This window comes from Colletotrichum phormii (assembly GCF_030913505.1).
Source record: "Colletotrichum phormii strain CBS 102054 chromosome Unknown BDP81scaffold_19, whole genome shotgun sequence".
NCBI classification, from domain to species: domain Eukaryota; kingdom Fungi; phylum Ascomycota; class Sordariomycetes; order Glomerellales; family Glomerellaceae; genus Colletotrichum; species Colletotrichum phormii.
Genome location: NW_026851461.1, coordinates 1 through 447411, shown reverse-complemented (window position 1 = coordinate 447411; position 447411 = coordinate 1). Strand labels below are relative to the sequence as shown.

General features: G+C 53.2%; 142 protein-coding genes and 2 non-coding genes across 144 annotated transcripts; 72 read left to right on the top strand and 72 right to left on the bottom strand.

The window, feature by feature from the left end:
* Positions 1-5004: 5004 nt before the first annotated feature.
* Positions 5005-5806, top strand: BDP81DRAFT_76084 (uncharacterized protein). The gene has a single exon (XM_060596250.1). It carries the CDS (start codon positions 5125-5127, stop codon positions 5668-5670), a length of 546 nt encoding a protein of 181 aa, XP_060441685.1. The 5' UTR covers positions 5005-5124; the 3' UTR covers positions 5671-5806.
* A 3561-nt stretch (positions 5807-9367) lies between these two features.
* Positions 9368-10857, bottom strand: BDP81DRAFT_76063 (uncharacterized protein). Its single transcript, XM_060596249.1, has one exon. The coding sequence runs from the start codon at positions 10595-10597 to the stop codon at positions 9644-9646; it is 954 nt and encodes a 317-aa protein (XP_060441684.1). The 5' UTR covers positions 10598-10857; the 3' UTR covers positions 9368-9643.
* Positions 10858-10878: 21 nt separating this feature from the next.
* On the bottom strand, positions 10879-11580 carry BDP81DRAFT_452648 (uncharacterized protein; the record flags this gene model as incomplete). The annotated part of the gene is made up of 4 exons (XM_060592767.1): positions 10879-10905; positions 11046-11086; positions 11166-11389; positions 11444-11580. 4 exons carry the CDS (start codon positions 11578-11580, stop codon positions 10879-10881), a joined length of 429 nt encoding a protein of 142 aa, XP_060441683.1.
* Positions 11581-12288: 708 nt separating this feature from the next.
* On the top strand, positions 12289-12868 carry BDP81DRAFT_435225 (uncharacterized protein). The gene is made up of 2 exons (XM_060591034.1): positions 12289-12510; positions 12570-12868. Exons 1-2 carry the CDS (start codon positions 12396-12398, stop codon positions 12785-12787), a joined length of 333 nt encoding a protein of 110 aa, XP_060441682.1. The 5' UTR covers positions 12289-12395; the 3' UTR covers positions 12788-12868.
* A 146-nt stretch (positions 12869-13014) lies between these two features.
* On the bottom strand, positions 13015-13086 carry BDP81DRAFT_t262. Its single transcript has one exon. It is a non-coding gene; the product is annotated as a tRNA-Met (tRNA).
* A 52-nt stretch (positions 13087-13138) lies between these two features.
* Positions 13139-15690, bottom strand: BDP81DRAFT_435223 (DEAD/DEAH box helicase). The gene is made up of 4 exons (XM_060591033.1): positions 15589-15690; positions 15351-15524; positions 15193-15295; positions 13139-15142 (listed from the first exon to the last, which is right to left on the bottom strand). Exons 2-4 carry the CDS (start codon positions 15413-15415, stop codon positions 13418-13420), a joined length of 1893 nt encoding a protein of 630 aa, XP_060441681.1. The 5' UTR covers positions 15416-15524; positions 15589-15690; the 3' UTR covers positions 13139-13417.
* Positions 15691-17025: 1335 nt separating this feature from the next.
* BDP81DRAFT_463728 (cytidylyltransferase) lies at positions 17026-18261 on the top strand (the record flags this gene model as incomplete). The annotated part of the gene is made up of 1 exon (XM_060594058.1): positions 17026-18261. The coding sequence occupies one exon, from the start codon at positions 17026-17028 to the stop codon at positions 18259-18261; it is 1236 nt and encodes a 411-aa protein (XP_060441680.1).
* Positions 18262-22481: 4220 nt separating this feature from the next.
* BDP81DRAFT_435213 (uncharacterized protein) lies at positions 22482-23375 on the top strand. Its single transcript, XM_060591032.1, has one exon. The coding sequence runs from the start codon at positions 22575-22577 to the stop codon at positions 23082-23084; it is 510 nt and encodes a 169-aa protein (XP_060441679.1). The 5' UTR covers positions 22482-22574; the 3' UTR covers positions 23085-23375.
* Positions 23376-25817: 2442 nt separating this feature from the next.
* On the top strand, positions 25818-26436 carry BDP81DRAFT_75986 (uncharacterized protein). The gene has a single exon (XM_060596247.1). The coding sequence runs from the start codon at positions 25911-25913 to the stop codon at positions 26280-26282; it is 372 nt and encodes a 123-aa protein (XP_060441678.1). The 5' UTR covers positions 25818-25910; the 3' UTR covers positions 26283-26436.
* BDP81DRAFT_76001 (uncharacterized protein) lies at positions 26381-27728 on the top strand. Its single transcript, XM_060596248.1, has 3 exons — positions 26381-26813; positions 26908-27060; positions 27362-27728. The coding sequence occupies exons 1-3, from the start codon at positions 26479-26481 to the stop codon at positions 27441-27443; spliced, it is 570 nt and encodes a 189-aa protein (XP_060441677.1). The 5' UTR covers positions 26381-26478; the 3' UTR covers positions 27444-27728.
* Positions 27729-28983: 1255 nt separating this feature from the next.
* BDP81DRAFT_463726 (uncharacterized protein) lies at positions 28984-30563 on the bottom strand (the record flags this gene model as incomplete). Its single annotated transcript, XM_060594057.1, has 2 exons — positions 28984-29732; positions 30551-30563. The coding sequence occupies 2 exons, from the start codon at positions 30561-30563 to the stop codon at positions 28984-28986; spliced, it is 762 nt and encodes a 253-aa protein (XP_060441676.1).
* Positions 30354-31372, top strand: BDP81DRAFT_435210 (uncharacterized protein). The gene has a single exon (XM_060591031.1). The coding sequence runs from the start codon at positions 30607-30609 to the stop codon at positions 31231-31233; it is 627 nt and encodes a 208-aa protein (XP_060441675.1). The 5' UTR covers positions 30354-30606; the 3' UTR covers positions 31234-31372.
* A 1650-nt stretch (positions 31373-33022) lies between these two features.
* On the bottom strand, positions 33023-34240 carry BDP81DRAFT_463724 (SPFH domain/Band 7 family protein; the record flags this gene model as incomplete). The annotated part of the gene is made up of 3 exons (XM_060594056.1): positions 33023-33316; positions 33368-33951; positions 34012-34240. The coding sequence occupies 3 exons, from the start codon at positions 34238-34240 to the stop codon at positions 33023-33025; spliced, it is 1107 nt and encodes a 368-aa protein (XP_060441674.1).
* A 3240-nt stretch (positions 34241-37480) lies between these two features.
* BDP81DRAFT_327493 (UDP-glucose,sterol transferase) lies at positions 37481-40310 on the bottom strand (the record flags this gene model as incomplete). The annotated part of the gene is made up of 6 exons (XM_060585144.1): positions 37481-38016; positions 38065-38402; positions 38480-38830; positions 38900-39263; positions 39320-39480; positions 39535-40310. 6 exons carry the CDS (start codon positions 40308-40310, stop codon positions 37481-37483), a joined length of 2526 nt encoding a protein of 841 aa, XP_060441673.1.
* A 578-nt stretch (positions 40311-40888) lies between these two features.
* Positions 40889-41395, bottom strand: BDP81DRAFT_397462 (uncharacterized protein; the record flags this gene model as incomplete). Its single annotated transcript, XM_060588326.1, has 1 exon — positions 40889-41395. The coding sequence occupies one exon, from the start codon at positions 41393-41395 to the stop codon at positions 40889-40891; it is 507 nt and encodes a 168-aa protein (XP_060441672.1).
* A 1055-nt stretch (positions 41396-42450) lies between these two features.
* BDP81DRAFT_380869 (uncharacterized protein) lies at positions 42451-44303 on the top strand (the record flags this gene model as incomplete). Its single annotated transcript, XM_060586858.1, has 2 exons — positions 42451-42920; positions 42974-44303. The coding sequence occupies 2 exons, from the start codon at positions 42451-42453 to the stop codon at positions 44301-44303; spliced, it is 1800 nt and encodes a 599-aa protein (XP_060441671.1).
* A 112-nt stretch (positions 44304-44415) lies between these two features.
* BDP81DRAFT_452638 (uncharacterized protein) lies at positions 44416-45626 on the bottom strand (the record flags this gene model as incomplete). Its single annotated transcript, XM_060592766.1, has 2 exons — positions 44416-45565; positions 45619-45626. The coding sequence occupies 2 exons, from the start codon at positions 45624-45626 to the stop codon at positions 44416-44418; spliced, it is 1158 nt and encodes a 385-aa protein (XP_060441670.1).
* A 690-nt stretch (positions 45627-46316) lies between these two features.
* On the top strand, positions 46317-48976 carry BDP81DRAFT_435196 (ATPase). Its single transcript, XM_060591030.1, has 3 exons — positions 46317-46581; positions 46632-48501; positions 48558-48976. Exons 1-3 carry the CDS (start codon positions 46457-46459, stop codon positions 48903-48905), a joined length of 2343 nt encoding a protein of 780 aa, XP_060441669.1. The 5' UTR covers positions 46317-46456; the 3' UTR covers positions 48906-48976.
* Positions 48977-49203: 227 nt separating this feature from the next.
* BDP81DRAFT_435195 (ubiquitin-related domain-containing protein) lies at positions 49204-50345 on the top strand (the record flags this gene model as incomplete). The annotated part of the gene is made up of 1 exon (XM_060591029.1): positions 49204-50345. A coding segment is annotated over exon 1 (635 nt), but the record flags the coding sequence as incomplete, so codon positions are not given.
* A 557-nt stretch (positions 50346-50902) lies between these two features.
* On the top strand, positions 50903-51564 carry BDP81DRAFT_435194 (6-O-methylguanine DNA methyltransferase). Its single transcript, XM_060591028.1, has one exon. It carries the CDS (start codon positions 50927-50929, stop codon positions 51377-51379), a length of 453 nt encoding a protein of 150 aa, XP_060441667.1. The 5' UTR covers positions 50903-50926; the 3' UTR covers positions 51380-51564.
* Positions 51565-55993: 4429 nt separating this feature from the next.
* BDP81DRAFT_327205 (FAD binding domain-containing protein) lies at positions 55994-57851 on the top strand (the record flags this gene model as incomplete). Its single annotated transcript, XM_060585123.1, has 3 exons — positions 55994-56265; positions 56320-56520; positions 56597-57851. 3 exons carry the CDS (start codon positions 55994-55996, stop codon positions 57849-57851), a joined length of 1728 nt encoding a protein of 575 aa, XP_060441666.1.
* Positions 57852-60205: 2354 nt separating this feature from the next.
* Positions 60206-62108, bottom strand: BDP81DRAFT_435188 (uncharacterized protein). The gene is made up of 4 exons (XM_060591027.1): positions 61587-62108; positions 61498-61525; positions 60891-61428; positions 60206-60834 (listed from the first exon to the last, which is right to left on the bottom strand). The coding sequence occupies exons 1-4, from the start codon at positions 61763-61765 to the stop codon at positions 60374-60376; spliced, it is 1206 nt and encodes a 401-aa protein (XP_060441665.1). The 5' UTR covers positions 61766-62108; the 3' UTR covers positions 60206-60373.
* Positions 62109-63177: 1069 nt separating this feature from the next.
* On the bottom strand, positions 63178-63581 carry BDP81DRAFT_397454 (uncharacterized protein; the record flags this gene model as incomplete). The annotated part of the gene is made up of 4 exons (XM_060588325.1): positions 63178-63204; positions 63270-63351; positions 63416-63435; positions 63486-63581. 4 exons carry the CDS (start codon positions 63579-63581, stop codon positions 63178-63180), a joined length of 225 nt encoding a protein of 74 aa, XP_060441664.1.
* Positions 63582-63814: 233 nt separating this feature from the next.
* Positions 63815-64628, top strand: BDP81DRAFT_75842 (prefoldin subunit). Its single transcript, XM_060596246.1, has 4 exons — positions 63815-63946; positions 64000-64135; positions 64196-64259; positions 64322-64628. The coding sequence occupies exons 1-4, from the start codon at positions 63929-63931 to the stop codon at positions 64512-64514; spliced, it is 411 nt and encodes a 136-aa protein (XP_060441663.1). The 5' UTR covers positions 63815-63928; the 3' UTR covers positions 64515-64628.
* A 320-nt stretch (positions 64629-64948) lies between these two features.
* On the top strand, positions 64949-67687 carry BDP81DRAFT_380849 (major facilitator superfamily transporter). Its single transcript, XM_060586857.1, has 4 exons — positions 64949-65457; positions 65511-65707; positions 65756-66169; positions 66232-67687. The coding sequence occupies exons 1-4, from the start codon at positions 65400-65402 to the stop codon at positions 67267-67269; spliced, it is 1707 nt and encodes a 568-aa protein (XP_060441662.1). The 5' UTR covers positions 64949-65399; the 3' UTR covers positions 67270-67687.
* On the bottom strand, positions 67320-67722 carry BDP81DRAFT_75811 (uncharacterized protein). The gene has a single exon (XM_060596245.1). The coding sequence runs from the start codon at positions 67676-67678 to the stop codon at positions 67370-67372; it is 309 nt and encodes a 102-aa protein (XP_060441661.1). The 5' UTR covers positions 67679-67722; the 3' UTR covers positions 67320-67369.
* Positions 67723-71275: 3553 nt separating this feature from the next.
* BDP81DRAFT_281116 (uncharacterized protein) lies at positions 71276-71968 on the bottom strand (the record flags this gene model as incomplete). Its single annotated transcript, XM_060583003.1, has 1 exon — positions 71276-71968. A coding segment is annotated over one exon (693 nt), but the record flags the coding sequence as incomplete, so codon positions are not given.
* A 1049-nt stretch (positions 71969-73017) lies between these two features.
* On the top strand, positions 73018-73322 carry BDP81DRAFT_435177 (uncharacterized protein). The gene has a single exon (XM_060591026.1). It carries the CDS (start codon positions 73069-73071, stop codon positions 73249-73251), a length of 183 nt encoding a protein of 60 aa, XP_060441659.1. The 5' UTR covers positions 73018-73068; the 3' UTR covers positions 73252-73322.
* Positions 73323-78462: 5140 nt separating this feature from the next.
* BDP81DRAFT_435173 (uncharacterized protein) lies at positions 78463-78947 on the bottom strand. The gene has a single exon (XM_060591025.1). The coding sequence runs from the start codon at positions 78821-78823 to the stop codon at positions 78602-78604; it is 222 nt and encodes a 73-aa protein (XP_060441658.1). The 5' UTR covers positions 78824-78947; the 3' UTR covers positions 78463-78601.
* Positions 78948-80499: 1552 nt separating this feature from the next.
* Positions 80500-83467, top strand: BDP81DRAFT_496194 (uncharacterized protein; the record flags this gene model as incomplete). Its single annotated transcript, XM_060595429.1, has 2 exons — positions 80500-82213; positions 82265-83467. 2 exons carry the CDS (start codon positions 80500-80502, stop codon positions 83080-83082), a joined length of 2532 nt encoding a protein of 843 aa, XP_060441657.1. The 3' UTR covers positions 83083-83467.
* Positions 83468-83480: 13 nt separating this feature from the next.
* Positions 83481-84142, top strand: BDP81DRAFT_474151 (uncharacterized protein). The gene is made up of 2 exons (XM_060594680.1): positions 83481-83812; positions 83920-84142. The coding sequence occupies exons 1-2, from the start codon at positions 83488-83490 to the stop codon at positions 83943-83945; spliced, it is 351 nt and encodes a 116-aa protein (XP_060441656.1). The 5' UTR covers positions 83481-83487; the 3' UTR covers positions 83946-84142.
* Positions 84143-84607: 465 nt separating this feature from the next.
* Positions 84608-86764, bottom strand: BDP81DRAFT_452627 (CENP-Q, a CENPA-CAD centromere complex subunit-domain-containing protein; the record flags this gene model as incomplete). The annotated part of the gene is made up of 2 exons (XM_060592765.1): positions 84608-86701; positions 86762-86764. The coding sequence occupies 2 exons, from the start codon at positions 86762-86764 to the stop codon at positions 84608-84610; spliced, it is 2097 nt and encodes a 698-aa protein (XP_060441655.1).
* Positions 86765-87565: 801 nt separating this feature from the next.
* Positions 87566-88450, top strand: BDP81DRAFT_327115 (uncharacterized protein; the record flags this gene model as incomplete). The annotated part of the gene is made up of 2 exons (XM_060585117.1): positions 87566-87869; positions 87936-88450. 2 exons carry the CDS (start codon positions 87566-87568, stop codon positions 88448-88450), a joined length of 819 nt encoding a protein of 272 aa, XP_060441654.1.
* Positions 88451-88607: 157 nt separating this feature from the next.
* BDP81DRAFT_496181 (Cnl2/NKP2 family protein) lies at positions 88608-89411 on the bottom strand (the record flags this gene model as incomplete). The annotated part of the gene is made up of 2 exons (XM_060595428.1): positions 88921-89411; positions 88608-88865 (listed from the first exon to the last, which is right to left on the bottom strand). The coding sequence occupies exons 1-2, from the start codon at positions 89215-89217 to the stop codon at positions 88608-88610; spliced, it is 555 nt and encodes a 184-aa protein (XP_060441653.1). The 5' UTR covers positions 89218-89411.
* A 634-nt stretch (positions 89412-90045) lies between these two features.
* BDP81DRAFT_380836 (chromo domain-like protein) lies at positions 90046-90832 on the top strand (the record flags this gene model as incomplete). Its single annotated transcript, XM_060586856.1, has 1 exon — positions 90046-90832. The coding sequence occupies one exon, from the start codon at positions 90046-90048 to the stop codon at positions 90616-90618; it is 573 nt and encodes a 190-aa protein (XP_060441652.1). The 3' UTR covers positions 90619-90832.
* Positions 90833-93066: 2234 nt separating this feature from the next.
* On the top strand, positions 93067-93668 carry BDP81DRAFT_327568 (histone acetylase complex subunit; the record flags this gene model as incomplete). Its single annotated transcript, XM_060585150.1, has 3 exons — positions 93067-93278; positions 93331-93446; positions 93496-93668. 3 exons carry the CDS (start codon positions 93067-93069, stop codon positions 93666-93668), a joined length of 501 nt encoding a protein of 166 aa, XP_060441651.1.
* A 610-nt stretch (positions 93669-94278) lies between these two features.
* On the bottom strand, positions 94279-94636 carry BDP81DRAFT_397443 (ribosomal protein L30; the record flags this gene model as incomplete). The annotated part of the gene is made up of 2 exons (XM_060588324.1): positions 94279-94303; positions 94380-94636. The coding sequence occupies 2 exons, from the start codon at positions 94634-94636 to the stop codon at positions 94279-94281; spliced, it is 282 nt and encodes a 93-aa protein (XP_060441650.1).
* Positions 94637-97791: 3155 nt separating this feature from the next.
* BDP81DRAFT_452622 (ATP-citrate synthase subunit 1) lies at positions 97792-99842 on the bottom strand (the record flags this gene model as incomplete). The annotated part of the gene is made up of 2 exons (XM_060592764.1): positions 97792-99321; positions 99375-99842. The coding sequence occupies 2 exons, from the start codon at positions 99840-99842 to the stop codon at positions 97792-97794; spliced, it is 1998 nt and encodes a 665-aa protein (XP_060441649.1).
* Positions 99843-106054: 6212 nt separating this feature from the next.
* BDP81DRAFT_75464 (uncharacterized protein) lies at positions 106055-108390 on the top strand. Its single transcript, XM_060596244.1, has 2 exons — positions 106055-106639; positions 107124-108390. The coding sequence occupies exons 1-2, from the start codon at positions 106199-106201 to the stop codon at positions 108150-108152; spliced, it is 1470 nt and encodes a 489-aa protein (XP_060441648.1). The 5' UTR covers positions 106055-106198; the 3' UTR covers positions 108153-108390.
* Positions 108391-110519: 2129 nt separating this feature from the next.
* Positions 110520-112806, bottom strand: BDP81DRAFT_380826 (glycolipid anchored surface protein). The gene is made up of 2 exons (XM_060586855.1): positions 112456-112806; positions 110520-112141 (listed from the first exon to the last, which is right to left on the bottom strand). The coding sequence occupies exons 1-2, from the start codon at positions 112459-112461 to the stop codon at positions 110702-110704; spliced, it is 1446 nt and encodes a 481-aa protein (XP_060441647.1). The 5' UTR covers positions 112462-112806; the 3' UTR covers positions 110520-110701.
* Positions 112807-118372: 5566 nt separating this feature from the next.
* BDP81DRAFT_452619 (guanylate kinase) lies at positions 118373-119185 on the top strand (the record flags this gene model as incomplete). Its single annotated transcript, XM_060592763.1, has 3 exons — positions 118373-118382; positions 118535-118854; positions 118928-119185. The coding sequence occupies 3 exons, from the start codon at positions 118373-118375 to the stop codon at positions 119183-119185; spliced, it is 588 nt and encodes a 195-aa protein (XP_060441646.1).
* Positions 119186-119967: 782 nt separating this feature from the next.
* BDP81DRAFT_397438 (septin) lies at positions 119968-121144 on the bottom strand (the record flags this gene model as incomplete). Its single annotated transcript, XM_060588323.1, has 3 exons — positions 119968-120297; positions 120351-120913; positions 121030-121144. The coding sequence occupies 3 exons, from the start codon at positions 121142-121144 to the stop codon at positions 119968-119970; spliced, it is 1008 nt and encodes a 335-aa protein (XP_060441645.1).
* Positions 121145-122012: 868 nt separating this feature from the next.
* On the top strand, positions 122013-122482 carry BDP81DRAFT_397437 (ribosomal L32p family protein; the record flags this gene model as incomplete). Its single annotated transcript, XM_060588322.1, has 2 exons — positions 122013-122373; positions 122433-122482. The coding sequence occupies 2 exons, from the start codon at positions 122013-122015 to the stop codon at positions 122480-122482; spliced, it is 411 nt and encodes a 136-aa protein (XP_060441644.1).
* A 1440-nt stretch (positions 122483-123922) lies between these two features.
* On the top strand, positions 123923-125181 carry BDP81DRAFT_496179 (ankyrin repeat-containing domain protein; the record flags this gene model as incomplete). The annotated part of the gene is made up of 1 exon (XM_060595427.1): positions 123923-125181. One exon carries the CDS (start codon positions 123923-123925, stop codon positions 124964-124966), a length of 1044 nt encoding a protein of 347 aa, XP_060441643.1. The 3' UTR covers positions 124967-125181.
* Positions 125182-125383: 202 nt separating this feature from the next.
* Positions 125384-126761, top strand: BDP81DRAFT_380813 (WD repeat domain-containing protein). Its single transcript, XM_060586854.1, has 4 exons — positions 125384-125454; positions 125506-125542; positions 125626-126171; positions 126229-126761. Exons 1-4 carry the CDS (start codon positions 125452-125454, stop codon positions 126597-126599), a joined length of 957 nt encoding a protein of 318 aa, XP_060441642.1. The 5' UTR covers positions 125384-125451; the 3' UTR covers positions 126600-126761.
* Positions 126762-126858: 97 nt separating this feature from the next.
* On the top strand, positions 126859-127831 carry BDP81DRAFT_380811 (DNA polymerase delta). The gene is made up of 2 exons (XM_060586853.1): positions 126859-127492; positions 127549-127831. The coding sequence occupies exons 1-2, from the start codon at positions 127064-127066 to the stop codon at positions 127717-127719; spliced, it is 600 nt and encodes a 199-aa protein (XP_060441641.1). The 5' UTR covers positions 126859-127063; the 3' UTR covers positions 127720-127831.
* BDP81DRAFT_75328 (uncharacterized protein) lies at positions 127821-128558 on the bottom strand. The gene has a single exon (XM_060596243.1). It carries the CDS (start codon positions 128317-128319, stop codon positions 127921-127923), a length of 399 nt encoding a protein of 132 aa, XP_060441640.1. The 5' UTR covers positions 128320-128558; the 3' UTR covers positions 127821-127920.
* BDP81DRAFT_463701 (uncharacterized protein) lies at positions 128386-129540 on the bottom strand (the record flags this gene model as incomplete). The annotated part of the gene is made up of 2 exons (XM_060594055.1): positions 128386-128558; positions 128613-129540. The coding sequence occupies 2 exons, from the start codon at positions 129538-129540 to the stop codon at positions 128386-128388; spliced, it is 1101 nt and encodes a 366-aa protein (XP_060441639.1).
* Positions 129541-130341: 801 nt separating this feature from the next.
* On the top strand, positions 130342-133184 carry BDP81DRAFT_75313 (ThiF family protein). Its single transcript, XM_060596242.1, has 5 exons — positions 130342-130872; positions 131045-131215; positions 131277-132287; positions 132349-132695; positions 132751-133184. Exons 1-5 carry the CDS (start codon positions 130585-130587, stop codon positions 133046-133048), a joined length of 2115 nt encoding a protein of 704 aa, XP_060441638.1. The 5' UTR covers positions 130342-130584; the 3' UTR covers positions 133049-133184.
* Positions 133119-134567, bottom strand: BDP81DRAFT_327427 (short chain dehydrogenase; the record flags this gene model as incomplete). Its single annotated transcript, XM_060585139.1, has 5 exons — positions 133119-133267; positions 133377-133469; positions 133604-133719; positions 133919-134100; positions 134259-134567. The coding sequence occupies 5 exons, from the start codon at positions 134565-134567 to the stop codon at positions 133119-133121; spliced, it is 849 nt and encodes a 282-aa protein (XP_060441637.1).
* A 2350-nt stretch (positions 134568-136917) lies between these two features.
* Positions 136918-138933, top strand: BDP81DRAFT_327172 (PAP2 superfamily protein; the record flags this gene model as incomplete). The annotated part of the gene is made up of 4 exons (XM_060585120.1): positions 136918-137101; positions 137244-137460; positions 137522-138786; positions 138851-138933. The coding sequence occupies 4 exons, from the start codon at positions 136918-136920 to the stop codon at positions 138931-138933; spliced, it is 1749 nt and encodes a 582-aa protein (XP_060441636.1).
* Positions 138934-142057: 3124 nt separating this feature from the next.
* Positions 142058-147294, top strand: BDP81DRAFT_452611 (uncharacterized protein; the record flags this gene model as incomplete). Its single annotated transcript, XM_060592762.1, has 5 exons — positions 142058-142414; positions 142488-144610; positions 144660-145625; positions 145680-146304; positions 146368-147294. The coding sequence occupies 5 exons, from the start codon at positions 142058-142060 to the stop codon at positions 147292-147294; spliced, it is 4998 nt and encodes a 1665-aa protein (XP_060441635.1).
* A 930-nt stretch (positions 147295-148224) lies between these two features.
* BDP81DRAFT_327500 (peptidase family M1) lies at positions 148225-151075 on the bottom strand (the record flags this gene model as incomplete). Its single annotated transcript, XM_060585145.1, has 3 exons — positions 148225-148843; positions 148894-150834; positions 150972-151075. 3 exons carry the CDS (start codon positions 151073-151075, stop codon positions 148225-148227), a joined length of 2664 nt encoding a protein of 887 aa, XP_060441634.1.
* Positions 151076-153188: 2113 nt separating this feature from the next.
* On the bottom strand, positions 153189-156233 carry BDP81DRAFT_327345 (IQ calmodulin-binding domain-containing family protein; the record flags this gene model as incomplete). Its single annotated transcript, XM_060585131.1, has 1 exon — positions 153189-156233. One exon carries the CDS (start codon positions 156231-156233, stop codon positions 153189-153191), a length of 3045 nt encoding a protein of 1014 aa, XP_060441633.1.
* Positions 156234-169516: 13283 nt separating this feature from the next.
* BDP81DRAFT_75115 (protein-tyrosine phosphatase) lies at positions 169517-173033 on the top strand. The gene is made up of 2 exons (XM_060596241.1): positions 169517-171791; positions 171848-173033. Exons 1-2 carry the CDS (start codon positions 169947-169949, stop codon positions 172883-172885), a joined length of 2883 nt encoding a protein of 960 aa, XP_060441632.1. The 5' UTR covers positions 169517-169946; the 3' UTR covers positions 172886-173033.
* A 1063-nt stretch (positions 173034-174096) lies between these two features.
* On the bottom strand, positions 174097-175377 carry BDP81DRAFT_397425 (26S proteasome subunit P45 family protein; the record flags this gene model as incomplete). The annotated part of the gene is made up of 2 exons (XM_060588321.1): positions 174097-175031; positions 175143-175377. The coding sequence occupies 2 exons, from the start codon at positions 175375-175377 to the stop codon at positions 174097-174099; spliced, it is 1170 nt and encodes a 389-aa protein (XP_060441631.1).
* A 2916-nt stretch (positions 175378-178293) lies between these two features.
* Positions 178294-181940, top strand: BDP81DRAFT_397424 (calcium permease; the record flags this gene model as incomplete). The annotated part of the gene is made up of 3 exons (XM_060588320.1): positions 178294-178501; positions 178625-181464; positions 181515-181940. 3 exons carry the CDS (start codon positions 178294-178296, stop codon positions 181938-181940), a joined length of 3474 nt encoding a protein of 1157 aa, XP_060441630.1.
* A 543-nt stretch (positions 181941-182483) lies between these two features.
* Positions 182484-185072, top strand: BDP81DRAFT_355317 (oxidoreductase molybdopterin binding domain-containing protein). The gene is made up of 4 exons (XM_060586285.1): positions 182484-183119; positions 183204-183392; positions 183472-184457; positions 184617-185072. Exons 1-4 carry the CDS (start codon positions 182958-182960, stop codon positions 184828-184830), a joined length of 1551 nt encoding a protein of 516 aa, XP_060441629.1. The 5' UTR covers positions 182484-182957; the 3' UTR covers positions 184831-185072.
* Positions 185073-185889: 817 nt separating this feature from the next.
* On the bottom strand, positions 185890-188565 carry BDP81DRAFT_463688 (fungal-specific transcription factor domain-containing protein; the record flags this gene model as incomplete). The annotated part of the gene is made up of 5 exons (XM_060594054.1): positions 185890-187057; positions 187116-187286; positions 187338-187969; positions 188038-188108; positions 188283-188565. The coding sequence occupies 5 exons, from the start codon at positions 188563-188565 to the stop codon at positions 185890-185892; spliced, it is 2325 nt and encodes a 774-aa protein (XP_060441628.1).
* A 306-nt stretch (positions 188566-188871) lies between these two features.
* BDP81DRAFT_435095 (uncharacterized protein) lies at positions 188872-189469 on the top strand. The gene has a single exon (XM_060591024.1). It carries the CDS (start codon positions 188993-188995, stop codon positions 189269-189271), a length of 279 nt encoding a protein of 92 aa, XP_060441627.1. The 5' UTR covers positions 188872-188992; the 3' UTR covers positions 189272-189469.
* A 556-nt stretch (positions 189470-190025) lies between these two features.
* On the bottom strand, positions 190026-192960 carry BDP81DRAFT_327189 (FAD dependent oxidoreductase-domain-containing protein; the record flags this gene model as incomplete). Its single annotated transcript, XM_060585122.1, has 3 exons — positions 190026-190877; positions 190939-191539; positions 192251-192960. The coding sequence occupies 3 exons, from the start codon at positions 192958-192960 to the stop codon at positions 190026-190028; spliced, it is 2163 nt and encodes a 720-aa protein (XP_060441626.1).
* An 846-nt stretch (positions 192961-193806) lies between these two features.
* Positions 193807-195827, bottom strand: BDP81DRAFT_355307 (4-aminobutyrate aminotransferase). The gene is made up of 7 exons (XM_060586284.1): positions 195592-195827; positions 195496-195531; positions 194706-195400; positions 194495-194648; positions 194359-194440; positions 194081-194306; positions 193807-194019 (listed from the first exon to the last, which is right to left on the bottom strand). Exons 1-7 carry the CDS (start codon positions 195729-195731, stop codon positions 193973-193975), a joined length of 1380 nt encoding a protein of 459 aa, XP_060441625.1. The 5' UTR covers positions 195732-195827; the 3' UTR covers positions 193807-193972.
* A 459-nt stretch (positions 195828-196286) lies between these two features.
* BDP81DRAFT_355304 (succinate-semialdehyde dehydrogenase) lies at positions 196287-198209 on the top strand. The gene is made up of 4 exons (XM_060586283.1): positions 196287-196441; positions 196528-196615; positions 196677-197918; positions 197979-198209. Exons 1-4 carry the CDS (start codon positions 196421-196423, stop codon positions 198101-198103), a joined length of 1476 nt encoding a protein of 491 aa, XP_060441624.1. The 5' UTR covers positions 196287-196420; the 3' UTR covers positions 198104-198209.
* Positions 198210-198253: 44 nt separating this feature from the next.
* On the top strand, positions 198254-200014 carry BDP81DRAFT_409065 (uncharacterized protein; the record flags this gene model as incomplete). The annotated part of the gene is made up of 3 exons (XM_060589066.1): positions 198254-198284; positions 198349-198743; positions 198799-200014. The coding sequence occupies 3 exons, from the start codon at positions 198254-198256 to the stop codon at positions 199894-199896; spliced, it is 1524 nt and encodes a 507-aa protein (XP_060441623.1). The 3' UTR covers positions 199897-200014.
* Positions 200015-200886: 872 nt separating this feature from the next.
* Positions 200887-201234, bottom strand: BDP81DRAFT_474122 (uncharacterized protein; the record flags this gene model as incomplete). Its single annotated transcript, XM_060594679.1, has 1 exon — positions 200887-201234. One exon carries the CDS (start codon positions 201232-201234, stop codon positions 200887-200889), a length of 348 nt encoding a protein of 115 aa, XP_060441622.1.
* A 1481-nt stretch (positions 201235-202715) lies between these two features.
* On the bottom strand, positions 202716-204078 carry BDP81DRAFT_397415 (pectin lyase; the record flags this gene model as incomplete). The annotated part of the gene is made up of 4 exons (XM_060588319.1): positions 202716-203064; positions 203151-203467; positions 203534-203663; positions 203735-204078. The coding sequence occupies 4 exons, from the start codon at positions 204076-204078 to the stop codon at positions 202716-202718; spliced, it is 1140 nt and encodes a 379-aa protein (XP_060441621.1).
* Positions 204079-206386: 2308 nt separating this feature from the next.
* BDP81DRAFT_355298 (allantoate permease) lies at positions 206387-208363 on the bottom strand. The gene is made up of 5 exons (XM_060586282.1): positions 208157-208363; positions 208007-208060; positions 207899-207950; positions 207566-207826; positions 206387-207403 (listed from the first exon to the last, which is right to left on the bottom strand). The coding sequence occupies exons 1-5, from the start codon at positions 208337-208339 to the stop codon at positions 206439-206441; spliced, it is 1515 nt and encodes a 504-aa protein (XP_060441620.1). The 5' UTR covers positions 208340-208363; the 3' UTR covers positions 206387-206438.
* A 5567-nt stretch (positions 208364-213930) lies between these two features.
* Positions 213931-214400, bottom strand: BDP81DRAFT_435075 (uncharacterized protein). The gene has a single exon (XM_060591023.1). It carries the CDS (start codon positions 214211-214213, stop codon positions 214007-214009), a length of 207 nt encoding a protein of 68 aa, XP_060441619.1. The 5' UTR covers positions 214214-214400; the 3' UTR covers positions 213931-214006.
* BDP81DRAFT_327544 (phosphoglycerate mutase) lies at positions 214369-215419 on the bottom strand (the record flags this gene model as incomplete). Its single annotated transcript, XM_060585148.1, has 2 exons — positions 214369-214992; positions 215066-215419. The coding sequence occupies 2 exons, from the start codon at positions 215417-215419 to the stop codon at positions 214369-214371; spliced, it is 978 nt and encodes a 325-aa protein (XP_060441618.1).
* Positions 215420-215845: 426 nt separating this feature from the next.
* On the top strand, positions 215846-216698 carry BDP81DRAFT_452594 (heterokaryon incompatibility protein-domain-containing protein; the record flags this gene model as incomplete). Its single annotated transcript, XM_060592761.1, has 2 exons — positions 215846-216175; positions 216207-216698. The coding sequence occupies 2 exons, from the start codon at positions 215846-215848 to the stop codon at positions 216696-216698; spliced, it is 822 nt and encodes a 273-aa protein (XP_060441617.1).
* A 1306-nt stretch (positions 216699-218004) lies between these two features.
* On the bottom strand, positions 218005-220901 carry BDP81DRAFT_452593 (uncharacterized protein; the record flags this gene model as incomplete). The annotated part of the gene is made up of 3 exons (XM_060592760.1): positions 218005-218210; positions 218260-220620; positions 220670-220901. The coding sequence occupies 3 exons, from the start codon at positions 220899-220901 to the stop codon at positions 218005-218007; spliced, it is 2799 nt and encodes a 932-aa protein (XP_060441616.1).
* A 2632-nt stretch (positions 220902-223533) lies between these two features.
* On the top strand, positions 223534-224949 carry BDP81DRAFT_463679 (uncharacterized protein; the record flags this gene model as incomplete). The annotated part of the gene is made up of 2 exons (XM_060594053.1): positions 223534-223567; positions 223709-224949. The coding sequence occupies 2 exons, from the start codon at positions 223534-223536 to the stop codon at positions 224947-224949; spliced, it is 1275 nt and encodes a 424-aa protein (XP_060441615.1).
* Positions 224950-225289: 340 nt separating this feature from the next.
* On the bottom strand, positions 225290-227014 carry BDP81DRAFT_380747 (carbon-nitrogen hydrolase; the record flags this gene model as incomplete). The annotated part of the gene is made up of 2 exons (XM_060586852.1): positions 226123-227014; positions 225290-226039 (listed from the first exon to the last, which is right to left on the bottom strand). The coding sequence occupies exons 1-2, from the start codon at positions 226624-226626 to the stop codon at positions 225290-225292; spliced, it is 1254 nt and encodes a 417-aa protein (XP_060441614.1). The 5' UTR covers positions 226627-227014.
* Positions 227015-227358: 344 nt separating this feature from the next.
* BDP81DRAFT_435065 (uncharacterized protein) lies at positions 227359-228458 on the bottom strand. Its single transcript, XM_060591022.1, has one exon. It carries the CDS (start codon positions 228327-228329, stop codon positions 227571-227573), a length of 759 nt encoding a protein of 252 aa, XP_060441613.1. The 5' UTR covers positions 228330-228458; the 3' UTR covers positions 227359-227570.
* A 1365-nt stretch (positions 228459-229823) lies between these two features.
* On the bottom strand, positions 229824-230551 carry BDP81DRAFT_435064 (uncharacterized protein). Its single transcript, XM_060591021.1, has one exon. It carries the CDS (start codon positions 230529-230531, stop codon positions 229872-229874), a length of 660 nt encoding a protein of 219 aa, XP_060441612.1. The 5' UTR covers positions 230532-230551; the 3' UTR covers positions 229824-229871.
* Positions 230552-232282: 1731 nt separating this feature from the next.
* On the top strand, positions 232283-233175 carry BDP81DRAFT_496119 (uncharacterized protein; the record flags this gene model as incomplete). The annotated part of the gene is made up of 2 exons (XM_060595426.1): positions 232283-232631; positions 232683-233175. Coding segments are annotated over 2 exons (693 nt in total), but the record flags the coding sequence as incomplete, so codon positions are not given.
* A 554-nt stretch (positions 233176-233729) lies between these two features.
* BDP81DRAFT_435061 (FAD dependent oxidoreductase-domain-containing protein) lies at positions 233730-235849 on the bottom strand. Its single transcript, XM_060591020.1, has one exon. It carries the CDS (start codon positions 235696-235698, stop codon positions 233830-233832), a length of 1869 nt encoding a protein of 622 aa, XP_060441610.1. The 5' UTR covers positions 235699-235849; the 3' UTR covers positions 233730-233829.
* Positions 235850-236566: 717 nt separating this feature from the next.
* Positions 236567-240841, bottom strand: BDP81DRAFT_327179 (uncharacterized protein; the record flags this gene model as incomplete). The annotated part of the gene is made up of 1 exon (XM_060585121.1): positions 236567-240841. One exon carries the CDS (start codon positions 240839-240841, stop codon positions 236567-236569), a length of 4275 nt encoding a protein of 1424 aa, XP_060441609.1.
* An 8805-nt stretch (positions 240842-249646) lies between these two features.
* Positions 249647-250494, top strand: BDP81DRAFT_496113 (uncharacterized protein; the record flags this gene model as incomplete). The annotated part of the gene is made up of 2 exons (XM_060595425.1): positions 249647-249940; positions 250012-250494. 2 exons carry the CDS (start codon positions 249647-249649, stop codon positions 250492-250494), a joined length of 777 nt encoding a protein of 258 aa, XP_060441608.1.
* A 629-nt stretch (positions 250495-251123) lies between these two features.
* Positions 251124-254069, bottom strand: BDP81DRAFT_463672 (uncharacterized protein; the record flags this gene model as incomplete). Its single annotated transcript, XM_060594052.1, has 4 exons — positions 251124-251434; positions 251471-252631; positions 252711-252780; positions 252861-254069. 4 exons carry the CDS (start codon positions 254067-254069, stop codon positions 251124-251126), a joined length of 2751 nt encoding a protein of 916 aa, XP_060441607.1.
* A 741-nt stretch (positions 254070-254810) lies between these two features.
* BDP81DRAFT_74915 (WD repeat domain-containing protein) lies at positions 254811-260645 on the top strand. The gene has a single exon (XM_060596239.1). It carries the CDS (start codon positions 255053-255055, stop codon positions 260594-260596), a length of 5544 nt encoding a protein of 1847 aa, XP_060441606.1. The 5' UTR covers positions 254811-255052; the 3' UTR covers positions 260597-260645.
* A 2987-nt stretch (positions 260646-263632) lies between these two features.
* Positions 263633-266863, top strand: BDP81DRAFT_327403 (TBC domain-containing protein; the record flags this gene model as incomplete). The annotated part of the gene is made up of 1 exon (XM_060585136.1): positions 263633-266863. The coding sequence occupies one exon, from the start codon at positions 263633-263635 to the stop codon at positions 266861-266863; it is 3231 nt and encodes a 1076-aa protein (XP_060441605.1).
* On the bottom strand, positions 266750-268354 carry BDP81DRAFT_435050 (enoyl-CoA hydratase/isomerase). The gene has a single exon (XM_060591019.1). It carries the CDS (start codon positions 267959-267961, stop codon positions 267131-267133), a length of 831 nt encoding a protein of 276 aa, XP_060441604.1. The 5' UTR covers positions 267962-268354; the 3' UTR covers positions 266750-267130.
* A 536-nt stretch (positions 268355-268890) lies between these two features.
* BDP81DRAFT_397400 (family 1 glycosyltransferase) lies at positions 268891-270401 on the top strand (the record flags this gene model as incomplete). Its single annotated transcript, XM_060588318.1, has 2 exons — positions 268891-269068; positions 269152-270401. 2 exons carry the CDS (start codon positions 268891-268893, stop codon positions 270399-270401), a joined length of 1428 nt encoding a protein of 475 aa, XP_060441603.1.
* A 342-nt stretch (positions 270402-270743) lies between these two features.
* BDP81DRAFT_474107 (uncharacterized protein) lies at positions 270744-272798 on the top strand (the record flags this gene model as incomplete). The annotated part of the gene is made up of 4 exons (XM_060594678.1): positions 270744-271889; positions 272334-272377; positions 272439-272507; positions 272717-272798. Exons 1-4 carry the CDS (start codon positions 270843-270845, stop codon positions 272796-272798), a joined length of 1242 nt encoding a protein of 413 aa, XP_060441602.1. The 5' UTR covers positions 270744-270842.
* Positions 272799-273647: 849 nt separating this feature from the next.
* On the bottom strand, positions 273648-274922 carry BDP81DRAFT_397398 (uncharacterized protein; the record flags this gene model as incomplete). The annotated part of the gene is made up of 1 exon (XM_060588317.1): positions 273648-274922. The coding sequence occupies one exon, from the start codon at positions 274920-274922 to the stop codon at positions 273648-273650; it is 1275 nt and encodes a 424-aa protein (XP_060441601.1).
* Positions 274923-275337: 415 nt separating this feature from the next.
* On the bottom strand, positions 275338-277634 carry BDP81DRAFT_409047 (salicylate hydroxylase). Its single transcript, XM_060589064.1, has 6 exons — positions 276974-277634; positions 276630-276910; positions 276400-276543; positions 276238-276347; positions 275940-276161; positions 275338-275857 (listed from the first exon to the last, which is right to left on the bottom strand). The coding sequence occupies exons 1-6, from the start codon at positions 277475-277477 to the stop codon at positions 275715-275717; spliced, it is 1404 nt and encodes a 467-aa protein (XP_060441600.1). The 5' UTR covers positions 277478-277634; the 3' UTR covers positions 275338-275714.
* Positions 277635-278905: 1271 nt separating this feature from the next.
* Positions 278906-280788, top strand: BDP81DRAFT_380716 (major facilitator superfamily domain-containing protein; the record flags this gene model as incomplete). The annotated part of the gene is made up of 4 exons (XM_060586851.1): positions 278906-279082; positions 279146-280319; positions 280385-280645; positions 280700-280788. The coding sequence occupies 4 exons, from the start codon at positions 278906-278908 to the stop codon at positions 280786-280788; spliced, it is 1701 nt and encodes a 566-aa protein (XP_060441599.1).
* Positions 280789-283811: 3023 nt separating this feature from the next.
* BDP81DRAFT_397395 (uncharacterized protein) lies at positions 283812-285199 on the top strand (the record flags this gene model as incomplete). Its single annotated transcript, XM_060588316.1, has 6 exons — positions 283812-283958; positions 284027-284063; positions 284123-284190; positions 284253-284623; positions 284682-284749; positions 284823-285199. The coding sequence occupies 6 exons, from the start codon at positions 283812-283814 to the stop codon at positions 285197-285199; spliced, it is 1068 nt and encodes a 355-aa protein (XP_060441598.1).
* Positions 285200-285319: 120 nt separating this feature from the next.
* BDP81DRAFT_355248 (short-chain dehydrogenase/reductase SDR) lies at positions 285320-286645 on the bottom strand. The gene is made up of 2 exons (XM_060586281.1): positions 285406-286645; positions 285320-285338 (listed from the first exon to the last, which is right to left on the bottom strand). The coding sequence occupies exon 1, from the start codon at positions 286403-286405 to the stop codon at positions 285641-285643; it is 765 nt and encodes a 254-aa protein (XP_060441597.1). The 5' UTR covers positions 286406-286645; the 3' UTR covers positions 285320-285338; positions 285406-285640.
* Positions 286646-291356: 4711 nt separating this feature from the next.
* Positions 291357-293703, top strand: BDP81DRAFT_496062 (cytochrome P450). Its single transcript, XM_060595424.1, has 5 exons — positions 291357-291776; positions 291849-292429; positions 292647-292861; positions 292918-293214; positions 293268-293703. Exons 1-5 carry the CDS (start codon positions 291597-291599, stop codon positions 293603-293605), a joined length of 1611 nt encoding a protein of 536 aa, XP_060441596.1. The 5' UTR covers positions 291357-291596; the 3' UTR covers positions 293606-293703.
* A 444-nt stretch (positions 293704-294147) lies between these two features.
* BDP81DRAFT_409042 (short-chain dehydrogenase/reductase) lies at positions 294148-295641 on the top strand. Its single transcript, XM_060589063.1, has 5 exons — positions 294148-294352; positions 294409-294509; positions 294641-295056; positions 295112-295164; positions 295268-295641. Exons 1-5 carry the CDS (start codon positions 294274-294276, stop codon positions 295471-295473), a joined length of 855 nt encoding a protein of 284 aa, XP_060441595.1. The 5' UTR covers positions 294148-294273; the 3' UTR covers positions 295474-295641.
* A 640-nt stretch (positions 295642-296281) lies between these two features.
* Positions 296282-298629, top strand: BDP81DRAFT_355238 (cytochrome P450 52A11). The gene is made up of 5 exons (XM_060586280.1): positions 296282-296674; positions 296732-296949; positions 297050-297236; positions 297295-298310; positions 298366-298629. Exons 1-5 carry the CDS (start codon positions 296485-296487, stop codon positions 298438-298440), a joined length of 1686 nt encoding a protein of 561 aa, XP_060441594.1. The 5' UTR covers positions 296282-296484; the 3' UTR covers positions 298441-298629.
* Positions 298630-299042: 413 nt separating this feature from the next.
* Positions 299043-302756, top strand: BDP81DRAFT_435022 (vacuolar membrane protein). Its single transcript, XM_060591018.1, has 6 exons — positions 299043-299155; positions 299223-299474; positions 299530-299649; positions 299708-300595; positions 300653-300988; positions 301039-302756. The coding sequence occupies exons 1-6, from the start codon at positions 299144-299146 to the stop codon at positions 302377-302379; spliced, it is 2949 nt and encodes a 982-aa protein (XP_060441593.1). The 5' UTR covers positions 299043-299143; the 3' UTR covers positions 302380-302756.
* Positions 302757-302903: 147 nt separating this feature from the next.
* Positions 302904-303405, bottom strand: BDP81DRAFT_435020 (uncharacterized protein). Its single transcript, XM_060591017.1, has one exon. It carries the CDS (start codon positions 303157-303159, stop codon positions 302932-302934), a length of 228 nt encoding a protein of 75 aa, XP_060441592.1. The 5' UTR covers positions 303160-303405; the 3' UTR covers positions 302904-302931.
* A 678-nt stretch (positions 303406-304083) lies between these two features.
* On the bottom strand, positions 304084-308064 carry BDP81DRAFT_327420 (uncharacterized protein; the record flags this gene model as incomplete). Its single annotated transcript, XM_060585138.1, has 2 exons — positions 304084-307630; positions 307808-308064. 2 exons carry the CDS (start codon positions 308062-308064, stop codon positions 304084-304086), a joined length of 3804 nt encoding a protein of 1267 aa, XP_060441591.1.
* A 2095-nt stretch (positions 308065-310159) lies between these two features.
* Positions 310160-310525, bottom strand: BDP81DRAFT_435018 (uncharacterized protein). The gene has a single exon (XM_060591016.1). The coding sequence runs from the start codon at positions 310491-310493 to the stop codon at positions 310281-310283; it is 213 nt and encodes a 70-aa protein (XP_060441590.1). The 5' UTR covers positions 310494-310525; the 3' UTR covers positions 310160-310280.
* On the top strand, positions 310494-311422 carry BDP81DRAFT_435017 (uncharacterized protein). The gene has a single exon (XM_060591015.1). It carries the CDS (start codon positions 310603-310605, stop codon positions 311095-311097), a length of 495 nt encoding a protein of 164 aa, XP_060441589.1. The 5' UTR covers positions 310494-310602; the 3' UTR covers positions 311098-311422.
* Positions 311129-311560, bottom strand: BDP81DRAFT_74725 (uncharacterized protein). Its single transcript, XM_060596238.1, has one exon. It carries the CDS (start codon positions 311520-311522, stop codon positions 311160-311162), a length of 363 nt encoding a protein of 120 aa, XP_060441588.1. The 5' UTR covers positions 311523-311560; the 3' UTR covers positions 311129-311159.
* Positions 311561-312224: 664 nt separating this feature from the next.
* On the top strand, positions 312225-313045 carry BDP81DRAFT_435016 (uncharacterized protein). The gene has a single exon (XM_060591014.1). It carries the CDS (start codon positions 312387-312389, stop codon positions 312861-312863), a length of 477 nt encoding a protein of 158 aa, XP_060441587.1. The 5' UTR covers positions 312225-312386; the 3' UTR covers positions 312864-313045.
* Positions 313046-315972: 2927 nt separating this feature from the next.
* BDP81DRAFT_74677 (uncharacterized protein) lies at positions 315973-317077 on the top strand. Its single transcript, XM_060596236.1, has one exon. The coding sequence runs from the start codon at positions 316211-316213 to the stop codon at positions 316850-316852; it is 642 nt and encodes a 213-aa protein (XP_060441586.1). The 5' UTR covers positions 315973-316210; the 3' UTR covers positions 316853-317077.
* A 2521-nt stretch (positions 317078-319598) lies between these two features.
* On the top strand, positions 319599-320534 carry BDP81DRAFT_74681 (uncharacterized protein). Its single transcript, XM_060596237.1, has one exon. It carries the CDS (start codon positions 319852-319854, stop codon positions 320353-320355), a length of 504 nt encoding a protein of 167 aa, XP_060441585.1. The 5' UTR covers positions 319599-319851; the 3' UTR covers positions 320356-320534.
* An 860-nt stretch (positions 320535-321394) lies between these two features.
* On the top strand, positions 321395-322307 carry BDP81DRAFT_435010 (uncharacterized protein; the record flags this gene model as incomplete). Its single annotated transcript, XM_060591013.1, has 1 exon — positions 321395-322307. A coding segment is annotated over exon 1 (464 nt), but the record flags the coding sequence as incomplete, so codon positions are not given.
* Positions 322308-322435: 128 nt separating this feature from the next.
* On the bottom strand, positions 322436-322618 carry BDP81DRAFT_327607 (uncharacterized protein; the record flags this gene model as incomplete). Its single annotated transcript, XM_060585152.1, has 1 exon — positions 322436-322618. A coding segment is annotated over one exon (183 nt), but the record flags the coding sequence as incomplete, so codon positions are not given.
* A 385-nt stretch (positions 322619-323003) lies between these two features.
* On the bottom strand, positions 323004-324696 carry BDP81DRAFT_474097 (uncharacterized protein; the record flags this gene model as incomplete). The annotated part of the gene is made up of 3 exons (XM_060594677.1): positions 323558-324696; positions 323347-323442; positions 323004-323243 (listed from the first exon to the last, which is right to left on the bottom strand). The coding sequence occupies exons 1-3, from the start codon at positions 324491-324493 to the stop codon at positions 323004-323006; spliced, it is 1272 nt and encodes a 423-aa protein (XP_060441582.1). The 5' UTR covers positions 324494-324696.
* A 173-nt stretch (positions 324697-324869) lies between these two features.
* Positions 324870-326311, top strand: BDP81DRAFT_380689 (chorismate synthase; the record flags this gene model as incomplete). The annotated part of the gene is made up of 2 exons (XM_060586850.1): positions 324870-325036; positions 325120-326311. The coding sequence occupies exons 1-2, from the start codon at positions 325002-325004 to the stop codon at positions 326309-326311; spliced, it is 1227 nt and encodes a 408-aa protein (XP_060441581.1). The 5' UTR covers positions 324870-325001.
* Positions 326312-326471: 160 nt separating this feature from the next.
* Positions 326472-327978, bottom strand: BDP81DRAFT_327383 (xaa-Pro aminopeptidase family enzyme; the record flags this gene model as incomplete). The annotated part of the gene is made up of 3 exons (XM_060585135.1): positions 326472-326719; positions 326786-327728; positions 327790-327978. The coding sequence occupies 3 exons, from the start codon at positions 327976-327978 to the stop codon at positions 326472-326474; spliced, it is 1380 nt and encodes a 459-aa protein (XP_060441580.1).
* A 632-nt stretch (positions 327979-328610) lies between these two features.
* BDP81DRAFT_435005 (family 71 glycosyl hydrolase) lies at positions 328611-331119 on the bottom strand. Its single transcript, XM_060591012.1, has 4 exons — positions 330590-331119; positions 329863-330506; positions 328886-329800; positions 328611-328825 (listed from the first exon to the last, which is right to left on the bottom strand). Exons 1-3 carry the CDS (start codon positions 330668-330670, stop codon positions 329056-329058), a joined length of 1470 nt encoding a protein of 489 aa, XP_060441579.1. The 5' UTR covers positions 330671-331119; the 3' UTR covers positions 328611-328825; positions 328886-329055.
* Positions 331120-333281: 2162 nt separating this feature from the next.
* BDP81DRAFT_483469 (uncharacterized protein) lies at positions 333282-335861 on the bottom strand (the record flags this gene model as incomplete). The annotated part of the gene is made up of 5 exons (XM_060595061.1): positions 333282-335025; positions 335082-335351; positions 335409-335554; positions 335604-335741; positions 335801-335861. 5 exons carry the CDS (start codon positions 335859-335861, stop codon positions 333604-333606), a joined length of 2037 nt encoding a protein of 678 aa, XP_060441578.1. The 3' UTR covers positions 333282-333603.
* Positions 335862-337071: 1210 nt separating this feature from the next.
* BDP81DRAFT_327089 (uncharacterized protein) lies at positions 337072-337529 on the bottom strand (the record flags this gene model as incomplete). Its single annotated transcript, XM_060585116.1, has 2 exons — positions 337072-337191; positions 337278-337529. The coding sequence occupies 2 exons, from the start codon at positions 337527-337529 to the stop codon at positions 337072-337074; spliced, it is 372 nt and encodes a 123-aa protein (XP_060441577.1).
* Positions 337530-338986: 1457 nt separating this feature from the next.
* On the top strand, positions 338987-339669 carry BDP81DRAFT_397380 (uncharacterized protein; the record flags this gene model as incomplete). Its single annotated transcript, XM_060588315.1, has 3 exons — positions 338987-339264; positions 339362-339449; positions 339595-339669. 3 exons carry the CDS (start codon positions 338987-338989, stop codon positions 339667-339669), a joined length of 441 nt encoding a protein of 146 aa, XP_060441576.1.
* Positions 339670-342229: 2560 nt separating this feature from the next.
* Positions 342230-343105, top strand: BDP81DRAFT_355217 (ankyrin repeat-containing domain protein). Its single transcript, XM_060586279.1, has one exon. It carries the CDS (start codon positions 342281-342283, stop codon positions 342983-342985), a length of 705 nt encoding a protein of 234 aa, XP_060441575.1. The 5' UTR covers positions 342230-342280; the 3' UTR covers positions 342986-343105.
* A 2300-nt stretch (positions 343106-345405) lies between these two features.
* BDP81DRAFT_380677 (uncharacterized protein) lies at positions 345406-346837 on the bottom strand. The gene is made up of 3 exons (XM_060586849.1): positions 346231-346837; positions 345938-346164; positions 345406-345878 (listed from the first exon to the last, which is right to left on the bottom strand). The coding sequence occupies exons 1-3, from the start codon at positions 346413-346415 to the stop codon at positions 345871-345873; spliced, it is 420 nt and encodes a 139-aa protein (XP_060441574.1). The 5' UTR covers positions 346416-346837; the 3' UTR covers positions 345406-345870.
* A 5584-nt stretch (positions 346838-352421) lies between these two features.
* On the bottom strand, positions 352422-354449 carry BDP81DRAFT_74556 (uncharacterized protein). The gene is made up of 2 exons (XM_060596235.1): positions 353917-354449; positions 352422-353859 (listed from the first exon to the last, which is right to left on the bottom strand). The coding sequence occupies exons 1-2, from the start codon at positions 354233-354235 to the stop codon at positions 352622-352624; spliced, it is 1557 nt and encodes a 518-aa protein (XP_060441573.1). The 5' UTR covers positions 354236-354449; the 3' UTR covers positions 352422-352621.
* A 1080-nt stretch (positions 354450-355529) lies between these two features.
* Positions 355530-356638, bottom strand: BDP81DRAFT_434992 (uncharacterized protein). Its single transcript, XM_060591011.1, has 3 exons — positions 356144-356638; positions 355912-356092; positions 355530-355838 (listed from the first exon to the last, which is right to left on the bottom strand). Exons 1-3 carry the CDS (start codon positions 356350-356352, stop codon positions 355698-355700), a joined length of 531 nt encoding a protein of 176 aa, XP_060441572.1. The 5' UTR covers positions 356353-356638; the 3' UTR covers positions 355530-355697.
* Positions 356639-357833: 1195 nt separating this feature from the next.
* BDP81DRAFT_74537 (uncharacterized protein) lies at positions 357834-358951 on the top strand. Its single transcript, XM_060596234.1, has 2 exons — positions 357834-358528; positions 358590-358951. Exons 1-2 carry the CDS (start codon positions 357934-357936, stop codon positions 358739-358741), a joined length of 747 nt encoding a protein of 248 aa, XP_060441571.1. The 5' UTR covers positions 357834-357933; the 3' UTR covers positions 358742-358951.
* Positions 358952-361290: 2339 nt separating this feature from the next.
* Positions 361291-363731, top strand: BDP81DRAFT_452561 (fungal-specific transcription factor domain-containing protein; the record flags this gene model as incomplete). The annotated part of the gene is made up of 6 exons (XM_060592759.1): positions 361291-361348; positions 361593-361605; positions 361674-361683; positions 361787-362656; positions 362713-362823; positions 362877-363731. 6 exons carry the CDS (start codon positions 361291-361293, stop codon positions 363729-363731), a joined length of 1917 nt encoding a protein of 638 aa, XP_060441570.1.
* Positions 363732-366510: 2779 nt separating this feature from the next.
* Positions 366511-369719, top strand: BDP81DRAFT_327648 (fungal-specific transcription factor domain-containing protein; the record flags this gene model as incomplete). The annotated part of the gene is made up of 2 exons (XM_060585153.1): positions 366511-366611; positions 366743-369719. 2 exons carry the CDS (start codon positions 366511-366513, stop codon positions 369717-369719), a joined length of 3078 nt encoding a protein of 1025 aa, XP_060441569.1.
* Positions 369720-371225: 1506 nt separating this feature from the next.
* Positions 371226-372512, top strand: BDP81DRAFT_463648 (mitochondrial carrier domain-containing protein; the record flags this gene model as incomplete). The annotated part of the gene is made up of 3 exons (XM_060594051.1): positions 371226-371395; positions 371606-372025; positions 372128-372512. The coding sequence occupies 3 exons, from the start codon at positions 371226-371228 to the stop codon at positions 372510-372512; spliced, it is 975 nt and encodes a 324-aa protein (XP_060441568.1).
* Positions 372513-374462: 1950 nt separating this feature from the next.
* On the top strand, positions 374463-378666 carry BDP81DRAFT_74456 (uncharacterized protein). The gene is made up of 2 exons (XM_060596233.1): positions 374463-378183; positions 378241-378666. The coding sequence occupies exons 1-2, from the start codon at positions 374593-374595 to the stop codon at positions 378514-378516; spliced, it is 3867 nt and encodes a 1288-aa protein (XP_060441567.1). The 5' UTR covers positions 374463-374592; the 3' UTR covers positions 378517-378666.
* A 595-nt stretch (positions 378667-379261) lies between these two features.
* BDP81DRAFT_434984 (ankyrin repeat-containing domain protein) lies at positions 379262-380428 on the bottom strand. Its single transcript, XM_060591010.1, has one exon. The coding sequence runs from the start codon at positions 380356-380358 to the stop codon at positions 379612-379614; it is 747 nt and encodes a 248-aa protein (XP_060441566.1). The 5' UTR covers positions 380359-380428; the 3' UTR covers positions 379262-379611.
* Positions 380429-380676: 248 nt separating this feature from the next.
* Positions 380677-381909, bottom strand: BDP81DRAFT_74430 (uncharacterized protein). Its single transcript, XM_060596232.1, has 3 exons — positions 381790-381909; positions 381257-381724; positions 380677-381185 (listed from the first exon to the last, which is right to left on the bottom strand). Exons 1-3 carry the CDS (start codon positions 381800-381802, stop codon positions 380995-380997), a joined length of 672 nt encoding a protein of 223 aa, XP_060441565.1. The 5' UTR covers positions 381803-381909; the 3' UTR covers positions 380677-380994.
* A 933-nt stretch (positions 381910-382842) lies between these two features.
* On the bottom strand, positions 382843-383520 carry BDP81DRAFT_434977 (uncharacterized protein). Its single transcript, XM_060591009.1, is given in 3 exon segments — positions 382843-383422; positions 383439-383440; positions 383496-383520. 1 exon segment carries the CDS (start codon positions 383349-383351, stop codon positions 383142-383144), a length of 210 nt encoding a protein of 69 aa, XP_060441564.1. The 5' UTR covers positions 383352-383422; positions 383439-383440; positions 383496-383520; the 3' UTR covers positions 382843-383141.
* Positions 383521-383693: 173 nt separating this feature from the next.
* On the top strand, positions 383694-385974 carry BDP81DRAFT_463646 (SDA1-domain-containing protein; the record flags this gene model as incomplete). The annotated part of the gene is made up of 2 exons (XM_060594050.1): positions 383694-383740; positions 383790-385974. The coding sequence occupies 2 exons, from the start codon at positions 383694-383696 to the stop codon at positions 385972-385974; spliced, it is 2232 nt and encodes a 743-aa protein (XP_060441563.1).
* A 1081-nt stretch (positions 385975-387055) lies between these two features.
* Positions 387056-387448, bottom strand: BDP81DRAFT_270010 (uncharacterized protein; the record flags this gene model as incomplete). The annotated part of the gene is made up of 1 exon (XM_060582923.1): positions 387056-387448. A coding segment is annotated over one exon (393 nt), but the record flags the coding sequence as incomplete, so codon positions are not given.
* Positions 387449-388614: 1166 nt separating this feature from the next.
* BDP81DRAFT_t267 lies at positions 388615-388704 on the top strand. The gene has a single exon. It is a non-coding gene; the product is annotated as a tRNA-His (tRNA).
* A 1768-nt stretch (positions 388705-390472) lies between these two features.
* On the bottom strand, positions 390473-391262 carry BDP81DRAFT_74404 (uncharacterized protein). The gene has a single exon (XM_060596231.1). The coding sequence runs from the start codon at positions 391145-391147 to the stop codon at positions 390737-390739; it is 411 nt and encodes a 136-aa protein (XP_060441561.1). The 5' UTR covers positions 391148-391262; the 3' UTR covers positions 390473-390736.
* Positions 391263-392378: 1116 nt separating this feature from the next.
* Positions 392379-394435, top strand: BDP81DRAFT_483464 (major facilitator superfamily transporter). Its single transcript, XM_060595060.1, has 3 exons — positions 392379-392781; positions 392853-393135; positions 393186-394435. The coding sequence occupies exons 1-3, from the start codon at positions 392592-392594 to the stop codon at positions 394387-394389; spliced, it is 1677 nt and encodes a 558-aa protein (XP_060441560.1). The 5' UTR covers positions 392379-392591; the 3' UTR covers positions 394390-394435.
* Positions 394436-395632: 1197 nt separating this feature from the next.
* Positions 395633-396496, bottom strand: BDP81DRAFT_397369 (uncharacterized protein; the record flags this gene model as incomplete). Its single annotated transcript, XM_060588314.1, has 2 exons — positions 395633-396168; positions 396370-396496. 2 exons carry the CDS (start codon positions 396494-396496, stop codon positions 395633-395635), a joined length of 663 nt encoding a protein of 220 aa, XP_060441559.1.
* Positions 396497-399679: 3183 nt separating this feature from the next.
* BDP81DRAFT_434968 (uncharacterized protein) lies at positions 399680-399922 on the bottom strand. Its single transcript, XM_060591007.1, has one exon. The coding sequence runs from the start codon at positions 399893-399895 to the stop codon at positions 399689-399691; it is 207 nt and encodes a 68-aa protein (XP_060441558.1). The 5' UTR covers positions 399896-399922; the 3' UTR covers positions 399680-399688.
* Positions 399923-400360: 438 nt separating this feature from the next.
* On the top strand, positions 400361-403731 carry BDP81DRAFT_327469 (AMP-binding enzyme; the record flags this gene model as incomplete). Its single annotated transcript, XM_060585142.1, has 7 exons — positions 400361-400937; positions 401005-401139; positions 401191-401273; positions 401326-401429; positions 401500-401784; positions 401836-401929; positions 401989-403731. The coding sequence occupies 7 exons, from the start codon at positions 400361-400363 to the stop codon at positions 403729-403731; spliced, it is 3021 nt and encodes a 1006-aa protein (XP_060441557.1).
* Positions 403732-410655: 6924 nt separating this feature from the next.
* Positions 410656-411705, top strand: BDP81DRAFT_495966 (uncharacterized protein; the record flags this gene model as incomplete). Its single annotated transcript, XM_060595423.1, has 2 exons — positions 410656-411049; positions 411099-411705. Exons 1-2 carry the CDS (start codon positions 410745-410747, stop codon positions 411703-411705), a joined length of 912 nt encoding a protein of 303 aa, XP_060441556.1. The 5' UTR covers positions 410656-410744.
* A 1220-nt stretch (positions 411706-412925) lies between these two features.
* On the bottom strand, positions 412926-414290 carry BDP81DRAFT_327271 (MFS transporter; the record flags this gene model as incomplete). The annotated part of the gene is made up of 2 exons (XM_060585126.1): positions 412926-413648; positions 413712-414290. 2 exons carry the CDS (start codon positions 414288-414290, stop codon positions 412926-412928), a joined length of 1302 nt encoding a protein of 433 aa, XP_060441555.1.
* A 372-nt stretch (positions 414291-414662) lies between these two features.
* BDP81DRAFT_74347 (14-alpha sterol demethylase Cyp51A) lies at positions 414663-416683 on the bottom strand. The gene is made up of 2 exons (XM_060596230.1): positions 415835-416683; positions 414663-415777 (listed from the first exon to the last, which is right to left on the bottom strand). Exons 1-2 carry the CDS (start codon positions 416279-416281, stop codon positions 414875-414877), a joined length of 1350 nt encoding a protein of 449 aa, XP_060441554.1. The 5' UTR covers positions 416282-416683; the 3' UTR covers positions 414663-414874.
* Positions 416684-418644: 1961 nt separating this feature from the next.
* BDP81DRAFT_397363 (major facilitator superfamily domain-containing protein) lies at positions 418645-422521 on the bottom strand (the record flags this gene model as incomplete). The annotated part of the gene is made up of 8 exons (XM_060588313.1): positions 418645-418797; positions 420564-420690; positions 420746-421075; positions 421134-421609; positions 421666-421788; positions 421851-421970; positions 422026-422233; positions 422313-422521. 8 exons carry the CDS (start codon positions 422519-422521, stop codon positions 418645-418647), a joined length of 1746 nt encoding a protein of 581 aa, XP_060441553.1.
* A 1240-nt stretch (positions 422522-423761) lies between these two features.
* Positions 423762-428107, top strand: BDP81DRAFT_483460 (amidase signature domain-containing protein; the record flags this gene model as incomplete). The annotated part of the gene is made up of 7 exons (XM_060595059.1): positions 423762-424322; positions 424380-424781; positions 424868-425160; positions 425216-425448; positions 426425-426963; positions 427021-427854; positions 428051-428107. The coding sequence occupies 7 exons, from the start codon at positions 423762-423764 to the stop codon at positions 428105-428107; spliced, it is 2919 nt and encodes a 972-aa protein (XP_060441552.1).
* BDP81DRAFT_495944 (major facilitator superfamily transporter) lies at positions 428058-430131 on the bottom strand (the record flags this gene model as incomplete). Its single annotated transcript, XM_060595422.1, has 7 exons — positions 428058-428614; positions 428677-428817; positions 428871-429226; positions 429289-429411; positions 429463-429582; positions 429653-429748; positions 429805-430131. The coding sequence occupies 7 exons, from the start codon at positions 430126-430128 to the stop codon at positions 428101-428103; spliced, it is 1674 nt and encodes a 557-aa protein (XP_060441551.1). The 3' UTR covers positions 428058-428100.
* An 869-nt stretch (positions 430132-431000) lies between these two features.
* BDP81DRAFT_495942 (amidase) lies at positions 431001-433026 on the top strand (the record flags this gene model as incomplete). Its single annotated transcript, XM_060595421.1, has 7 exons — positions 431001-431291; positions 431353-431475; positions 431531-431680; positions 431754-432172; positions 432233-432356; positions 432437-432839; positions 432911-433026. 7 exons carry the CDS (start codon positions 431001-431003, stop codon positions 433024-433026), a joined length of 1626 nt encoding a protein of 541 aa, XP_060441550.1.
* A 1108-nt stretch (positions 433027-434134) lies between these two features.
* On the top strand, positions 434135-436017 carry BDP81DRAFT_327530 (flavin-containing amine oxidoreductase; the record flags this gene model as incomplete). The annotated part of the gene is made up of 2 exons (XM_060585147.1): positions 434135-434887; positions 434950-436017. The coding sequence occupies 2 exons, from the start codon at positions 434135-434137 to the stop codon at positions 436015-436017; spliced, it is 1821 nt and encodes a 606-aa protein (XP_060441549.1).
* Positions 436018-436745: 728 nt separating this feature from the next.
* BDP81DRAFT_495934 (uncharacterized protein) lies at positions 436746-437474 on the top strand. Its single transcript, XM_060595420.1, has one exon. It carries the CDS (start codon positions 436939-436941, stop codon positions 437440-437442), a length of 504 nt encoding a protein of 167 aa, XP_060441548.1. The 5' UTR covers positions 436746-436938; the 3' UTR covers positions 437443-437474.
* A 217-nt stretch (positions 437475-437691) lies between these two features.
* On the bottom strand, positions 437692-438694 carry BDP81DRAFT_380636 (class II aldolase and Adducin domain-containing protein; the record flags this gene model as incomplete). Its single annotated transcript, XM_060586848.1, has 3 exons — positions 437692-437772; positions 437837-438353; positions 438408-438694. 3 exons carry the CDS (start codon positions 438692-438694, stop codon positions 437692-437694), a joined length of 885 nt encoding a protein of 294 aa, XP_060441547.1.
* Positions 438695-439274: 580 nt separating this feature from the next.
* Positions 439275-441667, top strand: BDP81DRAFT_495924 (fungal-specific transcription factor domain-containing protein; the record flags this gene model as incomplete). Its single annotated transcript, XM_060595419.1, has 4 exons — positions 439275-439551; positions 439606-439781; positions 439839-440537; positions 440703-441667. The coding sequence occupies 4 exons, from the start codon at positions 439275-439277 to the stop codon at positions 441639-441641; spliced, it is 2091 nt and encodes a 696-aa protein (XP_060441546.1). The 3' UTR covers positions 441642-441667.
* Positions 441668-441690: 23 nt separating this feature from the next.
* BDP81DRAFT_327566 (major facilitator superfamily transporter) lies at positions 441691-443717 on the bottom strand (the record flags this gene model as incomplete). The annotated part of the gene is made up of 6 exons (XM_060585149.1): positions 441691-441762; positions 441814-441941; positions 442010-442074; positions 442127-442205; positions 442263-443279; positions 443333-443717. 6 exons carry the CDS (start codon positions 443715-443717, stop codon positions 441691-441693), a joined length of 1746 nt encoding a protein of 581 aa, XP_060441545.1.
* A 1123-nt stretch (positions 443718-444840) lies between these two features.
* On the bottom strand, positions 444841-446032 carry BDP81DRAFT_409018 (NAD binding domain of 6-phosphogluconate dehydrogenase-domain-containing protein; the record flags this gene model as incomplete). Its single annotated transcript, XM_060589062.1, has 4 exons — positions 445940-446032; positions 445693-445878; positions 445294-445625; positions 444841-445234 (listed from the first exon to the last, which is right to left on the bottom strand). The coding sequence occupies exons 1-4, from the start codon at positions 445964-445966 to the stop codon at positions 444841-444843; spliced, it is 939 nt and encodes a 312-aa protein (XP_060441544.1). The 5' UTR covers positions 445967-446032.
* Between the last annotated feature and the right edge of the window lie 1379 nt (positions 446033-447411).

Genomic DNA, 447411 nt, shown 5'->3' with positions numbered 1-447411 from the left:
GATTTCCTTCATCGTCGCAAATGTGATAGAGTACCTTACTCTTGCCACTGCTCTCTATCGCGGGTTAGTCTGATCCCGGATCCGAACAACAGACAATCACTGCACGGAACGGAGACGGGACTTGATCGACTTCAAATGAGACCAATCCCATCCAATTACAAGCCGAAAGAGCCTCACAAAGTTACCACAGACTCTCCACAAGTCCAAAACCGCACCATGTGACGAAATATCAATCGCCCTACTTTGGTTTTGCGGCTTTCGCTTGCCTGCACTCTTCGGCCGCGGCCAACGCAGCATGACGAGACAAAAAGAAACGGGACGACAGCTTTCACAGCCGCCCTACGCGCATCATCGCCTTTCCTTCCCTTGTCCCACCACCGTCCATGCAGGGAGCGTTTCCCCCTCGACGTGAACCTCGACCTCCAACCTCCAACCTCGCAGCGTTCGACCCCGAGGCCTGGTGCACCAAGCTTGTCGGAACCCGGATGCCCTCTTTGCCGTCATCGCCATGTCACTGCCTTGCCCAGCTCAGCATGCGGTTCGCCCGTTTATCACTGCGTCCCCGACTCCGTACTTCGTATTGAGTATCGACGCAATGGCCAACGGCCCATGCTTCGGAATTTTCGTCCCCCGGTTGATGTCATTTCCTACAACCAACCTCCTGGATCCCGCCCGATATCAGTCCCAGAAGCGAAAAGAGGCGACTTCACAAGCGAGGCGGCGAGAGACAAGGCCAGGACCCCAAACTCCAGCACCATCTCCAGCCCCAGCCGGCATACCGAGTACTGGGATAAGTGGGATTCGACAATCCATCACTGACTGATCCGAGACTCAGAGTTGCCTGGTTTCCACTCCGTCTCCCGCTTCTGCCCAGTTATTCTCTCCTCTCTCACCGTTCGCCTAACCTCAGCGTCGCGACATAGGCACCAATTATCTCCCTGGCCCCTCCTCGCTCGTCTCCGATGCTTGCCGCGGCCCGTCAAACTGACGTTCTGGGATTACTGTGTATGGGACCGAACGGGACTGAAATTGAAACGACGCATCTGGGCACCAAGGACCTTATCCCTCGAACAACGTGACCCATTGCACGTCCGAGTCCCAATTAATTCTCTACATGGCACGGATGCATCAGAAGTCCAGAATTGCTTCTCTACCCCACGGCAACGTACTTTCACCTCGACAGCTTCGCAAGTTGGCCCATCTCTTTGGCCAAAAGCCCAAGACGCTCATAGCAGTGTCAAAGACACAGTTGACCATTACCGATAGATTCTCCGTGCCGTGTGAGGCCAGCCTTGATATCAGTCCAATACGCTCGTTGTTTCCAGTCTTAACCCTGTAGAGGGGGGTAACGGGACAGACACAGAAACGGAAACCACCCGGCCAGACCGCACGATGAGACTGGCGTGCGAAGTACGGATACGCTGTGGTCGCAAGTCACCCATCGTTGCTCTGCACCTGCATCTGCACCTGTATCTGCACACTGCAGCACCGTCGTGAATCCATTCGGCCCAATCACCATCTCGCCCGGCCCCTGTCGGCGATGGAAAACCCGCTTTGCCAGCTACGATTGGCTGGACACTTCAAGTTCCTGAGACCGAAGCATTAGAAGAAGACTTTCAGAACACACCGATTGTCCTCTTGAGGGTTGTGTGTACAGGAAAAACCGAGCCCTGTTCGAGGAGCGAATGTCGGAAGGATGGTCTTAAATCACACCGTTGAGCTTACCACTCGTTCGACTCTGTCTGTTATGCCCTTGACAGCCGAGGCAAAGATAAGCGAGGAGGACGATGCGACAATGTCAGAATAAGCTGGACGTCGTGACGTCTCAACCATCAAACAACTAGGGCAAAATGGGACTCTAATTACCCCTCCATACCCTGGACTATCCTGAGAGCTCGAGCTCAGAATACAGCACGAACCCTCGTCGGCCATCTAAGATACTCGTGGCACCCATCACGCAGGAAAGGCCGAAAGAAGGGACGGAAATACCCCGCAGACGCACAGTAATGGGGCCGCTTAGCAAACCTTTTCCCTGGTTTTCGGTCAATGGCAAGTGCTGAACAGCTCAGTTGGCAACTTGACGCACTTTTGCAGCAGGAAATCCACACCCCCTAACGGTTACCTCCTATTCCAACTGCATCTGAAGAAACAGTTCGTTCCAACTACCAAGGCCATGACGAAAGACAAGTCCCATCTGGTCTGCTTTGTTTGCCAGAGTTACGGCTCACTGTTGGCAGCACGAGCTAGCATGATGTCTCCCGTCTTCGCTAACACGCCTGACACTGGACAGACAGCTGCAGGGATAGTCGACCTGATCCATGATGCTGTACCACCATCGCGAAGATGGCGTTCTCGAACCCAGGCAGAAGATTCAAAGTCAACAAGCAAACACGCGTTGCGTTCGCAATTCGCAGATACGATGGCATTGTCGACAATCAAAGACGCGGCGTCCCCGCCCGCCGGGGTTCCTTTAATATTACACTGTTAAATGACCAGCGACTAGGATCGGAAATTGTTGCAGGGGCCAGCGGCGACAGCCACCAGAATCCCCGCCAGAGCATTTTGGCTGCAGAACCGGTGTCCCTCTTCTCTTGTTCCACTTAATCGACCTCGCCGATGGAGGCTTGAAGCCGGCCCAGATCACAGGAAACAAGACAGTTGCGAAACGCCATTCATGTTTGAGCATCGAGCCAGGACGATGAGATAGGGAAATAGAGTCAAAAGTATTCGCAAACGCCCGCCGAAAGGCGCCAAAGGGGCGACGGCTGCGCGCCACTCAATGCTTGCAAGTCTGCGTCCGCAATCAATACCTTTTATTCGTACTCCGTACATTGCACTTGATGACCTACCTACACATCGGGAGTCGGGACTACACACCGGGCAGGCTTCATGCTTATCGGTTCCGAGCAAAGGAATTCTTCCATGGCTTATTTTAGCAGTCTCCGCAAGCCGTTTCGTGGCTCGGTCTAGAAGTGCAAATTGGAGGGAGCTAACGGCGCCGCTCGCGGCACCAAAGGCTTGTGCCCTAGCAACAACAACGAGAAAATGAGGAAGAAAAAGACACAGCGGCCGTATTCACCGGCTCGCTTTCGACTTCAGAGACGAAGCCAAGATGGGCCTTGCAGTCTATAATCTCCCATAAATCATCGTTCAGGAAATGCCCCGTTGCAGGCACGTATCGGAACTCAATGGCATGATCGGATGTCGTGTCACAGTCTCGTTCCGGTGCCAAACCCGTTGGGCCTGTCCCTCGTCTCCAACAGTAGTGAGGAGAATAAGCAAACAACACCAGGAAAGATACGAAAGTCAAAGCAACAAGGCGATCCAACGAGAAGGCAACTGGTCAGCTGATCACGCCGCCATGCTGAACATGTTACACCCGGTTTCCGGTGGATCGTAAGACACAGTCTTCAGCTCTGTTTTGCTTCTTCCTCCAGCTTCTGGTCTCGAGGGGAAGGCTCGGACAAGCCGTGCTGGATTGTTAGTGACTCGCGGTAGAGGCTTTGTACTGCTGATCTCAATGCCCAACACCCAACTATGGGAACAAAATAATACGCCAGTGCGACTCCGCGGAATCGAAATCCACGCAATCGCACACGGCTACACCTGTACGATCCTGAGTAGTGAGTATCTGTACTGATACATATTCCACAATGTGCGGGCCCAGAGCGTTGGAACCCGCATCTCTAGTGATCCTATTTAGGTAGTGTGGCTCCCGAGTCACTGGTCCGGAAGTCTTCCAGCTGCGATTTTTACGAGTCAAGCATCGACAGCACCGATGGGGAACAGTAACATCTAGTTCGGCTGATCTTTGGGCTGCGTCTCTTCGGCAGTCATCTTTCCTCGGCCGAATCAGTCCACCACGCGTATTTGGCCCATGTCAGCCTGATCCAGCAGTCTTCAGACATGAAGATACGAGTTTGTTACTGCAGTGTCTGCGGACAAGAATGGAGAGTTGGTCAGTTGGCAAGTTGCCCGTGATCTGCAATGGAGAAAAGCAGATAACCTCACTAATAACCTTAGTGACCCTCCCATCGCTCATACCATCTCTTGGCCGTCACATCTCAAATGTGCCCTGGCCGCCGTGTCCAGCTTGCAGATCCGGAGTTCCGCGGCCTCCAAAGCCTTGCCTGGATGTCGTTGCCAGGCCAGGAAGAATCATGACTAACACCACGCACACTATCCGCATCGTAAGGAAGCAATGCATAGACAGTTCAAAGCTCTCTTGCGTTTGCTCTCTCAACCCGCGCGGCTTGGATAAGGATGAAGGGTTCGGGCACCACCAGGACATGCCTTGGAGGCCTACGAAAAGGCATAATCAATCATAATCAACCACCTTGTTACTTTGTGAACCGGCTGGTCTTCGAGGATGAACCCCCACTCCAGGGTCTCGGCATTGACCAATGACTCTCTTCCGGGGGCCTGACACCATCATGCCGTCCGCCCTCCGGATTTTTTGGCATCACCATCGTACTATGCCGCCGCAAACCCCCCTTCAGTCATACAACTGGCACATATTGGCCCCCTTTCACCCTAGGAAATCGGGCCAAGGACCTGTTCGATTATCTGCACGTTGCAAACGAGTGTCACCCCATCTCGATTCCCCCGGCAAGCAATCGTCCGAGAGCAAATCATCCGGTCCCCTTTTCTACGGCGGGAAACGCAACAAACCCTCTCCGAGGCCACCGAGTGCGCGATGCTTGCCAATGCTTGCTCATCCAAAAATCAGCATTGACCAGCTGTGACCACCGGCACCGGGCGGCCCTGACATGGCTCTTCGGATGTCGACGAGCTCGAGACTCCGCCAACCCAGCTTCTTGGGTTAGCCCCCGGTCTCGCCTCTGAGCAGTGCCTCTTTCTCTTTCAGCACTCCCAGAAACCATTGCAAGTCGGGGCCACAAGTGGTAACCTAAACAGATATCTTGCTCCACCGAGCGCTATCAACAATTGCAGCACGCACCATCACAGGCACAAGGCGTTGGTTCCGCGCGTCGGCGCGCGGCGACGCAGTACGCGGACCAGAAACGACACCCTCGTCGCGTTTGTCATCTGGTCGGTCTTCGACACCCTCTATGAGTCTACAGACGTGCCTCGGCCAGTCTCCGGTTCAGCGAGCGCGGTAGTATGTTCTCCCAGTATTGCTCAGCGACACTGCTTCCGATAGCATATCAAGGACATATTGGACATATAGGACCCCCGGCGAGTATCCCGCTGAGTGGTTGCAGTAGACGCAACACCCGCCCTCTCGTTCGCCAGGGTTCTGGGGGTTCATCAAGTGTCAACGGGCCGCGGGGTAATCGCACGTGTATGCGACGGTGCAACCTCGCCCGTCACACCGTCTTTCGTTATCTCGTCACTTTGTCAAACATCTGTCGCGATTACTTATTGTCAAGATCTTATAGAGCGGGTGTTAATAAACCTCATCGCACCTTTGGGGTTCGAGATCCACCGGCACGGCGACTGTTGCAACCCATGGGCAGAAAAAGTGGTGGGCAGTTCGCCCAGTTCTCTCCTCCCCTCTCGAATCCTCTGGGGCTGGCTGGTCCTGGGGTTGCAGTGGGATGGATCGTGGCACACCAAGAGCTGCCAAGACAAGGAAGTGAAGAGAGGGCCAGCCGACCACGCGAGCTGAGGCATGGGGGATGCGTCAATCTGCCGCCGTGGGATTGATTGAGGGTATATGCCAATGCCCATTCATTGCCCGCGGGTTTTTTTTTACTGCCTTGCTGCCCATGAGTTAATAAGCTGGCTGGTTTATAGACCCCGCCGCCATGAACTCAAAACAAGAATACCGGTCAAACAGAGGGCGACTGGTGATGCGGAGGGCTGCAGTGGATGCGCTTTGAAGCTATATTCGGCAAATCGCCCTATTAAGGCTATGGGCATCAACAATTTGGTCCAGTCTACTTCGTACGCGAGAATACCGCAAGCGATGTAATGTGATGGGGAGGGGGAAGAGGTCGCCTGTCTCAATCCACCCGCTTCCCTCCCGCTTTGACAGCGGCCCTCTTGTTCCCACCGTACCGCCTTGTCTCAACAGCCTGCTCATTGCAGGTATTTACCGGCATCACATATGCAGGCTAGATATTGCAGGCGTGTTCGACGGTGGACTACGGAGTACACTGACCTGGAACCCGCCGGGGCTCCACTGCGCACTATACTTACCTACCTCGTTTTTGTCTGAATTACATGCAGGTCTTTTCGAAAAGAGACAAGATGGATTGGATGGAGACTGGTGGACGAGAGGAGTTTTGAGAGAAAAAATAGAGGGGCGCGCTTCTGCAAACTGCAGTCTGCACGGCACGAATTAAGGTTGAGTCTATTGCGAAGGAGGGTATTAAGCGCGCCTTGCGGGAAACCCCGTTGTCTCTCTCTTGCAGCTTCACCGCCATTGTCTCAGAGTCACGTTGGACAAAATCGATACAGTAGTGTAAGCAAAGGAGGAAACATGAACCTCATCATCCCACTGCGGAGCGTTTCTTCCTCTTTTATCATTCGCTGCGACGTCTGAGCAAGTTTAAACGTCACAGGTTCTCTCGATCCCGATTGGGAAGGCGAGAAGGAGACTTCCCAAGGCGGAGGTAGTTGCAGACTTTGTAGACTACATCTGGTCTGGATTGAGATGTGATCGGCAGAGATGCAGGTAATTCAAAGGTTGGTTTGACCTGGATAGTCGTATAGTTAGAGCGAGTATTGATCACCTTGCTTTAGTTTATGGATGCGTGATGTGCAGAATTGCTGGTTTGGGAGAGGACAGTTGTGGGGTGTGACTGCCGAAGTATTGGCGGGAGCCTCCGATGGAGAGCGGGATGTTGTCCGTGAGGTTGTTGAGGGAGGTCTAGATCTTTGAGGTGCGTTGGTTTCTCACGACGTGGTGGTTGAGTTGTCGGGATCGTCTGGTTTGTTTCCTTTTGTGATGTATTTGCTTCTGCCGTGTAGTCAATCGCCGGGGTTTGTGCTCCGTTTTCTGAACATCTGTTGTTCAAAGTATTGTCATCAACTCCGAGTCTTCGTCTGTTGTCATACATGCCGTCTTTGAGATGCTTAGACCGCTCACGACTAGAACTAGTCTCCTCATAGAGCGATAGTTGTCCTTGACCCAGAGCTCTCAGTCTCAGCACGACATTACTTCCACCTTCAGTAGATAATTGTGCTAATCAACATCGATGGATCGTGTTTTCTGATTCAGAGGCCCAGTCGTCTGCCCTATGTCGCCTCCTCAACCGGTATTCAGTCGGCCTGGCACTTTTGGCACCACTCTCGCGCTATGCGTGGCTGAGTGTATAACAAGAGACATTGCCGGGAAGGACACTACTAAGAGTCGTCAATATACATGCCAGACTAATGCTATATCATGGAGACTCGACGATATCATTAAGTAGCGGAAGCGTAGAGGAATATGCTCGACAACGCGAAGTCGACTAAATGTAATTGGGGAAGCAAAGAAGGCCCAACAGCATGGTTTTCCAACACAGTTTTGCTTTCTGCTACCATGTTCTCTAGTCATATGCTTTTGCAATTTAACTTAGATAGAGATCAATATCAAATGTTATTACTGACGTATCGGGGCTTGAAGGATGCATCGATGCCATCAAAACCATTGCACCAAGCAAGTTCAAGCTAGCAAACATGCTCACGTTTTCCATCTCCCTCCAAAGAATCGAACTAAACAGCCGTATCTCCACAAAAGAAACCTCTGTGTTATCCAAAAGGCCTGTGTTCAGCTCCTCGACTGGGGGAGTTATGTCTCTGGCACATCCAAGACTTGGGTGCCATTTTTGTCCATCTATCCATCTCACCTCTATGCAATTCATCAGACAACATTTGATGATCCCATAATCTTCCCAGCGAGAGCCAAGCTGCTCCAATTCGCTCCACAACTTGTCATCGTCGTCCATCCAGTCACGATAGCCTCTCAACATGTTTGCTGCAACTATATGCCTTTCCGTCTCTGCAAATTTGATTGCTCGCATATATTGCAGTCGGCCCCTCCCACCTGTTCCAGCTCCCACACTCAAGAGGAAGTGGATCATGTCTATCCTCCCATGCTCAGCCGCGCCTTCCAAAGCTGTTCTTCCGTTTTTGAGAGCACGAGGTGCGTCAACATCAGCCCCCATCTCTATCAACATCTTTGCAATTCAAATTCGTCCTGTGATCGCCGCTAGCTGTAGAGCCGTTGCACCGGCCTGGTCTGCGGCCGGTGCGTTGATGTCAGCGCCTGCGCTGAGGAGATCGATTGTAGTGAGATTTCCGCCTTCAACAGCCTGCTGTAACGGGCTTCTTCCTCTACGACAGTTCATATAAGTCATCTTAGAAAAGTGATCGTTTCTTACGGGTTTCAGCTCTCCGTCAACCATGGCAAGGAACAACAGATTCTTGTCCTTCTGGTGTTCTGGTTGAGCGTCAAGCCCGGGCGAGAACAGTCGAATTTCGAGGATCTCCTCGCTATCGACGTTGAGGACAACTTGAATCAAGTGCTCCTTAGGGCGGTATCCGAGCTTTTCAAGCTTCAACTTGAACTGTGATGACTCAAGTATGAAGAAGAGTGGCCTGGTAAGGTAGGGATGTTTGTTATGCCAGAATGGTAGGTTTCTTCCTCCTGCTGTCCATTCATAGAGAGCTTGTTGAATCCTTCCATCCCAAATACCGATGGCTGCAATTGGCGTCCCAATCTGGCCGCAGAGTATTCTGAGTAGTTGCCTTTCACCATTGAGAATAGCTAGGCCGATGGCTGTTCCTTCTAATGATGATGGGCTTTCAAAGTTTTGACGGTTCTGTAAAAGCCTCTGGAGAAATTTCGTGCATTTGTGCTCTGATGCGAAGAGAATAGCAGTACAAGGGCGAATCCGTCGTATGCTTCGGGATTCCTCTCGAACACGTGATTTATAATGGAGTCGGATCCCGAGAGAAACGCCGCTTCGAGCATAGACATGTCGTTGTTTTTCTGCGCGCTTCCATAAGAACCATGGTACAAAATAGTCTCGACAAGACTCCAGCTGTCCAGAAACATTGCTAGGTGAGCCTCGCCACCCATCATAGAAGGACCAGCGCTCAGAACTTCGAAACAGAGCTCCACTACGTGGTCTTGCATCGAAGGTTGAAGACGAAGGGGGACTTGCCCCTAAGGTCGAAGACTCAGGTCTTTGTCTCTGAGAGGCAATGAGAGCAAAGTATGTAGCAGTTTCTCCTTGTTCTAGTCCAGCCAGTTGATGTTGGCCTGAGAAATTTCTGCCAAGGCAACATTGACCAAGCCGATCTCACGAACCGTGTAGGCGCCATGGTATACAGCCCACCCAGGCAGTCTGGCACCATGCTTTGCTAGGTATGTGTACACTGCATTATTCCAGTGATGCCCCAGAATCGCGGCACCTGCTGGGTTGATGGAGTTACCCCCCAATTGGCGAACTGCATGCGAATCTCGCCATGCGAGAAGGTGAAAATAGGATATCCAGGCCTGGGTTATCCAGAAATCGTCATTGGCCTCGAAAACCAGGCTGGTGTTGAGATCAGCTCTTGTCCAATGTAGAAGTTTGACGACATCCTCGCAGCCGCCCAAAGCTGCAAAGATGATAGGGGACGGAACCTTGTTCGACAGTTCTGGTCCGTCTACCAAAGAGCCGTGATCAAGAAGCCACTTGCAGGCTCAGTAATGCCCTGCAGATGCAGCGACGTGCAAGGCAGTGAACCCATTGCTTTCAGCACCAGTAATGTCATACCCAATCTGATGAAGGTATTCGAGCACCAAGACGTGACCCTTCGAGGAAGCTTCCATGACAACGTCCAACTCAAAAAATTCCGATAATGGCGTTGATGGGCATGTTGAATGCGCATGTTCCGTCAAAAGCTTGATGAGTTCCATCGCCCTCGCTTCCTCCCAGGAGGCGGCTGCGTACCCGAGTACGCTAGCTTTTTTGATAGGAGTAATAGTATGGGAGAGTAAAGAGTGACCGGTAACATAAGAACTCCACAAGACGTTGGCTCCAGACTGGATCAGTATGTCAGCCGCAGTCAGACTACCGCGCCAAACAGCGAGCATCAAAGCCGATTCCCCCTGATGATCTTCGTCCAAGGGGAGGCCAGAATCTGCGAGTCGCTTGAAGACTGCAGCCATCTTTCCATCGAGGTCAAAATCAGGGAATCGGCCGTATTTGCCGCCCAGAGCTTTGTGGAACCCTGTGTATGAAAAGGCTGGATCAGCACCTGCATCCAGCAGCTGAAGCGCGAGGTCCGGGTCATTAAGCGACAAAGCAATTCCCAGTGGTGTATCAGGGTCTGGAGCCCAATGCCCCCCGATATGTATGTCTGGACTTTGCCCCAAGGACAGCAGCCAAAGCACAACCTTCTTCATTCTTGCTTTCTCGGCCTCCACTAAACTTTTGCGCCTCAACCTCAAGTCGAATTCGGAATCCGGCAAATCGAAGTACAACAAGTCCATCCCCGATCCTGGCGAGGAGCCTCCAGTCAGTTCAATAATCACAAGCATTGCCATCCGGAAGAACTTCTCAGCAAACGCATTGATTGTTGGACCTGCGGGTTTCCCAGCTGAGAGTTCCAAACTCATGATGCCTGAGTCTTCGAGCATATTGACTGTCCTCATCCAACAGAGGAGGCCGTTCGAGGTTTCGGAAAATCACATGTTATTCGAAATCCGGTAAATAAGGAATTTATAATGTTCGGTAATCGTCAAGTGTGTAGGAGCTTGGAGGAGGACTCGTGCCAAACTGGCATTCTCGCCATCTTGCCCCTCAGGCATCATCGAAGCAAGTTGGGCAGTGAGGACAGCCGCGCTTGGTTCTACACTTGAATTTGGCAGATTAGTTCTCTCGAAGATGTCGAGACATGCGGGGAATCTTCGTAAATTTCTGCCGGACCGAATTGTCATGTATTCCCCGCGAACTCGAAGCGCTGTGAGAAATGTTAATACAGCGAACACTAGGTACCAGTGCCGAGCTTTTCTTACACTCTGGAAACTTGATCTGAAATTCCAGCCAAGGAAGGCTTCTTGGCCAGACAAATTTCATATAGCGCGCTGCTGGCGTACCTACGGTGATATTGAATCCGGGAGGAGTCGGGAGACTGGTAGATCCTAATTGTAGAAGTGTTGAGCGAGGATTCCTTTTTTCTCAGAAAAATAATAAGTAAAAAAAAGTGGTGCATGCCCCTACCTTGCTGATATTTCACCAGAGAAGTTCTCTGATGTCGAACTCTCTCCTTTCTGACCTTGGCTGGCTCGACCACTTTGCCATCGTGGATGACTTCGCTGAGTTTGCCTTGCTTCTCCCGCTTGGAAAGGCGACCATCGACAAATTGCCACAAGATCTCGGCCTTGTTCTTTGGGATTCTTTTGCGAAGACCCCAGAACTTCAGCTTGTACTCAAGCTGCGATTTCCTGAGACGTGTGATATGAGAAGCCGAAGATGGAGAGACCGCTGTGCTGACTTACGTTACACGAAAGCCGTCTTCTTCGAGTTTTCGCATAATGTCGCTGAACGAAGCTGATTCTTTCAGAAACATGCGCTGGATTGTAGCTCGATGCTGGCGCCACTCTTCGTCCGAGTAACGCTTCCTGGAGGATGACATTTTGGTAAAGTTGAGATTTGTCGCTTGTTCTAGCGTCTCCCGGCTGTTGATGTCTACTGCTATCATATACAGGTTTCAGTCTGGATGGAAGCAGAGGAGTTACAGAGGGGGAGGAAAAGTGTGGGAGACGGAGCCTTGTAATATATACCAGGGAGCTTAGAATAACTGCACCACAGGACATCTAGCCATGATTGGCTGAGGCCGATATCTGAAAAGTAGTTCAAGCTGACAGCATCGAATAAGATGTCATTGGCCAGGGCCGAAGTCTGAAAGCCCATCATTGGTGATCAGCCACTGACCAATTCTCGGCGTGCATATGCACCAACATAGCCCAACGTGGATGAGCTCCCTGTCGAATATCAGAAATGATTGGATGTGGCCAGTGTCTGAAAACACGACCGCAGCTTCATGTTACACACGGAATCTATCGTGGCAGGCGAAAGCCTTACGTCTATTCATGGGGAGATCCTTCGGGGCAATCCATTGGCCCAAGCCGGAGTCTTTAAACTCGATACTAGAAGCGGGATACACCCCTGGCCTGTGTAACCGTAAAGTGCTTAATTCGTCCAGGTAGAAAGCCGAAAGTCACAGGTACCTCAAGAACGGCGTCTGTAAACAAGACCACCAAGGCTCATGGTCCTGAGTATAAGATGTCAGCGTGGAGGACGCTTTACGGTGTCTTTCCCCAGATGAACTCTCACTACTCAGACTTCGCATAATCTGTACCCAGCAATTAGTCCAGCATATGACCCCTTTTCCTTGAAGGAACACAGATACTCGCCTTGTCAAATCGCAACTCTTACACGCCACATGCCATGGAAATGACCCTCGAGGCCATCATTGCTATCGTGGCCCTGGTCGTGGGGTTACCACCTACGTGTTTCATCATCTGGAAATCCTGCATTCGCAAGAGACAAAAGCTGAGGCAGGGTAGGAAATAGCCCGTTTCCAATGCCCTGGCCAGACACACGCTAATATAAAGGAGCCAGCTATAATTTCATTACATCGACGTCACACGATCACTCCGAACCGCCCTCCTCATTACGAGCAACCTCCATGGTCAGCACCAGGCTCCATCTGGAGATCTCGGACGATCATTGCCTTCGAAACGGAAATGAACAGGTCTCCTAGTGACGAATCTGCTTCAAGACAAGGCTGGCCGACGGGCAACTATACCTTTCATCATTTGGGAGGCCATCATGTTTAAGCCACGGGAAGCGAAGTGCTAGACGGCTTTGGAGATCTTCTTCGCAAGACCCGAATATGAGGGACTTGGCTTACAATCTCTAGTCATCTTTTTGTTTGTCTTTGAGATGTGCATAGGCGGCGACTGCATAGACGGCGGTGAAGATGGGGGATAATGACAAAAGAGAAACATGTACAAAACCTGGAACATAAGGAGTATTTCCTTGACCTTGAAAACAAAAGATTTGATAGCACAACCTGGTTTCGATCCAGGGACCTCTGGGTTATGAGCCCAGCGCTCTACCCCTGAGCTATTGTGCTTATGCTTATGTTGCTTGATGAGGATTGAGCCCACTGATTCTGTTCAAGAAGGGTCAGTGTGGAGAGTGAGTCATTCTTTTGCAAATTTTCTTTGGCCTCTTCTCCGCTGTGGAAACATGAAAATCAAAGCCGAAAGGGTTGGCGACGAGGACGCGGAGACAGAATGGGGCGGACGGAAGAGAGGGTCTCGTGAGATTGCATCGTGTGAGGCCAAAAAGCGTTCGCGGGGGGGGGGGGGGTATCGCCTCCACATCCTCCACCCAAGCTTGAGCCAGAAATCCCCCGGACGAGAGTATAACGACATCAATAGATAGTATTACAACAGACGCTTTCAATCATCGAACCCCTCAAACTCATCGTCCTTCCCGCCAGCCGCCGCCGTGGCCTGGTTCTTTTTCCTAATCTCCGCAATCATCTCATTCAGCTCCATCGCCTTGATCTTCTCGTCCTCTGTCATGGTAGACATCCGTTCGGACTCTCTCTTACGTCTCCTCTTATCGCGGCGCTCCACCCGCACGTCGTCTCTCTCCGTCTGCTTGCTCCACGCCTCGTTGGTCTTGCGCTTGCGCTTCACCTCGTCCGCGGCAGCTGCCTTCTCGCCGTTGCGCTCCGCCTCCGCCGCTGCTAGTCGTGCCGCCTCTCTCGTCTTGTCCTGGTACGTGAAATTCTCCCAGTCAAAGTCCTCGTTGCCGAGCCACTTGTCTCCCTCCCAGTTCTTCGTCTCGGGCATGCGCGGCAGACGGAGCAAACCCCATGCCTTTCCGAGGTCGGCCCAGTCGAGGTCCTTGACGCGGAAGATGGAGGTTGTCAGGTGAGCGTTGTAGCTGCGCACCCAGCTCACGAAGGCTCGTTGCGCCTTGTCGTGGTAGGCGCGGTCGCTACGGAGGACGTCGCGGAACTTTTCTGACGCCTCGTTGGCTTCCTCTTCGGTGATCGTGATCTCGGGTTTCGTCAGGGGGAAGATGGGCGTCTTGCGGACTTCGAGGAAGGGAATGTAGTCCTCTTCGTGGCCGGGCTGCAGGAAAACCACTGACAGTCCCTTTCTGCCTGCTCTTCCAGCACGTCCGCTCCTGTGGATGAAGACCTTGGGATCTGAAGGAGGATCGACCTGGCAGACAAAGTCTACCTGTGGGATGTCGAGACCTCTTGCCGCGATATCGGTGCACAGCAACACGGATGGTGATACTGAGTTTACAAACTTGTTGAAGCTCTTCTCTCTTGCCTTGGGAGGCAGCTTCCCGTGCAGGGGCACGAGTGTGAAGCCTTCCGGCATGATGGTGGGGAGGACGTGTTGGAAGTAGTCGACAGCAGCGCAAGACGACAAGAAGACGATGCTGCGCTGTGGCCGAGGGTTAAGGTTCTCGAGGATCTTGCTCAGTGCTGGGAGCTTCTGGCTGGCTGGCGTGACGAGGTATGACATTTGCAGACTGATTGGCGTTTTCCGGTCCTCGATGATTCCTCCGTCCCTTAAGCTCTTCACGCGCACGGCAATCTTGACTGGGTTTCTCAGACCAACAGTGATGATCTGTGACACTGCCTCCGAGACAGAAGCGCTGAACAAGCCTGTCCTTCTCTGCTTCGGCAGGTATCCCAGAATCCTCTGGATGTCCTGCTTGAAACCCATATCCAAAAGACGGTCCGCCTCGTCGAGAACCAGCATTTCGAAAGTGGCAGATGTGCAGTGGACATGCGGGGACGCGAGAAGCTCAACAAGTCTACCCGGTGTCGAGACCAAGATGTTGGGCGCATGTCTGACAAAGTAGCTGAGATCTTGCTGTGTGGTAGTCACTCCGCCGACGAGCAACTGAGGGACGATAACCGGCACCGTCGTATCGGGGCGCTTGTCGTCTTCCTTGAGGTGGGGCAGGATCTCGGCGGACGGGGGGTGGAAGCCGACGAGTGACTGGAGGACGGTATGGATCTGAATAGCGAGTTCGCGGGTCGGGGAGACGATGATGGAGAACACATGGCCACGCTTCGTGGGTTCGGAGAGGCGCATGAGCTTCTGGACGATCGGGAGGAGGAAGGCAAGCGTTTTACCACTGCCGGTGACAGCCTGGGACAGTCAGTATTCGTATTTGGTAGGATAGCTGGTGTCGTCTTTACCTCGACTACGACGTCCTTGTTTCCAAGGAACTGCGGCAGACATGCTGCTTGGACGGGCGTCATGCGCTGAAAGCCTTGGCTGGACACGAAGTCGAGGATCCATCTGCGCGAATGTCAGTGGGATGCGTGAGTGGAAGCAGAGTGTTGGGAGATCGTACTCAGCCAGAGGAGGCGTGAGGCCTCTCCAGGCCCTAGGGTCCTTCTTCTTCTCTTCGGGCGCCATGGTTCAATTGGTCGGGGGCAAATATCGAAAGGACGTCAAGCAAAGCGAGGATTTGCGCCGGCATGCGACTTCAATACCGTCCAAGCCGGAGGGGCTTGATTTCCAGAAACTTTTTTTCGTTATCGTTATCGATATGTTGCTATCTTATCTTATCAGAGGGTGGGTGTACTCACGTGGGGCAGTGACAGCATTCGAGGCCTCCTTGGCGCCATTGTCTCTGTCCTACCGCCCACGGACAAAGACAGTGTGATATCATCCCGACTGACCCCCAACCGTCCTCAGCCACTCGCCTTGACATCCCGCCCAAAACTTCCAGCCCGTTTTTGCAAGTGCACCACAATTCAGCGGTCTGGAAATCAAGGAAGAAGCACAGTTGCATGTCTCTTGTCACTTTGTGCACGTACCGAGTACAGGCTGCCTACATAGGGCAGCTCGGCAGCGGAGAGACGGGACGAAGTGCATCCACCGGTCGAACCCACCCGGCGCGCAGAGAAAGGAGGAGCCACGCCTGAGAAGGACATGGAACCGGCGGGACGGCCGGAGATGGCTTCACATGCTTGCAGCAATCAACGGCGTAGCGCAGCCCACTGAGGAGGGAACGAGAGGGGGGGGGGGGAGGGGGGAATCACCGCAGATTGAATCGTACCCTTAGAAAACCCCTGCCAAATGGACTTGGAGTGCAGCGGTGCGCCCGACAGGCCGGCCATTCCTGGGTAGTCGCGTGCACCGGACATTTTGGAGTGGGATTCGGGGCATAGGTCATTCGGGCCTCGGCACACTGTGTTGCGGCTTGGTTCAGACTGTGGTTCATCCTTGATTCTTGCCTGTGCTAATATCTCATGAGAACCCAAGAAACCGCAATGATTGATTGTTTAATTTCCATGTTGAAAATGGATGAACGAGAAACGGGAATTACATTTCTAACATCCCCAAGGGTCCCTAGAGAAAGTACCCCGAGGTCCTCAGGCACCGTAAATAACAACTTTGAGAGAGAGGTTAAGGCTCTCAGGTTCTACCAAAAGATAAGACGGCTTACCAAAGCAACAGTGCGGCCGGGGTCCCGAACACCGCTTGGATACGTCGCTGCAAGTACTCGGTACCTTGGCCCGCGAAAAATCCTCTCTCCCCGTCCCAGGAATCGGCAGATTCGCAGCACAACAAGACACCGACGATCCGGCCCAAACACCTCGTCCTTGAACACATGTCACGCTGCCTGCTGACCGACCGCATGTCTCCGTGGTCTTCTTCCCCCCCGTACCAACCCGGCTCAATATGCGGCGGAGTTGCTCTCTGCTGCATTCTCAAACATCACCCTGGATCCAATAGCCCAAACAGCCTCCATCCTCGAACCCCAGGCCCAGCAGCATAGCCATCAAAGGAATACCGGTAATCGCTGTTCACCGGCCGCACCCTTCACCATCTTCGATACCCACGCCCGCGCCGACTCCGCCTCCGTCTCTCCCGCCTTGGACCCCCACGACTCCCGTTTATCTAGAAGAGACAAGCATCTCCACTCCTCACTCTGGCCGCTGAGACGACTCTTCTTCCCCTTCCAACGCCTCTTCACGGGAGCTGTCGCTTGTCCTGCCCTCCCGCCTTTCCCTTACAACATGTCGTCCGTCCGCGCCATACCCTCCACCCCGCGGGTTATCTCCCCCAGCCCGACACCTTCAGAGATTGATGCAGCGTCACAAGATAACTACTTTGGCCCGGTGACGAGGTCTGCGGCGAAGAAGCGGCGGACAACCCCTCAGCCGCTGGAGGAACGGGCAGAGGAGGATGACTACGAGCCATCGACAATGCGTAGATCGCGCACGAGAAGTCGGTCGCCCATCGAGTCCCGCCGAATCACGCCCATGACCACGGTGAAGTCGCAGAGCAAGAGGGGCACATCGCCCATCATCCCGAGCGAACCGATCACGAACGAAGTCACCACCAACGGCGAAGCGAACGGCGAAGCGAACGGCGAAGCGAACGGCAACGCCAAAGCTACGACCGCCAATGGCCATCTGGCCCCTCCCTCTGCCGCTCCTACGGGATGGAGCTGGCGCGATTTCAGTCGAAGCCCGAGTCCGCTGGGCTTGATACCGATTCACAGGAAGTGGCGGACTTTTGTACACAAGCACGAGGTGCCCAGGAAGATCTTGCACGTCTCGATCGGTTTCTTCACGCTGTGGCTCTACGTCTCGGGTATTCAGACAAGCTCCGTCGCACCGTGGCTCTTTGCTGCGCTGATGCCCATCACGACCGCCGACTACCTCCGTCACAACTACGCCTCCTTCAACCGGTTCTACGTCTCGGTCCTCGGCGCGCTGATGCGCGAAAGCGAATATGCCGGATGGAACGGAGTCATCTGGTATCTGCTTGGCGCGTGGATTTCCATGCGCTTCATGCCCAAGGACGTCGGCGTGATGGCCATCCTCCTGCTCAGCTGGTGTGATACCGCCGCCAGCACCTTTGGACGCATGTACGGCGCTTACACCCCGCGCATCCGCCGCGGCAAGTCGCTCGCAGGCTCCACGGCCGCCTTCCTCGTCGGCGTCGCCTCTTCGTACTTCTTCTGGGGATGGCTCGCACCGAGGACGGGACCTTTCCCCGGTGACGAGAGTTATCCCTTCATGTTCACCGGAGCGCTGCATCTACCCCGCACCATCGCAAGCGCCGTGGGGCTTTCGGACGCTCAGGCTACCATCACCGGACCGCTAGCGCTCGGAGTCATGGGTCTGTGGTCTGGATTCGTGGCGGCCGCCAGTGAAGTGGTGGACATTTTTGGCTGGGACGATAACTTGACGATCCCGGTCCTCAGCGGGGCTGGTATTTGGGGATTTCTCAAAATCTTTGGCTAGACGGCGGGAACTCATGGGTTCGGCGGGGGAATTAGACGGGCGGGAAAGAACTTTGACTAGCTCACCGACGCTGCTAGTCCACCAAACGGCAATCAGGATCAATCAAGAAGAGAGAGAGGGGAGTCGGTGGTTGGGAAAAAAACGGCGCGTCCTCTGCCTCGTATAAACGGCTGGCAATGGCGTTCAACTTTGCATGATTAATCGGCGTTCATATCGTGTCCACTGGGATAAGAGGTGGGGGCGGGGCATGGTATGGCATGGCATGGCATGCGAGGACGGCCGGGACGAGGAAACATACCATCATCACGACAACGACGGGGTATCTTGTTCATCAAGTTTGTACACTTTTTTTTTCTTTTTGTTTGACGCGAATACAGGAAGGGAACGCCAGGTACGGAATCAAGGAAACGTACAGAGAGGACTAAACGTCCAAAGCCACGGGTATATAATGGTTAGCTGCTATTACAAGATAACGAAAAAAACATCAGAACTTTCCCCCTTCTTACAGTAGCTATTTGGCCTTTTCGCCTTTTCGCCTCTACTTGCTTTGCGGCCCCTCATCCTCTCCGTCGACCCCTCACTTTCACCCATCTGACATGCATCTGTATCGCGCGATGATACCGAGTACAAGGACAAGGCCCCGAAGAAGAGATTTCTAGTCAAGTCCTTGGGACCATCTAGGCGGTCAAACATCGTCACTGCCTTAGCGTCGTGGTGGAAAATGGCACAGAAGGATCGACCTCTTGGTGCGACTTGTGAGTTTGACCTTTGCGTCTTGGCCTTCCAATTTGACGTCGCAGAAGCAGTGAGTGGTGTGTGAGTGTGTGTGTGTGTGTGAGAGATTAGCCCTATCTCTGGAAGATGAGTATGAGATGTGAGTTCTGTGATCATCTTCACATCGCGCTGTCGTCACACTGCGGGCAGAACTATCACCAGCAAAGAACACTACATCATCATCACCAAATACTCCACGTCGGAACTGGGGCTGAGTGAAAACTGGGCTGACGGTCTGGCCTGTTTGACGCGGGCAGCTGCCTAGGCTGGGCGATGTCGTGCAGCTTTCGGATCTTTCGTTCACGAGTGCTTGTGTTTTTGCCTTGCCTTGTCATCCTCACCGAGTTGGTCCATCTTTAGGTCTCAGCCATTGGTATATTTTCCGAGGTAGGATGAGTACAGCATATGAGCAGCGTGGTCTTTTTCCAAGTCGAGTTCTACAAGAGTAGGAAAATATACGAGGCGGGATTGACGGGCGACACGACACGAGAGCGAGCTGTAGGCGTGTTGTGTGCGCATATGTGTATCCGTGAGAATTTGCGCGAATACAAGCGGCTTGGAGGAAACACACCACACATCACACATCAATTTTTTGAACCGTCGGCTGAATATAGATTGACCTTACACGACGGTCGATCCGTGCAGGATACAGAAACCACGCGGTACTGCAGTGCCGCTGCGCTGCGCTGTGCCTCCCCGTCCTTCCTCATCCTCGTTCTCATGTCGCCTCACCTTACATACAGAAGGCGTTGTGCGTGGCTGTATTCTGCATTCTCACACTTACGTTGTGTGTATGAGGCTTGAAGGTCTCTCTATGGCGGAGAAGAAATCTTGGCTTGGCCGAGGATGAACGATGTGATTAGAGAATCTATCCATGGCTGACGATGATAAAAGCGTGAGAGTTGGGAGATGCAGAGGGGCATGCGAGTGTATCTGCAGGATGGGCGAGGGCTCGCGGATGGCGTCGATGGGAGGCGAGTGAGTAGTGACATGGGGGATTGGGGGATTGAGGAGATACAACGACAATGTAACGTCAACAATCTCCAAGAACATTGACCAAAAAAAAACTAAAAAAAACTGAAGGGCGATCGAAGAAAGGTTTGGTTGGTTGGTCAGTGGCCCAGCTCGCCTTTTCCTCCGAGTCCTCAAAAGTCTCGTTATCCAGTAAGGTGGTGCCCCATCATCAAGCAGCCCTGTTTGACTGCATCTGCATCTCCGCTCCTCACGTTTCCCGGTTCATGCCATGGCATGTTACCGTGCAGCATTGGGAAGGGCAGGCCAGGCAGAAAAAAAACCAACAAAAAAAAACCAACGATGGTCTCGGATAGGTGAGTAGGCGGGATGTGCAATGTTGCGTGTGGCTGTCCCACCACCCCCCCCCCCCCTCCCCTCGTGTGTCTCTTTTGAGATACCCTATTCCCATGTGGCCGCCCCCCCCCCCCCCCGGAACATGACATATCCATACTTATCCATTACTGTAAGAGGAGCAAGGGCACCGGCGATTGCCGTGTTGGTTCGGAGTCCCGTGTTCAACTTTCGAGTTTACAATGTCACCCCATTTTCTTCGCAACTGCGGGAGTTTGATAAGTCTCAAAAAAGTTCGAAGGAAGAAACGAGAGGTCTAGAAGCGCAAATGGTTTAAGAAAAGTGAAAAAAGAAGGTTTGGTGGGCACGTTTTCCGTGGCACAGACCGTTTTTTTTTTTTTCGTTTCACGCGTCAGATCAGCGGTCGTCACCGCTCAGTCTCATCTCACAAATTCTCAGTGAGATTCTTCTCAGTCTCACACCTCACACCTCACTCCTCACTCCTCAACCCTCACTCCACGCCCGTCAAGACACGCAAGTAAGTACATCGCCGGATGAGGGGGGAAGGGTTCGAGCCTCACAACCGAAGCATTGGCTCTCTTACACTCTCCCACGGCGCAGTTTTCCCCATGCAAACCCCAAGGCCCCGTGTCCATTACCAGACGAGATCTCGACCTATGGGCGATACCTCACATTCCTAACCCTTGCTGGCCTGCTGGAGGGACTGGGGTACACTACCTAGCCTGGATAGCTCATCCATCACCTTAACCTTTGCGACTACCGCCCCAACGTGACTATTGGCGCCATGACTGTCACTCAAAGTCCCTACTGCAACACTAGCCGGCTAGTCGAGTTCGAGAATGGTCGTCGTCGAGGACGTGCCGACTTCTCTCTTGGTATTTTGGCGAGCAAAGTGTCTAAAGGTGTGCCTGTCTGGAGGTGAGTGCCGTTGGAGTGCGTGCAGATAGAGAGACAAGCCATTCATTCATTCATTGCCCCTCCCCCCCCCATTGACATTCCCGCACCAAGAAAATTCCCGGACCTCCCTTCGTCCTCTAGCCTCTAGACCAGGAAAATTGTCTGCTTGCGCGCCAGTATGCTACGATTTTTCTTTCTTTTTTTCCCTTCTGCCATGCGGTAAGTTCAAACGTCAGATGGCTGCTGGGGTGATCCCGGGGCTTCTTTCTCATGCAGTCCCGTATCCCCCTCCATTCACAAACCACCGCTCGGGGGATTCCAGAACGCCGTTCGTCCTCCGGGGGACACCTTGCGTGGGGCATCTCGGGTCCTTGCCGGTGTCGAGGAGGGACGAAGAGGCAGACCGGCGAACCGTGGGTTTGAAGATGGGGGGAAACAGTTGGTCATGCCATGGGTCAAGGCAAACCCCGTTGCGTTGAGCGGGTTCATGGACCAGACTGAATTGATCACTCAGGAGTCAGTGAGCAGTTGGTCGTTTGTCTGTCACGCCCACATCAAGCCCCCCCCCCCCCTCCTGCGGCGCGCCGTATGGCATTACATGTCTTCAACCTGACGATCCCACTCACACGGGAGGCGACTGAGAGCGACTTTCACGTCGGAGGGCTTGAATACCTGAGTGATACTTGGATATCAACGGGTTGAAAACAGGTATCCTGTGTATCATGTAGCCAGGTAAACAGGAATGCCTCGTTGGCTGCCTTGCCATGCTCATAATCATCGTTGCATTTGGGGTTCCACCCCCCGGTACATGGAACCCAGTTTGCCGATTCCTAATAAACCACCCGAAATTATTATTTTTTCAAACAGAAAATCATCAATGTTCGACCCATCTAAGTTTAAAGCGTATCGTAGCACACGGCGCACGGAATTGCAGAACCACACGGGCAGCAAAAACGAGAAGATGCCCACAGAAGCAGACGCATGCTCAGGGAATGGGGTGACGCGAAGCCAATGCGCCGCTAGATCAGATCGGAAAAGGGCGCGCCGTCATTCGATTGCACTCTTCAAAGTTCTTCTGCAACTCATGACATTAGGCAGACAGAAGTGTAGGGCTTTTGTGTGGTCGTTGGGTTGATGATGATGATGGAAGCGTCCCTTTCGATTGGGCTGTTTTGGGGTCTCTTTGGGTACCTTTGCGTGTAAGGTCGACTTTGGGCTGCCTCTCTGCCTCAACTAGTACGAATACTCTCACTCACCCAACTCTTTGGGTGCAAACTGGAACCAACTTTTGTCAACCGTTACCGGGCCGGCTGACGATGACGACGGAAACTCGGGAAGGGGAGGGGAGGGAGGCCACTCACTTACACCGCCGCTCTTGGAACTGCGGATGTAAGATCTGCCCAGGTTGCCCGCGTTCTTACACTTCCCAACGCGCAAGCGCAAGCGCAAGCGAAGCAAAGCAAAGCAAAGCAAAGCACAACATACAATTCTCAAAGAAGACGGGGCTTGTATTCTCAAGAAACGCAATTTCGTTTCCAGAGATCACATGCGATGCACCTCGTAGAGAAAGCTCCGCCTTTGCGCATACATACATGCCTCACATACATGCTGCTGCTGCTCCTGCGTATGATGGGGAGGGGCCCTCTAGTGTAGGCTCTTGGAGATGCACTCACTCCCCCACCCTTGAGGAGAAAGAGAAAGACACATACGGAGTAGAGAGATGGGAAAAGGGAATCGTCGCATCGGTGATTGAGGTTCGGCGGGGGCGAATTTCCAACGAGAGTCGGCGCCGCTTTTCAACATTCATCGCCAATGGGACATTGTGAAAACATGTCGATTAAGCCGACCATTTGCTGGCCCCCTCACCCCCCGTCAAACGTCTCTACTCCGTAGACTCTGCATCTTGAGTGCATCTTGGACGGAGCCAGGGCGTGCCAGGGCGTGCCAGGGTCATAGGGTGGGATTACAGGGGTCATGATGAGCCCTGCCGGAGCCCTGGACGATTTGCCCAGTTCAGGTAGATTCTGGAAGTCGTCCGGCTTTTGCACCAATCGAAACTCTGAAAAATGACAATAATTCGAGTCAATCAGAAGCGGTAAAAGTAGACGGTGTGGGCGAGATTGGGAGGGGAAGACTCGGGAGAGGGAGCAAAAAGACTCTCAAAGGCCCAATGGGGGCGGCGAGAAGTCCCGGCCAATGGTAAAAAAGCCGGAATAAAGTAAGTTGAACTCGAAAAGGGAAAAAGGTACTTGCAGGGGGGAGGGGGGAAGAGAATTAAATAATAAATAAAAATAACAATTAAATGGAAAAAACTGAAAAAATATTGTATCCTGCGCTTCCATGTTGACAACGCATCACCACATAAAATGCCCGAATCTACTGCACTTCTGCCTGACCTGACGCTACAGGGTTAAATCACAGAATACCTTCTATTCTCCAGTCGCATTCGCACATTGTTTAAACGGCAACATCACCGTTTTTAGAGACTATAGTACCTACAGATACGTTTGACTGGGGGGGGACCTTTTTCTGCCCGAGAAACGATCAGCATGGGGGGCATTTCTTTATCCCGCAGTCCACCCCGTCCCCGATTCTATCAAGAAGGTGGCTCCCACAGTCCAACGAGACGACGACACGAGCTGCGTGGGAGTGGACAATCCCACGCTGCTTTTAATGATCAGTCCTCAAGAAGCTGCTTGGCTTGCATGCTCGGTACATGTATCGCATTGTCCATATGTTGTATTGTACCGCCGTGCCTGAACTATGCGTCGTGGTGTCGTTGAAGACGTCGACATCAAGACCATATACCTCGGGTTGGAAGATACCTCGAGGAACGCCAGGTTCGTTCGCAATTGCGAACGAACAGCAAACGGAAGAGGAGAAGTGTCCCCTCTCCCTCACCCCCGGCCGGGCTTTGCCCCCGTTACATTCCCATTCCAATCTTGTCTCCCAATCTTTTGCTGGCCTGTTCTCCATCCCGCCCTGCCCTGCCCTATCCAAACCTCTTAGCTCTCGATATTCACCTATCCTGACCTATCCCCTTTCATCCCATCCCATCCCAACCCATCCTCACCCTCGCCAGCCCGGCACGCTCGTTGGATCAGAGTTTCGATCAACGGCGGGCCCCGTCTCGTTTCCCCCGTAGTCCCGGCTTTCCTTAATCGTCCTGACGTCTGTCCATCTTTCACAACCCCCAAGTTGCCTTCGTCTGCATCTCTGGCGTGTATCCATTTTACCGCCCCCCTCTTCCTCCTGGACACCGCATCTGTCACGAATCAGAACCATACCGTGGCCCCTCTCCGAAAGGTTGAAAGGCCGGTTCGTCTTGCATCTGACTGGGCCGATAAAATACATACGACCCGCATGGCCCTCCGTCATACGCCTTTCTTGCCTCCCATCTACGGCCATGGCGTGTGTTCCTGTCCGCCAGAAGGAGACGTCGTCGTTGGATTCCGGGGGGGGGGGGGGGGGAGGGTGTGACTGCCCTTGACCAACGTCTTGTATGCCTTCCGGACTCTACACTTCTAGACTCTACACGCACCTCTTACACCCACACCTTCTTTCCCACACCTCGGCCCCTTTTGGAGCTAAAGCACCTTCTACCCTTCTTGACACCGCACGGGCGTGGACGGAAGGGAGGGAGGGAGGAGGAGGAAGAGGAGGAGGGGGGGACCCACCCCAAGCAACCACGCAGCCCAAGGTTGAAGGAACACCTCCACGCCATGGACGTGGACTGTAGACGTCCGTCCCTGCCCACAGAGCCCCATGCCCCTGGCTTGCAGGTTGCAGCCATTCCATCCTTGCCTCTAGTCGGTAAAAATGAGTAAGGTAGTGCGGAAATACTTTCGAGGTTGTACCTCCCTTGTCATCAGGTGGGTGGTTCGGCAATGTCTGGAACTGCATGTCTCTTGGTTCGCCGTTTTACACGACATGCATCGTTTTCTTCCCTTTGCCTGAACCCACATACATCTCTTTCTATGTCTTGTCTTATCTTGTCTTTTTTGTCCTCCCGGCCTGCTCTTCGCCAACCTACGCCGGCCAAGTCCGTGCCCCCTTGAGTTTACCGTACAGTTCTCTTCTTTCGATTCTCCGTCAGTATTGACCCTGGCTACCAAAAGTATTTGGCATCTTTCGTCTGGATATTCCAGACTCCAGAGACAGATCCATTACCCGTTCCGGGCTGTCCACACCCCATCCTCTCCATCGTGGTCTATCTCCACCAATCCCACCCATGATAGTCGCCTCCCTCGGCATATACAGACACCTCTTGCTCCTTTCCTCTCAGTCCATTTCTTTGCCTTTGATACTTGCCGTGTTTTTTTTCCCTCTTTTTTACTTTGCTCTTGTGCAGACGTAGTAGCAATCTGCTTTCCCTGCTTCTCCCTGGTTGGCCAATGGCTCCGTCCATCACCCTCCCACCACCGTCGTACGTCTGCCACCCCTTCCAATGCCCACACCCTCAACATCCAAACGCCTCATCGTCGTTGGATATCTCTCTCTTTTTTCTCTTTTGTCTCCTCTCTTTCTCCACGGTCCATATATCCACACGAGCAAGTGTTGCGGGTGAAGACAGGGTTTAGTCTATGCCACTTCCCTGTCACTAACGCACAAGCTAGACCAGGCCCAGGCAGGTCGACCGGCTGCCGCTCATCATGGTCCATGTCAAGGTCCATGTCCATGTCCATGGTGGACGTTGTTGTCTGCGACCCTTTTGGCCGCTCTCTCTCTCTCTCTCTCTCTCTCTCTCTCTCTCTCTCTCTCATCATCCCATCACATCATGCCCTTGGACCATTCCGTCTGTTCCCCCTTCCGCGGAAGGAGACCCGGTTAATGATGAAGCCACGGCTTGTCATCGGACGAATCGAGGCTTGATGTCTTATCCCCCTTCCAAACAGACGAAGAAATGGAGTCCGAGGAGGGTCTCGGAAAAGTATAAAAGGGCACAACTTGAGCGGGTTGATTTTATTCACTTCTTCTTCCTTTCTCATCATCAGATTCTGGACTATCTTGAAGCTTCCATATAGCTTCTCCAAGCCATCTTCTTTGCCCAACAAGCAACTTCCTTGCACACTTTACTCTGTCTCACAGAGTGCCGCCATCCCCAGTCGACACTTGGACTTAGTCATCCCTTGTTTGCTTCAAACAAGTTCCCACATCGTACACAAGTACACGTCACGCCTCTATCGTCAACTACCGGCCTCCACCTCTTCCCGTGCCATCATGTCTTCCCACTACAACTCCCACTACACCCTCCCCTTGCCCGTCCCCTCTCACAAGGGCCAACACTACCCAAGCTACAGCAGCACCTACTCAGTATCGCCTCCAGAGACAGATGAGTCCGTCAGCTCTGGCACCGGCCCATCATACAGCAACAGTGGCTACTCTGGCGGCTACTCGGTGGCCAATTCCAGCTACGCCGGAAGCAACAGCGGTGACTACGAGAGCACCCACCACTCGGCCAGCGGAGTCGACTTCAACGACTACATGCAGGACCGCTTCGCCCAGACCTTTGACCCCATCCCCCTCGACCGCAACATTGCGGTCCAGGCGCAAACGTAAGTTGTTTCCTCTTTCGCATGCGGCGTGGCGCATCCCCCATGCGGCAGCGAAACGGAACAAGAGGCTAACGAGAGGAAACGCAAAAAATAGATCCGGAAAGCTCAACGCAAAGCACCGTGAGCTGCTGGAGCTGCAAAAGAAGGCACAGGCTCGTCTCGCAAAGACGCGCGAGCGCTTCAACGAGGGTTACCGCGACGCTCAGGACGTGCGCGCGGACCTCGAGTGGACGCAGAAGAAAGTCTCGTAAGTGGCACCCTTTTTTTTTTCCCTCCTCCCCCATTGCCTCTTCCCGGGACTCCGAGACGAGAAGAGCCGCGCAATCAATTTGTCTCCGAGAAAAAGGAAAAGAGAGACAATATCTGCAGGACCGCGATCCTAGAAGTTTCCCCGCGAACCAGTGGGGAAATATCTAAACCGGATTGCTGGTCCGATTGCATTGCGACTACAACATTGGCGTCGGAAAAGGAAATCTTTTGGGGGGGGGGGGGTAAAATCTACGAGATCTGAGACATTGCGGCTAACACGCGGACCTCTTTTTGTGCAGATCGCTCAAGAGCAAGACTTCTCGCAAGCACACCAAGGAGTACAACAAGGCCCGCGCTCGCTACCCGTCGCCCGAGTACTAGAGAATTTCTTGGTACTCTGGGTGTTGGCTGCGGATTGAGTTGCGAAAGCTTCTCAGCCGCGCGATACCGACGACGTTGAAGCAAGCAGCGAGCTTCTCCTTTTTTTCAGCCTTGTGTTTTTCTAGCGTCCCATTTTCAACTGCGACCAAAGAAAAAAGTTCTAGCCTGCCGTCACCACCATTTTACTACTACCACACAAAAACGCACGACATACACACATCCCTGCCGACAAAACTGCAGGAACGAAGATACCAGATTCCCGGAGATTTACTTTGCATTTGATTTTTTTGGATGAGCGCACGCCTCCCTCCATCTCCGCTTGTTTACTTACCAATTTTTTTTTCTTGGGTACATATTGGGCTGGCAAGGGAGGGGAAGAGGAGACAGGGGCCCTAGAGGAACCTGACAGCCGGGACGGCTTGACGCGCAGCGGCACGGCGCGGGGCGAGCATGGGGGGGCCCGCCTAGCCGCCCATCTCACGCTGCTTTTGCGACGGGCAGGGCGGCGGACCTGCGAGCTGCGAGCTGGAGCAGGGTCGAGAGAATGAGAGTGGGTTGGATGGGGAAGCATCATTCCCAAGCGCCCGGTAAACCTCCACTCACACACACATGCTCCAGCCAGTTTTCCCCCAGATTTGGCAAATGTGCCTGGCAGACGCAGGGCTGTGGGGTTCCGACCGACCTTCTTTTGACCTTTGCCCTTGAGAGAGAGAGAGAGAGGGGGGGGGGGATGTTTTTGTTGCACGAGATGATTATGAGATATGATTGGACGAATGGGAAATGATTTGGGGCGGCTACGTTGTTAAAAGTACACCTCACCCCCTCCTTCTGAGGGCGACGGGGCCAGGGCCAGTAGCCCGGGGGCTGCAGTAGCCGTTGGAAGGATCGCCAGGCCGTTGTAGAACGGCTCGGTGGAGGCGGGAGAGAGGAGACCAGGTGAGGTGAGGTACAAAATTGTTGGCATCTGTTGGAGGCGCTTGTCCTTTTCGGGGCGGTGGGATATTGCTCTTTCGGGAAGGATAACGACGGGGAGCTCGCGTGGGTCATATTCCTCTAACCCCTTGGTGGTTCTGTAGTGACGACAGGGTGTATTTCCGTCTCGATCCATAGTCATATCATAATCCCCTCTTGTTCGGTCGTGGTGGTCCTTAGCCGGGCTGCTGGTCCACGATATGTCCACCGTAACAGTACCGTCGTGATCCTTGATCCTCCGTAATGCCACCGTAAAGGTTCCCCCCCAGGCCTTGGCCAAGTCTTTGAGGGGGGGGGGGCTCCATATATCCAGTGATATATCATGTGATGGATGGGTCGTGATATCGCTCCCTGCCCTGTTTCCAGCCGGCCAGGGGGGTATCACGTGACATGGGTCGGTGAGGCAGTCGGTGAGTCGTATATCGATATGCCAAGTCGCGAGGTTGAGAAGCCGTCCAAGTGGAGGTGAGGTAAGCATGTCGATATGTGTTGACCACACACTCGATACTATGGTCCACACACCTCTCAGATGCCAACTCATTCAACATTGGTAGTCCATCGACATCAATCAAGCCGTCTGAGCTTGAGCTCCCCTCGCCAACCAAGTCCCCTTGGACAAGACTCCCGCTTTCTTCTCAAGCCTCTCCCACGGATTCTCATTCGATGCTGGGTCATAGTAGCCCTCCCACCAAGGCTTGCCATCATTCCTCTGTTGCTGCTGGTACCCTTGACGACCGCCACGCTGGTGCTGGTGCTGCTCGGGACGTTCCCTCGTCGGCATCGTCGTTGGAGCCGAGCCCATCTCCTTACCCCACGACGCGTCGGGCCGCTGGGGTAATGCCGATGATGTTGGAAGGGAAGAGAATGTTGACTGCGCTTGCGGTGCTGAGGTTCCGTCTTCCGGTGCCGTGCCGTCACCACCGCCGCGGGTGGTCAATTCGTCTATCAGACTTTGCGCGTGGGCGAGCGCCGGGGCGACGGTTGGGTCTGAGTAGAGATTCGCGCCGCCTTCTTCTGCATTCACATCTTCCCCGACGACAGTACCAGCACCGGCGGCGACAGCAGCGGTTCCGTCGTCTTCGTCGTCATCGTCGAGGGCAATCTCATCGGTATTGGCGGCGGGCGCGGCAGCAATATCGGTCGTCGACGGAGCAGCGCGTGGAGCGCGCGGGGCGAGTGCGGTCTGGTTCGCGCCGGTCGCGGAGGAGACGGCGTCGGTGCGGTGGTTGTGTTTGCGCTTCTTGGCGGCGGGCTGGGTCCCGAAGGAGGCGAAGCCCATGAAGGCTGCCATTTCGGGGTCGATTGCGAGGGAGTCGTCTTCGTCCATTGTAGGCGGTGTGGAGTGGGTGGGATTTCGGAGGAGAATCGCGCGTTGCTAGGACGGTGCTGTGTGAGGGTGCGATGACGTTGAAAAAGAGATGTTGGAATGGATGTATGAATAAAAGTAAAGCTGCAGGGAAGAAACAGCTCCGGGCGATGTGGGGAGAAAAGAAAAAAGAAAAACAATCGGGCAAAGAGGAATAGAAAAGGAGCTTTGGGCGCGGGAGGAACCGTGGTAATTCTCAGAGAAAAAGGGAATGAGAAAAATAGGTGGAATTAAGACCCTTGTTCGGCACTGGCCCGCTTAATTACAGCCTCGTGGGACTGGGGCACAGCTCAATCTTCCAGGGTCTTTACGAAGTAGTAGATGGCATGTCGTCGATAAAAGAATGACGGACGAGACGTTCGGGTATCGGCGGCTGTAGACATGGGCAAATGAGAATGAAATGCTCATTTGCGAATCAAAAGCATTGTGACAGGAAAGACACACGAAGAATTGGAGAAGACAGGAGGAAAAACGCTCGAGTCTCAGTCGTCGGGCCGCTGACATCATTTGAAACGCGACAACACCCCTGCCTGGCGCGGATCTCGGAGCTTGGGGCCATTGGTTTGCGCTTGTCTTTCAACTTCATTCCAATATTCTCTCGACGACAACCTCTTTTGCAGAGACCCCGAATCCATCAATCACCTATCCGAACCGTAGTCGCACACGTATACCCGAGTTCTGAAACGCGACGTCCTTATCGGATTCCTCCTAATAGTGCTGCTACCAACGTCGGACACTCCCACGAAGCTCCACACAAGCTCCAAAGCACCTCTTCCATCCATTGCGACATCCACCACATCGTCTTCACAACAACCACAGAGCATCATGACATCCCCACCGACAACAGTAACCCTCCGCTCCCCCTCAAAATACACAACCTCCTCCACCCCGTCACCATCAACCTTTTCCGCCCCGCCCCTCGAATGGCTCCTCCGCACCTGGTCCGTAACCCACTCCACCCTCGCAATGTGGCGCGACGCCCGCAACGTCCGCATCTCCTACGCCTCCATGGCCCCGAAACCAGACGGCACAGCCCGCATAGACGACCTCGTCGAGTACGAGTCCAACAAGACCCCGCACCCCTCCTCGGCCGTCAAATCCGTCAAGGGCGTCGATACCGCGTGCGCCGTCGGGGATACCTCCGTCTGGGACTGGCGGGGTAAAGGGTGGTTGTTCTTTGTGGCAAGTCATTGGGAGGTTCTGGGTTGGGGGGAACGGCGGATTGAAGGGAGCGAAGGGGAGGTGGAGAGGTGGGCTGTGACGTGGTTTGCGCCGACGGTGTTTACCAAGGAGGGTGTTGATATCTATTGTGATCGGAAGGAGGGGTTGAGTGCTGCTGGGTATGAGGAGGTTATGGGTGCGTTGAAGGGGCTGGAGGCCAAGGAGTTGGTTGGGATGGTGGAGAAGGATATGTTGCCTGTTGAGATTGCGTTGCCCTGGAAGGAGGCGTGAGTGTTGTGTACTTGGATCCTACGTTTCCTAGTCAGGCATGTCTTTGATTTGAGATTGTATAGCAGTGATATAATACCTAGGCTTAGCAGCTGTCTATTGATATTGAACCTATCATCACAATTAAGGGTGAGCTCACAGCTGCATGTAAAGGCACTATCGACGACTTGGTCTAAGACCGCTGAAGCAGTCATTGAGCTTTTCGTACAGATTTCTTGGAGGGAGGCCGAATAAACTTCACCTCCAGTGACAGGAAATCCCTCCACCAAGTACTCATTATCTCCCAAGACTATCGTTCAAAGTAGAATATCACCCCAGCAATCATTCATGGTCACAGAAGATAAGGTATAAAAAGGCCGCAATGGCGCATTAGTCCAAGGCTTCTCAAGAATACATCTAGCACCTTGCAGAGGATGCTGCGCAAGGAGATTTCAAAGGTGCTCCTCCTCGGTGCGATGAATTCTACAGAATTCCTTCTATATTTCTTTGTCTCCAAGGCGATGTCATTCGCAGCAGACCGTTCCGCATCTCTCGCCACGACGTCCCTCGCTCACGTTCGCCCACAAATACCCCCCGCCAACTCCCAGGTTCGTCCCAATTCACAAATCACCCGGACCTTCTCACACATCATTCCCATAACCTCCATCCATCAAAATCAAGTAATCCAACAGCTTAACATTCGAGGTCCAATCCTATTCGTCTTTCAAGTTTCCGAAAACGGCTCTGGGCAAAATTGCACAAAAGTCGGGAATCGGGCGGCGATCACTCGATCTGGCAGAAGTTTCCCAGGCCAAGTGTTTCTGTTTGAAATACCAATCGTCCGTAGGCTGAGAAGTGTTAGTAGCTTTTTTTTTTTTTTTTTCAATTCTCTATGATCTTAACTAGAAGCAACAAGTTAGTAGACAGAGGAGCTAGATAGACCCTTTAATACGATAATACGCATCAGTAGTGTAAGCCCCCAAGTTGGATCTCAAAATTATTCCATCTGAATACTCCCTGAGGATTGAGGTTCTTGGGCCTGGTCATCCTTCCATCCTGTCATAAAAGGTCGGGGGAACGTGGCCGAAGGGTATGAGAGGGGGGAGTCAAAGGAACAACCCGAAAGTCCTCGAGCCTCACTCAACCTAACCTTTTGTTCGATTCCCTATCAATGACCCTTCTTTTTCTCTCGGTTTGAGCGGAAGGCAAGGACAATCATCTTTTTTTCATCCTCGAGGTAGCGTTAGTCAGGCATTTGCTTGCGAACCTTATTCTGCAAGTGTGCCTATTGATACGTTACAAGTACTCATTGCGATGGCGCTGGCTTGAAGCTGAGTATGAAGCGTATGCTCCAGGAGCCCATACACCAGGATGAATAAGTAGTTATTTTTAAAAAGGCAAAGTAGAGTAGATCAAGATGGAATTCGTATTCAATTTCAGTGCCATTATCATTACGTCCTCCGAGCCAAACTCAAGCGAATGAAATGGGTATACTGCAAAGCCCGTCCAACGTGATCATGCCGATCTGAGGTATCATCTCCCGGGCAGGCCTCTGTCCATCCTCACCCCAAATCTCTCCCGCGTGTTACAAGTACATGTTTTTGTTTTTTGTTTTGCCTATTTCGTGGTATAGAATTGTCGCAAAGGGGTATTTGAAAAATCAATCGTGTCGGAAGCATCGTGAAGCGCAAGAGGGTATTGACGTCGCAGCAAGAGAATCAATGCGTTATTGGTGACAGCCGCAAAGGGATCGGCTTCAGTGTGACCAAGCTATTCCCCCACACGAGACGTCAAGTCAGCACTCGGTGCGAACTCAAATGTTTTCGATGACACGAGAGTTAATGGCTTGCTGAAAGCCGGAATCCTGACCTCCAAAGTCGTTGAAGTCGCCAGTGCCGTTGTTGGTACCGCTCGACTCGCCCGTCTGGTTGGTGCCGCTGAGCGACTGCTGGATGTTGGGCATGGTCTGACCGGGGCCAGGCAGGAAGATGACCTTGCTGTTGGAAGACTTGGCCATCGCCTGCATAGCTTCGAGGTAGCGGATCTGCATGGCAGGGGCAGACGACAGAATGTCGGCAGCCTGGCGCATGAGCTTGGCGGATTCGACCTAGGTTGTGTTAGTGATGGATTACAAATGTTAGGGGTCTCGGATGCGTACCTCTGCCTTGGCGGCAATAATCTTGCTCTCACCAATACGCTTGCTCTGGGCAGCCATGGACAGCGACTCCTGCAACTCTTGGCTGAAGATAATGTCCTTGATGAGCATGCTCTCGACCTGGACACCCCATCCGGCAGCAACATCCTCAATGATCTCGCCAATGGACTGGGCAATCTCCTCCCTGCGCTCAATGACATCCTGGAGAATGCGGGCACCGACAACATGGCGAAGAGTGGTCTGGGTTCGCTCCATGAGAGCCTGGCGCACGTTGGAGATACCGAAAGCGGCTCGGTGGGGTGCGACAATGTGGTAGTAAATAACAGAGGTGAGGTGCAGGGTGACGTTGTCCTTGGTCATGCAAGTTTGCTGGGGAACCTCTGCCATTTGGATCTTGACGTCGACCTGGATGAGCTTTTCGCTCATGGGATTGACCTTGACAAGACCAGGGTCGACGGCCTTGTAGAATTTGCCAAACTTGGTGACCAGACCGACATTACCCTGGTTCACGTTCTTGTAAGGGTTCGGGCAGACGATGCAGCAGGGGATGGCACCAACAGTACCAATGCAGGCACCAAAGGTGTTGACTATGATATGGTGTTAGTGCTTTGCGACAGGTTTCAAGGAGAGGCGGTTGTAGGACATACTCATGGTTCCGTACCAGCCCTTAGGGTTGGCATCTTCGGCGACAACTCTGGCGTAGCTGCGCTGGAGATCCTCCTTGGTGGGAGGCTGAACAGTCATCTCGTTGTGAGGCTTGAAGCCGCCCTGTCCAAGACTGAGACCGCCACCGTTGGCCGTGGTCTCGCTGCGCTCCTCATAGTCGGGGGCGCGGGCCTTGCCCGTGGAAGTGCTTTCGTGTTGCGGGGCGCTCATCGTTGGCGAATGCGATCGGGACGAGTTGGTTCGGAGAAGGTGTCGTGCAGATGTGTTGGAAGAAGAAGCTTGTCGAGTACGGGTATCTAAATGTTCAGAAGCTTCGTTGGTGGATTCTGAGTACTGAACCATGTGTGCTAACTAAGGTAGGATTTGGTGATGGATGGGGGCACGAGGTTCTTAAGTAGATGACGTCTGGGGTAGGTACGAGATGGAGATGTGTCGAGAGGAGAATGGAGACCGGGGACTGCAAAGACCAAGGGATCATAGACACGGGTCTAAGAGCAAGGGTCGAATCATCTCGTGGGACAGGGTGGGCTGTGTTTGTACCCAGGAGGGAGCTCTGGCACTTCTGGCTTCTTGGGGTCATGTTTCTTGGGGGTTCTTTCTGGTGGTGGTGGCACTGAGCTATCGGCAAGCGCAATGATAGGCGGACGGGAAGGAGAAGAGAGGAGAGGCAGTCGCAAACCGCGAAAAGGAAGCTACAGGAGCCGAAGGGTGGAGCAGGGGTCTCGTGCAGCACCTCCCTCAAGAGTCAATAGTCACCAGTATGGTAGGTAGGTACCTTCTTGCCTTGGACCTCACCTTTGAAAGTGCAAAGTGCAGGAGCAACCTCAAGGTAGGTTGGTGGAGCTATCGAAGGCACCTAGCACCTACCTACCTGCCCCGTGTTCCAGTTGGTTGCCCCGTCTGTGTCTGTGGGCTGTTGAACGGGCAGGGATGCGAGCACTAGGGAAAGAACGCTGGAGCCATGCGGGGCAGAAGTGCCCGATGGTGGAGAGCACTGCCCGCGAAACTCCAACATACGGGTGGCCCATGCGCATCTCGAGCTTCCTTCCATTCCTGGTACAGCAAAATGTTTCGTCAATTCTTTCTGCCTACCCTGCTACTTTACACTAAGGTAATGTAGACATTTGGCTGACTGTTCTCTTCGGCACACACTCCGCATTCTTATTGCCAGATACCTACACCAGTGCAGCCAATATGTCAAAAAGATCTCGTGGTCATAGCCGGCCTCCAAAAAGGCGCGATGCTAGTAGAATCGACACCGATGCGACGGCTTGACTTTCCATATCGCATCCAATCGCGAGGCTGCCGGTCTGCCGTCTTACCTCCAAAGTCCCTACACCCCAACTCGATTGACATGGTTGTTTCTTCTCTTTTGCCCGGATAGCCAGCGCGAATTTCACCCTCGACTGCGCGCGTCGACTAAGTCAATGTGTGATCGCCCGACTGCTTCCAAACTTTACCACGAGGGCAATGTCGCTGCTCCGCCCTCTTCATTCTTCGCTGCCTAGGCAACAAAAAACCTCACGATCCGATCCCAACGGTCCGTCCTTGGTGGCAGAGCGGTGGCGGACCCAATCCGTCCTTCAATCAGCCTTGGCTACACTACCTACCTACAGCCAAGACACGACAAGCGTGCACGGTGATAATTGCTGACTGCTGACTGCTCAGGGATTGCTCAGGGATTGCTCAGGGCGGTCGTGGCACCACCTTTGCCCAACTTCTCCGAGAAAAACTTCACACCATACCATCCAAACGCGCCGTCTAATGTCGACAAGCTCCGGGCTGTCTGTCTGTCTGTCTGCCAGGGGCAATTGAATTACTGCAACTGTCGACCAAAAGTCACACGCGAACGGAGAACGTTTCACACATCATTCATCTCTGTGTCATGATATTCGGGGCCCTGTCACCCCAACTCCCTCAACAGCCAATCAACGCCCTCGCGCGTGCCGACTTCCGCCCAGGGAGGGCATGGCAGAGTGGCATGATATCATGGAAACCCCAGCGCCGAGATTTGGGGAACCCCACCTTACACCATGTACGAATACCTACCGTACTGTCCTCAGGTCAAATATTGCAATTATTCGCCGACTGCTTTCAGTTAACAAATGCCTGGCGCAAGCGAATGACTTTTTCCAAGGTGGTACCTATCTGTCCGTTCCCTGACGGCTCCTGCGGCCGGTATTCAACAACCAACGGACCCTTCATCGCAGAGCCTCTCTCAAAGTCCGAGGAATTTGGAGACCCAAGAATGACTTCATTGACTCCGCTCTTGAGAATGCGCCTCCAACCGCTCGTGCATACGGATACATAGTTGAGTGGTGTCTTCTCCACTCAGTCTACCGTCGCCGCCCAGCTTCTGGGCAAAGCGCCATTTCAACCCCCAGCCTCCGGATCGGCCAATCCACGCCGGCGGCATGTATCCACCTTTTCGAAAGTGGCCCTAGCGTCTCGCCGGCACGCGTGACACGGCACTGCCCCGCCAATATTTGTCGCCCGGCGAACTTGAGCGACAGCTTTCCATCTCTGCCTGTCGGCCACTGCCCATCAATATCTTTGAGATATTTGACATCATGCGCCGGATTAGCCAAAATCCCGGCCGATCCTCCGCCTTTATCCCGACAAACCAACAGCAATCTCCGGTAGCGACCCGCGGGCGACTGCGATCGTTGCCCGAGTCTCACCGAATCCAGCATCCGGCGAGACCATCTCCACCTCGAACCCATAACCTTCGTCACATGCTTACTTCGTACGCAGGGCGGAGACGCAGACTCCACAAGGCTTAAATGGTTGACTGAAGCCCCCCATCTACACCATCCTTGTCGTCTTACTATTATGTCGTCTCGTTTGCTGTGCAAATGTGGGAATAGCTGAGCTTTTTCGAGAGAAATTGTAGATCTTACTACTCCGAATATTCCCTATGAAGCTCAGCCTCCAAGTGCCCCCACCATCGAATCCTTCCAGAAGCCTTCCTTTTCCGCCACCCCTGCGCCGCGGTGCATCCCTCGTCCACGATCTGACAATTCTATCGTCATTCTCATCTTGTGCAAGGTTGACTAGTAACTATGACAATGTGTTGTGCCTAATCATCCGTATCACTATGGCTTTGTAGATCACTGCCACGATCCCGCATAGGCTGTTGTGGCAATGGCTGTGTTAGGGTCACGATACTGACCCTATATGTGGAGGAGCTGTATCAGGCACGGCGACAGGGTACAATAACCCGAAAGAAATAAGCGATCGAATTTTTCTAGAACGACCAAGCTGTGAGGATCAACTGTAGGATGACGATGGTCAAGATTAAGGCCTGGTTCCTGGTTCAATCTTGAGCCACACTGGTCTGCATCCAAGAAGCCTAACGCAACGCCTTGCAAGATACATCCAAATAAGCAAAAAGAAACAGCCAGACAGTTGCTGGCAACCAATCCCACCCCACAAGGTAAACACAACCCATCACTGGCCTCTCATCCCCCTCATACCCCCAAAATCCTCCACAATAGCAGCGTGATCCATCTTCCACCCGGGGCTCATGGAAACCATCCAGTCCCCCTCAAGCAACTTGTCATCCTCAATACTCCTCCTCGTATCCGCATACGACGCAGCCCAAATACTCCTATAAATCCCCTGCGCCGGATAACTCACCAACCCAAACGTCGCGGCAGTGCTCTTCGTCACAAGACTCACCACGCCCTTGCCCAACCCCTTTGCCGCGCCCAGCGCACCCTGCTCTTTTTTGCCAGTGTACGTGTGAATGAAGATATCCGTCAGCCCGCCCTTCATGTCCTGGCAGAACGTCTTGCCCGCCACCGAGACGCCGCTGCGGAACCCCTCGACGGCGTCGTGCTTGCGTACGGTGTCGCCGTAGAGGTTGGGTACCGCGCGGAGACCTTCGGTGACGGCGAGTGGGATGTCGACGAGCATGCCCTTTGTCGCGTTGCCCGCGAGTTTTCCCACGCCGTTGGCCGCTGCCGCTGCCGCTGCCGCTGCCGCTGCCATTGCGCCCGGTTTTGCACCACCGGAAGATGATTCTTGACTACCCCTGGATGGCGGCGACCTGGCCACTGTCATATCCGAGGAAGTCTTCTCCCCCGCTGCTGCTGCTGCTGCCGCCGCCACAGCCCCGTCTGGGACCCCGACGCCGGGGAGAGGCAGCATGGCGAACGCGGGTGCCTGGTTGTGTCTCCGCGAGTTCTCGACTTGCTGGTCTTCGAGATTCTCGCCGGATTCGCTGGTGCGTTTATACTGTTCAAAAGGCTTCACGATTATGTCGACCGTGGCGCCTGCCATTTTGACGATTGTCGAGAGGGAGGCTGCCGATACTGCGGTCAGGGGGTCCCATCTTTGGTTTTCAATGTTTGTCGGTTTCGACCGGTATCTGTAGAAGAAAGAACGTCAGTGAAAATGGGGGGTCTTGGATATAAAGTCCAAGGTACGGCGTGTGTCGCCACGTACGACTTAAGCTGCTTCCGCTGCAACTTCCCATTCTTGACCAATATGGACGCGACAGGTCGACACATCTTGACCTGCTTCTTTCCTCTGCCGTACACCAGCGCCGCGGGCTGGTCGGAAAAAAAGTCGCAGCCCATTTTCGACTGCGGCAGGTTGGCGTGGAAGACGTCGACGGCGGCCTGGACGCCGTTCTCCCTCTGCATTGATTCTGCGAGCTTTCTGGCTGATTGGACGGCGTCCGGGGAGAGGCAGAGCTGGATGGACTGGATTAACTTTTGGGATGTGAGGGAGCGGTAGGGGATGGGGTCTGGTCCTGCGCCGGCTTCTGCTACGACGGCACCCCAAAACGGTTGGCTGTAAGAGACGTGTCAGTCAAAAAGAGGAAATAAAAAATCAACTAGTGATTGGGGGGGTCTTGCGTACTCTCCAAAGAAGGGAACGATAGTTGTAGGCTTTGCGTATCTCAGTCCGCAGGCCGTGGTACCGGCGCCGCCGTGGTGGATGACGGCGGCGACTTGCTGGAACAGCCACTCGTGCGGGCAATCGCCCACGTAGAAGACGTTTTCCGACTCCTCGCCGTTCAAATTGCTCCAGCCTCTCGAAATGATGGCTCTGACTCCCGTTGCCTTGATTGCGCTGAGAACCATGGTCATGAGGCCCTCGATTCCGCCGACCACAATACTACCAAACCCGACATAAATGGGTGGCGGACCGGCCTCGAGGAAGGCTTCTAGATCTGGAGGTGGTGTATACGGTGCAGGATCGCGGAAGAAGAAGCCGCTGATGTCTGTTGTTCCTGGTTAGGCTGACTCTTTATAGGGAAGTTCTCGATGGGAGACTTACCAATATGCGGACCCCAGTCGCTAGGCTTGGGCACGAGAGATGGTGACCAACAGTATGTAAATGGGACTTGCAGACTTTCTAGTATACGATGTCCCTCGGTAGACGGCACTGGTTCCAAGCCGAGCGACTGGACTCTCCACGCGTTGACAAGATCTCCCAGGCTATTTCACCGTCAGCCATCAAAGTCACTCGCACGCAAAGAGAGACATTCTCACCCCTGCCACGTCAAAAACTCAACAGCAGCATACGAAGCATGATTCGTACTCTTCTTATCCGCCTTTGAAAACCCAATATTCGCCAACGGGTGGGGAAACGTCTTGGTGCTGCTCCACGGCATCGTAAACATCAAATGCACCGGGATCCCCAGCGCCTGGGCGCAGTGCACGTGAGCGAAGCTCGGCGGGTTGGCAATAATGGCGTCGGCGACAAAGGGCACGTTAGATAGGGGGTCCGGTTGAATACACGAACGCCAGAAGCCGTCGAGCATCTCGACGTACATGTCGCGTTTCCGCTGGATGATGCCGGCGCGGATCTGGGACATTTTGGGGATCAGGGACGGAGACTCGACCATGTAGGCCATTAGGTCGGCTGGGTCGCCGCCGACAGGGAAGAACTCGATCTTGTTCGGGGAGGCTGGGACGGAGGTGTTGGATTCGAGGACAAGGGAGGAGAATTGGGGGTGCGTTGCGATGCGGACGCGGTGGCCTGCTTTCTGGAGGGCGGGGGCGAGGGCGAGGAAGGGCTGGACGTCGCCTCGGGAGCCGACGACTTGGACTACGATGTTTAGGGGCATTGGCCATTGGCGTTGAGGTGTGTATTGGGGTGTGTACTCGGGCGGTGTCTGGTCTTCAGTTTGCGTTGAGCTGGATGGCTCGTCTTCTGTCCAAGACCGTGTTAGGTCTTCGCTCTCAGGGATACTGCATAGTATTCGGATTGCTTTACCTTCGAAGTAGAGGTCCTCGAGACCAAAGACCGAAGCCTTTGACTCCATCGAGGATCCGAATGTCTCGCTCTTTTCACCTTCCATGTTTGTGTAGTTCACGTGCTGAGAAGCTGCGTGGTGTTGAGAGTGGGTAGTAAAAAGGTACGGGAGACTAAGGTAGGAGACAGGGAGGGGCAGGGGCAGGGCCAAGTCCATATGAAGAAGACTTAAGCATACCTTACATAGTACCTTGCCGCATAGCCTCCTAGATAAGGCCGCGTCAGAAGCCGGCTACTCCCAGCTTAGCCAGTGGATCTGGTTTTTACTTCTTAGCTAGGCATGTCATAAATACGAAATGAGCGGCCCGAAACTCAGCTAGTCTCGCTGTTTCGGGGTGACCGTAGGGCGAAAGGAGGTGTTCCCTGCCATTCAGAAAAGTCTGATGGTCATCTCGGTCATTTCTCTGGTAGTTGTTCCAACGATCTCGTTCTCAGTCTACCAGATCCTTCCAAAAGATGCCAAATACTGTCAAAATCAGTATGTGCTTCAGCTAATCTCAAAGTCCCAACACCTTGCCATTATGTACTGTAGACAAGTCTAAAACCGCAGTCCGTCTAGACGTTCTCTTCCCGGCTATTGGGAAGACCCTACAATTCAAGCTTATCTCCTTCCGTCTCCTGCTTCTTCACCGTCCTCTTCATCTTCCTCGACGCGCAACAGTACGCACACCCGTGAATGGAGCTCAACAGCCACAACAGCATGCTAATCCCCGCGATCCAAGCCCCAGCAGCAAGTCTCGACTTGACATCGCCCGAGACATCACCCTTCCCTTTGCTGCCCACGACGATAGACGAGGACAGACCACATAGCGCGGCCCATAGGACGGCCAGCCCACAATCCCATACGGACCATGCGGCGTGCGTGACTGTTGCGAAGACGTGGTAGGCGCACGTCAGCGCCGAGAGGACGGCCGGGACGAGGGCAAAGATCCAGTTTGTCCTGCCGAGGTTTTGCGTCGGGAGGGTATTCCAGGAGCCGAGGGTGGCGGCGTAGAGGCCTATCGTGACGATGGCGAAGGCGAATTGGAGGATTCGGATGCCGGCGCGGACCCAGAGGCCGAAGGCGCCTGAGAGTTGCCAATAGTCTGTGTTCATGGTTTGGTTTGTGGTATATGGTTCGTACCCAGGATGTAAAGTAGTAGATGACAGAGAGTCTAAGGATGTCGATGTGCTTGTTAGAGGAAGGAGAAAGATGTTAGATTCAGGGAAGAGAAGAATTGGAGACTGATGGATGGTAGGGGTTTTGGGAGAAGAATGGAGGGGAAGGGGAAGAGGAGGAACGAAACTCGGTACTCCTTTCCGGGAGATGAAAAATTCAATGGATCTTTATCCTTGCCACGACTGGTTGAGACGTCTAGAAAGAAGAGACGCAAATTTTCTAGACGCTGCTGCTCAATGTTATCTGGTTAGATACTCCGTAGTGTGATGCTTTGGTGCGTGTAAGTCGTCAGCGGGGGTCTCCCTCGTCCCTGAATCGTGGTTACGGACCAATCAAAACATTTCCGTCTTCAATACGAAAAATTCATTCGTTTTCGATACGATTATTTTGGCGCTACGAAGTCCGCCACTGTTCTATTCTCCAGCCTTAATTCCCAGTTTTACCCAATACCTCCCTTGTCCTAGCATGAACGACTCAGTAACGAGTACACTCCATGACTGACTGGGATTTGAATTCTATTTCCTCGACACTAGTGTACAGGGTCACCGGCAAATGGCCGATCACAGGGAGCCATCCGTGCTTGGCGCAGCGTACGGCCGACCTCACTCAGTCTGGGAGGTGGCTCGGAAGAGACCCTCACGGCCCTTCGCGCCGTTGACATAGCCTCCATGGAGCCTCTCCGTTCAGATGGAACTTGGACTTGGACGACTGGGGTTGTGACGAAATTGTCATTGGGACTCTGTAACAAAGCAATGTTGAACACGGCCATGGTCCCTGCGGTTCACTTATTTTCCTGTATGGATTTCTTCCGTAACAAGGTACTTGCTCGGAATACGGTCGTGATAAAATGTCGTTCAACGATACGAAAAAGGAGGATATGGCGGACTGTTCCATTCTCATATAAAGATGGTTGTTGAGACGGCATCATGGCTCTTTCCTAGATGGCAGATGACAGGCAACTCCACAAGCCCAATCTTCTCTCGTTACCAAAATGGCAGTCAAAATCGCCATCTCGTTCCTGGGCGCCGTCTGCGCTTTGGGCGCTTCCGCCCAGCAGACGTGCAAAACCACCCCCGACGACGCTGCATGGCCGTCCGACGAGGACTGGTCGGCGCTGAATGCAACCATCGACGGTGTTCTTATCAAGACTCAACCCGCCGCATCCTCCTGCTATGCCGGAAACCCTTTTGGCTCCTCGCAGTCATGCGAAGACATCGAGAAGGGATGGGGATACTCCTACTATCACGCCTCGCTTCCCGAGTCCATCGACTCCCCCATTTACGCCAATAACTCGTGTCTCCCTCCTAGTCAGTCCGGGGCAAAGGGCTGTGAAATCGGCGGCTTGCCGCAGTACGTTGTGAATGCCACGACGGAGGAGCAGATTGCCACTGCCATGGGCTGGGCCAGCTCGCGGAACATTCGTATCGTTATCAAGGGAACTGGGCACGACCTTAACGGCCGGTAGGACGACTCTATTGTACTCTCAGAGCTTCCACCCGCTAACCCAACATCAGGTCGTCCGGCGCCTACTCGCTGTCCATCTGGACTCGCAACTTTAAGCAACTCGAGTACCACCCCGAGTGGAGATCCCCAAGCGACAACAGAACCGAGGCGGCACTCACCCTGGGAAGCGGCCACAACTGGGGCTCCGCCTCCCGAGGAGCAGCCAAATTCGACAGAGTCGTCGTCGGGGGCGTTGACGAGACAGTCGGAGTCGGCGGACACATGCAGGGAGGCGGCCACGGTCCCCTCTCGAGCACATACGGCCTCGCAGCAGACCAGATCCTCCAAGTGCGCGTCGTGACGACCGACGGCCAAATCCTCGTCGCCAACGAGGCGCAGAACCAGGACCTCCTCTGGGCTGTCCGCGGCGGAGGCGCCGGTCAGTACGGCCTCGTCTCCGAGTACGTCATCAAGGCGAATCCCCCGCCGGGCAACGTGGTCTCCAGCGGCATCGAAGTGTCCGCCGTCGGCAACGACACTGCGTCTAGAGAGGCGGCTTGGAGAGGTGCCGCGGTCCTGCTCGCCAGCGTTCCGGACCTGATGGATGCGGCCGTCACGGGAACCGGCATGGTCAGCGCTGGAGCTCTGCCGGCCAGCTCGTCCGAGACTGTCCGCAAGGTCACCGCCTCCATCAGCTTCTTCGCATACAACACAACCGCAGAGAAGATGACCTCGCTGCTTGAGCCCGTCAGAGCCCGCATCTTTGCTGAAGTGGGCAACAACTCCGTCACCGTCACCCTGAGCGAGCCGTCGTCGCAGCCTGATTTCATGACCTTCTTCGAGAGCCTGAACACGTCGCCTAGCGCTTCCGGAGCCGGCATGCTCACGAGTCGCCTTCTCGGACGCAAGGAACTCGTGGAGACCCCGGTTTCGGCCGTGTCCTCGTACCTCCAGCGTCTCAACGTGCCTCAAACCCCCACGAGAAGCAGCCTCATGGTCATCGGTCTCCAGGGCGGGCTGGGACCACGCAATGTCCCCGAGGTGATGCGCGGTGCCCTCAACCCAATGTGGCGTTCGACATACATCCACCTGATGAGCTACGGCGCGTCGGCGGATGCCAACGCAGCGCCCCAGGAGGCCCTCGATGGTGTCGCGCAGTGGCTGGAAGAGGTCAAGGAGCCTATCTGGCGCGAGTGGGCACCGGGCGCTGGCTCGTACATGAACGAGGGCAACGCATTTGACTCCATGTTCAAGGAGGACTTTTACGGCACTTCTTACGACCGTTTGGTTAAGATCAAGAGCAAATATGACCCCACGGAGAGTCTGTTCGTCTTGTCGGGTGTTGGAAGCGATGCTTGGGACTACAACCTCAACAGTGGCAAGTTGTGCAAGTCGGCCTGATTTTGCTCGGACTAAGGGTGGTGTTTCGATTACCGCCTGTGACTAAATTAACTTGGCTTCGATATTATAAGTAGCTATTTTCTGCCCTTCTATTGTAGATAGATTATCATTCTTACTGCTGTAATTTATACTTGCTTGGCTCTCGAAGTTCTTCTGGCCGCCGATGATCATCTCGTTGTCGTGAATCAGAGTCTCGTTTGCTTCGTTCGTGCATCGTCCCGCCTCTTCCTTCATGGCGGCTCCTTTCATCTCTTCTGGATCGCCTATCAGTTTCATCCCTTCTTTCGTCTCGGCCACTTCTTTCTTCGTGATGACGGCCCCTGCTCCGGGGTCGCTCATCATCTCGACTGGGCCGATAACGGCGTTCGCTGTTCCTCCTGGAACGGGATCTAGCTTCATCATCGTCCTTCTCACGAGACCTATCTCGAGGGTGACGCTCTTCATCCCTGCGATGATCTCGTCTCCGCCGCCCGTGTCTCTCCTTTCGCTTCTCCTCCTTGCGCAGCTGCTCGAGCTCCCTCTGTCGCTCGGCTTCAATTTTTTGGCGCTCTTTCTTGACCTCTCTCACTCTCGATGCCCCCATCTTCATCATCGCAAGAGGGTCGCTCGCTACTATCCTTTTTTCTTCTCTCTTCTTCCTCCCTGGGTCTTCGTTGCCGAATGCGTCCTTGCCCGCTGGCTCGAGCTCTGCTAGTTCAGCTCTTGACCCAGATGCTGCGTACCAAGGGCCGACCATGCCGTCCTTGCCAGCGGCATTTGATAATCGCATTGTGTACTGGTCCTCGAGTTCTTTCTTCTTCTTAGCAGCCTCCTTCTCCGCCTCTTCATTCTTTAGATGGCGACCCTGTTTTCGTTCTTCGCCAAAGAGGTCAATGTGCCCAGTTGCATCGACGATCGGCGCAGAGCTGGTAGACTTGCGCAAGGTCTCGTTGGCTGTCTGCACGACGTCTGAACGCTCTTTTGCAACACGTAACTCGAATTCAGTGTCGTCCTCGCCAGCGCGCTTGCGCTTCTTCCTCTCCCTGCCGAAAGAACCGGCATCCCGGTCCCGAGATCGTGGCTCTTCCTCAGGGGTTTCCTCTGTTGGCGGCAGTGGTGGCGGTTCCTCGCCCCGTAAGATAGCTAGCCGTCGCTCGGCGTCGACCTCTTGCATGCGCTGCTCCTCGGCCGCCTCCTTGGCCTTTTCAGCGGCCTCATCGCGACGGACACGGGCGATATTGTCCGCATTGTAGACGTTCCAAGACTTTTTGCCCAGCAGATGCCTGTTGGTTCGTTAGTCTCTGGCTAAATCCTGTTCGAATATTGGTAGACGTACAACGGCATTTTGATTGATTTAGGGATTGGGATTAAGCTTCAGAAAGCTATTGATGAGATATGTCATGGAGAACAATGTCACTTTGGGGCCGTCCTGGGGTGCGAGTGAGGATGTCCCGAAAAGGATTAGACTGCCAGTGGTTTGCGAGCCAATCGACGTCATTAGTCAGGCGGCATGCTGGACACCTGAAGTGGGTCCGGTGCAGCGATGGACGACAGCGGCGTGCCCCACATCACTTTGACTTGCACCTTCCCGCCGTCAGTCTGCAGATGCCACAAGTTGCTGAACAACTCCCTTGTCAATGTCAAACCCTGTTCAAAATACTTCATACCTAGAATGCCATGATACAAAGTCTAAGCTTGGATAGTTTGATTGGACACACTCCTACACCTCAGTTGCATAGGCAGCAATACTCCTGTAATGAAATGGGCAAAAAGAGACATCTGGAGCATTCTCAAACTGGCCAGAGTTGAAACAGATTGAACACGGTTACAAACCACTGGATGGATCCACATAAGCATCAGCGCATCTTCTATGCCATTCGCTGCAGCAAGGGTAAGGTAAGGGTCCCCTCTATACGTACCTGCTTCGCCTTGTGTCCATTTGGCCCAAACAAGGTTTAGCGCTCCCCGGGGCCCAGGGGACTTGAAGCGAAGACGAAGCCGCGCAGCCCCTCCAACATGCTGCATTCCACCTACATAACCTCCCCTCGTCATCCTCACCGTCTTCCTCAGCACCTCTCCGGGGAAACACCACAACCCAGCCGTACGAAATCCATAACCGACCTCAAAACTCAGCGATCTATCCTTTTCTTCCACACCGACCGAGCGCCTCAGACATGAGCTTCCCCGAGAAGCCGCTCCCCCGCGGCCAGCCGCAGTCACCGAGACAGCCCGGTGTGCGGCTGAGGATCGAGAAGGTCAGGGACAAGGCCCTGCAGACCCAGCTCATTTATGCCAACGTGTAAGCATCTCCGACACTCATTCCCTCGTCTGCTGCTAACTGTTTCCCAGCGCTGGTGTCAGCTACCGAGACTTCGCCCCGAGCCGCGACGGCCAGGACATCAACGTCCTGATCCGAGCCAGAGACCCCGTCCGAGGAACAGTACGAGAGAACGTTATCAGAGCGCGGCCAACACCCGAACTCCCCGAGGGTACCATCAGTCTGTCTGATCCGCAAAGATCATGGCTGAAGATCGGAATGACGGACACCTTCGAGGGTGAGGTGTACGACGCGAACAGACAAGGGGCTACTCACCTCGAGGCCATGGACCTGGAATTGTCCTGGGCCTCGATGAAGAGAGACCCCAACTACGAGTTTAAGCACGAATATTTGGCCAAGGTCTTTGAGCGTTTCTTCCAGATGCACTTCTTCGCCCCCGGTCAGCGCACTCTGCTCGACATTGAAGGTCTGAAGATCTTCGCTACCGTTAAGACTATCACTTTTGCGGGCGGCAAGGGTCCCGATGCCGTTGTCACATCATCGGATCCCTCCGCTCGCGGATTCTTCAGCACCAATACACTACTGTCCTTCTTCAAGGGCGCCGAGTCGGATATGAAGCTTCAAGTTGGTGAGCACCAGGGTAACGCCAACCCCATTATCTCGCCAGACTTTAAGTTTGAGGATATGGGTATTGGTGGTCTCCAGGACGAATTCGCCACCATTTTCCGCAGAGCCTTCGCTTCCCGTGTCTTCCCTCCCCAGCTGGTAGCGAAGCTGGGTATTCAGCACGTCAAGGGCATCCTGCTCTTCGGTCCCCCAGGAACCGGAAAGACGCTTATCGCTAGACAAATCGGAAAGATGCTCAACGCTCGTGAGCCCAAGATTATCAACGGTCCTGAGGTGCTGAACAAGTTTGTCGGTCAATCCGAAGAGAACATTCGAAAGATGTTTGCGGATGCTGAGAAGGAGTACAAGGAGAAGGGTGACCAGAGTGGTCTTCACATCATCATTTTCGATGAGCTGGATGCCGTCTGCAAGCAAAGAGGCTCCGGTGCCGGAGGCGGTACTGGCGTCGGTGACAGTGTTGTCAACCAGCTTCTCACCAAGCTCGACGGTGTTGACCAGCTCAACAACATCCTCCTCATCGGTATGACCAACCGAAAGGACATGATCGACGAGGCGCTTTTGCGTCCCGGTCGTTTGGAGGTTCAGTTGGAGATTAGCTTGCCCAACGAAGACGGACGCAAGGAAATCTTCATGATCCACACTGCCAAGATGCGGGACAACAACATTATGGATTCCAAGGTCGACCTCGCCTCACTGGCAGCTCGCACCAAGAACTACTCTGGTGCCGAGATCTCCGGTGTCGTCAAGGCTGCAACTTCATTCGCCTTCAACCGTCACACCGAGGTCGGCAACAGCGCCAAGATGAAGAATGATGTATCCGCGATGAAGATCACCATGGATGATTTCGACAACGCACTGACAGAAGTCAAGCCTGCGTATGGTGTTTCTGAAGACGAGCTGGCAAATGCCCTTGGCATGGGAATTCTCCAGTTCAACAACAACATTCCCGCCATCATCCGCACGATGCAGGGCTATATCGACACAGTCAAGGAATCAGACGTCCTCAACAGGATACCGGTCCTTCTGCACGGCCCGCCAGAGTCAGGCAAGACTGCTCTGGCTGCCCACACTGCCTCCCTTTCAGACTTCCCCTTTGTTAAGCTCATTTCGCCTCAGCACTTGACTGCTTTCCGAGATGAGTTTGGAAAGAAGGACCACCTCACCAAGGTCTTCACGGACGCCTACAAGTCAGAGCGCAGCATTGTGATTCTGGATAACTTTGAGCAACTGATTGAGTGGAACCCCATCGGGCCACGCTTTTCCAACACGGTGCTCGACAGACTTATTTCCCTCATCCAGACCCAACCGCCAAAGGTCAGTTGAAATCCCTCTGGTTTACTTTTTGATGAATCCTTACTAACTCCGTCCAGGGCCGTCGTATTCTCATCATGGTCACCACCTCAGAACGCTTCGTGCTCAGCAACTTGGGTGTTCTCAAGCATTTCCGCAGACAGATTCCGGTGCCCGCCATCTCCGATGTACGCGAACTCGCTCAAGTCCTGGACCAGTCAGGAATGTTTGGCGGCAATGACATCCAGACCGTCATCCAATCAGTGCGCAATGACACCCAGTCGGATAAGATTGGTCTTGGCATCAAGACGATTCTTGAGTCGATTGAAGAGTCAAAGATTGAGGCGTCTTCACAAGGCACCGACATGTTGGAGAGTTTGGCAAACAGGGTTGTGACGGCTATTTCCTCCAATGCCCTAGAGGAGTAAAGAAGGGAATAAGAGGTTGTCTCACAAGTTATAGAATAGACTCCAAATGAAAGAAGTCGAGTTTCTCCAAGCATGACATTCTCCCCCGTGATCTATGTTTAAAGCAATATATCAAGGTTATTTATTTGAACAAGATGTTGATGGGTTAGCCATGAAGCTTCGAGGAAGACCTTATGGCTTATGTAATCATAGTTTTCAGTGGGGCTAATATCAAGACCCGCACCGCGCCTGGTGGGGCATCGGTTGCGAGCCTGCCGTGAGGTCACAGTGCACTGCAGCAAGCTGAGCTCCTTCTGCAGTTTCACCTCCCAACATCAACCATCCCCCCCCCCCATCACCTCGAGATGGCCGACAGAGCACGATCAAGATCGCGCTCGCCTCGGCGCGATCGAGACAGAGACAGAGATAGACCGCGAAAACAAGGCGGTTTCAAATGGAAAGACAAGAGCCGCAGAGATGACCGCGACGAGCCAAGAGGCCTTGAGCGAGGCTACCGCAACCGCTCCCGCTCCCCTCGTCGCGACCGCGATCGCGAACCGGACAGAGATCGCCGCAACGACCGCCGCGGCGGTGACGACAACTACAGACCTCGCGACTCTGGCGGCGGCGGCGCCAGCAGAGATCGAGAAAGAGAGAGGGACGGAGGCAGAGACAGGGACAGGCCCAGCGCCTCGAGCTCGAAAGATGCGCCTACGAAGCCCAAGAAGGAGAAGGCCGCGCCCGCGCCGGCTGCGGGTGGTGGCGAGGAGATGATTATCGTGCACGTCAACGACCGTCTCGGCACCAAGGCTGCGATCCCTTGTTTGGCCTCGGACCCGGTCAAGATGTTCAAGATTATGGTGGCGCAACGGGTCGGGCGGGAGCCGCATGAGATCTTGCTGAAGCGCCAGGGCGAACGGCCGTTCAAGGATAATCTCACGCTGGAGGATTATGGCGTTAGCAACGGTGTGCAGCTGGATCTTGAGGTTGACACTGGTGATTAAGAGGTTTTGTGGAGGCTTTGGGTGTGGATTGAGGTTGTGGTTGGACTTTCGTTGCGGAGGACTTGTTGAAGCTTCCGGTGGTATCGCCACAATCACCCAGACTGCACCATTACGATTGCGTTACCTTATTCTGGCGTTATTGGGGGAAACGATCATACTATGGAATCAGGTCTGGAAAGTCTAGATGTTACCGATACCCGTACAAATGCTATGGTATGCAAGACCACCAATAGCCCTGCATCTTGCACTGCCCAAGGTACTCAAAGCCCATGAGATGATTGCTTTGACACTCCATGAACCACCCGCCTGGTCAGTACCTTCCACCTGAATACATACGGAATATACCACCACCAAAGCCTTCATATACCCCTCCAAGTCCATTCCTGTCACCAGCAGGCGCCCGTCTAGGTCGACGGGTCAGGTCAAACTGGCTAGGTGGTGGAATGGTTAATGGTCAACAATTAAAGTCTACGCCAACCAGCCTACTCGACGACAGGCTTAGCGCATACATGTACCCGAGTTCGAATCCCAGCATGAGCACCAAGAGATGTAGCCACACCGGTGGTGAACTCTTTTTGGTCCTTTAGACCTTTTGAAGATTACCTAAACAAGTCCCCTTGGACATTCCAAGTCCCTCCCAGTAAAAGCGCCAGGCGAAGAAGCTTGCTCCTCATTTCAAAATTACCCCCCTTACCTTAGCTAGGTGTTCTTTCACTCAAATACCAGAGGTGACGTTTGTGTTGGATATCGCGGCTCGCTTTACGTGTGAAGTCACATGACCCCGCGAGTTCGCGTCGAATTGCCCCCGCTTGGACCGTCGCGCTTGCGACGCGCCCTTGTCTTGACATTTGGCTCACCCTTCGCCGTTGACTCGGAAAAGAATCCATTTCAAATAACTCATTGCCTCGATTCCCCTCAATCTTTCTTCAGTAACATTCTTCTTCACTCAAAGAAAATATTCTACAACACATACAAACACTAGAGCTCACTACATCTTTATCAATACCCTCTCACTCCGCTCTCACTTACACCATCGCCATGACAACCACATCCACCACCACCACCACCTCCACCAAGAAGACGCCCGCCGCGCGCGATATCATCTCAATATCCATCCCCGAAGGCGAAGGCATGAAGACACAACTAGACCGCATCGCCCGCTCAAATCGCACTGCCTACGAGAAACGAGTATGGACCGCGCTGTGCCAGGTACCAAAGGGCCAGATCACGACGTACGGCATCCTAGCGGCTCATCTCAAGTCATCGCCGAGGGCCGTCGGCAACGCGCTGCGTCGGAACCCGTTCGCGCCGCAGGTGCCGTGTCACCGGGTCGTTGCTACGGGCGGCGCATTGGGTGGGTTCAAGGGCAAGTGGCCGAAGAATGGGGAGGGCATCACGCTTGATGAGAAGAGGATGCTTTTGAGGAAAGAGGGTGTGAAGATTGATTCGAGTGGGCGCGTTCTTGGGTCGCCATTTGTGGCATTTTCTTGAAGTCGAGAATGAAGACAATATGAAGTTCAAGCGTTGACGTTTCCAAGTCGACATTACCATGAAATCTTCACATCCCACGGCCGCCCGTGATGAGTTGCTTCTCGTAGAAAGACCATGGGTCCCCGGATATCTGTCTCTACATCTGGGGTTTGACAAGATGTGTTATCAATCATTGCACAGCAAGCAAGTCCCTCCCAGATCGTTGGAAACTTCCAAGGATTGATTGCGGTAAATGGCCTTGGCGATGAGCGGCACGGCACGCAAGCTGCACGCATCCGTACACATACCCGAATTCATACCCCTTGCATATGAAGGCAAGCGACCGTTCTTCCCAGCAGAAAGACTTCTTGTCGATCTGAATCCAGGCGGGAAGGGTTGAATGGTGCAGTGAGGATGGTACTGCTGCCTAGGAAGAGCGAGGTACTTGGCTGAATTCTTCTCTCCTGTCATGAAAGGACTTGGGGGCATGTGGCTAAGGGTAATTTGGAGGGAGTCGTAGACTAACTCACAAGTCCTCGAGTCTCACTCAACCCCGCAAGTAATACAAGCTAAGTCAAGGTAGGTAGCGTCCCAGAAGCACCCGCCGCCAAGTGTGTCACGATCTCGAGAATCCCCTTACCTTGCCTTGGGTAGCATTGGACTTGCCGAGCACGACAGTGCCAAGCGAATGCTACATGTAGCTCATAGATGCGGTCAACAAGAATGGGGCAAACGATCACCTGGTGAGTGGCATTCAGCCAGCTACTGATGAAAATATACTACGTTACCTACATCATGCAACAACAGAAGTTCAATTGGAAAAATCTTAATATAAGTTAAAATAAAATAAAAAATAAAAAAAAGCAAAAACAACAGGGGCCAGCCGAGGTTCGAACGCAGACCTGACCATCACAGCCCAAGTCACGACTTGACGACATTCTCATTTCGGCCATCAGCCCGGTATTTGTTGTTAGAATGGCAAGGCACTAGACTTCTCATGAGGTCTGCGGAAGAAAATTCATGAGTATTCAGTGATTCAGGGAAGGAGTGCGTATTCCTCAAAGGTGAATAGCACCACGTTTGGCAACAACCAATCCCCAAGCTCCCATCGTTCACTACTCTTTGTACTCCTTATCTTGAAGTATAGATGTAAGCGTGCGTAGAAGCAGCTCTCATAACCGGCATTTGATAACTCACTTGGATGTAAGGTAGCCAACGGGGTTTAACGTATTTTCAACAGAACTCACGCCAAGTCTATGGCCGACTCTCAAACCACTCTGCGCCTCCTTTGCAAAAGTTTAATGCCGCAAGAGAAAATATAGACTGAGTCCAGAATCCGGCATATCGTTTTCCATTCGGACATGGCAATTCACCGACAGCGAAGACGTACCTGAGACGTTTCCCAGGGTTCACCCACCGGCAAACCCATCTGAATTGGGGTCTTGTCGCCGAAGACAAGCTCCCTGCCGGCGGCCGACCCTGTCTGCCTGTTCAACTTGACAATGACAGCCGGCAGCCAGCAGCAGCGTCGTGATAAGCCTCAGCCGTTGTGTATCTCTCCGGAGCTGATGGCGAGCTAGCCTACTCGGTTGTGGACCGCGTGTTTCCCGAGGTAGCATTCAGTGAACAGAATCTCGGAATCTGAACATTTGTCCACGTGAGAGATGATTGCCACCACCAGACCTCTCCGGGATCTGTGGATTATCTGCAGTGCAACATCGTCTAAGGACTTGGCAAACACCGATAGACCCGGGCCACGCCGCCACGGCCACCATGCCACGGACAATAGCTGCAAGATACGGATAGCGGACGACGACAATGGGCAGAGCCTCATATCTTCCTTCCCGAAGGAGACAGAGAAACAGCACCAAAGGAGAATAGGACGTATCCGTAGATAAAAATGGCCCCCACCATCGGGATGTATACACATGCAGACATGGTAAGAAGTTGCGTCAGCCTCCTAGGCCCCCCTTCCCCCCCCCCCTCCCCCTTCCTAGTAAGTCTAGAGAAGGTAGAAACTCCATCAAACCAACGTTGCGCACGAGCTTCGAAAGAAGACTTGATCCCCGAGATGATCCCGGCGAAGACATCCCCATCTGAATCCACCGGTTCGCCTCCCGGCCCCTCATCCCGTTGGCACCAGCACGTGTTGGTATCAAAAAAAAAAAAAACCACAAATTCTGTTCCGTAAGCAAACACAAACACAATCGCAAAAAAAATAAAAATAAAAATAAAAAGAGAAGAGGAGAAGTAAAATTGGGTACGAGCCGCTGCTCTTCTGCAACGCTCAGAGGCGCAGCGGGAAGATGCCAGGTTCGGCACTCTTCCGAAGCTAAGAGATTCGCTGCTTCGCATAGGGTTGCGGTTGGATCCCCCCCAACTCCCCCTCTTTCAGAGTCTCTCCATCGCCTTTGCGGGGCTGTTGGATGTTGGACGTTGGCATCCGACGGCCTAACACAGAGACTTTTTGAATATATCGCCGAAGTTATATGGGCGCATGGTTCGATGTCGCCACAGACTACCAAAATATCCCTTACCTCTGCGTCTTTTCCGTCCTTCGCCTCCGAGGCTAGTGAGTGACATCGCGGGCCCCCTTGGGAACGGTCTGGCTAAGAGATCTAACCTTTGGTCTTTGCGGGAGAACCGTTGAGAAACTCGAATTGGTTGCAAACGCCGCACCTAATTCCTGATGGGAAGCGCAACGGCGGCGCTAGTGGCCGATGCTATTGAGCGGACGCCACGGAGGAACCGCGTTTAGAAGTAAGTCGTAACGCCGCTTCTGCGTGTGTGTGTGTGTGTGTGTGTGTGTGTTACCTCATGTGTTTGCGTGGCGTGGCCACTTACGGGAGAGGCGGCAAACTATTGTTTTCTGCTCCGTCAGATTCGATCTTGTTTAGTCTGTTGGAACTCGGTTGTTGTTGGTTCTCGAAAATGGTGTGTCTGCCCTTTGCCCAAAGAGGGAACATGTCCATCCAACCATTGGAAGAAGAAGAAAAGACACAAGAGATTTCCTGATCGATGAATGCCGTCAGTCTCCCACACTGGCACACAGAAAGCGGTGCTATGTATGCATGTCTTAGCTGACGCTTTATTCTTTCAACTCAAAATAGACGGCTTCTCAACCTAGCGAGTCAAGTCAACACAGACACCACCGAAATTTCACTCGTGTCACTTATTATACGACTCAGCGGGCGTTGATACAGTCAGCGTAGGGCAGAAAAAATAGGTCCCATCAGCCCTTCCCGTTGATCCCAACTTCCCCCAAAGGCCCAAGGACACGCGACGGCCCCCATCGACCAGTTGTTCGCGGTGTGATGTATCCGTACGGTAGCAACGGAGCTAGCATCAGGCCTGTGCTGCAGGAACAGAAGAGAGCACGCGAAAAGGGAATGGAGACCCGGATTGCAGGCGCGAAGGATCCAGATCAGGGGAAATACAGGGGCTTCTTGGGTTCTCCATCGGACCTCGACTGGCCCAGTAGGGGAACATTGATGATCGGGGCCGAGGCAAACTCCACGAGTCCACCTAGCACCAACAGAGGGGGGGGGTCCATACGGATGGATACGTTGACCCGTTGATTAGGTTCTTCGCACTTGTTCGCGTTCAGTTCGCTTTCATACTGAGTTCGTACGGAGCAGAGTTGAGAAGTACAGAGCATCTGGAGTTCGTGCTGTCATCCTGTTTGTTCGTCCCATTCGAGCCGCTCTGACCAGCACCCCGGCAGTTTGCGAGATTCGAATTTCATGCAAAAGTCAATACTCGTCAACTTTCTTCCACAAACCCTTCCAGAAGCCTGCCGCAATCGAACGACAGGTTACGCACGTCTCATTTCCCTCTTCTGACATTTTGATCTAAGCCTCCCCCGTCTTCCTTCGGCTTCGGAGGGATCCCGGACGGATGCCAGTTCTTCTTGTCCTACGCAACAGAACCTCGTGTCGATCCCCGGGTCAAAGCAGAAGAGCGAACGAGAAGCAAGTGTAGAGTGTGGATGGCACTCAACTGCCCTGGTCCATGCCTCGCTTCAGGCCTCATGGAATCAAGGAGAGAGAATGTGTGTGAGAGACTGTGCGAGAGAGAGAGAGAGAGAGGGAAAAAGAGAGAGCAAAGGCTGAAGGGGGGCTCCGCATCTACCCCGTAGCCACCACACTATCCCGGAGCATGCTGCCCAAAGGGGGATAATCCTAGCAGTCGGCCCTAGACGTGTCGTGGGAGGAGAACTCTCGACTCTCGACACACATTCACGCTCCTCCTCCTCCTCACACACAACCCAGTCGAGAAGGGAGATTGACATCCATTATCCGCCCCCATGCCTCAAGCACCATGTTCAAGCACCTTGCCTCAGGCAACACAGCCCGACTAGCAGGGCCAGGAAAGCTCGCCGTCGCGCCGCAAACAGATCCCTGGTCATCGATCAGCTTTCTACACGGTACCCAAGTCTCGAACCGCTTGCTTTCTCCTCAATATAAAGACTCTCCATCATGGCCCTCCCGCTTCATGAACTCGTCAGGAGTCTTCCCTGCAGCCTAGTCACTCTTTAATATCCCCTTCTCGGGTCGGTTCTTCCCCCCTTCCCCCTCCTCAAGGCTCCAAGACTTTCCTCCGTTCCGCTCTTTTTTTGTTCTCAGCCCTGTCAAGATGAAGTCCTCCGCCGTCATCGCAACGGCGACCCTGGCCGCCGCGCCCTTCGCCGCCGCGGGTCTTCTCCCCAAGCGCGCCGAGAATGCTACGTGCCGCTCCCTCCCCGGCGACGCCAGCTGGCCCGCCACGACGGTTTGGGATACCCTCAACACCACCGTCAGCGGCAAGCTCATCGCCACGGTGCCCATTGGTTCCGTGTGCCACGACCCCAACTACGACGAGGCTGCCTGCACAGCGCTGCAAGACTCGTGGACTCTCCCCGAGACTCAGTAAGCTCATCTTTGGTCCCAAGTTGCGAAGAACCTCAACTAACAAACCCCCAGCTTCCCCTCCTCTTCCTCCGTGATGCAGAGCTACTTCGCCAACCAGTCCTGCGACCCCTTCACGGACCGCACACTCCCGTGCCTGCTCGGCAACTACGTCAACTACGCTGTTGAGGTGACATCTGCCCAAGATGTTGTCGAGGCCATCAACTTTGCGCGGGAGAACAACATCCGTTTCCTCGTCCGCAACACAGGCCATGAGTAAGTCTAAACCGTACACCCTTCTACTAGGAGCACCCTCCCGCCCACAAAGCATTCCCGCTGACCCACGACACAGCCATCTTGGCCGCTCAACCGGTGCCGGAGCCCTCGCGGCGTGGACCCACAAGCTCAAGGAGATCACCGTGACCACTTGGTCCGACGACCTCTGGTCCGGCCCCGCAATCAAGATGGGCGCCGGCGTTCTCGGCTACGAACTCACCGAGGCCGGCAAGACCTCCGGCCTCGTCGTCGTCGGCGGCGAATGTCCCACCGTCGGCCCTGCCGGAGGCTACATCCAGGGCGGCGGCCACTCGGCCCTCACCACAAACTTTGGTATGGCCGCCGATCAGGCGCTCGAGTTCGAGGTCGTCACAGCCGACAGCAAGATCGTCACCGCCTCCCGCACGGAGAACGCGGACCTCTTCTGGGCCCTCAGCGGTGGCGGTCCCGGCACGTTCGGTGTCGTTACCGCCGTCACCGTCCGCGCCTACCCTGACGCCACCATCGGCGGCGTTGGCCTCCAGACAGCGGCCTCGTACACCACCCAGGACAAGTGGTGGCAGATGCTCGACGCCTTCCACTCCCTCCTCCCCGGCATGACGGACCAGGGCGCCATGGTCGTCTTCCTCTACAGCAGCAACGTCTTCGCCATCAACCCGCTCACGGCCTACAACAAGACGGCCGAGGAGGCAAAGACCATCCTCCAGCCCTTCCTCGACGTCCTCGCCAACCTCTCCATCCCCTACTCCTCCGCCGCCACAAACTACTCGAGCTACCGCGACCACTACGACAAGTGGATGGGCCCCCTCCCCTACGGCCACGTCGAGGTCGAGTCCTACAACTTTGGCTCCCGCCTCGTCCCCCGCTCCGTCCTCACCGACACCGCCGCCCGCGCAACCTACGTCTCGGCCATCCGCTACGGCGCAGACAACCACGGCGTCCTCTCCGCCGGCGTGGCCCTCAACGCCACGGCGCCCGCGGGCGTCGACAACGCCGTGAACCCGCACTTCCGCAACGCCGCCATCCACGTGCAGTACTCGACGGCCTGGAGCAACGACCCGGCCGACTGGGAGCAGATGAAGGCGGACCAGAAGACCATGACGGAGGAGATTATCCCGCCCATTGAGGCCGCGACGCCCGGGTCTGGAAACTACGTCAACGAGGCCGACTTCAACATGCCCGATTGGAAGGAGAAGTTCTTCGGTGGCAACTATGACAAGTTGCTGACCATCAAGACCAAGTGGGATCCCCAGGGTGTGTTTTACGCGCTCAAGACGGTCGGTAGCGATGCGTGGGATGTTGCTGCTGATGGCCGGATGTGTCGTGCATGATTGTCTTTTTTTTTTGATGAGGAGGTATTTGGAAATCAAGCGTCTAGGAGTTTTGTGAAGGTTTTTGATGAGTACATATACATCTAATACAGATAGAGGCACCGTATACGTGACCTCTCTTTCTGGTTAAATACCGGTTTCCCAGAGTATATTGTGATCTGCATTCAGTGGTGCTTTCCAAAGTCGATACATGAGATATTTCCACTGATCTCGGAATGGGGCTGGCAGAGTCTCGAGCTCACTCTCACCCACTACACAACCGAGCTTCAACGTCAACGTTACTATCCGTAGCAACAAATGTCCAACATCTAACCCCTAGTCAAACCTCCCTCCATCATTGAGGCTGATTCTTCCCACTCGTGATTACGTGAGGTTCGCCTATCCCCTCCCCTGTTCCCCCCCCCCCCCCCCCCGCCTGTCTCTGTCAGACCCGAGATGCATAAGCAACCCCCCCCCCCCAACCAATCCTAATGGGACACTGTTCACCTTCGGTTCGCCTTGTAAGCTGTAAGTAAGACCCTTCATACGCGTCTCGCAAGTAAGCATCGATGGGGACGACAAGGCAACGGCACTCCACCCTCTCCGTTTCTGCCTGGAGCCTGGGTGAGAATGTCGGTATGCTTAACAGTATCGCGGCCTCCACTTCGACTCTCCGAATCCCAGCAGCCTTGTAAGGCGTCGTGGGCCCTGTAATTGCTGACATGACGATCACAGACCAAACTGGGTGTGTAGCATCGGCTGGAGCGGCTCTACATGAGATCACCATGTAAGTGCATGCAAGGCAGGTATTCAGGGGGGGGGGGGGGGGGGGGGGGGAATAAAAGAAGCCCGGGAATCCTTCTGCAGTTCTCATCCAATCTTAAGGATTTGTTATCCACGCACCGCATCTCGTCGAGGCAACACCATACTATCCACCAAACATGAACTGCAACTCATCCTCTTCTTACAAATCAAACTTATCTGCATCTCTCACCCGGCGCCTATGCACCCGCTGCCTCGAGCCGTACGAGTCCCAGCATGTCTGCCACCAATCTCAGAAGCCCCGCGTGCCGGAACGGCTTGATGCGCCGTCAATTTTGAAGTCAGATTGGTAGGCATCATTCCAGTGATAGAACTATGAGTGTCAGTATTGGCTAACATGTAACTAGCTGAGAAATCTGCTGGAGAGGGGTTAGCTCATAGCAGCTTTTTGTGACTGCGTTACTGCTTGAGAATTATTGTGACTTTGGAGTATGTATAGCATCATACCCAGGCAGGCGCCTGGAATCTTTAACACCGTCAAGGTCGAAAATATTTAAGCCATAATCAACAGCACCTTCCTTGCTCTTGTAAATAAAAATGCTACTCTGTTAGCTTCGCTTTGTATTCGGTCTTCATACATCTATATGTCAAGATTGTATCATTTCGCCCAAAGCGCCTACCCGAGGGCGATTTCTCACCATTCATCGTTATTATGAATAGCTTCAGAGAATGCACTGTCGATCGAGTGAAGCAATGAATCATTACTGTGACACCATTGACTTCATCAGCTTCGCACAGACGCCCATTCCCATTAAGATAAGGCATACCTACTTTTATTTCAATAGGCAAGAAAACTTAACATGGTCGGTATCCTCTCTTACAATCGGCTTGCGGTGACTGAGCTTCTCTGCGAAAATGAAGGAGGACTGGGAGAGTATGAGGTAGGTCGAGTTGAGCGAATGGCCCGAGTGTTCTTCATGTTGGGTTGGATTGGCGTCTACACGAGGAGAGCCAGAGTATGAAGCATTACACCATTGGCTGGCCGTGGTATGTCAAGCCTCAAAGGCAAAACGAAAAGGGCCTCATAAATCTTTGAGCAATTGCGCAGTTTGCCTCCTCTTGAACCTTGACTTGAGCCGGGTGAGACTGCCATTTCACAGTGATTCATGTTGACTCTGCTCATCACTCGCATGGTCTCATCATTTTGGGTATTAACGTCTCATTCCGTATGTTTGTTTTTTGTATACCGGCCCCGAAAGTCATGCTGTGTATTGTACAAGCGTAAGCCACGCAACCCAACACCGCCAGCCATGCCAACCGCCCAGAAACCAGAATAGGTGAACCGAATGCCTTGATTGTTCATTAAACAACATCCCTTACCCATCCATTCCTTTACCAGCCCTTGACACCTATCAAAGCCATTGTAGTAAATCACGTTGCGAAGGGCGCCGCCATGCCCCAGTCGTAATGCGCCGTCGCGTAACGCGCGACGCCGCGTAGGAATTGAGCCTACCCAATGACCGCTGAGAGGCCAGAGAACGCCGTCGGACAGAGCGTCTCTATGACTCTTCAGTCCGGCGGGGTCCACGCTGGGAGATGGAGCCGCCGCGCTGGCCGCCGCCACGTCCCCTTCCACGGCCGTCACCACGGTGTCCACGGCCGCCGCGCCACTCACCACGGCCACGGCCGCGGTAGCCTCCCTCACGATCGCCACGGCCGCGGTTGCGACCCTGGACCTGGTGGAAGCCGTCGTTGGGGTCGGCAGCAGCGGGGGTAGGAGTCTAAGTACAGTCAGTTTCTCGTTCCATTATCACAGCTCGCAAGAGACATACCTCGGGCTGGGTCTCCTGATGCTCAGGCTGGTCATCGGCCCAAGACTGAGTGTTGGAAACGGCAGCGGGGGTAGCCTCGACGCCAGTCTCAGTCTCTGTAGGATCGCGGGGAACAGAGACCCATTCCTGAGAAAGCGACATGCTGTTATCGGCAGACTGGTCCCACTTCTCGCCGGCGGCGTTACCGGCGCCACTACCGATGTTGGCGTTAGTGGGGGTCTCGGTGGCCGCTTCCTCGGTCTGGCCGTTGGTGATGGCAACATCGCCAGCCTCGATCTCGTTCACGGTAGCGTTAGCAATGGTCGGGTCGGTAACGGCTTCGGTCGCGGCGGTCTCGGTCTCGGTCTCGGCGGGCGCGGGCTCATCGTAAGGAGACTTGTAGGCTTTGGCAGCTGCCTTGACTTGGCCGACTAAGCACAGAAGGTCAGTGTGGAATTCATCATCGAGGTGCGAGGAAAGAGCTTACAGGTCGTCTCGAGCAGCTCGCCATTGACGCTGTACGTCTGCTCCTCGGCGCCGTCAATCAGCTTGAGCATGGTGGTGACAGCACTATCGTCACCGGTGTAGATGGCGAGCAGGACACCCTCCAGAGCCTTGTTCTCCTCGTTGCTCTGGTCAGCATCCTCGGAGCGGCGGGCGGCAGCAAGGCGAAGGAATTGTGACAGGGTGAGAAGCTTGCTGTTGATGCTCTTGCTAGAATCACCATCCTGCTGAGCCTGCTGAGCCTTCACCTCGGCGACGGCAGCGGCCTTCTCCTTCTCCAGCTTCTCGGCAAAGGACTTCTCCAGCTCTGCCTTCTCAGCAACGGCACGAGTGCGGTACTCCTGGTCGATCTTCTTGTACTGGGCCATCTGCTCCTCGTACTGGGAGATCTGGGCCTGCAGAGCAGGCTTCTTGAGGTACTGAGCCTTCTGGTCGGCATTGATAATGCGAGCAGCGACCAGGTCGTCAAGGGACTTGCCAGCGTTCTCGGCAATTAGGTTGTCGATCTTGGAGGCATTGGTCTGGCAGGTGGGAAGTTAGCTGATGAACCTTGCCACAGAGAGGGGTAAAGGTAAAGGGTAGGCACGAACAAGCTTCTTGTTGGTGTTGCGAATGTTCCTACGGGGCGTAATTAGCACACGAGCAATGGGACAAGGTCCAATCGTTGATTTCCACCTACTTCTGGATCTCGCGTATGTAGGCAGTCTCGCCGGACTCGTCGGAGGCGTCAGCCTTCTCGGGAGCAGGAGAGGCAGTAGGAGCAGGGGACCCGGTGCGCTCGGCGGCCTTGGCCTTCTTCTTCTTGGCTGACTTGGATTCGGCTTGGACCGCGGGGTTCTGAACGGGAGAGGCGGCCATGTTGAAGCTTGGGAGGAGCGCAGTCAACAGGTTCGTGGTCGCGTGAGCTTGAATGGGGGTTTTCCAGGTATGGTGGTGGCCAGCTACGGGCAGAGAGCGCGCAGGTGAGAGGCAAGTAAACAAACTCGTCGAGAGTAGGGTAAGGTGGGATGTACAATCGTAGGAAGGAAGGTCCTAGGATCGAAGAAGGATACTCAGAGGAGAGGCGTTGTGATGGGGGAGAAAGGTTGAGGTGAAGTTATTGTGAAGAGGTGGATGTGCAGGTTTTGGATGGATCAAATTTGGAGGTTCGCGGAAGATGACACTCAAGCTCGTAGACGGCAGGCAGGCAGGCAGCTCGGGGGGCGGACTGCACCTCAGTGGAGGAGACATTGTCGGCCGGGAGAAGCTGAGGCCCCGGGATACCTTTTCGGTGGGGGGTTTTCAGGCGTTCAGGCGGTGATCCAGCCTGGGAGTGGATTCCCAGGAGCTGAGGAGCCGGAAGCATCCCTGCCGCCAGGCTACTTTTCCCCTTGGGTTCCCCTTCCCTTCCCCTAAAAACCCCTGCCTCCACTCCCCCCCCCGCCGGGGTTCTAGAACTGGTCAGAAGAAAAGGTACATTCACTTGTACTGAGGTGGAAGACGAAGACCCCACGGAGCATTGGAGACACCTCAGGTCTTCAAGACTGCATGTTTCGGTTTCAATCATTGGCATGTTCTATCTGGCAATTTTCTCGTCTACCTGAGTGTCCCAGCAACCTGATTACGGATAGGTACTAAGTATAATGCGTTGTTGCAGGTCTTGATTCATCGTACTACACCTCGCGACAACATCTTCTTCTGTGTCTTTAACTCCTGGCCTTCCCTGTTCGGATGACGTACCAGACAGGGCATTTCAGCCTTGTCTGGGACTAGCCGGTGCTCTCTCTCGGGGCTATCTACGGATGTAATCTGTACGCATGCGCCAGTCCCCCGTAGTACTCAGGCCGCGAGCATCACCCGCACCCATTAATGGTAATGAACGAATCCATGGAGACGCACTAGGTCGCCATCGACCAGGGCGTCATGGTCGTCATCCAAACGTTGACGAGGCTCAGGCCGGTGCTGTTCAGACGGAGGGGCCACTGAATACCCACGCCCTGCTGCTCCAACCATTGCGTGCTGACCCGACGAACAAGATGGTGGCCCCCCATGAGGCGAGCCTCTGTTCCGTCGCAAGCCAACGCCCAAACCTCGGGTTTGATTTCATCTTTTGCATAATCCTTCTATACCCGGCATGTTATTTTGTTAATGGTCACCATGTGACAGCATCGGGATCGCATTCTGGCGTATCCGGCCAAGTTGATGGCACTGACGGCCTCGGGTCGCGAAGTAGATGGGCCTGTGTAAGTCTCGAGTAGCTTCTGGGGGTCTGATATCGATGAGTTGAAACGTCATCCTCGGAACTTGGTGAGAGTATCCTGCAAAATCCGATGTTAGCCTTCCATGCAATCAATTCTGCCGTTGGTGTGATTGTGCAACGTACCGAGGTCACCTTCTTGACACTTCGGGCCGTGATGCCTCTTTCGCCAGACTTCTTCGACTCAATGGCGGCCTCTTTGACTAGTCTATCAAGAAAGTCAGCGTCTGGATGTACTGTGATTCAATTTCATAGCTTACGTCTGCATGAACAGAACATAGTCGAGGTAGATCTGAGGGCGGGTCAGCGGGTTGTGCAAAGGCGCGTCAGCAAGCGACTAACCATTACGTCCACATTCTTGCTCAGGTTGCAGTTCGAGTGAGCCTTGATGATTTTTTTGACGGTACCGCGCGGGTACGCCTTCTGACCGGGTGCCATTGCGAGTAGTTGCAGAATGGTGTATGGCGGTGATGACCCAAGTAGTTGAGGCTGGAGTTGCAGGATTGAGGTGTCGCGTGCAAGCTGTCGCGACTCGGTGTGACGTTCCGGTGTGGGGGAGAGCTTTTGTTTTGTTTAGGTGGCACAGGCCAGGCCGCCAGCGGCAGTTCCCGCGGTGAAGAGACCTTGATTGAACCTCCCCCGAAAGTGGGACAGTGCATGACCCCTCCGCACTGTGTGGCGTCACTGTGACCCTCCTTCTGAGCTTTTTGGGAGCTCCAGTGTTGAGGCTGTCATCGACACCATCGTCAAACACCACGCATTACGTTGCACCACACACTACCAAGATGTTGTCAAGGCGCATGGTACGATTTCTGCATTCGACGGCTCGTTTCTCATGCTGACACCATATTTACAGCTTACCAAAGCGGACGAGGAGTCCGTCGGCGACGAGGTCGAGGTTAGGAGGGAGGACCAAGACAAGATCAATAAGTTCAGTCGTCTGCACCAGCGCGAACTCATGATTGAGGAGGAACTCAAGAACAAGAGCGTTAGTCGCACCCCCTTCCAACCGAAAAGCAACACCATCTAATATTTTATATCCTTGCAGAAAGAAAAGGAAGAGCTCGACGATCTCAGCACAGAATTGGAGCTCGCCGACGAAGACGAGACAGTACCGTACGCTGCCACGAACACACCCCTATGACGCACCGAAAGATTATACTGACGATCGGCTACAGATACAAGATTGGTGACGCCTACTTCCACGTAACACAGCCTCAAGCGATAGAAATGCTCGAGCAGGCTTCAACCAAGATCGAGGAGGATGTCGAGGCTTTGGAGTCGAAGCTGGAAACGATCAAGGAGGATATGAACCAACTCAAGGTCGAGCTGTACGCCAGATTCGGAAAGAGTATCAACCTCGAGACATGAAGAAATGCAATCAAGAACAAACTTCAACGTCGTCCCATATCGCAGCGCCGCTTCAGGTCATGGACACTCAGAACACTGCCGTCAACATCGTTGCCAAAATGAGGAGCAACGTTTTTCCGGTGCTGCGGAAGTTGGTGCGACTAGAAGGGATCTGATAAGAGTACCTAGATGCTTTCGGCCGTCTCAAGCTCCCCGCGGTGGGTGTGCAGTCTTTGGACAACGCATACCTAGGTCCATTCTGAGACGCAGCGGCGCATTCCACTAGCGGTGGCGTCTTTCACCGGTGACGGCATCGTTATCCCTATGAGTCGTGACGAACCGCGGCAGTCGATGGCGCTATCGCAAACCCAAATGACCTTTGTGAAGGGGCACAAGGGCAGCACCGGGGATGCGGCGGGAAAGCACATCGCCGCGCCGCGGCCGGATAAGCGGCCCTCGAAAACCAAGTGGGTCTTGCGGTTCGGCTCCGATGAGTCCATGACAAACCAATGGCGAGACACGCCCTTTCTCCTCGTCTAGTTTACTGTTTCCCCCCTCCCCTCATCCCGCCGTGAACGGGGATAAGACTTCGTCTCTTGTCTCTTACACCCGGCCACTCAGGAATGCTTCTCAGTTGCTAAATTATGAAAAGATGGTGGGAACGAGGACTAGACCGGCTCGGTCCACAAGGGTGATCGGCCACATGCAGCATGCAGTCACCGATTTTCGGGCAAATGTGATTTTTGGGCCATTATTCTTTGGGCCATTAATCATCCATTTCCGTATTTGACCAACACCCTCACCCACACCTCCCTCCCACACTTTGCTCTCCCCTCGTGTCTTCTGAGATGGAGCCCCAACACAGAAACATATCAGCGTGTGCCAGTACGCTGCTCACAGTTCGCCATGCCCGCCCACAGTGAACCCGCGGAAGATGTCACAGATAGTCTGCCGTACTTGCAGCGTGGGTATCCCCATGGTTAACATCCTTCGTAACCAATGTCTAATGTTCCACAGGCAACCGGTCCTATTTATCAGAGACGGTGAGGAGGAGAGGTGAAGGTGAAGCCCGTGAAAGATATGAGGCTCGTGCCGAGGAGCAGGGCCTTGACGAAAAGAAGATAGTCGGTCCCAACTCATCAAGCGACGAAGATGATCCGACGATAATATCTTGGGATGATGGTGACCCAGAAAACCCGTACAACTGGTCACATGTATGTTCTGATCTCACATTTGCAGATCCAGTCACTAACCAGCTACAGACCAAAAAGCTCCTGATCCTTTGCCTAACCATGATGCAAGTCATCAACAGCACCATGGGCTCAGCCCTCCCATCCAACGCCATCCCCTTCATCACCGCCGAATGGGGCATTACAAACGAGCAACAACAAGTCTTACCCATCTCCGTCTTCCTCATCGGCTACGTCTTCGGACCTGTAGTCTGGGCACCTCTCAGCGAGCATCTCGGTCGAAGGATGTTGACAATCATAACTTTTGTCATGTTCACCATCTGGACCATGGCTTGTGCTCTCGCCCCCAACTGGCCTGCATTTCTCTTCTTCCGCTTATTTACTGGCGTCTTCGCCAGCTCACCAATCGCTATCGTGGCCGGTATCCTTGCAGATATCTACGGTGACACCGAGACCCGCGGCCGCGCAATGGCAGCTTTCATGGTCGTAAGTTAACACCAATGACTTCCCAAGATTACTACCAAAGAAGCCTTGCTAAATCCTCATAGACAACCACCTTTGGCCCCCTCTTCGCCCCAATCGTCTCCGGCTTCTGTTCCACGACAATAGGCTGGCGCTGGTCCTTCTGGGTCGCCCTCATCTACGCCGGCCTAACCCTCGTCCCAATCCTTCTTCTTCCCGAGACCTACGCACCCGTCCTCCTCCTCCGACGCGCACAAAAGATCCGCAAACTCGACCCCTCGGCCGCCGTCATTGCGCCCTGCGAGATGGAGAGCACCGACTTCAAGCACATCGCCACCGTCGTCCTAACCCGCCCCGTACGCATGATCATCTTCGAGCCCATCGTCAGCTGCACGTGCGCCTACCTGGCCCTGGTCTACACAATCTTCTACATGTCCTTCCAGGCCTTCCCCATCATCTTCCAGAAGCTCTACGGTCTCTCGCCCGGTGCAGCTGGACTAGCCTATCTCCCCATAGGTGCCGGCGCCCTGCTGGTGGTGCCCATCTTCATCGGCTGGGAACAGGGCCATCTCCGCGCCCAACGAAGCGGTCACACGTGGGCGAAGCGCGAAGAGTTCCGCCGTCTCCCTCTCGCCTGTGTCGGGGGGCCGCTCTTCTTCATTTCCCTGTTCTGGCTGGGCTGGTCTTCCAGAGAGGACGTCAGTTTCGTCGCGCCCATGCTAGCGGGAATCCCGTTCGGAATGGGGTTCATGCTCATCTTCATCGCCCTGCTCAACTACCTCACCGACGCCTACGAGATCTTTGCTGCCAGCGCCAACGCGGCTGCCTCGACGAGTCGGTCTCTGCTCGCTGTTGTGCTGCCGCTGGCGACGACGCGTATGTTTAACAAGCTTGGTATCGCTGGTGCTTGTAGCTTGCTTGGTGGCTTTAGTGCCATTATGTGCATTATCCCCTTCATCTTTATCTGGAAGGGCGAGCAGATTCGAGCGGGTTCACGGTTTTGTATTGCGCTCAGGGAGAGGAAGGTTGAGATGCAGAGAAAGGTGGAGGAACAGAAGCAGAGGGAAGAAGCGAGGAGGGTCAGGTTGAGGGATAGCCCTGGGGCCCGGAAAGAGGAGGTTTGAGTGGTATGTGTCACGAATGAATGAATCGACGAGGATGCTCCCGGGGCTGGTCTATCGAAAGTCAGAGATGAAATATCTACCGAGAGAGAGGGAAACACTATCAACGGAGGCATCTATAACGAGAGTGATTGCAAGAGGACTGTCGATGACATCCCCTCAGTGGTAGAGGGGTAGACTCTCTGGGTAAAATGGCTGATAGGGCCATTTCTATCGAGAAGTTGTCTTTATTCAGCAAAGGTCGGGAGATCTTGCGTTGAAGGGGATTGGGGGAGGAACACCATGTCCGATGAGGCATGGACACAACATGGCCTAACCCTTTCCCGGGGTGAGATGGACACTGAACACAGACAGCATTGACGCTGATCAACCAAAAGCAATAATCCATAACACATAATACAAATTGCACCATACCCAGTCACTTCTGCTTCCGGTGCAGGTTCTGTAATAGTTGGGATGTAATGGTATGTGGGACATAAGAGCATGTCAGATGGAGGAATTCACGCAACGATTTAGCTTCTCCGAGGCTCGAACTTGCCTTCACCGTTGCTTTCCAACATTCTTTTGGACACTTTCTCTCACTGAGATGCGGCGTGATGGCTGAACTTCCTGACAGGCTTTCCTTGCATATTTTGAAGTAGTTATAGAGCGTCACGTAGCCGAGTCGGTCTCTCGGCGATGCCGGAAAGTCCTTCGAGCAGACTCGCTGGTAGTTTAAAGTAGAAAGAGCCTTCCCGGGGGCGCGTTGTTTCATGACAGTCTAGATAGAGGCTGCGAGACTCAATCCGCCCAAACGTCCTAGTCAATTGTCTTAGATTTGCACATAAAGCAGTGACGCCTCTCTCTCTCTCTCTCTATCTCTCTCTCTCTATCTCTCTCTCTTCGGCTCCCTCTAGAACCTTGATAGCTTAGAAGCGGACTTCGCACAAGCCCATGCCGTTGACGCCCACTGGCCGCAAGGGGTCTTCCTCTATACCGAGAGCCTGAGTTTCTTGGCTAAATTTCAGGTACTTTGGGTAGTAGTAATCACATTGCTCATTGACACTGTTGATGAGCAGGATCTCTTCCAAGAAACGCTCGGTGAAGGTTCATACTGTATGTGTTGTTCTACATTCAACTCCAAGATATCGCCCTTCAAACTGCCACCGACAAAATTGCCTGGCTCATCATCCCATTGGAAAAAACATTGATCTGTCCGCCAAGAATCTGTAGAGAAGAGAAGAGTAGCCACGCAGGCCGAGCAGACGTACTTGCAGCCCTCGTTAGCGGCCGATCGGTCTCTTGAGGATGTTAAAGTAGCTCGTCTTGCGGCTGGTGGTATAAAAGAGAGTTCTTTGCCCGTTGGCGAATCTCATGGAAAGTATGTCGCCACTCCGCTGAAGACATGTCTGTACAGCCATTTGGTTAGCATGTCCTCGTTTTGGAGGTCTGCATTGGCGTAGAGGGAGAAGCTCGATGCAGCCCTTGAGCAGGGTTAAATACCAGAGAGACTGCCACTTAATCTCAGCCTTGCCTATTGTATTATTCTGCAGCGTATATTAAGTCAATAGTAACGGAAGGTTATGATATGTAGGGCATGTATTGGAAAATAAGTGATAGACCTGCTTGAACCCGGCCTCTAAGATATTGGCTTTACTAGCCAACTTTCAGCTTCTTCCATTACTCGTCGAGTTGAAGACTCACGGCATGCTAGCGTGCAAGAAGGCTATTTCCAATTGGTCCAACTATGCTTTCAACATAATAAAGCCAGCATGTCAGGTCGCTTTATATACCCGTGTTGAACGTCCCTTTACCAACGAAGCGATTAGCTCGGTACCCTAGGCAGGTCATACGAGCTGTCGCATTCTAGCTATAAGTACCTTATATAAAGAAGCATTATGCCATAAATCTCGCTATCTATAGCATCCACTAAAATGGCCGGATGGCCGGGTTAGGTACTCTTTCGTTTCCTTTGAGAATTTGGTATCCCCAAGGTACCAAGGTCAGCTTCCTAATCCTCACTACCTCGTCATCCTGACCTCGTACCCCGCGACCACTGTCGTCCGCATATTCTCAAGCAATACGTAACCGCCATGGCTGAACGTTGGCTAGAACACCTGCGTATAGGACCAGGTTTCGATGTTTGTAGATTTGGATGCGACTCAATAGATGTAGCACCCACTGAGACACTTGTCAACGCGAAATCTGGAATCAGCTGTTGTTCTTGAGGAAATTACTGACGGTGGGAATTCCAACGGGTCTTAAATACTCTGGGCTAGCAATGGGAAAGCTCCCCTAGGCTCCTCGGTCAGAAGTAGTTGATTTGTGGTGGCCTGGCTACCCTATCTCACCTCCTGCCTAGCTCCGATCTGACATCGCTGCCTTTTACGTCAGCCGTCGCAATCTTTCAACCCCCCGCCGTGCGAGAGTCATGTGCCGAGCACGCAACGAGACTTGTGTAAGAACCTCCTGTTTGAAGCCGAGTAGCTTCAAATCGACGCAGAAGACAAGCAGTGCGATTCACACGTCTCCCCCAAAAATGGAAGCGAGTCCTCGGTAGTGTACACTGCTCAAGTCTCATCTTTTTGCGACAAAGTCGTGCTCAAGCTGTATGACTACCTAGTGGACTTCACCGCCACGACACATCATCATCATCGGCCTCTGCCATATGTCCTGCCACAAGACAGAGACTCCGAATCTGGGCCGTGGTTTGGACTGAAGCATCGCTTGGGCATTTTTGCCTTGTGTTGAACATAGCTTGATACGAGGGGGTGAGTTAGGGAGAGAAAAGAAAATTAAGACTCGTTAGCTGACAAAAGTTGTGGTTGTGAGGCTTGCAATACAGCAGGTCTAGAAATGTCACTCACTCATCGAGTCGTTTCGTTCTAAGCCAAGCGTTTCGGGCGAGGATATTTCGAACCATGAACAGAGCAGAATCACATTTCAAAGTGGCCAAATGTCAGAGTCTCACAAACTCAGTCACATCCATCCAGAGGTTCATCTCAAGTTTCACAAGAAGTCGAAAGAAAGTTGAAATAAACTTCCCGTTTCGTTTCAGCAGCATGCAGAGGTGTGGGAAGAAAACCATCTCATCATTTCAGACCAGGGGGTGTTAGAGACCAACTCAAGTCGCACCAAACCTCATCCCCATTTTGACTGTCTCGTCGAGTAAAATAAGTATGTAAAAATAGAAGTGAACAGTTTTCTGGATTTTCTTGAGCAGAAATAGAAAATAATCTTGTTTTGGTCCCCAACGACCCGCTACGCGAATGCAATGATGCCCATTGATCTTTCCCATAAAACACATAGAATGCTTTGACCACCAGACAAAATAAACAACCCTCAATGGACTCGCCATACCAAAGGTTGTCCCCTTTTCTTTCCCGTCTCTAAAGCACAAGAGGACAAAAAAGAACACCACACCAAAAAAGCAGGCAGGACCGAAAAATAAAGTGCGAGTTAATTGTATTTCCCACCCCGACTCGTGTTGTTTTGTACAAAAAACTTCGCTTTATTTTCACCCCAAGAAGTGTATACAAGACAAAAAAGTGTAAGAAGCATAAGAATGTGTTTGTTCATGAATCATAGATTCTTCTCATAACCAAATATAGCTTGACATGGGGGGGGGGGGGGGGGATCAATCTACATCAAACACTTAGAAGAGCTTGTTGGAGCGCTTTGAGTAGCCGGTGGGCTTAGCGGCGCCGGAGGCGGTGCCGTTGGTAGGGTAGGGGGCAACGGTGACGGTGGTGGAAAGGGTAACAACGTCCTCGTCGGCGGGGCAGTCATCCTCCTCATCGTCCTCGCCGTTAGCACCGGTAGTGGCGGGGGCCTCAGCGGAGGTGGTCTGGCTGGCGGAGGGGGTGGCAGCGGGAGCAGAGCCACCGATGGTAACGTAGACGGTGGAGGCGGGGGCGGTGACGGTCACGGCGGAGGGGCAGGCGCACTGGCCGTCGGCGCCGAGGGTACCGCTGGGAGAAGCAGACTCGGTGGTCTGGCCGGGGCGCTTGATGGTGACGGTGCGGGTACCGGTGGAGGTAGCGGTGGTGGTAGTAGTGGGCTCCTCGCCGGCACCGGTGGCAGAGCCAGTGGGCTTGGTGACGAGGATGGTAGACTCAATGGTGGTGGGGATGGCGGTGGTGATGACGGAAGCGGTGGAGCCCTTGCCGACGGTCATGGTAAGGGTCTTGGTAGAGATGATCCCGGTGACGGTGGTCTCGACATCGCCATTCTCAGCGGGGCAGTCATCCTCCTCCTCCTCGTCGCCGCCAGCGGTAGGGGGGCTGGTGACAGTAGGGTCCTGAGCAGAGTTGGTGACACCGGCGGTGGACAGGGGAATGGTGGGAGCGGCAGTAGGGGTGGTGATGGCGGGAGCGGTGCGGGTAGAGCCCTGGAGACCGCCGGTAGAGTGCTGCTGAACCAGAGACTGGGAAAGGCTGGCGGCCTCGGTGACGGGGCAGACAACCTCGGTCAGGACAACAGTGTTGGTGACAATGTAGGTAGAGAGGTCAGAGGCGGAGAGGGTGGCGCTGCGAGCAGGGCAGTTGGTGATGGTAGGGGCGCAAGAGGTGACGGTAGCAACCTCGTTGACCTCGACGGTGAGGGTGGTGTAGCCGGCGGGAGCGGTAGAGTTGTCGCGGCGCCAGTGGAAGTGGCGGGGCTGGTGGGCGGAAGCACTGGCGAGCGAGGCCATGAGGCCGACGGCGGCAATGCAGGACTTCATTTTGATAGATGTGTATGGGTTTGTTTCCAACGACTCTTTAGGTTGTTTGTTCGGATCGGGGGATCGTAAAAGGGGCGAAAGATCAATTTCGCGGGGGATGTTTCTCAAAGTGTTGGCTGCAAGACACAGTTTGCGCAAATGAACGAATGGTATACTCAATAGAGAGCGTGGGTGAGGCTGAATGAATGGAATGTGTCCGAAGACTGACAACGAAAGACTGTGCGGTGGAGGGAGAAGGGAAGAAGAGTAGGTGAATGAGAGGAAGGGCGAGACGGTATTTAGAAGAGGAGAGGGAGGTCAGAGTCCTTTTAGCCCGTGGAGCCCATGGTGGATATACATGGGCATGGAAGCATGGGGGTGGGAGGGGAGCCTAGAGGGACGTGGACTTGTGGATAGGATCGAAATCCTCAAGGCTCGAGGAGGAGGGTGGACTGTGAGGAAGGGAGGGGGGGGGGGGGGGGGGGTGGCCCCCGGGTGGGAGCCACATTAGACCGTGGGCCCTTCATCTTGGAGGGTGATGGATCATGGTGTAGGGTATGAACCATGAGAGAAATGCCATGGACATTTGGGATTGCAGGTCCAGGGCCCGGCCGAGACCAGTTGCGCTTGCAAGGCAGGCCCAGCTTGCCAGCACAACGAGGGACTTTCCCACTTACACAGCACCAGTCAAACTAATCAGAGAGCGAGAGGGAAAGAGGGAGCAAGGAACTTTGTCGCGGTTCAGCGGCGTAGGCGCATCGCACCGCATTAGAGGTGGACCAACTGGGGCCAAACGCTTGCTTGGCCCGCATGGGATAACATGGATGCCAAGGAAGTGTACCTGACATGGTGAAGTACATTCTCCGTACGAGGTATCCGTAGCGTGAGGGTGAGAAGGAGATGGCAGGACGCGCGGGACTAGTCCGGCACCAAGCAGGAGAAGAGTGAGAGAGATAAGATGGCGGGATGGGATGGTACCTCGGGCTGAGGTGAGTGAGTGAGTGAGGAAGGGGAGAGTGAGTGGGCGAGTGAAGGTGAGAGCAACAGATGAGAGAGTGAGTGAGGGTGTGGTGTGTGTGTGTGTGTGTCGTTGGGAAGAGGCACGGAGTGGAGACTCACGGATGAGGTGGGAAAGAGAAAGGATGACGGCGCCGGGGGGTTCTCAAGGACCCTTGCTCGATGATCCAGGGGGTTACGAAGAACCGCTTCCCACCTTAGGAAGCTGGGCTAAGGAAGAGGCGAACCAGCGACCACCGCACCGCTTGCCGCACAGCCCTCGAGTGTTGCATGGGGGCAAGAGATGAAGCCGCCCTTTTTTCACTCTTCCCTCTCGAGGAGTCAAACGTCAAACCCACAGACGGAGTCCTCTTCATTAAAAGACAGGAGTGAGATAACCCCACCTGCGCCGGTGATGACGGCAGGCCGGGTGGCATTCGACGACGACGGCAATATGTGAGGGAATATGAGCGGTAGCAGTAATGGTTGACCTGGGTATTGAGCTATATGAGAGAATGTCAGCGTTGAGCAGTCATTGAGGTTAAGAGATGTGATGCACGAGTGAGGTGTACTCCGTAAGTGAGGTTAGGAGATGTAAGGCTTGAGGCTTGAGGTGACGGGAGACCGTTGATGTTGACTCCTTTTTCCGACCTTGTTTTTTTTCAAGAGGTACCGCTAGACGTTGTGTTTCCCCTTGCCAAAACAGGGAAAGTCCTGGGTGGCGCCTCCTACCACCTGTCAGCCCGTCGGTTGCCGTGCTCTGGCGGCGTGCGTGCCTGTGTGCCTGGCACTGCCCGCCTGTCGTCCTGAGTTTTGCCAGTTGTCAGCGCGGGCAGTCTTGGTCAGCTTACCCCTGTCGGCCCAGCCCCTGCCATCCCGCTCCTCATATGCAGGTACCGCCAAAACATGAGACACAAGCGTGGCCAATCGCCGGGATCCACACCATCCACATCAGCCAGAATCCCAGTCAAGATCGCGGCCACAGGCGCTCGGCCATCCCTGACTTTTCGTCGAGGGTGCGAGGGTCCCTGCGATAAGGTACCTTGTTGATCAATTTAATGAAAGATGTGACTGTGGGTTGTATGGGACCATACCTACGGAGCTGGGTACGGAGTGCGCTGTCTTCTGTATTACCTTACTCTGTGCTCCGTATTCGTGCGTAGTAGCTGAGAAACACGAGGGAACATGCATTAAACTCCCTTTTGTTTGCTGCCCGGAGCCGTACTGAAGCTTCTTCCATTACCATCTCTACGCCTTCTTTGCAGATGCCAGCAGACGGCGGCAGCACAAAAGTGGTCCAGCCTTCTCACGCTTGACCAACGTCTAGATCTCTTGCGGATCCAGTCAGTGGAGAGAGCGTACCCGTAGAGAGATTGATTGCCTCTTGATCATCGATCTCGCGCGCGCGGGCTGCCCTTTCTTCCTTGTTGAGCCTGTTCTTGACTTCTTGCATCATGCCGGCTTCGCAGCCTACAGGTCGACAGCGGATAGCCCCCCATCCTCAGACCTCAACGTCTACACAGTATCCCGGGCTGCTCAATTTGCTTTTCATTGAGAGACCATGAAAACGGTGGAGATAGCCTGTTGGCTGTTGCCGCTATCCCGTCCGCGGTCCCGAACCACAGACTTCGAACTTCGTGGCATTTTTGGTCCAAGGCCATGGTCCAGTGTATGCCGTACGACATTCAGACATACGAGTATCCGTCCGTATGCACGGCCGAGTCGTCGCTCGTATGTACACCGTATGCGTTCAACCCAATCTGTGCGCATATGCAAAGCTTCGGTCGACGGTCACAGGCGCAACAGATCGCTAACCGACTGACCGACAGTTGGCTCAGGCCCGTATCTGTACCTATTTGGTCAATAACACCATAATAAGGCGTGTGTCGTATTCTCGCAGACACGGCGATGCAAGTCTCAAAGATACCTACCTACCTACCTACCTCCCTCAGCCAGCCGACAGTTGCATCAATCTGTTAGGTTCTGTTTCCAAATATTCGTAGCTTACCGTTCTTTCCCCTCACTTGAAACCCCAGCCATTTCTCATTCTCTGTCCACTCACCGTTCAACTTTCATTGTCATCCGGTCTAGCGCCAACAGCCAGCCAACGGCACATTGACAAATGCAGCGGTTAAGTCTGATCCGGCGGCGCCAAACCAGAGTGAGCCACAAAAGGGCTAAAAATGAAAACGCCAACAGACTGCCGCTTAGCCGGGGGGTCCGTCTGCTTGACGTGTGGTCTCCCCTCTGCCCCCGTTGGCCCGTAGCGTCCTGGTCCGCTGCGATGGAGGCGTTTTAGCGACCGACCTCAAACTCACTTAACCTTAGGCCGACCGTTTTGACCCTGCCCATATTGATGTGACGTGAAGAGACGTGAGACGAACTATCCATAGACGCGCTGATAGAAGAGAACAGTCGTGCTGCGGTGCTAAATCCGTGATGAATGGCGACCGCGCCGCGCGCGCGCGTGCTGTGGCTGACCTTACACTGCCGCCGACCGGAAATATCTGTGACGAAGCGGTAGCCAGTCGATCCCTTTTGCGCCCCTATTGATATTCGCATGTGTCTCTGCACTCCTGCACCTGGCGCCGGCCTGCCGCTCACCGCAAATCCTTATCGGGAGCCCTGCCCTACGAAAAGCCATAGGTATCCGTATTGTTTGTTTGTCTGTAGTGAGTGACGTAACAGAAGACTGCACATCTCGAGATGCACCGCTTCCGTTGCAGTGCACGAGCATTTGCTGCCCCTCGTGCGACCTGACCCCTTTCCTGCGGGATTATGGATAAGATGGTAGCCAAAGATGTGTCGGGAATAGTCCGATGAAGCCTGTCGATAGTAGCATCTTTCAGTCGTGTTCAATCTTGTGTCAGGCTCCCGTGGCTAGGGGATCGGGACGGAAACTTGGAAGCGGAGGACAAAATAATGAGTCGGAGCGGCAGTGTGTCGGCTGGCTTCCTCCCCTCAATTCTTTGCCTCACATCATTAGGCGCTTTTAATCGCTTGGTCGACTCGGGTACCTTGCCTTAGACCAGATTTTAGCCAGGAACATGTCGAGGCACCGACCAACAGGGAGTCTGCGCTCAGCCCCTCGGTCCCCCCTTTAGCGGAAGACCTAGATTTGCTGACAGCCTCTCCAGAATCCAGTCTCTGTTGTGCGTCCTTACCGTGGTAATCTGTACTCCGAAGAACCAAATATCAGGGGGGGTCGGGTCAATGTGGCGTCTCTTCGGGGGGGGGGGAGAATGGGATCGACGCGGTGGCCCTGAAATGGTCCATTGTGTGCGACGTTGTCGCGCCATGCGTTTCCAGAGTTGTTGGAAGTTTTGGAACTTGGTAGTTTTGGCCCCCAGACTGACCGCCTGCCTCTGCCGCCGTGCCATTTCCCAGTCCATATCGTCACGTTGTCTCGATGCAACTCTAGACGGGAGCCGAAGGGACACGATCCATCGACTATTTCCCATCTGCCGTTGTGGCCAGCTGTGCCAAGACATGTGGTACGTGTGCGCCGACGTGGAGCAGAGAAAATTTCCGCCTTCTCCATGATCGTCCATCAGAATCGAAGATGGAGTTGGCAACGCCAGGTCCAAGCTTTATGAGTTGTCGTCCTCGTTCGTGGTCCGTGGTTTGTTCATCACCGCTGCGGAATGTTTTCGTCTCAGATGCCACGAGGATCGAATCGTTCTGTTCTGCATCCTCCGGGACTTGTTGGAATGTAGAACAAGACTCGGGTTTTCAGAGCTCAGCTCTTGGCCGCAGCTGGCTTCAGCTGGTACAACATGACGCTCAATGTCTTTTGCTTTTGTGCTTTTCGTGTGACCGAGAAGGCGTGGATGACCCTGCCGTAACCACCTAGGCAGCCAACCCGGCCAGAAACATGAGATCGAAACGACGGGATGATCTGATGGAAATGAGCATCATCAGACGGAGCAGAGTTCAGACTCATCCAGGTACCATTGCCCGTAGCCACAGTGACTGAAAGCCCAGTCCGCTGCTTGAGAACGGTTGCAATCCTCGCCATTTGGCTCATGGCCAAGCATTGAACCCCCGAAGAGAAGGATTTCAGACCCCCGAGGCGATCCCCTCGCCCCTCTCTGACGCTCAAGTGTTGCCGCTCGCGGTTACATTTCGCACCGCACCGCTGGCCTGTCAATCCTCGTCAGAATTCTTCCCCTCGGAATAGGCGGCGGAGACCTTCATCTGGGAAAACCCGCGGGAAAACTGCGCAAAGTTGCACGCAAGACTCCAGAAGTCCAGCCTCCGAGCCGCCAACCCACGGTGTCACGGACCACGGCCCATCGCCCCCTCCTCGGCAGGGATGGAAACAACCAAATCTCCCCCCTCAGGGTTCGCCCCGGAAGTCCCTGTCACAGACTGATTGTGTCGAGATTATGTCGAAATGTACCGTCTCCAGCACAAGTGTCTGCCAGTGCTGACACTTCTGTATGCAGGCTGCGAGGTGGTGTTCTTTTTTCTTCCTTTCAGCTCTGAGGTAATAACCATCAGATGAGCCGGCGGCGAGTCGTTACCCGGCAGTTCCCAACTTTCCGGAGAGCCTGGCCTGGCGGCCCTGGCCGGGTCTGGGTCATGGTCTGGGTCAGAGGTCTGGCGGCTGGCCTGACCTTGACCAACGGCAACCTGCATATTATTGCGCAGCTTTGCGATGGCAGCGATCCTGCTGGGTCGTTGTCTTAATTAATCTTGCAGAAAATTCGCGCTGGAAATTGCACACCTGGAGCTTACATTATCTTCACCTGAAGACCCCGGGCATTGATGATGAGTCTGGTCACTTCTGATGAGGCTTCGAGCCATTCGTACGCAGCCGCGTGCATCCTACCGGTGGGTTCGGCACAGACGGTGGACTCTGAAGCCTGAACCCATCGTCAGATTCAAAAGTGACTGTCCGATTGATCGATTGGTGATGGATTACTCCAGCTTGTCAGATTGCTTGTCAAGTTGTCAACGTCAGCCTACCTATTCGTACGGTCCTGCAATGGAAATAAGGTAACCCGCTGACGACGGCAACACGGCTCCCGCCCGGTCTTACTCCTGGGGCAAGGCGGGAAAGTGGCTCCGACTCGGCGACTTCAGCTCCTTCCTGCCCCTCGCCGTTCGGTGCCTTCCTGAGTTGGAATGAATCCAGCGCCTGTTCCGCTCCTTCCTCCGCCGCCCTTTCCTAAGTTTCTCCTCGGGAAGGTGGTCCCATCGTGAACTTGATGCCTTGATCAGGCAAGACTCAGAATACTGAGGCATCTACGGAGTATGGATAGATCTCTCACAGAGACTCAGACAAATCGGCGTCGGCCTATAGGTATTCCATTGCATTTCGCCCCATTAATTTGTCTTACAACATGGGAAGTTGGAACCAACACGGGATCGCCTTCACCGTCACCTCACATTCTTAACGGGGTGATCACTGATCTTGGACCAAGACACACTAACGCCACCCCGCCTTGCCTCCCGTCGTTGCTTCTTTCAACTTCCGCTTGCTTCACACCATCGCATCGCCCTCCTACGGATGGGTTCGCCTCATGTTGGTCGCAACCGCGCCGCAATTGCCGTTCCTATTCCCTGATACGAAGGCTTGATACTCTGTTGTAATCCTGCTAATGAAAAAGGACCGACCAGGCGAACCAAAGTCGGAACACTCGTCAGAAAACGTCAAACACGGTAGCTCCCTGGCAGGTTAGCACTGCCTCCTAGAGAGTTGGGAGTCGGGACTCTTGGGAGGGAGGGGTTCCTCCTGTCTGACACCCACGTCCTTGTTTTGAGTTTGGTCGCTTGCAGTTGTTTGCACAGCATTGGTCGCTCACCCGAAATTTCAACCCTGTCGCCAAGTATCATGCGGCAGCTCCGTCCCCATAATCGACCGGGTCGGGTCATTCTTTCGACTACAGAATACACATCGTTGCATGCTGAAGTCAGCGGAAGCCATTCTTGAGTCTGCGCAATTTTCACGAATCCAGAACCTCGGGTAGCAATCAAATTGGCATATTGAATGGATACCATCTTCATCACTTCCATGTCTCGCGTGGAAAATTCCCACAAGCCAAGAAAACCTGCTGCGCCACCCGTTCGTACTTGCGTCCTCATAGGGCACAATGACGGATGTCTCATTGAACGGGCCGCTTTCGACCGCCTTCCACTGACCCACGTGTCCGGAGCCTCCATCATCGACCTCACGACATCACTAGTCTCAGCCGTCTTGATTGGATATATCGATATTTCACTACGAAAGCACGAGCTTACCTTCCCGGTCCTGGACACTGGAAAGCTGCTCAGGAATAATCACCACAGAATAGAAGATGTTCACGAGCCACGAAGTGCCCTCTGAGAAACGGGTGTGGCTTTTGCTATACATATCGAGAGCGGACATTTCAACTCGAATTCTTCGATGCCAAGTGGCACAAGATGTTGAAAGTCCGAGGTTTATGGTCTGAGTTCTACCTTCTCGACGGCTTTGTTTGACAATAGTCAAAAGGCCATCTGAATGACCGAAGGAACTACATCAGCTAGCATATGACTTGGTTGGCGAGGACCTGCCAGTCAGAGAAGTGTAAAGCAGAGCCCTCTGGAGAAAGAAACCAGTTCAAATGCGGTTTATACAAGTGCTTGCAGACCTAAAGTCGACTTGATATCTCAGTGGACAACGTTCGCATAGTCGCATCCAAGCGGATGATTCGGAATGCTGTTCCAGAGGAATGCTCCAGAAAGACGCCCCAAGATCACTCTCCAAGACGGCGCTCCAAATCGGTGCTTCAAGCGATGCTCAACGACAGTTTTGGTGTTTTCGAATAGGGGTCAGGAATGGCCAACGCTATCTTACATGTACAACACCCATGGCTCCTGTGGTGGAATCCTTTTGAACAAGACCAAATCGAAGCATTGTGTCGATTCATACACCCAACGCTTGAGCCAAAGTCAAATATGCATAACGACCTCAACAGAAGCTATGTCAGATGGGTCGAAGGAGGGCAGTGGTTATATGGAGATCTTGGAGCAAGTGCTCGCCCTCTGTTTCAAGCACACGCAGTTCACACGTGCGGCGCTGCCTTTGTCACACGCTCTCACGAGCCGCATGTCATTGATGAGGGAGGCGGCTGTTGGTCTTTGATGGCCACTGCTCGACTTGAGTGCCCATGTTGCTTGACGATGTCGCCCCTGGTGACTGCCTTCAGTGAAAGCAACAAACCCTTGAGAAGGAACCCTCAGGGGCACCCGCTGTTTTCACTCAGCAGAAAATGACATCGTCAGGTCAGCCTCCCACAACCTGACAGGGCCTTCTGCTTTCCTTCTCTGCCCTTCATCCTCCACAGAAGCAGCTACTTGCCAAATTCTCACTCTTCTTCAACCTCTCTTTTTGGCTTTGGCCTGCTGCAAGACAACTTCGCTCATCAGACTTTCATTTGCATCATTCTCCTCTTGGGCAGGTCGAGCAGTTTCTTGGATTGGTACCGAGTATTTTTCTCTAGCCATCCAACTATCACCACCTCTTCGCTCGTTTGGAGATCAAATCAACCACAGAGAAAAGCGAGCATCCACCGGGGGAAATCAGCAAGATGGTGCGCGTCTGCTGCATCGCCATCCCCTCCAAGAAAAGGGGGGATGGCGGAGACGCAAAGGCAAAGGAGGCGGATTCTCCCGAGACAGTCGCGAAGGCCACGAAGTCGAAGGACGCGAAATACAAGAAAGCGACCTCGAAGGAGAAAATTCTGGCCCAGGTCCCGAAGCAGCCTCTTGTCGAATTGATCAAGCTACCTCCTCCAGCCAAGTTGCCCGGAAGCAACTACAATACGGAACTCCTGCTCAGCGGAACCAACACAGGAGGCTCTATTGCGTCCTCTCAACGCTCATACATGCGCTCTCCTGAGTTGGATTTCATTCCTGATCCCACCGAGGTCGAATATGTATCGGACCCCGAGGATCAAATCGAAGCACCCAGAAGGAGTGGCCCCTGGAGCAGACTCAGCCGACGCCGCTCTGATAACAGCAACAAACGATCTGACAGTCCCGACAGTGACAAGCGGGTGTCGATTGTCAGCATTCAGAGGCCCTCTTCCAATCCCGCTGCTACCGAAATAGATGGCTCCCCGCAGTACGACCAGGCTGCCTATACTTACTCTGTGAGACAGAACAACATGAGGCGCATCCAAGCCGACCTCGAGAGCGAGCATAGTTCGCGATCTGTCACGCCTGGAAGTAAGAGATTCCGTGGGTTGGAGACAGTGGTGGAGGTTTCCGGTGATCACCAAAGCGAGCGCCAGAGCGGACCGCGACCGCGGAGCGGCATAGAGGTGGAAATTCCCACCGACGTTTCTGCGGTTGATATAACCCGCCTGCCGCAGCCACCGCCTGCTGCCAAGCTTTCGAACGAAGGTGTTAAGGTACATCCTATCGATATCACCACTGGAGACCGCCGACGCAGCAGCTGCCCAAAGCCCGATACCTCCACGAAGGTATCGGCATCAAACGTCGTTCTTCGTGAGCGAGGATCACTCCCGGATATGCCGCCTCCCGCCCCAGTCCTCTCTGCTCGCCAGAGTCGCGCCGACCAGGACGACGAGTCTTTCAGAACTTGGAGGCTCTCCCAGTGCATCCCCCAAGGCGAAAGTCAGACGGCACTCTCTCTTCAACCTCAGGATATCCCCCTCCCCCTGGACGAAGAAAGCACAGCTGCCGTTGACGACAAGGATAGCTCTGAGTCCCAGTCTCAAGATGGTACGTCCAGCAACAGCGCAACCCTCTGCGACGCGGAAAAGCCCGATGACAAGCTCGCGGCCGAGTCCGTTGGTACATCACAGCCTCCCCGCACTTCGGAATCTGTACAGTCCCAGGATGGCAGTGGCTGGGAGACCTGGTTGCTTGCCGACAAGCTCCAGTCTCAGGAGGATTCTATCGCAGCCCCTGATGTGACTAGCAAAGAGAAGTACACAACTGCAGTGAGTCGTCGCAACTCTGTTACCGAGGCTGGCGGCGAGAAAGAACCAAGCCGTCAACTCTCGAGTCCCATCAGCTTTCCTCTTCAACAGGATTCTGATCCCAAGCCGCGCATTGCTTTGCCCTTGAAGGACGACTTGGAGGTTAAGACCAATTTGGTCGGTGGCAAGCCCGCTCCAGTGATCGAGCCGTCGCACTATCCGTCATCATCTGTATACTCTTCAATGCAGAACACACGCAACACTTCGCCATCAGGCTTCAAGGATGTCAGTGGTGACGACGATCGCAACAGCCTTGCTGAGAGTCTTATTGATCTCGATCTCGCCAACTTTGACTGTAGGTTTACCTTTGTCGCGAATGCTAGTATCTCAACTAATCATGCAACAGTATTCAATGACCTCAAGGAGCAGCGTTCCGATGAGAGTTATCGCACTGCCCTAGACAAGGACCCGGACTGGGACACGGCTGTACCTACTATTGTTCTATCAGGCAAGGAAGGATCAGGCGTAGACGGAATTCATACCGAGGATGAGCACCGTCGCAACTACGACATCGCGCAGAGCGTCTCTGCCCTGGAGAACCAGAAACCCGCCACACTCAGTGGTATTCAAGGAATACCCGGTGAACCCGAGACCGATATTTCCAATGACGGCAATGCACCGTCTCGGAAGTCCTCGTTCCTTCAATTCCTTGGCATTCGCAGAAACTCGAGTTCTAAAGGCCGTCGGCAGTCGCATAGTCAGTCTTCCGCGGAGCCTGAACTGTTGAGTTCCTCGTCGGTATCGAACCAGATGCTCAAGCCACGGGAGCACAATGAAAGACTTTCGAGTCACAGTATCTCGTCTTCGACGCAGCATGTCCCGAACGACAACGCGTTCACTGCACCTAAGCTCACCGAAAGCGCCACCGTAGTCTGGCAGCGAGCTTTCAAAGTTGAGCATGATCAGCGCGAGACGAAATCCACTGCAGATTCCAAGAAGTCTGCCAGGGTCAAGGCCAGTATGGGAACGATCTCGATCGATGGCAACGAAGTCTCTGGCGCTCCAGATAGAGATGCAGCCGGATCTCGCCACGGAGAAGCCATGGCTCATGACTTACTCGCGACTCGAAACGCCAGTCAGTCGAGCACTTCTCGGCAGTCTTTTTCTGGTACCATTATCCCCAGGAAGTCGGAGAACAACGATGATGGCGCAGGCACCAAATAGAATTTGGGCTTTCAAAAAATTGCTACACCTCCTTCTTCTTGGGCCAAATGGCCCTCCCATGACAGAGCCAAGAGAAGTAGTACTGCCGGCCTCGATGACGATATGACGCCGAAGGATTTTGTGGCAGTCCCCGGCACGGAAACAGCGCACTATATTGAGATCGCCGGCAAGACTTCGATGCCCAATATCGTTGAGATCAAGAAGAATTCTCAGTCCGTGTCGAAGAAGCTCGGAAAGGCCATGAAGACCAGCTTGGGGAAAATGATGCCGTCCAAGCCGGGTGCCAAGTCACCTGCTCAGCTTGAATACCCCGAGCTCGAAATCCTTCCCACCAAGGAAGGTTACAAAGACCTAGAAGCGCTCCAAAAGAGCATCGAAACATTGAAGGGCAGTGAGCATGCCAAGATGGCCACCAATCCAGCTCTTGCTATTGCTGAAATGGAGGACCAGTCGGCGTCCTCCTTGAGTACTCTTCCTGCGCAGCTCCAGGAAGCCGAGCACGCGAGACACGAATCTGCCAATGAAACCGCCAACGTCGTCCAGAATGATATTGCGCTGAAGAGCAAGGACGCTCACAGCGATGATACTGAAGCACCGACCATCCGTCCCGTTACTCCGGCTAACATGATTACGCTTCCTGCGGGAGATTCTACCGCTGCCACAACTGAGCAGTGGGCCACCCCAGCCAGTCGTCTGTCTTACACCACAGCTCTTGATGATAACGATGCAGGTGAGCATTTTGACCTTGTATTTCACAGCCTTGGAGTCTTTGCGCTTCACAAGTTCCCCATTGCCTTTACGTACGTGTTCATGCTGAAGCTAACCATGTTTTCTCAGGTGATGGTCAGCGGAGTCAGTCTTGATTATCGCAACACGATGATTGCCATTGCTGAAGTGGAGAGATCCGGCCATCGATAGTAGGACGGTGTGATTCTGTGGCGAAGAAGGATGGAGTATGGCACCTCAACACAATTTGGCACACCATGATGACGCTCAGGAAGAGCAAGGAATGTTATGAATAAAGGCGGTGGTTTTGTGGCTTGGAGAAAGTCTCGGCAAGAGCATTCAGATAGGCTATGAGACCGGCTTTTTGTATGGTATAGGATGGGGTCGAGGTTTGAATTTCCCCAAGTGTATAGCTCTTCATAGGCAAACGGATTCGAGGCATTATCTTCAAGATGACCCAAATGTCGCGGTGACACTGCTCTTGGAGGGGTGGTAATGGCTGCATGTCCACATAGGGGCCGAGCTGTTTAACGAGCTGTTGAGACTCCGATGGAAGCCATATGGTCACATCACAAATACCTGTTTGGTAAGGTACTGAAGGTCATAAATCATCAATTGCGTGGTATCCCCTAGACATCCAGCCAACGCCTCCGCATTCAGTCTACGGTATCAGTGTCCCGTAGTGCATACAACTGCCCAATCAAAATACCAGGTCCGTCCAAAAACTCCCAATGGTCTTCCCAAGTTCCCAATAACCTTGACCTGCACGACACGGAGTCATAACACGCGCGCGGGTGCTTCATCCAAAAAAGACATTCTCGAAGCTCTGCTGATCCAAGTGCTTGAACAGCACGTCCTGCAGCGCAGCCCTGCTCTTGATAATCTGCGGTACGACGCCGTCAATCTGCTGCAGGTTGGCCCGCATGCTCTCCATGTGGCTGCCGACCTGTCCCGCCAGCCCGCGCAGTTCGTCGTCCTCGAGGTCCTTGAACAGCGGCGTGCCGCTTCCGGTGCCCTCTTCGGAGACGATGAAGTTCAAGTCTGGCTCGTTGTCACGCTTGACGATGTTTTCGGCAGCGGAGGAGGAGGAGGCAGAAGTAGATGATGTAGTGCCAGGCTTCCTGGCCTCCGGCACGAGGACGTGCGTCTTGCGGAGACTATCCTTGAAGTTGCGTGCCTCGGAGCGGGCGTTCGCCTCGAGCGTTTGGAGGGTCTCGTAGTCCTCCTCCAGCGCCTTCTCCTCGCGCTCTTTTTCGGCCTTGAGGAGGTCTACTGCGTGGAGGAGGGGATCGAGCTGCCTCTCGAGGCTCGCGACGCCCTCGATGACGCGCTCAAAGTTGAGCTCCTCGACGCGTCCGCCGTCCATGTCGAGAAGCTTCCTGCTGCTGTTGCCGCCTCCCCGGCCTCCTCCTCCCGCGGGTGGCGCCGAGGCCGGTGGGAAGGGTAGGCCGCGGGAGAGTTTCTTGACGAGACGGTTCGTGATGAGGTGGAGCGCCGAGGCGGCTTGGTCGCGGCGCTTCTCGCTGCCTGGGATGCGCTGGAGGACGGGGCGCTCGGCGAGGCGGAGGAGGTTGGAGACGATGGAGAGGGAGGGGTTTGTGAGGGGGGACCATTTCTCTTCTATCACGGAGCGAGGGACTTGGCGGACGCGGGCGGCGATGTGGCGGTGTTTAGGGGCCCGTCGGACCGTTTTGGGGGCTTCGGGTTTGGGTTGCTGTTGTTGCTGTTGCTGCTTCTGTTGCTGTTTTTCTTGTTGCATTTCGTCAGATGTGCGACGCCGGCGTTTCTTTGCGGGTGCTGAGGCTTCTGCAGTCGCAGCATCTTCCGCCGCGCGTTTCTTGGATTTGCGCGGTTGAGAGGTTTGGTCCTGTGGAGATGTTGCGTCTGAAGTTCGAGGACGGCCAGGCCGGCGACGTTGGGTATCTGGTGACGCTTCTTCCTCCTCCTCGCCTTTCTTTTGCCGCTTCTTGGTCTTGGTCGGCTTCTCGGCTGTTGTCTCCTCTGCCGGAACAGGCTGCTTTTCCTTCCGCCTCCGGCCTTCTTTCGGCTCTAGCTGTGACGCTTCCTGCGCCTCTGGTTCGGCTTGCGCTGCGGGACGACCACGTCTCTTTTTAACGGCCGCTGGTTCCTCTTCAGCTGGTGGTTCCTCCGCCTCCTCCACTGTGATATCTGCCTTGCGCCCGCGTTTCTTCTTGGGGGCGGCCTCGACCTCAGCCTCCGTTTCCTCTTCGGGTGCAGGCTCCTCGACCTCCGAAGCCTTTTCCTTGGGCTTTCTTCCCCGTTTCTTGGGCGCGATGTCCTCCTCGGCAGCTTGTGATGGTTCTTCGGCTGCTGGTTTCTTGTCTAGAGACGGTCGTCCACGCTTCTTCTTGGGAGCCGGTTCTGGAGAAGCGGTTTCTTCAGGCTGGTCCTCCACTGTCTTTCCTGGCCGCCCAGGTCTCTTCTTGGCTGCGTTACTTGTGCTAGCCTCGTCTTCGTCCTGATTCTCCTCGTTCGTCTCCTTTCTTGGCTTCCGACCTGGTTTGCCCCGTGCGGCGGTCTTCTCTCCTCGGTTTTTCGATGCATGTTTATCTGCCTCTTCCTCGGCATCGTTTATATTGTTCTTGTTGGCCTTCTTCGATTTCGGTTTCGTTTGTGCCGGTTCGGGTCCCTCCTCATTCGGTTCTTGTTCTGCTGCTGCTTCTCGGGCTGGTCTGCCCCTCTTTTTGGGTTTCGGTTCCTCGGCGGGAGATGGCACTTCGGCTTCCTTTGGTTTACTTGGCCGACCGCGTTTCGCTGGTGCCGTTGCCTGCTCTGTTTCTACAGCTTCGGGAGAACCTGGCGACGCGTGAGCCGATCTGGACGCGTTTGAGGGGCGACCTCGTTTTCGCTTCTGGTCTGCGGCTTTGGGGGGCTACAATTGTGTCAGCTAGACTCAGACAATATCAGAAAACCTCGGGATTGAAAGACCTACCATTGTAATATCTTGCGCTCACAATGTGATGTCGCAAGGGTAGAGGCTGTCTCGAAGCGCATGCGAGCTTCGAGTCAGTAAGGTACCCTTCAGCATGTGAGCTCTCGACGCGTCCCCTCCACAAGGCCAGTACGTACCGGATGCTTCAGCTCCATGTGGCTGGTGGGCCCGAGACATCCAATCGTGGCTGGTGCGAGTACCCCGGACCGCCGTTCCACCTGGACGACCCGAAATGACGCGCCAGTCCTATCTCGGTTAGTGCGTGCGGAGGAAGAACCTCTCTCTCGTTCTGTGGTGCGTGCTTCCGGGCTTCTGGTGGCAGCGGGTTTCAGTGCTCTTCTGGATCCCCCAGGCGACCAAAGCTCCTTTGTTCCAGCCGGATCACCAACGAGGACAAGCACTACAAGGTTCAGGAGAAGCCACACACTCCCCGAATCCCAAAAGGGTCCCTCTCTAAACTGCCTGATTTCACACCTGTATCCATACCCGTACGCTCCTCTTCCACTTTTTTTTCCTCACATCTGAACTCTGTGTCCTTTTTTCTCGTGTGTCCAACCTTCGCGCCGGAATCCAGGTTGCCTGTATACTTTATCCTCGCCATCCCGTACTTATCGTCCCTCCTTGGTCCCTTGTTGTAGCTGTCGGCATTTTTCTCCCTCCTGCCCTGCTCGTTGAAATTACGCTTCCCCTCACTCTACCATCTCTTGGCCGATTGATCACGACATCACCTCCTTTCTCTCTCTCTCTCTCTCTCTCCGCGAAGCGACATTTCCACCACACACACACAACACAGCCATCACCAACATGCGCGTGTCCGCCACCACCCTTCTTGCGCTCCCGCTGCTTGCGACAGCGGCCGAGTCGCCCTTTGAGCAGTACAAGGCACAGTTCCAGAACTTCCTGAGCTCCTTTGGCGCCTCCGCGCCCAGCGCTGAGAAGGCGGCTACCCCCGAGGCCGCCGTGCCTGATGCGACAGCCGTCGACAAGAAGATCTCCGTCTTGACCGTCGAGAACTGGAAGGATGTTCTCTACGAGCCCGTCAAGGCCGATGCCACTACCCCTGAGGAGTGGTGGGTTCTGATCACTGGTCGTAACAAGACCTGCTTCGGTACGCTCCGCAACCGCGCGTCATATTTGAGCCATCTGCGAAAGAGATGCTAATTTCTATGTCCAGGCCACTGCGATAAGATCGAGACTGCCTTCAACGAGTCTACCATCAAGTTCGCCAAGCTTCCCGAATCTCCTCACCTGGGCCTCCTTGACTGCGACGCCCAGCCCGTCCTCTGCAACGCGTGGTCCGCCGGCACCGCGTCCATCTGGTCCATCGGCCTGTTGCCCCCTGGAGCCGACGTCGATGTCTACAGGAAGCGCCTGAACGTCACCACCACCACTTCGGACGACATTGTCGACCTGTGGAAGGCGCAGTCCAAGGAGGACTGGATTCTGACGGAGAACATTTTCCACCCCTTCAACAGCTGGATCGCCAAGAACAACCTGTCTGTCCCCGTCGGCTACGTCTTCTGGGCCTTCAACCTTGTTCCCAACTGGCTCTTCATGATCCTCGTCTCCTTTGGCAGCCGTACCCTGATGAACCGCCGTATGGGCAACACCCTTGACAACCGCGCCGCTGCTGCTGCCGGTGGAGCTCCTCCTGCCGCTGCCGCCCCCGCTGGTGGTGTTGCGCGGTAAAGGGTGTGAGTTGACTATGGACAGGCAGTTGAAGAGAGGCTGGAGGGCACATTGGTACAGTTTTGGAAATCCAGACAAATCCGGGCAGTTGTGAGGATGCAACTGAGGTCCCTGGACATTCGGATTATATAGTGCCAAATTAGTAATCTTTAGTTGATCAACTTTTTCCGTCGCATGCATCTTGCACACTCTTGAGACCTTGAATGACGTCCTCTCCGAGCTTGGGGTTGGCGAGGCGTCCGTAGCGGAGATCGCTCATGCTACCGACTGTCTGTTTGACCGACTCCGTGAGTTTTGCTTCCTGAGCCTCTAGCTCCTGGATCTCTGCTTCAAGATCCGCTATCGCTGTGTCCATCTCTGGAACAATGGAGTTGATTGTGTGTTTGGGATCTTGCGCCCCAGCCACGCCAAAGAGCTTGGTAGTAACATTAGAGACACCGTGGGTATATCTACATGGTCACAGAACGTACCGCTCTCTCAATCTCAAGCTCCTGATCAGCATCCTCGGCTTTCGCACGTTTCCGGGCACGCGCAATCTCGCGCTTGATGATCCTCCCGTTCTTCTCCTCGATTTCAATGTTTTCCGTGACCGTGTCAACGAGCGCCCTCCTTTGGTGCTGCAGATCACGGTACAAGGAACGGATTTGCGGGTTTGCGCGATGCGGTTTAGGGAAAAGCTCGGTGAACTCCTCGAGCGTGATGGCTGAGGGTAGCTGCGCCGGGACAGTCAGGTAGTTGTGCAGGATGGCGGCTTCGGTGGGTGCCATGATGGGTTGCGCTTGTCAGATGAGCGGCTGGGAAGGCAATGAGTTTAGCAAGTCGGATGCTGAGAGGTGCCTGAACTGGCCGTTTAGGTCGCAACCGGTTTTGGGGACAAGATATCTGGCAGAAAGTACTCCGTATCCGTAGTCTTTAACAAAAAGCAGGGGATGGGGTAGGCATGGATGGAAAGTCTGATTTGTGAGCCTGTGAGCCTGTGAGGTAAGGTAGGTGGACAATAGGTATGGTAGACATGGCAGGCGGGATGGGTGGCGCTTGGCTTGGGGCAGGCATGGAAGACGCGGTAGTTCTTGCGGGACGCGTTAATGAGCCGCAGCGCGTTTCACTCCGTAGGAAGAATCGACACACCTTGCCATCTTCACCTCACCCATCAGGGTTACACCTCACGAAGACGGCTCTACCCACGACAAAATCAGCAAAGAGGAAGATTGCTGATTTACCAAAAGAATTGCAGTAAGATTGAACTTCATCTGCTTTCATAATCGCTGTCAATCTTGGCTAGAAACTGACCTGTCCTCCAGCTTCATACCGTGTTAGCGACTTGATCAGCACTGTCATCCGGATTGAGCGAGGTGCCACGAGTGATCACGATTCGTACTGTGCTGGAAGCCTCGAACCTGCGCCAACTAGTTCTGGAGGTGACTGTGTATCAACATCTGGCGCACTGTCCGAGAATTTAACCTCACTGCCCCCTTTGGCCCATCAACCCTTCAACGACATCCAGGTTATCGTCAGAACCCTGCTGTCGATATTCTTTGCTGGACCTTTGCGACATACCCAGTAGATACGCCAACCTACAGCCATCTCATCCAATCATGGCGCCCGCACGCCAACCGCCCCAGCCCTTCTCCAAGGATGAGAAGGTTCTCTGTTTCCATGGTGAGATGCTGTATGAGGCCAAGATTCTCGACATCCAGCCTGCCGAGAGTGGCGAAGGATTTCAGTATCGCATTCACTACAAGGGCTGGAAGAACACCTGGGACGACTGGGTTTCTATCGATCGCATCCGCAAGTTCACAGAGGAGAATAAGGAGCTTGCTAGCCAGCTGCACGCCCAGATGAAGGACCTACGCCAGAAGAGCAGCGCCAAACCCCCCAAGAAGGGCAATCTTCGTGTCAACGGGACCGACTCAGCTCGTGGTAGTGAGGAACGAACTGCAGGTGTTGCTGCCACGGGCCGCGGCCCTCGACGGGCAAGAGATTTTGACCTCGAGCAGGTGAGTGCCAAAACCGAGTTTCTTTGTGTTCTGCTTTCTGTTCTATGTCTGTTTCAATTTTGGTTTCTTCCGGCATGTCATTGTGGTGGCCTCAAAGTAGAGGCTCATTGTGAAGTGAGCTTGAAACAAACTCCGAAAGACGCGGAGGAGGAAGGAAACGATAGGGGGTGAATGCCCTCATCCATGTGGGGCCATCAGAAAAGCTGGTCACCGAATACTTCCCGGCCTCGTCACTGCCGGGTGGCCGGTATTCATCTGGTCGAAGGCAAGAGCGTGGTGTTAAATGCCGCCCATTGAAGCACCTGCCGAAAAGAAAACTTCACCTTCCTGCCTCGAAAAGTCTTCACTGGTCAGACTTGCTCTCAACACCATCCCTTTCTCCGATCCCTCACATTTCTACTACATCCCACGCTCCTCCTCACAAATCGCTGGCTCGATTTTCTCTTCTCCTTGGTGTACCGAAAACGCCCTCCTCGCGCATTCATACTTGACGAAACAATTATCCCAACTTGTCTCGAACATTTCAGGATACACGATCACAAACTTCATCAACTATTATCACTACCCACGCTACAAGATGAGCTCCCCGTCTTGGGATCGTTTTATTCGGGTGCACAATTGGGTCCTGTCGCAGCAGGCTGCGCACTATCCTGAACCTCAGCCCAACTACTACTCTCCGCCCCAGCGCGGGTTCATGTCTCGCCTAGACTACGCCGGCCAACTCGCCCATTATCATCACAATAACCCCGTCAGTCGAGCAGAGGATGTCATCGAGCGTGAATATCGACGAGAAGTTGAGGCAGTTCGAGGCGAAGATCGCGAGGTCAAGATCAATTACGCCAGTGACTTGGACTATGAAGATTACGAAAGACCGGCCCCGGCCTCTGAAGACGACTCCCTGCTCAGCCTGCGCAATCAGCAACGCAAGAGACGTCTACCGGAGCCAGACGACGAAGAGGAAGACGCGGCTTTCAAACAGCAACACAAAAGGCGTCGAATGTATTCGGACGAAGACGACAACGGGAATGGTGACTCTAAGGAGATTCTGCCCCTGTACTCCTCTGGAGACGAGTATGACGAGTACGACGAAGAGGAGGTGGGCATGAACCCGAACCGCTTCGATCCTGAGGAGGAGGATGATTTCATACTGAGAGAATGGCGTTACGGAGATGACGAACCCGACGAAGAGGAGGAGGATGGCTTTCCACCAGTCGAAAGACGTCGCGTCTACTCAGACGATGATGAAGATATTGAGGAAATCGCTCCACTACCCAACAGACGTCGGAAGTACATATCTGACGACGATGACTTCGATGACTTCGATGACTATAACGAGGCATCTTTTCGGCAACGCAAGAAGGTTCGCCGGTGTTCCCACGAGTACGAGGGAACCGAAGACGAATTCTATCAAGCCGACGACGAAGATGAGGAAGACGAAGATCAAGCAAGCGAGCGAGCCTCAGAGTCCGATGGCGATGTGGACCCCGCATCTGTCAGCATCATCTACATATCTAGTGATGCGAGCGATGAGAGCGATGAGAGCGCTGGCAGCGCTGGCAGCGACGACGATGGGACCAGCATAACCAGCGACTCCAGCTTAGAGTTCCTTGGGGAGCGGTCCGTGCTGAACAGCATCGAGAACCAGCATAACCTACGAAACTTTCAAGATGGCGAGTCGGAAGATGCCGAGGATGTCGTCGAAGAGGTTTCGCAGAGGCCCTGCGGCATAAAGAAGAGAAAGCGTGAAAGCAGCGTGGAGGTACTCTTCGAGTTCAGTCGTCACGTTCGACACAGGCAGCAGTAGGCCGCGGTTAGCTCAACACACCAGCATCAGAAACATCGTGCTGCTGGTTCCGCCTATCTGGCAGGAACGAACCCAGACTCTCCTTCCCGCAGCAGAAACGATGTCTCCGAACTCTCATCAAAAATCCCCGCCCTTTCTTTCTCGAACCATCTCCGAACACCAGCTTCTCTTTCACACCTTTGCTTCCTCCAATTCTCTCAGACTCATTTTCAATCAAGTGGGCAATTCGACCGTCGCAAAACCACTGTAGCCTTCTCTTCAAGCGCTGCCCGGACTCCTTGCACACTCTTCACATTCATCATGGCTATCGCGTCTCGCAAATTTCGGCCGGCCGAATCATTGCGTCAGCGACCTCATCACGATAATGCAGCGACTTGGAAGGAGCCGCGCTTGCTGAGGGCGGATAATCTGGCCACCTCGCCCGCTCCCCGAGCTAGGCCGTATGTCACAAAAGACGGCAAGCCCAACTATGACAATCGCTACGATATCAGCGTCACAACTCTCAAGCGAGAACAGCCTGTCCGGACGAAGTCGTCGTCTGTCCGCTCTTTAGAATCGAGCGAGGAAGAGCTTCCGACTGTGAGTTTACAAAAACGCAGTGTTTGCCCCAGTGGGAGGCTTCCGCATTTGCGTATTGAGGAGGACTACCATCGGGAGAAACCATCATTAGTCTAATAGCCCATTGGCTTTCACGTTTTTTTTTTCTGTTGCGTCATGCCTGCTGGTCGACACAATTACTAATATCCCACAACCAGGAGGATGGATTCCATGCACGCCCGTCCATCAAGCTTCCTATCCCTGATCATATCAAGGCCATGCTTGTTGACGACTGGGAGAACATCACCAAGAACAACCAGCTGGTCCCGCTTCCTCACCCGCACCCCGTTGACGACATTCTGAGCGACTACCTCAATTACGAGCGTCCCAACAGGGAAGATGGTTCTGCAAACATGGACATTCTTGAAGAAGTCGTCGCCGGACTTCGCGAGTACTTTGAGAAGTCTCTGAGCCGGATCCTCTTGTACCGGTTAGTTTTCTGCCTGGACTTGACATCTCGAACCCTACTGATCTCTTCTTAGCTTTGAGCGCCCTCAGTACCATGAGATTCGCAAGGTGTGGGAGAAGGCTGGCGAGGAAGACAAGCACAAGTCGGTCTGCGATACCTATGGACCTGAACACTTGTGCCGCCTGATGGGTAAGTCCATTCGAGACACTCGGTCTGGCTCGGTACTAATGCAACATAGTGTCTCTTCCCGAGCTCGTTGCTCAGACAAACATGGACCAGCAATCCGTGGCGCGTCTGCGTGAGGAACTTTCCAAGCTCACCGTCTGGCTCGGCAAAAACGCAAAGAACTACTTTGTGAGCGAGTACGAAACCCCCTCTCAGGAGTATATCGACAAGGCTCGGAGTTTCTAGGCGGCCAGACCTCATCTTGCATCCTGAGTCAAACGGTTAGCCGACCTGACGGCAGACAGTTTGACGTTTCATCTTGACTTTTTTTTTTCTCGCGTTATTGGAATCCCAGCACCTGGTCACGCAGACTTGGTGAGAGGTTCAGTTGGGGGTGTGGGAAATGGACATCCAGCATCTTTGTATTGCCTGCTAGTATCAGGCATACTCAACCGGTATGAGAGTTGAGACAGATAATAATCATTGATTTCCATTTGCAAAACCACCCCTTTCCAGAAACCTTGGCGTCCTGAGAGCCGGGGAACCGAATCCGGTCCATTGTGTGCCTCATTTGACTCTTTCTTTGCAATTTCAGCAAATGGGAAGGCCGTTATTCACATGACTGGCGGATTATGCCCTTGAAAACGAAGAACCCGAATCACCGGTATCTGTTGAGTGAACTTTTTTTTGATTCCAAATGACTTGACGCAGACATCCTCGTCTGCCAATGTTGTTGTACAGCCCGCCATGATTTTGTACAGTTTTCTCCGTTGTGATGATACACGATTTGGCCTCTGCTGCGCCCGAGCTGGCGCTAACAAGCCCTCTCATGCCCCGGGGAACTTCCTCTGCGGCCCTAACATATCTCCTCTCTTCGCCCTCTGATCCGCTAGTTTTAAAACTCTCCAGAACCTCGATCCATCCCTCGATACGCCTCCAGCACTTTTTCTTTTTTACCGCGCAACAGCCTTCTCAACATAGAAGCCCGGGTCCGGCCTCCGCAGGTCGCGCATCTCGGGCTGGGTCATGGCGCGGTCGACCTCCTCGACTTTGACGAGCTCCTTGACCTTTATAATCATACCGGCGAACTGGGGGCTGACGGGGTGGAAGACGGTGTGGGAGCGGCGGCGGAGGCCGAGGGCTTCGAGGACGCCGCGGGTGGCTTTGGGGAGGCCGATGGCGGAGCGGTGGAGGGTGATGCGGAAGAAGGCCATTGTGGGCGGCGTGTCGTGTGGGATTAGGCTTGAGTCGTGGAGGAGGTATGCGACGGGCGTGTGTGGGATGGTTTGCGTTGAGAGTCGTGTGCTCGTTGCTCGTTCGATTAGGGATGAGTGATCGCTTGCTTCTGGTGAGGGACTGACGTTAGTTCCTACTGCTACGATGATTTGATAAAGTCTGGAGAGTAGGTGTGCATCATACAATTGAGCAACTGCTAAAGCAGTCTTTCTGTCGTCGCGTCGTGGGATTTCAGGGACCGACCCAATACTCGATAGTTCGTTCCTTGGTGATGCGATCGAGGGATCCAAAAATCATTAAGCTGGCGTTGGAATTTTGATGGTCCGTGCGACAGTCACGGGCGGAACTTGCCGGGACGCGGTTGACTTTGTCTCCACTTGTTGTCTGTCTATCCCCCCAGAGGGAGTTAGAATCGCAGTGAAGTCGTTATGCCCGTCGGGTTGCCCGAGTCCTCCACGTCAACTATCCTTTTCGGGATGAGAAAATGCAGGTGAGCGGCGCAAACTGTGTCCATTCCGTTGGTTTGCGATTCTTCCCTTGGAGGGGGTTAATATTGCTGTGAAGGCTACGAACGGTGGCGCGAATGAAGACATGACGTTGGCCCAGCCCGGCTCTGCGACTCACAGTCTTGAGGGGAATTAACATGGCAGCGAAGTCATTAGGCGGGCCATGACCTAGTGGTTCGCCTGTGTTCATCGCCTTCGAGGGGGTTAAAATTGCAGTGCTTGGAGACAATCGCCAACCTAGCCTGAGTTACTGGTCTACACTATGCTCACGACCATTAGCCCTAGGTTGCGTGACCGAAAAAAACAGAGGCTATTATATCAGCCTAGCCTTACAATTCATAGCCTTGGAGGGAGTTAAAATCGCAGTGAACCTGCTTTAGACACACTCGACCGCGCAAATGATAATGCTCGCCATTATCGGCCAGTTCGCAAGGCCACGGAACATACTCCGTAGATGCATGTGCATCAAGAAGGCGAACTAGCACGGAATTGATTCTGTTGATTTGTGGGTACCTTATTCGAAGACAGAGCTTTGCAGAGCATGTGCAGTTGTTCACTTATACCCTCAAGGTATGCATGTGCGCCATTTACACGAGATGTATTGCCCCCTAACGATGTCGTTGGCATCAATTCAAGTGACAATGGGCTCGTTGTTTCTCGTGAGAATGTATACCCAAGCATGGCTCACTTCAGTTTTGAGACTTCCGTTACGTTGATTCCAATCCGTGGGTTTACGACATTTCCCTTGGAGGGGAATGATATCTATTGCTGTGAAGGAGCGGGCTGTGTCCATAGTTCGCAGAAACAGATCCCAAAGAATTCATCCAAGCTACTCCCCCGAGGAGCTCAACTTAGTCCCCACCCGTGGTCTTTTCCCTTGAGGGAAGTTCAAGTCGCAGTGCAAATCTAGAATCCTCAAAAATGATTCTTGACCACATTGCCAATCGTGTTGACAAGTTTTGGGTCTGCGTTACGAGTTTTCATGTGTTCCTTTAGGGGGGTTTGGAGGCCTTAGAAAGCCTTTGGGGGGAGTTAAAGTTGCAGTGAAAAGTTACGCCTCTCACTTATTATTGGTCTACGTACTTAATTAAGTCCAGAGGCGGAGTTTGTCCCAGCCTCTAGTTAATCCATATTCCCTTGGGGGAAGTTAAACTGCAGTGAAATCATCTCGTAGTGGTTGCAACCTGCCTGCAGGGTAACGGTAGTCGCTTAGATGAATCGTTTTTCCCTTGGGGGGAATTAAAACTGCAGTGCAACGTGGCTAACGATAGCTCAGCCCCTCCTTGCGATTCATAGTATAAACATGAGGTGAGCTATATCGCAAGAACGTACTTAAAATCGAGTCATTTTCCCAATGGGCTCGCTGTTCCTTGTGAGAACAGATGCCTAGTCATTGCTCAACTCATGTTGAGAATCTGGATACCAAGTTCGATTATCTAGATCAAGCATCTTGGAAGTAGTACAATGGCAAGACCACACCAGCAAGTGTTTATTATCATGGTAAAGGGATCGGGCTCATGGTTCCTCGGCATGAGCTAGCATTAAAAAATGTCGAATCGAATACAAAGAAGACCAAATGAATCTTGAAGTAAGCTTCTGCCTGACGAGATTGACGCGATTAGGCGCAGTCGATCTAGCTTCGTCAACGAACTGCTCTATTCGGCAACTAATCCGTAGGTTCAAATGAGCAGGCAGGCAGGCAAGCAGGCAGTTGAAGGGTGCATTGAATGGGTTTCCATAGCCTCCCCGCCACACCAATCCACGTCATGCGTTTGGTCTCAGAGTCTTCTTGGAAAGCCATGTCTCCTGTGTACCCCTCGAGTAAGTAAGCTAATTATCAAAAAGGTAGTACGATAAGGCACCCCAAGTCGACACGACCATGAAGCAAAATCATGACAATCTGATAGATAACACCATTCAACTCCCGAGACCGTATAGAAACTCATCCTTCATAATGGACCAGCCAAAGGCATCCTCCCGAAAGTACATTCAAGCGCCCATGATTTCAAAACGCCCATGAAAAAGGGTCAACTCTGACGACACACAGGCCCAGCTATTGGAGTGTCTTCCAGATGCCACTGCTAACCAAGACACACTAATAGTCTCCCTGAGTGCCATCAAATTGGATCAACAGTTGTTCACGGCAGCTGGCATTCTCACGAGTCCCAAGACATGCACAACAAGTCCAAAATCTACACATTTCCGGGCCGGGTCGCCAATGCGGTCCGGACGACCCAACCAATTCGAGAAGTTCGGTTTAAGCTGATGCCAGGGCTCCATCCGAACGCTGTGTCGGCCCGCCATCCAAACCCTGAAGAGATTGCCGCCGCCGCCGCCGGGGCACAAGCGCGACTTTAGTGTCTCGGAAGTACCCGACGTCGTGGTCGAATAGATATGTAAGTAACAGTCACTGTTCACGTCACGTCATAAGCAATGATAACAGAGGTAATCGGGCAAAACCATTAGTATATCCCGGGGGACTGCGCAGCACTACACGTATATAGCTTGTCGTACAAGACGCCATTTAGCACACCATCATCCCTCGCATGACGTTAAAATCATAGACTCCATTTCTATAGCCACATCCCGTGGCAAACCGTAACCTTCCGCCGCTAACCGTTAAACCCTTACATCTGCACCTCCACTCTGCCTTCGGCGCCTGGTGCCCCGCCGCCAAGCTGAGGAAGGATGTAGGTAATGTCGTCCCACGGGTGACGGTACAGACCAGTGCGAAGTCTCTTCTGGTCGAGGTAGTGGGCAATAAGACCGATGGAACGGCCGAGAACGAACAGACCGTTGAGGACACCCATCTTGAGATAGTCCTCGGCCTCTTCGGATGAGAAGGCACCGCAGTTGCGCATCAGGTCAACGAAGCAGACAGCAATGCAGCCATCGACGTTGAGAATGAGGTTGTCCTTCTTGGAGGTGGTGACGGTCTCGACAGCCAGGGCGTAGTCGAGGAGCTTGTGGGTGGGGAACTTGGCCTTGACGTACTCCTTGACAAGCTCGACACGGAGATCGGGGTTGTTGCGGGACTTGACACGGTGACCAATACCGGGGATAAGCTTGTTCGCCTTGCGCATGTTGTCGACGAACTCACGGGGGCTCAGGCCCTTGTCGAAGGCCTTGGTGAACTCCTCAGCGGCGCCGTCAAGGGCACCACCGAAGCGGGAACCGATGGTCAGGAGACCAGCGACAAGGGAGGAGATAAGGTCCTTGCCGGCACGGGTGGTGATGATGGTGTTCATGGCACCGGACACGGCAGGGCCGTGGTCGGCAGTGAGCATGAGAACCATCTCGAGGAACTTGGAGGCGTAGGGAGGAAGGCGGCGACGGAACCACAGAAGGGACATGACACCACCGATGCCAATCTCTTCCTTGAAAACGTCGGAGATGGGCATGCCAGCGTACAGGAGCTCCTGACCACGGTCGTCGGAAATGGTGGAGATGAAGGCGGCGGGCTTACGGATGAGACCGAGCTCCTGGGCCCAGGAGTAGTCGATGGGGATCTTGGGAACGACGGGCTCAGGCTGGGGCTTGATGGTGCCGTTCTTGACGAGGCTGTCGTAGAGAGCCTTGAGGACCTGGGGCATCTCCTCAAAGGTCTCGGGGACGTAGAAGCCAGCCTCCTTCATCTTCTCGTTCTTGGTCTTGGCCGTCTCCAGGGTGGAGTTGGCGAAAGCACCGGCGTGACCGAACTGAACCTCGGTCTTGAACATGCTGGCGCAGGTTCCAATGGCCCAGGCAACGATGGGCTTGGTAATGACACCATCCTCCACGGCCTTGATGACCTTGTACTCCTCAACACCACCAACCTCACCGAGCAGGACGAGAATCTTGCAGTCGGGGTCGGCCTGGTATCTGAGCAAGTGGTCGATGAAGGTGGTTCCGGGGTATCTGTCACCACCAATGGCCACACCCTCGTAGACACCGTCGGTGTTGTTGGCGATAATGTTGTTGAGCTCGTTGGACATACCACCAGACTTGGAGACGTAACCAACGGAACCCTTGCGGTAAAGCTTGGAGGCAACGATGTTGTCCATCATGCCACCAGTGTTACCGATCTTGAAGCAGCCAGGCTTGATACCACCAACAGTGGCGGGGCCAATGATGGTGATGCCCTTCTGCTGAGCCTTGTGGGCGATCTCACGAGCGCGCTTGGTTATTTGTTAGCGGGGTACGAAACTTCAGGAGAAGAGGCTAGACTTACGCGCTCGGGGACACCCTCAGCAATGATGGCAATAGTCTTGATCTGGGGGAACTCCATCAACTCCATGGTGGAGGTGTAGACACTTCGGGAGGAGGCGAAGTTGACGACAACGTCGACGTCGGGGTGCTTGGCAATGGCCTTGTTGACCTCCTGGTAGACGGGCAGGAGGGTCTCGCTGGTTCCCCAGTACATCTTGGAGACGAACTGACCACCGAAAGTGTAGATGATACCGGCGACGGAGGGGGTCTTGCGCTTGCAGATGAAGTCGAAGTCGAGCATACCCTGAACGGCGCGGGGCTGCAGACCATAGACGAAGCATCTGGTCTTGTCGTTGAACAGAGCGTGTTCGGGGAGAGGGCTCAAGGGACGGCTGGGAGCCGAGAAGCGTGTGATGTTGTCGTTGGCAGACAGGCCGCTGGCTGCCTTGGCGCCATTGGCACCGTTAGCGGGGGTGGTGGCCGAAGGCATTGTGAAGAAAGTCGAGCTTCGTCGGCGAGGATGAGAGTCTCAACAAGGGAAGAAGAAAAAGTCTGGCGAGGGGTACTAAGGTCAGCAAGCTTGAAGCAGACAATGGGCGCCAGAAACAAGTCTATAGATGTCTGCCCGCGAAGAGAGAGAGGAGGAAGTGTCCGAAGTAAGGATTGGAAAGGTAGAAGGTGGAGGAGGAGGAGTAAGAGGAAGTTTGGTGGAAAACAAACGAGTCGGAATTATGGTGGGGAGAAGGTGAGATTTCAGGAGGGACTCGGAGAGACGACAGTTCGCTCAGGAAGCTGAAATCGTTGGATCTGCGAGGCTACATGCTCATCCATCGGCAGCTGGGGACACCACCAGACATTAAGTGGACCTTTGTAGCTGGCGTAGCCCCAGCTCCTTGGTGGGAGAGACTTTTTTTTTTTTTGGTCCTGGTCGTGTCTGATGCGATGTGCAGCGGCGAGCGGGTGTGGAAGTAGGATGAGGTGTGTGTGAACCGTTCGGAGGTGGGAAAGAGGCGTCGGAGGGGCAGGATTGACATGACCGGGGTGGGTAGGATTCGGGGAGCGGTAACTGACCTGGCGGTGATGCTGTTGTCTAACCTGGTAAGGGTGTATTGATGGATCAAGCAGCGGCGCACAACGGCAAAGTCCAGCTTCTTTTTTTGTCGAGTTGACGGAGGGATCCTTTGGTGAGAAAAAGGGATTGGCGTGGGGGTGGAAGAGAAGAAGAAGAAGCTTCTCAAGAGCAAGAGGGTGAGAGGGAGAAGGAGGGAAGGAGGGAAGGAAAGCAAAAGAGAGAGAGTCGAGTGAGCGAGGGTCGGAGGAGAAGAAGGACGGAGGTCGGGTGTCGTAAGTAGTTGAGGAGCACGGAGACGGGCCACCAAGCAGGGTGTGTGAGTTTGGTGAGGTGAGGTGGAATTGGTATTTTTTTCAAGTATTTTTCTCCATGGTACGGAGTATGGTTTCTCTCTGTTCCTTCTTTGCTTCTTGCTAGGTCGGATTCTCTCCAGCGGGAATCGGCAAGGGAGTGGGAGGAACGAACGAACGGTGTGCTGTGCGTGTGTGCGTAGTGCGTAGGCGGTGCGGTGCGTCTGCGTTTGTGTGAGGTGATGGTGAGCAGGGATTATCTTGGCGGGCTTGCGTCCCAAGTATCCGAGGGAGCAACGAGCAACGAGCAACGAGAGAAGGGGCAGGTCCGCGTTCGAGTCAAAGTCAACCTGGGAAAGAGGTACCTGAGTTACTTGGCACTTGCCCAAGCACACACGACCACGTAGAGTACCTACCCTACCTGAGGTAAGGAACGTATCCGTATCTGTACACGTCCTTATCGAGGCAAGACCAGATCAAGGTAGCTCCAGATCAGACAGACAAGGTCCAATCCCAATCTCAATAATGGCTGGTCTCCAACAATGCCAAACAATGCTTTGCAGCGGCAGGAACAGAATGGGCGGGCAGAAGTGGTGAACCAGCTACGGGGTGACTTTTGTGGTGGTTGTGGACTTCTATTGTGGTGAAGGGTAAGGTAGGTACTTTGCGGAGGGGTCTTGACATCGGCAGGTAAGGCAAGGTACGGGCGATCAGTATGGCCGGTACTGCGTCGGGTCAGGTACAGGGCCCGGTGAATTTCTTGGGACGGCTTGACGGCGCAGTGACACAACTCAGCCAAAGTCGGGCCATTGAGAGAAGCCTGAGACTTTTTTCTTCTTGGGTTTGGACTGTGGTGCGTGGAATGGAGGGGTGATGGGGAATGAGTATTGGGAAAATGGAGACTTCCGTCATGCGACGGCCGAAAGAGTTGGGGAAGTTCCCGACCAATTCCACAACATGATTGGCTCGTGGATTGTTGAAGTGTTGAATTGGCCAGCGGGCAGGGAAGGGAAAAGGCGAAAAAAGGGAGATGCGATGGGACCGGGCAAGGCACGCACCAACCAGGCAAACGGGCAAGGGCCCTTGGTCCCCGCTTGTTTCTGGCGGACCCCACAGCGACCTCACCTTACCGAGTACGTACTCATGGACCGGGCAGAAAACAAGACTTGCACAGGGTAGCAAGGCCGTACCTGGGGGATGCTAGGCTGCTAGTGGCCAAGCACCTTGCCAAAATTGGAGCTCACCTCACCTAAATCCAATGCTCTCTGCCCCAAGGAAGCTGCCCTGCCCGCGACTGCCTTGCCGTCTTGCACTCGCTGGGCTGGACCTGAGCTTGAGCCCAGACGGACGCTGCAATTGCGGATAGACCAGACACCGGTACAAGCTCCATCCGCGGACGGGCTGGCGGTCTTGCCTGCGTACCTGCACAAGCCCTGACTCTCACAGTCTTCTTCGGCTTCTTCCCTGCTAAGGTAGTTTGGCGCAACTCGCACCGCTCAGAAACATTGGGCAGAAACAAGTAGAACAGAGAACAGACACGCACCCAAAAGATGCATCATCCGACAGACAAATAGGGAGCTCGACAAGTGAGACGGGCGACGTCCGCCCGCCGGTCACCGCAATGTCAGTGTCAATATCGAATGGCGGTTTTGTCTCTCCTCTCCCAAGTTCCAAGTTCCGGGAGCTCCCCGCCCCGACCAGTCCAAGTTGAGACCAAGTCGGTTCGGCTGGCGCTGGCGCTTGACCGCAACAATCCCTCAGTCGGGAGGCGCCCATAGCTCTCTCTCTCTCTCTCTCTCTCTCTTATCGCACCAGGGGATTTCGGGAATGCAGCAGCCTACACTTTGGTTTGACCGCATTTCGAGTCTCGCCCAATGGCCTCGGACTGGATTGTCAGGGAGGATCGACATTCGCCAACTTGGCCGCCGGGATGTCTTCTGGGATGTAATCAATCTGAACACGACTGGGTCACACACACACATACACGCACACGCCTATCCAGACACCGCTTGATATACAGCCAACAAGAGGGCTTACACCGTCAGGTAGAGAGGCACTGGGCAGTGAGAGGCTCGCCTGTCTGAGTGGGGGCGAGGCGGTCACTAAAACAGCCTCGCCTCCTTGCCCGTATTCCCTCCATCGCTGCATGCGACTGGAGGGTGGTTACCGTCAGCCAAGGGATCGAGGTATTTCGAAGCCTGTGTGGGATTTTGTGTGCGTGAGAAAGTGTGTACTTCGTACTCTGTACGCACTCAGGGAAATGGGGAAGAGACGATGTTGTGTAGCCATCCAGGTATGTACGGGTACAAGGCCACTTGGGATGATGCACTACACAGTACCCTACTCAAACTCGACCAAAGAGGGAAAAGAAGAAGCAGCAGCAAGCTACCCGCTTGAGAGAAAAACCAGATTCGAAAATCAAGGACACTGCAGACGGAACAATGCGGCGATAGTCGTAATTGCGAAGCGCCGCGAAGAAACCACGGCCGAAACAGACCGGCGACGGCGACGGAGATGAGAAAAAAAAAAGCACTCAAAAGACTCGCGACTAGGACAACCAGAGAAAGACAGAGAAAGAAAAAAAGACCCAAACGGGCATCTCAGCACCCATGCTCGCATTCCCCGAAACCCGGCATGCCGCATCCACCTCCGCCGGTTTTCGGTCCTCCCCATCGTCACTCCGCCGACCACCGGGCATTGCGCACTTTCACTTGAAGATACCCGAGTGTGTGTACGGATGCGCGAGTAATAGGGAGTGGTTCACTTCTTCTTCTTCCCACTCACACTCGTACGGGAACACGACCATCGCCAATGGCTTCTTGTCATGGCTTGGGGGCTTGTTCTTGAAAATGACAGGGCCAGGCCATCTTGAGCGAACCTACCTAGCCGTAGGAGCGAGGAACGAGTAGGGGTCGATGTGCCGTCTGACCAGGCAGTCCAACGTCTCACTCGAGGTTGATTTGATGACTGTGCTTGGTCGTCCCAAAGGTGCCAATCCCAGCGCCATGGCTAATTAAGGCGCCAATGCCCGGTTCCTGGACCAGCTTGTGTGCTCCGTACTCTGACTGACACCGAGTTTGGGGGGATCTGACCTGACATCCGGGCCACCGTCCGTTGTCCCACGCACGAGATGAGAAACGTCCGAAAATCAAAGTCATCCCGCGGCGCTCGAGTGCCCCGAATCGGCAGTACTGGAAACGCGACTCTCAGTCTCCCGCTGGCTGCCGGTGGATAAGCAACGGTTTTCCTTTCTCTCGGTTCGTTTTGGCAAGGGCTCTGATCCTGATCTCGATCGGATACGGGGACGGACAGAGACAGAAACAGAAACAGACCCTCCAAGCCTTGGGTAGTGTAATGGAGGTTAACCCCAACCCACGAGAATGGAGAATCATCTGGAAGCATTGGAAGACCAGAGCCGGTGTAAGCGACTGGGCGACGAGGATGATGCGCCGTACCGCTTCGCACCGCACCGGCAACGTCCCCAAGCTCCATCCAGCAGTGGTCTGTCTGTCTGTCTTCCGCCCCGTCCCCTTTCCCGTTCGGCTGTCGTGCACCTGCACCATGTTGATGGGCCATGGACCATGGACCATGTTGAAATCAGTGTCCATACTGATGAGCACAACAATGCAGTGAGGTAAGGTAGGTGTAAAAATGGCGGTCCCTGCGATTTTCGGCGGACATTCTGGCGCTGGGGTTGCATCGATCCATCATCCGGGAAAGAGCGGGAGAAGGTGGTCCAAGACTTGCTGTGTGCTGTGTGTCACTGTGGTCTGTAAAAATGCCGCCCTTGCGCACCCTGGGAGGGAAAATCGATAATTGTTGCTGTTCGTTTTCTGTGCCCATTTCCCGTCCTCTCTCACAGAGACTCTCATTTCAGTCTTCACTCGTCGGAATCTGCAAGATTGTCAGTGAGTGAGCAGAAGTGACTTTCCAAAAGGTACGAGACGAGAGATCCACTTAAACCTCTCAACAACCACTGCCTGTCTCTTTTTTTTCCACCTTTCCCCCTCCCCAGACTTTTTGTTTTGGTCCAACTTGGTCGAATTTCCCTGCCAGCATTTCCCTCTCAACCCCCCCTCCATCCCTTTATTGCATACCTTGTCGCAATCCTCACGCGACAATTCTGAGGTGAGTCCAAAATGAAGCACAGTCAAAAAGGGTAGGGCAGGCTCAGGTACAGGTACTTGCCTGTCCGTTCCCCTTACCCTTTCCCTGCACTTGCACTTTCCCACCCGTTTTTTCTCAAGGTCGTGGTTGCTTTTTGCGGATATGTCGAGTGTCGTGTGTTCTGCCACCGCCATCGAGGGGTAGCGTGCATGGACAGCTGGAGCTTCCCCCCAAGCATCAAGCCATGCCACCTCGAATTCCCACCCCCCTCCAAAAAATACACCCGGTCCCCAAAAATACTTTCCCCTCCCCCCAGTTCTTTCCCCTCTCCCGGAGCTTGCGAGAGATTCTCACAGGTCTTCCAATGCACGCACCATTTTCCCTCACTGCACGCACAACGCGCACCACCCCAAAACTTTTTTGGCGTGGTCCCTTAGCTCCCTCAAGGTGCTAGGTGGGTGAATCCACCGATTTTCGAGCCACCACCACCACCACCACCACCACACTCCTCACACATTGAATACATCCCGTACACAATCCCGGTCGGTACCTGGGCGGCGCTTCGTTGCCCCATGATGTACCTACCTCTCTCTCTCTCTCTCTCTCTTCCGTCTCTTTCTCACCCCTCCCCCTCCCACCACACCACACCCCTCCTCCTCGTCCGCTCTTCCTCTCCTTCCTCTCCCCGAAGTCCCAGCAACAAATAATCCCTGGGAGCTTCGACAGATTCCAAAATTTTGAAAGGCTGACGATCTTCTCCCTCTCTCTCCACGCACAGCTTCTCTCCTTCCACTCCATCCTCCCACTCCCCAATCCATACTTCTCCTTCAACCTCGCCGCTTCTTTCTTCCCTCTCACACCGCTCTGCTTGACTCGACTTCGACTCGACCCTCCGGTTCCTGACATTCACTTGATTTCAGGTCTTCACCAAAACTTCGTCCCCAGACTTCGACTTCGTCGCCTGGTTGCACTTGCTCTCTCTCTCTCTCTCTCTCTCTCTCTCGGTATGTTCTCGCCCCAGTCTTCCCCCTCCAAAGCTCAACATCGTTGTCTCGACTTCCCCCCCATCCCAGCCGAGTCTCCAGCTGGGTCGCGAATGCCCCTCTTCCAGAGCTCGGCGCGAGCATCTTGAGTCTTCCGCCTGCGGTGGTGACACTTGCCGCCCACGAAGGTCCTCCCAGAAGCTCAGCTGAAAGAAAGCCTGTTGCTGACGGGCAGTGGAACTCCAACTCCGACTCCGAGTCCAACAGCCACACAAATACCACTTCGTTTCCCAAAGCAATTGCTGACCAGTCCGCTCCCAATTCAGGCCAAAATAAACCAGAGAAAAGAACTCTCAAGAAAACTCACCTCTTTCTCACCTCACAAACCGCCACAATGTCCGCCAAGTCCATCCTCGAGGCCGACGGCAAGGCCATCCTCAACTACCACCTCACCCGCGCTCCCGTCATCAAGGCCTCTCCTCTTCCCGTCCCCACCAAGCACAACCCTCCCCCCAGGTTGTGCTCTCTGCACTTCCCTGAGGATGCCGACGTAATGGATGTCCTCAACCAGGCTGAGGTCACCTACCCCTGGGTTCTCCAGCCCGGTGTCAAGTTCGTCGCCAAGCCCGATCAATTGATCAAGCGCCGTGGCAAGAGCGGTCTCCTGGCCCTCAACAAGACCTGGCCCGAGGCCAAGGCCTGGATCGCCGAGCGTGCTGGTAAGGAGCAGAAGGTCGAGACCGTCACTGGTGTCCTGCGCCAATTCCTCGTCGAGCCCTTTGTTCCTCACCCCCAAGACACCGAGTACTACATCAACATCATGTCCGTCAGAGATGTAAGTTGTCGCAAATTCCCTGTCCTTTCGAGCTCGTGCGGTTGCTTTTTGGCAGAGGCCGTTGGTTCGTGGCGTGGCGGGCCGTCTTCTCCAATTCGTTGGCGGGGCCGGTGTGGGCAGTCCATCAATGAGTCGTGTGGGTGTGAAAACACCACACAACACACTGCAAAGTGAAACTCATCGACGGTTGAAAGTGAGAATAACTGGAAGAGAACTTTGTTTGGCAACCATGAGAAGGAATTTGCATGCTTTATGGCATTTCCTATCCATGGGTCAAATAAGTGGATTCCGGCCGCTGGACTGCCCTTTCCGGTAATTTTTCTCCCGAACCGGACGAACGGATGCCACGAGACGAGGCCTGTGGCCCGTCCACCCCGTCCACCCATGCCTCTTGCAGAAGTTCCCATATGCACACGGCGGCCCTTATGCCTCATCTGTCAAATCCTCATATCAAGTTATCGAGGCTAATCATGTATTCCGATAGGGCGACTGGATTCTCTTCACCCACGAGGGTGGTGTTGATGTCGGTGATGTTGACGCCAAGGCTGAGAAGCTCTTGATCCCCGTCGACCTTTCACAATACCCTTCCAACGACGAGATCGCCGCGGCTCTGTTGAAGAAGGTCCCCAAGGGTGTTCACAACGTGCTGGTTGACTTCATCACCCGGTTGTACGCCGTCTACGTCGAGTGCCAGTTCACCTACCTCGAGATCAACCCCCTCGTTGTCATCCCCAACGAGGATGCCACCTCCGCCTCTGTGCACTTCCTCGATCTTGCTGCCAAGCTCGACCAGACTGCCGACTTCGAGTGCGGTGTCAAGTGGGCTATTGCCCGCTCCCCCGCCGCTCTCGGCCTGACCAACGTTGCCGCCGCCAACGGCGAGAAGGTCAACATCGATGCCGGCCCGCCGATGGAGTTCCCCGCTCCCTTCGGTCGTGAGCTGACCAAGGAGGAGGCCTACATCGCCGACCTTGACGCCAAGACCGGTGCCTCCCTCAAGCTTACCGTCCTCAACCCCAACGGACGTATCTGGACTCTTGTCGCTGGTGGTGGTGCTTCCGTCGTCTACGCCGATGCCATTGCCTCTTCCGGCTTCGCCGACGAGCTCGCCAACTACGGTGAGTACTCTGGTGCTCCCACCGAGTCTCAGACCTACCACTACGCTCGCACCGTCCTCGACCTCATGCTCCGCGCTCCCCTGACCGAGGAGGGCAAGGTCCTCTTCATCGGTGGTGGTATTGCCAACTTCACCAACGTCGCCAGCACATTCAAGGGTGTCATCCGCGCCCTCCGCGACTACGCCAAGCAGCTCAACGAGCACAAGTGCCAGATCTGGGTCCGTCGTGCCGGCCCCAACTACCAGGAGGGTCTCAAGAACATGAAGGCTGCCACTCAAGAACTTGGCCTGAACGCCAAGATCTTCGGCCCCGAGATGCACGTCTCCGGTATCGTGCCCTTGGCCCTCGTCCCCGGCAGATGGGAGGCCAGCGGTGTTGAGGAGTTCAAGGCTTAAACGGTATAAATGAAATGAAATATGTGTGTTTGGGGGAGTGGACTTGGGAGAGCCATAGTTCAGGTATCATCATGGGTTTAGACGAAAGGAAAGTTTTTGCCTGGTACTTGAGAGAGAATTGGCATCTTGCCCACTTTCTTGTACGCTTGCAAGTTTACGGTGTTTATGACGGCTGGTGCAACAAATGCTCTTGACGGGAAGGTCGAGGGCCGGGTCCTTGTATCGTATGTATGGAGGGCATGGTCGACGATCAGATGGGCAAATAATTAGACGCTCTGTAATGTGATCTTGACTGGAGGTTCAATGCTTGTTTCTTGGTTCAATACTGCTGTGACTGAAGAGTGATGTCCATGTCTGTGGTTGTTGAAGTTCCGTTATGTTATTCTTGCCGGAGGATCTGCTTTTTGTTTGTATGTCCATGTTTGTGTGTTTTCGGTCGTCAATCTCAGTTCAACTTGGCCGACTGTCCGTACTTGTCAAATAAAAGGAGAGAAATAATCTAGCTTGTCCCCGATATATAAGTAGTAGGGTATGTATGTACTACGTTCTTGAGCTATTGATAAAGTTATACGGTCTTCCTCGATGGGAAACGGCATCGTAGTCTTATTCCGTTTTGTGGGGTGATGGTAAGTTCTCCTTTGGAAGCCCCGATTTGTATAGTCTTGCTTATCATCGTATATATATGTCCTTTATATATCTGGGTACCACGCTCCGTCCCCTTGCGTTTTTGTACTCACTTTAGAATACGTCCGAGGTGGAGCATGAATAGGGGAAGACGTGGGAGGCATTGAGAGTATTTAAGAAACTCGGGATTTATCGTTAGGGAAGTAAAGAAAGCGTATTATACTATGGATAATTTCTTTATTTCTTTTGGCTTTCACGCTCTCTCGGCTACCGAGTTTTTTCTTTAAGCCTTTTAAGTAGGCGGTGCTTTAGTATCGTGAAACCCCCTAGCTTTATAAGGAAATACTAAAATATAGAATCTACGGGGTGGGCTCCTCGATTAAGAATTGCATTGGCTCTATGGTAGTGTATCAAGGTAAGAAATGTTCTAGTTTAGGATGAAATGAGTGTTTTGTGCTTAGTGTTTTTCATTGTCCTTCATCAGGGAAGGGGGTGGCAGCGAGCCTTCTAAAGGAATGGGATCGAGGCGGTTTTCTGACCTGATGGTACCTTGGGATTTACGGTAGGATATAAAATCAAGATATGCTCTGGTATGTGCATTGCATATAGAGAGAGCTCTGTTGCTCTTCCTCGGGGAGATTGGCAATGGCAAGTCCCAGTACAATTAGCTTGAAGGGCCTCTAGTTCGAACATCATCTTGGGGGCCAAGGTAGTCCATAAAGATGAGATAACGTCCTAGTTATTAGGGGCTTTTGTCGCTCTTACTCGGGAAGATTAATAAAAACACGATCGGGTATCAAAAGATCGATCGGATTACTTCGGCTTCTTTGCTTAGTATACTAGCCATTATGAACCGCGTTCATTAAACAACCTATGTTATCTATCTTGGAAGTAGTGAGTAGATATTACGGTTCTTTATTACTAGTTACCCGTCCTTTTACTCTAGCCCTTCGTCAACGAAGACGTTTGGGGTAATAAGAAGGCATGACGGAGCAAAGAGAACTGGTGATGTTATCTTTACACCTTTTTTTTATTTTAATTTTATAATACCCCTTTTCATAATAACCCCTCGTAATCTCACTCTTATCTTACATTCACGAATACGTTCGGGGCACTAAACGAACGTAACGAAAGCGAATACAGTCAAGGGGGTTCAGCCTCTCTTCTTTCTCTCTATCCTATACACTCCTCTGCCATGAGTCTTCAGGCCTGTACCGATCGATGCCCTCCGTCTCTCGATCACGGTCACGGTCAGGTCCTGGTCAGAACCAAACGACTCCAGAGCCCTCAGAACAGGCAGCTGTTTCAACGTCAGCCAGGTATTTCCCGTGAGTACCTTATTTACTTAAAAACTTTGATCTTCCCTTACCTCCAATACCTTCTCTCTCAGTCTTTGCGATGCTAATCAGATCTATGTCTAGGAGTGGCATGCTGAGCGAAAGCTGAAATTTAGGGCACATTTGGAGTAAAAGTTCAACACCAACGCTTAGGCACATGTAGCAGCCCAACTTTCGGATCAGTCCCAGCTCTTGAACGCCGGCCAACACGGCAATGACGGCCCAGCTCGAGCGAATGTTCGAAGTAGACAGAGAGGTTGGTCCCTGGGTTAGATAGCATCGAAGAGGCTGCCAGAAAGGTTGAATCTCACATCAAGACGTCGTAAAGCATCTCTCAAAAGGTATCGTAACATGCATAACCGTGTTACCGTCACCAATCTCAAATTACGTGGATGTTAATGCTTAAGCTTGCAAGAAAGCGAAGAGCTCATAACTCACGAGGCGCCAGGACTCAAGTCTTGAACGAGTATCAATTGAGGTCTATACACAAACCGCGGGGAATCTATGATGCCAGAAAGAAACCAAGTCATTACCTCCAAACCGTACTAATAAACCACACACAACATCCAGCGTACGCTTCCAGAGCTTTTACAAGAACAAAAGAGCAAGTAGAGGTGCAGCAAAAGCGGCAACCTCAGGGCGCATTGCGATGCCGGCGTTGGGGGTAGTGCTCGACGAAGGGGTGGAAGTGCCAGTCGGGGTGGAGGTGCCGGTGGCAGCAGGAACAGTGGTACCGCCAGTGTTGGTGCCGGGTGTGTTAGAATCGGAGTCCGCGAGGGGAGAGACGGCGAGGCCAGTGATCTCCGTCTTTCCATCAACGTCGTAGACCTTGTGCTTGACGGTCCAGTCGGAGATGGAGATGATCTTGCCAGAGGGCTTGTTCTTGATACCGTTGTCGATCATGTCCTGGCCACCAGGGGGCACGGCCGGCAGGGTGAAGTTGTTGTTAAATCCCTTCTCCTTGATCAGGGACGAGGCGCACTTGGGAGGGTCGGGGGAGGAGGAAGGAGCCTTGGTGGCCTGCAGGGTCTTGAAGTCGACCTTCTTGTACTGGGTGGCAAGGTTCTGGTAGTCAATGAGCAGCTTGACGGACTTATCGTCGTTGACCTTGACGAGGCCATAGTTGTTGTCCTCCTGGCTGTACTCGTAGACGAGACCTCCGGAGAAGACGGAGTTCATGTCTGTGCCGTAGATTGAGCCAATCTCAGTAAAGGGGCGAGGGGTGACCTGGTTGCAGCCAAACTCGGAGAAGAAGACGGGGACAGAGGTGTCCTTCAGACTGGAGACGAGCTGGTCGTAGGTGGAGGTTTTGAAGCTAGAATCACCGCACCACGAGTAGGAGTTGAGGCCGAAGAGGTCGATGCGGCTGGGGTCCTTGGCGTCTCCGTTCTCAGCACACTGCAGGTAGTTCCAGGAGTCGACGAGGATCTCGCGAACGTCGGCAGCGGAGTAACCGACGGGGATGGCGCGGTCGGAGTGCTTGGCGATGTAGTTCTTCAAGTCACGAGTGACGGCGCGGAGGTACTGGGGAACAAACTCGGCGGTCGCAACGTTATTCATGACCTCGTTACCGGAGAAGAAGGCGAGGGTGTTGGGGTAGCTCTTGAAAGCCTCGACGATGGCGAAGGTGCGGTTGAGGTAAGCAGCGTAGTAGCTGGTCCAGGGCTCGAAGCTCGTGATACTCTCGCCGACGAGGGGAGAGTTGACGTCGAGAATCATGTATATGCCAGCTGCGTTAAAGACGGAAGCGCAAGCATCATGGTTCAGGTTGGGGTCGAGGTTGTAAATACGGATGGCGTTGGCGCCGAGACGCTGGAGCAGGGCAGCATCGCGCAAGCAAATGTCACCATCGCTGAGGGGGTCGCGACCGTGGGAAGGGTCGTAGCCGGCGCTGCCACCAATCTGGTAGTCGACACCAACGATCTGGAACTTTTCGCCGCCCTCGGTAACGAAGGCATTGCCCTTGACAGTGAGGGGCTTGACAGCGGCAGCCAGTGTCGCACTCAATGCGACGAGAGCAGTTTGGACCTACAGATTGGCGCCAAATTAGATTAAAGATACAAGGCGATGTTGGTGCTGCAGCATGTCTTGGAGGAGGGAGAGAGAGCAGGAACATGAGGGGGAGGGGGATCGACAGAATGTGGCGTCGCCAATGTGCAGGATTCCGACGATGGCCCATGGGGATGTCTCTCCACATGAACCAACAGGATCTTGGCTTGTCTTTTGCGCCCTGATCGACGCCGCGAGGGAATGCTGCAACGGTTGGACCGGTCGGCTGGGCCAAACGATCCAATGGAAGGGCCGTGAAAGAAGGATGGAAGAAGAAAGGGACTGAAACTCACAAGCATGGCTGCAGTATCGGCAGGATTATCTCGAGGTAGTGTTGGGTTGGTGGTCGTGGAGTATTAGACGTGTAGTCGTAGAAGTATTTGGTGATGTCGTTATTCTTCGTTTGGTCGTGCCTCTCAGTCTAAAAGGTGGAACGAAATCCAAGAGAGCGTTGAGAAGATGAATGTGGGTATTTGTTTGTGAGCCAAGGCAAGAAAAGAGAATTGAGACACTAAACAGGGTCCAAAAAGGAAACAATTCTTCTGGGAATTTGTGGATGTGTGTTTGAGAGAGTGACGAGAAACGAAAGAGTACGAGGTGAAGTGGTTGGAGGAGGGTGTTTTGAGAGAGAGAGAGAGAGAGAGAGAGAGAGAGATGCCGCCAGCCGGGATGTACGGTGCTTATTTTGCTTATACACAGACGACCAGGCACGACTCTGTCGAGCGAGTGTTGCAGACTGCAAACGGTGAGAGGTCAGTCGGATTCGTAGAAAGAAAAGAGAAACGAGACTCAGGTGCGACAGACTCTGGGCTAAGAGGAGGCAAGTAAGAGTAATAAGAAGGAGGAGCACGGCGAGACTTGACACAGCGAGGGAAGTCGTGACATGTAAATTAAAAATGGAAAGAAGGCACCTTGGCTCCCGCCTGCTGGATACGATGCTCACTGTTTTTGTCTCATCTCGGCCTAGCGTCACACAATCATCTCCAGCACCGCTACACCGGGCATCCCACGCTCTCCAAGACTCCAAGTACCTTTCCTACCTTCTTCTCTTAACAGTGATACCTTGACCTGGGTTTACTTTACGGCAAGAACGGTAAAGAAGAATACTTCAACAGGTACCGCCGCAGGGAAAGAAAAGGAAAGAACAACGTCAACAAGGACATGTCCGTCAGTCCCATCTCGAGTTCCCCGGCACTCCCTCGCCTGCGCCCAACCCAAACTGCGGCGACTTTTTCCCTCTCGGACCTTGCTCACACATCACCGTCTCATCTCTGCTCACCTGTCCAGCCTATTCATTGTCTCCTTTGCCTCTGCGCCCCCTGTTGCGAGTCAAAAACAAATCGAATTGGTTTCCGTCTCGCAGGCGGCCTTAGCCCCCGTCGTCGACTTTTCCAGACCAACGGTCCTATCTTTACAACCATACTTCTCGACAGATCGCCGTCATTAGCTCGCGACTTTGCCTAGAGTCTGCTCTACTATTTGCCTTTCTTTCCGTTGATTGTCCAGCCACCCGTCATACAAACTCCCAACTCGCGCGCGAGCTCACACACACACAGCCTCTCGGCATCTCAATTCCTGAAGCAAGGCCCTTCTCTCACACACCTACAGGGCTGGGGGACGTCAGAGACGGGAGGGGCCCTCTCTTTCTGTTCTCCTCCCCTCCACAGTCAAAAGTCCCAAACGCGAGAGAAGCGAAAGAAAGAGAAGAGTATGGGATGGCCCGGACAACTTGCTGATGCGGGCGTAGGGTGAACAGACGAGGGCAATCCGCAACGAGGACATCAGTGGACGAGAGCGAGGGGCGCTGACTAGTCGCCCACTTTCTTACCTCTGCAGGTGCTAAAGCTTGGCTTCTCGTTACTTTCCTAGTCTAAACTAATCTCCTTGTTGGTCATCGGGCTCGTTTATCTGCAGGGCCGCCGGGGTCCATTCCCATGCTGCAGGGCTCCATCTCTTGGGCCTTCCTCTTCCGAACAGACGACATGCGCCCGAGAGGCACCACTGTCTTTCAATGTCTGCTGGTGTTCGAATACGCTGATGTTGTTTTCAGTCGGAATTCAGTGGCAGGTCCGAGTCTGCTTTCAACGTCATCATTCAGAAAGACAACTCCCGGAAGAGACAGTCCCCTTCGAAACCGTGTGAGACACCATGTTCAAGCTTTCCCAGGACAATGCGCCAGACTAGCCAACAGGAGACTCTGAGACACGGAGAGCGGGCGAAGTGGATTGATTGACAGAACGAACGACGGCCAATTCTGAACTTTCGCATTCTTCTCCCCTTCCACCACTGAACATATCCGATGTTTTCACCTCAGCATGGTGTCATCTCTACGCTACTTTTCCAGGGTCCGCCTGGTACATCCGCCTTTGTTGCGAACCAAAACCGCCTCAACGCTCGGGCAAACCGCTGTCTCTGTAACTCTCTTTCCCAAAGAACGCACTCGGGATTCCAGAGACGGTCGTTTTGAGACGATTTTGCCTTTGGTCAGCACCCAACTTGCTTCTTTGTTCGACGCACTACCAACCACGTGAACCCGACAACCTCCCGATCTGGCTGGCCTGGCGACTGGTCCAACCGCCGAACGGAATTTTGGGTTTAGGTTTCTTGCGGCTGGCTTTCTAGGCTATGTTGGTGGAGATGACGAAGCCTCGCCGATGCGTAAATGGTTTCCCATCGCCTGTCCTTCACAAGCCACCGTGCCTATGCTCTGTGCCGAAAGTTCGTGCTACCATACGAGATCCAGGAACACAAATCGCCTTTTTCGTTTGCCTCCCTTCTACCCCCATCGACTAGTGTCATCAGTAGCGCCCTACCACCTGCAAGGCACGAGACTACGGCGGCTGCGGGCAGTGCATCGCATGTCACGGCATGGCATGGGAAAAGCGGGTGTCCCGCGTGCCGTTGTAGCCGTTGAACACGAAGGAAATCCTCTTGCAAGTGGTACTCCGCCAGAAGTCAACCACCTTGACGCCCCATCACTGCTGTCCCCGTGACTGGCTCTTCACGATGGGGTCGAAAGATTACACTTGCCAGCGGCCCAGCATTTCGTATTTCGGCCGGGTGAATGGGTCCTGTCTAGCAGAAGTGCTTGATTGTGATAGACTCGCATCCCCCTGCTGGCCCCCACATGCAAATTAGTACCTCACTCACCAAACGGCCCCCATCTTATTTGATTCTTGGCGGGGAGGAATATTTCACTCAATGAGCAGGGGGGCAACCGACCGGTAGACACGGCCCCGCCCAGCACCTTGCTTCCGTGCCGTGATCGGCTCCGACGGCCGACCCTCCTGACCCACCTCACCGTTTACGGCATCGCCAACACACTTCTGTCCGCACTATCCGGCATTCACAACCGAGCTTTTGCATTCCATTGCCAGCTCCATGGCCAATGATGGCCTCGACTCCAGATTCCATGGCCAGGCAGGTGGTGCAGTCGTAGTGTAGGGCACTATCCAAAATGCCGTAGTCCGGCAATTGGACCCCTACCTATGGCTAAGCCTGGCTGTCATCTGGATCTATGTTTCTAATTTAAGCACCGCCCTACCACTGGCGTTGCATTCTCAAGTTTCTTAAAGCTTTTCAGAGGATTCGCCGGCACAAGATACGCAGGTCTCAGGGCCCTGGGTTAGTACTGTACGGAGTACCCACAGACTCGATATCCCGGCATCTCTGTACAACTCGGCAGGAGCCCCATCTGTGCAGGCATTCCGAACACTACATCTGATGATCGACAATCGCCATCCAGATCAGACTAACACATTTGGAAAGGGGCTCTCGTGGCACGCGGGGAATGAACGGAATCGTTGCCGTGTTCACAAGGCTGCACCACGTTCTGAATGCCTTTGCTGGCTAGTGCGAACGCTTTCAGGTTGAGCGCAATCTGCTGCCAAGAACCGAGATACTGTGGATTACGCGGCCCCTTGTATCGAAAGGCGGTCGAGCTCAGTTGTGATGGGTGACTGGCCCAACCTCTCATGGCTGGAACTTGGAAGAGACTTGACATGCGTGCCCGACAATTGGCTATCTCAGTAAACGAGATCTCGTCGGCGACGATCTCATTGCCGCTTCCCGAAATGTCTTCTTCTCTCGAAAAGGGGGAGGCTGGAGGAGCACTTCCACGGACCCCATAGTAGTCAGACAGTCCTCGAATAGTGCCCGGAATGAAGGGAGCAGATGAGCTGACGCAAAACGTTTCTACCTGATCGCTCTCAGGAATCATCTTCTTGTTTAGGGAAACAAACTCCTTGCCAAAGTTGTCTGGCGAATTTTGGATGTCATTGGATATGAGTGGCTAGATCCAGAGCAGCGCATGAGTATTAACACCTCTCGTACTGACAGGTTTCTCTTACTTCGAGGGGATGTGTCCAGTATTTGCAAAGACCTTTAGTTCTCTAGCCCCCCCGTCTCTTTCTTCGGCTATCATCTTGCGATCTCTCTAGATGAACAATCTTTCGAGTCCTCACATAGCAGCATTGCGCTTATAGCTATCTATCTACGACTTCCACTTGTGAGTCCATAGCGATCGAGGCGCTGACCACGCCGTCTCAAATGGAAGGCATGTTGGAAGTTTGCGAGGAGGCGACAACATGATGAGACTTCTCTTCAGGTAGGCCATGCGTTGTTCATGAAAACAAGTTCACCACAAATCGTTGATTTGAAGTTCGAAGTAGTGTCCGCTAGCAAAGAACAGCGGCTTCGCACTTAGTTTCTTCAAGATTCCTTACGAAGCAGCGTGTAGCGACGACGCATAGAGACTAGCGAGCCCCTGCATGGGGCAACCATGATGTACTATCTACTCTTGAGGACGGGGAACAAAGTTATAATATTTATCTAGCCTACATGAGGCATTCTCACCTGCCATCATGTTGTGTTATGCTCCTGATAGGTCTACAGTGGCAGATGAAAGAGACGGTATCCTTGGTGACAATACTCTGAGATCATGATTCGATGGTTATCATACGCATGATGAATTGAGGAATGCAAGCTACCCAGAAGAGCCAGTGATTTTCAATTAGCAATTGAAAGAACATGGCTGTGCTTGTGAAGGAAAGTTCGAAGAGGATATGTGCCAGAGATTTGCCACTATGAAGTTGTTCTTGAGGAAGTGGCTGGCGCATCAGTAGCTGACTTCTAAACAGGGATACCATCGGTCGAATACTGTGCATAGTCGAGTTATCATCTCATAGTCTTTGTTCAACATTCAAGCCTAGTCTGTGATTACGAGCCTCCAGCGTGGTAGGTCTCTTTTGTGGGTTGGATCCTCGTCCAACTGATTGGCCGTGCCATTAAAGATGCCAATGGGCAACATCAATGAGCATCTGGTAGTTGACTAGGGGAACGATGCTGGAAACACTTTATCTCACTGACGGCGTACAACCATGAATTGATGACGAGTATCCGATTTATAATCCCCCCCCCCATCTCGAGAGTCCACAAAGGTAAATCATGTACCTAGTTCGGTAGCCAAAAGTAAGATATCTTACAATTCGATCATTAATACTCAACTCAGCACTGGCGATCAGGCAAAATCATGTCTAAGGATGCTCAGCTCTTGCGATTCCCAAAGTACTGCCCACGCTTCTAAAAAAAAGCAAATGTCCACTGTTCAACCAACACCTACAGCTACCGTACTTCATCAGTCCAGAAGACAACGGCCCGATGCAAGGGAGCAAATCAGAGATACAGTGAACCCGGCCCCCAACGGGGCACCAACACACCGCACCGCTGACTCATGGGGCGCCCAACGTTGACTCTTCAGCGGCACATGCCACCCCCAATTCTGCCGGCAGAAGTGAGCAAGCACCTGGGGCTCTGAGCTTCCCCCACCACCATTGGATACCTTACCCTGCCGCGCAGCCTCGAAGCACAGCGAAAAAAGTGTCACCGCATACCCCATTCCCCGAACCCTGATTCTCATTCGAGGCTCGGCTTGTGACTGTCCAGACCGCCCGCCCGTCCCAACCCGCTCTCATCCAGTCTGCCCCTCCTCCCCTCCCCCCCCCTCCTCCGACCGCCGCCGCCGCCGCCGTGCCCGTAGCCCGTAGCCCGACCTCTGAAACTTCGAGGCTAGTTCTTTTGCTCCCTTGGAGCCCTTGACCGATACTCCATCTAATGTTGCCCCGCCTCCGACCCTTTACCCTCGCCTTCTCACGACAACCTCCATTGACAAGATTCATACCCAAGAGTCAACCGTTTCGTTTTGCAAGCACAATGGCGCCAGGTAAGCTCACCACCACCACCCCCCGTCACTTCCACTTCGTAGACCTCCGAATCGCGGCCCAATTCCCCTTCAACCTCCAACCTCTCCCCAGAATCCCAAAATCAAGAAAATACAACTTTACAAAAAGACTAACCCCTCCCAAAAAATGACAGTCCTCCCCTCCGACCGCAGACCAATCGTCATCTCCGGCCCCTCGGGTGTCGGCAAGGGCACCCTCTACAAGCTCCTCTTCGAGCGCCACCCCGACTCCTTCGCCCTCTCCGTCTCCCACACCACCCGCGGCCCGCGCCCCGGCGAGGCAGACGGCGTCGACTACCACTTTGTCACTAAAGAGGCCTTTGACGACCTCGTCAGCAAGGACGGCTTCGTCGAGCACGCCACCTTTGGCAGCAACTCGTACGGCACCTCAAAGGCTACCATCGAGGAGCAGTCCGCCAAGGGCAAGCTCGTCGTTCTCGATATCGAGATGGAGGTAACAAAACACCCCTCCGTCCTAGTGAAACTCGATGAGGCATCGTCATACTAATATTGGGTTCAAATAACAGGGAGTCAAACAAATCAAGACGTCAAACTTCCCCGCCCGCTACGTCTTCATCGCGCCCCCCTCAGAACAAGAGCTCGAGAAGCGCCTCCGCGGCCGCGGCACCGAAAAGGAAGAGAGCGTCCAGAAGCGTCTCGCGCAGGCCAAGCTCGAGCTGGCCTACTCCAAGACCCCCGGCGTCCACGACCTGATCATTGTCAACGACGATCTCGAGAAGGCATACAAGACCCTTGAAGACTTTGTCTACAACCCTTCCCAGTAAAGAGTACCACGAGGGCAGGGGTGCGCGAGAGGGACAGAGGTTGGATTGGGTGATACGGTGACGAGGCGTTGGGAACTGAATACCCTTTACGAGTTCACAAAGTCTGTGGATCTTCTTCATAGCACGGGCGTTCATTGTGAGCATATATACACATATGAGAGCGTATAAAAGCAATCCATAGAGCCACACATACGTGCGGCAGAAACCTTTGGCCATACTTTGGGACAGAGGAATACACATCATCAAGAACATTGGCGGCCGCAAATCATAAGCCATGTCGGTTGTATTCCACGAGGTATCGAAACGAACTCTCTATCAGAGTACGAATGGATTAAAGTGTAAGGAGAAAATGGGGGTACAAGTGAAGCCGAGCTTGAAATGCTGCTTTAAAAAGCAAAAATAAGAAAACAGTAGAAGTGCGTCGTCCAGCTGATGAGGCGGAAAGGGGGAATATTGGACTATTTCGCCAGCACGAGTACTTAAACAACGACCACAAAGGCTAGAGAAGGGGGTATGGCCTATAACCGTGCGCCACGCAAAGCATGTTCGAGCCTCCCATGCGAAATCACTTCCGCCAAGTTGTTCCCATGAATGTAGCAGCGGCTACCTCCCTCTGAATTACTGGTCGATGCAGCATCTGCATGCTGTCGAGGCCGTACCGTGCCTGTTCTTTTGTTGGTCTGCGCATAACACCATGAGATTGAAAGTCATCAGAAACCCAGCTGCCCAGAAATATCATGGCCGTCAGGCTCCTCGAGTAGGTGGGGTGGGATATCCGTAAACTAGTATCCGTTCAGGGTCATTCGTTGAGAGTTCCGGCTGAGCTCGCGGTCGGCAGCAGGACTGATGGGTCTGCTACCGCCACCGTGCGCGCTGCTCTCCTTGAGCGCAAGCAATTGCTTGGCACGGAAAGTCTCGTAGTGGATCTGCGAGGTGGTCTCGATGAGATCCTGGAGATGGGTGCGGAGAAGGAAGTTTCTCAGGTAGACGAATTCGCAGTGGTTCTCGTCCTCAACGTTGATGACACCCCATCGGTTCTGGCGACCGCGAACCTGCTTGCCGTTGACAATGATGGACTTCTCGGAGCCGACGACGGCAAAGGGAACGAGATCCTACGAGGCTTGTTAGCAATTGGAATATGTGTGGGCCAGATGGCATAACTGACCTTGATCTGGGTGTTCAAGCTGCGCTCCTCGTCATCAAACTCGTCGTTGTCGTACGGGTACATCTTGAGGTTGTGGAAAGCGAACTCCTCCTTGATACGCTCCTTGAACTCCTGACGCTCCTCGAGGGTCAGGGTATCGGACTTGGCGATGACGGGAACGACATTGACGACGTCGGACAGCTTCTTCAGGACGACGATGTCGATGGGCTTCAGGGAGTGGCCCGAGGGTTGGATGAAGAAGAGGCAGGCATGGATGCGGGTGTCTTGAATGTAACGCTCTCGCTGAGCGGTGAGCTCCTTTCGCAAGTAAGCGGAGTGTTGGTCCTTGATGTACTTGACGATGGGATCCCAGCAGCGGTCGTTGTTGACCAGGTCGCCGTATCCGGGGGTGTCGACGATGTTGAGGCGCAGACGAACGCCGTTCTCCTCGATCATGTGGGAGACGGCCTGGATCTCGGTGGTGGAGCGGACGGGCTCATCGGGCATCAAACGACCCTTGGAGTCGATGAGGTGGGAGGCGAAGATGGTGTTGATCAGGGTCGACTTGCCCAAACCAGTCTGGCCTATATCATGGAAACACGAGGTACAATCAGTCGACTGCCGACGCGACGTAGGGGGGGACAAGCAGCCAGCTTGCTAGCCAGCGATTATGATCTGGAGTTGCGGGGGAACAACTTACCGACGCAGATGACGTTGAACTGGAAGCCTCTCTTCAGGAGCTTCTTCTCAATCTGGGACGTGATGCTGTCGAAACCAACATGGGTCTGGGGGAAGATGGTTTGAGGCTGCGCCATTGTGACGGCTTTTCCGCAAGGGAGCGAGAGTGAAGGGAGCGCGTGAGTGTGGTGCTGCTAAGGAGTGAAGTTGAGATACGTTTCTGTATTCCAAGAAAGGTATCTGTTACTCGAACTCGAATTGCGGTCTCGTCAAGGAGGGGAGGAGGGACGGAGACGGAGTTGGAGAAGGCGATGGGCAGGGAGAGAGGAAAAAGAGGATCACGAGGTTGGCGGATGTTTCTGAAGGACAGAAGCCGGTGAATGAGCCCAGGTGGGAAGTCAACCACAACGAAATGATTTGACCCAACCAAGGGTAATTTCCTCTCTTGCTGGCACTTGCTTGCTACCCGTCCACCCCCCCAGTAGCCCCCGTCCACGGGTGTCTTCCATGTCTGCCAGGCACTGGCTGTGCAGTGTCGCCGTTGGCTGCAGCTAATAGGATGCTCCTTCCACTCCAGCAAACAATAATTTCCCTGCAGGGAGGTGCAGGGGGGGTGGGACGCTGTCGGAGGGAAAGGGGAAAAGGGGTCTCCATCGCGTTGATTGGCTGATGGAGGTCTGTGCACTTCCAAAGCTGTGATTGGCTGGCAGATCTCAATTGACAGCGCCCGGTCGCAAGCCGTTTTTTTTCCGGCTCGGAATGGAACAAGCTTGAGCCTCGTGATGTGCACGACAGTGGTGTAGAAGCTTCGACGATACCTGCACCTTATCGCGACAGGACAATCCACGAAGCCACCAACCCTCGATACCCGACGGCAGACATCTTTCGATCCGCCTAAACGCCGTGATTACACCAAGAAACCAGACCACCTCCGGCATTCCTTGACCCCCATCCCCGACAACCCCTCCATCAGAGCTCGAATCGATCGATCACCATCCAGAAAAAATGGCAGCCATCGCCATGGGCGCGCAGCCTTTGCGCATGGCCTCCCTCTTCCCCCGCATCTCCGCGCCAGCCTTCGCTCAATCACCAAGAATATTCTCCCTCTACACGCGCCAAGTCACCAACTCTTTCCTACCGGCGCTCTCCTTCGCGCTTCCGGCCTTCAACCTCAACATCCCCGCCTGGCTCGGCGGCATTTGGGAGTCCATCCTGCGTGCGGTACCCAAGAAGAAGACCTCCCACTCGAAGAAGAGACACAGGCAGATGGCAGGCAAGGCGTTGCAGGATGTCAAGTCCCTGTGCAAGTGCCCAGGCTGCGGCCAGATCAAGAGGCAGCACATTGTATGCCCACACTGCCTGAGCAGTACGTCTCCCTTGCAAGAGCCTTTCTGTTGGCATGTTGAACTGACAAGCGTTGCGCAGAGATCAAGGACATGTGGAAAGAGGAGAACCCCTCAGGAAAGTTCGTTTAGATCGCCAAATGGCCGTGTAACATTTCGAGACGTGTATATTCAAGTGTACAATTGGTTAGCATACTGTGGCGTTTGGGACAATCCATCACCTTCTTATGATGTGCCTAGCTGTCATCTGACTGGCTCCGGTTGTTTATGCAACAGTGAAATGGAATCGAGGTGCTTCGAAGCGACGTTCGTCTCCAACGGCATGAATCATGGGCTGATCATATCGAGGGTCTCTGAAGCTCCTCGAACCTCCTCTGGAGGTTGCGAAGTTGTTCATCATACCTGGAATCCGCCTAGATGAAGGTAGCGCACCAAAGGACTCGAGTCCATAGCTAGAAGCGATAGGATGACAGGAGAATGCAGCTCCAAGAGAGATTACGATGTGTCTCGCTTCGGTTCATCTACACATCGCCCGGGGCGACAGCAAAGTGCAGGCTTTCGAAAGTCGGCGAGTCCATCACTGGGATATGGCAAACATATTTTGGTTGATGTGCTATCATCTGCTCGTGTACACATAGAGATGGCGCTCTAACATTACCGGAAGATGTTGGCAAACAACGCGACTGTAGACGTGAAAACCGTCCGTAGACCAGAGGCAAAGTACTAGAAGTTTCTAGGGCGGGTACGGCTTTTGAATACCAAATACCAGAACTCAGTAACAGCACGGTCAGCCTCGACCCGTGCAGTTTTATTGGGCCAGGCCCATGGAGATGCAGCCATGAAGATTGACCTCGGCGATAAACAAAGATCACTTTGGGTTCCTATTTTCTGTTGTAATCATTTGATAATGCTACTTACCCTTCTCAAGTTTATGGTGCTTACAGATAACTCTTGAGCGATCATGTCCATATCTTCCACCACGACTCTGGTCGACTCAGGTACTGCCGTCAGGCCTTTTCTTGTTTCTCTGGCCTCCCCCTCCTGATGGTCTGGCCCCAATAAACACTGGTTTCTGCTAGATGGATAAGATCGATAAAGGCATGTTATACACAAGCAGGGCAATAGGGCAGATAAAACAAAATAAATACACAACCAGGGATTGTAGACTTAGACAAAGACACAGTTTTAGTCTTGTGATACTGGGACATCTCCTTCGTTGTTATCCGGAAACAATGGATGGTATACGAGACAACAAGAACCAATAGCAAAGCGATAATGAAGCCGTGCAATCTGATTAATCACAACCAACTAGGTAAGGCGAGCAAAGATTCGGTCACAGATTGTTGTGAGAAGTCGGCCTAGAGGCAAGACCGCCAACTCTCTGCGCTTCAAGTCACCAGGCTTTATGATATTACGATTGCCTCCTCTCAAGTCAACCACAACTAGCAGACACACACACACACACACGCTCATCTGACATAACCAAACAGGCATCGCATAGATGTGAGTACGTGAGTAGAACCGAAACTTCATCTGGTAAGTACGACTCCGGGACTAAGTCAAGATACCGAAATGACATCACTTCAGCCGCCTCAAGACGACTACAAGACCACCGGTCTGGCAGGCGTTCCTATCCCAACGGAGCTCGTCCTGCAAATCGTCAAAGCCATGGGCCCGCGACCAAAGACTAAGCCGGCTAAGCATATGATATTTCATGATTCTCTTGAGGCCGACTCAGATTCAGATGGCCTGGAAATCGTGGAAGATTACTTCTACGAAGACCCCAAGAAGCCGACGCCAACGGACATTCTTGACGGTATCACCGACCTCAAGAATCTGACTATATCGTGTAGGGCGCTGTACAAAATCCTGAGAGGTGAGCTCTACAAACGAAGTGGGCAAGAGAACGACTGGTATGCTCTTCGATGGGCCAGTTTCAACGGTAACCTCCGAGCACTGGAAGCAACCGTCCAGGCTGGCGCGTCAGTAAACTACGTCTTCGAGAAAGCGGGAACTCCGACAGATATGGTGATCTATGGGCGTGTAGACAGTACCTTTGGCAACTTCCCCAGAATGCCGAGGTCAAAGACGTTCAACTTCGGCACGCCCTTGCTTGCGGCAGCGTATGGCGATGCCACCCGGCGACATCAGGCGACCAAGTGGTTGCTATCCCACGGCGCCGATCCAAACGTCGCGGATGCCAACGACATCACTCCACTACATGTCGTTTGTAGATGGGGTATACGAGCCAGTTTGACCGTCGAGCTCCTCCTCAAGAAAGGCGCAAACGCCAAAGCCAGAGGGCCTCGTGGTTGGACGCCTCTACACATGACGTGCTACTCCCGCAGATGGCATCCCGATCCGGAGGACCCTCGGCGTCTGTCTCAGCAGAAGCAAGACCTGATCATGATACCTGCTGCAAGGGAGCTGATCAAAGCAGGGGCTGACTTGCAGGCAAGGACGACCGAGGGTGGTGCGAAGAAGTCTGGCGAGCCTTGCATCTCTGGTCTGACGCCGTATGAGCTGTCTCTCTACTGTCAGAACAATACAATGGTCGAGTTCTTCCGTGAGCAACAAGCGCTTCATTCGGAAGGCTGGGTTGATCTTAAGGGCTGAACTTGGTAAGTTTATGGCTGGATATTATTTGTTTGAAATAGCACCGTGATGCGCACAAAGAACTCGTGGGCGTTTGTACTTGTACGAAGTGTCATTGAAGTCTAGAAACAAGAGAGACGTAAGTGGCAGCATTGACACTCATAGGTAGGCAAGTTTGCCATTCTGCGAGAAGGGAGGTAGTCATAAAGCTGTGAAAGTAAGCCAGCCAGCCATATTTAAGACGATTTCGAGATACATGACTAGGTATTAGGGGATGAAGGAGTGAAGTTGAATAAAGTAGAGGTGCTGAGGTAAACTGAGCAAGGGTGCTTGCTGGTGCCCCTCCATTGCCCCTCCTGCCGTGCCCCGGGTGCTCTCTGCAGGGGTCTTTTCTCGCAAATGTGTGATGTCAGCCCCCACCTTCCCGACCACATCGCGCTCGTTACCTTCCGACTCACAACCGCGCATCAACCACAGCGGTACGAGCTTCACATGGGCTGGGAATCATGGTACGACCTCAATTGTCTGCTTGTATATGAAGAGGAAGCTAACTATTTTAGTCGAAACAATACTTGACCACACACACTGTGGATAATGGTGAGCTTCCTCCCAGCTGGAGCTTGAGAACCTCCGACTTCTCGTCCCCAAAGCTACACCTTTCTAACATGGAGCAACGTTAGCCCACATAACCGACATCTTCAGTCTGGCCACTACTTCAAGGGCTGTATTGTCTGCGAGCGGCTCGTCAACTCTTCACATCCACGACACCTCCGACCCCGCGATCCCCATCACGCAATCCATCAGCGGCGCACACAAGCTAGGCTGCCACCACATCTGCACCTCCCGCAATGGTCTGGTTGCCGCGAGCGCGGGCTTCGCCGGCGAGGTGAAGATCTGGGTCATCAACAAGGACACGAGCGAGTGGAAGCTGCACTCGGAGATCATGAACAAGGCGGCCAAGGCCGGCGAGGTCTGGGCCATTGCCCTCAGCGAGGATGGAAAATTCCTGGCGGGAACGACCTATGACGGCCGGGTGAATGTGTGGGACATTGGCGAGGAGGGCACGCCCAAGATTAGAGAGTACGAGACGGGAAGCCCTGGCCAGGGAAGTTTTGGCATGTCAGTCGACTTGAGCCGTGATGGGCGGTACACAGCCAGTGGCCACCAGAACGGAGCTGTCTATGTCTTCAACAACGACAACGGAAAGTTGTTGTTCTCACTACCAGGTAACCCCCCTTGAACGGCCTACTCGTAACGATTGTTTGCTAAAGAGATACCCTCAGGCCTGGTAAAATCTGTCCGCTCTGTTGCATTCTCCCCTGGAAACACCAGACTCGCTGCCGCTGGCGACTCATCCATCATTGCTCTCTACGACATCAAGAATGGCGAGCAAGTCAGCAACATGACTGGCCACTCCTCATGGATCACATCTGTTGACTGGAACGACACGGGTGAATACCTGCTCAGCGGAGCGATGGACGGAAAGGTCAAGGTCTGGTCGGTAGAGCGAAGCGCCTGTGTCGCGACGCATAGCGAGACGGACAAGGCTCTGTGGGCTGTCAAGTGGCTTCCGAAGACTGGAAAGAACGAGTCTTTCTGTACAGCGGGCGCCAACAGAAGCATTTCATTCTATAGAGAAGCTACTGGCGCGTAAAGGAAGGGAATATCAAAAGTCAAGCAAAGGTCGGCGTGCATCTAGAATACCCTGAAACATGAGGTTTTCCTGCGGCAGGTCCAAAGACAGACGATAGAAACATGCTGCAATGAACAATCATGATGATGAGGACAGTGTCAACTACGGTGCGCCATCACGAAGAACACAGTACGTGTCACGTGCTTTGGCTCCAACCTCGCGTTGCCCCGCCAAATTAAAGCCCCTGCCACCTTCCTACCTCTTTCGTCATTCATTACACCCCAGCTCTATGGTTCACGGATGACATTGCGACAACAACCATTGGCGACATTATTTGAGGCATTCACCCTCCATCAGTGATATTTCGGACTCATCAGACTGCCGTTATCAATATCTCAAGTTTCCGTGCATCAGTCACCCAAACTTGACGTTCTCATCGCCGCCCACTTAGACCCTTTTCAGCTGTACTTGCGACAATTCACACTATGCCAACCACCAGGAGATCAACAGGAGGAGGCCGGGCCAGACCCGGCCCGGCACGAGGCCAATCGACCATCAGCTTCTCAAACCGAGTATCGAAACCCGTACCCAAGGACACCAAGAAATCGGTCGCTCTTTCCTCTGCCATTGACCGATCGGATATTGCCAAGCCAAGCAACAAGGAGCACAAGGACGATGTCGACGAGATCCAGATCGAGGATCCCGCGACCCCCGAGGTTGAGGAGGTGGAAGTGAAAGAAGAAGTTCCCCAAAAGTCGGAAGCCGAAGTGAGGGCCGAGAAGATCAGCGACGCCCAGATCAATAAGTACTGGAAGTCGATCGAGGCTCAGCGCATTGCGCCTAGGGTGCACCAGGGCGATATGAGTCTGGCTGAGAGGGTGTTGCGATACTTTGACGTCAGCTCTCAGTACGGTGTAAGTCATTCCAATCACAATTGCTTGCTGGATGGAAATACTGATACAACTCATAGCCCTGCATCGGACTCCAGCGCATGAAGCGTTGGCAGCGCGCGGAGAGACTGGGCCTTAACCCGCCAATCGAGGTTCTTGCGGTGCTCCTGAAGGAAGAGAAGAAGGGTCATGCTTCGGAGCGGGCTCACTTGGACGAGCTCATGAATTCGACAGCGGTCGGAGCCTCATGATTGATTTAGAGATTCCCAGCATACCTTACATGCAAAGCATCTAAAAGGTCAAAAAGACAAAAGAGTTAACTTAGCCCCCTCACCCCCTCCCCCCGGTGCTGAACTGGGGGCTACATCTCTTGGTGCTCATGCTGGGATTCGAACTCGTATGCGCTGAGCCTGTCGTCGAGTAGGCTGGTTGGCGGAATTAATTGTTGACCATTAACCATTCCACCACCTAGCCAGTTTGACCTGACCCGCCGACCTAGACGGGCGCCTGCTGGTGACATGAATGGACTTGGAGGGGTATATGAGGGCTCTCGTCGTGGCGGGAAGGGCATCGGATGAAAGTTCGGTTGTGTATTCGTGGACCTTGGGGTGCCGAAGGGGGAAGGCGCGGGTGGCTGACTGGGTGACCGTCGAGGTGTCTCCTTCCCCGCGGGAATGTTGTGTGAATATGTTACGATGGAGCAGATGGAGTTTGGAGTTAATAACGGTGGCTTTAACGGAGCGGTTCTTTGAGCTCACGGCTCGCAGGAGGATAAGACGAGGCATGCGACACGAGGGTTTTGCTGTGTAAATTATCACGCGAGATATTCTATGCTGGACGACAGCGAACATGAATTATACCCCTTATCAGAGGTGTTGAAGGTCTCTCCATCTCGGCCATAACATGATCAAGTTGTTCTAGTACCAAATACTCCGCGTTCGGTGATGTCCTTCCGTCTCTGTGCCAGCGGCCTCCAGCTCCTTCATGGTATCATACAAAAAGAAATCGATCAAAATAGCATTGACGCTCGTCCCGGGGTGGTCCCTCTGGATCTCCCGCTTGATGAGCTCAACGCACCAAATACTGCACGCTGCTTCATAGTTAGTATATGAAAGGATTGTGGAATCGCTGTGGTCAAGCTCACCTCTCAATTGCAACTCCAACCTCGATCCGCTCTCAATAACTCGCTTATCAGTGATAGCCGTCGCCAGCGAAGGGCTATAGTACAGACATCCCATGGTGCTGAGGATCTGCGGGACCCGGTAGTCGGCGAACATGGTGATCTTGTCAATGTCCTTGAAGGCACCGATGCCCTCACCGCCAAAACAGGCCCAGATGTCGGCCACAAGAATCTGCGCTCTCTTGAGGATCCTCACTGGCTTCCGGCGGCCGTCGAACTTATGCTCATCGCGGAAACAGTCAAAATTGCGGGCGAGCAGGTTGACGAGCCTTGCGGCTGACCCGTTGGCGGCCTGGATGAGTTTCGTCACGCTGCAACTGTACCTCTCGTACAAGACGGTGCCGGCTTCACGCAAGCACGCCAGGCGTTCCTCGAGAAGGGGCATCTCCTCCTCCGTCTTGGAGCGGAAGACGTGCCTAAGGACCTCCAAGTTACACTCGTCCTCGCTCTGCCAAAAGTCGGAGCTGGTGATGGGGATGCCCTCCTCGAGGGCGCGCTGCAGCGAGGCGACCATGCTCCAGTAGCCCGTCCAGGTCTTGCCGCGGTACTCGACGGCGTACCTCTCGTCCTCGGGCTTCTCGGACCAGAAGCAAAAGTTGAGCAGGTCCATGGTGAAGATGAAGGCGGCGGTGCTCTCATCCTTGGTCTTTGGGTGCAGCTCATGCTCTGCCCAGGTGGCGGTGGAGTACTTCTTCTGTTCCATCTGGGCGTAGATGGTGGCGGCGGCCCTCTTTGTGGCCCTCATGTCGATGGCGACATCGATGGAGTTGTCGTAGACGAACTCGGCGCCATCGAGGACGCCCGTCTCGGGCTCATCGTCGATGTTGAGCTTCCCCTGGAATCGCTGGCGGAGGAGGGCCAGGAGTTCGAGGTCGGGCTCGTCGTCGGACATGATTCGGCGAGCTTACGCGAGTATCTAGTACCCCGCGGTTTTATCGAGATATTGCTGCAGGCGGTGCCTGCTTGGAAAGAGAGCCGCAGGAATACGACCTTGGACCTAGACTTGGCTGCACCTTTCAGATGCTGCTAGCCGGCAAATGCAGGTCTTTCACAGAGCTTTGGACGACGATGAGGGCAAGAATCGCAGGATCAGAACTTTGGACTAGGCGGTAAAGAGACCCATATTGCACTGACCCGTTTGTTTTTTGTTGGACCAAAAGGCGGGATCGCAAGCGGCGATTATCCCAGAAGCCCCTCCGGGTGACCTGCGATCTCGTCACTTCAAGGATATATGTGAACCCCGTTTCTGAGCTTCCTACCGGTTGCTTTCCACGTGAAAGGGGGCATAAGACGCGGCCCTACTACGAATAGAGAGGACCCCAAGAACCGGTGGAGGCCCAACGAACCTTCGCTGGTCGGCACCTCAAGCGAGGTCGGCCTGGGCGCCTTCCTTGCAAAGGTAAGTACGGAGTACGTAGTTAGGTACTTTCCAAGGTTAACTTCCATTGAGGTAGGTAGGTACCGGGGGCAGGCGTCCAGTGGTTCACGGTGGCTATAGGATGCATTAGGTACTTCGTAGGCCGCTGAGGTTACAGCGTGCTCCAGCGAGCTTTCACTGGTAAGCGAGAGATACCCGCCTTTATCTGCCAATCAGAACTCGAGCGCGGAAGTTCCCCAGGAACCAACAGCCCCAATCCCTGCTGGGATCTCGTCACCGGCTGCCGGTATTGGCTGGAACCTTGTGCTAGGCGATCGTGCCTTCCGCTGACCTCAGGGAAAACCTCAACCTTGGAACCTTCCTCTTCGCAGCGTCGCTCCCGTGCTAAAACCACCCGCCGCCGTCGTTTCATCCCACCTGCACCTGGCGCGGCTTATTTCCACCAGCAACTTCCTTTCCCCAAACCACGCGATTGCATCAACCTTTCCCTCCAATCCATTGACACGTCGACGCATATAGAACCGACACCTCAACAACACTGCGATCGACCAAACGCCGATGGATTCCACCGCGGAAGCAGGAGCTGCACCTGCAGCAACCGCGGCAGAGGCGACAGCGCCCGCCGCGACGGCGCCTGTACCAGCACCAGCACCGGCACCAGCACCACAGCAAAAGCAGCAGCAACCAGCACAAACAGAGGCAACACCCGCCGCTCAACCACCCGCGCAAACGACGCAGCAGCAACAGCAACAGAAGCCGCAGCAGCAGCGGCCTCCCGCCGTGCAGACGCGTGGTCGATTCTACCAGCAATCGCTCGGCGGCTCGTTGAACGCCAATGTGAAGAAGGTATGTCGCAACCCTAGTCAGAACCCGGCGCATCAGACCACGCGACCTAGCTGCCCTCGCGGCTTCCATTCAACGGCGTTCCCCTTCTCTATTCCAAGAGCAGTCAATTTTTCTTGCGATGATGGAGTACGATGCAATTGCAGAGTCAATGGAGCTAACTTGCAACACGCAGGCGCGCGTTCTCATGGTTGGAGCTGGCGGTATCGGATGCGAACTACTGAAGAACATCGTGCTCACGGGTTTCGGCGAAATCCACGTCGTCGATCTCGACACAATCGATTTGAGCAACCTCAACCGACAATTCCTCTTTCGTCACGAGCACATCAAGAAGTCCAAGGCATTGGTATGGTTCCCAGAGCAGTGACGTAGATTTGGAGGTTGTTGCAAATACTGACTTATAAAAGGTGGCTAAGGATGCGGCGCAGCCCTTCAACCCCAAGGTCAAGATCGTCGCGCATCATGCGAACATCAAGGATGCCCAATTCAACGTCAAGTGGTTCCGCGACTTCAACATTGTCTTCAATGCGCTGGATAATCTAGAGGCGAGACGGCACGTCAACAGAATGTGCTTGGCCGCAGACGTTCCCCTCATCGAGAGCGGCACGACGGGATTCAACGGCAACGTCCAGGTCATCAAGAAGGGCGTTACCGCATGTTACGACTGCACGCCAAAGGAGACGCCCAAGTCTTTCCCGGTCTGCACCATTCGAAGCACCCCCAGCCAGCCCATCCACTGCATCGTGTGGGGCAAGAGCTATCTCCTCAATGAAATCTTTGGCACGAGCGAAGACGAGTCCGCGTTCGACAACTCGGCCGACGCCGATAACGCCAAGGAAATTGAAGAGTTGAAGAAGGAGGCCGCGGCCTTGAGAACGATTCGCGAATCGTTGGGCACCGATGCCTTTTCGCAACTGCTCTTCGATAAGGTCTTCAATGCCGATATTGTGCGACTGGCGTCGATGGAGGACATGTGGAAGTCCAGACGGAAACCCGAGGCCTTGGACTACAAGACATTGTCAGAGCAGTCAGCCGCAGCCCTCGCCTCGAAGGAGACTATTCTGCAGGGAGGACAGCAAGTATGGACGTTGGAGGAGAACTTTGCAGTCTTCGTCGACAGCTTGGATCGTCTGAGCAAACGGATGCTGGAGCTGAAAAAGGCGCACAAAGCCGATGCATCTGGACCCGAACCTCTCATCACATTCGACAAGGACGACGAGGACACGCTGGACTTTGTGACCTCGAGCGCAAATATTCGTTCAACCATTTTCGGCATCGAGAGGAAGTCGCGCTTCGATATCAAGCAGATGGCCGGTAACATCATCCCTGCCATTGCGACAACCAATGCCATTGTCGCCGGCCTGTGTGTCCTGCAATCATTCAAGGTGCTGAGAGGCGACTTCACCCAGACCAAGGAGGTAAGGTCGAAAGTTTGTCCGTCTTGGCCGGGAACCGATAGTCTAATGTCTGTCTGTCTAGGTGTTCATCTCTCCTCACAACCCTGCCCGTCTGCTCAACTCGAGCAAGTACCGCGCCCCTAACCCAGATTGCCCTGTATGCAGCGTATATCAGACGAGCGTCACTGTCGACATGTCTCGAGCGACACTCAAGGACCTTGTCGAGGACTTTGTGCGCCTGGAGCTTGGCTACGGTGACAAGGAGTTCGCCCTAAACAATGACGTCGGGCCGCTCTACGACCCGGATGAGACGGAGAACCTCTCCAAGAAGCTCAGTGAGCTTGGAATCAAGGAGGACTCTTTCCTTACAATTATTGATGAAGACGATGACGAGCCCTTCGTCAACGTCGTCATCAGCATCCAGGAATCGTACGTTTATCTGCTCTAACGCTACTATACCAACCGCAGACTAACAACCACACAGCAAAGAGCCCCTGAGTGACAAGCCTGTTCAGGGCTTGGTCGCTGACCAGAAGCCCGAGATCCCTCGCAAGCCTAAGAAGGAGACACCCGCCGAATCCAACGGCACGAGTGAGCAGAATGGCAAGCCCGCTGTTGAGGTATCGGAGGTGGCACCAAACCTCAAGCGGCCTCGACCGGATGATGGAGACGAGCCGATCGAAGCGAAGAAGGCCAAAGTGGTCGCTACCACGAGCGGCAGCGACGACGTGGTCATTGTGGACGATTCTACCGGCGGAGCCATTGTCATTGACGACGACTGATTGTGCATGGGTCCACTTTCTTCCAAGTCAAGGGTGTCCCTTCTACGTGAATGGAGAGCTGCACGCCAGCTCAGACAGCACTGAGCCCGCCATCCAAGTTGAGGATGCAGTTATTGGCGTATGTGTTTTGAGCAAGAAAGACGGCGGCATCGGCAACCTCGTCAGGCCGCCCCAAGCGACCTAGTGGGATCCTCTTCTCGAGAGGTTCCCTCGACATTGCTGTGATAATTTGTATATTAGCTATTGGCCTACCTAACCCAAGATATTGGTGTATGGGGTCTTCTGAAGTCGGGCCTGCAAATGGGGGGACAAATGGAGGGTTTCTTACCGGCAAGCATGTTGGTTTCTATGTAGCCAGGAACGATGGCGTTGGTCCTGATACGCAGTGGCCCCAGCTCGACGGAGAGGGCGTGGGTGAGGCCTTCAGCAGGGCGACACACAGAGGTATTAGACTTGCTTCACTAAATCGGGGAGACAGGCTAGAAAGGATACAGCCACGGCAACCCCGCGATGTATGAGAGACGAAGCAAGAGACAAAAAAAAAGAAGAACATACCAATGATACCGGCCTTTGATGCGGCGTAGACACTTGTGCCAGGGCTGCCCTTTTCGGCCAGCAAGCTAGCAACGTTGATAATGCATGCTGGAGAGTGGACCGCGTGGTTAGCGGGGCTGTTGATGCAGTGCGTGCGTGTATGTATGTGTGTGTGTGTGCAGCACAGCGTTGGCATGAGGCTGGCGCATATATGCGGTGCGGGTGGGTGTTGCGATCGGATCGATCGTGTGTGTGGGTTGTGTGGCAAAAACGGTTGTGTGGGAAAAGGAACAGTTGGGAAAAGTGAATATGCGTGGTGTAGCGTTGTGCCATGACTTACCATCCCTGTCTGCGCGTCTGCGCTTCATGCGTTGTGCCATGTACCTGGACATGAAGATTGTGCCCATGAGGTTTGTGTCGATGAGCTCTCTTGCGGTCTGTGGTGAGGTGTTTTGCAACAGCTGGAATTGCGCAATACCCGCGGCGTTGACAAGGACGTCTATCTGGCCCGTACGTTTCTGGAGGAGGGAACGGGGAAGTCCCTGTTAGTCAATGTGTCTACTTGTTCATGGAGCGATAGCTAGGCACCCTCGTTTCTCTAGATGTAGTATTCTGATGTGTTGTTGATGGCAGATGGTAGATGGAGGTGTGAAAGGGAGGTGGTGGATAGACAAACCCAGATATCATCGAGGACAGCCTCATCATGAGCGTCAGCGGAAACGTCCATGACGGCGTAGGAATGGGCTGGTTTAGCCTCGGACGGCGACGATGAGGCGGAGGCAGAAGAGGTCAGAGGGGCGAGGCGGTCATTTCGGAAGGGCGGGAGCTGAGCGCAGAGGTCACGCAGCTTGTCCTCCTTGCGGCCGAGGAGGGTTACCAGGGCGCCCTCGGCGGCGAAGCGGGAAGCAATTGCGGCGCCGATGCCTCCGTAGGCACCGGTGACGAGGCAGTGCCGGGCTCGGAGGGGAAGAAGGGCGCCGGACATTATGATAGTTCCGGTTCTCCTGCCGACGCGGCTATTTTGGAATGATTTGGTGTTTGCTGGTGAGTATTTTTCCTCGGTGTGTTGGGTATTTGAGTAAGTTACGTGGTGCTAGTCGAGAAGGATCGGGTAGTTTAGCTTGATGGTTGTATAATGTTTGTGGAAAGGGAGCTCCGGAGCTTTCAGAGCTTTGGACTTGTGGACGTAGAATGTCTACCTACCCAAGGTAGAATGCTAGATGCCTGAGTCTGGAATTATGGTGGGGGGGGGTGTCGTTGTACTCTGCATGGCAGTCTCCGTGTAACCTTTCTAGAAGAGAGACACCCCCGCCTAGTCAGCTACGTACCGACTCAAGGTAAGATAGGTACCTCAAGGCACTTACAGCCAAGTCTCGCGGTACAGCAGTGACGATACTTTGGTGACGACAAGCAATGACCAGTGAGGTCAGAGTGTTGTGTTCTCGAAAGGCAGAAAGAAGGGGCCCTCGGACTCGTTCAATGCAAATGCGAAATGGTCTTGGACATCTGAAAATGCCCCTCTCTGGCGAAAGGCGGTAGCGCATACAGGATTAGACCAAGACAGGATGAGACGAGAGCGAAAGCTGTTGGTTCTGGGGAGATGCTTGTTCGAGGTGATGTTAGCTTGGGCGGCCGTTGGTGTGTGTGCGTTACAATGGCATTATTTGGGGTGATCCTGGTGGCTCTTTCTTGTCTGACACCTTGGTTGCTGGATGGCATTGCTTGGGAGGAGGGGAGGGGGAGGAGGAATCTGATCCCGAGGCTTGGTCGTCGTACCTACCTACACAGTAGGTGATGCTTCCCTTACTTTGCTCGCTCCCACCCCATTTCCTCTATCCGTACTTCTTTTCGTCATCTCATGTTCAAGCTCTTTGATGGTGAGACAGATGTCCGTCCGCTATTGAGGTGAGGTGCGGTGCCGCCAGTGGACCCCACTCCTTCTGGTGCATGAAGAGAAGAAGATAAGAGAAAGACCGAGTAGAGGGCCATGATCTCGTGCCCTTGTGTCTGTGGTTTCTTTCGAGGTCTTTGCGAGGTATTTCGAGTTGGATGTCGAAAGATATGTCGGAGGACGGATGTAATGTTGCCCTCTCTTACCCAAGACACTTGTACGATCCATGTAAGTGGTGGTGGTGGCACAAAGCCGGGGAACGGGGAATCTCGACGATTGAAGATGGTGGAGGTGGTCCATAGAACAGGTACATTGACCAAAGTACTCCGTAACCGAAGCCTGTGAACGATGAATGGACCTGGAAGGTTATTGGCGACTTGTATGCCGGGGAGAGCTAAGGCGAGCGCGCCCGCCGTTGTCGATTCTATGCTAGGTACCTAAAGGTAAGGTAGGCAGCCTCGGGTGCGAGACCAAGGTGATACCGTGCTAGAGATGGTGGGTGGTGGGTGGTGGGTGGTCACCTTACTGGTGTCTTTTGTCTGTCACTGATGCTCCTGCTGCTGTCAGGTACCGATCCATCTGAGATGCTTCCATCTTTCCATGAGGTGTTCGTAACGCCTGACACAACGTAGCGCGCTACCTTAGCGCGGGACCCTTCCGTGCCAGATTCATTGTCTTCTTTTCCTTCTTTCTTCAATCTCCCCGTCTTCTCAAGAATAACCCAAGGTACCTTACACCAAGGAGGATTCCACCTGCCTGCCTCAAGAGGACCTCTCTGTTCGTTTCCTATACCTACCTAGTCTCCAACGTGGTCCAGTGCTGAATAAGATAGGTACTTTAGGTTACCTCAAGTGCCTCATCCGGCGTCCCAAGAGTGACCCCTCCAGAGTAAAGGTACATCGTCTATGCAGTACCTCAAGGTCAAGTACCTTGCCCAACACAACACGCCACCCAAGATACTCCAGTGGTTCCAGTTCGAGTTCCAGTTACAGGTTCCCACGCCCGTTGGTAGCGCGAACGCAACATCGCAATCCCACTACCATCCAATTGCTGCACCAGCAAATTTCCCCTGCTCTTTCATCGTTTCCCTCCCACAACCTCGACGCCAAACCTCGCTCGCTTCCTGCGACATAATCACAACTCTCCAGTCGCTGGCGATCCTCTCCCTCACCAAGCGCATCACTCGTTCCTCACCATCCCAGCGAACCCACCGCCGCCAGATGCCCAGTCGCTCGCCAACTCTTCAAGCAATTGCATCCGCATCTGCTTCTTCTCCACCCTAAACGCCTTATACCGAATACTTCCCTAACTCCCCCCTCCGAACCTGCGTCTCTACCCGCGAATACGCACCACCCAGACCCAACGCAACTAGAAGAGAACCGAACCACCCCGCGAGAAAACGAATGGCCGTATGCCTCAAGACCACGACCTCAGACACCGCCTGATGACTAGCCATACCAATGGCGCCGCATCCGCGCCGAATCCTCTGCCGGAGCGCCGCGACGCTACCGGTGCGAATCCAAAGCTTGCCGACCCTGCTGCTGTCGCCGAGGCCCCCGCCCCGCCTCTGATTACAGTCAGAAGCCCCAGTGACGCCCCCGATGCGGGCCTGAGGAGCCTCGATCATTGTACGCTGCTACACTCTCCCAGCTCTGTCTTTTGTGCTGTCAATCTTGTCTTGAGCCTGGCGCATCGCCAAGAGCCCCAAACACCTTGCCCGCACGCAATCCTCCAAGCCTTGGGCCTTGGGCTGACCATGCCTGTCTACAGATAAGAGAGCGCTGCCACCATGGCGATATCGACTGCGGCAGTCGCTGCTGCCACTGATCCGTTGGGAAACACCCTACCTGGCTTATCTGCAGGAAACGATGCGCACCCCATGGCTCGATAGTTACTTTGCCATCACGGCCAACCTCGGTACCCATACGTTCTTCATGATCGGCTTGCCCATGCTCTTCTGGTGCGGGTACGCCTCTTTTGGCAAAGGGTAAGCAGGCATCGCCGTCCAGAGTTACATAGAACCTATCTAACTAGCTGCGGCCTCACAGTGTTATTCACATCCTAGCCGAGGGCGTCTTCTTCACTGGCTTCATCAAGGACTTCTTTTCCCTACCCAGACCGCTGTCCCCGCCACTACATCGAATTACCATGTCCGGATCTGCTGCATTGGAATATGGCTTCCCTTCGACACATAGCGCCAACGCCGTGTCAGTGGCCGTGTACGCAGTATTGCTTCTCCGGAGCCCTGACAATGCCATGCCGGAGACGACCAAGACTGTTCTCGAGGGCCTGTCATATTTCTATGCCATTTCTATTGTTCTCGGTCGACTGTACTGTGGTATGCATGGCTTCACCGACGTCGTCGTGGGCTCGGTCTTGGGTGCTGTCATTTCGCTCGTCGAGTTCCACTACGGTCCGCCGCTGGACGCGTACATGCACAGCAGCTCATGGTGGGCACCCGTTATCGCTGCTCTTGTCGTCATTGTCCTCGTGAGGATACATCCTGAGCCAGCAGACGACTGCCCTTGCTTTGACGACAGTGTAGCCTTTGCCGGAGTTGTGATAGGCCTGGAGATCGGAACATGGTCGTATGGGCGGACTCCAATCGATTCGTTCGGAGGATCTGCCCATACGGTTGAGTCCATTGATCTCAACGCGCTGGGCTGGCACATTGTGCTGGCCCGCGTTGTATTCGGCGTAGTTGTCATCCTTCTATGGCGAGAGGTCATGAAACCTACCATGCTCAGAGTTCTGCCTCACCTTTTCCGTCTCCTAGAAAAGGTCGAGTGGAATCTTCCCAGACGTTTCTTCACACCAGCGTCCATGTACAAGTCTATTGACCCGGGCTCAAGGATGGATACGCTTATTCCCAACGTCAGAGACTTGCCCCGCGTAGTTCAGTCCATTCGTCACCCGACAACACGTGGTCGCTCGGTATCGATCGGACCACAGAGTGCCGCCGATGCGTACGAGACACTTGCATACCGCGAGCGCCGACGTCGAGAGAGCATTGGCAGCAATGGCAGCATCAAGAGCAAGGGCAGTATGCACGAGCTTCGAGAGAAGAGCAGCGATTGGGAAGGGAAGGGAGCAACGTCTGGTGTTCAAGGCCATCACGGCAACTCACTAAACGACTTTGAGCGCATGATGGGTACGGGGAGCGTGCTAGCAAGCCCGAGCGAGGAGAAGGGCGAGGTAGAGCTGAGAGTCGGCCAGCAAAACGAGATGAGTGAGAAGGAAATGTTTCTTCGACTCATCCGTCCACGAGTACGTTACGATGTCGAGGTGGTGACCAAACTGGTTGTTTATACAGGTAAGTTCCGTCCCTTTTCCGCAAGATCCGATCTTGCTCCACATTTGCTGACAGATGCCGATAGGTATTGCTTGGCTGGGCGTGGGCTTGATCCCAATCATGTTCGAGTTGATCGGCCTTGGATCGAACCATCTCCGCACCGCGTGAACCGACTCTTTTCCTTGGGGCGGGATACGAGTCCGCGACCGACCGGGGGGTCACCCTCTATTCACATATATCCTATAAACTTCTTGCATGGCGTGTCGGCACAGCTGTACAGAAGGTCTGCCGACGGGAGGATCGAGGGATTTGGGAAGAGAAAGAGACGAATAGAAACTTTTTTTCACGAAGCACGATCACATTGTACATTCTTCTGGCAGTTGCATTTAGCCAGAGGCGGGATTTTTGAATATTTATTTTCACGACGGTTTTTCAGGCCCGTCTCTTTTCTCCACCCCGTAAGGAAATAGGCTATGAACTTTTTCTACTGGCGTCAAAAGGTGGACGGAAGATATCATCTGATCTCAAGTGGCACTATTGTGTGATATGTTTGCCGAGGTAGAGACATCAGAGCTGAATGAGGGAAGCTTTGTTGGCGCGTTACATCAGCTAAGGATTGTCTGCGGTCCTTGCCCTGATCTACGAGACGTGCACGTTGCCTTGGGCTACCTACTGCGCCGGTGTGACTGACGAGTGCTGAGATAAGGGCACCTCAACTCAGGCAATGGAAGGTGACGGAATAAGGTAAGGTAGGTATGATGCCTTTGGGGGGCGGCAGGCATAGAGTGAGACCCACGACAGCCACACCAGCATAGCTACCTTACCTACTACTTAGTGCATTGTTTCCCCCAGACGTGCTTTGCATATCCCCTCACCTTTCACTGCTGGACCGAACTCAACTCTATCACTCTTGACATTCGATGGAATGGAAGAGTCGTCCCAGCTGGGCCCGCCTTCAGTCTTTGTGATACCTTACTTGGCGTGTTCATGTCTACGTTGATGAGAACCTTGATGGCTCATGATGAACGACTGAATTCTTGAGCCGCGTGCCCTCGTCGCTACCTACGCAATGAGCTTACGAGTAGCTTCGACGATAATCTTGGTCGGTATTTCGAACGGGTACAAAACAGGCTTGTCCAAAGGTAACGGGCAACGGAGCAGATCCAGCGTCAGCATCCACGAGCGTTGCTCAAAGTCTGCAATTTCGAGGCAAGGTGTGACCCCATCACGACAAAACGATACTAACGAGCATCACAGGAAACCTAGTCATCTTGGATATGTCCAGTCGGCGTCTTATCGTGACGGAGCAGATGTTGGATCAGTGACCTCGAATTCGAGGAGGCCGGTCTACGTTCGACGAAGAGTCGAGGCAAACCCCTCCCCCATGGTCGGGGACGTATGTGGGGGGGGGGTTCTGCAACTCAGATCTCTGCGGTTCCAGCTTCCTCGCCCCTCACGCAACGTGGAGAGTGCGGAGTCGACTGATGATGCCGGACTCCAGGCGGGCGCGGTCCGATAAGGAGTTACCACGATCATACTCCTGGGTACGGATACTTGGGACTCGAACCCGATCACCGTCCCCGACAAGACTCGATAGCAATATCGGCATGAGCACACCATCAACAGGTCGGGCTCACTGGGGAACTTTTGGTGACAGTCGAGTTATCGCGGGCAGCGATGCGGAGGGGAGTCAGCCAACCCTCCCGCCTGCTCCTCTCCCTACCTTACCTCAGGTCGCTTCCTCCGCCGAGCAGCCAGGGTGGATTGGATCATCGGACGATCCGCTGCCGGCCGGCGGATGCTCTCGACCGGTAGGGCTGGATGGGTCACACCCACCCCCTAGAGACTTTGAGACGCCAAAGTGCCATGCAAGATTATCAGATCTTGATGCTTGTCTCTATTGGCCGAAGCTTTCGAGGAGAGGAAACGATTCACGATTGCGTTCCTGGCGCGATGTTCCCCTGACGCCAGTCGCAATCTGCCGGCAGCGACGGCATCTCCAAACACCGACGACCAGTCAACGGTAGGGACCCGCAATCTTCTGTGCGAATTTACAGCAATTGCAACGGTAAATGTCAGGGAGAAGAAGAAATTCACACCGAGACACGAAAGGGCGATGACCTGCACCCTTACCCAGACCCAGCTCCACAGGAACAGCATCCGAGTCTATTGCACGCTCTACTGGCTGACAAGTTGACCAACTTGAGCAAAGCCCTCGAAATATCGACGCAAATACTGCACTTATAGCTGACGAACCGCCCATGTTATGGTTGTTCTGAGCTTAGCTGCGCATAACTCGTAATCAAATGCATCGCTTAGAACAATTACGCTGTGGTTGCAAACTCGACCTACGCTCACGTGGCGACGTCATTTCCCTGCACTCCGGTGCCGGATTCTGCATTTGCCTCGCGTGCCTAAGGCACAGGGGAACCTCCCCAGTAGGGACTAGCGCCGATCTAATCAACGTGGACCTTCCACTGGACGAGGAACCTGGAAGTCAAGGGGATGAGACGGAACTTGGAAGGCAAAAGAGGGAAGGGGGTCGCCAGCACTGCCTACCTGCCTGCCCTTCGGATGCTGAGAATTGGAAGGTGCCCGCGCAGTATCCGTACCTGAACCACCCGTTCCCCCCCACAGCAAGCAGCAAGCAGCAAGCGCAAGTAACAGCAACCGCAGCCGCATCTGCCCGATGGTGCCAGCTTCTTCCTCGACTCGACACCTCTAGCTTTTGGCTCTTTGCAACCGAAGCAAAAAAAAAAAGAGAGCAAAGGCCACAACCCTTTCGAGTACACTCGATACCTTGAAGATTTTCATCAGCCAACGAATACCTTATTCCTAAATGTAAAGGCCCTCGTTTTTTTTTAAATAGCCGGATTTTTTTTTTTGCCAGGCGCGGTGCACGACTGCCGACCGTACGTACCTGCCTTCCCTTCCTTACCTAACAGTAACCGTTGGCCTTTTGGGAGGTGCAACTTCCGCCCTTCCTGCGCCAGCCCTGGTTCATCAGCCCAGATTCGCCAAAAATCGGCCCATTTAGCGAGCCCGTCCAGCCAGACGCAGTTTCCTCAGTCCTCCCGCTCCCTCTACGAATACAGTGGCCAATCCCCCGCAGGATCTGATAACCAAAGAACCAAACGAATCTGTTCTCCGCACTCAACCAGACGTCTGCACCTCATATTTTCGGCGACTTGAACAAACCCAAGCCTGCGCACCCTCCCGACACAACCATCTTGACGACGTGCGAGGCAGAAAATTCCCAGCGCATGCACGGTCGCATGTAGTCCCCTTCACGATGTCGACCGACGCTGTCAGCGCTCCAGTCTCGGAGCCTGCACCTGTGCCGGCGCAATCCACGACTGGTGACCACGACGAGGAGCCTACCCTTGGCCAGATTGAATGTGCAAAGCCCGCCTTCCTCCACTCGCCCCCCGACAGCAACAATGCGCCCAAGTCGGAACCCAGCGACTCCGAGCTCAGCGACCTCGACGACGATGCCGTTGATCCATCTGCTGCCCCTACAATTCAAGATGAGGCGCCGCCGCCGCCGCCGCCTGAGGACGACATTGGCGAAGTCCTCCCCGACCACTGGTCCGGGACCGTCCCTGTCTTCAGGCCGACGATGCATCAGTTCAAGGACTTCAAGCTATTCGTATGCCCATGCCACTTGCACTCGTGACCTCTCCCCGTGTCTTTGCAATGGCTGACCGTGACCGTATCTGTAGATGACCAAAGTCGATCATTATGGAATGAAGTCCGGCATTGTCAAGATCATCCCTCCCCCCGAATGGAAAGAAAACCTCCCCCGGCTCGACGACCTGGTGAAGCAGATTCGAGTCAGAGAACCAATCAAGCAAGACATTATGGGATCGAATGGAACCTATCGCCAAGTCAACATCCTTCATCAAAGATCCTATAACCTCCCGCAGTGGCGACAACTTTGCGACCAGAGCGAGCATCAACCCCCAGCGCGGCGAGGCGAGCGCCGAGCCAACGTCGAAAAGCCGAAACCCCGATCCGCCCCCAAACCTCGTATAGAAGCGAAATCAAATCCGGCCGGGTCTAGAAAGCGGGGCCGAGGTCGACCGCGCCGGGGTAAGGCCAAGGGCAAGAACCAGGACGATGAGGACGATGCCCAAGAAGAACAGGAGGAAGAGAAGCGACCTATGACGCCCGTCTCTCCCAAACCGGCTGTGGATGCGGATGTCAAGGTCAAGAAAGAAGAAGTCGTTAATTCTGTGGAAGACCCCGGAATGGATGTCGACGAAGACGAACCACCAACCGTTGGCAGAATGGGTCGGATGGGTGGCGCGAGACAAGCAAAGCCAAAGACCCAGACTGTCTCGGCCCGTCGGAAGTACAGCAAGAGAGAAGGCTCCGCCATGATTGACGAAAAGGCGTTCGAGGACTTTGACTACCAGATGGATGTCTCTGATTATACCCCCGAGCGTTGCGAGGAACTCGAGAGGATATACTGGAAAACACTCACGTACGCCCCGCCGCTGTACGGCGCAGATCTCATGGGAACTCTCTTCGACGAGTCGACAGAAATGTGGAACTTGAACAAGCTTCCTAACTTGCTGGATGTTCTCGGAACAAAGGTTCCCGGTGTGAACACGGCTTACCTCTACTTGGGCATGTGGAAAGCCACTTTCGCATGGCATTTGGAGGACGTTGATCTTTACAGCATCAACTACCTCCACTTTGGCGCTCCGAAACAGTGGTACAGCATTTCACAAGCTGACGCCCGCCGTTTCGAGGCTGCCATGAAGAACATTTGGCCCACGGATGCCAAGGCTTGCGACCAGTTTCTTCGCCACAAGGGATTCTTGATCTCCCCGTCGCACCTCAAGCAGCACTACAATATCACCGTCAACAAGTGCGTTTCGTACCCAGGCGAATTCGTCGTTACCTACCCGTACGGATACCACTCGGGATACAACCTGGGCTACAACTGCGCCGAGGCTGTCAACTTTGCGCTCGACTCTTGGCTTCCCATGGGCAAGATCGCCAAACGTTGCGAGTGCGCACAGGCGCAAGACAGTGTATGGGTAGACGTATACGATATCGAACGGAAACTGAGGGGCGAGCCGACTCCTGAGTACGAGGAAACCGACGAAGAAGACGACGAGGATGATGATGAGGAGGACGAAGACGATGCTACTGGCCTTCCGTCGCCTCCCGATAGCAACGGCATTAAGTCGGCTCGCAAACAAAAGCGCGCTGCTAGAGACAAAGAAGGCAAGGCAAAGACCAAGCGAATCCGTCTCAAGGTCAAGACGCGCGCAGAGCCGACGTGCTGCCTTTGCCCCAGCGATATTCCTGGCGCGGAAGTCTTGCCAACAGACGATGGCCGCAAGGCCCATCGGATGTGCGCTCTATACCTGCCCGAGACTTACATCGATACCGTCGACGGCAAGGAGGTTATTGCGAACGTTGCCAACATCAACAAGGAACGTCTGGATCTCAAGTGTCTTTATTGTCGTTCTAAGAAGGGTGCCTGCTTCCAGTGCTCCCAGAAGAAGTGTGCCCGGGCCTACCACGCCACATGCGCGGCTGCCGCAGGTGTTTTTGTCGAAGAAGCCGAAGTCCCGGTCTTTGGCGAAGATGGAACCGAGTACAAGGAGCAAGCGTTCGAGTTCAGCTGTCGTTTCCATCGTACCAAGCGTGATAGAAAACACACTGGTGACTCCTTGGAGGACGATGTGCGGATTCGCGAGGCTGCGGCAGCACTCACCAAGGGCGACATCTGCCAGTTGCAGTACTTCAAGGGCGACATCTTTGCTGGTGTCATGGTTGAGAATCGCGCCGACGAGCAAATGTTCCTCCTCGACATCATTCCTAATGGGTACGTGTCTTTCGATCACTTGAATAAAAAAAGGTCTAACACTCTTTAGCGATCGTCTCGAGGTTGAGTGGAAGTGGCTTCTGCTGCCCGACCCATCTGACTACCACCTCCCGAAGGCTTCTTCCAAGGCTATCCCGATGCCGTCGTCACAGAAAGCCAAGGATCAACTTAATGCGAAGCGCCCTGCTGACGAGATTCCCCGGAAGGATGCTCCCTTCGTTGAAGGCTACACATGGGCAGAATTCCACCCATGCAACGATTGTTCTAATCCAAACCAGACCAAGGTTGATCTGTCGAAGGACAGCCAAGTCTGGCACTATCTCGGCAAGACATCGACCGAAGCGAAGGCACAGTACTCTGATGATCCCGTCAAGCAGCTGCACAATCCCAAAAGCAACTTCCTCGATACTATTCCCAAGCCTCCTAAGCCTGTTTCCGCAAGCACGTCGCATCGCAGGGTGTCCGCCATTCCACCGCAACCAGCGCCATTGCCAATGTTCGCGCCGGGGGTTGCTGTCCAGAATGGGCCAAAGTCAGAGAAGCCGTACGTCTACAAGCCCAGAAAGCCTGTCGAAACCAATTACGCTGGTACGGGATCTTTCACTACTCAAAAGTTCACACCCAAGGCTTCTGCGCCCCCGACTCCCGGAGGACAGCAGCTCCACTTCGGATCTGACCCTCGATACCCGATCCCCGGAACCCAGTTTGTTCAAGAGAAGTTTGCTCCTGATGTACATCAGCAATACGTGCCTCGTCCCGCGCCAGCAGGGCAAGGTTACTACCCACCCCCGAACACGATGCAACGGCCGAGCCCTTACAGCACTCCAGGGCCGCAACCTGTACTCGGCGCGCGACCAGCGCCACAAACGTGGTCGACGCCGTCGCAGAACCCCAGGCCTCCTTTGCCACACAGCACTTCGCAAGGCTCAACCCAACAGAACCATCGGAGATACTCGGCCGCGCCAACGCCTTCTGTCGCTATGAAATATGCATTCTTCCAGGTTCACCACAACAGGTCAAATTTTTCCAACCCCTGCAAGTTCTTCAGCAATACTTACACACTCAATAGAGACTCAAAAACGTATCGAACTCCTTATGCTCCATGGGGAGGGTTTACCAACGGCTATGAAGGTAACCTACGAGCTCACCTCATGCGGACGTCTCCAGAAGCCTTCTTCAAGAACCGGCAAGGCTCCGTTCAGGGAGGCACACCGACACCCGCTCCAAATGCTGGTCCACAGGGACCTGCTTACGGTGGCCCATACCACAACACACTGACAAATGTGATGCCTCAAGGCTCTATTGGCATGTATGGTGTTAAAACAGCAGCTCCTTATTCTTCACCAGTGCCGCAGAATCCTCAGAATCACGCCAGGACGCCGTCTTGCTCATCGATATCTCTATCCCCCGCACCGAGTGGCTCTCAACCCAGCTCGCATGGACAAAGTCAGGGTTGGCATGCGCAGCAGCCGCAATTGGCGCCGCTGCACCCGGCGATTCGGCGGCAGTACGGAAGTTGGGCGAACCAGCCGCAACAGCAGCATCCTCAGCATCCTCAACCAGCACAACAGCAGCCCTCGCAGCAGCCTGTTCCACAGCAGACTCCGCAACAGTCTCCTGCCAGCCAGTCTCAACCTAGCCAGGCGAAACCCCAATCTGCAGCAAAGCCCGCCGCGCCGAAGGTGCAGTACAAGGTATGTCTGCCTAGTACATGGTATTTTCGCAGATGGGAGAAGTCCAGTCTAACCCAAGAATAGATCCCAGAGAAGCAGACCCCCGTTCCTTTGCCGGCTAAGTATCTCGCGGCTATGAGCAAGATGCCATCGGCCGCTACTCCATCCAAGGCCAGCTCGAAATCAACAGGAGCGTCTGCGCAAAGTACGAACTTATCCCCGGCTTCTGGTCTGGGGAAAGGTGCAACCCAGGCTACATCAATGGCAGCCGTCAATGGCTCTTCACCGCAAACGACTTCTCCTTTGCAAGGGGCGCCAACATCAGCTGGCCCGACGACGGCGACGGCGCCTCCGGTAGCTCAAGCTCCCGTGTCGGTACCGCACACGCCAGTGCCGGCTTCAAACTCTCGCATGCCCTTCACGGCCCAATCAATAACTACGGCGTTCCCCCGGCAGCCTACGCAGCCTCAACCCCAGGTTTACAATACGCCATCGACCCAGCCGTTCCCTCCTGCGAGTCGACCACGGACTGAGCATCTCAACCCGGCAGAGATCTTGGCTCAGATTGCCACCACCCCGCGCATGAATCCGCCGACGCCCACAGCACCTTCCCATCAGTCGATGCCGTCGCCGGTACCGCCGCAGACAACTGCCATGCCAGGCTACCAGAATCATGGTTCGAACTGGGGACCGACGCAGCAGCAGCAGCAGCAGCAACAGCAGCAACAGCCGCCGCCCCAAGTTTGGGCGCCACCGCCAGGACAATGGCAACCTCAACATCATCAGCAGTATCACCAGCATCCTCCACCGCAGCAATACCAACAGCTTTATCAACAGCAGCATCCGCAGCCACGGCCGCAACAACAACATCATATGCAAGCGCAGCCGCCGTACCTACCTCCCCCTCAAGCTCCTGAGGGCGATATGCCTCTACCCGAAGTGCCCGCGGACTCGACGGCCCTCGTCGAGAGGATGATGCAGAATCTCCGCCGCGCTGCTTTCCAAGGCTGATGCGATACCAGCCTGGTCTGCACGGCACGTATACATGTTTGACTAGCGAACGATTCGAAAACCAGGGACCACATCTTTTCAAGTGCGACACAGCCGCAGTTTGACTGAAGACGACCGAATGAGAGGAATGTGGGGGGCGGATGTGTATGGAATGAAAAGATATGCATGATTTTGCACGGGTTTCGGCGTTTGAACGGGTGTTGGTTGGGCTAATCTTACCTCTCATGGAAGTTTCACCTTCGAGGAGTGGTTCATGATGGACGGATGGGCTGCTGTGTTTTTTTTGAAGGTTTTTTCTGAGATTTTCTTTGCAAAGCGTACATTAGGTTTCGAGAAACGAGACGGAGGAAAGCAGACCTACTAGGCCCTGCTTCCTAGCGTTTTGAATGTATAAATAATGAAACGTGCGATATTGCCAACAGCTGTTTACTTCCTTTGTATGTTATGTGTTGTACGAAAAAGGGTGGAAGAAGCTGGCTGACGACGGTTAAGATGAGAAGTACGTTCCCTTGTGGTCCAGTAGTCGAGCCACGTTTGATGGAGATCTTCACTGCATTTTTGACTTCCCCAAAGGCAAGAGACAGACATGCTCTCTTGAATTGAAAATGAGCTAAATATGGAAACGATTGGCTAGCAAAAGGAGGCTTTTGCGCACTAGTTTCACTGCTTTTATAACTCCCCCAGAGGCAACAGACAGCCAAAGGGTTGTCACCTTGACACAAGTTGGAGCCACATCCTTACATCACACATTAGACAAACAGAAGATGAGACTTGATAACGTAAATAATGATTGATTTTTTATCACTTTTCAACAAAAAAAAAACCCCCTAAAAAAAAAAAACTTGCTACTCTGTAGCTAGCTGACTACAACTTGGCCGGAATATTCTCTTTCTGTACTCCGCCAGTTGCCGTCACCACACCCCCATCGATTCACGCATACTTGTTGGCGACGAGCCACTCCTTGAGCTTAGCAGCGTCACGCTCGCGGTACGCGGCGCGACCACGGACCTTGTCCTTGACGGTCTCGAGGGTACGGGCAAAGGCGCTCGTGTCCTTGTCGGCGAAGAACGTCTCAATGTCCTTCACGGACTCAAAGTCGGTGAACTTGCCCAGTGAGACCTGGATGAAGCGATCAACGACAATTGGGTTGCCAAGCTTGGCGAGGCAGGCCTCCCAGTTGTTCTTGACGTAGTCCCACTGGATCTGGCGGGCGACTGAGTTGCCGGCGAGAGCGGAGCCGAGGGAGTGCATGTCGGCGGACGGGATGGAGTCCGAAGCAGGGGCAGGCGGGGACTTGTTGAAGAGGAAGGGGAGCAGGTTGTTCTTGATGATGTTCTCGTCACGGACGAAGCCGAGGTTGGAGAGGCAAATTTCCTTGCCGTCAATGGCAGGGGTGGTGTACCACTCCTTCTTCAACGCCTCGACGGCACGGGCCGTGTCGTTCTTGATGGCCACGCGGAAGACGGGCGTGCGGAGTGCGGGGTGCAGAGGGTTGGACTCGGGTGACTCGACCCAGGCGTTGAAGCGCTTGGTGGCCTCCTCGGTGACACTACGAATGTTAGTACTTATACCGACTCATCAAAGATGGATCAGACTTACCCAGCATGACCATTGACACCGGCAGTCAAGAGGACTCTCTTGCGGAGGAGTCCGTCGAGGTAGCTCTCGCCTTCGGGGAATTCCCAGCCCATCTTCGCCACGACGTCGTTGATGAGCTTTAGTGTGAAGGCCTCCAGACCCTTCTTGATGGTCTCGTCATCGCTGAAGATGGACTTGACAAGGGCAATGGAGTCAAGGACCTGACTCCAGACCAAGTAGTTGTCCTCCTTGGCGAAGCCTTGGACAAAGGACAGAAGAGCCGCGGTGGTGCCATAGCCAGAGAAGGCAAGGTCGGCAGAGGAGCCAATGATGGCGATCTTGTCCTCGGTGGTGAGGCGATTGAGCTGTTGACCGAGCTTCAGAAGACGCTCAGGGGGGTAGTTGACGCGGTAGAAGCCGGAGGAACCAGAGTTGAGCTTGTAGAAATCAGTGTCGATATCACGGATCGTGTCCTCCTTCTTCTCGAGAGACAGAGAAGTGACGCCCTTAGTGCCGACCTTGCCCTCAATTTCAAGGGGAATCCACCAGGTGGTCTCGTCATCCTCGGGCTTGACGTCACCAGTAGAAAGGAAGCGAGACTGCTTGACGGAGATCTGGCCGGGCTCCTCGGCGACGGTCAGAACGGGGTGGCCAATCTTGGAAATCCAGGGGCCCATGAGCTTGTTCACGTCCTTGCCGGAGGCCTCAGTAAGGGCATCCCACAACGCCTTGGTCTTGGCGTTGCCGTATTGGTGGGCCTTGAGGTAGTTGGAGACACCCTTGAGGAAAGTCTCGACGCCGAGGTGGTTGGCCAGCATGCGAATGGCCGAGCAACCCTTGAGGTAGCTGATGTGGTCGAAAATCTGGTTAACGTCCAGGGCGTCCTTTACGGGCACGTGGATGGCGTGACTGGCTCGGATGCCGTCAAGCTTGAAGGCCATCTCCATACCCTCGTTAACGAACTGAGACCAAACCTGCCACTCGGGGTGGAGGTAGTCTGTCGCGTGCCATCCAACCCAGGTGGCGAAACCCTCGTTCAACCACAACTCATCCCACCAGTCCATGGTGACCAGGTTGCCGAACCACTGGTGAGCCAGCTCGTGAGCGACAACGTAGGCAACACGGTTGCGGTATCTAGCCTCGGACGTCTTCTCGTCGAACAGCACGGCGGTAGTACGGTAGGTGACGAGACCCCAGTTCTCCATGGCTCCGTGGGTGAACTCGTGCACGGCCAACAGATCGGCCTTGGGCAGGGGGTACTCAATGCCAAAGATGTCGGAGAAGAAGTCAATGATGCGGGGTGCGTGCCACAAAGCATAACGGCCCTGCTCCTTCAGGCCACGGGTGGTGTAGACACGGACGGGCAGCTGCTTGCCGTTGTAGCGGCGCTCGGTGAACTCCTCAACGTACTCAAAGTCACCAACAGCCCAGGCAAGGAGGTAGGTGGACATCTTGGGGCTGGTCTCAAAAGAAACCAGCTGCCAGCCCTCCTTGGTCTTCTTGGCGTCCTTGACGGGCATGTTGCTGAGGGCAACCTGGTCGTCGGGGATCTCAATCTCAAAGTCAAAGGTGGCCTTGAGGTTAGGCTCGTCGAAGCAGGGGAAGGCCCGACGGGCGTCGCAAGACTCGAACTGTGTGCTGAACATGTAGTGCCACTCGTCGTCACGGGGTACGGACTTGGCGGGCTCAACGACGGGCTTGTACTTGCTGCGGTAGAAGCCAGCCATCTCGTTGTTGATGATGCCCTCAAACTCAATGGTCAGGGCGGCCTTTTGTGCTTGGGGGATCTCCTCGTCAAAGGTGATGGTGGCACGCTGCTGCTTCTCGCCGTAGCTGAATTTGGTGGACTCCCATGATTGCGTCGACTTGGTGTGGCCGACAGCGATCTTTGCGCTGAGAAGCTTGATCTCGAGAGCGTTGAGGACGATTTCCTTGGTGGGCTTGATAACCTCGGCGTCGATGCTGTGGGGCGCAAGCAAGAGGTTAGCATCTCGGCCATGTCTTTGGTGTGCTTGTTGGAGCTCAAGCTGGCGCTGAAGCTGGATTTCAAGCTGAAGCTCGGAGCTCGGGCGGGATGAGGGGTAGGGATATGTTCTTACGTCACGGTTCCCTTGTAAGTCCAGTCCTTGAAGTTGAGGTCGCGGAGGGAAAGGACGTAGTGGGAGGGCCGAATCGACTCGGGGAGAACTTCGCGATCAGCCATGTTGCCGACTCTGCTGGCGTACAGGGCCTTGTCGGATGTGGTGATGGTCGAGCAGTAGTTGCGGTGGGAGGAGGGTGCGGGGAAGAAGGAAGAAGGTCGGCGGTGGCTATTTGTCCGCGAGGCAAGCTTTATGTCAGTTTTTTGTACCTTACAGTAAAGGCAGATGGGCGACAAAGAGGAGTAGTGAGACAGAGGGAACAACAGGAGATTGGAAGAGCGGAAGAAGAGGAAGAAGAGTAAGGTGGTAGTAAGTAGTAGGGAAGGCGGAAGAAAAAAGAAGAGTAGTGTAATGGATTCGATCAGAAGCTGTACCAGCTCCACAAGAGAGTGCCTTCCTACTTGGGATTATGGGCAAAGCGGCAAGCGGCAATGGGACGACTGGCGCGTGTTCGTAGACTGTAAGGTACTGTGGAAGGTAGTGGGTTTCGATCAAGGTGAAGGAGAGAGTTCCGGGGTGGATCAATGGTGATGCTCCGAGGTGAGGGGCAACGAGGGGCACACAAAAGGTCCCTGCATGGGTCAAGCTGGTAGCTCTCTGCGCTCTGGGGCTGTCCACTCGATGAGTAGGTAAGCGTGGAGTTGCCTGCCCACCACAGACAGGCGCCGCTACGCTCGACTTGGTTCACGGGTGCGCGCAGGCACTAATACCTTCCGGTACAGGCAGGCCCAGGAATGTCCCGTTTCTTTCATCGTTGCAGTTACCAATGAGTAAGGTAAAGTGATAGTAAGGCAAGGTCTACTAGACCTTTGCTATCCGAGATGAGGGTCTCCGGGAAAACGGAAGGCCCAACAACAGAGATCATCCAACAACAACAAAAAAAAAAAAACAAAAAAAAAAAGGCAACCATGAAAACCAAAGGGAAACCAGGCAGGTAGTAAGACTCACCTCGCAACGAAGGCATCGCGAGCAATCCGGCCAACATTGGGAGCCGTAGACCAGAGAGCATTAGACGTGGAGGTGGTGGAAGCTGCCTTGAAGACAGACGTATTCGAAAAGTGGCGTCTGAAGCCAATGTTGTACAAAGACGAAGACGATGAAGAAAGAGAAGAAGACGGCGCCGATGAGCCAAAAGATGATGGTGATGATGGTGTTACAAAAAGTGGTAGTGGTACAGACACACAGCCGCGAACCAGAGCGCGCGCCGCAGGACCAAACGTCCGCCCGGCCAGCTGCCCGATCGGGTTCATCCTGCTTGATCGGTTCCGCCTAGGGACAGATGACAGAGACTACGAGTAGATCTGGGATTTGAGGTTGGAGGCAAGGTCGCAAAGACAATCACCTCAGTGCATCGTCGCTACCGTCACTTTTCTTCACGCTGGTGAAATACTTCGTTGACAGGTAAATTTCTGTACGAGGACAGACTTCAAAGACTCAGGAGTTCAACAGCCCCGTCCACTCGGACAGTTCGGCGCGGGAATTAGCCTGTTTAGGTAGAAAACGGGGCTAACTCACTGGTACGAGGCTGTGGTGGCTTGTGCTCAATCATAAGTTCCCTTGAAGAAAAGAAAAAGAAAAAAAAAAAGGAGTTGGAATGCTCAACGCCGAGGACAAGCGAAATGACCTCGGGACGGGAATGCCCCCATATAAGGTAGGTATGTTTCGACGTATGAACGAGTAACATTTGCTAGGTTCAAAGCTATAATAATAAACAAACGCACAACCTCAAGTGAGAACGAATTGGAAAACTATATGGCTGTAACGTGAACCACTGTTGCTCTTCCTTCTGTTATGTTCATAGTGTAAACTTATCCCTGGCCATTGCTTCCCAAATCATGCTCTAATGTTCGTTTGGTATACACATCGTCAGACCTGATCGATGCCTACCTCACCTATAGTGCTCCCTTTGCCTTCAGACAAGTTCCCTCCCGACACTGAGCGCGCTAATTCACAAGATACCCAATGCGTCCAAACCATGCCATGAAAAAACAGTCTCGAAAGCAGCCAATCCCACACCGTAACGCCTGCCCCCATTCGATCCCGAACAAGTACATCATTACGTCGTCAAGAGAAAAAAGTCCTCAAGAATGCCTCCTCCTCCTCCTCCTCCTCCTCCTCCTCCTCTACTCGTATATATCGTACCATGCATACACACGTGCTCTTCGTCTCGCAACATTATGCCGGGCTGCTGGCGCTGGTGCCGGGCGCCCCTCCTTCCGCCGCAACCTTGGCCGCGACTTCGTTCCACCATGATCCGTGGGCCGCTCTGTCGACGGCTCCCACCTTGGAGATCTCGTCCAACATCTCCCGGACCTGCACCGCGAACTCCGCCAGGCCAAGACCCGCCAGTTTCTCATGTGCAGTCGTAGCCGCGTTAAGCTTCTCCTTTGCTGATCCTGCGGTCAACCTGGCATTCATGTGGCCCCTGATTCGGGCCAGTAGAAGCCGCAACACTGGCTCTGTCGGCTCGATGCTCTTCTTCATCGAGTCTTGGCTGGCCTTCAGGACCTTGGTTACCAGAGCTCTCAGATGCGTCTTGGTCGCAGCCGGCATGGACCGGCCAGCTTCGAGAGCCGCCATGACGCCCTGTACCGTCGATTCTACATTATCGTGATCCGCCTCAAGCACCGCTGTGATACGTGTCGCTTCCGTCTTCCACGGCGTGCGGACGTCCCGCTTGAGTAGGTTCTTGCACTGCAGTAAGATGGCTCCGGTAGTGACAATTCGCTGGGAGGCCAGGGATAACCGCACCATCCGCTTATAGTCCAAGCCCAGCATCTCGGGTACTTTATCAACGGCGATCGGCGCCGGCTGCGTGAAGCTATCGACGAGAAGCTGTGCGTAGATTTTGTCGTCCGTTGGCCGATTCTTGGGGTGGTTGATGCCCTCCGGGTCTCTCTTGCGAGCCTCTGCCAGAACCTTGGAGCGTGCAGAACGCCACGCCGCCTCGGCCGCGCTCAAATCATGTGCACCGCTCTCTAGTGCACTAGTAAATCTCTTCTTCTCATAGTCTGGTGCAGACTCAATCAACTGAGGAGCTGCAGTGGAGAACATGTAGTTGACGAAGTCGCAGAGCATCAAATCAACAAATTCTGTCAATGCTTCTACGCGGTCAACCAAGCTCCCGTTTTGGAGCTTGTTCTCGACAAGATCCTTGGCCTCGTCGTCGCGGTATGGTGCGCACAGCTTGGGCATGAGGGATGCCATGGAAGTGAAAAACTTCTCATATGAGAAGCTCCCCATCTGGAACTGGCGCTCGGCCACCTCCACGTCGAGTATCTCACCTATCATTGTGTGCATGTAGGCGCCGGGCTTGACGAGCCGCTGCAGGTTGTCCTTGAGATACCTCATCATGACGATAAAATACGCAAAGCTGGCGTCCAGGTTGTCTTCCTCCATGCTTGCTCTCATTCCCGCAAATAGGGGTGTCTGGACGGCAGTGTGGTGTTCCCGGTATTCGCTCGATGGGATGCGGTATTCTCGGTTGATGGCAAGCTCGTGGACGACAATCCGGTTATCGGGCAACAGGCCGCCGAACCCAGGCTTGATCTCGATGGGTTGGGGTTTGCTATGCCCCTTGGCCGGCGTCGGCGGCGGCGTCAGGGTCTGCGAATCTGGCGACACAAGGCTTTCGGCAGTAGCGGAAGCCTCTCCGGGCACATTCTCGGCGACGCGAGGCTTCATATCGCCAGTGGGCTTCTTTGCGGCTCGCGCCTTGCGTGCCTTGCGAACGGCATCGCCAATCATCTTCTTGCCCTTTTCCTGACCCGCGAGCTTCTTGATCCGCACAATGAGCTGAACTTGGTTGCTCTTTATGCTCTCCCGGTATTGCTCGGCGGCCGCGTCCTCGGTGCTTTCCTGGACTGTCTGCAAAATCATGTCCAGCTCAACAAACTGCAAGAGCATCAACTGGACGAGAGACTCTGAATCCCGAGACTTCCACGCAAGGAACGCGTTGTAGAAAGTGGCATAAATCTCGGGCAGTGCACTACGCAGGGTCGGTGGGGGTGTATAGTTGTTGGCTGCAGTCAAGCGCGACATGATATTCTCGAAAGAAATTAGGAGATCTCGGGCTTTCGTCACGAGGTCCTGCAGCTGTGGATTAGCAAGGTCATTACGGGGCATTGGTTGAGGCTGTGACAATCCAACCTGTTCCCTCTCCCCCGCGCCGTCCTTGTTGCTCAGAACCTGCGTGGGGTGACCCAGAATGAGAAAAGCGCTGAGAAATGTGCGAACGGCGGCCATCTCCTCAACGGACCCCGTCTCACCCTCCTGCAGACCGCATATCCCGAGGATACGGGCAGTCTGTACGAGGACCTTTTCTTGCGCCAACAGCTCAAGAACTTGGTCAAAGGACGTGTCCCGCACGCCGTCAATGGTGATGCCTAACTCGGAGAACTCGGCAACGGCCTTTCTTCTCATGAGGCTCTTCCACCACCATTGCAATTTTTCAGCCGCTTCGGGCTCACTCAACACCCGGGCACCCTTCTCCTCAGAGGTATGCGAAGAGGCCTCAGTGGGCTTCCGCGACATGAGACTCTGACCTCGCGCCCTCTTGGTGGCATTACGGCCCTTCAACTCTTCCCTCCTCCGCTCGGCCTCGGCCAAGCGTTCTTCCATCTGAACGCGGAGCTTCACCAGTTCCTGTTCTCTCTTCCCCTTCATGGTTTCCGCAACGGCCTTGGCCCTCTTGACCTCCTCGGCACAGGAAGCCACGATCTCGGCCAGGTTGCGCTCTCGGGCTTGTTGGGCAGCAATAGCTCGTTCTTCGGATAGGGTGGTGTCGCGGTGGCTGGCCTTGGCCATGGCGGCTCTCAGACGAACCTTTTCGGCGTGGGCAGCTCGGTCGGCGAGGCGTGCTTTTCGGTCTTCGAGAAAGGACGTGCGCCGGAGGTGTTGTGCAATGTGCTTGCTCTGGTCAGAGTCCCCATGGCGGGGGAAGGTCTGGGTCGAGGAACAGCGGGAATGAGCAGAGGATATGGAGTTGCGGCGAGAAGAGGCTGCTGAGTCCTTGCGACGGGACTGGGAGGGCCGGTAGAAGCGGGCGGCGATGTGCGGAGGCGGGGTGAAGATGCGGCCGTCAGCGTCGTCCATCTCCTCGTCGGAGGTCGGGGGCATGGAAAGGTCAACGTCGGCTCCCTCCATGGCTGGTGATGGTGAGCCGACAGACTCCTCTAGATTGCGCGAAGGGTCGATGAGGTCTGCCGAAGGGCGACGCATGTTGGATGGCGTGCCTGGCTTCGATGTTTCGAGCGATTGTGGTTTCGCAGTAATGGATGCAATAGAAGACGATGTTGGGCGAGGGATAAGGCGGCAAAGGTGGTGGTGATGTAGTTGGTTCGAAGGCTCTCGAAAAGGAGCAGGTTTCTGAGTGATACAGGAGTCACCAGGGGTTGTGTGTCGTGTTGTGGTCGTAGTCGCGGTCGTCGAGGGGGAACTGGTCGTGTCGCCCAAACAAGGTGGATCGGGCTGAGGTCTGGATTAAGCCAAGGTTCCTAGGTAGGCAGGCAAGCGAGTGGATTTCGGCTGTCGATTTTGGGGGGAAAACGACAACAACAAAAAAAGTGTTGCGAGGGGAGGGCTGGTCCTTTAATTTTCTAGTCCCGGGAAACGAAGTACAACAGGGTATAAAGACAGAACCGAAAAAAGGTAGAAGAAGGCGTCTGCCGGGTGAGGGACGAAGCGGTGCGGAGGATGTGAAGTTGAAAAGGCAAGAGGTTCGCATTGCAACCTTGGGGGGGAGTCAAGGAAAGCCCGAGGAAATCATGGCTGGCCGCTGGGCTGCGGGAGTGCTGGCGTTGGTGGTGGTGGGCCGGTGGTGGTGGTGGTGCTTGGTGCGTGCCGGGTGGTGTAACAAGTGCGAATAGATGGCTGGGCTTGTGTGTTTGTGTGTGTAGTACCTAGGTACTGGGCTCCGTACTGAAGTGTGGACCGACTTGCTGGGAATGGAATGACGGAAGCTTCCAGTTTCCCCATACCACTGTACAATTCACCGTCTGTCGTCCTCCTCCTGCCCTGCTGACCGAGCATTGGGGGATCTGCAAGTATGACAAACAGTGCACTATCCCCCGATACGCACTAGCGTCTTTCCATCTTTAGCGAAGCTAGCGTGCCTTGGACTCTTTCCAGCTTAGGTCCCACCACCTCCAGCCCCCCCCACGGTGATACTTATCCGAACTCTGGACGGAAGACCCGGATCCGATGATACTCTCTCTTACACGCAGTCCGGATCACGTACTTTCGTATAATTCTTTCCGGGCTGGTCTGTTGTCCTGACCGAGTCCTTTCATGAATCATCTTGTCTGCCCTGCTATCGTTCCCCGTCGAAACAGTACATGTCCCGTATCATGGCAAGCGAGGGATTCTGGTGCAAGATCGCGGGTCCATGCCGGATTAGGAAAGACGTTGGCGTCATAATCCAGCCAAGATGCCCATGATGCGACTCTAGTCACGTGGAAATGTCCGGCCCCGTGGACCACCGACAACCCACCACCGGCCGCCACGGACACTCCAAACGGTTGTGGCGCCGTCCCGGGCCTACTTACGACTCACGTATAATGTTCCCCCCTCGGCCACCCCAACACCTTCCGGTCTTCCGCTGTTGTATTCGTAGCTCGTACCTCCAGATTAGCTTGCGACTCGTGTTCCAGCGGTTGGGCGCTTCTAGTGACCCGGCCAAACCACGATGCGGCGCCTTAGGCCCGGGGCTTGCTGGTGGACTGCGCACTAACACGGCTAGTCGGTGATCGACCTTCGAGAACGATTTTCGTTCATCTACGCCGTTCACTGTACGAGCCACCTCTATCGTCTCACGGCTGGCGTAAATCGTAGAAACTTGATCACGTCGACTTGTGCATGCTTCCTTTTTAACATTGTATGACGAGGTTCGAGGAGTGTAGATTCGGGTACTCATGGGTTGGTCTGAATACTCATGGGTTTTGGGTACCCATGGGTTTTTGGTTCCCCACGGGTAGTTCGGATACCATGGACTCCCGGGCAGAGGTAGGTATCTGGAAATCGAGTCCATGGTCCGCATTCTCATACTACCAGAGTGAGTGCCTTGCGGACAAGGACCACATACTCGGCCAAAGCCTCGGGTTGACTGGCTCGAAAGCTGTATCCAGCCAACATAGGTAAGGTAGGCTACCATCATGCAACCTTGTCGAATCCATGTTCTTCAGAGCACTGGATCTCGAGCCTTCTCCAAAGGTCATATGTCCCGAAGATGCAAAGTCATTACAATAACTCAACCTGTCACGAAACAGCCAGAATACACTTTCTCTCATGTACTTATGACGAACTCGGATCCCGGGTAAATAGCTACCCTAGAATGAGATCATTCGATACGCTGCTGGGATCGACATGATGCGAGTCTACACGGCATCTGCGTGGTCATGGACTGCTGCCATCATTGGTAAAGAACCATTCCTGCAGATATCAACGCCAGACCCCGACGGCATGCCCAGACCGAGTGGTGGCAGCTTGAGACGACGCCCGCGCCGAATCCCTCCAGCACCTAAGCCATGAGATAGAGATACCCACCAATTGAACGTCACTTGTGTCTATCGAGTCTCTTCAAGCGGCCGGTATAAGTCTCTGTTACGTATTCAAGTTTACTAGTGATGTGCATTGGAGCTACCTGCGACCTTGCAGGGAGGTCAGAGAACATCATCTGAATACACTCAACCTCTTCATCCGTAACGAGTCTGCCGTAGTTAATGATTTCCGCCGAGGTCAACGTCGGTCTAAACCATTGAATCATACCTCATCTAGACGAGACGGTGATGAATAATGACTAAACTCAAGGAAATTGGTATCGAGTCGGGGCAATAACGACATCCTGCAGTTAACGGAGACTTACACTAGAGAGCGAAGAGAGAAAAGATGGCTACATGCGTCCATCACAGCCTCGTGAATGTATCCATGATGTAGTTGATTTACCAGGCGCGCTCAGGTTTGCCAGGTGCCGCAAGAATCAAGCAGCCTTACCACGTATAACCTCGAGAGACATGCTTCAGGACTCCAAGAGCCTGTTCTGCGCTTGTACCTGACTGAATGACTACATGTGTGTGTTCCTTCTACTATCGTCCCATGGGGACCAAGCCATCCGCCCTTTCCGACCATCATTCTACTCTAGCCAGACTACGAGCGCCGTTTGTAAGGGCACCGCACTTACATCAACGAGTCCAAAGCATAACTCGCAAGTCTATCAAATGACCCAAAGCACTTACACACAACATGGAGACCTCAAATTCTCTTTGACAATCAGTCTGATATGATTTCTTGCGTAGATTGGGAAACCTCAGCGGGACATCCGTAAAAGCTAAGCGACGGTATGAACACTTTTCAACAAGTAGTCAAAAGTCGAGCTCAGTATGCCAACACGGTTGTAAGACGAGTGCCCAAGCTCAAATCGAACAGAGTAGTATTGGATCATCCTCGAATTAGCATGGTCCTATTATCCTAGCAGAAAGGAGGCTCGAAAGAAACTGCAATAAGCCTGATGACGTCGAGAATAGGACGTCGATACAAGGTATATTACATGTGCGCCCTTTATCCGGCGGTAACAACGACGATGTGACAGCCTGAACGAGAACAACTTTAACTCTGAGTGACGAGCAAGATGATGAACTTCCATCTTCAAAATGCCCACAGTTAACGTCTCCGTCAGGTCTCAAGCTCGTTGTAATGCCTCATCGATATCGATCAACAGCCATCCGAAAACCTCCTGAGCGTGTTTGGCTGGGCTCTCCATGCTATCACAAACACGATTGCTTTGATAGTGTTTCGTTAAATCTAGAATAGCTCTAGTACCATGCTACCGCCCATCCTGAAGCTATCATGGCCAAGGTGGCTGAATGATGTGACCTGAGATTGTTATGTATATACCCAGCCCCCTCTTCTTCTACTCTCGTTCAAAGGACAAAGTACCTCAGCGACGTAGAGAAACTTCCAGACACAAGTGGCAATGAAGTCAGGGCTCTCGACAAATTTAACGAGCAAATGGCAACTCTCGCCGCCTCCGACTCCTCTCGTCTAAGTGGAGGTCGAAGTACGGCGATGAGCGCTCAGGGAAGTATCAAGACAGACAAAGGGGTTAGAAGAACGACCTCAAGAATAGGAATTGGCCATTACCTCGATTGGTTCTCAGTTCAGTGATAGCGCGACCTTACGCACAGAGAATCCTGCCTTCCGGCACGTCTAGAGAGCAGTATCATACCTAGAGACATACATGATTGATTGGTGTTTTCCCAACTCCGATCCTAGAGTCAACCTTGGCATACACTAGATAGTACAGATGTAGTTACCAGTACAGGTAAGAGGGTGTACGAGCTACTACGAGTACGTGACTCCTATGACACGTTGCTGGGCTACGAAAGGGCATCTGAGAATCTGACAACGATGCTGATATGTCCACCCGTGAAGCACCAAGGCATATCACAAAAACCAAACATCGATGAATAGATCCACAGTCTAAAGAGCCTCTCATTAGAAGACATCAGAGGCCAGAGAAGATCATTCAGGATATGTCAAAACCAAGTAAGCCCCTGGGCACCGGTCCAAGGTCAAGCCCGTCTACATTCCGTCCCCTTCGTCATAGCGAGCACTCTGTTCGCGATGACAACATCGACACCAAGTCTCGAAGATATCACTTGTAGATGACACCGAGGGCTTCTTCATTCCGATACCCAGCGCAGTCACGGTGCTAGGAAGCGTATTTACAATGCCCATCAAATCAGGCATTATATCACCATTGATGGTCACCACGACGTCTTACACAAGTCTCTCTGTCAACCCAGCCCCAGCCCCCAGCCCCCTCTGACCCGATATTCTCTTCGAAAATGTATTGATAACTTTTTGGAATAAAACCCCTGCTGTCCATCTCAGCAAAGCAGGTGTTGGAATAGGCCTACATTAGGCAGCAGGAGGTTGCTGCCGCGGTCCGTTCCAGCCACGGTGGTCCGTGTGGCTCAGCCACACGAGGGTGGTATACCCCAGACTTCCTGCCGCCGCTGGCACCTGGTTAGACTTCCACTCAACAACAACAAGAACAAGCAATATCACCACTACAGTCGGTGATCGTTGCTACCCACGATACTCGAGTATTTTCCTTTTCCACCTGTGAATCCAACAGCAGGATATCATTCAACCCCTCCAACAAACCAAAGAAAAAGTCATGCGGCGAAAAGACAGCGAACATTAGCCAAGGTAGCAAGCGGGCAACGCTAGGCATATCACAACACCAAAAAAGTTGGAAAAAGCGAAACAACTTCTTTCAAAATAGGCAAATTTGCCTCTTCCTTGATATTTCAACCTCGGCGTCTCCAAGGTAATATGATATCATTGGTACCATCAAAAGAACTTCCCTCTACCAGTACCCACGCACACTGCGGAGCGAACGAGTTGATAGCTGAGCCAAACATCACATGAAAGACACAAAAAAAGACAAAAAACACATGCCTCATCTAAACACAACAAGGTCCCCTAAAACGAACCATAATAAAAGGCCTCTGACATCATAGGCAGGCGGTCCCCCATAGTCCCTACTACCACGAGGGAAAATGGTATCTATTTTCAGGATACTGGGTGTGTGGGAATTCTTCTGTTTTGTTACCTTCTTCAACGGGTTTCGCCGAACTCTCAGCGTGTCATGAGTAAACCCGACGTTCGCCTTGGAGAGAAGGCCCCCCCTGTTTCCGTTCTGTTCTCGTCCGATGTAGCAGTAACACTCATCCACTTCTTGGTGGGTTTCTACCGCCCGGTGATGACTTGCATCGGTAGCCCATAGGTAAAGGTACTCTGTAGCCAGCTTTCCAATGGAGCGAAGCCTGAAGTGAACTGGGGAACCGTTGGAAAACGAGGCTGAAGGGAGATTAGTGACTTGACTGGTGAGGAATGGTACTGAATGTCCCTCGGTTGCGAACCTGTTAGTTGTTATAACAAGGGCAATACCGCGGTGGTTCTCAGGTGGTTCTACCACGGAAATCCAAGTCGACTTCGAATGAGGCTTCCAAAGATGCGATGGCCCCACAGCCTTCACCTGCAACAGACGGACCCCTAGAACAGGGCATCAGTCGATACCAAATTACCAACTAATATTTCTCTGGCATAGAAATCCCAACAGAGATTAGAGCCCAAGATCGCTTGATCCAAGACAGGACAAGAAAGCAAAATATGAGGGCAAAACATGCAGCGAGACACTTGATTGACTCGGTTCGAGTCTCACGGGAGGACGACAGCACCCGTCTGACGGACTGTCCCCCAGGCTCAGGCTCGGACCGGAGCAAAAGTGACAGACAACGTTGAACGGACACAACCACTGAGGAGGGACAGCGCAGTGATCCCGGAGACAAGGCCCCGGCCCTGTCTGGCGTCTCGACAGGGCCTAAGATTAGCGGGCAGAAAAAGTAAGAGGGCCCCAGGACCTTGCTGCGAGGGTGCTACCGGTGGAGAAGGTGGATACGTAAAAGTGTTCTAGATCGCAATAGACGCCAGAGTTGCAAGTTTCGGTGTGTGATATGGAACGGTTTTCCCTGGAGAGATGTGGGTGGAGAAATCCTGTACCTAATCCCGCGCCAGCGCCCGTGACTCTCTCAGTCTCTCTCGAGGCCCGAGAGGGATATGATAGTCGTCCTGGTGAGACGACCGGTGCGGGGGAGAGGAGAAGGGGTCCAGTCCGCGTTGGCTACGGCGGCCGGTTGGGCTGCCGGGTGACTCGCCCATTTTCCGATTTGATTCAGGGCCCGAACTTGCGGTCGGATTGTGAAGGTTCGTCGCTTCTGTTCAGCAATTGCCAATTAACCAGATCGACAATCTTTGCGTTGCGCGTTGAACCAGCGGATGAGAAGCAGCCGTACGCTAGGCACAGCAGGGATAGCGAAACGTGGCGCGGCGGCATGAGCAGTCATGCAGCCCAAACTTGACGGCGCGAGGTCGGTCTTGTTCGAGACAAAGCCTGTGGACTTGAACGAATGCCCGCCTTTCCGTCCAAGAGATATCAGGTACACGACGCGTCTCCTGCGGACGAAGACTGCCAAGACCCGCTAGTTCAAACACAATTTTTTTATGTCGAGATTCAGCCCTCAAGGCCCGCGGCGGTGCTCAAAGTGATGACGTTTCGATTACGGGTCCCGCACCGAGCAGATGGAAACCTTAGTTGTGGTACAAAAATTGCGCTGAAGAAAAGGGGGGGTTTCGCAGGGCTCAAGGTTGACGGTGCCGGCTGCATGACGAAATAATAAGGCAATTTGGACGGATCACGGATGGGTTTCCGTAGTCGCAGTACGAATGGACCATGGAGGTGAGAGAAATCAGGGTCCATAGTTGTCTGAGAGAAACTGTAGTCTGTGGGAGCCAATTCCCGCTGCAGAACCACTGCCCTGGCCTGGCTTGAAGTACAAGCGTTTGAAGGTTCCAAGCGGACGAACAGCAGTCGTCCATTTGACAACAGGCATCGGTGCTTTATTGTTTCAAGCCAGTAGAAAGGCGAAAAGGCGTGTGAGTGGACACACGCGCTTGTCTCGAGTTAAAAATTGCCGTATGGCTTCTGTCTGCGTCGTTGATTCTGGTCGTCTCCGAGTCGTTAGTGCTACTGTTTCCGTGATTCAGTACCGGTTGGCTACTCGATGAGCCGTTGGGGTCTGCGAACTGAGAACCCTGCAGATGGCACAGAGTTGCTCTAGCCAGGCGCTATGCAGCCTCAGAGATAGCGTAGCCTGTACCCAGCAAATGAGAAGAGCCGTCACTGATGAGCAGGCGTCGAGTGACCGCGCAGCAAAGGACCGAGGCGAGTCGGCAACATTGGCAACATCCCAGATTCCTAGCATCTTACGACTCGAGGAGTCGCGGCTGGATTGCTCCGTTCAAACAAAGACTAGCAGAGGGGTGGGCAGCTTTGCGAGTAAGGTAATTAGGCGGTGCTTCAAGTTCGCACCTGGCGGGTGATCCACCGGGCCAGAAGTGTAGAGGTCATTGATTTATGACCGTGATGGGGCCGAAGGTGAATAGAACGTCTTTGGTAGGCTGACGGAGCAGCTGAAAAGCCTCGCATGTTCAAGGGAATGACTGCCATGCCTAGAGGTAGGGTGGCACACGTTGCCCTCAGAGCTAGTTCACCATCCAATTGCCATCGAGTTGTTGAGAATGAGACAACCGGGCGGTGATGGTGTGATGACTTGGTGAGGGCGCCGTCTGCCGTAATCGCCCGGTGGGAGCCCCAGGACCCTGAGTTTCTGCCCTGATGGAGGATGAACAGGTTAGGGAGCTTGGTGTTCACCTTTTAGCTGCTGGTGCTGGTGTTGGTGCTGTAACAGAAGACTGAAAGGGAGCGAGCTGTGCAAGATGGGACGGAGCCACGTCCGGTGCGGGTGTCCGTGTGACAGGCGTGTCCCCTGTTTCTTCAATGTGCCGTCCTACCTAGTGCCAACTGCCCAGAAGGTTGCAGGAAGCGATGGTACTCGAACGGTCAGCGGGCGGGACGCTTGCGATGCTGGGCGCGCGAGCTAACATGGAGTGGGGATTGATACTCTGCTGAATCCTGATAAAAGCTGGTCAATTGTTCGTGTCGGTGAGGAAAAACAGGGCGGCATGTCAATGCTAAAATGGATGGGACGGAGTGGGAGGAACCATGGATGCGATGGATGCAGAGTGAGACCCAATGGCTTGAGGCTTGAGGGGGGGGGGGTGGTTACGACTGCGCTTTGCGGAAGGAATCCACCGGCCGAAAATGGATGCCCGGGCAGAAGTCCGACAATGGTCGGGGACGGGTGAACAGGGGACGGGTGAACGGGGGACGGGTGAACGGGGGACGGGTGAACGGGTGAACGGGGGACGGGTGAACGGGGGACCGTTGAACGGGGGACGGGCAGACGGGATGGGCAAGATGAGTGACTGGGGAGTTGGAGAGCGGAAGGACACGGGGTGAAGGGGAGGAGGAGGAGGAGGAACGAAAGGATGGGGAAAAGACGGGAGAAATGCGAAAGATGAGGAATGCCAGTATGGAATTGGTGGGCAATTTCCCATGAGCAATTCCATTGGCATCGGGTCCCTCGCCTCTTCTGCATTGTGGCCCAAGGCAAGGTAGGTACTCAGGCATCTGGACGAATACAGTAAAAAAAAAAAAAAGAGACATGAGGACAAGAAAGGGGAGGGCCAAGGATGGAAAACTTGGAGAAAGACGGGCACGGGAAGGGAACATGGGATATCGGGCGAGAAAGCAACAATACCGTAATCGTAAAACCTTACGGATACAAGATGGGGAGGGGGGCCACGGGGGGCGGATGGGAGTGGAGGCAATTTGCCATAAACTTGGAAATGGAAAATGGAAAATGGGAAAACCCTCGAAAAGGTGAGGGCTGAGTCGGAGCTGAAGCACGAGACGGGCGAACGGTGCCACGGTGGAGGAGGTTTCCGTTCCAGCTGTTGCCTTTCTCCAACTTTTGATTTGGCGACGTTGGCCCTGGGGACCTTCCATTGCGAGTATTCCTGGCTTCAAAGTACGAAGTACATACGGATACGTCCCCCCACGAGACCTCACGTGCTGGGCATATCTGCTACCTGAAGGTAGGTACGGCAGCCATGGATATCTCCGACCCGAACTTGTTCTTTCCTTGGGACCCCGTTTATTGTCAACGTGGAAGGTACCTTATGGAGTACACGCATCCATGCCTTCCGTTGCGTGTGCGCGTGTTTACCAATGGAAGGCGCCTTAAGCTACCTTTGGTAAGAGACCTTAAGGTACTCGTAGCACCTGCCGGATTCCTCACATATGGATTGGTGTCTTAGTAAAACCAGAGGCAGCTCCCATCCACCATGCCATCTGAGTCCTGACAGCCTGCCAAACCTGGAAAGTTGGAACGGGATTGGCGGCTCACCTGAAGGGAGATGTTTATCGATATTTCACCGTTAGTGGTGTAAATGGCCGCGTCTCCGTTTCAAGTGTGCCTGATGGTAATTGATCGTTACCTTGGGGGTACTCTTGGTGTTGTGTTGACCGTTGACGCCTAAGGACTTTCCCAGGTTGTATACATAAGAGAAATGCTGTATGGTAAAGGGGCGTTGCTCTATGAACCATGTCGATATGCAAAAGCTTGCGCTGTTGTCTTCGGCGACTTTCCGGCATGATGCCCTGCTTCCATTTACAGTCTTCCATTGTAGTAACCCAGAGCAATTGTTGGCGGCATCGTAGGAAAATTGACCAGGAATCAGCAGGTTGGGGTTTAACCATTTGAACAGTCGGCGGCTCATCACCACCAGGTACACGAGTCGAACAGAGTTGATGGAATAGTTCTAGGCCCTCGGGACGATGAACGGATTTTGAGCGAGTTGGGCAGACAAAGTCGCAAAGCTGATAAACTCTGTTGTGTCACGCAGCTACCGGTAGCTACCTGAACCTCAAAGGCTCATGTTGGTATTATTACGAATGTTTGCCGATGAAAGGGGGGGGCCCCACGCCGAAATGTCAGCTGAAATGGACGACGGGTACCTGACCGTTCGTAATGCTGGCCTACGTCATTCCCGAAGGTAAGTCCGTCAGCAAGGGGGGGGGGGGGGTTCACAGAAAAGCCAATTTGGCGAGGAATCATGCCAAACCTCGCCTCCTGGGCAGAATGGCCTGATAATTCTGTCAGGTTCGAGTTGATGGAAGAAAAACAGACAGCTCTGATGAAAATAGGCAACGAGGCAGATTTCGATGGCTTCGTATAGTAGCTTGTACAAAATGGCCATTCGAAAGGCTGGAACACTGATGGCTGCCAAAACGGTTCAACAGTGGGAGAAAACAGCTGTAGGTATTCGTACCTATGTGCCCGTACTGTGGTTGTACATAGGTACTGCGTAGTGGTAGGAGAGCAGGTACGTACTTGGAGAGAAAGACCAATGCTCCCACACGAATTGAGCGCAGAGGCGCGATTGGCTGTTGGGAGGCGTCGAAAAGGGGTCCAGACTCGTCGAGACTTGGGATGATGATGCTACATTGCTCATCTACATGGGCCCTATGACGTCTGCACCATGCGGTCCCCACTTCCCAAATAAAGAGTGAGATCTCGAGTCTGGGCAACTGTTGGAGGGTGCAAGGTACAGGGAAGGTATCGGTACCTTTGACACTCTGAATGAGATGAATTCTCTCTCTCTCTCTCTCTCTCTCTCTCTCTCTCTCTCTCTCTCTCTCTCCGTATTCTTCACGGTAATTGGTTGTGGTGTATCTCGACTGCGACGCTTTGTTGCGACACCTGCTGTGATGGCTGTGGAAGCACTGTAGAGAGCTTGCATCCAACGTCGAACAAGGAACGAGCATGTCCTGGGAATGATCAATGAATGGCATACCCAGTTTTACAGCGTTGTCTTTTGGACGGTGTGTGCGTGTTCGCAAGGTGGGCATCGTGGTCTCTGCCCTGCTATTTCACGGCCGCGGCTAATGGGGGCTTGCCCTGTCAATATCTCCTCCACTGGGCTCTTGGTCATCGGACAGCTCGCAGAAAATGCGAGGAGCAAGGTTGGCCAGGTTCTTGATAGATGGCCGACTGTTAACCGGCGCTTGCGCTTGTTGTCGTGTATTTCGGACATGGTGTTGGGTGTTGTTCTTTCGTTGCATTTTCTGGTCTCGCGATCTTGCAGCATAAAACCTTCTCTTCAAGCCCCCTGCTTCCTTGTCTCCTCCAGACTTCAGTGGTGGTAGGATCCAGAGCGGTGGTTCAAAGACAAGCCGGGAACAAACGGTACATCTGCAGTACCTACCTTCCCTATGAAGAAAGAACGAATTCTATCCGTGGGAAGGTTGCGCTCGCTGCCTTTTGCGCCATAGCTCATCTCTACGCACAACCGAGAGCTTGTCCAATGAGAGACGACGAAGAGACCCCGTCAAAGGAGCGCCACCATCCTATGACGCGGTGGACGAGACATCAGCCCTGTGGGGATTGACTTGGGGGTCTCATACAGTGTCGAATAATCTCAGACGCACTCCATCTCCATATTGGCCACACACTCACTCATACATCCAAAAACAGCATTGACTCGCACAGTACATGTCCTACACGAACACCAGCATCCTCACGTGATGGACACTGTCTCACACAGGGCTGATGTCAGCGACTCCGCCGGGCTAGCCTCAACGCGCCGATCCCTCCCGTTCTGGACGACACACGACCTCATCAGACATGACACCCTCTTTTTTGTCCATTCTCTCCCCCACTGCGCGCCATGCTCTCGTGCTGCCCTTTCCTCTGGTTTGCCCTCCCACTGCCTCTCCGCGTCTGAGTTCATGGCCAAACAATTTCTAGAGACACGGGTGCTGAAGGCTCTACGGATCCCCGTATCGTGCTTACACCGTCCGTTCGTTTTGGCCCAGGGACAGCCGTCAACATGGTACCTGCCATACCTTACTCCGTGCCGCCGCTAACTTCTCAGAGATGTGGTTCCGCACATGTACTTTGAACGGTTTAAATTGCTGAGAGAGAGGGCTGAGAAGTTAGAAACACACTGCCTTGCCTTGCCTTGCATAGCTCTAGCCATTTTAGTTTTTCAAGCCGTTGCCCAGACAGGCCAGCCATCCATCCCATCGTCTATCACGAAGAAGAAGATGAATCAAATGTGAATGTGGCGCCCCTGGCTGCAATCCAAACTCTCACAAGCAAATCCGAGTTTAACCTACCAGCATCAAAGTCCAAAATAAACCCCAAGAAAAGTAAAAGAGAAGCGCGCCAGAAAAGAGAGAGAGAGAGAGAGAAAGAGAGAACGGCAGCCGCGACACACACACACCACACCTGTTTCTTGCTCCTACACCCAAGTATCCCTTCCCTGCCACAAGCCAGGGGTGCCCCCCCCCCCCCCCCCCCCCCCCTTCTTCTTCTTCTTCTTTCTCGTGCGCGTTCCCATTCCCATTCCCATTCTCTCTCACTCCCAGGACCTGGACCCTTTTTTTCTCTTTCCCGTCTCCCCCCCTTCCACTTCCCAAGTTGCTACTCTACATACTCCGTAGTGTACGAAGTAGTGTGCTCCAGTGCTCGCCTTGTCTTTCAACACACCCCCAGACCTAGCAGGTGGTCCTCCTATTTTCCTTTTCGTGCGCGCCTTTGATTTACGTCTCCCCCACTGGCCCATCTGTCTGTCTAGCTGCTCAGTGCCGTTTCCTTGGACCTTGCTTGGCTTGGTCACCCACTTCGTCTTCCGTGTCGTCCTGCTGCTTGGCTTCCATTGCGCTGCGCTCAACCCGAGGCGTCTTCGTTCTATTATTTCCCAAGCTACGGACACGCATTCAGAGTATCCATACTCTGTACAAGAGTACACATCTCAGTCACACTGTCCCAATCCTTTCACGCTCTCTCTACCTACCGGTTCTCGGGACGCCGAACGCCACCACCCTGTCCGGCCCCCGTCAGCTCAGCCCACTGCATTCTCGACCACACCGTCCTGTCTTCTACGCAGTTGAGACTTGAGAGTAGGTTCAGGGTCAGAGTCAAGAGTTAGAGTCAGAGTAATATCCATCAGCTGTATTCCCTCTCTGCCTACGGAGTACCTTACCTTTTCTCTCTCATCCTTCGCCCAGGGCACCGCTCAGAAAGTCACAACTCAACCAAGCAAAGGGCCAAGCAACCACACCCCCAGGTCCATACCGGGTTCAGATCGCCACTTGTGCCGTCACGTCAGAACCCCCCCCGCAACCTTCTTTTCTCTCTAAAAGACCCCCCACTGCCTGTTCCTCTCCCTTTCAAAGAGCCTCTTCCGCACACCCTCCCTCCCTTCCCATTCCCTCCGATCTATCTGAACCCTATCCGACCTTGCCTTAGCCGTCCCGCCCAAAACGCCGCCATACCGGAATGGCGCTTTAATTGTTGACCAAGGCCTCCAACACTTGGCCAGCCGTCCGGAACAACATCCTCCAGAAACATCAGTGGCACACACTCATCCTCTCTACAACTACCTACACCTCCACTAACCATGCTCGACAAGAGGAGCAACGACGGCGCAACATCCGTCCACTACACCATGAAGACTCCTCACTCAGCTCCCAGGCCTTCGCCGGCGCCGCGATCTTCCCATAGCCACTCGCACTCACAGTCCAAACTCGCCGTTCCGCCCGCAAAGACTCCCAACCCTTCTACTCCCGTGGCATCGCCAAGAATGCCCTACTCCGTCGGCCAGTCTATGCCTCCCGGGAAGCTATCCCCCGCGAGACAGGCAGAGGCCAGAGCCGCGAGTCCAAACTACTTCGGCCTCGTTGTCGAGCAGTCCGTCGACCCAAGAGAGTCTGCCTCTATGCCACGAGACAACTGGAGCTCCCCAACTTCATCCGTTCGGTCCTTTGGCGGCGCGCTGCCCAAGCAGGTTCCCATCGATGCTAATCCCGACTATGAGGCCTTCAAACGGCAAGCCGATCTCAATCGCGGTGTGAGCTTCAGCCTCTCCTCCTCTCACTTCCCGCAAGCGCCCCCGAACCCGACCACGCTTCGTCCTCGACCGCCACGGTGGAATACTCATGCCAGCGATCACGCATCGGACTTCTCGTTACCTCGAATGCCCACGGAGCGAAAGCAGAGCAAGGAAGCTGACCAGCAAAGCTTGAACGACTCGGCATACGCTTCCTTGGATTCCAAGCGAAACTCCGAGGCATCGATACAACCACCGCAGATCTTCAACCTGAACATGCCAAGATTCGAATCGCCAATGCAATCTGAGTCGCCTTTCGAACGTAGAACGACGCTGTCAAAAGTAGAAGACCATCACCCCAGGTTATCCATCTCACAGAATAAACCGGACGCGCCAGCGCCGAGCTCTGCTCGAGCGAACCAGCCACGTGCCGAGACCTTGCCGCCGACCATGGAAAGCGGCCCCTCGTTGATTACACCGTCAAAATTGAAGGACCTGATCGAGGCTGATGGCTCAGAAAGTGATCTGTTGCTTCTGGATCTGAGAGTGTCACAGCAATATGCCCAAGCTCGGATCGAAGGCGCGCTCAACCTCTGCATTCCGACGACGTTATTAAAGCGAGCTACCTTCAACCTGACGAAACTTCAGCAGACCTTTCAAAGTCCGGATATGCAAGGACGCTTTTCGCAGTGGAAGTCGACGAAGCACCTCGTCGTCTATGATGCTTACTCTGCGGAGAAGCGTGACGCCGTTACGTGTATGAACATGGTGAAGAAGTTTACGAATGAGGGGTACTCGGGCAATATGTACATCCTGCGGGGCGGCTTCAACGCCTTTGCTGACGCCTATCCCGACTCTGTGGATGAGGGGTTCGGCCCTCCAGCGAGCGGCTCCGGCCCTGCAGCATCGAGTGACGGCAACCGGCCCGGCATCGCACCCGTTATTGGAGGTGTGATGCTACCAATGACACAGAACAACGCCAACCCATTCTTCTCCAATATCCGCCAGAACATGGACCTCGCCGATGGCGTTGGCCAGCTGGACATTGCTCGACCGTCTGGCCTGGAGTCACCCACGTTACCTAGATGGCTCCGTGATGCTTCCAAGCCGAGCGATCATGGCAAGCAAGTATCAGACAAATTCCTCAACATCGAAATGGCCGAACAGTCGCGGATGAAGGCGGCCTATTCCATGTTCGGCGGTAGTGAGAAGGACAAGAAAGTGCCGCAGCTTTGTGGCATCGAGAAGGGAGGCAAGAATCGGTATAAAGACATCTTGCCCTTTGAGCACGCTCGGGTCAAACTGCAAGGTCGCGCCGAGGGAGCATGCGATTACGTCAATGCCAGTCACGTCAAGGCGTCTCGGAGCAACAAGAGGTACATCGCCACCCAGGGCCCCCTCCCTGCCACGTTCGAGGTAAGCTTATCGACAAGATTCCCGCGGTATGTGTATTGGATACTAATTTCAGGAAGGATTTCTGGTCTGTCGTTTGGGAACAAGATATTCGTGTCGTCGTCATGTTGACCGCGGAATCGGAAGGAGGCCAGCTCAAATGCCACCCCTACTGGCAAGGCAGGGATTTTGGCTCGATCAAGCTCAAGCCGCTGTCGGAGAAGAAAGTGTCTTTGGACATTGACAAGCACCGCACTAACCAAGGGTCAAGCGCTCCTTCTGCTGCAGCAGCAGCGGAAGCCGGACGCCGCCGCGCGCAGACGACGACTACGCTGGAGGCATCAAACGCATCCGCCTCGCCATCCCCTCCACAAGGCGAGACGCCGCATGTCATCATCCGGAAGTTTGCGTTGTCCCACAGCTCACATCCCTTTGCACCCATACGTGAGATCACTCACCTGCACTATCCGTCCTGGCCAGACTTTGGAGCGCCTGCGCAGCCATCACACCTGCTAGCCCTCGTTGACCTGGCCAATGTGATGCAGCGTTCAGCGTTGCCAGTTGACACGTCTTCAGTCAGCAGTTCTCGTGTTTCTCCGGACTCAGGTTCTATTGCTTGGTACGACGAGCCGGAGACGGACCAGAGGGCAAGGCCAATGCTGGTGCATTGCTCAGCAGGATGTGGTCGAACCGGTACATTCTGCACTGTAGACAGCGTCATCGATATGCTGAAGCGGCAACGACTTAGCAAGACGACGACGAAGCCGGTCAGGAAGCGGGACTCGGACGGCGACATCAAGATGAGTGGATCAGAGGAGTCTTCGCCAAAAGAGAAGACGTTTGATTTCAACCCGAGCAGCCGTCGCACTAGCGCCGATGTGCGACGTGGCTCTCCAGACAGACCCCCATTAGACACGGCGTGGTTGGCGGACGATAGCGACACTATGGATCTCATCCAGAAGACAGTCGAGGACTTCCGGAACCAACGACTCAGCATGGTGCAAAGCCTGCGTCAATACGTCTTGTGCTACGAAACGATTGTTGAATACGTATGGCGATGGCATGAGAAGAGCTCAGGTTCTCCCAAGGGAGGAAGAGCACGAAGTGGAAGCCGATAGCTTAGAGGGGACAACTAATTATACGGCGCGCGTAGCACGGGAAAGAAGGATGGAAAACCGGAAACGGGAAGTAAACTCGTATGGAATCGTAATGCGATACCCCTCTTGGATGGTGGAAGGTGCCAGTATCAGCGAGTGATGAAAGAAAGCATTGTGCATTTTTCTTTTACGGCAATAAGGCACTATGGAAAGACACAAACACACACACACACACACACACACACCGGCCCGAGGTCCAGGGCCAGGGTCAGGGCAGGCATGAGGCTGAGGCGTTTGGGCATTTCAGAGCATATAGTTACGATGCATGGCGTTTGGTACTCGACTTATTGTGTCTGATGACGCCAGCATGTTTGGGATCTTGACTGCGGTCAGTCCCCTTGGAATTGTACATTAGAGAAGGCGTTTGAATGAATGAGAGAGAGAGGAAGAGAGTAGAGGGGCCCGCCTCTCGGCTTGCTCCCCCATTGACCTCATACCCTGGAGTTTGATTAATGTAAAGTGAAGTGGACGTATGTTCAATGTGTAGACAATTGCTGTGAGGAAACATGAAACCAGACCAAGGTAAATATCCATCCATCTGACTTTTCTCTGAGCGAATTGTCTCTTGGTCGCTCGTCTCGGGACGGGGGTTTCCACCTCCTTGCCATCTGACATTCTCCTTGTACACCAGCGCCTTATTCCAATCCATCTAAAGGGGCGGCCCCAGGACTAAGGACATGCATCCCTCTCCAAGACGGTGTACTAGATGGGCGGATAAGACGAGGGGTAGAAGGGTGGGAAAACGGCGATGATTGACAGTATTTGGTGGGGCATCTTGGATTTGCGAGTTGTGAGTATGCAGCCGTGCGTTGGTCAAAGGCGAGGTGAGGTCACTGTGGTCGGAACGTGGCATCGCCGGTTACCACCACCTCCATCCACCAAGGGGAAAGAAGAGAAATGTAATGAACGGTGCAAAGTCATGGTGGCTGATTCCATGATTCTATGTAGTCGTACATAATTAGCCGTACAAGCGCCACATGCGCGCGCAATGGGCGCAGACGCTGTTTCCACCGCCGCCTCTCCGGCGTCTCCTTTCCCACTCTCCGCCTTTCTTCTGCCCTGCCCGCCCTGCCTGTCCGACTCCCGCCAGCCGAGTAAACATGTCGTCGTCGATCGTTTGCTGCTTTTCCTCTCCCTCTCCGCCGTTGCATAACTCCCAAACACGCACGCACTTACTTCCAGAGCTTGCCGAGTGACACCTCCTTGTCGTCGTGCTTGTTGAGGATCTTGGCGGTGGCGAGCTCAAAGTCCTCCTGGGTGACGTGAACTCTACGCTCGCGCAGGGCGTACATGCCGGCCTCTGTGCAGACACCCTTGAGCTCGGCACCGGAGCAGCCGTTCATCTTCTCGGCAATCTTTGTGAGGTTGATGCCTCTCGTCAGGTTCATCTTGCGGCTGTGGATGCGGAGAATGTCGGCACGGGCCTCGACGCTTGGCGGGGGGAACTCAATCTTTCGGTCGATACGTCCGGGACGCAGCAGGGCGGGGTCGAGGATATCGAGACGGTTGGTGGCCATGATGACCTTGATGTTCTTGGTGGGTTCGAAACCGTCCAGCTGGTTCAGGAGCTCCAACATGGTGCGCTGGACTTCGGAGTCGCCGCCGGATGAGCCCTCGACACGGGAGGAACCGATAGAGTCGATCTCGTCCATGAAGATGATGGAGGGGGCGTGCTCGCGGGCCATGACGAAGAGCTCGCGGACCATGCGACTACCCTCACCAATGTACTTTTGCACCAACTCGGAACCGGACACCCTGATGAACTTGCAGTCGGTGTGGTGTGCGACGGCACGGGCGAGCAACGTCTTTCCCGTACCGGGGGGACCGTAGAGAAGGACACCCTTTGGTTGTGCGATACCGAGCGACTCAAACAGCTCAGGGTGCTTGAGACCGAGCTCGATGACCTCCTTGATTTCCTTGATCTGCTGATCCAGACCACCAATCATATCGTACGTGCTGTCGGGGACCTTCTCGACCATCATGAGGGAGACGAGGGGATCGACGGATGAGGGGAGCATCTTCTCGAGCTTGTAGCTATCGGAAAGCAGGGTTACCCGCTTGCCGACGGTGAGCTTTGTGATGTCGACATTGTCAGAGATGTCGACGACTGCGAGGGGTTAGTTTGGCCATTCTGGCAAGATTGAGACTAGTGAGGATGAGGTCGGGGTGGGATACAACGACCTGCATCGCACGATGGACTGGTGAGCGAGTGACATACCGTATTTGCCTTCGGGATGCACCTTGACCAGGACCTTCTTCGTGCTCATGACCTTGACGACCTCACCAACGTAGGAACCAGGCTGCTGCAACAGACCAAGCTCTTCCCTCAGTAGCCTCACGCGGGAGTTGTAGTCGTTTCTTTGGGCTTCGAGACGGCGGAGAACTGCTTGACCCTTAAGGATCTCGAGCTTCATCGCCTCGATCTTGTTTTGATAGTAGCTGTCGAGCGCCATCGTGATGGATGCCCCGAGGGTTGAGCAAGGAGACGAGTAGTAGTGGTGATGTTGGTTGTTGTCACTGCCGTCGGTATGGATTTATCGGGGACCAGTGAGGGGGGGGATCAATCGGTCGTCGGGGGCGGGGTCGTGATGGGTTGAATGATTGAGGTTGCCGGGGGTGGTGGTGGTGGTGGTGGGTGGGTTGTGTCGTGATGATGGAAGCTTGTCGTTGTGGAAGCTCACAGATGGATTGGGAGTGACAGGGCTGGACGGCTGGCTGGGCTGGCTGGCTCCGTCGGTCGGTCAGTCAGCCGCAACCCGCAGCAGGCAAACGACCGTCGACGCGTTCGACAGGACCGGGCATCACGTGATGGTCATTATTCCGGAAAAGCTCCGGTCCACTTTTTGCTTTTCAAGCTTGAGCTCGGACGTATTCTGAGAGCAATCAGAGTCTTAAGTAATCAGTTTCTCGGAAGAGGAGATTTCCCATTTTCCGGTTGGAGGACCCACCCATCTTGATGGGTCCCGCTCCGTGGAAAGAGAGATGGTCCGTGTGTAATTGTTCACAGGGTTCCATGTTGCTGCAAGAGAAGGTGCAATGGAACACTAAATGCGCCTGCGAGTACGGTGACGTTTGCTCTCCCAGTTGGGAAAGTGGAGCACAGCACGAGATCAAAGCACATGTCGAGCAACTGGGCGAGTGGAGCGTAAAAGATGTCGAATCATCATGGACAGATAGATGACACAAGGCGCGCGGGATGCATATTCCAAGAGTCCAAGAGTCCAAGAGGCGGTGATAGCCGTGAAGGCCTGGTATGGAAGGCTGAGGTAAGGTCGAGTCGAGGATAAGACGGGAGGAGTGCTGATGAAGGTGTGGGAGGCGACGCCGCGACGGACCCCGATAGAAGGAGGATGGGCACTGGGAGCAGGGACTCGAGAGTCGAGGAATCGAGGTTCGCCAGTCGCGGCTGATGGGAGGTTGCACCCTGCGCCAGCGGCGACTCTGAAGCACGCGGGCGCTAGTCTGGTTCGGGACGGGGTCCATGATCCATTCTCCCGTTCCACCGTCCGCTTCCTCGCCGCCTTCACGCTGAATCCAAGTGTTTATCCCCTTCCCCTTCGAGCCCCAAGTGAGGTGCGCGGCGTGTCTTTGCAAAGCACCAGTGATCTCCACTCGGGAACCTAAGGTAATCCTCCCCCAAATTGCGTGCCGCTGCACGATTCAATGTGCATGTACTCTTTACCTTGGCACCTTGGTCCTATCAACCGCCCGCTGAAAGTAAGGGAAGAAAAGAAGGCCAAGTGTTATGTGTGTGTGTGTGTGTGTGTGTGTGTGTGTGCAAGTCGCAAGTGTAAACACCAACCAAAGGTTATCAAACCGGCCATGCCTGTTGGCAACACTGACAAACGAGGGATCTCCTGTCCATCTTCCCTAGTCTTTCGGCCCCGATGACAAGTACATTGCGGAGGAGAAACAGCCTCGCGGTGGTCCTCGCTCCTCTCGCGAGGCCAATAAAAGCATCTTCCATGCTTTTCTGAGAAGAGAGTCGCCATCTGAGGCCATCCAGAGAGCACACATGACCGCCAGTTGAGAGACTTGGGGTTGCGGCTTGATCAACAGTGGGCAGCGCCTGACTCAGACATTCCATCCCACCTCCAGTTCCTCCACTGCCTTGCCCAGTGCTTCCGGGCTGTTGCAAGTTCCTCACCTTAATGAGGCGTGATGCTCCGTAAATATGTGTGAATCTGGGGGAGGAGAGACCCAAGCATTCCGCTCCTCTCCTCCAAGTACGGCACACACATCAGAGACTCAGAGAGTAAGGCAAGTACTGAGGTACGGAGTAGATCCTAGTGGAACACAATAGGTACCTTAGCTTACCTAGCAGCCACCGTTAGCCGGCAAGTAGCTTCCATGGTACGAACTCCTGCTCCACCACCTCTTCCACCAGCGACCACCACCACAAATTGCAGCATCGGTGATTCGGGTCATCCATCGATACCTTGTGCCTCGTACTTCTTATTCGACATTCTACATACCTTACAGATAGAAGGATCCCGTTGTCTGTGTGTCCGTCTGTACCTTGCCCAAGAAACATTTTCCACCGCACGGGAATGGAACAAGTCCACACCTTTCTTCTCGAACCCGATAGACATTAGGCCTAATCATCCCATCATCATTCTCATTCTCGTCCCCCGGTCGTCCTCTTCTTCCCCATCGTGTATTTGTGTGTTTTGGACCCCTTCTACGGATACTTAGCTTGTTTACACCACACCACCACAGTCACCTACCTACTACGGTCTGCGGTCTGCCTACCTCACCTATTGTTCCTGGCTCGCCTGTTCAATCTTTCTCCGAGTCCTCCCTCTCTCCATTGTTTATAAGCAATAAGCCTTCGGCTACCAGACTGAGACCCGTCAGATATCCAGCTGGGGGGAGCCTCGACGCCGACACCGACACCGACACCGACACCAACACCGTCACCGTCACCGTCACCGTCACCGACTCCTCGACCCATAATCGGGCTCTCCGAGTAATCCTCACATTTCTCACTGGACTGAGCCCAAACCTGACTGAACCTGAACCTGGACCTGGACCTACCTAAACCCAACCGCACCTCGTACACCACCTTAACTGGCACAGACACACAACAATACAACTTTTTTCTTCCCCTCCCAAGTTTCTTCTCCTCATATCGCTTAATCACCAGCTCGCCGTTCCAAGACAGCAAAAAAAAACATCGAGAATTCCAAGCTCGAAACCACCCTCCCGACGCTCTCTTCTCCCACCCCCGGGTTGCCGTCTCGTCCCGCGCCTGCGCCTGCACTGATAACCCACATCTCCGGCACCTTGCCAATCTCCTCCACCCATCTTGCTCCATCGTCCCCAAACAGCTGCGCGCTCTTTCGTCGCCCTATTCGTTGTCGCCCACCATGGATCCCTCAACAGGGCCGGGCACACCGTCCCATCCATCTCATCAGTCCCACGATAGCTCGACCACCGCATCGCCCACTGATACTCGTCATCAGCCCTCGAGGTTCGACTCGTATGTCGCCTCCCGCGACGAAGGTCTGTCCGAAAGTTTCCAGTCCTTCCAGTCCACCGACACGGTGCGGAGGCGCCCAGAAGGTGGTGGCTACGGTACGTACGACCCGCTGCTTGTGTTGCACGCCCAGAAACCAAACAAGTCTTGGTCGTCCGAGTTACCCAGTCGCCCAACGCGGAAACCCCCTGGCTGATATCATAACCCCCGTGCGCTTGCAGGTTCTATACATACCCAAGGTTCCGGCTCTCAGTACCTGGGCGACCCGTCTGCCCACGATCGATCGCATTCTCGCTCGACAACAACTGCTAGTGCTAGATCGCCCATGATGGGTCCCGAACGCCCCAAAGCCGCGAAGCCGCGAAAGCCTCCCATGCCCCGTCGACTGTCGACCAACCCATCAGCACCACACCGCGGCGAGTTCTTTTCTGTTGACGACGACATCAATGAGGTCGAGGCAGATGCCGTTGGCCGCCATCAAAGCCGCCAGGGCAGCACCGCTTTTGGCACCCGCCGCCGACCTCAACTGGCCACCACTCTGTCGCGCGTCCAATCTTCCCGCAGCGACACTGGAGTCGATGACGACGACGACGACGACAATGATGAGGTCGAAGATGGTCCACGGACGCCGAGAGCTGACGACGAAACCCCCGAGGATGCTGAGCGCGTTCCTTCGATACACCCTGATGAAGAGGACATTGATGCCGAGTCAGATGGCGACGTGAGCGACGCCGAGAGCTTTACGCTCAAGGATCGTCAGCAGGCCATCAACCAGACCCATCCTTTTGGCATCAGGTTGTGGAAGCCTGCGTTGTACAAGAAAGATCGTTCGGTGCAGAAGAATGCCGAGGGCGATATTCATTCGTCGCCTGGCGGAAGAGTTCACACCTGGCTTGTCTTCTTCAACCTTCTTTGGACCTTGTTGTTTGGTTGGTGGATGGCTGCTTTCTCGGCTCTCGGCGCCCTGGTTTGCTTCTTGTTCGCAGCAACTCCTAGCGGCAGGGAATACGGCAGAGTTCTCTGGGGCTTGGCTGGCTATCTCTTCTATCCATTCGGCAAATATGTGCGCCTGGAGCAGGATGACGCCTACCTTGACGAGGACCAAGGCGAAGGACGAAGCATTTCCGAGTATGAGCAGTGGCAGAGTGGTGATCTGGAATACGGCCGCCTCTTCTTTGGTCCGGAGGGATCCGAACGCAGCCGATCCATTGTTGGACGCTCGCGGAGGAGCATCGACTCGGAACCGAGCGAGACTGACAGCCTCCTGGGCCGTTCTCGACGCGGGGAGCGAAGCCAGACACCACCCCAGATCAAACGCCGGTTGTTCGGAAGAGGCCAGTGGAACATTGGACGCGTCGTCTTCTTCCTGTTCTTCTACCTCTTGCTCTCGCCCTCGTTGATCCTGGTATCCTTGATCTGCTGGTTCCTCGTCTTCTCGATCCCAATGGGCAAGGTCACCATGCTGCTTTTCGACCAATTGCGCCGCCACCCCTTGGCGCTCTCATTCGAGTCTGATATCGTTCTCGCCCGCACAGCTGACACGCCGCACTCGTCAATCTTGCTGTGCACGTACCGCGCTGTCGGTATCAAGTACTGGAAGTATACCATTGACGGCACGAACGTGTTCTTGATCAACCTCATGGGAGTTGTCTTCTTCGTCATCTTTGACTATCTTGTTCTCGACCAAGTTCTTGGTTTGGAGCTCTTCATCACGTCACCCGCTTTCCTCTTCATTGCCGGCTTATTCTCCATCGTTCCGCTCGCCTACTTCATCGGCCAAGCCGTCGCCTCCATCTCGGCACAGTCTTCGATGGGTGTTGGCGCTGCTATCAATGCTTTCTTCTCCACCATTGTTGAGGTGTTCCTTTACTGCGTTGCCCTGACCCAAGGCAAAGGTCAACTGGTGGAAGGCAGCATCGTGGGAAGCATTTTCGCCGGTATTCTTTTCCTCCCGGGCCTCTCCATGTGTTTCGGTGCCATCAAGCGCAAGACGCAGCGCTTCAATGCCAGGTCTGCCGGTGTCACTTCGACAATGTTGCTTTTCGCAGTCCTCGGCGCCTTTGGCCCCACGCTCTTCTACCAAATCTACGGCACTCACGAGCTCAACTGTTTGGACTGTGTCAACCACGGCGGCATTGGGGGAGGTCTGTCTCCTGTCGGGGATGGGCGCGACTGCAAGCGATGCTTCTTCTCCCAGACTCCAGCGCTGAATGATCGTTTCTATATTGAGGCTGTCCGCCCGTTCTGCTACTTCTGCGCCACGTTGTTGTTCCTCTCCTACATTGTGGGACTCTGGTTCACGCTGCGAACCCACGCTGCAGTCATTTGGCACTCTGAAATCGACGAGAAGAAGCACGAAGAGGCACACGCACAGGCTCATGCGCAAGCTCACGCCAGACAGTCGGGTCCTCACTCATTTGCCGAGACCACCGGCACCTCGGTCGACGTCCGCGACTCTCATCTTTACAAACGCATCCTCGGTCAGTCGCTGAAGCAGGTTGGCCTTGCAAACAAGAAAGATGACGGCTCTCGCCAGGGGTCCGTCACCGGACTGGGATTGAGTGCTGGCAATGGCGGCGTCAGTATCCCGCACGTCGTTCCCCCCAAGTCCAGTGGGAGCGATACGGTCCGCTCTACGGTCCACATCCCCGGGTTTTCAGAGGCGGAGAACAACGCTTTGGTCCGAGAGGTAGCAGAGATGGCGGCCACTGCAGCTACAATTGCCGCAAGAGAGCGGATGCCTCGCAGAACCTCGGCTCTCCCCGCAGGTTCAACTGCTGCTACCTCCTCCCGCCCTCCGGCTCCGCGTACCGCTACGGTTGCCGATAACGAAGAACTCGCAGCAGCCAGCACTGTCCAAGCACCCCATGGTGGACACGACGCTCCCAACTGGAGCCGAGGCAAGAGTGCCTTCATTCTCATGGGAGCTACCGTACTCTATGCTATCATTGCCGAGATCTTGGTGGACACTGTAGACGTCGTTCTTGAGGGCTTCGCTATCGATGAGAAGTTCTTGGGCATCACACTTTTCGCACTGGTTCCCAACACGACTGAGTTTTTGGTATGTTTAACCTGCTAATCCACACTTTGATATTGACTAACGCTTTGTAGAACGCCATTTCGTTTGCTATGAACGGCAATATTGCGCTCTCAATGGAGATTGGTTCTGCCTATGCGCTGCAAGTTTGCTTGCTGCAAGTCCCAGCCCTTGTGCTATTCTCTGCAATCTACGTCACCTCTGATCGTTTCGAAGACGTCGCTGCGCACACCTTCTCACTCCTGTTCCCCCAGTGGGACATGGTGACGGTCATCATCTGCGTGTTCCTCCTCAGCTACATGTATGGTGAGGGAAAGAGCAACTATTTCAAGGGCAGCATTCTGCTGCTTAGCTACCTTGTAGTCATTGTGGGCTACTACTTTTCAGGGTATACCGAGGATGCCATGAGCGTGAGTCGTTTTGACGTCATGGGCGCCAACGGACAGTACTCGACTATCAAGACTGTTGGCCGGAGAGTGAGCGGCGCTGTTCTGCAGTAAAGGAATTTTGAAAAAAAAAAAAAAAAGGATGGGGGTGTAGAGGGGAGGCGATACCCAAAGAGGGGGAAACATCACTAAAGGGCGGTAGAAGGTCAGAGGTTCATAAAGTGCCAGTTTCAAAACTGTGGCTTCTGTCAATTTTTAGTCCGATAGGACATTGCATTGTTTTGGTTTTTTTCTGGCAGGCGGCTATGATGGGACGCTGACGGCGTTAGGGAGAGGAGCACGTTACCTAGATTACTCTTTCGTTTCATCGCGGATCGCTCGGAATATATATATCCCTAATGTTCAAACCCTGAAGTCATTATTTTCGGTACCCATCATGCTTATCAATGCCTGCCGGCCGGCTTCCTCGTCGGCTTCTCGTCGAAGGCCAGAATATGTCACCGACTTTTGACCGAGTCTAGTGATAGCGTTCCAAACGGCAAATGCTTGTTTTGACATAACGACAGGGGGGGGGGGGGGGGGGGACTGGGCGATCAACGTCATGACTAAGTGGAGTAGCACAACGGCCGGCCGCGCATCCACGGTACAATTCTTGGCTTTGGCTAGATCTCTGCAACCGAGATTCCCGATCTGAAGACTGAAGTTGATTGCTCCTCCCGTGCGTGGGGGGAGGGCATAGGTGACGTGGCTCTCCTGCAACGCTGACACATTCTGCAAATGCGGGTTGTTAGCGCCGGCCGCGGCAGTGGCTTTCCGGAGAAAGAAGAAAGTTGTTTGATGTCTTCATGACGGCATCAGATTCTCAATGGACGGCTGGCTATTGGCTGGCTCATCACTTCGGTATTGAAAGTTTGCCTGTGAGAATGTCGCGGTTCTTGGGGAGGGGGACTTCCGCCAGTGCGCGAGATTGACTTTTGGCTTGTTCTTGGGGTAACTCTGGACGACAGGCCGGTCACTTTTATCAACGACGCCTTTCCCCGTTTCTCTGGTCAAGCTCTTATCCTAAGACGCCTGTGTATAGGACTCTGCACTTTCATACTTCCTGTAACCATCTGGACACATTGAACAACCATGGCTCCTGCTGAACCTCACGCGATTGCCTTCAAGGCGAAGGGCAAGACGCCTCATTTCAAGGAGGAGAGGGAGGGTTGGAAGGGGTATATCGAGTGGGAGAAGTATCCTGAGAAGAAGAAGCAGGTTGAAGAGCTCATGAGGCAGTACGACTTTCCGGATGTGAGTGTGAACATGTCAATGTCCGGCGCAGTCATGTGTACAAGAGAGCCCCCAGCTGACTGACTTCTCTCTGCCTGTTTCTAGCCGCCCCAGTACCAACTAGGACCGCTGCCTGATACGAATCCCATCCTCACGGGGGAACGATGGAAACAGTACCACTACGCGTGCGGGCTGGGCCACATCCCCGAGGTCAGCTGGGATATCGTCAAGAAGGAAAAGGCAGAGGACATGATTCACGTGCTCCAGTTCCCTTACAATGGCGAGCCTCCTCGTGTAGGTCATATTCAACCTTTGTACTTGAGATTTCCCTTCCACTCGGCAGACAAAAGAACCTAACGTACGGAAACCGCAGAAACGCCTCGTAGAAACGGAAATCACCTCAAACAAAGATCACTTTGTCCGCAACCACGGCGGCATCCCAGAAATCGACGAGACGAAATACACCCTCGACATAGCCGGCCTCGTCAACGACCCGAAAACGCTCACGCTGCACGACCTGAAGACCAAATTCAAGCACCAGACGAGCGTCGTCTCGATCCAGTGCTCCGGCACGCGGCGCATCGAGCAGATTGCGCAGTACCCAGGCGACGGCGACGAGCTCATCAACGCGCCCTGGGGCGAAGGCGCCATCGGTACGGCGCGGTGGACGGGGGTATCACTCAAAAACGTGATTAAATACTGCGGCGGGTTAAAGGACGGCGCGGGCCACTTGGAGTTTTACGGCGCGGACACGTACTTTAAGAAGGGAAAAGTGTATAATTACGTCGTGAGCGTGCCGTGGCGGAAAGTGAAGGCGAACGAGGTGTTGTTGGCGTGGGAGATGAACGGGGAGCCGTTGCCCCGGATCCACGGGTTTCCCTTGCGGACGGTGGTGTTTGGGTATATCGGGGCGCGGAGCACGAAATGGTTGACGCGGGTCCGGGCTATCGCGAGCGAGAGCAGCGCGCCGGTGCAGAGGAGGGAGTATATCTACTACACGCCGCAGGTGGGGAAGCAGAATGTCAAGTACAGCAACGGGTTCTCGATCCAGGAGATGCCTGTGAGCTCTGCGATCATGACGCCGCGGGATATGGATCAGGTCGTGCACGAGGGGAGGATGAAGTTGAGGGGGTGGGCGTATTCAGGGGGCGGGCATTGGCCTGTTAGAGTCGAGGTGAGCAGTGATGGGGGCGGGGTGTGGTATGAGGTTCCGTGGGAGAGGATGAGCGGCAAGTATTTCCACGCGTGGCGGTTGTGGGAGATTGAGATGCCTGTTGATGCGGAGGGGTGGTTGGAGTTTTGTGTGAGGACGTGGGATAATGCGTGTAATACGCAGCCTACTTTTGTGAGGTCTGCTTGGTATGTTTGTCCCCTTTTTCCCCTTTTCTCTTCTCACTTCTTTGGAACGCGGTTTCTGTTTCTTCTCTTGTTCCTCTCTTGCTTGAACATTCAAGTATCATGGGTGGAGGGGAATTCAGATGGATGATGATGACGAGACTGACGACGAGACTCTCACAGGAACTGGGACTTGCACGTCACGTCCTCGGCGCACCGCATCAAGGTATACAGCATCAACAAGTCGAGGCCCGAGACGGCGGCGAGACTGAAGAAGCTTGAGGAGAACGGGATCCCTATTGTGCCGATTACGCTGCCTGCTGAGATTGACTTTGAGTCGGATGAGGAGTATGAGAGGAACATGGCGGCGCAGGGTGGGCGGGATCCGACGGAGTGAAGGGGGCGGGCGTTTGGGTTGGACAGGTTGGACATGTTGAACAAGATGGGCGAGGAGAAATAACGAGCGAAGCAATGGAGCACTTTTGGCGTGTTTAGTTTTTGTGGCGATGATGAGCCTGTAGGTTCGTTACTTTAGTTCTCCATTTAATTCTCAATTTAGATACTCACATTGGGAGGTATTGAGCCCCTCGGTTCAAGCCGTCTTCTATTTACCACATAACAAGGACCACAGTTGAGATGTTAATGTAGTTGTATGAAAATGACTGCTCCCTGTGTGCTCAATGGATCCTGCTGTGATGTCAATCTTGAAGTGTGCGCAACCGGCAAATACCAAATTCGGCATCTGAGTACCTTTGTTCATTCTGCACAAACTTGTAGATTGCTGTATAGAACTTTCGAGTCTGTTCCATGAACTATTTTCTCCCCCCTTGTACTCCGTGTTCCGTTCTTATTCCTTGGCTTCGCGGTCCTGCATAAATAGGTATTCTGCAGGAGGCCGGCCATGAGGCCGGCCACCTCTGAGGGGCCGTCAGTGTGGTAGTCAGACCACTTTTCTTACTTATACACCGCCTCTTGTTGAACAATGACGATTCTCTTTTTCTTTAATACGACACGGAATCCTGTGACGACTTCCAAAAGAAAACCGACATCCCACCCCACCCCTTCCTTGCCTTCTACTTCATATCAAGCAATGCACAAGCTGGAATTCGAACATGGGACCTCTGAAAGCCTTCACCGATTAGGCTATTTATGGACTTCAACCACTCCACCACCCAGCCAGTTTTGACCTGACCCCCAAGGGGGCGCCTGCTGGCTGGTGACAGGAATGGACTTGAAGGGGGGGGGGCATATACCCTTCTCGTGTATTCAGATGAAAGGTAGGGATTCTACATGTGGAAGGTACGGTCGAGATGAAGATATTTTCACATCCAAGGCAGGTGCCTAGATGAGATGCTTGGAATGAACACAGACACGCAAACTCCAGATTCCGCCGGCCGTAAGTAGGCAATGTCTCAATCGACTAGTTGCTTCTTTTTATTTTTCCTTCAATCCGAACTCAAAGACCCATCCAGTTCCCGTTTACACTTCCGCCCATGCCTTCAAACCCCGGCACATACCCGTTCCCAAACATGGCCGAGAACTCGTCGAGCGCAGGCGGCATCGGCGACAGACTCCCATCGAGCCCGAAAAACGGCATCGCAGGTGGCAACGACGCCGTACCCTGCCGCCCCGCGCCGGGCGCAACATGCCCTCCTCCTCTCCCGGCACCTCCGCCTCCTCCCCCGGAATGCCCGTGTCCTCCTCCCCGCCACAAACCCGCAGGATGCGGCGGAATCGGCGGAATCGGCAGCCCCGCGCCATCAAGCCCATCCCTCTCGCTCCTCGCATCACCACCTTGTCCCTGCCCTTGCGCAGGCGTATCCGTCTTCCACAGCATCTCCCACTTTTTAAACCTCGCATAATCAGTCTCCTTCACCCCGGACGCACCACCCGCGCCCCCGCCACCACCATTGCTCTCGTCAGCCATATCCAACCTCGAAATCGCGCGCTCAAAGGCCTCAATAAGCGACATTTCCGATTTCGCGGACTCCCCGCCCGCCGACATCTCCCTTAGCATCGCCATGCCTTCCCGTAGTGCGTCGCGGAGGCGGTCCGTCTTCTTCTGGAGGCACTGCGTGATGATGACGAGCAGCGCGGCGCGGCACGAGGAGAATTCCGTGTACGAGGCGCGGGCGAGGCCGACTGTGTTGCGGAGGAGGCGGCACGTTTCTACGACGCAGAGGGCTGCGTCGACGCAGTCTGCTACGAGGACGGCGCGCGGGTGTGTTGTTTTGCTGGTTGAACTGCTGGTTGTGGCGCGGCCGCTGGCGCTGGCACCGGCACCGGCACCGGCACCAGCACCAGCACCAGCACCACCGGAAGAAGGACCGCCTGCGACTGTCATGGCGACGGAGTCTGCGGGGGACCCGGAGGAGCTTGCTGTGCTGCCGCGGTGGGCCGCGTCGCGGGGGAAGATGAAGGGGCGGCCGGCGAACATGCGGACGAGGCAGTATTCTAGCCTCAGGTGCATTGTCGGGCGGAAGACGGCGGGGCCGGTGGTTGGGTCTTTGATGAAGGTTGGTTCTGGGAGGCTGTTCCACCAGTTGTGGAGTTGGGCTTTCATTTCGACGAGTTTGGCCATGCCTTCTGGGATTTCATTCTTTTCAAACGTTTTGAAGAGGGATCTAGAGAGTTGGGTGTTGGTGAGATGAGGGGGAGGAAGATGAGTTGGGGATGAAGTACATTTGGTGAGCTATTCTGCTGAGAGCGTTGTTGAGCTGAAGGGTTGCTAGCATGTGTGCCGTGTTTGGCGGTGCTGAACCGGGCCAGATTTCTGGTCTGTCGACTGGGCGTTCGGCGTCGACGTCGCTTGCTGCGATGGATACTGGCCGGCCGTGGAATATGCCGATACGCCTGGGAGATTAAAGTGAATATGAGTGAACCTGGGGACAAAGATATGCTCACTTTTCCGTCGTGTAGGCTGTCCACCATACACGGTTCCTCGTCTCACGAATAACGGGATCGAGGGCGGCCCCCGGATGCTTCCGATGCATACCATTCTGTATCGCGAGCTTGACCGCCAGGTTCAGGTAGACGTACGACAGCCCCGAGGCGTCGAGGGGTAACGTATACAGGCCGATGAGCAGACACGCCTGGACGCTCTCAAGCGACGAAATGGTGATCACGTCGGGAACCAGCCGGCACGCCTGCTGGTAGAACATGATGCCGATGGTATCCTCCGAAAAGGGGCTCGAGTCGGCCGCGGCGCTCGGCGGGCCGCCCCGTTCATTCCGGGAGTCTAGGTAGGCGTACTGCGTGCCGATGGCGAAGATGATGAGGATCATGCAGACGGTACCGACGTCGCGGCGCGTCAAGGAGGCCGAGTTCTCGTAGACGAGGTCGAGCCTGTCCATGAGCCAGTGGCGCTCGACGTAAAAGTAGCTCGTCTCGGCATGGTTGAAGAAGGCCTGGACGAGGAAGTCTGCTACGTAGCGGGGCGGGAGGGAGGAGAGGGAGGCTACTGTGTTGGAGGGGGACTGGAGTTCTTCTGGGCGGTAGTATTCTTTGAATTGTGTCTTTGGACCATCCGGAGCGTCCTGTGGGAGGGGTGTCAGTATTTGCCCGCGCGTGGTATAGGTTCTGTGACGAGAAGGGGGTTGCTTACGTTTACACACTGTTCGATCCATTGCTTTATCCGCATGGAGAAGTTCCAGTGTGAGAACTCGCCGGAGTAATCTGCTCGGAGGTCAACATGGCGGTCTTCGGGGAGAGGTCCTTCGGGATGCTAAAGCCGAGCTTGTTGACGGTCCGGGGAAGCGGTCCCGGGGAAGAGGGGGGGGGAGTACGGCAGGGGGAGGAGAGGAGATAGAGAAGGGGAAGGGGGAGAGAGAGAGGGGGGGCCCGCCTTACGTGTGATGTTGTTTTCCAGAGGCTGAACCGTTATCTCGTCGACCTTGAAGGAGTCGGAGCTCTGCGATTGCACCTCTGCCTCGGCGCCGACGTCCGGCTCCATGGTGACATCCGCTTCAGGACCAGCACCACCGCCGGCCCCGGTCACCGCGCCCTCCGGGCCGGTGCGCGGTCGTCCAGACGACTTCATCTTCTCCACGGACTCGGCCAAGGTCTTTAGAGTCTCGGCGTCGAGGGTGCTCTTGCCGGTGTAATGCGCCAGGAGCCGCTCCATGTAGGACATTCTCTGGGCGTCCTCATGATGTTGCGGGGGGCGGGGTCTATTATTATCATCCATCCGGCCTCGTCAGCCAGATGTTTAATTGCGCAAACCAAATGGAAAGCATGCAGATATCGCATTGTGAGGGGATCTCATAGCAATATTGAATTTAGGGAGGATGGGAAACAAAAGGAGATTAAAAGTTCTATAGTTCTCACCTCGTCGAGTTTTCCGATCCGGGCTCATCTCTCGTCGTGGGCGTGAGGAACTCGCACTGCCGGCGCAGACGGGTGCACCGGCGGCAAGGGACTCCTCCGTCGCATTTTTCTTTGAGTCGCCGACATCCGTCACAGCTTGGTAGCGTCAGCATGAGGGAGGTTCTCTCACATCAATTGGACGTAACCGAAGTACTAGTCATGAAAAGGACTGAACAAAAACGTGGAAAAACGAAATGGGCTTCATCGTACGCTCGAACTGCCCTCTTCCGCTCCTTATCCGCTACGCGACGCTGCTTGTGTCGTTGCAGGCGCAGGCCGTCCTCGGGATCCATCTACAACTTCTTTTTGGGGTCGCAATAGCCGATAAGGGGACTGTAGTGAGAAGGGAGAGAGCGGACAGTGCCGATCAACAGGGCCAGGCGAGGACCCGGGCCGGTGGAAGAGGACTCTCTCTCTCTCTCTGTGTGTGTCTGTCTCTGTTGTCTCTCTGGCTTGGTCTTCTTTGTGTTTAGGGAGGTTTGTTTAACTCTCCGCGGAAAGTGTTTCCCAAGTGACCCCGCCGTAACGAAGAGTCCGTGTTCAGAAAGGAAAGTCTGGTCTTGTCTTGGGTCTTTCTCTCAATGCCCTTGCAATTCCTCGGGAGGTGAGTGGGCAAGGTATGCGGGTGGATAAAGGAATGAGTGAGTGAACGACAGTGGTTGTTCCAAGTTTGTGTGTGTGTGTGTGTGTGTGTGAAGGGGGAGCTAAGATAGGCCTGCTGGCAGTGCTGACTCTCTCTCTGAGTCTTAGTTTCCTTCTTCCTCCACCGCCGCGCGCCCATTTTCCCAGAAAGGGGGGGGGGGGTCCGGGGAGGCAGAATTTCGGCGAAACCTCCAGCGCCGCGGTCGGCGGGGGGTCGGAGAGGAGCGGACCCGCTGTTTTTCGCGACCAAGACGCGGGGAAGCCGGCTACATCCCGGTCGGAGCCGAAATGGTGCATGAGGAATGATCCCTGGAACCTAAGAATCTGGAGTTGACTTGACTCGTGATGCGGAGATAGGGGGAGGATTTGACCGAAGTTCTAGATTCTGTGAGTAATCGACATCGTGTTGTTGGACAATTGGTCTCTAGAGATGCAATTGGTGGTCATGCAATTCGTTGAAGAGGACGAGAAAATGGACAAATAAAAGCATTGACGAGCACGAGCAACAGAATTATACAGAGTAACTCAATCTGATATTAACTTGACATCTTTATTAATTACCACCGTGCTATGGATACAAATCGCTCACAGCTTCGCCTTCAAGTCATCCTCCCACAGAGACTTGAGCCCGTCCTCAAGAGGACTATCTTTCCTCTCGATCCTCGCCTTCGACGTCTCCATGATACTCGGCAGCCCCGTGCTCTCAAAAGAAGCCCCATCGCGAATCATGGCCGCCACGCCTTTACTCGAGAGCAGAATCTCCGGCATCCCGTGACCAGAAAACCCAGCAATGATAAACTGCCCCGGCTTCCCAGGCACACCGCCCAAATGCGGCATGAAATCAGAGCTATACCCCATGATACCCGTCCACACCCTCTCCGTCGTCGCGCCGCTCTCCTCCCACCCGCGGAAATGTCTCTGCATGTACCCGTCAAAGTACGGCGCCGCGCCCTTGACCAGCTCGTCGTCCCGGACGTTGTCGAACCACTCGCCCCGCTTATGCCAAAACATTTGCCGCGCGCCGCCGACGACGATACTACCGTCCGCTCGCGGGATGAGGTAGTCGTTGTTCCGCGCGTCGAAGCGGATGCCGTACGTGTTGACCAGGTGCGGGCTGTTGGGGCCGCCCGGGCTGGTGATGCGGCTGCAGAGGCCACGGACGGGGACGATGCGGTCTTCGTATTGCGGGAGGACTTGTGCCGTGTAGCCGTTTGTGGCTACGACGACTTTACCTGCGCTGATGGCGCCGCGCGGGGTCTGGACTGTCCAGCGGCCGGCGGCGTCGGGCGTTGACGAGACTGATGTTACTGGCGTGTTGGCTTGCAGGTTCAGCCCCTGTTGGAGGAGGCGGTCTAGGAGCTGGTGGACCATCTTTGCTGGCCATAGATGTGCTGCCGTGAAGGAGAAGGCGCACTGCGCGCCTTTCACTCCTGAAACCTGCATTTGGATGATGAGCTACATCTTTCACCATCGATGTAAGCGGAGCAGATAGACCTACCCTTTCGGCGTCCTTCTTGGGAGTGAAGGAAACATCCTTCACATTCACAACGCCCGCCTTGACTAATTCCCGATACGCAGCCTCAGTCTCCTTGGCATGCTCCGGGTCAAGATACACATCAACCGCCCGCGTCAGATGAAAATCGCAATCCAGCCCCTCGCTCTCTACAAGCTCCTTGACGGCATACACATTTGAGGCCTCAAACGCAGCCAACTTGGCCGCCTGCTCGGGCCCAAAGAGCTTGGTGTACTTGGGCACCTGGAAATACGTGTCGGGCTTGACGTGCCCGCCATTGCGACCCGAGGCGCCGGAACAGACCTTCCTGGCCTCGAGGATGGTGATGGACGGCGGGGACGGGTTGTCCTTGAGGATGTGGTAGGCCGTGGCGACGCCCGCGAAGCCGGCGCCGACGATGACGATGTCGCTCGTGGCGGGGAGCTCCGGGGTTGTGCGGTGGTCGTCGAGGGCCCGGGGGGCGGCGTTCCAGAAGGAGGTGACGGGGTTGGGAACCGGGTTCCGGTTCGTCGGTTTTGGTGCGGGCATGACGATGGGATGTGACTGGATGAGAGGCGGTAGGTGGGCTTGGCAGGCTTCTTTCGGGCTTTCACAAAGGAGGGGCAAAGGTTTACTAGGCAGGCTAGAAGTGAGGCTCGAGCTGATAAGCAATATGTGTGGACTTTCTATATACCAATGTTGGGGGAGACAAGCGTGCAGAAGAGATTCGGAAGCCGCTTCTTTGGGCTGGCGCTACTACTAATCAAAACGAACCGGCACGTTTTCGTTCAACAAACGTGCCGTTGATGCTCGACTGGGACTGATAAGGAGCATTGAAGTCGGAAAACTAAGATAAGATGATTCGGGCATGGGATCCATCCCCACCGATATCTCTTTGGTCCCAGCTCCGGGTCACGGGTGGATGTTAGCGCTTCTTGGGGGCGTTGTGACGGAAAACACGGCGAGTGGCCGAGACCGGAGGCCGAACCGGCGGCGGGGAGTACGGGACCGGCAATTTGCCGGTTCTCTTTCTGTTCCCCTCCCCCTCTTAGTATGATGAGCAAATCGCAGGCGTCCAGTGACATGCAAGGTATGCACAGCGAATCACCACCAAGTTCCAACCAACACCCGAGAACGATATCTTGCTCACGGTAGAAAGCAAAGCATCAAGATTGGTCATTTTGTTCATTATTACGGGGGTTTGCCGCTTCGAGTGCGAGACCGAGGAAATAAACATCCCGTGACCCCCCTCCCCCCCTCTAGGAGAGTACGGATACCTTACCATTACGCCGTTTACGCCGCGGCCGCCCCCTCCGACGCGGCTATAATCTTCCGCGCCATCTCCGGCAACTCGGTCGCCATGACATCCATCTCCCCAAACAAATCCGTACACGGCTCCCCCTCGTACACGGCGCACCACGCCCCCTTGAACCCGCACCCCTTGGCCGCCGACGCATCCCACATGTGCGCGGCCGCGAACCACGCCTCCTCCCCGCCAAAGCTCTCCAGCACGGGCTTATACGCCCTGGGATCCGGCTTGCCGATGCCGTCCGCGTCGCAGCTCTTGAGGTTCTCCGCGGGCATGTCGATGCCTGCCTTGGCAAAGTACCCGCCCACGCGCTTCGCGTCGCCGGCCGTGAAGGCCCAGACTGTGAAGCCGGCCTCGCGCAGGAGCGTGAAGCACTCCTTTGTGCCGGGCCGGGCCTCGAGCTCGAGGAAGCGGTCCATGATGTAGGCCACGTCGTCGTCGGTGGCGAGCTTCCGCGGTTCCGGGACGCCGGCTTGGAAGAGCATGCGGTAGAAGAGGCTGCGGAAGATGTCGTAGAAGCGGCGGTAGCGGCCTTGGATGGAGAGGTAGGTGTATTCGCGCTCGGCGGCCTCGATCCAGGCGAAGCTGAGGAGGGCGGGCTTGATGTTGTGTTCTGCGAGTTTGGGGCCGAGACGGGTCTCGATGGCGCGGGGGATGGCGTCGTAGGACATGCAGGTGCCTACGATGTCGAAGACGACGTGTTTTCTTGGTGATGACATATTTGGGGTTGTGTGATGTGATGTGTGTGTGTGTGTGTGTGTGTGTGTGTGTGTGTGTGTGATAGTGAAGGAGTATTCACAAGGTGATTTTGGTTGTGTGAAGAAGTTATTTTGAGTATGGTGAGTTTGTATGATTGCGAATATGGTCTTGAAGGTTTATATGCGACCATCACGAACATCTCATCCATGAATAAGACACTTGGGCTATAGATAGCCTCATCACCGGCGCGCCTCATCGCCCTATCTCGGCGCCTGGGCCCGCGGGGATGAGCGGGGTACCGCAGCATGTGCCATTGCCGCGATAGACCCCTGTTACCCCAGCCGGCTGGTCTGGCGGATCCGATGAACCGGTTGCGTATCACTCGACGGGGCGTCCAGTCCCGAGAGAGGGGGAGCCCCGAGGAAAGAGATCACAGGCAATTCCCGGCTGTTGCATGATAAGCTACCGGCCGCCGGCCGCGCTACCCGTTGGTTCCGCCCGGTCGTCAGTATCCCCCTCCCCGACTCAGATTGTGCGTTGCGGTGGTTGGCTTACCCGACTGCCCATCTTTCGGACAAAGATTGTGGAAATCGGTATTCTGAATGGGTACACTGAAATGTGTGGTTTGCTCGTCGAGGAGGATTGAGACTCAACGATCGTTGGTAAAGTAGCTGTTAGATGCTTGATCTTATAGGACGTTTCTAGAGTTACATGAGTCAGCCATCCGTACCAGGACGACGGTGGGAACTATTGATGATAGCTATGATTTGACGCCTAATTTTAAGTAGGAAACCATGCGCCGGCCATCCATCTTCCAGGTTTGCACATTTCAACAAAATCATTATGAGAAGCGTATAGAGAGATTTAAGTTTTCAAGGCCGTCAATGGCTCTGTCATTATGGTATCAATAAGAGAAGCTTCCTATACTGTGATCCCCACCTTGGGTCTACCGTCGGAGCTGTAAATCCATGCTATGCTAATCCGCCAATTTTTTGTTTTCCCGTCCATGCCATGCTTTCGTGATAATGTTGTTTACAATGAAGAAAAGGTCTTCTCAAATGCAGAGATCAAAATGGGAACTGTAGAGATGTGTGTTAGATTCCTGATTATGTAAGGTAGGTTTCCATCAAGAGAACTTACCATGTGCCTCCTCGAAGATGAGCATGGGGCGGAGACGGATGGTCTCCTTGCCGCAAGCACCAATGTTGACGCCAAGGCGCTTCATCATGCCCGTGACGGCCGCCGCGCTCTGGGTGTCGAAGGCGACGTAGGTTCCCTGGCCCTTGCCGCGAAGGTTCATGACGTGGTCGGGGTACTTTTGGGCGAGCTTCTCCATCTCGGCGTAGAGGACTTCACCAACGCGAGCCTGTAACACGTGTGAGTTGTAAGTCATCATGCTTCTGGAATGGTTCACGTACGGTTTGCTCCACGAGCTTCTTCTCGCGGATCTCGTCAATGACTGCCTTACAGACGATGACGCGGGCGGCATCACCCATCCAGCTGCAGGTTCGTTAGCGACGATTGAAGAGATATGAGGACATTTGGGGAACATACGTGTTGAACTGGCGGTAGGCCTTGTCGGGGACCAGCATGCGGTCGCCAAAGTAGTAGCCGGCAGTCTGGGCCTTCTTGGAGAAGGTGACGATATCGGGAGGGGAGGTCAGGTTCCAGTGAGCGTGGCCCCAGAACTTGCCAGTGGCACCGAAGCCTACCAATCACATGAGTAAGACTGCATACAGCTTTCGTGTCAACGAGAGTTACTCACCAGTCTGGACCTCATCAACAATCATGACAACAGCATGCTTCTGCGTAATGTCGCGCAGACCCTGGAAGAAGGCGGGGGAAGCGTGGTTGTCACCGCCCTCGGACTGGATAGGCTCAACAATAACAGCAGCAACAGGGCAGTGCCAGCTCTGAATCAGCTCCTCCACCCCCTTCAGGCAGCGCTTCTCCTCGGCCTCGTTCTCGGCCGCGTACTTGTCCAGGGGGTACTTGAGCGCGGGGAAAGAAGCCTGAGGCCAGTTGAAGGACGGGATATCGAGCTTGTGCACGGCCTTGCTGCGCGTGGTGGACAGACTGCCGAACCCGCGGCCGTGGAACGAGTTCTTGAAGCTCATGATGGCCAGCTCGGGGGAACCGGGCGTGGTGTTGTGCAGGCACGAGTGGATCTCCTCGTGGGACCACTCGGCCTCGCCGCGCTCGCGGCGGCGGTAGAGCATGAAGGCGGCCTTGTAGGCCAGCTCGTTGGCCTCGGAGCCAGACTGGGCGGTGAAGATGTGGTTGAGGCCCTCGGGGGCGGCCTTCATGAGGCCGTCTTGGAGGAGGTCGTGCCAGGCGCCCGAGGGGAAGTTGCCGATGGCGGGTCTGTTGACGAGGGCGGAGATCATCTCGGGGGACTTGGCGGCCGCGATGAGGGTGGGGTTGTTGTAGCCTACCGGGATGGAGGCGATCTGGGAGTAGCTGTTTTGAGAAGGGGGAGATTAGCGAGATGCGGGTCGATGGGTGTGCCGGGCGAGGTGATCGGCGGCTGCGGCTCCGGGGGATATCAGACTTACACATCGAGGTACTTGTTGCCGTCAACGTCGACGATGCTGCAGAGTATTGTTGTTAGTTTGATTCTCTACCGAAACAGCCGTGCGGTTGCTGCGTACTAGTTTCCGGAGCTCTTGTCGTAGTCGACGACGAAGTGGATGGCGCGGGCGTCGAAGAAGGTGTCGAGCTTCTTGGCGCTAGCCTTGGAGATGGGTCCAGGGACCTCCGTGGTGACTGAGTGCTCAATGACGGCAGGCATCTTGAAGGTCTGGTCTTTATCTGAGCAACTGAGATATGGTGATCTTGTAAACGAGTCTTGGAGAAGGTGCGATGTAGTGTTTGCCGTTTTTCTTAGAGACTCGTGAAGCTTGTTTGATAAGGAAACTAATCGTCAAGTGTTGGGAGATCGAGTATTTATCGTCCGTGGTCATGCCCGAGAGCTTCCGTTCGCCCCTCGATCTATGAGAGCCGGGCACGAGCCGGCCGGTCCCGAACCGGCGCCCCATCCGGGCCTAGGCCTAGACGTAAGAGAAACCCCCGCCAAATCTCCATTGAATCTAGCATGGCCCATCCTCAAAATCCCGATTGCGGCTCATGTCAAACACATTGTGCATTGAGGCGTTTTCGGGGCGAAAGTTTTAGTGTACAGAATTGGTCTGATTTCTTGCCATTTTCAGCGGGTTCAAATCACAAGATGTGTCAAACCCCCCCTCCGAATGCCCCACTCCGGGCCCGGGCCGGTCCCACTCAAAAACCACAATTGTCGTTCCCACACCGGTATCAGACAGGCACAACGATGTCGCATTGCCGCCAACTTTGACGCCATCGTGAGAGAGTTCATATAAACAGTCGACCGCATGAGGCTGTCCGGCTTGCCGCGGTAGACTTGTAGACATCAGACAACTTTTCTGCAGGAACCAAAATCGAGGTGCATTACTTTTACTCACAATGGCATCAGTCGCACACCAAGTAAGTGGGGTCTTGCCGTCAAAGGACATGAGTTCGTCAATGAACGTCATGCGGTTGCTTACCTAGTACTCATTCATTTGCAACAGTTGAAAGATGCTTCTCTGCTGAAGACGTCATGCTACGTCAACGGACAATGGGTTGGCGCCAAATCTGAAAAGGTCTTCTCAGTCGAGAGTGAGTACACTTCTACCGCGTATACTCGGAATGGGCAGCCAAAGCTAACACTTCTCATCAGACCCCTCAACCCTCACCGAGGTAGCAAAGTGTCCCGAATTCGACGAGGCCGACACCGAAGCATCCATCCTCGCCGCCCACGATGCCTTCAAGTCCTTCCGCAAGACCCCGGCACGTGCCAGAGCGCGCCTCCTCCGGAAATGGTTCGACCTCATGATGGACAACGCCGACGACCTCGCCAAGATCATCACCCTGGAGAACGGCAAGCCTCTGGCCGACGCAAAGACGGAGGTCGGCTACGCCGCCTCCTTTTTCGAGTGGTTCTCCGAGGAGGCGCCCCGGATCTACGGCGACACCATCCAGGCGAGCAACCCGAGCTGCCGCCTCGTGACGCTCAAGGAGCCGGTCGGCGTCTGCGGTCTCATTGCGCCGTGGAACTTCCCCGCGGCCATGATCACGCGCAAGGTCGGCCCCGCGCTGGCGGCCGGGTGTACCGTTGTCGTCAAGGCCCCTGCCGAGGCACCCCTGACGGCGCTGGCCCTCGCCGAGCTCGCTCATCGCGCGGGGATCCCCGCGGGCGTGGTGAACATCATCACGGCCCTGGACAACACCGTCTCCGTGGGAAAGGTGCTGACGACGCACCCGGTCATCAAGAAGGTGTCCTTCACCGGCTCAACGGGCGTCGGAAAGCTGCTGATGAACCAATGCTCCTCGACGCTCAAGAAGTTGTCCTTTGAGCTCGGCGGTAACGCCCCCTTTATCGTCTTCGAAGACGCCGATCTGGACGCGGCGCTCAAGGGACTCATCGCGTCCAAGTTCAGAATCTCGGGCCAAACGTGCGTGTGCGCCAACCGGATCCTGGTCCACAGCAGCGTGTATGCTCAGTTCTCGCAAATGGTCGTCGACGCCATCAAGACCTTTGTCATCGGCGACGGGTTCGGCGAGAAGACGACGCACGGCCCGCTCATCCACAACCGCGCCGTCGCCAAGGTCGACGAGCACGTCAAGGACGCAGTCTCCAAGGGCGCGCGCGTGCTTCTCGGCGGCAAGCCCCTGGCCGAGCTGGGGTCCAACTACTTTGACCTCACTGTGCTGGCGGACATGAAGCCCGGCATGAAGATTTGCTCCGAGGAGACGTTTGGGCCCGTGGCGGCGTTGTTTGCGTTTGATACCGAGGAGCAGGCCGTCGAGCTTGCTAACGATGCGGACGTTGGTCTTGCGGGGTACTTCTTCAGCAAGGACGTGTCGCGGTGCTGGCGTGTGGCGGAGGCGCTCGAGGTTGGCATGGTTGGCGTAAATATTGGTAAGTCGTCCTTTTGGGCGAGCATTTCATGGGAGACTTTTGCTAACGAGCTGCTTATAGGAGCCATCAGTGATCCCGCTGCACCCTTTGGCGGCGTGAAGCAGAGCGGATTTGGTCGCGAAGGAAGCAAGTATGGTATTGACGAGTTTTTGGTGACCAAGATGGTTATGACTGGTATCGAGTAATGCCGCTTTTCCTGTCATGTTTTTTTTCTTCTTTACTTTGGAATAGACTATACCCTACCAAGTAGACGACAGAATAGGATGCCGGTCCACGTAAAAGTGTCCCTTTCATATATAGAGAGCAAGTTCCCTTGAGTGACGAAGACAGTCAAGATGGCGGAGAGTAGGAGTGATAGAACTAGAAGTAAGGTATTGAGAGGCGAATTATCATACCCCGCCGTCTGGGTCTGAGGATGGTCCGTCCAAAGGCAAGCAGCTGCCGTCAACGGACGAGCAGACCCCGAAGAAGCAGACTCAGCTCTCAGACGAGCAACCTCAACTGCATTCGGAACCGGAACCGGAACCGCGATTAAGTGAACAACTTCCCACCGACACGGAGCCCGCAACTCAATCACAACATGGGCCTTTCATCGACGATTCCAGCTTGTCCGAAGACTTCGAACAATACGAGAAGGGAAGCAAGTTGGTGCTCACCTATCAAGCTCCGCGCCGAACTTACGGCCGTTCTGAGTATCCCAATCCTCCAGGCATCGACAGCGATGACAAAGTTCTGTCCGAAGACGAAAAGCGCCTCTCTCGCACCGGCTTAGTCTATCACGATCGACATATCAGCAATCCTGATCCCACCCAAGACAAGGCTACAGTCCACCTCACCGTCGTGAAAACCAATATCCGGCGGCCCTGTTGCCGGCGCTCAGGTCATTTTGTGTAAAGTTGACGAAGCCAAATACGATGACGGAGCCAAACACGAGGACCTAACGTACAAGAAGCAGAAAGGTACTTTCAGACAGTATCTCACAGATAAACGCAAACGGGCGAAGCGGTATGTTGGAGACATTTTCGACCAGAAGAATGCGGGTAGTTCAACTTCATCTCGAGGGGATCGGAGTGAGAAACAACCAGACGTTGCCGGCGAGGCCCCATTCATAGTACCTATCGACGGGGAGCGCTTGACCGTGGTTCAGCTTGCGATCCTCAAGGTGTACGATGCGATGTTCTACCCCTTCAAGTACGGAATGAATCAAGGGCCCTGGAAGGTTACCTCTAGAGTCGATCAGGAGCACACTCGTGAGGCCGGTGCTTACAAGCATCTCTGGACTCACAAGAAAACTGGATATGAACAACTTGCACCTCAATACTACGGATCCTGGGCCATCGAGCTTACGACTACGAATTCGGATGTTGAAGACAAGCAGCGATTCTCCAGAGCCATCATCATAGAGTACATTGAAGGGACCAGCATCGAGGAGCTTTGCTTCCGGACTGCTAAAGAATACCTTCTCGTTCCTCGCAACAGGATGTTGCCTAAGATGGCCGATGGTACCAAGTGGTGCTTCGACAGGAAGCTTCGCTTGGAAGTCTTCGTGACGCTTCTGAAAGGCTACGTGAACATGCTTCATCACGGGGTCAATATGCGTCTCGACCCCGAAAACATTCTCCTCACAGGTAAACTCGGAGACGAGGTTCTCAAAACGCCTCGCGTTGTGGCGATTGACTATGTCGACGCCCTGATCGACGATGAGAGGAAGGAACCTCTCAGGGTCTACCAACGTTGGGATAAGCCGCCTCATCCCTGGGGCGAAATCTCATTGCCAAAGATGCAATACTTCCACGGCTGGTTTCCCCACCATTGGACGCCTGAACTTTTCGACAGCTGGCTCATTTACACCTTCGGACAATTGGACAATCCGGAGTACATGGACCCCAATATTTCGAAGGATCCTAAATTGTCAAAGGACCCTCAGATGTTGGAGCAACCTGGTTCAGGCCAAGATTCTGGACCTGAGCATTCTTGAGCATACAAAACGCGAGTGGTGAGGAGTTTCCCATCATCACAGAACCGAGGCGACGCATTGGTGCCGAGTTCCGGCCAGGAGACCCTGAGTGTGACGCACTGAGAGTTTGGAGGCGGGGTATGCTGGGGGGGGGACACATCCACATAGTGATAACAATGCATTGGGGCATGGGATGAGCGATGGTCATATTGCGACGTGAAGGAACCCGGGATAATTCTGATGGATAGTTGGAGTTGGGCCTCTCTTGGCAGTAAGCTTGTGGGTGTCATTGGGTAGCTCAACACGGAATCTCTTTGATGAAGCCCACCTGACTTGGTGCTTTGAGTTTGTCGGAACGGCAAGGCTGATAAGGAGCAATGGGCAGGTATCGTGGGCTGGCTGGCGCCTGCCCTGGGCGAAGTGGGACAACTGGCTTAGTCACCACGGCCGGTTAAGGTGGGGCAACCACCCAGGCCGTCCCCACCTACTTCGACCGACCCCTGCCCACAATGTAAAATAGGAAGTAACAAGAACAACAACAGCAATTATCACGGACATCGACGTGATTGTTGCCGAAGATACACCCTCATGAGGAAATGTATCACGCCTGTGATACCAACAGAGTTACTTGAATAGAAAGACACGTCTTGCTAGTAAAAAAGGAGGCGTTCTCTTCACGGTACTGATAAATGCTGTACTGGTGCTCAAAGCAGTAGTGGTAACATCAATGGAAACTAAGAATGTATTGAGCGGCAAACTATCCAGTAACCCGCATGCCCCTGCGCAATTACCCATGTTTTCTACCGCTACTCTTATACCTGTGGCTACTATTCTTCTTATCTAGCGTTATTCACTCTGAACCTTTTCCTTGAAGACGACACTAAGGGTCGCAGTAAGGTGGTGGTTGAAAGAAGAGTGATTTGTCTGCTCATTGCTGCCATAAAATCATCCCTTTCCGCTACCTTATACTGGAGTACATGAAACAAGTATTCCTATAGTGCCTAGACCCGTTCATAACATCTCATTCTTCTCATCCTGCGGAAGCAGCGGGGCCTTGTTAGCATCGCGCTCCTCCGCCTGCCCCAACGAAGCGGTCTTCCGAGCGAGCTCGCGAATCATTTCGGCGTCTTGCTTGCGCTGCTCCTCGCACTTCTTGTCCACCTCGCGCCTCATCTCCTGCTCCTCGAAGTCCCGAATTCTACGCGCTGCTCCCTCCCTGCGTTCTTGTTCCTCGCGCCGAGCGTCGTTTTCGGGGCCGTCAGCGGAGCCGCGGGGCGTCATGGTGCACCACCATGAGACGATGACGACCACCTCGAAGAGTACGGCAGAGATGGCAAGTAAGATGAGGCCGGTGTCCATATTGGGCGTCTTATCTGCTGCCAATGTTAGGGATTTTGTAATTTGACACTCGTGTATAAAGGGGACTCACTGTGTAGAATTGAGATTGTAGAAATAGTATCAATTTGGTTCGCTGGACGTCTTGATATTTGCCGCAGTGACAGGTCTTTGTGGAAAAGAAAAGTCTTGGTAAGTGGGTAGTCTGGACTGATTTGATAAAAAGGAGAAAATTTTTCCAAGGAGGATGCCGGAAAATTTGGCTTTATGATCCAGGATATTAAGTTTCTTTCGCCGGTGGTCTTATGACACCTTTTTGTCGGTGTACGTCTGTGAATACGGGAGATACGGAAGCCAGCTAAAGTCCTAGGGCTTCGGGTCCGGGTGGGGCACCTCGGGGGCTTAGGTTCCGTATGTGTTAGTGGAACGGGGCGGCCCCCGGCCCTCCGGGTGCCGCTCCGCCCGCCGTAGCCGAGATCCACAGCATCTGCTCAAAATGACGACTGACGATGGAAACCATGTGCCATGAAGGAAAATACCTCGGGTCAAGTGCCTAGGATGATAGATCACTCAATGCCTACTTGCCTCCTGGAGCCTCTAACCAAGATGGATCGAAGGAAGCAGACTGGCTTAAGGACATTTCTATAACTTCACAAATGTCTAGAACTAGGTTGCCCAAGGCATGTGCTATTGATTTAGTCGCTTACATATTCCATGATTACTACGTATGTAAAAGGGTGCTGAATCACCGGCAGACACGTCACACATTGGGACTCAACCGGTAGGCCTTATCAAATAGTTAGTGCCTTCCCACTCTAACAACAGATATCGGGCCTGGTGGCCTCTGGTCCAGTCGGCTCCTGGTGTTTTTGCATTTTTCTTTCCTGTTCTTGGACTTATTATCTGCTGTATGAAGCAGTTCTGCCTTCATTACGCCGGCTGTGTGTAGTATGTAGTAAAAAAAAAAAGGGGGGCCCGAAGAAGAGAAAAAGGCATGAACAACATATGAAATGTACTTCAGATGACCCTGCATATTTCTGCCTTACCTTACCTAGAATAGGTCAGTTTTTAGCCACTCATGTGGTAGCCTGTGATGCCCACGAGCTCTGAACGCCCGTCAGTGAGCCAAGATTGAATCTTCGTATGAATGGAAAGGCATCGGGGTACTTAGTAATTATTCAAAATATTCTGGAATGTATGAGGTTCTAGTCTATGTCATGGAGATCACAGATACCTTGAATCGCGAAGCACCGTGCTTGATCAAATTGACACAATAATCTTCACATGCATGAAACTCAGGAGCTGTATGTTTTGCGTGGATATGTGCAAAATTTGATGCATCAAGCATGATATTTACGTCCTCGACGGTAAAGTAGTAAGATATGTACATGAATCTGTCGTTGGTCTCTTTGCGTGTACCCGACTCAACGCCTCCCCCAATTACAACCACTGAGAAGCTCCAACAGGAGAGATAAGGAAGGAGCAAGCGATCCAAGCGAGAGCGCTTAGAGCTTGCCGAAGCCGGCGCTGGTGGTAACAGCCTTGGCGTCGTTGGCGGTGCCGGCAGTAGCGACGTTCTTGCCGGCAAAGTTGGCCAGGATGGAGGTGTCGGAGCCGACGAGGGTGCCGCTGGAGCCGTAGGCGTTGAGCTGGCAGGCGTGGCCGAGGTTGGTGGAGCACTTTGCGTTGGTGGTGGAGTCGGGGGAGGCGAAGATCTGGCCGGCGAGACCGGTCTGGTAGGCGGCGACGACGTTCTGGAAGATGTTGCCCTCGGCGACGATCTTGGCACCGGAATCGGCCTCGAACGCGTGGCCGGAGTTGTCGTACCAGTAGTTGTTGATGGCGTGGAGGAGACTGTGATGGAGTTTTGTTAGTTGGCAAGTTCGATAGCACACCATGTTCTCGAGGCATGCGCCGAGACTGGCAGGAATAATACGTACGTGTTACCGGCGACCTTGGGGGCTCTGCCAGAGGTGTGGTGGATGTAGTTCTTCTTGAAGGTGACCATGTCGTTGCTGCCGGTGAAGTAGAGTCCCCAGTAGTGGTGACCGTTGCAGGTAGCGGACCAGGAGGAAGAGCCGTCAATCTCGTTGTTGGAGATGGTGACACGGTTGGAGGCGCCGTTGCCGAGGACGATGTGCTGGCGACCGATCAGGGAGGTCTTGACGTGGTCGATCCAGACGAGGTCGGAGCCGTCGAGAGTGATGGCATCACCACCCCAGACGTACTTGGGGTTCAGGTTGGTAATGTGGATGTTCTAGCACCGGTAGTTAGTCCCTGACCGGTATGATAGTGACCAATAGAGTGGAATGAGTCTTCATACCTGGATGATGATGTTCTTGGCGCCGCCGGTGATGCGGAGACCCTTGCCAATGATAATACCCTTGCTGCCCTGTCCGATGATGGACTTGTTGGAGCCGACCTTGATGGGGTTCAAGCCAGCCTTGTCGTAGCTGTAAAGAGAATACGTAAGTATCATGAAAGTCACAGTATATCCGCAGGATGTAAGTGATTCTCTACGTACGTCGTGGAGACCTTGGGGGCGTTGGGCTGGTAGTTGGTGCACCAGTTGTCCTTGTTGATGGCAGTCTGGCAAGCAGAGCCCGTACCCCAAGGAGCGCAGCCGGTGGCGGTGGTGGTGCCCTCAGTGTTGCGGAAGTCAAAGGTCTTGGTCAAGACGATGACGCGGGCGGAGGAGTCGGTAAGGTAGGAGACAAGCTCGGAGGTGGTGGAAGGGTAGACGGGAGTGGCGCTACCACCACCGGTGGTTCCCTTGGCGAAGCCCTCAGCGGCGCCAGAGACGGCGTCGGCTGCGAGAGCCAAGGGGGCGAAGGCAGCCAGTGCCACGGAGAGAAGAGCAGATCTCATAGTTAGAAGGCTTTTGAACAAGAAGAATAAAAACGTAGATACAAAAGAACGAATAGGTTTTGGTCGGATGTGAAAGAGAGACAAGAGGACGAAAGCCGCTGGAGTAAGAAGGAGCTTCCAAGTCAAAGAGCGCGGCTCAAGGTCGATTATATATGTTTGTTGGAAACTGTGCCGCTGTTCGACGCCGCTCCTTCAACGAACCCCCTTCCTCCATGTCTTCCTTCTCCTTTCCCAGGTAGTACGGATAGAGTAGCCCCCTAACCATGAAGCCTTTCAAGATAGCCCCCCGCCAGCAGGGCCAGACGAAGGCCTCATCTCACGGCTCCTCATCCTTCTAGGCCTTCCAAAGAAAAGCACACCCCCAATTGCGCAGTCGGCCGAGGAACATTGCTTAATCCACCCACACTACTTTCCGAAGAATCATGGCGTTAGGTGCCGGAGCCGACTTGTTCGAGGGATAGAGTGGTGGGTAGTCTCCGCTGATTCGTGGGGATTTGCTGCGCTCTGTAACCCCTTCATCTACCACGTCACCCCGTCTGACCCGGGGTTGCGGTGATAGCTTCGGCGGCACAATCCGAATCGAGCCCGTCGACGAAGACGTTCGGCTTAGCTCGCGGGTCTCGCACGGCCTCGCACTCATCTGTGGCGTCACTTCCATCAATGAAAAGACGAACAGAGATCTCCGCTGGTAGGGCCGCGTTATGGGGGAGAGGGGCGGGACTTGGGAAATGTGGCTGCCCCAGGGCCCGGAGGCAGACTAAAGACTGCCAGCGATGGAGCTCGGAAAGGACCTGCTGCAGTGAGATGTCACGGGGTGTCTAAACCAGTCAGTACTCATGTCCACGAGCGGCAGTTCGCGTTCCTAGGGTACCATTCGTTTTTGAGGAGGAGAGACGCTCCGTCTGCAAGGTGCCAAACATGGGTTCAGAGAAATTTCCGCCACTAAGGACACATGGGATCCGAGAAAAGGAGCTCCAACATGCAGAGCACCACGCTCTAGGCTCTCCATAAGTCGTTCCGATGAAACGGTTGGAAATTTCCCGGTTGATGGCGTACTCCCTGGCATTTGTTGGCATTAGCAAACCTGGGCAAGCCGCAAACGCCGCACCGCGGCACAGACATGGAAGAGTAATACGCGCGTGGACATCCATACTCAGTCAGACTCCAGAGAGACCCAGTAAATCAGAAAAAATCATGGGTCGTGAGAAATAAGCTAACAAGCTTCTAGCCTCGGCCTGTCTCCGACTCTACGTGTGACAATGTGACATGATATGTCGTCCTGAGAAGGGATAAGATCTGTTAAGCATAAACCGCGGTAGGCAGGCTCCATTTATTTGGCCCAAGCTCCTTCGTGGACTTTGATTTTTACTTTTCGGTTACACGTGTATTGTGACGGCAGTCAGTTCTCCCCCGTACAGCAAAAAGAAACCTTTTTTCAGGACCTGGTCTGCGGAGGGAGAGAAAGTCAATCGGAAGCAGAAAAACACACACGCCATTTCTGCTTGGTGCGGGTTGTCTCTCCTTAGTGTTTCGAGTCTGGGTTAACGTGGGCAGCCGGATGCCTCGAATGGGATTAGTTTGGACGGGCTGATATGAGAAATGGGCGGCTAATGCCTCTCGCCGACGTTTTCTTTTCGCAATCCGTGTCCATTCAGGGGTGGGATCCAATCCCGGGCAGAATTGGCACAAAGGTGTCTAGTGTAGGTCCCAGAGACCAGGATATGCATGCCAAGAAATAGATTGAGCCTCAAGCCCAGCCCACGAGGAACTCGAGAAAGCCCCATATCGAGGAGCCACAGAGAGCCACATCTCGAAAGATATCCGATATCAAGCCACAAGGATGACGAGGATGAATTGTGGTTCCCGTCACTTCTTCAAAGGATCGACTATTCCGGTGAGATGGAAACTCTTGTGGGAACTCTGGGAATAGTACCACCAACACCCAGTATTCCCGACCTGTTCCCTTACATCCCTTTGACCATCAAAATTGGATCTTGGCTCTGTTTGCCGGGACACACAGCAGCAGCGGTCAGACTGTCAGAACGGCGGATAGAAGCGAACCAGAACCTCCAATGCCTCCAATCATCGTGGTCAGCCTAAACCTGTATTTACAGTGATCGGCAACTCTCTTTCCTGGGAGGGAACGCTGTTCCATAAAATACGGCTTTATGGATTGTCAAAGTACCATTCAAAATATATATTAACTCCTCGGTACGACCCCTAGCCTCCTTGCCTTACCAATGCTGATGGAGGCAAATTGAATTCGATTCGCTCTCATCCCTTCCCCCCCCACCCCCACCGTCCCGACCCGGGCGTCGTTTTCCCTTTACCCATATTGCCATTTCGCAGCTCATACGACTTTAGACTTCACCGGGGGCTCTGGTGTTCTCAACAAACTCTCTCTCGCGCGCCAAGATCTCCTTCTCAGCCTTGGTGTTACCCTCCTTGGGCAGGTAAGAGAAGATGACAGGAATCAGTGCCGCCAGAATGGTTCCGAAGCCGGTGAAGGCACCCGTGACCGCGAACCCCTTTACGAACCGGGGCCCGTCCGACGAGGGCCAGAGCCTACTGCCGTAGACCGCCGAGAGATTTCCGACAGAGTTGACCAGGGCCACCACCACCGCGCGCTTCTCCGCAGGGAGCGAAATGACCTCGGAAGTCCAATTAAGCATGAGCGGGAGCGCCGTGTACAGGCCGGCAATGTAGAAGCACAGCATGGCGTACACGACTTTGGGATTCGACACGGTCACGCAGACGAGCGTGCAGACGAAGCTGAGACACATGCACCCCGTGATGTGCCACCTGCGGTCCCTCGTCTTGTCGGCCGTGTACGAGAGCACGAGCAGGAAGACGGCGCCGACCATCCAGATAGGGATGGTCATGTACTGCGCCATCACCGACGTGTAGCCCATCTGCTTGACAATCGTGGGGATGAAGTAGGAGATGGTGCAAGAGCCCAGGTCCATCGTGAAGAGCACCACAAAGACGTACGTCCGCGGGTCGGCCAGCGCGGCCTTGAGAGATTGCCAGTGGGTGAGGCGCTGGCCGTGTCGCGCCGCCGTCGTCTGCCGATCGTGGATCATGCGGACCACGGCGAGCTGCCGTTCCTCCAATGAGAAGCGCTTCGTCGTCTCGGGGAAGTCGAGCAGCACGAACTTGAGAATCATGGCGAACCCGACTGTGCAGACGCCCTCAATCAGATAGAGCCATCGCCACCCTCGCATGCCTCGGACGCCTTCCATATTGCCGGTAATTGCGCCAGCGAGGAGACCGCTCACTGCGCCGGAGCATACAGAAGCGGTATAAAAGATTGAGAACCTCTTGCCTGTAAAACGCAATTTCAACTTTAGTACGAGCTGACGTAGACCAGTTGTGAGGCTTGGCATCTATCAGACTATCCGTACTTGAGCTACTTCAAAAGATAAAAAGTAGATTAAAGTACGGAACCTGCGGGTGATGCCGTGATAGTAGGTAATTAGGTACTTACCGATTTCTGCCTTTTTGTACCAGCAAGTCATCACGTACAAGACACCAGGGAAGAATCCAGCCTCGATGCAGCCGAGAAAGAACCGAAGAGCCAGCATTCCTTCGTAGTTCTTGACAACCGACATCACAGAACACACGGTGCCCCAGACAATCATGATACCGGGCAGGTAGTATGACGGGCGAGATCGAGTAAGCAACATATTCGAAGGGACTTCGCAGACGAGATAGCCAATGAAGAAGATGGAAAGCAACATGGCATATTCTGTACCATCATCATGTCAATACCGAATTCTTTGAGTTCTTTGGTCTGAACTAGTACAGGGGGGGCGCTTACGATCGTCTGTGAGTTTGAGGTCTGCTTCCATACCAGCAACTTTGGCATTGCCCTTTGTGACAAGTCAGTTCAGACACCCCTGCGCGTAATCTGCCGCGATAGACTCACGATATTCTGCCTGTCGATATACGCTAAAATGTACATGAACCATAATGTCGGCCCCTGCCATTGGCGTTAGCATCGCGCCATTGCTGACTCGGCTTTCGACTACTGTTCAACCCAGCAGACGAGCCAGGGGGAGAGAAGAAAAAGGCTAACCATGTATAAGTCGAGCTTCCGCACGAGGGCCTTCTCTTCCGGAGAGTCTGGAACATAGTTTGCCAATGCTTGTTCCAATTCCAAGTCGTGCTCGGATAGCGTGACTTTCTCAGTGTACGCCTCGGCCGTGTCCGCAGCGTCGGAAACCTCTGGTTGAGGCTTTTCTGTCTTGATATCGGCCATGATGAACGGGACTGGTTTTCGGTTGACCTGGACTCGTTCGCAGTTCAAGCAATACTTCGATCACGGAGACAACATCATCAAGGACCTCACGTTGGGGGAAGGGGTACTAATGCTCTTATAAAGTCTTATCTACTTAGCATTGGTGCTGACGATCAACCAGCGTATCACGCGTAATGCGTGGACTGAGTCGGAAAACAGCCGTCTTGCTTAGATACGGGACAGATTGAGTTGGGCGTGGCTAAACCCCGCATTGTTATCGGTAGTTCAACTATAGAGAGTTTGATAGACCGAAACCAGGATGACCGAAGCAACTTGTTATCTCTCCATTGTGACGGCGACCGTATCCTCGCACGTTCCACCCCCAGCCACTATCACCGTCCCCCGCGTTTCCACACTGAAGATACCCTTGCAGCGTGATAAACGAGTTAACAGTTGGGTAAAAGCAATCGGGCGGGGTTCTGTCATTCCGGCTGCAAATGATAGATGACCGATGGTGCGTTAGACTGCCTGGGCAGTTATTAGCAGTATCATTCCGGGTATCGACAATGAAGAGTGTGGGTCCGGTCCCGAGGCCAGTTGGTCTGTGTGACCCGGCCCGGTGCACTTACTCACGGATTAGGAACATCTCTCCAAGTCTCTATCAATGCGGCCGGCATTGCCATGTACAAACCGTTGAACAAACCACGGATATCGTACACGAATATCCGCACTTGCTAACGCTACCAAACAGCCGGGCCAAGTTCATGTCGCAGCCGGCCGCCAATGCCACATGGCCACGGTATCAAGCCGCCTAGCGACTGGAACGTTTTCTTACTTCTCCCGCGGCCAAAGGCTTTGCCGCAACCTCCACCTCCACCACCGCCAAGGGAGAAGGCAAAGGTGAAGCCGTCCCATCACCAGAAACCTTGTGCACTAGCCCTCTGCGCCGGTGCCTCGAACTGAGCAACCTCGCCTTCAGGCCCCTCGTCGAATCCAAGGGCCAGGAATTCCGACCCATCATCATGGGACATTTCTAATAATCAGACGAGACCAAAGAGCGCATAGGCTGAGCAACATCGATTTGCTCAACTTGGCGGAAGTTACATCTGCACTCTTCTTCCTATAACGTACTTGATAAGCGAGCTGCCCAGACAAGCGAGCTGCCCACCCAACCGCGTTCATCCTTCCTCCTCACTTCTAATGCGTATCACGCCACAAATAATCATGTCGTCATAAAGCAAAGAGGCCCAATTAAACTTAGCAGTCGATGCTATCTAAAAAAAACCCTAAACTCAGCATTCGAGCCGCAACAAGAATCTATTTAGTCCCCCCTAGGACCCTAGGTACCCGATTCAAAGGCACACCTGCACGACAAGATACTATACCTAACTTACGTAAATTGACGGAGCTTGAAGAGGAGAAGCTATTTGAGTATATCCTCGACCTGGATTCCCGATCGTTTCCTCCCCGGATCAGTGGTGTGGAAGAAATGGCTAATCGATTGCTCGCCGACTGCGATGCGCCCCCAGTTGGGAAGCGCTGGGCTTCAAACTTCGTTAAATAACAACTATAGCTCTGGACGTGCTTTTTTTGTAAATACGATTATAAGAGGGCCTAATGTGAAGATCTAGATGCGATAAATGCGTAGTTTCGGTTTATGGCGAACATAATTGCGAAATACGGCATTATGGACTCCGATATCTATAACTTCGACGAGACTGGGTTTATGATGGGCCAGATTGTATCCGGGATGGTCGTTACGAGTGCCGAAAGGCGTTTAAACACAAAAATGATGTAGCCTGGTAATCGTGAATGGGTTATAGTTATTTAGGCCATCAGTTCGTTAGGCTATAGCGTTCCGCCGTACATTATCGTTGTAGGCTAATATCACCTCTCTACCTAGTATATAGAAACAGATCTCCCACGCGACTAGGTCATCGCAACGTCTGAAAACGGATAGACAATAAATGAAAGAGACCTAGACTGGCTCTAGTACTTTGATCAGTATACAAAACCGCATATAACTAGCAGTTATCGCCTCCTCGTCGTCGATAGATACGAAAGTCACCACTCTACGGACTTTGAGATATATTGCAAGGAAAACAATATCGTTATACTCTGCATACCGGCCCATTCGTCTCATCTACTTTAACCCTTAGACTTTGGGTGCTTTGGGCCACTAAAGACGGCTTATGGTCGACAAATTAAGGATAAGATGCGCCGGGGTAATACCCATATTACGAAGGACTTCTTCCCTACATTTCATAACGCTTTCATACAAGCCCTAATAGTAAAAAACATCTAGGGAGGCTTCAGAGGGGCCGGGCTTGTTCCTTTGAGTGCCGAAAGTGTGCTTTCGAAGCTTAATGTTAAGTTATATACTCCAATACCCCCAGGGTCCCTACTAACAACACCCCCCGCGTGGACTTCTCAGACGCTAAATAACCCAACAGAGGCCTCTTCTCAGTCCGAACTCATTAAAAAGAGGATCTCCCGCCATCAGAATAGCTCCCTAACTTTAATTATTAAAGCTATAGAGCATTTATTAAAGAGAGCGCGGGGATTTATACACCAGATTACCTTATTAAGGTCGGAGGCCTAGATCCTCCGGGAGGAAAATAACCTACTTAGCCGACGTAGGAGGGCTAAGAAAACACGTCTCAGACAAGGAGGAAGTCTTACTATAGCTGAGGTAGAGGATATTTAGTCGTAGAGAGAGGCTACGGCCTAGATTGAGGAGGAAATGCGCTAGAGTAGTGGTTGTCGGCCGAGGATAAAAATAAGTTAACGGCGATGTGGCGTCTGCGGAAACACTGGCCATAATACGCGAATATGTTAGTTTAATGAAGAAATATCTGAGGAATAGGATTTAGAGTAGTTTCAATTGATTTTTATGTTTTTAGTGTTGCTCCTTAGTTAGATTTATAATGTGATTATGGTTAGGTGGGCAGCTCGCTTATTAAGTACGTTATCTCTTCATGGTACGCAGCTTTTATTAGCCGATGAACACTTGGCTTCTTTTTTCTAGAAGATTAATAGCACACGTGAACCAGTGACATTCCATTGAGTACTTTTCTTGGAGAACACTCTGACCCTATTCTAATGAGGCTCTCAGACGTCTCAAAGAGCCTTGAGTACAGTTTATGGGAGAATGCAATATCATAGTCTTCGATATCCTGCAAGTGCATGATCCAGAAGCGTCACGAGCGAAACAGCGCATGTGCGAAGACGGAGGCGTAGTTGCCTGGTAGGTGGTGGAAGCCTTGTTCGCTTCAAGGATCAGATGCTTTGTGGTGGCAGGGCTCCGGAGTTGTCTCTTAGAAGAGACTGTTGGAGGGAGGGTGAGATAACCAGAACTTGGTAGAGAGGTGGTGAGAGGGCGACTAAATGATCCACCGGTAGGCAAATAAGTAACCCCCTTTGTCATGTCATTACCACTATCTTCATCTCTATTGTCCTTATCACTATTTTGTTAAGATGCCTTGAGAATATTCTTTGAAGTATACTCAAAAAGGGGACTTGAAGAAAAGATAGTGATAATAGTAGTAGTAGTAGTAGTAGTAGTAGTAGTAGTAGTAGTAGTAGTAGTAGTAGTAGTAGTAGTAGTAGTAGTAGTAGTAGTAGTAGTAGTAGTAGTAGTATAGAGAGAGAGAGACCATGTGCAAAGGCAAAGTGCTGAGCTTTGTTGCGATATAGTTGCCGTGGCTCGAACACCACAAGAAAAGTCATAGACGAAGGATAGCGTAATGTAAAAAAGGTGCGAGGGGGAAAGGGCGCAAGGTGAAGAGAGAGGTGGAAGACAATTGTCAAGTTCTTTTGTAGTTAGACGGCGAGGAAAGAATCAGGCCTCGAACCTTCCAAAGTGGAAAGGTGAGATGGCTTGTGGAATAATAAGGTGAAGCACCTCAGGTAGGTAGAGATGATTCACGGTTCCTTGTGTTTATATCTCATCCTTAAACACATCCCAACTACAATTCTCAAGATTATGTCAATTTACCTGACCCGTACTACAGCACACCGCTTTTGGTATTTGAAATAATTCAAGCCGATATCAGCGTTTCTCTACAACCCCGACGACGACTTGGCCTAGTCACCAGTACTGCTGCCAGAAAGCCGAATCGCCTCACGATAGCACAATCCCCCCTCCTCCTGGATGCTATCATCCAGTGCGACAATCTCAACTACCATTTACCACAGAATCCCCCAGCCGAAAGCGAACGGAAGACGTATACCCATAAGGCTAGCGAATCCGTCGCCCAACTCGAGATTGACTTCGACTTGATACTTTGCGACCCAGCCGACCTCGTCAGAGAGGGAACTGCTCTCTTCAAAACAGCACGAGACGCGGGCCACTTCTATGGCACGGACTTTGGTCAGACTCAACGGCCCCCCAAAGATCCTGCCTTCGTCATCCACAACGAGGATATGTTGACAAAATGGCTGTACAAAGACGTCTTCGCCGGTGTCGCATCTGGATACCAAGCAATCCACATACCTGTCAACAAACCCGAACACAGGCTATACAAGCGCCCTACAGACCTTCAGACTCTTTGCGAGCATACTGCCACGGTTGTCGCGAAGGCCAAGCGCGATAGAGCCAAGAGAAAAGTTCTCGCTGGAGAGAATTTCAAGTACACTTTGTGTTGGTATACACGTCAGCAGGGCAACCTTACGGTTGGAACGAAGTGTCAATAATGGTCTATTATTGCTGCGTCTAGAGGTGGAAGGAGGAGATTGTGGGCAGAGCCCACGATCTCCCAGAAGTGGTATATAAGTGAAAGGGCCGTTTGTAAGTGCCCGTACCGCCTTCCGGATCCATCTTTTCTGCCGACTGCTCAGAGATCCAACACTTTGCGATGCGACATGGAGTTTCGCAAAGGTACGAAGATGGGCATGACCATTGACGAAGAACTGAGCAAAGTTGTGTTGAACATTGAGTTCAAGCAACCATTTGTTATACCAATGGAAGCTTGGATCCGATCCGCGCACAGCGGTGATGGAGACCTCGGTGCTGGCGAGAGAACCGCCGCTAGCAAGCGTACTGCTGCCAACAAGAAGACCGCCGCTGTGCCCAGCATCAATGAACAGCAGCCCTTCATCGCCCACGGCTATCAAGCGGGCAATTATCAGATGAATGACTCATCCAATCCCGACGTGTATCTACAGGGGAGTACATCACTCTCGCCTTCTTCAATAACATGCGCATCATGGAGACTACGGCTCGCCAAATGGACGAAGGCCTAGGAAAGGCGTGCGATCTTTACCTTGTTCCCGACAGTGGAGAATGGCGAGCTGTGATTGCGAGCTTCCTCGACAGAGGATACAAAGACTTCCTGTATGCACATGCGGCGAAGGATTGGAGACCCGCCACAACCAACTAGACGAACGAGGCGTGTTTTATGGCAGCTACCTACCCGGGAGGGGTTGCACATGAGGTTCCATGAGGATTTTTTGGATCACTCATACATACATTCCCACCACTGACAGCTTCGGACGCAAGTATCAGGTACACGGCCTCAGCTGGTTCATTGATTAGGGGGGAGGGGGTAGGCAGACGTCGATATCGGAACTCAAGGGATTTCAACGTGGCCGGGAATTGCAGAGAATGGGAGTTTTTAGACAGATTGTTAGATTCGAATGACAGTCGCCTCAGATTACCCTACGTGGCACTACTACTGACTTATCTCATCACTTGACATGGCGCACTGCTTCACGGCATCTACTCTGGCGCATCGTTCTCGATGTTGAGAAGGCTCTGCGGCTTCCGCAAGATGAGAAGAACGTGTAGTGAATGGAGGGGCTAGGCACGATTATATAATGTACTTCAGTATTAGCGGAAGTCTTCAAGTCATGGCAACATTGAACAGAGAAGGTCATCTCACTTATAGTTACCATCTTACTTCGCTTCTTGAACTCTATTCTCCAAGGAATATTCAGAAATCAAGATACTTTGGGTAAGAAACAGGAAGACTAGGGGCAGAGGCAGTAATAGAAACAAAGGTAAGTGTGTAAAAGTACAGAGGAATTCGTTCAATTGACTACTCACCTGCCTACTCACCTACTCTATGCCCACGAACCAACAAAGCAATAGAAGACCCCTCCCTCACCCTGAACTCCTCCTGCCCACCCACCCTCAATATCGTCGAAATAGCATACGAATGCACAGTCAACGACACAAACACGGCCGGATCCGTCGCGAAAATCTCCTCCAGCACCGCCTGCTTCCTCGCGACATGCTCCTCCGTCGTCTCAAACCGATCAGCCCTCCAAAGCCGATCCTCCTCCGTGAACCCAGGCTCGAAACGGTACCGCGGATAGGCGCCCTCGATCCAGCTCCGCGGACTCCGCTTGTCGCACGTGTGGTCCGTCATGCGCTCCCTCAGCCCTTCCTTGATGAGGGGTCGGAATTCCCGGCCCCCTTTGGCTTCGACGAGGGGCCCAAAGGCGAGGTTGCTCGTTTCGAGGCACCGGCGGAGGGGGCTGGTGTAGAAGGATTCCGGGAAGGGGACGCCGTCGCCTTCGCCTTCGCCCCCGGCGGTGGAGGTGGAGGTGGAGGTGGAGCTTGCGCGCGCCCAGAAGGTGCTTAGGTCTTTTGCCTGCTGGATGCCTGTGTCGACGAGCTCTGCGTCGAGCCATGTCACGACGCCATCGCCGTCGAGGTGGGACCAGTATCTCTGCACGCCCTTGTCAAATTTCTTCGGTCTCATCAAGGTCCAGGAGAGCAGGCTCCAAAAAAAAAAGACTCACATCCCACTCAGCCGTCCCGACCTTTGCTGCTTGGACGTTGTGGTATCCGAGGCCATGCCTCGTCAGGTACAAGACCTTGTAGTCCACACCGTCGGGGCTCGCAGCGTTAAGCTTCCTCACATGAGAGGCGAATCGCTCCCAGGGCCTGGCACCACCACCACCACCCTCGGCTATTACTACGTCGCCGTCACCATCAGCAGCCGCGTCGCCAAAGGTCTTGTCGAGGAGCCCGAGGCCTGGCTGCGTGGTTGCTTTCCCGTTTGGACTGGCATCGGCGATCTTGTAGTAGTCCACAAAGTACTCAGGCAGGATTGTGAATCTATATCGGCAGAGGTCGGACGTTGGGGCGGCCATTTTGGTTGCGGCGAGGAGTGCGGGGAAGAGGCTCTGGGGGAGCATGAGCTGAAAGGCAAACGTAACGGTATATATATGCAACCCAAGGGGCTCAAAGTTTGATGTAAAGATGAAAAAGACGACAAGTCCCTTGGGCTGGGGGGTTTCGAGGGGACTAGCTTGAAGAAATAGGTAATTAATACCCGTGGAGTCTGAACAAGGCTTTCGAGGCTGAGCAAGTTACCGGTCCCGATCTGGTCTAAACTCTGACGGCGTTATTAGTACAAGCAAGCCCCTCAATTCACCGTGTCCGCCTCGAGATCTGCCTTGGTGATATGAGTTTCGAATGCCTGGACAATGGCTTCATCATGATGAGCACCCATAAAAGTCCAAACCTCTGAATAATTTACACAGATCTTTAGAGGAAAGAAAAAAGAAAAAAAAAAGATGTCAATCACGATTGAAAAAGTGAGCGAAATCCACACACAAATCCCGTCTTCAATCTACCCCGCTTTACCCTTGGCCGCCAACGACATCCGCCTCATCACAATCCAAGCCAAAGGCAATGACGACAACCCTGACAGCCTCAGTTGCTCTCTCCACGTATCCAGCCTCAACGACTCGACACCCTACCACGCCCTCTCATACACCTGGGGCCCGGCCACCGTCCAAGAAGCCGACGACAGGCCCGCCACCAGCATCACCTGCAACGGCCATGCCATCCTCATCACGCACAACCTTGCGGATACGAGACAACCCAGAGCTCGCGAGCAAAAAGTTCTGGATCGATGCCATCTCCATCAACCAGACCGACGATGCGGAGCGCTCGAGGCAGGTCCAGCTCATGGCGAGCATCTACAGCTCTGCCTTTTGCGTGCTAATCTGGCTGGGCGAGGAAGACGACCACACGGCAAAGGCGCTACGCCTGATACACCACCTCACGACGATAGACGCACGACACCTGGCCAGACTAACTCCGCAAAGCATAGCCCAAAGCCCGCTCTCACGGGAACGCGGAGGCGGCGGCGACGACGACGACATCCTCCGCGACCCCACATCCTGGGACGCCGTCCGAACCCCCTTCCGGCGCAACTACTTTTGCAGATCGTGGATCATCCAAGAAGTCGTCCTCGCGCGCTCCGCCACCGTCCTCTGCGGCGGCCAAACAACCTCGTGGACGCACCTCGAATCCGTCTCCCACTTCTTCTCCACCACGTCCTGGTCCTCCCACTTCTCCTCCACCAGCCTCCTGCGAGACACCACCCGGGCGCCTGCCACCACAACGTCCCCACGATCCTAAAGGCGAACAAAGCCTCCCGCGACCGCCTCGAGGGCAACAACTACGCCTCCGCCCTCGCGCACGCGCTGGTACGCACGTGACACTTCCGCGCCACGGACCCGCGGGATAAAGTCTACGCGCTCTTTGGTCTCGTGGGGCTGGGCGGCGGCGGCCCCTGTACGGCGACGAGGTCACCGTGGAATCCGTCTACGTCGCCGCCGCCGTGCAGATCCTGGAGGATACCGACGACTTTTTCCTGCTGTACTGCGTCGAGGGGGACAAGTTCCGAGATGCCGCGCTGCCGTCTTGGGTGCCGGATTGGCGGTGCGATAAGGCGTTGGGGTTGCGGGTTACCGGGTACCGCCGGTTTGATGCCTCTGGGGGGCTGCCGCGGACGCTGGTGATTCGTGAGTCTTGAGGGTGTTGGAGATGCGTGCGTTGAAGATTGACGTGGTTCGGGTTGCTGCTGAGACGAAGCACGAGATCTACTTTGGCGCACCATTCCCGACGTTGATGAAGATCCTGACGGGGGAGGACTCTCGCGTGGATGAGGGAGTGTTGGATGCAGTCTGGCGCTCTCTAGTGACCAACACCGGAGGTGACCCGCCGCAGTGTCCGATAGATGAGAGATACAAGGGGGCCTTTGTGCACTGGATTACAGAGAGGCTTGATGCGACATCTAAAGGTCCAAAAGGCGGAGAGGATGCTCAAATGGCGGCCATGATTGCCCAGTTTCGTCGTTTGAGCCAATCTATGCCGCCAGCTCCTGGGATGGAAGACTACAATACCGCATTCTCCCATGGGTTGCATCTGAGGCTCTTTGAGACGTCTGGAGGCTTCATCGGGCTTGGTTCAGAGTGTCTTCAGATGAATGAATCAATCTGGATCGTTCCTGGCTCACGTGTACCATTAATATTCCGGAAGAAAGGGCCAAGCCATCACCGGCTGGTAGGAGGTGCATATGTCCATGGTGTGATGCAGGGAGAAGCAGTCAAATCGAGCAATGTCAAGACACATGAGTGGGAAACTCTGTTTGTCGAATAAATGCCAGAGTTAGCTTTTCACCCCGATGAAGAATACGAACAAGAGCTCGAACTCACCGGAAATACCAATAGTGTGAAGCATTGAGCACACATTCCACTGCGACTGAAATGGCATCCCGAAGAGACATACCTCAGATGGGGAACTCCGCTTTAGACCCATTGACGACGGTCAATGATGGATATTTTCATCTTATATTCCTTCTTCTTTTAGTAAACACTCGCTTCGGGGTATCTCAGTTCTCAGATGACTATTCTCCATAGCGCCACATTTCGCAAGGGCACTTTCACTTCAACAAGCCAGAGTCTCTGAGACAGCTCCCAAAGCTTCCCAGCGGCGTCTCTTCTTTCATCACCAAGCTTCTCGTATCCACCAACGGCACCATGGATGGTCGTCCATGTGCGCACTGAAATGGAAACGAGCACCGACTGAGCCTGCGAACAAGAGCCTCGCATTCGTCCCTGGACAAGACATCATTAAACATGATGGCGCCTACTCGAGTTAGCATCATAATTTGTCACATATTAGAATCGAAACTTACTGCGGCAGGATCTCGAATTGAGCAAGTCGAGGATCCCTTGAGGACATCCGTGAAAGTTCGATACCCAGTCGACCTCTTGACTGCTACTCCCAGCAGCGAAACTGAATGGCCTGGAAGTTGGGCTGCCGTCTTCCTCTGCTTTCCATATTTCGTGCCGAAGAAGGTCTGCGAGCAATTTCGGCTCTGATCTGCATCGCTCGAGGATGCTGGGTGGCAGGCTGAACACGTACACCTGGGGGAGCTGCCTTCTTCTGTGCCGCCAGTCTGTCGGCTCAGGTTCATCAATGTTGTAGAATACACCCCATCGGCGTAGATGGTGGACGTATTTGTGCAGCAGTCTGCACTCCTTGGACGAGAACTCGAACTGCAAGGGCTTTTCAAGAGCCTCCGTCTGTGCAAGTACCTCTTTCTGGCGATTCGCAGTGTAAAAATAGTCCCGCATCAGCGACTCGAGTCGACATCTCTCGTCTGCAGCGTGTTGATCGATCAAGACTAGTACGGAATTCGTTTGAATGTCTCGCAGGTTTCCGCCAGAAATCAGATCTCGTCTGAGTTTCACCAGAATAAATTTGCTGTCAACCTGGGAGACGATTTCTGCTTCCATCAAAGCAGCTTTGGAGACTCGACCAGACAGCTTGATATTCGATGTGTGGGCTCCGTGTGAACATCCAGTGGTGTCAAGATCGAGGGAATGAATCAGGCCCTGCTTTTGTCCTGCCACTGGACCATTGAATTGAGGTACTGGGGGGTCGACAGGCTGGAAGACGGGGTTCTCCCATTTTGAAAGAATCCCCCTGAGCCTGTCGCTCGGCGGTTGAGGTTTTCGGTCACCACTCGGCTTGAAAAATCGAGAAGAAGAAGGCAGCAAGTTGAGATGGCCTCTTACTTCCCCATTGTCATCAGGCTTTGCCGAAGATGGATTGAATTGATCTTCCTCTACCTCAACCGATGACCGCGTGCAAGGCTGAGATTGTCCAGCAGGCTCATTTGTAGCACCGGGACGTTTGCCAGCTTCGTCTTGCTTTGGCGAAGATTTCGGCGTCAAATCATCAAAGGGCTTTCGCAGAAGATTCCCGGACTCGTCGAGGTACCGCAAGCTAGGCTGAGGTTTCGTAATGTCCTCACCCAACTCTTGTTCCGCAGTGTGTCTGATGGTGGCTCCTAAAGCGGCCTCTGAGGACAGGGGAGTTGATGCTCCCGATTTCGAGGTGCCTCCAGATGCCCGTCCTACCTTCACTCGTTGCCAGAGATCAAAAGGGGACTCTGGCCTCGACAGCGGGGTAGCTGAGTTCGATCGACTGGTCGTCGACGAGACTGTCCGCGACCGGCTGCCTTTGCGCCTCCCTTCTGTACTACGAGAATCATCTCCTTGATGCTTGTTACGAGAAGAGCCCTGAAGAGAAGTAGTGACTTTGTGGGGTCGGAAATGATGCTTCTTCAAGAACTCGTAAGAGACAAGTTTGAGCAGGTCAATCATGTTCGCCAGGGTGTGGTCCCGCTCCTCAAGTAGGTCTTCGAAAGATGAAGCTACGAGAGGACGTGCACGGGACGAAGAGCTGATTTGAAAGTAGAACATTGGCCACCGATCCAAGCCTCGCCTCGGCTTGGCAATCTTTGCCGGAGTTCCCTTTGAACCTGGAAGAAGGACATCGGGCGAATCGCTTGGGGCATCCGCGTCCTCCTCTATAGCAAAACCCGAATTGACAAAGACACGATTGACCTCATTGTACAGGATGTTGGTTCCGTGCTCATTAGACACGGGATGGATACCGAAGCTGATGAATTGAGCTCGACGTGTGGCCACGGGCTTCAGCGCTATGCATCCTGCAATGGTCAACTTCCCAACAGATGCGCCGATGGAAGTCCAGACTATTTGGTCCAAGCCGTCCACGAGACCTGATTGTGTCAGGGTGCGTGATGACCGAGTTACCATGTCCGACTTGGGTGTTGTGTTGGGCCTGAAGCGTGTCTCGTTGTTGTTGACACTGTCTCGGGCGTAGAGAGTAACGCTCGAAGGCCAGGCTAGCAACAGAGCAGTCAGGTCATGCAGTAATCGGCCCCATTCCTTGTCCACTGCGACTTTTTCTGAGGCTGCAGCTCTCTGCTTGACTCTGACGGCCATGGAGCCGAACAAGTCTCTAACGGTGACGCGGGTTCCATGGCTGAAGGTCACTAGGCGTTGCTCCGGTAGGGCAGGGATATTGCGTGCCAAGACCTTTGAGTTGTGCATGGTGACTGAGTTTTGCGAGTTGTGGAGATGGTGGTGGGAGGTGATGGAGAGCAGAGACAGAGCGGCAACAGAGGCTAGAAAGTTTCCGTTGATGCCGTGGCAGTCTATCTCGGGTGAGAGTCTTGATGTATCTGAAGATGTTTTAGCAAGTGCACGCTAAGATGAGTATATGTAGCTCACGATGCTGCTTGACCAGTCCACCATTCTCTCGAAACTCCAGGGGTAGAATGCCTAACCCATCGTCATCGACCGTGCAATTGCCACGGGAGTAGTCGATAGTAACGTTGACCCTTGTGGCTCCGGCATCGAGGGAGTTCTTGACGAGAGCGCATACGACGCCGTTGAGAGACGTGACTGTGGCTGAGGACCTGATGCGGCGGATGACGTCCTCTGGCAAGGGCTTGATGGACATGACGGCGGTTGGGGGAATCAAGGCGCCATATCGACGAGACGCGTCAGGATGAGCCACCGGGGATGGCTGCGTACGTGCATGGATGTCGGCAGTTGCTGATTTACACGGCTATGGCAGCTGCCTACCAGTGTTTTGTCGATTAAACCAACGATGTCAACTTCTGCTGGTCTCAGGTCGGAACTTGTGCACTAAAAAGAAGGCGACGTCAGGAGCGGCGATAAGACAGCGATAAAAAGATGGCTTCTGATAAGATAAGATAAGATAAGATAAGACAGGTAGCGGACGACCCAACGCCCTCAGGTGTGGCTGCCCCTGCTTCCAACCACACCAGGAAGGCGCCATGTGAGTCTTTTGAGTTTCAGTTTGAGCACTAGATTTGGGAAGCGTCGGACAAGCGAGCTGAGAGCTTTGGCCGTGGCTTACAAAGTTGCGAACGGGGGTCGAGGGAGGTTGGGAATGGGGCTGAGGACGACTTCATGGCAAGGTCAGTATCAGTATGTGTAGGCACTCGATGGCGACTGTCTCCTGGAATGCGATGCTGCCAGATCTTGAACATTAACCCGGAGTGCAATGTGCGCTTCTCTCCTACGATTGAGGTATGTTTGAGAATCGAGATATTGGTATCGAATAGCCAAGTTACCTAGATTGGAGGACTGCAAAAGTGCGGGGGTTCAGAATCAAGACAAAAGCTCAAGCTGCCGTCTGATGTTGAGGAGCAAGGTGGCTGATGGTTATTGTGTAATATTGGTTGTCTTACACGTGATCCCTGTCTTCCTTGTTCCCAACGTCGAAAGGGTAGCCACGAGGATGGGATGCCTGGCCTGTTGGAGATACGAACACACCAACTTTTGTCTCGAGGTGGCCATCGCGTCTCGAAAATGTGCTGGGAACGTTTACCTCCCGGCGGGATACGGATATATCGAGGTAGATTCGACAGTTGGAAGGTAAAGAGTCCCGTCTGCAAAAAGATTCAGAGAGTGACATCACACATCGGATGGCTGGTGAGTGCCCACCACAGTGACCGCACAGATGATGATGACATAATGCGACCTGACGGATTGATTTGCAGCAATCAGCAACAAGTATCTGTAAGCAAGTAATGAAGCCCACACCAATTGGCGGTGTTTTCAATGGGATTTAAGGGTCCACGCTTCCGGGGGACCTTGCAGTGATCCCAGTCGAGCTCTTTGAAAGACATCGATGATCAGAAGACTGAAGTGCTAGAAGGCGACAGTCTCCGCTTGGGTCGGGACGGATAGCACCAAGTGGTCCAATTTCGTCAATTCCAGCACTGGCTTAAATTAAGTACCTTGGCTTTATCGCGTTGCGCTTGTTTGAATAGCACCGTCCTCCATCGTCAAGTTAACAAAGGCTCTGGGCTCACTCAGTTCAGATGCCGTCCCCTAGGTAATCTCTTTGAATCTTGGGCAAGAAATGATGGATGAACTAACGTTACCGACCAAGCCGATGGCATCAGTTCCAGACAGCAATTGGGCGCTTCCAACCTAGCGGGCAGTTGGCAGACTAGGGGGGGAGTGGAGGTGGGCGGGAGCGACCCCCAAGGTCTCACAGTCTCCAAAGATGGCTTCGGCCGTGGACCACTGATATGCTGCTGATCGACCGTAGGGCGGCGCAGGCGGGACGTGGACCTTGCCGTGGGTGCGTGGTTGCGTGGGCTGGATGTTGGGTGTCACCCACCTCGATTGTGTTGTTGTCGTGTGGTCGTATTCAACATTGAAAGAAAGTGTATGCCGTCCGAGCACTGGTAGGATGGATAAAAGCGCATACCTACCTTACGAGTGTTCCTAGGGTAGCTTCTAGTATTGTGCCTAATCAAGTACTCAAACAAACGAAGCTGAAAGAGACTGTCCAACGTACGACTTGTTACAAGAGAAAGTCGTAAGAAAAGATAGGCCGGGCTGGGCAGCGATGGTGGGCAGCGCCTGGGGCGTCTGGGCTGGGGCTTTGCGGTCCACTCAGCTCCACGCCTTGGTCCCCCATCAACCCAACCCGTTCTGGTTACCTTTCGCAGCCCACCTAGTATTAAGGTACCTTAGGTTCCCTCTTTCCCTGACGCCCTCCACTGGGCTTTGAAGTGCTGCCCCTGCTACCTTACGCTGCGCAGTAAGGCCTGGTACCTTGGGTGCTGCCGCTACCGCTGCCATTTGCATTCATTGCCTTTGGCTCTTTCCCATCCCACTTTCAGTATTCCGTTTCCAGTCCCATTTCCATTTCCATTTCCATCTCCATTCTCATTCTCATTCTTTGCTCTCGCTCCTCCCATTCTCCATCTCGACCTAGCCACTCTCACCTCGACACACCGCACACCTTGCTCTCGTCCCGATCTCCGACCACCGCATTTTGCTCACATTCCTTCGACCTTCCCGACTCATCCATTTCATTCCCGAAACCCCGACGCTTCCTTCCATCGACTGACGCTTCTCTTTACCTCCCTCCTGCACGCTCATTCGAACGCCCGCTCGTTTCTCCAACTTGAGTCGCACGTCCAACTTCCATTTACCGCCTCATTTTCGCCGTATCTCACCATTCAAGTTCCTCCACCGATACCCCTTTCTGAACGATTCCCGGCAGACTCTCTCCTGCGACAAGACTAGCCCTGCAAGACGACCGAATGGCTACAACCGAGGCCGCGCTGCAGCCGCACGGTAATTACAACCTACCTTCTGTCCGCATCTGCTTTGTCGCCGCGGCTGCCGTCTGCACAAGGCGCAATCCTTCGGCAGCAGTTCCAGCCCGCGCCGGATGGCCAATCGCCTCAACCGCACAAGACACTGACAATATAGTAGATCGCCCTGATCGTGCAGGTCGCCGCCGCCCCTTCTCCACATGGGTCAAGAAGCTCACCAACTTCAAGAGCTCATCCTCTAGCGATGGAGGTGGCGTTCGCCTTCCCAGCTCCAAGCGCCAACAGGCGAAACTTCACGCAAAGATGCGAGCCTCCAAGAACAATAACCCCTATCCCCAGTCAGGCCGAGTAGGCTCCGCCAGCCATGCCGATGTCGACATCGAGACCAGCTCCTATTCATTCTCAACCGCTCTGAGCGGGAGCGCAACTTCCATCGAACGATCCTCTCGCATGTCTTCTCGAATGTCCTCGGAAGATGGCCGCGCCCCACCCACCGCCGGCGCAAGGTCCATGGCCCCCACGATTTCCACTGATCACGATAGCGCCCATTCCGTAGTCGCCCCTTCCCACGGCGCTCCATCTGTAGCCGGGACGAGTCGAACGATTGGCGGTGTTGAGTCTCGCAGAGGAGGAGACAGCACATTTTCATCCCCAGCACCGTCAGTGCGGTCATTGACGACCACCTTGACCACGATACAGTCCATGACGCCAAATAACGGCGGCACCCATGTCCCAACGAACCCGACCAACAACGGCAATCACACATCGCACCAGGGTCACACCCAATCGATCCATTTCAACCAACCATTCCCAACTGCACCGCCCGCGTCTGCCATCCCCGCTCATCTTGCGCCTGCGGGGTCGGCCTCTGGCAATCCTCAAACATATACGACGGCCACGGCCAACAACTTGCTTACCGACAACGCATCCATCATTACCCTTGCTTCTTCGTCGCAACGCCGTCGCCGTCGCTCGTTAGATACCGATGCCTCTGTCCGTGCCTTGGCCCCTTCCTCCCTATGGGGCGGCAGTCGGGAAAGCCTTCCTCTGAGCGTCCTAAGCGCCAACATCGAACAGGGCGCGGGAATGCCGACAACTCCGGGGCTTTACCAAAGCAGCTCGCGTATAGCCAACGCCGAACGCACTAGTATATACTCGGCTACTGGTGTCGCTCCCGCTATTCCTGGCGACCGAAACAGCTTTTATGCGAAGCAGAGCGGCACTGGGGACGGAGGGAGCGTTCGGAGCGGGCTGCTAGGCCACGGCCGGTCTGACAGCATCAGCGGGAGTATTGGTGGCGTCACCAGTCCGTTGACTAGTCCACGAGAGACTTCGGAAAAGAGCGAAACAGAAGACAGGGGCGACGGCACGAATCGGGGCAAGGACGACGAGGAGCGCTAAATACGATGTTTCATCACTATTCACGACCATTTTCTCGCGTTAATGAGTCTGGGGCTTGGGTGTTTGGCTGGCATCATAGGAGGGGGAACTGGGATGGTTCGGGGTTTGGGATTGGGGAGGGTTTCATGGATATTACCCTCACGTGGCTCATACGCAGCCAGTTAGCCGTGAGTCGAGCATTGACGGAAATACATGCATTACGAACGAGGTCTGATTATCGTACTTTTGGGGGGGTTTTTTTTTGCCAATAATTACCCAATTATCAAATTTGGTGATTACTTACATGACAGTCTTGACAAGTACTTACTTTGGCAGCAGACTGCCCACTCGACAGCATGGTTTAATACGGCAAGGGGTCCAGATCCAACCCCTCGACGGAAAACTTGAAGGAGTCGTTGCGCGAATAGCTTCCTCCAACGTCAATGTCCAACCGTCCGCGAATGCAGTCTTCAAAGTCGACGTCGGCGTAGATGATGCCCTCGTCGTCCTCCCACTGCGGTCCGGCGAGGACGTCGCCAAAGGGGCCGACGATGGAGGAGCCGCCGCGGGAGACCCAGTCTTCTGACTTGAGGGCCGCTTTCGAGGTCGTTTTGGTCTTGGGTGCGGGGGTTGTGCCGTTGGTGCTGGTGCTGGTGCTGGTGCTGGTGCTGTTGCCGGGGAGAGCGATTTCGTTGCCGTCTTCTGTGAGGCACGAGTTGCGGCGCGCGCGAGGGGGGTAAATTTGGGCGTCTTCTGCGTCTTCGATACCACTGTCGTTGTTGTTGTTCTGCGCCTGCGTCGTCGTTGTTGTTGGAGATGCGGTGGTGGTGTTGGTGGCAAGGGGCCTGGCAGCCATGTTGGAGGAGACGACGAAGCAGCGGCCCTCGCAGGCGACGGTGCGCATGAGGGGCAGCCAGGTGTCGCGGCCGTCGGCGGTGGGGGCGAGGTAGAGGTTGATGTTTTGGGCGTAGAGGGATTGGCGGAGGAGGGGCATGTAGCTCTCCCAGCAGATTGCGGCGGCGAGGTTGATGCGGACGCCCTTGATTGTTGTCGAGACGGCGCGGAGGGTTGCGGGGGAGCCTTGGGCCCAGATGAGGCGTTCCGTTGCGGTCTTTTGTGTGGTGGCGCGAGTGTGGTGTTAGTCGCGATAGTACTACAGTCATTCGAGTGAGGAATAAGGGGGGGGGAACGTACGGGCATCACTTTGCGTCTCTTTCCAATTATACCCAGCTTGGGACAGACGTAGACAACGGCGCAGTACAAGCTCCCGCCGGCGCGCTCAATGCACCCGACGACGAGAAACACGCCCGTCTGCGCGGCAATCTTCTCCAGCTCCTCTCTGGACCCATCGCCCCTTTCGATTTTGGCGCCGGCGGCGTGCTGCGCGGGGAGCTGCTTCTTCACCCACTTGTCGCCGCCTCCCGCGCCCGCGTCGCCAACGGTGTCGCCGAGGTCGACGGCGGCGTTGAAGTAGGCGAGGAACTCGTCGCGGCCCTCGGGGGCGCGGGAGCCGATTTTGGAGCCGAAGGAGGCGCCGCGGGGGTAGCCTGCGCCGAGGTAGGCTTCGGGCAGGAGGAGGAGGTCTGCGTTGGAGGAGGAGGCGCGGTGGGCGAGGGAGGCGATGTCGGAGAGGGTTTGGGATGTTGTTGGGGCTGTTGCGGGGGATGCTGTTGCGAGGCGGATTGAAGACATTTTCATTTGTTTGTATGGGTTGTGGTTAAGGGTGTGTGAGTTTGGTGGTGGTGATGTTGGTGATGGTTGTAAGTGGTGAGATTTTGAGTGCGGGATACTCGGTTTGGAGTCGTTGATGAACAGCGTCCAGCGAGAATGCTTGAAGCGATGATATCCGAGCTGTATGGGTACACTGTGAGTCAATCCAGCTGGAGCGGTGACTAGAGGTATGTAGATAATAATGCAGTTTCCCGCGGAGTGACGGGAATCGAAATGGGCGACCGGGCCGATGAAGAAGAGGATAAAAAAATATGGGCTAAAGCACTTCAGTTTGAGAATGAGGTGATTCAGACGCCGAGCGAAGGGCGCTATTGGAAGGTAAGAAGGCCCCACGATGCGGACGCCAGCGGAGGGGAGGAGGGGGGAAACGTCGAACGGGAAGCTTTGCCTTACTGGGGACGTCATTGTGTTAGCTACCCCGCAGCAGCAGGGTGGGCGGACCCCGAAGCTGAGAATAGGTTGGAAGAACACCCCGGGAGGAGGAGGAGCTCCACGGTTCGGCAAGGTCGCGTGAGCTTCCAGGGTTAGGCGGTCGCAAGTGGGCCTCGGGGACCCTGGCCCCTGGCTTTTGGCGACTTTGGGCGGGATGCTTGTATCCGTACGGAGTAGCGGGTGATGTTGATTGTGGGTTAGGGGAGGAAGAAAGATGAACAATGTACGAAGTCATGAGTTTATGTCTTCTTACGGCCTCATTCGTGGCCCGGCTAGTAAAATTCCCTTCAGGATGGTGCCCTCTGTCATTGTGATTTTGCTTGGCTTCATATGAAGTCTTTCTCCTAATCACATCTGCAAACAGGTGACGCAGAGACTGCAGTACTAGGTGGTAGGTAAGTTGACATACACTTCAGATAGCGAAAGCGGAAACAGCAATGTAACTGTATATCTTTCAGAAGTTAGACAATTACAAGTACTCATGGTGAAGAATCCCAGACGCGTGTTTCCCAAGCTTGCCACTCTCCATTCGGTGTGTGCATCCCCAGAACCTCCCCATCCATAGTTACTCGAAAGACCACGTTCTCTCCCTTCCTATCACCCCTTCGATATACGTTTCTCAACTCGTGACGCCAGTATAGTGGGTCTCCCTTTTCACGGAACCATCCCATTTTTTCTACTTCGTTTGCCGGCATATCTTTGATCGTGATCGGCGAATCTTCTTTCAAGATGACCATCGAAACAACCTCCGGGTGTCTAATTCCGAGGAAGAATTCCTTTCTTAGACCACCCAGATTCTTCTGGTTATTTTCCCAATACCTGCAATATTCAAAGATCTGCGACGACTCGGCGTTGGAAAGCATGTAGTCGACATACTCTTGCGAAAGTCGACCATCGATGCGGGACTTCCTCAGCCAACTGCCGAACGACTCATAGCTTTCAAGAGTTCCTAGCCTCGGTTCATCCGGAACAATGATTCCGCTTACTCTTCCAACATCGACGACTAGTCGCGTTTCCATCAAGTTCATGTATTCTCCGGCAAAGAACTCAATCGGCTCTTCGAGAGGACCATATCGACCCATCTCAACCCCGAAGAGACCTCGCAGAAATAGCATATGCGGAGAAACTAGTCGACGTAACCTGTGGAAACTTGGATCGACCAGGAATATACTTTTTTTCAATCGAAGAAAGTTGATAATCGATTGCCAAATATTCGACAGCTGTTGCGATGCTCTCATAAGCTGCGACGGGCCTGTCTGAGTCGTGACGGAAGATTCGGGGACCAGACTTCAATAGCTGTTCCAAAACGACTTCCTCAATAACAGAAATGATTTCTTCCAGAATTTCAAATGCAGGGCGATCTTCTTGACGATGTAGCCAGACATCTGGAAAGGTGTCTCTCCGCAGCAAAGCGTCCCATTGCTTAATCCTCTTTTCCATGTCGACCATCCACGTCGTTCTATCCGCGCTTTCGGAGAGAACCTCAGTTTGATGATCTCGTTGTTCTATATTCCAAGATGAACGGGTTCTCGATTGCGGACTTCGCTTGGCTTCCTCAGAGACGAATAGTAGCTCGAATATTCTCTGCTCCCCATTCTCACGTTGTCCGTTGCGGAAGCGGCGTGTAAGGCTCCAATCTCGGGAAAGCGTTTGTAGATCTGGAAAGAGTTCCATTCGTTCTTTCTCCTCTTTCTCAAGGACTTTGCGATTGATGTGACTTCCACTTGCGTCGAACGTCTTGTTGTTTGCAGTCCGTTGCGCACGTTTAGTCGAGGGGCCTCCGTGGCCATGACGGCCAAATGGCGAGTTCGAATCCGAATCTGGGTTGCTATCGCCATCGTCTCTGATCCTCTTAGAGCGTGACGCTCTTTCTTTGTGTTGACGGAATTGAGAAGACGACGGTGTGGGTGGTTGCTGGCGGGGTGGAGGTTGCGCTCTTGATGGACCATCAGCCTTGCGTCGAACATATCCGGCAACGTCTCTAGTTCCTTCTGAGGTTGTGGGCAAGATGCAGTCTTCTGCAAAAGATGATGGCGATGTGTTCAAAATCTCTTGGGTGCCTTCAACGGTCGGTTGGGTCTTGAATGCTGACTTGAGCGGGTGGGCTGAGGCATGTTGGGCTTCCGGTGCTGTTCTCCAGCTGTCTTCGGGAGGCCTCATCGTGTTCCTATTGATTTCTCTGAGAATGGCCGCTATCAATGATTGATTAAAAGATTGGTTTGTATCAGAGGCAAGAGACTCTGGAGGAGGAGGATGGAGCAGCGTGATCAATCCTGGGGTCAAGAGCGGATACGCCTTCTATAGCCAGCCCTTTACATCTGCTCTATTGACCGATGAGGGGCGCCTGACTGAAGGGTACTTCTAGGGTGTCTGAAAAAAGAGGCTTGCACCTCAGTGGCTAAGCCAAGGCGGATTTCGGAGTACTCCCAGATGTATCCAATCAGCCGTGCATCCTCGATAGGCCACTTCATGTTGGGGAAAGGATTGACTAGGACTTGACCACGAATTGGTTGCCTGAGTACGCTTTGCGAAGCCTTCCAGAGCAACACGTATGTTCCGCCATGATAGATGTGGCCTCCATTCACATGAGCTTTGCCTTTCTCATGCATGATTTCCAGACATAATCCAATGAAGATGTTTCCTCATACTTCGAGGGATCACAGCCGCAGGGCAAGCCTCTACATGTAACTTTTGCGAAGAAGCTGACCAGTATTTACATGATAATTAGGTGTGGTATAATGAGGTAATTACAGTCTCTCTTGAATACAATATGGCCCGCCTTAGCTGCGGCCTGCCTGCCCATGATCTCGGAGTCCCCCGTCTTGCGTATCTTCAAGGTCATTCCAACCGATCCACTTGCCATTTGGCAAATCCATACCCAAAACTTCCCCGTCCATAGCAACACGAAAGAAGGCCATCCCGCCGGTCTTTGCACTTCTCCAAAAGGAAGCCTCATCCTTCGCAGCTTCATACTCATACCGCCAGTATCCTCCTTTTCCATCTTCAAACCAACCCATAACCTGTAGTTCGTTCGCAGACACGTCCTTGATGGATGCAGGATATCCGCCTTTCAAGAGAACCAGAGAGACAACACTGCGCTGGTGTATGCCATCATAAAACTCTTGTCGAATGTCGATGAACGAACTCATCCTTCTGCGGTACGTCTTGCATGTCTCTGTCCTCACGGCCACCTTCCACTTCTCGCAGATATCCTCAATCTCTTGAGTACCTAAACAGGGATTGATCCAATCCATGTACTGGCAAGAAAGAGACCCATTGATACGCGATGCTTCAATGCAATCGATGACCTCTATGTAGTCCGGAAAGTAGTGTACTAGGCTCTCGGGGTGGAGTTCTGTTGCCAAAGCGACCTCCAAGACATAGGAGATGCCGACACCGAGCCTGTTGATGTAGGGCACGGCAAAGAAATCTTTTAGCATCGAAAGTTCGCCAGGACGTCTCTTGGCCTGGTAAAGAGAGTTTAAACGAGCAGTGACAACCTCCTGCAAATCGGATTGAGGTCCAATGCCAACGTAGGCAAACTCAATCCACCAATCCAAATACATCTCGGCGAGGATGCTAGCAAGACGCTCGTGCGAGCCAACATTTTCATTGAGCTTGTCTCTTTTGGAAAGGCATTTCGTGGATGAGAGGGTCGGCCTCTTCTCTCTCGCTGGGTCGAAGACCCCAAGCACGCCACGGGCGATCGAACTTTTCGAAAGAATGGACGAGATCGGACTCAACACAGAGGATGATATCTTCCAATGTCTCGTCCGAATTCTCCTTCTGCCCCAGTATTCGGAGCTTTTTATCAAGGGTGCTGTAGAGTGCGTCGTCGAGGTACTCTTGCCGTTTGGAATCCAATTCCTTGATTTGACCTCTGAGACGATCTGACAGAGTTGCATCGCCGTAATCGTGAAACCTGCGTAAAGCCTCCTGGGCCTCCTGACGAGCATCTGTCGAGGTCGAAACTACGAACTGTGACAGCGCATCGTGTCTTTCCTTTCGGTATCGGCGAAGGAGCTGCTCTCTTCTCTTGTCTCCGTGCCTTCGATGGCTAGCACGTATCTGTCGCACGCTGTCACATTTCTCAGCAACAGACTTCAGCAACCGTAAGAGTCGCTGATTTGAAGATGGGGCAGAGTCATCGTTCCTGATCTGATGGCCAGCTTTCCGCGTCCGAGTCCGAGTCGCTGTCTTCGTTCTTCATTGGCTGTCTTCTAAATCTCCCTCTCTCGTTCGTTTGTCGACCTTGGTTGAACGGAACATGCTGCGGTTGCCGGCTCGGTGGTGGCTGTGCTCTTGATACCGCGGCGTCTCTGCGCTGCACATTCCCAAGAACTTCCCGAGTGTTTTCCGGCTGCGTGGGTAGCACAAATCGATTCCACTGATCTTCTAGTTCAGCAGAAGCTTTTTGCTTCAAACATGACTTGAGAGGATGGGTTTGGCCATGTGCGCTCTCGGAACAACCGAATTCGCTTTCTTGGGTTTCTTTGTTGGCAGGCTTCTTCTTCTTTACACTTAAATCCAGGGAATCAGTTTGTTTTGCAATCTCGGAACAACGTGTCGTGGAACTTGTAAAGGGATCCGTGTTGGTCGGTTTGGGTGGTTCCATGCCTGACACCAGCAGGCTTGCCGCTCTTAGTGAGCTTTGAGCCTGGGCAAGATAGAAAGATGAAAAGACTCTCAGATCCTGAAGCAAAAGCAAAGTTCAGAAAACGATCCCCTACAATATCAGGTACTAAAGGTAAGCTGTTCGAGCAACGGCTATCTTTATGTTGGTTGGTACTGTTGGCGCAGGCGGAGCATTCCTCTGCGGGGGGCAGTCTGCCTTGTCTCCGCCACGGCGCTTACACAGTACCCGCAGGAAAATGCAACGCTGCCTTGAGGACGAATGGCGAAGTGCATTTATTGGGAGGATGCAGCCAATCTTCAATTCTGACCCGATAGGTATTTTGTCTCAAAAAGATGACTGGCTACGGACTGGCCGCGACTGATTGTCCGTGAACGCCTTGCCAGCCCTGCTTCACCACCCCTCTATTGCATCACATAGGACGCAAGAGTCCCGTTATTCTGGGCTTTCGCTCAGCGATACAACAACTAACAGACATCACCAACAGTCATGGCTTCGCTCCCAACGATGCTTCCGTCGATGCATCAGAATTCGGAGGGACCGCTGTCCTCGTTTCATCGCTCGAGTACACAATTTGAACATGAAGTTCCCGGGGGAACAGTTAAAGACTGCCCAACTGATGGGGATATAGAAGAGAAACCTTGGAGATACATTGGATACAAAGGATATACTCAGTTCATAGCATCAGAAGATGACTTCTTTCTTCTTCGCAGATTCGACGTACTCAATGTGCGTGTCGGACTGGCGCTCCAGGATGAGATATCGGAGCTTGAACAAGACTTAGAAGCTATGGACGGTGTACTGAGCGGAAAAGATGCAGAAGACTTCAACAATGGTACACTGAGACAAGACGTGGACGAACGTTCTGAGCTGATCAAATTGATACAAAAAAAGCTAGGAAAATACAGTATGGTATCTCAACAAAGCTGCACATGTACTTTCGACTGACGACACGTAGATAAGTTCTTGATACAACAAAACACTCTCCGAAAGCTTTCTATAGCACCACGAAGGGACATAAAAAACCTTCGAAATTGGCATCATAACCGTGGCGATGCGGCTATCGCGGCAGAAGAACGGGAGTATCTGGGTCACAAAGAGGACCTCATAGCTTTGGCCCAAAAAGAAAAAAAACTCCCCTGCGACAAGTCATCGACGGATCCTTTCGCCTCCAAACGCTTTCTCTATGGAGACATAGAGAGGAAGAAGTTGAGACTTACGATAAAGCAGACGTCTCTCACTATTCCGACAAACGAATGGACAGTTTCGCCTCTACTGTCATTATCGCCGTCGGAGTTCTGATGCTCATCACGCCCATATGGATACTCCAGGCGCTGTCAGACTTAAAGCCAAAACTTATTGTCATTACGGTCTTCATCCTTGTGTTCCTCCTCGTTCTTTCTCTGGCCATGGTGGCGAAACCTTTTGAAGCACTGGGTGCAACAGCCGCGTATGATTGCCTCTACTACTAAATCCAAGGTCAATGGCTAACGCGAGTATAGATACGCGGCAGTACTGATGGTGTTCCTTCAACTACAGTCAGACGGCCATTGATTTCAGACATGGAGTGTTTGTGAGCTCATAAACTTTGTAGAATAGGGAAAACTGAAGAAAGAGCCTGTACCATATTGCTGGGAGTGACTTTTCTGGGTGGTTTGAGACGACCTCACAGCTAGATACCTTTCGTCTAGGATGACAAGGCAACATGAGTTTGAAGGTACTGCTAATGGCGAACACTGCTCAATACGACGAGGAATCCATCAATGTTGCTTGAAATCTTCAACACAAGGCCCACTCCACACCCTCTATAGCCCATCAAGTTGGAATGTCTATCGGGGTGGTCGAGAGGCTGTCGCCAGCACTCCTGGCCGAGTGGTCTAGAGTGTGCCTACTCCTCCACGGATCGCAAATTGAAATCAATCCAAGACTGCCGCGCCCAGCGTCTCGCTGTAGCAATCATGTTCTGCCATTTTGTCAGTTCGAATTTCCCTTTTGCCACGTGTTATTTTGGTCCTTAATGGCCAGTTTGTATTCAATAGGATAGGTAGGAGAGAGCATCTAGATTAATTATGTTCCTCGATGGAACGGTGTGCCATTTTTGTTCATTATATCTCATCCACCAAATTACTCAGATCAGCCTTCTTCAACCTCGCCTCCGTAAGCAACAACTCGTGAGGAAACCACTCTCCCAGCCGACCCCCAGGAAACCCAACACCTTTCTCGAGCACAGCATCCTCCTTACCCGCAACCATTACCCCCAACGCCGTTCCGCAAAGCCAAGCCCAAACCATACCATCACCACAATACCCAGCACTGACCCATTGTCCCGCCTCAGCCCCCATCCACGGGTGTTCCTCCTCCAGCTCATCAACCGTCTTCCCAACCTTCTTCACCTTGACACTCTCCCTCCCCTTCTTCAATCCAAACCAAGAAGACAAAGAGGTAGAAGAAGAAACAGATTCCTTCTTCCCCTTCACCCCCGCAGCACTAGCAGGAACCCGCCCAACAAAAGGCGCCATATCCCCCGTAACACCCAAAACACCACTCCAAACCCTCACCACATCGCCCCTCCACCTCGCCCCAAACACAGCGTTCATAACCCCAGAAACATGTGCGATCGTCATCCCGTCCGTCCCGGAATCGTCGTACACGCCAACCATATCCACGCCCTCACCCGCGCTCCGCGCGAACCCGCCGCCGAGCATCACGTCCCCGTTAGGCCGCTGCGTGACGTAGTCAAAGGCGCCGCTGCCGTAGAGGATGCTCCATGATTTGCTTCCCGTACGGCTGTTATCCGGCCACTGGAAGCCTCCCCCTCCCTCTGCTTGTTGTGTGCCCTGCCCGGATGAAGTTGTTGTCGTCGAGGGGCGCTGAGCCGTCATATGCGCCTTCACACCCGCCATCTTCCCCCTCAACCCTGGCAAAAACTGTCCCGCATGCGCATTCGTAGCATGAACAACATGTCTCGCTCGAATAACCCCCCTCGGCGTCCTAACAACATACGGCCTCCCACCCCCCTCACCATCAACCTCAACCCCGTCAACAGCCGTATTCATCTCCAAGCTCAACCTCCCCGCAAACTCATCCACCAACTCTTTCCAAATCTTCGCAACAAGCCGATACGGCCACATCGCACCAGCAGAATACACCAACCCACCACTGACATGCCCTCCCTCAACCCCAAATCTAGCCTCCGTCTCCTCCCTCCCAAGCACCGCAATCTCCACCTCGGGCACCCACCGCCTCAACTCCTCCACCTCCTTCTTCCCCTCCTCGAACCCCTTGTCATCGAGGAAGAAATCCACCGTCTCGACGCGTCTGCACTCGGCCACTTCCCTCCCTTCCTCCCCACCAACCTCCAACACAGCCTCCGCGGTCCTCAACGCAAACCTCGTCAACCTCGCCGCGCCCTCTTTCCCAAAATACCGCGCCAGCTTCGTGAACAACTCATGCGGACTGGCTTTCACATGTCCTCCATTCCGCCCCGTCGCACCAGCACATAACCTCCTCGCCTCAAGAACCACAACCCTCGGCCCCTTCTTCCCTTCTCCATCCCTCCCTTCCTCATCTGATACATCCCCCGCAGCAGCAGCAGCAAACAACCCCCTCGCCACCGCCGCGCCCGTAATCCCACTCCCAATAATAACGACATCCGCCTCAGCGGGCAGCTTCTCCGACTGCGCATCCACGAGCTCCGGAAACGGCGGGTCGTCGAGCCAATAAGGGTTCGAAGGGTTCGCGTGCGGGAGGCCGGGAGGGGCGTTGACGCGGGTAAGGAGGGCTTGGTATGTCTTGTTCAGGTCCAGGAGGAGCTTTGCTACGGCGGTGACGGTTTTTGTTGCGCCGCGGAGGGAGGAGAGGATGGAGCCCATTTTTGCGTTGTGCCTTCTTTTCCTTACCCTCTTTGAAGATACAAAGGGGAAGTATAGATGATTTTCTTTTATAAGTGACGAGAGGGTGAGGAAGTCGAGCATGCGACGACGACGTGTGATGGTGTTGATGCGCCAGCTCCTCTGGTACGGTAATACGCGATGACAGGGAATCCTACCAGGATTTAAATGGCTTGAGAGCACTGATCAAGTTCGTCACGGGACATTGGATGAAACCGACATAGCCATGTGTCCAGACTCCAAGGTGCCGATTTCAGCATCCCTCCCTGGGGGTATTATACTTCATTGACGTCGGAAGCTTACATAAGACACCCGGACCTCAGGCGGCCGGCAACCCGGCACACTCGGAAACAGACGCAACGACCTGGAGGGACCGTGGCGTGGCGTTCGCTAACTTTTCTCCATTACTCGAACTGGACATTCCCATTATTGAAACGGAGAGCTATCAAGGTATGGTAGGTAAAGTACGGATTTGAGGCGAGTGTACGGATAGAATCTACTCATTTTTGTCTACCTTGACGTCTAAACCTAGGCCGTAAGCAAACGAGAACACAACGCCTTCACACTGCCCGAACCGATGAAGCTCTCCCCAAACCTCCCCCAACAACATGCATCACAGCATTCCTCATCAGCAACCATCACAACCTCTCGCACAGCACTCACGTCAGACACGGCATATATCTGCAGCAACCACCAATCAAGCTCAAGCTCATGAGAGAGACAGAGAAACAAAGTGAAGTACAAAACATCTCAGTTGCCTTGAAATCTGTATTGTGACGCCGAACCGATGCCGGGTATGTTGTCAAGTGCCGTCCCTGACTCCGCCGAACCCCCCAATTCCCATTCCCATCCCATGAAAAAAAGAACCACACATCCCCAATCCAGAATAAAAGGAATTTCCCAAATTATCAACATGAAGAAAGAGACACATCCCTATCTCCCTTCCCTCCAATCATTCGCTAACAGACCCCTCCTCATCCGAGACGTGATCAATGGCAATATCATCACCATCCATCCTATGACTTCGTCCGTGACAATCCGGACCCATCTCAGCACGAATATCCTTCTGGATCTTGAGGAAATACTTCCTCAACGTTCGAAGACCTCGGAGAAAGCCACGGTCCGGCTCGTTGGGATGCCGCGGCGGACACGGCTTTCCCTCTGCAAGGTCGCCCTTGGTCAGGCTGTTTGCAAAGTCGGCAATCTTGAAGTCGATGCCGCGCTTCTTCTTCTGCTTCTTCTTCTCGCGCAGCGCCGACGTCTCCTCCGTGTCGGTTGCAAAGTCAGTCGTGGAATCGTCAACGACTGTATCGTATTCATTACCCTCGTTGGTCGTGTCGCCGTCGTAAAACATGAGGAGACTGGCGGCGTAAAATCGGTACCCGTCCAGTCCTCGGACGATCGACTCGAGGTGATCCAGCTTTTGCAGGATAGTCGGAATGTGTCGCAAAATGCTCGCGTAATCAACGCCATCGTACAAGAATCGCGTCAAAGCGTCCTGGAACTCTTGGCCGGCTTTGAGGTCACGTCCAAAGTACTTGTCCTTGAAGACGTAGCTCTGGCTCTTGACATCCCAGACCTGAAGTCCGCATACACGCACGCCGAGTTCACGCGAGGTTGTCCTGGCACACTTGCCCTGCTGCGACTTTTGCTTCTTGGGGTTGGCCTCAACGCCGTACTGTCTGGTGCCCATCTTTAGGTCCATGATACAGGGCCGTTTCATGCCTGCTGTGAGATCTTCCAACAGAAGGAAGTACTCGACGCGGGAGTCTCTCTGCGTTTGTGCTTCCTTCGGATTCACGGGTCGCGGGATTCTGCGGAACTCTTGGGTAGGGCTAGGCACCTCGGACGGGACAGTTGACGCATACGTAGAGTGCTCAGCTTCGGTCGGGACGTCGGCTTGAGATGCATCAGCAGCAGGCACTGGGAGACTCAGTTCTTTCGCGGCACCTTCACTGGCGTTTGTGCCATTCGTGCTTGGCGATTCGATCATGGGCGAGTTCACTTGGGACGTGATGAGGGACTGCCCGCCTTCGTCTTCACCTCTATAGCCAGCGTCATCTGCCTCTTCCCAGTACTTGAGATGTCCTCTAGACTCCGTCACTGTTCGTGGCTTCCGTCGGAGGCCTGTTCCAGAATAGCGTCTCTTCTTCTTCTGAGCAATAATCTTGTCCGCAAGAGTCTCAGGCTCCGGTGCACTGGTGCCAGTCACGTCCTTGACATCGCTATCTTCGGCCTCTGCTTCGGCAGCCTCGAGATGACTCGGGCGCTCCATGGCAATGCTCTCTGTGGGTGGCGGCGAGGAGCTCCTCGGCCGAAGCGGGCTGGGCTTTTGAGGTGCGTGACCTTCTACGGCGGACGGATCCTGTCTGCGGACTAAGTCGGGTACAGAGCTAGCTGGCCTCAATGTCGGCTGCTTACGAAAAGCCATCGACTTTTGGTGGGGGCGGCGATGCTTGTGGATCGGAATCGGCTGCTTCAAGAAGACGTCATTGAACACCTCGTTGCGCAGTCGCTTGTTGACGGTAGTTGCACCCCAGCTGTTCGCGTGCCTATCATCCAGACTGGGCCTGGTTGGGGATGCCATTTTGCTCTGCTCAGGATTGTCGGGAAGACCTGCAGATGATGTACTTCGACCCCGCGTCGGTATGGCGACTGGAGGAGGCGTCGGTTGCAGGAGGTTCCGGGGTAAGATGTGCCAGTTGTCGTCAAAGGTCACTGTCGGAATCGGTTCCGGGGCGGAAGAGAGCGACTGGCTGATGATGCGGCGGTGCTCCTGACTCGGCTGAGACGCGCCGTTGGATCCATTGGACTTGGTCGCGTCCGCTGAAGCTGTAGCACCAATATCTCCGGTCGGCTTCCGCTCCAGCAGGGGAGCATCATCACGCCTGTGGGTCGACTTGCGCCGGGGTTGCTTGTGGAAAGTTACGTTGAGAACACCAATGTACCGTGGGAGGAATGAGAGCAAATCAGGATGGTCCTGTTCCACATTTTCGTAAAACTCATTCTCCCGGTTATTGAGCTGTTTGCAGACAGCTCTCTTGGAAAAGCGCCAAAGCGTGGTGTGGCCGCCAACTTGGTGCTTGTAGGGGATGAGTTCGATGGCCTCGAGAGGCTCTTTCTGCTCCACTTGATGATTGTGTGCGTGGTCATCAATGTGTGCAGGGATGTGCTTCGGCGTCGGTGGCTCCGACTCTTCTTCAACCTTCACGTCCTCCATGGTGCCCGGTTGAACCTCGCGTAGAGTAATGTTGGGCTCGCCGGGCAGACTCTTCGGCTTCGACTTGGAAGGAGTTTCGGGAGGCTGGTCAGGAGAGAGCAGCAGCAGCTCCTCCTCGGGCTCGGGCTCATCAGCCTTCACCAGCCAAGGGTGGAAATCCTCAGCTCTGGCTTTGGACGTGGTGCGACCAGGCGTCTGTCTCGGTTTCGCCACGTCTCTCTCGCGTTCAGCTGCCTCCTCCAAGCCAGGGTGCGGCACAAACACAGCTGAAGAAATTTTCTCCTCGGAAGACTCATCTCCCTCCTCGTGGCTTTCTCCAGGGTCACTGCTGTCGGCGGACAGGCGTCGGGTCTCGGTCGCTCCGGATTCTTCAATTGAGGGCAGCGCAGCGTCGCCCTCTTTGTCTCCATTCGTAGGACCGGTCTTATCGATGACCTGTCTGACAACTTCGGTATCCACCTTGTGGAAAATGTCGCCGTTAACCTTCCTCAACCCGAAATAGTCTTGAGTGGGCGAGTCGGTCAGGATGGGAGTTTCGCCGGCCTGAGGTGACTGAAGGGGAAAAGTCTTGACTCTTTCCAGTTGCTTTGGCACCCGGTCCTTCTTGTCGAGAATCCTAGGCGAGGGTTGAGCACTGGCAGCTTTGGCGAAATCTTCGATGGCAATGTCTGACGAGAGCGGCTCCTGCGAATCTGAGCTCAGAGAAGGCTTCTCTTTAGGGCGCTGCTCCTTTTTGCGTCCGGGCGTCTTCTCCTCCTTGGGCAGTCCCTCTCGGAAGAATCGAAGACTGTAGCTAGCCTTTCGGCTGCGAGCGTTGGGCTCGGCGCCAATCATGGCTTCGTGGACGGACTTCTCCACCTGACCATCTTCTTGTCCGTCGATGGCCTCACTGGACCCAATCGACCATATCTTCTCGGGTCCAACGGAGAAGCGCTGCTCCAGTTTCTTCGGTCGGCCTTCAGGCACAGTAGTGGCACCCTGGTGTAGTTTCTGATCCATTTGCGCGACTGAACTGAGAGATCCTTCTGGGCTGGTGGAGTGGGAATGAGCTCTACTTTTCCGGAGGCCTCCCTGTGCTCGCATCTCCGGGTCAACTCGCTCCAAAGACGAGCCCCTGGCACGCGGGGAGCGCGTGCTCTTGAGAAAGTCGCGGTGATCTAGCAACATTGCTCGAATACCCTGGAAACTGGCCATATCGTAGGTGGGCGATGTCATGATCTCCATGTCGGCGTCGGGGGTATGAAGAGCGGCGGTCTGGTTGGTAATGTCGGACGGGGGTACGATGCCGGGTTGAGGAGCGCTTCTGGGAGTTACTGAGGCGCCATGACCGGGGAGGGAGGGAACATTGCGAGGGTCGACGGCGAGAGGATCCAGGCCAGCAGCAGAGGATGGGTCGGAGTTGGAGTTGGAAGGAACGAAGTCGGCGGTAGGCGAGGGCAGCGAGCGGGTGGACAGCTGGCTAGAAGGTTGCGATGTTTGATCTTGGTGGGAATGTGTTCTCGAAGGGATGCCGCGAGCTGAGGCGAGGGCTTGGGTTAGCAAGGACGGTCCGGACTGCCTCGGGAGGGCGGCAGGGCCTCGGGGCTTTTTAATATTCGGGTCGACATGGCACGAGGCATCCTGCTGGTGCTGGGTGACAGCGGCCGTGGCAGGGGGTGGATCTGCAGCTTGGGCTAGGGGGGTGTCTAGAACTTGAAGTGATTGCGGAGGGACTGGAGGCAGAGTTTGGTGTTGGAGAGCGGCAGCGGCAGTAGCAGCAGGAGCAACAGCGACCGGGGCAGCAAGACCAGCAACAGTATCAGGATCGGTACCAAGTTCTTCGAGACCAGTCGGGTTGACAGCTGGATCCCTCGGACTGGGACTTTGACTGGACTTTGGGCTGGAGATGATGGGGGCGGAGGCGGAGGCAGAGGCGGAACTGGGAGTGGACGACGACGACGACAAATGCGCGGGGCTCACCAGGGTCGCGGGTGCGGCATTTTCGGCGTTACGAGGCGGGCTGGACATGAGGGAAACATCTGGCGAGAGTCTGGACGATATGGGAGGATTGGTCGCCGGTTGTTCCTGGGGCGGCAGAAGGGATAGAGAGCGGCGTTTTTGCGTCTCCTGCGTGTGAGTGAGTGAGTGAGTGAGTGACGGAAGTGTGGTGTGTGTGTGGGAGGTTCGGTAAGGTGTAAGAATGGGGGGAGGAAAAGGCACGTCACGACATGCGGCGTAGGCGAGAGGAAAGAGTAAAGTGGGCGGGCTGGGAAAAAGGCGTGGGCGCAGGCAGGCCGCAGTGGCAAGGAGCCGAGTGAGTGAGTGACCTGGTACGGCGTGCCAGAGGGGAACGGCTAGGGCCCAGGGTCGGGGCGAGAAGGCCGGGGGGTACAAGTTACAAGGTGCCTGAGTTTAGGTTACTATGTACGGAGTACCTTGGGTACCTAAGGGACCTTACTTTGGTTCAAAAGTGCTTACCGTAGGTTAGGCTCGGTTCGAGGAAAGTGAGTGAGTCCGTCCGGGTGAGTGAGTGTCTCAGTGAGTGGTGATTGGCAATGAGCATACCTTGGAGTGATTGAGCCAGTGAGATACCGAGTGAGAGCTGAGAAGATACCTCACTCTCTACTCCGTACTGCAAGGTAAGATAAAGTAGGTGGTGTGAGAAGAGAGCGAGGCGTGTAAGATGAAAAAGCAACAACAGCACCAAGCAGCCACAGACAAGGTCTCAGTGCCAGCGTGGAAACGGAAAGAAGCAAAAGAGGTCCTCCAATGGCCCAAGGATACAGTGCCAGTGGGAGTCTGGAGATAGGTAGAGCGCGAAAGGGCCAATGCGATGCGATGCGCTGCAGTGTGCGGCGTGGGCTCGCTGCGCTGCGATGCCCGCGAATCTGCGTCTGTGGGCGGTGGAGGATTGTGTGTGGGCTCGCGAGTGGGGTTTGCTGCTGCCCTGTGGGCTGAGTACCGTAAGGTAAGTAGATGCTCAAATCTCATGAGTTTTGGGTCTCGATCTCATGAGACTGGGCAGAAAGATTCATCACTGACTACCTTAATCCATAGATAGATGAGTATCTGGCACCAGTAGGTCCTGCACAGTCAACTGCCTAGTCAGTCAAGTTGAGGCATCTCGTCGAGTTGGGTTGATGAGTGAGGGGATGAGAATGAGCGAGTGTGTGTGTGAGTGTGTGCGTGCGAGGGGCAAACACACCATGACCACCACGTTCAAGGCAGCTCAAATGTAGGTAGCCTCCCAGCGAAATTGTGAGCGATAGTACTCCGTACTTGGAGACGCCCTACCTTATCTAATATACCAAAGGTAGTCTCTTTCCCACATCGTCATTACCTACCTTGTCGAAAGCGGGAGAGAGCATGTTGGGGTTTGGGGATTGGGGTTCGCACCTTTTTTGCTGATAGCAGTGGGGCCAAAGTTCTAGCAGACAGACGGCGCGGCGCTTCGGAGCGGAGGAGTGGACGTAACGAGCAGGGATGTCCAGGGCCCTGGCGCCGCTGATAGGGAGGTCAAGACAACCTGGGAAGGCACATCCAAATGAGGGGCAGATCACGCGGCAGACCAAGTACCGAGGATAAGGACGCACTGGACGGGAACCTCTCAACATGACATCCATGTATACTTTCCCAGCAATCACACGTGAAAAGTACTTCTGTCACTCCCACGTGTGAGAAGTAGTGGCACCTGGGGGAGGAAACATTTACGACACGACCGTCGACGGGAAAGAACCACTAACGCAATTCAGGACAGCTGGCGCTTTCCATCTCCTTTTTCCATGGAAACTTCCAGTTTACAAGTGGAAGATATCTTAGGTACATCTGATAAGGTACTTGCCTCAATGATAAACAAAGTCAGCTCAAGCATCGAGACAACCTCTGGATCTGCTCCTGTCGGCGCGGCAGCGGATGCCAACCCAATTTCTGACATCAACACCACCTCGTAGTCTTGAACCGAACCCTCACTCATCCTCGCTTCCCAGGCATGACACCACACATGTTGCTTGACCATGATCCGGTCGAATCAACTCTAGTCTTCACGGACAGCTTACCTTACTCAAAGATGCGATTCTCTTATCAATGTTGATGACACAGCCAGCAAGTAGGCAAACAAGTACCCGAAGCACCGGCTATGTTGCACTTTCATCTTCTCTATTTCACAGCGCAGCGCATCACATCACAAACAAGAATAACACCATCGCCTCTACTCCGTACCCAAGGCAGTCAGCTGGCTTTGCGCAACTCAATCGAAACATGACCATCCCCCGTCGCTCTCGTTCCCACGGCTGCGGGCGCCCCTGCGCTACCCTAGTCGCTTCCGGTATCAACCCAGCAGCCCTTCGTCCAAACCCCGCTTGTACGGTGTGACGCCGTCCACGGCACTGCTAACTTGGCTCCCGGAGTCCTCCCAGTCGCTCGTCTTGGACAAACCTACAAACCTCACCAATGCCAGGGCATCGCTAGCCCGGAATCGTTCCTAGCTTTTCACCTCGACCTTGGCTCAATCTCTGACTACCAAAGGTCAAGACTCCCCAACACCGCACACTAGGTACTTGACCGCAAAGAGTCTACAGAGGCTTGGGTCTTGGGCCCAAACGGTTGGAGAAGCCCTAGCATCAGCCAGCAACAGCAATCCCTATTCCCACGGGCCACAAAGAAGGAGGAGTCGAACCTTCGTCCCTTCAGCCATTGGGATCATCAACCGGCTGACCTCCATCTGCCTGCATCTTGCTTGTCGCCTACCCTGCAGCTTCTTCTTAACAACAGCCTCGTTCAACGTTTTGAAGAGCCTTTGTCCTAGGTCTTGGTCACGAGAACCACCATTACCTAACGTCATTGAAGACCCCGGATCGTCACCGCTGCACCTGTACCACAAAACGACTCGGCTGCCGCCATGATGTAAGCATTGTCACTGCGTACTACACGTATCTGGACACGACAGTATCTCGGGTCCGTTCCCCGGCTTAGCAATATCTCAGACCGCAATGTACACCGCGCCATGTCGGCACAGCTGGGTGTTTTCAATTCTACCTTGCCTCCTCACTTTCACCGACACGACAAATTTGCCCGGCTGCTGATCCCGAAACTTCCTGAGAGCACGTTGTCGTTTCTCTCGATTCTACAGGCTCATCTCAAGAGCCACAGTTCTCAGTGTCTCGCCTGCCGGAATTTGATGTAGCAGACGAGTGCTTGGTCGCGCAAAAGGATGGCGGCACAATTAAGAGCATTGGCATGCCGCTCAGTTGGCGGAATACTCGGCCTTTCGCGTACGCGGACTATCAGTTCCATCCAAGCAGAAAGCAGAGCCGAACCAGAACTACCTAGCGTCTATGACCACCCTTGATAATCCTTTTTGCCGGACCCCCTGATGTTTCCCCAGGATGCCATACATCGCCAGTGCGGGCCAACCCTTCCACCACTGGCTAGCGTCCCAGGGCTGCTTGCTGTCTTCTCCTCGCTTGTTTTGTCCGGTGTCCGGGTTGCTGACCGGGCCTGAACATGGCTCCATCCGTCATCCGCGAAGAGCAAATGAATAGAAGCCTTCTTCCAGTGGGTGTGGTTACACTGCGGCACGTCTTGAAGAGCATGTCCTGCTGGCATCGAAAAGAACACGCCGCCCATTTCCCCGATTAGACGGACGACCAACTCACCGGCACGTCCCTATATCGTTAGCCATCCAGGTGTCATTGAAATAGTGGTCAGTTGGATCCGCTTTCGCAGCACGACTATCGCAAATGTTCCACAGCGTCATCGCATCAGTCAATCAAGTATACCACCAATCGATCACCAGGCACAAACCAAGTTGAAAATGAGGCCGCAATCGGTTCCATCAGACCATTGGCAATCTCTCAGAGTAGCGTCGACCCTGTGTATCTACAAGGTTCACAGGCCCGGCCCCGGCCACTCGCCTCGATTTCAATACCATCCCTCCTTGTTTCGTCGGTCTGCGAATTAGTTTCCGCGCCAAAGGCAGTCGAGACAGGACGGAGCGTTTATCTGCGGTCTAAGCCAAACGCAACTCGCTTTTCTGACACGTTTCAAAATGCCCTTTGCAGATGCCAATGTTTCTATTTTATCCTGCTCGAGGGGTTCCATTCCCCGTCCCCGGAAGTCTGGAGGAACAAGCTTGCGCCAAGCCCAATCCGCAACTTATCTGCCAGAACTCCAATGGACCCTTCGTCGCCAATCATCCAACAACGTGCTCGCCAGACCGCCTCGCAACGGCCCAACCAAGACATCAACCCAAGTTACCCAACATATCGCCCACCCCTTCCCTTGCTTTCGCTCTCATCCTCTATCAACGGCCGCCCAAAGTTGTTCAAGTCTAGTCTATGCGTTGAACTCTCCTGACTTGGCTCTGAGCAAGACCTGGCCATGCCGTGTGTGCACTCACATGGCTAATCTAGTAGAAAGGGCTTGGGAGACCCGCGCGGCCCTCCGATACGATCGACCGGGTACAGAGAGCGCTGCACGATAGCCGCGCCAGAGATGGTATGGAGTACTCTGTTCAGACGAATCTGTCTGTCTGACCTCGTGGCAACCAATTTGTGTTTCCCACAATCGTACAATATTGCGTGCTTGTGGCGTCTTGATGGTGCGCTCAGTACAGAGTGTGAGTACGCTGTCTGAGGCGTTATGCCGACGATTCGGCTTGACTTTCCCCAAGACAAAGTTGAAGCCTTCCCTTCATCTGTACATACACAGCCAAGACTCTGAAATTCCCTTGCTACCAGGTACTGGGCATTTACAGATTAGATTTCAGTCGTATATTCCTGACAAGGGTTGGCCCGCTTGAAGTCAAGCCTCGAGGTCACTTCGGCCGTTTACTCCTATCAACCCGCCCACGTGAGGAAAGCATAGCTTATGAGCGACGCTCGTCAAGATACCTCCTCACATTGTAGCTTTGCCCCTTCTTCCTTGCTTTTTTCTTCTCCCTGAGGCTCTGCCGGAAACCATGTCCTCCTTCCCCGGACTGTCAGGGAGGTGCAGCCTGCTTCATGGTCGCCACCGGTCCTAGGGGCCCTGAAATGTTCCTGCCGATCGCTCTGAAACCCAACTCAGGGGGCATGGCTCATGTCTTACACTCCCCCGTACACCGAGGAAAGCCGCCGAAAGGTTCATGATAGTATGTGTCGAAGACTCGAACGAGTGTTTTTGCTGATGGTATGTTATCCTCGTGGAGCTTCATGTTCCAATGATGCGGACCACATGGATCAGGTAACCGAAGAGCTGTTCACATACGTCCCCCGGCGATCCTCTCTTCGTTGATCCGGAAAAGGGACGGTGATCTATCTTTCTTCCTGGGATGGGTCCGGGCGCGGCTGCACAGGGCTGCATTGACCCTTCGTGGTTTCCTCTCTTGACTTTTCATTTTCCTATCCAAAGAGAGGTCGGGGATCCGCCATGTGGTCGTGTCTATCTCACCCGGAACCCACATCCGCTGTGGTAGGTATGTAGTGGTACCCAGGAGGCCGGCTCACCGGGGCACTGAAATCCTTGAACCTTGGAGCCGGTGAGTCGGTGAGCCTGGGGGCCATAGTGTTGCTTCATATTTGGTACGGCTGAACTGTTTGTTCGTATTTGCGTTTGATCTTGAAAGCAAGCCCTCTTTTCTGGCTTGAGCTTCCTTCGTCTTGTTGGGTTTGCTCGAATCAGATTTATTGATATCCTCACGCTTCGAAGGCCAAAGACGGAGGGGCTTGTATGTTGTGGGTGTAGGTGTCTGCTTGTCAAGGTCAAGTCTTCCGGGACGCTGGGGAAGAATACCCGGAAAGAGACACCGAGAGGAGGAGACTTGTGGTAGGGGTAAGTAGATGTGCTCTCCAAAGAAAAAGGTACCTCTCTAAGTACAGCATCTTTTTGGGACATGCTTTCCACGTGTGTGTCCAGGGCTCTTTGGTTGACGTTGGAAATCCATCCAGTCGGAGGGTGTCCTGCGCGACACGTTTGGATATGCCCCTTGCGCGATGAGGATCCTGGATTTTGATGATTGTCTGTTCTGGAGCTTGTGGGTCAGAGGTCGATGCTCACTGTATTGGGGGATAAGATGACTGGGTATGGGACTGAGCTCTATTATCTGGTTGTTATCAGAAGTTACTGCTCCATTGGCCCATGTCCCGTCATGACTTGTTTGATGTGTGGATATCGAGGCCCTAAAAAGCAAGCCCAAGTTGGTTGAGAGACTTGAAGTATCAATGTGTCGCGGCTGTCACTCTCCACTTGTCAAGTTCAAGTCATTTCTCGGTTTCGAGGATGTCAATTCCTTGGAGATACACTGTTTCTTCTTCCTTCTGCTCTTAGTATCATTCGAGGGACTTGTTTTCTAGTAACTCTCTAGCTAGGGTATCGTACGTGTACATGTAACGAGCGTTGAAATAAGTGATGTATCCATTCTACTAGCCAATGATAGTAGCTAGATGGGAAGTATTGTACTGCAGTTGCTAGCACGGCATACTTTGATCACTATGCACTAAGTGTCCAAGATATAAAGAAAGCTGACTTTCATGGTCAGCCGTTAGCAGAATCTTGTTTCGAGGCTGAACATGGTTGCTGATTGACGGCTGTAGGAACGAGCACCTTATTCTTGAACCACCTGGAGGGATTGGAATCATATCATGATTGAATTGCTGGACTCTCCCTACATCTTGAGCATAAAGGGCTTCCGCCGCATTCATATGACTCAGTCCTGGAGAATTCAAACTAGCAGACTGGTGACGATATTGAAAGCAATGAGGCTTTTCTTTGTGTAAGCATGAGGACGTCTGGCTAGGTTTGCCAATTTGACATTTCACTACGATTGGCAATCGGATTTGGTCCTTGGAATCTCTGGCCAAGGGGTTGGTGATCGGCCTGACCCTCTGTGCATGAAGTACTCGTCCATCACTCACGAAATACCCCGGCCACGTTGCTAGCTTTCCATGTTGTTGCCATTGATTTTACGAATTCTCAAGAGTAGCGGAGATGATATCAGTATAGATGACGAGTTGTTATGGTAGAGGTGTCGTTGGTACAGTGTAGCTCGAAGTTGCTGTCGTTGATGCAGCCCGTTTTGTGGAGTTTCGATTGGGTTCGAGGCTCTTCCGGCGGTGGTAGATGTCGGGTCTGGACTACGGAAATACGGAGAGACTAAGCTGGTGAGATCGAAGCAATGTAGTTTCTAACTACTACGTTGCTTGATAATTCAATGCTTGAGCGGCGACCTCTTGTGTGTTTGGTGCTCGTAGTCTGTGAGTTGTCAGTGAGTTCAATGTACGTGAGTTGACGATGCTCGACGTGATACCATTTTGCACAACACTGGGAGAAGATTTGGCATTCGAATGTGAACGAAACCTATGGAGGAGTTGAATCGGACATAATACTCGTCACTGAGAAGCAGTGGTGACTGCGGACTCTGCATAAGGGAGATGACCCAATTTTTGGCCCTTGAGTCTCTGAAAAAGACTGAGGCTTGGGTTGAGCAGACGCTTGGGAACGAATGTAATCAACTGTGTTTGTTATCATTCATTTCCGGGAGATACTCAAACGGTGCTAATGGAGTAGGTCAAAGATTTTAGTGCGGTTGAGTAGTCTTTAAAGGAGGGATTGGGAAGGATATCAGTCTCATCGATGCTCAACCTCATGGTGTATACCATCCGGTGGAAAATAAGTTCAGAGAGTGCACTTTATCTCTCTCTTACCCAGGAAACAGCCGGACTCTGGGACGATAAGAGCAACTCGAGGCGGATATAGACCGTCTTGTCGCAACTCTCAATCGCCTCACAAGATCGGTGGATATGGAAGTCTTGCCAATTAATTTTATCAAGAGCCGGAAACAAAAGGCAGTTCAGACTAGTATGATAATTACAAACTTTGACCAGACAGAACCTGGCTTGCGATTATTGATATAGCGAAACCTTGAGTCAACAAGTGAGTGAGTTCTCACACTAGAGTTGACGTTGTGGCAGCACGAGCCTTCAGTAACACGCTGGATTCTTTCAAGTTACCGTGTAGACGGGATTATGACAGCTGTCTCTTATAAGATCAATCAAGGCAATGCTTGATATTCATCCAATCAAGGGGATTCTATCGGACTTAAGGAGGACAAGCTTGAGGCTCAAAACTAGATAACGCCAAACGGCAAATGTGTCGAAACTTGGGCAGCGCCTCCACGAACACGCGATTTAGTCTTCCCAGATTTTAGCCACGCCGTCTACGGATATTAGACGAGCTCGACATAGTGTCTTTGATTGACAAGTTTGGCAAACTTGCTTGGGGCCTAGTTCTTTGAAAACAGTGCCGACGTGAGGTGCCGCATGTGGCACGCGGCGTCAACCGCACCGGCCCAGACCAGATTTAGGTTCATCTCTTCTCACGTCAACTGTCCCGACTGTGAGGCTCCGAGATAAAGCCTCTTCCAAAGTTCATGTCAAGCCACTAGTTATCGGCCCCCCGAGACCGAGATGTTCTTAATCTCCTCGCTCTTGAGAACCCCGCCCGTGGTTCTCTGGAGTCTGGATGTGAAAAGGTAGAAGAACTCTCCTGGTCCAGGCTGATCCAGGGACATGGCGACCTGTTCAGGAGCTGGTAAACGGGAGCGGTTAAGGGACTGGAGAAACGGCCCGTGGGCCCGCCAAGTACAATAGCCGAGCTAGAGAGAGGCCTTCCTTAAGCCGTTGATGACTCGAAAACTCATGTATGGCTCGGTCGCCTTAATGTCACACTTCTGAGAGCAGACGTCAACGTCAACTCGACCACGGACGAACCATAGGATTACCCAGAAACTACTGGAAATACCTCTACATGAGGCTCCATAACACTCTCATCTCTGCGTCTTGTTAGCCGCTACCGGGTATGGGTTTCTCGGGTACACTTAATGTGTTTGACAGCACCTTGAAATCGCCGTCCAACCTGCCATATTTTGAGCTGAGCTGGTCACCCTTGAGCACCGTCGAGATGCTCAACGTCCTCCTGGGATTCCTCGTCATCGGTATCGCCTCTTTCTCCAAGGTCGCAATCGTTCCCATCATCTCATCCGCCGCCGGGGCTATCGCGAACGGGCTATGCTATTATGCCTACTACGACGAGACGTACTACCCTCTCGAAAGAAAAGCGGTCGTCGCGGCCTTTGGAGACTTTTTCTGGATGGTAAGCATAATACCAAGAGGCCCGGAATGGGTATTAGATCTCATCACCGATGGTTTACACAAGTACCACAGGTCCAAGAAGCAAGCCTCCCCTTCTACAGCTACATCCTCCTCCGCAACATCCTCCACGGCACCCGCCGCAAAATCTTCACCACCCTCTTCTGGCTAGCCCTCTTCGCCATCCTCATCGTCCGGATCCTCATCATCGTCTTCCGCGTCCAACACATCCTCCGCGCCGACGGCAGCCTGCAAAGCCTCATCAACGGCCTGCACATTGGCTACTTCTGCCCGCTCGCCATGACGGAATGCGTGAGCGCCTACTTCCTCCTCGGGGCGTTCGCCGAAACGCGGGCGGCGGCGACGCAGGCGGGTCTGAGGATCGGGTTCGTGCGGTACCTGGTGCGGAGCAACGAGGTCCGGCTTGCGACCCTGGTCGTGACGGGGGTTATGAGGACGGTTACGCACTCGTTGAATAAAGAGCAGAGTAATTCGGTCACGAGTTATGCCGATCGGGTGGCGTATACGCTGGAGTGCTTCTTCCCGGTCATCATGTAGTAAGTTCGCCTTCTCTCCTTCTGGCGTATTCGGAGGTTGCTCTTGGTTTATGGGTGCTGGTTGCTTGGACAGTGTTGACTTGCTGGCATCGAGGCTACAGGCACTCGGTGCAAACGCGTGGATGTTCCTTTGCAAGCGACCAGGCTCTCCGTTGCTTGGATTCAAGAGGAAAGATGGAGGACTAGTAGCGGGAAAATATCTCACATCTAAAAATCAAAGAGAGAAACCTCTGCGTTGGGGTTGCAGTATGTGTGCCGGTGAAAACCCGCCTCCTCGAGAGCCATCGTGAAATGTAGCATACTTTGACGCCCTGGCTATCTGACAAACAGCCCAGTGATCATTCACGACAGAAGTGGACGCTGAAGTTACTGGATTTACTGTTATTTGACCAAGGGTTGGTTCTTGCTGAAGAAGGAACCGCTACCTATAATAAATGGACTGAGTAGCAACTACCTTTTCATCGCAGAACAAGCAAAGCAATGCAGTTCTTCCGATCAATTGGTATTTTGTCATGACCCCAAACACCTCGCTAGTATAAGACTTTGCATAATCAAGCCGCCTGTACGGCTACTCCTTGCTTTCACCGGTTATGATGCATCGTTCACGGCATCTCCTTTAATTAGAGACGCTCAATCCCATACTCCTGCGTCCATCATCCCGTCAAAAGTGAAGCCGCGTGCGAGGCCACTGCTTACAGGCTGGCTCGTTCGCTGCTGTTGTTGTTGTTGTTGTTGTTGTTTCTCGATCTGCTTCTGCTCTTCCTCCTTAGCTCTCGCGAGATCAGCTTCGACATCGACCATTGCGATAAACTCGTTCAAGTGACTAAGAACGTCATCGACATCATCCATAGCGGACTCTTGCGTCTCGGCATTATCTTGCACCAGTGGGGCATCGTCGACATGCGTGGTCGCCACCAGGGCTGGAGGTGCTCGGAATGAGTCTGCGGAGACAAAAGCCTCCGCCATGGCCATCGGACCTGGACTTTCCAACACCTGCTGAGATGCTGAAGGTAAGAGGTGGTGATGTAGCTTTTTTCGAAGTGAAACAGCTTGGAAGTGCTTCTTGTACTGATCGTCTTCACCGGTTGGTAAGTCAGCTACTGCGGTCTCTGGCGGCGGCGAAGAAGCTCTTTGCATCGTAGGCGTATGGGGATTTTGGCCCTGCAAAGATTCCTCGCCTTCGACCTCGTTGGGCAGTAATGCCCATCTGACCCTTTTGGTTGACTTTGGTACGCTTTGCCATGGATTATTAGTTGTAGCGGCGATCAGGTTTTGTGTGCTGGGTAGGTCACCGGCACTGGGGCGAGCCTTATTCAGACGCCGACGTGGCTTCTCGGGCGATGGAGACAGGAAATTCGCAAAGGACTTAATAGAGAACATAGCCTCAGGCGAAGCTGGCTTTGGCGTATCGGCGGTGTTAAGTTGTTCAGTAGCGACAGATGGACCTGCAGGAGTCATCGTAGCGGCGGGAGGAAGCGGAGACGGCGAAGCTGGTTCGGCAACATTGAAGAACTTCGACATAAGAGCTTCTTGAGCAGCTTGACGCATTTTGGTTGGACTCGCAGTCCAAGGGCTTTGGCAGCTTGGATCGATGGCGCTTGCTGCATCACTCTCCCTCGGCTGTTGCTGCTGCGGAGGCGGAGTAATAACTGGCACGTCCATATTCCACGGGCTCTGTTGTGAAGCTGGTACGGCGGCAGGACTGTTGTGAAGACTGGCTGCGTCCACTACCCTATTCTTAGTGTATGTTGAAGGTCGTTCAGTTGTTCGATCAGGTGCATCAATAGGTTCAACAGTGTACGCAGTTGACGCCGTCAGTGGTGTTGCCGGTGTCTGCGAAGCGTTGGAACCTTCGACAGTGGGTATGTTGACAGTGGTGAGTTGTTGGTGGTTCTGATCCGTGTTGCTAGGTGGACGAGGACTGCGCGGAATGATGAATTGGCTCAGTTTCGACCAGGGACTTTGAGGAAAGAGACTCGGCAGCATGCTCGTGAATGAGCTGGAGGTTTGGCTTGCGGGTTCCTTTGGCGCAGCCGCCTGCATTTCTGGCGTCGGCGCTCGCGGCTCTGGGTTTGCTTCTTTTAGAGACAAATCCTCTCCTTGCTCTTGTGATGCAGCAATTGCCACGATCGTCGGTTCTTGACTCGATGTCACATCCGTGGCTCCTGCTATTGCGGCCGTCTCGACTGGCAAATGCTGATCGAGGCTCTCGACTACTTCTGGAACTTCGTCGTCTGTCATTCTCGTGGGGCCCACGTCGCTTTTCATCGCATCGAGGGCTATGCCACTGCTCAGGGGTTGAGAGGTAAGCTCGCAGCTATCCCCTCCTTGCGCTGTGTCCTTCTCTGGGGCAGACAGGTCTCCAACCCCCTCGCTGGACCCTGGGGACGTAGCTTTGGTGTCGTCTGCCATGTAAGTGTCACCCTCCAAATCTTGGACCTCGCCTTGGGAGTCCCTTTCGCTCGAAGAAGTGGAAGCGGCGGAAGAAACTTGGCCGTAGGACATCCTCTTCAAGGGACTTGAGTTCAAGGTGTTGAGAACATGGTTCCTTGGCCTTGCCCGGAATAAGAAACTCTCGTCCTGCTGTGTCTCGAATTCACCACGATCTTCTTCCATGACCACAGTGACGCCATTGCTGGGCGGAGCCACGTCTTCGCTCCTGACCACTGCCTTCCTATTGGACTGTGGAGTCTGGATCGGAGTGCTCAGCGAGACTGGTATCTCGTCTTGGGTAGTACTGGCGCAATTGTTGGATATTTGGGTGAGTTGTTGCTGTTGCGAGCGACTGGCGCTTGAATTTAAAGCCTTGCGAGGGGTTTGTGGGGTTACTTGAGAGCTCTCCAAGCTTGCGGTCTCATCCTCCATGGCGGCGTCCCCTTGTTCCTGAATTAGACTTTGGCTCAGGCATGGGTTATCGCGCTGGGTAGCAGCCGAACCCGCCCGAATGCCATTCGTATCCTCTGCCTTTCGTCGTTTGATGTCTTGCCGCTTAAGCCATTCTGATCCCGTTGACCGTCGCTTACGTTGTGTCTGTGACCGAGGCTGTGAAAGAGAGGCCTCTAATGACCAAGCAGACTCTTGTGAATCGCTGACAGATTCCGTAGTATTTCGCCATGCTTCAACTCGTTCCAGTTCGTCTGTTGCCATGAAGGGGTGTGGGCTCAAGTTGGGATGATCCAGGCTTCGCGGGCTCGGTAGATGGCAAGACGCTGCATCCTCAACATCCAGTTCTTCCACATGACTTTCTTCGACTTCCGTGGTCGTTTTGACAGCAGGTGTTGGTGCTGGTGGGGTGACAGCTAACGCAGGTTTCCGCCTCGACTGCCATGGATTCACCCAACCTTTTGCGTCTGGTCCTTCGAAAGGGCCTCTTAGAACTGTAGATACCAGTCTTGGCGTATGCCCCTGCAAAAACCGAGTCGCAGCCTCCTCATATCGGCGTTTCCTCTCTTTGAGGGTCGCGAGATCTTCGTTGTCAAAGCTCGCACATAGGATGTCCGATTCGTCGTAGGGAGCCTGGCAGTACATCGGTTCGTCGTCCAGTCGTCGGACTCTCCAGCCATCCTTCGTGTCCATCGTTGTTGTATTAAGAGACTTGCGTCGTAAAAGTCATGAACCTTGGCGACGGAACGGGGACGAAGGGGGGAGAATTCGGAAGCGCTACGGTCGCATTGGCGCCGGGCGGTGGTCCGGATTGCGGTCGTCGGTCGTTGAAAGGCGAGAGTCCCCAGATGCAGCGCACCGTACAAACATGAACAGACAAAGAGGCCCCATATTGGGCTGGTCGACGACCGTGCACGTTCACCAGACGACGCGACCCAGCACGAACAATCGCGTCTACGGCGGGTCCACACGTGATATCGTGTTTAATTGACTTCTCGCGATCGCGGCTGTGGTGGCCGGAGATGTCCATGCTGACTAGTACTGTGGCGCAAGCAATGAGCACGGATCCTCATCTGTAAGGTAGTCAAATAACAGATCGATGCAACTAAAAGATGCTACCCCCGCGACTCGATAGAACGATTAGCGCCATCGGACGATCGGGGAATTTTGGGTCACGGCCATGGCCCGGCCTGGGTTCAAAGGTTGGTCTGTGGCGGTTGACACAGCAACCCCGCGGCCTGCCAATCAAGCATAACATTGAATTAGTTATGTTTATTCGGGAAATTCAAACACTGGGCTTTTGAGATTGACATAACGCCGGTCCCAAACGCGATCGCTCGACCGCGTTCCCCACGAAACAATACCCAACACCTCTTCTTCCCACATCACGACTAAACGTCACCGCATCCAGCGGAGGCAGCAGAGGCGATTTCGCCAGCAGTCTTTTCGCCATTTTCTTCGGCTTGCTATTCTGCATTTTATTCATTTGCATTTTCTCCTGCGCGACTTCTGCATTGCAATCGTCCGCGTAAACAGACTTCAATCGCATTCAAGCCACCAAAACTTAGCACCCCGCAAACCGCGACATTAACTCACGAAGACGATCTACCACCCCCTCGATGGACTGCTTATAGTCCCAGAAGTCCCTCAACCCCGATCGCATACGCCAACGCACCATGGCTCATGCTTGGCTCGACTCCCTCTCCGAGGACTGGCCCTCGCAAGCTGGATCCGAGACCTCTCCCGCTCAGCTGCCCCCTCTGAAGCCGACAGATAATAACAATACACCAAGCGGAAAAGGATCCGGCAGTCGCATACCACTCCCCGTCAGTAGGATACGACCTTCGAGTGCTGGAAACAGCGACAAGAGTACCGGTGTCCTGAGCGAACGAAGCACCAATGAGTTTAATCTTCCACTATCCCAAAGGGGACCCTCGAAGCTTTCCCGCGAGATCAAGCCCAACGACCAATCACGTCAGACAAGTCGCGCATTCTCAGCCTCAACAAATGGCTCTGTTATTCATAATACTGTACATCATAAATCCATCAGGTCGTCTCCACTGCGAGGAGCTGGCGACACTCCGGAATGGAAGCGCAGGCTGGTCTACGGCGACGTCGCATATGGCGAACAGCGCGATCTCTTCTGTTCTGCAGCCACAGGTCTCGAAAACATGTTCAAGCCGCCTTCTCCCCCCCAAGATAACTCCATAGCCGATCAAAGCGTACGACACAATAAGACAATGCCCTCCAGCCCTCCCTTCTTCCACCGCCAGCACGAGGATCACCCAGATGACGAAGACGAGTCAGATGGCAGGAGCCATATGGACCCAAGCCCGAGCCCGAGTCCTAGACCACGCGCGCCGCACATCACCTACAAGATGACCGACGACTCTCTCGATCAAAGCCAACTCAGCCAAGCCAGTCCGCAGCAAGACAATACTTATGCCCAGGAGTCCAGTCTGGCGGCTTCTGTTTCGGGACTTGCACCGCCAAACGACGCTTCTCGGAAGACTAGCGGACAGAGTGTCATCCGAAATGAGGATTTCAGTCCGATCGTCCTCACGCTGATGCGCCAGAAGGAGAATGAAGCAAGAGAGAAGTCTGCACCAACCGAACTCCCCGTCGACCAGCTGCAGAATCGCCTTGAGAGGTTACGCATAGATCAGATGCTTTTGGACTCACAGGGTGAGCTCAACTTTGATATGGACGGCAGTGTAGAAGAAGGAGACAGCGACAGAGTAGAGACGACCGAGGAGTATGCGCGAAAGGGAGGCTTCCTCAACACTCGGCGCGGTGGCCGATCTGGTGATGGATCCTTCAAGTACAGAGGTCTCAGTCCTGGCATGGGCGTTGACACGTCCGAGATGCTTCCTGAAGAGTCTCTTCAGGCTAGCACGCCCAAGCAGTTCCCAAGTGTAAGAACGTACTCCCCCGGCTACACTTCGATTCGGTTTGGTTCACAGAGCCCACCACCTCCGCGCGTGCCAAATCCGAGTCCGGAGAAACCTGGCACCGCAGGAACGAACAATAGCACGAGTCCTTTGAAACTGTTCGGCCCGTACGATACATTCACAAATCAGACGCTGCTCCGTCGTATTAGTCAATTCGAGGATCAAACGTCTGGGTCATCGCGACAATCTGTCAGCGGGGAATTTGCCCCAGCTGCTAGAAACCGAAGACCGCACACTGCTCCTGGCGACTACCTATCCGTGCCAAAACAACAAACGGCCACCAGCTCTCGATCGGTGAGTCAGTTTGGTGCGGGCGACCTCGAAGGCTACCAGTTCACCCAGGACTTGTCCATCCGTCTTGAGGAAGAGTCACAATTCTACGAGGACGACGAAAGATCTGAACATGAAACGGATGATGAAGAGTCTGTCCTACGGCTCGAGCAAGTCGCGGGCTCGCCGGTGCCAGACGAGGCCTCGATGTTTGTTCCCAGGAAGCGAGCAAAGTCTGGCACTACGACTGCCTCGTCTTCCAAGCACACCCCATCAGCCAGCGAAGGAAGCGTTCAAAGAGGAAACGTCCAATTCGCAGGAGCCGAGGCATTTATGCTAGGTACCCCGCAAGAACGTGATGCATCAGAAGGGAAGCGACCACGCACCTCACCATCGAAGGACCCGACGCCGAAGCGGAGGAGGACGTTGCACAAGTCGGATATTGCGTATGGGAGGGAAGAGCGGTACGCACTCCTAGACACCGTCCAGGAAACCCATGCTTTGATGCAGAGCATGATGGGCAAGAAGCGCAAAGACGCCCGGCCAGGCAGTCTGCAACAAAGAGCACATCCCAGCGTGCTGGCCACGCGCCATATGCTACGGCCACGAACTCCGACCCCAAGCTCGAGGTCTTCCCTGCAAGCTGGCGAGTTTCCCTTTCAGGATAATTTGCTTGAGGACTACGCCGAAGACGAAGAGCAGCCCATACGACGCACCCCTCACCGTGCATCTCCGTTCACATCCAGTGGAAATGACCGCAGTGCTACAGTCGACACAGACCGTAAGCCGTCTATCAGAACTCAGGACTTCCTGGATGAGGCTGGCAAGATCATGGCCATGATCCGAAATGGCGTGAAGGCCCCTAGCGGCCTGACTAGTGTGGAGGAATCCGATGCCGAATATGGCGAGCCTAGCCCTGCTTCCGACGACTCATACGAATCGACCAGGGAACCATTGTCCCGACCTCCGAGTCGTGAAGGAAAGCCAGTGCAAAGAGCACCGCAGCGCCAGGAGAATCCAGAGATTCTTGACTACCTCAAGAAGTACCAGGAGCTGAGCGACATGGGAGACGTCATCACATCTTCGCTTAGATCTATGGATCAAGCTCAAGATGCCATCCGGGCTGCGCAGCAGGTTGAGCGCCAGATCGAAGAGAGCAGTCGCTCTAGAAACAACCTTGATGATCTCCAGTATCTTGGAGGAGATGAAACCATCAGCGATCCCCCCAACATTCGTATCTCCGCGAACCCGAATAGACAACGAGATGGCTCCATCGAGTCTGACGATTTCGCTACTCACTCATCTGGGGCATCTACCAACCGTACAATGCACACTGGTTCCTCTCGAGGCTCCGAGTCAAGGAAGACGATTGCGCCACAGAGTGTGTCGCATCTGATACCGGACCAAGTTGGCAGCATGTATCTTGATCGCCACCAAAACATTTGGATCAAACGGAGGGGCGAGAGCATTCGACCTAGAAGTGCGCATGTTGTCATTCCGTCCGAAGATAGTGAAGACGACCCCTTCGCAAGCATCCCCGACTTGTCCGTCGATATCACGAAAGAGATGCTACACTTGCGATTGGTGACAGCACAGAAGGAGGCTGAAGAGCGGGAGGCAAACATGACACAATCACCCAAGGGCTCCATGGACACGCCTCGGAGCTCATCCGGCAGAGGCTTTGTGACGCTGTCACCCGATGCAGCACTGCCTCGGGATATTGCGTTGCAGGCAAGAACTGAGTTCCACAAGCTTGAAAGCAAGGCAGGAGACGGAGATGTTGAGCATGAGATCCAGCTCGACGAGGATCGCATCATTGATTCCTCTCCGTCCCGGAGACGAATGACGATATCATTTTCTTCGCCCATCGCCTCTATCATACAGGATGTTGCCGCTGAGGATATCGATAGCCTCGAGGATGACGAGGGCAGTTTTGTGGATGCGGACTCGATGATTGAGGAGTCCAAACGAGGCAAATACCAAAGCTTGACGAAGACCGCACGCCGGACTTTACTGCAACCCCGCCCACGCACAGCCCCAGCTCGTGGTCCATCACGACAATTCTCGCTCCGCGGCCAGTCGTTCGTCCCACGGCCCGTCTCCCGAATTGACGAAAGGGAAGAGGACAGTGTAATTGGCGATAATGCCGACGAGCGCCAAGTCAGTATCCTGGGCGAGAACAGTGCTTTGAGCTATGTCTCTCCCAAGAACCAAGAGAAGAGTCTGAGTTTCATCATCAAGACTCCCGGCAAGACAAGAATGGGCGGCCTCTATCCGGACGCCAGCGCCATAATCAGCCACAACGTTGGCAACTTGTCCTTGAGTCCCATGTCAGAATTCACGCTGAACCACCATGAGAAGTCCTTCGGGTTTGAAGTCAGCTACATTGTGGAGGACCAGCGCCTTGTCACTGGCGATGGCTCTAAGAAAGTTTTGTCTTTGACTGTACGTGAGCTCGTCGACCGCCTGACGGAGATTGAGCCATTTGAGCCATACTGGGAGGACTTCACGGAACTTGACATGAGCGAGAAGCGATTGTCGAGCCTCCATATGCTGGACGAGTTCTGTGGCCGCTTGGTGAGCTTGGACGCGTCGGACAACAATATCGGCCACCTCGATGGAGTGCCAGCTTCGATCCGACAACTCAAGATGACGCACAACATGTTGACTGAGCTAACGTCATGGGATCATCTCGCCAACTTGCAATACGTCGACATCTCTAATAATGATCTGTCCAGTCTGTCAGCGCTGAAGAACCTCGTTCATCTCCGGAGCCTGAAGGCCGACAACAACAAGCTCACCTCCTTGGATGGCTTGAACCAGCATGATGGACTTCTGTCGCTGCGGGCACGCAACAATCAGATTGAGGTGGTCGATTTTGATGGCACCAAGCTCCACCGATTGACCGAGCTTGACCTAACGGGCAACAAAGTTTCGGAGCTTCGTGAACTCGGACAGCTCTCTTCTCTGCAGACGCTCAAACTCTCTAAGAACTGCCTCGAAGCATTTACTGCCGAAGACGCAGAAGGTCTTGACGGGTTGCGGTACCTTGACCTTGGCGACAACGATATCCTGGAGCTTGATATCAGTCGCTTGTCGGCCGTCCGCCTGCTTCATGCCGACAGGAACCGCATTAGCAAGATTACTGGTTTTACCAAGGCCCGACATCTGGATAGCCTGTCTTTGAGAGAGCAACGGGGTGATGTCCAGTTGAATCTCTCCTTCCTCTCTTCGGCTTACGAAGTCCGCAAACTTTTCCTTTCCGGCAACTACATTGGCACGTTTGAGCCCAAGGTAGACTTCCTCAACCTGCAGCTGCTCGAGCTAGCCAACTGCGGGCTCCGTTGCCTACCGGAAGGGCTCGGCCAGCTGATGCCGAACCTGCGCTCGTTGAACCTCAACTTCAACGCCGTCGCAGACCTTTCACCCATTCGATTCATTCCCCGGCTCAAGAAACTTCTTGTCGCCGGCAACCGCCTGGCCGATTCGACGACGGTCACGGAGCTGTTGACGGACTTCCCGCACCTGACGCAATTGGATCTGCGGGACAATCCAATCACGCAGGGCTTCTACCCACCGGTCCACGTCACCGTGTCGGCAGACCGCGGTCACGTCGCGGATCCGTTCACGCTCCCCGAGGCCGACCCGGAGAGGGACGCCATGTTTGCCCGGCGTCTCGACGAGACGACGCGTCTCCGGCGACGACTGTACCAGGTTGTTTTTGTGGGATGCTGCAAGAAGCTGAAGCTGCTGGATGGGCTGCCCGTCAAGCGTCAGCATATGCTTGCGCGCGACCCTTCTTTTCAGGCGTTGGTGAAGGAGGGTCTGCTTCCTAGCGATGTCGCTCAAGTTCCGATTATTGCTCCTCCGGCGGCCGCAGCCGAGGCTCCGAGCGAGGCGCCGCCGCCGCCGGCTCAGAAGCAAACACCGGCGCGGGCTCCTGGCTCCGCCAAGGCTGATGAGAGTAGCCGTTGGAACGCAGAGGATAGCTTCGCTTGAGACGCAGAGGAAGGGGGGACGTGTAATAACAATGCGGGATGGGCCACCGCCTAAAAATCAGGCGTTTTGAGTACTACAGCATGGGTTGTTTCTCTTTTTTATTTCATCATTTTTTCATATGGGCAGATTTTTCCGGGTTTCGAAAAACAAGAGAGGCGTTCTGGGTACTTGTCGAACCAAAAAGGGGAGCACGGGTGGAAACTACTATTAATGACGAAACGAAGACGAGTATTGTATGAGTACAGATCAGTAGAAAGCATTGCTTCAGGAACATGGAAGAGAGAATACAGGCTCTGTATATGCGAGTTTTGGGTTGATACTGTTTGAAGATGTTGATGGTGATGTCCTGAGGTGAGGTATGGTAAAGTGTTTCGTGTTGTTTGTCTGCCACGGCGTAAGAGTAACACCCTGATGGGCCAAGTGAAGCTCCGTGTAACCGGGTCCCCACTCCACAGTCGTCATGGTTGCGGAGCCGGCGCCTCCGAGCAGTGATGGGATCAAGATTTATGATGCACTTACGGTGAAGGGAAAGACACGTGAAATGCTACAGAGCACAGAGTATCGATAAAGATAACGATGAATATCGGAGATTGACGAGGCGGTGCCCCTCGTATTTAGCTAGGTATATTCGGTTGGACCGTGGATGATGGTCAAGGCGCCACATGAATGATGAATTGGTGTCCTGAGTCGGTCATGTATGTCATTGGGAAAAATGCAATGCTCTTGGGTTTCAAGGGGAGATTATCGATGGGAACGAATCAAGCAGGACGGGAAAAGAATCGAATCGCCCACTCACACCTTGTACGAAGTACTAACCAGTTCCCGGATTGGGGGGAAGGGACGAGTAACGTTCCGAGTTGGGCAGCAGAAAATTATGGCTATCGCCGCATCGCATGCTGGTTAAAATACGCAACCCCCTGAGGTAATCTTAGGGAAAGGCATAGGTACGGATAGTCGCACATTGGTTTGTGACTTTGTGTGTGTGGTGCTAAATAACGAGACTTGATACTTGGCTTTTCGGTGCCCAATGGACCGGTGCGGTTGTGTGCGGCCAATGTTCCATGGTCGTCGTCTGGTGCGTGTGGACATGGCTAGGAAGGGAGGGGGAAATGCACAAAATCCGGATGATGCGCCCGACGAGGTGCAGCGGAAGGGAATGGAAGGTATCCACAGTCCACACGCAAAGGAGATCACCCTTTTTTGGACCCCTAAATCGATTAGTCCCCCCCGCCCCCTTCCCGAGTTTCCCCTGGAACCTTTGCTCCCCTTCCTCTGTGGCCCGCAAGGACGGAACGGAAAGTTGGGACGAATTTTTAATTTTTTTAATTTTTTAGCACGCGAGAATCGAGATGGCGTTTGCCGCGTGGAGGAGCGTCGAGTGTAGAGATAGGCGCGCTCGAGGGAGGGGATTGCCTGCGGTTTGTTGGAGGCCGCCAAGACAGGGAAGTTGGTTGTGACGGGATGAGCTTTTTTGTGTGTGTGTGTGTGTGTTTTGGTGTGTAGGGCTCGATAGTGAGGCTGTATTATTAGGAGAAAAGAGACGCGCCCAGGAAAGGATGGAGAAATAGACGGAACGGGGTTTTTTTTTCTCTATTCTGTTCTCTCAGGTTTCCAAGGATGGATCCGCGGTGGAGCTGAGACGAGAGACAGCGTGGAAGGGGCTCCCTCGGAGACAGGGCATGGCCATGGGTATGGCAGGGCTAACTTGGCAAGACTAAAAAAGAGTCTGGGTTTGGGAACGAGGAAGAGGCCACAAGGACGGGAGGGCGAGGGCGAAGGAGGGCCGGCCAGGCGTGGGCACGTAAGAGTGTTAGTTGTCATAGTTGAGGGATGCTCTGCTATGCGACAAGTGGCCTGGGCTGGTGTGTTCCTGGATGTCCCTTGCGTGTTGCATCTCGTGGGAACCCGGCGCTGTCTTTTTCTTGTACTGAGTAGGTATGCTACGAAGTATTGTGTTTTTTGTGATGTGGCTCTTTGTGTTGTGCTTGTTTTTCTTCAGACGTGTCAATGTTGACATTCATGTGGCACATGTGGCAAGGCATGGGGGAATATGGAAGAGATCAACAAACGAGGCGCCTGCCCTCAAGGTTCAAGGCAGTAGAAAAGGGTTGAATATCGCGACCTGACGCCCCGAGATGTGCATGTACGGATAACGTAAGGCATGAATTGGTTAGGAGGATGTTCTCCTTGCGCGACAGCTTACAAGGGCTCATTTTGTGGATTTGCGGTGGGCTGCAGGTGAAAGAGGCCTGCCCGCCTGAGGTAATCGCCAGGCGACGCATAGCGCATGTCATCGGTGCGGTACGTAGAGGGACGTAAAGGGACGTATCGTCGTCGCGCTAAGACGGGTGAAATTGGTGGTAATTTGGGCCGGAGCTTGTACTCGTACCTGAAGCTGGATGGAATCTTGATGGAAGCTGCGGGACCCAAGTGAAAGTCCCCTTGTTATCCACTGTACTCCGTAAGGTAGCGACTGCTCCTCGCATCTCGGGGCTCACCTGCTAAGGCTCAGAGTCACAGCAAGCACCCCAGGGGCCCAGACGTGCTGGGCGATGATCCCCCCCGGTTCCATTCGCCTTCCACCCCTGGTCCACGTCAGGCAAAGCCGTAAATGTGCTGCATTGCTGTGCTTGGGGAGAGTCGGATTGCATAATGATATCGTCCCGCCCACACACACACACACACACACACCCGCATCCGCACCCACGCACCCAAGCACACACAATACACATTGACTACACTTCCCAATTCTGACCTCGACATTACCGCCATTCTTTGGCTCTCCGCTTTAGCGTCTACGCTACGAACTACCAAACATTTCCTACCTTACCTGCGCACCTCGCCCTTTCTCCTATCCCTATCTCCATCCCCTCCTACGAAGCTCGCGACAAAACCTGAGAGAAACATTCGAACCATCGGATCGTCTCGCCCAGGTCGCAGGCTTACTTACAGCAGCGAGCGCATCCTGCAACACCCTGCTGCCGTTTGCTTTTTTGAAACCATGACGTTTGGCGACATCATCGCCCGCCAACCAACATGGACCCCGAGCCTACTCTCCCTCTCGAGCGCTCCGTCTCGCAGCACAGCGCAACGTCCATGAGAAGCGGACGCTCTCATACCGTGCGAGCAAAACGATCAAAGCTCAACTCCCAACCCTCGAGCTCCGCGAGCTCCATCGCCGCCTCCGAAGACAAGTCGCTGACAAGCTTCCCCTCCTTCTCCCCCGACTCGCCACGGGGCGAACACGCCTTTCCTCCTCCGCCGCTGACCCCGGAACCCGAAGCCCCTCCCACCGTACGCAAGATTTCCGATGCTAGGTCAGGGCCCATCTCCCTGCTGGGCAACCTGACTGGCTCCTCTGCCGAACAAGCGGCTCGCGATGCGCTGTTCGAGGACTCGCCCCTTTCCACGCACAAGATACCTGGTGCCCTTCACCACTCGGACGATGAGCACATTGGGCGTCTCATCGCCAGACATGGAGCCGTTGCGCTCGTCAGGCAGGTTGCGACCGACCTGGCACAGCGCGATGCTCAGATTGCCCAGCTAAGGAGGAAGGCCGACGAAAGGGAGAGGGCTTTGCGGAAGATTATACTGGAATGCGGCTTATCTAATCTCGACCTCGAGAAGAGACTCAGGACGATCGAAATCGAGGTCAAGACCGAACGCCCCGGCAACCGCCGCAACGAGAGCGGCCTATCTGATCTCATGAGCGATGCCATGCAGGATACCGTCAACGTCAACGTCTTTGGACAGACCGATGGCAACGACGCAACGATCCGCGCTAGCAACCTATCCATGCCCTCCAATCCTGACGGAAGAGGGACCGCGAGGGGATGGAAGGATTATCTTTGGGGCGGAACCAGCAGGAAGGGCAGCATGCCCAGCAGCGTCAACGGCGACGACATCGGGAGACCCTCCACTGTCGTTAGGGCGCAGTCAACCGCTGATAGGCGGCCCGGCCTTCAGGACGACCTCTTCAGCCCACCCAGCGAGGCCGTACCGCCTGAGAGCGTGCCACCAAGAACACCCAGTCGAGCATCTAGCATCCAGTCTGGACCCCCTGGGTCGCGCAAAGCCTCAACTTCGGTCGCAGCCAGCCTCATGAGACTGGTGGCCGGAGGGGCAATCAACACGCGCGAGGGTGGTCCCAACCGCGGGAGGTCTAATAGTGCTACCCAACCGCAGTCGCAGTCGACCCCACGAGCGTCTTCAACTTCCAGCGCCAAAACCTCACAGTCTAGCCGAGCGGTCTCGACGGCGGGCGGCCCCAAGGCTCTCATGGCCATGCGCCGAACTACCGGCACCGTGAATGCCCCTCCAGTCAACACCACCACCGCCAGGACTCAGCCGCAGGAGAGATGGGACACTATGGTGAACAGCCCGACGAATGCGACCTCTGACCGCCAGGAGAGTTACGGCCCCGTCGAGATGGATGCAATCCTCCCACCCGAGACCCAACCGCCAACCTTGACGCACATCTACAACAACTATAGCGGAAGCGAGTACCTGACCGACCGTTTCGGGTTCATTTACGATCAACGTAGAAAGAAGAGGCAGCGCGAATCTGCGCAGATGGCTCGCCACTTTAAGCAAGGCGGCCGTGCCGAGATGCTATCAAACGGCCGGTCAGACTTGACTTCGCCAATGATTGAGGAGGAAGAGGAGGTTCCCGCAAGTCCCGGCAGCGAAGAACGGCCTGGCAGCCCGTCGTCCACGGAGGAACGCGCGGGTGAGGGGAAGCCTAAGAAATGGCAAGATTACCTCAAGCTGGCCACATTCCCGACCGAGCTGTTGTCCCACACCCCCTCGCTCGGCGCGCCATCTCTGGAAGTGTTGGAGGGCGGAGAATTGGGCCTCAAGTCACCTGGACTCATTGCGGCTGACGAGCGAGGATTTGTCCCCATTGCGAGCACGACAACATCCGTCATCGACAGCGAGGCGACGCCCCCGGTTGACACTGATGCCGCTGCGGGAACGGTTGTCAGGGACGACACGGAACCTGTGAAGCTCCTTCTACAACACATGGGCGAGTTGCACGATTCTCTGCAGAGGGACAAAGCGGCCCGTTGGAACGAATTCCTGCGCAAAGTCAGGGCGGAGAGGAAGCGGGATGGTGAGGCTGCGGCCGCAGCAGCCGCGGCGCTTGCCGAGGCTCGCTTTGAGCGGCCGGCTATGACCATCCCCGAAGCTGCCATAGCTGATGGCGAACTGATTGGAACCACTGGCCTCGGGAACAAAGGCAAGGTCGGGCGCGCCAAGAGGTCGGAACTGAGGAACTTGGTTCTCGGTGGCATCCCAGTCAACTTGCGCGCGAAGGTCTGGTCCGAGTGCTCCGGCGCCACCACCCTTCGTGTCCCCGGATACTATCAAGACATCATCGCACGCCCGGACGAAGATGATGACCCGCTGGCAGTATCCCAGATCGACATGGACATCAACCGCACCTTGACTGACAACATCTTCTTTCGCAAGGGACCGGGCGTGTCGAAGCTCAAGGAGGTGCTCAAAGCATACGCCCGCCGAAACCCAGAGGTCGGCTACTGTCAGGGCATGAATCTCATCGCGGCTAATCTGCTGTTGATAATGCCGTCAGCAGAGGACGCGTTTTGGATCCTGACCAGCATCATCGAAAACATCCTGCCCTCCGGATACTACGACCATAGTCTCCTTGCGTCTCGCGCAGACCAGCAGGTGCTGCGCCAGTATGTCGTGGATGTGCTCCCCAAGCTCTCGCAGCACCTGGACGATCTCAGCATCGAGCTCGAAGCACTCACCTTCCAGTGGTTCCTCAGCGTCTTCACCGACTGTCTCTGCGCCGAGGCTCTGTTCCGCGTCTGGGATGTGGTGCTTTGCATGAACGACGGGAGCACGTTTCTGTTCCAGGTGGCGTTGGCGCTGCTCAAGCTGAACGAGACGCAGCTTCTGCAGTGCGACACGCCGGCGAGCGTGTACACGTATATCAACCGCCAGATGACCAACCACGCCATCAGTATCGACAACATGATCAAGGCTTCTGATGCTCTGCGGAAGCTTGTGAAGCGTGAGGATGTGGAGGCGCGTCGCGACAAGGCGATTCAGGCGGAGAAGGATGTTGCGAGGCAGAGAGATGAGATGAACGCGGCCAAGAAGGCGTCCAAGGCGAATGGGAATGGGAACGGCAACGGCAACGGCAACGGCAACGGCAACGGACAAGAGGAGAACGGGGCAGTCGAGCCGGATTTGGATGTTCGCGAGCCCATGCCGACTGAACAAGAGGTGCAGACGTGAGGAAGGAGAGTAGCTGTTTGCGGACAGGTGGAGGAAGCGCGGTGATGCATTTCAGGTGTTTGAATGGACGTCCATGATACCCCCTCTGTCCGATTGGGAAGACACACAAAATAAGCGTCTGTTTTTTATTATTAACAACACAATACACGATCTCTTGAGCAAACGAGGTTGAACATGAGTGATGTGTCGTTATATATGCGTTTAAAGTCTCGTGCAAGTATTTGTCACTATCGTACTCGGAGAGCCTTCCAACTTTGTACTCAACTCCTATAACTTGGCCTTACCAGCCTTCCACTCCTGCACAAACTTCTTCCCCGCCGCAACCCTAGCCTTCTCCCTCTCCTCCCTCTCTTCCCAAATCTTCTCCTCGCTCTCGTAATTCTCCTTGCTGAGCACGTACGCGCTCTCCTTCCACATCTCCATCTTGAGCACTGCATACACCCCGCTCTTGCCCCTCTCCGTCAACTTGCGCTCCGCAATCAACTTCAGCGCCTCATCGAGCCCGCCGAGCGCGTCGACGAGCCCGGCCTCGAGGGCCGCTGGACCGGGGAAGCGTTTCGCTTCGAGGACAATGTCTTGGTAGAGTTTGGGGGAGGCGCATTTGATACGGAAGATGGACGACATTGGTGCTTTCAGGGGCGCGCCGAACTCGAGCTCGTTCATGCAGAGGAAGCCCTTTTGGGGGTTCATTACGCGGTAGTCGTGGTGCATTGCCGTCATGAAGCCGCCGGCGAAGGCGTGGCCTGGAATCAAAGAGACGGTTGGCATCGGGTAGGTTAGAAGGCGTTTGAAGAGCGCGTACAAGGTTTCTGGGAAGAATTGCGGGGTGGCGAAGGCGTGTTCGAGGTCGAGGCCGTTGGAGTAGAATTTTGGGATGGCGGAGGTTGTGATGAGGACGCCGACGGGGAGGGAGAATTCGATGATGTCGAGGGCGGCGAGGAGGGCGCGGCAGAAGGGGGTTGTGAGGCGGTTGTCGGGGGGGGAGGACCAGGTTAGGAGGTAGACGAGCGGTGCTGGGGTTGTGCAGGTTATGGTGCCGCCTTGGTGGGAGGGGATTGGGGGGATGGGGATTGTGAAGAGGGGGGTTTGGGAGGCCATCTTTTTTGAGGGTTGTGGTGATGTTGGTGGTGATGATGGTGGTGGTGAGATGAGATGTGGTTGAGGTTCGATGAGGGGGGTCTAATGGCGGTTTGGTGCGAGTAATCTTGAGGACAGACCGGGCAGGCGATGACTCGAAATGACTTCTACGTTCCTTGTATGGGGGTTATGAGTAAGTAATGTAGTCGCGATGATGGAGCTACGGTGAGATTATGGATGAGAGTAGAGATGGGTTGAAGTCACAAAGTCTAGACGTTGAAGATTGACGGATGGGTTCAAGTAAGTGCTGCTGACCTCGGTTCGGCAATAGGCACTAAGCAAGACATGCCTCAGACGCAGCCATGATTAGAAAATCCAACGTGCGGCGGGCAGTTCGGCTGACAGGCTTCCCCGATTCCCCAACTCTACGGCAAGCTGGCTTATCATCCCCATGCGCAGGTGTCTATCCTCCAATCGTATTGCATGTCATCTTGTCCTTTCCTGTCCATGTACCTAAGGCACAAAAGCTTAATGGGCTTTCACATGTGAAGAAGGAGCGGCCCCAAAAGGAAGCCCGCCAAGCTCCTGCGGCTTCTGCTGAGTGGGTCCACCAGGACGTACCGTCGTACCCCCTCGTGCCCCTGCAGGGCTGGTCCGTAATTACGTAAGGCCACTTCCCACTTTACGGTATCCAATCACCACCTGCCATTGACAGAGCTACCCCAATTCCAACTGCCCTGGACAGTGGACTGCTACCGCGTCGTAACTCCCAGTGAGTGGTCCCCGCTGGCTCCAGTGTCAGGTCAGATCGTCCACGTCTCAACAAGTTCGCATTTCTGTCCTCTTGCGGGAGAGAAAGGCAGAGAGACAACACAAAAGACTGGGAATTTCTCCCCCCTTCAGCACAACCCCCTAATACCCGCCAAAGACAAATCATTTCCTCTCCGACCATGGCGGAGAAAGACGACGATCAGAGGACCGTCGTCTTCTTTCACCCGGACCTTGGCATCGGTGGTGCTGAGCGTCTCGTTGTCGATGCGGCCGTCGGTTTGCAGAATCGAGGCCACAAAGTGGTCATCTTCACCAGCCATTGCGACAAAAGCCACTGCTTTGAAGAAGCTCGAGATGGTAACTCCTACAGCCTTTTATTTCTTCGCCCATGACCCTCACATTTCAAATAAGCACATCCTAACTTGCTGTCTCTCTCCTAGGAACCCTCGACGTCCGCGTCCGCGGCAACTGGATTGTCCCCCCCTCCATCCTCGGGCGCCTCACGATCCTCTGCGCCATCCTGCGCCAGCTCCACCTCCTCGTCCAGATCTACGCCACCCGCGAGCTCCAGTCCCTGAACCCAGACACCTTCTTCGTCGACCAGCTCAGCGCAGGCCTGCCGCTGCTGCAGTACCTCGCCCCCAAGGCCCCCATCCTCTTCTACTGCCACTTCCCCGACATGTACCTCGCCCTCGGCCGCGAAAAGTGGTGGAAGCGCCTCTACCGCGTGCCCTTTGACTGGGTCGAGGAGTGGAGCATGGGCTTCGCCGACGAGATTGCCGTCAACTCGGGCTTCACAAAGGGCATGGCCACCGGCGCGTGGCCGAAGCTCGCCAAGCGCAAGAACCTCAAGGTCGTGTACCCTTGCGTCGACATTGCGCCCGAAAAAGACAACGAGAGGAAGGCGATTGGCAACGGCAAGGGTGAAGAGGAGGCCATTTGGACGGACAGGAACATTATTCTCAGCATCAACCGCTTCGAGAGGAAGAAGGACATTGCACTCGCCGTCAAGGCTTTCGCGGCGCTACCTGCGGATAAGAGAAAGGGCGTCCGGCTGGTCCTCGCGGGCGGATACGACCCGCGCAGCATCGAAAACTGCCAGTACCACAAGGAGCTCGAGAAGCTTGCCGCGTCGCACGGGTTGGAGACGTTCACGGCCAAGAACATCATCACGGCGCTGTCGGCGCCCGAACACATTCCCGTGCTGTTCCTCCTCTCCATCCCGTCGAGCTTGAAGGACTCGCTCCTCCGATCGGCCAAGCTGCTCGTTTACACGCCCTCCAACGAGCACTTTGGCATCGTGCCCCTCGAGGCCATGTTGGCCGGCGTGCCCGTCCTCGCGGCGAACACGGGCGGGCCCAAGGAGACGGTCATGGACGGCGTGACGGGCTGGTTGCGGGCGCCGGATGAGGTGCTGGAGTGGACCGTGGTCATGGATAAGGTGCTCAACAGCCTCAGCAGGGGCGATTTGGAGAAGATGGGCAAGGCGGGCGTGCAGAGGGTGCGTACGGGTTTCGGGCAGGAGAAGATGGCGGAGCGGATCGAGAGGTTGCAGGACGAGATGCTGGCGGAGCCCAAGATGCCGCCTCTGATGAATGCCGTGCTCAATTTTTTGGGCATTGCTCTGTTTTTCGGGTTTGGACTGGTCACGTCGCAGATGTTTGTCAATGCGAAGCAAAACAGAGCTTGAGGGGCGGAGGACGAGTGATGGGGATGACGAGCTGTGTTTTGTTGTTTTTATTGTACAAGGAACCTTGATACTCTAGTTGTCGAATCACTGATAGATGTTGCTCTCCTTGCAAAACAATACCCCCCCCTCCTCCCCGCCTTGAATCTGCTGCTATCTTGGAATCCTACCCGCGCTACTGTGTATACTTGATACCTTGACTCCTTGAGTAATCTTCCCCACATGGTGCGAGAGAGCCAGGAACCTATGCATACTAAACGACCCCCACGTAGCGGGGTAAACGCGGACGGCACGCAGCCCCCCTTCCTCTCCTCTCCTCTCCTCCGTCCCGTGCCGTCACTTTTCGTCGAACCGGATGTCTCACTTCACCTCTACCTTAGTTACTTACTTGGTACCTCACAACACCAACACAGTTCCGCAACCTCTGCGAGCTTCTGCGAGCAAATGTCATCTACCACCGCGGAACCAGACCCGGCCATGAAAAGCCGCGCCGCCCTCGTCGACTTCTTTTCCCGGAGCTTGACGGCGTTTCAATCTTCAAAGGATGCGTTTCGCGTCGTTTGTACGTTGTCTCCCCGAGGAGGGGGGAGTAGTGGTGACACAGCCACGATACCGGCGCCGGGGAGGCCAGGGGGTGGGGACAAGAGGCTGGTGAAGAGTCTTATTGTGTTGGATTCTTCGTTTAATCCGCCTACGATGGCGCACTTGCGGATGGCGGCGTCTGCGATTCGGGATTTGCAGAGGACGACGACTACGATGACGAGGAGTGGGAGTAGTGGTCTGGCATCCGGGGCGGTTGAGGACCGGGCTCAGGGAGGATCTGTGAGGTTATTGCTTCTCCTGGCTGTGAATAACGCGGATAAGAAACCTAAGCCTGCGGCGTTTGAGGTGCGGTTGGGGATGATGTATGCGTTTGCTGCGGATTTGAGGGATGAATTGAAAAGGACGGGCGTGGAGGAGGCGTCGTCAAGAGAATCGATGAAGGGGGCAGAGACGTTACAGGAGGAGGAGGAGGAAGTTGAGGTCGACTTGGGGTTGACGACGATGCCGTACTTTCACGATAAGAGCCAGGCTATTTCGGACACGGGGTTTTATGCCCAAGGAGGCGAAGGAGAGCCGGAGCAGGTGTATTTGGCGGGATATGATACGCTTATCCGGATCTGTAACCCAAAGTACTACAGCGCTCCGTCTTCAGCGGAAGGGGCAGCAGCAGAAGCCGTGGCGCCGATACGTAGCGCACTAGATCCGTTTCTGAATAGGTCCAAGTTGCGTATCACGATGAGGACGGATGATGAATGGGGTGGTGAGGGGGAACAGGTTGCGTATCTCCAGAGTTTGAGGGACGGAGGGCTGGAGGGGGTCGGTGGGCGAGGGAGGTGGGCGGAGAGGGTTGAGATGGTTCGGGGGAGGGAGGTGGGTGAGGAGGTTGTTAGTAGTACCAAGGTCCGGGAGGCTGCTTCTGCTGGGGATGATGAGGTTTTGGGGAGGTTGGTTAGTTGGAGGGTGAAGGGGTGGGTGCTTGGGGAGGGGTTGTATCGTGAGTGAGGGTGGTGATGGTAGTTGAGCCTCATGGGAGAGGTTAGATCTTTGGGTCAGAACTTGAGGGTTTTCGCGTGTTGCTAGATCTAGGCATCTCAGGCAGGAGCGCCCCTATGTATGATACTTATTATCACAGCCGCTATGTGATCAAGCTCTTCGGACGTCACTTTTCACGTTGATGGAGCTAGACGTAATTCCTCTCCTTCAATCCATACGAGTGGTTGATGACGATACATTTCGATACTCGGCCGTATGCCAGAGACTCAGAGATACGCCCAGATTTGCACAAAACAAGCCATCGAGGACTGAGCTTTTGACGCAAAAGAGCACATCCTACCCCAAAGTTGCTCTCGTCGATATCTAGACCATCTCATCGACTTATTTCCCCTTTGGTAGGCGCTGCCTTTGACCGCCAAACAACTTGTCGCAGCATCAAATCCGTATGTGCAAAAGAGAAGATTTCTCCCGTCTTGATGCCTGATTCACTGACACTATTTCCAGGCATCTTTACCATCTTGAACCCGCTCTTTCCATCTTCACGATGCAGATTTTTACACCCCTCCAGCCCCGGTACGTACCTTCAACCTCCAATTTTCACATCCCCGAATTCTCATTGGCTGACAGCTTCAGGGCACATTACTGATGCCGTCCCCCACCAAAGACCCACTCCCGCACCTCTCCAACATGTATAAAACGTCGCCTCCCGACCGCGCTTTTCAGTCTTCTTTTTCTTCTTTTTTTCTTCATGTCGACAATACTTCAGAGAATCATTTCTATAGTATTCGACCTACTCTTGGTTCCCTAAAGGAGCTACAGATCCCACCCTGGTTGATGATTGATATCCTCGACACCCTAGAGTGAAGAACTCTGGTTGCTCTCGCACCCTCCGCAAGGAGGGCGGCTTCTGGACAATTTCGGTTGTCTGTTGCTGTATAGAGAGCGGTGATGATCTCGTCCCTGATTGTGGTCTTGCCCTTGGGCGCACGGTCAGGGTGGGTGTCGATGGACGTCTGACAGGCTCTGACTTTTTCTCTTTTTTCGTTGCGCGCTGGAGCTTGTTTCTCTGGGCGCGAGGAAGAAAACTTTCTTTCAGCGTGATGTGAAAACACACCTTGACTACACTCCGAGATACACCAATGCTCTCCCATGGTCTTTCTCTATTTTGGTTCAAGGAAGATTAATATTTTTAGTCCAATACTCACCGCGGCATCCATTACACCGTGGACGTCGAGGTCCACAAACGTGGCTAACATCTCTCGTAACCATCTCTCTTTTTTGTGCAATGCATCTCTGGATTAACCTTTCTCAGCGCTGCGCGTGTCCCATACCACGTCTTCATCGTCGCAGATTTTTAGCTTGAGTATCCTAGGCCCCGTGCGTTAGTCAAGATCCAGCTGTACATGAGGAAATCCATTGTGTACGGTCGGAGATTGATTCACGATTAGCCAGACAGCCTCAAGTTGGCGCTTTGCCTCGAGGGGACAATTTCCCATGCATGGAAACTTGCTCTGAGATTTGATTGGTCAATTTAGCTTTTTGGTAATGCTTTAAGCTGTGTACTTGAACCAGGACGATTCCTGTAATATCGTGGAAGATGGACATGGAATGCCTGGACTGGTGATGTGCTATTTTTATATCTATCAGATCTAATCTCCAACATCACTTCGTCTTCACATTCTGCTTTTGATCATGCCAAAAGCGACGTGATTCTTAATACGACCTGCCCGATGCATAACTCTGAGGCCGAGCAGACTCGTAATACCCATACGCCAACTCTCCGGCATCGTGCTCCTCCCTTCGGGGACCGGGAGCGTATGCCTCGAAGGAACGCGGCGTCCGCGGCATCTCGGCGTACGCCTCTGGCGTCGGGGGCCCAGTGTGCCCCTCGCCGGCGTACCATCCATTCCCGCTAGGATACGGCGGTGCTACACCGCCGCTGCCGCCGCCGAGGTTCCCCTCGCTGGCGGACCTGAGCTGGCCCTCGCTCGCAGATCTGAGCTGTGCCACGTTCGGCGCCTCCCTCGAGACCAGGGCCCAACCCGCGGGCGCCGCAGGCGGTCTCAAGAACCCTTGGGCCGGCACGGGCGAAGGTGCAGCTGTCGAACCAGCGCCCGTAACAACTCCCGCCGGGCGACTACCGCCTGCCGCTGACACGTCACAGCACGCGGCGTGCACGAGGACGAGGCCGGCGACCTTGACGAGGGTAAAGACGACGCCGAAGAGCGAGGAAAAGGCCCAGAGGCCGACGATGGCGGCCAAGGCGGTGAAGCCGGACATGATGCTCTGCGTGGAGGCGTACTTCCTCACGCCGAGGTCGCGGGCGAGGTCGCGGCCGTTGTAGGACTGGATGAAGAAGCCAAATTTGACGACGCCGAAGAGGGCGGCGAGGACGAGCCAGTGGGTCGCCAGGAGGGTGCCGACGAGGAGGATGAGGTAGACGTTGCTGTGGCGGTGTAAGTTTGTGCCGAGGCGGTCGTGGAGGACGGCCTGGGAGGGGGGCGGGTGGAGGTTCTTTGGGTTGATGAGGTTTGTTACGGGGGTGTCGGGGAGGGGGCCCAGTTCAAAGGTTGAGGTGGAGAGGTTCGGGATGGATTGGAAGGCGTGGAAGGCGTTTTGGAGGTTGTTGATCATGGCGGTTGGTGTGAAGGAGGCCGTGTTTGCGTTCACGACGGCTCCTTTGGCTTCTTTGGCAATAGCTGGGGGGTCGTTTGACGATGAGGAGCTGCTGCTTCCGCCCTCGCCGCCGCTGCGTCGCTTCTTGCGGTGCACTTTGTCGCGGGAATGTTTGGTGTCACGAGAGCGGGATCGAGAGCGGTGCCTGGTGGAGGAGGAAGAGTCTTTACTTCTGGCGGTCGGCCTGAGAGAATATTCAGCGATGTCCCATCTTGAGTCCCGCGCGGATGAGGTCGGGTAGCCGTAGGGCTCGCGAGGGGCGAGATACCTCGAGTCCCTTGTGGGAGCGTCTGAGAAGGAGGATCTCGCCATGGCTGGAAAGGCAAACTGAGGGAGAATGCGTGGGAGGAGGGCGTAAGGGTCGAGGGTGAGGAATGAAGGCAGGGTCTGAGAATTCAAAACTGCCGGACGATCAAATTCCAACGCAAAACGAGGTTGCGGACGGGAACTCACTCAAGTACCTAGCTCGAGTTTTGAACGAGGGAAGAAAAAAGCTGGGAGAGACAAAGAGAGTTGTTCAGTCGGTCAGCGAATTCCTGTGTTCGTTTTTGCCCGTCGGATGGATGCAGCTGCAGTTGTACCCGACCCTGGCGGCGATTGGCGGGGGATGTTGCGGTGGATGTTGCGGTGGAGCCGCTTCCGGATTGCCGCTCCCAAGAACCAAAGACTTGGCGATCTACAACTTCACCGTTGACAACTACCTGTTAATGATGTCTGGAGCTGCACGAGAAGAGATTCCTCATGCCCAGAGACCTCGATGCTGCCTCGGAGCTCCTCAAGGTCAAAGCGATGACATTTCAGCTCTCGTGTCAAACCTGGGACAGCCCGTTAGCTCCAGGGGGAAAGGGGCAGCTCCTCCAGGTACGTCATCACGGTCCCCCAGCCACTTTTGGAAGAATTCCAGAAACTTTCCAGAACATACGTGAATTTGGTTTCCCAGTGAAGAGATCTAATCCAGCGACGCTCAATTGATTGATGTGTACTAGAGTCTGTATGCTCGGATCCTTCAACAGGTTATAAGCCTTCAATCCAGTCTTCAGCGGCTATGGGTATAGAAGCCGCTTTTATCCCTCTTGATCCTGATCAACTTACCCGCCATGGGCTTTAGGGGTAAACACCTTTGCCTGGTTCATTCTGGAAGAACGAAGGCGGTAAACGAAACGACGGTTCGACCTTTTGCACCTGCTGGACACTATCCCTGATGATGTCGTACCCAAAGTTGTACGCAAAGAACTCTTCCGGGTTTTCTGCAAGATAGTGTGTCAGCGGCCTCTTCACATACACACGCACTTTGTCTCACTCAAGATGGTTCACAGATTTTGCACTCACTGGGCACCTTCTCCGCGGGAATGAACTTGGCAGCCTCTTCCCGGATCAACTCGGGCTCCTCTTGCCCAGCGTTACTGAAAATCTGCATCACGCTGGCGCGGTTCCTCCGGATGCTCTCATACACCTGCAGACGAGCCTCAACGTCTTTGGCCTCTGCGCCCGCAAACGCGATGCCGAGCGCGACGCCGTCCTCGATTCCCTGCGCACCGCCTTGGCCCTGGTCTAGCATGGCTCATATGTTAGCGATCGATAGATTTGGCAGGAGGGTCGGAACAGATGTGTTGCCGTTGGAACTCACGGGGTAACATGGGATGCGCGGCATCACCAGCCAGTGTCAGCTTCCCCTTCGTCCAGGTAGGAATTGGAGCTCTGTAGAGGAGTGCCCATTGCTTCACCTCCGTGGCCTTGCTGAGTATGGTGTGAGTCTTGGTCGTGTGTTCACGGGGGTGGGGTTGCTTACTCGAGAATGGCCAAGACGCTTGGGTGGAAGTCGGAGTATCTCTCAAGCAGCTTCTCCTTGCTCACAGAGGCGTGCCAGTCCTCTTTTTTGGTACTCTCAACATCGTCGTTATTGAAGATGGCGACAAAGTTGTGGATCTCATTGCTGCTTCAGTCAACACGCCGGACGTCACATGGCCTCCTACTCATCTCCCAACTGCTACCGCAGTGTAGAAATAGCAAACAACTTACTTTCGGCATGGATATGAGACCAGACGCTTCTTGTCCCCGACCAGGAACTTCATCCGCCCGTCGTCGCCCTCGTTCCAGAAGCGCGTGACCGGGTCCGCCTCGATATCGGCGGCTGGTATGAGGAAACGGAAGCAAAAGTTGTAGTGCCCCTGAGGCACCGCAGGGTTAGAGCGGCCGAGAATCGCCTCGACTCCAGTGGTGTGGACGCCATCTGCCGCGATGACCACGTCGCCTGTGACTTTCTCGCCAGAAGCCAGTGTTATTGAAGCCTCCTCGGGATCCTAAAGATGTGGTCAGCCAGACTCAACGTGGGGTTACGTGTGCTAAAGAGAGTCGCCACTCACATATGCCGCAATCTCGCTCTTCAAATGGACAGTAGCAGGCCGACCTAGTCCAGCCCTCGGCTTCGCATGTCCATTGACACCGTTCGTCCTCTCCCCATTAGACTCCTCAACGCCGTTGGCATGACCATTGACACTGCCCTCCGGCTCCGTCGCCAACCTCTTCAGCTCCTCGTGTAAATCGACGCGGTGCGCAAAGTACCACGGCGCGCCGTACCGCTCCTCAATGTAATCCTCCGTGCCGACGTGGAACTTTTCCAGCGTGTCCCCCTTTGCGCGGAAGCTGCATTTGACAAGCACGAACTTGGCCTTGATAGGGTCGAGGCCCCAGGCGAGGAGCGCGCGCGCGGCGTTGGGACACACGTGGATCGCGGCGCCGATCTCGTTGTTGAGCGCGGACCGCTCGTAGACGTGGACTTCGTGGCCGGCGCGGCGGAGACCTACGGCTGCGGAGAGGCCTGCGATGCCGCCGCCGGCGATGAGGATCTTGAGGGGTGCCATTGGCATGAGAGCAAACTTTGGATTTACTCTGTGGGCTGGTCTCGACTCTCGAAGCTTCACTGTATTGCCTTTCAAGGGGACGATATCGTCGCACAGACGTTTGGAGACGCGGTAAAAGATTTCTCTAGATGATGTGTGTATGTAAAACGAAACTTTTCGTCCGAGGAGGGAGGGGGGATGAGGTGCCAACGGCGCGTCTTCGTCTCGACCGCAGATGGGACATGCTTAGGTTGGATGATGGACCAAGGCATTGGCCCCCTTGGGTCCACGCACTAGACGATGCGGGCCGGAGTTAGCTTCGCAGAGAATATGACCCTCCTCGGTTGCCATTGTCCAGAGTCCGAAGTGCCTGTGGTGGGTGGTTTCGACTTCGTTCGGATCACGTTCCATTTCTAGATGACGATGCATCTCTCGACGGGGTAGCATTCCCGCGTTGCCCAGCACTCCCAACGGAACTCGGTCAAAAACACCAGAGTCATGGGTCAGAGACGTCTCGATCGCGCCAGATGTAGGGAACCCTTGGTGTCTCGACTGGGAATCCGGCAATAGGTCGGACGATGAGCCAGGGCGAGGAGACCGGTCGAACAGGTCGCAGTGAACAAGCAGCTGGTCCGAGTCTGTGCCGCAATCGGCGGGGCAGAAGTTACATTATCAGTGGAGCTTCGACACGTACGCTTCTGCCACAGTATGTAGTAAGTACGTATGGACTTGGGCAATGGTGGGTGGGTGAGATATTCGATGGACATATCCGTACATAAAGCAGTGTTCTTAGAGGGCCATTTACTGTGTAGAAGCTAGTGTAGGATGGATGGTACTCTTGGGCCAGTTGGTTGGAAGTCTCGCAGACAAGGAGGTCGTCTCCTAGGGGTCTCGCTCGACAGGGATCGATCCGAGAACAGGGGTTGTGTGCTCCGCTGAAGAGGGCGGCCAGGGTTCATGGGTTATAGCACCGGGTATCGTTTTGGTAGCTTCCGGATTTTGGTGAGAATTGAAACCTTTGTGATCTATAGCTGGGCTGGACGAAGGGGTCGTTGGATCCCCTGCTCTGGGCTACCTACCGCATGAGTTCTAACCTCCGATGCAGAGCAGAATGCAACAACGGACGAGATGGGAGAAGATAATGAAGAGTTTGCCGGTAATCGTACAGGGTCGAGAAACCCTTGTTCTTGGAAGAGTCTGGTTGGTCATTGGTATCGAGCATGGACGGAACGTGGGAGGAGTATGTCTTCGATAAGGAAGAAGACATCAGCAAAGTAACATCCTAAGTCTTTTGGGTAGAGTTCCCACTTTGACATTTGCGTCTTTCCGCAACTCCTTCTCTGTTTCCAGCCAACCATTCATTTCTGAGTGTGTAAGTAGCTGCCAACATCATAGACCGCCACGATGTCAACCACGAAGGATGTCATCTCGGATGATGTCCAGGAGACTGGATCGATGAACGAAGCCAAAGGCCCGGCTGCTCCTCCTCCGAGCAGTCGAGATGAACCCAAGGAGAGCATCGAAGGCCCCGATGAGCCGGTTCCTCACTTGCACGCAAAGACATTTCTCATAGTCTTTGCCGTTTGCTTCATCTACTTTGCTCAACTCATCAACGTCGTCGGCGCCGGAGCTGTAAGCTATCCTCACAGACTACCTGTCAAGGTATACTATCTAACTCCGTGTTCTCTCTACTAGCAAACCCAAAACATCGCAGCCGTGCTGGGGGAGAGCGACAAAATCGTATGGCTGACCTCCACAATCGCCATCATGACCGTCGTCCTCTCCCCTATCGTCTCCCAGGCCGCAGACTACTGGGGCCGCCGCTGGTTTCTTGTCGGCCTCACAGCCTGCGGCATCATCGGCTCCATCGTTGTCGCCCGCGCCTCAACGATGGGCATGGCTATTGCCGGTTTCACGATCACGGGCTGCTCCTACGGCGCCCAGCCCCTCCTCCACGCCGTCGCATCCGAGGTCCTACCCCGACGCTACCGCCCCTGGGCGCAGGCGGCCGATAACCTCTCGGCCGCGATGGGAGGCCTGGTGGCGCTCCTGGCCGGCGGCGCGCTCACGCGCAACGGCAACGCTGCGGGCGTGAGGAATTACTGGTACATGGCGACGGCCATCTACTTTGTGGCCACGGCCCTCGTTCTGGCGCTGTATAACCCGCCAAAGACGGCAAATGAGACGCGCTTCAGCGTCTCGGAGAAGCTTGCGAAGCTCGACTGGGTGGGATACGCCCTCCTGTCATCGGGTCTGGTGCTCTTCTGCATGGGCCTGTCGTGGTCTCAGAACCCCTATCCGTGGACCGACGCCCACACCATCGCGCCGTTCGTTGTTGGGTGCGCACTCTGCGTCGCTCTGGCCGTGTACGAGACGAGCTTCAAGAAGGATGGTATGTTCCATCACGGACTCTTCAGGAATGGACGCAACTTCCCCATTGCGCTAGTCTGTGTCTTTGTCGAGGGTCTCGTCTTCTTCGCGGCCAACAATTACTTTGCTTTCCAGGTCGGCGTGCTCTATGAGACGGACTCGTTGCGCACCGGGCTCCGGTATGGCGTTACCATGATTGTCTACGGTGTCTCGGCTGTCTTGGCTGGGCTGTGGTGTTCGACGACGCGAAACGTTCGTTGGCCTACCGTTGTTGCATTCGTGTCCATGATTATCTTCTTCGTGTGCATGGCCACGACTACACCGAGCACCTCTGACCCTGTCTGGGGCTACCCCGTCTTCTTGGGTATCGGGCTGGGCATCTGTTTGTGCACGCTCGTTACCATTGCGCAGCTTTCAACACCTCCGGAACTCATTGCTATTACCAGTGGGCTGATGATTGGTGTGCGATCTTTGGGAGGATCCATTGGTCTCGCCATTTGTAAGTTTCAGACCTCCTGAACTGGAAACGACATGATGAGACTTGCTAACGACCGCCTTCACTAGACAACGCCATCATCACCGACCAGCTCTCGAGGATGCCCACCAATATTGCTGCTGCCGTCGTGCCACTTGGACTTCCTCAGACCTCTCTTGGGCAGTTCATCGGTCTGCTAGTTGCCCACGACAATGCTGGACTGAGTCAAGTTGAAGGCGTCACAGTGGACATCATCCAGGCAGGTGCTGGTGCTCTTCTGCAGACATACAGCCTTGGCTTCCGTTATGTTTGGATCGCTGCTGGCTCCATCACAGTTGCTGCTGCCATTGGTGAGTTTCCGTTTATTCAAATACCCTTGATAGCTGGCTAATCAATGGCTACAGGTGCTTTCTTCCTTGTCGAGCTCAAGAACGAGTTCAACATGCACATCGACGCCCCGGCTGAAAAGGAGGATGACCTGTATTCGAAATAAACCCAGTGTGCTTGTACGCATACTGATAATGCCCTATTTCCAACTGACATGAAATGAATTTCAAATGACTAGCTATTACCTAAGACATATTGTAAGAATAATTCTGCTCCACCTACATCAAATACTTGTTTGAGTCCAACAGCGTGCGGAACAGACTCCGGGCATTCTCCCACAACCCGTGTGATGTTGGAATCGACAAAAGCGACTAATTCAATGATGCAGTAGCCTTATGGCGTGCTCCTCCTGAGGAAACATACTCCGTTGAGTCAAGTTGGCAAATGTCATTTTTCGTGCAATATCGGTTACGACTTTCTAGCAAGACCTTGTCGATATCTTGCATCAAATTCTGCAACGTATTGCTAAAGAGTTGTATTTCCCAGTTCCAACCGCTCGACTCCTGCAGATATCGTACGAGAGGTGGCATATCCAATGTCAGAGATGTGGATCATACTTGTTTTCCTGTTGGTAGCAGGTTGAAGATACAGGGACCAGGGCTTCGTTGGTCGTAAACGGACTTTATATCGGGAAGTGGCCCCTCATAGCCGTGCATGTAGCATTGTGGCTCCTTGCTAAGGTGCAAGGGTGGCATGAGTCATTGGCACAGCCCTTTGCGACTACAGGCCCCTACACAGACAGGTATTCAAGGGCCAGGCCGTGCCGTTGTGAGTATATCCGTTTGACCGTCGTCTGAAGAGACAGTACCACACAGACTCGAGATCTTGGGCTTGCCGACTGATTGGAAATCACATCTGAGTTCGATTCCGCCGCCGGTGCTCTCAGGGACGTGCGATCAAAAGGCAAGCCCGGGCCAAGTGACGCCGAGGGCAGGGGATCCTCGCTAGTCAATTTTATCTTCTGGGGAAGCCCAGATTTTAAACTCTTGTTTTTTCTGCCCAGACTTGGAAGATCGGCAAGACAGCTTCAACTTCAAGTCTTCATGTGGTGAAGATTGCACGTTGGACATCCATCGGGATGGTCTCATGAAACGAAATCGAAATATATGGTGTCGAAAATGTGTGCGCAGAAGGTGTAGCATTCGTGGCCCGGAAAACGAATCCCTTTATGGCCAAAGAAGCAGCTGGAGGGGCCGCTGTAGGTTTGGACCGGGGTTATATCCCAACCAGTGGGTATTTTGGTCGACTCTGGCACGCCTGGTTGGGATCTTACGAACTTCGCGGAGAGACCAACCGAGTTGCGACTTGCGAGATCCATCCACTGGTTTTCTCAGTTCATTGCCAAATGAATGATACTCGTTTAAAAAACCCGTAATAAGCAACGAAGTCACAACAGGTGTCTTCACTACAGTCTCGAGGGAGCATTAAGCCAACCACCTCCAAAACAGAAAATCCTTTGGACCCGCCGGCATTATCTGCATTGGCTTCTAATGTTCGAGGGATGGACCCAAACACCGACAGCAACTATTCATCGGACTTATACCGAGCGATCCACCCGTGATATAGCAAGTAAACCTGTCAAGGTCACACTCGCAGGTGACAGAACAGGCATGGTCCCATCATGCGGTTTCGAGGGGTTTTTACTTGCAGAAGCGGGATCAGGTCCGACACGGTATGCAAAGTAGTCTCTACTATGGACAGGATGCCTATAGGGTCTCGAAGGTGGGCACTACTGCCTTATCAGGGAGCGCTGTGGCGTATCGTAGTGGCATAGATACAGTTAGGAGGCAGATATTGAAGCTCCATGGAAAATTCGAACACTCTCTGCATCTGGATGGGGATACCATTTTGACTTACACGGCTAATATCAGTATAACTTTGCTGCTAAGTTGCGGATACTGATGTTGAAGGTTCTGAGAATAGAATCAAACCACAGTTACAGAGTACTTTCAGAAAAGTCTGGCTACTCTTGTTGCCCTCGGCTTATGGCAGACCCTGAAGATGCGAGCTCGGGGCCTCGGGCTGAAGACCGAAGCACCTTCGAACAACAGTTGAGTGCTAGTATCTACAACTGCCACACCAAGATCAAGATTATCCTGGTAGGGTCCGTGTAGCAGAATTGTCAAGAGCTGCAGGGGAAAACTTGACTTAAAATGCTCATACGCAGGGATGTAGCCATAAAAGTTGAAGGGGGGCTGCTGGCAAGGAATCCCCGAGATGAGATCGTAAAGTCGGTGGTAACAACGTTCACGTCCGGCGGAGGCTGGTAGAGCTTATACAACGGATGTATTGCTCATGGATGATCCAATTCTGATACTCCAACGACTTCCAGAAGTCCCCAAGATCCGGATCCAGAAACCTGATTTACCTCCTTCCCTCACAAACTGTCGCACCATCAAAGGCTCTGTTTGTGCCGAACCTGTTAATTGGGAAACGGCTAACCAACTTCCTCGATGCCAGAGTAGGATATGCGGCGGGGATTTAGGAGTAATCCGTGACTGTAACTTCATTGCATTGGATGCTATCCCTTATGAACATGTGCGCCACTTGCCCTTGATGTATGTCACAAATCAGCATATAGAGTAACTCATGGAAATCGGGATCTCAACTGTGGTCTAATCAACTATGGAAAAGGGGAAAAGGGAAGCCCTCGAGGGAGCCCCTTTTGTATGCCCATACCCCTGTCTACTCCTTATCTCTACCCCTGAGATATCCACTGCTATACCTCTTTCGTGACAATGTACTCCGTAGCATGGGGCAGGTCCATCCTGGCTTCAACCGGGGGGGGGGGGGGACGATCCGGGCCCACATCCCGAACGACTTTCTTCAGGAACGCGACCCCCCTCGAGTGTTAGGATGCCCCCGTTCATGCAGACATCTCAGCTTGGAACAGATCCAAGTAATGGCAATATGGCCGTACTGAAACTGCGCAAGTAATCGGGTGAAGATGATGAGTTCCAATATGATATCCTTCCCGAGTGCCCTTTCGCCGCGCGTGCCTCCGGAAATCCGCAGATTCTTCATACTCTACATCCAAAGTCTCCTTTCTCTCATGCTCTAAGCCTTTTTTACTTTCTTTCTGGCATTAGTCCGATATTTCTCTTGGCGCCGTGCGCGTAAGTTCACAACATGGTTCCGGGACCCAATGTCTCTGTCTTCGTCACGAGCATAATATTCACAACTCTTTCTTTTGTCCTCGTCGGGCTGCGGCTGTACACGCGCATTGTGGTGGTGCAAAATGTCGGCATCGATGACTGGTTGATGCCTGCCGCACTGGTAAGCCTACTTCGCCAACTGTAAGATGCCATGTGGAAAAGGGATTGGAAAGCTGAGTCTTTACTTAGGCGGCCTCCATCGGCTTTTGTGTCGTTGTAATGCATCGTGAGTACCTACGTCTGGCGCCTGTCACCGCAGAACAAGCGTTACTCACAATACCACAGAAATCAAGTATGGTTTGGGTATGCCGATTTCTACCATCGCAGAAGATGATCTGGTCCGATTCTTCCAGGTGAGTTGCGAATCATAGGTGGGAATCCTAGAAGGGCGGGTTCTAATATTCCCCATCGGCAGTGTCTCTGGGCGACGATTCCGACCTACAATCTAGCCCTCTTGCTTTGCAAGCTGTCGATCGTCTTCTCATACTTGCGCGTGTTCAAAATTCCGACGACACAAAAGATTTGCAAGACCATGCTTGCGGTGCTTGCGGTATACGGTGCCTGGACTGTCTTCGGCTCAATCTTCATGTGCGTGCCCGTGCAAGCCTTTTGGGGCGATGGTACGGGGAAGTGCATGAACCGCTTGGCTTTCTGGTTTTCCAATGCAGCCTTGAACATTTTATCGGACATCATCATTTGCGGCATTCCCATACCACTTATTAAGTCTCTGCAAATATCGAAAAAGCAGAAAATTGCGCTCATCATGGTGTTCGCTGTAGGAGGATTGTAAGTTCTCGCAACGCAGTTGTCTTGGTCTAGCATGTACTGATGAACTTCACAACAGTGTTTGTATTACTTCTATGATTCGACTTTACTCACTTTACGAGATCTCCGTATCTACCGATACATCACGTAAGGCTTTCCCTGGAGACGAGCCGGCAGGTGACAGGTGGCGAAAAGTTCTGTACTAACACCACACATATAGGAGATGGTGTCCATATTGCGATATGGTCCGGCATAGAGATCAATGTCGCCATAGCCTGCGCCTCTGTCCCCGCACTCAAGCCTCTCATCGTAAAGGCCTTCCCGAAGCTGTTGGCAAGTACCCAGCGCAGCGGGTATCGATCGGGCAATGCTTACAGTGGGATGAATGCCGGGGATTCACATCACATGCAATCAATGCGGAGTCGGAAAGCTACCAAGACGAACACAAACATCGCCATCGAGACCAAAATCGAGATCATCAGCCGCAACGGTAGCCAGACCGACTTGGTACGACAGGGAGGTGGGAACGGCACCATGGTGGCGGAGTGTTACTCGACGGAGGAGAGACCGCCGGCTCAGGGCCGTGATATGGTTTAACTAGAGTGAGTATGTAATAACATGTCATCTTAGCATCAAAGAAAATTAGTTTCGTAGAACCATAGGTCAAGATGTAACGGGGCAATGTGTAGATAATGATGATGGAAGTTCAAGATTCGTTTCGGTCTCGAGCAAGTTGCTGTGGATCATTATGTTCTCTTCATTTCTCAAATTAGGATCGCAAAATAGTGAGATTTGCAACTTACTATGTTTCTTGATAGCGTCTGACACAAGTGTATTGCTTTGGACGCTGCCTCGTAGAGGGCAACACTAGTATTGGGGGCTTGCCGACATATTAAGCCAAGGCCATCATGCCATGTCGGTTCGCTCCACGTCAACATGTTTCCATTGATGGTTTAAAACACTTTGTTCATTGGCAAAGTGATCAAGTTTCCTCCAGCTTCGATTTATTTCTTGTCTCAGTACGTTTGACTTTCCACTTTAGAAAGTCTCCTGTGCCGGCCTCATATCCAACTCATGAGTCCAGAGTGAGCTCGGCTGTTGTGACAGCCAAAGATACAACTCTCCAACATCTTCCGCGCGCATCCGTTTGCCGGTCTTAGTATTTTCGTTATCTTCGTCAATGATGCCGCCGTTGGCAATAGCATGAACCACGTGTACCCCAAACTTGCTGTGCTCCTTCGCAATAGCCTGTGCTACCATCCTCGCCGCCGCTCGAGATGCGCCATAGGCGGCATACTGCTGATTCGTGCGCATGGCTCCCAAAGTTCCCGTGAAGATGATGGTGCCTTTCTTCGCACCATCGGTGTCGGACAGCAGCGTCTGCCCCCCATTCTGTGCGTACATGAGCTTCAGCGCTTCTTGCGCAAAGACGACACCTCCGGTTGTGAAGATACTCATGCTGTCATTGAAAGCCTCTGGAGTTTCTTCGAGGAATGGCTTCTTGCTCGAATTCTTGACGTGGTATATACCGAGCTTCAGCTTTAGGTCTTTGAAGTCGGCATGATCTGCGATCTGCTGGAAGGTTTGCCGGAGGTTTTCAGGCTGAGTGTCTGTAGGGAACGGATGGAGGATTCCATTTGAAGACTTGCGTAGATCAGCTGCGAGATTCTGGAGGTTTTCGGGGTTTCTGGCGAGGAGAGCAACTGCCAGGTTGCCATGTTGAGGGCTGGCTAAAATGCGAGCGATCCCTGCGCCGGAAGTCGGTCCTGCGCCGATGATGATTGCGAGTCCTTTAGGTGCCATTGTGTTGTGAGTCTCAGCCTTTGAGATGAAGTTACAGTACAGTGTCAATGTTCTTTATGATTGTGTTTACCGAATCTTTGAGAGGCAGCATCAGTGTGCATCCCGTTTATTATATACTTACACAAGCATATCACTAAGTGATTCTAGCGCTGCTAGTAAGACTTCCCATGGCAATGGACGTCATTGATCGTCCGATCCGTGCCCAGGCCGTGCCCCGCGCCGACGTGCATTGGAACCGAATATATTGATGGGAATTCGGGGATAAGACGTCACGATTCGCTTAAGACTCCTATGTCCGATTTAGTGGCTGCAACCTGCTGACGGACGTACCTCTGGCTGACTAAATGACTTTGTTCTTGTTGGAACAGCAAAGGCTGATAAGGAGTAATAGGCAGGTACCATGGGCTGGCTGGCACCTGCCCTGGGCGAAGTGGGACAACTGGCTTAGTCATCACGGCCGGATAAAGGTGGGGCAACCACCCAGGCCGTCACTACCTACTTCGACCGACTCCTGCCTACAATGTAAGATAGAACAAGAAGAAGAACAAGCAATAGGATCACCAACAGACGAGTGATAATTGCTACCACTATTTGTCGTATACGACCCCGTGAACCAACAGTTCTCTACAATGCAAGATTGTCATATAAATGGGCATAGACGTATTGGGGTTCGTCACTGGCAAAACGTTGTGCTACCTTAGATTGTTACTTGTACGCTCTTGTTACAACATGATGCCGGAGTAATTACCTACGCCAGCCGCTTCTTCTGGTGAACCTGCTTCTCCTAAGATTCTTGAGCATTTCTTTTTCAGAGATGGTCAAAGCATTGACAAAGGCTCTGACGAGAACCACCGGCAAGAGCTAGCAAAGGAAGCCGGCCTAGGGAAATTCAAAGAGAAGTATTTTGAATATCTCGCAAAGTCAGACCTAGATGATGTTGACTGGAAGATTACTCTGATTTACATGCAAATGACACAGTGGGAGTATCCACCTATACTGTGTAACTCGTATCGAGCACCGCCTTATGAGCAATAGGGCAGAGAAAATAACAAATACATGCAAATGACTAGACAGAAACAAACATTATTGAAGGGCAGGCTTACGGCTAGTCTACTGAGTTCGGATTACTAAGTGAGACTTGAAGATTTAGAACCTAGTCTATGTATTTCACGTACTCTAACTGAGATGGTGAGTCTGACCTGAATCTCAAGGTAGCCGGTAATAGTCGAGTCAATCAGTCCCCGCGGTTTCGTAAGCTCGTTTGTTGAAGACTTCAGCGTCCGTCATTCCACCGAGCAATGGCGTCATTCATATCATTGAGATCAATAATGGGGGATTTGACGTGATTATGTTCTTCTTCCCACCATTGGTCGCATTTCTGGAAAATAATGCAAAGTATTCCCTCCGGCCTGTGGAGCTTTGCAATCAAGGCTTTTCCCGAGCAAGGTTGGCGGAATTCGGGCAAAGTGAATCCCTGCTGGCGCGCGTATCCCATCGAGTGCCACTTGACCCCATTTTCGCCAAGGGCGGCGTAGAGCCAATAAGGGGTTGTGAATCTATTGAGTTAACCAATAGGGGCATAGTACCTCAATTTCCTATATAATTTGGGTGTGCCAGAGGTTCCAGCACTCTCCATCAATACACAACGGTACATTGTAATCTAAGCAGCCCTTCCGTGTTTTCTTTCTTTTCTTAGTTAGGTTATTCCCAGATATCTCACCTAGGGTCTGGCGGGCCCTTAATGCCCTCAGATTACTACAATAAGAGCAAGGCGAATTAACCTTCCTCGACCCCTTCCTATGCTGTTCCCATGGAATAGAGGTATTCCTTTTATCTGCAGCCCGTCTAGGCCGTGACCTCTGCCGTCCTTGTGCTAATGGTCCGAACTGCTGGATAAGCTGGGCTGCAAGCAGCTGCCGCCAGCGGTAGTGGGTTTTTACCTTCTGCCACCTAGGGCTGCCCGAGAGCTGCAGTAAGAAGCTATTCACAACTACCACTTCCAGCAGGAAATTCCAGGCAATTGACTGCCAGCCCCCTCGACGAATAGGGTGGCTATATTGATAATAGGACCTCATCTGGTCACTTACATCAACCCCATTCATCTTGTGGTTATATTCATCAATTGCCCTAGGGATTGGTAGGTTCTTGCGGACGTCTGGGCCAAAGACTTGTCGGGCAGCCCTCTTAGCAGTGGAATTCCCAGCTGGGCGGCGGCGGCTGCGGATAACTTCCTCGCCGTTCTGGAAGACAGTTGATAGAAATAGTACAAGGGCATTATCCTTCCAGGTAAACTGGTCAACCTATTTACTAGTTAGCTAGGTAGGTAGGCTGGCTGGGCTTGGCTAGGCTGCTAGCTTACCTCCCCATCTAAAGTAGGGATACAGTGTACTTCACCCCAGGGGATATCTCCTCCCTCAGTCTCTTTCTCTTTAACTAAGGTCTTATCTATCCCACAATCCTTTCGGCAAGTACCAGAAGCTCCAACCTGTTGGTTCCGTAAGGTACGAAAGAGACGTATAGAAGCAAAGAGGTTGTCAAGAAATACGTGGTAGGTTGCAGCTGGAAGTAGGGAAATAAGAGTAGTTACTACCTGCTGTGTTGGTGTCAACAGAGCCAGCTTTCCAGCAGCCAGCTGGGCTGGCTGGGCCTGGGGGACTAATGCGTATGGGCCCTTTCCATGTACATGCCACAGCCACCGTATACAGTAGCCAGACTGGGCAAGGATCCAGATCTTATAGCCAGTTGGGATAGGCTTTGTTGGAATTGTTGTTGTCTCAAGAGATCGACCTGTAAATCGGACCATAGCCTCATCAACTGTAAGGTCTGAACCAGGTATATAGAAGGAATCCCCAGTCTCTTGGATGTGGGCTGACCACTGGTTAACCTTCTGGTATCCCATCGAGTGCCAATTGGCAACAGGTACATTATGCCCAGTTTTGACCCACCTTTGCCCCCTCACCGCGGGAATACATGACGGTACGTCATCAACCCCTATATTTTCCCAGCTGCGTTCACCACCACAACTAACATTTCTACAGATGGGCAACTGTCGCGATGTCCTCAAGCGACTCTGATGCGTCTGATTCGTCAGCGCTTTCACATATCACCGTCGCAGTACTTCCCGAAGACCTTGATAGCGCCTGTACAGCTCAATGTAGGCCCGAGAGGTGTGATAACGCAACTGTACGCCCACACGAATCGCCTCCGCTAGAAAGGGGCACACCGGGCCAATTCAACCCCCTCGACGTGCCCTACCGCGCCGCAACAGTACGAGGTCTATCTACTACCCCTTTAGAGCTTTTTCAGCAGTATGTGCCTTTGAGGCTGGTTGAATCGTGGGTACAGTGGACCAATGAAGCCGCAGTACGAGGCCCTGTTCAACAACACTCACGATCCCACAGAAAAAAGACGAGGTCAGGGTGCCTGCAGTGTGGAGTAGCGCTTTGTAACTCGGATGATTGCTGGTACCTCTTTCATAGTCAGAGTATATAGACAACAGAAGTATCCATAATCTAGGCTTTTTGGTTGGCTAGAAGAAGTCTTGGCTGTCTCCTGAGTGGTCAGTTCCCCTCAAGGGCATGTACCTGTTGCCAATTGGCACTCGATGGGATACGTCTGGCATTTGATCTTGGGCCTGGCGCTGGCCTCGGCCCCGGCCCCGGCCCCGGCTGGGCTGGCTAGGCTGAAATTCAGCCGTGCTAAATATCCGTAGTCGCCGGAGCAGTAGTTGGAATCGGTTTCTAGAAATAAACCGCGTAAATAGGTGGATAGGATCCTCCGTTTGCTGTTGGGTTGACCAATAGGTTGATAATGTAGATTCCCTATGGATCCCTATGTATAATAGGATCCCTAGGAAGAGGTAGATCTCTTCTACTGAAGTCTGCCGCCATGAATTCACTCTAGACGTTCTAGCCCTAGGGCCAGACAACGGCACCGCATTTGCCCACTGGGCCCACTGCTCCACGAGGCTCTGCGGAACGTATTGGACGAAAAGGTCCAGCGGGCTTGCCGGCAGCTGCCGTACCTCTTGAGCCCGGGCCGGCACGTCAAAGGGCCGGAAGGAGCCCGGAAGACCATGCTCGGTAGCTGGAGGTTCGTGGGGCCGGACTGTTGCTGCGTCACAGCGCTCTGGCGTACAGTCTGTATTACAGGCAGCAGCAGTAAGGTCTTCTGGAAGGATCTCAACTACTATCCCATCGGGTGCTGATGGACAGCACTTTCGCCAAGACCATGAAATACCCACTATGTATCCACCATTACCCCGCATTTAAAGGGGTACTTGACGATACGTCACTCATCCCTATGCTCTTTTGCCTATTATTATCACTATTATTACCATTTTGATTGATACTGTGATGTCTTCTGGTGATTCTGATACCTCTATTGCATCTAATGCTTCTATTACTTCTATACGCAGCTGTATAGTAGTTGAGGTCCACCCAGAAGACCTTACTGCTGCCTGTAATACAGACTGTACGCCCGAGCGCTGTGACGCAGCTACAGTCCGGCCCCACGAACCTCCGGCAACTCAGCATGGTCCTCCGGGCTCCTTCCGACCCTTCAACGTGCCGGCCCGGGCCCAAGAGATACGGGGGCTGCCGGCAAGCCCGCTCGAACTGTTCCTCCAATACGTTTCGCAGAGCCTAATAAATTTGCAAGCCCTTATTGGCTCTACCCCGCCCTTGGCGAAAGTGCTGTCCATCAGCACCCGATGGGATACAGCTGCGTACAGAAGTATCAGAAGCATCAGAAGCAATAGAGGTATCAGAATCACTAGAAGACATCGCAGCATCAATCCAAATGGTAGTAATAGTGGTGATAATACGCAAAAGAGCATAGGGATAAATGACGTACTGTTAAGTACCCCTTTAAATGCGGGGTAATAAAGGGTAAAGAGTGGGTATTCTGGGTCTTGGCGAAAATGGGGTCAAGTGGCACTCGATGGGATAAGCTTACCAGATTCAGTCGCATCCCTCATGTTCATGTTTGACTGCATGAGTGCAGAAGATCGATGGAGGTCCGGATATTGCGACATGGCGGGGTTGATGGTCAGCGCATCTTGGGAGCCAGAAGATAACGTGTTGGAGAATTTACTTCAACGAGTTTTTGTAAAATGTAGTTTGCTCAAGCTAAAACCAAGACACAGATTTCTCTTTGTTGCCACTCTCGGTTCTCATTTCAATCTCTGAAGATGACCGAAAATCACCCTTTCTCCTTCCCACTCTCCATCACGTTTTTGGGACATGTTGCGGTCCCACCTGCTATTGTTCTTGCAGTCTATTTACTACAAAACGAAATTGCAAGATATCGAATTAGAATCAAAAATCTTCCTGGGCCCCTTGGCTGGCCTGTTGTGGGCAACCTTTTTCAAGTACTTCAATATCTACATATCCCGAGCTTGAGCAATCGGTATTTAAAAAATGAACTAAGTAATGTCACATAGAAATCAGCTCAAGTGCCAGCAGAAACATACCGAGTCTGGTCAAAGAAGTATGGGCCAGTGTTCCAGATACAGCTGGGAAATACCACGGCTGTTATCGTCAACACTGCGGAGGCTGCCAAGCAGCTATTCCTCGGACAACGGCATGCCATAAACTCTCGACCAACCTTCTATGTATTTCATGGAAAAGTAAGCAAAGCTGTTACTATCATCGGCACCAGCCCATGGGACGACTCTTGTAAACGTCGCCGCAAACTGGCAGCTGGGGCATTGAATCGTCCGCGGGTAGAAAGCTATGCGCCCATTCTGAACTTGGAGGCACGAGAGTTTCTCAAAGACCTGTACGAAAACTGCCGTGGTGGTTTGGTGGATCTCGACTTCCGTTCAGCTGCCAGGCGCTTCTCCCTTAATCTTAGTCTGACCCTCAACTATGGGACAAGGGCCTCCAACATCAAGTCCCTAGAGGATGATCCTCTCCTATCCGAGATCATTTACGTCGAATCCGAAATCTCAAAAATTCGGGATACTGGAAAGAATTACACCAACTACATACCTGTCGGATTGGAAGTCCAATTCGGCCGCGAGTAGGGGAAGAGCATGGGCCACCTCGAGGGGGTACACTTAGACCTCGACTACCCACCCAACCTCCGGTTGGAATCTCCCTTCTACTCCTCACGCAGAATCAATCAATACAGAGATATTGATACTTCGTCACCCCCAGGACCCTACGGTTCGAACCAAATTCCCTGTGAGAGGAATACCAACAATACCTTTGCTGCGATACTTGGAACCACTTGCGAGCGTTTTAGGTTTACAATCTACGCCGAAGAATCACGCAATGGATATTGGCCGCCGAAGACTGGAATATAATGATATTCTCCTAAGCCGACTCAAGGACGAAATTGCTCAGGGCGAAGACAAGCCCTGCATTCAAGGCGCTGTTTTGAGGGATCCCGAGTCGGCAACTCTTACACGAGAAGAGTTGATCAGCGTGAGCCTGAGTATGATGGCAGTAAGTTCATCCCAGGTTCCAACCGAAAGCTCATTGTGGACTTAACCTGACATGTTCCAGGGCGCCGATCAAACCAGCCAACCTTGGCTTGGGCCATTCTTCTACTCGCACACCGCCCTGATATACAAGACAAAGCATATGCGGCCATTCGAGATGCGGGTGTTCTACAGCAACCATCTAACACATACGCTTCTACCAAGATTGACTACATAGAAGCACTGACGAAAGAGATTTCGAGGTACTTTGTTGTCTTGAAGCTTGCACTACCCAAGGCAACATACAATGATGTCACTTGGGGGTCCGCCACAGTCCCGGCCAACACTCTAGTTTTCTTGAATAGCTGGTCTTGTAACAGAGGTAACTTGCCGTGACTCCAATGAAGCGTTACGTTTTGCTGACCACCCAGGCAGACCCTGACCTGTTCAAGGAGCCCGAAGTATTTGCCCCTGAGCGTTGGCTTCCGGACGCACCCGATCAATACGCGCATCAATTCGCCTTTGGTATGGGTGGACGTATGTGTGTGGCATCTCACCTCGCACACGGCGCTTTATACACAGCCTTTTTGCACTTGATCGCCCAATTCAATATCTTACCTGCGGATAGCAAGACCTCAGTAGAGATCGATCCGATCAAAGGGCTTAATGGCCTTTCGTTTGTTGCCACACCAAAAGGTTTCCAGGCGAAGCTTGTGCCCAGAGATGGAGCAGGATTGGAAAGTTGGTTGGAGAGCCCTGATGAGAGCCTGTAGAGGTCTCGATGACTTATTGGTTCTTGGAGAGAGAGATAGGATTAGTCCGGGATGACCTTATTCGTGGCTAAATCATTAATGTTGTTAGGAAATTCTGAGATGATGAAGTCTTGACTACAATCACTTACGAACACCCATGTTGAAGTGAAGTTGGATATAAGACGACAGTGCCGTCTAAGTAGTCCTCAGCAAATTTTGCACCTTGTCAACATGTGCTGACATCCATTCCATCGGCTCCATGCGTGGCTTTATATTTCAAGGTCTTTTAAAACCTGAGTGAATGGTCTGATGCCTTGAGGTTAACAGGTCTTGCCCGGAAATGCACAAAGAAGGACCAGAAGCATTGATTGCCGCTTTCCCGACATGCAAAAGCCTAATGTAAGCCCAGCGAGTCGCTGTCCACTAATCAGGGCCGCGCAGCATCCGAACATCGGGGATCAGACTGCATGCAGTCAGCAGCCACTCGCAAGTGACCACTACCTTATGATGGATAACGTACTTGATGCACGTACGGGTCATTTCACCGAACCCCGCCGGACTCTGGTGGTACTTAAACCACTGGGATTAATCATTCGGAGGTTCAATATTTCCAACCCAAGAACCACACGCTCAACCGCTTCCCTCACATCTTTTTAACCGGAATCGATTGTTGATCTTTGAAACTCGAGATGGCTTCTCCAAACCTCAATGCTGCTGACCTTTTCGGCGTCAATGGCCTCATCGCCGTAGTCACGGGTGGGGGAACTGGTACGTCATTCAGCCGCAACAGGGACCTCCCAACATTCACTCACATTTCGAATTAGGCATTGGTCTCATGATTGCACAAGGCCTCGAGGCGAATGGTGCTATCGTGTACATCATCGGCCGACGGAAAGAAGCCTTGGAACAGGCGGCAAAGACAGCTGTGAGTTTCAATGAGAGCGTTGAGCCTAGCTATCATAGGCTCTTGAATACCCACCCAAAGCCATCGCTCAGCTTAGCTGTGCACAGTGTAAGAATTATGGCGACTGACGTTGGTGTCTCAAATGTGATTAGAAAAACGGCAATATTCGCACCATTCAAGGTGACATAACTTCGAAGAACGACCTCGAGCGAGCGGTCGCAGAGATAAAAGAGGCCCACGGATACGTCAACGTCGTCATCGCCAACTCAGGAATCGGCGGACCGGCTCTCAAGGGCTTGCCTCCCAACCCTACCATTGCTCAGTATCGCGACTTCGTCTTCGGCTGGGAACAGAAGGATTTCACCGAGACCTTCGCTGTGAACGCCACTGGCGTGTTCTTCACGGTTGCAGCATTTCTCGAACTCCTTGACGAGGGCAATAAGCGCAGCAACTTCAAGCAGAGGAGCCAAGTTATCGCGACAAGCAGCATTGGCGCGTACAACCGCAACCCAATGGGTTTCGCCTACGGTGCCTCAAAGGCAGCCGTGGTACATATGTTCAAGCAATTGTAGGCAATCCCCAGCGAGCTGACAGAGCCAACGTCGTTACTAACATCCATCCAGAAGCACCACACTGGTTCCATTCAACATCCGCGCCAATGTCATTGCACCTGGGTGTAAGTTTATTACTCCATTTCCTTTCGGGATACTTGAACTTGGCATTTGGGCGCGAAGTCCCTTAGTCAGACCTTGGAAACACCCACTGATGTTGAACTCCAGTCTACCCGAGTGAGATGACCACAGCAACGGTGGATGCGCACAAGGACGGTTGGCCGAAGACTACCATTCCGGAAGAGAGGGCGGGAGACGTAGAAGATATGGCTGGAGCGGTGTTGTTCTTGGTCAGCAGGGCAGGCGCCTACACCAACGGTAATGTGCTCGTGACAGATGGTGGAAGGCTTGGGATCGTGCCTTCTAGCTACTGAGCGGTGTGTAGCTGCGAAATCAAGACACAGTGGCTACGGGCCCAAAGACGCATGATAGCCCTAGCCCGTCAGATAGGTCTACGCCGACATCCCATAATAGAAACCCCTCATCTGTATTTTTCCTCCCTGTGGTTCAGAATACGATGGGTGATAAGAAATCATTCAGCCTCCAAAACGAGATCTTTGATGTGATCGGTGAAGCTCAAGTCCGAGGTTGTGGATGGCTCGTACTCGTGACATTCGGTGAAGGTGCCACAAGCGAAGCCTAGGGAAGACAACACTATTTGAGTGTGAGAAATGCGGAGATCATAGCGGACTCCCCCGCTACTCCTGCACATCTGAACCGGGGTGATGTCACCCTAGCGTGCCGCAAACACATGGATACAAGGGATGTAGCCAACCGGAACCGAGCAGTTAAGAGATCAACGCCCCCAAGTACCGGGAAGGAGCAATCAACCATCCGGCGTCTTCCCGCTATTCTAGGTTCTGACTGGACTTCTTGGCTTCGGCATGACAACCTTCCCGCAATGTGCTAATCCACGCGAGCTACTAAGACATGATATTGGCTACATTCTTCACTCGCTTGGGGCCGACAACCTCGAACTCACAGTCGTGAACCAATGAAAGACCAACAAAGGAGTAGGCATCATGGAGGAGCTGAAAAGCGGTTGTGGACCACTCTCCCCAATGTTTGTGTCTTACCCTAGCCAAGTACGTCCTGGAGGCAAGCGAGCAAACGAATCGGCGCGCTCCTACGGGTAAGTCGAGGCATCATAGCGCTGGTCGCGCTGGCGGCGGCGACTGGGTTCCAGACTGAACGGGTGGACTGCTCATCCATGCGCCTGCTGAAACGGAATCTACACATCCGATGCGGGCTGGTATGAGAACCACCGCCCTTTATATCCATGACCACACCCAGTTGCCAGCTTTCAGCTGCCTCTGGGGCCTGCATCCGAAATTACTTTGACTTTCTGGCAGAGATCGCCTGGGAGTCGAGCGTGGTATTTCATCATGTTAAGTCCTTTGTCTGTGGCGCTTTTGGCGCTACCGGCGCTTCTGTTGTACCTGTACTCCGCGCTCAGCTACCGCCGGCTGAAGCAGTATGCTCATTTCCCTCAGCTGAAGCCTTCAGTGGTGTGGGGTCATCTCAAGGCCATTAACGAACATCACATGAAGCGCAATGAGAAGGACTCTCAGCTCGGTATGTGTTAGGGACGGGCGATGTGGGATGCTGCGTAGGCTAATCCAGATTTCGCAGATCCTACGATGGGAGATATGCTCGAGGAAATTGGGAATCCTCCCATCATGCTTCTCGATCTTCGTCCAGTCAGCCGACCTTTGCTTGTTATTCGAAGCCATGAAATCGCGGAACAGGTCTCGAGACAGTCAAAGATGTGGCCGTATAGCGCACCGAAGTCCGACACTATGATGTATCTCACACCGCTTCTGGGTGAGAAGTCTATCGTGATGTCCCAAGTAAGGAGCTCCGCACATATTACCAACAAATCCCCTTCCACAGACTGAGATTGCAGAAAAAGTTCGTAAGAACGTGACCTAATGTGTACTCTTCTCGCAGGGCCCCGGATGGAAAGACATGAGAAAGCACTTCAACCCTGGCTTTGCTCCCCAGCACCTCATGAGTCTGATGCCAGTGATCTTGGAAAAGACTCAGACTTTCCTCGCCAAACTCGACGAGCTCGTTGGTACGGGTGAAGATTTTGAGCTAGAGCCGCTATGCACCAATCTCACTTTCGACATTATTGGTAAGTCTAGCCAAGTTTCTATGCTCATAGCCACACGTCACTAAGAATCAACGATTAGGCGCCGTGACGATGGATGTCGATCTTAACGCACAGCTTCCTGAGGATCAACAGGGAGACTTCATCAGGGGTTACAAGGAGTTCTTGACCTCCTACAGAGAGGGCAGTGGTATACTCAAGTGGTGGGAGAACCCACAGCTGGGCAGGAAACGAAGGCGACTTGCCAAGTCTTGCAACGTCTTCCTCGAGGATGTCATTCGTCGCAAGTTCAACGATGTGCAGCAGGACAAGGGGTCGACGAGCCGCAGCATCCTGGCCCTCAGTTTGAAAGACACGCATGTCTTGACACAGGACATCATCGACGGGACAAAGGATCAGCTCAAAACATTCATGTTTGCAGGGCATGACACTACCAGCATTCTCTTGCAATGGGCCTTTTACGAGCTATCGCGGACGCCCCGGGCAATGAAGAGCCTTCGAGCCGAACTGGAGAGCCTATTCGGCCAGGATTTGAGCCCCGAAGTCGTCCGGGAAGCTCTGCTTGCCAGAGGCGAGGAGATCACCCAGAAGATGACCTACACCTCGGCAGTCATCAAGGAGATTCTGCGTCTGTACCCACCAGCTGGAACAGCACGCCTTTGCCCCCCGGGCGCGAACTTCCACCTCCAGTTGCCTGACAACAGCAGTCTCTGCGTCGATGGGATGGTTCTGTACAACTGCGCCACTCTGATTCAGCGAGATCCCGATGTCTACGGAAGCACCAAAGACGATTTCGTACCCGAGCGATGGCTCGGTAACACGGATACGTCGATGGCGATGAATGATGATGAGAAGATGGGCATCGGCAAAGCTGGCGAGAACGAGATCCCTGCCGCGGCATGGAGACCCTTCGAGAGGGGTCCCAGGAACTGTATCGGACAGGAGCTTGCTAATATCGAGGCCAGGGTGATTCTGGCTAGTGTTGTGGGCAAGTATATTTTCGAGAAGGTCGGCCTAGGAGAGGCTACGCTCGATGAGAAGAACCGCCCAATCATCAACGAAAAGGGGCAATACAGGTCCAACACACAGCTCTACAACGTAAGCCTTCCGCTTGGAAAAGTGTCCAAGAGCACCTGTCGCTAACGTATCATAGACGAGACAAATCACCGCCCGGCCGGTTGACAACATGAGGGTCCGAGTGAGGCATCAGGTCTCGTCGAGAGTCTGAGACGGCACATTCTCGTCCAGAAGGTCTAGAAATGGCCCAGTTGCCGTTGATAGCAGGCACTCTGAAATAAATATGAATTATTGAGGCGTTAGCTTGGGGTAAACTCGGACTTGCTGGTCGGTAGCTGGCAAATGATAGAAACCACAACAAAACATTTGTTTTATAAGAGACTTTTTCGTAACGAGTGTCGCATTTCCTCGCGTTATGCGTTCAAGTTCCAGGCGCCATTATCTTGATTTATGCAGCGTCAACTGGTGTACTCTGCTATTCCACATTGAATTTGGAATCGAAAGTGACACTAAATATCAATGATATTGTGACAGACAAGCCCTTCTTCTATTGGAGCTTATGGAAGTTAGGTGTAAATTGAGCACTAGAAAGTCAACCTGAGCTTGAAGCTCTAGCTGTACGATTGAAATCTCACTCAGAGATGCCCAATAACATGCTTCATTGACACAATGAAGACCTGATTGACGGAAGGGTAAGAAATGTGGCTGGTGAAGACGAGTATCTGTGGCGCACGGCCTAGGTCGGTCACCCATGGTCGGAGAACAGCGGTAGGTAGCGACAGCGACAGCTCCAAAAGCTCCCCACAGCGGCGTCATTGGAGCACGAGGCACCGACGTCAATCAACAACCGCCGTTGCGCCCACGCTTACCGACCTTGCCTTTCTCACAACTTGCTGTCGCTAGGAGATGTAGCCATGGCCTTTCAGGTTTGTTTACGGATTCTCCCCAAGCTGCGCTCCGCGAGCCAACGAATGCTAACGACCTCTGCTGAAGTGGAAGGCATTCGACTTCTTCGACGTCAGCCAGGTCCGGCTCGCCGACGAGGAGACCCGACTCTTCTTCGAGAGCAACGAGATCGCTAGTGTCTGCTCCGGTTCCGACAGTCTATTCCTCGGTAGCTACGATGGATACGTTCGAATCGTTGGGTCGAGCTGGAAGGTGGTGAAGAGCTTCCAGGCTCACGAGCTCGGGACGATTACACACATGCGCCAGATCGAGGGAACAAGCCTACTTGTTACGGTTGCTGTAGGTGGATGCAACACTCGTTAGATGACAATTACGATGACTGACAGCCGAGTAGGAGGACCTCAGCAGCGAGCCGGTGTTGAAGATCTGGGCCCTGGACAAGCTGGTGAAAAAGACAAATATGCCTACTTGTCTAAGCACTTTGCAGATCAACAATGGCAGGAAGCAGTTTCCGGTAAGAGACGACTCGAGCGCATATCTCCAAAGCATTGACTAACCACTTTTCCATCCAGATCTCAGCTATCGATGTTCTCGACAACCTTACCCAAGTGGCAGTCGGCTTCGCGAACGGCACAGTGACCCTGATTCGAGGCGATTTGATCAACGACCTGGGAGCGAAACAAAGGACGGTACATGATTCGGAGGAACCTATCACGGGCGTGGAGCTTATGACGGATTCCCAAGATGTCACGACGCTATTCATCTCAACAACAGCCCGAATTCTGAAGCTGGGAATTTCGAGAAGGGGCCACAGCTCCCCGCCCAAGACTGTTGAAGACATGGGTTGCCACGTCGACTGTATGACGGTTGACAAGAAGACAGGAGATGTAGTAGTTGCCCGAGAGGATGCCATTTACACCTACACCTTGGAAGGTAGAGGAGCGCCGCGTGCGTACGAATCGCCGAAAAGACTGGTTTCGATTTACCAGGATTACGTTGCTCTGGTATGCCCACCATCGGCTTCCACGACCGACAAAGGGGCCGACACTATGCGCCGCCGCTTTGGAGGCGGAGGTGGAGCAGCGGACGCGCTCTTCAACGCATCAACATTCGTTCTCCTCGAGCCGGACCTCAGAGTGCTCGGCCACACACAGTCTCTGATCTCGCCGTTCAAAGCCATCTTCCAGATCTGGGGCGATCTGTTCGTTCTCACACAAGACGGCAAGGTCAACCGATACCACGAAAAGTCACTACAACAGCGCCTAGAAATGTTGTACCAGCGCAACATGTACCCCTTAGCCATTGAACTGGCGCAAAAGTCACGGCTAGATGCGACACAGCAGAGCGGCATCTTTCGACGCTTCGGTGACCATCTCTATCAAAAAGCTGATTATGACGGTGCCATGGTCCAGTACATCAAAGCGATCGATACAACTGAGCCATCACAGGTCATCAGAAAGGTAAGCTTCCCTTTCTCAGCCGGAAGAAATGGAACACATCAAGACTAACAACCATAGTTCCTCGATACCCAACGGATACATAACCTGATACAGTATCTCGAACAGTTACACGAGCATCGCAAGGCAACGTCTGATCACACCACATTGCTCTTGAACTGTTATGCCAAGCTTAAAGATATCGATAAGTTAGAGGCCTTCATCAAATCCCCCGGTGATTTGAAGTTTGACCTCGAGACTGCCATTACTATGTGTAGGCAAGGAGGCTACTACGAACAGGCTGCCTACCTAGCCAAGAAGCACGGCGAGATCGAACTGGTCGTAGACATCCTGATAGAAGACTCAAAGCTGTATAACGAGGCTCTCGATTTTATATGGCATCAAGACCCTGAAGTGGTGAGTGCCATGCTTCTCCAATGTTTTGACCAATTCTGACCCTTCAATAGGCATTCCCTTGTCTTAAAAAGTATGCCAGAGTCCTCATAGAGAACTGTCCAAAAGACGCGACCACGGTCTTCGTTGACTACTACACTGGCAAGTACCGTCCGAGGCTACACTTTGTGCCGATTGAGGACAACGGAGAGGCTGTTGTGGCTGGCGGCATGGTGGCCGGTGCAGCAAGTGCAGTACAGAATCTTTCGAACTTTTTGCCTCTGCCATACATGAACACATCCTCTCTCCAAAGCCCATCCACACCGGGCAATGGAACAGCCATCAACGGCGATGCTCAAATCATCTTGAACCCTGACGACATTCCTGCGCCAAAATACACACCACCACCTCCAAGAACAGCATTCTCATCTTTCATTGATCACCCAGACGAGTTCATTGTCTTTTTGGAGGCATGCCTTGAAGACACCGGTCTTAAGGAGAGCGACAGGACAGACCTGTACACCACACTCTTTGAGATGTACCTACACAAGTCAAATGAGAAGAAGGGGGAGCAGCATCGGGAAGAGTGGGAGAACAAGGCCAAGAAACTCATCGAAGGAGAGGACATTCCGATGGAGAGTTCCAATGTCCTGCTGCTTTCTCACCTTTCTGATTTCAAGGACGGTACGACCCTAGTCAAAGAGCAATCCGGTCTTCTCTTTGACATCTTCCGATCTTACACCTCAGCAAAAGATACCCGCGGAGCCATCAAAGCGCTCCGGAAATATGGCCCCGAGGAACCGCAACTGTACCCGGCAGCCCTGGCATATCTGACTTCCGACCCCCGAATTCTCCAGGAAGCCGGCTCAGAGGAGCTTTCGGCCGTTCTCAACAAAATCGACAAGGACGGCCTCATGGCGCCATTGCAGGTTATCCAGACCTTAGTCGGCCAGTCCGGCTCCTCGGGCGGCGTCGCGACAATGGGCATGATCAAGCCTTACCTCCACGAGACGATTGAGCGCGAGCGCAAGGAGATCGCGGCCAACCGGCGCCGCATCTCGGCCTTCCGCAGTGAGACGGAACAGAAGCGGGCCGAGCTCGCCGGCCTCGGCTCCAAGCCGGCCGTGTTCCAGTCAACGCGCTGCGCCGTCTGCACGGCGCCCCTCGACCTGCCAGCGGTGCACTTCCTCTGCAAGCACAGCTTCCACCAGCGGTGCCTGCGTACGGAGGGCGAGTGTCCGCAGTGCGCCAACGACAACGCGACGATCCGCGCGCTGCGCAAGACGCAGATTGAGACGGCGGGGAAGCATGAGCTGTTCAAGGCCGAGCTGGAGCGCAGCGAGGATCGGTTCGCGACGGTGGCTGAGTGGTTTGGTCGCGGCGTCATGGGGGCGCCTAATGCTGACACTGCGTAGGTGGCCCTTTCCTAAGGGTTGGGTTACCGCGAGGGGGAGGATTGCTCGGGGGTTTTGAAGGGAAGGCGTGTTACTAAATGTGGACTTGGAGGGGGGGACTGACTACTCGCGGTTCATCTCAAGTTTGTTGTCTTGGAATTTACCGTAGTCTCGGGCTGTGGTTGTAGTGGTGGAGTCGATCTGGCGTTGATTGGGAGAGGATCGGGAGGTCTGATGGTGGTTCGTGGTGGTGGAGGACGGTCGATGAATACATTGGGGGAAGGAAGATCCAGCTACTCTGTTTGTATCGCGTAATACTGTCATCTTCATGGGGTCGTGCTCCCTTTTTTCCCCTTACGGGTTAGACTATTGAAAACATAAACACCAGAATTCCCCAACTCGCTGATGGATTTTACGCCGTCTGTCATTTAGTGACGTGGATTGCAGTAGTTTGAGTGGCAAACTTGGAGACTAGGCTGGTGAGATTGGTGATGGCCTGATTTTGGCCACAGCATTTTCTCGAGCGTCACCGGAATAGTGCATGAGCGAGTTTTTGGAGTGCTGGTTTGCTCTTCATTTGTTTACGTAGACTAACGAGCTGATGATGATTGACAAGAGGATATGCCTTGTTGCAGGACGATACAAAATAGACGTGGAATCCCACGTCAGCACGATGAGCCAATCCACACGGGCTGCCTCGACCAACGGCTTGTTGATGTGAATGGTGAGTGGTGAACAAGGAAAAAAACAAAGCATAGCAAACATAGATAGCACAAGATATAATAATAGCAAAGCAATCATCTTTCATGATCCAAGACAATGTGTTCATCGCTTCTATTCGTAGACGAATCTTCTCATCACTTCTCTCTCACTATCTGTGGTTTGGATTTGGGGTGGGTGCGTACATGCAAGATTTCCTCCACAAAATGCGCCGAGAAATAAGATGCACCATCCCGTCTGGGAATAGACCCGGTCCTAGATGATCAAACCCCCCTCCGCCATTACAAACACAAACCCCCTCTCGAAACCTCGCTGTCGATGCTAGATAAGAAAAAGTGTTCAAACTTCTTGGGTTGTGGAAACGATGAACTGAGACGACTATGGACCCTTATCCAAGTCCAACTTGCCCCGCTCTCCTCATCTCCCACTACAGACAAATGAAAAGAAAAGAGGAAGAGTCTAATGGATAATGCCTCCTCTTCTGTCCCCAAACCCCCAAGGTCTCCCGTGATGGACGATCCCCTCCAATCTGCCTCCTTTCCGTAGTCCCCCCCGTCATTTCTCCTCCGTTCGTAGCAACATGTCGTCGTCGTCGTCGTCGTCTCAGTCTGCTCTGATGATTCATCCGCAAACCATCGTGGCATATGAAAGAGAGAGAAGCGTCAAAGCAAAAGACTGCCGCCGTTGCAGATCTTCTCTATATGAAAAGGAAGCGCGCTCGAACTGAGACTGGTAGCACAAACGTGCCACTAGAAAATGTGCAATCTGATTGCATGCTGTTCTTGGGATATGCTGCAAGCAAGACAATGGGCAGTGTTCAATTGCTTGAACACGCAGGCGGAAAATTCAAAAGGTCCACCGACTGTGTATAAATGCTGTACCAGAAAAGCCAATCCCGAAAGCCACTGTACAGGCTGAAAATGTATGAGTCGAGTTGCGTGTTTGTAGTAGTGTACCGCGACCGGGGTAGGTAGTCGCACGCCGAGTAAGCTTAGCACGCTAAATTCAGTCGGCGTAGGTAATGACTTCTTCGCCGTGAATGACGACCTTCTTGGCCGTCTCTGTACTGGCGATGCTCGCGTTCGTGTCGCGTCGCCTCGCACCAAAAGGTATGCGTTCGACGTGAGTATTAGTTGAAGGTTTCTTCTTCGTTTTCGCCATCACCAGACCCTCGTCACTATCACTGTCGTCATCTTCGTCTTGTGGACGCATGTCTGGACTGCGGTGAATGGGTGGCGGGCTCCTATACACCGGGCCGGATGAGATACTAAGCGTTATCGGAGATGTATTGAATGACGCATTGTGTGCCTCGAATCGCCCCTGTTGCTCGTACTGTTCCAGTGGAAATCCAGCCATGGGTTCTTTCACGTAGGCCGGAGGTGTCACGGAATCTGTCGTCTCGAGTAAACCGGGCTTGTTGACCATGACAAGCTCTACAGGCTCAGCGTCGGAAACGGAACTGGCCCCGCTAAGAAGGGCGGGAAGCGAAGGATCGGATTGGAAGGCGAGCATTTCCTCTTTCGTGTGGTGGTTGACAGATGAGACAGGACTTGCGACTTCGCTAGGATTCGTGATAGGAGAGGCCAGTCCACCGATGGATGCGGAGCGTGAGGACTGCCCGGTTTCCATTGTACCCTCGCGGGAAGGAGGTGGCGGCGTGCCGAACAACTCATCGCCGGGCGACAGAGGGCAAGGCACATCGGTTGGGTCGATCACGGCAATGTCTGACCTGACGTCGTCCGGAGCTTGCAGGGTAAGACTTTCTGCGATTTGCTTGCGCTGCATCTCGCTTTTTGCTCGGGCGAACGACTCAGGAGTCGACGTATTGTATGTCCGCGGTGGTGGCGTCCTTGCCTCAGGTACATTGCTCACATTTTCGATCCTGTGTGCTGTCTGTGGTCTCTCTTCTAGATCGGCCGTGAGTCGTTGGTTCTCGTAGATATTGGAGTCCGATTGGGGTTGACCGTGCTGGTAGCCAGTGACAGACCGAGGCGAGAAGAACAACGGTGAAGCTAGGCCACTGGTAGCCTGCTTCGCCTTACCCAAGTCCACCGATCGCATAGCTCGAGGCTTGCCGGGAAGGCTGGGCATCCTGTGAAGGGTGCCGGGCACACTCGCCGTGGTGACACTCACTTGTGCTGGAGCGCGCTTGTCTTGGTCTTTGAATACGCCACGCTCGGCTGAGCGTGCACGCAGAGCTTCCTCTGTCAAGGCGTCGTATCCACGTGTTTGCCGCATTTCCTTGGATGGATCGTCCAGTGTAGTATCGCCGGCGAAAGACGTTGGAGGTTGTGTCCTGACTTCAGGTAGTCCGGCGGTCAACGTCAAAAAGCTGTTACCATTCGACGGACTTTGGGAATATCTGTGAAAAGGTTTGTAGAACGACGCTGTCCCAGGTATCGTTGACTGATCCGATGGCGACGCGGTACCACTGTTTGTCCTCGATTCGTTGTAGCTATTCTGGATGGCATGTAAAAGGGCAGCCCCTTGGCCCTTGACGGGTTGAGCGATAGCCGTAGCGAGAGGGTCGTAGGGAGACTCGTAGGGAGAAACAGTCTCGCTGTGAACAAGAGGATGGTCAGAGCCGCCAAACGCAAAGTCTTTGACGTTTGAGAAATAGTCTTCGCCCTTGAGACTCTTTCTGCGTGCTTCTCTCGAGTGTGGCGTAGGCGGCACATTGAACATGCTGTCTCCAGCCGAGCTAGCAGCACTGCTAGCAGCCCTCCGCCTTGAACGGCTATCGCTTCGATCCCCTAAAGGGTGCATCAACTTTCCAACTGCCTTCTTCACAGTAGATCGTGCGCGTTCCAGGAAGGCGATAGGCACGACGGCACGGGCTGCCTCCCTGTCGTTGACCTGGACCCGCTTGCCCGTATTCTTGGCTGGGTCAGTTTCCCTCAACCACACCTCCAAATCTGGAATGCCATTCGCAACCCAAGCGTGGGTTTTGATGTCTTTTAGCCGGATCCGCTTGTCCGGGTTTTTAGCAAACATGGTACGCAAGAGGTCCTGCAAAAGAGGGTCGATATTTTCGTAGGCGAGTTCGTTGTCGTCTCTGTAAGGGGGCACATTATGCCGCTTGAAGAGAGATTCGGAGTTGGGAGGGGTAGAAGGGTCCACTGCCTTGAGGCGTTTCTTGGGGATGAAGACATCCTCTGTAGCAATTTTCCGGAACATCTGCCACTCATCTTCGGCCTGGAAAGGAATGCGTCCATAGATGAGGCAGTAGAGTGTTACGCCAAGTGACCAAATATCGATCATCTCGGAGATTTTCGGTTGTTCCATGCGGTCCGCATCAGTGTAGCACAGTTCGGGTGCAAAGAACGCCGGGGTGCCAACTGTCTTGGCTAACTCGAGATCGTCGTCAAAATCTTGTGCTTCGGATTCCGAGACTGTCTCATCGTCGGCCTCGCCTTCTCGGATGGGGCGGCCAAAGTACGACACACCAAAGTCGGAGATCTTGACGCGGTGGTCTTTGGTCCACAACAGATTGGCAGGCTTGATATCCCTGTGTACGACACCTTGGTAGTGCAGGTACTCCAAGCCTAAGACAGTGTCTCGGAAAGTAGTTCTTGCCTGCTCAATGGTAAAGCAAGGAACGTAAGAAAAGTCTTCAGCAAATGGGTCGTGCATCCGAGAGTTCCAGTCGACCGAGGACATGTGCGAAATAATGGAATCAGCCATGCTGGGTGAGCGACCGCGAAAGGCCGCATCTTCCATGTAGGCACCATACATCGTTCCATCGAGTGCGGTGGCTGAGCCTGGGTTGCTTGTCTGTAGCGGGCCTGGCGTCTCGATGTCTTCGGTGTCATCGATAGCTTCCTGATCGAGAAGGGCATCGCGTATCGACTTGACAGACTGGGATCGCGATGGCGCTCGAGATGTGGCCCGGGATGCCTGCAGCGAATTTGGTTGTGATCCTTCGCCCCCGAAAAAGTCCAGGGCGCCCAGATCGTCCCTCGAGGGAACGCGGGATTGCGACCCACAGCTGGCGTCGTCGGAAAGGCCATGCTCGATGCTCCAGTGCTCGTGTGTGTTCATGTTGGCTCGGGACATCTTCTCCCTCTTTTGCTCCCGGATCTTGTACCGCTCTTCCATAATCCTCTCGTATTGCTCCTCTTCTGGAGTCAGCGGCTGGCCTCTGGATTCTCTCTCGATGCGACGACGCTCGTGGTGGCAGATGTGTGGTAGTCCCTTCTTTCTCCAGACAACCTCGCCTAGCTCAACGTGCTCGAGAATCAGATAGATCTTCTTCAATTCCGGATCATCAATGATCTCCAGGAGCGAGACGACGTTGGGATGCCTCATCTTCTTGAGGATGGCAATCTCTCTCATCGTCTTTTCCTGCGGAGACATGGCCATGACCTTGCCGAGTCGGCGTCTCTTGGAGTACCGCGGAATGATTTTGATAGCCACATTTTCACCCGTATTGAGATTTCGGGCGAGCTTGACCTTTCCGTGCACGCCCCTACCAATTTCTTCGATGACTTCGTACTGGTTGATGAGTTTGCGGCCGGTGATGCTGTCGGAGTCAATCAAGGCTTTGTGTGTCCTGGTCACCGACATGGTTAGCTTATCAGATAATCATCCCCTTGTCGCGGGGCCTGCGGTTGGCCCCCGCTGTCGATTACGTAGTCACGATACCGCCTCGACTGGTAGATCGAGATTTTGTCCAACGGAAGTCGCGACCGCAGAATGGCATAGCGAAAGAAGGAAGAGCTTGACTCACTCTCTGACTTTGTGGTTCTGAAGTGGGTGAAGATAGGGACTGCTCGTCTCGACGTTGGGGGTGTTGGAGTCGGACGAGGCGTGAATCGGAAAGGTCATTTTCGGACGCGGGTTTGAGGGACTGAAAAGCCCCGGTGAGGTCATTGGCGTGCTAGCGGAAGACCTCAGAGATAGAGGATTGGAGGTGGGCGGCACAAGGGCCAGCAGATGAGGGTTGTGAGAGTTCCTCTGGTGAGGAAGAGACTGTTGTGGGTCCATAGTATGCGTGGAAGCGCTCAAGATCGACTGGTCGTGAAAGTCTCAATCGGCGATTCGACATAATGAGGGGCGTGGGAGAATGAAGAACGAGGCTCGCACGGCGGCCGAGAAAGAGAATCGCAACGACGGTTCGGGCTTTAGATTGCCATGATGGTAGGAGCGGTTCGATTGTGTAGTATAGGCGTAAATTTGGGTTGGGTGAGTAGAAGAGGTCGAGGAACGACGTATGGATCGTAACGAGCCCGCAGTAAAGTAGGGAAGATTTGGACGAGAAGTTGAATCGTTGTGGTGCGAGGGAGAAGGTTAGTTCGCAGGATCTCGTGGTCGGGAAGTCGAAATAGTCGTCGGAAGAGTCGCTAGCAGAAAGGCAAAGTTGCTTAGGCAAGACGCAGGCGGGACGCAAGATGAAGTATTGCGAGGCGATGTGAAGTCAAAAATGGATGGATGGGTAGAGGGACGAAAGACAAGAGCCAGGAGGTTCGACGAAAGGTTGGCAAGGTTAGGTACTTCCGGGGCGTGGACGGGACTAAAAGACGAGGGGAGGAACAAGACGAGGGATCTCAGTCTTTTTTTGGTGTGGTGGGTGGGTGTGGATGCGAAAAGCCAAGCAAGGCAAAGCCAGGCAAGGTTGGGAGGAGGGGAGGCAATAGTGCACAGTACGAGAGTACCTAGCGTGCGGAGTGTGAGATGAGGTGAGGTCGGGTGTGTGAATGAGTAGGTATGTGTGATTGATGAGTGTGTGGTGTGTGAGAGAGAGGGAGAGAGTGTGTGAGAGGAGTAAGGTAGTCCGGGGTCGGGGTCGGGATTCTGACTGAAGTGTGTGGGAGTGAGTGTTCCCGCTACCGGTGCTTGCTGGTTGGTAACTTGGTGTTGCGTTGGTAACTAAATGGGGTTGTTGGTGGTGATGAAGGTGTATGTGGGTGAGCGAATTGGGAAATGGATGGGGACCAAGAGATTTGGTTTCTCTCTGTTCTTTCCCCTTTTTTTTTTTTTTTCCTTTTCTTGGGGAGAGGGAAGGAAGGAAATGGTGGTGGGTGCCGCAAAGAGTGGGACATTCACACGTTCAGCAGCGCCTTTGGTTTCGGGTCGCTGTGGATGGTGGAGAGCGAATGGAAGGCACGACGGATTCCCAGACACACACAGATTGACACACTGGACGACACTCCCTGCTGCTGCTACTGCCGCAGCTCCTGCTCCCTCTCTCTCTCTGCTCTGCCCTGTGTGTATGTGCAAAAGCTGCCATGTGTGGGTGTGTGCGTTTGTGATAGAGACGACTGGGAGAGGGGGGCCGGAAAGGTCGAGAAGGAGGGGGCGGGCGGCGGCGGGCAAGGAGGAAGGACCGGGTCTGGTATTCCTAGGAAAGACGAAATGGCGACGGGAGTCGGGACACACAGGGACAAGACAAGACAGGCCGCAGGCCATAACTGCGTAGGCGCGGCGCCCGCAGTGGAGACCCTTCAATGTTGGACTTGGACTGGAGATTATTGTGTATTCTCCCAGGAAAGCGGGAGTTCTGAAAGGCGCTACGTTTGCTCAGACTGGGCTCGCTCTTTTCTCTGCTTCTCTTGTCTTCTTCCTCATCTTCTTTCGGACGAGCTCTCGCTCTCACGCCCTCGCAATTAGAGAGATCCAATCCTCGCTATTAGCCTCGCGCTTTTGCACAGGCCATCGTGCAGCATTAAGACGGGATGACGGGAGGAAGAGGGACGCTCGTTGCTGCGAAAAAGAAGAGGGCCGGGAAGGAGGGGCGCCTGCACCTTGCGAATACCGTGCACAATGAGCCAAAAGACACAGTATGCGAGTCTGTGCCTTGGGTCGCGGCCAACATCCTTCTGATTGGCCCTGATTGCAGAGGATGACCTTATCTTGAGTGGGTCTTCTAGATTGGGACTGGCGTGGTGTCGGGGTGATGCTGGTGGATATTAGCACAGGTCACCGCCCTCCTTTGCACAGATTGCTGCAGAGATAAGGAGCATCCGCACCCGGTCGTACAACGAGGCGCAAGCACGGCCCAAGGCACGTTCGAAGCCATGATCCTGCAATGCCTTCCTGACTTCCATTTACGCAGTACGTACTTCGTCGTGCTACCCTCCTCAGGTACGTCCTCACTACCATACATTTGACGTCCAGATATCTATCCTCAAAATATACAGATAGTGTTCAGATTACCCAGGTATTGATTCATTGCAAAGGTATATTGTAGATGAGGCGAATCATTACATCTGAACACCGTGGAACGACATGGCCGGAGTACCTACGGACAGCGTTCGCAGCTTAGTTTTGCGTCCCAATAACACCTCACAGTGGCCCAACAGAGCAACCTCACCCTGCAGGCGCCATGCAGCAAAGGCTACGACGGATACGCATACACAGGACTGGGCTCGTCCCATCATCACGAGCAACCAGACGTCGTTAGCAGCACATATCATCTCAGTGCCTTGTGGCTTCTCGTCTAGGCCCTCCCATGTGCGGCTTGGCTGTCATCGTCGGCAGGTAGTGTACGCCTCTCCCATCTATCTGAAGTTCAGCTACGATGACATGCCATTATCTCCAAAGTCTAGGGCAGCCGGCCGAAAACTGACAGGTCGGAGCATGTTAACTAGCTCAGCTCAACTAGGACGTGCAATGCCCAGCAAAATGTGGCAGGCTGCCAGCTACCCACGATTCACACAATCCCATCCACAGTGTTTTGACCCGTCCATCTTCCTACCTACCATGCCGTATGGCGTAGAAAGTATGGGCAGCTCTTTGGTTAGGTGCCGTTCCCAGCATCTATCCATCTACGGTTATGCTGCACTCTATTTGCCGACGACGAGCTCCGTCGAATCCGCCCTAGGAGCGTTTCGATTCTATTCTCTGTACCCTCCTCCTCCACCATGCCCGTTTCTTGCGATTCTTGGCCTCGCCCTCACATCCCCAATGCCCATCCCTCGCACGAATCTCGATGACGGATCGTTCTTCAGAGAATCAAGAAAATCCCATACAACTCAAGACTCCAGTCAGGTACGAATGGATCCTCATACGACCCGGTAGCCGCACATGCCTCGCACCACGTCGCGTGCTCCATCTAATTGACCTCCTGCGTGCTTGCATAGTTATGGATACCGTGCTCCAGTTCGGAGCGCTGTTCCTTGCAAAAAAGAGACAACTCGCACACCTGAGAAGTGAGAACAGGTTGTGTGCTGTCTTGGCCAAGCCAGGAGAGGCAGCGAGCTATGGGGCATTGGCAAAGCCGCAAAAGGCCTTACTTGCCTGGCTGGCGAGCGCAGGGGTCCAAGACAGATGGACGGGCAAGGATGGCCGACGTTTGGCCCGTGCTGCGGCTGCGAGTTCAAGATTCGAAAAAAGAGTGCGAGACAAAATCTTGAGCGACAGGCCGCAGACCTTGGCTTGGCCGCTTGGGAGGTTGACAAGACTCCAGTAAAAAAAGAGAAGCGAGCTGGCCAAATCCTCACCATCCCGACAAAGGTACGTACTGCTCTAGTTTTCGAGGGCCAAAGCGGGGGGGGAGGGGCCGGGGCAGGGGCAGATGGAAGCAGGAGCAAGGGCAAGGGCAGCAGCTACGGAGAAAGGGAACGAGGGACTTCCGACCAGGTACCTTGCCTTATCGCGCCATGATCTGCATCTCGTCATTGGCCCGCTGGAGCCTCTCACCTTTTTTCGCGACATGCGCCGACGACAAGGCACGTACCATTCTCCCCGCCGTCCACCTGGAAGGTACGAATAACGACAAAAAAGAAAGATACCAACGACTCCCTATCATCACTTTACTTCGCCTCACCAGTCTGTGTGTTGGAAAACTGCACAAGTCAGTCCCAACTGGAAAATCCTTCGCCATCAAAGTGCCTCGCGAGGAATGCACCCATGCAAGACATGTTCCGCTACGCAGTGACACACGCGTGATGCAGATGTCATCGACAAGAAGAGTCAACCACATTTCAGTCAAGTCTCCGACCTGCGGCAAGTCTGCAAGACAAGCACGGCGAAGACTGCACAGCACCAAGACATCCAAATGCCAGTGCTGGCAGTGCCGCAGTGACAGCGCCAAATCGAACAAAGGAACCGCCCATCATCAACCTGCGCTACGCCTCCTCGTGTGTTGTGCGTGTCTCGCGCATCTTCTTCCACTTAGGTTGTCTTTCCCCAAATCTTTACGAATACCTACCTTATTACCTAGGTACGGATACACTACCGAGTACCGATGCTTGCCTTTTCGTCTGACTCTTCAACCCGGCGGCTAGCATGTCTGTGACTAACAAGGCACATTGGGGACACAATCCCACCTCTTCGGTCCCAATCATTCAACAATTTGCAGTTGGCCGATGCAAACACACAGGACCAGCGGCCCAACCCGAACGGAGCCTGATCCGTCTTCGGGCAGTTGGCATGTCTTTGTCCTTGCCCGTTGCCGTTGTCAATGTCAATGTCACTATTCGGTGGCAACGGGCTGGATTCCCGTCCAGGCTCCAGAGTCCAGCTACCTGACGTTGGGTATCTCCCTGGCCCGATGTCTCCCTAGCTCCCGGGGTTGTCACCAATTTTCACAGGCGGTCCTCGATCCCCGTTCATTGAGCCCAACTCCCGCCGTGCCGCCCTACCAACAAACGTGCGTTTCCACAACCGACCGATCTTGTCCACCTTCATCACGGTGCTACGGATACACAGTACACTTTGGGCCGTTCAGTGCGTGCGTTGGACAACCTACACAGTGCTCTGTACATTACGGAGTACGGGCAGGTATTAGAGCTGTGGCCGGCGGCGGCGACGATTATCCACTTGTTCACGGCGTAGCGGCCTAGGAGCCGGCTGCGTAGTTATGACGAGGAACGCTACAGCCTACAGCCACAAACTGCTGGTCATTAGAAGCACGGCTTGGTTTCGTTGTGGATGGCGCGCGGAGAAACCATCGACCATCCGGCAGATCAGAATCTAGATTTCTTGACGTCCTCTTTCCAAGGCTGTCGCGCCCGCAAGCCTGACGTTTCCTCAGGTTACCCTGCCGCACACAAAGAACGCGCGCATGGAGGTGGCTCATCCCGTCTATTTCTTTGACAAGGTCCGACACCGACGGGTGGAAACGAAACCTTGATAACACCACGAACAGGCGACTATGAGCAGCAAAACTACAAGCTTGCAGTCCGCAATGGGACAGCCACCTGTCGCTAAGAAATCGCTGCACATCCTCTTTCTTCGGCACTGGTCGAAATTCAACATCTGGAACTCGCTTCTCCAGTTCCCTCTGAACAACTGCAGAGTCAGCTCCACAATCAAAAGGCACGCACATGCAAGTGTCCTTCTCCTGGCTCACTGTGCGACATGGCCATTGGATGCCAGACGCCCTCTGCAGTGCCCATTCGTCGCCTGGTTTCGGAGCTGCATCTCTCCTGTCTCTGCATGCTTCCTTCTTGGACGCCACGAACCAGACCCTAAGGTAATGCGGCATCCGCATCCTCGAATTGACTTGAAGTTTGAACGACAGGGAAAGCCACCACCCGGCAGTCAACCTAGTCGGCAGAGCAGTCTAGTTTCCTAATCTATGCACGTATCGAACATTTCTTGGCGAAGACTTCCGGCGCCCGCTCACAGCCAAGCTTTAGACTTCTGAACGCTGTGCAGGGCATCAGCCATCAGGGAGCATTCGGCGGCAGCACCTACGGCGACGGGGACGTCTCACCAGCTCTCTCAACGGTAGTAAATCATCAACACGGCTGTCCAAGACGCAGTCAAGGCTTGGCATTGGCTTGACAAGACGCTGATGCCGTGCAATGGCCTGATGTTCTGTATTTTCTGCTCCCAAGCTTGTGAGCCACGTTTCATTGGATTTATCCTAGGATATAGAAACTTTGCTGAGCACGTTGGCATTTGGTCGTCGGTTTCAACCGTATGATGAGCAATATGAGGCACTCGTGGTCAGTCGATGGGAGACTCAACTCAGAAAGCAACCTTTGCCATTGGTGCAAGAGACAGTTCAGCCTTTTACCGCCGTCAAACATCGCTCCACAGTCCCGGGTCGGCAACTGAATACCGAACAACACGGCGTCTGGCGATCGAGGCAGTGACTAGGTACTACGATTTTCTCTGTTGGCATGGATGAGGGGGCCAGCTTTTGACGCACACCAGATGAGCCAGCCACTCAGAGTCAAAGAAACCACCAATCGATCGATCAGGGGCGGCGGCGCTCTCACCAAGCCAAAGTGAAGCAGGATAGACCCTGGCTCAGTCACTGACGAACGACTCGAGTTTTGCTTCGTCGCCGGTATTGCCGCTGTCGTTGATTTCATTGAGTTTGCTCGACGACTATGCCACTATCCCTCGGAAGAACTGCTCCTCTATTGCAACCCGAGTTGCTCTCTCGGAAGACTCCAGATCAAGCACGATCGTCATCTCGGCGGTCTTGGAACTACCCTTATCCATGTAGCAAGCCATGCTGGCACCACGGTGCCATCGTCAAAGTCGGAGCGGGAGACGTGTGGAGTCGACGATGGAGCCGCCATCATCGTCAATTGTCTCGGGTGAGTACGCGGCGCGGACGATGCTTCCCAAGCACCCAAGTTCCCTCACCTGTCCTTGGCTACGGTTACTTTGCTGGTTTCGTCGAGGCCTAACGGTCTCCACCTGCCGCGCAGCTTGCATCATCGTCATCATCCGCAATTTAAAGGACGAAAACGACTGTGAATAGCACGTTAGGAGCGAACGTGGAGGCGGTACCCGAAGCTGAAAGAGTCTTCAGCTTTCAGAGACAAAGCGGAACTCATGCATATATCGCGAGCTCGCAGCAAGTCCCCAGCTTTTGCTTGGCTCACCTTCAACGTTAAGAAGTGCAATGTCGCCAACTGATCTGCCGACATGCCACTTTCTGCTAAAAGTCCCTCAGCGCCAGAAACCATGTTGTGGCGAGTACAAGACGTCGTTCCTCGGGGCCGTTGCGATGTCAAGATGAGTGATTAAACAGTTGTCATAATCGTCACATTCTAAGCGGCCGACAAAGTCACGCGATCGCCCGAGAAACTACAGGACCAGAAGCAATCCTCCCGTCAAATTGTGGCAGTCGAGTTGCCCACCATCCAGACAATGGCCTGAACAACAGAGGTGACGAGAGTGCAGGAACCGTAAGCCTGGGTCGTCAACGGCATTAGCTTGATCAGCAATAACACTGGAGTCGCCGTGCGATTGGACAATGCGTTGACAACCAGAGAAAAGCCGCCGAGCCAGCTCTGCTTCTGCGTGAAGCGATCGGACTTGGGGTCAGCTCGTTCCGTCAGGTTGCCCGATCCGGATTAGCATCGCTGGCCGGCTGGCAATGTCAGTCTCGGGAAGAGACGGCATCACGGAAAGCCACATACCGCTGGCACGTCAACTCCTCGTTTGTGTAGTGTCTTTCCGGAACCCACGCTCGCAGAGATCGAAGAGGCCACGGCGCACCGGGCCATGATCTCCAACAAACCGCCCGATGCCCATCAATGTCACTTCTGCACTTGTGAGCCGGCCGTGGTCGAGACTCGAGACGGGATCGGCTCGATTCAATGGAAATCTCCGGCCATCGCGACTCACAGTGAGGTCTGGGTCCTCTTACCCTCCCTGTCTAGCGCTCCTAGGATTTGTGCCTCTGCTCGACTGTGTCGGCGATCACTGCTTATCCCTCGCCAATTCGGACACAGCACCGCAGTAGTGAGGCCCACTACGCCGAGAATGATTTTGATAAGTTGGCGTGGTTGGATTCACGAAGTCGCTTCTCGGTGTAAGTTGCCAAGATGCTTTATGCCTCTGGTCCGGCACCTTGAGCAGATATTGGCAGTAAAGTCGGAACATACACGGACCAACTCTTATTATTCACATCAGCCATTGAGGCACGCGGATCTCGTCCTTGGCTGAGATTTCGACGATCCCGCGCCAGAGAATTGTTCCACGGCATTCACATCTCTTTGACAGCCCAAACGCTCCCGGCTCAAGCGCCCTGCTCGTCTTAGGTACCCCAACCCAACAATGGCAACCACGCCGCTGGGCGGATGTACTCTGTACTCGGGACTGGACCATTTATGACTTCACCAGCCATCAAGCCCAGCCATGGGTAGCCTCCAATACCCGGCTCTACTGCCGGTCGGTGAAAGACGTCCCGGCTCGGTTCAGCAACCGTGTGAGGCAAGGAATGGATGCATCGTGGGCCTCGAAGAATCTGAGCCGTCACGAACTCGGAACCGTTGACCAGAAAGGACATAAGGGTCCAAAATCCAGAACGGCCCACGATGCGGTTCTCCCTTTCTGCCGGGTAGAGCCTGCCAGAGTGGAATGGGACGGGTACCTTCATCGCCGTGTCTACATAGAACGTTCGCGAGACCCACTGAAACAAGTGAAGCTCACGATGCTTCTGCCTCCGCACGCCTCCAGGGACGGCTGGGTGGTCTCACCGGTGAGCCTGCTTCCCTGCAACGAACCCGAAAGAGATGCCGACGTGGCAGAAGAGCAGGGGTTTGGGACCAATCATCAAACAAGTCTGAGGGGCAGAAAAATCTCACGATGGCTTCGCTTTGGCATTCCCTTCCGACGCCCGGGGACAACCCCCTCTTGGCCACGGGGTCCAAATCTACCCCAAATAGCCCGGTCCAAACTAGGGCAGCCAGCCGCGAACTGCGGAGAAGAGGGAGGCAAAGCCGCAAGGGCATGGCGGCATGGGCCTGCGATTGTCGGCGGCTTGTCCGTCGAGAAACCCCCCAATCGCGAAGCTGGTCCAGCTTTGCACAGGGTCCCTGACTCCGTTGACAAACGCGGGCATCTGCTGCTTGCGGCGTAGCTTGCAGCGAGACGAACTACGGATACATGTCGCAGGCCCAATGTGCGTCTGCATCACCATCCATTTAATTACCGGACTGCTCGTCAGGTTGCAGATAAGGGCTACGGACAAGAAGACCCAAAGGAGAGAGAGGTTGGGGAAAGACGGGATTGGTGTCGTGTTGACGTTGTCGACCATGAACCACCTGCGCAATCAGCTGCCCAAGCACGAGTCCGTCGTCGTCAACATCTGCCACCCGAAGAGCCTGAGTCTGAGTCGTGGCTTGCCTGTCTCGCACACAGACCAATATCGGCCTCTGCTTTCCGGGGTAATTTGGTGTTGGTGTCTTTTTTATTTTCTTCGTCCCGCCGCCCTAAGCGACAGTGCCACTGATGCGCGGCCACGAGAAGGGAACGCGCGCACGTCGAGGAGCAACACCATGCATCATCCTATCTGCAAATCAACGGGAGCTAAGACATCCAGACCAACACAAGTCGTCCATGATCCATCCCAGTTCCCGTACACACGCAAATAGAAGCAAGTCTGCTATACCTTCTTGCGTCTCTAGCCAAAACTCGCCTCCATCGAACGTCAATCCCGTAGGATTCAAGGACGGCCGTTGGTCGTTTGTGTCGATCAACTTGATGCATGCTCATCAGGTAGCCTCCCCAAACGGCGTGACGTTTCGGCGACGACGCTCCCTTCTCTATTAGAATTTCGACTTTCTTCAAGAGGTTTTGGACGATTGGCACGACACTGCGAAATCATCATTCTATGAACTAAAACCAGAATCCTTCTTCGTCGGGTTCCCCGACGGTACGGATACCCCAACTATACCGGTAGTCCTTCATCCCAACAGGGCACCCAGCAGAATATGACTGCTCATATCCGATGCCTCTCTTGACCTCCGCCGTTTCAAAGAACACTAGCTGGGCATCTCTCTGCGTACGGCGTTGCAGTCAATGGCACTGTATCCCATACCCGTTTCTTAGACTTGGACTTTCTTGCTCATCGCCACCCTCCTCCCACCATCACATCTCGTGCGAGGTGGAACTTGGGGTTTAGCATGTGCCTCGTCATATTTCCCAATGTCTCTCCTTCCCCGTATTGTCCGGTATCCAACTGCTCGCTGGCCCCCTTCTCGCCACTAGAGCGGCTTGCGCGCCTCCGCTCCGCACTCTACGAGCTGTGTGCACTGGCTTGCTTGGGGGGAAAAGTGTCAAAATATCAGACGTCTGGGGAAAAGTGTGGGAGGCCGGAGGCCAGAAGCCGCTCGACTACAGTAGCGGCGGCAGCCGTGGGATTTTCCTTTCCCCAGACAGCTGAACAGGGAAATACCTCTCCTCGTTGGCTTTGTTTTTCTCACCATGGCATCATAATTGCTCGCTGGCTGACAGGCAAGCTTAACACATGGCGAAGGCGCATCCCACCATGTCTAGACCATCAAACACGTACTGTCCAGCACCAGAGCTGTTCCCACCCCTCATCAACGACCACGGCGAAAAAAGGGCTGATCTCTTCACTTCGGACCAAAGCTCTGTTGGCAGGGACTTGACTCGTTATTTCGATCGCGCTGGAGAAAGAGGCGGCTCGCAGTTCAGCTGGGGAAGAAAACCCCTTGAACGATCGATGCAAGAGGTTGTCGTCGTCCGTCGTGCACAGCTCCAGTACGGATACACATGCCCCCGCTGTCCTGCTTGCCCCAGGGGGCCCAGAAAAAAAAAAGCAACATGTGAATCTGGGGTAGGGAAAGGGGTGGTGGGAGGAGTCGCTGTCTGGAGACCAAGAAGTGCGGGAGGTGCGGAGGACCGTACGGTCGCGATTATTCGTCGAGACCGTCGTTCCGGACCAAAGTGCGAGGGAATCACACCGATTTGGTGCTGACCTCAGATGTGATTGATTCCCACCCCAAATCTCCCAAAGTCTCGACTCTCATCTCGCCCTTTCTCGGTGCTTTTCTCACGGTATCGGCATTCAAGGTCTGGATGAGGGGCAAGTTGATTGGCTTGACACACCGGGCGACCACAATCTCCATCACCCGCCCCCTCTTCCGGCCGGTGTGCAAGTTTGGGCTTGTTCGACAGTCAACCACATGCGGTGACATACCACGCGGTGGCAATAAATGATGGCCGCTTTTTTGGTGTAGGGGAAGTCAAAAACCCGGCCATCATATCTTACCACCGCGTGCATACATGCCTGCGTGCCTACAATCTACAGACACATACCTCGAGGCGAAGAGGCTAGCCCGTGCAAGCCGTGCTAGCACACGGCTCCCTTATCCTCCGCATTGCCTGCCCGCAGCCCATCGATCCATACCTTACGTTGGACCCGATGCAACCCGCGCCTCCGGGTCTCCAAATGTGTCGGTTTCGCAGCTTTGGATTGGTTTGTTTTGGGCTCATCACTTATCACAGGTAGCCAGGACGAGAACAAGTTTCTTACAGATGGTGAGGAAAAAACGTAACGGCGTCGACAGTGATCGGCGGGGATCAGGGTCATGGTTTCTCTTTTAGGGTGACATGCAACTGGAGAAAAGGCCCGGTTTGCTAGAGTGATGTGCAGTGCACATCACACAGGTAGGTAGTGGTGGAGTGAGGAAGAGGGGTTCGTGATCTTTGGGCAAGGGAAGATCCAACGCCTAGCTTCGCACGCTTCGCAGGCCGATCAACTCCTTTCACCTCGCATCGTATGCGCGGTCGCGGCGCAGCACCTGGGATGTTCTCTGTCTTTTTCAAGGTTTCTTCTGGCCTTGATGCATCCTGACCTGTGGAGACTTGATGGCTGGTGTGGGTAGTTTGCGTGGTTTGCAGGCTCAGAGCCGCCCCGGGGGGGGAGGGCACATCTCGCACGCCTTCTCACGCTTAGACCAGTGGAGTGTGCGAGTTTGGTTCGGGAGTGTGGGTTTGGATTGGTGGTGTGTGGGCTGTATGTAGGTAGTGGTTCTACCATGCTTTGCTGCTGCACGTCATCCCATTTCTCGCCGATGGTCCTGGTCTGGGGTGACCGAAGAGAAGGGTGCGATGGTGACTTTGAATAGCAGACCCTTTTTTAATTTTTTGATATCGCACTGGCTTGGGGAGCGTGCAGAGATTACGTTCTTCCTTGGTTGTAATTTGGCTAGATGTCTAAGCCATGGGGTTTACTTCAGCTGGTGTGCATTAAACGATGAAGATGACTTTCCCTCTCCCGTCCTCAGCAGTGATTACTTAGACCCTGCATGTCCTCCCTTTCGGAGCGGATTTGATCGTGGTGGATCAAGTTCGAGATGGAGGGTAGGGCCACTGGGGGTGATGGAATGTCAGATTGTCACTGCAGAAATTCCAATGACGGTAGTGTCCACCGTTCCCCCGTTCCTCCTCCTCCCCTCTCTCTCTCACTCTGAGTTACACAAGAAGGGTAGGACGAGGGAAAATGATTTCTTATGGGGGGGGGGGGAAGGTGATGAAAGGGAGAAGATGACGACGAGGAGAGAGTATGTGTTTCTGTTGAGGGACGAAGGACAGGCAACACATGTGACGGTATGACGAGTTCAGGGTACCGGTAGAGAAGCCCGGGTGTGATACGAAAAAAGCCACACCTTCACCTTTGTTTGTCACTGCGGATGTCTCGGTCGCCTGCCTCGAGGTCTTGGTGTGCTTATTAGTCATTATTTGGTTGGAGAATGGGCAGACAGACTCACATGTCGATGAGGGCACAAACACCCGCCCGCCCGCCCGCCCATATCGTTTCTTCTTATCTATTCAGCTGCCTCGCGACAGGAGCCTAAGCAGGCGTGGCAGGTCCACGGAATACCTACCTACTGTGCTAGGCGATAACGAAAGAGAGCCCGAGGAAATGGTTGACTAGGAGCGAGTCTAGTCTTTGCGTCCTGCAGTCACACCTTCTTTCTTTTCCATGTCTACCTACATTTGGTTCTACTGCTGCAGAAGTACCGTAGATTCGTGTTTCCCCGCCATGTCAAATTGATCTTGGCAGGTTTTTTGGGATCCCATGAAGTTGGTGGCTCAGTAGAGTAGGTACGTTCCTATCTATCCTCTGTCTCTACGTAGGTATCTCTTTGTTTTCGTTGTTTGGTTGTTTTCGATGGCTTTTGAAGGGTGGTGGCACTTACATCAGCGTGTGACGAAACGTTCCCTCCCCTTAGGTTCTTGGTGTGTGGTGTGCCTAGCTAGATCCAGACTGGAGGGGGGAGGCGTATAGGAGGCGTACACGAGGAATTCCAGGTTTTGGGAAAACGGATACATGTGAGAGAGGTGGCTGCTTTTTTTTCAGGGTCTTGTTCTTCAGTCACGTCAGATAACGTAGAGTAAGGTAGGTAGGTAGTAGGTCATCGTGTGGTTGGTCGCTTCTCGGAGAACGAACACGAAAACGTTCACTACTACTTTACCTATGTGAACCACGGCTGTGGCGAGTGAGACTTGTGAACATACGAAACCCTGAATTTGGGACTGCCACACCTGCCAATACCTTCTTGTTGGAGGTGGAGGCGTGACTTGATTGGACATGTCTCATTCACCAGCCACCAGCCTCCCTGTTACCCCCTTCCTTCCCGCCTCGTGAGCCCTTTTCTTATCGCTGGGTTCAAACTCGTGATGCTCGATGAGGACCCTGGGGGAAAGTGCAGTGAATATCGGAGACGGGGAGGGTGGTGATAAGGGGGGTTGTGGCACTGTGGCACTGTGGCACTGTGGCACACCCACCGCCAAGCCGTTGCGGTTCCCATCTTTGCTTCAAGGGTTTTTTGTTAGACCGTCGGAAACCGCTTCGGTAGTGAGGCGGGAAGAACGTGACCAGGGTGTTTTGTATGTCTCAGTTGGAGGTGCCTTCGTATGTGGTTTTTGTTATCTTTGTCTCGTGTTTTGGGGTTTACATCCGGGTTCTTTTGGGGATGTGAGGTCTTGGAGTGTTGAAGATTTGAGACCCTTCTCTGACTTTATTGGGTGGGGAAGTATTTGGAAGAAGAGAAAATTGTGGGTGAGCTTTTTGGTTGTTGTCTCATTGCTTTGCTGTCGATCACGTTTTGATATTGACGCGGTGAGAAGGGTGAGTGCGGAGTGGGATAGTTGATGGGACGTTGCAGATGGCAGAGATGCTGGGGACAGAGGTAGTGAACTCACGGGCCGACTGGAATGTTTTGCGTGTCTCATGATTCATCTTTTGTTGTTGAGGGGATGCTGTTAGTGAGCTGTCGGTGATGTGTAGATGATACGGCGGAAGGGGAGTTGGGTGTTTCCATCTTAATCTCCCCCTCGGCCTCGCCTCCCTAGCAAGCCCTCGTCTCCGTATGTGCTCGCTGACGAGAAGCCCCTTTGATGAGTCGGATGGAGGCGAAATGATGTCAAGGAGTTGAGTATGTGTTGTTGCGTTTCTGTGTTTATCGTCAGTGTTCCAACGTCTCCACTTTGACATGTTGTAGTGAGACCATAGAAATACAAACGAATCAGCTTGAACCGACTCAAATGGAGGTTCGTCCGACAGGGTGATGGGCCAGTCAATGTTCGAAGCCCAAAATAGAGTCCAGTCTCATGCTGTGAAATCCTGGACATCGAGGAGCTCTATGAACCGAGGAGCTTGGATGTTCACTCATGGAAAGAGCTTCCACATCTACGCCCCGTGATAGAGACCTTTACCCCCGAACAACATCACATGCGACCACACCCACTGGAGAACTCGGGATCCCGTCCGCTCTCCCATCGATAAACCAGTGAGGGCCGGAGTAGTAGTCGGGTCGGAGACGACCGGCGAATGCCCGGTGTTGCATGTAGCCTTTTGTCTGGTGGTCTTTTTGTGGACTGTGGTGTCTGTAGAAAGGTCGGCCCCGTGTGTGAGTGTGTTTGGAGATGGAGGCAGCGGGGTATCGTGGGTACAGACGGTAGATGTTGCGGTGACATAAGGCTGGGGGTGGTTATCTGATCGCAAGGTGGATGTTTAAGGGGCAACATGCGTCCAAAGAGACGTCTGTAAGGATTGGGAAACGGATAGATAATAACGCCGATGAAAGATGTTGTTGATTACGGTCTACCACGATGCGCTGTTGTGGGCTCGCTGTCTGACACTCTTCCTGAATCCTACTTCGCCGACCCGGATTCAGTATCATACACCTTTTTCTCTATCCTACCTTATGGCCTCCACATCGTACATGATTATGACCTCTCATTGACGAGAGATTGCTTCACTTTCCGTTGCCCAACATAGAATTCAACCACTCTCCCACGGTCGACGCTTCGATTCGGTCTAAACCCTCTGCGCGGAGACGCTGTGCCCAGTCTGTGACCTCCCAGATCTGGGTGTTCGTCATGGAATTCGAGAGCTTGGTTGCTTCTTGACCGGAGGACAATCCGGATAGAGAGAAACTTTGGATGAGGCCGTGGCGGGCTTCGAATGTGAGGTTAAACTGGCCCGAGTTAGTGGGCTATGCTGGGTAGATGGGCTATATGTCCGAGCATCAAAGGGGTAAATCGAGCTTCAATGGAAACGAAAAGGGCGAAAGACTGCGAATGAGGAGATGTACTCACGTTACCTGGGAGCCGAGGACGTTCCCGCGCGTCATCTTCTGAGGGATGTGTAGAGAAGGTGAAGAGAGGGGTTTGGCCGTATGTCCATTCTCGAGACTGTGAAGGCTCATTAGTTTCCGACCACTTCCAACGCTGATTCTGATGATCCCGAAGCAGACTCGAGGGAACCTGAAGTATCGCTGAACGAGAAGAGAAGGCAATGGCAACTTACCTGCAACTCCTGTATTCCTTTCTTAACCTTCTCTTCTCCGAGGGCATCCTTCTCGCCTAGTTCCGCCCGGACGGTGAAGTCACCGTACATCTTTCCAAACTCACCAATCACCGCGTCCTCAAACGTCGACGTGTCGGTGATGCCCACGTTGCGGATGCGCGAGCGCACGCTCTCCACGCCGCGGGCCTTGATGAAGGGTTCCGCGGGGGACCGCAGGAAGCTACCGATGCGCGGGAGGTTCGGGGACGAGAGAAGGCATGTTCCGTGGTGCAGGGAGCGGAGGCGGGTGAGCTTATACGCCGAGCCTGAGATCTTGAACGTGTTCTCCGCGTTGACTTTGGGCTTGCTGCATGATGCCTCTGCGGAGGCGGCGGTATCAGTTGTGGCCACCGGGGCTGTGGCGGAAGTTCCTGAAGAGGAAGGCGGAGGGGGGAGAGTCATGACAATGTCGTGGCGGCAGTTGACGGCGGCACCCTCGACGCCGAGGGAGCGGAGGGCGCGGACGACCATCTCCGCGTGGGTGTCGCGGTCAAAGTTTGCGGGCGGGCATATGACGGAGTAGTTTACATTGCCCTCGTCGTGGAACACCGTTCCGCCTCCGCTGCGGCGGCGGACGAGGTCGATGGCGTCGGACGAGGGGAGAGACTTTAGGAGGGGGAGGTTGACCTCGAGCCACGGGTTCTGGTTGCGGCCGATGACGATGCTGGGACGATTTGTGTACAGAAAGAGGACGGTCGAGTCGGACGGGGTCGTTTGGAGGAGGTGGTGCTCGATGGAGAGGTTTACGTAGGGGTCGCGGGAGTCTGAGGTGTAGACTTGTGTCTTTGATTTTGGTGAGGCTGCGAGGGCGGAGAAGAGGCGGGTTTGGCGGGTGGAATGTTGTATTGAGGGTCTAATGCGGAACAGAATCCCGGGGATGCTGCGTAGTGACAGCATTGTGAGGGTTTGCGATATCTTCAGGTGAGACGAGTTTGGTGATGCTTTCAAGATGACATTTTCATGAGCCCCTACAAATAGTCTTTTGAGTTCAGGCTGTGAGTTGAATGATGAAAGGGTATGTTTGTGATATCTGATGGAGGAAACACTAACTTGAATTCAGATAAATGAGTTGATAGGTGAGAGAAGTTGATCTGAGGCAGCTATGTCTGCCGTTTAGTTGCGGAATGGATGAGTGAGCAAGGCGTTGAGATGAGGTTCTCAGTAAATTGCATCTATCAGAGTCCACTATTTGATTAGGCCACCCACCCCTGTATGAACAAGACCCACCTGATTAACGGGGCAATTCAACTACATCATAGAAAACCCCTCCACCCCGCAGATGGCCGATTTCTTTCTGTGATTGACTCACCGAACATCGGCCCAGATAATTTTCCAAACTTACATACCGCTCCTCTCCTCTCCTCTTCCACACCTCCAAATTACCCCCTTTATAGCGGCAGCAAAAATGTCAACGTTCGGTTCTTACTTCAAGGTCACGACGTGCGTCGCCTCCTCCGACCCAATTCTTCCTGTCCGTCTTTCGTGGCCAATTGTGGACTAACATGAAATGCCCCCTTGCGCAGCTACGGCGAGTCCCACGGCAAGTCCGTTGGTGTCATTGTTGATGGCGTCCCGCCCGGCATGGCTCTGACCGAGTCCGATATCCAGCCCCAGCTGAACCGCCGCCGCCCCGGCCAGAGCTCAATCACGACGCCTAGAAACGAGAAGGACCGCGTCGTCATTCAGAGCGGTACCGAGTTCGGTGTCACTCTCGGCACCCCGATTGGCATGCTCGTCCAGAACGAGGACCAGCGCCCCAAGGACTACGGCAACTCTACGATGGACATGTTCCCCCGCCCGTCCCACGCCGATTGGACCTACCTCGAGAAGTACGGCGTCAAGGCCTCCTCCGGTGGTGGCCGTTCCTCGGCCCGCGAGACAATTGCCCGCGTCGCCGCTGGTGCCCTCGCCGAGAAGTACCTACGCGAAGCCTACGGCACCGAGATCACCGCCTTCACCACGAGCGTCGGCAACTGCCACCTCTTCCCTCCGACCCCCGAGCACCCGAGCCCCTCGACGAACCCCGCCTTCCTCTCGCTCCTCAACACCGTCGACCGCAACACCGTCGACCAGTTCCTCCCCGTCCGCTGCCCGCACGAGGAGACCAACGAGAAGATGATTGACCTCATCAGCGACTACAAGGCGCGTGACGACAGCATCGGCGGCACCGTCACCTGCGTCATCCGCAACCCGCCCTCGGCGCTCGGCGAGCCCTGTTTCGACAAGCTCGAGGCCCAGCTCGCGCACGCCATGCTCAGCATCCCTGCCACAAAGGGCTTCGAGATCGGCTCGGGCTTCGGCGGCTGCGAGATCCCCGGCTCGCAGCACAACGACGCCTTCATCAAGGCGCCCGAGTCGGAGCTCGAGGCCGACGCCCAGCGCATGGGCATCCCCCGGTCCAAGCTGACCACCAAGACCAACTACTCTGGCGGTATCCAGGGTGGTATTTCCAACGGCGCGCCCATCTACTTCCGCGTCGCCTTCAAGCCCCCCGCGACCATTGGCGTGGACCAGACGACGGCGACCTACGATGGCTCAGAGGAGGGCGTGCTGGCCGCAAAGGGCCGTCACGACCCTTGCGTCGTCCCCCGTGCGATCCCCATCGTCGAGGGTATGGCCGCGATTGTTCTTCTGGATGCGCTTATGGCGCAGCACGCGAGACAAATGACAAAGAGCCTTCTGCCTCCCATTAAGAGGGAGAATGGCAAGGCGTAAGCTGGTGGGAAACTGGGATGTGTTGTAAATAACGGGCATTAAAAGCAAATTCATGATGATATTCCCCTTTTTCGGTTGTCAGCGAACAGTCTTTTCCTTCTCTCTATGCCGAACTTTGTACCAAGTGAAGTAACATATTGATTGAAATGAGTGGCTCATCTCACAGCTCCTCCGACATCTGTTGATACTTGGCCGCTTTCACCAGGTGGAACTCCTCTTGTCGGCCGTAGACCCATTGCCATCCCTCTTCCTCGCCAGCCCAGTACACATCCTCCTCCAGGGCAAACCAGAGGGTCGTATTCCTTGAGGGGACGTAGTGCTCTACGAGCAGCTCCACGCTGAACCACATACTGCGGATAGCAGCCAGTTCGCCAGCCGCCGAGACGTACTCCTGCATGTTGGTCATTCCTGTGCAAAGTCAATACCGCGCCAGAGAAAGAGAGGGCTTCGACGGAAACGTCTGGTCTTCCTTACCGATAAGAGGACCAGCTGAGTGTCCCCAGTCCCCGATTGGATGCGAGTAGACTCGCCCCTGGATACCCTCCGTGTGCATCTCACCCAGCGACGCCTTGAGCATCTCATTACCCGTCTTGCCGACAGCAATGTTTCGCCGCACGATATCTTGGAGCTTGTTGCCCTTCTTCAAGCCTTCTTTCAAGTCCTGAGGCACATCGGTCTCGTCCGGGCGCAGAACGTATCCCAGGTGCTGTGTATCCGTGTTCAATCCCATGGCCGTCAACCCAAAATCAACATGAAGCATGTCCCCATACTGAATGATCTTCCCTCCAGCACCCTCATCCACAGTCGTTTCCACTCTCATAGTCCAAGGCAGCGCCTCATCGACCACACTAACACTCGGCTGAAACCACGTCGAGAAGTTATGCGCCAAAATCTCCTCCCGGAACCACCACTCCAAATCCCCTGTCGTCGTCTTCCCAGGCACAATAACCGCCTCACTGAACCCCTTGGCAATCATTGCCCACGCCGTCTCCATGATCTCCCGGTACCGCGGCAGCTTCGAGCTGGGTTGGGCCGAGATGAACTCGACGGCGACCTCGGGCTTGACAACCATGCGCGAGGTCCACTCGCCCCCGAGCCCGGCGGCCATGGCCTGGTACTCGCCCGCGTGCAGGCCGCTGGCGAAGGCGATTTCCGGGTGGGCGTTGACGGCGATGGTGGCTGGGTTCGCGGCCTCGAGCTGGGTTTTGAGCGTCGCCCAGACGTCTGCGGTCCAGCCTATGATGCAGCCGGGTTGCTGCGGCAGGGTGGTGATGATGGTGCTGTCAGAGTCGGATGAGTTTGTGGAGGTGAGGGGCTCGGCGAGGAAGAGGCATGTTGTGCGGCGGCGGGCGGAGAAGGTTGATGCTGGTTTGAGGGACCAAAAGACTGTCTCTTCGGCGTATTCCCGTTGGCTTATCTATCACGTGTGTCAGTTCCACAGCATTCCAGAGTTGAGGTTTGCGTGGGCGAGAGCGAACCAGCCAGGCGTCAACGCCGTGTTTCTTGAGGAGGGCGGGGATGCCCGCTTTGCGCTCTTCGGTCCAGGCATCCTGGATGCCAGCTTGTTCGCGGAGAGGCGGAAGAGGGTTGTATCTCGGCGTTGGGTCGCCGGCGGCGTGTTGCCAGAAGATGGCGGCAGCCGGTAGCAGCGGTACGAGCCAATGCATTATGTACCTTATCTGACTTGTTCTGCGGATCTGTTGATCTCACGATAAGAGTCAAGTGAGGATGGGTGAGGTTGAAGAGAGGGGTGGTGAGGTTAAAGATGGGATGGAGGATGTGAGATCAGATGACGCCCCGGGTGCCCCGTTTGAGGAATGCAGCTCTGAAGTTGAATCGCTTGAGTGCATTGCGATCGTCTAGTCCCAGAAAGGCAGCTCGTTGATCGTAACCTTGATCCTACGCTGCATGGATGCTGATCCCCGCCTCGGTGAGTCTGTTCACCGAGGTCAGACAATACACGGCAAGCTGCATCGCGCCATGGAAGTAGGTGTGGGATTTAGCTTGGATTGAGTGCCGGTATTGAATTAATTTGCAACATTTCTGATACGTGAGATCTGAATCGCCTTGGTAGATGTGAACAGCATTAGTGAAGGGGTAAATTACACTTGGCCTATACCAGGGATTTTCCCATGATCACTCGTCTGACGGGAAGTCACGCTCTCATTCTTGGTGGGCTGTTTTTTGAAACTTGATGTCTCTTGCCAACATCCGATATGTCAAACTGCTGTTGAACAAAGGTTGCAAGGTGGGATGAGAGGGGAAATCGCCAGGGAAGACACGCTCATACAAGCTCTCGCGGAGTGGGAAATGTTCTATGTGGTTCTCTAGATGGGGTATTGGTATTGTACATGAAAATTGTCCGTCAAAAATCGTAAAGCATCATAACGCTGTTGTTCCGTCCCTCTTCTAAAATTCGTACACTAAACAGGTAGCTGTGGCACCAAATGCCTATTGAAGTAAACATGTACAAGAGAGGTGAAGATCCAAGGGCAAAAGCCATCGTGAAACGTTCTGGCGAAAGATATATTAGCCATTTGCATGATGAAGGAATCCAAATAAGGCTACACTTACGAAGTTGTGCCCGTGTTTCGAGCGTAGGTAAACCGAAAGCGTCATTGCGTTGCCAAGCTCTCTTCGAGAGAAATCATTGATGCTCCTTGTAGCCGTAGCCTTTCGGATAGCCAGAGATGTCCGAGGATTGGCATCTTTGTGCATCGTAGTTTCGCAATCTTTCATCCCATTCATACCACACCTGCAATAGCCAAGCTGGCGAGGGCAACGATAACGTAAACCAACCCACTTTGCGAGAAGTTGGATGCACCAGACCCATTGTCACTGGCCGTAGACTGAGGACCACCGCCAGTCTGTGTGGGCGACGGGCTCGGATCGTCGACGTGGAGAGCATTTGTGCTGCCGGTCCATGCGTTCCAGTTGGTCATGCCGCTGGGGCACTCATCTGCGATCTTTCTTCCATCGATCTTGGCAATCTCAGTTCCGTACTTGGTCATGGCGATGACGACGTCGCCAGTGCCCAGGAAGGGAATGCTTCCATGGTAGACGCCCTTGCCGCCGTCAGGAGTCGATGTCCAGTTGCCCTTCTGCGCCTTGCCTCCGACAGAGACGGTGACCTCTGCACCGGAAGTGAGGAGTGCGGAGTAGAAGATTTTATCCCTGACCACCTGGGCTGCCGTCAGGATCTCTTGGTCATGGGCGACAGTGTTAGCCGTGGTACCGCCGTCCTTGCAGGTGAGAGCCGGCGAGCCGCGATACCATGCCATGAGGGCCTCGTCTTTGATCGCAGGGGCCACAGCGGCTTTGTAGCTGTCAATGAGGTAGGGGAGGAAGTGCCGCCAGCCGTCGTGGGGGTGATCGAGGGCGTAGTTGAAGGGGGCTTCGCCGACTTCGAACGCTTCCATGGCGTTGGTGCGGACAGGGCCGATGTGGTGTGATTCACCGTAGTCGTTCCAGGAGATGATTTGAACAAAGCTATTGATGGTCAGTCGACATGAATCATGGAGAAGATAGGCAGTCATTTCAAGTTAACTTACGCAGGCATCACGTCCATCACCTGGTTCCAGCGGTCGTACCAGAGATCATCACCGCGCCACACCCAGTTCTTGTTGTAGCCAGGGAGGTTGGTGTAGAACCAGGGGGAGACGGGCATCATATAAGGCTTGCCTTTCAGGGCCCAGGCATACGCAGCATCACTCTTGTCAGTCATGTCCTGGTCACCAGCAGGCCACGCGTTCCAGCTGAAGAGTCCATCAGCAACACCGCCTCCTAGTGCCAGTGCGTCCTCGGGAGACACGGAGGACCAGTCGGGAATGAAGAAGGCTCCGGTCTGGTTCTTGATATCGATCCAATCCTCGGCGTTCTCTGTGCCTTCAAAGGTCGAGGCGAGGGGCTTGTCGGCATACTTGAAGTACTCGTCGAGCTTGAAGTACTTCTCTGCCATGTCCAGAATAGTCTCCTTGGGCCATGGTTTGCCCCCGTGGTAGCCGCCGTTGTAGTCGAAGGAGAAGAAGAGTTGGAATCCAACGTTCTTGGCGGCGACGAAGGCAGTCTCGAGGGACTGATTGGTGTTGGGATCCGTCAGACCCATGTTGAGTGCGAAGGCATCGATGTGAGCGTCCTTGGCGATCTTAAAGTCATCTTCGAATTCGCTGAGAGTGTAGTTCTTGGTGTTGATGAGCTGGTCATGTCTGTCAGCAGCTGAGATATTGAAGGATAGAGTCATAGACCTGGCAGAGATGCCAGCATCAGAGGCGAACATACCATGAAGTGGGCAAAGACGGACGCCGCTTGTACTTGTGTGACTGCGGCCAGGAGGCCGGCGAGACAGGTGGTGAACTTCATCGTCACAGCGAGCAAGACCTTGCGTGACACGCAGATCAAGTCGTCGAAGTCAAGTTTGATCGGCAGGGAAATCAGAGTTTACAGATCTTGCAGGAGAGCCACAATGCCACATGGGAGAGATTAAAGGCCACGGCCGCTGCATTATGTATTGTGGCCTCCTTCACTTGAAGAGGGGGCCATGTCAGGTATGGCTCGCATATCTACCCATCATGTCGGTTTCTGCCTTGCGAACCGGCCAGGGCGACTGCGGTACCGCCCCTCTGGTGCTGTACGCCATTGTCCACGTTACCACCCCCTGGCATGGCGACAATCTGACTCCATCGCGAGATAGGCAGGCAGGCCAACAGTAGGCGGTACATGCGGCTGGAACTACACGGCCTCAAACTCCCACCGTCAAACAGACGAGCAGGGGGGTCCCGCCCGTCTTGAGCAGGGTTACGAAGGGCGCTTGCCTGATAGGGCTACATAAAAAGAACAGGGGGTGGGTGCTTTGTGAGACGCCGTTGGATATGTGCTTGATCAAATGGGCTGTGCGGACATCGGTCCCCAACAGCTAGAGTGATTTCTCTGTCTGCTGTGCCATTTTGTGCCTGCTATGCCGCTGAACGACGGCGCGAAGAGATGCAGCGGGCCAAGGCTGATGATTTGGATAAGGCCGCTTTTGCCGTGGGAAATTGCCTCGCTCGGTTCTGCTTACTCTGCATCGTGAGTGCGATGAGTCCGAATTGTTCATGCTGGCGGTGAGGGAAATAGCTCTCACGCGGCGTTTGATGTGAGGACGTGAGTAAGAAGGTGGCTGTAAAAGCTCGTGTATGTTCGTGAACTTGGCGCGATATGCCATCCAAAGTGAAGCCCATCGAAAGCTTCTATTCCTTGTGTTGATCGGATACGAAGTCGGGAGAGATCGACGGCGAAACACGACCCGGGGAACATTTCTGGAGACTGAAGGAAGTAGACCTGCCCAGCGGTACGATGTTTCGGGACCCTCTAGGCCTCTTGTCCTCCTGTCCAAGCACCCATCTTTCCAACTTGGCTTTTTCCTTGAACCCTGTCAAGTTGCTCGCCCGACACCTTAAGCTTGTTGAGCCCGCCTAGAGCCCTTTAAGACCAATCATCCGGAGACTGCCGCCCAGTCGGACGTCATGCCGGATCCTACACTAGCGGCTTTCCGCTCACCCATCAAGACACTCAAGATCCATGTCGTCTGACGGCCTCCACGTGCGGAATCGGCCGAGCGGCCCCCTGTTCGTCACATCGAACCGCTCGCGAAGTGACTGAGTAGACAGTCTAGCAGCGGTCTGCCTAACCCAACCTGCAGCTGTGCCTCTAGATTTAAGATTAAATAAGCAAATACTACGGTTGCTCAGAGGAAAGGTTCCGCTACCCAGGTGATTCTAAAGAACAGTGCATCGTCGGATATCTGACGTCCAGGGCAAGGGTCTATATCGGCAGCAAGGGTTCCGTGATGGATACACATATCTGCCCACTATTCCCAGGCAGCACCGGGCAATAATGAGTTGTATGAGTCTTTAAGAGGCATGTCGTGGGGGGCCGCCGTTGCTTAGCCATCTTTTGCAAAGCTTGGCTCTAGTCCACCTTCGTGTCGTCCGTGGGCTCGTAGTCGCAGCCAACCACACCGTTGTGACCCGATCGAAACGTCAAAAGAGTAAGGGACGTGCATACTTGAGAGGGAACCAGCCTTGTGGGGGGCTTCCTTCGACGTTGAAAACGAGAAGATGTGTACGAATACCGGAGCCGGCACGTCATCGGCGGTGGGCTAGTTGACGAGTGTGTATCGGAATCCCGCCAAATCGCATACACGGAGTGCTGTTTAGTGGCTCTCGTGGCAGCTGTCAGGCTATTTCAGATCAGCAAAGACGGATAACCGGCGGCTTGGATACGGTTTGCATTGGGCTGACGAGACCAAAAACCCCATCTGGGCGTCGCGCTGGTCTCAGAAAACGTGCGCTCTCGCCGGCCAATCGTCCGGATTCCCTCCGAGCTCGTCGTGACAGGGGTTTCGTGCTGGACAAGTCGCACTTCGCACTTTGCACCAACCACACCAACAGAGAGAGGGACAAAGAAACCACACCAACGCTGACATCGATTATTGTATCGCTCGGGCTGTCAGCAAGATATTCGACCTCCTCGGTTGTTCATTACCCCGGGGGCAATCACAGACGCCAAGGGAGGGAAAGGATAAGCGACTGCATGAGTCTATGGATACAAGGGAAAATTAAGTGAAGGAAAAAGAGGCCAAAAGAGCAAAGCAAAGAGGGAAAAAGACCATGTTCCAACAGCATGATCGAGAACTTTAAGCCACCCTAGTCCCTGCCCCCTGTCCCCTGTCCGAACCCACGGTGCTAGACCCTTTGAAGTTGAGCTGCAGCGAGTTGCAGTGACTTCAGAGCCACCGATTCGGCCCGCTCTCTTGCGTCTCTAACCAGCGAGCGATAGTCGTTCACCAGTCGATTCACAGCCGCTCCTGTTGATGGCTGTTGGAGCAAACGCGCAAAAGGGCGGAGTCTCGGCTAAAAGCTCCGGGTATCCTCTTTAGCCAGGCTCAGCTCAACAGTCACGTTATCACTTCAACGGACATAATTTTATCCACGATGCGCCTCATTTCTTGCAATTGAAGATCTGTAAAAACCATGGTGTCTGCGTCCTTCGACTTCAATGTCGAAAAATCTCGGAAAGCACGCCAAAGCTCGTCTCGATTGGATCGTTGGCAATTCATTTGCACTGAGACTCTATATCACTAGACTTGCTAGTAAGACATCGCAATACGACTTTTAGTATATAGTCCAAAGTCTTGATTCTCTTCTTTCACCTCGGCAATGGAAACGTCGGCAACTAACCACCATCGTGTTCTTTCATCTTCCAGTCGCATTTCCTTAAGTGATACTTGGCCACCTGAGCTATATGTCTTTGAGCTAGAAATTGGTCCCATCATAACCAGTTCCATCACCACGACCACTTCCAGCGCGATTAGTGGTGACATCTGGTTGAGGAATCACCTCATCAGCGTATCGTGGGAGGTCCGTAGGGTCGCTAGGAATTGTGACCTCGTTCGTAACGACACTGATCAAGAGGTTGTTGAGATTGCTCCTGGCCTGGAGGTCACCATCGGGCAACGTGACACGCCAGTGAAGGTGTTTCTGCAGATATGGAATGACATGCTGCGGTGCGAGACTATCGATAAGACCGGCAACGTAACGCTCGACGAGAGCGAGAGTGAGGGGGACTTGGCCGGTAATCCTCTGCCCTGAAGCACGGCCCTGTTGGCAATTCTTACACGAGGTGTTTTCGTCTTGGCCGAAGGTGGCAAAGGCACCGACGTGAGAGTGGTTGGTCACATACAGCAAGGGAACTGAGTCATCGGGGTTGCCCAGGAACACATGGACGACGTAGTTGCCTCCGAGTTCGGCCTTTTCGGCCTTGATGTTGACAAGCCATTCAAGGTACTTTTTATCGGTACCGATCAAGCTCTTCAGGTCACGATCCTCCGGGAGGTTGAAATCGTCGGACTCATTAGTGTCCTGGAGGGGCTTTTGCTGATTCTGTTCCGCAGCCAGCGAGAAGGCTGTGGGGGCGACTGGAGGATTCACCGGCTTCAAATGTGCCTTGGCACGACTCTTGAACTCCTCGGTGGAGGATTTGAGGTCTTCGTCGCTACTTCTCAAGATGTTGGCAAAAGAGGCAGTCTTGCCATACACACGGTCCAACTCGTTGAGGATGGACTCTTTGGTGGGAAACTTCCATGACTGAGTCTCCGGGTAGACATAGCCGAACTCGGTGGTGTATCTGACACCCTCAGATGTCCAGAAGACTTGATTGTCTTTGGTGCCAGACTGGGCAAATGGAGCCAACGGAGTTTTGATCGTCTCAGGGTCACCGGCTTTGACGATGAAGTTACCCCAACTCTCACCCGCGCGTTGGTCAGTCACATAGGTCGATGGGTCGTTGGGGTTGTCGTGGCAAGCTTGCCAGATGGCGAACAGCCGGTCGACATTGGTGTGATGGAGCCAGAAGATCGGGTCAAACGCGGCAATTGCTGGATTTCCCATGTGCCCACTGCCCCCAGAATAGGTGTGGATAGCGTTATGAATGTCTTCAATGCTACCCCATTCGGCGAAGTTGGGCTGGCCCGGCTGCTTCGGTGGGTTGAATCGGTTGTGGGACGCAGATCCAAAGTCACGATACGACTGAAGGATGAAAACAACACGCTCTGTAAGATTCTTGCCTCTTGAAGCCTGTTGAGGGTCGGTTCCAGAAAAGAATTGTGTCAGTCTCTGGATCATCCTGTTGTTGTTAGGCTGGTCTGGGTAGCGGATGGTCCCTCCGACCCTCGGGAACTAAGAGCGCCGATCAGCATGACGCAGACACAGTGATGGGCTAAAGATAAAACTACCTGATTGATGCTCGTATTCGTGCGCGACTCTCGGAACTTGTAGGTTGCCAGTGGGTTTGGATCGATACGAGAATCCTTCTGGTTATTATGGGGACGCTTGACTTGTACCCTAGCTTGGGATGTAGCCTCTGCTGGAAAGACTCCAAGGTCAGGTCGAGCCCAGTCCCAGTATGGCATTCTGAAGTCTTTGGCCGCCTTCACATAGTCGCTTCTGCGCTCGCTCTCCTCAAATTCGTTGGCGACAGCTTTGACATGCTTGTATAGCTCCGCCTGAGCTCTGTTAGAAAGTTTTGCCTTAAGTCATATTGAGCGGATGGTAGAACTTACCTCGAAGAGAGCAAGATATGGACGGTGCCAAGTAAGAAAGAGAATCGAGCTATGAGTGCAGAATCCGCCGAAATCGTTGTCGACTCTGACCATCTTATTGTTCCAGTCCCTGTCTGGCCACTTCTTGTAGGGAAGCCCATGAATACCTGCTGGGGTCAGAGCCTTGTGCTGAAAGTTTGAAAATATTTTACTTGCCAGCAATCTCGAAGAAGGAGAGAGGCGAGTCCTCCTTCACCGAGTTTTGAAACTTCTCCAACCCCAAGAGGTATAGGTTCCACTGATCAGGATGTTCCTTGATCATATCACGCACTTCCATGCGAACAGGAGGTCTAGCTATTCGACGTAAGTTATGGATCAGAGGAGCGAACTTTGCCAATTGACAGAAAACACACCTGGGTTGTCCGCCTTGATGCCGCGGACAAGCACGGGTCCCTGAGTTCCATCTGAAGACATGTTGAAAGTGAGTGAATTTGATGATTGGTGCTTCTAGGTATGAGGTAAGGTAATACAGATAATCCAGAACTGAATGAATAGTAGACATGTAGAATATGCCTTATATACCTTAGCTATTCCTCCAGTCCGAAAAGTCATAAACGTTCCAACGCAAGACTATGAACCCTTTGCCAAGTTTCAGGCAGACCTGCTGCCTGTTGACCGCCCTTAAAATTCGTAATGGTGGCGCGAATCAACATAAGATATCTCTTGTTCGGGAAAGAAGTCGGTATGACAAAGTAAGCACGGGGCGCTCAGCCAGCCATGGCGTCTCAGCTGCTCTCAGTCTTGCGGCAATGAACCAATGGTAGATTCACTGGGATATTCACCGAAATGACGGACAGATACGATAGGCTACCTTCTAAAACATCAAGCCACCGTTTTTCTTGACTAGATGCTTACCTCGGGCTCAGATTAGGTGAAGAATCGTTCGCCGAGTACATCCTGCTGATGTCTAGGCCAAGACTCATCGTTTTGAGGGTGTAAGCAAAGGCTGCATGCATAGAAAACAAGTGAGATGTCATCATTTATGGCTTGAAACTTGAGATGACAGGAATCATAGATGGCTCCGATGATCTTCTCCTTGATTTTCAAGCTCATTTCCGTCCCTTTTTCTGATTTACACCTAGGTTTTAAGGGGCATGATTGTACAAAAGCGGAATATGCAATCAAGTGTGAGATACTCTCAAAAGTATTATTGAGGCTATTTTTCCTACTTTCGTAACCTGTCCCTGTGTGTTGCGGTGTCATCACTTGGGACTTGATCGACTCGGATTTGCTGCCACAATGCACATGCATTGACGGGTTTCAATTGTACGAGTCAGAAACAAATATGTTCAGAAAATGAGGATGACTCTATATAAGGAATGTTCTGAGAAGTATGAAAATGACATTGAGTTTCCTGCATGTATCGGCACAGAAGCATTATGGACGTTCCAGACTTTCGTTTGTTCTAGGATGTCCGATATCCATAAATCAGGCGAATCAAAAAGCAGAAAGACAACCCAGGCACAGAATTGAGAGACGGGGCGAGTAGGCCAGTCCGATTATTTTCCCATGCAGCTGCCAGCGTTGGGGTCAGACCTAAGAGATAATCAGCATGGGATCTTACGAGATCATGGGGTTATTGTGAACTTTGGGGTGACTGCGAATATCGTGGGTCAAAAGGAACTTACGTGTATTCCCAATTCCAATACTTAGTTCTTCCTCCTCTCCAACAATTGTAAGCCTCCTTCGACAGCCCAGACATGCACTCGGCTTGTCCTAGAACTCGTCCGCCGCTGTTCAAGTTCTATAAATACATGTCAGAACATCTCCTTTGCAACAAGAAGCAGAAAACGCGAGGTCCTCGCTACAAAGCGTCGTTACATATCATACCTTGATAGAAAAGTCCCACCTCAAGCCACTCTTCTCTTGCATGCAGAATGTTCGACTTTCATGGCCAACGAAAGCCTCTTTAGCTGCACCGGTTATGGCCAGGCAGACAAGAGAAAGACGGTCCGAATTGACAGCTGAGATCTTCTCGCTGAGCCATTTGCCATAATTGGCCGTCATGCCATTGTCGAAACAGTCGGCATTGACACCGGAGCCGGCAATGGCCAAAACGGCAAGGAAAGCAGTGGGCTTCATATTGATAAGGGTGAAGTTGATGAATTGAGTGTGATACCGTTTTGCTCGATGAGATGAGTGAATGAGAGACATTGACAAAGGACAATGGGACTTGACGTAGGATTAAGACTTAAATAGATATGAGCGCTGCCTACATGTACGTATACTCAACTTGATACAAGATAAGTATGATGGTCATGGGATAGCTGTCGCACCTTTCCAGTTACTCTTGATTTCGTGAGATAACTGCGCCATCCGGCAGCGATCATCAAAAATACCAAACAAACTTGAAGATGCAAATGTGTTTGCTGCCTCGATTTCGTGGTGCGTGCGGAGTTGGCGACATTGGCCAAAGCTGATGTCTGTATCTTCGCTTCCAAAAGCGAAATGTTTCCGTCTGCAGCTTGATACTCGTTTGATTGTCGTGTACCACAACTAAATAGAGTGTGGCGTTGGACCTCTGCTGGCTCCAAGCGTCTTTGCTATGTTTGTCGATCTCGTGATAAGCTGAGTTGGCAAACATTCACAAAACCAACCGTACCCAAATTAAGACAGAAGGTTGACTAAGCAAACAACAAATTGTTGAATTCTCTTTGTCTACAAGTTTCATAGCTTACACGCATGAGTCTGTAGTTTACTATTTCTGCCTGTGCTGATGGCGAGTTCTGTCCTCGCCTGTTTGCCTCGCCTGCTTGCTAGATGATATTCCTTATTGTTTGTTGCGATTCTTGGGTGAAGTAATATTTGCTCATCGTTTAATCTGGCTCGTCTCGGCATCGGCGTCGAATAATCAATGCCCATTTCGTAAGCGGCACGCTCAAGCTGACGAGCGGTTTGAGAAAGTGAGGGTTCCTTCTGCAATGCAAACGGGCTCTGGTAAAACTACCCGCCGTGCCATAAACAATACTAGGATACAGGCTTTTGTTACGATCCCCCAGACTCGGAAACTCAAGATTAAGTTTGTGTCACTGCATTAGACGTGATACAAGTCAATCTCAGAGAGGCAAGGACATCGGATGTACACGCCATGATCATCAACCTCAGCATTTGCCAGATTCTTTCAACCTAAGACGACATGATGCGTATACGTGCAAACAACATCGTTTGGGTGTTGAATTCATATCTCATGACTCTCACATGTCGTTGGCAAATGACGCTCCCAAGTGTTTCACTCGCTCGAACGGGAAGGGAACCCGTGGTCCATGATCAGACGTGCGAAGGTGCATGCCTGGAAACCAGATACACGAATTGGGAATGTGAGGAATCGGTATCCGATCGATCATACCTTAGCCAGCGGAAACATGCCGACTGGAGCACCTCGAACTAAAAAGAAATCATCTGAGCTACGACATCAGTCGTGAAACCTCAACTATATAATGAACACTGATTCCCAACAACCTTGAGGCAGTGTCACACCAGAACTACACCACCATCTACCTCATTGCCTGTATCACCCAACTTCTTCAAGAGAATCCGAGATGCAGTTCTTCAAGATCTTCATTTACAATGTCTTGTGCCTTTCCCTGGCACTAGCAGGTGTCATCGACGACCGCAGCTCCCGGAGTATTACCAGTGATACCGAGAACCAGGAACTGAAAAGAACCGTTCCTGAGCTAGTCATCATTACCCCAAATAACAACGAAAGACTGCCTGACTCGACTGGTAACACCGAAAGAGCCAATTTCGACAATGTCGCTGCCAGAGACGAAGACACGCAAGGTGGCAACTCCAACTCGCCACGTAACGCTCAACCACAGTAAGTACATACAGGGACTGGAAGAAGCTATTGCTCCAATCTAAACTTTGCCTTGGACGACAAATTGCTGACTCACTCTTTTCCTTGCGCTCCTTAGAATGACGGACGTCAAGATTCATGAAGCGGCCCTCAACCTCACCGAAAGGGATGATCCTCCACAAATGTCTGACGATCTTGCGAATTGCGTAAGTGGTACCCTATTCCCGTATTCTACCAAAGACGCAGCTATAGCACTGCTACTTCTCATTGGACTTTGGTCGCCTCTGTCCTCAGGTGAAGTTGTTCATGAATCATGACTTTCCCTTTAATACTAACAAAGGCAATTCACAGGTCAGCTGCGTGTGGGTGTGTAAAACCGCCGCCACGAATATCCTATTACCTGAAGAAAAGCTTTTCCACATGTGAGACAAGTTCAACATATATCTATCTTCGACCATATGTGGGGATATAGTACTGACGCAACTTCAGTTGTTTCTGGACCAAATGTTTCGCAGGGGGTTCTTGTGAGAAGCAACTGTTGTCATGGGCCGAATGGTTTGGCCAACAGAAATTTCCTAGCGAAGCTCAATTCGCGCAGGCTTGGAGCCAGATGTGGCGTCCTATGTATGACAAGATTGAGCTGAAGGGGACTGAAGAGGAATAGTACTTCACAAGAGTATTGTTCTAATCCAGAGCGTTAGTTTAGCTACGTGAGCCCTGTAATGTCACGTTGCGCAGAACTTTCGAATTGGCTCTCGAGCAAGGCAGTTGAAGGGAGCCGATGTCCTGGCGCGATAACGCTGCAGTGGGATTGGAATATACGGACACAGTTTTCTGGGGTTTTGTTTGCAAGTGGTTAAGAATTATTCTAGCTTTCGTTTCGTTGAGAGGAGTAGTATTTGCAATTGATCCTAGTCTCGACTTGGATAATTCCATACCTGCGGCTGTGAGGCTATGATTGCTGTTGCTTCACTGTGGATGTTAGATAATGTCTTGGATGTTATGCCTCACTAGAAATGGTAATATTATGACAATAATACTTACCTATACCCTACTCGAAGCTGCAGAAATTGGGGTGATTATACGATAGGGAGGCTCAAATCAAGACGAACTAGGTGATTTCAATTCGAGGCTTCTGGGTTCACTCCAGGCCTCGAAGGAAATGTAAAGGTAGACCGTCTCTTGGTCATCCAAGGTACCTAGCGCCTAGGTTCACAGAACGCCCGTGCATGCACCTTATGTATATGCAGTCCTACTTTGGTGCAGTCACTTACCGGTCAGACAGTGGACATAATGCCACCTGCCTAACGGAGTACTCTGCTATTATTTCTCAAGGCATGGTCCTTGGCATACAGCAGGCCACCAATCAACGAACACCGCCAGTGTTGAAGCAGCATTACCTAGTCAAGAGTCATCTTCTGAGCCGGCCTTTCGTTAAAACTACCAAGCTTCCGCCGCGTAGAATAGCTAAGGCGGTGACCGGTCTCACTTGAGGAAACAAAAAGGCGGCATGCTCGCCTTACGTTGGTATTAGTTTCCCTCCGCCAATGTCCAAATTTCACTTATTACGACAAAGGTTGCCTTCATGAAACGTTGCGTTTGAAATTCTATTCGGCTTACATCCCGAGGTACCTAGTCAGTGTTGGTCGCTGCACGGTTTTGTTTCCAATGGACTGGCTACGATGGAATGACGAGATCATCCGGCTCTACGTAACTGAAGACAGATCTGCAAAGGAAACTATCGATCACTTAAAACATCAACACCAGCTCAGGATAACGCAAGTGACATGGCGCTTTCATTCCGCTAGTCATACGTTTTGACTGTGCCAGGTAATCATACAGTCGTATACTCAGACGGCTCCAAAGCTCCTGACGGGGCTACAGGGTTCAGCTTTGTTATCTACCGCAACAAAAAACGTATAGCCCAGGGCTGCGGCCGTCTCGGCTTAGCAGAAGTGTTTGATGGTGAGGCTGAGGGGGCGAGGGCTGGGCTCCGACGGGCCCTTCAGACCTCCCAAGGCCAGCCCATACACATCTGCATCGATAACACCAGCGTTATTCAGGGGATTCGCGGTAAGGCCCTAGACTCCTCACAAGCGGCCTTCCTTGAGATCCAGGAGGCAGCTAATATATACGATATACAAACACATTGGTCTCCTGGGCACCAAGGCATCAAAGGAAACGAAGAAGTAGATAGCCTAGCTAAGGAGGGAACAACCCTACTAGTCCCAAGGGGACAGCTATCAACCCTATCAGGGATTAAGCGGCTTACTAAAGAGCGTATATATCGCCAATATAAAAGATGGTAGAAACGGGAGGTAATATCCTGGTATACCTAGCTAGGGCTTAAAGCTACCCTCGCTTGCCCTCCGGAACTAGCCCTACCGCGGGCTATCCTTCATCATCTCCTAGCAGCCCGATCAGGCCATGGAGACTTCGAATAATACCACCAACGCTTTAACTATATAGAAGCACTACTTACCTGCTCCTGCGGGGAGGTAAAGGAGGTAGACTATTTAGTCTACTGCTAAAAGACCCTAGTGAGGAGGCATTAGTGGCCTACCCTCTACCCTTCTAGCCTACTTGAGCCTATAGGACCTATAGGATCTCTAGAGCGGTACTCTAAGGGGTTAATCACTGATCCTATAGGCTTTTAGGCCTTCATCTGCGTAACAGACTTCTTCCAAAAGATCTATCCGCGGTATTAAGGGCTAGGTTTTGACCTAGGCCCTACGAACGAACCTACCCTCTTAGAGGGGTAGATAGCAACAACGGAACTAGGAACGGATGGAACATATAGCAGCCCACGGGCGAGACTTGGAGGACGATAGGAAGAGGCGTGTACTGTAGAGTATATAGCTTGAGCCTGCGGCCCTCCACGCCATATACACCTCGGGAGGTCGGCCGCAAGGGCGGCTGCGCCCTTGCCGCCATGGCGTTAAATATGAAACAAACAAACAAACTTTACTTTATAGTTAGGTCTTTTGCTCCGATCAACCGCGTAGAAGTGGGGAAAGAGGACCTTCTACACTCTCTTATGGGCACGATCCAACACAAGTGCTTCGAGCTGGCGTTTGAAGCAGGGGTCCGAGTCGAGGATAGGGATGAAGCTGTCAGTGGGGCGATGACACCGCTTCAATGGGCTTCTGGCCTGGGATATCTTGAGGAAGCCCGGCTTTTGCTCGAGTACGGAGTAGACGTCAATGGCCCTCCCGGCGAGGAGTATGGAAGAACAGCGTTGCAAGCAGCAGCTTGTAGTCGACATCTAGGGAGACTTCGAATGGTTCAGATGCTGATCTCACGTGGTGCGGACATCGCGGCAATGCCGGCGAGAAAGGGAGGTCTTACAGCTTTACAAGGTGCTGCGATGCGCGGCGACATAAGTCTTGCCAACTTGCTTGTTGGTCGAGGAGCGGATGTTAACGCCCCATGCGCAGCTGAGGAGGGCAGGACGGTGGTCGAAGGTGCCGCAGAGTACGGTCATCTACACATGATCCAACTTTTGCTTGGTGCTGGTGCCAGAGGATATTCGACAGAGGGGTTTTCGAACGCGATCCAGCTTGCAGAAGATGGAGGCAAGTCGGAGGTTGCGACGTTTTTGCGTGATCATGACGCGTTGTCTGCTTTTATCGTTCGAGACCTTGATGAGTTTGCAGCGGATAGTGTCGTTTATTTTCGTTTGCCATCTCCAGGGTTCGTCACCGTTGAAGAGGTCTCGGGAGATTCGAATTCTCAGTCCTAGCCTCTAGGCCAAAGTATCTTCCACACGAAGTTTGTAGTCATTGCCAAGGCATTGCTAGAGCAACTCAGAGTTGCGCCTTGACTACGGAACTAATGAAGTGATGATCTGGCTTCAATCGATGTGTATTTAGGTTGACTACCTATATAATCTACTCAGTGAGAAGTAGCGATAGTCGTCTGATGACAATAGGCCGTAAATAGGGCACTGATGCTCTTGAGACTGTCGACGCACTCTCGTCGACGTCGTCAATTGCCGCCGGGAGCGGGTGGACGCGAGTCGCTAGCTGAGACTGGTGTGACGACGCCTGTCTTCTTTGCGGTGGGAGAAGGGAAACCTTGTACTGGCTTTCGCAATGTTGGAATCGCCGGCATTGTGGTTGAGTCAACATTGTCACGAAAGGGTGTAAGCCCATCCGCGATGATCATGAAACCTGTTTCTTTATGCCGACGCTCTGATAAACATGACTCCGGAAGGGTGCGTTTCTGGGCTCATGGGCATGAAAGTTACCCGCTTAGGGGCGAAGGGAAGGGCATCAATCGGGAAGAGTGTTGGTTGCAGGGCAAGAAGGCATTAACGAAGGGGACCAAGGGAGGCATCGGCCGGCAAAAGTGGCGTCGAGGGCGGGACTGAAGAAAGTGAGGGTAATGTCTCGGGTTTCGTAAAGCATGGCGATGGAGCCCATGTGTTAGATTGTCGTGCGACGTGCATTCGCAACGGGTTGTGGGCGGCATTCGTGAAAACTAACGATAAGGTGACGAGGCCATGTTTAGTCGGCCTATGTTGCTGCGTAATCATAGACATTAGTTCTTTTAATTATTCTAGGTAACTATAACTATAAGTGCGTAAAAAAACTTATCTTTTATAAATATCTTGTTACGACCCAACATGCACGACCAAGTCCAGGGCCTGCCCCGCAGGACCACGGCGGCTACGGCACACCATAAGTGCACGAACTATGGGAACACATGCGTCACCCTACGGAACGGAAGAACTATGGAGCAAGTCACGTGATGATAAGATAAAGAAAGCCGTATGCCAAGAATACGGAATCCGTCCCTTGTCGGCATAGCGCCCGGCACGTCCTTTTGTTACCAGACGTTAAATACATCATCATCATCATCATCACTTTGAGGTACGGACCCCGTATGTTCAGAATACGGAATCCGTACGGTAAACATACGGATAAAGGATATGTTTAGAATCAAGACTTGTATATAGGATGGACTCGAGCCGGGCTCTAGGACAGACTTTCCATAGCTTCTTCAGCAATTAACTTCGTTCAGGATTAACATCCGCTTTCAGCTACTACCTTGACAAGACTACGATTGATCACCGAAGCCTTACCTTACCTTACGATTGACAGACATAGTTTCCCTGAAACTATTCCACGACTACGATTACTGTTACCAGTTCCGCAGCCTCAACTTCTGCAAACTACCCCTACGACTAGCTGGCCGTAACAAGTGGGTAAGCAGCTCGCTATAAAGAGACGGCCATGCCTCTACTAGCAATCGCTCAGTGCAAATCTCTATAATGACCAGAGGCCGTAATTATAGACATTCGGTATAGATAGTAAGGAGTTCATTGTTTTCAGCCGATGACTCGTTGCGTTTGACGCGAGGGATGATCCGGGTGTTACGAGCAGGTCAAGGCAACCAACTGTGGCACAAAGCAAAAGCTTCGATAATGATGACTCCGCATCATTTTCCCTTGTTCTGCATTATATAGCTACGCCATGACAGGACCAACTGTTTAGGCCGTAACACCGGGCACGATAGGCTTCGCTCAATATCTACCATCACCACCATCACCCCTGATAAAAGCCACGTGTGAAAAAAAGATGGCGATTAATATGTGGGGTTCACCCGCTGCGGTGGGATATACGTGTTTCGAAACATTTTCTGGGGAATGCTGGGAACATGTGTGGGTAACCTCGAAACAGAGTTCGGATGGAAAGAAAAGATCGACATTGACAGAGACCCATTCGCGCGGCGTCATGGGATACGCGCCCCGTCCGGCGAGGGGCATCGAGAGGGACGGGTATCACGCAATCTGCGACTCGATTAACGTTTTGGGAGTGAAGACTTGCGGCTCAAATTCACAACAACCCTTCTGTAGGGTCCATCGACATGGGCCTGAAGCAAAAGAAATCGATTAAGAAAAGAAGTAATGGGTAAGGCTAGGGATAAGCAATAAATGCTCAGTTGCCCTTTTCAAGGCTCGATTGTGTAAAACATGGCTTACGAATAAGTAAGTGAGGCTGGCCAGAGACATGTCATCCGGGACTGACGAATCCATCTTGTCACCACGGCTGTCATGTCTCATATAATGAGCGCCCCGTCTCATCCATCGATAATGGTCATCGCCCAGCTGTCAAATCCGATGACACTCTCAGCATTCACAAACTCATCAGGCAGTGCTTTGCGAAGTAAGGACGAATTAGTCTTAATTATTACACATGAATGTGAGTATCATAACAGTGACAGACTATACCAGTCGAAGCTGGTCGTCATGTCTCCCATCAAATCGGTCATAACCCATTTTTCCTTCATAACAAATCGTACTCCAAACCACCAGACCGTTCAATTGTCGTCCCTTTCCCAAGACTCAGTGTGTTGGAAATAGGCAAAGAGGCGATGAAGACCGTGAGCACGGCCTCGAACAGATAGAATGAATGATCAAGTCCATTGAATTCGTAATCGAGGGGATCTCTGCGAGATCCAAAGGAGACGGCGGCGATGACCGTGTCTTCCTGTACAAGCTCGACTGGGGCATCCTCCCACAGTCTCATGCCCTTTTCCTTCCTCCACATTGAGCCTCGAGAGAATAGACGAATGGCCTTTCTCATCTCCTCAACCCTTCCATCTCCACGCCGAACGAGACGTTTACAAGTCTATCACACGTTAGCATCTTGGATCCGTCTAGTAGCTAGAGTATAGCGCAAGAACTCACCCTCGCAGTAGTCAACAGTGGTGGTGACGGTGACGGTGGGCTTGGGCGCGGTGGTGGTGACAGCGGTGATGCCCCAGCAGTTGCAGGCGGAGGAGTAGGCAGCAGCGTCACCGCATGAGGAGGCGTAGGCGGGGATGAGGGTAGGGAGAGCGGTAACCTGGCGGTTGGCGATCTCGCCGTTGCGGCGGAGACGAGCGGGAGCGGCGGTGACGGTAACGGTGACGGTGCTGGATGAAACTTATTAGTTTACAATGCATCACCAAGAGTCTCTGCTAGTCTAGAGGTCGACATACGTAGGGGAGGGGGTGACGGTGGCCTGCATGAAGGAAGAGCAGTCGGCCTGGCGGGAGGTGATGGGGAGGAGGCCGTCACGGGTACCGGTGACTTGACGGTTGCAGTTGTTGCCGGCGCAGGCGCGCTTCTCGACAACGGAGCCGAGAGCCAAGCTGACGAGGGAGAAGATGACGGCGGCCTTCATTTTGACGGTTGGAGGAGACGATCGACTGAGGTCCTAAGAGATGGATGGGAGTTGATTGGATGGATCTGGTAGGAAGTCGGTGGATGAGGAAAGGGGAAAGGAAAGGGAACGGTTACATGGAGACGAAGGCACTGTGATATATATTCGCGAGATGCGGGATGGGACCTTGACTTGGTTGGAACTTGGTGGTGGTGGGTTCGAGCTGGACTGGGGGAACCGGGTCCCATGCTCCTCGTAGACGGGGACTAACAGAACCGGGACGCAGAAGCGAGCAAGTTTGGTACAGCAAACAGCCAGCCAGCCGGCCGGTTCAATACGAACCGCAGCAGCCACAAGAGTAGCGGAGTTTACCCGCCCATTCTGAGCAGCGCCCAGAAGAGGCGGCGATAGGAAGGGCGGGTCATCGACCGGGACCTGGGATGAACCAACAGGGGTGGCAGGGTGGTTATTCAAAGAGCCACGGGCAGCACGCATCGTGGGTTTACCAAAGAGACATATTGGGGAACTAGGCTCCCCCGGTACAGTGACACCCTGTTCCTGAGCACTAGACAGGACCAGGGGTCGAAAGAGGGAGAGCCTGTAGGGAAACATGGAAAAGCGAGGAAGAAGCGAACCGCAGTAGCTCCAGCCCGTTCAGCCCATCTCCTGGCGAGGGTTGCATTTCCCACCTATCAGCAGGCGGGACGTCCGCATGAGGCAGGTTGGGAGAGCGTGTGGGCAGGCGGCGAACAGCAGGAACATGAGAAGATGCGCATCGTAGGCGTAGCGTACGAAGTAGCGCAGTGTATCCGTAGGAAAGGTTGGCCCGCGAGGAGGGGCCGAGACTGAGATACAGGTACCTTTTAGCTGACAAGTAGGGCGGAGAGTGACATTCGATATCAAGGCTTAGGTATTAGCATCCCGATGAGAAACAAAACGCGTCTGTTCTTCTCCGCCCTCGTGGGAGCCTCGAGATTGATTTTCCACGCCCCCTTGCCCGCGCTATCACGGCGGGGGAAGCTGGTCTGATTCGGCCTAGCCCTGTATTGACATCGGGAATTCCTGGAGAGCCTATGGATGCCCAGGGACGACGCTGGTTGCTTCGCCGAGAGACAAAGGGCGAGGGTCACATTCTGGTTTGACTTCGCGGCCGGATACAAGGGAGGTTGCCTGGGGAGGCATGTTGGGCAAACGGCTTGTTTCTCGTGAACGCTATCGAAATCTGCACAACGCGCGGCTTGGCTGATGGGCAACTATGGCCGACTTGCAATTGGCAGTGGCAGCGAGAGTCAGATTGTGGCTGTTGTCTCTGCTATTCTGGTGTCGTAGAAGAATTCATGGCGTTCTCAGCTGCGTCCTGGTTCTGGATTGGTAGCAGTCGACGGAAGCACCAAGTGCAGAGGCGATTGGCAGAGAGACGCCGAGGTGTGACGGTACGGAAAGGCCATCCGTTCAAGCGCGAGCTTGACTTTGGACTGTACGACTACGAAGTACGATGACTGCAGGCAAACACAAGAGAAATCCGGTCAATGGTCGGGCTGTGGTGACTTCGAACTTCTTGGTCTGCCAGTGCCGGGGAAGCTGGCCAGAATTCTGGGATCGCAGAAGCAACACGCTGTTGGAGGCATTCTACATTACCCGTCAATATCTTATCCTAGTAGCATTTCGATAAGTGAGCTGCTGTGCCTCAACACCGTCTCGGAATTCGCTGGACGGGAAGAGTAGACTTTGAATGGCTATCGGCAGGGTGCAGCATCACGGCCTTCAGCGTGGTGTGTATTGTACAGCGCGGGGAAATCCGATATGCAGAAGGGAAATGAGGAGAAGCGAAGCAAAGAGACGGTAAGTCTAGCTATGCAGGCAAGGTCATGGGAGTTGCAGGGACTCTTCGGATATAAGTTGGTTGATGACGGGACGCGGAGCGAAAGCAAAATCAAGAGCGACGAAAATGCAGAGAGAAGAAAAAAAGGAAGAGCCCAAGTTTGGATAGGAATCGTTAGTGGGAGAGAGCCCGCCAATTGGAACGCGTCGCTAAAGGGCCGCGCCGCCGACCTGCATTGGCGATGATGTTGTCGGTGATGATCCGATGCGACCCTCGGCCACCATCTCGCTCTTTCTCTCTCTTCAAACCGTCGGTTGGCATTCATAGGGGACAAGTTAAGTGATGAATAGGTTCATTGGCATAAAAATCTCACAACCTTCACTCTTTTGAACGTCTTGAGACTCTTCAGGGCAGCTTGGTCTCAATCGGTGGTTGACTGGAGACAGGCCAACCAACCCACAGAACAGCTGTTTAAAGTCACCCGCGCGGGACAAACTCTGACAGCTCTTCAGCCCGGAAGATTCGTTCTCGTCTACAAAGTATAATTAGGCGACAGCCTAGACCTGCCACTCGCCCTGCCCATCAGCCCACGCAGTGGAGGGGGGAATGTTCCCCTCCCGATAGCCGGAGATGGCCATGCACTGGGGTGGGAAGGACGGAAAGGGCACTCCACGAAGCTTTTATGCTTATGAGCTGTGCTTGCGCAGTACCCACCTCAGTCCTTGGGGGCCCACTCTCCTGTGTGTCCACCGTCCAGTCGGCGCAGGACAGAGCTATTGAAAGCATCAACGTCGCAAGCCGAGACCCATGACAGCGAGCACACAACGGTACACCCCCGTCCGCCATACGACGGTTGTCAAGCGTTCACCTGGCAAAGACCCAGAATAGAGGTTGGCAGCGCCGCAGCGCCCTCGCGCTGTAACCCTGACCCCGTCTCTGTTGGTAGTCTCTGCTGACTGCAGTCCTGGAAAGCGACCAACAGCGCAAATTACAGCGTCGTCGTCCATGTCCGCTGTTGTTGGTCTCTGTTGGTTGTCAGAGAGAATGGCAGTGGGCACAAGACCCCAGCTTGCCGAAACAGACTGGACTACCTATAAGCCGGTACGGTACGGATACGATGACCAAAGGTCTGTGCCTGAACACCCCAAGAGCGCCGGTCAACCTGGCGGCGCCATTCCCGAGCCGGAGGCTGGCTATCTATCAGCAACGAATACAGCGTAGTCTCTCTCTTTTCCCAACGGTCCAAACGGCGCCAGGAACGCGCCGCTCGATCTCATCGGCGCTGGCCGTTGAGCAAGGTAAATTCAACTTCCTCTTTATCCGTTATCATCGCCAATCCTCCATCACCTACAGACTACAGATACCAAGCCGGCACGCCTCGAGTCATCGGCTGGGCCCTCATCGATACCTACTGGAATTCGTACAGAGCGAGAAGCGGCGAGAGCCAAAAGCTAACTAACAGGGGGAACCCCCCCCGCAGCCCGCTTCACCGAAAGAGGCAGCTGGAGCATTGGGGGGCGTGCCCGATGAGGTGGGTGGAGGTTGGTTCGTTGGTCCCGCGCCGGTTGGGGCCTTTTGCTGGACTAAGCTTCCCAATTTCCACCGTTCCCGAATTTTCCTTCTTTTTTTTTTCTCGAGCTTTTTAAGCATCATTATCTTTCCTTACTTTGCAAGGAAGGCCGTTGTGTTGTTTTGATTGACCTTCCTTCTGGAGGAGCACGTGGCTGACAGATCAGGTGTCATCAGTCAGGAACTGTGATTCAACTCCCAGGACATTTACACCTAGTAGGCAGCCGAAGACTTTGACAATTCAAGTATTTAGACTCTCGTCCTCCTCCCCGGTCGCCACTCGATCTTCTCTGTCCCCTGGCTCAACTCCATGAATAAGGCTAGTCCCCATCGGCGCATCATTCCCGTTTACAGCCTAAGGTCAAGCAAGAAGCCCACCTGTCCCATCTCCGGCTCGCCGAGTTGCGAAAAAACAAAGAAACGAGAGGGAGAAGCCTAAGCCAACTTTCCACTTCGTTCAGGGCACATGTTCACTTCCCGGTCGTTGACCCAGGCTCCACGGATAGTAGCACGTGTATTCGTAGACTATGACAGCCTCTGCCAGCCCAGCAAGCGAGGTAGGCTCCCCTCGGTGAATGGGGAAAGTGGAATAGTCTTCCAAGTTCCAGCACCCTGAGGCTTGGCGACAGAGGCACGTTGTCGCTATCGCGAAGCTCACTGCTCTGTTCACCGATGGCCGTTGCTACCCCTGCCTCTTCATCCTCCAGGTTTAAATCCCGAGAAAAGATACGCGTGTGTCTTGGGAGATTTGGTTAAGCCGTCCATTCATGTCGCTAGACTCCATTTCGCGCTCGCTTGTGCCCCTCCGGTGCCGGAACTTTGGTAATCTTCACCTCCTCAGGACGAGTTGTGCAGATAGTGAGACTTCTCTGCCCTCAACCCGAGATCTTCGACGCGTTGGACAACCTCGTGGTATGGCAACGCCGCTGACTATTTTCAAGTCCTTACCTACACGAGGGCTCGTTCACAACTTCACTTAGGTTCTTTGAATTGGAGTCTCGCAATCCATCTCGAAAACTTAACTTACTTGCTCGTAGTGCCATGAATGATATGACCCAGGTATTAGCTTAGCACTCAATCGTCTTGCGCAAGCGTACATATCAATTAGAAGAAGAAGCTCACTTTACCCGGCCGCTGTCTTCCTCTCCCCGTTAGCCTCCATCATTGTTATTTCCCTTTCCCCTCACCAGCTTCCCCAGGATATTTCTTCGGACATCAAATCTCCGCGAAGCAAAATCATGCCCTCTCAATCTTAACCCCCATCCCCAGCTTGTTTCCCCCGCTCATCCTTCTCCTCCTCCTCCTCCTCCTCTTCCTCCACCGCTTTTCCCCAGCTCTCGAACCACAAACCACGCACCTCCCCCGCACGTACACCCGGTACGGACTAACGCCCCGTCCAAGGCAACGTGCGTTTGTCCAACTTCCAAGGGGTTGATCAAGGCCGCATCTGATTGACGGAGGAGTCTGTCCCGAGGTGAATCCACGGAAGAAAAAACATGGGGATTCTCTTTCAATGAAATTTGGGCTCTCTTCGAGTTCCCGAGGAGCCGATATGCTTTGATCCGCAGGAGCGCCGTCTCCCCGCCTCCCCACCTCCGCATGCCGCCTTAGAAGCGACTCTCAAAGCGAGAGTGGTGTTTTCCCGACGAGCAGGTTGATGGGGGTACCAACTCATCAGATATGATCGACAGTAGGTATAGGATGGAGGGAACCATGCATCGTCAGCCAAGCCTCGCGTTCACCTCTTCCCGAGCCGTCTAAGCATTGGGACCTCTCTTCTCTTCCGACGAGCCTCCGGTTTCGCGATGATGTCCACCGAGGCAAAGGCTTGGGACTTGGACGAACTTGGACGCTGGTTGTGTATTACTTCCTCATGCCCCGCAGATAAAGCGCCCGGGCCGCTGGTCGTGCACACGAATCTGGCATCGTCTCTAACTTTCGCTCCGTCGATGTTAGTGTTGATACTCAAGGAGCAGAATCGTCGCCTTAGAAATACCGTAGACGACGATTGCCACGCCTGGTCTTTCTCACAGTCTCTGACATTCTGCCAAAGGCGATACTAATAACCACAACCCGTCGTTAAAGTCGAAAGATCCCAAATACCTGCAACTCGCATCAATATCACACATTCTTCTCTTACCACTCATCAGGGATATTACTTCCGCATATGCCTTGGAGAACGAGTAGAAAGCGAGACGAAGCAAGCAGCTGGAACTTTCAATGCGGTTTCACAAAGTAAGAAAAAAGGTATCATGTACTGTGACGGAGCAGAAGTAAAATCAAACACATTGCGCCAGAGTAAGCCCACCTTACCGCAGCTTTGACGCGGCAAGGCTCATCAGTCGGCATCAAATCCTTTGCCGTTGGAAACGCCATCCGCTCTCTATCATATTTCCCAGCCCTGAGCGGCCACCGACCATCCTCCGTTTCCTTCATTCCTTGCCACCGGAGGGATTATCCAGTCCCGACCTTCTTTGATCGAAAAGCAACCGATCTCTTCCTCTAGAGGGGTAATCCCAAACTCCCATGGTCATGAAGCTGCCTCTCCGCCAACGCCATGAAGACCCACCAGGTCGAGTCGGACATAGTATCACCAGATCGGTCTTGTTCAGACCGTTTGACAGAAAAGTCAAAGCCAAATAATAGATGGAATCGTCTCCGGTCCTGCGGCGCCAGACAACCTAGCCTGATTCCTTGTCTCCAACTCCAACTTTTGCGTTCATTCGAAAGCTTCGTACTGTGACTGAATCCGCAACACCGAGTTGACGAGCTCTTGCACCGGCATGTGCTCAGCATCAGAGACAGTCGACAGAAATGCGATGGGCTGAACATAGCTTTACTTTCCATTCGAAGTCTGGCCATTCGCTCGATCTGTCGGGCCATAATGACCGATGAGCTCTGAAGCCTCATTCACAACACTCAGCCCAGCCGGAGCAGAGCTATCACTCCTCGTTCTGCCGTGACACCCCTCACTACTCCTTCTCCGCTGATGGACGGCAGGCGGCCGACTCATGCCCGATAAGCCACTCCCTGACCGGCGACGCGTCTCCGCGGTAGCATCTGGAACGGGTGTGGCAGCCAACTCTGGTACGTACGGCGTAGAGTCAAGCTCTTGGAGCGGCGTTCGAGTACCCGCGCTCCCGTGATCACTGCTTGCTTCGCTGGCATTGCTCCAGTGGCGAAGGTGCGCGTAGGTTCCTTGCGAATCCGTACTTCCACAATGTAATCCGATCCACGCGCTCGACCCCTGGCTAGCGCGCTGGCTTCTGTCTGGCGCGGCATCAAAGTAGCCTCCTGTGTATGCCGAGTCGTAGCTGGCGTGTCGATCGGATCCCGAGCCTTGTGGCACTGCTTGATAGTCACCGACAGAGCCTGGAGTACCACGATACGGAGGTGTGAAGTCGACGGTCGTATCAGAATCATGTCTGCGGTGTGATGGTCGAGGAGACATCATGAGCGGGTCTATGCTCAGATCGTCAACCTCTGACGGGGTTGGTTTGAACTCATACATCGAGGGACGTGACTTGGCCCCGGAGGAAGTTCCCTTGTTGCTCGTCTCGACTGCCTGTACAACCTTGTTGAGGTGACGAATGATGATCCACGCTGTCACCAGCACAATGATGAGCAGGCCAACTCCTCCAGCCACGATACCCGCGATTTGTCCCGAGGTCAGTCCATCACTGCTATCGTCGCCGCTCGAGATAGGTTGCTCTTTGGGAACGGTGCTTGGATAGTACTTGAACACAACTTGGTCCGGATCGCTTGCCCCTGTTGCTACTATCGGTGCCGTGGTAGGTCTCGAGGGTGTCAGTACAGCAGTAGCGGTAACTGTTGTGGTTATGGCTTGCGCGGCGTCGTTCGTCGTCGTGATCGTCGTCGTCTCCGTAACGGTTGAGGGTTCTGTCGAGTAGCAAGCGCTCACGGCGCAGCCGAGTCCGTCTCGACAGCAGCCGTAGCTCAAGCTAGCTGGGCATAAGTAGTAACTCGCCGGACATGACTGAGAGTATATGACTCCAGACGCCGGAACGCAGTTTGAGCCTCTTTCACACATATATCCTTCTGGGCAACAGCCGGCTGAACAGACTGCGTCAGTTCACTATACAAGAAGGACTCTGATCCGAATCAACTTACTACCCACGACCGGATCACACTGGTAGTATCCGGATTTTCCTGCGCAAGTCTGCGGTGCACTTGTGGTCGCGTAGCAAGAATCCGTCGCGCATGCATAACCTGATGCGCAACAGTCTCCACCCAAGCTTGACGCGCAAGCAGAGTATCCGGTCGCACAAGTCGTTGTGCCCCTTCGATTAAGATCGTGAAAGACTGTGACGTGTGCCTTCTCCAGGCGGTGCACCCCATCTCGTCTCTTGAAATCCGCCCCCTCTACTGCCCCGCCTAACAAGTCGACCCCTAGGTATAGCACGCAGAGCGAGCAAGCAATCGCCCTCATGGTGGCGATGATCGAATGAATTAGCACAGGTGTTAAGTGGTACAACGGCACTCCGGAACCCGCCGATCATCTATGATTCTCCGGGTCAGCGAGCGTTTTGTCGACAGTCTCGGGCGTGAGTGATAGAATGAGCGATAGTCTTGAGGTTTTCGAGAGATCGGCGGCGATGTAAGGAGCGTTTCGAAGATCGTCCGACTTGGGTGCTTTGGTGAGCTGGCCGGGTGGGTTGTGAAGAGGGTAAGTTATCCTGGTGCCTTGAGGAGCGAGGAGGATCGAGATGACCCAACTGCAAGTGTGTATGGGGGGCTGAGCGGGTGTACAGCACAGCACCGCAGAACCACAAGCAGCCACACCCCGCGGATCGGAGGCACAGCAGTAGGGCTGAGGAACGAAGAAGACGAGAAAGTGATTAAACAATACGTGTATCATCAACTTGAAAACGCTTCGGCCGTATAGCTCGTGCTAGGAGCGTACAGTTGAAATCTACACCGCGCGTACGTGCCTGTCTTCTTTCCGCAAGGTATGATCGACCCGACAGCGGGTGGATGCAGATGAAGATGGAATAGAAGTGGGCGATCATGGACTGTTTGGGAGGGGAATGGACGGATCCCTAGATTGCGGGCATGTGTGACGGGAGGGCCGTGGCTCGCAGCTGGCTCCAGGGGGGCATCTTTGGGATGATGGGATTTCGAAAGTGGCTTTTTTGTCAGTGTCAGCACTCTGGATAACGGACTTGCCCACAATGGGAGAAGCGAGGGGTGAATCTCTCCCAATGGGACGAGAGTAAAGGACGGTAAAAGGCTCTGGTAAGCCACGACAGCAACATGGAGGAAGACTAGGGTGGAGGGGTATTTGAGAAATGGCGCTTTCTCTGGTTGCTCTCGATCACCGCCACTGCTGCGAGTATGCTGGGCACCACTGGTCTCAGACTCGAGGAGCGAATAGAAAAGAAGCAGCTGACGACCTGGTCGGACACTGTATGCGGTGATGCGGCACGACAATGCCTGTCTTACCGTCCAGAGTGGGCATCGTGTGGTGAGAATGTCGAAGGCCACCAATGAGACCAAAGTGTGAGCTGCAAGTCAACAATAAGGAGCCAACAGGAGCGGCAGCTCAAAGGAAAAGGGCTGGGCAGCGAGCATGCAAAGCAGCGGCTTGTCGCTGGAGGAGCCCGGGACGTAGATGCGAGTGGGCAACATGTTGGCGATGCGCAGATTTGGAGTTGCTGTCTGCAAGGTGTTCCGTCCTTGGTCGTCTTTGGGGGCTGTATCCGAGTGAATGCGACACTGAGCCAACGCCAGCGCTTCCATGGCCAACGATCAACAGTATCGAACGAGATTTGTTACGTCCGCAGTGACGAGCGTTCACTCTACTGCTTCTCTCCCGCGGCTCAGACTTCTTGATGGGGCATATGCAGATTTCCACAATATCTATTTGTGAAGATATCCGGCAACGCGTATCCTCACTCGATGGAGCCGCATATCATCGAAGCTCTCGACAAGCGATGTAGCCTCGAAAAGACTCTTGAGAGCGAACCAGTGGCTTTGAATGGGCTAGTCAATATCCGAGCCGCAAGGATCGCTGCATATTCCAGAAAACAGAGGCAAGACATCGATTTAGACCCCCATGCTGATGCTTGCAGATTTCCCGTGTCTCACGAACTAACGGCACCCCAGGCGCCGACCGGGTCCGAGAAGCAAGGCCAACGTTGAGCGAAGCCAGTGCCAAGGTAGCGAGCGAGTGCTGTTGTGATGCTTCCAGGGCTGCACAAAAGATGGTGAAGGAAGACGTTCTATTGCAAACTTGCAACGTAATCGGGGGTATCCGCCACATTCAGATTGCTTCAACTTGAGAAAGGTGAGCTGTGGCTGCTCAAGGCAAGCAACGGCTGAAGTTGACTGCCTCTAGCACGGACCTAGTGTTTGGATGATGCAGGGCATGGGATGAAAAAAGAAAGTTGCAAACGAGCGAACCATCCACTCGGATCTATTTTCTTCATCAGATGAAAACTTTGTTATTTGGAGGTGTGATATCGTTTGATCAGAAGCCCACCGAGTTTTCAGAACATGAACCGAAGCAGATTTACGGGATATGTGGTGGCATGAAGAAAACGGCATGACGACTGCCTGGTATAAGGGAGCACCATGGAATTCAGGCGGCGGATCAAATCCTGATGCTTGATGCGAATTTCCTGTCCGTGAACGGATTTGAGAGAGACTGATATTCGAAATGGTGCATTGTTTGCTCCCGTCTTCGCGGCAATGAAGATGCAGAAGGCAAATTGCTTGGCTTGAGTTCTTTCGCGCCGGCACGCAAGGCACGGTCAGGTCGGTGCCGGAGGAGGTACGTACTCGCTGACTATTAATAAATCATTTCAGGCACAACGGCATGGCAGTAGCGGTGGAGAATGGAAGAAAAACCCATCCCTGGTCTTTCCGTACGGACGATGGCAGATGGTCTAAGTTCCAATGGAAAGAACATAAACTGCGTGCCTGCACTGAACGTAGAAGGGGGAGAGGATCGGCGTGATCACCGATGGGAACGAGCGAGGAAGGCGTGGACAAGGCATAGGCACGGCAGGCACACAGCAAAAGTCACAACGCCTACCTCGATCTGTGGCACTCTGGCTAAGGTACCCATTTGCCTGAGGCAAACGGAGTGAGGTACTGATCAGTGACACCCAAAGAGCAGGAAAGAGCAGCTGACACGCCGCACGAATGCAGGTGCGGACTTCCCTTCCACGTGTGCTTCCCGTTTGTATTGCTCGCACTTTCCACAATGTTTGATCTTCATGCACCTGCAGTGTCGATTGGTTCGTTGGTGCCAGACAGCCGTGACAACAGAAGGAGCGAGGACGGGCAATTTCACCGTGCTTGCCTCCCACCACCAGACTTCTTGGCAGCCTCAGGCTAGGATCTGCAAAATCGTGCGGATAGACTCTCGTGATAAAAGGCAAACCCAGGAATAACACTTCTCCTCCCCTTACCTAACAAGGACCAAGTCCCAGCCCTTGGCAAGGAACAACTCCATAGCAATATCGACGGAAGAATGGCGAAAAAGAGGGCAGAACTTTTGCTCTTTGCTCTTTGCCCAGTCTCAGTAACCCGGACCCTAACCGTACCTAATCCCTAATCCTAACCGGCCAAATAGAAGCCTACTTCTCCTTTTATTTTCTCTAATTTTATCTAGTTTTTGTATATATATATTTTTAACGATTTTATTCGAATTTAAAAAGATTTATTTCTAAAACTTCATATTTACGTGTAAATGTTAGTATGGATAGCTTTGGGTGGTGGGGAAGTGGTCTACTATCCAAGTATGCACGGCCGAATTTTGTATGGTTTTTTTTACTTATAAACCCTGCTAGTGGGTGGCCGTAGAGGGAACATGGGGGTGCCGTAGAGACGCACTCATTCACGCTGGATGCTCCCGCCGGTTGCCCGCAGCCCGACGCTCCCTTCCAGAGGCCCCAGAATATCGACAGGACGCTCCGCTGATCAACCGCTACAAGTTCTGCTTTGGGAGACCTTCCCCGGACTCGTCTCATCCTTCATCTTCGCTTCTGTCTTTCGCCAAAGAGACGAGCCAAACTCTGCCCTGTGCTTGGTGTGTATCCGTACCCCATACGGATACTTCGTACAAAAAAGTAAATAGTGCCTGACAGGGCACGGGAAACGGCAACTTTTCAGTCTCGAAGAATGCAATACACTGCCAGGTTATACCAAATTACAGGCACTAGCAAAGTACATACCTACCACCGTCCCTTTGGAGACTTGCAACAACAAGATACATCTTGGTACAGCTCAAATACGGGAATCGAGACTTCCGCCTTGCTGGACATGGCGACTTTGTCTTCTGCCCCCTCAAGGCATACCAAGCAATCGCGAGAGCTGAGGCAGGAAAAGACGTTCAAGAAGATCGCCCTGACCGCTCAAGTCGCTCCCCTCACCGACAACCTCCTCATCCTGCCACTAGCAAGCGTCGTAACCCGCACCCAGGATCCCGTCAGCCCGTCTCTCCTCGGTCACCTACCGCCTGGCACCCATCCCATCCTGCGCCATGTGGTAGCATCGGAGACACGAGGCCCGTCTGGGACTCTGAATCTTGCCCGGCTGGAAAGGGGCTGGAAGCAGTCGAGAACACCGTCACCACCATACTTAGTCTGTGTCATCTCCAGACTCCAGGCACGCTACCCCATGGCTTGGACGGATCAACGGCGGTTGAGCTCTCGGAGAATGCGGGGAAGAAAACCTTCTTCATCACTTGGCAGCCTGCCTCTAGGATCATGGGTGTGTATGTGCGTGTGTGGTTGTGTCTGTGTCTCAACCACAGCTAATGTCCCGAGCTAACATAGCGCTCGAGTCGTGTCGTCACAAGCGTGTTCCTCGTCAAATGCTTGCATTCAATGGAAAAAAGAGGCAAAAAGGAGCAGGGTCATTGGGGACAGATGCAGGGCTTGGCACCCTCAAATCGGTCTCCGGCATTCAGACCAACTGCCATCGCTGATTGCCGTCATGCGCTCGGTAATACCCCGATAAATGACATTGGGTACTCGACAATGTCACAGTTCAAGTCCGAGTTGATACAGGCTGCCAGCCAGTTAGTTCAAGGCCCCCTTGTTGCAAAACAATTACGGCTCATGGGAAATGAAGTGAGCAGTGACCATCTCGGTTCCGCTGGCAGACTGACGAAGGACACAGCTCGGCTCGATTGGTGGATTGACCAACAGAGTCAAGTGACTCGATTCATTCCTCTCCAACCCAATTAATCAACGCAGCCGCAGCCGCAGCCCTGGCGACCCTACGGAGACAACCAGTCGTGCCAGTCTCCAATTACAGCACTGCCCTAGGCGGAGCCCAAGCCAGCAAGATTCAGAGTTCCGAGCCGTCTGAACGACTACGCCATTTAAACTTTGCCGGATGCTGCAGGGTCCAAATCACAGGTACCGATGGTATTCGTCCACTGGCAATCGAGGTCTGCAAGACCTGACCTGCAAGGGAGTTGTGAACATCACCAGGCCTCAGGCAATGGTGGCAACGCAGATGGGCAACCATTGACCGTCAACAAGGAGGCATGACGTTTCTGGCTCGCTACCGAAAGGAATGCGGCAGAAGGCTGCAGAGCCGTTCACAAGCCGGAGCAGTTGTGGCAGATTCGGCGACTAGCCGGAGCTTAGAAGCAGCAGAAGCGTCGCCTTAGCTTCCTTTCTAGCTGGGATGACCGTATACGAACTTTACGAAGAACGCTATGCCATGCCACCTTCTCATTCTGTTCTATTTCTGCCCTATTCGGCTTCCGGTGGTTGGCAAAAGACGCGCTTTTGGCAGCTGGCATCGGACATTCGACACAATGGCAGTCAAATCCCGGGGGCGCGGCATGGCAGCTCTGACTCTGAGTTGACAAGACTATGACAGGACAGAATTTGAAGAGAGAAATTGGCAGCATCGTGGTCGAACCGTCACAGCGCAACATTGCATTGCAACTCAACGTGGTTTAGCTGGGCCCGAGAGAGTACTTGGACACTACGAGGCAGCACTTCTCGAAGGCTCCCTGGTTCAGATGCCATCCCCTCACGAACACATTAACAAACTATTACCAACCAGCATCTACCTTGTCATGGGGCAGCCCCCCCCCCCCCCCCCCCCCCCCCCTTTACTCCAATATCCAAACAAGTGTGCGTACCTACAGTGGTGTACCTCTCACCCTCTCCAGGCGTTGCTCTCGCTCACACCTCGCAGGGAAAGTCTTCCTCACGGCCACCAGTGACCACACACGCGGATAGAGAGACTGAAAATCACCTTCACAACTGTCACCAACGGAGAACAGGCACAGACACCAGTGCACCACCATCGAGACCGGACTGGAGCAACGGGCTGCAGACATGTCGACCGAGATTGTGACACCCATCTCCGCACCAAGAATCGCCGCTGTAACCCCGCAAATTTCTCCACCCTTCTGCTTCTAGCACATCTTAGCCTCCCAGGATCTCTTGGTCACGATGTGCGTGATGGCAGCGTTCTTGTCAGCATTGGGAAGGACGCCGCCGTCACCGGCTCTTGGGCGGCGGGCCTGGCTGGCACCGCTGGGTACTCGCTCGGTACGCCAGCGCGACTTGGGATTCGACCTTGACCTTGGGCCCATTCTGGGTGCTTTTGGGGTGGGCTTTGTTGGAGAAAAATCGCCAAAACGCCTGGCTGAACGAGCCCCTTTGCCCATTTGCCTCTTGAAGTTTCTCGCCGTCTCGGACTCTGCCTCCTTTCTTGCAATGCTATTTGAGCTAGCTCTTGCCCGACATCTTGCTTGACTCGCACGAGTGCTCTTCCGACTCTTCTTCTTCTTCTTCTTCTTCTCCGCCCTCTCCGAATTCCCCATATCTTGCCGGTCTGCTCCAGTCTCCAGAGGCACCACCTCCATTCCCCGTTCCCCACGCCCTAAGAGAACGGACCAACAATACGAATCCGGTCCTCACCTCAGCGCATCGGCCCCCGGCCCCCGGCCCCTGGTCTTCCCAAGCTCGCGGCCCCGTCGAAAAAAGGGCGAGAACAAGAACCCAGAAAGAGAGAAAAGCTTTCCTCGTTAAAGCCCATTTACCCTCGGCACTAGACCGACAAATCGATTCTTAAGCAAAAGGCAAGGAGCATTGTTAGGCTGGAACGGAGGCAAGGGAAAAAAGAGAGACGAGGGAAGATACCCACTACACAGACTTGGTCGCCATTCTCCAGTCCCCACGAGCTTCTCGACTCTACCTTATTCACCCCTCCATCCCACAAGGCACCACCAGCAAAACCAGCACCACCTTGCGCCCGCTGGCCCCGACCGTCACCTATTACTGCGGGACCCTCCCCGACATCGTGAAAGCCTGTCTTCGTCCGTCTTCTAGGCCAAGTAGCCTCGGTCCACACACTCTTACGGCAGGCCTTCTCCTTTCACTCCGTGCGTGATGTAGGTGTAGGGCAACTTCGTCCATATACCACATCTTTTGAGAGAAACACAACTCCGACAATCTCGAGAACCGCCATGCCTGTGCGCGCCGCAGGTTCCAGCTCGTGAGCATCATGTTGCTATATACCAAACTCGCCCCGCCAAAGGCTCCCAAGAGACGATCCAGATCAGGTGAGTCGATGCCCAAACACTCTGCCCTTTGCCTCCGCTTTGTTTCCTCCCGCCCCCCCCCCCCCCCAGCCAAGTGGTTCTCGTTTGGGCCAATTCGCTACCCGGTCGCGCTTCCCTATTGCCGCTCGAATGGCTTCGTGATGTTGCCCCAGATCTCGCACCCTTTTATCCCGCCATGACACACTTGTCTTTACTGGTCATAATTTGAGCCGATCTCTGACACGAACTCATTCGCTTCATGCAGGATGTACTTATTGGTGAGCCAACCCCAACAACCCCCTCTTCAATTTGATGTTTCAAGCTCCTAACTGACTTCGTTGAATAGCAAAGAAAAGGTACGGGCCTCCCATTTCAAGGAATCACCTCTCCTCGGATCACGACAGTGGCCCCTCTAAGTGACCTGTCAAACGGTTCTAACTGTAATTTTTCCGCCTGCAGAAAAAGAAATGCGACGAATCCCGCCCGCAGTGCTCTCGATGCGCCGAGCGTGGTCAGGAGTGCTCCTACGAACCAGTTAAGCCCCGACAACGCAAGAAGCGTGATTCGATCGCCGGTTTCGGTTCCTACTCATCATCTCTCACGAGCGAAATCGCCCTTATTCGACGATACTCGGCCCCCGATGCTACCATTAGACGCTGGAAGGAAGAGGCTCTGGATGACGAAGACGATGGAGCGGTGGAGGAGGCCATTCTAGAGGAGCCGGAAGACAGCGCCGATCCGCTGGCTTACGACTTCAAGAAAATGTTCGGCCTGCACCATGACAAGGATGACGCTCCGCTGATTTCTCCGGTTGATTCTGTCGCTTTCAATCTTTCGCTGGAAGATGCAGATGAGGAAATTGTACGCCGTCGCTCTATCCAGCAGGATGCGGTTCAAAATCTTGCAGTCACACGGGCACAGCGCCACCCGGACCTGGCCATGATCGCGCCTGTCCCGTTGGCGTCGCCGCGTCTTGAGTTCCTGTTCCCCACGTTCTCCGAGTTCTCGGAACGGCCAAATCGACGGGCGTTAGTTGACCACTTCACCAACGTCATGTCACACCTCATAGTGCTGCGAGAGACGGAAGCTGGAAACCCATTCCAACAGCTCGTGCTACCGCTGTGTCACAGCAGCAAGACTGTCACAAACGCGATTTATGCGCTCGCGAGTGCGCACTTGGAGAATAGAGGCTGTGGTCACACGGAAGAAAAGGCGGTATATTTCCACAACCAGGCCATCCAGGGCTTGGCTCGGTTGATTGAGCTTGGCGGGGAAGCAAATAAGAACGAGCTTCTGGCTACGATCATGTTGCTCGTATATTACGAAGTAGTAAGTGTTTTTGATTCCAACAAACGTCGAGACACCTTTGGCTGACCGATCAATAGCTTGTGCAGCAGGGCCGGTCCAATATCGTCGATGGCCATCTCAAGGGTGCCATTGCAATTATGAGTGGTAGCAGTGACAACACTGACCCAACCACAGCCTTCCTTGAACGTGTAGGTTTCCCAAATCTCTCTCTGTCTAGCACTCTGGCTGACCCCTTTACCAGGCATTCCGATTCTACGACGTTATTGCTGCACTCTCCTTTGGCACAGCTCCCCTCTCCACCGCACCAGCGACAGGCTGTCTCATACCCTTCCCACCGGTTGACTCTCCTACCACATCGCCTCTCAATTCTGTCGATACGTTACTCGGCTTCTCTACAACTCTCTGGCCTATCATCCACCGCCTTTCAAATCTCCTCGCCCTCAAGACCGAGCTGCAGACAGCCATCACCAATGGCCAGCTCACCAAGGTTGCCGTTCTGCGCTCCGAATTCGAGACCACTTCGGACGCAATTGAGCACGCACTCAAGCAGTGGCAGCCGAGCTTCCCCCCGGGCTTCTCAGCTGACACGATGGACGATTTGAGCTCAGATGAGTCTGATGTCGTTTCTGAGCGTGCTCGTCTGCATTCGATCCTCAACAATGCCCTCGCCTACCGCCACTCTGCGTTTGTGTATCTCTATCGCAGCATCTACGGTTACCCGAGACGGCACCATCTGGTGCAACATCACACACAGGCGGCACTAAGCCATTGCGCTGCCACAGTCAATCACGCCGGACCTATGGCGGCTCTTTTGTGGCCACTGTTCGTGGCAGCATGCGAAGCCATTAGCCCGAGCGACCGGCAATTAGCCCGACAGGCTTTTGTGGCCGTTGAACGCCGGCAGGGCATGACGAACATTCAGCGCGCCTGGACAATTGCGCAAGAGGTTTGGAGGCGAGCAGATATGATTGACGACCATGCCGCGTACGAAGACCATGCCATTGGAATGTCCACGCCCGGTCAACGGCTCGGCAAGGGAGCCGACTTGTGGAGGCGGGTCAGCGAGGACATGGGCGTTACGATTGTCTTTGGGTAAAGAGGCGCGATGACATGTCTCTTTGGATGCGTAAGCATCACCACCTGCCGCCGTATATAGTAGGGAGTCATCGATGAGATTTGACGTAATGAGCAAAGATAGGCATATCAAGGAGGTGTGGTTTACAACAAAAAAAATACTCTTATGGGGGTCCGGGGCGGGGGGGGGGGGGGGGGGGCTACGGTAACATGGCGATGGTTTCGGCGCTACCGGTTCTTTTGAGGTTGGACATGAGAAAGCAGTATTCCAAGAGGGGCCGGAGCGGCATGTGTGTTTGCGGGACATGGAGTTTATCTGAGATTTTACGATATCATCACCTTGTAGTAGGCGTTAATCAAAGTCACTTTTACTCAACTACTTGAAGCGCCTCGTTTACAGTTCGAATTCCAGTATACGCACGATAAGGCTTCTTCTCCCGGCGAAGAGACCAGGTGCGTGTCTACTGAGTACCTACCCAGTCTTTGTTCTCCAATAGTGCCGTCACTGGTGCCACCCAGGCTGCGCGGGCTTCCCGTGGTTCCCGAGGGCTCAAGTGGGCTGACGCGGGCCTCGGGGATCTGGGGTAAAGCGGGTCACCATTGCCTAGGTATGTGGTGTGTGGGCAAGGAGGGGGGAGGGGATAGCGGCATGAGTCTGAGTAAGTCTGGTTGGATATTTCGTGTAGGTGAGACAAATCGCCTGGATTCTCACTTTTCTGATGCATGGTCAGATGGGATACCACATCAAGGGTTTCTTGGGGATGAGTGATTCTGGTTCGTTGTTTGATAGATGGGGGGGCTGCGAAAGCTTCGATGAGTGCGTTTGGTAGTATGGGCTTGGCAACATGAGAGACGTGAGGGAGTTCTTCACACGTGCGTGTTCTGAGATGTGATCTGGGCAAGTGCCGGGCCGACGCATCGGATAGAGTCAAAAGTAAGGCGGGGGAGGAAAGAGCTTCAACGTAGGCATGGGAGGAACTGCCTGAAGCGATACACTCCGAGATGAAGCTTCTCGACAGCCTCTTTCCAATAGTCTCGTCCTCTTCACCGATAAGTCCGTCTCGTGCAAGCGGTGAGACTCGGTGGAGGGCAGGTTGAGACCTGAGAGTTAGAGAGGAGAGTTAGGTTTGGACGGTGCATGGGCAACTTTGGTCAGTTCTCAACTTCACTTACGAGGCCTTAACTTGGTAATCTTCCTGACCAAACGCACGAGGCTATGCCTACCTTATGCGAGATTCCCTGAATTACGGAGTCCACGAGTGAGACGGCTTTTCACTGAGGTGGGCTTGGCTTGTGTCTTGGGCAGATTGTTCAGCCATTGGCAATGCGCTCACTTCACCCTTCCTGAGAATTGGATGCAAGAATGGACCCGAAGATGCGGAAGGAGAGATGATCATGCGGATGCCGACTTGACGGATGACGGACCCAGTTTTCTGTGCCTTCCATTGCTTCGGAATTGCTGAGTGCAGGAAGGTGCAGTTGTCTATGGTGGTCACTGTACAATGTGATGAGGCAGGAACCTTTCTTGGAGAGCGCTCTTCCCTTCTTGGATTGGATATTTTGGTCAGGGTACCTCGGAATGAGATGAATTTCTCTCATATGTTTCCATTCATTATCAGTACTTAAGGTAGCTTAGCACGCTTAGGTATCCTGACCGAGAATCAATGGATGGAAGCCTTAATTGTCTTGATTTCCCTCCGCTTTTCTTCCTCCGACCGGATACCTTAGGACCCTAGTCCACACTGCATCCTGCATCTCCCACCATTCCACTTTGCCCCCGATCCTTTCCCCCGTCTTCACAACCCGTCCCGCCGCCCTCCGATGCCAATCTAAGACAAGACGAGCAAGTTCTATTGACGACGCCGAGCGTCCCTACCTACCTACCTACCTACGCCATTACCTACTCCCACCACCCCGTACGCATCAACATCGTCGACTACGGTCTGCGCCTCTCCCGGCCGCCTTCATCCCCTAGTGCCCCCAACACCCCCCCCTCATTCTTCCTCGCTCGTCTTCGTCACCCCCTTCCTCGGTTGCCTTCGCTATTCATCTGCCGCATTGCCCAGTCACCATTCACCACTCACCAGACCAGCCCTTCCAAGGGTGCTGATCTCTTTCTGCCCGTCTACTTTCTTTCCCCTCCCATCCCAGCCTACCTATCCCATCATTCCCCCCTTGGTTGGTGGTCTAACCCGTCCGTTGCCACCACCACTCACTCACTACTTTCTTTTTATCCCCCTCCTCGGGACGGGATGAAACGGCCATGTTTCTACGTTGCACGACTACAGCCCTCAAAACATCTCCGTTCTTCCATGAGACTTCCCGCCGCCATGTCCCACCTCCATCCAACATACATTTGACTTCCGTCACCCGATCCTTCAGCTGAAGCCTGAGCCCTACCCGCCTGGATCTGGAGCTACAGCACTGCGTCTCCACCAGAACCCCCTTCACATCCTGCACAACCCAAGCTTTCCCCAAGGCACGCCGCACCTAGCACTCTGCCCCGGGAGCTACACCCTAGTTTAAGCAATCCGCTACAACTTCCCTTGGCCCCCCCCCCCCAGAGAGCCGGGAGATACCTGCCATCTCCACCCAGGCCTGACCTGACTCGGAGACCCAACGTGGATCACTCGCCGCTGCTTTGCTTGCTGCGCCCGCTGCTGTTCTGTCACTAAGGTACGCAGTAATAATGTCTTTGCTGGTTTGGTCCCCCCCTCTCTGACCCTTCCAGTCATTCTCCGCCCACTGCAGCGCAGCATCATGCTGCGTCGCTATTGAGAGGTTCCTTCACCTTGCGCGCCATGACCTCCATCGTCAACGGAGCGACCCCCGCGCCCAAGCAGATCCGCTTCGTCACAAACCAAGGCCATCCGCCATCAAAAAGACGCAGGATCAACGCCGCGTGAGTTTACTCCTTTGCTTTCTCTCCCCTAGTTCTTCTTGTGTTGCAGCCTTGCTCGCACAGCTGCTGCATGTCACCGCCCATGAATCGTTTCTCGCATGCAGAAGCTAACCTGACTCGGGCTTCGCCAGATGCCTGACCTGCCGCAAACGAAAGACGAGATGCGCCGGCGAGCGCCCCAGCTGCTCGACTTGCGCCAAGAACGGGCATACCTGCTTGGGGTACAATGAAGTGATTGAGAAGAAAACTTCAAGTGGCGCCATCGCCACCCGAGATCCCCACCGTGACGAGGACGACGACGGAGAGGAAGACGAAGACGAGGACGAACACATTCGGGAAGAAGAAGGGGTAAACCACGACAAGGGGAAACATGGAAAAAATACAGCTAGCAGTCGGCGTCTCTCTGGGCTCCAATCGGAAAGCGAACAACCGCCCGAGAGCATCACCGACGCCAACGCAGGCCACTTGCCGACCTTCTTGCGACGTTCGTCAGAACATAGCTCTCGTGACCAAGACCAGAGCTCTCGACCCGGACGACCTTTACATCCTCGCACAACATCCTTCTCCGACGATGCGCGCAGTACGCAGAGCCGCTCCCCTATCTCGCACCATACCGAGCGCCACAGGGTGCCATACTTTCGCTACTTCGGGCCAACGGCCATCGTTCCCGGGTACAAGCAGATGGTGGTGTCTGTACGTGACCGCAGGCGAAGCACTGGCGGCTCTATCGGTGCTACATCTCCCAGCTCGGGTTCTAGTGTAGTTCAGTCCATGGGGATGGCTCTGTCAGGCATACCTCAGCATGAGGAGGCTGCTGTTGCCGACGAGGATCTGCCTGTTTACGACCCCAACGATACTGCGCCAGTCCACCCTCTCGTTCTACACCTGGTCAAAATCTTCTTCTTACATTTGGGCTGCAACTACCCCTTTCTGAAGGAGGACAACTTCGTCCGTATGGTCAAAGAGAAACGCGTCGAGCCTATTCTTGTCGATGCTGTGTGCGCGTTGGCTGCTCGTTTCTCCGACTCGTCACAACTCGGGCACAGCAAAGATGAAGAGGCGTCCCATGCAGAGCAAGGCCAGTTCTATGCCCACAGAGCAAAGGCTGCCACTGTCGACACCTTTCCTTGCCCATCAGTAGGTGCTGTCCAGGCGCTTTTGATGATGGCATACGAAGGTTTTGGAGCGGATCAAGACAGTGCTTTGTGGATGTACTTGGGTCTGGCCATCCGCATGGCTGTTGACCTGGGCTTGCAGAAGATGGTCGGCGTTATATATCAAGGAGAAAGAGACCCTTGGTATACTCGCCACGGAGACCAAGCAAGCAGTGATGCGGGAGCGACCGAAGGTCCCCAAGAGGACGATAATGGTCTCACCCGCGAAGAACAGCTCGAAGTTGAACAAGAACGGACTGACACGTTCTGGGCAGTCTTCGTTCTAGACAGAGTGATATCTTCTGGAACTGGCAGACCAGTGACTATTCGTGACGATGACTTTGAGTTGGCTCTGCCAGTGTCGACTCTCGACCCGGCATCGGGTTGGCCTGCCCCTTTCCCCGTCTTCATCCAGATTATCCACCTTTACGGCCGTGTATCCGACGTCTTGAACAACATCCGCAACGCAAACGACCTTACATCGGAGAAGTGGGCAAAGCTTTCGCGGATGGAGCATGAGCTAACGAAGCTCTACCAAAAGCAAGATCCCCGGCTACACTTCAGCGTCTCTAACTTCAAGACGTACTTGAAACTGGGACAGGGAACGAACTTCATTCTTCTTCACTTCTGGTTCCATGCGCTCATCATTATCCTGCACCAACCTACTCTGCTCACGCCATTTGGCTCATTAAGGAGCACGCATCAGCTTCTTCCTAACAGCCGCGAGCTTTCCATGTCTAGCGCCAAAACGATTGCCGATATTCTCGCCTTTGCAGAACTCATCGACCCCAAGAGCTTCATAGGAAACCCGTTCACGTCCCAGCCCATGTACATCGCTGCGTGCGCTTTCCTCATGGAGTCTATTGCAAACGCATCAAACCCCACATCGAGAGAAACATCCCCACCAAATGAACCAAAGATGGAGGGTCAGAGACAGAAGCCATCCTCGCATGAGCAAAGGATGTCTACAAAGCACTCTCTCCTAGCATCAGCTGCCAACCAGAATTACTCTCGATGCTACAAGAGCCTCCAGCAATTGCATAAATACTGGGGTGGCGTCAAGTACATCCTGACGGCGCTTGATCAGAAGTCAAAGGGGATATGGGATTGCGAGACGTACACCAACGAGGAGTACGAGAGCGCCCGACTACCTAGGCGAGGCTCAATCGGCGGGCGTTTCCCGCATCCATCAACGCCCAATTTGCCGCCAATAGCTTGGTCTCTTACGGGTACGACAAATTCACCAAATTCCAGCCTCACGCTCATGTACCAGAACATGCATGCTACTCAGTCTGGCCATCACGGCACCACGCAACCTCATCAGTCCAACATTCCCACATCTGCACCTACACCCCCTGGGAACATGATTTATGATCCAATCCGCCAGAGCTTGCCGGAGGCAGCTCCCCATTCCATCTTTGCCACTGCATATCCCCAACCCGTTATTTCTGCCATGCGACACACGTCGCGCCCTCACCAATCGCAACGTTTGTCGACATCATCTATGAGCCCGCCTAATCAAGGAAGAGGCCATCTGCAATTTGAAGGCATCCAGGAAGAGCACACTTCGCCTTCTACACGCAATGCCGGGGCAATGCTTGCTGCAACTTCACACCCGCAGCAACCGACGTCTTTCACACCTTCGTCACACAACTCGGCAGGGTATGATCACTCAATGATGCCATCGGTCTCTCCATCTGGCAATATGCACGATGCGGTATCGCAACAGCACCACAACGGGCAGCACATTGCATTTGATCCTACGTACGCCAACGCGACATACTCCTATCTTGGGCATGGCATGGGCCCAATCACGGATGTCATTACCTTTGAGAACCCGATTGACATCGGAGCGTTGGGTTTGCCAAACGAAATGATGCCACCATGGTTGGAATACCTTCCTGGAGATGTATTGGGTCTGTTTGAAAACAACAATATGGATCCAGGCTCGTAACTAAGGATCTTATTGCTATAATCGGAAGCACAATCATATCGCGTCTTGCTAAATGTTCCGCAGAACTGGACTGTCACGCTACATATACCCTCGGAAGAAAGAATCAAAGCAGCGTATTACGAGCTGCGATCTGTTTGGGCAACTAAAATCTAGGCGTGGGAACGGGAATAAAATTTGACGGCAGGCTATGGTTTGCGTTATATCCTATCATTTGATGATGATGATGAACTAAGATTCGGTGCTGCCTTTGGTCATGTAATGTTCAGCGTTGTTGATAGGCATTTTTGGAGCTGTAATATTTTTTCGGAATTTATATTTTTAATGAAGTCAAAAGCTTTCGGCATGTGTTTCTCATCGAATTCGTAGGTGGGGGGGACACCATCGATACTCGGAAATTCCCATGCATCATGTTCACGCAGGAGCACTTTAACACAGCCATGCAGTTTACGTCCTTGGTTTGATGCACATCTCGAGTCGATTTCTAGGCCTCGGAAGGAGGTGCATTCCGTCTGTAGATTGCCGGCTGTCTTCCCGGAGGCATCGGAGCAGCGGAGCCGAAGGATGCCTGGCGGATAAGTCTAGGTAGTCACTCTAAGGTAAGGTAGGCGGAGAGCTTCCCGAGCGCTTATCTCATCCGCCAAAATGGCGGGCGGAAAGATGGCGAATTTTGAGTCATGATGGAGGGCGACTCTGACGCAGGTGTCGAATCTACACCAAGCCGGGCATCGCGAAGTTGTTTCAGGGACGTAAGATGTAGGTACGGAATAGGACTTAGGCTGTCGTCGACTTGGTAGGTGCCGTTTAGCAATGGAATTGCTAACGTCCAAGAAATATCGAGATTGAAGATTAGGTAATTATCACGAATTGCATCCAACGGCGATAAGGTAGCTGGCTGCTGAAGTAAGGCATCCGTATCTCCAGATGCCATCCCGGACAGCTCTGACGACACTGACGGGCAAACACATGGGTCAATGAAGGGCGCTAAGTGGATGGGTGGATACCTTTTTTTTTTTTTTTTTTTCTGCGTGCTGCGTTGGAAGGAAACGAAAAAAAAAAAAACTTGAACTGCAGCGACAGCGATGCTGCGGGAAGACCGCCCGGCTAAACCTTGGCCGACCAGCGGCTGGCCACGCAAAGATTTTTCCGAGAGACCGAACAAGAGCTTACCCCTTGTTCCGTCGATGGTTGGTGCGCAATCGCGGGTACCCGAGTAATCCCGAGCCAATCTTTTCCGCTGCAAAGGACAAGTTCCTAATTGCGCCTGTCTCGGTCCTAGCTCGCTCCTCCCCCCCAGCCGCGGCGCCGCTAAAAAAAGGCCTCACAATTTTTCCCCGGCCGCCTTGACTTCCCGTCCCTCGACAACAACAAAAAAAGTTTCTCCCTTTTTAACCATCACCTCCTCCCCTTGAACCTCACGATCCCGTTGCGCGGCTCTTCGTGAAAAGTCCCTCTCCACTCAGCCTTTTGTCTTTTTTTCTCCGGTTCGATTCACACATCACATCCACAATGGCCTCTTCAGTTCCCTCCACCGGCTCGGCCAAGGTCGATGCCGTCGTCGAGAAGGCTACCGCTGCCGCCCCTGGCCAGCTTTCCGGCCTTGCCCTCTACTCCAGATTCGCCCTTGCCGGTGCCGTCTGCTGCTCCGTCACCCACGGTGCCCTCACTCCCGTCGATGTGTAGGTGTTTTCCCTTACCGATTCCTCAGCTTGGGGGGAGAATCTTCTCCCTGGCCGGTGCGCGCGTTCTTTCACAAGCCAAATTGGCGGGCTGAAGAGAAAGGCCGCAATCCGCCAGAGAAGCCCCGTTCAACCGCGGCCGTCGACAATGACGGACCGCAATGGTGTATCAATCCAATTGGCACAGATGGCTAACGTGGGCATACACAGCGTCAAGACCAGAATCCAGCTTGACCCCGCCACCTACAACCGCGGTATGATCGGTGGCTTCAAGCAGGTCATCCAGTCTGAGGGTGCCGGCGCTCTTCTCACCGGCTTCGGACCTACCGCTGCCGGATACTTCCTCCAGGGCTCCCTGAAGTTCGGTGGATACGAGTTCTTCAAGCAGCAGTCCATCAACTTGATCGGCTACGAAAACGCCGTCAACAACCGCACTGCTGTCTACCTCGCCTCCTCCGCTGCCGCCGAGTTCTTCGCCGACATTGCCCTGTGCCCCCTTGAGGCCACCCGTATCCGTCTCGTCTCCGAGCCCACCTACGCCAACGGTCTCATCGGTGGCTTCAGCAAGATGCTCAAGAACGAGGGTATCGGTGCCTTCTACGCCGGATTCGGACCCATTCTGTTCAAGCAGTAAGTACAACATCCTATCCTCGGTTGTTGGCGCACACGATGCGTCCTACACTGAATCCAAACCGCATCCAAAAAGAATATCAAAAACTCATAACTTTCCAGGATCCCCTACACCATGTCCAAGTTCGTCGTCTTCGAGAAGGTCTCCGAGGCCATCTTCCGCAAGTACCCCAAGAACACCCTCTCCGACGGTGCCCAGACCGCTGTCAACCTCGGCTCCGGTCTCATGGCCGGTTTCGCCGCCGCTATCGTCTCCCAGCCCGCCGACACCATGCTCTCCAAGATCAACAAGTCCAAGGGTCTCCCCGGTGAAGGCACCACCTCCCGTCTCATCAAGATCGCCAAGGAGCTCGGTATCCGCGGCTCCTACACCGGTATCGGTGCCCGTCTCTTCATGGTCGGTACCCTCACTGCCGGTCAGTTCGCCATCTACGGTGATCTCAAGAAGGCCCTCGGTGCCACCGGCGGTGTCGAGATCTCCAAATAAACAACGACTTGACGAACCGGAGAGACGAGGTGAGAAGATGATGATGGTTGGCAAAGAAGATGAAGAAGAATGGTGCTGGTTTCTGGATGAGGACAGAGATGTCTCCTTCGTCCCCCCTCTTCATCACCCTGGACCCAGGATTGTATAACCCAGGAATGAAACACTAAACGGCGGGGAACCACATTTTATGATATCCTCTCACAGCAGCAAGCAGCATTGCTTCTCTGCATTAGAAATTTCTCTTTTTTACACGAAAGAAAGAAAAACGCTGAGGTCACTACAACATCGGGCCTGGGCAAACCCTTCTTGTTTTCATCTGTTCAGCAAGACTCCTTGGAGGGGGTGGGGGGACTTGGGAAATCTTTTCAGCAACTGCCTATCATAGAAGGCATAGAGCATGATAGACGAAAAGATGGCTTGGCCCGCCGGAGGGTTGTATAATAGTCGCTTTGTAGTTTGCAATCATAGACCGGGAGTTTGTACCTCTCAGATGATTTTCTCTATGCTGTGACTTGATGTTGTGACTGATGGTGTATTATAGGATAGATGTTTAGCTTGGTGATCGAGTAAACGACAATTCTCTCAAGCCACTTGACGAAATCCAAACATGTCATTTCAACAGCCAGCAAGAAGATCGGAACTAAGCTGTCACGATCGTCAAAGCATTCATTTCCAAAATTCACTAGTCGCAGAGTACAGATTACTACAGATAGTTGGATTGTCTTTCGTCCGTCAAAGCGGCCCGGCAACTGGGCCCCATGCCATGCCGCCACAACGGGAGGAGGAGAGCAACACGAGAGAAAATGCGGATAGGATGGGAAGGCCGGATGGAGAATCCGGGTGGCTCAGACGGTATCAGACGCGGTCACCGACATTTTGACCCCCTGGAGACAGGTACCTTTCAAAATGGAGAGTCTGGGCTTTCCCGTTGATGGGAGAACTATCTACTCCGTACTCATATACTTATCGGGCTTTGATAGATGACGTCAAATAGGCTGTGCGAGAAGGCGACGACGTCCTGGTGTCAAATCAAGGGCCGTCGAGGAAGTTGCCGGTAAAGAGTCCAAGAACTCATTCATCGAGGTCAGTTGACAACAAGAACACAACAGATGGGAAATAGAAGCACATCACGAAGAAACGACATGGACACTGCATATTCATACATGAGGTATCCTCCCCCAACCATCCGAATTCAAGACTTTCCATTGTGTCCAGAACATTGAGGCGAAGAACCCAATTGGGCGAAAAGAAGATGGTTGGGCTGGGAAAAAAACAAGCGGGTCAAATTTCCACCCCCACCCCGTCACCAGTGACCGTCCACCCACTAAACCCCCCCCCCGGTGATTCGACCCGGCAACGGGAGTAAACAAAACAGATGAGTTCACGCAACGCAGCCCCCCGTCGATGCGCCAGCCACTCCCGTCACTTGTCAATGCAAAGGCAAATGCAGGATGCACCCTGGGCCTATCCCGACTCTGTAGACTGAACGCGCCTCACTCTCACCGCAGCTTTTTTTTCGTGCTTCCCCATCTGATGATGCCCAACCGGCGCCAAAAAGGAAGAAGCCCACTTGAAATAGTTCGACCAACCACCGGTAGACAACGAAGCATCACATATTAGCCAAACATCTCTCCCTCTTCCTCACTCTGTCTACTCCGTATGTCCAGAAACAAGTTCAAATTCAACACTGGGAAACTCTCATCTTCAGAACCAAGGCCCACCTTGGAAAGAGCACCACAATTTTTCACCCAAACCGCCCAAAACGAACCACACCTCCAAACCGGTTGCTCCCTCGACCCGTCCCGAACCGGGGGATTCATAAACAGACTGGAATTATAGGGTACCACCCCCACACTTCCTCACATTCTCGACGTTGTGTCTCTGCTTTCTACTCTCTAAAGAGCAAAGGAGGATTATCCCAACCCAATTCACTGCATTCTTGAAAGCCCGCTTTTATCCAGCTTACCGCTTGCTTGCTTCCTTCCCGTCCCGTCTACGGTCGACCTATCTTCCTCTGGATTGGGGGTTGCTCTTGTCTGTCTACTCTGCGAGAGAGAGAGAGAGAGAGAGAGAGAGATAGATGCTACGATCCGGGACGAAACCCGAGGATCTCGACTTTGAGATCCATGTTGATCAGTCTTGCTTGACGACACCCGCGCACGAAGCTGCCGAGCCCGAACTCATGGACGACGAGGTCCCCGCTGCTGCTGCTGCCAAGGCCGAGGAGGTGAAGACGGTGGGGGATATACATGATGTCGAGGACGAGACTCCTGCGGTTGTGGTTGAGGAGTCAAAGACTGAGGTGGATGATGTGAAGGAACACGATAAGGAGGAAGACTCGACGACGGCCGAGGCGGCTGCTGCCGAGGCTGATGATGAGGATACTCCAGAGAAGGAAGCCGAGACAACAGTCGAGGAGGCTGAGGAGATTAAGCCTGCGGAAGAAGCTGCTTCTGAAGAGCCCGAGGCCAAGGTTGAAGAGACAGAACCTGCCTCGGAAGACGCACATACCACTGAAGAGGATAAGCCGGAAGCAACAACGGCAGAAGAACCCGGCACAACACCAGCAGATTCGTCTGCGAATACCGATACCAAAGAAATACCTGAGGAGGAGCCTTCAAAGCTGGAGGTCGAATCTGAAGAGGCTACCTCGGAGGATACCCCCGGATCAGCGGCTGTGGACGAGACTAAGCTAGAAGAGTCGGCGCCTGAACCAGAGCTTGAGGCCGAACCCGAAGCTGTTGTTGAGGCTGAGGAACCTGCGGAAGAAACAACGCCTCCGACGGAACCTGAGCTTCAGATTGAGGAGGACAAAGAAGATGCTTCTCTGCCGGAGCCCGAGCCAGAAGCTGAGCCAGAGGCTGATGCAGAGTCCGAACCCGAAGTAGAAGTCGAAGTCGAGGCTGAGGCCGAGAAAGAACCTACACCCGCCACAGAACCTGAACCTGAAGTCGAAGAAGTCGAAAGGGGGAGGTCACTCGGCCCCACGGCCGAAATCACAACGAGCCAACTGACAGAGCAAGTCGCAGACTCACTCAACATGGCCCAGACAGACTCCGATGAGACCCCAACGCCAGCTCCTGCCGTTGAAGACGCCGGTGAGGATCATGATGAGCCTGCCGCCGTTCAGGAAGCCAGCCGCTCTTCATCCTCTCTCCGCCGCGCTTCCGGCCGCACCGAAGCTCTCATTCAAGCTGCCGCCAAGGAGGTTCTCGAGCGACTCGAGGCTCAGACCATGGAGACCATGAGAAACAGATCACACTCTCGCCATGATTCCACGGGATCTACGAACAACGGCACAGAGCTACACTACGATGTTAGCACGCGCCGTGAATCCTACAACACCGACTCCCGCGCCAGCCGCCGCCGCGAGTCTTACAATACGGAATCTCGGGCAAGTCGTCGGGAATCCTACAACACTCAATCACGAACCAGCCGTCGAGAAAGCGACGCACACCGTCGACCTACCCATACCGAGGACGGCGGCGACAGCTCCTCCCAGCACGGCGACTCAGACGTCTTCAGCGACCGCAGCCCGCGCAGCTCACTCGGTTCCTTTGACGGCAACGTCGATCATCACAAGGACACAAGCAACCGCTCCTCCAAGAGATTCTCCCGCATGTCCGACGACGTCTCCGTGTCCGAGATGTCCTACTACGACAAGGAAGACTTCGTCCCGACCATCCGCGGCGCGCCCCGGATGCCCTTCCGCTCCCCCTCCGACGTCCGGGCTCTGCAATACTCATCTCCCGCGCCCTCCGTGACCGGCTCCTACTCGCCGCGATCGAGCAAACGCTCCCAGGTGCCGACCATCTCCCGCCTCGGCAGCCCCAACGTGTCCGCCCAATACTCCCCCAAGGGGCGCAAGACACCCACCCGCTTCAACCCTAAAAAGGAGCCCGCTCCGCTCGTTCTCCTGCACGTCACGCTCCTCCCGCTCCGCTGGCAGTGGGCCGAGATCCTGGAACAGACGTCCTCCGAGACCCTCTCCCCGGAAGCAAAGACGCTCCGCGAAGCCTGGCACCACCTCCATGACCGCGTGGCAGATACCGTCTGCGAGCGCGGTATCCTCCTCTCCCACCCTCAAGACGACTACGAGATCCTCGAAGAGCGCTTGCTGGAAGCCCTCGACCTCCCTCTTCGCCGGAGGGCCCGCGTTCTCGAGTGCGGGCATTACATTGGCCCGTCCAACGAGATGACGCTCGGCGAGGACATGGACAGCGACGAGGACGAGTACGAGGAAGAATCCAGGCGCAAGAGCGCGCTTGTAAAGACTCACTGGTGTCAGACGTGCCGTCACGAGATCCGCTACGAGTCCCTCGGTCCCGGCAAGATCTTCCGCATCAAGGTGTACGCTAGCAACGGCCTTATGAGGACCGGCGCCTGGGCTGCGTGCTGGAAGGAGATGGAGCGTGTCGATGTTGAGATTGAACCCATTGTCGAGTCGGCTGTGCTGGATGAGCTGGAGCGTCTCGTTATCGCGCAGTCGCAGCAGTTGTCGCTGGTGAAGCACGATCCTACCATCCTCGAGTCAACTGAGGGGCGAGATATGCCCGAGGAGCGCGGTATGTCGGACTTTGACCGCGATTTGCCTGATCTGGAGGAACCTCTGCACGAAGAGTCGCATATCGAGGAGACCAACCTCCTAGAGCCGAATTACATCGAAAGCGAGGCCCACGTCCCAATCTCATCACCTCCCCCCGCGGAAGAAGAAATCCGGCCCCCATCCCCAGAGCCGATGCCCCGCTACGACCCAAGCGAGGAACGCCGTCTCCGCGACGAGGCGCGCATGCGAGAGATCTACGGACACCCTCCGGCGCCTGAACCAGAGCACCACGAGCCGGCCTCCGAATCTCGACCCGCGTCATCACACCACGACGCGTACTCGGCTCGGTTCCCTCCTCCCCCACAACAGCAACAGCAACCCGAAGCGGAACCTCAACAACCTCAGTACCATCAAGAGCAACAACACCACCAACATCACCAGTCTCCGCCCCCGCCAGAGGAAGCCTACGCCCAGCACCACCAGCGCCAACAACCCTTCCAGAACGCGGGGCTCGGGGAGTTACTTCTTGAGGCTGCGCGGGTGTTTATGCAGGATAAGAAGAAGCTCGCTATTGTGGTTATGAGTTTGCTTGTGCTGTTCATGGCGATTAGGCCTGCGCCCAGGGAGGTGAAGGATTGGGATGGGCAGTTTGTCGATCATGCTGCGCCTGTGGTAGCTGAGGTTCCTGCTTCGCAGGCGCCGTTGATGGAGAGTATCGAGGCTGTTGTGGAGTCTGTGACGGCGTCTGAGGTCCTGGTGGAGGTTGTTGTTCAGCCTACGCCGGAGCTTGATGCGCCTGAGGTTGATGCACCTGAGCCAACAGGGGAGGTTTTCCTGTCTGAGTCCGAGTCTGAGTCTGAGTCTGATGCGAGCGTTGAGGATGTTGAGAGTACGTCTACTTCAGCCACTGAGCAGACTTCTGCTGTGGAGCAAGAGACTTCTGTGACTGCCTCGCCTTCTTCTTCTTCCGAAGAAGTCAGGGCTCCTTCGCCTACTCCGGTTCATGAGACGATTACTACCAGAGAGTTGGTGCGTATCATTGAGACTGTGACGGAGACGGTCAAGGCTGTTGTTACTGAGACGGAGGTCGTTAGGGTTCAGCCTACTGCGAGCGTCGCAGCTGAGGTTGACGAGGTTGAGGCCGAGGCTGAGACTGGCGCTGAGGCCACGGTCCAAGCTGAGGAGGGCTCCGTTGAAGACGATGTTGCTGAAACCCTCGCTGCGGAGGACGCATCCGAGACCGAAGAACCATCGGCCTTTGAGACTGTGTCACCAGTCGAAGAGTCTGTAGACGAAGCTGAGTCCGACATGAAGGAGCCAGCCACTGAGACAGCATTGCCCGTCGTAGAGGACGTGGAGCACGACATCGTTGATGAACAAGCACATGTCGATGTGAATGAAGAGACTGAGCTGGAGCACATGGAGGTTATGGATGAGAATGAACGGGACGAGCTGTGAAAGAGATGAACGGGCTAGGATGTTTAAGAAGAGTCAAAGAGGAAATGTGAAACGAAGCGGCTAGGAAGGAAGGAGAAGAAGGAATGAAGTAAAGTGTTACGATATCACACCCACGTACTGTTTACGCAACGCACATGCATTGAATGATTCTTCACATCAGCCAGCCAGTCAGTCAGTCTTTTTCAGAAGAGAGGGTGGTATATAGACGTGGGGTGTTGGACGAGTTTGGAATTGGGGAGATTGTATATGGAGATGTAGTGAGAGTCAGGTGGCCAGCTTATTAGAGCTGGTGACGAGAAATGGATTCCACTCATTTGTGGCTTTTATCTTTTGAAAATGACTTCGTACAGCCTCTCGGGAAAGTACCTCGAAGTAAGTGTGTGAGAGAAGCTGTGCATGTTGCCTTCTTACCTCCTACTTTCAACGACTTGACTACTTTAGAATATTTATGCCCTTACCCGCCAAGTCCCTTTATTACTCCATGAACCCGAAATCAAAATGATTCAAGGTCTCGTCCGATATTACAAAACCTGGAGGAGGTCCAGTAGCAATTACATCGCTATTCTCTCCGTAAGCCAGCTCCGGGTACGCCGGAGTCTCAACATGCGCCCGCAGAACCTTTGCAATCCTGAAATGGACTTCTGCCTCTGCCAGATCAATGGCCTTGGAGAACCCAGTCTCAGGATCCCCTTTAGCGCCATTATCAAGCAGATATTGAACCATATCCAGGCGGCCGTGCTCGGCAGCTCCCTCAATCGCCGTCCTCCCGTCCTCAGCTGCGGCAGGGGCGTTGATATCTGCTCCTCGCTCCAGCAGCATCTTGGCAGCCCCCAGATTGCCACTGATTGCCGCCCCCTGTAAGGCCGTGATGCCGCCTTCCCTTGCAGGTGGCGCATTAACATCTGCGCCGAAGGAAAGCAGAAGCTGCATCATTTCATGGCCACACTGTCCTCTGGTATTACAAGTCGCTTCTTGCAATGCGGTTCTGCCGTAGGCACCGCTCGGAGGCGCGTTGATGTCTGCCTTATGCTTAAGTAATAAGCGAGCAGCTTCCACTTCATCCAAGTACGCGGCAAGTTGAAGAGGGGTCTTGGTTCAGTTCCAACCTTCACAGTCTTCTTCATCCTGACCTTCGTGGCATCTGGCGTCTGTTTTTGCCCCTAAGACCAATGCTTCTTCCAGGCACGCATGATTGAAGTTCAGGACGAAGTAGTGTAGTAGCTTGCCGTCCTCTCCGTTTGGGCGGTTGATGGGCGCACCCTTGGCCACCCAATTTCGGAAACGACCCAACTTCGAGAGTATATCTTCCATGTTGACATACCTCGGTGCGTCAAGCCTCACTTCACAAAAGTTCAAAATACTGGTATAAGACTTGGCCAAGGCTTCAAGCACGGTGACCCCATTCCTCTTCGCCGGAGCAGCCCTGATATCTGCTCCAACACTGAGGAGAAATTCTACAACTGGGGTCGCATTATATTCGACAGCACTCTGCAGCGCCGTACGTCCTCCATCCTCATGAGCAGCGAAGTTAACATCCGCGCCATGTTCAAAGAGGAAACGTGTTAGGAGTAAGTCGTTTTCGCGTGCCGCTCGTTGTAAACAGGTCATTCCGCTGCGCCCATGGTAGTTTAGAGGAGCCTTGTGATCAAGAAGGAGACTGCAGAGAGACAGGTTCTCGTCTTCGACTGCATTCTCCAAGGCGGAAGCTCCAAGGATTGGTGTCGTTGGCATGCGGGCTGCTAGAAGAGTATAGAGTATTGTAGAAATCCCTTTAAATTCGATTTGAAGATAATCGAGAATTTGATCGGGGACGTGTGAACCAGCTCGCACGAGTAGAATCATGATGTCGAGGCTCTCTCATTGTAGCAACGGTTGATATCCGATCCTGCTTTGATGAGGAATTTTGCCATGTCGAATTGATCAGAGTATATAGCTTGAAACAGTGGGGGTCCCAAAGAGAAGTCAGAGGATCGAGAAGCCCTAGATCTTTTGTAATATTCATGTCTGATGGGTGCTGTAACATTGATATCAGCTCCATTGGCAAGCAAGATCCTTGCCGACGAGACTGCTTGGGTTCTTGCTATAGCATGAAGGAGAAGAGAGGACAATTCTTTGGAAAATCCCAGTCCCTCATTGTCGAAAAATTCAATCAGCTGCTCCCACCATGAGGATTGAGAAGAGTGCGATGTAGATGAGTCGGTGTCATGATCCAGGCCGAGTTGGAGTCGTCGTATAGCTGCCTCTAAGAAGGCGTCGGGGTCACCTGAATTAATCTTCAAATAGGTTGCAAAATGATCCAGTACATTCATTTCAGTCACCCATTGGAGAAATGGTGGTATTGCTTGGCCCCCTGCGATATTGTTGCAGATCAGATATAGAACAACGGCAAAAAACAAATCCAGCAAACGCTGATCTTGGCAGATAGCAACGTGGCAATTCATTGTATCCGCGTTCTTAAGACATCTCCGGACATCGTGGCTAGAGAGAAATTCCCTCTGCAATTGAGTAGATCGGCCTCATGAGGTGTAGAGAAGTATCAAAACTCGCCAGAGCTGTCCAGCCACAGCGAGAATGTCGTGTCTCCAGCCAGGCTGACCACTGGACTTGGTTGAAATTAGAGGCAAGACTATTGATGTCCCCTTTGAGAGAGTTCATGAAGTGATTCAGTTCTGCGGCGGTCGTCAGCGAAGTTCCAGTGGCAGTAAGTACAGTATGTTATGGTGTTCTGGCCATTACGTACGAGAAACATCCCGCGCCATACTATGCAACATCTTCGAGAAGCGAGCTGGTATCCTGAAACGAAACTTCGGCACCATGCTTGGATTAGGAAAGCCGTAGCCAGGCATGAAGAATTCAGGCGTTGGAAACGGTCGCTGATTCATGAGTGATGTCGTATTCTCACTATTGCCGTGCACACCTGCTTGATCACTACGCGTGCGAAGGATGCTCTGCATGGTTTGCAGATCCGGAGATTCGTTCTCCAATCGGATGCTCATTTCTAGGTCGTTCCCGTCGATATCGAGGAAGATCTCCTCTACAGAATCAATATTTGCTGAGTTTGTGCCATGAGATTTTATGACACAAGTGGCATCTGATGACGAACCAAGTCGTGCAACGCTCGATCCGACGCCTGCCGAGATATCGCTCTCTGAGAGGTCCTTTGTGCGCAGTTCTACCCGATGCTGGTCTGTGGTATCAATACCGATGTCTAGTGTGTCTTAGAGATGTGACGCTCAAACAATGACGAGTTAGGTTTTAATATAGGCTACTCACGGGACACTGCCATCCTCTAGATCTTGACCGCGATTGCCGCTATATCGACGCATCTCTCTGGCAACCCGTTCCGGGGCAAGCTGACGCCCATTAAGAAAGATCAGACATTCCTTGCCTGCGGCTTTCTGCTTCTGTATCTCTCGTTTGATGGCTCTCCATTCATTGGCGCGCACCTTTTTCATGCCTGAATATCGCTTTTTGAACTGCTTAATACTTCTCCAACCTTAGACCCTGGGTATGGAACGTTTTGCACAGTAAACACATTGTTTTACATACGTTATTCTCAACTTATGTTTCTGATTCAAAGTCCTGATTGTGTCCACCGCAGATCTATCTTCAGTGACGTAGAGTTGGATGATCTCATCGTTCCAACTTTCCCACTTGATGGAAGACATGGCGATGGCACATTGGCCGATATCTATGAGCAAGCAAAAGATAAGCCGATACTATATAGATTCAGTGGAAGTAACGTAAGGATAGCAAGTACTGTGGCGGCGTTGTTGAAGGAGGACGCTGAACGCCAGATGTTTTTGGGTTTCACACCTCAACTTAGGTATTATATGTGTAGGGTTTGGAGCTGCAGAACTTTGGTGCGAACGGCACTAAGAAGTTTACAGCCTGATGAGAAGAGCCGATGGGGACTTCTGCTACATGGCAGATTATGAGTGACGAAGTATTGGTCGCCTGGTCTTTGCCAAGGCTGATCAAGAGGTGCCACTGCCAGCCAATGCTGCGAGAATAATGCGGGACGGCCAGTGCTAAAGTGATGAAGTTGTGTAACACCAAGATTTGATAGGCTGACGGTCGCCTCTGTGTATCGCCTGCACAAGCATACAAGGTACAGCGCCCGGCCTGCATGGGCCTTTTGATCACATAGAAGCCCAAAAAAAAATCAAAGGTAGGCAGCAATAGTTCTGGTTGCCTCAAGAAGTGTGGCGAACTACCGGGTCAGACATTTCCAAGCTCTCTGATACGTCCCAGCCATCAAATTGCGACAATCCACGAAGAGGTCATAAGCTAACTAATGAAGAGGGGGTGCTGGCGTACATTCTGGCCCCAAGGCTGTGCCTTTTAGCACCTGAGCACTATCGGGACTTTGTCACTGTGACTCTGATAGCTATTGCATTTGATACTGGCTGCACCTTGACTGCTTTCTACTTTCCAGAGATCAGAATACACCGGAAAGCAATTCGAAAGGCGAGATAAACCAATATTCACACCAAGAATTTGTCATCAGCACGTCTTCGCATTACTAAAACTTGGCTTGCAGACGTCGCCGCAGCTCTGGTCGTCTTCAACAAGAGATAAACTTTGGCACGATGATCCAAGCTGGCAAGAGCATCTCTGTGATACTATTTACAGGCTACCAAGCACTTCAAGTAGTCGCCTGTTGAGTGACAATTATGAGTCTGAGAAGTTTGGCATTGACTGGGGCGCAGTGGGGCGAAACATAACAAGGTGCTCCCCCTGTGGTGCGGGATGTTGATGTTGGAGGACGGATCGTACATGTAGTTTTCCCTGCTGTCCCGGGTATCCCCAATACCACCATTCTTACTGTACATCAAGACTCAGTCCAAAGGATCCCAAAATTACTATATCCTTTCTCAACCCAAGTTGCCTTTTGCCTTAGTCTTTGATCGTGAGAATTGGCACTCTCAAATAAGTACTCTTGAGATGTCAAAAGGAAAAGGGAGACAGGTACCTGGGTGCTTGCCTCTGATTGGAGACGGGTGCTCGGCGGGCCCACGAATTTGGTTCTCAACGCCGGGCGATAAGCTGATGGCATCCGATAAGATAGCGATAAGCGAAAAAAGTTGCCGACGTCGAGATTTTTGACGGCCAAGTCCCCCGCCGTCGCTCAGACACCGATCAACCCGTCGACTCCAACCGCGAAAACAGCAACCATGGGAAAGCGCAAGGTCACCGCCCTCGAGAAGGTCGATGTCGACTTGTAAGTTACGCGCGATCTGCCCGAAATGCTCAATTGCTAATTAGCACAGCGCCGGCCTTCAGTACAAGATCCGCCGCGACCCCAAGTCGTACGAAGAGAACTTCCTCCAACAATGGGGCCAGTACGAGAGTCAGCGCGAGGTCTTCCTCGTCTCACCGACGACAGCGACGAGAGAGTACACCGAGTCCTTCCATAACCTCGTCGATCTCCTCGCGCACACCGTCGACCTGTACCCGAAGCATGCCGTCGCGTTCCCCGACGACCTGAAGGCGATCCTGCTGCAGCACCACGAAGTCCTGCACCCCGAGCTGCGCGAGAAGATTGTCGGAAGTTTGGCGCTCCTCCGCAAGAAGGACGTCATCGACTCAACGTACTACCTCACGACGTTATTCCCCATCCTCGTTTCCTCGCCCAGCAAGACGCTGCGAACGCTCTTGTTCGGCAAGATCCTTACCGAGATGCGCAATGCGAACTCCAAGGCGACGAACCACCCCCTCAACCGCACGATCCAGACCGTCCTGTACAACCTCATCACGGCCGATCGCACATCACCGAAAGGTGTTTGGGCTGTCAAGCTGACCCGTGAGCTGTGGAAGCGACAAATCTGGACCGATGCCAAGACGGTCGACGTTATGAAAGAGGCGGCCCTTTCCGACAACGAAAAGGTTGTCGTTGGTTCCGTTCGGTTCTTCCTCGGTGGCGACAAGGAGCGTGAGGAGTTGGAGGACGACAGCAGCGACGAAGAGCAGATTGATTTGCAAAAGATGAAGCATCAGATCGGCATTAACAAGAAATCGAACAAGCAGAAAAACGCTTACAAGAAGGCCGTTGCCAAGATTCACAAGCAGGAGCGCGGCAAGGGCAAGCCTCACCCGCTCAACTTCTCCGCCTTCCACCTCCTGCACGACCCTCAAGGCTTTGCCGAGACGGTGTTCCAGAAGCACCTGCAAAACACCAAGACAAAATTTTCCCAGGAGAACAAGCTCCTCATTCTGCAGCTGGTTACACGACTGGTTGGTCTTCATAAGTTGACTATCATCAGCCTGTACTCGTGGTTCATCAAGTTCCTCACGCCCCGCCAAGAGTCTGTCACTTCTTACCTGGCTTCTCTGGCTCAGGGAACGCATAGCCTGGTCCCCCCTGATGCGGTGGAGCCTCTCATTCAGAAGATTGCCAACGAATTCGTCTCAGAAGCCGCCGCGGCCGAAGTCGCTGCTGCTGGTCTGAATGCTATCCGTGAAATCTGCGTCAGACAGCCCCTGGCCATGACCGACACACTGTTGCAAGATCTTGTGCAATACAGAAAGAGCAAAGACAAGGGAACGATGATGGCGGCCAAGGGTCTCCTGTCGCTATACAGAGAGGTTGGCGCTGATCTGCTGCAGAGGAAGGACCGAGGCAAGGACGCGTCCATGGGTCTCAGAAGCGGAGAGATCAAGACGAAGAGATTCGGCGAGGAGGCAGTTGGTGGCATTGAGGGTATCGAACTGTTGGCAAGATACAAGGAGGAGCAGCGCAAGCTCAAGCGAGCCGCCAAGGGCTTGCCTGAAGACGGCGCCGACAAGGACGAAGACGAGGACGAGGATGGCTACAAGTCTGAGGACTGGGAAGTGGACTCTGACGACAGCGACGACTCGGGCGGCTGGATCAACGTTGACCACTCGGATGATGAGGATAATGAGCCTGCGCCGAAGAAGCGCAGGACAGCAGAGGACGGATCGGACTCCGAGGAGGAAGACGAGGAAGACGACGCCGACGAACTCGAGCGGATACAAAAACTCGCCACGACCACTATTCTCACGCCTGCCGACCTCGCGAAGCTCCAGGAGCTGCGTATGGAGGCCAGTCTCAATAAGACACTGGGCAAGAACACGAAGCGTTCAAAGGAGCTTGAAAAGGCTCTGGCCCGCCATGCCGACGATGGCCTCACGGCTGAGCAGATTGAGGCGCCCGCCAGGCTGCGCAAGACGACCAAGGAGGAGAGAGTCGCGATGGCCAGTGAAGGCAAGCCGGGCCGCGAAGAGCACAAGTCGACGCAGGCCATCCGCCGGTCGAAGAAGGAGGCCGAGGGCAAGAGTTCGACGAACAAGGAGAAGGCGCGCCAGAAGAACTTCATGATGACGCTGAACAAGGCCAAGTACAAGAACAAGAGGAGTTTGGTGCAGACGAAGAAGGTGCTGCAGGGTCACATTGACAGGAGTAAACGTGGCGGAAGACGTGCCAACGGTACATAGACTAGGCGAGGATGTGGCAGAGTCTTTCTGTCTGATACCTTGGCTCATAGTTTGGGGGATGATGGCGTATGTAATCAAAAGCTCTGGGGTTCAGCATACAAACAAGTCAAGTTTCTTCAGCCAAGTGTCTGGACACGTTCATAACAACTCCTCGCGAGTTTGACTCTGTCCATGTGGTCGTACATGGCCGGATCCAGCCAGCACAATGCTTCATTTTGAGTTATCTATCCCTTACCTTAGGCACTTCTATCCTCTCCCCTAATATTTCTTCACTACTCCTTCAGCAGCAATCAAAGCAAACGACGCATCGCTTTTTCTTACCAGAGCTGCACAGGTTTCAGCGATATGGGCCACCACAACTCTGACCAATACACCTCGCTCGAGCCATCCACTTACATCAGGCTCAATGCTTCTTCTTTTTCCGATCGGGGTGCAGTCTTGGCCAATGCGTCCTCTTCCATGCAGTCCAATTTCCCGAATATCCTACCATCTCCCTAGCAGCCAGGCAATCTGGGCACAGCATTCTACCTAGCGGTGCAAAGTTCTTCTGGCAACCGCACTTTTTCCTCAACATGGTACCTAGGGAGGACACTGGCTCCGAGGGCTTGTCGTCGTCATCCTCCACCTCTTTTTCGTCGACATCCATCGCCTCGCCCTGGGACTGAGTTCCGCTGCTGCTTGACAGGTTATCTCGACATTCGCGGCAGTAGCCCTCGGGGGTCCGATGGACCTGGTGGCCGCAACCAGTGCACTGCATGATCTCCGCCGCCGGGAGGCTCTGGAGGGCCTGTAAAGGCTCGGCGCTCGTCGTTCCCTCGAAGAGACATTTTCTCCAGTGGGACTTACCCTGTACTACGTGATTATGCTCACAGATGACACAAATTCCCTGCGCGGTAAAGAAAGCTGTCAGCGGTGTGTTTGGGGTATCTGGGGCAGTGCATCCCTCGCAGCGCTTCGTGCCCGCGGGCACGTTTTTGGCGTGGCAGACATCACACAGGGCTGGCGGCCGAGTGAGGGTTTGCGACGAGAGAGGGATGTTTCTGAACGGGTTGGGTTGACTATTACCTTCTTGGGGACCGGCACCATCGTCTGGGCCAAAGGCGACGAGAATGCAGATGCACTCTGCACAACGTCTTCGTCCGGGGGCACATGGCACACCTGGTCTCTTACAGCGGACGCAGAGAAACGGTCTCTGGGGCTGGAAGTTTTGGTATTCTTGGGAGAGCCTGTGACTATTATCTTGCTTCGGAGGGCTGACGGGGGCCGCTGGTGCCTCGTCTGTGTTGTCGCGAATCGGAACGACACTGGTGCTGAGCAGGAGGAGGGCCTCGGCGGCGATGTTGCGGAGGACTTGCTCCCTGATATTGCTCTGCTTGCAGTTCTCGCATACGGTAGGAACGGGCTGGCCGTTGGTGCCGATGGGTTCCGGGCCTAGGAGAGTCTCAGCGCATTGGGGGCATTTCCGGCATGCTTGAACATCAGGACACTGGAAGTTGTCGCCGATGATGGATCTGAGAGGAGGGAGGGTGACTGAGAAGCCGCTCGAGGGCCGATTCGGTTGAAGAGGGTTGAGTTGAAGAAACTCAGGGACCGGCTGGGTTTGAGTGCCAACTGCTGGGATACCTCCTTGAGGGGCGTATGGGCCTCTGCGGTAGATCGACAAGATGTCTGTTGCCGGGCTATGGGGTGATGGGCAGGTCGATGAACGGGTGTTTGGCCTCTTTCGTGGATGATCCGGGCTTGGAGGCGCTGCCCATCTCTTACCAGGGTGTCCGGGAGTACCGCAGGGCATCTTGGTCTCCACTGAAAATGCTGTTAGTGTTGTGAGGGTGCAATTGACTTACGAGGTAATACTGCTACAAACGCCGTGGTGGTTAAGTACCAATGTTGATGTTGGAGGCCTAAGCAATGTAGCAAGGAAAGCTGAGATGATCGAGATGCTCCGAGAAGACGCTTTCTTGCCTAACTTCTTGTTATTTTAAATACAGTATGACAGCAGTTTGTCTTGAATAGTGTTCTCGTTGCTTTCAAGTGACAAGAAGTACCCAGTTCATTGTCCATTGACTCGAATGACAATGAGAACAACTTTCTTGTCCCTTCAATCATATGATTTCAAGTTTGGAAACATTTGCTTTGCCTAGGACAAAGCATGGCTACTCGAGGTAAAGGATCATGGGGTGGCTCAAGCGACATGGGCGACTTGACCGTAATGAGCATTCCTTGTGTGTCTTCTTACACGCGGGTCTTCATGTGCGCTTCAGCCCGCTTGTGGAACATTCGAATATATTATTGTTAGAGGAGACTAAGCGCAAGTAATCGTCAGAGTAAAATCTGCACCTGGGCTCAAGCCACTTCGCCATTTCCAAGTGCGAATTTGAAAGCAACTACGAGCTTTGATGCAGCCTGAGACCATGCCCACGAGCCACCGCTGAATCCTCCACAACCGTCACCAATGATGAGAAGATTGAATCGAACATTACACAACGGTATCTTCAAGCAAAGTCCCATTTCAAAAAGGGTATCCGGTATCATTTCGGCCGGTATTGATGGCCGACATGTTGCCGAGGCCCACTGGAGCCATTGATAGGGCCGCTCCCGAGCTGCCCCGTCAACCAAGGGTTCACAGCCCTAGTACCCGTAGCCCAGATCGTCTAGTTGGTTAGGATGATACGTTGTGGTTCTTCTATACAGCGATCCGTGTTGACGGCGGTTCGAATCCGCCTCTGGGCACAAAATCTTTTGTTTCTCCTTTTGTTGTTCGTAAATGAAGGATTTCGCCCTAATTCGAGTCTTTGTCGTGGTTTTTGTTGGGGTTGCGAAGGTACTGAAGATCCTGGAACGCCGTCCGATGGAGCGGGCCTCGGACTCGGAGCCGAATGTGGGTACTTGCGCCGGTGTCTTTGTACAGGGCATGCTAATTAAAGACTTGTGATACATACCCTAAGTACTCAACTACGTGTGCTTGCTTTCAGTACCTTAAGGTAGAAAGAAATAGCCACTATGGCTTACTTCGATCTTCTAATTTCAAGACGTGGGTTTGAGGTCGTGATGTTGCATTAGAATCAGAATCGCGTCCGATTTGGCTCGGAGAGGTTGGGGTCCAAGGAATTCCTTCGTATCCTACCTTGCTTGTATCGTCCATGTTCCCCTGACTGGCCTGACTTTCCAGATAGATTGAATTAGAGCCAACACAGCGTCGACGAATAGAGGCGGTTCAAGCGAATAAATGGCCATCATTGTTTTTCGATTCATAGGCTTCTCAATAGTCGCCACCATAGGGCGGCATGCGCATGTAATCCTGTGCTGCAACCAATGCTACCTATAAGTCAACCTACCCACTTTTCACCACCCCAATCAACATGGTCTCAAAACATCACCATCAACTTCCAGTCAATTAATTAACTACCTTTCACTACCACTACAATATAGTCACTGCCCTCACTAAGTAATTCGATTCTTATAAGTCGACTAAGACTAACGAGACGGTCGCTAGCGTTCTCTTAAGCTCTCTTTATATCCCTAATATTTACGAACTTTCCTTCTTAGAGCTATATAATTAATTCGGGCCTAGAGCTAACGGTTTCTATACTCTAATATAGCTAATAAGTAGTCCTTTTTGCTAAAGCTTTTTTTTATCTTTTTAAATAGTAATTATTAAGTGTTATGGTCTATATTAAGCTTTATAAATAGTTAATCTTAAGTACTAATTAAGCTTACCAACTAATCTATTTAAGAGTTAAATAATTAATAATATATATTATTAATAACTAGTTAGGGCTAGGGAATATTAGTAAGTTTAATAAAGGGTAGCTTATATGTTACGACCCAACATGCACGACCAAGAACAGGGCCTGCCCCGCAGGCTTACGACGGTTACGATACGCCATACATGCACAGGACAAGGGGACACAAGGCACCCTCTCACGGAACGGAAGAACTATGGTACAAGTCACGTGATGATAAGATAAGGATCATTTGGGATCAATATGATCCAACACGACTTGGGGGCTAAACGATCATTCTGGATCAGAATGACCCAAGACGACCCAAGGGACAAGGGACATGTTCAGGATCAGGACTTGTATATAAGGATGGACTTGAGCTGGACTCTAGGACAGACTTCCATAGCTCTTCAGCAATTAACTTCGTATCAGGATTAACATCCGCTTTCAGCTACTACCTTGACAAGACTACGATTGATCACCGAAGCCTTACCTACCCTTACGATTGACAGACATAGCTTCCCTGAAGCTATCCCCGACTACGATTACTGTTACCAGTTCCGCAGCCTCAACTTCTGCAAACTACCCCTACGACTAGCTGGCCGTAACAGGTAATATCGTCTATCATCTACCTATTATTCTGGCACGATAGCTTTAAGAGGTAAGTGATAAGATTCTTATACGAGAGTATTAAATAGTGAATATTCATATAGAAGCAAGAATATATGAATATGGGGGTAGTTAAGCGTATATAAAAGAGGTTGATAGATGTAAAGAGAGTATATAGTTAGATTACTATATGAGAAGTTGCTTACTTAACGAAAGGTCTAAGTAGGTAAAAAGATGCTCTTATATAGGCATAAGATCCTCCGACTAGAATATTCCATTGCTTATTAATTATATCATAATTAATAAGCATATACGTAAGTGAATGCGTAATCGTAATACGTAATACCTTTCAAGTAAATTCCAGTGTTACGAGCAGGACAAGGCAACCAACTGTGGCACAAAGCAAAAGCTTCGATAATGATGACTCCGCATCATTTTCCCTTGTTCTGCATTATATAGCTACGCGCCCACAGTGACAAGTTGCGGCGGGCGTAACAGGGGGCCTTCCTTAAATAACGGCGCCGTATTCGTCCATTGCGCCCACTGCTCAACAAGGTCCCGGGGGACATACTGGAGAAATAGGTCAAGCGGGGCTGCCGGTAGGTCCCGTATCCCTCGGCCCCGGGCCGGTACGTCAAAGGGTCTGAAGGTGCCCGGCCGCCCGCGTTCAACGGCCGGGGGTTCGTGGGGCCGGACTGTACTGTTATCGTACCGCTCCGGCGTACAATCGGCAGTGCAAGCGACGGCGAGGTCTTCAGGAAGGAGCTCAACCATAATATAGCTCCGTACGGAAGCCCCGGAAGCCCCGGAGGCATAGGAATCGCTGGAAGACATCGCGGCATTAAACAAAATGATGATATTAGTGGTGACAGTAAGGAAGAAAACAAAGGTTTAAATGATGTTTCGTCATGTACTCATTGAAGTGCGGAGTAAGAGTGGATACAAGAGTGGGTAGTTCCGGCCTTGGCGTTTTTGACGTTAATCCGCACTCGATGGGATACTATAGCTATACGCGTATCCTTGTAATTCCTCCTTTTTCCTCTTCAGCTTAGAATAGTCAATCGACGGCACCTCTACGTTGAACAAGCCTAGGGGCCAGCCCCTTACAGGTCGTAACAGCTGGGAGGCACTTTTGGGGTGGCGAAAAGTGGGTAGGTTGACTTATTGCCGTCGGGAGTCTAACTCTGCCTCTGCCAAGGCTGTTCAGCCGCCCGACATGAGACGACCAGCGAGATTAGAATAGCACACATCCAACCTGACGGCCCCTACAATTCGCTGAAGTCGAAGGGGGCCAACAACTCCCCGGCTGCATCTCACTGCATGGATTCCTTCCGGCATAGCGGTCCAACCAAGGTGGACACGCGGTCGGAAGCCGGGCGTTGCGGCCGCTAAGGAAGGTCAATCTTACCACAACCGGCACTACGAGGTTCCTTCCGTGGCCCTATCGACACGTCAAAGTTTGAAAAGATGGGTGGACGTTATACTAGTAGATTGGGTCGCGGGGCTGACGTGAGAACCTGTCAACTTCATTTGAAGCTTAATTGGTGTTTTACGGAATGATGTGTTGGGCTCTTTGCGATAACCAAATCAGGCTGTACGAAGTACTAACGACAATCCCGCATTTCACTTAAGCATTGTTGACCGCTCATCTCGATCGAAAGAAAGTATTTGCCTGTGGGTATATCTTTCCGTTGTTGGATGCAAAACAAAGTGCGGCGCAGCACCGGAATATCAACAGCACGTCAATTTTCTTGGTTGGTTCCAACTCTGTTACCGCCGTTTGTGATTCGGGCTTTCTGCCGCATTTGGTTGTTTGCTCGATCTCGTCACACGGCTTTTGTGGTCGGCCACCCTGGTAACTCAACCTAAATAGAAATTCACTGCGACTTTGATGCTGGGAGACAATATGTTGAATGCTGGAACGCGGTTGCAATTGGGGGCCCGTCCCGGGGGCGGGCTGAAGCAAACTGCATGCCGCAGCGGCGCAGAGGGCGGGCGGCAAGAATTGAATGGGTGTGGCGCCGCCATTTCCGTCCGAAGGCAAAGCAGAGATACGGCACGTCCTTGCCTTGCCCAGGCAGATGCCAATTCTCCGACGGGGGAGTGCTATACTTATATGCAGAAGACTGCGCCTCGTTACCTTTAGATCTTCTCTCTCCTCTTTAGACACTGCAACAATTTCGTTCTCACTATCTCACAACTTCCTTCTGTGGCTTGGCTTTGGTCCTCTTACACGCAACTCAGACGACAATACATAGGTACCTCACACAAGGTTGCCTTGAAGCTATGGAGACAGACACAAAGCCCACGTCTGGGAGTGACGTCGAGCGAGGGAGCACGTACACGGGCACCGTCCTCCCAGAGACCAAGGAAGTCGTCGATGGAGCGTCACAGAGCAAGCATCCTAGAGATGGCGTGGCGGCATGGCGCTGGCCATGCATACAGTCTGCCTTCTTCCTTGGAGGCATGCTGCTTGGTGAGAACACCCCTCTCTTCTAAGTTCACAAAGACTCCAAACACCAGCTAATGTCTACCGTCAACATCTAGGATACGATGTCAGTAACATTGCGAACATCCAACCCCCGATCTACGAAGCCTTCGGCCAGGTTCATCTTCTGCCGTGGGTTGCGACGGGTTACACGGCAACTCAAGTCTGCATGGTTCCTCTCGTCCGCAAGCTGGCGCTATTGGGACACGTGAAGTTGCAAATAGTCGCCTACACCTTGATCTTTCTCATCGGTGCGGCAGTGTCTGGTTCCGCCACAAGCATGAACTCCGTCATCATCGGTCGCGCGGTTTCAGGAGTCGGAGGCGCTGGAATCTACCAGCTGTAAGTGACGTGTACTTGGGCATCTAATATTAGCTGACGATGTGACGTAGCTGTATCTTGGTTAATGTTCTTCTCACGACCCCAGCTGAACTACCTCGCGTCCAGGGTATCATGGCCGTCTCCTGGGCAATTGGACTGACACTGGGCCCTGTTATCGGAGGAGCCTTTGCCGAGAACCAAAGTGCCACTTGGAGGTGGGCTATGTATCTCAACCTACCCATCCTGGCTCTCATTGCTGTCCTGAATTTCGTGGCTCTGCCTCCCATCGAGGTCGGCGTCAACACACCCCTCGTCGGTGGTCTCCTCGCCATCGACTGGTTCGGTATCGTCTTGCACATGGCCGGGTTCATCCTCTTGTGCTCCGCCCTCATCTTCAGCGGTTCCACTTGGGAGTGGTCATCTCACTCAGCGATCGTGGCCTGGGTCTTTGTGGGTGTAATCTACGCCGTCTATCTTGCGCAGCAATACTTCTGTCTCTTCACCAGCAAGCAACACCGAGCGATCCCCGCCGACCTCCTCAAGAGCCGAACCGTCGCCCTCGTCGGCCTTGCAACAATGGGTGCCGGCAGCTGTTACGGAATCGCCTTGTACTACACACCATTGTTCTTCGCCTTCACAAAGGGAGTTGAGCCAGTCGATGCTGCCGTCCGCATACTGCCCTTCATCTTCACCTTCATCGTCTTCACAATCGTCATGGCCGGCCTCATCCCAGTCATCGGTCGATATGCCCCCTTTTACGTGGCAGGTGGTGCCTTGGCAATGATCGGCGCCGGCCTCCAATCTCAGATCACACCTCAGACCTCCGAGGCCCGGGTGATGGGAGTCAGCACTCTCATTGGTGCCGGAACCGGATGCATGTGGCAGACCGGGGTAGCCATCATGGCACAGGCCGTACCTGCGAACCGTCGTCTCGATGTCACCGCGCTCTTCATCATGGTTCAGCTTGGCGGTATCTCAGTCACTCTTGCCCTGGCAGGTTGCGTCTTTTCGAATCTCGGCTTCAATCGTCTCCACGCGTCGCTTTCTGGGCTCGGATATAACGATCATGATATTAGGGAAGCACTGGCTGGTCTCGACTCTAAGATTTGGACGGCTGCGGATCGTCGGGTGGTTGCGGTTGCCGTTCAAGATGTCGCGAGTGTGATTGCCGATATGCAATTCGTAATTGTGGCGGCGGGAGCTATTGCATTTCTCAGTGGCTGTTTCATGAAGTGGGAGAAGCTGGACTTTGGGAGAGTAAAGGCGGCTAAGTGAAGTTGTGATAGTGCTTACCTTTGAGGCTCGACCTGATGAATCAATGGAGAGCATCTGCCAAGATCACGGTGCTGGCAGAACACTGTTCTTCTCCCGGTAAATTTTGTCCTTTTGTTGTTCTTAACTTGAATATTCACCCTTCATATTACTTCACAGTTGTGGACAGATAGCTATTTATCATGATCCGTACATACATGCATGTTAATCAAACGAAACCTCCAGGGACTAAGTTTTTAGACAGTATGATTTTGCGCAAGATCGAAAAGTAGCTAATTTCCGTTATGTGGGACGTACCAGTCAAGAAATAAACATTCCATCCAAGACTTTACGGGGGACTCGGGGGCGGGGGCTTCAAATAAAAGAAAAAAAGGATCCTTTGTAGGGAATTGGACAAAATTTTAAGCGTTTGATTCAAGCAGCTCGAGGAAGAACGGATTCCACTAGCGCCTCCTAAACCACTCGGCCACGTCTCCCAAATCACTTGGTGGAATGAGGGCAGGAGAAGATCCTCAGGTAACTGCCCTCCTCTCTTCCCGTAAGGTTTACTACCACGTGACCACTCATTATTCAGATGCTATTGCCACCGCGCCTAGCTTAAGGCATGCGCCAGCCCCGACTTGACTGTAGCTCTTGCCCAGCCTGATTTTGAGCTGCGAGTCATATGAAACTGTCTGTATGCAGAAATAGATTCTACTCAAATAGTCAAATTAAGTAGGCCACCTCTGCCATTTACGCAACTCACCAAAAGCCGGCTAGGCGTATTGTATTTACATTAATCTTCTAGAACGGGAGGGATCATGCCATGAACCTACTTTCCAATCATTCTACTGGAACTTCTGGAGCCTACCTGATGGAAGTGTTCGGATTGTTGAGAATGGTCGCAGTCTTGTGAGCTGGGAAGCCCACCAAACTCGCTAGCATCAAGAATGTTCCTCAAGCGTACGCGCAGGAGTTATGCTATCTGTTCTCAAAGCTTGTAGCAGCTCTGTTATGAGGTTCCAAGTTTTGTGTGAGTGAAGAAAATAAGCCATAAGGCAATTGTAGGGTATTGATCATAGTTGAGACCTGACAGATAACAAGCTCAAGTGCGAGTCTCTGCTGTCCGATGACGTGACCTCATCGCCTTTTCACTGCAACATTTGTCGACATCCACGAGATAACGAACGGAATCTTTCGCAGCCTCACAGCGTAGCAACGGTACAACCTCCAGCTCGATAATCCACCCCCTTGTTTCCCAACTTCCTCACTGTGAGTTCGGTGCGCGGTGGTGGTTCTTCAGGCGAGGGTCAGTACCGGGGTAAAACTCGCCATCGTCGGAAAACGTATGCGCTGGCGGAGTGGGGTCAGCTTGGCCGGGTCTGCTGTACCGGTTGGGCGGGGTCTGGGGGTTGAAGGGACCGGCCGAGAGACCGGCCGAACCTGGCGTAGAAGAAGGACCAGGAGGGGTGTGTTGGAAGTATTGAGCGTACGGATTGTAGTTCGAATAGCCAGCTGCTGCTGCTGGATCAACTGGACAAGATCGATGATCGTCAGGGCCGTAGCCGGGAGGCCGAGAGCCTAGATTGCTGTCAGGACGGAAGTTGAGACCGGGATGAGAAGGAGGCATCGGGCCTGCATGAGCCGCATGAGTCGCGCCGTAAGGGGAAGGACCGTAGAATGGGTGAGATGGGAATGGAGGCTGAACAGGGTGGGTAGGATCGTAGCCAGGATGAGACATACCTTGAGCTGCCGCCATGTTTGCAGCCTCAACGGCTTTGGCCTGGTGGTAGGCAAGATCGCCTGCGATTTGGGCGTTAGCGTTATGTTGCGATGAAGATGATGGGATGGCACCATGTCCATGTGAAGATCCGGGATGCTGATCGACGTGGCCAAACGGTGGGGGTGGGGCTGGCACGTGAAATCGCGGGGGAACGAAACCTCTCATGTGAGGAGGAGGAGGATTTAGATGTCCGTATTTGGCCAACATGTGCATACACTTACCGTGATCAACTGGAGTACTGGTAGGAGAACTGTCGAGACGCGTGGGGGTGAAGGGCTGAGCGGATGGGTTCAGGTTGGCCGCGGAGCCCGAGGAAGCGCTGACCTTGCCGGAGCTGGAACGCGACATGCTGATGCTAGGGGTGCTATCTCGAGATGCTATCGGGAGAAGAATGTGACTTTCCTGTTTTGGGAATATTCTGGATTGGTAGTAGCGAGAGTACTTCTTCTTCGGGACTCGGATGTGGCGTTTGATGAGATGGGGCTGTCTGCAGCGATGGAATACGGAGGGAGCGAGAGTTGCAGTGGGGACTGTTTCCTCCATGTTTATACCATTGCGTCTGGTTGGTGGTTTATTGAAGATGTCTTCACTTTCTGCGTTGGATTGTGGGGAACAATGGAAATCGTTGACTTGTCACAGAATAGATGAGAGGGTTAAGGTAGACAAGAGACATGATGCCTGCCTGGGCGGCGCCAATTTCATCCGAACTGTACCGCCTGTTCCTCTTTTGTCCATGGTTTCGTTTGCTGCCTGGGAAAGAGCGCCTGAGATCTTTGAATGCCTTTGTTTGAGTCCCAGTCTTTGGACCAGATATCGATATCAATCTGCTTTTCTGCTCACAATGCCCTGGTGTCGCATTGGGAACAAAAGGCCGATCTCAAAACTTGAAACACCTGTAGAACCACTTCACGACTTATCAAAGGTTCCTCAGGAATTGGCAGCTGCTGTACTTGGAAAATCTGAATGTTTACTACTTTGGAATCTACCCACATTGGTGTCTTTGAGGGTTGCGGTATCATGACAAATTATTCTTTCCTCGCCACGCCAGTCGCACAGGTTACTGGAGTTCCTGCCCACTTTGGCAGCATGTCCTGGAGTAGAAGGTTGATTCCAGACTTCGTAGCTGTTGATATCGAATATGACACAAAGCCTAAGTCTTGATAATGCACGGATTTCTGTTTCATTTCCTGGCCATGCGTATGTGACCAAAAACTGCTAGGCGCGATCAACGGACTGCCGCTACACCCCTTTGGTTAGGTGTACACATATGTCAGGCACCGTTGCACTGTTCTGGAAGATCAGCAAAAGGTCCTCGGACTTTATTTCGAGCTCCAGATTCTCCATATTCAAGTTCCGTGAAGGCGAAGGTAGATACTCCATGGTTTGCCACATTCCGCGACGTATGCAAGCAGTGGCAAGTTTGTTCTGTAACATTGCGGATAGCTCCGAGGCTTATGCACGACACAGACAAACAGCTGCTAGATTCGGCAGGAGGGTAAGACAAGATCGGTACTTCACACTGCAATCATGCCGCAAATGACGTTCATTGATGCGAATCCGACAAGCGCGCAATGTTTAAATGTCCTTTTGCGTGCCAAGTGGGCCAAAAGTTTGGCCTCTGCGACCACCACACAAAACACCAACTTGATGCTATCGCGACCAGCATGTGATGTTCATGGGAAGTTCAAACAAGGTGTGCATGGGCAGGTTAGAGTTGCTATTTCTGCTTAAATCTAGTCGCTGACCGATTAACTTCGAGCGAACCACGCTCCGAAGTCCGACATAACCTCTAGCATGCCAAGGTACGCTGACCGGTCCTCGTGCCTCTGATACTCGGACAATGTCGCCGACTTGGCGTATTGCGGCTTTTGCTACAGTTGCAGGCCATACAACCCTTTGACGCGTTATAGAGAAGCAAGAAAAACATCCCAGCCACATCGAGTGAGAAAATGTCCGACATCGGTTGTAGTCGAGACCAGGGGAGCTGACGGAGCGACGTCACAACCCATCCCGCCCGTTCGAAAATGACTCGGAATTAACGTCACAGGGCTTCCTGAGGCCAAGATCGCAATAGATTCCCGCGGTAAACGGCCCTTGAAGATGCTGACGAAAACTTGACAAAGTGCAGGACAACGTTGTAGGCCAACTCCAGAAGCCCTGCAATGTCTCCTGATCTGCCGCGCGCGCGTGAAGTTTCTCCGAAAGTTCAAAACCAGCAACCTTGAGGAATCCAGTCCTGGTTCGCCGGCCCACCCCCAGCTCCGTGACCCCACTATGGTCGGGCTTCCGATGCAGACAGCGGCAGCGGCTCGGAGGAGATGGCTCGTTGCGGCAACTGCAATGTGATCACCCGCTCTGCGCTCTTTTCGCTTAGTTCGATGTTATCTTTTTCCGAGTAATATGGAAGAAGAAAGCGTCCAAAAAGGTCGAGAAAAACCGGTTAGGAGCTATGCCTGTAGGGTTTTACATCAGCATCTGTCATCCACAAGCAGCTTCCCGAAAAGCTGCCAATTTCTGGGTTTGAACAGCTGTGCCTCGCTCACATGTGACATGGACCTTCAGAATTTAGGCGCGAAGAAGGGGAACCGCGTCTTCTGGTGGTTGTATGATGTGCTTCCCGCGTCTTGGCCACCTCTTGGGCCCTCTCGATAGGTCGCTTGGTTGCGTTCGGCTGAGTGACGTGAGGTTGCATCGGCATATAGAGCTTCTGAACAAGGGATAGTTCCGGAACGTCGCAGTGCAAACGGAATCGCCCTGTCCGCGTCTAAATCATCCCCCACGGTCGCCCGGCCCCATAGGTTGCACCGGGGACCGGTTCAAAGAGAGAGGCCAGCCAGCAACAACAACTTTTCGAGGCTTGGCCCAGTTGCTGCCCACGGATCGCGGGGGCAGAAAATCACACCACTTGAATCCACTCGTAGAGATTGATTAGATTGCGTCGCAGCCATCCTGGATCCATCTCGATCTGGACCTTCTGGGGACAAGATCCTCCCTCCACTCACTGATGAAGCCTAGCCCGTTGCCAGAGTCTTTTGCGCAAAGACTGGACCTGGAGGAGGAGAAGAACACGTTCGCCGGTCACAAGGCCTCAGACAGAGGAGTCTGCAGCCGTGTCTTGTGGTTTCGTTTTCCAAGGACTCGATCCTTGAAACCTCGACGATCCTCCGAGTCGATCCCGAGCTCCCCGCTGCGCCGCAGCAGATAATCAGGCCCCAAAAGCCATTGCTCGCGACCGACTGGACGATCAGCAATGATTGATCAGTGATTAGTGCCTTTATGTCGGTAGCCAGCAGGCGATGAAACGCTGCGTTGCTTTCGTTTGCGGTCATGTATTGCGGCGGCCAGATGTTCCTAAGCTCGGCCGAGAAGGTAGTTAATCGTGACAACCAAGTTCCACCCCGCCCACCGGCAGTCGAGGACCCACTCTGCTGGCCGGGCCGTGGGCGTTGGACCGATGTCATTTGTGGACTTGGACTTGGTTGTAAAGATTGACGCGGCAGCTTGCAACTAGGTTGAAAGTGCTTGCATGAGGCACCGCACCTAGGTCCCACGAGTTGTGAGGTGGGGCCTTGCAGCAAGTTGCAGGACTCTGCCAACTTGGTTGATACACCTTGGTGAGGATGTTATCGATGCTTGGATGTGATGTGATGGATGGATGGATGAATGGAAGTATGCGCATGTCTGCCCCGACAACTTTCCTGTTTGAGAGTCGGCGGTCAAATTCACCCGCCGTCCTGACAAGGACATGGTTTCTTTCTCAAGATGGCTGCGAGGTCTTCTCAACGCGGAAGGAGGATTTTGATGTGTCAGTCCGAACCTCTCGATGTAGCTCGGGTGGAGTTCGAAGACATCTGCTGGCCATCAGTGGGAGAATTCACGCAATAACCCTGGTGGATGGCCTTGGGTGTGATGCAACTCAACACGGATGTACGTGATGGTGAGAGATTTTCCTCTTGCGTCCGGTCCAGGAAGGAGGATGAGAACTTGCGTTGTCAGGGGATTGGGGATAGAGGTTGTCGAGGGGGGCCAAAGGAGGCTGCGAAGATATTTAAAGTCTCGAGCGCTCGCCAACATGGTGACGAGTCGACAAGCAACAGGAGCATTTACTCCTTCAGATCTATTAGGATTTGGAATAGTCTGGTCTTTATTTGGCTCTCATTTGGAATTTATCCTTGCCAATTCCCTCCTCCAGTCTATTTTAGTCCCGCAGCCATGCAGAACACTATCGTTCAAGACTCGGCCTCAACTCCGGTTGGGTCAGCCCCTCTATCCTTCACCCAAGGCGAACGAATCAAGTCCAGCTATCCCACCGTTACGGCCGCATTCTATCATCATGCAGAGACTCATCCTGATGTCACCGCAGGGCGTGACTTGTCGCCGCAGCAGATTCGTGAGATCACCTACGGTGATCTTGCTACTCGAGCCAACCAGCTCTCAAGGAAACTGACCACACTCGGGGTCAAGCCTGGAGACAGGGTGCCGCTTGTCGTAAAGCGAGGCATCGATATGCTGATCGGTATCGTTGCGATTCTCTCTTGCGGTGCTCAGTACGTTCCACTCGACGGCGGTGTGGTGCCAGATTCAACACTGCGGTTCGTTCTCGAACAGGCGGGCGGCAAGCATGTCTTATGTCTCAAATCAACAAAGCACCGATTCGAGACCCTCGGTGTTCCCTGCCAGACCTTTGTCATTGATGAAGACTTGGAGAAAGATAAGGAGGTTTCGCAATCCTACCCCATCCAGGACTTGGCCAAGCCAGACCATGGCTGCTACGTCATCTACACTTCGGGTAAGCGATCACGTCTTCGTCCATTCAGAGTTGAGGAGACAACTGAACTAATCCTTCGGCTCTGTAGGAACTACGGGCACTCCAAAAGGGGTGGATGTCACCCACAAAAATGTGACTAACCTCGTATGCCTTTCACCTGGTGGTCTGGGTATCTCACCTGGGACGCGGGTGAGTCAGGTGTTGAACATCAGCTTTGATATGGGTGGGTTTCCATTGTCAAGACACCGATCCACTTAGACTGACTTCTCGATAGCTGCCTGGGAGATGCTGGGATGTCTCTGCAACGGAGGAACTCTTGTCTTGAGAGGTTCAAAGTGGGAGCCGTGCCTGAGAGAGGTAAGACAACAACTACTTGACATCCGTCAATGGAAGACTAACACATACATAGGCTCAAGTCTTGATTTGCACACCAAGTATCTTGGCCAAGTATGACCCTCGGGAGTACTCCAACATCAGAGTTGCTGCGACAGCAGGTGAACCTAGCTCTCAGAGGTGAGACCTCCATTGCACTCTTGAAGTTACCATGGTAATACCATAGTTATACTGACGATGGACTCTATAGGCTTGCCGACCTTTGGGCCACCCACGCAACCTACTACAACTGCTGCGGGCCTACGGAGACCACCATTGTCAACACTATGCATCTTCACCGTCCCGGTGAAGCTCTGACAATTGGAAAGCCTACCCCGAACAACACTGTCTATGTCCTTGACTCGCAGAGCAACTCTCTCGGTGTTGGAGAGGCCGGAGTTATGTGGGCCGGTGGTCACGGAATCTCTCGGGGTTACGTGTCTCTGCCTGAGAAGACTGCCGAGAAATACAAGCTGGATCCTTTTGCCAATGACGGGTGAGTGTAATGCACTGGGCCGCTTCATTCTATGTACTAACGCTCATGTAGGTCTATGATGTACGACACTGGCGACCTTGGTCGTTGGAGACCAGACGGCTCCATCGATATCCTTGGAAGAGTTGATGATCAGATCAAGATCAAAGTGAGTCTCAGCCCCACCCTCTCACATCCCAAATAGGTTTGCTAACACAGTATGCTTAGGGGTTCCGGGTCGAACTTGACGGAGTTACCTCTTCAATCAGCTCTTGTCCCATCGTGTCAAAGGCCACCGCCCTGTTCATCAGCAATGATATCCATGGATTCGTCGCACCCAAGGACTGCGATCTCGACGCAATCCAAGTGCATGTCAGGGCTCGCCAGCCTTACTACGCGATCCCGACCAAGTTTCACTTCCTTGATGCCCTTCCCCTGACCGCCAATGGTAAAGTCGACAAGCGGGCGCTCCAGGACATGGTCACTGAGTCTGGTGATACCGACAAGAAGGAAGTCGCCGATGTCACCATCAGAGAGACCGCCTCAAAGGAGTCCTTGTCCATGGACAGCAACTCTACCACCACAGACCTCAAGGCCGAGTCCTCCGCCTCCAGCTTCACCGAGGTGGACGAGAAGCTCGACCTCACCGGCGACGTCCCCGACAAGAACCTCGGCCGTCCCTACCGTGGTTTCGTCCACCGTATCGCCATTGTCTACCGCCGTCTCTTCACCATCGTGGGCCTCTTCAACGTTGCGGCCGTCATCGCCCTCGTCTTTGCCGGGTTCCAGCGCAACTGGCTCAGCACTCTCACAGCCATCAACCTGGTCGTCGCCGTTCTCGCCCGTCAGGACTTCGTCATCAACGCGTTTTACACAATCACTTGCAACGTGCCAAAGTCTTGGCCCCTTGCCATCAGGAAGCGCTGCGCTAAGATCTTCCACTTTGGCGGTGTTCACTCGGGCGCTGCTGTCTCTGCCGGGGCTTGGCTTTTGGCATCCAACATCAGCGACGAGGTCTGCCAGCTTACCGAGTGCCCCAACTGGGGCCACCAGTCCGTCGCTTCAAAGGTCGTGTCTTGGCTCCTTACGGGTCTCTTCACCATCACCATTGGTCTCGCCTGGCCTGGGTTCCGTAAAACCCATCACGATCTCTTCGAAAAGACTCATCGCTTCGTCGGATGGACTATGCTGGGTCTTTTCTGGGTCCAGGTTGTCCTCGGCGCCAACGACAGCGAGGTCGCAGAGATGTCTCTGGGCGCCGCATGCATTCGAACGCCCGGATTTTGGATGCTGGCGGTTGCCACGGTGAGCATTGCCTCCTCTTGGCTATTCCTCAGGAAAGTCCCCGTCGAAGCCGAAGTTCTTTCCGACCACGCCGTCAGACTGCACTTTGACTACACGGTTCCCGTCAACGGCAGCTTCGTCAGGCTCTCTCAGAGACCTCTTCTGGAGTGGCACTCGTTCGCCACGATTCCGGCCCCTGAGAAGGTCGAGCATCGCGAGAAGGGATTCTCTTTGGTTGTGTCTAATGCCGGCGATTGGACCAAGAACTGCATCCAGAAGCCTCCCACCCATATTTGGGTTCGCGGCGTCCCGACCTGTGGTGTCATGCGCATTGCGACTTGCTTCAACCGGATCGTTGTCATTGCTACTGGCTCGGGTATCGGGCCTCTACTTGGTCATATCCAGCAGCAGAGCTGTGCGACACAGTTGATCTGGTCTACTCCAAAGCCCGAGCAGACTTTCGGCAAACCTTTGCTCGATGCTATCAAGAGGAAAATTCCCAACGCTGTGATTCACGATACCAAGGTTTCGGGCAGGCCGGATCTGGTGAAGATGGGATATAACCTTGTCCAGAGCTTCAACGCCGAAGCTGTCATCATCATCGCGAACGAAAAGATTACGAAGAAGGTCGTCTACGGTCTTGAAACTAGAGGTGTTCCAGCATACGGCGCTATTTGGGACTCTTGACCGAGTTAAGGATTTGTTGAGAGCTTTGTGCGGGATAATTTCTTTGCTGCCTTTCACTTGATATTGGGGTTTCAAATGGAGTTTGGATTTTCTGGTTGTTTAATATTGTTGGGGACGAATCGTTCATTTGACATGTCATGTTTCCTATCGTTGAGTATCATTCATCCTGCTAGGTAGTGTTCTCGATTGACTTTTCACCATGAAATTCCGTCTTCCGAGCCGGTGTTACCTTCAGCACAGAAATGATATCTTTGGACTGAAACCCACAACAATAACCCCTACCAACTATTTAGCACAACTTAGGGACTCGTACATCTGAAAGTCTACTTGTATAGATGACAAACGAAAATCAAATCAGACAGCGGTGTCATGATCTAGGTACCTAGGTTCCGGAGGGGTACATCCGGGGCATGCATAGGGAAGTACATGCAGACGTCAAGAGAATCTCGAGAGACAGGCATGGCAGATCTCGTTTTCCTAGAATACGGAAGGATAATTCAAAGAAAGGAGAATTTCAGTTGTGTCTTCAGAAACAATTTCAGGACTGTAAATGACTCCGGTGATTGATGGCGCAAGGCCCACCACCAGGTCGGGGAATTAGTCAGTCACCAATCAATGAGGAGGAGCCCATTGAGAGCCTGCCGGGTGGCCAAGGCAGACTCGTTCTCTACGGACAGAAAAGGGGCGAACGCTCCAGTCTAGTTTGCCGAGACGTCCCGAGGTCTTTGTTCGGAGTCTGGCCCAGAATGGTTGAGCCTCGAGAGGCTGCAATGTCATCGACACTATCGGCAGTTATCAAGAGAAACGCAAACAACCTTTACAAGATTGGCCAACTTCCTTGGCGATGGTAATCTATGACTCGCCCAGATTTTGCGTGTCTCCAATCATGGCTGATGATTAACTCCGGACACGAGGTTTGTCTTCTTTCGTCCCTTATTCCCGTCCTGTGCCCAACTCGCCCTCTTCCCGGACTGCGGCTGGACCCAATGGCTTTCCCGAGGCTCTCTAAAGTCCTCGAGGGCCTGAGCGTATTGATAATTGGGCACGTGTGTGACATCGATTAGATGCGTGGCTGATAGTTTGCACGGCGCTGCACTTTGCTATCCTTCTCTGGCCAGTGGGAGCTGAGATTATCACGCCGCGCAGTAAGCGCTGTAACCTTGAGGGGCCCGGAGACGTAAAACATACGATGTTCAAAGATTCAAGATGCGGTTAAAAATGATTCAAGATAGACATGGTGATAAAGTGAGGGGTTGGGTACCACCTTCGGAGACATCGTGGTTTGGCTGTCTTGGCAAAGAGGCTAAAGAATTTTACGCCAATTATTTACCATTTAGAATCGACCCTTCAAGTGTTCTCTTCCAATGTGTTGTAGAAGCGCTTCGACAGCTAGTCTATGTAGCCATGGACATATAACCATTCTCGGAAGGTGCCACCCCGTTGTAAAAGGCTGCCAATGCTGAGCTCTACCATGGCAAGAGGTTTCTATTCTTCCTTCCACGGTTTGAAGTAAATTGGTTGCCTAAAACCTGTTTTCAACATCCAGTAACTTGACAAGTGCATTAATTCAAGTGTGGTCACGGTAGTATTGGCATCCCCTTAGTGATATCGCCTCATTGATGACCTTCCACCTCATTGCTTGCACAGAATCCCATCGTGAAGACGTAGTAAGTTGGGAACCATTGCATTTGAATCTTGATGTCCAACACAACCAACATAGGCCTGACTACTACGAGATGGTTGATCAGCTTCAGCTTCCTAGTAGAGGAGTTCGTTAGAGGCTTGATTGATAACATGCGACATGTGACAAGTAATATCAAGTAAATCAGCTCCTAGGAAGGCATACGTGGCTGCCGAGGAACCAACAGATATGTGTTGCCGAGGCTCAAGATGCAGAAGCATCTTGTAAAACCTCGAGTTCTAGACTTCCTCTAGCCAATGAAGGTTACTATCAGCATCAGCGATGTTGTCCTGCACATTTCTGATGCCCTTGGGGGTTGTTGATAGTCCTCGTTACTCGAGGAAGCAATATGCAATCTCCTTATTGTAGTCGGCCGACCTTGATGTATATGCTTAACTAGCGTTGCAAGAGCGTAAATTCTTTAATGCATCGAACTCAGCATCAATCATTGTAAGCCATGAAAGAACTTTGCTTGCTATTTCCAAATTCTGGCAACGAGCGTGTGAGTTGCTACGTGTCGCCAGACTGCTGATGGTTAGGGTTTCGTCGACGTATCGTGATAGTTGCTAGTACTCTGGATAGAACTTTGTTAGCAGTGAACAAGACATCTTTGACAAGATTGAATGCTGCAGATCCCACCTCGGCCTTCTCTATTCGGTGTAGGTCTTGCATCAGATTGGCCAACCCAAGAGATAGCCATATGCCAAAGATCTATCACCCGAGGCGTCAATTTGAATCTTGATGCATCAACGAGAGGAAAGAATCTTGGCAGTGATGTGTCGAACAGTTATGAGGGGTTGAAAGGTCATCAGCGCTGCCGCCAAAGCAAACAAACAAATCAACGCCAAGATTTGACTGATTTGACTGCCTTTTCCCCAAGATTGGTTAATTTGCCCTATTGGCCAATGTATCAAACAAATCCATAGAACACGTGACCCGACGACGCCCATACTAATTACCCAATTAGGAAATAAGTGAAGCTATTCACAACTATTCATGATGCAATATGTGAGCCAATCTCAACCCCCATGGGCATGGCTTTCCTTTTCAGCCAATTCTTCGTCAACTGCAGCTGACCCATAGTCTGAGGCTTCATTGAGTGCCTTTGCGACGTCAGGGTCAGCTTCGCAGTACTGAATGCCCTCTCACAGTCAGCAGCCATGGCTGGTATTGCCAACACATCAAGAGCTAGTCTACTGAGTAGAGGATAGGTTGACTGGTGGTCTCTCCACCACTTAACAGGATCTTCCGTAGATTTAGGAGGCTGCCTGAGGTACGTCTCCAGCTCATCCTGCTGTCGAGAAGGCTCACGACTACGTCTAGTCTGTACCCATTGCCTGAAGTGGCTGTCTTCATGGGATGGAAGTGTGATCTCAAGAACAGCCGTAGAGTCATCAGACTCTTCCTCGGACCTATACCAATGGTCAAAGTAGTCCCTGAGCCCCTTCTTTGCATCACGAACCCACTCAAGCTGAACCCCTTCATCCCAGACTGCCTCAAGGTATGAGATACCAAGTGAAGGGTGGAGAATAACAGAAGCAGCAAACAAGGGAGACTCCTCTAACTTCGTATAGTATGAGGAGAGCTTCTGCCAGGCCAACTCAACAGAAGTACGAAGATGCTCCTGGTACGAGGAAGAGAAACCCATAAATCGAGCAGTACGTTGACTCCAGTCCTCTCTTACATGTTGTGGAAGTATGGATTCCTGAAGAGGCTGGGTCTGGCTGTTGACTGAAGATCGAATGGGGCGCCCTGATCGAGTCTGTGATGGTAGGGACTCTTCATCAGCAGTCACATTGATCGTAGACGACTCGTCTTCCTGTTGAGAATCAATGGGATGGAGTACGGAGTTGTATAGACTCTTCCACTCCCCTAGATGCTCAAGGAGGTACTCCATGCCAGTCATGACTTCCCAGAGACGACCATGCCCATCCCCCTTACCCCATCCCTCCGTCCTCTTCGTCTGCAGGTAGAAAGGCTCAAGGATAGACTTGACTTCAACCAAGACTTTCCAATCTTCTGAAGAAAGGAGGTCATCGTCAGGTATCCTTTTACTGGCATTGTCCTGCTCCTGGACCCAGTTGATGTAGGTCTCGATCTCTGCCCTCTTCTGAAGAGCTCGATGGATCATGAGGTAGGTGGAATTCCATCTCGTCTCGTTGTTGAGAAGAAGATATGACTCCTGAGACCCCTGGCTGAATAGCTCGAAGTCTGACCCAGCATCAACCTCTTGGGCTGCTTTCCTGAATCGCTCAGATCGCTGAGGAGAAGCCCTGATGAAATTCACTATGTTACGAAGCTTACCAACAGGCCCCGTCTTCCTCCAGAGCTTCAGATCTTCCTCCTCATAATAGACAGACTGGTAGAAGAGTGACTCAGCCTCAAAGACTTTACGATCAGCACCAAAAAGAAGGGCTCGTGCCACCAGGTTGGGTATGTGGCCGTAGCATCGCATTCTCCTTGCCTGATAGTCCCCCTGATCCATCATAGGGTCGAGTCTCCTGAAGAGGGCAGAGATGCAGGTATCGTTGTTGCTGGCGTTATTACAGACCACCACACCCACTTTGCCAGTGATATCCCATTGCTGAAGAGTCTCGTAGATATTGTTGGATATGTTGGGACCGCTGTGATCGCCGCTCATGTGGTTGAAGGCGATGAGACGAGACTGGTGCTGGCCCATACTGTTGATGAAGTGGGCAGTGACTGCAAGGTAGGCGTAGTTGTTGGGTGACGTCCACAGATCAAACCCAATATGGATCTTAGTGAGGGCACTGTGGAGTTCATCCTTGACGTAGGATTGCCCCCTAGCGAAGAGAATGGGAAGATGGTCCATCATTGAAGTCCTACCCCATGGCACCTGATCAGCCAGAGAGGAGTTGTGGAGTCGTAGAACTTGTTGAACGAAGCTATCTTAAAAGTGGTCGAATGGTAGATCGTTGGTGATGATGGTGGAGAGACAGAGATCTATGACAGTAGCCACTTTCGACTTGGGTATATGGGAGATCTTCCTCCTCTTCGATGAACGAGTACCATGCTCTGAGCTGTGGAGAGTCTCTCCTGAGCTTGTCTCATCGGTAGCAGAACCCCATTGTGAGACTTGATGGCATCTGTATATAGATCAGTTAACAATAATCATACCAAAGGACATATACGTACCTGCGAAGATGGTCTGCAGCAGAGCTAGAAGCAGTAGCAGCAAAGAACTCTGGCTTTCCTTTACTGTCACATTGTTGACAGCACCAGTAAGCACCAGCTGGCCCCTCATCACAAAGCTCAACAAGGAAGACCCCATGGTCCTTAAGCCAACTCTTCCTCCCCCTGCCTCCTTTACGGGCCAGCTGCTCCTCAACCACATATCTCTTGTTCTGCCATATGATCTGTAGGCAGTACACACTGCTCATCTGGACCAACGAGGCAAGCAATGAGGCAATACGACTGGTATTGACGGTTGGTTGGTGATGTTGTGGTGAAGGTGGCTGCGGTGGGCTGGATCAACCAGGAGGTGGATCAGGCAGCTGGTGCCTGGGGCACCAGCCACTGCCTCAGGTTTCCACAGTCCCACATGATCGTAGGGAGGTCGAAGATGGATGGATTCGAGGGAAGAACGACAGAGACACTGTTGGCCACTTGAGTTGCAATTATGGAGGGGGATCGAAGCAGTTGAAGTACGTTGGTAGGTAAAGGAGTGGGGGACAACATCTGTGAATAGCATCGTTAGTTGTGAAACCAAGACATCATCATGCCCGGGGAAGAAGAGCTTCCTGGATGGATGGGGAAGCCCTTATATAGGGCCAGGGAGAGAGGAGGGGGGGAGTGGCTGACGTACGGTTGAAGTCATCATGGCAAAGGTAGGCAAGCCCAGGATGATCGTGGGCAGACGGGTCGCCCAGGTACTGAGAGCCGGAACCTTGGGTATGTATAGGGCGATGTTGCTGATGTTGGCTGCTTGTGAGGCATGAGGAAGAAGAAGAGACGTAGTAAGAGAGCGGTTCCAGTGCTTTTATACCCATATCCAACGTCGCTGGGAATCATAGATCACTCAGGAGTATTGTCTGAAGAGAAAATACAGCCAGGAGGGCAGAAAAGAATGTCGCAAAGCTGTCAGGATTAATGGTGCTGCATACAGAAAAAGAAAGCTGACCGCGTTAGGGCGTGAATATTCGCGATAATGGCATCCCATTGGCTATATACAGGCTTATGTAATATGCCAAGCCAAATCAACCCAATATATCAAATCCCGGTGGTCAGAAGTTGTTTCATTGATAGTTGGGAATAGCCTCAGTTGTTTGGTTTGTTTGGAAGTTTGATTGATAGATTGGCTTTAGCGGCAGCGCTGGCCTCATCTGATGGAGAAGCGAAGCATTGGCAGGAGCTTGGGGCCAATCGACAACGACCAAGGTCACGCTGGTTCTCGAAACCGAGCTTCCAATCTGTTTTGAGGTGAAGTTTGCCAGATTTTCCATGCTATCAGGGCACCCTTGATTGGTCTTTGCCGGTATCTACAACCCTAGTGCCGATCTGATGCCCAGTTGTCCCCCACACTCTGTCGGAATGGGTGACATCGACTGGACGGATGGGTTCACGTAGATTGGATGGGTGGCTTGGCTTCAGATAAAATTCTCCGCTAGTTCACCGTAGGGCAGATCATTGCAAGGCTTGGGGGCAAGGCAGACAGACGCGAGCAGACAACTGGCAGTGAAACGCCCTGTTGCACTCAGTCACCATCTTTTGCATTCACAAGATAGCAGATCCTTGGCCCGTCCTAGGTCTATCCTAGCCTTGAGGACCGGATAGAGCCTGCCGGCAGTCGTTCATTGGACCCCCGCCCGTGTCAAAGCCCAAATGCTCCACTCGGGGTTACCCGCGCAGCGTAACGGCGCAAGGGCGTTAATTTGGGTATGAATCGGTCTCGGTCTCGGTATCGCTGGATAGTGTGGGAGAGTTCCATCGACCGGCTGTGCAACAGTGTAATACACCAAACACGAATGATTTGGCTGTCAATCGTTGCACTGATCTGCCAGAGTTGTGCGGCCTGATCTTGTTTTAGACTAAAACGTCGTCATGACAAATGACTCGGCCTCAACATAGGGGTTTACTTTAATAGTCCATCAGCGACGCAAGATCATGGTTAAATCAGCCGACAATTCAGCATCATCTCGAGCCAAGTTGACAACAACAGCATCATCATCGAACCAGACACCCAAGAGCGCAACTTGCTAATTCGGACATAACATCGTCTACGCAAAGTCAATCTTCAATTCTCCGATTTGGTTTCGATACCGAACGCACCAATCACAACCCGTAACCCTGCCAGCAACGGAAATTCTTCAACATGGCCGAAGCCGCAGCCCATAACTTCCCTCCCGTCTCTAGAGAGGTCGTCAACTTGGCGATTGCTGAGCTAGTTCTCTACGGTCTCATGTTCCCCGCCGCAGTATGGATCACCTGGAAGCACGGAAAGAAGGGCATGGTCTGCTGGCCCATTTTTGTCTCTCACTTCGGTATGAGATTTATTGCCGATATTCATCAAGTCATCAAACGGGATGAACCATTGCTCCCGAATCAGTTCAACATTATGACGAGCGCCGGCAGCTTGGCTTGTCTGTCATTGACCCTGATTGGCATTGTTTACGAAGCGTGAGACAATCCGCAATTGTCTGCGGTCGATGAGATCGACTAACTCGAGTGTGTTTTGTAGCAACATCATCCTTCCTGGATCACGGAAGCGATGGACCGAGAAGATCATTTTGGGCGTCACCCATCTCACGAACACTGCGGGTATCGGCATGGCAACCTACGGAGGATCCCCGAGTCACGAAGGCGGCCTTATCAACAATAGCTTGAACCAAATTGGTAACTGCTTGGAGCTCTTCGTCATGTTCGCCGTCTTCGCCTGGCTGTGGCCCACCTACAAGAAGATCCGATCCTCATCCAGCCCCAACTGCCGCCCCGCGATGCTCATGATCCGCGCTGCTGTCGTCGGTCTGCCCTTCCAGCTGATCCACTTGGCTTACACCACGACCTACGCCTTCAACCAAATCTCCAGCCTCGACCCCATCATGGGATCTTTCGCGACGAAGCTTGTCCTGATCTTCGGCACATACCTCGGTGTCACAATTGCCATGCTCGCAGGAGGCTGGCTCGGCATGAGCGCCGACATGCCCAAGGCCGTGCAGGTAGAACTCACCTCCAACGATGTCGAAGGCAACAACAATCTTGTGCGTGACGACATTTCTTTGACCCGGGACTGGAGCAGAGACGACATTGCCAGAGCGAAGCAGGGCTTCGTCTAAAGCATTGTAAAAAGCTTGGCGTTCGTCGTTTCCTTTGGACTTTTTCTGAGAGACTTTTTCCATTGCATTGCGTAGCGAAAGAAAACGAACCAACGGGTCAGGAGACTGACGACTTTTCGGGCCTCAGGAAGATGAAGATTCAGCTCAGACCGGAAGATTCCGACTTGGACGACGAACCCAATCGAGAAAGGGAGCTAGGGCCTGGGAGACTTCTATCAGCGACAACAGGGATTAGTGCTTTGAGGCAGGACGTGCAGGACACGGGAAACTGCACTCGAGTGCCGGATAGGTCTGGTTTTGGATTTGTTATTTGGATTGGGTGGGGGATCTTCCAGACAGTTTCTTTCCCAGTTGGCTTTACGGTTGATGGTTCTCTGCGTCGTTTGTTCCTTCCGCATATAGAGTGTACTATAAGCCATTTTCTTAGCGTCTCAACTTCTTTCATTTGTGGCTTATGGTATTATTCTGTTGAACTCGAATTACCTGTGATTCCACGATAACTACCCTTTTAGTGAGATCTGACTGCTCAAAACGTGAAAACGAACAAGATTGTTCTCTCGCATGGATTAAATACGATGGAGGTATTTAACAGCTAGGAAACAAAAGAAAACAGACAGCGTCGAGAATTGGCGAAAGGGGTGACTGTGCGTGATGGTGGTCACAAATGATACCTCAAGACGTTTCACGTTTGGATGTCATTGCAGCAGATTTGTTGGATTTCCATAAGTTCCATAATTTTGCAGTAGCAGAAGAAAAGAGGGTTCAGCTTCGTTCCCTTTGAGTATAAGGAAGACCAGGCAAAGCCTTGAGTCCAGCTGCCCTTCCTGCCTCTGGACTTTTAGACTGGAAGACAAGTTCTCGACGGCGTGGTTCCATGTTCGACTGCCTCAAACGAAAAGGCAGGGTCAACGGTCTAGTGTTACCTACTATGGCTCCGGAAAGCCAATCGCGATCTCCTGGTTATAAATGGTATTTCATCAGAGAATAGAGAAATAGTTCTGGAAATTGTGTCATTCATTCCTGCCAAAGGATCTGAGTATACCATGGCTGTGAATAAAGCACGTGTTTACGATTGGTCTCATGAGGTCTTGCAACTTGTAATTAGGTACGTACCACAAGCTTATGTTTGAAACCCAGTATTTAGTCTCCGCCCGATTATTTCAGTCGGAAACGATTCCATGAAGCATCAAATACGACATGGAGACTCTATCTATCATCGTCTAGTCTTGTCTCAGTCGCCCAGGCTCTTCCTGGAGTAGTTTCTTTCCGGATACCTTAAACGATATAAGCCACAAGAGAAGTATGATGGCAAATTGTGAAAGAAGCATGTAAGGAAACACCTGAAGACCTGCTACCTGTGTGATAGCGCCGAGCATGTATGGAATTATGCCACCACCGATTTGACCGAGAGAAGCCACGAACGATACCGCACCAACATGCAGCTCTTTCGGTAGGTAATGGACGAACTCGACGATACAGGATGGAAATAGCGGACCCATGACGAAACCGAGCAGAGCCATCGACAGTACTGAGACCCAGAGAACCTGGACTATCATGAAAAGCACCACGATGGCGGGAGCGAGTACCAAATAGATGATGACTGCTCGTCGGGGAGTCAACTTCTCTGTGACGGCCCCCAAAGCGAGTCGTCCGACTGCCATACCTGCCCAAAAGCCCGAGGAGCAGATGCTCGAGGCGTAGGTGCTGGCATGGCGGACGCGGAGCATGAACGCAACAGCCCAGCCGGAGACAGTGCACTCGGTGCCCACGTATGCCAAAAGGTAGGCAGCGTATATCCAGGTCGCGGTGTATCGGAAGATGGCTCGCTGGTCGACTCCGTCTTCGGGGTTCGCCTGCTTCCTCTTTTTCTCATGGTATCTCGCAGCAGTTTCGTGCCTGAATGCTAATGGCAAAAGGACAACTTCTACAGCGGATGCAATAGCCTGAAAGCATGTCAGTAAACCAAACACTTAACTATATTCCAAGCATATTGTTGCATAACTTACCAAAACGTAGAACCATTGATACCACTGTCCGTCATTCGCTGACAGCATGACGCCTGCGATATAGGGGGCCATAGCAGCTCCGATAGAGAACGAGCCATGCAACAGACCCGATAGGGTGTTTGCGTTGTTTAGTGCAGCAACCCAAGCACACCAGGATCCATCAACTATTCCCACTCCGAAGGAACCAATAGTCACTCCTAAGAGAAACAATAGGAACGGCGGATGAAAGGAGCCTATTACTGCGTATACCAGGTGGCATGCGGGGCCTATGAAAGCGATTCCGCGTTGCCCGAGTTTCTCATGAATGCGGCTGTTGTAAAGCGAGGCTAAGCAGTAGCCAACTGGTCCAACGAGGAAGATAGCGGATACTTGGATGTCGTTGAGTTGGTAATATGTTTGCTGGTGTGGTAGTGTAACTCCGATGGTGGCCACCATGAGACCAGCAACTACGAAGGAGTAAGCTGCAGCGGCAAGCTTCAGCGCGACGGCTTCCTGGGCTTGTCCGTTGATAGATAGATGTGCCCCGGACTCAATGTTTGAATCTGCACCTCCAGTGCCAAGTAATTGTTCTGATTCCATTGCATCGTTAAAGTCGGATGATATCATAGGAGGTGCCATGATTTGAGGCGTTGTGAGGACCGTAAACGAAGAGCATCAAATTTGAGCTCCCTGGGCCATGACATTGGGGTAAGTTGACGGCCTGGAATGGAGGATGTCGGTGATTATTAACGGTTTCAGGGCCCGAGAGCTGACAGCGACAAGCTCTCGGCAAAGCCTCGGATGATCATCTAGACGTTTCCTTTTTAGGAACATGTTCCAACTCGCCAGGGAGCTTGCGCTTCGCGACAAGGTTTAAATAACAGAGTGTGGGCGCTTAGTGTCTTCCGCCCAGACTCAACCTCACACCTCCAAGTTGGCCCGATGAATAGCCTTGTTGTTCTACCGCAGACGTCTCCTGAATTCGGAATGCAGGATAATCACCGTGTAGTTATATCAGTTCAGTTTAGATTGTCAAGTTGTTCATCACCGTCAATGTATTTTGTATCCTGACGCCTGGGATTTAGGTTTAAAGTATCCAACATTGTCATTATTATTGGAATTTAAAGGAGAGAAAGGAATGAGACTTGCGTGCCGGTGTTGCATAAGTCCGGCGCTCTTTAGTCCTACTCGCGACGGGTCCAACGGATGAGCGCAGGCTGAACTGGGCGCGCAAACATGGATGTGTGATCCGTCGGCGGCACGATGCCTGTTCTCCCATCCACGGTGCTCAGTTTGAAGTTACGCACAATAGTGCCGACAATGACGCCCAAGTTCAAATAAGCAAACTTTTCGCCGATGCAACGGTGTCGCCCAGCGCCGAACGGGATATAAGGACTCCTTGTGCCCTTTGAAACAGCACCATATCCGTAGTCTACAACATCGTTGGCGTCAACAACGTCATCGCCGGGCTGTGGCTCATCCCATCTATGAGGATTCCAGGCTTTTGCGTCTGGGAAAAACTCATCGCTTATGGCAGTCACCATTGGCGAAGCCAGCAGCACCTTATCAGTGCCGACCACGTAAGGACTTCCGGGGATGGTCAGAGGACTCTTTACTTTGCGGAGGATGGAATGAATGGAGCCATGGAGGCGAAGCGTCTCTTTGACGACGTTGTGCAGAAGTGGGAGCTTATCTAGGTCAGAGTATTGCATCGGTGGCAGTCGTTGTTGGTCTCCATGGCCAAGGTTCTGCACTTGTTCTTGATAGAGCTCTTGCGCGATGTCGGGATGCGCGGCTAGGCGAAGCATGATCCATGCACTGGCTGAAGATGATGAGTGCTGACCTCCCATGAGGAGCGTAATCATCATGCATGCCACTTCTTTATCGGGCACCGGTGTTCCGTCCTTGTAATTGGAGTTCATGAGATTCCAGAGCATATCGTACTCGTCATCGGCATCGAGGTCGTGTTTGCGACGTTGGATAATGATGTCCTCGTAGACGTCTCGCATCCTGTTGTGCGCAGCATCGCGACGGCGGTTTCGGGGTAGAGGTAGCCAGGGAAAGAGGAAGTTGATCGGGGTGAATCCCTTAGTGGCGAGACTGTCAGTATCATCCGTGCATCTTAAGATATGGGGGATATCTACCATGTCCAGGTCGTGGTACAGCTCCGCAAACTCAGCCGTCAGCTTTCGTCTGACCTCCTCTCCCTGCAGTGAACGCGCTGCCGTGAACAGTGTAATCTCAGACATGGCGGCAGAGATGTCAACAATACCCGACGCACCCTTCCACGCAGGTTTCATCTTGATGTAATCGACAACTTCCTTCTCAATCAAGGGAACATGGGACTCCAGAGCCTTTTGTGTCAGTCCAAACTTGACAAACTTCTTCTGTTCCATCAACTTCGAGTTGGGGCAGTCGTAGATAACATCCTTCCCGAAGACAGGTATCGTAAGCGGTCCGTAAATCTCCTCGGCGTTGATGTCCTGAAGCTTTCCGTTGAGAATGAAGTCGTTTCCCTCGATTCCCAGATAGCAGGTCATTTTCCTGCCGAAAAGAGTGAAAGTAAAAACATCACCATACTGACCCAACATTAGCCAAATGATTCTGAGGAGCTTTGGTAGCTCCTTCGCGAGATTGCAGCAGAACACACCTTTGCACGGTACTTGGCGAAGAAAGCCACGGGATCCATGCCGTAAGAGATGGCATTGCCAATGTAGGGGATCCAATGAAACACAACCGGTGGTTCACTCTTGCTGTGGAAAAATGTCTGACGGCAAGCATTGAGTAAAACTGACGCGGCTAATCCAACGAAGCCATAAATGGCAATAAGGGCCAAACCCGACAGGCCCAAGAACCCTAGAGAATCTGCCATTCCAGCTGACTGAGCTTTGTGAGATCAATAACTTGCAGAATACTCGAAAAGATTTTCAAGTTAGAAAAAGAGGAGGACTATGTTTGAGCTGACACAAAACACCACAATATCAACTTAGATCAGGTAAGCATTGGGGAGACCATTATATTTGTGTAAGATTCATATGCAGGCAGTGGCAGATAGGCAGATATTCAAATCTCCGTTGGCGATTTGGGACCAAGTCTGGGAACATCTCAATTGACCTCTCGAATTCGTATTCGTTTGGACCTACAGGCCTTCGAGGTGTCAGTAACGGCGATGTCCACATCGAATTTCTTGCGTTCGGTACCCTGAGCCTGGACCTATTAGGTGGTTCGTATTCGTATTGTGGTACGTACCTAACCTCATTGAGAAGCCAGTTGAGACCAATGGGCCCAAAAATAAGCACTAGAAACTCGCTTTGGTCTTTGGGAACGAACGTCTTTATTGATAAATGCACAATCGACGCAATTTATAAACCTCGTACGGCGACGGTGGGGTCTAGTCGCCATCGTTGAGACTGAGCTCCCTGACTTGTAGAAGGGACCCTTCTACCTCTGAAGTACCTTACCCTTACATCCGTTCTTTTCTCAGGATACTTGCAAGCCAGGTATTTATCCCATCGGGTGCTGCTTGACCACATTTTTGCCAAGCCCGAAAATACCTAATATGTACCCACTTTTACTCCGCATTTAAAGGGATACATAATAATACGTCATATAGTTACCCCTATGATTTCTAACCTACTTTCACTAGTGTTGGGCAGCGATTATCAGGTAGGGGGTCAATGGGATGTATTGATGAGTATGAAGAACGAGTGGCTATGGGAATATCCCGACTATCTATATAGTGAGTGGAAGACCCTTTATACTGGCATATCCTTGGCAAACTTAGTCATGCTTGTGTAAGACCATATTGTTTCATAGGCATGGTGTGACAATCGTTGTAACGAGTGTACTGGGATGGGCCTGACAACTAGTTATTAAAACCACTATTTTGGTTAATGCTATGATGTCTTCTAGCGATTCTGGTGTGTTACGACCCAACATGCATGACCAAGAACAAGGCCTGCCCCGCAGGCTCGCGGCGGCTACAGCGCAGCATATATGATGATGATGATGATGATGTATTTAACGTCTGGTAACAAAAGGACGTGCCGGGCGCTATGCCGACATGGTCTATACTAATCTAAACTATATTACAGGCTACCGTCTTCACCTAACGTTCCTGTTCAATGACTCGGGCAAATATGCAGAGGATAAGGAACACTAGGCACCCTCTCACGGAACGGAAGAACTATGGACAAGTCACGTGATGATAAGAGATAAAATATAAGGATAAGGATATGTTGGATATGAGTTATCCAAGCGATCCTTGGATAACCAGGATATGAGCTATCCAACATATCCAAGCAAGAACACTGTCCAGCACAAAGGACACGTTCAGAATCAGGACTTGTATATAGGATGGACTTGAGCCGGACTCTAGGACAGACTTCCCATAGCTTCTTCAGCAATTAACTTCGTATCAGATCTTATGATCGCTTTCAGCTATCTTCCCTGAGAACCTCTTTGTTTGTTTGTGTTGGTATTCCTTTCACAGGGAATTTGGTTCGAACCGTAGGGTCCTGGGGGTGACGAAGTATCAATATCTCTGTATTGATTGATTCTACGTAAGGAGTAGAAGGGAGATTCCAACCGGAGGTTGGGTGGGTAGTCGATGTCTAAGTGTACCACCTCGAGGTGGCCCATGCTCTGCCCCTACTCGCGGCCGAATTGGACTTCCAATCCGACAGTTTGTTTGTTTTATATTTAACGCCATGACGGCAAGGGCGCAGCCGCCCTTGCGGCAGACCTCCCGGAGGGTATGTGGCGTGAAGGGTCGCAGGCTCTAGCTATATACTATATAGTACACGCCGTATCCTGACGTCCTCCAAATCTTGCTCGTGAGCTACTATGTGTTCTATCCATCCCTAGTTCCCACTGGTGCCCTAGTTCCGTTATAACCATCTGGTTTCTTAATAGAGGTAGTTTGTCGTTTGGAAGATAGGTTATGACCTATCTCCTAGTACCGCGGGCAGATCTTCTGGAAGAAGTCTGTCACGTAGAGGAAGGCCTGGAAACCTTCAGAGTCAGTGATTAACCCCTTGAAGTAGCGATCGAGGGACCCTATAGGTCCTACGGGCTCCTGGCGGCTGTAGGGGTAGAGGGTGGGCCACTGTTGCCTCCTCAGTAGGGTCTTTCGGCAGTAGACTAGATGGTCTGCCTCCTTAACCTAACTAGGGAATCTAGATTATTAACCTACTGGTCGACCTAGTAGTAAAAGGAGGACCCTATTTACCTATTCATACGGTTTATATCCCGGGACCGTTTCTAATTACTACTCTAGCGACTACGGATATTTAATACTGCTGAATTCTAGCCTAGTCAGGGCCGGGGTCGAGGCCGGGGCCAAAATCAAATGCTAGATGTATACCGGAAGGTTAACCAGTGGTTATCCTATATTTAAGAGACTGGGGATTCCCTTTATATACCTGGTTCCGACCTTATAGTTGACGAGGTTATGGTACGATTTATAGGTCGATCTCTGGAGACGATAACGATTCTAATAAAACCTATCCTAACCGGCTATAAGATCTGGATCCTTGCCTAGTCTGGCTACTGTTTACGGCGGCTGTGGCACGTACATGGAAAGGGCCCATACGCATTAGTCCCCTAGGCCCAGCCTACCTAGCCAGCTACTAGAAAGCTAGCTCTATTGACACCGACGTAGCAGGTAGTAACTACCCTTATTTCCCTTCTTCCAGCTGCAACCTACCACGTGTTTCTGGATAACCTCTTCGCCTCTATACGTCTCTTTCGTACCCTGCGGAATCAACAGGTTGGAGCTTCTAGTACCTGCCGGAAGGATAGTGGGATAGATGAGATCCTAGTTGCTGAGAAAGAGACTGAAGGACGGGGTATCCCCTGGGGGGAAATACAATGTATCCTAACTTTAGATGGAGAGGTAAGCTATCAGCCAGCCAGCCTAGCCCTGTCCTACCTTGCCTAGTCTAGTCAGCCTACCTATCTAACTAGCAAATAGGTCAACCAGTTCACCTGGAAGGATAATGCCCTTGTACTCTTCCTGTCAACTGTCTTCCAGGACGGCCAGGAAGTTATCCGCAGCCGCCGCCGCCCAGCTAGGGATTCCGCTGCTAAGAAGGCTGCCCGACAAGTGTTTGGCTCAGACGTCCGTAAGAACCTTCTAGTGCCTAGGGCAATCGATGAGTATAACCATAAGATGAATGGGGTTGATACAAGTGACCAGATGAGGTCCTATTATCAATATGGTCACCCTATTCGTCGAGGGGGCTGGCAGTCAATTGCGTGGAATTTCCTGCTAGAAGTGGTAGTTGTGAATAGCTTCCTACTGCAGCTTTGGGGCAGCCCTAGATGGTAGAAGGTGAAATCACATTACTAATAGCGGTAACTGCTTGTAGCCTAGCTTATTCAGCAGTTCGGACTATTAGTATAAGGGCGGCAGAGGTCACGGCCTAACCGGGCTATAGATAAGAGGAATACCTCTATTCTATGGGAACAACATAGAAAGGGGTCGAGGAAGGTTAATTCGCCTTACTCTTATTATAATAATCTACGGGTAACATGAGCCCGCTAGACCCTAGGTGAGATATCTAGGAATAACCTCGCTCAAAAAAACAAAACACGGAAGGGCTGCTTGGACTATAATGTACCGTTATGTATTAATAGAGATTGCTGGTACCTCTGGTATATGCAGAATCTATAGGCGATAGAAGTATTGCACCCCTATTGGTTAACTCAATAGATTCACAACCCCTTATTGGCTCTACCCCGCCCTTGGCGAAAATGGGGTCAAGCAGCACCCGATGGGCTAATGCAAGTCTCTTTCTCTTTCTCCGTCTTGAGCTCGTTGCTTTTTTAACGTCTCTACTCTTTTTGACAGTATTTCCAATACCGGGCTACACTCGCTGCACGAATCTGCCGTCCCCATTTGGTCATGGCAAAGTAGGACGATATCTGTGCCAGGGCAGCAAACGCAGCAACTAGAAATGCGTTTTGATACCCCATGTTTTCTACCCAAGGGGTTATACTGATACCTCCAGTCAGCAGAGTACGTCTTTACCGAGAAATGAAAAACGGCTCACCCATAGGAAACAGCAAAAGACATGGTGTTGCGGATTAGGATGACGGTGACAATGGCGTCTTCGCCCAACTCCTTATAGCAGTCAATGCAATAGCTGATTGAAAGCTGGCTGCCGGCAGTGATGGCGGCACCGAAGACTCCCATTGCAAAAACTAGGCCAAACCAGTGGATTTCATGCGCAGCCCCAACTCCCCAGAGAAGAAGTGCACCTGGGATGCAGATCAACAGCCCCGTGAAGAGCCACAAACGGAACTCAGGTTCCATGATTCCGTTGTTACGGCGCGCTTTCCAGATGACAAACTTGTCGCCGAAGAGTCCGGAGTACACTGTTCTATAAAAATGAGTTAGACTATGGGTCATAGCGCGAGAGTGTATCAAACCTTGCTTACCCAATGCCGACTCCGATCAAACAGGATATGTACGATAGTCCAACAATGCTTGACTTAAAGTTGTAAGGCGAGCTCGATAAGATCAAAGATGCAGTTCCGTTCAAAACGTTGAAATAACAAACGACAGCTCCATACATGAAGCCGGCGAATACGATTGATGGGAATTGAAAGTAAAGAAATGGTCTAACCACCATTTCTACAAGTGAGGCGTGGTGGTTGATGTCTTTGTTTCCGAACATTTTGAGCTTGTCGAGGTACGTCTTTTTCGTCATTATCAGTTCAGGGCTGGGGGGCGTCTGGACAGGGACGACTCGATCCGAGTCGGATGGATCTTTGGACCCTTTCTCGAGTGCTGATGATGTGTAGTCTACTTGATAGGGTTCCGCTGTCAACACGTCCGTGCGCTGATAGTTGGTCTCTTCCATAAAGAAGAAACATATGACGAAGCCAGCTCCGCAGAATATGGCACACCAGTGCTGGATTTCCAAGTTAGGACTAGGAGCAAATGCAACCCCCGAACTCGAATACTTACTAGAACCCATTCCCAGCCTTGGCCGTCATTCACGAATCCGGCAATGACTGGTGCAAGGAAGTTACTCCCCACTAAGAACAGGGCATAAAAGCCCATGTAAGTACCTCTCTCGTGTGTGAACCACTGTTTCATATTGTGAGTCGAGATTCAGAAAGCAAAAAGTTTAATACGAACGGTTTACATACCACGTCAGCAATGGAGATCTCGCAAAGAGACTCTATAGGGGCCCCGATCCATCCCTGCAAAATTTTGTTCGCAATCCAATTACTGCTGGTGGTAGCATATGGAGCCCACAGCATGATGGCCTACCAATGTCATCAGCCCGAATTCTTATAATCAACTGGCATGGCGAAAACTGACCATGCTCCCCAACAGAGTAAACAGGTACACGGGCCGTTTGCCGAACTTCTGGGCAAGTGGTTGCCATACCAGACAACCCCAGCCAAATGCCAGAAACATGTACCCAGTTCCGGAGTTCAAGTCTGCGAGGGTCAGACCGGTCGCGGTGGATATCGGCACGAGAACAGAGTAGATCGCGGCCGATGCGATGCCCACTGCGAGGCAGTACCTGCAAGACAGCGCCATTGAGTTAGCTTGGAAGAAAGCTTGCAGATGTATCGTCCAGTGGTCCACTGGAATTGACTTACACGCAAATGCATGCTAGAAGCTGATATTTCCTACGAGGGCTCCAATTCAATGGGTCATCAGGGTCATTCGATGGTGTTGGAATCAAGACAATGTCTCTTCCACTGCCCTCAGCATGCCGTGAGGCCATCGTACCCTCAAGATCAACCAAGTGGATCGTTCCGGGGATAAAGCCCGGCGGCGGTGCCATTCCGACCGTTTCGGAGCCCATGTTTGATTTTGAAAGTGCTCTAGTAATGTTTGTGGGTTAACAGAGGTGGTCCGTCGGGCATATAGTCAACCAAAGAGTTGCGAGAAGGGGGTAATCGTTGTTGAGATGTAGAAGAGATAAATGGCTCTATCTATCTTCCACTCAGAAGTTGATAGCAATGATGAGAGTGAAGCCGAGAAGCAATTCCGGAACGACCAGATGATATCAGACTTTGAGCGCATGCTCCGAGCTTCTGTGCGACAAGATAGGCATTCTGTTGATAAAGCACACGGGAAAGCACGTTAGAGGTAGACTCGACGGCCGCAACTCTTTTGTATGGGGCCAATCATATGCAATTACGAACTTATCTCATATGGGTCGGCTCTTGAGTCTGGGGTAATCTCCACCAAATGAGTGACTTAACTAACAATGGGGTAAATGGACTTGATCACTACGCACGCAGCAACTCTGCTGCCCACGGCATCGTCGTAGTAACACCGCGACAGGGTTACAGATACACCGGAAGATGAGTGTGAGGATAAATTCTGCCACGGTCGTCTGCTACCTTGACAACAAACAGCAGATTATGACATGCATGAAGCTTGTGTGGATAAGCAAGTAGCCAATGATCGAGAATTACGAGAGCTCGGCACCGGCTGATTGCTGTTAAATGCCGTGAGCTAGCCAATCATTTGTATTAGCGAAGGAGCGAGGAGCCAACTCTGATAAGGCACTTATCACACCCGTCCTCTTATTGGGATGACAATCCATCTCTTGAGGGAACACTAATAGCAACAGAGCATTCGTGCGACAGGGACAGAATATTCCAAGATCGGCAGAGCATTTCGAGGGAAGTTCTCCCACTGCGATATCTCAGAGAGGAGTCCTGGTCTCCTGTCTATCTGTTTCAATGATGTATTTCCCTTGAGCCGGGGGGGGGGGCAGAGCTGCATTGATGAGGGGAACCTACTTCCGGACTCAAATAGATTGTGCACGCTGTCGTCACAATCCGCCGCGATAAGTCGTCGGCCGATGTGCCTGTGAAGTTGGAAAAGTTCCAAGCTCCAGGCAACACGGGATGGTCGGGTTGTTAATTACCCCTCCCTCGTTGAAATAGGAGCATTGATAAAACCATCATCCCAAGTGCATCTAACGTAGACAATTGACATGGCATTGAATCCCTTTATTTCCCTATTTCCCGTTTTCTTATTATCAACATCGACTTCCATCTGTCCAGCCTACTAGGTATTCATCACGCATCATGGGCTCACTTGCACCGGCTTCGTGGGAACTCAAGGCCGACAAGCTAAGGAAGATCCTCGAAGACTCTCTCAACCCGAAATGGCTCTTGGCCCCGGAAGACCTGCCTCCCCCAAGCCAGCTGAACATCTCCAAGTTCATTGACACATGCAAGCTATTGACCCCACGGGAGCAGGAGATCACAGCATGCAACGGCACCGAGCTAGTCAGCCAGATGGCCGCTGGCAAGCTTACCGCCGTTGAGACAGTGACGGCCTTCCTCAAGCGCGCTCATGTGGCTCATCAGCTGACCAACTTCGCGACCGAGTTCCTGGTCGATGACGCGTTAGCTACTGCTGCGAAGCTTGATGCTCAATTTAAGGAGACTGGAAAGATTGTTGGGCCGCTACACGGTCTGCCAATATCCATCAAAGAGCATATCGGACTCAAAGGCAAAATTGTGCATTCGGCCTACGTGGCTTGGGCTGACAACATTGCCCAAGAAGACGCTCTAGTCCTTCGGCTGGCTGCTAAGGCTGGGGCTGTCTTCCATGTCCGCACAAACGTGCCGCAGAGTTGCATGGTGAGCCAACTCTTTCATGAAATCCCGAGACAACTGGACTAATTGTCTCTGTTACAGCACCTCGACTGCAGCAATCCCATCTACGGCACAACGGTCAACCCCTACAATCGCAACCTCACATCGGGCGGCTCCAGCGGTGGCGAAGGAGCGTGCCTCGGGCTCCGTGGCTCTGTCTTGGGACTCGGAACCGATATCGGGGGTTCTGTGCGTGGGCCAGCGGCCTTCTGCGGCTGCTATGGCCTTCGCACGACGGCTCTGCGCAATCCTTACAAGGGTATCTGCCTACCAGGCCTAGGCCAAGAGAGCATCAAGTGTATCTTAGGCCCGTTGGCGAACAGCATTTCCGACATTCAGCTTTTCGAAGATATTGTCCTCAACCAAGAGCCTTGGGACGAAGAAACAGCTTTGGTTCCTTTGCCTTGGAAGAAGATGGAGCCGTACCAGCCAGGTCAGTTCACCGTTGGTGTTATCTGGGACGACGGGTAAGTGATTCCTAGTTCAACCACTTCCAGAATATCGAGTGAAAGCTGACGTTAGCTTTTCAGAATGGTCCATCCCCACCCCCAGTCATCCGTGGCCTCAAGCACGCCATCGACAAGCTCAAGACAGCTGGGGTGAAAGTCGTAGACTTTGAGCCGTACAAGCACAGTGAAGGCGCGGAGATAATTGAGCTTCTTTACTTCCCAGACGCGGCTGAGACACAGAAGGAAGTCCTTGCACAAGGAGGCGAGCCAGTAGCACCATTAACGGAGTGGGCGTTCCAATACTCAAAGCCGGAGCCGCTCACCATCAGAGAAAACTGGGAACTGAATCTACGAAGAGAAGCTTTCCGTGAAGAGTAAGAACCACTATCCTCGTTCGCTTGACTGGCAACTGATATCGCCGCCACTTAGGTATCACAAGACGATGAAAGATCGCGGCGTCGATTTCATCCTGTGCCCCGCCTATGTAGGTGTTGCTGCGAAATGTGGCACACCTCAATACTGGCATTACACGACAATTTGGAATATCCTTGACCAGCCAAGCATTACCTTCCCGACTGGTCTTCATGTCGATCCTGCTGTTGACGTGGTTGATAAAGACTACAAGCCACGCTCAGACACCGACGAGAGAGAGTATAAGAAATGTAAGTTTACATGAATTTCAGATGTTTGAGTCTACTGACGTATTTTGAAATCTAGATATACCGGAAGAGTTCGTAGATGCCCCAATTGCCCTGCAGCTCGCTGGAAAGCATTTCCGTGATGAAGAGACAGTGGCCGCAGCAGATCTGGTGACAAAGATCATTCAAAGCTGAAAGAACTCTGACTGCGAAGGGCGTCTCAAATCGTTTGACGTTCTTGAACCCCTGGGCAGTGGTTGAATAGCATAGTTGGGAGTTCGTTTCCTATCAAGGCGGAGAAAATGGCACTATTTCCGAAGCTCGTTCCCTGCATGTGTGTAAAATTACCCAAGATCCTCGCACAACTATTTAAACTCGGTACTCGCCGTTCAATGAAGACCAATTCCATGTTCAACAGATTAGGTGATGGGTATTTCCAACTCGTTCACCACCCAAGATCACTGAAGGAAGCAAACTCATGTATACCGGGTTGACAAGTGAATCTCAGTTTGATTCGCGAAGATGTTAAATGTAGTCATGAGTCTATAATTCAATCGAAATCTTCAGCATTGATGGTAGAAAGAACAATTGGTCTCTTAATCACATTCACAGTAGATCTCACCACCACCCAGCTCAATCAACTGGCTAGGATCTTGCTTCTAGATACAAGCAACTTGACCCCGCAATAGACTGGTGCTCCAAGCTCCCGGACGATAAGCCGACCCACCAGGGATGTTGGGATGATGCTCATGCGGGGTTGCGGATTCCATGCCCCTGATAAGACACGCGGATCCTGCGCAGTCCCCTTCTCAATGTGACTTTGTCTCGCAACTGGCATACTTCTGATTCCATGTCGTCTCAGACCGATTGCAGGAATTGGCTCATTCATCACACACCATAAGGGCTTCACAATGCCGAAAGCCAAGTTGCGGACGAAAACTGGATGCTCTACCTGTCAGTCCATGCCAACGACATTAGTCTTGATGCTAATGAATAACAGGCAGAAAGCGTAGAGTGAAATGCAGCGAGGAAAAGCCGACATGTCGAAACTGCGTTGCTTCAAGTCGCGGGTGTTTATGGCCATCTTCCAACGACATGTACGACAGACGTCATCGCTCTCGTCGATCTTGCTCCGATGATAGGACCCTGCCATCGCCGTCTCCACGCAGCGAAGACTCCATCATCGCTTTGGAGCTAAGAGAGTCACCGGATCTCGAACAGGAGCTTACTCACCACTATTTCAACGTTTTTCTCTCAGTACTGTTACTCCCCACAGTCAGGGAGAGTGACTTGGAAGGCTATGGGTCGCAGGTGATGAGTATGATGCATCGCTCGGAAAGCGTCAAGTGCGCCGTCCTGGCTGCATGCGCCTCCAATAAGTACATGCTTCTGAGGTCAAGGAAGTATCATGACGCGGGATTGGGTTACTATTTCCGCGCCGTGGAACTGGTCAACCGAGCTCTTCATGACTTGGGTGCAACCGCCAAGGGCCCGGACGATCCCCTACTGACCACTGTTGTATATCTCTACTTATATGATGTAAGAACTCCGAGATTATTATGTCTCGAATCCCAGGCTGATGTTGTTGTCTGATAGATGTGGGGGCCGCCCGACGAGACTCTGGACGCAAGAAAGCATGTCGACGGCGCCATGAATCTGCTTAAGCTCCGATATGAGGACACTGGCTCACCCATGTCGATGTCGCGCCCATTACATCGAATCAATACCGAGAGCGTGCTTTATCAAGCATTTCTGCTTGCAATGAGAAAGCCATTCGCGCCCAACTTCCATGTGGATGAACAGTTCCTAGATCGATCTGAACATGTCCTGAACGCAAGGAAGCTCATCGACATATTATCCGAAGATGATAGCCCTGTATTAGGCTTACCATTGCCACTGTACCGTCTGATAATAGACCTCATTGACTTTCTCAACTCACCCAAGCATCCCACTGAGGCTTTCCTTACCCAGATGAGAGAAGAGATTGATACATGGGAAGGCTTTGTCTTGGTCGAAGATACAGCAGCCAAGTGCCCTCCGTCCATGACAAGCTTTCACAAAGATGCTGCAACACTTTTTGTTTTAGGCGCGTCACTACTGCTAGACTACATCTCGGAGTCCTCTTCTTCTATGTCCTCGTCAGCGACTCAGGACCCAAACATTTCTCACGTCAGCTGGAGCCCACCGCAAGAGATATCAAACGTTCCTAGGTGGCAAGTGCAACGTGCATTTGAGATTCTTCGCCGACCAGCTGCGTACGAAACTTGGACTCGATGCTTCTTGGGAGCTTGGCCGATGTTGATCCTGGGGTACTCCGTTACCTCATCCGAGGACATCTCACTGATTCGACGTGTTTTGAAGCAGATGGTAGAGCGCATGGGGTACGGAGAGATTCAAAGGATCCTCGACGACCTGGAAGCAGTATGGACTGTACGGGCTGGTCTTACAAGCAAGAATTCGGGTGGGCCTGCAATCAATCGAGAGTCTCTGGGAATTCGTGCTATTGAAAGAACTTGTGTGGTCTGATTATGTGGGGAATAGGCATGGAATGACGAAACCTAGATCAACAGAGATAGTTGTTAGACACTGTTCTGTGTAGACAACGCTAATACCCTATTCATACCAGATGTGCAACAAGAATGGACGACGAGTAATCTCAGGCACTTCCGCGGCCACTCAATGACTTAGGCCTTTAGCATGCGCCTTGGCAACATGCCTCCAATATCTATCCGCACTCTTCTCTCTGATGGTTCTTCCGTACTTGGTCATGATGAAGATACTGGCGTTCCAGACAAACCCAATTGCGCCAACGATGATGTAGGTGTCCCGATAACCCATGTGGTTCAGCCAAGGCGTAATTCCATAGTTGATTGCAAAGGACATGGTGTTGCGAATGATGACGCACGTTGTGATCATGTCACCGCTGAGTTGTGGATACGATGCAATGGCATATCCGAGGGAACCCGCGACAGCGAGGGCGTTGTTGATAGCGAGGGTGAACTGGGAGATGACTAGTCCCATCCAGTGAATGTGGTAGGTCACGCCCAGGCCATATAGGAGCATGCTAAACGGGACCAGAAACATTGATGCAGAGAAGAGCCAGAGCGAGTGCTCAGACTCGGAAATTCCGTTGTTGCGTCGGGCGAGTCGGATTGTGAGCAGGAGACCGACCCTACCACAGTAGTAGCCTCTGCAATTAGAACGTATCAGCAAATGTCTTTCAATTCTTGGGTGTGGTATAGAGAGACTTACCCAACCATGGTACCGAGCAAGCCACCGGAGTAGGCCGCAGCTACACCAGCCGTAGAGAAACCATACATGGTAGTGTAGACAGTGCCAGCCGTGGCATTCTGCACACCCGACCATACCAAGTTGTTGGCACCGTACATAAGACTAATCACGAGTCAGCTTGCATGTCCATCTCGTGGTCTCATGGAAGTTCTCACCCTGCGTAAACGACAGAGGGGTATGTGAAGCCTCTAAGTCCACCCAGCGCAATATCCAACATACGGTTGGGCCTTGGCTTGTCCTTGATACCGAGTTTTTGAATGTACGTCTTGCGGGGATAGATCATCTGTCCGGTTTCGGTATCGACAGGTTTGGTATTTGTCATGTTGTTCTCGCCGGTCTTTTCAGAAGAGTTCTCGTCCGCATCACTTCCGTTGTGTTGCTCTTGAACTCCGGTTGCGTGATCTGGTGCTGTGCTGTCCTCGACTGGCCTCGCGGGACGATCGTAATTGGTCTCCTCCATGAAGAGGAAACAGTAGACGAGAGCAATGCCGTTGAAGATTGAACACCACCACTATGATAGAGAGAAAGGATTAGCCATATGTGGCTTTGGATGCAACTAGCGAGAGGGCATACCAGAGTCCATTTCCAACCCATGCCCACGTTGATGAAGCCTGAAAGCATCGGGGCAAGTTTGCCCGTCATGGAAAGACCCCACCCATAGAGTGCAAGGTACTTGGGGCGCTGGTGCGCAAACCACTGTATGATTGTTAGTAAAGAGTATCCCCCGAGGTCTTCTTAGGTTCTAACAATGTCTGTAATGGAAATTTCGGCCAATGATTCAACGGGGGCGCCAAATAAACCCAGAAGTATGCGATTGGCCAAGTATGTGTGTTTAGTAGTGCACATCGGGGCGGTTGCGAGGATGATCTAAAAGTTCTGCGCATTAGGAATGATACCGTCTTGGATGTTGGGTTCAATGTTTGCTTGAAGGACATACGATATTGGCGATAAGGGACGCAAGGTATGCCGGCCGCTTGCCGTACTGAAGCGCAAATGGTTGCCAGATCAGACATCCCCAGCCATAGAAGAGGAACTAAAGACAGAGTTCCATGTCAGCACTGCATTGGAGGTGGCTTGGAGTCTCCTAACCATGATACCCGTGCCGTTGTTGATGTCGGAAAGCGACAGACCCGTTGCTTTTCTAATTGGGGTGACAACGGAATAAACAGCACTACTTGGGATTGCGATCATGACGGTGTACATCAGGACGCAAGATGTCGCAAGCCATTTTCGCTTCTTTGTCCAGTTCAACGGGTCCTCTGGATCTTCTGACGGCCGGGGAATGAGAACAATATCTGCCTCATCGGATCCGGAGGCATGTTTGCTGATGACGGAGCCGTCCACGTCGATGAGCCTGGTGGTGCCCGGAGGCAGGCCTTGACCATCCGTCTGAGCGGGGTTTGAGTGAGCCATAGAGTCGATCTTTCAAAGTCCCCGCGCAAATGTCGGCTGGCTTGGGAGATAATTGAGATCCAAGGTTATACGGCAGAAGAGCGTCCTTAAAGAGCTGGGAATCATGTGCGACTGCAGCTACTTATCAGCGTCACCCGAGGAGACGTTTGTGTGGTATGACGATCTGAAGGGACATACGGTTCAACTTAATAAAGTGCACGCACCCGCCGCCTGGGTACGGCATTCAGCTATTTCGGTATGAAGCGAACCACTTGTCACGCGAACCTGCATTTGGCCCAGGTGTCAGTTTGCGGGAAGAGTGATAAGACAATCAAGTTCTCAGTCTCGGACATTGACATGGGCGTTCGTATGAGATGGCTGACACTCAAGTTACCCACTGCACGTACTAAGATAACGACGCCAAAGAGGCACACAAACGTGGGACGCCACGCTTCCAAAGAGCTATGGATAACGATAGCAGAACGTCTCCCATGGTTCCGCCGCCTAAAGATATGCGCTTACATCTCCTCGTTCCTGGGTCGTCAACCGCCCGCATAGAGCGGAGCCCCTAAGAACAAGGGTGCTGGATGTACGGAGTAGCACCAGGATGGAGGCTTCAAGACCCACCACAAGACCAAGATGGCAGTCGACAGCGATAGGCGGGGAGTGCTCAATTTGGCGCTATCTGAAGATGGCAGATAGGGAAGACACTATCGTCCAGATAGGTCACTGTGACAACGTGTGTTCTACAATTAGGCAAATGATATTTGTGAAGCCAAGCAGCTGCTTCATGCTGTGCTTTCGTTTTTGGAGTCTTGCTATGAAATGCTGTGCAACGTGACCAAAACTTAGACCGCACCCCCCGACCCCAACCACCCTCAAGTTCGCCCAAAATGGCAATCATCACAATTCCGAAGGGCTGGCGAGAACTCGCACAAGTCTGTATCGACATCCAGCAAAAGTCGGTTCCCAAGGAATATCTACTTTCCAGCGACCAGCTTCCCCCGAAGGATCGTCAAACTGTACTTAGTGTTCCAAGCGAGTCTGGGATCTTGACTGCAGAGGAGATTCGGATGACAGAGCAGGATGCCTCAAGCTTGCTAGAAAAATACAAGAGCGGCCAGTGGACTGTGAAACAAGTTGTCACGGCTTTTCTGAAGAAGGCGACGATAATTCATCAACTGGTACGAGTATTTCACGCGACTTAGGGTTATTGCTAGCTAATAGAGTGTCTTCACGTGCCAGACCAACTTTGCTACCGAGATTCTAGCAGAAGATGCTTTGAAGAAGGCCGACGAGCTTGATGCGCACTTTCAAAAGACAGGCCAGCTGGTCGGCCCTCTTCATGGCATCCCAGTATCAGTTAAGGTAGATTTCGTTTCTCTCGCATCGAGGGGTCTGGTTACTAACTTACGACTTGTAGGAACACATCGGCATGGGTGGCCACATCACTCATGCGGGATTTGTGTCAAAGATCACAAACATCCCGCTCGAAGACGCTCTATCTATTCAGATCTTGAAGAAGGCAGGAGCAGTTATCCATGTTAGAACAAATCAACCTCAAAGTCTCATGGTAAGAATACTTGTCTTCTCTACCTACAACCAACTCAAGAGACCGCAGACAAGCTGACCTTTCTGCTCCACAGCATTTGGACTGTAATAACAACATCACCGGTTTGACTTTGAATCCTCACAACCTTCTATGCTCGCCCGGAGGATCTTCCGGTGGTGAAGGAGTCTCAGTCGGCGCGAAATGCTCAGTGATTGGCGTGGGCACAGACATTGGTGGCAGTATCCGTATTCCCGCCGCTTTCAACGGTTGCTACGGACTTCGCCCGACGGCCTTGCGCGTTCCAAATCTTGGAAACTTTGGTATAACATCTGGTCAAGAGAGTATCCGCGGCGTTGTTGGACCGTTGGGCCAGAGTGTTGAGGATCTGGATCTGTTTATGAGTGCTGTTCTTGCAGCTGAACCATGGGACACTGAGACCATGTTGGTCCCAGTTCCATGGAGACCTGTTAGTCTCAAGAAAGAGATCACGGTGGGAATCATGTTTGACGATGGGTATGTCCGTTCTTTTTGTTTTTCAATGCTGTCTTTGCAACTGACTTAAATGTTTTTCAGTTTCGTTAAGCCGCATCCTCCTGTCTTGCGGGCTCTACATTCGGCTGCGGACAAATTGAAACAAGCTGGGGTCAAAGTGGTAGACTGGAAACCCTACGACCACCAGCGCGGCTGGGAAATAGTAGTAAGTCGCCACTCTTTGCCTGGACTCTCTTCTTTCAAGGAACAGAAACCATAAGGTTCCCCTTGACTAACCGAGGCCAGTCCGCTTTGTACTTTCCCCAAGGGCCGAAGCCATATCTTGATACTTTCGCCGAAAGTGGCGAGCCAGTCCTCCCACTGACTGATCATGCTTTCAAGTTCTCCAAAGCTGAGCCACTCACAGTCGCAGAGAATTGGGACCTGAATTACAGGAGAGAAGCATATAGACGAGACTACCATGCTCTCATGAAACACAAAGGCGTAGATGTCATCCTCTGTCCTGCGTACGTTGGCGCGGGTGTGTTACAGGGTGGTGCCGAGTACTGGAATTACACAGCTATCTGGAACGTGCTCGATCAACCTGCAGCTATTTTGCCGAGCGGACTGAAGGTTGACAAGGCCATTGACAAGCCCGAAGAGGGCTACACACCTCGAAACGATTATGACTCCAAAGAATGGAAAGCCTGTAAGTCACCATCAACGGCGCACTCGAGCTGCATTATTTTTCGGAAACGCTGACGGTGTGGTGCTGTGTAGATGACGCCGACCTTTTCCATGACATGCCTATCTGTTTACAGCTTGTTGGGAAACACTTTCAAGATGAAGAAGTTCTACAGGCAACTAAGCTGGTTGACCGCATCCTCAGGGAATAGATTTCGACTTCTACCTACCTAGTAGATTAGACAGAGAGAGTTGTCCGTGTATCAGCGCACAGTTAGACCGGACGCTAGACTTTCGGCTTGCTTCAGAGGCTTTAATAAATACGTTTTTGCCTTTCGCCATCAACACTTGCCTTCTTGTATTCTCTTGGTATGTGTATACAGAAGGTTTCATGTTATATTTTTGAGTGAATGGCTAGACTGGTGTGAATTACTCTCTCTAAAGCCTCGTACAAAAAGGCGAGGATCATGTCGAGTGAGAGTCTTGACACTAATGCCATCAGAGTCCGTATGTGCCACCTTCAAATATTCAACCAGCTTTGCAAAACTTCCTTCCCCCGTGAACGTTGACGTAAAGAACCAATGTTGATAGTAAAACCCCAACTTAAATCGGTGAATAACATATCCCTGGACTCTGAATGGTAAGAAGCCGCCGAGTTTTTTTTTTTAAGTTAGTTTTTCACTAGAGTTCGATGACGTAGTATTCGTTGAAGTGTCTCTTTATCGTCTACCTAAGGATCATTCTCTTGGATGCTTGGCTGATTCGGTGCTGGATTCCGTAGGTATTAAGGCAAGGTGTTAGATAACAACGCCCGCGGGCAACCGGCTGTATTGTCCGATCAGAACGTAATTCCCCGCCGGAGAGACACCCTTGACCTTGCTTAATTCCCCTCATAGGGTTGGTTGAACTGGTGGTCGCAGCGGGGGTTGGCATGGGGTCGCCGTGTTGATAGGGTAGTCCTAGGCCCCCAACAGATTATTGCAGTCAAGCCCCGGCCTACTAAACCGTTGCAACTGAGCGGGGTCTTCGATCGCTGTCGGATGCCTATTTCACAGGCCGAAAGAATGGTACAGCCCACGAGTTGGATTAACGTCCGGTATCACGATAATCACAGCAGCTTCATAACGTCTTCGAACGATACCATTCTCTGTACTAGAACACGTTCAAGTTTAATTGGGCACTTGAGGAAGCCTTTCAGATAACGATATCAAAGCTCACCAGTGCCTTTGGAATCGGTCATCATCATTTCTTTGCTCATCACATCGCATTCACCCTGGCCTGACCACACACCTTCAACGCACCTAGTCCCAGACAATCAAGATGACCCGACTGATCGAAACCGTCGACCTCTCGAACACATCCACGGCATACTACGCCCCAGCAACAATCACTCGCGCCGGTTCTCTCGTGCATGTATCAGGCTTGCCCGGCAACACCAAAGATGGCCAGGTGCCGTCAGACTACGACTCACAAATCCACCTCGCGTTGCTCAACCTTCGCAAAGTCATCATAGCTGCCGGATCGACTGTGCCAAATATTGCCAGTTTGACTCTCTACATTGTGGACTACGATGCCTCCAAGCGCCAGCACGCCCGCCACGTACAGCGGTTCCTGGGAGCGCACCGCCCCGCAATGACGCTCGTCCCCGTACAAAACCTGGCGGTGCCGGGCTGGTTGATCGAGGTCAACGCCGTGGTCGCTCGGCCAGAGGCACCTCCAGTTCCTCGGAGCCTTCCTTCTGTGCAGGAAACTGTCGATGTTGTCATTATTGGTGCGGGATTGGCGGGCCTTTCCGCTGCTCATGAGGTCCGGCGGGCTGGACTGAGTTGCGTCGTTTTAGAGGCCCGGGATCGTGTAGGCGGCAAGACGTGGAGTCAACCGATGGAGGATGGCGGGGATAACGGAGTGTTCGACCTCGGTGCGGCCTGGATCAACGACACGAACCAAAGCAGGATATATGAACTTGCGACGAGATACGGCGCCGAGTTGATCGAACAGAACACTAAAGGCAACTGTGTTCTTCAAGATTTTGATGGCAAGTGCAGTCCTTTCCCATATGGGGAGCTGCCCAAAGTTAGTTGCACATATTTCCCCTCAGAGTTCGACCTTTACTCACATATTTGTTCTGGGAACAGTTCAGCGAAGCGACTCGTAATCATTTGGCTCAGATTAGGGACATGGCAGAAGCAGACTGCCAGGCCCTCGACGTTCTCAGACCAAGGGACACATCTCTCGATTCCCTCACATTCGAGGCCTACCTCAAATCTCGCGGTACCGACAGTGTTGCTCTGGCCACGGCCACTGTATGGACACGGGCCATGTTGGGCCAAGAGCCGAAAGACATCTCAGCACTGTACTTCCTGAACTATTGCAAGTCCGGTGGTGGACTGTTGCAGATGCGATCAGACAGGAAAGACGGCGGGCAGTATCTACGAGTGCGCCAGGGCACGCAGCTCTTTTCCAAAGGGTTGGCTTCGTCATTGCCTGAAGGTGTCGTCCATCTCTCTAGCCCCGTACAGGCTGTTGTGCAGAACGACCATCGCTCCGTCAAAGTCGAGGCCAATGGCAAGGTCTACTCTGCGACAAAGGTCATCACCACCGTCCCTGGGCCCGTCCTCAAGACGATATCGTTCCAACCGGCACTTCCCCACACGAAGCAGGCTTGGATCGAGTCTCAAACTTACGGGTACTACACAAAGGCTATGATGGAGTTCAGCACCCCGTTCTGGGTTGAGAAGGGTTACTGCGGCTTGGCTCAGTCTTTCATCGGCCCAGCCTCCGTGATCCGTGACACGAGCAGTCCGGCAGACAAGAAGTTCGTACTGACGTGCTTCATGGCCGGCGAGCCTGGGAAGGCATGGGCGGCAACGACAACCGCCGAGCGCGAGAACAGCCTACTGAAGCAACTGAGCGAGTTGTATGGCGTTGAGAACATCCGTCAGCTTTTCAAGCAAATGGTATTCTATGAATGGGTCAACGATGAGTTCTCGGGATGGGGTTGCCCTTGCACATCGCTCACTCCTGGAGTTCTTGATACGCTTGGTGGAGACGGACTCCGGGAGCCGCATCGTGATGTTCATTTCGCGGGAACAGAAACCGCTGGTGAATGGAAGGGCTACATGGAGGGCGCTGTACGAAGTGGAGAGCGGGCTGCTGCGGAGGTTGTGAAAAGTCTCCAGGGCGGTATTGTATCGCGCCTTTAGTTGACCTTTTCTCCAACGCAAGGGGGTTGACATCACTAGAGGTCAACATGATTTCAAGATCTAAGATACCAACGTGCCTCTTCATCTGTCACATCGCCCTCACATCTACCAACTCGCACGAACTTATAATCAGCGTGGCATCGACCCCAAATGCCGTGGTTTGGTTCACCGGCACAGATAGTGGCACGTCCACTGGTGATGTGTGCGTATGGCGTTGAAATTGGCGGCGTCGGACTTCTGTTTTCGCGCCGTTCTAGAAGACCGTGCAGCTCAGACAAGGCGCTGTTACTCTGTGCCGGCCTCAGTGCATGAGCCTGGTGTTTCGCCCACCGGCCTGGCATGCAAGCTTCATCCATTCACATTCGGCCAATCTTTTGACTGGCCCAGCAGGTTAAGGTTTGCCCTTCCGAAGCAGTGGTCCCGTAGAGTCTTTGTTAATAGCGAAGCAGACATGGATGTTCCCAGTCACCTCTGGTGCAATGCTCGGTCACCTCGGTTTGTGGGGGGCTTACAGCCAGTCGATGGAGGAGTGTAAGTGTTCATCAACCTAGCTCCGGTGCGATGGACTCGGGATTCTGGGACAGCCTGGCCTGACACAATAGATGTATCACGCTTCTTTTGACTTTGACCAACGGCTTTTGAGGTTGCGAATGTGACATTGGATGTTGCGCTTATCGAAGGGATTTTCTTGTACTTAAAACGTGGCTGGGGGCTGTAGCTCATACAGCGTGCTTGAGGCCTTTGTAGTTATTGTTGTCATCGGCTAGTTAATCTCTGGTTCTCATTGAGTCCTGTGTCTACCTAGTTCTGAATGCAAGTCGACTTGTAAACTTCTCTTTTTCGACACACTTGGAATATTATCTAGACAGCTTAGGTTATCTCCAAGACAAATCGGCGTCGCCAACCACCGGCAGGATCAAAATGCTCACAACCTCATTCCAGTTGACTCACGTCACCCCGGTCCCGGATTACATGACCCGTGAGGAGGTCCTCTCCCGCCTCCACAACGCAGAAGTCCACATCAAGAGCGACCCCAACTTGACGCACTGGACGCCCAGCACGCCAAAGGTGCCACCCACTGTCCCAGAGGATGTCGATTCCATTGCAGTCACTGAGTGCTTTACCGTTACGGATACTGTGCCCACCAATCTCCCAAAAGCGCTGCCCAAGGGCATGTTGGAGAAGAAGAGCATTAGCGAGTACGAGTTCACCTTCACCCCGGACGGAAGCTTCGTCAAAATTCACTGCCCCATGAGCGTTCTCTTGGAAACGCGTTGGTGTGTTCGGAAGGGAAGCGACGGCAGTCTAGAGTTGGAAGAAGTTGTGGACGCTCACTGCTCTCGCTTCCTGGTGGGCGTTGTCAAAGGTGAACTGGAGAAGAACTGGGTAGAGGTGCATCGCACGATTTTGACGGGCAAAGCTTGAGCAGTAGGATCATCAATCTCTCGCAATAGACGTGTGAAGGTCTTCATACAAATTACATGTTTCTAGTCACATCTTGACAGAGCGTGGAGCTGTACGGGACCAACGGCTTACTAGTCGTTGATAATTACCTTACTTTGTTCCAAATAATCCACATTTCATGCTGATCATCAGTCCTCATGACCACCTGAGTTTTTCCGATGCAGTTCAAGTCTCCTGCACCTTCTCATGCTGACCTCCTGAATACGACCTTCACTCCCCTTTGCAGAGCTCCCCGCGTGACTTCCAAATTTCGTACTCGAAGTCGGGTTGGAACTCCGTGTATAAAGTCTCCTGTTAGACAACTGCGAATTAGCTTTGCTTCTCTGCGAAATTGTGCGTACCCGTCTTCACGTACCGGATCAGCGTTGACCTTGGCTGTGAACTCGGCCTCCTTTTCACCGATCATGTTCTTGGGAAGATTTGTGCTTTCCACCATAATCTGGACCTCGCATGACTTTTCCATCAGTGTGAAAAGATACGCTGCCTCATCAACCGTGCCTCCAGTCGTCAACAAGCCATGGTTTTGAAGGACAATGACGCGGCCCTTTTCGCCCAGAGACTCTGCAATCTTTGCGCTCTCGTCTGCCTCTAGGACGACACCGCCAAATGACTTGTAGACAGCCTGGATCCCCCAAAAGTTGCAAGTATCTTGGCTGATGATATCAAGCGGTCTACCGAACGTCGACCAGGCTTTTCCGGCTGGCGAATGCGTATGACAGGCTGCGTGGATATCAGGACGAGCTTTGTGAATGGCGCTGTGGATCATGAATCCTGCTGCGTTGACAGCCGCCCTATTCCCGCCGATGACTTGGCCCTCTTCGTCAATCTGAACCATGTCACTGGCTTTGAGCATTCCGAAATGTTTACCAAGCCTAAGACATGTTAGGGAGGTGACAAAAGTTTGGTCAGACCAACAGAACTCTCACGGGTTGATCCAGAAAGTATTCGGATCTACAGGGTCGCGAACACTAATGTGTCCACTGGTTCCCTCGGTGAACCCTTTACGCGCAAATACCCTAAATGCGCCAGCCATATGCTCGAGCTGCCATTGTCTCTTCATGTATGGGTCTGTGATATTCGGAATGCCAGGGAACACATAGCCACCTGTGGATAGAGCTGACACTCCCGTTTTCTCCGCGGGGGGTTCGACTACTGGCGCTGTTGCAAGGATTTCCGATGATTTTGTGATGGTCTCGCTGGGCGCAGCAGTCATAGTGATTGTTGTAGACATAGTTGAGATGAAGCGTGGGCTTGGTTCGCAGAATCCTCGTAACGCGACAGTGAACTCAGTGAGACTTTGCTTATCTCACGACGTGATACCAGGTAGTTCGTTCAAGACCCTTCTTATCCAACAGAATTTGTCTAGATCTGAGTTCATGTTGTGTTTGCGGGTATGAACATTGCCCTAATTCAAACATGGCTTACTGTCATTGACAATCGACCGAACGACGAAGCATGTTGCATTTGGAAATCAATTGCGACTAGCGGCTAGTTTCGCTGTCGCCTTCCATCGTAGGATCTCTTCTAATAATACTCCGTACCGTCTTATCATTCTCTCCACTCCAATCGGCGCCGGCTTGGCGAATGATGATAAGCTTATCCGTATCTCCCGGGCTTCTCGCCGGGGCCCCGCGAGTTTATCTCCAAGACCAGGGTCGTCCGGGAAAGCAACAGATTACGAGGTTGGTCGGGCGGGGTTCAGATGCCCGCTGCTATCGCTCTCAGTTTCCTGTTTCACACATACGTATGAGAAGCAACACCTTGATCGGTATCTGAACTCCTCGACGTGACCGATGTCCTCTTCGAGACCTGCTGCGTATCTTGGTCGAAGGCGTACCAAGACATTTACTGGCTGCTGGACATGCCGCTCGAGAAAAGTGAAGTGTGACGAGACTAGGCCATGTTGTTCTCCATGCAAAACAAGGGGCCTTGACTGCCAAGGTTATGGTGTTCGCCTTCAGTGGATGCATCCCGAGACTGTTGCTCCCTCTGAATCGAACTTGCATGATTCTATCGGAACGGCCAACGATGCATCAAGCCCTAGATCCTTAAGACGACAAGTTCCAGTCTGTAGGCTATTCCTCACCTCCATGGACACTAGGTGCAATACTAAACATTATGTAGCAATTGTTCAGCAAGTTCTGAAATGGAGCCAAATCGAGGGAATTCTTAAACTCATTGATTCTGTAGAACCGGCATCGACTGCCAGCGTAGGCGATGACGTGCATATCAATGTTGAGAATTTCGGAGTGTTTGGTGTAAAGACACCATCAAACAACGATCCTCAGCATACTACCGACGTTTTCCTAATGCAAGATGCGCTCACGGCAGGCGAGACTTGCAATGAAGAGCCGCAGCAAATCTCCGGCAAAGGCTTGGATCTCTATAGTTCCTCTCCAAATTCATCAAGTCCCGAAGGACTGCAAATTTTGCCATCGCCTTCACATTCCGAAACTGAAGCAGCTTGGGAGTTATGCAATCTGCATGTGCAACAGCATCTAGAGACAGAGACAGGGGGTTTTGGCCCAGGCTTTGCCGGAGATCATTCAAGTGACCCTCAAGATGAGGAACCTGCTATCGAAATCTCGTCATCTTCATCAACACATCAGCCGTGGCTCGTGAAAACCGTCTCCACTGAGCTTCCAAAACCACCGGTGTCTTTGATCTCTGAACGAGAGCGATTTCTCATGCACCACTACATGCATAGAGTCATCAACATATTCTGCGTCATCGATAATGCAAAGAGCCCCTGGAAGACGATACATCTGCCTCGAGCTATCCAGGGAGCCGGTGAACTGAGTGTGATGGGCGCAACATCCAGAATCCGCAACGCCTTGCGAAATGCGCTGCTTTCCATCAGCGCGTACTACTTCTCAAATGTCCAGACGTCAGATAGGAGGTTGAGAGCGGAGTCGAAATGGGTGGAAGCAGCCACACTCTATCGTTATAATGCGATCGGATTGCTTAAGCAGGCTGTGGAAGTCGATCTGCATTCGCCGGGAAGACCCAAGTACAAGGAGTTTCTGGCGACAATGCTGTCAATGATCACAATTAACGTGAGTTGAACCTTTACCTCGTCATAACTGGCTATGCACCAGAGAAGCGCAGGTTAGCAGTTCATGGGGATTCCTACCTCTGCTAGCATGCAACTGTCCATATTCTTTATGTCATTTATAACTCTTGTTGATGGTGTTCTCATTTCTTGCTGACACATGGGTTAGGTCATGTCGGGAGACACAAGCACATGCGGTGTCCATCTAGACGGCGCTCAACAACTTATCGCCCATATGGGCAAAGGAAAGCCTAGACTGTCTTCAAAAGCTCGAGCCTTGCATAGAATCTACTATTACCTTCGCGTCATCTACGAAAGCACAGCTCCCTTTCGAGATTCATCCTGTGGCTTTTCGCCTTCATCTGGAGACGATACTACCGACGTGCCTCGGTCACTAAGTCGGGAAGTCTCCTCCTCTAACGTCATCCCAGATGAGCATACACCGTCTGCGTACTATGGAACTACGCAAGCAGCACACGAAATGGCTTCATATGAGTGCATCTATGGCATCCCCCAAAGCTTGCTAGTCCTTCTTCAAAGAACCATCGATCTGATCGACAAGGTCGATGCTGCGAGGAAAAAACACGGCATCACAACGATACTGAGAGACTTAGAGAGAATGTGTGATGATGTTGAAAAGGATATTTTCGATTGGCCACTCGACTCGGCGCTCTCCCAGTATCGCAACTCCAACATTGGCACGAGCTTCGACATCATTTACCACCAAACCCGTTCATTTCACAACGCCCTCATCATTTACTTCTCCCAGAATGTCAGACTACTCAGTCATCGATATCTCCGTCAGTATGTGGCAGAGATCCTACATGATATTGAGGCTATAGAGGCCATCAAGACCGAAACCAAGCTGCTTGCTGCACCCCTGTTCTGGCCGGCTTTCATGGCGGCAACGGAAGCACATGCCCAGCATCTCCAAGACCGATTTCGCCACTGGTATGAGAAAGTTGCGGTTTATGGCATCAAAGCTGTTAGAACGGGAACTCAAGTTGTGTATGAGGTGTGGAAACGAGGGCCCACGTCTGATGGTCGCGTCACGAGCCAGTGGCGTTCAGTGGTGGAGGAAACAGGGGTGACTTTGATGCTGACATGATCTGTGGCAGGCATCGAAGGTCGAGCTCAGTTCCAAAAGCTCGCATGGCCTAGTGTTTGAATCGAATGTCCTTGCGGCTACTACCCTCATCCTTTGTCGTCTCGAGGTAGTGAATTTTCTCCTGTGATTCACCATCAGCTCTGGAGGTTACGAAGGCCCTGGCGGGACTTACTTCTTCTGACATTGCGTTCCATTCTTTTTCTCTCTTCTTGTTGCACCACATGTAGAATACTTTAGCGATGAGATAGATACAAATGTTCACGCAGCAAATTCCAATGAGAACTCGGTTGCCACGTCGGTCTTTTGAAATCACAGATTTCGTTAATCTTTCGCGACAAGTCTGGAGTTGTGCCATGGTGAACGCTCACATTGAGGCCTGTCGTCCCCTCGGTAAATGTTGGAGTAGATGACGCGAGCAAGTTGAACCATCATGCTGATAACATATGAGCTTGATGTTTGTTGCATGTGTTCATGTTTCGACCTACTTGTACAAAGCCGCGGAGACTGCCCTGGTGCGAACAGAGTGAGAGTTCCGAGACGCCCAAGAGACGTGCATGGCATGCGCTAGTAATGTCAGATTGAGTTATTGCTTGATTTTCAACAGCAAGCACCGGAACTTACGAGATGGATAGGATAAGAGAACAGTGACAACCGCGTACGGGGCCCAGGGACTGGTATCCGCCGGCAGAACGGCCATGCCAATAAGATTAGGGAGGTACCACAACTGCGTGAACGCACCGAAAAGCGCTCTCGTGTCCCATATCTCGGATAGGTATGTCATGATCAACATAAAAATGGCTCCCAAGAATTGAGGCGGAATACTCAGCAGATTAGTATCGTTCGTGTTGAACCCGAGATTGCGAAGGGTCAACGTGAGATATTGGTCGAGAGGGCCAGACGGGATTTCCCAGAGGAGACCAAAGATGTAAATGGGCCAAAGCTCCCAGTCAGCGAGAGACTTGAGAAGCAGCTTGGGTGTGATTGCCTGTCGATTATGCATGTCGCACTTTGAAGGGTCGTCTCGAAGGATTCGATTGACCAGGATCTTCTCTTCCTGTTCGTTGAACCAGCCCTTGGGCCGCCACCAAGCCTTTGTCTGCGTTGGCGAAGCCGCCATTGCAAACCAGGACCAGACACTGATTGACAGAGTAATGATCCCTTCGATCAGGAAAAGCCATCTCCAAACCTCGTAGCCATTGATTCCATCCATACGAAGAACACCAAGCGCCAACAAGGGTGCCACGATATCCGTAATTCGACGAACTGTCCAGAACATGGCAAGCCTGAAGGGTAGCTCGGTTGACTTGAAGAAGTACGTGAGGTACAAGACGACGTCGGGGATGAAGCCCCCCTGAAGGACACCCAATAGTGCGCGACAAACGAGGAACGAGGTTCGACCGCTAAGCCAGAATTGACATCCCGACACCAAACTCCAGGAACACATGATGAAAGGAATCCAGCGGTCCGGGCCGAGCTTCTTGCTGACCATCTGCGACGGCAATTCTGCGCAGAGGAAAGATATCTGGAAGACCGTGTTGCCCAGGTTGTAGTCGTTGGTGTCCATGCCGAGGTTCTCGAGGAAGGAGGCAGAGTTGGCTTGACTCAGGTTGCCTCGAGGCAGATCGAGAGCGAAGAACGCTGTGGCAACGTCAGAGACCTTGCATGAGGATTTAATGCCATAATACACGTACCAAGACACGCCCATAATGTCACGCGCCAATCCATCTTGGTGATCAGAGGCAGCTCCTCGCCCCAACTCCATCGGAAGGTCGGGTCGAACCGATGCAGGTTCTCGTACTTTGGATGTGGCTGGAAGAACTTCGCTGTGGATGGGTGGTCATAGACAGATGGCTGTGTCGCTATGGCACTGGGACCGTACCCATTCTTCTTTTTGAAAAGGGACAGAATCGGGATGATGGGTGTATCTTGCTGGCGAAGATCGGCTTGCTCACGAAGGATGCGATTCTTTGTTTGCTCGATTTCCTCGTCTGTCGCCTCAAGTTTGATAGTGTCAGAATCTTTCTTGCTCTCTGGCTCCGAGGCCGAGGCCGAGGATTGGTCGATGATTTGCTTCATGTTCTCAGACATCTTTGGATCCATATGCATCGCAGGAGAGGTGATATCTCTTGGCGGCTCAGCCCGGGCAAAGGCTCATGTTCTCCAAATCAAGGGGGCCGAGGATATTTGAGGATGAGCATGTCAAGATCAACTCTATTGACAGGGACTGGACTGGACACTAGTGCTACCTTTTGGCGCAATATTCGTGCGTTGCTCTCTTGGATGTTTGGACCTTGGTTGCCAGATGATTTTGCGTGATATTCGATCCCTTCAACCGGATCTTATTGCAACAATGACGAAAATACAAGGGGAAGACATCGCCAAGTATTCCCAACACTAATAGCTTCATAATTCATCGCCAAACGCCAACGAACCCACGTCCAATCCCAGCCAACCTAAGTCTCACTGCTGATTCAATCGAAATTCTTGTCCTTGGTGATTCTTGGCCGTGACAGTGCTTCTTTCTCGTCATCCGCAAATGAACGATTCGGGCCCCGGGAATAACTATGAGAACAAGCGACAAAAGATCAAATGTGAGCGAGACTGAGATGATGATGCGATTTACCAAGAGAAAGACGTGCTTTTTCTGCGATAAGTCTGCAATGACAAGACCACAGGCAGCAACTAGCGGTTGCTTGGTAGTCTTGGTACTGCATCTTGGCGACTTTGTCTGGGAGACGAGCGCTGTATTTATAATGAGTGGATGCCGATTCCGCACTTCGCTTGGAATATGGTGAAATTCGGTCAAGAATTGTCTAACCTTAGAGGTCTTGTCTTTAACCAAGCTTTCATATGGGATTTTCTTCTTGAGGCTTTGCACGCCCCAAAGATGTCTAGCCTGCTAACAAAGCCTAAGGTATGAGGGCATTCAAAGTGGCTGGGACCTGCCAAACCGTGGCTGGTTTCTTCGCATGTGCATACAGAAGGAGAAGACTGAGTCTACAGCAAAGAATACCGTCGTAGGTTTTGATATTAACATCTGATGGGAAGTTCATCCAAGGCTGCCGTTTGTATATTATCATGATCTATCCATGCGTATCCCGTTCCCTCCGCCGCATCCATAGCATCTTATGCCTAAAGGATCTGCTCCTGTCTATCATCCATAAAATCAATACCTAAGCGCTTGTTCCATACCAAGTCCTCACTCTTGACGACTGTTCTCAGACCAGAACGGAAGACCAGATTGAGCTCTAAGGGTTCCATACAATGCTGCGCCGTCCAGGTTCTCGCCTCCGTACGCTCTGGCGCTGAGCATGTTGTTCGCCGCAATGTCCAGCGCCGGCATCCTCACTCCGAGGTCGTTGGCGACTCTCAGCGCATGTTTCGCGTCCTTGATGGTGTTCGACACCAGGAATCCAGCCGTGCCCTCCTTGGGAGCCCAGGACCCGCTGGTTAGTCTGCGCGAGTAGCTCCCCAAGACCGGTCCGAAGTTTTCAAAGATAAGATCTTCCATCACGTTGCTTCCGATACCGTTCTGTTCGGCCAAGACTTGAGTCTCGGCAATGGCCTCGAGGAATACGACGAGAAGCACGTTCCTACAAGGTGTTTGTTAGCGATCCCCGTATAGTCACGCATACTTTCTGACGGTACGTACCCTGTAACCTTCAACATGGGGGCCTTCTTCACGTCTTCGCCCATGTTGATGACTTTTCTGCCCATCACATCAACAACCAGGGGCTCGAGACGCTCAATGGTGGCAGTGGGGCCAGCCATGGCGAAGATGAGTCTTCCGGCCTGGGCCACTGGGTTGGCGCCAAAGACCGGGGCAGCGATAAAGGTGGCGCCGGCCTTTTGCAAGGTCTCCGATACGGATCCCGCCGTGTCGGGGTGTATTGTGGAGCAGTCGATGAACGTCTTGCCGCTGAGGTCGATGCCGCTTGCGAGGAGTTCCTCAATTAATGACTGAAGAACTGCATCCACCGAGACCTGCTTTGATGGTTAGGCAACAGTCCCAGAGAAGTGACCTGATTTCAAATCGATAGGCGAGACCGACCATGGTGAAAATGTCGTCGCACATTTGTGCAACCTCTACAATGTTGTTCTTTGCAACAGCTCCTGCTTCTACCAGTGCGGCTCCCTTTGAAACAGTGCGGTTCGAGAATGTCAAGTTGGCTCCGTGAGATTGAAGCTTCTTTTGCAGGTTGATGGCCATGGGCAAACCCATCGATCCAAGGCCGAACTGGTTTTTAGTTAGTGCCAAGGTCTAGGAACCTGGATATCATCTTGCCTGGTTCACTTACCCAGCCAACGGGCTTGATTTTCTGCATTTTGTGAAAGGAGATACTTGGGTACTGAGTAGGTATCTGAGGTGACTGGTCGTTGAAATTTGAATGAAGTGTTTTAATATTAGCTCAAGTCAAGAATATTATTTTATTGGATTCAGTTTCGTCCATCGTGAACCAGTCTTTATGTCTGGCTTCTCGAAGTCATGAATAGTGTTCTTCGCCTCCGTCGGCTTGCTACCCGACACGATGCCGTGAGGCCTACATCGCCGGCAGAGGATAATGGCTCATCGCCTATCAATGATGTGGACAAACGATAAGCTGAAACTTAGCTCTCATAGAAAGAACTACGCTCTCACTTCAATCTTCAATCTTTTTGCTGCTTAGATGCTAATGTGGTGCAGCGATGCCGGCCCGCAATCCGAGAATGGCTGATAAGCATATCTCGGATGATCCACCCGGGGTCCACTCCGCACTCTAACAGATCTCACGCGCCCGCTTTCGGAGTCGAAGTCCGAGCTGTCGGCCCAAACGTCTTTGGTTTGTTCTAGCACTACTCTGGTCGATTCACCTGGTCACCTTGGCTTCTTGTCGGCTTGCAGACCGAATAATGGTGCTTTTCAGTAGAGATCCGATCTTATCTCTGCATTTATTTGATGACGAATGATGCTAGCTAGTTTCGGGGCGACCCTCAAAGTTCTTGGTGTATGTAAGCGGCTCCAAGTCTGCCAGTGTCCGTCAAAACATCATTTTGGGGTTTAACTTGAGTTGATTGAGGGCAATATTCTGAAAATTATTCGTTTGAGATCTTGAGTTAATTAATTGAGTTACATAAGATGCAGCACTGATGTGAGTTTGGGTCTACTGGTTTTCCTCTTCAATTAAATCCCCTCCACTTTGCCACATTTCGTCTTGAACGAAGCAATTTTGTTGTGGTATCTCCCTAAGATGCCAACCTCCCAGTCCCACCGAGACCATCCGACAGATCACAGATAATCAATTGTAGTAGGGATGATCTAGCCCTTCACTGCACATTTCCATTTCTAGAAGGAAACGAGTTTTACATACTTTGGGTCACGTTTTGGAAGGTTCATCTACTATTGAGGCAAGCCTACCTTACTTGACTTCTCTGTACACGGCTCGAAAATTCCGCAATTTCCACAATATTGGACCTTCATCTGCTTTTGCAATGCCCTTAGACTATTCGCGTAAGATTCATGGTTGCAAGCCAGGCTTCCACAGTTGCATTGGATCCCTATCGTCTGACGGACACCTTCCGTTTCAAGAACTTGGCATTGCGTTCCCCCCACTAACAGAACCTGGCACCGTAACACCGCGGCGTGTCTTCCACGAAGAGCAGCTCGACTGTGATACAGATGAGGACATCTCGTATCGGGGCTTGCTAAGATCCAAACGCCCTGACGCAAAAGGCGAGGGATATGACAGCATGCGATGAACACCACAAGAAATGAAGGATATTAAAAGCTTTG

Coding starts and splice junctions, on each gene's coding strand:
- BDP81DRAFT_76084 (XM_060596250.1), top strand. CDS start 5,125: ATGTTCTCCCAGTATTGCTCAGCGACACTGCTTCCGATAGCATATCAA.
- BDP81DRAFT_76063 (XM_060596249.1), bottom strand. CDS start 10,597: ATGAGGACAGTCAATATGCTCGAAGACTCAGGCATCATGAGTTTGGAA.
- BDP81DRAFT_435225 (XM_060591034.1), top strand. CDS start 12,396: ATGGAAATGACCCTCGAGGCCATCATTGCTATCGTGGCCCTGGTCGTG. Junction 12,511..12,569: donor GAGACAAAAGCTGAGGCAGG/GTAGGAAATAGC, acceptor TAAAGGAGCCAG/CTATAATTTCATTACATCGA.
- BDP81DRAFT_435223 (XM_060591033.1), bottom strand. CDS start 15,415: ATGGCGCCCGAAGAGAAGAAGAAGGACCCTAGGGCCTGGAGAGGCCTC. Junction 15,296..15,350: donor CTCACGCCTCCTCTGGCTGA/GTACGATCTCCC, acceptor ACATTCGCGCAG/ATGGATCCTCGACTTCGTGT. Junction 15,143..15,192: donor ACAAGGACGTCGTAGTCGAG/GTAAAGACGACA, acceptor TGACTGTCCCAG/GCTGTCACCGGCAGTGGTAA.
- BDP81DRAFT_435213 (XM_060591032.1), top strand. CDS start 22,575: ATGACGACGGAAACTCGGGAAGGGGAGGGGAGGGAGGCCACTCACTTA.
- BDP81DRAFT_75986 (XM_060596247.1), top strand. CDS start 25,911: ATGGTCCATGTCAAGGTCCATGTCCATGTCCATGGTGGACGTTGTTGT.
- BDP81DRAFT_76001 (XM_060596248.1), top strand. CDS start 26,479: ATGTCTTCCCACTACAACTCCCACTACACCCTCCCCTTGCCCGTCCCC. Junction 26,814..26,907: donor ATTGCGGTCCAGGCGCAAAC/GTAAGTTGTTTC, acceptor CGCAAAAAATAG/ATCCGGAAAGCTCAACGCAA. Junction 27,061..27,361: donor TGGACGCAGAAGAAAGTCTC/GTAAGTGGCACC, acceptor CTTTTTGTGCAG/ATCGCTCAAGAGCAAGACTT.
- BDP81DRAFT_435210 (XM_060591031.1), top strand. CDS start 30,607: ATGACATCCCCACCGACAACAGTAACCCTCCGCTCCCCCTCAAAATAC.
- BDP81DRAFT_435196 (XM_060591030.1), top strand. CDS start 46,457: ATGAGCTTCCCCGAGAAGCCGCTCCCCCGCGGCCAGCCGCAGTCACCG. Junction 46,582..46,631: donor CAGCTCATTTATGCCAACGT/GTAAGCATCTCC, acceptor ACTGTTTCCCAG/CGCTGGTGTCAGCTACCGAG. Junction 48,502..48,557: donor TCCAGACCCAACCGCCAAAG/GTCAGTTGAAAT, acceptor AACTCCGTCCAG/GGCCGTCGTATTCTCATCAT.
- BDP81DRAFT_435194 (XM_060591028.1), top strand. CDS start 50,927: ATGACAACCACATCCACCACCACCACCACCTCCACCAAGAAGACGCCC.
- BDP81DRAFT_435188 (XM_060591027.1), bottom strand. CDS start 61,765: ATGGCCGCCTCTCCCGTTCAGAACCCCGCGGTCCAAGCCGAATCCAAG. Junction 61,526..61,586: donor TACATACGCGAGATCCAGAA/GTAGGTGGAAAT, acceptor TACGCCCCGTAG/GAACATTCGCAACACCAACA. Junction 60,835..60,890: donor CGAGCTGCTCGAGACGACCT/GTAAGCTCTTTC, acceptor TTCTGTGCTTAG/TCGGCCAAGTCAAGGCAGCT.
- BDP81DRAFT_75842 (XM_060596246.1), top strand. Junction 64,136..64,195: donor ACTCAAGAACAAGAGCGTTA/GTCGCACCCCCT, acceptor CCTTGCAGAAAG/AAAAGGAAGAGCTCGACGAT. Junction 64,260..64,321: donor GACGAAGACGAGACAGTACC/GTACGCTGCCAC, acceptor GATCGGCTACAG/ATACAAGATTGGTGACGCCT.
- BDP81DRAFT_380849 (XM_060586857.1), top strand. CDS start 65,400: ATGCCCGCCCACAGTGAACCCGCGGAAGATGTCACAGATAGTCTGCCG. Junction 65,458..65,510: donor TAGTCTGCCGTACTTGCAGC/GTGGGTATCCCC, acceptor AATGTTCCACAG/GCAACCGGTCCTATTTATCA. Junction 65,708..65,755: donor ACCCGTACAACTGGTCACAT/GTATGTTCTGAT, acceptor AACCAGCTACAG/ACCAAAAAGCTCCTGATCCT.
- BDP81DRAFT_75811 (XM_060596245.1), bottom strand. CDS start 67,678: ATGGTGCAATTTGTATTATGTGTTATGGATTATTGCTTTTGGTTGATC.
- BDP81DRAFT_435177 (XM_060591026.1), top strand. CDS start 73,069: ATGAGGTGGGAAAGAGAAAGGATGACGGCGCCGGGGGGTTCTCAAGGA.
- BDP81DRAFT_435173 (XM_060591025.1), bottom strand. CDS start 78,823: ATGACCCGACCCGGTCGATTATGGGGACGGAGCTGCCGCATGATACTT.
- BDP81DRAFT_474151 (XM_060594680.1), top strand. CDS start 83,488: ATGGCCACCAATCCAGCTCTTGCTATTGCTGAAATGGAGGACCAGTCG. Junction 83,813..83,919: donor TCTTGATGATAACGATGCAG/GTGAGCATTTTG, acceptor ATGTTTTCTCAG/GTGATGGTCAGCGGAGTCAG.
- BDP81DRAFT_75464 (XM_060596244.1), top strand. CDS start 106,199: ATGTCCGCCAAGTCCATCCTCGAGGCCGACGGCAAGGCCATCCTCAAC. Junction 106,640..107,123: donor ACATCATGTCCGTCAGAGAT/GTAAGTTGTCGC, acceptor GTATTCCGATAG/GGCGACTGGATTCTCTTCAC.
- BDP81DRAFT_380813 (XM_060586854.1), top strand. Junction 125,543..125,625: donor CACACACACTGTGGATAATG/GTGAGCTTCCTC, acceptor GAGCAACGTTAG/CCCACATAACCGACATCTTC. Junction 126,172..126,228: donor GTTGTTGTTCTCACTACCAG/GTAACCCCCCTT, acceptor AGATACCCTCAG/GCCTGGTAAAATCTGTCCGC.
- BDP81DRAFT_380811 (XM_060586853.1), top strand. CDS start 127,064: ATGCCAACCACCAGGAGATCAACAGGAGGAGGCCGGGCCAGACCCGGC. Junction 127,493..127,548: donor ACGTCAGCTCTCAGTACGGT/GTAAGTCATTCC, acceptor TACAACTCATAG/CCCTGCATCGGACTCCAGCG.
- BDP81DRAFT_75328 (XM_060596243.1), bottom strand. CDS start 128,319: ATGTTCGCTGTCGTCCAGCATAGAATATCTCGCGTGATAATTTACACA.
- BDP81DRAFT_75313 (XM_060596242.1), top strand. CDS start 130,585: ATGGATTCCACCGCGGAAGCAGGAGCTGCACCTGCAGCAACCGCGGCA. Junction 130,873..131,044: donor TGAACGCCAATGTGAAGAAG/GTATGTCGCAAC, acceptor TGCAACACGCAG/GCGCGCGTTCTCATGGTTGG. Junction 131,216..131,276: donor TCAAGAAGTCCAAGGCATTG/GTATGGTTCCCA, acceptor GACTTATAAAAG/GTGGCTAAGGATGCGGCGCA.
- BDP81DRAFT_75115 (XM_060596241.1), top strand. CDS start 169,947: ATGCTCGACAAGAGGAGCAACGACGGCGCAACATCCGTCCACTACACC. Junction 171,792..171,847: donor CCCTCCCTGCCACGTTCGAG/GTAAGCTTATCG, acceptor AATTTCAGGAAG/GATTTCTGGTCTGTCGTTTG.
- BDP81DRAFT_355317 (XM_060586285.1), top strand. CDS start 182,958: ATGGCTCCTGCTGAACCTCACGCGATTGCCTTCAAGGCGAAGGGCAAG. Junction 183,120..183,203: donor GGCAGTACGACTTTCCGGAT/GTGAGTGTGAAC, acceptor GCCTGTTTCTAG/CCGCCCCAGTACCAACTAGG. Junction 183,393..183,471: donor ACAATGGCGAGCCTCCTCGT/GTAGGTCATATT, acceptor CGGAAACCGCAG/AAACGCCTCGTAGAAACGGA.
- BDP81DRAFT_435095 (XM_060591024.1), top strand. CDS start 188,993: ATGGGCTTCATCGTACGCTCGAACTGCCCTCTTCCGCTCCTTATCCGC.
- BDP81DRAFT_355307 (XM_060586284.1), bottom strand. CDS start 195,731: ATGCCTGCCGTCATTGAGCACTCAGTCACCACGGAGGTCCCTGGACCC. Junction 195,532..195,591: donor GACAAGAGCTCCGGAAACTA/GTACGCAGCAAC, acceptor AATACTCTGCAG/CATCGTCGACGTTGACGGCA. Junction 194,441..194,494: donor GCCTACCGCCAGTTCAACAC/GTATGTTCCCCA, acceptor ACGAACCTGCAG/CTGGATGGGTGATGCCGCCC.
- BDP81DRAFT_355304 (XM_060586283.1), top strand. CDS start 196,421: ATGGCATCAGTCGCACACCAA. Junction 196,442..196,527: donor TGGCATCAGTCGCACACCAA/GTAAGTGGGGTC, acceptor CATTTGCAACAG/TTGAAAGATGCTTCTCTGCT. Junction 197,919..197,978: donor CATGGTTGGCGTAAATATTG/GTAAGTCGTCCT, acceptor AGCTGCTTATAG/GAGCCATCAGTGATCCCGCT.
- BDP81DRAFT_355298 (XM_060586282.1), bottom strand. CDS start 208,339: ATGGCCGATATCAAGACAGAAAAGCCTCAACCAGAGGTTTCCGACGCT. Junction 207,827..207,898: donor CCTCAAACTCACAGACGATC/GTAAGCGCCCCC, acceptor ATGATGGTACAG/AATATGCCATGTTGCTTTCC. Junction 207,404..207,565: donor GTACAAAAAGGCAGAAATCG/GTAAGTACCTAA, acceptor TGCGTTTTACAG/GCAAGAGGTTCTCAATCTTT.
- BDP81DRAFT_435075 (XM_060591023.1), bottom strand. CDS start 214,213: ATGGTAACTATAAGTGAGATGACCTTCTCTGTTCAATGTTGCCATGAC.
- BDP81DRAFT_435065 (XM_060591022.1), bottom strand. CDS start 228,329: ATGAGAGCATCGCAACAGCTGTCGAATATTTGGCAATCGATTATCAAC.
- BDP81DRAFT_435064 (XM_060591021.1), bottom strand. CDS start 230,531: ATGCTAAAAGATTTCTTTGCCGTGCCCTACATCAACAGGCTCGGTGTC.
- BDP81DRAFT_435061 (XM_060591020.1), bottom strand. CDS start 235,698: ATGCTCGACTTCCTCACCCTCTCGTCACTTATAAAAGAAAATCATCTA.
- BDP81DRAFT_74915 (XM_060596239.1), top strand. CDS start 255,053: ATGGCTCATGCTTGGCTCGACTCCCTCTCCGAGGACTGGCCCTCGCAA.
- BDP81DRAFT_435050 (XM_060591019.1), bottom strand. CDS start 267,961: ATGGCCTCCCAAACCCCCCTCTTCACAATCCCCATCCCCCCAATCCCC.
- BDP81DRAFT_409047 (XM_060589064.1), bottom strand. CDS start 277,477: ATGCCAATGGCACCCCTCAAGATCCTCATCGCCGGCGGCGGCATCGCA. Junction 276,544..276,629: donor GTCTCATATCCATGCCGAAA/GTAAGTTGTTTG, acceptor TGACTGAAGCAG/CAATGAGATCCACAACTTTG. Junction 275,858..275,939: donor TCCCGCGGAGAAGGTGCCCA/GTGAGTGCAAAA, acceptor ACTATCTTGCAG/AAAACCCGGAAGAGTTCTTT.
- BDP81DRAFT_355248 (XM_060586281.1), bottom strand. CDS start 286,405: ATGGCACCTAAAGGACTCGCAATCATCATCGGCGCAGGACCGACTTCC.
- BDP81DRAFT_496062 (XM_060595424.1), top strand. CDS start 291,597: ATGACCGAAAATCACCCTTTCTCCTTCCCACTCTCCATCACGTTTTTG. Junction 291,777..291,848: donor TTGTGGGCAACCTTTTTCAA/GTACTTCAATAT, acceptor AATGTCACATAG/AAATCAGCTCAAGTGCCAGC. Junction 293,215..293,267: donor TAGCTGGTCTTGTAACAGAG/GTAACTTGCCGT, acceptor CCACCCAGGCAG/ACCCTGACCTGTTCAAGGAG.
- BDP81DRAFT_409042 (XM_060589063.1), top strand. CDS start 294,274: ATGGCTTCTCCAAACCTCAATGCTGCTGACCTTTTCGGCGTCAATGGC. Junction 294,510..294,640: donor AACAGGCGGCAAAGACAGCT/GTGAGTTTCAAT, acceptor AAATGTGATTAG/AAAAACGGCAATATTCGCAC. Junction 295,165..295,267: donor CAATGTCATTGCACCTGGGT/GTAAGTTTATTA, acceptor GTTGAACTCCAG/TCTACCCGAGTGAGATGACC.
- BDP81DRAFT_355238 (XM_060586280.1), top strand. CDS start 296,485: ATGTTAAGTCCTTTGTCTGTGGCGCTTTTGGCGCTACCGGCGCTTCTG. Junction 296,675..296,731: donor TGAGAAGGACTCTCAGCTCG/GTATGTGTTAGG, acceptor CAGATTTCGCAG/ATCCTACGATGGGAGATATG. Junction 296,950..297,049: donor AGTCTATCGTGATGTCCCAA/GTAAGGAGCTCC, acceptor CTCTTCTCGCAG/GGCCCCGGATGGAAAGACAT.
- BDP81DRAFT_435022 (XM_060591018.1), top strand. Junction 299,475..299,529: donor GCCTACTTGTTACGGTTGCT/GTAGGTGGATGC, acceptor ACAGCCGAGTAG/GAGGACCTCAGCAGCGAGCC. Junction 300,989..301,038: donor GGCATCAAGACCCTGAAGTG/GTGAGTGCCATG, acceptor ACCCTTCAATAG/GCATTCCCTTGTCTTAAAAA.
- BDP81DRAFT_435020 (XM_060591017.1), bottom strand. CDS start 303,159: ATGATTGCTTTGCTATTATTATATCTTGTGCTATCTATGTTTGCTATG.
- BDP81DRAFT_435018 (XM_060591016.1), bottom strand. CDS start 310,493: ATGATATGTGCTGCTAACGACGTCTGGTTGCTCGTGATGATGGGACGA.
- BDP81DRAFT_435017 (XM_060591015.1), top strand. CDS start 310,603: ATGCCATTATCTCCAAAGTCTAGGGCAGCCGGCCGAAAACTGACAGGT.
- BDP81DRAFT_74725 (XM_060596238.1), bottom strand. CDS start 311,522: ATGGTGAGGATTTGGCCAGCTCGCTTCTCTTTTTTTACTGGAGTCTTG.
- BDP81DRAFT_435016 (XM_060591014.1), top strand. CDS start 312,387: ATGCAAACACACAGGACCAGCGGCCCAACCCGAACGGAGCCTGATCCG.
- BDP81DRAFT_74677 (XM_060596236.1), top strand. CDS start 316,211: ATGGATGCATCGTGGGCCTCGAAGAATCTGAGCCGTCACGAACTCGGA.
- BDP81DRAFT_74681 (XM_060596237.1), top strand. CDS start 319,852: ATGGTGACTTTGAATAGCAGACCCTTTTTTAATTTTTTGATATCGCAC.
- BDP81DRAFT_435005 (XM_060591012.1), bottom strand. CDS start 330,670: ATGAAGTTCACCACCTGTCTCGCCGGCCTCCTGGCCGCAGTCACACAA. Junction 330,507..330,589: donor CCGTCTTTGCCCACTTCATG/GTATGTTCGCCT, acceptor AGACATGACCAG/CTCATCAACACCAAGAACTA. Junction 329,801..329,862: donor GTGATGGACGTGATGCCTGC/GTAAGTTAACTT, acceptor GACCATCAATAG/CTTTGTTCAAATCATCTCCT.
- BDP81DRAFT_355217 (XM_060586279.1), top strand. CDS start 342,281: ATGGGCACGATCCAACACAAGTGCTTCGAGCTGGCGTTTGAAGCAGGG.
- BDP81DRAFT_380677 (XM_060586849.1), bottom strand. CDS start 346,415: ATGAAGGCCGCCGTCATCTTCTCCCTCGTCAGCTTGGCTCTCGGCTCC. Junction 346,165..346,230: donor ACCGTCACCCCCTCCCCTAC/GTATGTCGACCT, acceptor AGTTTCATCCAG/CACCGTCACCGTTACCGTCA.
- BDP81DRAFT_74556 (XM_060596235.1), bottom strand. CDS start 354,235: ATGAGGGCGATTGCTTGCTCGCTCTGCGTGCTATACCTAGGGGTCGAC. Junction 353,860..353,916: donor GTGTGATCCGGTCGTGGGTA/GTAAGTTGATTC, acceptor CAGTCTGTTCAG/CCGGCTGTTGCCCAGAAGGA.
- BDP81DRAFT_434992 (XM_060591011.1), bottom strand. CDS start 356,352: ATGCCGTTTTCTTCATGCCACCACATATCCCGTAAATCTGCTTCGGTT. Junction 356,093..356,143: donor ATCCAAACACTAGGTCCGTG/CTAGAGGCAGTC, acceptor GCCACAGCTCAC/CTTTCTCAAGTTGAAGCAAT. Junction 355,839..355,911: donor TTCTCGGACCCGGTCGGCGC/CTGGGGTGCCGT, acceptor TCGATGTCTTGC/CTCTGTTTTCTGGAATATGC.
- BDP81DRAFT_74537 (XM_060596234.1), top strand. CDS start 357,934: ATGCAATACACTGCCAGGTTATACCAAATTACAGGCACTAGCAAAGTA. Junction 358,529..358,589: donor GCCTCTAGGATCATGGGTGT/GTATGTGCGTGT, acceptor GAGCTAACATAG/CGCTCGAGTCGTGTCGTCAC.
- BDP81DRAFT_74456 (XM_060596233.1), top strand. CDS start 374,593: ATGCTACGATCCGGGACGAAACCCGAGGATCTCGACTTTGAGATCCAT. Junction 378,184..378,240: donor CTGCGAGCGTCGCAGCTGAG/GTTGACGAGGTT, acceptor GTCCAAGCTGAG/GAGGGCTCCGTTGAAGACGA.
- BDP81DRAFT_434984 (XM_060591010.1), bottom strand. CDS start 380,358: ATGATTCTACTCGTGCGAGCTGGTTCACACGTCCCCGATCAAATTCTC.
- BDP81DRAFT_74430 (XM_060596232.1), bottom strand. Junction 381,186..381,256: donor TATGGCGCGGGATGTTTCTC/GTACGTAATGGC, acceptor CGACCGCCGCAG/AACTGAATCACTTCATGAAC.
- BDP81DRAFT_434977 (XM_060591009.1), bottom strand. CDS start 383,351: ATGTACAGTAAGAATGGTGGTATTGGGGATACCCGGGACAGCAGGGAA.
- BDP81DRAFT_74404 (XM_060596231.1), bottom strand. CDS start 391,147: ATGCCGCGATGTCTTCCAGCGATTCCTATGCCTCCGGGGCTTCCGGGG.
- BDP81DRAFT_483464 (XM_060595060.1), top strand. CDS start 392,592: ATGGAGACAGACACAAAGCCCACGTCTGGGAGTGACGTCGAGCGAGGG. Junction 392,782..392,852: donor CCTTGGAGGCATGCTGCTTG/GTGAGAACACCC, acceptor GTCAACATCTAG/GATACGATGTCAGTAACATT. Junction 393,136..393,185: donor GGCGCTGGAATCTACCAGCT/GTAAGTGACGTG, acceptor GATGTGACGTAG/CTGTATCTTGGTTAATGTTC.
- BDP81DRAFT_434968 (XM_060591007.1), bottom strand. CDS start 399,895: ATGTCCTTGTCAGGACGGCGGGTGAATTTGACCGCCGACTCTCAAACA.
- BDP81DRAFT_74347 (XM_060596230.1), bottom strand. CDS start 416,281: ATGTTGGGTCAGTATGGTGATGTTTTTACTTTCACTCTTTTCGGCAGG. Junction 415,778..415,834: donor TGTACCACGACCTGGACATG/GTAGATATCCCC, acceptor CTCGCCACTAAG/GGATTCACCCCGATCAACTT.
- BDP81DRAFT_495934 (XM_060595420.1), top strand. CDS start 436,939: ATGCTCACAACCTCATTCCAGTTGACTCACGTCACCCCGGTCCCGGAT.